The sequence below is a fragment of the Drosophila serrata genome, unplaced genomic scaffold (assembly GCF_035046125.1).
Source record: "Drosophila serrata isolate PLE 108 unplaced genomic scaffold, ASM3504612v1 contig_382, whole genome shotgun sequence".
NCBI lineage: Eukaryota > Metazoa > Arthropoda > Insecta > Diptera > Drosophilidae > Drosophila > Drosophila serrata.
In genome coordinates this window covers 8,374,184-8,907,122 of record NW_028257280.1, presented here as the reverse complement: position 1 = coordinate 8,907,122, position 532,939 = coordinate 8,374,184, and the positions used below count along the sequence as shown (strand labels likewise).

Sequence of the window (532,939 nt, the reverse complement as noted above, 5' to 3'; positions counted from 1 at the left end):
CCACCAGTTCGACTCTCTTAGCCAAGCTCCGGGTTGCTCTTCTGGCTGGCTTTCCAGCGGAGAGCGCCTGTCGTAGCGGTTCATTTCCAGTTGGCTGCAATATCAGTTGCCGATCAGCTTTTGACCAATAAAAAAGGGGTTCCAAGCCAGGGGTCTGGAACGACGTTGGCTTCGACGCCGTCGTCGCAGCTGGCAGCGGCCTCTCTTTTGGGTTAAGAGAGGAGCATCGCTCTTTCCAGCCACTTGCTTAGGGCCAATTCGGACTGATAAGAAATTGAATAAAATTATATGAATTTCATTAAGCCGCAGCCAAAGCGAACATATTTCCTGGCGGGCAACGCCTGGACATTAAAACTATCTGAGCTCATTTATCGGGGCGAAACTGAAGCGAAAATTGCCTGTGAGAATGTTTTCTTTTTGTTTTTGTTTTCCCCATTTTAAACGGCGATTTAAATCATAATTGAAAGGTGCACCGGGAAAGAGTGGGTAGTCTTCAGTGGGGGGGAAGTGGCAGGATGAGCTGACAGGCGACACTTGCCACACGTCCAAAGGTTGCGGCTTTGACAATTTAATTGTCACACGCCCGCCACTTTTGGCCAGCATCCCAGCGGCATCGGTGGCACGAACTGGTCGCCTCGAACTCTATTAACGATGCCAATTGACGGACACTTGAATGGGGAGCCGCTGTCACGAGGGGATCGGAGATGAGCGGGGGACCAGGCGCGGCATTAACATAAACAAGTGTTGCAGGAGTGCAGCGCTGCGAAAGGGTAACAGAAACATCCCGAACATTGTCATAAATAACGCGACAATGACAACTTGTTTGCGCGGAATCGGAATTGGAGCTGAAGTGGCCATCGGGATTGGTAAGAGGGGGTAGCCAGGGCTATAGCTATCCGACTCGGAATCGCGGCCTAATGCAGCAATTGACGTGCGGCGTTTGCACCTAGCGAGTATTTGATGCCTCCGCCGGTCGGTCCCCAAAGAGGCGGAGGCCACCACATAAAAGTGGTGGCGCGGCAATTGCCAACTTTGGTCACTGCCGGCGACAAGTGTAAAACGAACTGTCTCCAGGAGCTAGAGCCGGGATCATGGGCGCTAGGTGGACCAAGAGAGCTCCTCCTGCTGGCACAGATCGCGACAGTGGGCCTTGTGTGTTTATGGCAGCTGCCGTTTGATACTCATTCAAGTGCCGCCTAACATGATTTCGGTGTCATCTGCTTTTCAGCTTTAATATCGCCTGTTTAATGTGACATTTGCTGTTGCTGTTGCCTGTTGCTATTGCTGCTGCATTATTTATGAGGACCGGGATGGGATTCGGATTCGGATTCGTACTCGAACTCGGATTCGATCCCCACATTCACCTCTCCGATTCGATGCCATCGCATTGCCTCCCTGCCCGAATGGCATCTTAAACGTTTCCCATTTTTAATTTAGTGATGATTGATGTCTTGTCCACGTTGCCTTGACAACGACACACTTGACTCTCCAGCGGATCCCCTCGGACTCGGATTTGGATTCGCATTTGGCTCGCCTGTGGGGATACGCAGCTGTGTCTTTGGCACAAAAGTCAATTAAGCGGCGATTTAAATGCTGCCAGGGTCGGTCTTGGGAAAGGAGTGCCCATCCATGGGAAGCTGGCACTAGGATTATTGGGCCTTGTCTTTGCTCGTGGCTTGTGGTCTGGGGTCCGGTCTCAAGTGGCCACGTCTACGTGCGGCTCCCTGGCCCCAAAATGGAGCCCAGTGAGCGCCATTTGACCTGATTTTATTTGCACTATTTTACTTTTATTACTCACTGTTCACTGTGCACAGTGAATAATTTAATGACAGGATTTTTCGTAGAAGAACTTTTTAGAATCTCTTAGGATCGTTTTAATTTATATAAAATCATATTTTAAAAAACTCATAAATGAGCCAAAAATGCACTAAGTTCAATTCGGGAAGCTGTCTTATGTTTGGTTTTATTAGTCTAAAAAGTCTGCATACTCAATTTGAAATTTTAGAAAATTGAAATTTTTATCAAATTTTCTTGTCAATTTTAAAATTTTATTTTCTGCCGGATATAGCTAGAAAGATTTGCCTATTGATGCTGATCAATAATATATACGATTTATGGGGTCGGAAATGATTCCTTCTCAGGGTTTCAAGCTTATGACTAAAATTAGAGTATCCTTATAAGAATTCACGAAAATTGCAAAAAAATACATTTAAAGTAAAAATATTTATTTCCAGTTATTGTTGAAGCTACTCTCGAAAAGAAATTGAACAATATACAATATTAGTTTCAAGGATCACCATAATTGTTTTAGGAATAGAGAAAATTTTTGTTTAAGTGTCGATACCAGGCAGGAATGAATTGAAGGCTATTTTCCGACTTTGCCCGGTGCCCGGCAATTGTGCGGAACAGAATACAAAATGAAATTGCATCCACAAATTTCCAGGGCGACGGCCGTCGACAATTTCATTTCTTTTCCACTGCCTGAGCACTGAGGCTGGAGTTGCTTCCATTTGGAAGCCGTAGAGAAGCGGTTCAAAAGGTTTGCCAAATTATAAATTAAAAGTAAATCGAATCGAATGCTTAGCCATTTGTCTCTGAACTTGAAAGTGCTGGCAATGTGAAAGCCGGCTCAGGGGTCAGGCCACAGTTGCAGTTGCAGTCGCAGCCACATCCATATCCACATCCCCGTTCAGAACTCGATCCGAGTTAAGAGCGCTGCAGGTGCATGCCAAATCCGTTTGTCAGCGTCGGCATCTCGGTCGTGTGTTTTCCCAGCTTGTTCTCATTTGCATGCAAACGGATCTGCAGCCGGAGCAGCCGGACTCCAATCTGGACCGGACCGACTGTTCCGACCTGCCACAAGCCATGACGAACTACTTGACACCTGGACGCCGGCCGGGCCATAAAGCATTTATCGCTTCGCGGGGGCGTTCCATTTGATCGCGATACGGGGTCTCGACCATGGCCAAATCCCGTTCCGGCTGCTCCATTCCGAAGCTATTCCAATTTCCATTTCCATTTCAATTGATATTGATGGGCCAGCAAGGAGGCCAGCAGCGGGCAGGTTGCCCGGCTAATTGCAATTGTCCCGAGGACCGGAGACGACATCTCTCTTTTGGCTGATTTACGGCCGGGCATCGTTGCTTGATGAGCCTGCTGTCAGCTTTTAGTGCGTGCATCACTCATTGTTACAGTTAGAGAGAGCAGGCAACTCTAATTTAATTTAAATGCAGCAGAGCAGACCGCCGAAGCGACACCCGCCACTGTCGCTCGTATGAGTCTGCAGCGGATTCAGTTACCACCAGTCTGAGGCAGTGCAGCCAGGTTTTCCTTTCTCCTGATTGAGATTTGGAAATATTTGAAAAGGAAATTCAGAAATTGTAAAACAAATTGAACAAATATCCTTTTGGAAAATAGTATATTGCAAATATGTAATACAAATGTTTACCAATATTATAAATAGTTTACAAATTTGTCATATTTTCAAAGCTCTTAATTAGTAAATTTTCATTGCAAATCAATTATTAAAATCTCTTCTGTATCTTTCTCTATTTTTGCTGTTTTCAAAAATCAACTTGCTGCCAACACTGTTCCACATCCAAATACATCCACATCCACTTCCACGTCCACTTGGCTGCAGGTTTTCGAGTGTGTTTGCCTTAGTGGAGGTGAAATTTCGCCCAGTTGGCGTGGGCGGTTGCTGGTGGCTGGTTACCTGGCCGAAATGCCTTCGTTGCCGGTCTTTATGGCCGCCGTTTCAATGCGCTTTAATTTCTATGGCCCGGTCCAAGATTGCAATTCATTTCCCTGCCATTTGGCGTGCCGCGCTGACATTCAATTATTCCCATTCTCCGGCGACTTTTGGGGGCTCATTAGGCCAGCAAACAAAACTTTCCTAGTCGTCGTCATAACTCGTCCGGGGGATTATCAATTGTCATCGCCGGATCGCAGATCACAGATCATAGATCTTGGATAGACGGCCTTATTGCCGCTAATTCATTCTGCCCGCTCTTATCAACAGCGCCATCAGCGCAAAAGCGAACATTTGTTAAACACTAAATGCACTTATTTGTTTTGCGGCAGCGGCAGCCCCAAGAATGCAATCAACATTGGCCACACAGCAACTTCCAACTTGCAACTTGCAACTAGCAACTGCAGCAGCAGCAGCAGCACCTAACTGACTGACTTCAGCCTGACTGCTCAGTGGGGAAGCTACTAAAATGAGGCAGTCGGGCTCCAGACCCAGCTTTTGACTCCCACGTTTGTAATGGTGCATTGCACAAATTGCATTATTTGCACGCCGCGCAAGTTGCACTCGCTCCAGCAGGAACAACAACAGTGGGTAACATACACTCGGAAAAATGTGATACAATAATGTTTAATACTAAAAGAAATGCATAAACCATCGATTCCGTTATAAGCCTAAGGAGCACAGAAAGCCTTAAAGGTTCTTCCAAAGATTGTTAATAAATAAATTAAACTTTAAGGCAGAACATATGCTTCTGCACCAACCACAATTGTGGTAAAGTAATATTTGTATCAACAACCTATTTATGATATATGCTTTGTTATTTAGATCTATTTTATTTCAGTGTAGAGACTGACTGTTGTTGTTAGTATTATCATCAGCATTGTTCTTGTTTTTTTTTTTTGTTTGGCTTTGGGCTTTTCTTCCAACTCGGCAACTGCGGCACTTGACGCCACGAGAACATAAAAATGCTTTTCAGCACTCGAAATGATGATGACTGCGACTCGGCGGTGAACCGACGGACACCGCCCCCCGCCTTGTTCGGCTAAACTACTCCAGTCAAAATAGCATTTTAATAGACGCAACAGCAACAGAGCAACAGCAACATCAACAGCAACTGCAACTGCAACAATAACAGCTCGACACGACGACCCAAAGCAAAAGCCAAAGTTGCAGCCAAGTCAGTGAACATGTGAAAATACTTTGGCTCCGGTCGGAGATGGAGTTGGAGCGACGAAGGAATTGCCAGCACACGCTTTTCTAATTTAAGAACCTTTCGCTGCATGTCCAGAAATTTGACATCAACTTGCCGTTGCCGTTGCCGCTGCTTTGGCCAAATGTTATCTAAGCCGCAAAACGGAATCCAGTTAGCTGCGTCGTCAGTCGGAAGAGCAAACAAAGGCGGCCCAAAACGGGGGGGAGATCTACTTGAGCACTTGACTTGCCCCATTTGCTGGCGGGGTGGGTGTTGCTGCTGCTGCTGTTGCTGCTGCTGTTGCTGCTTCTGCTGCTGCTGCTGCTCTTGATGTTGCTGGTGTAATGAGCAACCACTGCAACTGCTGGCAAGTCAAGTGCCCATCATGACAGCTGCGAAAACGCGGCTAGACGAAGATGATTTATAATTGTCATAGACTTCCTGGTTTTGTTGTTTGAACGGGGGAAGGGATGAGTGAGAAGCCGAGCACTGCCAACCAGACAGACCAGACAGCACGATCATATTCATATCCATGGCAGATACATTTCAGCACCTGCTCCAACTGATTTTCCTCAACATCACAGAGGAGCCTTTGGCTAGTGAAGGAGAGAGAATTTGCACCTTAAGTCTGATGGGATGAGCTGGTTTCATCCAGCAATAGGTATTATCTAAGCTACATTATTCATGATATTGTTTGAATACGCTTGCGTCTATTGTTAGCTAAATGATGCTCATAAAAACAGTTTATAAAATCCATTATGTGTAATTAAGTAGATAATGCGCGTAGCTTACTTACTTACCTTTCAATAAAAGCTCTAGTCATTTTTGTGTGACCTGGACTGGGTGAGTGTTAATGTAAATGACTCACAGTGCGACAGTATACTCTAATTATTTCCTAATGATATATATTATAAACCGTACACGAATTGGCATCACACCAGAGGTGCAATCAAACCCATTTGTAGCTTGTTCCCGGATCCATGTGAATCCGGACCCAAATAAGCACACAGAAAGCTCAGTGGCTCCTATACGGCTTCCTTTGCCTGGGAGCCGCAGTTCCGCGTCCAACAATAGCCACAACAAATGGCCAAGAGAGGCGGCAGCCGGAGCAGCGGACTTATGCAACTCAAGTCGGCCAGGCAATGGCGGGCAATTAATTTAATTGCAAACGGCATGAGAGCTCGCCACGCCCTGAATTTATTTTAATTAGCCCGATATTCGCTTCATTATATTTACATACATCAACTGCAGCGCCGGCGAGTCAGCGGAGCGAAGCGCTGCCCAGAAATAGTTCGGTCTAATAAGTGGCATTTATAATTTTATTGACTGCCAGGCCAACCCAGCGAAGAATATAAATAAGAAAAAATATTAAGCGAGACAACGGCGACAGCTCAGCGGTGGAAAAGATAGTGGGGCGATCCGATCGATGGATGACGGCAAGTTCTGAGATTCGGTTTTGAAATCCACTGCAGCAGAAGAGCCGCAGGCTGTGAAAAATTTGGACATATGCAAGTCTCGCTGGGGTCGATACTAAATTTTTCGACATTAGTTGCCAATTTTTGGTTGTTTTTTCAGTTTGTGCCCAAGAGCTGTCACGCCGACAGAACGACAGGGGGAAAATGGAGAATTGTGAGAAATGCTGTTTGTGATGGAGGATTTTAAATGCACTTACTTTTAAGTATCGCAAAAATGTATCGGGGACTTTAATACAATATAATAATGATTAGATTTTTACTTGAAACAAATTATATATTCTACATTCAATAGTTATAAGGAGATTGTTGTGACACATTTCCTTGGAATTTAGATCAGACTCAACATGAGTTCAATTGACCTCTGGTATAGGGTATACACACCCGAGAGCCCCAATACATTTTGCCACATTTTTGACTTCTCGTCTGAGGGCGCTGTTTGTTCCGCTGGCCGAGCAATGTTTGCTAAACAGGCACACTTCGAGCCGGATCGGATCTGGGGTGGCCTGGCCGGATCGGATCGGTTCGGATCGGACTATGTTGGATTGGCCCCAGACCCTGACATATTCCTCGTTGACGGCGCACGACTTGGACTCCTAGGACGACGGACTACTCCCCGGAGCTGATCCGAGGCGGATCGAGGGCATCATTATGATGTGGCTGTGACGACGGGTGACGGGAGACGGGAGACGGGCCACCTTTCGGGAGGGGCTGATGCTTGCCACCAGCATTTGCAACATTTTCATTTTCATTGGCTGTCATGTGGCACATTTATCGGAAAGTGCCCACTGACATTTGGCCAGCCACTTGAACTGGGTTAGCCGGAGTTGCAGCTCCATGCTCATTAAGTGTATTTGTTGCAAAAAAAAGAAATAGGGAAAAAATAGTTGCTCGCCCCCAGGGGCATCTTTTGGAGTTCGTAATTCGGATTTCTCAATACGCAATTCCGTGGGAGATTTCCCCCCGATTGAATTGGGAAACGGATCGGAATCGGATCAATCAGAATTGAAAATTACAGGGCGATCGAGTCACAGGGCGGTCCGGCCCTAATGAGTGCCGGCTGCTAATTATGTTTTTAATGAGTTGGCAAATCAATTAGCGCCCGCAGCCAACAGCTAACAAATGGGCCAACAAATGAGCCCGGCCCAGACCAAATCGCTTTGGTTTTGACAATTGCAGCCGAACTACGCCCAAACGCGGACCCCAATCTCTGATGTAATCTGGCCAATTGGCGTCGTTGGCCTGAAATATGTTTTATCGCATTTATTATCAGCTGCACCAAATCGTCTATAATTGAAAAACTGTTAACTAGATTAGCTGCCATTAGATCGGGCGTTGGGGGCCAGCTAGGCCAGAGCAGGCCAGGCTGCGTCGCTCCGGAACTAGATTCATATCCAGTTTGTGGCCATTTAGACGGTTCGCGGTGGGAGATAAGTCCCGCCAGTCCGCCGACCAGGCCGTAATCGACTTGGCCAAAATGGCGCTGACCAGGTTCATAAATAAGCAGCGGCTGCCCCAAAGGGACATGCCATCCATTCTCCGTTTTCGAATTTTGTTTATTTATTTAAGTGCCTCCAAATCAGCCTATGCTGGCTGCTCTTTGAAATCTAATTAAGTTGTTTAAGTGGAATTTGTGGCCATAAAATTATGCAAATCTCTGTGCGCCACCGCACTTCACCCCACTGCCACTCGATAGACACTTGGCGGATGCATATTTGCATTGGTAATTTGCACGCCAAAAGCCCACCAGGCCTCGGGTGGCCGCAACTCTGGGCTCGTAAATCATAAGTGGGTGAGTTACGGTCCGTGGCTTTTGTTTAGCTAAGCCCCATTCAAAATTGAGAACTATTGCGTATAAGGATTTTGATATTTGTTAAATATACCTTGAGGCATGCACATTTTCCTACAGAATCTAAGAGTTTAAAAAACTGTAATCCTTGTTCAGTTGGATGTGAGATTTTCTTCTAACTAAATTAAGATTCGGTCTAGCATTGGTTTCCTGTTGGAATATATCCTAAACGCAGTCATATAAAGTATAATACGAGTTTATATCTTCATTTCTGTCAGAGATGAAAGAGTGAGAAAGCTTGGCTTTAGACAAACTCTCAGGCTCGAGGAAAGCCCTGAAATGTGGTCATCAAATTCGTTTTTTTATTTGCCACTCCACATGGCTGCTTGGACATCGTTTGGTGCCCACACAGGCACATAAAGATGTCAACGCTTAACTTATCAAGCGCACAAACACGAGGCCCAAAACGCCAACGGCTTGGATGAGTGCGACATCGTTGTTAATACAATAAAACCTCTGTAATTTCTGCTTTGGTCTGGGTTTATTTGCGTGTCTCGCTGCTGCTGCTGCCGGTCACAGAATACAAGTAGCGCCCACCGTTGACCGTTTATCAAACAACAATAAACTGTAATTTATGAAAAATGCCTGTAAAATGACGATAAAACAAGTGCCACGACCACGACGACACCGCCGAAATGAAAATGATAATGATGATGATGATGACATGGACATGGCTGCCAGTCTTGTGCGGAGCCAGCCAGTGCCGGTGTTCCGTGCATCTGAGCATCTGCAGTGGGTGTGCTCTGTGCGCTTTGCTGCATAGTGGCCAAGAGACACAACAATTCATTTGACCGGCATGCCAGTCGGAGGTCGGATGGGGGTGAGGGTGAGGTTCGCGGGTTCCCGAGTTCGCCGATCCCCAGCTGCATCTTCACATTTGGCCCGGGCACCTGACCATTGTCAACACTTTGGTTGGTTGTTTGGATCGCCAGCAATTGCATTTGCATCCAGCAGGCTTTGGTACATTGGGGAATATTGGGTGACAGGATTGTAATGATCAACTAAATTGATCTTATAATGTTGTGTCTGTATCCTAATTATTATTAAACGAACTGTAAAACAGTAATTCGGTGAAATTATCTTAGGTTATATATAACTAAATGTATGGTTTACATAGTACAGGATATCAGGTGGTCGAGAACACAGTTCTACAGTATTCTCATTTGTTGATTTGGGTCACTCTGGCGACAGGTCAGACATGCCACTACTTTGTGCAACGCAACTTTTCCTTTCGAGCGTTGGCGCGAGCTCCTTAGCATTCGCTTTGGGGCATTGTGTTCCTCGCTTGCATTTAAAATGAGGGCTCCAAAGGGTTCTGCAAGTCAGCCCTTAAAAGCGCTGACACCACCAAATCGCAGGAAACAAAGGGAACCTTAAAAGCCGAGCCCAATCCTTCGACGGTCTACTATTCAAGCATGTGGCAGCAAGTGAAGTTGGCTGAGACCGCGAATTGGTCAGGAGCTGAAGTTTTCCAGCGTTTTTTGGCGCAAGTGAAGTTTGAGATCCGATTCCGGACATTGCTTTACTACCGCTTGAACTCCTGCGAATGCTGGTTCGATGGACTTCTAGGAAGTGATAATTATACCGCTTTGTTATGGAACGATGAGGAATACCCACACTACCTAAGGCCCCGACAGGACATGGATATTGTAGGAGTGGTTTGCCTAAGGCTATCACAGTACAAGGAAGTTTTAAGAGCATTCAGTATAATGCTTGATCAAATACGCAGTGTGCCGGTGGTGTTGCAGCTTTGTGAAGAAGATGCCTCAAATCAGGATCAGGACTCAGCTGAGTTAATATTCCGGTTAAGTGTGAATCTACAAATATTAAATGTATTGCTGCTTTCCTGGAACTTTTTGAGGTCGAGGACATTCTACGCCTACGAATTATTTCCAAAATTTCAAATTACAAAACGCATCTATGACACGCACCTCACTTTATTTCCCTATAAGCTGGGAAACCTTCAAGGACATCCCATACAAACCATGCCAGACAACTCCGAGCCGCATACCATAGTGGAAAGGAGCTTAAATGGGACCTATATCATCTCCGGACCGGTATGGCAGGTTTTGACGGAATTTGCGCGACATGTAAATGGCAGCCTGCAGTTATACGGTGAGCCTGTTATAGGACAGACTCTGAGATATGCCCAGGTCCTGGACTTGGTGCGAAACGGTACTATCGATATTGCTGCCAGCCTGAGACCCCACGTTCGCGTCCAGCGCGATAATATTCACGTATTTAGCTATCCCTTGTATGTGGGAGATTGGTGCACGATGCTGCCCATGGAAAGGGTGTTGAGCACCCACGAAGCCCTCACCCGACTGATGCAATCACCCTTCACGTGGCTGTACATGCTGCTGCTCTACGCCGTGCACTGCCTTATGGCCAGGAGAGGGCACCTCCGGCATCGTTTGTTTCACCTTAAGAAACTCCTGACCCATCTAGCCCTGATCTGTTTTCTGCAAGCCCAACTTTCGGCCTTCTTCATTGGTCCCCAGCAGGATAATCATATAACCAATATGCAGCAGCTTGAGAAGTCAGGCCTGCACATTATGGGCTTCCGGAGGGAGTTTACCGAGTATCCCATAGATATGAGGAGTAGGTATGCATCCTCGTTCCTGCTGCAGGATGTCTTTGCCGACGTAGTGAAGCACAGGAATAAATTCAACCTCACCTACGGCTACACAGTGACCTCTGCCAAGTGGCAATTGTACAGAGAGGCACAGAGGCACTTTCGGCGACCGCTGTTTCGATACTCCCAGGATATTTGCGTTCAGAAGCTATCCCTCTTTTCACTGATTCTTAAGAGTAATTGTATGTACCGTTATCAGCTAAAGGCATTTATAATCCGGTTACAAGAGGGAGGATTTGTGCACTACTGGTACCGCCGCTCCTTCTATGTCATGGTCAAGGCCGGTCGTCTTCACTTCGAGGACTTTAGCACCTCCCACCGGGTCCTGCCGATTCAGTGGTCGGAATGGCAGTATGTGCTGGCATTATATGGAGCAGGACTATTGGCGTCATTCGTCGTCGTTGTTATTGAGCTCACCATTCATTATGTAAATGTTTGCCTTCGCAACCTATGAGCATATGTGTATTAATTAGACAAATTCCCTGCACAAATAGTGTTCAGTGCGTTTCAAACTAGGCTAGGCAAATAAAGTACCAAATAATATATTATGCCGATGAAAACCTTTGAAAATTGTTAGTCTGCTGAAATGTCGCCACCAAGCAGAAGTCTACATACCAACCTGGCAGCGGTAATAAGTCACGCTCATGATTTAACCAGCATTTTCTTTTACTCACCATCAGTGGAAAAATGTCGTCTAGAGGAGACTCTCTCAGCGGCTAGTTTAGAGCTGCCTTTGGTGATAAGGCGCTCGAAAGGGACTATTATGTTAAATAAAATCCTTGACGAAGGATTATTGGTGCTTGCCTGCCTCCCAGGACTACAGTGGAGGGATGCTTTGAGTAACCTCTCCCTGAGCTTGCGATACCTTAGGCAGGCAAGAGTATTAATTGAACTAGATGTTGGAACGGGGAAACTTTTGGCTCATCATATACTTGAATTTTGCCAAAGCCAGGATATGATTAATACCATAGTCATGTTCGATGATTTTGTGGAGACCCATACACTATTCCGCTTTGAGTCATTTCCACAGTTTGAAATGCTAACCATCTCCTATACGAATGACACTCAAGCTTCAAGTCTTTACCCAGATAAGATGTTGGACCTCCGTGGCTTCAAGATCCGCACTATGCCAGACTACTCCGAACCGAATACCATCTTATACAAGGATAAAGAGGGGAAAAAACAGATCCTAGGATATTTGTGGGACATATTGGAGGCATATGCCCGCAAATATAATGCTCAACTGCAAGTCGTCAATAAGGGTGTCCATGAAAGGACGCTTAACTTAAAGGAGGCTTTCGACTTTGCTCGAAGAGGTATGATAGACATCGGTGCCAGCATCCAACCAATGGCGATGGTTCAAAAGGACCGCTATCGCGAGCTGTCCTATCCGGTGGACTTGTCCAGCTGGTGCACAATGCTGCCCATGGAAAGGGATCTTGAGGTTTCCGAATTGCTTGCGAGGGTATTACCTCAACCATCACTTCTCCTACTGACGGTTCTGTGGATTTGCTTCGAGGTCCTCCGAGGACGCTGGCGCCATCACAAGCGGCTTCAGACTATTGGGTGGCTTCTAATGATCACCGTGCTTAGCTCAAATTACTTGGGAAAACTACTCAGCCTCTTGGCAGAACCCCCAGCTATAACTCCTATAGAAAGCCTGGCGGCTATGATTGAGTCCTCGATTCGCATATACTCTGTAAGAGCCGAATACAATTATCTGGATTTTACCAAGCGAACAAAATACTCTGCTGCATTCCGACTCACGACCACTACAAAGGATTTGATTGAAATGCGCAACTCGCTGAACACGTCCTTTGCATATTCTGTAACACGCGCCAAGTGGAAGCTATACGAAGAGCAGCAGAAACGCAGTTCGAGGCCACTTTTCCGGTACTCAACCTCACCGGATCTCTGTTTCTATGAAATGTTTCCCTTCGGTCTGATCATTCCGGAAAACTCCGTCCACCGAGCTCCCCTGCATCACACCACCCTGCAGTTGTGGCAATCTGGACTATATAATCTGTGGCTATCACGGAGCTTCTTTTATATGGTAAAGGCGGGAAAGATAAGCTCCGCCAACTTGAGGGGGCTTTATCAGGCCAAAACCTTAGGTTTTAAGGATTTGCGGAAAATATTTGTGATGTATGGTGCAGGAATGCTGGGTAGCCTGGCTTTATTTATCAGTGAAGTGATTGTCTGCTGTGTAAAGCACTGGCTCGGATTTTATTAGCTTTTTGTGTTTTCAAATAAATATATACAAAAAAGGAAATATTATTGGATAAGAAAAGGATTTTAAGTCTTTATGATTATCATTTCGCTTTAAATTTGGCAGAGCAACTATAATGAATGTTTCACTTCAAGCGGTTGATGAGAAATGGGTACTTAGCAGTAAGGGTAATATATAAATACTAGATTTCCTCGTTAAAATGATATTTCACTATTCCCGACCAACTCGCTGACTAAAATGTTGGTTTAGGGTGGGTCATCAACAAGTTCTTTGTATGATGTCATCGTCACAACTCATGAGCCGAACAAACCTGTCACAGAAGTAAATAAAAACAATTACCAAATCCATTTCCGAAAACTTTGGGGAATGTTTTTGTTTAATTAATAAAGTTAAGTGCGTGGAAAGCTAATATAACGCCAAATATATTATGGTGTAATCCATATACTTCGGTTCGACATTGTCAGTCCGTCAACATGACTGAACTCAGCCTTCACACTGATCTGGTGTCGCGGATAAGTCACGGTCGGGAGCTAAACAGTATTTTCTTCTATTCACCTCTGGGAGAAAAATGCCACCTGGAAGGCACGCTGTCAGTTGCAACCTCAGGGCTTCCACTGGTGATATGGAAATCGGAGAAGACTGTGATCCTAAATGGATTCCTTGGTGAGGGAACCTTAGTGGTGGCCTGTCTGCCAGGACTTCGATGGCGGAATCTACTCAACAGTCTGTCTAGGAATCTGAATTATCTTAGGCAGGTCAAAATACTAATTGAACTGAAAGGAAACAAAGATGATATACTTGTTCGTCAGGTGCTTGAATTTTGTCAGAGCCAAGACATGATTAATGTCAATGTTATTTTTGATGATTTTGTCATAACTAAAGACGTGTACTCCTTCGATTCATACCCAATGTTCAAAATGGTGAGAAATTCATTCGCGTCGGACTCTCAAGTATCTAGTCTTTATCCCGACAAGATGTCTGATCTCCGTGGTGGTAAAATCCGCACCATGCCGGACTACTCCGAACCAAATACCATTCTTTACGAGGACAAACAGGGCAACAGACAGATCATGGGCTACTTATGGGACATAATGGAGGCTTATGCTCACAAACACAATGCTCGGTTGCATGTGGTAAATAAGTATGCGGATGGAAGGACTTTAAACTTTATAGAGCTCCTGGACGTGGGTCGAAGCGGAATAATCGATGTGGCCGCCAGCATTCAACCAATGTCAATGGGCGCACAGGATCGCTACCATGAGATGTCCTATCCAGTTGACGTGACCAGCTGGTGCACCATGTTGCCAGTGGAGCGGGAGCTCGATGTGTCCGAGTTGCTCTCCAGGGTGATGCCGTACAGCACCTTTGTTTTTATAGCATTGATTTGGATTTGCTACGAAGTGCTGCGTGGACGTTGGAGACGGCATCAGAGGATGCAAAAGATTGGCTGGCTAGTTCTGGCCACGATGCTCAGCTCCAACTACTTGGGAAGGCTTTTGACCTATCTCGCTAATCCTCCCTCCGAACCTCAGATCGATAGTTTGGCGGCTCTGATTGAAACCCCGGTGCGGATTTTCTCCATTCGCTCTGAGTACACCGCCATCGAGTTCACCAAGCGTACAAAGTACTCTGCAGCATTTCGATTAACCTACAAAGCATCTGATTTGATAGCGAGGCGAAATTCGTTGAACACCTCATTTGGATATACGATCACCAATACCAAATGGAAACTGTTTGAGGAGCAGCAGAAGCACAGCTCGAGACCACTTTTTAGGTACTCTAGGTCACAGGACCTGTGCTTCTACGAGGTGGTACCATTTGGCTTTGTCATCCAGGAAAACTCTCCTCATCGCGCCACCATACACCACTTTTCCCTGCAGTTGCGGGAATCCGGACTGTTCGATCTGTGGGTATCTCGGGGCTTTTCCTATATGGTAAGGGCGGGAAAAATGCACTTTGCAGACCTGAGGGAGCCTTACCGGGCCAACACCTTAAATATCACGGATTTAAGAAATGTATTTGCTGTATTGGGTATTGGGGTTGGGGTCAGCGTAACTCTTTTCGCCTGTGAGCTAATTGTCCACTGGATAAAATTGTGGCTGGATATACTATAGCCTTCACTCCCAAATAAATCTATTAATAAACTGTACAAAAGCCACCGTGAAGGATCTGAGAAATGCATTTGTTATTTACGGAGTTGGTGTGTTAATTAGCTTGCAGTTGTTTACTGTCTGTCAGGTGAGTGACGTTCTGGCCGCGACTTAATTGTCCTTGCGGCAATTACGGCGATGGTGTTCGATAAAACTACCCCGTTCCGGTAAACTTCTCCAACAAATGGAGACAAGCCGGGACAAAACAAATAGAAACTTTGGATTTTAGTTCGTGACGAGGGTTCCAGTGTTCCCGATTTGGAATGGGAGACAGAAGTTAACAATGCTGTTGAATGGGCTCCTACCGTCTTACACCTTCCAGTTTGGTTATTTGCCCTGCGAGAGCAAATAAAATAAATGCAAATTGCCACCGCAAAGGCACGACGGGTACCTCGAAAATGAGACCCCAATCGAGGGGAGATGAACCGCCGAACCACTCAACCGACAACCGCAGCAGATCCGGACAAATTATTTAAGAGACTTGGCAGCAAACACCAGCACATTGTGGCCTAGTGCCTAAGTTGGGGAATTACGGGGGAATTCTGTGTTAGACATCTGCATCTTGCCCCTCTGTTGGTAGGACAACGCAAAATCTGTCCAAGTCCAAGTCTCTAAGTCTGAGTCTGAGTTTGGGACTTAGTTTGAGTCTGAGTGTGAGTTGCTGGCCCCTTTTGATTAACATAAGCGAATAATAGACTTCGACTGCCAGCAACGTGAACAAATTTGATTTCACGATTTTGCACTATTTACCCAAAGAAGCCAACCAACACCTGCAACTGCAATATGGGCAACCTTTTTTTGACAGCTGAAGATGCATTTTCGTTTTGCTACGGCTGCTGTCAATGATGTGTTGCAACATTACACATCTCAATTTCAAATGACGTCTAGTTAGGCATTCAGCCTCATATGAATCGGCTGATTGGGAAAACCATTGGCTAAATGAATTGGCCCAGTTAGATTATTACTACAATCGGGATTTCCTGCACCAGCTGTCGCAAATGGATGTCTAGATTGTGGTCTTGGGTTGCGACGAGAGCAATTTATGACACACAAGAAGCGCCACGATTTGGTTGACAAATTTCCCCAAACACGAAGCTCAGAGAATGAATTATGTGGCCGTGATCGACTGGAAAACAAAGCCAGAACGGGTTAAGACCCTCACGATATGTGAGACAATTTCCCGGGACAATTCGTGCCCGGGAGAGAGCCGCCAGCAGTTGACCCAAGAGTTGGCAATCCAAGTCGCAGAATGCCGCCTATAATATGCTGCAAATTATTAAACGATCTGTCCCACCGAAGGTCAGCCAAGTAGAAAACACGCATGCGCAGCCGCAAAACTTTCTCCGCAAGACGGATGCGAGGGTGTTGTCAGCTGCCATGAAGGATCAGGCTTAAGTCAGACTCGACCATAAAACCCGATGGCTGGCCAAAGAAATGCCGCCTTAACTTTGAATGGCAGCCGAAACAAGTCGGGAGTCCAGCACGTCAGGACCGAGCTGTAAAGACCCTTTCTGTGGGGGAAAAATTTCAAAATAAATTATATTCTTTTGCCCTACATAACTAAATGAACTAAATGTTTAGAATATACACCCATTAATGTTGTCAAAATAGATAATTTTACCGCCTTAATAATATTTCAACATTGATTGCCAAAAGCAAACTTCCCTTTGGCAGGGCAAACATATAAAGTCAAAAATATTTCGGCTTAAAAAATTCTACAGCTGCAGCTGGCCCTCTGGGTTTGGCCTGTCGTATTTTCTCTCTGTTTCTCTGGTTTTGTTTCGCTGCATTTTGTTTTGTTTTTGCCTGCGTTGCGGTTGCCTTGCCCACAAGTTAAAAGGTCAGGAATTTATGGATTTTACATGGCTGCAGAGACATTTCCAGATACGAGCAGTCGTAACTTTGGCAAACTGCGACTTGCCTTGAACCCTTTGGCGGTCCCTTGGGAGCTCTCATATGCGTCGCCCAGATAATCGCTTAGTAAACTTTTGATTTTCGCCTCGCAATTGTTCCGTTTAATGACGAGCGATAAGCCCTGATAAACCCTTTGATTTGTAAAGTAAACACTGGTGGCCGGAGAAGTGCTTGCAGTCCGGACTAGAAACCCCATCAGTCCTTCAGCCATGTTGGCCAACTCCAGTCTTGCTACTGCTCCCGAGCTATTCAATCTGTACGGTGTGCTCCTAACATTTTTGGTGCCCCCGGAGACAACAGTGTTTTATTTCAATCCCTCAAGTCCCAGCTGTCATTGGGAGCTGCTTCAGATGGAGAGCCTATTTGACCATCCGCAAATAGTCTGGCGACAGGCGGAAATCTATAAGAATCTGTACAGCCAGCATAACAGTCACATATTTGTGTTGGCCTGTCTGTCGAGAACCCTCTACGAATGACAGCTGAAGGTTCTGGCCACCACTTTCACCCGGCTGAGGTCGGTAAGGGTCCTCATTGAGATGGAGGGCAAGGAAAGCTCCTCTTTGGCCTCACAAATCCTGTCACTCTGCCTGCAGCACAGCATGCTGAATGTAGGACTGTACTTTCGCTCTGGCAGTATATTCAGCTACCGGGCTTTTCCGTACTTTAAGGTCATCAAACAACACATTTTCGAAGAAACCCATCCTCGTATCTTCACCAACCAGATTGCGGACCTCCGGGGTTACCAACTACGTGTTCAACCGGACTTGTCGCCTCCGAACTCCTTTTTCTATCCCGACTCTCGGGGCAAGAATCGATTGTCCGGCTTTATGTGGCAGTTTATATCAACCTTTGCTGAAAACTTGAATTCCGGCATCGAGATCCTGTATCCCACATGGGAAAAAGCGAAGGTGTCGTCCAACGAATATATGATTGAGTTTACGCGGAATGGCAGCTCGGACTTTGGTCTGACCCCCGTCATGATTATGTTCAAGCACGAGGAGAGGTTTCGCGACTACAGTTACCCTTTTATCCACTCAAATTGGTGCACAATGTTGCCAATGGAGAAGCCTTTGAGTACTCAAACCCTCTTCGCACATGTTCTGACCTGCGGAACGATTATTCTTCTGGCGGTGATGTATCTTGTGTGTTTCCTGGTTGTTCCTTCCCTAATCAAATTCCTGGAACTTATTATCTGCGGCAGAGTGATACGCCTCTCCTGGAGGCTATTCGTCCTGGTAATGATCTGCTGCTGCTCTGCCCAATTGCTCTCCCTATTGATATCTCCGCCCATACGACACCACATCAATAGCTTTGACGATCTCCTGGCCTCCGGCTTGAAGATCTTTGGGCTGCGCAGTGAGTTCTACTACATGGAAGGTGGTTTCCGGGCCAAGTACGCAGCGGCTTTTCGCCTGACGGACAATGTCAACGATCTGTTCGATCACCGGAACTACTTCAACACCAGCTGGGCCTACACCATCACTTCAGTCAAATGGATGGTGATCGAGGCTCAGCAGCGGCACTTTGCCCATCCCTTGTTCCGGTTTACGGAGGACTTGTGCTACAGTTGGTGCTCTCCCAGTAGCGTGCTGATCGCCCAGGAGTCCGTTTACCGGGAGCGCCTCCACCACTACATCCTGATGGTGGACCAGTCAGGGCTTATCGAGCACTGGATGACCCAGAGCTTTTACGACATGGTGAAGGCCGGTCGTATGACCATCCAGGACTATAGTGTGCCGAGGACCGTGCAACCGATCAGGCTGCAGGACCTACGATTGTGCTGGCAACTCATTGGGTCACTGCTGCTCATCGCCTTTGGCGCATTCGCCTTGGAGCTGCTGTTGTTCTACACCAACGTATTTCTCAATAGCTTGTAGTGCTTACCTTTGGCTGTCATTTTCCCCAGCAAATAAAGTAAATGCAAATTGCTCACCAGGAAGACACCGCAGAGACACGACCGGAGCCACGAAATAAGACCCCAAATGCGATGCAAGAAACAAGCCAGAAACCGCAGCGGATTCACCAAATTATGTAAAATTCAGCGCCGAAGAAGTAACACCAACGAATTGTGGGGGAAGGTGTTGTTGTCTGCCTTTTGGTAGGACAACGCAGAATCGGTCTAAGTCTGAGTTTGAGTCTGAGTTTCAGTCGAAGTCGAAGTCTGGGACTGAGTCTGAGCTGCTGGCCCGCTTTGATTAACATAAAGCGAATAATAGACATCGACTGGCAGCAGCGTGAACAAATTTGATTTCACGATTTTGCACTATTTACCCAAAAGAAGCCAACCAACACCTGCAACTTTGGCACCAACAAGCTGCACTTTGTATTTTTGACAGCCATAGATGTCTTTTCGCTGCTGTCAATGATGTGTTGCAATATTGCACATCTCAATTACAAATACTTTTCAGTCATGAGGTTTGCACAAATTTAAATAAACATGTTAATGCGACCCCATGACTTTTTCAATCAATTTTTGATTTAAGGGACTGTGCAAACTACAAGTAAATGCAGATTTGCTCTCTTTGGAAAATTGTACAAATTATAAGTATTTTGCAAGAAAGTTGTCTCTAAACACATTTTATTCGTCTTCTTTGTTACTCTTTTGACTCAAAGATACTTTATATTTGATGTCATTTCGGTTATTTATTTACATTTCATTTAATGGACCTTAAGTCAATAAATTTACAGGCTTGGTAATTTATGGTCTTGCCAGAACCAATTTGGCATAGTTGAAAATCATTTTACCTTTACCTTGGCCCCGTCTCATGAGTCATCAGCAGTGCCACAATCGCGGCAGCAACTGACCACCAGGTGTTCAATTAAGCACCGACGTTGACCTTAATACGCAGGCCACCGAAAACGGATTGAAAAAGTGACAGAATTTCTGACAAATTCTCGCCGAATGTGCGCAGAAATCAAGTTTATGGTCAATGCACCACCGCTGCTGTGCCGAAGGATGTCAACAAATTCTTGGCTTAGAAAGTTGGTAGCATTAAAATGCCAAGAAAATCGACAATCGGTGATGGTTCCTTGGCACATTTCGAGGTGTTAAAATATGCATTAAAATTGCTGATGAAGCGGCGTGTTCGCTGGCAGGATTACCAAATATTTGCGGCTGCCAAAAGTCAAAAGAAATCAATCAAAATGCCACAATCAACAACGACCACCGCAAGGCGCCAAAAGGCAACCAAGGCAACATCAAAAGAGTAGAAGTAAGGCGTCAGTCGATTGTAACGACCTTTTAATACCCACTATGAGGTCAGATTTACTATGCAGACTCCTCAGTTAATGATTTATGTGAGCTTAATTAGAATATCTTTCTATGAAAGATATAACTTTATTATATTTTGATTCTCAAAATTAATATCCCCTTGAAAGCTGCTGCTGGTAGTTGGTATAAAAACAGTGAAAGACGCCGACAGAAGCGACAGGCTGACGTGTGCCCAAGACGCTTAGTGGCTGCTGCAAACACCAAACTTTTGGCTCAGCAGCCATTGCAACTGCAACTGCTGCATCCAGCATCCAACTTCCACTATCCAGCATCCAGCATCCAGCAAGCATCCCGGGGCAGACGGACGGCCCCATGTCTCTAAGTGGACAACAAAACGCCTCCAACACTTTTGGGGCGCGAAAAATGTGTTTGCCAAGCCGGATCGGAGTTGCAACTGCAGTTTCCTAGCCAAGTGCTTGCTACAGCCGGGGCAAGAGTGCTTGGCTGAATGCCTAATGCTGCAGGGGCGTGCACTCAGGTACACAGATGTATTCGCAAGTGTACATAAAAATAAAATAAATAAGCCAGCGCTGATCTTCATTTGTTGTTGTCGCACAGTTGACATGAGGACTCAGCATCGGCATCGGCATCGGCATAGGCTTTGGCATGGCGTCGTCATCGTCGCGGTCGTCGTCGTCATCTCCATCTCCATCTTCATGACATATATTTGCATAGTTTTGTCGAGAACAAAATGGCAGCAGGAAAACAAAAAGAAATCCGTTGACAAGTGTCTGTCAGGGACATCGTGCCGCTCAAATTTGCATGTGGTCGCATCTCACGCTTTAGACACGGTCCAAAATAAATTCAGGAGAAAGATGTTTGGGGTAAGAAAGAACTGCACTTGGGACCGACACATCAAGTACCCTTTAAGAATCAACACAATTTCTTAGACTTCAGTTTAAGTTTAAATATTTTAAGAGGGATTGATTCACCAACTACTTATCATATCACATCAAAAATTGTTTTAATTACAATCATTTATAATGCATATAGATCTATATTTTCCATTGGATATACAGCCATGGTAAATCGCTTAATTTTGGTTTTTTGAAATACTTTCTTCAAGGGTATATCGCCAAGCAAAGATCCGACTTGGCTTATATATTTGTGGTAAGGCTGTTGTTGCTGTTTCCTTGTCTATTTTTTCCCCGCGTCTTGTGTTTTGTGTGTCGATCTCCAGCGCACCTTTATGGTCTATTATACTAACGGGAATGCCCCGAGAGCAACGACAATAATAAGCAAATTGATTGAAATATGCGATATCATGGTAACCGCAGCGCAAACGGACGCGCCGGCCGCTCAGGCCGCTCTGGCCGCTCCCTCCCCCACTTGCAATTGTGTGGTAGCGCATTAAATGTCGATTTCAGTTTACACCCGCGGCGCAGATACGCAGCCAACGATACGGGAAGTACGCAGTGGTGCCAGTGGTGCCAGTGGTGCCGGTGGTGCCGGTGGTTCCGAGTGCCGAATGCTGGGATGCTGGGTCACTGCCAATGCCACGCAGAAGGGGTGCGGCCCCGAAAGCCAAATCCAAATCCAGATCCAGCGACGACGCCCACCCAGCCAGGCCAGTGGGCAATCTCGGACTTGTGGCTTTTCCCTCGGAGAGTGCTGAATGCCGAATTCCGATACCGATTCCGATGTTAATGTGCTTTAAATAAATCATTAGCGCATTGTTTGGGGCAAAACTATACGGCAATAAAGAGAACCGAGGATTTTGGCCACTGAGATAGCAAGTGTTGCAGCCCAGACAGCACTTGTGGGCTGAGCTGCGAAAAAAACATATTTGGACCGAAAATACCTCGAACAAGAAAGGAAGCAAACCTTTGAGGAGCCAAAGTTTAAATACCCTTGTGGTTTAGAATGTTTTCATATGACAAATTGTTTTATATAAGTCGAATTTTTAAAAAATCATAACTAAGCCAACAAGGCATTTCTATTTGGAAACCTTTTTTGTGCTAGGGTTTGATAGGTTAACAATTTTGCACACTCATTTTTAAATTAAAAAAAAAATTAAATTTTTTTTATCAGTTTTTCACAATAGGAACCCCATAGAAAAATTTTAAAATTTTGAAAAAATTAAATTTTTGTCCAGATCAAGCTAGATCAATTCGGCTGCTGATTCCAATCAAAAGTATATATGATTTATAGGGTTGTAAGTGACTCCTTCACATTGTTACAAGCTTCTGAATGAAATTATAATGCCCTTCAAGGGTATTATGATCAAGCAGACATGTCAGGAGCAACTGATCTATTGATGATATGTGCATGATTAATACATGATTCCCTGGTTTGCAAACTTCTAATTAAAGTTAAAGTACCGTGGAAGAGTATAAATGTCTAGCCTGGCAAGGTAATTGAAGTAATTTTACCACAAAAATTTGATATCATATTCGTTAAGCCTAGATCTCGGTTGGCCGAGAGACACACGCACTCCGTCATGTCAGAGGCCAACAAGCTAAATGCTGCCAAATTGCAGTTGTTACTTGGTGACATGCTCGTAATTAGCATGCGGTAGGCAGTCCTCCGCCCCGAAACTCAGATCCAGTTGAAAACTGGGTGCGGCTGCCTCATCTCAAGCAATATCAGAAAAAACAAGTCGATGTGGTTCTGGCCCCAAATGATAACTCTTTAGCTCGTGTGCGCGTTCGTCTGACGATTTTTATAGACTTTTCATTGATTGCCGTCAGGCAGCAGCAGGAAAAAAAAACCAAAGCACAGAATTATTTTGAGTTCGCCGTCTGTGTTTCGATGAAATCACGTAATTAAAACGTTGTAAAAAGTGGCAAAATGTGTTAACCAGTTTAGGCCGATTTTTGTATTTTTGTGCTCCCTTGCCGAGTGCCACAATTCACAATTTTTTATTTGTATGTCACTGGCCAGAGCTGATGCAATGCCTTTTAATGTCTCCCTCCACACAGTGCTTTTTTTTATTCCATTTGCCATATATCTCACTGCCGAGTGCAGCCTAATAGATACTTTCCATTCAGCACATGCAAATGTATGATTTCCTGCCAAGAGCCGAGAAACGCTGGCCACGCCATAAATAGGCAATTTGGCGCTTTGTCCGTTTAACGCCAACGAGCTCGCAACGAATCGAATCGAATCGATTATCGTGCACTTAACACCAACAGCTCTTAACCCGCAACAACAAGCCAGTACCCTTAAAGGTTTTTCTCCAGCAATTTTTGGAAAATCTCCTCGATCGGAGGCACCAGCAACAGCAACAGCAACGGCACCGCTACCAGGCGCAATCAAGGCCAGCTCCAGCTCCAGCTCCAGCTTCCAGCCAGGTGATCATCATTGCCGTGGAGCACCAACTTCGCTCGGTGCTGATTATCAACATGTGCACTGGCTGCTCGGCTCGGCAGCGCCGCATGTGCTTTTGCCCTCGATCCATAGATCAAGATCATAAATAGCAATAAGCCAGCCAGACAATGTCTGCTAACTGTTTCAGGCAATCAATCAATCCATCTGCCGCTGCAGCATCAGCAGAGTGCTGCCCGTTTGGAAAGTTCATTCAGTTGCATCGCTCTTGCCTCCAGAAAGGGTATATTGGCACCTGGAATGGTGCCAGTCCCTGGGAGCGATAACAGGGTAGCAGACAGTCCGGCATGCATCGGCTTGGAAGTGGCGGTGCTGCCGCAGAGTCAAAACGTGATCGATTGATTTGCGCGATCGCTGCAACGGCAGAGGCAAGTTCAACAAGCCCGATTGACTGACTGACTGACTGACTGCTGACTAGATAATTGTGGCGTTCTGCGGCTGATGCCACTTTTTGCACTAAACAGCCGGGGCAATGCAGACCGCATTTGCTGCATTCCGGCCCGGGCCGGGATCTGTGGGCCAAACTCGCTCGCAAACCAGCTGAAAGCGGCAATCTGTCAGCCTGACAGTTGGCCCAGTCGCAGAACTCTGCCGCTCGTCCGCTCAGCCGCTCAGCCGCTGTCGGCGCTGCATTTGATGATTGATGATTGTTGAAACGCGAACGAAATTATGATTAAATAAGTAATTGTGGCTAAACAAAAAGCAGCATCGATGAAGACCACGATCGGCTAAATGCTAAGCCGCATGGCAGTTGTTTTTTTTTTTCTTCTTTTTTTTGGCATTGGCCAAGTGCAGTTAGCCGGGCTCGAAGATGGCGAATCTACGTTGATCTTGGCCGTTTCTTTGGCTTTTCGCTTGGCTCAATTACTTGGGCATTGGCAAGCGTCAAAGTCAAAGTCGGCGGGGCCAAAACTGTGGGGCTTTGTTGACAAGGTCTAGTTCAAAGCCACCTAGGTGGTCGTTCCTCTGGCGGCTAAGGTCAAAAGCCAATCACAATCTGGGCCACACACACACTTTCAATACGCGCTCGCTTTATATTTTTCTTTTCGAAGCGTAAAATATTGGTGCTGGCAGGTCCGACTTAGCACTCGTAATAAATTCAAAAGCGTTCGGCAATTAAATCGTAAATTTTTACAACTACAAATTTACAGTTATTAAAAACATAATTTGTTGTTGTTGTCCGCCGTTATTAATTACTACAACAGTCGGGTGTCACGCTGTAAAACAACGGGACGGCAGGTGGCTGCTTGGCGGGGGGAGCGCAGCGCCCAAACGAAAGACTTAGGCAACGAACTTGAGTTCAATCAACATTTTCAATTAAAAGGCATTTCTTGCTGTTGTTGCCGTCGCCGCTACCACTGCCGCTTGCCAAGTCATGGGTGTAGTGGCACGTTTTTATGTGCATTATGCTGCAGCCAGGTGCGAGGGTCGCCCCACAAGTTGCTGCACAGTACAGTACAGTACAGGTAGCGGCCACTCAAGTCAAGCCACCCACCCACCGTCGCCGGGCAGGGAGCACGTGTTCGTGAGCTCCACTCTCGGCCCTGCCGCTAATCGTCTAATCGTCCATATTTGCCAATGTCGTTCGATCACTGGCTCGCTCAGCCAGTTGGCCGGATCGATGATTATCGCCAAATGTGTTGAGTGCGCAGGCATAACAGAATCACATGGCACAGAGGCATAACAAAGCCAAAAAACGAAATCGAACAGATGAAGAAAAAATTAATTAGAACAAAATGCACAACGAAAAGTTATTTACAAACAATGGGCGTGTCGCGTCGGGGCAAAACATTTGCAGCTCGGATTCGTATTTGTTTTGGCTGAAACAAAACAACAACAATTGGCCAACAATTTGTGGCGGTCCGCAAGTCACAATTGCAGGCACAATCACAGCCACAATGGCAGGGCCTATCGCGATTTATGTTCGTATGAATTATTGTCTAAATTGGCTGGCCAACAATTGACGAAAAGGTTTTCCATCTGCACGGCAAGACCGGTTCGCAGACAGATAGACGAACGGTCGGGTGGCCAGACAATTTCCAACTAATTAGGCGTGGTGGCTTTTAATCAAAACGATTAAAATGCTTTCGGACAATATTTTTCCACGCCTAATCAAAGACTTTATGCCATTTTCTGCCTGACAGCTGGCGGTGGCCAGCAGACTTGGACCCGGCAGCTCTGGAAAGGAGTCGGAAATGGGTGGCCACCGGGGTGGCCGAGGGGCCGATGTGGCTGCCATGGGATGCGGGGCGTGGCCATATCAAATTGTGGTACAATTTATTAAAAACGAAATATGTGTGAGCCGGGCTAAGTCGGGCCAAGTCGAGTCGGGCAGCCCGCGGACGATAACAAGTTGTCGAACCAGATGTCAAAGCGATTTGCAAATATTTGACAAGCGCAAAGCACCAAAGCCGGCAAGGAGAAGCCAAAGCCAACGGGTTTTGCGGAAGACCGGGGTTCCAGTCTGGGAGCTACTGGTGGGAAGATGAGTTTTTTCCACAAAATTGTGTCGACTTTCGGGAAGTCGATCGACACTGACCAATTTAGGGGTTTCCTTTTCCTCTGACTTGGTGTTTCTTATAGTATCTTTTATTTATTTTATATAAAAATAAGAAAGAAAGCTAACTTCGAGAAGCAAAGGTGACAAATCATAATAGCCAGCAAGACTATTACATACTTAAATCCAGACTGTTTGAAAAGTGTAACCAATGCTACCATATATATGTAGAACACAATGGGAACAAATTTCTATCAGATCACAGCAATCAAATATTTTAAAAACACAGTAAAATGAAATACCATACATATGCAAATGCCAATAAAGACATAAAATGAATTCCCATCCTCCGTATGATGCATGACCCGCAACGTGGTCCATTAAGATTGAAATCCCAGCGCCGAATGCATTTCGTTCGCTTATCAAGGGTCGAGCATCTTTCTCCGAGGCCCCTCAACTTCGGGAAGACAGCGTCAAAATAATAATAACATAAAACTTTATTTTATTTTTATTTTCAATTTAATTTTATTGAAAATCATCGCGAAACAAAATCAGCTCGACAAAACAAAAGGCAACGAAAGCAAGAAAACCATATTAAATATCAAGTCGCGTGGCCGGAGAGGGGTCATAAAAAACGAAAAGAAAATTTAATACAACAAGCGGCAGCGGCAGCGCACGCATTAAACCGCAACACCCTGCCCCCTGTCATTCACCTTCACGGCCATTGCCATCGGCCGGAGTTGGAGATGGAGATGGAGCCTGGGTCCAGGCTCTGGCCACTTTTCGGCCATTGTCAGCTCTGAAAAATCTGATAAGTCGCATTATAAGAACATAAAAACACCCAAAACCAAAAAACCCGAAAACAAACCCGCGAAAACGAAACATGCACGAGGGAGAGAAAATAATTTCAGTCGAACATTGCATCGATCCCAGGAGGAGCTGAGGTGGTAAACCAGGGTCCAGGATGAGCAGGACAGGGCAGGGCAGGGTAGGGCAGGGCGGGGCAGGATCACCGGCAGTCGCAACAGCAACAGCAACAACAAGGCCAAGCCAAAAATATGCAACATGCATGTTTTTGCGACCAATGTTGTTGCTGCTGCTGCGGTTGCGCACCAAAAATCCAAAGGGGGAAAAGTGCATTCAAGTTAATTTTGAGTACTGCGAAATTTTTATATTCTTGCAAAGGAGTAAAATATAAGCTACTAAATAAAAAGGTAATAGTTTAAATATGAAAAGAAAGCCCTACAAATCAAATTTTATATTTAATACATCCATATTCAAGCAACATAAATTTCAATGAGATCTTTCAATAAGTTGGAATACATCTAAAAATATAACCATACCCTTCAGCAGGGCATTCAATGGGAAGGAAAAAAAAGTCAAAAACGAAGTGAAAATATTTGGGGGCCATACAACGAAATGAAGTTGCAACAAGATACTTTACTTTACTTAAGGGCAAGTAGATGCACAGCTGATACACGGACATGGGAGAGACTGAGAGACTTGATTTCGACCCATTCCCACTCCCGTTGTTGCGGGTTTAATTTCTTGTGCAAACTTCGGGCCACTTGATGTGGGGCGTGTTAAGGCGGCATTGCAGCATCTCGTCCCATCGTCCCAGCATCTCGACCGTCCTCTTGGCCAGCATCTGCCCTCATTTGGCCAGCGTGGATCGGGGATGTGGTGCCGGAGGTGGACATGGACTTGGACAAGGGATAACTGGTGCCGGGGTATTGGCATTGTTTTCCATTTCTTGTTTTTATTTTACGGCCTCATTTGAGTCGTTAAGCTACGTTACGTGCGCATCATTTTGAGGTGTTCAATTAAAGTTTTGCAGTCCCCGGCTCGTGCTTTGCTTTTAATTACTCCGAGCGGTCTCTGGAATGGAATCGGATCGGTTGGGATGAACTGGCCTGGGATCGATCCATCCATCCATCCCGGCCTGGTGTGGCAATCAAGGCCCAGCCCATGAAAAAAAAAAAAAACAATTTAATTGTAAATAACAATTCCGAAAAAGTACAGACAGCGATGAAAATACTTTGCCAGGGGGTCCCATGCTCATTCCGAATCCCAGAGAGAAAAATAACCCAAGGGGTTAGTTCAATTTTTATATCGAATTTATAGGTTTAAGCCTCGCTGCTTGTAGTTAGAGTACCCACAGTTCGGTGCTCTAGCCACTGCTCCATCTTGATTCTGTGGGGCACTCGTTTTGTGGCTCATTCACTTGACTCTTTGGCTATTTATAGCCGATTTCATTTGGTGAAACTGTAAAACGCCTTTGGCCTTGCCGCGGCCAGCTCTGCGCCAACTCTGATTGATGGCGTCGACGTAGAGCATCGCATTTGTTAGATTTATTTTCGGCTTATTTATTATTTACCAGTGCGAGCTCCCCGCGAGCCGCGTTTGATTGCATGGTGATGAGGCAGTTTGGAGTGCATTTTCGGATCTTGCCGCTTGGCATTTCATCGCGGCGAAGAGTATACCCTCCTTTGAGTGTTTAGCTATGGCCACTTGGGGCGGCGGCCCGTGGTCCATCGTAGGCCTAATAAGCGGCATGCGGAACCGCGAGCCTGCCCAAATTATTTGCCAGCAGACTAATTACTTTGGCACTCGCTCGGCAAGCTTTCATCTCGTGTGGCATGCAACGACAGCGGCTCTGGAGTCTGGCTTGCCGCTCTGTGGGTCAGGCTGGACCGGAGGATTAGGATTTGCTGGCTGGCCACCGGTCAAGTCAACCTACTTACCGCCAAAGTCAAAGCCACAAAAGGTGATGATGGGGTTGATTACTCCGGCGACTTTCCTTCCAACTCCAACTCCAAATCCAACTGTACAAATAATCAAAAAATGTTTGGCGCATTTAATTTGATCGCCAGCACGTTTCGACCCATTCGGCTGCGACTTTAATTGAAAACGATTTTCGGGGCGCCTTTTCCAGATCACTCGACTCCTGACTCTGAATGTTTTCCATTCCGATCCCGAGTGTCAAAATCGGTGCACGTTTTCGAGTGGCTTTCACCCATTTCGGTGGGCGTTGGCGTTTGGCAAGGGCAAGATTTCCCCTCATTTTGCTGCGGCTGACCGAGTTGATGACCAACTCGATCCGTCATTAGACGGGGCCAATTGCCTTCGTATTTCGCTTGGCTCAATTACTGATAAACAACTAGAGTTTAGGTTAGTTTCGAGTACTATTGCTCTATAAAATTAAGGGCATGGCTGGCTTTGACAATGGGCCAATATTGGAGATTGTTCATCATCTTAAAGTCCAGTTGACGGACCAAGTTTAGAACTGGATGGACAGGAAATGAAACCTGATCCACGCAGATCATAATTCTATCAGTAATTTCATGCCTTAATATTCCGCTCTAACTTTGGCAAACTTTTAACGATTAAGACCCCCATAAAAATCGGTGTGAAATCAACTTTTGGGCACGCGCCCCGTCCATAAACTCCGCTGCCTCGGCCAGCGTCTCAGCCAGCACTTGACCCAATGCCTAGACAATGGATTTAATTTCCATTTGTCCGATCCGCCGATCCGTCGGTTCGCCGCCATGCGGGTGTGGCGCATCTCCGGCCAGGTCTTCTCTCGTTTTTGATCTCCGCGCCTCGATTAGGGCAACTCAGCGCCAACTCCGGCCACAAAGGGTAATAATAGAAACGGAAAACAGAAACCCGGCAAACAAATTGACTGATGCCAGCCCCGCCACCAAATCTGGACCTCAGTTGCCCCAAAAATGAACGATGCCCTCCCATGGGATGCCCTTCCAATAGGGTTTATTCCCTTATATAGAGTACTTTAGTTGCCACGAAGAATATAATTGAAGATTATGTTATGATATGTAATGCGGAAAAGTTTTAAGTTATAGTAATAGGTTAATTAGGACGTACTGTTTAAGCATTCAAATTTTCTACATTTAACATTCATAAAACAAAATCAATTCTCTATCGTTATTAATTTATTTGATACCTCCAAAACAATCCATAGACCCAAAAAGGGTACAACAATCTTCGCATTGGCCAGACTCTGGCATACATGGGATTTGATTGTTTTCCTCTTTTATTTTCTGGTTACTTTTGATTCAGTTTTCGTTTTCATTTAAGGAGAGGTCAGCGTTTGGGGCGTCTTGACCCGGCTTAAATGAAAAGCCATATTTCTGCTGATGCCTGGCCCCAGTTTCTGACGTGCGATCGATTGCGCCTGTCCGAGAGCTGAGCCCTCGCAAATTTGTAGCTGTCTCTCTTGGTGGGACTCACTCCAACTCCAGTTTGGATTCGGATTCAAGTTGGCCTGATTTCGGTTTCCGATTTTCGGGGTTAGGCAGCAAAAGTCATGCACTTGCCGCGTCCGATGGCTGTTGGTCGATGAGAGCAGTTGCCATTGCCCGAATCGAGCTGTACTGAACGAAATCGGAATCGGAATTGTCTTCTAATTAAGTGCATTTCGCTTAATTAATTTAAACTAACTGTAAATTGAGAGTTTGACTGCGAGTTTGGGCGCGGTGGCGTCGTCTGCGAATGCCCGAAAGAGTCAGGAGAGCCCGGGCCCGGGCCCAAACCCAAACCCAAACCCAGTACGGAGTACCAGCACTTGAGCTTGTTAAGGCTGCCGACCGGAGACGACCAAGTTTATTAGTTCGTGCCTTCATTTCGTAATTACTTCAATTGATTTTGCGCTGCTGATGGCAACGGGACTGCGACTTGGGTCTTAGGACCATCGAATTGAACGGAACTAAACCGGGCTCAAATCGAGCCTTCGTTGCAGCTCTTTGCGCGCTTCGTTGCCTTTGATTGTAAATCAGTTTACTTTGCCATTTAGAAGCCTTTGTGTTTGCTGCTGTGGCTCTCTTTTTTTTGGGTAGTCGCCTTGGCCAGGGACTGGCCCTGGGTGCTGGGTACTTGCACTGGATGCTGTATGCTGGCTCTGGGTAATGGTACAAAAGGTGAAATCACGATTTTCAAGTGCATCGCCATCGATATACAACGAGTTTACTTCGTCTCGCCTGGGCCATTGCAAATTGTAACTCTAACTGTACAACAGGTTCAAAGTATCTCCTAACAGGTACGCCTGCCCCGAAAAGGAGATCGGACTGGAGCCGATCCGCGGACTCAGAGTCTTTAATTATCGCCGAGGTATGCCAGCGATTCGCCCCAGGAGAACTAAGCAAATAAACATAGATGCTGCCTCTCCACTCGGCTGCCTCTAAAAAGTTAATTAGGCTTTCCTTATTTTCCCATTTGGCATTCCAGAAATCACTCAATTAGAGGCGAAAGGCCACCAAATTACCGAACGGCCAGAGAACCATAAACCAAAGCCATTCCGGCTCACGTGATAATAATCATGTGAAGAGTTTGATTTAATAAAGTAGCCGTCTGGCAGTTGGCCCTGCCGGGCAACTATAACAATAACTTTGCGGCCTTAATCGCGCCTAAACGACGAAGGAGGATCCCGATCCCGAGCTCCGTATGGTGGCCAGGAGGTCCAACCCCGGTCGAAAGCGGGGTCATCGGTCGGGGGGTTCAGGCTGGAAGCTAGGAGGCTGTAAGGCTGTGCGGATGGGAGGCTTTGAGGCTGGGACTTCAACACCTCGGCCGGCTGTGACCCATGGCCGGCTAATTGACAGTATCGTGACTAAAATCAATTTGTTGTGTGCAGGCACAGCAACAAATTTCACGTTGTTTGCCGGACGGGATGGGATCCGGTGGGCTGGAGCGGAACGCGGCACCTGGATGGCCAACTGCTCCCTCTATGAATGATTTACGATGCGTCGTTGCCGCGCTGACCCCGGAGTTCGACGTTGTTGAAACATCAAAAACATAGAAACAAAGACCCGGCGACCATCAGCGACGCCCGCTCATAATCAGCAGCACATAAACAACATTTCGCCGATCCAAGATCGCCGATCGCTGGAGATTTCCCCTCGGAGCCAGACCCCAGACCCCAGACCCCAGCCCAGCTCCAGCTCAGCTCCATTCCTAGATCCCATCCTATACAGACGTCGGCCAGACGAACATAATCAGCCGGGGCAGTGGGTGTCCAGCGGAGAGCCGTCTCTGGGGGCTCCGATCCCGAACCGATCAGCATCTTCAACATGATCATTACGTTTGTTTATTGGCGAAAATTTAGAAATTTATTGCTCATTCGTTACGAGCCCAAAATGTGCGTTCGTCGGGTCGTTCGCTCGTTCGTTCGGCTTTATGGAAAGCCAAATCTGTTCTCACACTTCGGGACAGGCCACTGACAGGTAAATAGTTATAACTAGCCACACTTTTTCTCTCTTTGTTAAATGTGCATTTAGACAACATTATCGTCAATCAACGGGTGGCTCTCTTTGGGCAAGATTAAGCCGAATTAGGGGCCCCGCCGGAGGGGCTGCCGGGATATTGGGGTTTCAACCTCGGTGTGTCTGGTGATTGCAGCCAAAAATAGCCGCACAATTGTGGCCAGGGGTCGTGTGTTAATTGCCCCAAATCACCGATCAGTGGGGGAAGTGTTTGCATCACATAACCGAAGCATATTTTTTGGCCAACGCAATACCATAAAAGATTATGGGTCAAGTGCCGCACCGCCAAAGTGCTTAAGTCTCCTAATTAACTGATTAGGTGGGCCATAAAATCGGACTTAATTCATTCCGCAAACCTGATGGCCGATCAGAAATCTGCTTGGACGAATTTGAATACCCCCCAAGTGGAGTTCCGTGTCGATTCTCCTCCTCGGCTTTCCCATAAATCGAAAATTTATCGCCTGTTATCTGCCGAGCCTTCAAAATGCTCCGCAACCATAGATGGAGATGGAGCTGGGGCAGCCACCCTGCAATGACGTGATAAAGCCGCGTAATTAAAATATGAACAGCGTTCATCCGTTGGCCCCAATATGGCCGCTGCCCCCGGTGGCTCTGCTCCATTTTAAATAAATGTTTTATGGCAACAGAAAGCACACAGAGCCAAGAAAAATGCTAGTCGCATTAGCCGAACCGAACTGAACCTCAAGGATAGAAAACCGGGCACGAAGAGCGGCTCTCACGGATGTGAATTTGTGTGTAGTGTGTTGCCAAGAGGCCAACACATGGCCGAGATGGAGCTGCAGTTTTCGGCTTCAGAGCTGAAGCTTGAGCTGGAGCTGGAGCTGCGGGAGCTAATAAATTTCTCGACGTCTGCCTGCCAGCTTGCCTGCCGTTTGACGCTATTGATCGTTAAGTAAATTGTCTGCAATTATGCCAAAAGGGAAAATAATAGAAATTATAACGAAAAGGCTCTGCGGCGGCTGTTGACTTTGTGTGGAGTCGCGTGGTGGGAAGTGGGATTCAGAGTCTGAGCCTGAGTCAGAGCCTGAGTCTGAGTCGCAGTCAAAGTCGAAGTCGAAGTTGGATTTGGAATCGGAATCTGTGACAGCCGCATTTGCGCATAAGTTTTGCCGCCTTATCGGGCCCAGAAAATGCTGGCGATAATAATTCTTGCTTAGGTGGCAAATTGCTGGCAGTTGCCAATTGCATGTGGGTCAGAGCACTCACGAATCCGCATCCAGATCCCGCTCCAGACGAACCCGACATTTATATTTATAACTCGTGCAGAGCCCGTTAATTGTTTCGCTCTTGATAAGTGAAATTTACCGACTCCCGGAGTCACCTAGCTCCAAAGTCGGAGTGGAGTCAGTGAGGCACTGCATGGCCTTAGCCTGGCCAGCTAGCTTGGCTGACCAGCTGACTGACAACTGACTGACTGACTGGCCAACTAACCGGGCTCCGACTGCGACTCCGGCCTGTGTCAGTTGGCTATCGCAATGTTACATCCGTGCGTGCTGTCAATTAACATGGCCGAATCGAACAACCGAATCAATTAAGCATTGCCCGGCGATGCTAATAATGGCCACGCCCCGAGCCCCAGGCCTGTCATAAGCCGAATGCAAATCTGCATTCCGAGGGCAATTCCAACAGTAGCCACTACTGGACTAGTTCCAAACAAAATTCGGTTTGTGCCAAGTCAAGACACTGCGATCTGGCCTGTCCTCCCTGCCATTTGATTGATGCTTGTTGGGGGCCGCAGACAAACTGTTTAATTGGTCAGAAACCGAGTTGGTCGAATCTGCATTGTTGATTACATAAGCGCCGCTGGGTTGACAAATGTTTAGGCAGGACTCTGATCCTGTTTTCACACATTGTGCAACACGCCGGGACCACGACAGTTGAGCTATGTTTTTTCGGTTGACTTTTTCGGTATTTTGGGTTTTGTGATTTTTCTGGGTTGGTTTTCTAGCCCCGCCCGCGCATTGGCACTTTCGGCCGAATGTTCGATTTCAATTGGAAATCTCGGCAACGTGTAAAAATATTTGTGCAACTGACTGCGTTTTTGCTTTTTGGCAGTTTCTGTGTCTGTAACTGTTACTGTTTCTGTTTCTGTTTCTGATTGCTGCCTTTGATGCATTTCAAATGAGTTGATTTATGGCGAGTTTTTGGCTGGCTTTTGAATGACTGAATGACTGGCTGCCTGACTGACGGACTGACGGACCTGTGCTAACTGGCTGGCTTGTGTCTGTCGCAGAGCATGAATGAAAGCTTGTTGATGTTGTGACAGCTCCAAAAACTGGACGGGCTCAGAGACATGTTAAACTGCTTTAATTACTCCGGCCAGGCCAGCATGTGTATGCACCTATCTACATATGTACACTGCTGATTTTCGGTCCATAGATTTATGAGAATTTATGCCGCACCCAGTTGCAGTCGCAGTTCGAGTCGAAGTCGGAGTCACAGTCGCAGATGCAGATACTGTTCGCGTTCCAGTTTCAAGAGCTGCCCTTAGCCAAAAGGAAAGTTTGGCGGGGGATCCTATCCCGACTGACCCGCAAATAGTTCCATTTCGAGCGGGGAAACAGCATTTGACGCCCACGCGAACACGAGCCACAACAACTGGCCCACATGCTAAATGACCACCCTTCCCTTCCTTCCTGTCCAGCCTCCGCTCTCACTCACTGGCTCCTCCTGGGCTGCAGGAGGGACTTTGATAAATTCCGCACAAACACACGGGTAATTTGAATAATGTGGCGGGGGCTGCGGCCGAGTAAGGGGGCATCAATCTGTCAACGCCGCGACGTCGCATTCTGTTGCATGCGCATGCGCACAGTTTGAGTTCGATGGGTTGCCTGCCACTGCCACTGGTCCAGGTCCGCATCCAAGACGACCGGCGATCGCGTGCCGCCGACTTCAGCTTCAGCTTCAGCTTCAGCTTCAGCTGCGGCACCAGCTTCCGCTCCTGCTCCTGCTGCTCCTCATCTTGGCAGCCGCATTTGTTCGCCGCGTGGGTCGTCGCAGTCATCGTCGTCTATCAATTAAACAAAGCGGCGCGGCGGCAGCAACAGCAACATCAAATGCAAGGCCGGCATGGCTGCCAGGTACCCCAATACATAGGACTACTCGAGGAGTAGGAGACTTCAGACTGCAAGTCCCACTCCCGGCTGGACCCGATCCGTCCCGATCCGGCCACCCAAAACGCTGCTCCAGTTGCCATTTGAGCAGCGCTTCCGCGCTAACGGCCAGGGCAACCAGTTTTATTTCTGTTGTTTGCCGGCACTGGGAAAAGTTTCGCTAAACAATGCCAAGGAGACGTGATGAATATTATAGGGAAAATAAGTAAAGAAAATCGGTCATTGTTACAAATAATATAAGGATTTAAATCGTTTGCATTTGCATTCCATGTAACAAATTGTCTAATGAAAATTATGAATGCATTTGCTCCTCTTCTATCCCATCTGATTTCAAGCTTTGGTATTTGTTTATGTTATTTTTTGGGTAAATTAAAGTTTTTCACATATCATAACTAAGCCAAAAGTGCATTAATTTCAATTCGGAGAGCTTTCCAATGTTTGCTTTTATTAGGTTAACAAATCTGCATACTCAATTTCTAGTTTACAAAATTTTAATTTTTTGCCAATTTTTTTTCGACAACTTTAACAACTTATAACAATTTTAAATTTTGAAAAAATTAAAAAAAATGTATTCTTTTACCGGACATGGCTAAATCGATTCTGCTGTTAATGCTGATCAATAATATGTATGATTTATAAGGTCGGAAATGATTCCTTCACTGCGTTTCAAGCTTCTAACCAAAATTATGTTAATACCCTGAAAGGGTTTACAAATAGTCCAGTTTTTGGGATTTTTTTCACTGCAGCCGCTTTGTTTGACTTTGTTTGGTTTCATTTCGTTTTGTGTGTTTCGCGGGTCTCGTGCAGGACAAACATGGAGCATTATTTAACGACACAATTCGTGCAACTCCCACGCATGCAAACGGCAACTCCAAGGAAAACAAAGCCCCCCGAAAAACGAGGCGAAAAGCTGAAAAAAAGAAGAAAAAAAGCACAAAATACAAAACTGAAAGCGAAAAATGCGAATTGAGGGTCTGAGGTCTCCAGTCTGATGGCTGATGGCTGGGCTCTTAACTGATGGCCCAGCGACCGAAATTGGCACAAAAATGTCACCAGCCTGCCCGCTTCCCTGCCTGCGCCTGGAGATCGGGATGGGGTTGGGATGGGGCTGGGTCTGGGACTGGGCTGGGCTGGAGAGGATCAGGGAGGGGGATCACGTGGATCCATCGATCATCGGCGCGGAAAATGTCAAATTGGTTTATCAGCCCACAGGAAAGGCGGCTTTAATGTCAGTTTAGCAATTTGACAAATGACTTGCGATAATAAAAATGCTAAAAATGTGGCACGTCGCGAGGTGCATACGCGTTCATCGAACTCTGGCTCTAAGCCCGACTAAAACCGATCAGCAGCTGTTATCGATAAGCCGCTGCTTGTTGGTAGCATGTTAGATCACATGTAAGTGGGCCTCCGAGCCCGAAGATTGACGATCGCAGCGACGACGAGGATCGTGGCCATCGCCGGACATGGACATTCATAAATCGGTTGTATCGCATTTCAGTAACCACTGCCACAAATTACACGCAGCCCGGCGACAAGGGGCATTAATAATTGCCCAGCTAAATGCAATATCGAAGCCCCGAGAGCAGGCTTATCAATAAAACTGTTCAACGGCCACGCCCGCACACACGCACTGCCAAAAGTGCGGCGGCTCCTCGGGCTCCAGCCCCGGCACCGGCCCCGGCTCCCTTCCCCCTGCGACTCCAACTCCGCCTTCGCCAGCGATACCGATTCCGATTCAGATTCCGATTCCAGGATGACTAATTGCGCAAATCCATGAGATAGTTTTTGGCTCTCAGCATTTGCACGATCACTTGGCCGACCGGCCGGCCGTTGCATAATGTGCCGCTTAGATTTGTATCTGCCGCATGCACCATGTTGTTGACTCAAAACGCTGTCAAAATGGCCAGCCAGAAATGATTCGTGCGATAAAGAGCCAAAAAAGACAACGGCAAGCAAACAAATGCAACAAATTCAGCAACTTGCGGATTGGGCTAGGCCAGAGCCTGCTCCAGCTCCGGCTTCTGCTTCTGCTCTAAGTCTAGCTCCTGCTCCTGCTCCTGCTTCTGCTTCTGCTCTAGCTCTACTGACTACTGGCCGGGCATGGACATTTAATAAACAATTTTGCACCATTTTTCAGCCACCCGTCCGGCTGCTGCTGTCACTTCGGCTAATGGCCGTCGTTAGCTGTTCATCTGCGCCGGGCTTATCAATTTATCAGGCCCGGCCCCACCGGCAATTAGCCAGTCTAAGCGTCTAATTAAGTTGCGCCAGCACGAGTAGATACAAATGCTGATCGATGGCAGAAGCATCGCAGTCCTGAGAGATGGACGAGGATGAGGTTGCGGGCCAAGACTGAGGAAAGATTATGATAGTCGAGAACATCAGGCACTCTTTCGAAACCAACAAAGAGTGTGTTGCGAATTAACAAACTTTTATAAAAACGACAACAATGAATAAATATATACTTAAACAAATAAAACGAAATGTGGACTAGAGTTCGGTTCGATGGCTACTTGTCTGTCTGATCTCCCGATACAGTTGCTCGAAGAACCGACACTCCTGCTCTGAAAGTGTCACCACCAGTGTGTCTGTCTGCAGGTCCATGTCACTTGAGTCTAAGTCTGCCTCGGCAGAGAGGCCATAACCATGGGATGGCATGGAGGGAACGGGCTGAATGTCCGGTCGGAAGTCACGCCGACAGAGCGGACATCGTGTGTCCTGGCCCAGCTTGAGATATCGCTCGAAGCAGTCCGCACAAAAGGAGTGGCCACAGGAGATGCGCCTTGGCGAACGCTGTTCATCTAAGCAGAATATGCATGGACTGGAAGTCATGGTCGGAGAGCAGTCGCTTCTCTGGCCTTCCATTTGCTTACCAATGGCCTTGAAGTACAAAATATACAGTTTTTCTAGTTTTGGGAAACGTTGTTGAAACGCAGAATTTCCAACTTGACTAAATGACATTTCTCTCCGGCCTACTATGTCAGGGTTTTTACATTAGTTTTTAAATTCGTTTAAATTTCGTTCGAGCTAGTGTTGCTGTGAGGTAATGATACAGATGCCCAAGACTAAGTGCAGACATATATCGATAACAGTGCTGGCCGGGGTAACACCTCTCGACTTCATCCCAGCTGCACCCAGCTCAGTTCTTGATGAAGTTCTCATTCAGATCGTGTTCGGATCGCCGCAACTCGTTCCCAGGCAGCTCTTTTGCATAATTCCATTTAATCTCGGCCAGAGTTGAGGGCAATTTTCAATTTGCCGTGCCGGCGACGCTCCTGTGGCTGTTATTGTTAATATTGCCATTGTTGTTGCCGGCTGTTGTTGTGTTGTTGCCATTCAAATTGCATTCAAATCAATTACATTCGAACTAAACATAATTCATGTGGTATGGGTTAATACAACAAATTACAACTGACATTTAAGCAGAAACATGAAACGGACAATTTAACATGAGCGCGGGATGAAGGCAGAAAGAGCCCAGGCAAAAGAGAGATATGGCAAGCTCCGAGCTCAGCAGCGGCAACTACTTCTGGGGCTGGCTGGTTGGTTGGTTGGCTGGCGGCATCAGGCATCATATGCTGCGGCCGAAAAAAAGGCCAGAAATATATGTATGTACAAAATTCGAATATACAAAATCCGAAAAACAGAACTCGACTTGACTGGGGGGAGCCCCACACCAAATCGCTGCCACTCGGCTCGAGCTGGGCCGGCCAGCAGTGAGCAATCAAGGCAGAGTGACCTTCAGTATTCGCAAAAATGAAAATAAACAAAAAGCCTGAAAGCGACACGAAAAAAGTGCAGCCCCACACACACACACACACACACACTCACAGGCGAAACAACAATAAAATTCTTTTCTCACGATTGTTGACTTTAACACTTGCAGGAAAAAATCAAAAGCCTTACAAAAATACAAAACCAAAAAAGTTACGAGTGCGAGTGGCGTTCGAGAATTCACTGTCATTGCCTGCGACTCTGAAACACAATGAAAATGAGCTACTGCCTCTGGGAAGTGGCTGCCGATTCCGCTGGCGACATATTTCCGAGGCGGAAGAAGACTCGAGACCAACTTCGAGGCTGGGATGGCCGAAAGTTCCCTGCTCCACATGCATTTCAATGGAAGCGAAATCGAAGCGGAGATAAATGTTCTGGCCTGGCCGGCTGTTGTTTTACTTAATTTTATGTGCTTTGCATATTTTCACAGGGCCGGACATTAAGCATTTTGCATGCGTGCCGAGCTCATTTATTTGCTGCAGTTTCTGTTTATCGATTGAATGCATTCTGGTTTTGCCTTCTGCAATTAAGTGAAATTTATGTTACTGCTGGTTCGTCGCTTAAGTCTTTTGTTTGCGGCCCGCGCGCCAAGGCACGTAAATTGCCAAAAAAATATAAAAAAAACGAAAAGCCGCAGAAAAATGCGTTTCCTACTTAGCGTGGGCAGACAGTAAGCCGGCTGAAGCCCCCGCGACCTTCTCCCGCTCCATCGATGACCCCCCTCGCATCACATCCCAGCCTGGTCAAGCTCTTTTGGCTATCCTGCTAGCCAGCTCCTCATTTTAATCCGCCGCGTTGGTGGCGTGCATACATAATGCATAATTACCGGTTTCACTTTTCTCTCCGCTGGATGGCTGCGATTATCTTGGCATGCCTTGGCGTTTTTATTCCACCGAACAGATATTGTATTTTACAGGCACTGCGGTTTTATTGCCTCGCTCGTATGGTTTCTTAATTTTTAATTTTTATGATGTGTTAATGGATATTTCTGTGACATGACCTCCTGGCGTGCCGTTGTCGTTCGTCAAGCCTGTCCGTCGTCCCGTATTAAATTCAAAGCCAGCAAAAGCGGGGGGAGAAACAGGAGCTCTCCGACGGGGGGAAACCGAGTCCAAGTCTCGAGTCCCGGGCATTATGCAATCTGCGACTGTAATTGAAGCTATTTAAAGCTCGTTACACGGCAAGGACACGGCTGTGGATTCGCAATTCGCAGTCAGGGAAGGGCGTTCATCCCGAGGGGCTGTCAATCAAGACCCAGATCGGGCTTAGTGGTGTCCCTAGGTGGCGCCCTCCACTAGCCACTCGACCATTTGGCCAATCATCGGAGTTAAGTGCGCTCCACGCAACCGAATGTGACCCAGTTCCGGCTCGAAGCGGGGATCGACTTGTCGCTCAAATTACACGCACAGAGCCCAGGTCTTCGGCCGGGGAATGATTACAGGGCCCAGGGCATGCAATTTGCATCAATAAAACTGCGAACAGAGAACTGGTATCTGGAATCTGTGCTCTGCGATCTGAAATCTGGAGTCTGGACTCTGCTGCTGCTGCTGCTGTAGGTCAGTTTGCAAAGGCGGCGATGATGTGCTGCCTGCTTCTGCATTCTGCATTCTGCATCTGCATTCTGGGTCTTCAACCAAGTGACGATGGGCGCAAACGAGCCGCCACATGGTCGCAGATGGATTCCAGGGCTGTCCAGCCCATCAGACGCCTCTCTGGCCACTTTCATCTCGGCCGCGACTTATCCCCAGCTCCGGTTATCGGACTTATCGGAGACGAGCAGCGGATTTGACGGGTGTCGGAGCCACCAATTGACCGGCCAATAATTACTTTCTCTGCGAGTGGGCAACGACTGTTATTGATTTCGGCTGATTGCCGCCATAATTTTATTATGCATCATTAAGATAAAGCTGCCCTCCCCAGCCATTTGCAAATTGTTTACGGCTTATGGAAGCATCTTGAAAATGCCCAAATCTTCAAATCTCCACCCATTTCATCTCGCGCCGAATCTGAGACCTTATTCACAGGCTCCAGAAGCAAGACTTTCCAAAACAAAAGAGCCCAGGCCCAAGCTCAAAACATTATTATGTGCAAATGTGAAAGGGCCAGCTGAGAAGATCGGAGGGAAATAAAATTATACATTTGTGATAACCAAAGCAAGGGATTTCCATTTGAATAGAAGGCCCTCCAGCCGCAGAATGATTCATTAGCTTAATTTTAGCAAGTTATATTGCCTAGTTATTACAAGCCACCGGTGAGGTTCTTGAACCCTTCGACCGAGCTTCCAGTTTCGTCAGAAAACAATCAGGCATGAAGGTTATAATTTTGAAAAATTAAGACGGCTCTTTATCTGGAACTCGTTAAAGCAACCATGAAGGATAAGCGTGCACAAATTGAGCATCAACTTGAACTGACTTTACCCATTATCTTTTCGTTAACATAAGGTCCTACTCGAACTGAATAATCTCTAATCAGAGCAACCGCTTCAGAGCCTTACAAAGGGTTAACAAAATATCAAAGGGCCCTTGCCCTTTTATAAACACTGGCGCATCAAGTAGAAGTTTATACATTGTGCAACCATTTTTTCTTGTGTCAGTTGAAGTCCGCTAAATTAACTTCACTTCACATCAAAAAGCCACCAAAATAATATAAATTCACAGAGCCCGGTGAGCCGAGAGGGGAAGCTGCAGCGTCTCCTCAGACTTCAAGTGTTATTCTCTGACAGTTCGGACGTCAACTTTAAAGTGAGATCTGTCATAAAAGAGCCTGCGCCGCTTTTGATTTTGATATTTTTGGCGGGTCTTCGCGAAAAAAGCGATCAGAGATATTTATATGGGGAAAAAGGCTGAGAGTCGAGAGCCGAGAGCTGAGATCTGAGAGCTGCGAGACATGCAACTGCCCAAAAATGTATGCAGATTTTTAATTAAAGCGCGTTATCAACAGAGCCGGGCCAGCAGTGAAACGGCCAAAATAAAAACAAAACACAAACCGGTTGACCCGATAGCCAATTTGGTCGGGACTTGGGGCTTGATCGTTTTGATCGCTCCGGTCGTCTTGGAGTGGCACTTCCTTAATTGGAGCAAGCATAACAACAAGTGCAAGCGCTAATTTATTATGTTATTTAATAAATATAATTAATTAGGAAGAAATACCAGAGACGATGACGACCAGGAAAACCAGCTCCAGCAGCCGCATTAAAATTACTTAATAATTTCCCTCAGAAATAATTAATATCAATATTATTCAGCCTCACCGCCCGAGGGCCGCATCATCATCGAAGTCGAGCATGTCAGCGGCAACGGCGTGTTAAGCATTATTTCCACTGGCCCTTAACCCCTCCATCCTGCGACATAAAAATGCATATTACCCACAACAGGACATGTACCACGCCCCGTGGCGACTCACAATTATATATATATATATACCCTCTTAAATATTGTTGCCCCAACGAGTATATAGTAAGGGGCACTGGGGGTAACTTAAATCAATTGCGGCATATAGTATGTAGCGGCAGGGCTCAAGCTGCGACTGAAGACTGAGGAAGATCTCCGGCTCGTTCGCAACGCTTGAGTAATTTTGAATTTTGCGGCTTTTGTCCTTAGTGGCAAATGACTTGGACTTGGATGCTGCCGGCTCCTGGCCAGCGCTTTATGGCATTTTATGCTACTTACGCTGCTTCTGTCCCCGAACAGTCCCCCTTTCTCAGCCATCCCCGAATGACCGTAATTAATCAATTTGGCCAAAATGGCAGCGGAGGCCTTACAGATTGGTCAACGGCAACGTCCGTGTAATAACAATGAAACCAGCGTGTGTGCTGCCGACTCTCGTCCCGGCTTGTACTCATGCATATCCGCACACCATAAATTATGTTCGCACAGGGTTAAGCGCATTATTTAGGCATTCATCACGCGCTCTCCCCAATCCCGAACCCCCCGTTCTCCATCTGCCCGAGTGCGATCCTTAACCCGATCCCATTTCCAGCCCCGGTCTCAGTCTCAGTCCCAAGTCCAGGCCCCTGAGTCTCTCGGCCACTGTGCCGTGTAATAATTTTTGAAATTTATGTAAACAGTGTTGATTATGGATGAGTTATGTAGCATGTTCTACCTTTTGTTTTGTTCGCACTGCCGGCGCAGTTAATTTTAAGCTTGTTTTGCAACTTCGTTTATCAGCTCCCTGCCTCTAGATCTCCTGGCGAAAAACCCACCTGAGTCATCGTCCAATTGATGTCTTTATTAGGCCACAGTCCCTGTTGCACACTTGGCTGTCAAATGTTGAAGTGTGGCTTTGGGTTTTGAGGGGAATTTCTTTAAGGAATATTATATCAAAAGTAAGACTACTTTTATTTATTAGACCCTTGCTGGGTATGATCACTCATTCGATCTCCCTGGCAGATGTTTTCTTCCATGTCAACTCCGAGGAGGACTCGGCATAGTTGGGCCTGACCACGTTCATGCCGCGTTCGCGTGCTTGATCAGCACATTAAAAATTACACGAAAAATAGCTGGGCCCGGCTGACAAACGTTTCTCGGGGGCAGCGAGGGAATTATGACCCGCGTGGCCGGGCCAAGTGGCTGCAACCATTTGGGTGGCGCCTTTGTCTCTCGTTGGCGAAACGTGCCACAGTTGGAGTCGAAGTCGCAGTCGAACTTAGAGTCAGAGTCAGAGTCGCAAATAGTGCCACATGCGGCGCTGGTTGCCTGCAACGTTTCATGCGCGAATAATATTTTAATTCTGTCGATCAGCCGGCACGTTTCGTCGAAGCCAATCACAGAGCCATCAACATGTCCCCGTGCGCCGAGAGCGACGCATGTCACCCGCCTCCTGGGTCTACCTGCCTGCCAGGTTGTGGGTGCTCGACTCTGGCTAATGGAGCTCTTAAGCATGCGAACTGATAAAAGCGACAAAACATTTAACAAGTAATTAAACATAAAGCGCGCCCCACATGACTGCTGGCTGGTTCTGCCGCGCTGCCATAACTGTAACTGCATTTGGGCCCGAAAGTGGGTTAAGGACGCTGCACTCGGAGCACTCTGAGCCAGAGCTGCAACGCTGCTACGCTGCACCGTTGCACCCACCCCTTGGGACAGCCCCCGCCTTTGGCAGCCAACATTCATTTCGATCTCGCTCGCGTTCCTATTTATTTTTTGCTGGGTTTCTCAGATTTTTGTTTTGTTTTTGTTTTTTTTTTTTTTGTTTTTTTTCGGGTGAGTTGTAATAGAGTTGCTGAAATTTGGCATTGTATTTATGGCCCAGGCATCTGACCCACACCCACATTTCATTAGATATCCACCCTGGGCGCGGTGATAAATGCGATAATAAATATTCGAGTTGTTTCCCTGCGAGTGTTATAATTTAGTGTTGATTAGTTTGCGCAAATAAGAGTTATTGATTCAATTTCAATTAAAAGGATATGAATGTTTCGCCTAGGCGCCGGCTCCCCGCCGGAGCACTCACCTTCGTCCACTTGTGGCTCGCCCACGAACAAAAGACTGCGGCAACGAACTTGTTTCGCAGAGTGTGTGTGTGTGTTTGTTCGGCTCTTTTGGCACCTCTCTTAAGGCACCAGGGCATTGATACGGCCCGGTTATTAATGATGCCTAATGAGTGGGTTGCACCCCAAAACTGTGGAGTCGCAACTGCAACTGCAACTGCAACCGCTACCTGGCAGCGAGCGGGGCAATTATATGTCATTTGTACGAAATCCCAGGGACATGCAATTTGGGTGTATACTCAAGACTCGAACTAAAGCGTTTATTAACTTATTTTCGTAGGGTTGCTTGCAGTAGCTTTGCTCGCAAGTGTTAAAATAGTCGGGTATCTCTACAAGGGCACCGAGAGCTGCCATCGCAGGCGATTGGGATTCCCGGATGACTGATAGCCGGAACAGGAGCTGTGTATCGAAGGCGAGGCTGAAAGGTAGAACAAAATCCTCTAGAAATATAATTTCTTGGCACCAGCAAGAGCAACTCACATATAACAAGGACGCTTACGAGCTATACCAACAAATGGGACAACACACTGTGATCCAACGTTTTAGGAGGCCTGATCGGAATGGTTGTGGGACAGTTGACGCATGGTGAAGGTGGTTTCTGCTGGTGAAAATGGGACAAAACAAATGATAACACCACATATTCAATGGGAAATGCTCCACAACCGACCTGGTGTGCGGAAGCCTTCCTGGATTTTATAAATTTCGTTCAGCTCGCGAGCACTGCACAGGGGCGTGTCCACCTGGGTGGTTTCATTGAAGCGTCCATAGTCGATCTCATAGGCCTGTAGGTCCTTGTTGTACAGCACCACTGGATCGAAGCGGTGGCCCCACAGGATCTCAGTGTTAATGTAGCTGGACCTGGCCTGGGTGCTCTGACCTGTGGACTCCACGGTACCCTCCAAAATGACCACAATCTCGAATTTGTCCTGCAGCATGTCGGTGGCATTCAGATTGTACAGCGGCGAGTTCTCATCTATTTTGTGCTCGATGACCATCGGCCAGATAAAGAACAGATCCGAACCGGAGTCGTCGGTGCCAATCTCCAGCTCCGTAAAGTACTGCGTCATCACCTCGCCCTCCTTGGTGCTCTTGGTGCGAATCAGCTGAGCCCTCACCCCGGCTCCGATGATGTGGGACTTGCGCATGTCACCCACCCGGAACATCAGCGAAAGACATCCGTCCCGCTGGCAGATGACCGCGTGCTTGGAGAAGAGCAGCGTCTGTGCCCGCTGCTTGGCCCGTGTCATCTTGGCAAACACAATTCCGGCCATGAAGGCGGAGGACATCACGCCGTAGATGGACTGGAAACACATCATGAAGATGGCCTCGGGACACTCGGGTGAGGTGGTGCGCACTCCATAGCCGATTGTGTGTTGCGTCTCAATGGAGAACAGGAAGCAAGAGGTGAAGCCATCAATGGCCGAGACACAGGGCGCCCAGCCAGACTCCTCTGCAGGATTATATATTAATCAGAAGATTTACTTTTACTAAATGACTTCTTCCTTACCCTGGTTGTCCGGCATATGAAGCTCCTCCAGATCGCCGTGTGTGTAGACAATCAGCCACCAGATGAGCGCGAAGAAGAGCCACGATAGAATGAAGCTGAGGGCGAAGGCCAGCAACGTCCAACGCCACTGCCAGTCCACCATGGTGGTGTACATGTCCTGCAGGAAGCGCACTCGTCTCCTTTGGAGGTGCTTCTGTACCACATTGCAGTCTCCATTCTTGAAAACCGCACGTCTGCGCACTCGTCGCATGCTGCCAGGCCGGAAATTGCGAGATCTGGAGAAAAATTAGGGAGCATTTAAGTGGAATGCCTAAAAGTGTGCTAGGAATATCTGCTGCCATGAATAAGCTGAGGCTTCTGTAGGCACTATTTATTTGAGAAATAAGAGGGGATGGCTTAATGATTCACACATAAATTTAAAGAAAAATATACAATTTAAATAAGAAAACTATTTATACTCCCTTTGAAATCCTAAGTTTAGTAAGCTATTAACTTGAATTCCTCTGAATGACTCATTCTGAAAGACCTTTAAGATACATTTAACGAGACATTTGTGTAACCCCATTACCTTCAACATTCCTCTGCCGTTATCATTTCATTGTCATGTAATTTCTATGATTTATGCAAGTGTCAGCTGCAATTGGTTGTCTCGACATCGTGTTTTTTAATTTGCTGGAATTACGTGTGCGCTCAGACACTCGTTCTTTTTGGCCAGGCCACACGAGAAGTGCATCTAATTAACAGTCCAAACGGGCGGACTTTAGACGGAATCAGAGCACTTGCATCCCGGATTATGGCACTTAATTGCAGCTCACCCACCGATCTTTTGATTTATTACACCAACCTGTCACAGCTCGCTGCGGTTTAATGGGGTTGAATCGGGGACACCCACATGGGGACTGAGCTCAATCATCTCTGGACTGGCTGCCGGTCACCTTAACCCCGCATTGACACCCGACACTTGCAGCGATTAATTGGCATTGTGCCGATTGCATTAATGCCCGCTAATCAAATTTACTGCCCCACTAACTACACATACGCCATGTGATTCATCTTGCCGCTTCGCAGTGTGTCTCACTTAATTCTTTATTGTTTTCACTCAGTTGAGCGGCCCACGCATTAGTCAAAAATAGGGAAGAATCTCTGAAGCCGCCGCCGCCGCCTCTAAGCGGAGAAGGAAGTGGAAGCTGTGTATCTCCGGTGGGAAACCTTTTGCCCAACCGTTTAGCGGTTGACAAGTGTGGGAAAGAGTTGCGATTCGGGGGGCAGCACAGCCTAATGAATCGCAGCACTCGTAACGCGCCCCTAAATCAAGCGACCTGCACTGCAATCTGCAGTCACTAAGCAAACCCCTGCCGTGGGCGTTGCCATATAAATTACAACCGCAAACGACGGGCGGCGTTCCGCTAATCAGCTAGACAAAAAGCCAGTAAAGAAGATGCGACAACGTGACACGGACGGACGCACTGCCTCACTGTCTCTAGCCGATGATTGAGAGGCTGTCGGCAAGTTCAAGTTGAATGTCAAGCCCCTTACGAGCTAATTACCGCACGGAAACTCTGGGCAATTGGCTAATTGCTGAGCAAAGCTTCTATTTCTACTCAAATTTGGGATATCTTACTGGGATGGGAAGGCCCATGGGGGTTTCTTTCCGGTTTCAAATAGGAAGTACTTGCTCGATGAATAATAAATAAATATTTTCCATTAGTCAACCCTAATTTTGCTAACATCCAATTAATTCTTAATTTCCTCAAATCAGCAAATCTTTTACACCGTATATAAACCAATCACTTTCCTCATAAAATATCTGTCATTTGTTACTTGTAAATAATCCATGTGCAATTAACTGTTAATACATTTATAAGATCCCTCTATATTTATTTAACCAAATCATGTAAACCTTATTCCGGCCGAAAATCTCCGCTGTTATGGCCGATCCCTGTAGCCTAAGTTTGTAACTTCTGCCTACAGTGTACAAAATAAAAATAAAAAATTTTCCATTAGAAGTTCTTGCTATTTGCGTACCAGAGCTATGTAAATGTTTGAAAATTACTTGAAAATATAACGGCTAAAGATACTGTGGTTAAATATCACAAATCATTTCTGACTTTATAACTAAGCATTACTTCAGCTTCGGATAGTTTAAACTTTACGTTATGTAAATCCTTTGTAAAATACTAATAGCAAGTTAAACGTCAAATGGTTAAGAACCAACTCCTAAATCTGTCTACCATAATCTCTAGAAATTCGCACCCTTTGGCCAACGAGTGGCTGGATCCTTTGAGCGCCTCGTAGTAGACTCCTGCTTGCGAGGGTGTGTGCGAAATGCCGCGCATGTACTGCCGCTTCCACTCCTTCATGTGGGCGAAGGTCTCCTCCTTGTCATTCAGCGTCTCGGCATCGGCGGGGTCCTGCAGGACCTGGACATCGCTAAGCGGAACCTGCATTTCGCTAGACGTTCTAACTTCGCGATTTCGAATCAAACTGAAGCTCCTCACCCAACGATTCCACCCAGGCCAACGTCAGAGTGCCCCGAATTTGCTTAGCCAATTAGAGCCGCTCTAACTAATGGCCCAATTATTGACCCAGTCACTTAGCCACTTGGTAAGGTAAATAGACTACCTGGGAAACTCACCTGCAGCTCGGCTGCCGCTGGAACGCCTTGCCATTTGAGGAGAGGCCGTAGAAGCTGGTCGGCCGATTGGGCACTATGGTGATGGGGTAGGAGTGAGGGTTACTGATCACACTGTCCAGGGATTCGGGATCCGCCTCGACGGCCTTCTTCAGGGGCTGGGCGGCCTTATCGCCGCCATTGGCCTGCGTGGTGGTCGTTGCCGTTGAAGTGGGCGCCGCCGAGTGGCTGGAGAAATTGAAACGCATCTGTGGGAGGTCGGTGTGATAGCCCTTTCAATTAATTTACTTAGACGGGGTCGGGTGAGTGCCGCCTCAAGTAGGCAAACAGAAACTTGCGATAAGTGCAACCCAGGTGCGATAAATCTATTTTGTTGCCGTCAACGTCAGCTGATTTGCACAGATTTCTGTGAAGCAAACCGATCTGCTATCAGCGCGATAGAGTCACGGGTAACTTATATTATTTGCGTTATAAATAGTGTAAAAATTATAAATTTATACCCCAAATGGGTAGCTCTTGAAATTACAGAATATCCAGAAGCACTTCCTGTATGATTTTTCACACCCGCTCAGCACTTTTCACAAGATTCGAGGCAAGCACTTTGGAAAATCTGCGCACGCACCGTGAATTATTTCTTTGAACGGCACGTTTTGGGCTTAAGTAGTTTTAGCACCTCTTTATGAGCCGTCAAAATGTTGAATTGATTGACACCTTTAAACCGATCACTTTTTAGATGGCCATTGTTATGCTAAAGAGTTTCAATCGCTTTTTGGCTTGCCACCAAAAGATATTGTAACTAATTTGGCGACCTATTTCGCTTTCTTGGGTGGACGCGTGTCGGGAGTGGAATGAGACGAGATCACAGGGCACTCGACTCTGAAGCTGGCGGAGGCCACAGAAGCCGCAGCCACAAAGCTACTGGATCTGGCGAGAGCAACGTATCCGCAAGTCTGCCCAATGGATTAAATGACGGCCGACTGAAAGAACATTTTTTCAAACTAAACAAAAGTTGTAGAGCAGAAAGCGAAGCGCTGTAAATGAGCCGCTGGCACACACACCCGCACAGGAAGAGAGAATTACACACACCGCACACACACACCCGACACTTTTCACGCTGCAGATTGGCGATGCTCTCACAGATACATTTACCGAAAGATACAAGTTGTGGCTTGACGCGGAATAAGTTCAATTGGAATGATTCGTAAATTGGAAACGAAGCGGAAGATAAGCGCGATAAGCTCATCTTATCTCGCTGAGGAGGAGAGAAATCAGCTGCCAGACACTTCTCAATGCAGGCGACCTTGGGACGCCGTGAGCAAGGGGTGGCGTATCCGTAATATTCTCTGTCCCCCTCGTCAAGTGTCGCAATATCGATCAGTCAGGGTCTGGAAAGCTCTGATTTATCAGAGTTAAAATGGTGGAGAGAATGCGGAAAGAGGAGACATTTCTCTCTATTTGCATAGACGGAACACACAATGGCCCTCGTTCGCATCTTCGCTCAATTTCGAGTACAAGGTGGCGTATACGTAATATTCGTGTATTTACCCGCCACTCACGCGCAAATCGGCTGCATTGTGCAAATACAAACAAAATAACACTGGTGACGTTAATGGCACAGATATATCCCAGAAGTATTATGTCCGCCAAGGTATTACTTGGGGGAGGGCAAGAGGGCAGTCATCGGGAAAGTCACGCGTAGTGTCTTTTTATGGCTTCCAACCAATTAAAACCTATCACCAAAGTCGTAAATCACTGGCCATTGTGATGGCAACAAAGCCGAATTTTACGCCAAATAACTTTACAAGAATAACTTCTAATTTATAGATGGGAAACATATATTTACTCGGTGGTGGCTCTTCCCTGAGGGTTTTCTGCAGTTATTAGTGAAAACATTGCGTTGTGTTTGTGGCTTGAACGGATTCTAACCCACGGTGCATACACCTATAGGTGTGTGACCTGCTGAGGTCCCCTCTCAACAGACAGTCTGATGCAGACGCTTCAATGCTCTTCCGTCATTCCCGCCTCAAAACCTAATTTATGATCCACTAAATCCACTAAACGCGGATGAAGAGCGCCCAAACAGCTGCGATAATTGAATAATAAACTTGATGGCCCAGTGTGTGTGTGCGACCCCCGGAGGAATCTAGATAAGAGTGAAGAGTGCCCGAAGCCCCTTTTCCCCACTTTCCCATCCGATTAGGGGTTGGCTTAACTCGCGCCAAGTGCAAATTTGTAGTCAATCATGATGCCACTCTGCTGTCCAGGGGTGTTAATTAGCGTTTAGGTCCGCACAGAGCCTCCAGTGGAGCGGCTATTTCTGTAATGGTCAACAAATCGATTCGGTTGACTCTCCCAATTAACCCCCCTCCGACAGATTTATATATTTATTGCTAAAATTATGCGAAAAGCTGCGTTTGGCGGGATCGGGCCTTAAAATGGTTCACGGTTGCATTATGCAAGAGCGGTGCGACAACTTTGGAATTTATTAAAATACTTTTATTCGTGGGCTATTTGTGTCATTTCTGGAAGTAAAATAATGGTATCGAGAAGATTTTCGTCAAGATATTCAAGTATAAGTTAATTTTCTTTAATAACATCAAATAAATCGCTTTGTTATGTATATAGCCTTGCAGTTTCCAATTATAGGGTATTGATATTTGAAGACAATCTCCTAGACAAATCAAAATTTAAAATAGGCATAAGTAAATTTGATTCGAAAAGATAACCTATGTTTACTTTTATTGGGTAAATAAATCTGTTTATTCAATTTAAAGTTAAAAAATATTACATTTTTTTTCCAATTTTAGACAATTTTAATTAATAATTTTTAATTTTTTTTTTTTGTAAAATGGCTAGATAGATTCTCCTATTGATGCTAATTAAGAATATTTATGTTTTATAGGGTCGGAAATGACTCCTTCACTTTGATTCAAGCTTCTGACTGACATTAATATACAATAATTTAAGTCGGTGTTTATCTATATTTTTATATCGCCTTTTTTTCTTTAAATCAATGCTTAAAAACGCATAACTAAGTCAAAAAAGCTTTAATTTTAGTCCGGAAAGCCGTCTTATGTTAGTTTTTATTAGGTTAATAAATCTGCATACACAATTCAAAATTTTAAGAAACTTAAAATTTTGACAATTTTTTTTTACAGTTTTATCGATGTAACCCCTTATAATATTTCGAAAATTTTGAAAAAATTAAATTTTTGCCAAAAATAGCCAGATCGATTCAGCTGTTCATGCTGATCAAGAATATATATGATTTATAGGGTCGCAAATGTCTCCATCACCGAATACAATCCTCTGACTGAAGTTAAAATTTCATTTTTTAAGTCGATATTATCAATAATTTTATATGGCAATTTTTTTATACAAATCAGTGCTTAAAAATTTCATAACTAAGTCAAAAATGCATTAATTGGAATTCAAAGACCTTTCTTATGTTAGTTTTTATTGGATTAATAAATCTGCATACCAAATTTGACATTTGAAAAAAATGAAATTTTTTGACAATTTTAATGATGTAACCCCTTATAAAATTTTGGAAAATTTAAAAAAATTTATGTTCTTTCTGAGATGGCTAAAAAGATACTCCTAATAATGAATCCTTCACTGTGTAATATGTTTCTGACTGAAATTATAGTAACGCTGTGTAGTAACCAAGTGTATAGTAACTAGCGAAGAAACCGATAGCTACTTGTATTTTAGATACAATTTAGAACACAGCGGTTAAAGCATAGACTAAAATTAATAGCAAGTTTCAAAGCCATGTGCTTCCCCCGTTTTTTACAACATTTTTACCATTCGCACTGCTTTCTTTTACGTTGGTTAAGTTCAAGCAACATGTAGAGTTCAGCAAGTTTGCTTAGTCTGACAGATCTGAAACTCAGGCGCCAAAGTTTAGGTAAAAACCGGAAGTGTGGCTGCGTACAATTTGTTACATTTTATTATACCCTTGCAGGGTATTATAATTTCAGTCAGAAGTTTGCAACGCAGTGAAGGAGGCACCTCCGACCATATAAAGTATATATATTCTTGATCAGGATCAACAGCCGAGTCGATCTAGCCATGTCCGTCTGTCCGTCTGTCTGTCTGTCCGTCTGTCCGTCTGTCCTTCTGTTCGTCTGTCCGTTTCTACGCAAACTAGTCTCTCAGTTTTAATGAATGTAGTTAGCCTTCTATATACTCTCACTCATATATATATCGGAACGGGCCAGATCGGACGACTATATCATATAGCTGTCATAGGAATGATCGGAAAATTTTTACAAAAAAAAATTATAACACTTTCAGTTTTCAGCAGATCTTTATCAAATTTGAGATATAGCTATTTTATTATACTCTACAGTTCTGTGTAAAATTTTATGAAAATCGAACTACTATATCATATAGCTTCCATAGGAACGATCGAGAAATTTATACAATTAAAAATTATAACTATTTCAGTTTTGAACAGATCATCATCAAGTTTGAGGTGTAGCCATTTTATATTAGTCTTAAATTTTGTGTAAAATTTCATGAAAATCGGACGACTGCATCATATAGGTGCCAAACAAACGATCGTTTGGTGTAGAGGAAAAACTCAAATCTGTGAATTGCAAATATATTATGTTTAGGTGAATGAAATGAAAACAGGCGTTACTTCATTGTTTTTAATCATAAATATATATCATTTATATTGTAGGGATTCCTACTCATAGAAGTTCAAGGTAAGTACACTAATCAAATTTTAAAAACTTATTTTATATACAAAAAAAAAAAAAAAAAAAACAGGAATAAGGGTCAAGTATTAAATATATCATAGCTAAGCCAAAAATGCATTAATTTCAGTTTTTATTAGGGTAACAAATCTGCATACTCAATTTAAAAATTTAAAAAATTCAAATTTTCGTCATTTTTTCACCATTTTAACGATACCTCTTATAAAAATTTAAAATTGTCAAAAAATTTGAAGAAATTAAATTTATGCCGGACCTGGCTAGATCGATTCGGCTGTTGATGCTGATCAAGAATATATATGAATAATAGGATCGGAAATGACTCCTTCACTAAGCTTCAAGCTTTCGACTGAAAGATAGGCTTTGCTTGATTATTTGGTACATAGAGCGCTCTCCTCTGCGATTCTCAAGTCTTACATTTAAGCAAGGCTCTACCTAGAGGAAGTTTAGTTTTCTTCTTCTTCTTTAATATAAATTACTAATTTAGTGCTTGGTGGTTGATAGACTTTGATCAAGTGGATGTGGCAACCATGGCTAGATCGAGTCGGCTGTTGATGCTGATCAAGAATATATATGAATAATAGGATCGGAAATGACTCCATCACTAAGTTTTAAGCTTTCAACTGAAAGATAGGCTTTGTTTAACTATTTGGTACATAGAGCGCTCTCCTCTGCGATTCTCAAGTCTTATACTTAAGCAAGGCCCTAGCTAGAGGAAGTTTAGTGTTCTTCTTCTTTTTTTGTGTTTTTTATATAAATTACTAATCTAGTGCTTGGTTGTTAACAGACTTTGATCAAGTGGATGTGGCAATCATAAAAATTATAGTTTTCTTAATTAAAGTAAGACGTTAATAAAATATCTCTTCATAATTGAAATCAAAACAAGGCCCAAAAAAGTCAAGATACATGAAAATATGGTTTATATTAAATTATTGTTTAATTACCATACCCTTGGCCGTGTTGACTAGCTTATTATTGATCTCGAAAAGTCTTTCAAGCTCTCTTTAAGAGTCGTGATGATCATGACGAGCGGGGATATGGTGTCATTTATTTATTTATAGTAAAGTATACTTAACTCCCGAAAATAGTTTATTCAGCACAACTTACTAAACAAAGAACACAACAATGGTGATAATCGAAGCTGCTCAATATAAAATATATATTAAAATAAGTTGATCTATATTTGTAAAGCAAATTTTTAAGAATTGGTATGCTTTTAAATAACAGAAAGTTAACATATTTCAAGCAATGCTTGTATATAATTTGTGCAAAAGTAATTCTTCACACAAAAACCCGCTCAAAAGATAAGGATTTTAAGCTTGCTAATATAAGCCTATTTAGGATTTTTTTTTCTTGTTTGTTTCCTTTTATTTTTAAACCCTTGCAGGGTATTATAATTTCAGTCAGAAGTTTGCAACGCAGTGAAGGAGGCACCTCCGACTATATAAAGTATATATATTCTTGATCAGGATCAACAGCCGAGTCGATCTAGCCATGCCCGTCTATCCGCCTGTCCGTCTGTCCATCTGTCCATCTGTCCGTTTCTACCCAAACTAGTCTCTCAGTTTTGAAGCTATCTGAATGAAACTTTCTAGTTAGCCTTCTATATGCTCTCACTCGTATATATGTCGGAACGGACGACTATATCATATAGCTGCCATTGGAATGACCCGAAAATTTTTACAAAAAAAAATTATAACATTTTCAGTTTTCAACAGATTTTCATCAAGTTTGAGGTATAGCCATTTTATATTAGTCTAAAATTTTGTGTAAAATTTCATGAAAATCGGACGACTGTGCCTTACAAACGATTGTTTGATGTAGAGAAAAAATGCAAATCTGTGAACTGCAAATATAAATATGTTTAGGTGAATGAAATGAAAACAGGTGTTCCTTCATTGTTTTTAATCATAAGTTCTATCTGCAAGGGTATATAAACTTCGGCGTGCCGAAGTTAACTTCCTTTCTTGTTATTATTAATATTGTTTAAAAAATCTAAAAATGTATTCTAATAGCACATAAAATACTGTGTATAATATAATCAACTTTTATTTTCTATATGCTATAGCTAAGCCACTTAAATCGTGCTCATTTGTTAAAGTCTTAGTGGGTTTATAATTATAGGCAGTATATTCCCTAACGTCTTTAAAAAGCAAGAATGTTCACTGCATTTCAAACTGTTCCTCTATCCAAAAGTTTGCAATGCATTGGCGTTTAAGCCGATATTCTTTGAAGTTCAGCCGAAAAGATGCACCATTATATGTACTGAAATTGTCAAAGTTTAGACAAAATCGTTTGCCACTAGCTCGTGATGCTCATTTACCAGTAATGCACAGATAAGAGAATATATAAAAACACCGCAATATAATAATAAAATATATCTTTTAATTTACAAAAACATCGTGTGCCAGCAAATGGCGATAGACTGTGACTATTTACACTTTAAGGAAAGAAAGAAAGAAGTCCTGACTTTGGGTATGAGTGTATACAGGGTATGTGTATGTTGTGTGTGTAGTGGGAGGGGGAAAGGGGTATAAATGCTGGAACTCTTACAAACTAAGTGCTAAAAATATAGCTAATCGTATAGCTAACAATTCCTACAAACTACGAAAATTGTACAATGAAATTTGCATTTAAATATTCTGGGTTTCGCGCGATCTTTCACAAAATGGCAATACGAAATGTGTGCTTGTGTGGCGTGACTGTGTGATGTAGGTGTGTGTGTGTGAGGGAGTGTGTTTGGTGTGTAGATTATGGTGTGTTTACATGGCAGCACCATTGTAGTGCTGATACATTTCGTCCCAGAACCTCTGACGCTCCGGCTCGGGATTCGTCTTCATGGCCAGATTGGCCGAGATGTCCATGTAGTTGAGACTGTTCATCACATTGGTGGGGTCAATGGGAGCCCACTTGGTGGTCAGGTAGGGATCCTCCGTGTCTGGTGTGGGAGTGCTGCAATAGAATCCCTTTCAGTCGGGGAAGATCTAGAGATTTAGCAAAAGTACTCACCCGTATTTAGCAAAGTTAGTCCACATGCGCACCATGCGGTTCTTGACCTGCACCTCCATCGATTTGGGGTCCAAGCTCAGGTTGAAGAAGCCAAACTTGAACAGGTAACCCAACTCGTCGCCATGACAGACTCCGGGTCTTGGAATGCCCAGCATCCGCTTGTACAGACCCAGGGCACCGTCAAAGGAGAACCTGTACATGTAAACTGGCGCATTGCCGTACTTGGCATGGTTCCGGGCCGTACGACGGATGCCTTGCAGGAACATGAGATCGGTGAGGAGCTGCCAAGTAGAAAACATTAATAAGCATTTTTATAATCAGAGAGCGTCAGATTAGTGCACACCGCTATCATCTCGTCCACGGACTCAATGCCCACGTGCTTGTTGCCCAAATAGAAGGATCTTATTTCGCGTGTAACCCTGTCATGGACATGCGTCACATTCAAGTCCTGCGGCACCAAGCGGCCAAAGTCGTTCTCAATGATGCTCAGCAATTGGGGATTCTTGCGCAGTCCTAGTAGGGAAACAGGGGATTAAGAAATGTAATCTTCAGTCATTAAAGCTAGTCTTAGCCCTCACTCACGCCTTATGAACAGCATCGCCTCGTGCGTGTTGTAGCCCGTCATGTAGGCCACATCGCTGTTGAAGTTCTGGTTGTGGTACATATCGCTTGGGTGCTGGGTGAGGAAGGGCTGCTCGTAGAACTGCTCCTCCTGCGAGTCCTGATTCCAGTATCCCTCCACCACGGGCACAAATGGCAGGCCAATATTGTTGCGCTGATCCTCGGCTGTGATTGTCGTAGGCGCTGCCTCCACCAGCTTCATGGCCGGCACCCGGCGCAGAAAGTCGAGGATTTCCTCTGTGTTGTTGGCACCCACATAGCCCAGATTTGCGGCCAGGCGAGCAGCTCGCTGGCTGGAGCTGGCGGACATGGACCAGGGATTCAAAGCTGAGCCGCTCTGGGAAATGGCGCGGTGGAACAAGCCCTTGGAAAGAGGCGATAGGAGCAACAGCTGCACGGAAGAGGCTCCCGCTGACTCTCCGAAAATAGTAACCTGATTGGGATCTCCTCCAAAGGCAGCGATATTATCCCTAACCCACTTGAGTGCCAGTACTTGGTCCTTCAGTCCCTGGTTGCCGGGTGCATCGGGACCGGCTGTAAGGAAGCCCAAGGGACCCAGTCTATAGTTCAGTGTTACGAGGACTATATCCTCGGTAACCAGATAGTCGGGGCCGTAGAGGAAGGAGTTGCCTGAGCCAAAGGAGAAGCCTCCCCCATGGAGCCACACCATCACAGGCAACTTGGGCTGCTCCCCTGAGTCATCATCCTTGGGCATTCGTGTGGTGAAAACGTTGACAAATAGGCAATCCTCGTCGCCCTTGAATGTGTCCAGAATCATGTTCTTGTGCGGACAGCTCTGGCCCTCACGGGATGCATCGCGAATGCCGGACCAAGGCTTCTCCGGTTCAGCAGCTCGGAATCTGGAAACACAGATAATATTCTTAGTATTGAATCTCGGAACTTGAGATATATTAACTTACCTTCTGGCTCCTGTCGGAGCTGCGCCATAGCGCATGCCCTTGAAGCTATAGTAACCTCCACGCTCTCCCGATCGGTACTTTTGGTAGCGACCCCGCACCTTGCCCAGGGATGTGGTGGCCACGATCTCACGCTCTTTCTGTTGAATTTGTAAATAGAAATATTATATAGTTTAATAGTATAGATAGTAACTTAAAACCGGCTTAGGCCTTAAAAATCAGATTCTTAGTCGCAACTTACCGACCATTTGTCATTGAAAATGGTTAAGTACATTAAAAACTTAATTCTTTAAGCATCTTTGGCCTCTAAATCTTGTAGTTTATGGTCTATTGGTTAGTTTAGGGTGCTTGTTCTTTAGAGGTTCTAAGTGAATATTACGTCAAGCAAACATAATTTGCTGCACCAATGACCACTATGTAAAAAAGCGAGCCCACTCTAAAGCCCACTAATTTGTCTGCCAATTGCGAATACCAAAAGATTCGAGTTCCGCAACCAATTTGCATCGGAGTGCGAAATTCTACTTTGGGCAGGCAAGAACCGGCGCAGAGAAGTATGCCATGTGCCATGTGCCATGCAAGAGTTTCGCAACTAACTCGGTCAACGGCCAATGGCCAATGGTAAATGGCCAAAAAACCAAATAAGCCAGTTCTCGGCTTTTGATCGACTCGATTGCCCGGTTTTGGGGGGGCGGACAATTGTCAGCTCTTTCTCTGTTATTGAGCGCTGTGACCTCAGCCCCGAGCGGCAGCTGCACCTGCATCCATATCCATGTTTGGCCAGCTGGCTATCCACGTTCAAGTTGAAAATTGATTGGCCATTTGGCCAAAAGAGGCTCTAACCGTTGGCATTTGCTGCCGCGCGTGGTTCAAGGACGTGGCCTGAGACTGAGACTCACCCGCAGAGATCGCACCACTTCCTGGACCACTCGCATGGCCCTCGATGGCAGCAGCTGGACAAGCGAGTTGGGATGCGAGGTCAGGGTCTTCCAGGCCGTTGTCTCCTGCAATTACAAGATGAGAAAATGTTAAGTGTGTTCGGGGGGAAATACTAAAGAAGAGATACAAGATGTATACCATAACCTTAATTGTGTTTTTGAACATTGTCTAACACAATGTATAGAGAATTATAGCTTAAATACATAGAATAAACTTGTGAGTATAGCTCAGAATATTTTCTCTTAGGTTTATTGCTTGATTAACTTTTGTAAATCTTGAAATAACACAAGAACACCGTATCTTTTCTCTCTCTGAACCGAAAGAAGATAATTGACTGCAATTAAAAGTAGAGGTACAATTGCAATCATTCTTGTTTTTTGTTCGTCTTGCATTTAACAACAATTTGCAAAACATGCTGCGGCGCCTTGTGCAAATGCTCATGTCCAGCTTGATCCAATGACCGATGACAATTTCGGGGCTGGCCGATTTGTAAAGCGGCGTTAACTGTTAACGGGCTGAGCAACCTTCACCGACTGCGACGCTTCGCTTAATTGAAATGCCATTTGCATAACGCGAGTGCTCGACTGCTGGCTAGCAATTAGGCGGTGTCGGCTGCCGTCTGTCTGTCTGTCTGTGTCCGTCCGTCCGCGGAATTGGCCACAATGACAGAGTCACGTGCTGCCGGAGGAAACGCCAATCTCGGTGTCGCATTAGAGCGACGGGTTCCCAGGCGCCCACGGGGGCGTGTGTCCCCAGCCGAAATGTATCTGTATCTGTAAGTGATTCCGTATCTGACGGTGAATCATGACATAGTTAGACGCCGACGACGAATGCGCTGTTGCGGCTGTGGAGCACTGATTCAAGTTCACCTTTTACGACTGTTGTTATGCTAATTACGGCTGACAAACACTCTGCCCTGGGTAAATATTCGCAGAGCGATCGAAGTCGAGCTCAATTGCTGCAAGGTATTCGGGCTTCGTCTTGCTGGCTCTGACTTTGACTATGTCCGTATGCTAATGTGGGTGTAGCTGGTTTATAACAGTTTTCTATTAAGCCCCGTTCCGATCGATGTTGGCTTTAATTATAACTGCTTAATGCGCTTGTTGGCGATAACAAGACACGCATTTCGGCTCAAGAAGTGGGTCATTGTTCAAGGCGTAGGAAAATAATTAAGGCTTAAAGATCTGTCAATCAATGGGGAATGGCAGCTTAATATCAAATTCAATCCTCGAATCGGATCGTTGCTCGAATATGCAAACGGAGAGGACTGCCAGTTGCATTGCGAATCTCGCATAAAATTTTGCCACTTACAATGCAAACATTATGCAATGAGGCGCGCTTTCACGCCACGCTCGAAAGCCAACAAATAAATGCGAAATGAAATGCATATAAAAGGCAGATATAGAAAGCTTCGATGCAACAATGCATCGTCCGACGAATTGGTATATTGCATAAGAACCAAATGGAGTACGAACCGTGGTAGAACGGACCATTTGGGGGATTTGGCGCATGTCCAGTGACCCGGAAGAGTTTTCGCTTTTTTCCCCGTTTCCCGGTGATATTGTTGTGGATCCAGCCACTGGCAATGGCGTTGTCGATGTGGTCGTTGTGGCGATTAACAAAAGCGCTTCGCCAGGTAAATCTTGCAAATCACCGCTCAGAGACCCCCAGTCGGATTCCAAACCCTCCTCCACCTCGGACTTTCTCTCCGCGGTGACTATGATCCGCTGGCCGGATTCATTCGGTCGCTGCACACAAATTGCCAAGGCAATTAGACCGATGGCCAGCACAAGAGCTGCGATCGCGGCGGTCGCAAAATTCCGGGGACAGGCCATCGTTCGTTGGCTGAAAACGTTGCTTTTGTTTTATGCAACCGTTTGACAACCGCACCAATTCGCAATGCACTGCACAGCGGAGCCGTAAACTTTGATTTATTGAACTCGCGTCGGCGGAGCAAAAGGAGGAGGAGGAGGAGCAGTGACAGGAGGAGTGACACTGGGAAGCTGTCACTGCAAAGACTCTGGGCACTCGGGATCAACGCGTTCACTCTTCCGCTAACAACTTGCAACTTGCGCTTTCAGCCGTCTGAAGCCTTTTGAGCCAAGCTCTCTAGCTGCGCTGTGAATTAAATTCCACTTGCTCCTCGATTTTCCTCGATTTTTCGCTTTTAACATGGCAGTCATTGAAGTACCGAGGGTTGTACCAATCACAAAGGGGTATATCTAGTCGCCTAACAGCCTAAAAATAATTTGAGAGTTCATATATTCTCCTTGTAGTAGGTTTAATATGCAGTTTTAGTTCAAATTTATTGCATTTCCTGGGTATCTAGTTGTCGTATCACTATGGTAAGCTAAAAATTTGCCATCTTGCTAGAGCTGCACTTGTTACAGTCTGTCCGTCGGTTGTTTTAAGTTTTAAATACATTTTTTGGCTGTGTTTTGTTTATTTTTCAGTGCTTGTAATCATTGTTTTTATGGCCGGGTTATGTAAGGCACGCAATGGCTCAGCACAGAGCAGACATTTGGCCATTGCGCTTTCGTGGTCGTGCATTCTGTAGTTGTAGACCCAGTTGTTGGCCCGGCTCGGTGCCGATGTCTGCCTTTTATCAGTCAATGTTATCCGACCGGCAAACGGAAATGTTTCAGTTTTTTAATTGCCATATTTATTCAGTTATGGCCTCATGATGATGGGCATAATGTGCTGATTGAGGGCGATGTAAATAGTTTAATTTGTTGGTGTTGGATCGAAAAAAGATAATTCGGTTCACGTGATTATGAATGCTATATATGAGTCCGTGCTGCATCTACGATCAGTTAACTATTGGCAATTGGTAGCAATGGATCATAAAACTCATTCAATATGTGGGCCAAGTGTATTGCCAAGTCGTTTTGGGTCTTTGCACTCGGCTAATATATTCGTAATGTGATCAACTGCATTGGAATATTAATTAATGCCTGGGAGATTCGAATCGAATATTTTTAGAGAAGTTTTCGGAAGGTTAAGCTATGTTTGGTTTCCTCACCGGTGACCTTTCCATCCCCCGAACTGGGGTTTTGGTCTACAAGCTGGCTAATAAGGAGGTGCCAAGATACCCATTTCACGCGCTTCACTTGGCACATAAAACAATAGAACTCCCCTTGCAATTGGGCACTCAGCCAGTTGGCCAGCTCCCCAGTATTTGCCGTTTGGTGAGCCATAAAGTCCATTAACGGGCACATGTAAATGCAGTGACCGGCAGCAACGGCGGCTAACTTGGCCCAAACACACGGCAGCAAGCCGAGACAGTGGCTTAGCGTTCATTTGTGCCTACCTGAAGAGACGGCGAGGTGTTGGGTTACTTTCGGGGCGGCAACAAATTTGCGACACGATGTCAAAGTCACACTTGGCCACTTGTGGCTTTGATTTAATGCCAGCGTAAATGGTAAATGGCCGAGTCAGCCGACAATGCTCGAAACGGGCACGCTCCACAAAGCTTCTTTTGTCTCCGCAAGCAGCACTTAATTTATTCTAAGATATTCAATAATATTGGGAACTACATTCTAGCCATCCCGGGGTTCTTGAACTCACCTTTAGCGTGTTGGATATCTTCCCGGCACGTGCTATGGCCGTGCCAAAAGTGGACGGAGCGATGGCAATCGAGGAGCCGGGATCACTGAACAAGATCAGGGCCAGTCCCAGGAGCAGGAGGCTCAGAAGCGATGGCCATCTGGTGGTCGTCATCGTCATGTGCATATATTTCGACTGCGTAAACAAATCAAAATAATGCATTAGTCGGTGGCCCGTGTTATGGCCTAATGTGTTTGCCAACGTCAAAGCTAAATTTGTAGTCGCGGACACCAATCACCGAATACCGAACAGCAAACACCGAATATCGAATCGAAGTGCGCAACGCTTCTGAGCCAACTTCTTGGTCATGGCCAAGACAAAGACGCGAATGTCAACAGCTCGAGAGACGACGTCTCACCGATCTTGCGCTTGACTCCGAGTGAAGTTAACTTGGCTCAAAGCAGCCGCCAACTTGGCTCAGTTTGCCCCAGCTTTTCCAGCCCCGGTCTCAATTTAAATTGCTGGCGATTATTTTCAAATTTGCTCACTGTGCTCACGGTGGTTGTCTTAAACTAATACAGACATTATTCAATTTTGCTTCGCCAGCGTTTGTTTTTATTGCCGCGTTAGTTTCCCTTATGGGAGGTCACTTTATATATTATATTTTGCATGCTCACAGGGCGTATGATTAATTAGGAATTCATTTCGTTGTTTATTTCACATTATGGGCGCGCATAAATATGAATTTGTTTTATTTTTTACATAAAAAGACAGACTCAATGACAATGCGGTGACTGAATGGCGAGACCGGAAACCAGGCCGGGAAGGTCTCAAAAGAAGCTAACGAACTTTTTTCGTGACCATAAATCTGCTAAATAACCCGAAATGGAAAACTTCTGATAGACTCGTGTGGTGTTAATTCAACTAACTAAAATTTCCGCTTCCTTAAAAGAGACGGCTAACTGGGCCATAACACATATCGCCAATAGGCACACCCCCAGCAAACCAGTAACCCACTGCCACTTCCTTCTTTTCAAAAACCACGACATTGCTGGAGGGGCCTTTTTCTATTTTGCTCATTTTTACCATTTATATCTTACAACTTTTCATTTTTCACTATTTTTACACACATTTTTCTCTGTGCCTCTCTGCGCTCTCTGAGCAATTTGTAGTTATGTATGAATGACAATGCCATGGCAACACTTGCACTTTCCTTGAAAGTTGTTCGACCAGCTGCCGCGAAGAGAAAAGCAGAGAGACCGCTGGAGAATCGCATCGCCGATCAGCTGGCGGCTCTTCTCTTGGCCATAAATCACAGATATGCAGATATTATGATTACACGAAATGTGTTTCATATGCAAATTGGACTTGGCTTTGCGCAATGCCGCATTCGTCGCGGTGGCGAGTGTATTGAAAGCAACTATTCCGATAGCAGAATGTGGCTATTTTGTAATGGCCTGGCCAATTGAAGAGCTGGCCAAAAGAGCTTCAAAGAGAGCAGCTGACCGGGAGCCGTTGGCTGCAAATGCAACTCGGACTGGGACTGGGAATGGGATTCAGGCCGAGATCGGGACGGCGGCGAAGGCGGAGACTTGGCCTGGAGCCGGCCAGACGGGCTTACGCCTTACGTAAGCGGCGAGCAAAACAAAAAAGGTAAATATTGACTGAGAAAGAAAAAAACAGAAAAAATTAAGCCAAATAGCTGAGGCGGAGAGCAAAGCCATGGCGCCGAGAGAGGTGTGAGAAAGCGAGAGTTGGCCCACTAATCATTGGGTCTTCGGATCTTCGGGCCTCTGGCGTGTGGATGCGTTCAAAATGCCCATTTAGCCGTAAGTCGCGCTTGGCCATTATGCAAGTAGCCGGCACGGAACGGTTGCCAAAAACGGAACTAATTCAAAACTATTCGAAATTCGCCAGAGGCATTCCGCCATTCGCGGGGCATCTGCTGCCTGGAACTGTTTTGTTTGTTGTTGATGCACGGCCGCAGCGTTTCATTAACAAAAGCTGGCTGAGCAAATATTACAGCAGGCAAACAGACAAATATTTGACACACATATTTTGGTTTGGTTTCGGCCTGAACCCTGTTCAATGACTCAACAAGTTGCCGCCGACTGCAGTGAACAGTTTTCCATGTGGGTCAGTATATTCAACACCAATCTTGGTTCTGGCATTCAATCATTTCTTGGCTAAAACACTGCTGCTTGCATTTTCTAATTGGTTTCGCACACTGAGCAAGTTCAAGTTTGCGGCTCGAGTCTATTTTGCCACCTGCCACCTGCCACTTCGATTCGATTCCATTCGATTTTACTTCTTGTTCGGACCTCGGTTTGGCTTGGCTTTCAGTTTCACTTGGCTGTAAGTGCCACAAGCTCGGACTCTTCGCGTACCGGAATGATTCGTGCTTCGCGTTCGACTGTCGCCGACGAACTGAGGCTGCGACTGCGCAGCGGTGCGCTTAAGCGTCAAATTGCCCCGGCTTCTGCCTTAACCCACGGGTAGCCGAGCTCTCTGCGCCGCTCTGGCATGCCAATCACGGCCAGCACCCGCCGATTGTTTGATCAACGAAAAGGGGTTAATGCCACAAGATGGATTCGGGGCTAGAATAACTTAGGCATCTCTTATACACAAAGAGTAGTCGTACATCCAAGATAATGACACCAAAAGTCTTGGATAAATAGAAAACTAGTAGTTGTTTCTGAAGTTCTGAGATTAGGCTTAGTTAAGCTATCATTAAGACAGTGAAGACTTTACAATGTATAAATATAATGGTCTCTAGACAGTTAATTAGTTTTAGATAACTAGCCGTTGCTATGTATGAGTTTTCAAGTCTATTACATCCTCTCAATTCACACTCCCGCCGTGAAGATACCATTAAAAGTTATAAATGGTGTTTCCTAAAGTGTGCATGATTTGTAAAATTTGTTAACTAATGATCGAAAGGGTATCCCCGCTGCTGCTACGCAGTTTCGCTTTCGGCAGCAGATTAACAGTTTGTTTGCAGCTCTGGTCTAAGTTATGGCCGTACTCATTCCGGCCCGTGCATAAATTATGCAAAACTATATTTCTATTTCAATTTTTGGCAATTGGTAGACTACCCAAAACAGGCGTATTCTTGGCCAAACTATGTTAACAATTTTTGGGCATTTGAGGCACGCAACTGGTACTGGGCTTGTTTGTCTGAAAAGTATAAATAATAACGTGAAATTGGACGGAGCGGCGCTCTCGTTTATGGCCCCGCGGAAAAGCAGTTGACACTGAGTTCAGTTCAGAGTTGCAGACGCATATAGTAGATTGAGATGGAGATGGAGATGGAGAGGGCCGGTCTCGTTTACCGTTTGAGATCAAGGATGCAACTAATAATTTGTGGCACAATGAGCCAAGGCAATGGAAAATAAGCTGGCGTTTTGGCAATGAAGTGACAACTGCAGAGGCAAGTAGTTGAAGCCGGACAATTAACGAAGCGCCGGCAGATGGAAATGAACTTTTCACGCAGTCGACTAATTAACAAATCCATTGCACAAGTTGATAGCACACACTTAGACACTTAGTCGCAGTATTAGCGGAGCAATTAAGATAGGGGAATCTTTAGGCAGTGGAGTGACGAGTGCCATTAATTAATCGCTCTCGGAGTCTGGTGACCTCGTTGCCTTCTGTTCTCGCCCCGACTGCGGATTTAACCAAGCGCAGATCGTAAACAAAAGAATGCCGCGCACTGAGCAAATAAACCTCGAAATGGAAAAAATTAAAAACACAACACACAGAGCTGTTCACGAATTCATATTTTCATATAAATTGTGCATTCTGCCGGCGAACGTCTGTCTGTTGTTCTGAAAGTGTGTCACCAGTCGTTGTAACTGTCGGTATATTTGCCAATTGCCATGAATTCGACAGTTAAGCCAGAAAAGGCTTAAAGCCTTTATTATGTCCACTGAGAAGTCTAGCAATTAGTTCACGCTCCGGCCATTTGAGAAGACAACGACCCAATTAAACCGCAACCTTTTTGAACTAAATAGGTCGAACTTGTATTAAGGCATTAAAATAATAACTTGGTTTAAAGGCAAAACGTTCGAGATCCGCTCTCTGACCTGCGAAAATATTTTACTTGATTTCTTGAAAGATTACTAGACTTACGATTTTTACACTGTGAGTACTTCCCGGAGTGAAGCTGGTGAAAGGCAGATTCAGCAGGTTCTGCCTTTCTGACGTAGTTGCATATCAAGGACAACTTCTGGTTTTTACTGTGCTGACGTCAATAGGTTCTATTTTCCAGGTTCGTTAATTCAGGTGAAGATTGTATGGGAATACAAATAATAAAAAGGTCTGCAAATGCAGAAGAAGACATCAACAACCCAAAAAATAAGCATTGTTAAGCAGCTAATTCAGAAGGAATATACAATTGTTTAAAACAAATAAGCTCCTGGAATCTACTGAAATATAATGATATTGACTAAATCAAATAATCCCATCACCTTCTTGTGAGCTCTAAAAAATATTTGCTCAACTGAGTTTGCCAAACACATGCATTGCTTATAGCCAAATATTTTTACTTTAATCAACTTTTTAAATATTATAAAACAAAGCCTATTTTTATACCTCTGCAGGGTATTATAATTTCAGTCAGAAGCATGAAACACTGTGAAGGAGTCATTTCCGACCCTATAAATCATATATATTCTTGATCAGAATCGTGAGCTTAGTTGATCTAGCAATGTTTGGCAAGAATTTATTTTTTCAAAAATTTGAAAATTTTACAAGGGGTTATTACAACGTTGAAATTGTCAAAAATCAAATAATAATTAAAAATTTTGAAATTTTATTTGTTATGTGCAGATTTCTAAGCCATCAAAAACTAGTACAGAAAACCTTTCCGAATTGAAAATTAATGCATTTTTGACTGAGCTATGATGAATTTTCTCTATAAATATGAAAGGTATTCGTAATAAATTAACATTTTTAAATATTGAGTAACTTTTCTATCTGCAAGTTACAAACTACTGACGACTGAGGTTATGCTACATTAAAATATTAAAACGCGTTGAAACTATGTTTTTTGAAAGCATACTTTTACTGTGATAATTTATACTAACAGAGAGTCATTTTGAACATTTATTTTTAGAGTATATATAATACTGTTAACGTATATGTAAGTCCGATTCTTCAAAATTTATAATTTGCATGTAGGCTATTTGTCTTTCCAAAGGGCGACTCTGTGCTGCTCGGATTTTCCGAAATAGCCTAAAGCTCAGAAATAGAAGCACTCCCACAACAAAGCCAACGCGGGTTAAATACGTAAGCAGATAATCCAATCGGTAGTACTGGACCACGGAAATGTCCTCCTTATTTAGGCGAATGTGCTTAGCATCACGGTGTCTTAATACGTACTCTGTCCACCAAACAGCAGTGTCCAGGGGACTCATGGGTCTGTCCCTGAAGGACTTGGACATCTTCTTGGCTCTGAAACCATACTTCGGGTTCTCGAGGAGTTCCTGAATGGTGTTGGTTACTGTATCGGTGTTGAGGTTATTAGAGTCCAAGACCTCGGCTATGCCACATTGCTTTGCTCGATCCATATTAATAAATTGGTCAAAGAACAACGGTAGACCGAGCATTGGAACTCCGCTGTCTATTGCCTCCATCACGCTGAGTAGTCCTCCTTGAGTAATGAACAGCCGGACATTTGGATGGGCCAGTATCTGGCGCTGAGGAGCCTTCGCTATTGCATATATCTTGTCCGTTTTATTGGGTGTCGTGGCTAGCTCGTTCTTCCATACAATCCTCGGTTTCACTCGGGAGAAGGCCTGCTGGAGTGGCTGCTGCATGCTCTCCGGCAGATAACTGACCATAATGTCCAAGCCCATCGAAAAGTAGATGACTCCGTGCTCCGCCTCGTCCATAAATCTCTGTAGCTCGGAATCGCAAGGTTCCGGCGTTTCGCTGAGGTGCAATCCTCCCACCTCGATGAGATTGGGCACATTGGCCCGCACCCTTCCCATGCTGAAGTGACTATTGATCAGGATAACCGAGAAGCTGGCCCTCAAGTCCTCAAACTTCTGCGCTGAGTACCCAAAGTACTTCTTAAAGACGCGCAGCTGGGCTGATCGGAGAACGAGACTCTCCAGCATTTTCTCCTCGGTGATTAACAACCAGTTGTAGATCATGCTAAACAAGGAATGGCCCATGGAATAGCCCATCGGGGAGATGGGGTCATTGATGCTCGGTGCCGGATTTCCCGCCAGTGCTTCTGTGTGCCAACTTTGGCGCACACAAGACAAACCCATCAGGGAGGCATTGTAGTACTCGGCCAGACCGTAAAGGGCTTCAAGATGGTTTGTATCCATTATGATCATATCAAAGTGCTCGCTCTTATCTCGCAGCATCCGTTGAACACCATCGTGGCCGAGGATAGCTTGGGAAATATTGTAAAACAGTGCGGAGGCCATCACGCCCTCCGTCCACTTGTTCCGAAACAATTCCAGCAATTGATCGGAGTTGATCATATCTGCAGGGAAAGATAGAGAGAGTTAGTTCACGGCTTATAAAAATACCATCTTAATCAGTGCAAAAATAAGCATCAAGTTTATGGATAATCTTATCTTTTGTAGAGGCTTCCCCAACGTGGAAAGTGACTAACCTTTCATGTGTTGGTGAACAAAATCTAAGCTGATTTACACAAAAATTTCTAAAAGCTCAATTTCAATTTGTGAGCCAATGCAATAACATTAACTGATAACTGCTTAGATTATAGTCGCGCTCATAAAACAGTGCGATTTTCTCTTTGTACCTTCTCGGTATGTTGTTTTAAAGTAACAAAATAATTGGTTCATAAAGTGGCCCCATGGAGAAATGGGCTTGTGATGCTTGAACCGGATTTCCCGCCACATTTTCTATTATCCCTTATACTGATAAAAAGAGCAACAAATTGCCTACTTACCATGCCATTGTTGGTCCAGCATGGGCACGCGTAAGTGTCGTACTCCCTCGATGTCATCCAGTACCGCAGCGGGTGTAATAAGGGTCACGTTGTGGCTACGTTTGATTAACGCCTTCATTAAGGGCCGCACCACCTGGTAGGGCGAGGGCTGCCAGAAGGGAAAAACACCCAAGATGTTGGCTGCCTGCGAAAGGTGTCCATGGAGATCCACGAAGAGGTACAAGCACAGGTACACCAGCCAACTAGAGCCAAGGCGCATTTTCATGATTTTCGTCCGCTCATGTCGGAGCTCTGTCCACCAATGAACACAATCTAATCTAAAATGTTCTCTTGAAAGCTCTATTTCGATTTGAGAGATTAATCAATAAACTTACCTTATCATTATTGGTTTGAAAAGAGAGAGCACTTATTATTTATTGACTTAAATTTTACCATGTTATTTCTCAACTTTTATTTGGCATTTTATTGTTAACCATATGATAAGATTAAAATCTTATATTTTTCTATTTTTACAGATACCTGATGATAAACATGTATAATTGTTAATATTTTATCCGACTTTGGAAATACAAGATGGACTAAGAAATCAAACTCACTTTATTGGTAAGTTTATTACAATATGTCTTCGATTATTCCTATAATTTTGTAACCACATATAACTTAAAAAGATAATAGATGCAATGACTAATCCGAACCTGAGGCCATAGGTCAACAGACTGTCCAGTCGGTAATACCGCATCAGGGAAATATCCTCAGAGTTGAGGCGAATATGGGTGGGATTCGGGTGCCGCAGGGCGTACTCTGTCCACCAGACTGCAGTCTCTAAAGGACTCATGGGTCTGTCCCTGAAGGACTCGGACATTTCCTTGGCCTTTTGGGCGTACTTTGGGTTCTCAAGAAGTTCTAAAATAGTGCTAGTTAGCGTATCTACGTTTAAATTATTTGTGTCCAGGATCTCGGCCATTCCCGCCTGTCGCACCTGGTTAATATTGCTTGAATGATCGAAGAAGAGCGGCAGCCCTAGCATAGGAACTCCACTGTACACTGCCTCCATCACGCTCAGCATCCCGCCTTGGCTGATAAAAAGCCGGACATTTGGATGGGCCAGGACATGGCGCTGAGGCACCTTTTCCATCATATATATTTTGTCCGTTTTGTTGGGCGACATGGATACCTCGTTTTTCCAGACAATCCGCTGTTTTAGTCGTGAAAAAGACTGCATCAGTGACTGCTGCATATTCTGCGGCAGAAAGCGGACGAGAATTTCCAGACCCATTGAAATGTAGATGACACCGTGCTCAGCTTCATCCATGAATCTCTGGAGCTTCTTATCACACGGCTCAGGAGCTTCGCTTAGATGCACTCCTCCAATCTCGATGATATTGGGCACATTGGCTCGAGCCCTTCCCAAACTGAAGTGGCTGTTGCTCAAGATCAACGAGAATCTTCCCCGCAAGTTTCGAAAAGTCTCGGCCGAGTAGCCGAAGAACTTCTTGAAGAGACGCAGCTGAGGTGGTCGGACGAGGAAGTGAACCAGCATCTTCTCTTCGTTAATGTAGATCCAATTGTGAATCATGCTGAGAAACGAAGTATCCATGGCGTAGCCCAATGGAGAAATCGGTTCGTTTATGCTGGGAGCCGGGTTGCCTGCCAGATCTTCTATGTTCCAATTAAGGCGCAGGGAAGAGACTCCCACCAGGGTGGCATTGTAGAACTCCCCCAGGCCGTATAGGGCATCTATGCTACTCATCTCCAGCATAACCATGTCGAATCTTTCACTCCTGTCCCGCAGCATCTGTTGGACTCCATCATCAGAGAGGATAGCCTCGGACATATTGTAGTGCATTTCGGATGCTAGGATGCCTTCAATCCATTTGTTTTTTAGGAAGCCCTGCAATAGGTCGGAATGCATTAGATCTGCGGAATTACATTTGTTAATAGGTACTCTTACTTAGTAGAAATTAATTCATATTTTTACCCCGCGTGCGCTGGTTTAGCTTTTCTACGCGTATGTGTCGCATTCCCTCGATGTCTTCCGGAATTCCCTCGGGTGATATCATAGTCACATTGTGACCACGTTCAACTAATGCTCTCAACACGGGTCTAACGATCTGGAATGGAGAGCTGTGACGAAATGGGAATACTCCAAGGATTCTGGCTGCCTGGACGAGTTCCAGCTCCAAATGCAGACACAGGAACAGCAGCCTAGCACAACCGAGGCGCATTTTCACGCTTTTTGACCGCTCACGTCGGCTCTCCGCTACGAAATGGTGCAATCTTATCTTGCCTCGAGAGCCCATGAAAGTTCCACTTCGATTTATAAACAATACTAAAATTTACTGTTATCTGATATAGTTAGATCCTCTCAAAGCTCGCTCGTTTGCAGATATGTTGTTACTGTTACTAAATTTTCTTATCATGCCGATTTTTTGTATTATTTTTTCATGTTTTATTAAATTAATAGTTCTGTATATAACTAATAGTTTAGAAAAGAAGCTATTTTTGCATTTTTATTCATTGTTTTGTTTTTATTTTTTTTAGATTTTGAAAACAAATATCAATATACATGACTATTAGCAATCATTGGGTTCTTGGCTTTTGTATAACACCAATGGAACCTAAATAGTGTATTTGAAGTTCTATTAAATTTTTTATGCAAATTGTTGGGTAAATTACAGTTTTAAATAGTCATACTAATAAAACTGCATGTATTTCAATTTGGAAATATTTTCTGTGCTAGTTTTTATTAGGTTAATAAATCTGCAAACTCAACTTAAGATTTATTTATTTGAATTTCTTTTTTCAAATTTTTGCAATTTTAACGATTTTAAAATTTTGAAAAAATTAAAAAATGTATTTTTCAACCGGACACGGCTAGATCGATTTAGCTTTATATGTGAATCAATAATATATATGGATTATAGGGTGAGTCCTTCGCTGCGTTTTAGACTTCTGACTACAATTATAACCCTGCCGGTGTATTATGATAAATTTTATTATGTATACATAGTATACATATATTTCATTGCATTGGATTTATTGAGGGTTCATCCTTTTGCATTCTAATGTATGTTATTGCATATAGAAGCAATAAATTCAATAACTTAAATTTAAAACAGACTTAGTTACATCTGTTTCTACGATGCCGTTTCATACCAATCCAATGGCATTCTAATCTGCAAGAATACCCTCTCTCTTTCCTCAAAACGTCTCTGCCTGTCACGGTGTTTCCGGTACAATCTGTAGCCGAGAACGATTATCGTTCCTGCAACAAATCCTAGGCGAAAAACCAAGGACAGCACACTGTCCAGTCTGTAGTATCGGATCAGAGGAATCTGTTCCACATTGAGGCGCATGTGGGTGACATCGCGGTTACGTAGTGCATACTCCGTCCACCATACTGCCGTTTCCAGAGGACTCATGGGTCTGTCCTTGAAGGACTCCGACATATTCTTGGCTCTCGCAGCATATTCCGGGTTCTCCAGTAGCTCCTGAATAGTGCTGGTCAGAGTATCTGCGGTGAGATTATTAGCATCCAATACCTTGGCCATGCCGGCTTTCTTCACGCGATGCAAATTGTTGAACTGGTCGAAAAATAATGGCAGTCCGAGCATTGGCACTCCGCTGTCTATCGCCTCCATCACACTCAGCAGTCCACCGTGGCTGATAAATAGCCGGAGGTTCGGATGAGCCAGGATCTCGCGCTGCGGTGCCATGGCTATCACAAATATGTTATCCGAGTTATTCGAAACTGGAGGAAACTCGCTTTTCCACACCACTCGCTGTTTCAATCGAGTGAATGCCTGCAGGAATGGTTGCTGAACGTTGTGCGGCAGAAATCTGACCAGGATGTCTTGGCCCATCGAGAAATAGATGACTCCGTGCTCCGCCTCGTCCATGAATCTTTGCAATTTCTCGTCACAGGGTTCCGGGGTTTCGCTCAGGTGCATACCTCCTACCTCGATGAGATTGGGCACATTCGATCGAACCCTTCCCATGCTGAAGTGACTATTCATGAGAATAATCGAAAACCTGGATCTTAAACTATCCAGCATCTCTGCCGAGTAGCCAAAGATTTTCTTCATGACTTGAAGCTGGGCAGGAAGAAAGACCAGTTGGTCCAGCAGTTTCTCCTCGGTAATATAGACCCAATTGTGCCACATGTTGATCAGGGAGTGATCGAGGGCATAGTCCATGGGCGAGACTGCTTCATATATACTCGGAGCGGGATTTCCGGCCAGGAAATCAATCTTCCAGCTGGTGGTCACACAGGATACGCCCATCAGGGTGGCATTGTAGAACTCGGCCAGGCCGTAGAGGGCGTCCAGGTGACTTGCCTCGATGAGAATCATATCAAACCGCTCGCTTTTGTCGCGCAGCATTCTCTGGACACCACCATCGCTGAGGATGGCATAAGAGACGTTGGCTAGAATTGTGGCCGTAATAATCCCCTCGGACCATTTGCTTCGAAAGAAGTCCGGAAATTGATCAGATTCTAAAATATCTGTAAGGAAAAAGTTATTAATACATATGTTTTAAGGAAGGTTATGGTTCTGATACCAGTGATTTCCACACACAAATAAATCTTTGTAGAATCATCTCTTTGTAAATAGCTTAAACTTTGTTTTAATCACTTGAAATATCAATATTATAACCACATATTTGCTGAAAATAACTTATCAATGAATTGCTATTGAGATACCAATATGTGTAAAGCAACATATTCCCTGATAAAAACTAATCAATGATTTGATATTATTTTTTGGAAAAATATTGTATCAGTCAACCACTTTGAAAACATGCGAATATATTCTTTTAAGAATTTAACGCTTAAATATTACAATAGGTTAAAACGAATATAAAATTCGACTTTCTTAAAATTTCCATGACGCCTACGTTTCAACTTTCTCACCTTGCATAAGCTTATCCAGCATGGGTACTCGTAGATGACGCACTCCCTCGATGTCCGGCGGCAATCCCACGGGTGTGATCACTGTGATCCTGTGACCCCGCTCCACCAGAGCCCGCACCAGTGGTCGCACCACCTGGAAGGGGGAGGGAAGGCGGTATGGGAAGACAGCTAGAATGTCGGCTGCCGGCGCCACTGCCAGGTGTACGAGCAGGTGCAAAATGAGGCCCAGGCAGCCGAGGCGCATTTTCACGCCTTGTGTCCGCTCATGTCAGAGCTCTGAAACAATCTGAAAGCAACCTTATCAGAACCCGAACACCTGTAAATGTTCCAGTTCGATGTAATGAGCAATGACAATAAACTAGCAGTGTTATCAGAAAGCTTAGATAATTTTCAAAGCTCCCACAGAGAGCGTAAGAAAACGTTCTTATCGAATCAGCTGCTCACCTTCCCGCCAAAATGGGGAAATTTAATTCAAAAACATCCCTTTTTTAATATAGACCGGTTGTCCTTTTCTAGAGTTTGCTTTAGTTCGCATGCGCAAGATGAGCCATCTATGGAGATTTTTTCATGAATCTCTGGCTTGAAAACAATTTGATTTGTACCACGTTCCTATAAACTAGGTACTAGAGATGGTACTATAATAAAGAAATCCTTTATAGCAATTTGATTTGAAACATTTATCGGCATTGTGGAATCTGAATCAATTTTAGGACTACAATTTTATTTATATAGATAAAAATATAGTTAAATGAATGCTTCTTACCATTAGGTAAAAAATTAAGAAGATTACTTAATTCTTTATTATTCAGAATATGATGTCATCTTAGTTCACATAAATTATTACCAGCTTTTAGATTTTCTTCAATTAAAGTTCTTAATTCAGTAACCAAAACTAATTAAAATAAAAAAAAAATTAAACCCTTTTGCCGGAGACCGTAATAATTCTTGCTAGTACTTACCAGTCAAGAACATTTCAGAAAATATCAGTAAATAATGTTAATAACATAGTAATAGGAAAATGTATTAAATTGTGTTACAAAATATTTTCCCTTCATTTCATTCCAATAAAATACAGAAAACAAGTTAAGTAAGTTCAAGATTAAAAATCCAATTGTTTTTTATATAGTAAGGTGATAATCATAGGCATAGTTAGATATAAATATTCTCTCTTACGATACATAGTAGCCATAGTGTTACTCGTATGACCCGGCAAGAATGTCGGATAATTCAGCATTTAACCTTTTACTGCCCCCGCAGGTGAAGGTGTAAAATGCCATCGCTCTCCATTTGGCCGAACGCAGTCTATGGCCTCGTAAATGCAACTGTGCGTTTTATATTTTGACTATAACTCAAAGTGCATTTCAACGGCGCCTCTATTTGCATCCTGCATTCAAGGGGGTGGTGGATTCCAGTGGCACGAGCAGGAGGAGGAGGAGGGGGGTGCTGGAGTGCTCCAGGAAGGGCGGTACTTTATGTGGGCGCTGATGCCGTTCAAACATGCATGAGTTGCACGAAGTGGGCGGCAAATGCTACCAGCCGGAGCCTAGAATGATGAAGAGGCGGGTTCCGGGGGCTGCAGCGCGGAGCTGAGTCCCACGGGGGGACTGGCAGGCCAAATTAACTTAACACTCATAAATCAGCGTTAACGGCAACCGCAAAAAGCGTTGCATAAAAAATGGCAATGGGCCCCTCTTTTCGGGGCACTCTTTTTGGAGTTGGCGCTGTCCCTTTGACGTGGAAAATGGGATCAGTGTGTTGCAACAATGCATCGTTGCATTCCAAATAAACAGTTCTCGTAAAATGCAAGCGTTTGCATTGCTGAGTTGATGGCCGGAACATTTCTGAGCTGCCTGCCAGCCAGCCGAGCATATCAGGCTGGGCCAATCGAGATGATGTCCTCTTAGGCACTAATACGCATTTGTCAGGTTGTGAATTCCGAATGCGAGGGACTGAATTTTAGCCTCTTCTTGGTCCATGACAAATCAGGGATCTTTCAGAATTTTGTAAAGTGCGCCCCCCTCCGATTCCCTTTTGCCCGATATCACAGCTTCGAACCCTGGACGAATGTCGGAAATGCCGGGCATTTCATCCGGTTTCATCCCGTGTAACGGCCGAGCAATTTGGTTCGGTTTGCCCGAAATTGCTGCCGTCAATTTTGGTAATTAAATTGTAGTGCTCAATTTGCCATCTTTTTAATCGGCATCCAATCATCGTTCAGAAGTAATTTAGATGGATTTCAGTTAGCAGTTTTTTCCCCCAACGCCGCGCATACTTAATTGAGTGCGGGCCCGCGGGGAAGTGTGCAAAAAATGACCTCGATTGCAGCGGAATGCATAATAAATACGTGCAGCGACAGGCGGCGCGTAAACGCTTTCGACGGAAATGTAAATGATATCAATGCGGCAGAGCCTGCCGGATTGGTAATATTTATGCGCTTTTGATTCGGCACTACGAAGAAGTGCCGCGCACTAAATCACAATTTGCCGCCAACTTGCGAGGGGCTCATCGCCCTTTCTTGTTCTTGGGAATCCCCACCGCAAACGACAGCTGGGCGTCTGATTTTTTAAGGATCTTGCTTGGCATCTCCTCCATAGCTCTTTTTTTTGCACTCTGCTGCCCTCTGGTATCGAATGTAATTTATGCGAACAGGCGTCACCGGAAACGGAAACGAAAGAGGAAGCTGTCTAATTATTCAGCGGCAGTCGGCCAATGGAGCATCTTACTCCGGCTCTGTCTCTGTCTTTGTGACTTGCTGCCGCCCCTGGGCTTTGCATGTTTATCGACTGATCCCTCGGCCAACTGTTGCAGACGCCGTTTAATTATTGTAATGGGACTATGCGGCGAATGCGCAATATTGACTGTTGGCGGCGTGCAAATGTCGGGCTGTCCTCGCACGCAAGGACGAACGAGCCGAGTGGCATAAGGACGTGCTGTCACATTGCATCAAGCGCAAAACAATAAAATGCTCGCCGACCCAACCCGGCAGGTGTCGCTGCCGTGATAATGTCAACAGCGGAAACAATAAAAGCCGCAGTTGTCTTTCGACTTGGCTGCGGGCTCTTGCTCCAAAAGGACATCTCGAGGACATGGCGGAGCTAGAGTGGGAGTGCCATTCTTCAGATGGAGATAGCTGAGCTGAGCGGGGCCGGAAGAGCGGGGAGTGTTTAATGTGTCGTTCTTATTTTCCGGCTCCCTTTTCAGGGAATATGAGACAGAGAGAAGTTTTGCAAGATTATCGGTGCTTTTTCCTGATTATTATATAATTATTATTCCTTAATGTACTAATGTAATTATTGCAACAACGGTTATTTAATTGCCGCTCACAATGGTATATTTGAAATTTTATGCATTATGTTTGCGAAATTTTCAGAATCCTCATATAGTCCCTTCAATTTTTTTCTCTGTGCTTTTATCTTGAGAATCCAAACGTTAACTTGGCAATCTTATTAAGGCCCCACCTATAGTTTCTGCAAATGTTTGCCATTGCTTTTCATTTCCGGTTGAGCCCAAAAGTTGTCTCAAAGGGTTCGGCAGCAGCAGAGCAGCCTAAGCGGAAAGTTGGCCCAAAAAAAGCGGACTTGGCCCACATAAATTGCCAGATGCTGGTGGCAGCCACTTCACACGCCGCTGACAAGCGTCAGACTCAATAAATTACATTTTGCTGGCGGTGGCTCCGAGGTCCGCCTGTCAGTCCGTCCTTGGGTCTGTGTGCTGGCCGGGCCTGCGGCTTCATAAATTGATGCTGGTACCGGGGCCAGGACCTTGAACCGCCGCTGGTCGGCCCTCGTCGTCCTGGAGTGGCCACTCCAGGGCCTGCCAGCTGCTCTCGAGTGTGGCCAATGCAACTTTAGTTTCAGCTCCAGATTGTGTTTGCCTCTGCGTTGTTTTGCGTTGTGCTGTGCGGCTGCCCGCAAAGTTCCGCTTCCACTTTCTATTCGAGGGGAAGGGCAGGCAGGCAGAAATTAAAATTTATATGTCAAGCAGGCGCAGCGGAAAGTTGGGTAGCAACTTTGCGGTCTGGCAGAGGCATGGCAGAGCTGGAGGCAGGGGAACCAGCGAACTTTTGTGCCACATTGAGCGCCATAATGCCAACAATAACAGTATTACCAACAGCCAACCAGCATCACCCCCGCCAAGGATAATGCAAAATAATGCCATATCCGAATCCGCATCCACAGCCACCGCAGCAAGGTCGTGGAGGGGCTTGTTGCCCCAGTGGCTCGTTCTGCTGCTATTATTGTTATTATTGGACTGCGACTGCAGCAGCTAATGCAAATGCGATCCTCAATGGCCTTAAAGTGTCAGCTGCGGCGCTGCTCTTTGTCCTGCTTTTTGGCCTGCAAGGACTCTAATTGCCGGCAACAAATTCCAATTAGTCGCCCCAAATCTCCAGCGTACGAAACGGATGCAGTGCAGCCGGGCTACAGAATCCCCCGGATTCAGTCCACTCGCCTGGCCGACTTTTATGAGCATAAGCGAGGCCAATAAAGCGCTCAACCTCATGCGATTATCGCCTCAGCTCTCCGAGCCGGAAACCCGGGGAGAAACTCGAGGAAAAACTGGGGAAAGTAGGGAAATTGGCCAAAACATCCGAAACAGCCAGAGGAGCTGGCTGCGAGTGCTATGCCGCTGCTTTCAAATGCAGTTGCAGCTCTCGTGCCTTCCTGGCGGGTCCTTGCCAGCTTTTAAGCGTTCAAATATTTATAAAGCGAAAAATGTTATGTTGACGCGCTGGCGGCCACTTTGCTGAGCTTTGAGGGTCAGGAGGAACTGGCTAAACGGGGTTCAAGTTAAGTGCCGAGAATTAGACCAAAACGCAAGGCAAAGCAGGCCGTAAACATTTAAAATATATCTCAGAAAGAGTAGCTCACTCTGCAGACAATAAAAATGCATCTAGAAGATGGGATTTAAGTTTTATATGACGTGTTTCTTAGGGATATGCTGTTTAACAGTATTGATGCGTATTTATTTTCAAATGAAAATGCATTATAATAAACCAAAATGTGTATTAAGTGATTGAAAATTTATACTGTGATTTCTACAGAACTTTACAGTTAAATTTTAAACTTTAGGCGAACTGATTAATTAATTATTCCAGTAATTATTTTTCTTCTCTTTAATGTACTCTTATTAAACTTCTTACATGATTTCAAAATAATTGAGCTAGAACATTAATTCTTAATCAATTGGATTCAAAAAATAAATTGTCAAAATTTGACAAAATATTGTATATTTTTAAAGATCAAATTGAGTATGTAGATTTATTAATCTAATAAAAACTAACATATGAGTGATTTCTGAATTAAAATTAACGCATTTTTGGCTTAGTTATGCGATTTTTAAGCATTGATTTGTAGAAAAAATTGTCACATAAAAATGTTGATAATAATAATATAAATCAGAGGATTTTATACTATGATGGAGACATTTCCGACCCTTTAAATCATATATATTTTGTGATCAGCTAAACAGCTGTATCGATCTGGCTATGTCTGGCAAAAATTTAATTTTTTTCAAAATTTTCTAAAATCTTAAATGGAGTATGCAGATTTATTAACCTAACAAAGCTAACATTGGGCTGATTTCCGAATTGAATATAATGAATTTTTGGCTGAGTATTGACAGATTATCATTATCAAATTTTCGGCTTCCCGAAGCGACCTTCCCTTCCAAGTATTTATTTCAATTCATTACGCCGCCGCATCCAAATAACCCTCGGATATCTAGTCTAGACACACGCTTTGTTATACATTTTAATCAACGCTGTCATTTATAATTCCGAGCTGCAGCCGCAGAAGCCGATGCCAAAACCGGGTCTGAGAGTCCTCTTGAAATGCTCCTTGAAGCTTCAAGCTGCGACAACAAAGCGAGCATGCATTCTAAATATTGCGCATACGCCGCGTTGAACATGCACACAACTGTTAGAGGGGGGAGGGAAGGACGTTGATAATGGAGGGAACCGAAAGCCAAAGGAATATGCGGACTTTAACTAACTGACTACGACTATGACTGCAGGCAGTGTCGGCGTTGCGTTGCGTTGCGGCATTAAGACCTCAGCTGAAATGATTACATGCCTGTTTAGATTTGTCAGTGGAGCGGAGCAGGGCCGCTGGCAGGCAGCAGGCAGCTCATGTATTTCACAGTTGATAAATGATCAAATTAAGCATGGCACACAGCCGACCTACATGGCAGTCCCGAAACTGCTTGGCTTACAGAGCGAGGAAGGAAGGATGGGGGAATGGACCTGCAGCAGCAGCAGCTGCTTTAAACTTGTGCTCGGCATTGTCTTGCCACAACACTTTCGCTCCACGAAAGGCGAAACAAAAATGTATATAAAGGACTGGGACGCCACCGTTCCACCCCCCTGCTTGATATGCGATGCCTGTCTTCTGCTTTTGCTGCTGCTGCTGCAACCTGCTTTACTTTTGCGGCATCTTGCCGCACGCTGCCTCCTGCTACTTGTGCGCGAAGGGGCTGAGAGATAAAATAACACGCTTCATGCTGCCTGGCACTAAACTATTTGGAAAAATCGTGCACGTTTTCATTTAGCTGAGTGCACGCGGCTGCCAGGACTCCAGGACTGCCAGGACTGCCAGCCAGCCAGTCAGTCGTCCGCGTGGACGAGTCTGCTGCAGCCCACAGATGCAAATGCAAGCTATCGAGATTTATGCGGAATATTTTTTGGCCTGCTTATGCAATGCTACAACTAGCAGACATAAATTTCCATTTCGGAAGCACATTAAGTTGGCTAATGAATGGCCCGAGCCTTGACCCTGACTCGAAGGAAACTACTCAACGTGGTCCAAATAAATGTGTTTACAATTTAATTGTCCAGCTTGAGACACAATCTGGGTCATCCAGTCGCCCGAAGCATCTCCTGCCGAAACTAATTGCAATAATTAAGCCAGGGCTGGCAATTTTAATCACCCAACATTGTGTCCGAGCAAACGGGAACCACAAGGAAGTGACAAGTCACAGGCACAGAGTAATTGCAATTGAAACATGACTTTGGATCAGTTGATGGAGACATTATGGCATTATCTATTATCTCTTTATTTAATAGCCCATCGATTTGCCCATCAACGTCCAGTGAACCGAACCCGAATGTCTCTAATTGAATTTGCGGCCTTTGGCAGAGCATGAAAGTCGAAAATTGAATAGTTGTGGCAGAGTTTGCTTTGGCCGTGATTAATTCAATGAAGCTGTCCCATTTGTCGTTTTGACTCTGGTCAAATTTAAATAAATAATTTGAGTATTTTTGCATGCAGTGGCAGTTGTTTGGAGTGTTTTATTTGCAGCGGCCAGAGCTGTGAATGAAATCTGGGAGCCAGTCTCGAAACTACCATCTAACATTTCTCTTACTCACTGAAAGGGGTTGTGTGTGTTTGTGTGTAAGTGTGCGGTTGAGTGTGTGTGTGTGTGTTGGGGTGTGTATCCTGCGGTTCCCAGAAAATGTGAGCTAACTGCCTGCTGTTGAATTTATTTGCGGTTCTGCAGCATCCCCTTGCCCATCAGCTTTTCAGCTTTTCACAGGAGCCGCATTTATGCATGTGTTGCAAGGTCTGGCCGAGGGCGGAGGGCGGAGGGCGGATAGGATGGGCTCCTTTTGGCCGCTGCCGCTGACAGTTTTGTTGCCATTTGTGTCGCTCCAGAGGCAGCTGAAAAATGCACCGCTCACATGCCGGGCATGAATTTAATTCGCCGCACTTTTGCTGGCGTGAATTAAATTTTTGTCTTCGCCCGCTTTCATTCCATTTCACGCCCTATTAGCCTAGTCGCGGGGGACGGGCTTAAGTTGCGCATTATAAAAGCAATTTTGGCAAGTTTCGAGTTGTTTCAATTTTTGTTAGCGAAACTTTGCCAGATGCCTTCGAAAGTTGCCGCTCCGCCGCCAAGCAGCTCAGCTAATTGCATTTATGTACCGGGAAGCCAAAGGTATGACGCACATTTTGAGATCTTGAGATACTTTTAATACATCCTTTGACAAGCAGAACCATCAATCAATGCGCTGGGAAATCACAGATGCGATTTCACTCTACTTTTAATTGCGCAGCTAAACAAGGCCTTTTATTTTGGGTTTAATTATGCAGGCACGCACACACACAGTTGCGGCTCTTAAGCGCATTATGCGTGTACGCTAGGACGCATCTCACTGATTTCGCAGAACTGCAGATATTTAAAATTCATATTCGTCGGGCTTACGCATAATGGCGCGTATCACAAACACATTAAACCGCAGGCTGACATGTGTAAATGATTCAACCCCAGGTGTACCCAGCTAAAAATCGCTGAATATTCGTGTGGCATGCTATCCAATTGCAAATCCCCTTGGCGGGGCGTATACGTAATATTCGCATTGACGTTGCGAATGCGCAATGTTTCAATCATAATTAGCCCAATGGCTTAATTAGGAAATGTACCCGGTTCGTGTTCGTCGATTGTAGAGATTGATGAACCGCGTAAGCCCTGTTGCAGAAATGAATGCCAGATTGCAGGCACGCCCCTCACAATTAAAAGCCTTTAATCTGCCCCTGGGCGAAGGCTGTCGTCTCATATCGCCATTAAAGATTTATGGCTCGACTGTGTATCTGCCATTAGGCATTCCCTTTGTTCTCGGTCGAAACAAAGAATCTGGTCCGTGGGCGTCTTATCTTGCTTGTTGCTCTGTTGATTCAGGCAGACCGCCTTGGTTCTTTTGTCTTTTGGGTGCCTCGTCCTCGTCCTCGTCCTCGTCCTCGTTTTCGTCTTGGTCCGAGTGCAAGAGCCGCATAATCCTTTCTGGCAATTAGCTGGCAAATCAATGCCGCCTGTCAGCGGCTATCGGACGAATCTCTATCCCAGCCGAGCAGAGTTAATTTGATTTATATCTGTTCTTTAGCTGGAATACTTTACCAGAGCTACATACGTCGGGGAATTATAAGCAGCCAACATGTTAGTCACACTCTTTTGGCTCTGACTGACTGAGCCCGGGCTGCCAGCTCAATACACCGTCAAATAGCTGGCCATCAACAAGTCAGCACATGGGGATAAAAAGGGGGGAATTGCTGAAATAAAATCAATGAAAACAATTGGTGTTTCACCCAGGAGAGAAGCGTGCGACGACAAGGACTCGTACTCCCTCCGAGCGAGCGGGACGCAAATTGAATGACTGACAAATGCACTTATCTCCCAGCCAGTTGGCCGAGCTTTTGGGGATTTGCATACGCAAAAAGCCAACAAGGAAGTACACAAGAACATACATACTCGAGCAGCAAAATCCTGACAAGAACAACAAGTAATCAAACATAATGAAATCGCAAAAAAATAAGGCGAAATCCCCAAAGTCCCTCGCTCGAGTCCTTAAATACATGAATAATAAAGAAAGGCACTGTAAATCATCCCCTGCCCTCGGCGACCGTTGAAAAGTATGCAATGAATTTCGAGTGATTGAATTTTGTTTGATTAGAGAATAGCCCCGGACATCAGTCTTTAGGAGTGCGGTCCGATCCGTAGTCGAGCGGACAATGTGCTGCCCCCTGGCCATATTGTGCATTATTTATTGTGCGTAAAGGGCCAGGAACACACATGAGCAGCGCACATAAATCTATATATTTTATGTATGTATATATATGGGCAAAAGCACAATAATAATTTTCCTTGCCAGCATAGAAATCTTGCACATAATAAAGAACTGCAGCGATGCCATACTTGAGGGCCCAGTACTTTTTAATAAAAGCAAAATGTCCACAAAAGCTCTCGGGAATCGTTGGTTATATTAAAGCTGGCAGCAGGGGCGGCAGTCGCCACTACAAAAGCATTTCCCAGGCACATCGAAGCAGCTCGCGGGCAGCTCAGCTCGACTCGGCGAAATCAGGGGAAAGTTGTGGCTGCAGCGGCTGCTCGGCAAAAAAATACAATAAAAATTACTGAACCGAATGTATCATAATGTTTATGTCAAAAATGAACAACAGCATGAAAGGGCCGCTCCATGGGCCAAGTCCAAGGAGCTCAGCCAGCTGCCAGCTGCCCGGGCCAAGATGCATTTCCTGTCCCCAGGCGCTGGGCAGTGGCGGCCCTTTGTTCCAAGGACCTGTAGCCGCAGATAGAAAAGGATATGCTCAAGAAACCCACAACACTCAGCCGGGAAAGCGTCTAAATTGATTACGGCCAGCCGAAGCCAAGGTATGTGAGGCAAGTACACAGAGGCCAAGAAGGAGCTGCAAAGGAGTTAGTTTGCCTGGCCAAGTCGGGTCTATTTCTTCTAGCAGCCAGCAACTCACTTTTCCGAATCAAAGCGGCTTTAAGAGCATTGTGGCAGCCACAATTAAAGTCTAGCCCGGTATACCTTGAATATTATGTTGCACTCGGCTGCTCTTGACTGTCAACGTCACAGGAGGCTGCAGCTCCAAAAACATTATCGGAGTAACGCACAGCTTTTAGCTGCTAAAAACAGCATCACATAATTACGAGGTGTCAGTTTCAGGATAGCTCACACTAACGTGATATTAGTTGGGTATAATGGTATCAAAGGGGCTTTGAAAATTATGAATACTTTAAGGATTGAATGAATGCATTAAGCATTTAAAATATTTACGAACCAGTAAATACTTTGTAAAGTAGAAGATACCTAATGGTAAGATTTGTATTTAGGATGCCGAAGAAACGATTAAATTTAATTAAAATAGAATAGTATTTAAATTTGTTTCAAATAATTTATATTTGGTGCTTCTGCAAGACTGTTTTTGAGTTGGATTTTCTATATTTAGATGATGCTGAGTATCCCCTAGTCTGTACATCTGGAGGCAGGCATCAGAGCCCGCCTGCCATTAGGCAACCTGCTCGACAAGCATCATCATCTCCAGCCCCTCACTGCTGGCCACCAAGTGTCATAGAGAAGTGTGCTAAAAACAGAAAAAATAACAGAAACACACACACATTTGGAGCGGCATTTCTCTGCTGTGTATTATTCCAGTGTTTTTCATTTCCTACTCCGGCAAAACGCCGCAAAGCGCCCGAGAGCGCACTTCATTCACACTCGATGCGTACTGCCACTGCCGGGGCGACAGTTGCCGTTGCCGTTACAGGTGGAAATGGAAAATACAAAAACAAAAAAAAAAAAGGTAGAAATGAAACGACTTCACTCCACTCTAGGTTGGCAGGCACTGGTGCTGTTTTCATGGCGAAATATTTACGATTTGGCATGTAAAGTGGCGTTTCTTGTGCACTTTTCCGGTAAATTCACACCCCTTCCTCCACCTGCGTCGCCTCGGATTTAAAAGCCACCTCCTGCCCCAGCACCCGGTCCTTGGCTTTGTTTGCCCTGCAATCCTTTTAATGCTCCTGTCAAGTGCTCGCCTTTGTGGCAGTACCAGCGACGACTGTTTGTGGTTCGAGCCAGCAGCAATGATTAAAATACTCGATTTGGTCCATTTGACTGATTGAGCGGATCACAGCAATCATATTTATTTCAATGAAAGATGCATCGTGGCCGAGATTCGTGCCCGAGATTCTCCCACTCGTCCTTGAGCTGTCCGGGGGCTCGCGCAGTCAAGGAGCAACGGGGCTCAGGTCGCATTTTTCCTCCCCCGGCGACCGACTGTCAATTTGTCTTTTCATTTTTCTTTTCCCCCGCTTATTTTCTGGCGCGCTGCCGTTGAATGCATTTTTAATTGGCTTCAAATTTCCGGCCAAGCTCTCAGAAAGACGAGGCACAAAGGGGCGCAGGATGAAATTGAGTTTTTATTATTAAACGCTCCGGTGTAGTGGGCAATCAGCTCCGGAATTGATTGTAAGCTTAAGCGCGACTGCGACGGAAATGGAGCGCAATAAAAGGCTAAACTTGATATCAAAGGTTTACTTTTCTTTTTTCTTTAACACCCACTATCCTAGCAGATATTTATTTCCATTTGTTCATAGTAAGCATTTCGTTACAATGAATTCTTTTAATGACAAAATGTGTAGTTGCTTTTAAAATAAATCTTAGTTTCTTTGCCAGCATAAATATTTGGGTAAAATTTAATGGCTGCATAATGGAGTTTAACTAAGGTACTACCTTGGAGTCCATTTTCAACACGATTTCCTTGAATTTATTTTATTTTGATTACAGTGTGGAGTGAAGAAATTGCCACTGGACTATCAGGCCAGCACCATCTTTCTCTCCATCTGCTCGTCATAATTTAGAGTTCCACCACCTCCACCACTTCCACGGACACCATTCAATTCCCTGACCTGGTCAGACAAACTTTTCGGGCCGAGAGAAATCTTTCAACTTTGTCTGGGGCAGGAAAAGTGCTCACCGTTTCGTCCTGCTCCCCGGTGCCTTAAAATCGCACTTTGAACTTTGCCGGCGTTTATTGATTTCAATGATGACCCCAAATTGCTGCAATGAAAGTTGACCAGGCTGGCTGGGGCCACTCGAGGCGACCGGAAATGAGGTAAAGTGCTGGGCGGGGCAGATGAGGGGAGCCTCGATGAAGAGCAAGGTGAAAGCGAGCAGAAGGCCTTGACATTTTCCATCCATTGGCGTTTCACGAAAGCTTGGCAAAGTATTTAATTAAAATGAAACGCAATCACACTCACACTCTGGGGGCAGGAAGAGCTCACTTAATCCATCTGCACTTCTTGGGGAATACCTGCGCTGCTGCATTTTGCGGCAATAAATTCAAAACCAACTGCGTGTGTGATGCTCAACAAACTGCAAACTAACGCACCCACACACGGATGCAAATGGGCATAGACAGGCTAACACACACACACACACCAGCAGGCGACAACACTCATACGCAGTGTGACCCAATGCAGTGCTGATCTCTCCTGTGGGCCGCCTCCCTGCACATTTTTGTTACCAAGATTTTAACTGTCAGCAAGTTGGGCGACTTAATTTGAATTTACGGCACCGCCAGGGGTGCTCCCTCCTTCCCTCCTCTCCCCTTGGGGGTCCTGGCTATTATTTCGCACAAACAGTATTAAATAGTGGTTGGTTCTGGTTCCGCTTCTATCTCCATTCTGGTCTCCAGGTCGAGGTCTGTCCAAGTAAACCTGTGTTCGTGCCTCTTCCACGGGTGTGCCCTACGAGTGTTGGTGTTTGTGTGTGGGGGTGACAATAATATTCAAATTCCACTCTGCTGCAGTTGCATGGACAGAGGTAGCAGGCGTGGGTAGGGGATAGTGGGAGATGGGCGTGGCAATGACACTTTTACACTCCATATATCTGCCTAGAAAGTCGCCACTCTCCAGGCTACCCCTTTGAGTGCACTGAGAGTAAAAGATACTTTTTCAAGGACAAGGTTTTGCAAATTTAATAGTTTTTTACTTTTGCATTTTGTTAACTTAAGGCCTGTATAATATCAAACTATATTTTCTGATTAGCTGTTATATTCTAAATAAGTGAAGTGAATAAACTATAAGTTTTATAACTTTTGTAACTAAATTATACCCTTTTAGGGTATTATCACTGAAGTCAGAAGCTTATAAAGATGTGAAGGAGTCATTTCCGACCCCATAAATCATATATATTCTTGATCGGAATCAAAAGCTAAATCGATCTAGCCTTGTCAGGTCAAAAAATAAATTTTTGCAAATTTTTCGAAAATTGAAAAATTCATAAGGGGTTACATCATTAAAATTGTTAAAAATTCAAAAAAATTTCAATTTTTTAAAATCTTAAATTGAGTATGCAGATTTATTAACCTTACAAAAACTAACGTGGGAACGGTTTCTGAATTGAAATTAATGCATTTTTGGCTTAGTTATGAGATTTTAAAACTTTGATTTTTCTATATAAATGATCATAGTAAAATGATTCTCGAATTCAATTGCAAACTGCAAAGATATAGAAGCTTCGTCTTCCTAAAAGTAATTTCCTTTCTCGTTTTTATAAAACTTTATATATATTTTTTAGCTTAATTAGTGTCCTGCAAATACAAGTACAAAGTACAGCTACATTTTTTGCCCCATCAAGGACTTTCTCCGAGTGCCGTTCTCAAGCCCCGCTGGCGCTCTCATATTTATGTGTCTCCTGATAGCGCCGCTGCAGTCAAAAGTTTTTCTTGCTGCCCGCCGTTTGCGAGTGTGCATGTTTATATGCTAATACTTTAGCGCACATGGCAGGGCGCTATTATCGCCACTGCCACTTGGGCGTCGAACTTCCGCTCGGTCCTAGTCCCAGCTCCCTGCTCCCTACTCCTGCCCCGGGATGGAAGCGAAGGATCTCCTGGCACTGAGCTCTCTCTCTCGGCAGCCCAGAAGCATTTGCAATTTGGGTTTTGCATTCGCCGCCCGCTGAATGTTGCAAAATGAATTTTACTTCATTTTGATATGTTCTCCCCGCTGGCTTCAGCCGCGCCGCGCACATAAATACTTTGGGGGATGTGTGGGGCGTTCTGTTCAGTTTGTTTTGCCACTATCGCCATGATAATAAATTTTATTAATCTCGCCGTCGCCCACACGAGCGAGGAGGCGGAATGGATATGGATGGCGGAAGCTCCCGCTCCAGACACTCGCTGATCAAGTGCTCAACTAGTCGAAGGCATTTGTAAACGTGGTCGCAAACAAGGACGCGCTTCTCCCGCAGGACCCGTCAACGTCCTGCCACTTATTTCCATTTAAATTTCGTGGCAGCTGCTGCCGGAAGACGCCGCGTGCAGTTGCATTCGCAGTTGCAGCTGTGCGGGGAATTTATTATGTAATTATTTGTTGTGCATTCTAATTGTGTGGCACTAGCACAACTCCGAGGGAGGTTTTACCCGAAATTACCAGAGCACCAATTAGCGGGAATGAAAATTGGGAAAAATACGAATCCCACTTTCACTGACTCTCAATTAGTTGGAATTCCCACTCTAAGAATCTCGATATTAAACTGTCTAATTTATATATTTTTCACGAGAGATCATCTAGAATCTTTCTGCGATTTCCTAGTTACTTGCTTTAGATCGTACTGACTTCATTTCCGAATTGACCCCACTTTGTACCATTGGTTTCCAAGCCAATCAGGCCACTTTCACAGAGTTTCTCGGAAAAAGCGGTCCACCGCCGTAAGCGAAACTAAATCCCAGCGAAAGCCGCCTCGTTCCGAGTGCAGAATATATATGTATATACAGATGTGGCCTGGCTGTTGCAACTCGTGCGGAAGCGGACCCAACTGGCTAATCAAAAATTTATTTAATTTCTTTGGATGCTCAAAGGCCGGCCGCAGCGAAAGTGCGTCCGCACTCCGGACATGGCCGTGCCCTGGCCTGATCCCCGATCCCCAGAAGACAGGCGGCGGCCGGGTGGATGGTTGTGTCCGTAAATGCCCGGCATCAAATTTGATGATGTCAACCATGAGCCTGCCTGTGCGATGGCCATGTCCTGTTTTGCCGCTGGTGCTGATGCTGCTGTTGCTGTGGCTGTTTCTGCGGGAAATGCAGTCTAAAAACCAACAAATGCCGGAAATGCGCCGCTGCCGCTGTCGCTATTGCTGTTGCTGTTGCTGCCGCAGCCATTGCGATTAAACTTTCCGCATTAAATATTTTGCCCGGACCCGACCCGGCGAACGAAGTTGGATACTGGCTTCTGACTGCTGGCAAGTGGAACTGGGACGCCGGGCGGATGTTGCGGCTGCCTTTTCGCCAAATCTAATTGCAAATTTCATGTACCGACAGCCTCTGCCATCCTCACGCCTCCCAGGACGTGCCACGCCCACACGCGACAACTATATAAACATTGTGGCCACTGGCAACTGTCATTTTTTCCTTGTTCGCGCTTCCCGTAGTATGGCTGCAGTAAATCATGAAATTTATTTAGCAACATGCAAGCGTCCAGAAGCGACGCAAAAAAAAACAGGCAAATAAATTGCACAAATGTTGTCCGCACTTCGAGTGCCACAGTTGCCATGGCTTCCTTTTGGCCTGGCTTACACCCACTACTATGCTTCATCCCAGGGGGGAAGTGTCATTAATTTTGATGTGTTTTTAATTCGGTTTTGTTGGGCAAACTCATTGACAAAGCCTCTAAAGAACACACGCCTCGGAGAGTGCAGCATGGAAATGCTGTTTGGGATTTAATTAAAACTAATGAAAACTTTTCCCCCCAGCCTCTCTCGGCACCATCCCTTGGCCAACAGTCAATCTTGCAATTTGTGCCCAACGACAGATGACAAGAGGCAGAAGGCGGCCGCAAAGGTCCTGCAGCAGGAGCAATGCCAACTGGCACAAGCCAACCCAGGCCAGGCCAGGCACTTGGCCGACATTTCTCCAAATCCAACTGGGCTCGATGGGCAGGGGAAGAGGGGACTCTGGGTTCGACCTCCAGGCAAAATGACAGAGGAAAGTTGAAAACACTTTGGCCACAATTGCGCAAACCGAGCAAAATGAGCTGCAGCAACGCACTCGAGGCCACCTTCGGAAATGAGCAATGGAAGTGCGTGGTGCAAGGCTGGTGACCATCCTGCAATTAGGCACTCCTCCAGGAAGTAAGCAAAAATGCCAACTTTTTCGTCCAGGAGACACTCAGAAATGATTCGAGGTTAGTCAGCCATGACAAGAGGTATTGTTATTTTGAAGATTAAATAATTGTAGTTCATACTGTGAGCACAAAAAGTATTTTTATCCAGTTAGGTTTTTTGATGATTCATTTTAATAATAATCGGAGTATTAAAAACCCAAGAACAAAATATAATCAGCAGGACTAGGGTTCATACTTGTCATACTTATTGACTTCGTTTTGAATATCCGAAGCACCTGAATATAAAATTGGTTATACTTAGTTCATTATTTATTAATGCATAATTATCTATGTACAGAGTACTGGTAATCTCGGTTCAAAACTGAAATCGACTATAATTATAGAATTTATGGTTCAAAATACATCGATTATTTATTAAATGCTTTGATCAACGATATACCTTTAAAAGTTCAAATAATGGTATTGATGAGATCTTAATTGCTTAAAAAATCCGTTTTGCCCAATGACAAAAACGCTCTCTATTTATTTTTTCAGTTCGCTCAGTTCGTTCAAGATGAGTTTTGTGTATATTCATTTAGTGCAGACTCTTGTGATTCTCTGCGTTCTTTTAGAAGTAAGAAAGAATTTGAGTTAAGAAGGGGAATGCCATATATGATATTTCAGGTCATCAGCAAAGTGCAGCTTACGAATTTAAACTGCACTTACTTGGATCCGAAGTTTAGCAACTTTGAGTATTGCCATTTTAAGGCGGTTAACCGGAGCTTTAAATACATTTCTTTAAAAGTAAAGCTCTACAAAACACCCATTACCAATGTCCAGGTTCTTATGAGAGTCAACTCAAATTATTTAAGACTAATAAAGAGCCACTTCCACAGGTAAACTTTGCGCTGCTAAAACGATTTGGTGGCTATAAACCATTTCTGTACAACGTCACTGTGGATGCTTGTAAATTCTTGAGAAATCCAAGTTCAAACCCAGTGGTTGTATATCTTTATAGCTTCTTCCAAAGCCACTCGAACATGAACCATACTTGTCCGTACAATGTGAGTTCTAAATATTCATAATGCTTATGTAATTAACCTTATGCATTTATTGCAGCACGATCTTATTGTGGATAAATTGACTGTCGACTTTCTCAATACACAGGTTACTGAGGTTATTACATTTCCTCTCGGCGAGTTTCGTTTTCAATCTCAATGGTTTGCTTATAACATTCTTCGTGCAACAGTGAATATATATGTCACCATCTCTTAAACTACCACAATATACATATTATATATATCAGGAGTAAGAGAACAACACTTCAACCTCAATGTCTTCTGACATTTTCCACTTTTCCACAGATTTCACTTCAATATAAATAATTTAAGAAGCTTTAATTGAACATTAACTGGGTGAAAGAAAAAAGCAAAATGCATTTAAAGTGCGTGTATAAGCGCAGTTTCTTGAAAACTCTTTTATTTAAATTAATTTTGACAAACAACTATAAAATTGTCAATAAAATCCCATTCGTTCACCTCAATCTCTCTTCCTGCCTTGGTAATATTTCGCAGGGGATGCAATATTAACTATAGAGGATGTCGTCTTACGCAAAAATTGCGACCTGCCACGCTCTTCGGTATATGTCACTTTGGCACCGTGCTTTAAAGGACCTGCCGCAGGGGAGTGCCTTCCGACAACGCTAGTACTTAGCTCCGATTTTGAACATTTAAGATTAGAAATCGTATGGGATGATAATGAATTCCGAGATAAGCAAAGGTAGTTAACTTCAGAATCTGAAATCGGGTCGATGGTGCAGTTGGAGGCTCCATTAGCGGGACTAATCGTCACCAAATAGGTGTAGGTGGATCCCTCATTCAGCACTCTGTTGTTTTCTTCCTCGTACAAACGGCAGAGTTCCACAAAGTGATCACCGATATGATTGATGAGCTGCCCGGCTCTTACAGTAATAAACTCATTCCCCGGGGACTTTGAAGGGTGCTTTCGGCTTATAAGGCTGGGGATCCCTGCCTGGTATAGAGTTTTGTGCAATTGGGAATTCTTTGAGGTAGCTGGGCATATAATGGCTATATCGGGACCCTTATCCCTATCACCCTCCTTATTCCGCTTGATATCAAAGGTGCCCTGTCGCTGGATCCCGGGACGCACAGGTAGCTTGGCTACAGGTGTCTCCGTGCTCGGAGGTGGAACCTGCTTTGTCGAACCTCGCATCTGGTCAAGCTTAAGGATAACCTGCTCCATGCTGCTAATGGAGCTATGGCTTTGGGTAGTGGGAGTGGTGACGGTTTCTTCAGTTTCTGGCGGCCAAAAGGTGAGCTCGCTAATATCCTTCTGAAATCGTCGCTCATCCTCCGCAGCTCTTCGCTCTGCCAGTGCTCCTGAACTAAGATTGATGTCCATATCTAGTTCTGGAGGTGGCCCTGTATCTTCAATCTGGGGAAGGTCACTGCTATCGATTTGCATGATTATCTGATCCATTCTCTTCTGCTCTACTCGGCTAAGAGCCAGGTCCAGACTACTACGCGTGGTGTAGGCCGCACCATCAACCAAAATAAAAGGTATGCCATCGTCATTTGTCCCGTGAGCCATATCTTCCAAGCCTATTAGCGTGTCGCTTGCGTTGACGATATTTGAGGGTCTAGACAAATCTTCCATGCCCAAATATGAGTCATTAGCCTCGACGGCATTCAAGGGTGCTACCGGATTTGTGTTGGGTTGCGAAGCTCCAAAGCACTTTCTTTTATTCAGCATAACTCCTGGGTAAAACGTAGGAAATTATCATTTGTATTACAGCCTAGTATTTATATCAGGTGTATTCTAAAGCCAAGAAAATAGACATTTTCAGTTAAAGACAAGTACTAAGAATTATCATGACCTAATTAAATGCACCTTGTATGCAAGCATATGCACTTGATCCCGGCAAAAAAACGCAAGTCAAATTGGCGGGGCCTTTCAGATTTGTGCATTCGATTGTAGGGAAAAAACGGCAAGGCCGTGATTAGGCCAACAAGAAGCTAAAGAACTCACCTGGTCCCCAGGCGGCCGACGTGTTCGCTCCCACGGTTGCTTTGTTGGCTGCTCGGCAGCAAACAGAAATTTAAATCCCTTAGAAGTACTCGCCAAGAAAAACGAAATTGAAAAGAATAAAAGTTCTGCGTGCCCGAGAATCAACACGAGCGACCCTTCAGCCCCTGATCCTGCTCCTCCTCCAGCTCTTGCTCCTGCTCCTGCTCCTGCTGCCTTTCTTGCCACTACTGCTCCTGGGCACTTGTGGCTGGCTTTGGCCAAATAATGCGCGGGTTGGCTGAGGGGGCTTCGGGGCTTCGAGGTGCGGGCCTGGAACACAATCCGTAAACCAAAACTTTATTTTGTGCTGATAAAAACTTAAATGTTGCTGCCGCTGCCGCTACCACTGCCACGCAATCGTAAATGTTTGATATCCCCAAAGGTTAACAATTTCCGTTGCCGCTTGGCTTTGCTTTAGCTCAGCTTCGACCAAGTTAGTTCTTCTTGTTTTCTTTATTTTGTTTGGCAAGAATTTTGCGGTTGGCTAAATGAAACCGCAGCGTTGTTGAGTGGCACATACATAAGGACAAGAGTTCGGATTCGAATACAGACCTGGTTGCGGGTTGAATGTGTCTTTGGTTTGTCTGTTCGACGGCAGAACACGGGAACGGGAATAGAGCCTTGCCCAGTGTTTGAACTGGGGTATGAATGAGCGAGTACTTGCTACTTGGGCAAAGGCATACTCAGTTCAATTTGGATAATTTGGACACCGAAAGGCGGCTGGCTAAACGAAGGCTAGTTCCCCTTGAGAGAGATCGGGTGAAACTGAGGGAGCCCTTTGCTTTCAAATTTTAAGGCGTTGACAAATTAGGCAATGCTTAAAGGCAAAGGTAATAACAATCTTTGAACTTATACTTACATTCAAAAGTAACAACTATATTTGAATCCATTACACAAGTCTTTTACAAATATTTACCTATATTTTTAAATCACGATTTTTCTCGGGATAATAAAGTTTAAAAAATTCATAACTCAGCAAAAAATGCTTTAAATTCAATTCAGAAACTGTTCCTATATTAGTTTTTGTTGGGTTAATAAATCTGCATACTAAATATAAAGTTTTAAGAAATTGAAATATTGTCCAATTTTTGAAAAAATTTCAAAAATTTATTTTTTGACCAGGCATGTCTAGGTCGATTCAGCTTTTGATTCTGATCAATAATATATATGATTTATAGGGTCGGAAATGACTCCTTCACTAGCGTTACAAGCTCCTAAATAATTATTATAATACCCTGCAGGGGTATAAAAAGGTAACAATAAATTGTTTATAATTTACGTTCTATAATCTAGAATGCCTGTTGCCAATCAGCTAAGAGAGCACAATTTCCCTCTCTTAGAGTTACGATATTCACCACCACACTCAGTGTACTAAAAAGCTCCTTTTAGCGGGTTCGGGCACGAAGGACTCGCAACGAGGACGAGCCGTAAACATATCCAGTCGCTCCTGGCAGTGGTCCTTCAGTTGAAATCGGTGCGAGCTGGCAAAAGGACGTGCACAGCGGTCGTTGGTCGGTTTCGAAATATTGAGTGAATCGAGTGGCAATCGGGGACACTAAGGACCGAAGTTCGTGTGTCTGAGCGTGTGGCCAAGTCAGAAGGCGAAGGCGCGAAAACCCATTTGGGGCGATTTTTGTGCGATTTTCATCGTTCCATTGCTCCCCAAAAAACTGAGCCACCAGCCGTGAGCAGGCAATTAAAATTCCGGTCGCCCCGCGGACTGTTGGCCATTGCGAATTGCATGTCGCGGCAACGAGTGCATGTCAGCGTGTGAGCCAGTCGAAGAGAGCTAACAGCGGGTCCTTTTTGGCCAGCTCTTGTTCGCCTAAGTGGAATTATCAGACAGCAAAGACAAACGTAGCACGTAGCGCCTGGAAATGAAAACCCCATCAAAGGCAAGTGCAAATACCGTGATGGAGGGAAGTGGCAGGAAATCTAATTAAGGCTAAAATGGCAAATGCGAAGCTCAAAATAATTGCGAACGAAGGTGAAGCTCAGGGAATAGCATTCGCTTGACAAAAAGCCAAAAAACCCCAACCACAAACCGAAAGGAATTCGCATACATATCAAACTTATGAAAGCCTGAAACTCTCCCACACACACGCAATGTATGTGTGTGTGTGTACGTGTGTGAGTCCTGGCCAAGGCAGAAATTTATTTATTTGTTTTCTTTACTTATGCGGCAGAAAGGACATCAGCAAAAACTTCAACTACTGAAGGGGCCAGGGAAACTCTAATAAAAACAAATGTTACACAATGAGGCAGAGCCACTTTAAATTTCTGAAATATTTTCACTCATTTTATGGGTATCTCTTAGCAGCGGTGGGGTATCTCTCAGATGTAAATAATAATATACAAGAGGTAAATTTTCTTTTTACTGACTTTTAACTAGTTGGCATCTCTTGAATATAATCAAAATTTAAAAGCAGATTTCACAGAAATTCAGTAGACTTTAAGGAACACTTTAAAATAAAGTTATTAATTTATGGTTTTGCCAAATTCCATTTATTAGTTTTGGCTTCCACCCCAAATTTAAGGGACAGCAATTAGGCACATTCTTAAACAGGATCTAAACCCCTGAACCGGTGCAAAGAGCCTCCTGGGCGGTCTCCTGGTGCGTACGCGGGAGTTGGCCGCAAAACAATGCATATTCTAATATGCTAAATGGTTGCCATTGTAATCCCGTCCTGTGACCGCAACTGAAATTATGGCCAGGCCGTGCAAACAAAGCGCGACGGTTAGGAAAACAATGGCTCAGTGCGAATCCGTTGAGCCCGGCTCAGTGGAGTTGCGACGGGGCCGGAGCCGTCAAATTCAATTGAAATTATATGCAAAAAACAAACATTGGTGTAAATTGTGGGGCCTGCCGGCACTCCTATAAAAGTCAATTAAATTATGCATTCAGGGATATTTATCAATCCGCCCACCTGCCCCTATCCCATTTTCTGTTCTTACTTTTTGCCCGTTGGCCTTTCGCTTCGATTTCTGTATTGATTGGCCATAGAAAGGTAATTGACATTTCAATAATTCCATAAATAGTTAAGCAACTACCCCCGCCTTGGGTCAGCCCTATTTTCTTCGCTTTCCCATTTCCACGGGTTTTATTTTTTTCCTGCCCTCTATTTTCAATTTAGTTCACGCCACTTGAACGAACTTAAATATTTCTTCACACTTTGCCTTGTCGCCATCGCCTTTTACCGAAAGTTTTCCAATTATATGTCGCCTTTTTTTCGCCAAACAGTTTTTCCAAGCGCGCTTCATATTTGCTTTTCCTTCCCGTCCCATGCCCCCTCTATTTTTCCTCTCTGGCCGGAGAAAGTTTTTATCGTCGCGCAGGAAAAAATTATGCTGGCATTGCCTTCTCTCATATGATTGGCATCGCGGCGGCCCGAAAGTTTTGCCCTCCGGCAAATGGTTATCATAAACGAAATCGGTGCACAAGCAACGTAGATTTTTCCGGGAATGGAAATTTCATCACGAAATGCTTTTCTATGTAGTTTAAATAAATGTCACTTTCCAGAGCCGGATCGAATGCAAATAAGTGTTAATGTAGGTAGGACTGAGCTAAAACTCAGGTAAAATATATAGATTCCATCTCGACATTATTTGCAATGCAGCAGGATCTGTTTCGGTATCTGTGTGTATCCGAATCATCGGAGTATCTGTATCTGTGTTTACTGCCATCCGCATGTCCCAAGATATGGCATACACGTTATTTCACTTTAGTACATTAGGGCAGACTTCCTTCTGCCGGTGCGCTTAATTTCCGGCGCAGTCAACAATACGAACGGGGATCCCCTGAGGGAGGGAGCTGGGAGATAGGGATTAGGGATTGGTCTGCTCGTCCTTGCTTTCTTGGCAGTTCTTCAAAAGAAGGCGGCGGGAAGGAGGCGTGGTCTACAATTATTTAAAAACTGAGAGACTCCAAGGGTTTTCATCAAATTAAGGATACTTTTCACAACTATTTATCCTCTACTGACCACACAAACACGTGTCCATGCTGACCCTTTTCGCCTTTGTGCAATTAAGGAGCTTAAGTGGTTTGCTCATAATTAGGTTACTTAGAGTGCCACCAGATTGCCGCAGTCTGAATCCTCAAATATGTATACTTTTTCATTTAATTTATTAAAATGCAATTTAATTATTTCAATATTTACGCAACCCCCCCCAACACACACACTCTCTCCCCTCTCGGGAGGACCAATCAATTTGGAGTTCATCCGCTTCACATGTAAAATTTATTTTTCTCCTCGCACAGACAGGAAGAGGGCCTTGGCATATCACTCATACGCACAGGTGCTCGGGGCCTGCAGGTTAATGCCAGGTCCTCTCGGGTACGACATTCGCAGCCAACAAATCTTGCGTATAGCATTTAATTTTTTGACTTTTCTGCGCGGCTCACGCGCCAACTTGTGTGGGTGCCCAGGTGGAGGGGAAGTGGCATGTCAGGAGCGGCGAATCCTTGTGGTGGGAAGGCATGGGGCGGGCGGGCGGTTGAAAGCCGATGGATGCCCTTTAAGGGGCAGGCGTTGGTTTTGGTCGCGTTGAGCTGCGGTTGCCAGACCAACGGAGGCAAGGGAATGGAGCAGGACCCCAAGGTACTCGGAGGATGTAGCCACAAAGTTGCCTTGGCAATCCGAGAAATTGTAGTTGCTGAGAAATGTGTACACTGAGCGTATTTATGTATTAAAATTGGGCATTTATAAGGAAAATCTTTTATGCTTCTTTAATAAACTGAGACTTGAGAGGGTTTAAATATTATTTTCCGAACTTTGAAAATTATTCTCCGTGTAGGACCTGACGGGGTCTGATCTGGCCAAAACGGGCAACTATTTATAGACAACACTGATAAACCTTGGCTTATTTGGAACATGGCACTCCGCTGGCGAAGCCGCAAGCCCTTGGGGAATTCCATTGAATTTGAATTCCGTTTGCTGGTTATTCCCCGAATATTCGCCTTTCAATTTCCATTAGTCTGCCATATTCCACTCGCTTTCGTTTCACTCTGTAAATTGCCTTTCAGTCCGCTTTTGTGAAATATTAAGTACTTTTTCATTTCCTTTTCCGCCGAGAGAGTCCCTCTGCCACCTACCGTCCTTGGCTTTGCCGCGGCTCGATTTCTGTTTGTGGCGTCGCGAGAAACAAAAACAAAATTTGTTTGCCATAAAAAATTGTCGCAAGTTACGCGGCTGGGTGACAAAATGTGGAAAACCCGTCGTCAGACTTTTCCCTCTCTCTGCCCGCACAATTGCGGCACGCCGTGGCTTTCCACTTATTTTCCACGCCGACCTGCTTTGTGTGTTACGCCGGGCGCTTGTATTTTTGTTTGGCTTTCCTTTCTCACCGCTTTCCTTGTTGTACTGTGCTCATTTATTTTTTATGTGTCTTGCACCTGAAACGACACACATTGAGTGCGGAATGCGGTAGGGGGGCATGGGATCAGGGGTAGCCGGGTCTCTGGCATTAAAAATTTAAGTTTTATGTCAATGAATGTCCTCCGTTCCGGCCTTTGTTTGCTGAATCGACTTCCTTTATGAGCATTTTTCACGGTGTTTTCCCAGCGTTGTTGATTTAATTTATTTTTTTTTTTTGGGGGGGGGACTCAACCTGCTGACTCAAAAAGTTAAAGACGAAATTAACATGGGACAAACGCTTGCCAAAAAAGACAAACACAAAAAATAATGACCATCATCAAACGTGTCTTCGTGCCGGCTTAGGCAAATGATAATTTATTTATAATAGTTTGGCTTCAGCCTAAGGTAGGGGACAGGGACGGGGACGGAGACCATAAAAAGAGGGAACCATAAACACTTTTTAGTTGGTTCCATTCCATCTTTTTGTGTACGCTCATAAACTCATTTTATTCCCAGCACGTGATATTTGTCCGCATATGCGAAACTTTATTAGTTGAGCACTCAATGAAAAGCCCATCAAAGAAAACACTCGTCAGGGACTGTCTCTGACTTCTACACACAGCTGTGCGGACGAATAAAATTTACAACATCGGCAAACATTTCCCCAATGAATTTGCATTGTCAATCATGCGCCGCTTGTTTATTCCCTTATTTGCTGTTACTTTTTTGGCATTTGGCAGCTGCATTTTATGAAATGTTTTTACGACTCACTTTCGTTTCATCGGAACGAATCTAGCAGGAAGCTGAAGAAGAACGACAAAATAAATGTTGGCCATCAATTGTCATCGATATCCTCTGGTCTCTAATCTGTCAAGCGGCATGGGACTTTCCAGGAGTAGTCTCTGTATGTGATTTCTGTTACGCCACAGAGCAAAGCCACATGAATTTATGGCAGGAGATGGAATTTATTATATATATTTTGGAAAAGGAAAGCCAGACAGCACCGGAAGTGTCGTGGGAGCTGCAAAGCTTTCGGTTGATTTACTCTCCTGCCCTGATTGCCATTTAGTGGATCTGTGAAAACACCTCATTAATGTCCCCGAGAGCCAAAAATCTCTCTGAGGTTGCCCTTTAATTTCAGCCCGACCACTTTGTTCAGAGCTAATTAACTGCCAGGACCCCCGCTTATCCGCACTGAATTTGGCCCCGGGCGCTAATGTAAAATGTATTCTAAATTGGATTAAGTGCCAAACATTTTGACTTTGTGCCAACAATAATTTAGCCTGTTGAATTTTAATGCGATTTTTGGTAATGTAACTTTTGCTGTCCACCCCCAAAACCAACACACACCTGACCCGTCCACCTGCCCACCTGTCCTGCCACCCACCTTTGCATACATGAATGTATGTGTGTGTAGTGATAAGTGCGACCCGTGTGTCAAATGAAAAATCAATAGCATTACAGACACAATGCACATATGGACACAAACACGTGTACGGGAGATGTAAATAGCTGGTTGACATTCTGACAACGACAAACCGTTCGGGGCCCGGACCCTTCAGCTGCGACCCCCGACATTATTAGGTCACTTGTGGCACTATATGGGGGGGGGGTTGGGTGTGCAGCATGTGCAAGGGGGAAATGGAATTGGAAATGGAAATCTGGTCAAAGGAACAAATTTAATTTGCCAGGCCATCGCCGTTTCGAAATTATAATAATTGCTAAAATAATCGATTTGGGCAATGGCATTGCCTAATGCATATTAAATTACCATAATACAAATGATATCCCGGTTGCTCACAGATACACACTGCACACTACGTACACCCAAAACCATTCCTCACAGAAAAGCAGACCCTCAACAGACCCTACAAAGTTGTGTCAACAATGTGAAAGATAAACAATACCAGCTTTGCACGTGTGTGAGTGAGTGTGCCAGGAATACACACACACACAGCTAGATGGCAAGGACCAAGCAAAACTTGCGACTCAGCTCTGCGTTTGTTGTTGTTTCGGGTTTTGTTTCACAATAATAAAGTGCGGCTGCAGCTTTAATAACTTCTGCAGTCAACAAGAGCACCAACAATAACAACACAGTTGCCCCGATAGAGACAAAAATACAAAGGATCCGCAGGACGAGAAGGGAGCTAGGGCGAGGCTGAAACTGTGGAGCTGCAATGGCAGTGGCGAAAGTTCAGCAGAGGATGGAGCTGCATTCTAATATGATGGGACCGCAACTAGGAAAGTTGCCAACCCAGTGGCATGGCGTTGGTTGACGAGCGGTTAAGGGGGGAGCGGCCGGGAGGTCATGAGGCAGCTTCCGGGGGCAGACAAGGGCCAGGGGAGGTGGATCCAGCACACAATGCCAGGAGACGAATTACATTTGTCGCGCGATGTTTGCACATATTTAAGCAACTTAAGAATTAGCCAACTTAGCTGGAAAATGCAGCAGAAAAATGCTGGCAGCCAACAGTTCATTCGCTCTTTTTCTTCACTACGAGAAAAGCAATGCTCAGGGGATTACTAAATGGAGATAATCCAAAGATAAAAGCAGGTGGATTTTCTTAAACTTTAAAAGATTTTTATATTAGTATCGTTCACAAGAAGCTTAGTTATTGTTGTATTATATTTCATAGGAATCCTCATTTTGAAATTAAGCTAATCAGCTTATTATTTACTTTTATATTTTATATTTCCTTATTATTATTAATCAGAAAGTTGTTAATCTACATATTCTTGATATTAAATCTATACTTACTTAACCTAATTTCAACCCGAGTCTCTATACAAGTCATTCAACTTTAGAAACCTTAAACCCCTTTATCTTAGATATTTTTCATTTCTCTCAGCTAGTAAATAGAGAACTTTTTTGGCTGTGCACTCAGTTGCTCAGTCAGTCATCCATTCGGGATAACTCTCGAGCAACCCAATTTGAGTTGCCCGCGCTTTGCAATGCAAAATGGCGGCGTTCCGAAAGTTTTTGCTGCATAATCGCAGGCGCAGCACTTTGGCCCAAGCAAAAGAAGGAGGACCAGCAGGAGTTGCGGCAGGAGCAGGAGCAGGAGCAGGAGCAGGAGAATGAGAATGAGAGACAGAGAAGGAGAGCAAACAAACTTTGCTGGCACTGCGCATAATGAAGCAACGCAACAGACAAATCCATCTCCGAGTGTGGACAAAAAGTCCTGGCCGGAGTACGGGTCCCGGGTCCGGGCAAAGTTTCTGTTCTGTTGCCAAATGCGAAAAGAATAAGACGCGACGAGCGTCACAGTTTACTTGGCATTTACATTTCCGCTCTGCCGACTGCCACCCGAAAGTTGTTTTCCTTCCATCTTTTTTTATGATTATTTCAGCTTCATTTTTCATTAAGAGCCTGGCAGCGCCAAATGTATCCAAGGATATCAGACCGCAGGACGAACTGCTGGCCCCTTGATTTATGCGCATTTCATGAGCACTTCGACGGCTGAGGGCGCCGGCACGTGTCCTTGAGCATTGTTTTTTTGCTAGACAAATGTCCATTAGCTGAGTGGGAATGCTAGACCGGGAATACGGCTGTAGTTTTTATTTCCTGCGCCGCAGGATGAAATCTCTGGGCAGGGCATCAGTGGTTCGCCTTTCTGTGAATCTTTTTTGCTACACATTTTGTTGTGTGTTTTTTGAGAAAGTGTTTTATGGATTTTGATTTAGCTCTGATTTGCTCAAAGGCAAAAGCATTTCCATATGAATTCTTAATTTCGTTCGATTTTGTAATGCTTTGTGGCAGCGGCAGCAGCCGCACACACGACCTAACCTATGACCTCAGCTGCGGCAGTTGCCCCAACAGCTGTCAACGCCCACGCCCACGCCACGCCACGCCCACGCATTAACCTTCGTCCTTCGTTCGTTGTCCTTCGATTTGTAACGTTTATTTATAAGTTTCGGCACAGGGCAAATCTATTTTCACTCGACCATCTGACGCGAGGAAAGTGTGGCTCCGATCCTGTGGCAAAAATAAATGACAGACTAATGCTGATGGGAGTGTTATGTAATGAGTCCTCATTTCCATTTCCACTTGTAGTTTCACATCCACTAGCATTTCCATTTCCATTTCCATCCTTATTCCGAGTGGCAACCAGGAAACAATGAGCACAATCAATAAGTTGTCTCTGCATTCCGGTCACCGAAATCATTTGCTGATGACCAAATTGAGGTTACTGTCATTTGCGAAAAGAGAAACGGATAGCGAAACAATGTCATTTGATTGAGAATTATTCTCGGCATGCCTTGGGAGAGGGAAATGTTTTGTTAGTGCTTTGACCCGAAGAGAAATGATGAAATGGAAATGATGAACTCGGCCAACCTCCCGTTTGAGCCCGAGTGCAGAACAAATTGAAAAGCGAACTGTATTTTGGGGGCGGGTTGAATGTGAAAAATGGCACAAGCAGGATAGTATATCAGAGAACCTCTTTCCCCTGGACCTGTGGCAAACGATTAGGATAACTTTACCTTAGCCAGGCCATCAAACTTTATTAAAACCCATTTATTGTGCTCTCCTTTTGCAGGCTGCACGAGCGGGACAAAGCCGAGTTTAATGAGCTGGCTGCAGCGGGAACACATGAGACTGCCGGAGCACTTGTCCTTGGCCAACGGATCGAGCCAACTATTAATGGCAACAGGCTGGAAGTTTATGCGAAAACTTTCCGAAAGTAATACGCAGAGAAAACACAAACCGAGCTAAGTCCCGTCAGGCAACAATAAGCGGGCAAAGAAACGCAAAAAGAAAGCCAAGGAAGCCAAGTCAAGGGAGCCTGGGAAAAACGCTTAAATCAGCACAAGAAGCCGACAGAGCCAGAGTCAGAGAAAACTTTTCCCAGCCAGCGGATTTCCAGATTTCCATTCGCCGCACACCGCCGTCGTCATCACCATTGCCATCTCTGTTATTGTTTCGCCAAGGATTACATATTATGCGATAAACATGAAATACACAAACGATACACGACTCATTGTGTTCATTTGCTGCCTGCTGCAAGGTGAGTGCAAAGTGTTCAATGCCATTCGGTGGGGGCGGGCGGTTTGTGGGCGGTCTGGCCTTTACCGAACATTTCCAGTTCAATGGCTGCGCGTGTCGACACCTTGCCAGTCAATAAAAAGCAAATTGTAACTGCTCGACAAAGTCACTTGTGGCGTTTTAACACCCAAACGCACATACTGCCATCGCATATGTAACTCCCTCTGTGCGTGTCGGCAGCCCCCCCTCCCCCCAAAAAAAGGGCATAACCGCCCACTAATCCCCGACATACATTCCGCCATTCAGCCAGCCGTCATGCCATTCCCAGGATCTCCTGCCACGACCCGCTCGTTTCACTTATTTCAGTTATTTTTCTTGTGTGCCGCATGCGGAGCGCATACAAATGAATCCCGACGAGGTTGCGCCACTTGGTCGGGCAATTTTCGCTTTATTTTAAATAAAACATGATAATTTTTTTAATAGAATTTCCCGTAGCTTAATGTGCGGCTCCAAACCCATGCCTCCCCCCCACTCTTCCGCTGAGTGAGCTGTCAATTTACGTGTGTATGAGTATGTGTAGTGTGTGTGTGTGTGCCAAAGTTGGCTCAATTTCCATACGCTTACGCATCTGTCAAGTGCAGCCAGAACGTGACTTGACAGACGCAGGCAGCTCTCTCTCTTCGGTGCTTCACCTGCATTTCCCCCAGGTTCCCCCTGAGGGAAATCACTCACACGTATTATACGGCAGTGACGCAGCGAGAGGAGCTGCGGGGTGCATGAATTCCATTTCATTTGTACAAATATGTAATCGCACAGAAAGTGCAATGCGCACATCGATTTCCGAAGGGCAAACTACCGACGATTTCCAGCTACTTTCTCGCGAATCGCACAGCTGAAACAATGAACAAGAACTTTGGCAAATTGTTTGTGGAACGTGAGCACCGACTCATACTTGGCGAATTCCGTGTGTTTCATTCAACATTTAAGTGGCTACAAATGAGTCCTGGCCATGTGATCAAATATTGCGCATACGCCGTGTGGCGCGACAGTTTACATGTTGCGCCAGTGCTTTCACTCTTTGTCCGGGCATGGCCATTGTTATTCTTATTTTCAATTACACGCCAGCTCAGCTACCCGCTTTCCCATTTTCCTGGCTTTTCTTTTTTCCCTTTCCCCTGTTTCCCCACTTCCCCTGTTGGCTCATCACCTGCGGTTATTTTGATTTTAATTTGCTCGTTTCTCGCTCGTCAGCTGCTGTTGCTGTCGCTGTCGGTGTTTCTCTTGCTGTTCTCTATTTTATTCATAAATGTTTTGTTGCCAGTCTCGCCATTACACACTCACTGCCTCCATGCGAGTGTGTGTGTGTGTGTGTGTCTATGTGTTAGTTTGCCTTGTCAGTGTCGCTTAGAGTTGAGTTGCCAATTTGCCCCCGAGTGTCTGTATGTCCGCGTATGTGTGTTTGTGCGAGGATTTGCGCCAGATTTGTGTCAACTTGAATACATCAGAAGCGCTTGAGCAGATTTGCATGTTGTTTTTGCCTCTTTTTTTTTTGCTCTACCCTTGTTGTGGTGCCTGCAAACAACAACAAGCAACAAACGAGAACGAGAACAACAACAAAATGCACACGCAATCGCGCAGCGTCAACGGGGCGTATGAGTACTTTCGCCTTCTCTGCCATTTAAAACTGTTGCATACTTTTTTGCGCCTCCGCCGCTGCCGCCGCTACAGAAGCATTGTTCTTGTTCGCCAGTAGCAAGGATAGCCTTTGTTGCCGCTCGGTTACTGCACAAACTCAGCTAAAACTATCCCAAAGGCTTTTTCATTACAATTTTCGTCTAGGTCCCTTTTTTTCCGCCCCCACCTCCCCAACCCACATCCTCCACAGTTTGCATTTTGTTTGCGCCACTGCCGTTGTATTTTTTTAATATAATTGCTGGTGTATTTAGAACAAGGCCACACCAACCAATTCGAGGCTGCAGTAATTGTTTTTTAAACGCATTTAATAAACAACATTAAGCGGAGTTTAAGCTGTCAATGCCACACTATAAATATTCATCAGGCATGAGGCAAAAAATGTGCGAGCCAAAAGCGAACGTCGGACTTTTTAATGAAGTCTAGACGACGCAAATAAGAAATGCGGCCTTAATGAGCTGCCGCCTTTCCAACTTGGTCTTCGGTTCACTATCAATGGCAGCCGCCCGTCCCATTTTGTTGTTTCTTCCAGTTTTTTGACACTTTTCGGTAACTTTTCCGCGGGACAGCCTATCGCATTGTCTGCCAGACCTCGGGTTTGGGCCAACATTTAGGGCACAAAATGATTTAGCAGATAACAAAGTTTGTTCTACAGTCGCCCAGCCAGCCTCCAGGTCCCCGAACGGGCCGCATAATTGCTGTGAAGGCGCAAACTCATTAGTGGTATAAAGTTAGGGGCCGTTCAACCGATCCGAGTATCCCCCCATCATTGATACCAACTAAGCTGCTACAACCGATTTTTGTTGCCGACTTTATCTCCTAATGGCGGCCTTCATTATGCGCTATTTGGCAACGCACAGTGGGTCAGTTTACCTTGGGCCCCTCCCGCCCTTTCCGCTTTCCTGCTTTTCTACTTTTCCGCTCCTCCCCCTCTTTCCGGTGCTGCCCGAGCTCTCCTTTGTTTGTCATTCCACTTTCCTGTCCCTCGACCCTGCTGCTCGGTTCGCTTCATTTCGCTTCCTTTCGTTTTGTTTCGCCTCCTCTCGTTCTGTTTGCCAATTTTATCGAATTATGCTAAACACCAGAGAAGTCGGGGGCTGTCGGATCCGGAGGACTTACTTAACCTGCAGGTGAGCTGGGAGCAGGGAGCTGGGAGATGGCAGCCCCAAGCCGTCAGCCATCCCACAAAGTGCGGGGGTTGCCCTGTTTAAATATGCGTTAATGAACGAAATTATCATGCATACTGAATGATATTCCCTCCTGCTGCTTTTGCATATTCAATGTACATCAAGTGCGCCGCGTTGCTTTGCGGATACTTTACATACTAATTTAAATATGAAACTTTATTTTAGTAACTTTGAAAGGAGCGCAAAAGCGATAGTAAAGTGGAGCTGTGAGTTTTCGGGTGCCTCAGGGCGTCCTGATAGGCAGACGTTTAAAAGTTTTTCTCTCTGGGCGAACGCCTTCGTTGTCCTTGCCACAGGGCATACTGCTATTCCCTTTATAAGTGTTAATTATAACGTTGTTTCAAATGGAAATTATGGGTGAGAATTACTCAAAAATATAGACTTGTATTATTTTAAGAAAATGTGTACATGAGTTTACTTTGAGTTGACACATATTGGAATCTTAGTTGCAACATATACAAATACCTTGTTGCTTTGAGCTTCCAAAATTCATTACGAAAGCTTATATATTTCCTTTCCTAAAAGGACAGACCACTTCCCCTCGTTAGGATGCATTTCGACAATGTTGAGATACTTTGCTGCCGGCATGTTTACAACTTGTATATGTGTTTTCCACAAATTCATTGAAATGGAATCCCATTCCGAGGCAAGTCAACTTGTAATTTAATTTTGGCTCTGAATGTAAGCTTTTGTCGCTCCGCTCCGCTCGACTTGGCTCGGCTCAGCTGTTATCAATGCAGGAGGGTTGGGCTAAAATTCTTTGAAAGAACACTCCCTCTCCCCCTCCGCTCCCCCTCCCTGTTGCAGGCAATTTTAATCAGCTCTCATGCAACTTTCACCCATTGTGCGCACTGCCATCCCTGCCATCCTTTTCGATCCTGACAGACCGGTTTTTGGCTGTGTGTGTGCGCCGCTGCTGCTACTGCTCTGACGGGGCTTTGCTGTTTTTTAATTAACATTAAGACACTTTGTATCGTTGCCCAAATGACATGTGTTGGCTCCTGTTCCCAGTGCTGTGCCGATCCCGTCCGCTTTGTCTTGACTTCGCTCGCAGCACACCGTATCTGCAGTCGGCGTCTGTTTGGGCTTTGTTTAGGTTCTCGGCAGCTTAATTTCATTAAGCCTATTTTGCCGACTGACATCAGCAGGTGGGCGTGGCGGACGCACCTCGAATCGTCCATCAAAGTCGCTGTCATAAAAATTGGCCAATTAAACAACATGTGCCGCCATTAAAGCCCACGCCAAGAACACCAAATTCCGGGCTAATTAATGCCCAAATGTAATTACTTAAAGTTGGCACGGGACAGCACATTCTAATGCAAAATTCTGGCACTCAGTGGTTGATATTCTAGCGATGAAAGTGCTTGAGAATCTAGTTCCATCCCTAATTAAATACAGCTCAGTCAATCATAATTGCTTTCTGCACTCGAACGTCAAGTATACGCCACCGGAACCGCATTCACAGCCGCATGCCAATTCAATAGTTCGACATTAGCTTCAATCGGTTTTCCCGGCCCCCCAGAGAGCCCGGAAAGTTGTGCAGCTGCAATGGAAAAGTTTTGTTCGCAAAGTCCCAGATCAGAGACTGTCAATCTGTTTAATCCCATTCAATTGCTGACGTCTTCAAGCGGCCAGCAAAGTTTTTGCAGCTGCCAATGGCAGTGCCAATGGCCAATTAGCCGACCTCCCCCGCTCCTCCTAATGGACGGACATTTCAGCTCGGATATTCAAATATTTATGACGGCTGCGAGTCTAATTTAACGCTGGCTGAGCAGCTTTGCCCAAATAAACCGCAAAGCGCCGCATTTATTTCAGGGCCAAGTGACAGCAAGGATGTGGATAAACGGCCAATATCCTGTGCTGTGGCCCCCTGTCCCTGGGCTGCCACTCCATAATTTGCGGCCTTGGCTCGGTGGCGTTGTAATTTTACAAAGGATTAAGCCCGATTACGCACTCATTTATTAATATTTACGAACCGCCCCGACACAAGATAGCAGATAGCCTGCGTTCAGGACGATGACGGCCAGGCCATTCCACCTGCCGCAATTTATCCTGCTCCTCAACCAGCATATTTCAGAAATGCGTCTCATAAATAAGCAATTGACGATCAAACCGTAGGTCCCTTTTAATTAAAACAATAATTGTTTGCGCTGGCCCGCGACAGGACAGGACAGAACAGGACAATAGAGCCGAGGCAGGAGTAGTGGCCTAGTCCAGAGGACAAATCAATTATGCAAATACTTGCTCGACGCTGCCTGGAAGGCGGAAAATTTGCGCCATCATCAGCAACAAAAAGTTGACTCTTCTTGATGGCCACGGAAAGTGCGGAAAATATTTTAATTTTCCTCTGGCCTTGTTACGACCGGCGTAAGCCTTGGCGAATGCCCGGCGGGCCAGCAGAACTCTCTTTTCCCCTCCAGCGCCATCGTCTCAACGCCCTTTTCTTATGCAAATATATAATAATTATAATATATATCGCTCTATATCCCCGGGTGCCTTGTCAGTTTATTGATTTCCAAGATGAGCTTATTTCAATATATTTGTCCATACACCGAATGAAATTTGAAATTTAAGATCTTGGGGAAGCTTATATCTTTCAGGTTAAAGGCTTTTTAAACCTGATTTCATCATTTACAGGTGTCGCCGTTGGCCTGCGTATGATCAAGGTCTCCATTCCCGCCTACAAGCTGCGTGGGGAGTCCGCCTTCCTCGAGTGCCAGTACGAGCTTAACCGGACGCACCACACCGTTACGGGCCTGCAGAGCCACTCGGACCACGACCGGGACCATGACCATGGCCGCGGGCACTCTGGCCACGGAGGCGGTGGCAACAACGGTGGTGGGGACTTCCACTATCCCGATGGCGATACGCTCGAGGAGGAGCGCTCGCCATACCGCTCACGGATGCGGCAGAACCAACGGCAACATGGCCAGCGACAAAGGCAGCGGGAACCCATTGCGATGCGACAATACCAAAGCAGCCATCAACAGCTGCCGGCGCCACCGGAAAAGTCACCCTATGGCCACAGTGTTTACCGGGGCAGTGCCGCCTCTGGCTACCTCGGGGCCCAGGTGGGTGCCAGCACCCACAGTGGCTCCATGTCGGTGAGCTCCTCGAACAATGGCGGGCCGGCCCTTTATATGCCAGAGTTCGATCGGGCGGACAGTTTGGACGACAGTGTCGATCGAGAGGACAACGAGGAGGAGGAAGAGGAGGAGCCGGCGGAGGAGGGAGAGGCTCTGTACGCAATCAAGTGGTACAAGGATAACGAGGAGTTCTACCGCTATGTGCCAAAAGCACGGCCACCCAAGACCAGTTATCGGGTGGATGGAGTCCGCGTTATAGTAAGTTACACCTTGGAAAATATATAGTTTGAAATGGAATTCGTTATCATTAAACCATAAAATTCTTTATATAGTTTGTGGCTTAACTTCATTATAAAATTAATAAACACAAATCTCTTCTGTCTTGTTTTTAAATAATGAAACCCTTGACTTTCCCCTCTGCAGGAGGAGCTCTCCGATGCTAGCCGTGTCCTGCTGCGAGGACTAACTCTAAACTCCACCGGACTGTACCGCTGCGAGGTGTCCGCCGAGGCGCCCAACTTCTCCTCCGTGCAGGGCGAGGGTCGCATGGACATTGTGTGTAAGTACCTATGTAGCTTCCGATCAATTCAAAGTCACGTTCCTGATTTGCCTGAACCGTGGGGACCGTGTTTTTATATGTATATATAATACGTATTTGCGGCACCCCGCAAGCAGCACAGAAACGAGCAAATGTTTGCCCAAAAAATTTCACATCAATTACAGGCAAATATTGAAAGTGCAAATAAGAGAGGAGCGGCAGGACGAGCGGGAATGGATTTAAATCCGCTTTCCCTCTGGTTTATTATCGGCATCGCAGTGCGAGTGGAGCTTGTTTGCTTATTTGCTAGACAGCATTCCGATACAGATGGAACCCAAATGTGAATACTATTCATGTTTCGTACACAAACTTTTGATTCAATCTGCTGGTGTCCTTGCTGAGCAAGGAATTTCAATAATCGGCTAAGGACTCAGTGACTTTCAATAAATGCTAGAGTGGAAATTGGTCCTGCCTGACGATGGACATAGTTTAAATAAGTAAAACAAATGCGATGCCGATGGGAAAAATTCAAATTAAAGTCTGTCATTCATATTGATGGAAATCTCGTTTTACGAGCTGGCATGTTAACTGGGGACCCTGAAAATCTGCTTTACAACATTAAAAGCATCCCAACTTTGACCTTCAATGGGGCCCAGGGACTCTTTATTATTCTATTATTTTCGGTAAAAGCTTTAGCTGTTTTAAATTGAATATTTAAGAGCGTTTCCGTGGCTCTGTTTACCATTTTCTGCGGTCCACTTTTCCACCGCCACACACTCACACTCTATATATATATATATATATATATATATATATAATAATATAATATAAATATATATATACATTCCGAATCGGATCGAGTTCATTTCTGCAGCTTCTGCCGGCTTTCGCTTTGGTCGCCTAATGCGACTGGCGCTGTTTGTTTGTTTTGGGTTTCTTTATCGGCGCGGGCGAGCGGAAATGCTTTTAAAAAGTCATTCATAAGCTTTAGTTTCATAACAGCATATTTCTGTAATCCCAGCCGGGTCTCTGCATTTTTTTTAACGCTTTACACACGCGCTAAACCACCTCCGCCCCCACACACTGCCGTATTTTACTATTTTTATTTACTTAAACCAAATGGCCAGCGGCAAAGGGAATATATAAAAAGAACTGGCAGAACGGACAGAGAGGAAGTGTGCGGGGGCCACGCAAGCGATTTATAAGTTAAAATGCCATTTTAATGGATATTTCCGCAGTCTGGGCCGCTTACAACATATTTTGTGTAGTCCTTTCCCTGCTGCAATTGCAGTTGTTGCTGCTGTTACTGTTGGTTTATCTGTGTGCTTTATGTTCCACTTGGACAGCGGGAAAAATATTTATTTGTATATCCCATTGAAAATGTCTGTACGAAAAAGGGGGAAAGTTCCCCAAAATGGGGTGTTGCGTGTAAATATTTGCCCGGCAAAGCAACAGAAAAAATTGTTAATAAATTACACGACCAAAGGGCAAACCAACAGCAAAGCCGCAGTAAATATTTATTGGAGACTGCTGGTGGGGAACTACGAACAGGATTCAATGCCAGGGGAAGATAACATCGCAAAAGGATAATATCGGGCATTAATCCACCTGGATGCATGCAAATCTTGTTCTCATAATTATTGCACCCCCTAAATTCCATCTCTCTTACAGTTCTACCCCGCGATGGGCCTCACATCAGGGGACAGCAATATCAGTATCAGATCGGCGAATACTTGTATTTAAACTGCACATCGGGAAAATCGCATCCGGCTTCGCATCTTCAGTGGTTTGTCAACGAACAGCCGGTGAGTTTGTTATTTCAAAGAAAATCAGAAAGGAATCCTTTCTTCCCCTTTTAAATAAGAGGTTTAAGATTGACTTTAAAATAGTAAAAGCCAATAGAAAGAAATAGAAATAGAGAAAGGATACTAACTTCGGAGGTGTATATGTATGAAAAATCAAATTTTAACTAACGCATAACTAAGCCAAAAATGCATTGAATTCATTTCGGAAATCAGTCCTATCTTAGTTTTTGTTAGGTTAACAAAGCTGCATACTCAATTTAAGATTTTAAAAAGTTTAAATATTTTCGATTTTTTGACAATTTTAATGATGTAACCCCTTATAAAATTTGCAAATTTTGAAAAATTATTAAAAATTCATTTTTTGACCAGACATGTCTTAATCGAATCAGATGATCTGGCTGATCAATAATATATATGATTTATAGGGTCGGAAATAACTCCTTCACTTAGTTTGATGCTTCTGACTGAACCTGCAAGGGTATAAAACCATGAAATTAAAGCTGGATTTTAATATTTTTATCGGTGTATAAACCAATCCTTTGCTTCGCAAATAAAACGTAACAACATTCACCCTTTTACTTTTTTGTTGGGGTCTACACCTAAACGGTCCTTCGCCTCCGCCCCGCGCTAATCAAGAGCCCGCAGGAGGAACAGCAGGAAAAAATGTAGAAATTATGCATACAGTAAATATTTAAGCCTCTAACAACGCGGCAGACAACGGAGCCCTCGGGGGTATGGGTTGGGATCGGACGGGGATCGAGGTGGAGGATGGTGGACCCAGATGGCCGAGCGTGAAGGGTACGTTGTTGAAATAATTTCATGAACAAAAATCATGTAGACAGGGGCAGGCTTCGAATACATTTTTCAGCTTTTCTTCAGCTGCAGCGCCGGACGAGCTCTGTCTCGTTTTTGGCTTCGGCATGTTTTATGGCCCCGATATCGGGGGCTCAGGCTGGGCCAGGTGTGGGTGTGAGTCTGAATGTGGGTGTGAGTGTGGTGCGGGTTCCGGGTTGGAGGACACCGAAACTGAAACCGAAACTGGGACTTGGCCATCCATCTGGCCGAAAGCTCGTTACATGTCTGCCATGGCCGGAACACCAGAATCGAGAGGTTGCCGACTGAGAGGGTTGGAACCACTGCATTTTATCGTCGACGCTGACTACATGGCACTCAAATTGTGTGAATCGAGGCGTTAAGGTACGAGTTAGTTCATTGTACCATGCTGACTTCCCCTCTTTCAGGGGTAGCAGGGAAGCAGGATGCGGAAACAGACGGAGTCGGAGTTGGGACGAGGACCTTCGTGCCCCTCGTTCGCTTTTGTATAAATACGAGAAAAATCAATAGGTGCGATTAGGCACGATTCCCGGTTTATTTGTTTCCAACAAGCTGGAAACATCCCTCATCACCCTTCCTGAATAATGAATCGACGACCCCACTCGGTCACATTCCTCAAATATATATGGGGGATAGCCTGGGGGAGCATAAAGTTGTTGAACGTTTATTTAATAACATTTGTCTTGCCCACTGGCCGTTGGTACAACATGTCGTCTGCTTGTTCTCCCGCCAGGCATTCGCGCAATTTACAATAAAAGTGTCCATCAGCATTCCACGAAAAAAAAGAAAGCCAAACTTATAATACAACAGCCCGCAAAATGCGTGGAAATAAATTTTGGCACCGTCTTTGGGGAAAGTTTCCCTGGAATGCGACGGGCATTCTAAGTGCCCTCATTTTATTGCCTTCTTTTCCGTATTTCCTCCTTATTTTCATTTTATTTTTGTAGTTTTTTTCCTGTTTTTTGGGCTGGCCAGGACAGCTGACGGCATTGCCAGCATGTTTGTTGTGTCAGCAGGGAGCAGGGGACTCGGTCGCAGTTTTAATTTATGCCTTTAAAGTTTAAACTGAAGCACAAAGGCTGGCACGGGCCAACCAATCGCCTAACAAATGGCAACAATTTCGCTGGCAAAGTGCTAACCCCCCCATATCCTTCCCTGCCCTCCGAGGACAGACCGAATTCGAATTCCCATTCCGATTACCCTTAGCAGAACCCAATTTCGAAGCAAATCGAAAAAAAGCAGCAGGGAAAAAGTTCAAGTTATTTATTTGAGCGTTTCACATTTTTTATCAGGTCTGCACATTTTTCTTATTTATGGCAAATGATTTTATTTCTTTTTGCAAGCCAGTGTGTAAGTGTGGGCCTCCCTCCCGTTTTCCGGGATTTCCCCCTTGCAAGACTCATCCTCCTCATTCGCGGTGCACTCTGCTGACAGCGACAAACACTGAAAGGGAGGAATTATCAAGCTCTTGTAATTGTAACCTTCAGCTCAGACTCCCATCGCCGGCACCGGATGCTACTCCAACTCCAACTCCGATTCCCACTTGGAACACAAAGGCATCCCCTTAAGCATTTCCCAGACATGTACCAGACACGCCCATTGCCGGTCCCGTTTCTGTTTCCGTTCCGTTGCTCATACGACGCGTGTGCCCAACCCCTCCCCCCATAGCACTTGATAGGACTAAACTCCCGATGCTGGCTTTTAATTCCGCTTCTGCACTGCGCAAATGGCGTGAAGTTTAATAGCAATTCAATTGAGTTCCTAATGAATTTATTGACAGAAATTAACAATGGCTTAGAAATGATTTATAGGAAAATAAAATAGAAAGACACAGCATTTATGATATTTTAATTAATAGTTCGAACTTTTTAACCATTTAAATTGCCATCTCTTTTAACTATTGACCCCATTATTGGTACGAAAATTAATGGTATTAGTTAGATTGAGAGCAGTTTAAAATTATTGTTTAATTCTTATAATCTGTTGAAGCAGCAAATATACATCGAAATACAATAAGAAGAGAAGAGAAGAAATATAAAAAGAAGAGAAACTAACTTTAGGAAGGTGAACTAATTATTTCCTTGGTGTTATCAATTGTATTATAGGATCAAAATAGGAAATCGATCATAACGAAGCTTCAAGTATTCACATTTTTTAAATCAATATTTACTGATATATGAAAATGTCAATTTTTTTTGGAAAAATCAAAGTTTAAAAAACTCATAACTAGGTCAAAAGTGCATTAATTTCAATTCGGAAGTCAGTCCTTTGTTAGTTTTTATAAGATTAATAAATATGCATACTCAAATCAAGATTTTAAAAAATTGAAATTTTGTCCAATTTTTGACAATTTTAATGATGTAACCCCTTATAAAAATTGCAAAATTTGAAATATTTTCAAAAATTTATTTTTTGACCAGACATAGCTTTTTCGATTCAGCTTTTAATGCTGATCAAGAATATATATGACTTATAGGGTCGGAAATGATTGCTTCACCGCGTTTGAAGCTTCTGACTGACCCTGCAAGGGTATAAAAATGTGCAATTTAAAGAGGTAGCTTAAGAGATTTTCGCCAAGTGTAGGAGCTAAACGATTCCTTGTTCTTTCCGTTACAGATCCTTGACGAGCACTACCTGCACAAGTACAACGACATCGTGCACAAACACGGGCTAATCACCTCAACTCTGGGCCTGCAGCTGCCGCTGGAGTCCCGTCACTTCCACGAGGGCGACATGCGCGTCAAGTGCTTGGCCAGCATATCGCCGGTCCTGTGGAAGGGCGGCAAGGAGAGTGTGCTGCAGCGGCGGCCGGGGATCATCGACAACCGCGAGGCCATGCTGCTGGGTGAGTGACCTTTGAAACGTTGTGGTCTCAGACCCCTAAGACCCCGCCCCTTTTTCCCCGTTAAATATTCGCAGTGAAAGGCGCGGCCGGGCACTCGCAGAGCAGCTTGCTCCGCTCGCTAACCATTGCCATCATTTTGGCCAGGACAGGACAGTGGCTGCTGGGCTCGGAGCTGACCTAAGCGGACTTCAGGAGATGGCCAGAAGTTGGCTCGACTCGTTTCAATTAACAAGCATTCATTTCAATTCAATTCAATTGCAATTGCAGAGCATAAATGGTGATTTTGTATACTTTAAGTGTAATATCCTTAGTTGGTAAGCGAGGACGAGAATTGAAATACATACAAACGGGGTAAATGTGTTATAGCATGTAAAAATCACAAGCAACGCGAGCAGAAAACGAGTTAAATAGTATTAAAGGATGGATGGAAGTTCGTCTCGCTCCAGAGAGAGAGAGAGAGGGACACACAGAGAATTCAATTAGCAAAATTGTTAAGTAACTAAATTCAAATCCCATATATACGACATATCCCCTGCCCATCGTCCCCCTAGAAGCCCAGCTGAGGGTTCGTTGTGCGTAATTTCTGTGTAAATACTTCAATGAAAGCGACAAAGTCTAGGGCAAACTTTGGACTTTTGTCAAATACGTCTGAGTGGCATCAATTTCGAATGGGAGCCGGCACAACTTTGCCATAACAGATGCTAAAACTACATAATTGCAGAAAGCTAAGAATAAAACAAAAAATCCGAAACGTAAGCTGGAAAATTGCCAGTGTCCCCACTTCAGTTACAACTCTGGCAAGTGTTTGCTTCCTGACTCCCGAAAGTATTTTCCATTGTTTTTAGTTTTGTAAATTGATTCTGGGAAAAGGGGAAAAGGAGCTCGAAATTAAATTAGATTGTTGACGGATCAATTACTGATAACTCTCCAGCTAAAATCGATCTTAAGCTAGAGTCCCTTAAAGGTATATTCGGTTAGAGCGCACCCTAGTTGTAAGAACTGTATAAAAGAGAACCTGGATATGTGTCATATCTGTAGACGTAAGAACCTTTGTTTAACTAGAACTCTAAGCTAGCGGTCTAAGTTGTAGCCGAACTGTCTCCTGAGAAGAATCCCCTCTAATCGTATGTAGCATTACCTAAAGGATAATGTATGGAGGACATAACTACTATATAGGATGATATGTATATGTAACAATAAACGAGTACGACAAGACCCTTTTTCCCCCCAGAGTGTTTAAACAAATATAAATGTGAAAGCAAACAAAGTTGTCTACTTATTTTACGCGAACACAGATACACGGTTGGAGATACGCAACCGGATACGGAAATGTTATCTGCAGCCAGATACACACGCACACCCACAATGCCCGTACAGCAGACATTAACACCTGAAGGACCAAAGTTACTTGCAGAGGTGTTAAAATCGTGGTGGGCCCCTTGCAGCGCCAACAAAGGAGATACAAAAAATAACACACACACACAGATATATATATATAGAACATAAAAGCGGCAAAGTTAAAATAACACGTACAAATTTTGTATGCAAACAAACCGCAACACACATACTTACAACGCCCATGCCGGCTACCACACACATACACACACACGCCCACTCGTTCACACAGCTGTGCACAGGCACGCACGAAATGGCGGCGAATGAAAAAATTGCGTGCAGCCTTTTAGGCGCTGGCGGCAAACGCAACTCTGCCGGTTTTTATATGCCATTGTAGCCGGCTCCTGCTGCCACTGCCACTGCCGCTACCACTCTTCTTGGCCAACATTTTGATGGCGCACTAAACTTTATGCGAGGCACATAAATAGAAATGCACGCAAAAAACTTTCACAAAGCGCGAACCGAAATAAAAACATTGGATCTCCATGGGAGTGAGTTGATTTTTGTGAGTTGGGGAAAGCGATGGGTCTTAGCCAAACATGAGCGGGGGTGGGGTCACATGCAAATGCCCCGGGGTTTGAACTGTACTCATGCGTGGCCAGTGGCAATTCAACCGATCTGTTTACCTTCGGTAAGCCACCGCTGACCTAGCCCACCTGTTTCAACACAGCAACTAACATCGTCCTCCGCCCACCGCCCACGGCCCGCCCACGGTTCAATCTAATCTGCCTCTGCACTTGGCCAGCTTGGTCAAGATTTATGTGTGCCTTGCATTGCATAAGCGGCGCCATTTAAATGTCTGGTCTTAATGTACACTGAAAAAGAATATTACAAATGGGTAATACATAAGAAGTATAGAAGATGGAGGATATGTGGTAAGTCTCCCTAAATAATTATGTCATGTTCGTTTTCAGCATTAAATTAGCAAACAACGTTAGTAAACCTTATGAGCCAACAAAAGTTTCAGCCTCTATTAATACACAAAGTTATGTATTTTGGTACCTTTTTCTCCCTGTGTGGCCATCAGCCATCATATGTTCTGGCTTGCCTCTACGTGGGCGTTGGCAAAAGGGCACTGGTGGAGACTAAAATAAATTTATTGCCAGCGATTGCATATTTGATAAATTTAGTTTGCACTCTGTTGGGCGCGGTCGGGAGCCTCACAGCGATGGTGTTGGAAATTATGACGCGTCAATTGGCGGGGGCAAACAGGGTGAAGAGGCAACCCACCTGCTTCAGGACCTTTTTGCCCAACTCCCTTCGCAAGAGGTGCGTGCGGAAGTGCCTGACTAAATTGCAGCGGGTTGAAACAACAATTGCTTTTGATTTAAGTTGCATTAAATTAGTTTCCACACGGCGGCTGATTAATGAGTGCAGCGAACTTTCTGACAGCACCAAGTTGCCGCCCTGGATGGGGGCAGGGGGCGTGGCAGAGGGTCCTGCCGCAGACACTTAATCAACGGGGGCAGTGCTGAAAGAAGGTGATCAGTGGGCACTTGGCAGACTGGAAAATTTATGACTGCCAACGGTTGAAAATTTAAGTAAATATTTTTCAACAATTTGCCAGATTTGTTTTCAGCAACTTGGCTTGCCGCCGTTCGTAACCTTTTAAGTGGCCAGGACCGCGTGATTGGGCGAGGTCAGTCGCACAAAAAAAGGTTGAAACACAGTCCGTGCACGGCCATGCATAATTTATTACGCCATCGTTGCCGATGCCCGTTAAAGGCGAATCAAAATGCACTTTATTGCACAACGAACGAAATGGAATGCAACAAAATAATACGGCATTGCCATTATTTTCCCTCGATTGATATGCAGAAACGAAATGACCGAATGCCTGGCCGGTCAGATCGGCGGGTGACTTGACCACTTTGGCTATTTGCATAATATTGATTCCATTTTCCAGCCTCAGCCGTGCAACATGGCCGTAATTTTATTGCGACCACCCCACGCCCGCGAGTCCTGCTCCTGCTCCTAGCTCCTCCTGCTCTGGCCACATCTTTGGCATGGACTATCCAAATAAATTTCAGACGAGCAAATTGAGTAAATGGGAATCCCATGAACCGCATGACGAGCATATGAAAGTCATGAGCTCCACAATCAGAGCCACACTTGAGTAGCCCAGCTCGACATTATGCAAATCGAGGAACAGGCTGGGGCGGAGGCTGATGAACTTCTGCCTCCACTGACGATTCCATTAGAATTGCTGGAGCCGATGTTCGGCAATTAAGAGAGTCGGCCATCGGAAAAACGAAACGATAAATGCTAAAATGAGAAATGCCATTGCCAGTGACACAGCCAGAGTCAGAGGCAAATTCAGGACAGGGGTCTCCTAATGATGTTTCACTCACGGAATGTCCGAAAACCGGATTCAAGTGGGTTCGTCTTCGCATATGTCGCACAGCCACGAATGATCCTACCGCTCCCAACACCCCCTTCACAACACAGGAAGAAATTGTATTTACTCTTTGTTAACAATTTTACTCTAGGAAGAATTTTAAAACTCCCTTTGTATATCCTCCCAGCGGGAAGCTTTTTAATCGGTGAAGGAGGTCATTTCGGACCCTATATATATAACCATATATATTCTTGATCACACAAAAATTTAATTTTTTTACAATTTTCGAAAATTTTAAAATTTTATAAGGGGTTACATCGTTAAAATTAGTCAAAATTGGACTAAGAAATTAATTTTTGTTTTAAATTTCAAATTAAGAATGCAGATTTATTAATCTAATTAAAACTAACATGGGAGTGGTCTCTGAATTAAAAGAAATGCATTTTTGGCTTAGTTATGAGACTTTTAAGTATTGATTTTAAGAAAATTTTTCATATAAAAATATTGATCAAATCGCCTAAAAAAATGGTATTATAATATAAGCCATGGGATTGTATATTGTGATGGAAACATTTCCGACCCTATAAATCATATATATTCTTAATCAGCATGAACAGCTAAATCGATCTGGCTATGTCTGGCAAAAATTTAATTTTTTCAAAATTTTCGAAATTTTATAGGATGTTACATCGTCAAAATTGTCAAAAAATGGCAAAAAATTTAATTTTTAAAATCTTAAATTCAGTATGCAGATTTATCAACCAAACAAAAACTAATATATGTAACGATTTCCGAAATGAATTTAATGCATTTTTTTCTGATGTTCTGATTGATTTTCATGATCCAATTGACACATTTTAAGGGTAAATAATTTTCGGCTGTTATCATTGTTAGACACAAGCAGTTTATACATTTAAATCAACGCTGTCATTTATAATCAAGCTGAGACTTCTATGAAAATGCTTCTTAAGCATACTCGCTTTGCATGCATTTCTAATATTGCGCATACGCCGCGTTGACCGATTCAATGAACGCGAATTCAATCCTATAATTCCATTGCAAGATAAAAGAGTGGACAGACTCCGGCTTCACGAAGTAAGTTTCATTTCTTGTTAATATCTTATGTAATTGGGAGGCTGTACAGGCTGTGCGATAAAATTGTGAGATAAAACTAAAGCTTTTCTGCATAATTTTAAAACCCTTGCAGGGTATTGTAAATCCAGTCAGAAGCTTCAAACGCAGTGAAGGAATCATTTCCGACCCTATAAATTGTAAATATTCTTGATCAGAATTAACAGCCCAATCGATCTAGCTATGTCTGGTCGAAAAATAAATTTTCGGAAATTTTTCCAAATTTTGCAATTTTTATAAGGGGTTACATCATTAAAATTGTTAAAAATTTTAAAAAATTTCAATTTATTAAAATATAAATTGAGTATGCAGATTTGTTTACCTAATCAAAACTATCATAGGAACGCTTTCCGAATTAAATTAAAAGCTTTTTCGGCTTCGATATGAAGATTTGCAAGATCACATTGCAAGGCTAATTTAGCTTCGTATTTTCTCCTTATTATAATTACGTTTATGAAATTTGCATTTTAATCTCAGTGTGCACAAAACACTGTCGGCATTAGCATGCGAAACTGGCTTGTTACGTTATGAATACCAGAGCATCGAGAGGCAGGGAGGCAGGATGGCAGGAAGGCAGCCAGGCAGACAGGCACTCGCTGAGACCCAACTGGAGGTCAGTTGGAAACTGCAGTGGGTCGCCTATTTACGGCCCAAATTAGCGGTCGAATGATGCACTTTGGGCCGTCGCTCCGGCTCTGACATGCCCATTCGACTGACAAGAGGGAGCCTAGCCTGGTGCGCGGATATTAAGCCTTTGATTGATGGCCGCGAAATGTGGTAATAGCTTTCGGCCAACTTGGTCCAAATGGGGGGATGCATTTGGGATGCATTGAGGGTGCAGTGTTTCAATTAGCCCGGCAGCCGATGGGGGGGGGGTGTGTGAGAGGTGTCACCCCTCCACCCTTGTTCTTGCACAAAGGCATCCACATAAAGTGGCTACAAGTATGCGGCAATTAGCATTTAACGAGCACCACATGCCAGCCACAATGGCATGACACGGCCCAGGACAAGGCAGTGTCCTCAGACACTGGGGGAGTCCTGTCGACTTAATAATACACACACCAACTGCGACACACTCGCACACACACGTAGCTGGTGGCGGGGAACAATGTCATCGACAAAATACAAGCCCAGCTGGCTAGTCCCGGGGCACGAAACTCTTTTGTTGGCCCAGTCAACAGAATTCGGACCCCCCTCGGACTCCCCACCCACAAAAATCCTGATTACTTAACTAAATATGGCAGCTTATGGCGGGACACGGCCACTGGCCAGTGGCACTAAACTCTCTGATTTACACGATTTGCATACGCTCGGCCAGGGGCAGGGGCATCGGGAGCGGAGTGCGAGGCTTTAATTAGCAGTCGCGGGCTTATCAGCTAGCAGCTGTCCACCTGAGCCGGAGAGTATCTAATGAAGGCAACAGGACAATGGCCAGAACCATTGTTGGTAGCACAGAGAGCTCTTAAAGCTAATATCACGAGAGTAACTTTAAAGGTGTCCCCGAAAATGTTCAGTGGAATTTACAGCTTAATTTTCAAGTTAAATTGAAGAGAAACTATTTGTTGCTCACATACCTATTAAAAAAAAAACTTAACTATATTTCAAAATGGAATTCTATCTACTAAACGGATTAAAATAATATGATAATCATACCCTGCAAGGGTAGATAGAAAAAGATAATTATACAAGTCAGGATTTAATATGTTTTTATGGCATTTTATATTCACCAAATTACACAGAAAAAAAGGTAAACAAAGGCAGCTTTTCTATCTGTCAAACTTAGCAGCCACAAGAGTGGATCATAATCTATAAGTCGCTCTCCCGCTCTTAGGTTCCACCTCTCAGGTTCTTAAGAAACAGATATACAGTGACAAGAGAGGGAGGGGAAGAAAATAATTTGCAAAGACAAAGAGAAGAGCCAGAAAAAAATACTTTTGTTTCACTCACCCATTAACATTAGTTGGTCGATGCCAACGGTGAATTACGCTTCTTAATTGATGGCATGGCACACATTTAAAAATTGTCTTTGCCAGAAAATGAAATTCTATATTAAATAGTCTTGTCTTGGCTATGTAGAAAAAAAAAAACCCGAGACAGGTGCCAGGCCTCTGTTGTGGGGCTAATTAAATAAAACTTTTCACTTTGCTCTTGATGTAATACTCTTTCTTTTTCACTTTCACATATAAAAAAAAATAAAAAATAAAATAAAGTATAATAAAACACAACAGAGACTGTTCTTTCAATTACTTCACTAATACATTTCACTTTACTTTTATTTCACTCACACTTTTGGCACCTGTCTTTACTATTGCGTCGTAAGTTTTTAAGTTTTACTGTCACAGATCTACTTTTTCTTGTTTCCTCCGGTCTGGCCGCCGACTTGGGAGAAACTGATTTGCAATGGTCAGGGGGAGAACTTTCCAGAGAGGTCGATCTGTGATTATGGAAGGCGAAGATGCTTCGGCTTGCAGGCGAGAGAGGAGAGAATGCAAAAATAATGGCATCCGTATAAGCTGGCCACTTCCAAAAAGCTTTCAGCTTTGACCTAAGCCTGGAAATATGATCCAATTTGCTTTAACTATAACTTATATTTCAAATAAATAATAAATAAATATTAATAAACAGCGAAACTATAATTATAGTTTATTATTTTCCCTATCGTTTCTAAGGAAGCCATATAATAAAGTCATACGATTTAAATAAATTGACGAAAAACACAGAGCCGTCCTAATTACGTTTTCTTGTCCCAAAAATAAAACTTTCCTTTTGTGCTCTACTTAGAGGCCCTTTCCTTTTGCGGAGTTCATTAGCATGTCGCGTCTTTTACAATAACTCAGCCCAAAGACAGGCCAAGGCTTGGGATCCCATTGTCTTATCAGTGAACTCTTATCTGGGATACATAAATTCCTGCCTCGACTTGGCGTCGGCAAAGTTTCTTGGCGGTTTTATTTGACTGCCGAAGAGGAGCAAAAGGAGGTGCGGCTGGGACAGTGGCATCTGGAGGTGCGGGATGGGGATGGGGCGCTAATTAAGACACGCAAAGTGCGGCAGCAAGACAAATGGTTCCGTGGCACGTAAGCGGCGCGTCAATCTTGGCCAAGGGCCATGGCGCACGGCTCCTCACTCCGCCTCCAAGGGCCGCAGGCTCAGACATTTCGTCCAGACTTCGAACATGTTTTTTTGTTCTCGCAAAGTTTTACACCCTCCGCTCCTCCACGCCTCTTCCAAAGTAACGCCTCGTAAAAAATGTCAATGAAGTGATTTATAAAAGAGGCCCAGACGCTGCCTCCAAAGGCCAACGCGCTAATGTGGCCGCGTTAATGAAAGTTTGCATTTCGGCAATTGTATTCATTTGGTCATCCGTCGGACAGCCTATATAATCTCGGCTCGAGCATAATGTCTTTATTTCTCCTACCAACTCCGTTTTGCTGCGTGCTCTGAGCTGCACATTAAATTTTAATGCCATATTTTATGCTGCCAGAATTTACATAAATTCATTGTTGTCGGTACCAGTGAGTGAGTGTGTGTGTGTGTGTGGAGGGGCTCTAATCAAATCAAAAGAGTGACGGCTTCTCCCTTGCCCTCCATGAATTGCTAAGCAGACATGCAAACTTGTACGGGCCGAATGGCCCGGGGTTTTGACTTAAGTAAATGCCGCTGTCTCCTTCCCACACAAATACATAAAAAAATATAAAAAGAAAATGCCCAAACAAACACCCATCCAATCTCCCTGTCCATGTGTGTGTGTGTGTGTGTGTTTGTATGTGGTTAGAAAAATAGCAGCTCACGTTGCGCATACGACGCGTTGCCTGGCAGAAGTCCAACGGACCAAACAACCAGTCCCCCTTCCCCCAGCAATGGCTGCAGGCTCGAGTATCTCGACTATAAGAATACCCTGCACTCCACTAATTTACATTAAAAACCTACCCCTTGGATTTAACTATCCATAAACAAGTTATCTATAATATTAAGTAACTTTTAAAATACTTAAGCCGATCTATAACCTCTTTTACTTATATACAATGCACCCTTTGTGCTCTAAGGGGTATCATCAACAATAACGAGAGCCATTGCTCTTTGGGCTCCCATTGTTGTTTTCCTTTGGCTATATAGGATTTTTTTCTTTCCATTTCTCCAACAACGGAAGGCGTTCCTAGGAAGGCGCATGTATAATTAGAGCTATGAAGCATGTCCGGTGAAGTTTGGCATTTAAATGCGGCAACAACAACAAGAAGAAGTACAACGGGCAGCAGCAGCAGGTTAGGTAGCCAGATCGCCATTTTGCCATTTGCCGACTTTGAAATTGGGCAGAGAGTTGGCAAGAGAGGAAGGGATTGTATAGAGTAGTTGGAGCTCCCCATTGTTGTTGCCCAGATATATTTTATAATGCCACAAACATGCACGACCCGAGCCCAACATGAGACTCTCTCTGTGTGTGTGTGCATTTCGTTTACTTTACGTACTGCGCCTCTGCATGCAAACAGGACACGAAGGAGGAGCAGCCGGAGGAGCCTGGCCCGGTCGGAGAACCTAACCAACCGAGTCCCGGTGATCCCCGGAGGAGGAGGAGGAGCAGGAGGAACAGAGCGAGCGGAACAGGAACTTTGTGTGCAACTTTATCTTTTGATTTATACAATAATAAACACAAATGTGCACAAAAGTTCTTTGTACTTTGTTCTTTGCTCTCGCAAAAGCGGCACAAATTCCGAAAGTTAAATCGGGAAATGTTTACATGAGCAGTTGACTCCTTTGCTAATTGGTAGTCCTGTCAAAGTCCACTCCGGGGGCTGTTTCCTTCTCGGAGCTCATTACTGTGGCTCTTACAAGAGCTTATGGTCAGTGGGTCTGCAGGGTCACAGGACTCGTTAGATGTATCGAAAAAAGTGCTTATACGGAGCCCTCACTGTCCGGATCGATTTTCAATTGCGGGTGGACTGGAGACGGAGCCATTCAATGAGTCGTAAGTGGTCCGGATCCACCCACAGAAACAGAAGTGTGCCTTAACCCATTAAATGCAAGCGACTGCAATCGAACACGCAACTCCTCGCGCAGTCACAACACGTTAATGCCACTGAGCCGACAGTGATGCCCACCTTTGATATAACCAAAGCAGAACTTATTTAAATTGAATTGAATAGGAGAATTATATATATTTTTGGAATTATAAATACATTCTTTAGATCTGCCACTTGAGTAGATATTTTCATTGTTAAAATTTGTATAAAATAGTCAGAGGATTATCACCTTTTTGTTTTCTTCAATTGACAGCACTAGTATAGCCCTATACATGTCTGGCTTTCCTTGCTCGCTGCTCCCTGCTGCTCCTGGCTGCCCGTTTCCTGGGGGAGCACCATGTGGCAGAGGCATCAACGCGGTGCACATTAAGCTTAACACCGGTTAAACGCGAGTTGCGCCGAAATGCCACTTTAAGGCGCTGCCTGTAATGGCCGCCAACTCATTCGGTATTCGCCGGAGGTGCCGCGTAATAATGTTAAATGTCAGGTGCAATGCAGCTGTCCCTGCCGCAATCGAAGTGGAATGGAAGTGGAAATGGCAGTGGCAGTGGCAGCTCCAGTGCAATTGGATAGGGAACTGGAAGTTGAAACCGGAGTCGGAGCGCACCAGCAGGTACTAATTAAGTTGCCCGGGAGCCGCGTAACTGCCATAAAATATGCGCAGTGGGAATTCGAATTCGGATCCGGATCCGGATCGGTTTGTCGGCCCGGCAGACACTCGTTCTCATTGCAGTGCAACGAGGGCGAGGGGCAAGAGCAGTGGCAGTTGCAGTTGCAATGCCGGTGGCAGTGGCACGTATTTTATGGCATCGGGCTAAGCGAAGTCGACGCGAGTCAAGAAGTTCTCCATTTGTTTCAAGCCTTAAATTTCCACAGGACATGCAACCAGAAAGTGACGAGGACGAGACTCCTATGTGAGTGGGTGCTCCACCAGCAGCCGGAAGTGCCGAAGTGCATAGATAAATGTCTTACTCAGTCAGTGGCAAGGCTTCCACAAACTGGCCATAGACCAAGGTGCTGGTAATCACAAAAGGATACTCATTAATTGAACCTACAATAGATTACATTTATTTACATGCTAGCTGCATATTGGGAGTACTTTTAATCGGCAACAAATGCGGCAGGAGTTTTGTTAGAAATTCCACTTTCTTCTATTTGATTCCCTTGATCTTTCACTACCTCTGGCTCTGCTTTAATGGGAGCAGGGACTTTAGGTTTGGGCCTTAGGAAAATGTCAAGTCCACCAAAGGGCGCCTCAATGATCAGATGCATAAAATAGGAAAACAATAGTGTGAGGCCAAAAGTGGACCAGAAGGCAAGCATCTGAGGAAAGAAACATAACAATATTTAAGAGCCACTACTAACATTTTCGAAAGTTGTTAAAACCTACCACTCTGTATTCCGAAAAGTAGGAATTCGTTCGGACACTTCTAACGTTTATCTCCTGAATGAACATATGCCACATATACACGGAGTAGGAGAGTCTCGACAGTGGCTGCCACAGCGGGGAGGAAAGGAAGCTGTTGGCCATTCCTCCGTATCCTTGCATGCAGGCAAAGACCACCCAGCAAAGGGCCAATGGCCAGCCCACTCGAGTGAGAGTGTAGTAGAAGGACTCTGCCAGCGTAGACGGACCAGGATCACTCCATTTTGCATCCGGATAAAGGGCGAATATCGATGTGAAGATCATGCCCAGGCAGAGAATCCATCCCAACCACACAGCTATCCTGCTTAACTGGAACTTCTTGCCCCTATTCAAGTACACAAAGTATCCAAACAGGAACCCAATTAGCCAAGGAGCAGCGTGTGTGTGGGTTGCCAAGTACAACTTTCGCGTTGCATTATTACTCGTGTTCCTTAAAATAGAAAGTTTTGAATATATATTCAAAGGTGAACTTGATTATAGAACCTACTTTATCAACATTGAGTAGTTATTCACCATCATCGTGGCAAAGAGGCAGCCAGAGAGCAGGACTATGAGAACGACTATTCCTGCTGCTGCCTTCTTGCCCCATTTGTAAAGGGATATTAGCAGGATCGGAGAGAGGATGAATAGCTGCATGTCCACCGATAAGTACCAGGTATGGCCAGGACACTGAAACAAACATTCTGTATTTATATGTATTATTCAAATTAATAACACCGTGAACTTACCCCCTCCTTCGTATAGTTGTTTACAAACAGCAATGTCCAATACCAGTTGCTCTCACAAATCGATGTTGCCATATATCCGCCTTTGAACATTGGTCCACCCGACACAATTCGCATGATTCTTATGTAAACCAGAATTGCTATTGCCAAAACAGGAAGGATGCGCATCAAGCGATGAAGGTACATCAGTGGCACGTTCAATTTTCCTTTGGTTCTGTAAATGTCTTAGCAATAAATCCAAAGTCTTACTTGTTAAATAGTAACATTTCCATACTTGTCCATCGATCGTAACGCAATCAACGACACCAACATTCCTCCCAAGAAGAAGAAAGAGTCTACTGAGAAGAACCCGTGGAGAACAAAACTGGCTGACGATGACTCGGACCACTGTAAAAACACTAAATTAACAAAAATCTTCTTGTAATATCAATACAAAACTGACCCTTTTATAGAGCACAATATTAAGGTTTGCTCCCAGGGTTTGCATTGTGTATTGATGGCAATAGACCACCCAGATAAGAGATAAGCAACGAATTCCGTGAAGACAATCGATTACATTTGGGTTGCTCTTGTTCTCCACAACGCGGAATAGAGCCCGGGAATTTACCCTGGCCGAGAAAACCTTCACAACTGCTGGAAGCTTATCTGAAATTTATTAATTATTGAGAAATATTAAAGCCCAAACAAGTTCCGATCTATTAACTCACCTTGGTCTTCACAGAAAAAGTAGTCGTACAGCGTAAAAATAGCCACAATAGAACCCATCAGTGATAAGATCACCCTATAATCAGAAAACGTTCTTAGCCTATTGGTTTTAATATGTTATAAAGAAAGTCATTCTTACACTGTGAAAATGGTAAGTCCATCCCAAGGTTCTGGTTCATCTGTCTGGCAAGTACTCTCGCTTATACTCAATCCGTTGGTGAGAATACTTGAATTCAAGAACTGCTTCATCAATTGTCCCATGAACGTGTTCATGTGAGCAGCCGAGCAGGAAGCGGGAAAACAAGTGGCAGTCCTTAAGGACAACCTTTCAATAATTGACCCACCCAATCCGACCATTTTTCCAGGAGAAGACAAGAGAAGGCAGTACTTGCCCCGAATGGTTCTTCCTAGGCTGGCCTCTGTTCTGATACCCAGGCACTCATCAAAATTTCCCAGGTCGTATACGTTTCCAGTAAGGATTCCCGATGGTATAGACCCCCATGCATCGATCACTGTTATGGTCAAGATTTTAGAGATTATTCTTTTCTCATTAAATTGATAACTTACTTTTCAAGGCCCAATATTTTCCAGCTTTAAGAGCCGTCAAGAACTGAGTCCAATCGCTCAGACACAAGAGATCCTCTTGACTTGGCACTTTCGGCAGCTGGAGTGCAAAATCATGGGTTGCATTATCCTCGATGTGGTCAGCAATCAGAAGCCGTAATGATCTCAGCTGATTTATATATTGAAAGTCCTGCAGGACATCGGTATCCTTCGGCTCTGCGGCTGTGAAGAGTAGAAGTCCCGAGACAATAATAAACACGACTATGTTGGTCATGGTAGCTCAACTTGATTTGAAGTTTCCTCTAATTATTCCGCGGCTTTTTATATGCGAATTAGCTTCCGATAAGAAATGATTCACAAAAACTGCCTGATAAAGTAATCTCTTTATTTGGTAATCAATGCCTAGTTAATTGGTCTATCTACCAAAATAATGTGTTCTTTCCTTATATGTCGATGTTTTATTTGTTTTTAATCGGATTTGAAGTACTTCAAACGTAAAGGTCTGCCATCTGGCAATCTTGGTGAATATACATAGTAGTATTTTCGGGTAATGATAACTTTACATAGAAGTAAAGAACAAATAAATTTTTTAAACTATGTCTTTGTCCCAGGAACAGAGATTTGCTCAGGAATTCACTTTGAAATCGAAGATTAGTAATCACTTCTACTTTTATTGTCAGAATTGAGTGTTTACCTTATGCTCTGCTTAAAAGATTATTCAAATAGATGATAAGATTGTGATTTTCACGTGATGAAACCCCCATGACTTTTATGAAAATAGATGGGCGCATTCAGCTGAATTTTTTTAAAGTTCTTTTGCACTTTTAGTTTCAGTTATTTCATTTCAAATTTTATTTTTTAATTTATTTGCGGTTGAGAATGTAATACAGACATGTATGAAAATGAGACTGAGGTGCCGGATACGGAGCATAGATGGGGGTGAATATCAATGGCCAGAATCTATTTTCATTTATATTTGTATATGACAATTTTTTCGACAAATCAAAGATTAAAAATCTCATAACTCAGCCAAAAATGCATTAAATTCAATTCGGAAACCAGTCCTATGTTAGTTTTTGTTAGGTTAACAAATCTGCATACTAAAGTTAACATTTCGAAAAATTAAATTTTTGATCAATTTTTTACAATTTTAATGAAATTTTCAATATTTGAAAAAATTTCAAAAATTTATTTTTCGACCATAAATAGCTAGATCGATGCAGCTATTGATTCTGATCAATAATATATATGGTATATAGGGTCGGAAATGAATCCTTTACAGCTTTACAAGCTTTTTACTAATATTTAAATGCATTTTAAGGCACAGTTAGAAGTTTTCTGGGTCGTACCTGTTGGTAGTTAGGAATCCCACGGGGATAGAGACCCACGCGTCGCCCACTGTCATAATAAAGAACTTGACTATTATTTGTTATTATTCTGTAGATTACTCACTCTTCAGAGCCCAATAAACAGTAAACTGAGTCATATCGCTGAGGCACAGTGGATGTTTCTGAGTGGGCACTCTGGAGGCATTTATGTCTACGACTTTGAGAGGTCTATCTTTTAAGAGTTCAATAATTTCAAATCCAAAGTATTTCTACTGGCTGTTACTCTAAATATTGTCCAGATCTCCTTCCGTCGGTTGTGCGTCACTGATGAGGACAAGTTCGCAAAGGAGTTCCCACAAAAGTACTATATGACTCCCATAGTATTAATGCGTTTATAACCAAATTACGTGACTGATAAGTGTGTTTAACAAAATCAAACTATGAAAATCTCCTTCGGTAACCGGTAAGCAAATGTTATAAAATAGCGATAAGTATGTTCTACGAAGCAGCTTAAAACGTTTAGATCATATGATTATCAGAAACCAAGTCCACAAGATACTCATGGAGTGTAAGGGTTTGACAAAAAACATGTTCTATTTATACAATTTAAATTTCCTTAAATTTTATATTCAATGAAAGAAAGGAATGTTTTAATAAAATATAATAACTTATATTTATCCCTAATCAGCAAGTGTTTGAGCACTTGCCTCTGTCGCTCTTGGATCACTTGCACTTTCATTATTGTTTTTGTTCAGCTGAGTCTGATCCGAAACCCGATTTAATGTTTTATCATTAGTAGGCTTTTTCTGAGATTGTAGGAAATTGTCCAGACCTCCAAATGGTGCCTCTACGAGCAAGTACATCAAGTAAGAGAGTAAGAGGGTGAAGCCGAGAGTGGACCAGAATTTCAGCATCTGCAAAATGCAAATTAATATCTGTGACACAAATGTTTGAACAAATTAACCTACCACTTGATAGTCGGAGAAGAAGGTATTGGTCCTGACACTCCTTTCGTTTATCTCCATGATGAACAAGTGCCAGATGAAAGCCGAATAGGAGAGCTTTGACAACGGCTGCCACAGCGGTGAGGAGAGGAAGCTGTTGGCCAGTCCCCCGTATCCTTGCATGCAGGCAAAGACCACCCAGCAGAGGGCTAAGGGCCAACCCACTCGGGTGAGGGTGTAATAGAAGGACTCTGCCACGGTTGACAAGGGTGGCGCACCTGACTGAGTCGACGGATATAGAGCAAATATTGAGGTAAAGATCATGGCCAGGCAGAGACCCCATCCGGCCCAAACGGCAACCCAACTCAGTTGAAATTGTCTTCCCCTATTCAAGTGCAGGAAGTAGCCGAAAAGGAATCCTATCAGCCAAGGGGTGGCGTGTGTATGAGTGGCATAGTACAGCTCCTGAGTCCCATCTTTGCCTTCATTCCTGCACAGAAACCGGAATGAGAAACATTAATGGGAAAAGAACCCTAAGTGTAGCTTACATAAACTGAACAGTGTAGTTGTTGACCATCATCGTGGCAAAAAGGCAGCCAGTCAAAAGAACTGTAAGGATAAATATTGCAGCAGCAGCCTTCTTGCCCCATTTGTAGAGAGATATCAGCAGGATCGGAGAGATGATGAACAGCTGCATGTCCACTGATAGGTACCATGAATGGGAAAGGCACTAAACGACATAGATTAATGCTTCAATCCTTATCTTAAAGCGCAATTAAGTTCGTCAGTTACCTTTGCCTTTGTATAGTTATTCACGAAGAGCAAAGTCCAATACCAACCAGTTTCACAATCTGATTTTCCCGTGTATCCGCTCTGTAAGAGTGGCCCATCTGCCAATTCAGTCATGAGATTAGTATAGACCAAAATGGCTATGGCCAAAATAGGGAAAATGCGAATCAAACGGTGCAAATACATTAGAAGCACATTAATCTTTCCGTGCGTCCTAGAAAATATAAATTATTAAATAAGTTAAGAATTTGCTACCTTTTAATCTTACCTATCCATTGAGCGAAGGGCCACCAAAGCTACCAACAATCCGCCAAGGAAGAGAAAGGAATCCACCGCAAATCCTCCGTGCACAATGATACTAGAGTATGGAAGCTTCAGCCACTAAAGAACACCAAAAATCGATTATTTTTAATGAAATAAAAAGTTTTAACTCATTTTACCTACCGTCATCATTTGCAAAATATTAATACAGGCAGAGATCATGTTGGCTCCGTACTGATGGATAATAATAACCCAGAAGAGGGACATACACCGAATTCCATGGAGGCATTCAATTACATTCGGATTGGACTTGTTCTGCACAATGCGGAAGAGAGCTCTGGAGTTGGCTCTTGCGGAAAAAATCTTCACTATTACAGGTACTTCAGCTGGAAGTTGCGTTAAGTTTAGAACTCAGAACTAGCGCTGGCGTCGATTAACTCACTTTGATTTGTACAGAAGAGGTAATCGAACAATGTGAAGAGCCCCACAGCCGAGCCCATCAAGGATAAGATCACCCTGTAATCACAAGTGTTTAGCAATTGAAAGTGATTGATGATGATTCACCATTACACTGTAAAGATCATGAGTCCGCCCCAGGGTTCACTTTCACTCGTTTGGCAACTACTATCGCTGATACTCATGCCTTTTATACTTGAGTTCACCAACTGATTCATCAGCTGTCCCACGAACGCGTTCATGTGAGCCGCCGAACAGGAGGCGGGAAAACAGGTTGCTGTATTGAAGCTTAATGCTGCCAGTTTGGGATTATTGACACCCAAAAATTCGCCGAGGGAAACTCTAAGGAAACAGTATTTGCCACGAATAACTCTAGTTTCACTGATACCCTTTTTAATACTCAAACACTCGTCGAAGTTTCCCAGATCGTAAGAGTTGCCCGTCAGAAGTCCAGAGGGAATGGAGCCCCAAGCATCAATCACTGTCATTGGAATTGATTTTTTAGATTATTAACTTCTTAGACTCAAAATCCTTACTATTTAGAGCCCAAAGTTCTCCAGATTTAAGTGCCGTCATGAACTGAGTCATATCGTTGTAACAGAGCAGGTCCGCTTCAGTGGGCAGTCTGGGCATCCGAATGTCTAAGTCATCGAGTGTTACATCCTTAAAGAATTCAGCAAACGCAAGTCCTAAAGATCGTAGTTGACTGATACCCTGAAGTTTCTGAAGGACATCTTCTTCCATCGGCTTTGCGGCCCTGACAAGGAAAAGTCCACAAAGGAAAATGAATCCAACTATGTTCGCCATGGTAGCTTAACTGGCACTAAACGTTTTTAATCAAAATCAAACCTTTTTATAAGGTAAAGATAGCTCGCTATAAGTACTTCCTACAAAATATATTGATAAGCTTTATACGTATTTTTATATACATATGTACATACAAGCTGTTCTCCTTTACAAAGAATTGCACTTGTAAGATAATCTTTCAAGTTCTCTCAAAATTCGCATAATCTAGCTGATATTTTGGTAAGTATTTTGCTACTTATGTACGTAGATCCTATATTTGCAAATTTACTAAGAAAAGATGCTAATTTAAACATAAGTTCTTGGAATTAATATTTTTGATAAATATTTTGAAATCTTTCTGCAGCTGATTTATGATAAAGGCGTACCATTATTTGTTTCCTTAACATTCAAGTATTGTACTGAAATGTTTAATCTTAATCTAAGTTTGGTTTCAAAATGAAGCAATGTTGGATTTGTTGGTATTTGAAGTCTTTATTTGTGGTCGAAGTAAATTTTCAAGTCCACAAAATGGACTCTCGACGATGAAATATATTAAATAGGACAACATTAAGGTAATTCCAAACGCAGTCCAGAATTTCAAAACCAAAACAGAAAAGTTTTGAATGTATAAATTCACTTTAAAATCAAAGAAAAGTCATCTCTTCTACTGTTCTTTGAGAATTTACTTAACTTATGAGCTGTTTATAAAAAATTATTAAAACAGATAATATGGTTGTGCTCTTCACGTGAGGAAAAGCACATGACTTTAATGAAATTGATAGATCCAGCAGCAATTTTTTCTTATAGTTTCAATTATTTTATTTAAAATTCGTTTTTCTTAATACATATTAACCATATTTAAGTTCCATATTTATAATAATTTTATGTAACTACGATATATAAATTATCTTATATTAGATGAGTTAGTTAAATCCTATTCAGATATTGTTTTAGCTATCGTTTCAGTCTCTTTCAGCTTACTTGGACCATCACCATGTACTTTTTGGTCTGAAACTATCTGAATTGGATATGAGCTGGTTTTTTGAACACCAGCAGGCTTCTTTTGAGGTCGTAGAAAATTGTCAAGTCCACCAATAGGAGCCTCGATAATCAGATACAATAGATAGGCAACCACCAGGGTAATACCAATGTCTGACCAGAATTGAAGCATCTAAAATAGAAGTGAAATTAAAGTAAAAACAAGAGAAGAAAAACAAAGCAGAAAACTTACCACTTGGTAGTCGGAGAAGTACGAGTTTGTCCTAGAACTTTTCGCGTTCATTTCCTGGATAAACAAATGCCACATGTATATGGAGTAGGAGAGCCTCGACAGAGGTTGCCACAGCGGGGAGGAAAGGAAACTGTTGGCCAATCCTCCGTATCCTTGCATGCAGGCAAAGACCACCCAGCAAAGTGCCAATGGCCAGCCCACTCGAGTGAGGGTGTAGTAGAAGGACTCCTCCAGGGTTGTCAGCGGTGGAGTATTCGACTGGGTTGACGGATACAGAGCAAAGATCGAGGTAAAGATCATGGCCAGGCAGAGAATCCATCCTGACCACACTGATATCCAGCTCAGCTGGAACTTTTTGCCCTTATTCAAATGCAGAAAATATCCAAATAAGAATCCAATCAGCCAAGGTGTAGCGTGCGTGTGAGTGGCAAAGTACATATTGGACATGGCATCTATACTGAAGCTGTTTTGGAAAAACATCATCGAGTAGTTGTTGACCATCATCGTGGCAAAGAGGCAGCCAGAGAGCAGCACTATAAGAACGAATATTCCAGCAGCAGCCCTCTTGCCCCATTTATAGAGAGCGATCAGCAGGACCGGAGAGATGATGAACAGCTGCATGTCCACTGACAAGTACCAGGTATGGCCGAGACACTAAATAAAAGTGTTAAAAATTAAAATTATAAACGAATCGATCTGAAATCTCATCTTTCTAGTGTACCTTCACATTGGTGTAGTTGTTCACAAACAACAAAGTCCAATACCATCCGGTTTCACATGCTGTTTCTCCACTAAAGCCTTGTAAAAGAGGTCCATTCGCCACTACCGTCATGAGTTTTGTGTTAACCAGTATAGCCACGGCCAAAATAGGAACGATTCGGATCAAGCGATGAAGGTACATCAGTGGCACATTCAGTTTTCCCTTGGTTCTGCACAGAGGATGTCAAGAAATCAGTACTTTGACTTAGAAAGCGTAAGTTTTTCTTACCTATCCATTGTGCGAAGTGCAATCAAGGCAAGCAACAATCCTCCGAGAAAGAAAAAGGAATCCACTGAGAAGAAGCCGTGCAAAATGAAGCTTGCAAACGGTAGCTTGGACCACTAGAAACTCATATGTTAGACCAATATTCTTGGAAGGAACTTTAAGTTATCTTACCGGAAGAACGTTGAATAGGTTAAGATTCGCAGCAAAGGATCTGCCCGTGTACTCGTGGCTAAAAACCACCCAAAAGAGTGACATGCACCTTATTCCATTGAGGCAACTGATCACATTCGGGTTGGAGGTATTCTCCACGATGCGGAAAAGAGCTCGAGAGTTGGCTCTTGCCGAAAACGCCTTCACAATAGCAGGAAGCTCATCTAAAAAGTGAAGGTTATTGGAAAATGTTCGGCAAATCTTTTAAAAGCAAACTCACTGTGGTTCTTGCAGAAGAAATAATCGTAAACCGTGAATACAGCCACAATAGCACCCATTAGTGATAAGAGCACTCTGTAATAAAAAAGTGGTTAGTCGGTTGGTAGCAATTGATATTTAATTGAACACTTACACCGTAAAAATGGTGAGTCCATCCCACGGTTCACTCGCACTCGTCTGGCAGCTGGCATCACTGATACCCATTGCAGTGCTGGGAATGTCCAAGTTAAGGACCTTTTGCAACACCTGACTCACAAATTGATTCATGTGAGCTGCCGAACAAGAGGCAGGAAAGCAGGTTGCTGTCTTTATTCTCGTTACTGCTCCGAGAGCACCAATATCACTGCCAAATATTGCACTGAGAGAAGTTTGCAGGAAACAGTATTTACCACGGATTGTAACACCCTGGCTAATGTCCTTGTTGATATTGAGGCATTCATCGTAGTTGCCCAGGTTGTGCCTGTTGCCAGTCAGAATGCCAGAGGGAATGGAACCCCATGCATCGATCACTGAGAGAACAGGGATAAGTTATTTATCCCTTTCGGTTCCATTTCTTTACTTACTTTTCAAGGCCCAAAGTTTCCCTTCACTTAGAGCATTTGAAAACAGAGTCAAGTCTCGGAGACACAACAAATCCTCCTCATTCGGCGCTCGGGAATCCGCTAAGCTTATATCACTGAGAGTTACATTTTGGAAGAAGTCGGCGAATTCAAGTCCCAAGTGACTTAGTTTCGTAACCTGCTGGAAATTGTTCAGGATTTCGTCCTGCGGCTGCGTTGCGCTAACGAGAACGAGCCCGCAGAGAAAAATAAAGCCGGCAATGTTGTCCATTATAACTAAAAAACGCTACTGACTGCTTCTGTCCGACACCTGAAGACTTTATGCCGTTTCTTATGCGAATTATCAAGCGATAAGGGTCTGATTACAAAATCGTCTGGTAAGTTACCAGTCGTCCAACGTCCATTTCTGGGAAGACGCCTGATAATCGGCAATCTCTTTCATTTGAAGTAGTCCCGGTGACTCCTTATTTATTAATTTATAATCTTAATCATTGGTGAGCAACGATTTACTAAAAACCTCATCACAATGATAAAGGGGATTTTTAATCAAATTTACAATATGTTTTGTTGGAATTGACTTGTTTTGACGCCAATTATTCGTGGAAAATTATTCAAATTGATGATAAGGTGTATACTTTCACAAGGAATTTAAAACTAGGTTAATTCAAAGAAAACCTGTAATTTCAACCGAATTGTTAATTATAGTACTAGCTTTTTTAAACAGTGAAGAAATCATTTCCGACCCTATAAATCATATATATTCTTGATCAGAATCAACAGCAGAATCGATCTAGCTATATCTGGTCAAAAAATAAATTTTTGAAATTTTTTCAAATTTTCATATTTTTGTAAGGGGTTACATCATTAAAATTGTCAAAAATTGATCAAAAATTGAATTTTTTTAAATGCAAACTTGAGTATGCAAATTTGTTAACCTAACAAAAACTAACATGGGACTGACTTCCGAATTGAATTTAATGCATTTTTGGCTGAGTTATGATAGATTTCCATCAGCAAATTGTCAACTGTAAGGGTAAATCATCGGCTGTCTGAAGTTACCTTTCCTTGTTAATTATAGACACAAGCATATTAAACATTTAAATTAACGCTGTTATTTATAATTCTGAGCTGCAGCTGCAGAAGCCGAGGCCAAAAGCGGGTCTGAGAGTCCTCTGAAAATGCTCCTTCAAGCTGCCAATACAAAGCGAGAATGCATTCTAAATATTGCGTATACGCCGCGTTGAGCGACTCGATGAAAGTGAATTCGATCTTTTAATTCAATCGAAAACTGGATTGGTGTATAGACTTTGTTTTTACGAAGCTAGTTTTCTTTCTTGTTAATATATTTATAAAAATGATAATATGGAAGCTGTGAGATAAACGCACACAACATCAATTTAATTTTAATACAGTCGAATCCCGATAATTCGTACCCCGCTAAATCGAAAATCGCGATAATTCGTAAAAAATTCTGTCCCCTTGAAAAAAACTCGTTAATTCGTAAAAATTCAATACATTTTGGTCCTCTCGTTAATTCGTAGTATTTGGCGCAACGCAAAGAATATTGAACCTCTTAAAAATCGTAATTTTGTTTCGAAACCTCTTATAAATCGTAATGCGATGCGAAATATTTTGTAGTTAAAGCGACGTTAGATTTTGCAGACATCAGAACGGAGAAGAAATTTTATAGAATTTACAAACCAGAGCATTAATTCCTCAACTTAAACATTATTTTTCGACTCATGATGTGCCAAATAGTGTGTTTGACAACCTAATAGGTTTAGAAAACGCGATGGAAAAAATAAAAGAAAAAAAACACGAAGCAATCAAAAATTACCAATTATTTTAAAGCATAAATTTTCGTTTTTAATAATTTAATGTTTCTGCTTAATTTTGTTTGTTAATTTTTTGTTTAATTTTCCTTTAATTTGAAAAACGTACAAATGAATGTACATGTTTAATTTTAATAAAGCTAAATACATATGTAAACATGATGTGAAATGTAAAAACCCCCTTTATTCGACTCTTTCATTTTTGAGCCCCTTTAAATAGAAATCTCGATAAATCGAATTCCCGTCTAATTCGTAAAAAATGTGATCCCCTTGCCATTTCGAATTATCGGGACTCGACTGTAATATAAATGTCATGTTTAAGACTTACCGCAGTAGAGGACACGTCATTGTTTACTTCCTTCCAGTGTTGTGACCAAAAATGCTGATTCCATCCAAAGGGAGCTTCTTCCTAGTCATCCAGATGTACTGCATTGGCCACGTCATATTTTTAGGCCGAAGGCTGATCACTTGCACTATCACTTGAGATGTTAACACTAGGTACCCCTAGGACAGACTGAGGAGCGCGGGCCCTCAGCGCCTCTATTTATAGTCCGCGAGCAGAGCAGAGCAGAGCAGAGAAGAGCAGAGCAGAGAAGAGAATGTGAGTGCGTGGGAGAGAAGCTGTTGCCTCTAGAGATTAACATAGAGCGATTAACATAGCGAGAGTGGGGGAGAGGCAGAGAGCAGCAGCGAGCTGATATTTAATTTAACTTTAATCAGCAAGTAACTTTAAGCAGTAAGTAACTCTGATCAGTAAGTATCAATGAACACTAAGTAACTCTGAGCAGTAAGTAACTCTGATCAGTAAGTATGTATGTTCACTTACTAACTTTGAACACTAATAAACAATGACTTGCAACTTTTGTAACACAACACATTTCTGAAACTTGGCCGGCAGCACTCACTTCGTTCCGGGGATGTTAGAACTTGTTGGGAATCATATGCACAGTTGTGCGAGATTTGTTTTGGAACAAATTTAATCTATTTCAATGATCTATGGAGTTATTCTTGTATATAATTTTACTGGTATATAAGTCGGAGCATGACGAATCGGTGGACTATATATGTACCATTTCTGGGTAATAAATGCAGTAAGAAGCATCAAACGCAGTGAAGGAGTCATTTCCGACCCCATAAATCATATATATTCTTGATCAGCATTAACAGCCAAATCGATCTAGCCATGTCAGGTCAAAAAATACATTTTCGAAAATTTTTCTAAATTTCAAATTTTTATAAGGGGTTACATCATTAAAATTGTCAAAAATTCTAAAAAATTTTAACTTTCCAAAATGATAAATTGAGTATGTAGATTTATAAACCTCATAAAAACTAACATGGGACAGCTTTCCTTAGTGAAATTAATGCATTTTTGGCTTAGGTGTGAGTTTTTTATACTTTGATTTGTCGAACAAAATTCCGTAGTGGCGAAGTTTTGGATAAACAGAAATCCAATATCAGTCCATCTTTAGCCCGTCCCAGATATTGCTTTGTTTTATCTGGGAAGTAGTCGCTTATACTTAAACTGGAGAAAATAATAAAATTGAAACTCTGCAGGGCTGTCAAGTATTTCCCCAACGAACAAGCTGAGTAGGAAGTATTTGCCAGTAGTACATATAATGTGTTGAACTGTGCACTGATCCCTCAGACACTCATCATAGTATCAAAAGATATAGGTTTTTCGGTTCCGAGGCCTTGATTAATCCGCTGAGAACCAACCCGCAGATCCCAAAAATTGTAGCAACTTTTTCCATATTGTCTTGTAATCGGGAATAAAAAATGCGATAAGCTATGGGCTGGTATGGCCAACCGATTAGAGGCGTTAGCAGGAGACATTTAGACGAGTTATTCTGCCTTTGCCAACTTTCCCGATAGTGAGTAATCAGCGAAATTGTGGTCGGGCGCAAGTGACTATGTTATCAGGACAGAGCTAATCGGTGTGTTTGTTTATTTTATTATCTCGCTACCAGAAATCGGCCTTCTGCGAAATGGTGAATGAACTCGTTATAAAAAAAAAATTAAAAAAAGATATGTTTGACCAAATGCCGGTATTTAATTAGATAATATTTATCCTTGGTATGTTTAAATATGAAATAAATAAGGCTAGTCAGACATAGGTATAGGTTTTGATTCATTCTCATTAGCACATTCCGGCACATTGCCTTGATCTGAAATTAGCGGTGGCCTTTCAACCGCAGGCGAGACCCGACGAGGCCTTAAAAGATTATCGAATCCGCAAAGAGGAGCCTCAATTATAAGGTAAAAAACGTAGGACAACAGCACGGTGAAGCCCAAGTCAAACCAGAAGTGCTCCATCTGCAAAAAGAAAGTCAATTTAAATTGCAATCAAACAGTGGAATAAAAACGAAATATACCGCAGAGTAATTTGAGAAATAAGTGTTCGTCCTGACATTCCTGCTATTCACCTCCTGGACGAACATGTGCCAGATGTATATGGAGTAGGAGAGCCTGGAGAGTGGCTGCCACAGTGGTGAGGAGAGGAAACTGTTGACCGGTCCCCCGTATCCTTGCATGCAGGCAAAGATGATCCAGCAGATGGCCAATGGCCAGGCCAGACGGGTGAGGGTGTAGTACAAAGACTCCGATAAGGTGGACAGAGGAGGAGCACTCCACTGGGCCGCCGGATAGAGGGCAAAGATTGAGGTGAAGATCATTGCCAAGCTAAGGATCCATCCTGTCCAAACAATCGTTTTTCTCATCAGGAACTTTATTCCCCGATTTACATGTAGGAAATATCCGAACAGGAATCCAATCAGCCAGGGAGCAGCATGCGTGTGTGTGGCCAAGTACAGTTTTTTATTGGCCACTTCATCGTCATCAGAGCTATTTCTAAACAATATAATTATTATTAGATAATTAATTAACCTCTTATATCTTAGAGCTACTTACTTAATGAGAAGTGAATACTTATTAACCATTTGTGTGGCAAACAGGCAGCCCGAAAGCAGGACTATAAGAGTTATAATTCCAGCAACAGCCTTGTTTTTCCACTTGTAGAGAGCTATCAGCAGAAGAGGGGATATTAAGTAGAGCTGCATATCCACCGCTAAGTACCACGTGTGATCTAAACACTAAAAAAGAGAAAGCAATGACATTAGTTAGACTATCAATATCTACGATTAACTAGCTATATTTTTCAGATAATGCTATCTAAAAGCCATTGCCTCTTTTTCATTCCATTAACTACGGTTGCCATGTCGGTTTCAGATGCAATACGGATTATTTTATACGAAATACGTAGTCGGAATTACTCACAATGTCCAAGACTGCATAGTTCTGGATGAAAAGCAAGGTCCAAAACCAACCCTTCGAGCAAGCCGCCTTCCCGTGATATCCATATTTAAGCATTGGTCCACCGCTGACCACGTTCATCATCGTCATGTAGACGAGAATGGCAAAGGCCACGACTGGCAGGAGGCGGATAATGCGGTGCAGATACATCAGCAGAGGATTCAGTCTTCCGTTGGATCTGTTAATGGTTTCGGTTGAAAAGTAAGTACAGACTGTATTTCATATACCAACTTCTCCATAACACGCAATGCAATCATGGAGACGAGTAGGCCTCCAAGGACGAAAAAGGAATCCACTGCGAAATAACCATGCAGAGTGAAGCTGGAAAAGGGTTCAACCATCCACTATAATAAAAATAGGATACTAGTTAGCTCTCCATTTTGAGAGATTTCAAAGATACATCATTACATTCTGTATATCCGCGTTATTCAGGTTGGGAGTCCTCAAAAAGAATATGTACTCGTGGGCATAAATTACCCAAAGGAGTGACATGCAACGAATTCCATGGAAGCACTCAATCACATTTGGATTCGATTTGTTTGGCACAATTCGGAAAAGAGCTCTGGAGTTGGCACGAGCTGATAGAGCCTTAACCAGAAATGGAATATTTTCTGGAATAAAAACACTAAACTAAGATATATTATAATCTCAGGATTACTAACTAAAAACTCACTCTGATCATGGCACATGATGAAGTCAAACATTGTAAATGCTATCACGATGCATGCCATTAATGATAACACAACTCTGTAATGATAAAAATAATTATAGTTGTATCCATATGGACCTTAAGCATACTCACATTGTGAAAATGGTGAGTCCATCCCATGGTACGAGTTCACTTGTCTGGCAACTGGTTTCGCTAATCCTCATGCTTATGCTGAAACTATTAGAACTGATGATTTTATGAAGAAGTTGGTCCAGAAAGGGCTGCATTTGAGTGGCCGAACAAGAGGCTGGGAAGCAAGTTGCAATCCTCAATTGGTTTACGAGGAGAAAACAATATTTTCCATTTATTTTCTGGTTGCTGCTAATCGTCTGGCTAATTGATAGACACTCATCGAAGTTACCCAAGTTGAAGGCATTGCCAATAAGCACTCCAGAGGGAACGGATCCCCATGAATCAATCACTAATTGATACAGATAACAAAATATTACCTCACATTGTATTAACTTGGCTCTGCTTACTCTTCAGGGCCCAACGCTGTCTGCTCGAAAGGCCCTTCATTACTTCTGCCAAATCCTGAATGCATACGATATCTTCTTGTCTGGGCACTTGGAAATCCAATACACCCAAGCTTTGCAATGTAACGTTTCTAAAATGTTTCGCAAATTCCACTCCCAAGGCTTCAAGTTGTTGCAATGTCTCGTATTGTTGCCAAAGGGCATCAAGACCCCCGATCGGCGCCTCAATGATAAGATATAAAAGATATGACATCACCAGACTGATGCCAAAGTCCGACCAGAAGTTGAGCATCTGCAATAAGTAAGTTATGGGTCAGTAAAGCCTAAAATATTGGTAAACAATTGCTACCACTCACCACTTTGTAGTTCGAGAAGAAAGTGCTGGTTCTCACATTCCTGCTGTTGACCTCCTGGACAAACATGTGCCAAATGAAGATGGAGTAGGAGAGCCTTGAAAGGGGCTGCCACAGGGGCGAGGAGAGCAAACTGTTCGCCAGGCTTCCGTATCCTTGCATACAGGCAAAGACGATCCAACAGAGGGCCAAAGGCCAACCCACCCGAGTAAGGGTATAGTACAGAGACTCCTCCACCGTGGACAAAGCAGGAGCACTCCATTTTCCCGCCGGATAGAGGGCGAATATCGAAGTGAAGATCATGGCCAGGCTAAGGAACCAACCGCCCCAAACAACTAATCTATTGAGTTCGAATTTCTTTCCCCGATTTAGGTGCAGGAAATAGCCGAAACGGAATCCAATCAGCCAGGGAGCAGCATGTGTGTGAGTAGCCAGATACAGTTTAGCATTGGCCTCCGGGTCTCCTCCACCATTTCTGAAATAATAAGAACCTCATTTAGTTTATACTTCTCAATAAAAGAATGGGAAACCTACTTGCGCATCATCGAGTAGTGATTGACCATCTGCGTGGCAAACAGGCAACCTGAGAGGAGCACAATGAGCACCAAAATGCCAGCCGCTGCCTTCTTGCCCCATTTGTAAAGAGCGATCAGCAGGAGCGGGGAGATGATGTAGAGTTGCATGTCCACTGCCAGATACCAAGACTGATCTAGGCACTAAAATAGGACAAAATTAAAACTAAACGAATGCAATTCCAGATAAAGACTTACCACATCCTCCGTTGCATAGTTTTGGATAAAGAGCAAGTCCCAGTACCAACCATTCTGACAAGCCTCTTTGCCATGGAAACCACTCTTAAATAGGGGTCCTCCACTCAGAACTGGCATCAGCTTCATGTACACCAAGATGGCCATGGCCAGGACAGGAAGAATCCGAATAATGCGATGTAGATACATCATGGGAACATTTAGTTTTCCCTTAGTTCTGAATAGGGAATAAGGTAAGTTTCATTTATGGATTCAATATATTTAAACTCACTTTTCCATAGACCTCAAGGCTGTCATGGATACTAGAAGACCACCAATGAATAGGAACGAATCTACTGAGAAATAGCCATGCAGGAAAAAGCTGGCAAATGGTTTCTCCATCCACTAGAATGTAGATTCAAAATATAACCTGATAATTTCTTAGGTTTTCTAATTTATGCTTACCGAAATTGCATGGACAAAGTTTATGTTTGGTGATATCAGGGAGTACATATGTTCATGGAGATACACCACCCAGATGAGGGAAAGACAGCGAATGCCATTTAGACAGGAGATCACATTCGGGTTGGAGCTGTCATTCACCACGCGGAAAAGAGCTCGGGAATTAGCCCTGGCTGATATAATCTTCACTAAAGCTGGAAGTTGCTCTAAATTAAAAGGATAATTATTTGTAAACTCATAAAGCTTAATCCTGAAATACTCACTTTGATCTGTACACAAAAAGTAATCGTAAAGAGTGCACAAAGCCACTATTAAGGTCAGCAGCGATAAAATTACACTGCAATTAAACACGTGAATTCGAATCAAACAATTTGTATAAGTCTTCACTTACACTGTGAAAACAGTAAGCCAATCCCAGGGCTCAGTTTCACTTGTCTGGCAGCCGTCTTCATCGATACTAATATTCAAACTACTGTCACTGGAGTTAACAGCATTTTGATACAATTGCCCCACAAATTTCTCCATTTGGGTGGCCGAACAGGAGGCGGGAAAACAGGTGGCAATCTTGACCTGCATGGTCTCTAAAGCCTTGATTCCAGTGTCTATGATATCCTTAAGGGGCACAGCCAAGAAGCAATACTTGCCCTGAATGGTTTGACTGTTGCTAATCTCCTCATGAACCTTGAGGCACTCGTCGAAGTTGCCCAGATCATAGAAGGTGCCATAAAGCAGACCCGAGGGCAAGGATCCCCAAGAATCAATCACTGCGGGTTAACAAGGTGAATCATTTAAAATTAAAGCAGGACTTTAGGCTTAACTTACTTTTTAGTGCCCAATAGTTTCCCGCTTTTAGACCCTCCACAACCATTGCCATTTCTGCCAGGCATTTCTCGTCATCTGTACTACCAGTTAGTCCATTCATTATATCAACATCCAAAAAATAGGACGTGGGGGTCTTTAGGAACTGTCTCAGCTGGATTCCATTGTCCTTCGACTGAGAGGCACTGATTATGGCCAATCCGCTGAGCAGCACAATGGTTATACTGTTGACCATGTTGGTTCGATTCGGTTTAATTGATTTGGCCAGTTGGGGAAGGCTTTTATATGGCAACCCCTTTTGCAGGTAATCTGGCGATAAGCGCTATCAGCGGGTATCCCAACAGGTATTGCCGTATGGAAAAACCCCTTTGGGGGGGAGAAAATACTCATGGGAACATCCCTGATAAAGCAGAAGCACTTAAATTTTACAGATAACTGACGACTGCTATTTTAAGTACAGACAGAATCGCTTTGGATTTCCCTGGGAATTTTTGACAGCAATAATAATAATAATAAGATTAGGTCTTGCAATGAAATGAATTATTAATTTGCCTAAAGTTTTTGGGAAAATCCCTTCAAATTCCTATAGGAAGAATTGTTACGGAGTAGCTTATGGTTCCTTGGCGGAACTTCAATCAAATTTTCATTCAACTTATTACCCAAGGACGTCGCACTTTCTCTTCACTCAATTTCTCTTTGTTCACAGCTTGAGCGCGACGTAAACCTATTAAATATTTTTTTCCCAATAATTTTCGAGGCATTAGCTCATCATCAATTTGCTGCTTTATGAAATTGGCAGCAATCACGTTATGCTCACCCAGCCACGCCCCCAAAGCACACACTCACAGTAGGTAGGAAAAGAACCCAAAACACACACACACATACACACACACACACACACCCACCTATACCTAAGCACATTTGCTTAATTTTCGAAATGAGTTCGCATGACTTACAGCTCCTCCCTAGGACCTCGAAGTGAAGGAACCATCGAAGCACCCAAACCCCGCATCTATCATCCATGTATCCTTTATGGCCGACTCTTCTTTCGCCTTTGACGCTGGTGTCTGAGTCATTCGTTTGCTTTCTCGTTGATTAAATACGGAAATTGTTTGACTTCAGTTAGGCGCATGCAATTAATTAAATTAGAGCACCCGAAAAACCATCAAACGACAAAGTCCTTCCTTCTCTTCGTTCAATGGAAAAAGAGTTCAAAGTGCGAGTTTTGAAGATTACTTGGGTTGGTTATTGAAATTGAATTATCTTTTTGTTTCGTGTTTTTTTCGGGGGCTGGACTCTATGCAAATTTGCATTTATACAAAACCCCAAACCGAATCCCGGCTTTCAGCTCCTTGGGCCGGGGGTTTACGACTTTATTTCATGACAGATTGTCATTTCAGCTGGCGGTGGGAAAGTGTAACACGCCAATGCCAATCCCCCGGCAGTCCCGTCGGCATAATGAGGCAATGGCGTTTTCCCATCATATTTTATTGGGCCAAGGAGCGCTGCGCTATTCATCATGTATCCGTTCATACGGAACCCCGTTCGCCCGTTGGCCAAACTTATCCAATCCTGGCCAAAAGAGGAGCAAATGCGGCGGCGGCACGTGCCATAAAGCGGCGTTGCCAATAAAGCCGGTCGGTGCCGTTTGGGGCGATAATAAACATGCTAATGCCCATTAAGAGGCGAGTTTGAATTGAAAATCCCCTGAAATTAATACGAGCGTCGACGTAACGTGGCTTTAGTTAATTGAACATGTCGACCGTGTAAATGCATAATTAAATTACTTCAACTTTAACTAAATCGCACACACTGGTTGCCCAGCCAGGCTGGATGGCTGGATATCTGGCGAGAAAGGTGAGCTTAAATACTTCATTAGGAGCAATTCATTTGTTTAAATGGCTGGGAAAAGAGCGTGTGCCACATAATTGAATGCACTACATGCTGCACATCTGTCTGACATTCTGTCGGTTCATGTAATTATGGTAATTGGCTTCAAATGCTATTAAATATTTGTTGAACAGAAAGGGCATGTAATTATGTCAAGAGCCCCCACTAAACATAGTTTAAATATTATACAAAATGCATAAGCAAAAACTGGTCATTTGTTTTAACTTAAAAGCAAAAATGGCAAGAGGGTGGTATTTATGTAAGTTTCGTGAACAATAAATATTAATTGCGGATTTTACATTTAATGCTTCGAATGCGTTTGCTATAATCTGTTGTATTTAAACTTTGCATAGGTTTCTTTTGGATAAATTATACTATTTATTCTATGGCCATATGTTTATTGCCTTGGGATTAAAATCAAAACTCAAGTTAGAAGCAACAAGAAGGTTACATTAAGCTTTCTTTTGTAACAATTTATTAATGAAAATAAATAGGAATTAAATTGATTAAATTTGTTCTCACAGCCTGCATAAATATCCTTATTAAACAAATATTAAAAAGCAAAGCCGAAGTCTAGACACCCTTGCAGTTTGCAATTAAATTATAGGATCGAATTCGCGTTCTTTGAATCGCTCAACGCGGCGTATGCGCAATATTTGTCGCAGCTTGAATGAGCATTTTCAGAGGAAAATAAATTCAGGAAGTTGAAATTTGATAATGACAATTTAATGGTGAAAATCGACCATAACTCAACCAAAAATGCATTAAATTTAATTCGGAAAGCATTCACATGTTAGTTTTTATCAGGATAATAAAATTGCGTACTAAATAAAAATGGAAATTTTTTCGAATTTTTGTCAATTTTAATGATGTAACCCCTTATAGATTTGAAAAATTTGAAAAAAAATTTTAAAAATTTATTTCTTCACCGGCTATAGCTAGGTTGACTCTGCTGTTGTTGCTGATCAAGAATATATATGATTTATAGGGTCGCAAATGATTCCTTCATGTGGTTACAAGCTTCTGACTAAAATTATAGTGAACTGCATGGGCATAGAACTTGCAGTATAAATAATTAAATTAAGAATTATTTTGTTTAGATTTTGTATTTATTATTAAAACCCTTTTTTTTTATTTGTATACTGTAAATAAGCTAACTAAAAACCATTAAAACAATTGTAACATAATATACCTATACCAGTTACTTATCGTAAGCACAACAAGGTTTATTTATTCTCTATGGAACGAAGTTTTTGTTAAGAAAAATACCGGCAAATAATGTAAACCCTTTTTCGATCTAAGTAAAAACCTTTAAAAATAAATAAATAATAATAATAAATATATAAAAGTAGAAAAAAAAACTTTGTCAGAAGTGGGATTCGAACCCACGCCCTCAGAGAGGACCAGAACGCTCACACACCGCCCTTCTGCGAAGGGCAAGACATATCGCCTTGAGTCTGGCGCCTTAGACCGCTCGGCCATCCTGACACATTGCGAGCGGATGCGCCAGAGCGCACCCATAAGCTACCGGTTCGAATTGGGACGTATTTAGCTCCCGGGGGTTGGTTATTAACTCCCCTGCTGCGATGAGGATGGTGACGATGATGACGATGATGACGATGATGATGATGATGATGATGGTGGTGATGATGGAGCGACGGGCTAGCAAGCAATACACCGCAAACACACATTTTCACACCCAGGCAGCGTCGCATGTCTGGCAGCTATTTATAGATTGCCCCCACTCTCTCTCTCTCTCTCTCGGAAAGCTTGCGTGTGTGCTTTCTGGTGGAGAGAGAGCCAAGCAGAGCCGGGTTGGGTGGAGATTGTGTGGAATGGGAATTGGAAAGTGGCTCTTTAATGGGCGCATTGCATACTTTTGGGGCACAAGTTGAATTCATTGTTGTGCCAGTTGCAGGCGTGGCAGGCCCACAAACCCAGGGCCAAGAGAGTTGATCAAAAAAAACCCTCGCATTCCCCAAACCGTAATTACTTGCCATTTGGCCAGATGACTCTCGATATATACGTTAATCCCGGCCAGCATCGGGCATCGGGCAGACAAAGAGCAACTTTGGCCGAGTCAATTCAATTTCAATTTATCAAATGCTTCAGCAATTTCTCTAATTGAATTTCATATCATTTGGCGGAGCATAATTTATAAAATATAACATTTCAATGGGCCCCAAAATCCCGTCTCTTATTGATGCCATTCACTCAGCCCGAAAAGGAGACCGGCTCTCTCTCTAAGCCCACACAGAGACCGGACTCTGGGCCGTAACGTAATCATTTTGAGCGCATTCCGCATTTCGCCGGCAATAAGTTTGCTTATAAATCACAAATGTCCGACGGCCAGCGAGCAAGGAGCAGGCTTTTAAATCGATGAGCACATCGCCGGATTGACAATAATTTTTTAAAAATAATTTTATTATTTCATTCAGCCGAGCACTCATGCAGACACACAAGGGAAAACTTGGAATGGAGTCTCTCGATTGGAGGATGGGAAATTGAAAGTTGGGGAGAGGAGCCCAGGCGGATGTCCATCAGCTTCCGTTGAGCGCTGACCGGTCATGCGTGAATGTAAACGCAGCTCGGAACCACTCAAGGGGCAATAATACAAATTTGAGCTCTTCCTTCGCTCCCTCTATATATTATATATACATATATATATCTTTAATTAAATGCGAGAAAAAGCGAAATCTAATGTGTTTGTCTCTGCAGTCATATTCAAACGATTCCAATTCCATGCCTATGCCTTCGGCCAGCGTTTGTCATACTGCCCAATGACATACTCCAGCTTCCGGATGGCCAGCTCCACCTGCTGGTCATCCACCTGGTGATAGAGCACCAGTCGGGCAAAGGCCCAGTCCCGGGCACTGGCCTTCACCACAATTCCTGCTCCATTGGCGTCTGTTAGACCAGCCTCTAGCTCTTCGGGTTCCACGGTACCCAAGCGAGTGGAGAACTCACTGGCCGTCAGCTTGGGCTGAGTGATCTCCACCAGAAGAATGTTACTCTGCACCGTGTCCAAATCCACAGTGATGTTGGGACTCTGCAGGGCATAAATAGCTGACAAGAGAGTTTCTACTGTGATAAATGAATCTAGAAATTCAAGAACTATATCCCCACCTTTGGCAATTTTCTTGGTCCTCTCGTGATCCTTGCCCAGCAGCGGCACCACCTCCTCCAGAGCCACCAATCCGGCGGCAGCCAGAATGCCCACCTGCCGCATGCCGCCGCCCAAGGCTTTACGCAGTCGTCGGGCTCTTAAATATTTTAGATAACATTATTTCGATTTCTCAATCATTTTTAAAACATAAAATTAAAAACTCACTCTGCAATAAAGTCCTTGCCGCCCACTAGCACCGAGCCCACTGGGGCCGATAAGCCCTTGCTGAGGCAAATGGACACGGAATCGAAATCGCGACAGATACGCTCCACACCCACGCCCAAGGAGGCGGCCGCATTGAAGACCCGAGCTCCGTCCATGTGCAGGGCAATGCGGGCGGAACCAGTGCCCACTCCCGGCTGGCGTACCAGAGCCGCCAGTTCGTCCAGGAAGGCGAGAGGCACCACCTTGCCGCCGCAAATGTTGTGGGTATTCTCCACCACCACCAGCGAGGTGATGGGCTCATGGCAGTCATCGTGCCGGATCCGGCGGCGCAGCTCCTCCAGGCTGAAGGTACCGTCCTGCTCGTTCTTCAGCGTGGCTAATTGGACGCCGGCCAGGTGCGAGGCGCCACCTAAATGTGATTAATGGAAACGTTCCGCCAGTGAGTCGTGGGGAGGGGGAGGCAGGTGGACAGGTGTGTTCTATATGTGGGCTGTTCTCACCTTGTTCGTACAGAAAGATGTGCGATAAATCGCCGACCAGGGCCTCCGTGCCGCGACGATGGCAATGAACCATAACTGTGGGAGGATTAGCAAAGGAAGCACTTGATTATTCACTTGGATTCCTCAAAAGGATAATCAAGAACTCAACCGCAGACAATTTTTACTTTGCCTTGTGTACTACAGCTTAAATAAGTTGTAAATAAGTTTGGGAAATGTTTGAAAATGATGTTGATGGTTAACGTCTTTCTTTGTTTATTAAATACGTAAAAGGAAGTGAAAAAATGAAAGTGTGCTCAGTTTCCGGGACCTCTTGATAATCATCCCCAAAAATGCCTATAAATCGTAAAAAGATTTGGCACCTGACAGACTTAATTGCTTTCCGATTAACTTCAAGTACGTACTCCAATTTGTTGATAAAAGTTATGACTATCATTAAAAAAACACATCCTAATTATGAAATATAATTTCTAAAAATGATATATGATTTGATTAAAAAATTGACAACGAAATGAGATAAAGAAATTCAAAGAAATTCAGAATTATTTATACACCTTTTATATATTAAAAGCTTGTAAAACTTAAAGGAGTCGTTTCCGACCCTATAAATCATATATATTCTTGATCATCATGATCAGCCAAAATGATCCAGCTATGTTTTTTAATTTTCAAATTTTTATAAGGGGTTACATCGTTAAAATTGTAAAAAAAAAGGCCAAAAATGTTCATTTTTTAAATTCCTAAACTAAATATGCAGATTTGTTAACCTAATCAAAACTAAAATGGAACAGCTTTCCGAATTGAAATTAATGCAATTTAAACTTAGTTATGAGTATTTCAAATGTAAGGTTTATACAAATTCCACTTTCTTTCTTGTTTTTTTCTACTTTCCTTATAAATAAACTCACTCAAAGCTAAAAAAGAAATGCATATTTATTTCACCTTTTATTGCCGCATATCTAATGAGCGACCCCACCGTGAAAAATTAGCACAGTCGTAAGTTTAAGTGCATTTTCCTTTTCGGATGAAATGCAAACTTCAGATTCCATTAGAAATATTAATTTGAGGGAATGCATAAATTACTCGAGATTGCTGCTGCTCCTTGGGCGTTCGTCCTTTTGGCTCCTTAGCCTTAGCAGTTCCTCAATTCGGGCGCTCCTTGCTACCAACATTGTGCTGTATAGTGAGTGGCACACGTCCACGTCTAATATTAAAGTCCATAAAAATTAATGTTATGTTTATGGCTGCCCTTAGCCTTTACGATAATGTACCTGATGCATGATATGAGCCTGGCTTTCTTGTTTCTTTTCGCCATTCTGTTGGCTCACCTTGCCCTTTGTAATCTGAGACTGGCCTCACTTTAAACTAATAAACATAAGCGATTCCCCCTCAACTGCCGGAGACCGAAAATGAGGTGCCCGGAGCCGGGTTTATTTACGACCCACTGTCCCTGTGCCTCTGCCACTCACTTGCCAGTAGATTTCCCATGGTGCCGCTGGGCACAAAGAGGCCCGCCTCCTTGCCAAACATGGCTGCTGTCCGCGACTCCAGTTCGTTCACTGTGGGATCCTCGCCATAAACATCATCCCCAACCTCGGCGGAGGCCATCCGGGTCCGCATCTGGTCCGTGGGCTTGCTGATGGTGTCCGAGCGGAGGTCAACAACGGTGACTTTGGTGGGGGCCATTTCTACCAAAGGGGAAGTTGATTAGCTCGCTTATTTTTGCATACCACTTCTTTATGGCCAGTTCCCCCAATGGATTTCTACACTCATTTGCATTGGCACTTCACTTGCACTGCCTTTAATTAGACACTACAAAAAAATTGATATGGGTTGGGGATCCAATGCCCATATAAAAAACAATCTCAAGGGGCGGAGTGTGTCTACTTGAGACATTGGAATGCGGCATGTTTTTGCGATTGCATAATTGTTCTATTATTCACACTTGATTTATTGAACTCAACTTGTATATACATACATATACACTTATATATTAAATGGCTTCTTTATAGTCTTAATTCAATTTGCCACAAATAAAAAAACAATTGAAATAAATTTCCATCAATAACAAACACTCACTTGAACAATTGAACAGATAATGAGCGACAATCGGGCAACGTGCTGGACATAGAGTAACTTATATAGAGGCACGATTCTTGCTGTCGAGCATTATCTCTGCCCGATGTTCGATGTGACGTCACGTCTGTTAAAGTTTCCATACTCAAAGTCATTTTAAATGTGGCTATTCCATACACAAAGTAATGTTACTCATCAAACATGCTTGAATGCTCTTGGGTTGGATGCTATCGTAAGAGACTGAATTCGATCTATATAGATTCTCTCTGCAGCATTAGCATCGATCTCTTACAAAAGAGAAAGCTCCAGCAGTTCGAAGGAGAGCTGATAACAAGTACTGTTCCCCATTGAACAGCAATCGAACTTATCTTCGAAAGAGAGTGAGAAGTACTTAAACCGCTCTCTTTTTAAAACTGAATACACTTTATGCTGGGTGTGAACAGTTGGGTAAGGTATTCTTAATTATATTATTATATAAAAATATTTATTTATTTATTATTATTTAACGCTCTCCTTTAAGTATTGAATTTTACACATGCTAGAACAACTACACTTAGAAAAATGTGCCCGACTTTAGTGCTCAAAATATTATGAATAAAATTATGAATAAGGAAAAAATACATCGAACAATCAATTATTTTAAAAAATTAGAATATATATGGATTTAGATTTTACTATAACTTTCTATCTCCTTCAACTACTCACCCATTGATTTCCATTTCCAAATACCATAATAAACAATAAAAGAATATAATTTTGTAGACCCTTGCAGTTTGCTATTAAATAATATTGCCAATAAAGCAAAAATTTCTCAATATTTTATTGCTAATGAATAAGAATTTGAATTGCAAATCGGAATGTATATGACTATTGGCAACCACTAACTCTTTTATCAATTCTGCTCTCAAGATGACCAGAAATATTGACATTTTTCAAATCAATAATTATAGATTTTTCTATATGACGATTTTCTCAACAAATCAGTGTTTAAAAAACTCATAATTCAGACAAAAATGCATTAAAATTAAATCGGAAAGCGTTCCCAAGTTAGTTTTTTATAGGTTTTTCAATCTGCATACACAATTTAAAATATTTTTTAACCGGGCGATCAATTCGTCTTTTAATGCTGATCAAAAATATATATTATTTATAGGGTCGGAAATGTCTCCTTCGTTGACTAAAATTATAAAAACCTAAGCAAGGGTATAAAAATTGAAATCCAAAACACATCACATTTTCTTTGGTACTTTTTTTTTATTAATTACATCAGAAATTTTCACTAAAATTTTACTAATCCTAACACAATTTAGTTGTTGTTTCCTTAATCGTCTTTACCTGTCTCTTCTTGGCCAATTAACAAATTCGGCAGATTTCTGCTCGCTCTCTAGCAACCGTTTTTTCTTTTTTTAAGGTACAATTGAAAAACGTTACAATAATAAAAACAAATGTAACTTAGCTATGTACGCAATAATAGTAATAATTAGACTGTTAACAGTAGTTCTCTCTTAGTTCTTTTGTTTAGTTTCCCACGTGGTGAAGTACATACATGATTCTCGCTGGAACTGATTGGACTAACTAATAAGACGACCCGATGGACATATCGCCCCCGGAATCGGATAAAGCTACGCCTGATATCGATCATAAAAGTTAGGTTAACTTACGAACTAAACTTGCAACAACTTTTTCTTGAGAATGGGCTCGGGTCTGTGGGAGGGTCCAGGGTACAGGACACGAGGGGCACACTTTGCATACGAAGAAAAACGTATGCACGTAAAAGTTGTAAAATGTATGAAAAAAATTATAAATAAATATTTAGAATATAGTTTTGAATTTTTCAGTAGTTTTCATTTCAGTTTTAGTTCTTGTTAGTGTTTTGTGTTGATAGTCTTTTGAACAAGTTTCCCTCTGACGCACGCTGGCAACATGTTAAGATTTCCTTAGTCCTTGTTTGTTTGCACAATATGTCCTTGTTTATGTTTTGGCACCCACTATATAGGACAGTACTAAGAGTGATTGCGTGGGAGGTACACTCTATTTTCTATTTCCATTGCCAATCAATGCCCAGCAAAAACTAGGTGAAAAGTATAAACATTAGAGTGAATTCATTTCCTTTCTTGGCTCTTTTCCTGATTTGCTGGCTTTCCTCTGTTCTTTTGTTTTTGTTTTGTTTTTTGGTATGTGCAGACAGAGCGACAGGGAATTATTTCACTTAGGACGCTGACCTTTTTCAAAGATCGATTGCCACAAACATTAACACTAATTGTATTGTTTTTGTTTTTTTGCTTCAAACACACACACAGGAGGACACGCGACTAACAGCTAGGGGTTTAAGCTAATGCTCTAGGATGATTTGTTGTTCCACTCTTGCTCTCCTCTCCTCTTCGCTCCTCTCCTCATTGCTACGAGGAGAGATCCGCCTCGGATGCATCCACATCGCCCGGTGGATTTCGCTTGATGCAATCCCGTATGCTTTGCAATATGATGCCGGTCCGCCGGTCCAGTGCCTCCAAATGTGGCTGCCACAGCACAGGACTGACGGGATCCTGGCTCAGCGATTCGCTCATCAGCTGCGATAGCGTCTTGGGGCCATTGTGAAACCTGGTTGGTGTTAGCAAAAACATGAAGGAATTAAGGGATTAAGTATAAATAATTGCAATGTTTCTGTATATTTCTTTAATTTAGGTTCTCTAAATGTTCTTATACTCACTCCAGCAGCTTAACGAGCGTTGACTTGCGAATGAGGCAGCATTGCAGCACCGGCGCCAAAATGGAGAGCTCATCGTGATAGGGACGCCCAAAGCCACGGCCATGGTCCAAATGCAGGGGGAACGTCTCGTTGCCATAGACCCTGTGTAAAGCAAACGAAAGCCCGTTTCGAAATTAGAGTGAATGTGGCAATCAGCTGGAGCCTGCTTTTTTCCCCCAAGCGCCAAAAGAAGGCATAATTGCCAGGTAAGGTGAGGCTAAAATCAGGAGCCAGACCAGAGACAGAGGCAGGTGTGTGGCAAGTGCCGGGCGATGACATCGCCGTAAGCCAAACAAACGCTTTTGCATAACAAACAATTTAGCAGGCAGCCAGGCAGCCGAGCCAAGGAGGTTTTGGCTCGAAAAGCCAAATCCAAAGTACGGAACGGCATCGATGAGGCAGAGGATTACTACGGCTGAGATGTTTCGCAACCTTTTGCAGGCGGTCTGGAAATATCTTTCCAGCTGCTGCATCTGCATCTGGTCTTGGTCCTGGTCCTGGTCCTGGCCTCTACCCGAATCTCTCTCTTGAAATGGCGGCTGCTTGGCATTCAGGTGCTGGCATATCCCTGGCAAATGCAGGCGCTTAGGCGCACACGGGGCGCATACGTAACGCATAGCGCAACGTGCCACCGGCGGCGGCAGGAAGCCAACAAAAGCCATGTGTGCGGAAATAAACCGATCGCATTAGTTGCCATGCCAAGGACATGGACATGGGAGCCACCCAGGTGCACACATCCGGCTCAGCCCGACCCAATATACTCACTTGAATGTCTCATAATGATGACGATCCATGTTGCCAGTGAGAAAATCAAAGACGGCCATGTCCATGAGGTCGTACAGCCGCCTGCCCTCGTCGTAGGGCGGAATGTCCCGGACCTAAGTGGATATTGCAATGAGTGTGGGTAGTAAAAAGGGGAGTGAAGGAAGGGAAATCAAATGCAAAATTAAGCTGCAGTTTCTCGGGCCATCGCTGTCTTAATTAAGTCTGCTACAGCTTCAGTTACATCTGCCCAACCGACTCCTCTCCTTCGCTCCCAGCGGCCACAATAAAAACATTTGCATTTCAATCGAGTTTAAATGCAAATTAAATAAAAGAAACCGCAGTGATGGGGGAGCCGGAGGTAGGAGGGCCAAAAGGACTTTGGAATACATACCAGGGCACAATAATTGGCATCTGTCTCCCACTGGGCCTTCTTCCTTTTGTGGTAGGAGCGTCGCCAGGGATGCCGCCACAGCTGTTTTTGGGGTGAAAAGAAAGACAAGACAAGAGGGTTGGACGGAAATCAATTCCCATTTCTGGAGGCAAATAGCAAACGGAAAGGAATACGGGTAAGGAATGCGGCTAACTGAATTCTACGAGCCAGGCTAAGGGCAGGCCAAAGCCTGTCTCGGTTTGAAATGTTCAAGAATATTAATTTTTGCTTTATGGCTGCTTCTCTCGCGAATTCTTCCAACTGCAGGCGAAATTAATTTTGCTTAAATTAAATTATTTGCGAAGCGCACTGGCCAAGGCACAGGCAATAAAAGTTATGCCCCCAACTTTTGCCCCCGCTTCACTTGCGGCCACCGCAACTTACCTTTCGTCCCTGGGTTTTTTTTTTGGGGGGGGGGGGGGCAAAGGCATTTCGCGGTTTCAGGTGAGGTTTCGGGTTCGGGGGTCAACAATAGCAACAACAACAGCGACAAGAACAGGAACAGGAACAGGAGCAGCGGGCGCAGCAAACAAAAAGAATATATATATGTATATATGTGAAATATATAAAAGAATTAAAAATAAGAGTGCTGGGTAAGGGGTCAGGGGTCAGGGGTCAGGGGTCAGGGGTCAGGGCGTTACACAAAAATGCATAATAAAAGCTCGGCGCGTTGGGCGTTTTATGCGGAGCGGGGTGGGGGGAAGCTACCTCCAAACGGAGGGTGTAATGACCGGAAGCAGGGGCTAGGCAGAGGGCCAGGAAAAGCGAGGCACACACACACAGAGCGAGCGGAAAAATGCAAACTGAGGGAAAAGCAACAAACTACGAGTGAAAAAAAGTAAAGGAAGCAAACATAAAGCAGAAAACTCAGGTAAGTTGGCGTTGGCATGGCGACCCGAACAACCCACCCCCTTTGAGCTGCCCTTTTCCCCTAAGCTTAGTTGCAAGCAAGTAAAAAAATAAAAGAAAAACGAAAAACAAAAAATGCATAAATCAAGCAAAATTAAATTTTATAAGACCAGCGGGAAAAATGGCAAGAGAGGCGAAAAGGAAATAGATAGAATGTGAGGCAAGCAATTTGCAATTTTTGTTAGCTGCGCGTTAAATGCATTTGATAAATTTGTGCAGAGCCCAAGAAAGTGCTTTAAGATGAAATGACTTCCATATCAACTAGAGAATCTATAAATTATTCAACCTGCTTACTTATTAACTTGGCCCTCAAAGCAATTAACGCCTTTGAATGCCAAATGAAATCAGTACTAATGACAGCAAACCAAATCAAATATGTGGCTTTAGGTTAAGATGTTTCATTTGTGAAGTTTTGGTTTATTTTGGTTACATAATGTCTGTAATGTAATGATTATTAAATGATATTAAAAATTCTAGTAAAATTAAATTTAATGCAGCTTAAAAGTATGCCAGGGAATGTTTCTTTAATGACTTTTGTATGATAAATCCAAGAATTACGAATAAAAAAACAAATCACTCAATTTAAAATAATTCATTCTCTTAATTCACACAATTAATTGTCCATCAACATATCAAATCGACCCACTCTCAGCTCATCCTGTACCGTGTCCTTCTATTTCTGGATATCCTTTCAATCTATGCCATTCAGTTGGATTCCCAAAGCATTTAACAAGCGTGCAAATCAAATTTGCAACTTAATTAAAATTCTGTTCAGTTACGAAAAAGAAAAAAGTGTTACTCGTTGTTTACAGCTCGCTCACACAGCCAGGGAAAATAGAACTCGGCTGGGCCGGAAAAAAGGAAAAGGGCTAGGGAATAGCGGAAAGTGCTACGAAAAAGGAAAAACTGGGACTGGGGAAATGGAGAAAGAAAAATGATCTCTTGTGCATAATTTACAGTTTTGCCTTACGCCAAATCTCAAGTATACACTTAACCATTTTCTACTTGTAAACTGTTTGGAGAGCGAGCCGCAAAAAAATAAAAGAAGTGGGGGGGAAATAAAGAGAATTATTCCTTTGAGGCTTCGGGGTAAGGATACTAAAAAAATATATATATATCTATGTATAAAATAGACTAAAAATAAAATGCCTGTGCTGCGGCAAATCTGTGAGGAAACTGATTCTGGCCGGGTGGAGAAGGGTCTGCAGATGAACCCTTTTTATAGCCCTCGCAAAACTGAGCCAGCCAGAGTCCTGAAGTGGACTGGACTTGGCTGGTCTGGACAAGGACAAGGGACAAGGGACTAAGGCTGGGACTGGGGCTTTAATTTTTCGGTAATTTGCATTTAAAAGCTGTTGCCGTTGTCCCTTTTTTTACACCCACCCCACCCACTGCCCCCCCGCTATACTTTTTCATGTTGATGGAGTGGACTCTAGAATTTATTAACGCCAGCGACCGAGTCCCGAGCTCCTGCATTTTATATTCCATTTTACGCTTTACCAGACGCTGAAGAACTGATACAATATTTCTGCTCTTAATTCAACGACCAAACGAACGAATGAATGAATGAAATTCGAATGAAGTGGCTCACTGGAGGGCCGAGGTAAGCGGTAGCGAACGAGTCCCGACAAACAAACAAAGGATAAAAGGCATATAAAAACAAAAAAATTATGCAAATTAAAAGTGAGTTCGTTCCGAGCTGGGCGATTTAAAAATTCCCTCTTTAAGTGAGTTCACCGGGCAGAGAGCTTATGCAGGTAGTTCTAGGACCTGCCCAGTGACCACTTTTCACCGCTCACCGCTTCACCTGTTGCCACACACAAACAAAAATACACACACATATAGGGGGGAGAGCTTAAGGACTAACTAAATAAAGTGATTTGTTAGGCGCCCGAAATTGGTAATGAAAGCGAAGAAGCAGCCAGAGCATAAATTGTAATCCGAGGCAGTGTTGAAGCCGCTCGTGCATTAATCAAAAACCACTTAGCCTGGTCCGCACAGACACGACATGGAGTCCCATTTCAGGGCATCCTCAATCCCAATCCCAAACCCAATGCGTGCTGCGTATGGAGGTGGAGGGTCCTGTGACCCCAGGATACATATGTACGTACCTTGCGATTGCCGGACTCAAAGCTGGGCAGAAAGGCGGCAAAGGAACCCTCCAGCATATCCGGACTGCCACAAATGGCATGCGAGGTGTCACAATAGTACGAGCACTTGCCATGGAAGCATAAATTCAGCGATGGCGAAACAAAGAACGTCTTCAATAAATTCTCCTCGGCCAGTTGATAAATTTCGGTCGTAATGTTCAGTGTTCGACCGGCGACGGGCATGGCACGACGGAATCCCAGTATCCTGAAATTGGAGAGGGAGCGGTTAACAAAATGCCAAGCAAAAAAAGCAATGTTTTACACTTGAAAAATACATCTGAGAATCTTTTCCTAACCCACTCTTTCTGTTTAAATAACTTTATATTTAGGCCTTAACTCTCTGTTTTATTTGTTATTATTCAAAGTATTATATATAATCATTCTCCTAATGTTTTCAGAACTTTTCCCTCAGTGTCCCAAATAAATATACACCAAGGAAACTTTTCTTTTAATGGTTCACAGGAGGCGGCGTGTGAATCGGAATGCGTAATCAAGAATAAGGAAAATATTTGTGGATTGTTGTCAGGGTAACAAACGGCAAGGAGGAAAAAAAAACATACAATAAGGAAAATAATTATTTGTTTATTTAAGGAAACCCAACCGCATAACAATTGAGCTAATTGAGTGAAACCCAAGACCGGGTTTTTTTTTAACAAAATTTTCATCAATCAAAATCGACACCGCCTCCCGTAGATACATCGATTTTCTCCTGCCAATGTTTTCCAGTCATCTTTGCGTTGAGTCACGGTTAATCTCATTGGATCTTAAAGGGTTTAATGTAATCCCCACACAAACACACACAAAATCATGAGATTTATGGTCGGATGGGTGTGGTGTCCAGACTGACCAGAAAATATTATCGAAATTATTTGGCAACATGAAGAATGTTCATTGTCTGAGGGGGGGGAGAGTTCGGCGGCAGCCCGGGGTCAGTGGGGAAAATGCGATAAATTTATATCAGCCCACCGCCCACCGCCCCCGTGGCCACTCCATCACTCGCTGGCCAAAAACTCCATTAGAGGGCTGACAGGGCCAAGTTTTTGGCCAGGACTGTCCGGCCAAGTTATTTGAGGGGGAGTAAGTGGGAGCTTGTGCGTGCTGCGTATGGCAGCCACAACAATTACACAAGTTATGACGCCTTATCTAAACTCAAAAATCCCCCCCTTTTGGGTGGGTGGGTAGAGACTACTGGCAATTAACCTGGCTGTCGTCTGTCGGCTGTCAAAGTTTTGTCAAACGCAAACAGCTGCTAACTATGCAGACAATATTCCAGCTTGAATTACAGGCAGAACATGTCCTGGCCTCTTGGCCGGGTTAATTAGCCATGAGAAGGGCACAGATAGATATATGTATATCTGCCAGTGGAATGAAAGTTATGTGGCCACATCATTTACATGACCGCCCCCTTGAAAGGCTTGAAAAATATTCTTAAATATCATTTAATGGCGCCATTTGGCCTTGGCCTTCATGCGAGGCCAAGTGTATGTAAATTTTTTATACATTTTATTCGTCCTGCCATCATAAATAATGAACATAAATTGACTGCGGTCTGACCTCACCATGTGTCCTGGCTGCAAAATGTGTGTGTTTGTTTGTGTTGTGAAGAGGATTATTGGGATTCTAATCGCAGAGGGTCAGGCATTCAAATTGGTCAAAAGTGTTATAAATTTGAATGCCGAATGTTGGGCCCTGGGACCCGGACAAATTGGTTAATTTGATTGCTTTGTCAAGCACATAAAAAAAAGAAGAAATCGTATAACTTTCAAAAAGGTCATAAATGTAAAATATATATACATTTTTTAAGCCTTTTTTTTACAGGGTAATGTAACCGCGAAGTCGGTCAAAAGAATGCCTGTTATTGGGTAGGCAATATTCTGAATATATTTTTAAATTAAATTCAGGTAATTCTTCAAACCAAAAACGCGGATAACACCATCGAACTCCAACTGAATGGCTGTGTTGTTCGTGTTTGCCTAATTGAATATTTCAAATTGATTTTGCCAGACATCATATACTATAGATATAAATATATATATATATATATATATATTCCCCATCTGTTTTTGTTGTTGCGGTGGAGGTGGAAATCCATGAAACGCTCACCATAAATATTTACGTATAATTGGAAATTAAATTAAAAATAAATAAAAGTATGCTGGACATTTACACGACGCCGCGTGCAGATTTAATTCAATCGAACGGAATTCGAATTCTTGTGCAGTTGAATGCCTCCGGTTGAATTTCAGCAGGTGAAAGAGACGCGACGACACGACACTCACCTGTCCAGGTGGAAGGCGGCAATCTCGGCGTTGTGGCGCTCATAGTCCGTGAAGTAGAAATGGTTGGGCAGCGTTTGCTGGTCCCTCGGAAACCTGCGGAAAGGTGATTGCAAATGCAACATAATGAAATGAGGAAAATGGGGGAAAATGGGCAAAAAAAAAATGAATAGAAACTGCGGGCTTCTGTCACCAGCTTAATGCATTTGCGTGGGCCACTTTGGAACTGGAGACGGAGAAGGTGGCAACCAGCATTGCTACGTGCCAGCTTAATTACTTACACGGCAGCACGAAAGGGAGTGCAATTTAAAAAAAATACATACATATATTTGAAAAATAAAAAACGCTTTCATTTAAATTGCAAATGAATGGCATTATAAGGACACTTTGCACTTTGCACCAGCTGCTTCTCCTCTGGCTTCTCCTCCTGGGATGGTGGGAAAACCAGCACATTGACCAAGCCAACGCGTTTAAATCTCATTAAAAAGTGCATGAATGTTTTAAATTCGCCAGCAGCTTGAAGTGCCACCACAAAACGGCAGCAATGGATGTGGAATTTCCATCGACAGGCCGCAGGAAAGTCAGCGAATAAAAAATGCGGAATTTTATTTACTCAGCTACGCGAAAAGTGTTGTCGACAAGTGGGCAAAAGTTGCATTCATTACGGCGAAAATCGGATGCGGATGCGTGGCCAGGACAAATGCATTAAGCGGTGACAGACTGCGAAATCTTCCTTGGACTCCCATCGATGGACAAAATAAAAATAAAACTCAACTTACCGCATCGGCTTCATTAAGGCCTTGATATCGTTGGGATACTCGATGATCAATTTCAGCTGGGTGCCGCCCTCCTTTTGCACTGCGAAAGACATAAGGGGAAATGAATGTAAATTAATCAGGCACTCGAAATTAATTGAAGCAAAAGCCGAATTCATGGAATTCGCACTCAAACGATCGCCGGCCGGTCTGGATTCCATAAACAAATTACACTCGACTAAATACCAATTAAAACGCATTCAAAGGGCCGGACTTTTGCGCAAAAAGAAGCACAGTTTTCACACAGATATGGCGTAAATGCAACCGCACAAAGGAGCCCGAAAAAACAAAAACCATCTTGGCCTGGTTTACGATTGTGAAGTGAAGTGCATAGTTTGATCATTTCACAAACGGACAAACAGACTGACCGTAAACGAAAATAAAACCAAATATCCAGCCGCACACAGACCGCATTTCATTAAAATTTATTTGAAAACGAACAAATGAAAACAAAAGGCAGGCAAAGGGTAAGGGAAATAGAGAGAGTGAGAGAGTTTAGGGCTAACCCAGTATTACTTATGAATTATGTCTTGAAAAGTTGGTCTAAATCCCAAGGCATGTATGTGTTGCGGAGAAGTTGCTTGTATACGCGGCGTATACGTGATAAATGCCAGCCCTACAAAAGCCAAAGTTGTTGCAATTATCCTGCCACAGTGTCATTGTTGCAACCCCATCTCCCCAACTGCCCCCGTTGCATCCACTAACTGCAAATGAGTTTTCTTTTCGTTGCTCGACGCTCGCGCGCGCTGTTAAAAGTTTATTATTAATAAATTATGAGTTTAATGAATGCGCTGGAAAAACTTTTGCAATGGAAATAGTTTCGAAGCGGCACCTCAATAATACCAGCCGCCAAGCTCTACATAATTGAGTTAAATGTGCAGCTGAGCCCGCAGGACACCAGGACCTGAGGCCGTGTACAACAAACTTGGCCCGGTATTTATGACTTTACAATCCCCACAATTGCAGCGGAAGCAGACTGTCTTACCAACATGCTGTATTGGCAGCTTGATCATGTCACGTAGCACCGCATCCACCAGAGTGTCCTGCTCGCCATACAGCTCCTTCTTCGTGATGCGCAATTGGAAGCGCTCCAAATTGCTGGCATTTGCACTGCAAAGAGATGGAAGTTCGGATACAGATATAGAGTCGCAGTCGCAAAAGGCAAAAAAAAGGGCAACAAAATGATAGAAATGTAAGTAAAAATCGAGCATCACAGCCATGAGCCAGCTGACGTTTGCAGGCTGCAAAAAAAAATAGGAAGGCCATAAGGACATTCCAGGTTGCTAGTAACTGCACTTGAAATAAAAATGGTCATTCAATATTTTTACAGAGTAAAGTGTTACTGCAAAGGTGGGATGAGCTTCAAGATGCGTAACTCCATGTGTGAGTTGGCTTCAGAGCTCTCTTGAAGTCGCTTTGAAAATCCAGAATGAAAATGGGTGATCTAACGCACCTTGTACCTTATAAGTCCTTTAATCTAAACATTTTCACTATCTAAGTAAGTCATATTATACTTATTATTATTATAATAACATTTTCTCTTATTTTGTATATTTTATTGAGAGATGAATTTGGTAAATGTGTATTTTAAATGTATTCTTACAGGTCAAAACATATACATTTATGGGCTTATATTCTCCAAGTGTACCAATGCCTCAAGGGTCTTTGGGGCTCCCTCATAAGTATGCTATGGCTTGGGGCTGCATATCAAGATTTCTCACATTGATTTGTCAAAGCAATGCCCCGCTTTCCTCTGCTCGGCTTTTTCCACCGCTGTCATGACAATTTGGTTTGCAAATGCCAAGACATCCGCCTTCTGCCCGAGCTGTTGCTCGAGCTGCTCTTGCACACATCAGCTGTAATCTTCGGTGGTCGATTTTCCCTGTTGCTGCCAGACACTGGCAATTGTCGGAAAATATCTTTTCCTCTCCGATTATGCTTTGGTCTCCCTTTGACATGTGCCGCTCACATGGCAAATGCTTTTGTCTTAAGCTCTTGCAGTTACGCTTTCGGATTCCGGATTTAGTCCAATTTGTGCTGGTTAAGCACTAAGAGTCCTGCCAGAATTTAAGCTGCAAAGTGCTCTCCTTTTGGCATTAGCTTTCCAGTTAGCCGTTTACATCGACCGATGCAATGCAAGCAGCAAATGACAGTTTATTCCGCCAGCAGTCGTGACAAATTGAAATGCAAAATTCTATACGGGGAATCCTAGATGCCACGTCGCTGTTGGTCAGTCGGAAAAGTGAGGAATGAGCAGCAATGTCTGCTCCATTGTGCACCGAGTTTATCACGATAATGAAGTCATATCCGTTTCTACCCCCATGGCAGCTCTCAATGGCATCTACATAACTCATTGTCCTTCGAGGACGAGAGACGGCTACCACTCCTACTCCTGTTCCTGCTCAGTCATAATTTGCCCGCTGACGTCTGTTATACTTCAACGCTTAACGCTTTTTATGCTGCCTAGCTCCTCCGGATTGCCCTCTGCCACAACCCCTTCTGGCTGCCATTGCCTTTGCCTTTGCCTTGGCCCTTTGTGCGCAGGAAGGAAACAAATGTCTGGCAGCCAGCCTTCCTTGTGCCCCGAATGACTTTCAATATTTCAGCGTTTTATGGAAACGGTGACAACTTCCTGCCCGAGCTTAGTCCAACCCCTTTCCTTCCTCCGTCCGGTTGTCCTTTCGTCCTTCTGCCCGCCTGACAGCTAAATTTAAAGTGCCGGCATAAGAGTGCTCACAAACCAGGCGACAATTGTCATGAGCCGTGATGGCGACCGCAGGCCAAATGAAGGGCCAAAACACTTGACGAGGGTTCAAGTCAGAATCACGTGCTACTTGGTAGTTCCATGGAAAAATTTCGCCTTATCAGGACTCCAAGTCAGCAGGTTCGAAATCGAATCAGACACCTAAGGAAACCTAAACATACACAAACTTGAAATTGTTTCGTTTTGATTGGCTATTTTTATAAGTCAGTAACAGTAAGCAAAATTCTATAAATTTATTTTTAGAATACTTCTGAGTGCATATTTATTACCCCTTTTATAAGAACGTATATAAGACACCAGAAAAGCTAATATCTTGAGCATAATCTTTTTCTATCCCCTCACGTTTTGATTCCCTAAATATTCCCTTGAAGAGGCTAAAGGAACAAAGGAGCTATGTAAAGCAAAGTCAAATTTGTGCTCATGTTTCATTTGTCAACTGCGGTGTGGCAACAGAATCCGCAGCAGCAGCAACAGCAGCAGCAGCAGCAGCAGCAACAGCAGTAGCAGCAGCAACAGCAGCAGCAACAGCAGCAGCAGCAGCAGCAGGAGCTGCGTAATTGATGAAGCCCGATTTGGACATTGACTAAGCACTGGCCGCTGTCCACAGTGGCTATATATTGTGTGTTTCTGCGGTTAGCAACGGCTTGTGTACAGTGGACCCCAGTTACAAGGAATCAATGCCAAGGAGTGTAAAATCATCACCTTTAAAAATGGCTTTGTATTGACATTATTTGAATTCAAAAAGAAAGCGACATATACTACAAATAATATAACGAAGAATTCTCCATGGTAATTAAGCTTTAAGATGTATTTCACATAAATCAATAATGCTTTGAAATTAAGCTTTAATCGAAAGAAAATATGTAATGCTGAGATTGTGCGCAACCTTCGGTGACAATCTAATTGAGTTCGCCCTGTGTTCGTGGCTTGTAAATGCCCCTCCAAATCGCTTTGGCCAGCTGTTGCACTTTTTGGGTTAACAGGGAAGCACACTAGGAGACAGCAGCAAAAAAAAGACCACCAGTCGAACGGAATTCAAATCCCTTTAGTAATTGAGTCACGTAAATCAGTTGCAGCGGCCGCCAGTCAACAAAGCCAGAAATCGCATTACAAGAGAAAGTGAAGGCGATGTGTAAAACCGGAGAGGGGGATGGGATGGGATGGGAAGGTATGCCTCTGTAGGGGGGTATAAATAGGGAAATGCGGAAAATGCTGGGCGGCAGGGGCTGTGACGTGGCACGCCAAAAGCGCACGTGACACGTGGCCCAGGACACACACACACTGGCACACATGGCGGCTAACAAACGCTGACAACCGCAGTGACAGCCAACCACCGCTCGAGCTCTAGCTGCCTGCCCCACCTACAACCTGCCGCCCCCTTAAGGCCCAACCCCACTACACCCAACGACCAACCCCCTCCCCACAAATGTAGCCCCATGGTCTAAGCCCGCGCAAAACTTTGTTATGCAAAGCGTTGACAACTCAACGACGTTGACAACAGCGTACCGCAGCAAAAACAGAAACGATGAAAAACAAAATAATTGAAAAAGAGATTTTCATATAATTGGTAGCAGCACAGATCCCAAGCCCCACCACCACCCTTCAACCCACAATCCCTTCCAGCTGCCCCAACACGTTGCACGTTCCTGGCGGTTACTTGCGTCAAAAGTTTACTTTGAGTTATGTTTAGCGGAAATTAAATTTATTTATGTCAGCGACGGCGGGACGGCAGGCAAAAGCTCCTTTGAATGACGCTCACTAATCAGCTTAATTGCGCTCGGTTTGACGATTTGACAGGACAAAACGGGGCCAGGGGCAGGGCAGGACTCAGTCGAAGTCCTGCGCTTCCAGTCCAATGTCCTTGGGCCAACAGAATTGCGGCCAGGAATAAAAACCTTGCTTACCGCTTGAAATTCTTTTACAGAATCGCACTTAATGTAAACATGAAAAGATGCAAAAGGATACTGTAAAGCAGGGGCTTTTGTATACTGTAATCTTCATCCCGGAACACTTATTCTTAATTTATGTAATAAGGAAAGCAAAAAAAAAAGAGAGTTACAAAATTATTACATGAATTTGTAATAGTTATATAAATTATAGTAATGCTATTTGAATGAAAGTGTAAACAAAGGTGTGATTTAAGTTTATGTTTAAAATATTACCTCTGAGCTAAGGCTTTTAAACCCTTCAATTTCCTGAAGTATTTTAATTGATTGAAATGGCTTACTTTTGAGGTAAACGTAAGGAACATGATACTTCAAGACCCAAACCCAACTTTTACGCTTCGATAAGAATTACTAATTAATGGAATATTAAATTTCAATTGCCACAGGATTGGCGCTGCTCAACCTGTGCAGAAATTCCGCGTACGAGGCAAACTTTGTGCCTCGGGGTTATGACTGGCTTTCACTTGTGGTTCCCGCTGCTATTGTTCCCTGAGCTGGAGCTGGAGCTGCTCCTGGTCCTGCTCCTGGTCCTGGTACTGGTATTATCCTGCCCCAGCCCAAGTGGGTACTATAATAACAGCTGTCAGCCGGCATGTCCTGGCCTTTGCTTAAGCCTGCCAGTCTTTCGGCCTGCCCGCCTCACCATTTCCCCCATCATCCTGGCAGCCCGGCAGCCCGCAATTATTTCGCCATAAGAAAATGTCAGTAAAGTTTCCCTTCTTACCCATTTTCCCCGGGCAGCTGCGACCACGGAGCCGCAAAAGTGCTGCTTAGATGGAGACGAGTAAAAACTTTGTGCGTGTGAAATTTTGCGGCCGCCAAGACCAACGAGGAGGAGGAGCCATCCTCCAGATGGACGGACCCGGACCCGGACTGCAAGCACGGACACTTTTGAGCCGAGTTCGCGGCGGGGGGAGAGCGGCGAAAAAGTGAAATTAAACTTATATTGTAGCCGGGTCTCTGAAACTTCAGCGGCAAGAGCGCGAACATTAAAACCAATGACAGCAAACCAACTGCAGCTGGGATCTGAGAAAACCAAACCCGGGAAAATCCGATGGGAAGTGGAAACTTCGCCGGGATGTCAGCAAGCTCTCGGAGTTTTACACACTCGTCGACATTGAGCATAGTCTTTTATTACTAAGCGCACTCTCCGATTCCCATTTCCCCATTTTCCCAGATCCACCGGAACACTTGAATAATTTCCTAGAGACATAATATTAAAGATTTAGGAGATGAGTTAAAGTAAATTTTCTATCTATACTTTAAGTGATTTATTAAAGACATAAATTAAAATGTGGATGTATTTATTACTCAGAAACGTGTCGATAGATTTTATCTATATAATACTTTTCTATATTTCTATTAAATACATCCTTGTAAAAGCTAGAGCAAACCCAATAAAACCTTTCCTAATTTTGTGATATTAAAACTTCTTTGAGTGCATTTTCTTTTTCCCAGATTCGTTGGCATTCTCATTCTGACCGACAGCTGCTTAAACTTCTTGTGTTTCTCCTTTTTAAGCTGGGTGTAATTCGCTCGAAATAAGATTTCTGTCGCCGCCTGAGCGCGGTCGCAATTGCAGGCTAATTAAAAATTTGTCATACTAATTAAACGCAAGCCGTTGGAGGACAGTGTCGCGACCCTGGGATTTTTGGCTGAATCAGCAAAACTTTGGCCGTAATTATATAGCCAGGCTAATGTCGGACAGGCTTTTGTAGTCACCGCTCGTTGCACCTGACTCCTCAGCAGCCGTTGGCAATATCTCATCTGGTAATTTTAGGCGCATTTGCATTTTGTCACATATATTTTTTCAGCATTTTCCAGCATTTTCCAGCCATCCTTAGGTCCTTGGATTCTTTGGGCTGCCAAGTTGCATACTGTGCGGGGGGTTTGGGCCAAAAAAGTGCTGAGTAAACCGCAGGTGAAGGCGGAGTGATGGTTGGGCTGTTAGATAAAAGACATTGTCGAGCATGTAGGGACTGAATTTTAATGAGATATAGCCGACGACAGGCGACAGGAGACAGAATGTAGAAGCCTCAGCATCTGGGCTCTGACGTGATCCTATTTCAGCCAACACACAGATCTTGATAGGCTTTTTTTTAGGTAGAATCAACAAGAGGATAAAGGGAATTTCATATGCAGTTGAAACGGGGAAACTATCTAACTTTAAATTCATTTAATTATCATATTTCTATATATAAACAATAAAAAATCATCATATTTATGGTAAGCTACTCCATTTACTTCCTTAAAATTTAAGACTGGAAGACGCTTGACAACACTTGTGAAAAATTAGCACTCCACCTGCAAGAGCATCCCGACTTCTTGATGCATTTTCCTGTGTAATCCCTCTTTTTTTACTTTGCACATTTACTGGCAGCAATTTCGCTTGTTAATGAAATTTGCATTTTCCTACGTGCGACACACACCAGCACCAAAAAAAAAAAAAAGAAGTAGCTAACTTTCCGGCTGGGGTTTTTCGGTGATGTGCTATAAATTAGAAAATCAAGCATTTTATGCTAATGCCAACGCCCACACTTAGCCAACTCAGACAACAGACCAACAGGCAGTCCCTTTAGCCCAACACACTGGCACACCCACCTCGGCCGAAACAACAACTTGAGTTTGACAAGTTTTTGCGACTTTGCATTTTCCCCCGTTTTCGATTTTTCCCCACTTTGGTGCTGAACCAATTTTTGTGCAACTTCAGCTGGGACAATGTTCGCCAACTAGTGAAGCAAATGAAATTACTCATACGCTACGTATTCAATTTTGATAAAAACTGCCAAAACGATTTCGAGTGAACAGAAGCTTTCCCCCGCCGAGGGGTGTGTCTGTTCATTGTAAAAGCAAACGAAAAACGCTAGTAGGGAGGAGTGCCGCCAAAAGGATGGGGAAGGGAAAATACGGAAATGGGAAAGATGGGAGCCAAGGATGCCGGAGGAGAAAACTAAGCTGTTTACCGAGCAAAGAAAATCAAATGAAAACTCGACGAAATAAATTTCATTGCTGCCTCAAGTGTGCGGGGAAGAACCTCGAAACCAACAAGGGGAAGATTCCACCCAAAACGGTAACGGAGATAAGCGTTGGGTGCTGCAAATCCACATTGATTTCTTTATTGCACTTTTATTTGATTGTGCTCGCACGAAATTACGCATACGCCGCGTTGAGACAAGGCAAAACTCTCATCAGTGTTATCGGCAGGGAAGGAAGGGTCCTCATCCGACAGAAAAAAAAACAAAAAACCAAGTTGCCTGAGGCAACAACAATCAGGCAACACTTTTACCAGCGACAGATAGAGACATGCACATAAAGATCTGGGCTTCAAGGGATGAGGGTGGTTAAATGTCTAAAACGTAAATGTGTCACGTAAATGGAGCGTAAATTTCAATAAAAATCATTTCAATTCCGTTGAAGCCCGAAAAGTGCTGTAACTGCCTTATACTTCTCCTCTCCTCCGTCGCTTCGACCAGTTTCCTTTCCACTTTCAGTTGGCAGTAAAGCCCCCCGTTCTACTATCAATTACCACGTACCCGGGCAAAAGTGGCACCGGGCCTCAGGTAGAAAAACTGTAAGCATTATGTCCTTCCGCCCAGGGGAAATTGAATTTTTTTTTCCTCTGTAGCTCCTGGTTTTTATGCACCACACTCACCTGGCCTTGCGATGTAGCATCTCGGCTAGCGTGGGATTGTCCCGTCCCACATCCGGCGCGTTGTCCACAATCACATGCGAGTACTCGTCGCTGAGCAGGTGCTTCTGCAGATCCGCATAACGATCGTGTGGGGTGGGCTTCCGGGTGGAGATGCTAGCGCCTGTTCCGGGTCCGGCAGCACCACCGGAGGCTCCGGCTGCCGCCTCCTGGCCACTGGTTGCCCCACCGCTCTGACTTGCCGCCGCCTGTGTGGATGCCTCCTTCGAGCCGGATGAGTTGCTTGAATAAAAAGGGAAAAGTAGTTTAGCCGTGTTAAAAGGAGCTGCATGAAAGTGAGTTTGCGAAAGAAACGCCATAATTAGCGGGCACCCGAGGGTCGCCGAGGGTCGGGAGCACTTGACAATGGGTGGGGCACTCCTTGCTAATTGCAACTGCCAAGAGCCCGACTGCCTTTTAGTGGCAGCCATCGAGCAGTCGGAGGAGCTGGAGCAACTAAGTGCGCCCTGGCCAGGCTCCTAAAGACACGCACTTGCACTTCCAGGTGAGCTACGAAACTTTGTCAGCCCGAGTTTTTAGTTGCGTTTATCTAAGACGAGCTCGAACAAACCAACCACCCTCAGAACCATTCACAAAACTCAGACACACACACAACACATGGGACTCTTCACTTGACTGCAATAAACTGGAATTGCAGGTACTTCAACGAGGCCCAACCACTTTCCACATCAGGCTGAACAGTGGTCAAAATGGTTGGGAAAGCCAGGAAAAATATCCTTCAGCTTTTAGTTACTTGCTTAGTTCATGTTAAGCAAAGATACTTAGTATCAGAGATTCAAATCAAAGTACAACGTTTCCCTAAAAAGTTATGCTTCTTTCCCTTCCATAACTAAAATCAAAGTTTACTTTACAATTCCCTAAACATTTTTGTATCTAAATATATACCCTATTTTAGTATGAAAATCCCCTATGACTAACCACTGTTTGTGTGTGCTGGTAATCAGCTGCCGTTTAGACAGCGCCTGCTTCAGACAAAAAGAGTGCTTGAAAAATGAATTAAAGTTTCAGAATTTGTTGCATCCATTTTGCTAGCCTTGACTCTTGGCAGCGCTTAGCGAAATGCTTGAGTTATAACCAAGCCTGGCCCCTCCGGCTCGTTAGCATGCAGAGGTCCTGGTCGTGAGATCCTTGTAGCCAGTGCGAAGGAGACCGGAATTATGTGGCAGTTGTGTGACCATTAAGCCAAATGACATCTCTTCAGCCGGCTGCAAGCTGCACATCATTAGACCCAAATCTCAAACATTTCAGATTTCTCGGTAAATTGTCGTTTTTATACATTTCTTTTTTTTTTAATTGTTGCAAAAGTTGTGAAATCTCTATGGAATCTAGACCAGCTGCCCCGTTGTTCCTACCCAACTCCCACCTTGTCTTATCCGTCAGTCAGACAGGTGTGCACATGTGCCTGAGAATGCAAAAACTTTTTCAATTAACAGTTGCCAGCCGACGTCTGAGCCAAGACAGCAAGATAGGAGGCCAAGAGACAAGAATGGTAAGATGGCAAGATGGGTGAATGCCTGAATACCTGAGAAGCTGTCAACATACCGCCCAAGGGGCTAAAGGATGAGACAATATATGTATGTGTGACAGCAAAGCCGCTTTCACCTCGCTCGCGGGGCTTATTAAGAATTTTGCGCTCTAACGCAGATTTCACGCGTTTTATTGGCAGCCGCATAATGCCACTTTATGGGCTAATAAGTATTTAAATCTTCATTTGTGCTAAGAGAAACGAACAAGGAGCATGGAGCAGCACTTGCTGGAAGTATCCTTGCTTTGTTCCCTTATTTATGACGCTCGTTCAAAATTGATTCTGCCCTAAATATGTGTGTGTACTGAAAGGACAGTGTTGTTCTCGTTACCGGTGATCGATGTGGCGTGCACTTAATTACACTTCCGCGAAACTTTGCTCATTAAAGTGTCACGTGGTGCGCGTAACGCTGCCCACATAAGCTGCCCCATGTGCTGCGGTTAATTAACCAGTCAACTGCAACTGTAATGGCACCTGCAACAAGGATAACAGCAACAACAAAGCGGCCACAGGATCATAGTTCGAAGTTTATGCAAGTCGTAAACGATGACACTGGTACAGAGTTAGTTGTGACATTCGGTTAATGAAAGTACTTGACAAGGGCTCTAATGGGATTTCTGTTAAGTATTTCCTAAGGCCATAACACCTTATTTTTCTTGCTTCTTAAATAAATGCAGTAAAAATACCTGTTATATTTAAATTTTTAACTAAAAGGAATACGTTTTGATAATTCGGAATACAACCTTTACGAATATATTGTAACTGTCAAGTATTCCTTAAAACAAATGCTATTTCTTAATAAGACTACAAAAGGTATCTTAGAAAATCCCTTTCAACCGATTTCAATTCAATTTAAAAAGGATTACAAACTCCCTGCCAAGAAAATACGATAAAATCCAGATTGATAACAGCCCAAAAATGCGAATCATCACGGAAAATGAGTTTTCCTTGAGATTCTTGGGAACATTTGCAGCTTTGCCAAGTACACTGCCACCAGTTTTCAGTTTTTTTTAATGAAATAATTAAAAAATTATAAGGCGCAGCAGGAGGAGACAAGACAGGAAATCGAGGGAGCTGTGATGGGTGGGTGTCGTCCTCCTTCTACGCCCAAGATGGAGGAGGAAGGCAGGCAAACATTTGATGCTTAAATAGAATTTATTACGCTTCACAGCCGCGTTGCACGACTCAGTGCATGGAGGCATCATAATTTTGCATTTGCCAGGGCGCATAAGTAGATAGCTGGAGCCTTGGAGGGAGCCTTGGAGGGATGCCATCCCTCAGACGCAGCAAATGCGGGAAAAGCAGTTTCCGAAGGCATTCATTTTACGGGCGGTGGCAGGCGGCTTATGAATTAATTAAATATTTACTGGCTAAACATTGGCGTTTTATGTTCCCGGGAATGGAAAGGAACCGAACTGAAACGAAACGTAGGGGTAGCGGTTGTAGGGATGCGGATAGGTCCAGGCTCGTTTACTGCACCTGAGAGTTGGTCCTGCCCACCTGGAGGGATGGTCTTAACAGTTTCCCTTGCGCCTTGCTGCGTCATTTTGATGTTTTATTACTCGGCTTCCGCCAGCCGCAGCGAAATGGCGGACGACACCCCACCAACCACCACCCACCACCCACACCCAATTTCACCCACTTACCACACGCAACGCAAAAAAAAATGAAGTATACAAAGGTAAAGCGACTTGCTCTGTAGATATTCTATGGCACCCGGCATTAACCCGGCTCTTGTTCCTGTTCCTGTTCCTGCTTCGGCTTCAGCTTCGGCTTCGGCTTCTTCTTCCTGCTCCTTCTGGCAGGCTCCTTGTTGTAGTTTTCCAAGAAGTTCGCCCTGGCCCGGGGTTTATGTTTTGTAGCAAATTACGTTTTAATGCCGGGGCCAACCAAGTTTTATTGCAACTTTTGTTGCATTTCTGCTAAATTGAATTATGTACACTGCCGTGTTCAGTCGCCAGAGGGGGATGGTAATCGGTATGGGGTTGTTTTTTGATGTCCAGGGGGGGGGGGTGCTTGCCCCAAGTCAATGGCCCGACCCCGTTTGCGATTTGTGCATAATTTTTAATCCCTCGGAATGGCCAGAGGTTACCTTCTTGGTTTGAGTTTGTAATACTTAATTTCAACACGCTTTCGTTGGCTTTGTTGGGAATCTCCAGAGGAAAAACAGCTATATTGTTTATGATTATACGGATTTACTAACTTTTTTTATACCCCTTGCGGGGTATTATAATTTTCAGTTGGAAATTCGAAAACGCAGTGAAGTAATCATTTCCGACCCTATAAATCATATATATTCTTGATCAACATGATCAGCCAAATCGATCTAGCTATGTCTGGCAGAATAATTTTTTTCCAATTGTTTGCAAATTTTATATGGGGTTACATCGTTAAAATTGTCAACAATTTGATAAACATTTTACATTTTTTACATTTTAAATTTAGTATGCAGATTTATTACCCAAATAAAAACTAAGATAGGAAAGCTTTCCGAATTGAATTTAGTAAATATTTGGCGAAGTTATGATAAATTTTCATCATCAAATTTTTAACAATTTTTGACTTCCCGAAGGTACCTTTCCTTCCTATTATGTATGTTAAGTTATTACGATGCCCCACTCCGATATTATTTCATACATTTTAATCAATGCTTTCATTTATAATTCCGAGCTGCAGATGAAGAAGCCAATGACAAAACCGGATCTGAAAGTTCTCTGAAAATGCGCCCTTAAGCTGCAACAAATATTACTCATACGCCGTGTTGCACCATTCAAAGAACGCGAATTCGATTTTATAATTCAATTACAGACTGAAAGGATGTATAGACTTTGACTTCGCGAAGTTAGTTTCCTTTCTTGTTAATATCTTATGTAATTACGATACTTATGCAGGCTGTGGGGTAAAATTTAATCAATTTTATTTTTATACCCATGCAGAGAATTATAATTGCAGTCAGAAGCTTATAAAGCAGTGAAGGAGTCATTTCCGACCCCATAAATCATATATATTCTTGATCAGCATAAACAGCCGAATCGCTCTAGCTATGTCTGGCAGAAAAAAATGTTTTTCAATTTTTTTCAAATTTTATACGGGGTTAAAATAATTAAAATTGTCAGAAAATTTAACAAGAAAATTTAAATTTTTTAAATTTTAAATTAAGTATGTAAGATTATTAGCCTAATAAAAACTAATATTGCACAGCTTTCCGAATGGAAATTAATGCATTTTTGGCTGAGTTATGATCGATATAGTTTCGGCTTCCTGATCCAATATTAAGCTGCTTCGGCTACTCCAAAACAAGCTTCCTTTCTAGTTTAGAGCTTCCTTTGCTTTACTTCTTATTTAAAATATTAAAAACTAAAAAGCTAATGCAAAGATTAGGTCTTGATTACTAAGGGTTCCCTTTTAAATAAAAGGAAGCGTCACACTCGCCCATTAATTTTATGGAAATCAGTTACTAAAATAATGCCCGAACTTCCAGAAATAGTTACTTCCTCTTGACCCTTTGTCACAGTCTGAATCCAAACCAAACCCTTTAGAAATCGAGCATCATTGATTAATGGCAGGATTTTGGTAATATATATTTTGGCACGAATGCAAACTTACCTCTTTTGCAGGAATTTGCGCTTGAACTCGTGCAACATTCCACCTCCGCCGCCAGCTCCCGTGGCATCGTAATCATTGCCCAGCCGTATCTTCTGGTGCTGTTGCTGCAACAGATGGCGATTGGCCACTCCAAAGTCCATCTGTACGTCCACGATGAGAAGCAGGGTGAGCAGGACCAAGGTGGCGCCCAGGCTGATGACCAGGCGCTCCTTTAGCTTCATGGTACGCAGGACAGCCATGATTGGATTATTGTTGCAGCTGATGCTGCTGCTGCTGTCTACTGCGGAGTGATTGCTACCACTAAGTGATAATGTTGCTGCTGCTGCTGCAGCAGTCTCCAAGGAGTTCTTCCTGTTGCTGGCTCCAAAGCTACGCAGTCTGGTCAGCCAGCCAAGATTTTTTCCAGAGCCACCTGCAGCTGACTTATCGGTGGTGGTGATTCTAGCAGCCTCAGAGGTGGTATTTCCTCCGGATTTGGTGGCGTTGCTGCTGCGCACAATGCGACGCCTGATGACAATACGCTTTCGCGGTGCTGCCTCCTCGTCCTCCGGCTCCGAGTCGGGATATACCACACGATCTGGCTCTAGATCCCTTCTAGGTTCTGGTTCTGGGTCAGGGTACTCCTGCTCAGCCGGTTCCCCAGCCTCAAGTGAATAGAAACCTCCAACTGATTGGCTCCAAGAATTGGCTACGCCTATTTGTTCAGCTGATAGCTGATTGGCATAGGGGCTATTGTAAGCGTTGATATCAGTGATATGCCCTTGTTGCTCCTCCTCCTCCTCCTGTTGCTGTTGCTGCTGCTGCAATTGCTGGCGGTATCGGAAACGCTGCAGGCGTTCTGCCAGCGGCGTTGACTGCGCCGCCGCCGGTCGATAACTGCAAAAAAAAATAAAAACATTAAAAAAAGAAAAGGAAAATTTCATTAAAAACCAATGAAAATTCAAGGGTGGAGGTTAGTGCGATATGGTCTCCTATTGATAGGCAATCACAATTCAACTATAATTTTATAATTTCAAAGGCACTGGAAGAAAAAGCTAGCACGAGGACTATATATACATACAATCTCAAATGGAAAATTAATATAAATCATATTTTTATTCATTTATTTAAAATAGTTTCATATATTCTCCATGCTCGATGAATATCCATAAAAATATCAATATACACAACTGTAAACTTTAATTGATTGAATTTATGTTTATTGCTGTTTACTAAAATTTTAAATCTATGATAACGCTCAAAATAATGTGTTCGGAAATGGTTCGCTAATTAAAAAGCTAAAAGCCTAAAAAACTGCAGTCAAGGTTCATTTATATTTTCACAAACATGAATTAATATAACATCAAGTATTGATTTTTAATTAGTTAAACATTATCAGAATTTTTTCCTTTTTTATATTGAATGCAATTTTATTTTTCAAGGTTCGAGTGGTTTAATAAAATGCCAATTAATATAAATGTTGTTTTTTCTGCTAAACTAATTTCGCAATTGACTGCTCATTTTAGTAGCGAACTCCACACTCTTCTCGATCTCGCTTGGCTAACCATAACAAGCCTCGAAAATGTGAGCCTTTGGGACGCTTTTTTAGTTTGTATTTTGTGTCTGGGTTATTCATAAAGCGGCGTCGGCAGCGGCGTCACGGCATCCGCCATTTTGACTGGCACCGGAAATGCGACAGCAGCCATTTCTTTTTTTATTTTGTAAGCCAGCCACTGTTATCGCTGCCAATGTTTCTGTTTTCTGTTGCTGTCGCTGTTGCTGTTGCTATTGCTGGTGCCATCAAGTTGCCCCGTCGTAGTCCTATTTTATTGTCTCCATTTTTATTGTTCATGTTTTTGCTGGGCCACGTTGCATGAAGCATATTTTTCATGCAGCTCGTTGCGAGTTTGTTTCGAGTCCCGTCCAGTCGGAATTTGAATTGTGACTGTAACAGGAAGAGCTGGTCGGTGGAATAGGATCTGGCAAAAGGGCTAGGGCTAGTTACTGGGAATCGGACCTGCAAAGTGGCCGTTGTCGGTTAACGAAGCTTGTTGCTGCCACTGCTGTTGCAGATTCAACACCGCTCAACGACGACCAAAAATTGTGGGCGAAATGTTGATTTGCCCCTGGCAACGCTGGCCGTAACTGCATTAAATGTGGCCAAAATAAACGAGACTGCGTCCATGTCTGTATAAGCTGCAAATTGAATGCAATACCCTTTGATTGACGGCCCTTTACCGACATATATACTCTGCTGTGCTATGCTATGCTATGCTGACGTAACCCAACTTGCAAATTAAACGTCAAATTCTACAGTTGGTAGGCAAAAATTGCTGATTACGAGATCCGGGCTGATAGGAATAAAATGACAGAGCCAAACAAAGGCAGCCGAAAATGTCTGAGAAGGAGCCATGTCAATCAAATCACATATCAATGCCAATTTTCTATGCTGGCTCCAGTGGGGAAGGAATGGAAAAGGGCATATGGGCCCAGGGAATCCCCGACAATTGCTCATATCCATGACGAGATGATTTGACAGTCGCAGGCGTGGCCAAGAAGGGGTTAAACGCAGACATGGGCGGAGTGTGTGTAGGACACACAAGGAGCTCAGGAGCTAAAGAGACACCCAGCCTGTGCGACACAATGGCATCTCTCGCGTTGGCAACATCAATGGGCAGTCAAATGCAAAGCACATACGTAATCCGGACGAGGGGAAGGAACATCGAGGTGGTGGAAAAGCGTCACACACACACACACACACGCGCCTTTTCCCTATCATTTTCCGGTGAGGGAAGCGATAAGCACTGGATGACATGGCAAGTGAAGTCAACAGCAATTGCTGTCGTCGCAGTTTGTTGTTGCTGTTGCTTGATAAAACTGCTGCGTTGCATTAAATTAAACTCATGCGGTGTATTTAAACGCCGCATCGTCGATGGCCTGGGTCTGAAGTCAACTAAGAGAGACGGGCAACAGTAACACCAACAACAACAGTAACACCAACAACATCAGCAACACCAACAGCAACACCAACAACATCAGCAACACCAACAACAACAGCAACACCAACAGCAACACCAACAGCAACACCAACAGCAACACCAACATCAGCGGCATCGTTTTAATGCAATTGCTGACAACAGCAACATCAGCAGCGGCCCCCGTGAGTGACAGCAATTTCCTTTCCAATTTGCGCTTTGTTTTTATTAATCAGACATTTACCAGGGACCCGGCAATAAAATAAAGAAAGCAAAAAATGGGAACGAGATGTACTCAAATGAGCTTGGGTGCAAAAGTGCAAAATAATTTAATGCAGTTCCCGCACTTGGTTTTTGAAAAGGGAAAACTGAAGTATTCACTTATCTGTTAATATGCAAATATTTTGCACAGCTTAAATCTAAACTATTTTCCATAAAGAAAACTTGAAACTTAATAGTATTTACCTGTCATCAATATGCAAATATTCCAGAAGGTTAAAAGTACTTTAATCATTTTCATAGTTGTTGTGTATGGAAATCTGTGTATCTTACATTTTTTATTCTTTACCAAAAATCGATTATATAAAACATAAAAGTTCTCTTGTCAAAAAACTAATTTCATGATGAAAGATTATCAGACAAGTAATTTCTAAACCCTTAAACAAAAGTACTAACAAATTGAAAATATGCATAAACAATCTATATTTTTATTACATTTTGTTGTGTTGTTTATAAAACTATATTTTGGTTTTGTGACATGTTAATGCCATGCCTAAAATTGATGTGATTTTAATTGGTTTCGGACTATTTTCTCAGGAAACAGATCGCTCTTTATATTTATATTTTCACCTTTTTCTTTTTTTGTGTAAACAAACTGTTGGCTTTTTACCATGAATCTGAATAATTTGCATGCTCATTGTAGTATTTATTGCATATTCATTTGATTTGCACAATTCCAGATATTTGATTCTGCTAAAAACATTAATTGACATAATTGCTGAAGAAACTGATTGACTTGATGACTTTACCAAGTATGTTTAGGACCATTAAATCAAACAATTAAATATATTAATACGAAATTGGGTCATTCTTAACTCAACTAGGTTATCGCCACCGGTTTGCCTTCCCCATAAATCAAACTCACTTTCAATCAAAACTTGACAAATACCTTGCCGCTACCTTTCTCCAGTTCAATTAGCCCTCTCGCCCAGTTCATCGAACTGGATTATATATTATATTATATATATTTTTACCGCACTTGAATCGAAGTTTTAAGTATATAATACCCATTGCTATCCGGATATGCAATGCATGATTGAACATTGAGAGAGAGAGAGAGATCCCACCGGTTCCCCCGTTCCTGGTCTCGTAATCTTGTTGTTAGCAAATGCGTAACCCGCTCGACTTGGGGCAAATCAGCGATTGTGCAACAGCTTGAAATGATACGCTCGGTGCTTTCATTCTTCCCCTTGCCGCGGCATGACTGGTGACTTGCCTCGCCTTGCCCCCCCGCCCCCGGCCTGTGACCTGGTCTGCCACGCATCGGTGCAGCACGAGAATCGCAACAAAAGACCCGACTTATTGATCGATTCGTTGTTGCCAGCACGCTATTAGAGCGGTTTGCACTTGAGCTGCTTACACAAAAAAAAAAAAAGAAACGTTGCCAGCTTGCCTTATCGACAATCGACCAATCGACCCAATCGAACGGCAATCAATCGCACTGCAATTCGATATGCAAATGATGGCCAAACTGTTGCAAGCGGCCAAAAGCGTGGGTGTCAATGTTGGCCTGGCTTACACGCTTGCCTCATTTACATGGTCGTGGTTGGGACCAATCCTCCTTGAGCAAATTGCGGGAGTTTAAGGAATCGCATGGGGAAATCAGTATGAGAAGCGAAAGCAAATGGAAAAGCTAAACGCAGTCCGGGGTTAGTTGCCTTTGCTGGCATGTCCTTTTGCCTTTCCTTTTGGTCCCTTTGTCAATTTACCTTTGGCTGTGCAAACTTTCGCGCTGCCCGGGCTCTGACTCTGGCCCCCAGTTGAAATCCCAGTCGTCCTGCTGGGAAAATCCTCCTTGTCTCGGGCTGCTCGTGCTCGTGCTGCTCAGGTGATTCAATGGCAACGATTTCTCAGCAGATTTGCCCCAGGTCATTTCATTACCAAAGTCAACAGAAATGTCCTGGCGATGGTTTTGGTATGGGTATGGGTCCTGCTGCTGCTGCTGCTGCTGCATCTGCTCGTTGCTGTTAATAAAATTTTCCAGCTGGCTCGTTGAGCTCCAGTTTTTGTGCTCCTCGGCCGGAGAACGAGTCCGAGCCAGGTTCCGAGTACGATTCGGCCTCATTGGCAATTCAAATGCACTCCAGCCATTGTTGGAACTCGGCTGCGACTCGGCATTGTCCTGGCCATTGTATTGTCTCACTGCCGATTGATTCGCAGTCATTGGCAATTGATTTATGCCCAAGGCGGCTGGCCGGTAGTAATCATCATCGAAGCTATGGCCATTGCTCCAGCCGGCCAGCTTCCCGGTGGAGCGATGCAGCTGCTGTTGCTCGGCATTCCCTGCTGGAGTCCCATTAGCGGCAAATCCAATACCCTCCTGGCCGACTCTCTGGAGCGAGAAGCTGCTCTGGCTGCGACTCCTCTGACGGGCTTCCTTCCTCTTGGCCAGCTGACCGGGCGTGGGAGCAAAGAGATTCCGGATGCTGGCATTCCGTTGGCTTAAATCCACTTCGCTGCCGCCCGACTTAACCTGGATCGATGGAGATACGATGGAGATACTCGTGATTTGTAAGTGCAGGACGAAAGCTCTTGCCCAAAATTTTCGTTCATGCTCGGGCTGTCTAGCGGGTTAGTAGAATATCCAAACAGGGGGGGATGGAAACAATTGTTATCTTACGGATAGTGCCAAACCGAACAATAATTTAAGCCATCAACGCAAACGCAACTAAACGCAACTCAACTCAACCGAACTCAACCCAAAAACTCAACGCAACTCAACGCGAGTGGGTGGGAAATGCGAAGGACATTGCTCGGTCAACTCGGCGCCCTTTTCATAATCGGATGAAAACATTTGTGGAGTGCTACTTACACTCGTCCTCGAGGCAAGTGACATTGAATGAGGCGGACTCGAGGAGGCCAACTAGGAGACACTTCCTCCTATTCTCCAGTGGGTCATCAAGTGGATGTGGAGCGTTCGCTCTGCCGATTTTTCCTCGCTTTTCTTTGCCGAGTGGATGAGTCTATTCACAGAGGGGGAACGGACCAGCAGTGTGTGTGTGTGTGTGTGTGTGTGCAGAGAGACAGAGGAAGAGCATGAAAATTTGAAACGTTAGACAGATTAGCATAAGCGGATAATTCCGGAGAAAAAAAAACAACACAGCAACAGCAACAGGACAAGGAACAACAGGAGCGGGCAGGCGGAAAAACCGAGCCGAGTCCAAAAAGAAAATGGACGGCATGTGTGAAACGTTTAAGTGCTGATGGTGGGCGGAAAAGTGAGGCGAAAAACAAGCTGAAGCTCTAGCACTTCTTCCAGCTGAGTGGCATTGGGAAAAAATGGGGAAAATATGTGAAGAAAAATCCGGGAATATCTTGGAGCACAGATATTTCATGTTTACCAAATACCAAACAGCAGTCATAGATGGAAATTCGTGGTGCCAACGAAGTGGAATATGGCTTTCAAACGATTTTTTGACTATGTTTAGTTGCATATTTCTTTTCGGGGAAAATACAGAAAAAAAAAACAAACCGGCAGGAAGGATCAGCAGTAGATCTGTCATAAAGCGAGTGGAATAAATAATACATTTCTTTAAATGTTTGGAGCACAGCATAAGAAGCTTTAATGATGAATGCTTTCCAAAAAAAAAAAAATAGTAAAAAGGGGACGAGAGAGAAATGCATTCTGAATTCTGTGCCAGGAGTTTTCCCAGCCCCACTTGGGAAATCCTTTTTCCCCCAGTTGCTGTCCTCGCATCCTGTCTCCTCTTTTTGCCCGCTTCTTGGCATTGACATTTTTCAGCTGCATGTGTTGCGGCAAGATAGGAATACTTTCCATTTCTTTTTTTTTTATTTTTTCTTTTCGCCTTTCTACAAGCTGTATGTGGTTTTTCAGCCAAAATAATCAAAAGTGGTCGGGGACAAACACACGAACGGAGAAGGCTTCCCATCCGATGCAGCGTTACATCTGTTTTGTTTGTGCCAAGAAAGGAAGGAAGGAGGGAATCTCACAAAAAATTGCATGTCAAGTGAAATTACTTGTTTGCCAAAGAGAAACGGGTTAGGATGGATACGGGAATCCTAAAGGAAATCCATATGGAGGAGTATATGGCTCCTTCCAAATGACAACTGCAGTTCACAAACACACTAACGCACTCGCACAATGCTCCTGTGCGTGTGTGTCCTGGCTGAGACTTTGATATATATACGCAGACGACACTTCGATCTGCCGGGATATGCGGCTAAGCACGATAAATTGAGATGAATGTCTGGCATGCAGCTAAGTCTCTACAGCTATCTGTCTATATATCTATCTATCTATCTATCTATCTATCCGTCTATATATCCTCCGGGCAGCTCAATGCGAGTCATCTTATGCTCTCCGCACTTGACACATTCCGGGGAAAGTGCATTTGCCTGTTGGCTGTCTATCTTTCTCTCGCTCTGGGCCAAAAACGACTTTTTCATACCGGAATCGTATAGGGCATCACCAGGGATATTCGAGATTTGTTGAAAGGTGAGATAAATCGAAAGGAAATTTATATTCTATGAACTTAAATAGCGATAATTGTTAATAGAAACTTAAACTGAATTAAACAAACCTTTAAAAACATTTTAGAATGTCAATCTAGGTGCCTATTATCTCTCCAAAGTCTTTTAAAGAGTTACCCTTTAAAGATCCTTGGAGTTACAGCTTCAAAAACGTATTATTTATAACTATCTAACCTAATCTATTGCCTAACATAATGTTATCTTGTTCTAAGTAAGAGGTACTTCCTAGTCTAACCCAAATAGTTTTCTCCAACTTGAACTCACTACAGTCTAGACGCATTTGCATCGAGTGTGCCATCCATAAATTTTTCAAAAATGTATTCCATTACATATGGGCCATAAAAATCCACTCGCAGCCATTTTCATTTCCATTTCCATTTTCCGATCTCCCTACCGATCCCGTTGAGAACTTGTCTTCGACTCTCGTCTCTGGAATGGGACCATTAAAATGCGACACGCATTGGGCCTGCGTTTGCATTGCATAATTTAAGGCGCGGGCCAGCAAGCCGGGAAGTTGCCATAAAATATTCATTTAAAATGCAGCACGCAACACTTTGCCATGACGCATTGCAGCCCACCAACGGAACGTCATTGCAACACAACACCCACAAACCCAACGCATTTAATTGCGGGCGTTGCAAATGCAAATGTCATAGAGCTCGGCTGGAATTTGCATGCCGATGACAGGGCACCACTGGACAACTGGCCATCCTGTGGAGAAAGCAAATCCTAATCCCACGTAGCGACTGGACAGAGTGACGAAATGATAGACGGACAGACTGACTGACTGACTGATGCACAGACATGACACGTGTCAGCTTTTGCTTTTGCTTTTGTGGGCGGTGGTAGGCTCTTGATAGGCGTAACAACTCAAACTGGCAAACAATCAACTAATAACGTCAACTCACCCAAATTCAAACAGCCAGGCAGAAGGTCACAGAGCGTCTTTTGGTAAATTCGTCAACTGGAAAATACGGGAAGAAACATTTCGATTAGCATTCCGGGATGATAAATGAACGTTGCTTACAATATCAAATGGCAAATGGAAATAGAAATAGAAATCGAACCGAAACGAATCGAGTCGAATCGCTTTGCATAATCAAGGCTGCGAGGGCAGTAAATGAATTGTTAACCGACGACAACAAGCCATTAGGATTAAATTAGATTGAAAGTCAACACAAGACATTGGCAGTCGAGCGGATAGCGAATTCCAATTAAATGCCATTCCCGGGGCCTTAAAATCGTAGTCCTTGTGGATGCTATCCACGATTGATTATATCATCTGCCGACATGACGTGGCCCCCTTAGAGATAATGCATAAAGGTTGTAGGCCAAAACAAAAGGCATTCAGAATGCCGAGATGGATGAGATGCGATGCGATATTGACGATGACCATGCAGCCAGCGGCACAATCAAAAGCCACACATTAACACACATTGCGATTTAAAGAGGAAAACCAAGACAGACATCGATAGTTTGTCCATTCGTTCGATCCATTAAAATTATACGCAATTATCCAATTCACTCGACTGTTGCGCATCGTCTTTGCCACGGCAATCATCGCTGCCATTACTTGTACTTTTCTACCTGCAATCCTTCAATAAAGTATATTGCTGAAAAACGCTAAAACAAAACAAAAAATTATATCTCGAGGGATATCCAGATAGCCATTTAGTTGGCCAGGCCGAAGCTCACGTTTTCCAGAGATTATGAGGCCGCCCAGGCAGCACGTTTTGCAATGGGAAACTCAAAGCTCAAACTCAAATCAAAAGCAACGCCAGTAGGAAAAGCCAGAAAAACAACAGCAACGGTCCACAAAAAAAAAGGGAAATTTTCACGGTGCTCACGTAATTGAATTGCAGCCGGCTAAATTGGCATTTATTATAATAAAAGCAAATATGCAATTTCGCTTTTCACCCGCCGGATAGATGGATGGATGATAATAAATAAACGAAAGAGCCCGCCCAACGAATCTCAAAGGCTCTGTCTGCAAATAAGTGAATGAGGCGAATGAGAAACTTATTAAATAATAGAGGACTCCTCGAAGGAGCTCTCTGAAAAGGACTCTCCATCTCAAGTTCATTGAGGGACCACAGCAGCAGCAGTCAGTTTTTTAATGCCATAAACGAAATTGCAACTCGGTTTCAGTACGTTTCTCTGGCAGCTGACCCACATCGTTGGTTTATTTATATTTATCCGTTCTATTGAGCTACACTTGACCACAAATCAACCGCAAAGAAATTCAATTTAAATAAATTATTTTACAATATCAAACCGCATTTGAGAACAAACATAAAAAAATAAAAATACAAAAAAATAACAATCAGGTAAACATCGAGATAAACCGAGCCAGGACAAAAGCCATGAATGCATGGGAAATGAGCAAATTAATCAAATAAATATTTTAAAACTCTGAACCGAAATGAACACCAAAAACGCACCATAAGCCGGTCTTGTGTGCAATATAATTTATTCAAATATTAATATTAGCTCGGGCGACTTATAAATATATTCAGCGAGTTCCACACCGATGAAAACCAATGCAATGGTCATTGTTCGAATTTAATTTTATTATTGAGCAGCGACTCGTTTAATAGGATTTTGGCTTTGGCTTTCCAATTTCGATTTATGTAGTTTAAATGTTCATCAGAGAGAGATAGAGAGACAGCGAGAAATGAAAATGAATATAACCAATGATCATTCTAAGCGATAATATCGAAATTAAACTTAATCTCCTGCTATTTCCCTCTCTTTTTGAGTATTTCCATCTCCATCTAGCTGATTTTCTAGCATTCAATTTGTAATTTTCTAATTATGTGGTTGAACATTTTGGTGTATTGAAAGCAATTACGCTAAATAATTGCGCATCCCGATGCGTGGCAGACAGGCAGCACGGCACCAAGCTCACTCCGCATTTTCCACTTTTCCAGTTCCTGTTCCCAAATAAGTGATGAGTTTTCCCGAGGCTCTTATGTGCTCTTTTGGATACCCTACTTTCCGGTGAATAGCAAATTCTTTGAAGATTAATTTCTGGGAAATTCAACTTGGTTCTTTAGGTATTTCTAGGGCTCTCCATCTTTCTTTTATTTTATTTGAATAATTTTTTGATTAATCTCTGAGTTTTAAATATTCTTGAGCTTATGAAAGAGTGCAAAAAACTTTACTTTAATTTTAAAACTTTAAAGCTTTTTTTTAAAATTATTTTAATGGTTTTTAGAGTCTAGAGAGTTTTAGGGCGAAAGAGTATCTGGCCATAGCATAAAACCCATTTGTTACCCTTTTGGTTTCGCCTAATGACAACGTCGCCGGTTTCAAATTCAACGCCGGAGATGTTGCCAAAATGAAGGGGAAACGGGGCCATGGTTTTGGGGCTGGGTCTGGGTCTGCTGATGGGGCTTCAATGGAACAGTTAACGTCAAGCGGCAAATCAGTTTTTCACTGCGCCAAACAATTTCCGCATTTAATTACATTGATTATGCAGCCAAGGAGCGAATCTCGCTGTCAGTCTCCTGTCTTGTTTCATTTTCTCCCTTAACTGGTATATACAGATATATATATATATATATCTTTTTTTTTAACTTTCCCTCCAGCATTGAACTTGATTTGTCAAGAGGAAGGAAGGTGGGGCAGGCATTTTGCCCAGCGAGCGTGTCATTGTTTGCTGAATGCTTTTTGCGGTGACAACATTCAACACTTTCATGCTCTGTCAGTGCCCCAGCAAAACATGGTGTTGTCAACACATTTTCGGCATGTAACAATGGTAGCTGCAGTGAAACAAATACAAACAAATACAAACAATAAAATTATTAAACAAAATCCATTAACTCATAATTTTCTGCTATGCTGAACACAATCCAGAATCTGCCGCTTTTGCCCAAAGTGTTCAGTTTTGTTGTCGTTAAGCCAACATACATACAAAAAAAAAAACCCCAATTGCTCGCAATTTTACGGCAGAGTGCATTTCACCACCCACCCAACCACCCATCCATTGGACCACCCAGCCACCCACAAAAAAACACCTCCCACTCCTGACGCTATGAAGAAGCACGTATGCGTGAAATATTGTGCAAACAACAAGTGCTACAGCAACAACAACATCTCTCTCTTTGCAGTCAGCAGTTAAGTGCAGTGCAATGAGGAGCATACAAAAAAATAAGAGTATAGAGTGTACTTTATATAGTACACACTTATAACATACTCCCAAAAGACGAAACATAACCCGTTTGTAGCCCAAAAAGAGTAAAAACCGATATGAAATTCACACGACGTCTCTTGATTATGAGAAACACTCAAAACGAGTTTGATTGTTGTCGCTGTTTGTTTGTTTGTTTGTTCGATTGTTGCATTGTTTTGTTTACATGTTTGATGGGCCGCCTTTTGTTGTCGTGGTAATTTACGTGTTGCATGCCTTTGTTGCAGGAATACTACCGAAAATCAGCTATAATATATATAGATTCCTTGGACACGTTATAATCAAAGTGTATCCATAACTAGTGTCTGGGCCATAAATCACTTAACAGCCTTGGCAAAGGGTGAGTTCAAGAGCAATTTGCCTTGATTAAGGCCGGTTTTATATATAAATGTGTATGTCTCTCCTAATGGTTAATACAAAATTCAATTATATGGAAGAAAATAGCCTGAATTGCGGATAAACACTTGTGATTGCTATCATTGCTATCCAAGTCAGCTCCTTAAATGTGATCTAATCAATAAGCCATTAATAGTCAGAAAGAGATTAGTTTTCCTTCACAGTATGGGCTTACACATAAATATTAAATATCACAAATTACATATTTTAAAGGTCACCTCTTGGAGGTTATAATAAAACAAATACACTGGACACATTTCCGCTTCGATTGCAATCTAAAAAACTACAAAAATCTAACTAATTGAGCTCTCCCATTATTTACACCTCGTTTTTTCCATTTTTTTCCAGCTTTGTTTTCCAGACACTTGACAAATTGAATTTGTTTGGCTAACGTTTTGTGTGACGGTGTGTCGGTTTGATGCAGCTTTATGAACTGCAAATTGGTTGAATTATAAGCAATTATCCATAATGCCATTGGCAGGCATTGGCAGCAAACGCTCACACGAATCACGCCGCAGTGGAACGCATTTTGACAGACAATTTCATTAACAGCAATTGCCGCCGGGAGTGTTGTGTGTGCGGCGCATAACCGCTTCATTTCCATTAGCCATACAATTTGATTAAGTTCCGAGAGTGCGACAGGGCTCAAATTCAAGCCAGATTACAATAATTTCTTTATCAAGCCAGCGGACAAACAACGCAATGAACTGACGCACCGACACGCAACAATAATACTCGTAACAATAACATCACAATCTGACGACGATGGACGATAGAAGGCAGAAGAAGGTCGTTGCATGTCCAACAATAAGGGCAAAACCTTAATTTCGTGGGGGGAAATGGAAAACGGCATGATGGGGTGGGGGAGGAGTGAGCCCAAGTTGGCCCTATGCATACGCAGATGGAGCTCTGGACGTGGACAATGACAACGGAACGGAACGGAACGGAAACTAGCGGAAATCATTAGAGTCTGCACAAATGACTTCAAGATACTTCTTCTGCCCCGAGCACTTTTTTTTCCGTTCCTTCCTTCCCTCGCACAGTGGGCCCTCAAGGCAGGAAAACCCAAATCAAGCAGCAGAGCAGGAAAATGCTGTCACATATTTGGGAGGGAAATGCTGCTCGGTCATCGTTGCAAAGTGTTTATTTTGACAAGAACTTGTCTAATGTTGTGCCAGGTCAAGGCTTTCACATTTTCTGTGAGCCATTTTGAAACTATCATTCAAGGCAGTCGTCACATTTTTGTTAGTTTAGCAAACTAATATTTTCCAGAGCTTGATTTGAAATCTACAATTATATTGATACAAAATATATTTATTTAGGCAAGTATATTTCAAGATACTTTCCCAGTTACTTTCAAGTTTTTTTTTAACTAAAATTTAGCAACATTTCTAAAGACATCCTGCCACAGTGCAACTTGCTCCTTGCCTTGCTCGCTTTCTATAGCCTTTGTTCTGCTGGGATATGTATATAGAGTGAATTTTCTTTTTTTTGGCTCTTCTCTCGCCGGGCACAAAAAGCAACGAAGATGGGCCCCGGCAGATAGTAGTTCTTGTTGTGATTTTCCTAGTTGTGCTGGCAGCTTGTGCCGGGGCTACATCTACTTAAATATCCGGTATCATTATTATAAAAATCAAGTTGGGAGCCAAGCGGACGCACTGGGCCAGGAAGCAATTAGGGGCTGCAGAGCATAATTGGTCGAATTTTTTTTCCAGCAGCTTTTCTTCGCCGGGAATCCTGAATCCGGGGGCCCCAATTAACACAGATTAAAGGTGTGAAAAGCTTTGGCTTTTGTCTTGTGATTAGCCCCGGAATATCTCCGCAACACTAAAACGAAGCAGGCGTGAGCGCAAAACAAGGTCCGGGTGCTTGGGTAGGGATAAGAAATGAAGGACCCTAAATAAAAATCAAGCAACCGTCAACGGGGCGTATGCGCAACGTGCAAATGAGAGGTGGGTGGGCAGGTAAATAAAAAGCAGATAAAAATCAAATTAACAGAACGAAGTGAAGAGAAACTGCTCTCAAGTAAATAAAACTGCTGCCCCCAACCTGGGACTCGCAGAAGGCCGATAAAAAATGCTTTTTCCCCCCCACTTTTGCGAAATGCAGAGACCCAATTTATATATTTCAACGTTCAGGCATCTCCTCGCGGGCTGATTGCAAACGAAATGAATTCGGCCACTGAAAGTTTAGCTGGACAACAGCAGGAGCTCTTCCCCTTCACGTACAGTACACAGGATGCGTGGCCAAATAAAAAATAATACGAAACGAGCAGAGCTCCGTGCAGCTTCACAATGGGCCGGCGGGACAGTTACAAAAATACATTTAATGACACACAGAGTGATGATGCTGCTGCTGATAAAAGGGCACCTCGCAAAAAGGTCCTTCGAAATGAGCAGTGGAGGAAAAAAATGTCCTTAATCTGCTTAAAAGCACAGCTCCCAGCCACCTATCTGGCAAAAATGGACGTGTGCGCCGGCGGCATCAAAATTAACGGCAAGAAATTTAAAATGTAATTGACAGGCCAACTGACGGCAATGGCCGGCAATGGCCTTCAGCCTGATCGACGGCAGGCGTAACCAGCGGCAGTTATTAAAACACACGAGAGCCACGGTGCGTATACGCATTAAGGAAACGGAAATGCAGCATTAAATGAAAATAAAACAACATGGCGGGCGGAAAGGCAACCGGTCGGCGCTTAAGGACACTTTGGCACAACGCTCGCCTCGTTGTGGTTCGCTCGGCGTAATTGCTCTCAAAGGAGGGCTTAACGCCAACCCACCCACCCAATGTGCCGATGTCACAATGTCCTTGGTCCTGGGGTCCGTTTGTCAATGCTTTATTTGCGTTTATCGCAATCATTTCGCCGGCCGCTTTTCGCCCTGTTAATATGGCAATTTACATTTACATTATTTTTATTACGCCACACGCACACCATACAAAAAAAAAAAAAATTCCAACAAAATAATACGACTGAAATCCGTTTATAAAGGCTATATATATATGCATTTATACGCACGATGTCATAATCGAGTTGTGCACTTGTCAGGCACTCGGCCCCGCGGCTCTCGCATTTAATTGTTGCCAACTTAAAGTTAAATATTTTAAATTCCCGCCATAAATGAGCAACAAATGCCAGAAGCTAGCCCTAAGGTCTAATGTCGATGCTGGAAGCTGAAACCTGGAAGCTGAAGCTGATGCTGATGCTTTCGGCCATAACAATTAGAAGCAATTGCTACTCTATGCTGACTGCCAGCTGGCAACTGGCAACTGGCAACTGGCAAGTGGCATCTAGCATCTATCCCATCCAACTGGCAACTGCTGACTGCCACTGGCTGCAATTTCACTTATTTCACGTGCAACTTGGCAAGTGACGAGCGACGACAACGATGACTGCCGGTGCCACTGCACTTGGCTCTTCCAAATTGTGGCCCTACCACTAAATGCTGACGGCCCAGTGAAAGGTGAAGGGAGAGGAAGGTAAGATGATGCTGCTGCTGCTGCTGTTGCTGTTGGAATGCCTCATGGTGCATGCTGCATGGCTGCATGTTGCAGAAGTAACAATAAACGTAAACCTCATGACTGGCAGTCGGCGGAAGAGGATTTCACTTTCATGTTTAACTTGGACCAACACACATGTCTGCACAGTTTGAATTGGCTAAACCACAAACCGATGGTATCTATTTACATTAAAATATATGTATATGGAGGAGAACATTATACATTATATTATTATACATTATATTATAAATGCTAAAGAATATTTCCATAAAGTTCCCTTTAAAGATTAAATGGAATGGGACTTTAAATTTCATATATTAAAAATGTTTTCCTTTTTTAAAGAAAGAAAATGTAACCAGAACTCAGCCTTAACGCATTTCTTTTAAATGTTTTAAGCTGATTTAACAAAAATATTTCAAATAATTCTTCTTTTTATGATCAAACAAATGTTAAATATTCTGAATTTTGTATTGGTTTTTCTTGTATAAATCTAGATTTGTCTTAGGCAATCCCAACTGTAGCCTTATTTATCTCTCCACACCATCTCTGGCCGCAGCTCTTGGAGGTTTTTTTTTTTTGCGTCTCACACGTGCATTTGTAAATTTGTTTTGGCTGTGGCAACAATGCGTCGTCGGTGGCTGCAACTTTGCGTGGCTCTTCCTCAGCTGTGTTTTCCCGGCTTTCCCACCTTTTGGCGACACACTTTGAGTCTCGAATTACCCCGAGGCATGCGTGGCGTATTTGGTTGCAGTTTCGTCTTTCCTTTTTTCCCTCCTTGGTTTTTTTCCCTGGGAAACAGGCATTATGTGACATCCAGTTGGGATTGGGGGAAAAAGAAAAACGTTTGTCATAAGGCGAAATAAAACAGGAAAAGGTAAAGAAACCCAGGCAACGTTGTTAAAGAAAAGTGCAAGCGACACAGTGTGTCCACTTAAAGCAGGTAACAATGTGTGCCAATGGTCGGGGTTCCATGACCAGGCTGCAACATCAGCAACTGCTGCTGCTGCTGCTGCAACTTCAACTGCAACTCTGCAACATCAGCTAACAATTTTGAGACGTTGCATAAGAGGCTCCAAGGCACCGAGGAGCCCACGATCCACGAGCGTGGGAGAAGCGCCTAATTATCAAAAAAATGCAAAACAAAACCAGACGGGAAAAGCAGCAACTCTTTTGTTGATATACGATAACTTTTAATGGACACATAAAGTTTCCAGATCCTCTTCATTGATACTCCAGGATAAGGGCAATATACCTTAACCTTCTTGTAAAGTTATCGTAACTCTCTTGGTTTTAAAAAAAACCTTTATAAAATGCTAAATAAAATTAATGAGTGTAGGGAATTTTGGTTTTTCTCTACTCGTTTCCAAGAGATAATTCAGAAATGTGAGTCAATTACAATGCATACCATATGCAAGCCACAAATTTGTGTATTTTTCCCTCTACCTTTAATTGGATATCACAGCCACAACCGAATTCATTGCCAGGCGAAGTGATAAGCAACATAATCAATAACACAACCAAAGTTTTCTGGACTTCTCTCCTTTCGGGTAGAGGGTTTGGATGACCAGCAGACAGACAGGAACAGACCCAGAAACCCAGCAAAATACTCTCGCACTCGTATGGCAAACCAACGAGCAAACAAACAAACAAACAAGTAAGCAAACAAACAACTGCAACTGCAACTGCAACTGCAATCAATTGCACCTTCTGCCGCATGAATGCGTGACTGAATTGCAGCACATATGCGCCGGGCTCATCCTCATATCCCTGTCCCTGGGGAGCGGAAAATGGGGGTTTTCCACAGATAGCACCTCCCTTGTCTGACCCCTTCTACATAGCTGACCAGTGTGCGGTAACAAAAATGGCAGCATTGAGAGTTGGACTTTTATTCTTTTACCTCACTCCGCACTCAATTTTTTTGTGCAGCTGCAACTGCAATTCAAGTGCATTGCAATGCACGACTGACTGACTCAATTGCACTGAAAGAAATGTTAATAAATGTACATCATAATGTTGCACTGTTAGTTTAACTATTTAAAGAGAGAAGAAGAACCCACCTTTGCTAAATATAATTATAACATTCCTATTTCAATTAGTTTTTAATTAATTTCACCCATTAGTTTCTTTGAAATTCAATCAATATTCAAATGAAATCAGTTTCTCCTCCTCCATATTGATTCTATGAAAGATCTTATTTCTCCCTGTGCGTGGAGGGAAAAATGTATGAGGGAAATAAAGGGAAAGGCTGGGCTAAAAGGAAAATGGTAAATGGAAAAGGAAAGGGGGCAGTGAATGTAAGTGAATGAATATGGGGGCGTGGCAGGTGAGCGTATCCGAAGGGCGTAAACGTAAGTGCGCGTTATGTTTGCCAACGCCAAATGAAAAGGACCGGAACCATGAAAAACAGAAAAGCGGGCAATGCAAATCACACACACAGACACAACATGCACAACATACATTTCCCTTAGAGCCATTTTCCAACATATATACACACACACACACACACACACAGGTGGTGGGAGGAGACATTACAATAAAGACTCGCTCGTGTACTTTGTGGCTGGTGGTGTTGCTGGGGGCCCCCTCAGGGAACCTTGACAATGATATTGATTTGCTGTCATTATTGTTAGTTTTTTCGCCTCGAACAGAGGAAGCAAGCGAGCGAGCGTGTGCGAAAACTGTTTGTGCCCACTGTGTCGCCAGCCATCGATCCTTTGGGCGGTGGCAGCCTTCGCCCTTCGGCACCAAACTTACAAAATTTGAATTTACGCTGCGCCCGATACGCGAAATTGAAATTGTTATTTGCTGAGGCAAACTGTTTGGCGGGGTGTTGCTGGGAACCTACGAAGGACCTCCGGAAAAATAGGAAACTTCGTTGCCAGTGCCAGCCATCCACCCATTTGGCAGAGTGGCCCAAGGGGATGACCACTCAACATGGCCACGATTCCTCCGCCGGTATCTCCGAACACTGAAGACTTTTTGGTGGAATATTTTTGCACGGCAGTTTGAATTTTTCCAACCACCATTCCCTACCATCGCCATTCCCGGAACAATTTCTCTCTGTTAGTTTTCCCTGGCTGTTATTGACTTTATCCACCGGCAAACAAATGCAATTTGCATTTTGATAACATTTTCCCAGCAGCTGCATTTTAATTGCATTCGTTCAATGGCCCGGCCAGCATAAGTTTTCCAGCTCCACCTTTGACGACGACGGTGGTGGTCCCCCAGGAGTTCAGAGAGTTGAGAGTTGGGAGTATTGGAGTACCGGGAGTGAGTGAAAGACGTAACGAAATCAATTGTCAGGTCATCTGTCAATTTATTTGTTATTTCCCGCCAACTGTCAGCTGTCAGGGCAGCACGAACCGAAAGGCAAAAGGCAGCCAAACAAATAAAACAAACAGAAAACGTAATGCATTTAATGGCCAGAAAGCGACTTTGCAACAAAATTACAGTCCCGGACAGGCGAACAAGACGTCAGTAGCTTTAGCAAATAAACATTGCCAATGGACAGTGAATATATGCATACATACATATATTATAGAGCTAAATAATAAATTAAATCAAATATTCTTATAATAGCTTTTTATAGGAAGGTTTAAAGCTTAAAAAATCATCTTAGATTCAGGATTAAATAACCAAATCTTAGGTAAATCAACCTTCTTCAATTTCATTTGGGCAAAACAGAATTTTTCCAACCACTGTGCATCTTGGGAAAAGTTCAAGAGTTCGCTTTGTCGCGCTTGTGCAAACAAATGATTTGCTTTAGTGGCTCCTTCACCCGCCGCCGAAGAGCTCCTTCCTTCGCCAGGTGTAATTGCCACACGACCAAAAGGCGTAGCAGAATTAGGCAAACGTTTTGGCCAAGTTTGTTTTTCCCTTTGGCCGGCTTTTGTTGTTTGCCTTTTGCCATTTTGGCCATTTTGGAAATTATCGAGTTGTCGCCCAGCTGTAGCCGTAGTTCGATCGAGGCTCCGGGAAAATGTAAATTTAATGCCAAGAGAATCTCAAGTGGATGGCGCCAAACAAATGATTGGCATTATGTAGTTTGGCCTTAATTAGTTAACAATGGGAGAGAGAGTGATTTATTTTTTTCTTTTTTAGCTGCCGGAGTAGGGAAAATTAACCGCACCAATTACACGCACAAAATGCCAAACAATTAATAAAAAAATAATGGAGGGAAGGAAATCGGAATTGTGAAAATCTATTTGAGGGCACCGCCATTTTCAGTTGTGCCGTAAATCAAATTAATGGAAATTAATGGCAGCGAAGGAGTACGCCCTTGCAAATATTTGCCAAGCAGATTTGGTTAGCTATTTTTTTTCGCTTTCGGGTGTCGGGTTTTCCGAGTTTTTCCAGGGGAGGGGGTGGTATTTGCCTTTACCCTGGGATTGGAGACTGAATGGTGGACATTAAGCATCGGGTGCTGGCCCACTAATTATTTTGGCTTACAACCGGGTGGGCCCGAGCGCTAATCCCTTTGAAGCCGACCGAGAAAAAACGGGGATAAAGCCAAGGATTGCAAAGGGTTTATGCGGCTAATTAATGTTATATCTGATATCTGGACTCGTAATGGCAACTGGAATTGTTTATGCCAATTATTTTACATAGGGTCAAACCGATGGATTTGCTCCATTCAACAATTGGCTGTAAATTACAGAAGCACTTTGTGTTTAACAATTGAGTTCCTGATTTATAATGGCTTGATGTAAGGCAATTAAATGTTTTTTAATTTATGTGAAGGCAGGAACCTGTTACAATTTAAAGTAATGAAATCTTTAATTGTTCGTGAACAGGGTCCTGCCCCATGAACGCTGATCTATCCAATGGCACAGATCCCTTTCATTAAGCCCTTTCCCGGCTTTATTTGAACTTCAAAGGAGCGTTTTGTCAAGGCGAGAGTCCTGGCGGTGGAGAGAATTAATGAAATGTTTGTCAAGTGCGGTTTCCGGGCTGTCTGTCTCCCTGTCGCTTTATTTGACTCATTAAAATGATTTAATAAGGCCAAGCTGAAAGTCCTTTAACTGATTTAGCCCCTTCAGAGGACCAAACCAAACTGTTCAATGGAAATAATATATACATAGTCTTTAGTCCTTCCTTTCGTTTCCCTTCAGTCAGTTGAGGCAGCAATGTAATTCGTCAGAAATAAACGTGGTCATTACGTCGTTACAGTGAGGGACGAGACACACCCATGAATAATGAATAAAGCCTACAAAACAGATTTTTGCCGCTATTGCCAAATAATTTCTGTTCCCTATTTACATATTCAACATTCATGGGTCTCCCGTGCCGGGGCCAAATCGCATTCAAATTCAAATTCATATGGCCATAATGGCAAGACATATGGAAAAGCTGCTTGTGGATGAGGTCGTGCATACCCACAATACACTATATACGCGTGTGTACATATATGTTTCTAAAAACATCGCATTTTCCAATCAATTGAATTTCAATTTGCATAATTTTCTGTATGTCAAAGTAATGTGTACGAAATTCGATTATTTTCCATTGAATTGAGCCGAAGACATTACGAGTGGACTAAAAGTGGACAAAATGGAGACCCAAGGAGCACCCTCCAAAAACGAACTGTCCAGGCACACACACACACACACACTCACCCACAGACAAAGGACACTGGACACTGGACACAGGACACGTGAATATGCTAACACCCAAATGGGTGTGTCATGGAGTGGACAAACATTATTGCAGAATTTATTTGTATTCGTGATGGTGCGTGGGCGGATGTCCATTGGTCGATGGCCGATGCCCACACAGACACACATTGTGACCTCAAAGTAACCCAAAACTTGCAAACGTATAAAATGCAAAAGAAAAAAGAGGAGAAAATTGTTGGATTTGCGTGAAAATGTTAGAGGCTAAAGCGAAAAAGGATCCAAGAGGGGGACAACGCCAAAGCGAAACAAGCAATAAAAGGCACGGCCTCTGCCATTCGCTTCGTTTCAGCTCTGAAAAACTATCACAAATGCCATAAACAAACAAAAACTGGCGAAATTCGAAATATGAAAGGATCCCTAGATCGAATAAGGTAATGCCCTTATCAGAGATATATATTATTTACCATAATTATTGGTTTTAAATCCTTGGAATAATATTTCTCACAGCAAAATATTTTGTTGTTTAATTATTTTTCACTTAAATCAATTTCCCTGAACTAAACCCTTTAAATCTCCTTTACAATTTCCATGAAAAACATCCTTGAAATCGTTTTTTTTTTTTTTGTCTGGTATATATTACACAAAGGACTTGCAACACCTCTATGACTATGACTATAAAACACAGAGATTCAAACCAACCCATATTGCCACACCCCCCTTTCGACACGAATTTCAAATGATTTCATCGCTGCCAGAGAACCACTTCGTAGTGAAAATGCTGCAAGGACCTCACAACAATGTGCGTGTCCTTTTATTTTCCTTTTTTTTTTTGAGAATTTTACTCGCCCACATGGCCGGCATAGTCCCTTTAAAAGAACCCCCAAAAAGAATTAAATTGGAAAAAGTGTCAGAAGAGAGAAAGTGTAAAAAAGTGTTCAAACTGTATTTACAATCAGCCACACTTGTTTGTAGCAATGTGCAGGGAAATGCAGCCAGACAGACAGACAAAACACTCTCACCCAGAAATAAAACATAAAAAAAAAGTCCTAACAAATAACAAAAAACCAAACCAAAATCCAGTCAGAAACCACAAGAATCGAGCTACGACAATTCTTGGGCTCACACTTCTTTTCTGTGGGACGCGTGTCGTAAAAATTTAATTAAAAAATAATTTTGCTAACAATAAAAATCAACACTCCGGGAGTGGATGATGATGATGATGATGACAAAAGAGAAGACCGAACAGCAGGCTAAATAATGATTAAGCATACGCCGTGGGTGACCAGGCAAGTTGTTATGTGCCCCAACAAAATGTGCGAATTATGTGCATGAAACAGCGGGCATTTATGGTCGTTTATTGTAACGCCTGTAATGCCTTCGAGCCGGATTTTACTTTCGGTTTTAGTTGGCCTGTTTCGCCTGGATTCAAGCCGATCCCGAAGCTCCCCCCTCGGCACACTTTAGTGTCGGTCTGAACGAAATTATGATGACGAGTTTTTATTGGGCCCAAAGCCATTGTCTGCTCCTGCTCTCGTCCTTGTTGTCCAGCCAGCTGAAGTGGTCCGCCCGGATGCCTTGATGCCTGAATGCCTGACAGCCAGGCTCGGAGTCCTTCCTCTCAACCGCCGCTTGTCGAGTCAATAAAAATTCAGTAAAAACGCTCTCGACATAGGCTCAAGGATTATTATTGCTACTTTATGACAGTTTATGTATTTTTCCCTTTGTGTGTGTGTGTCCGGGGCTAGTGACAACGCAGATTTAAAAGGTTATATATACATACACAGGAATATGTAGGAGGTTGAAGGAAAACCAACTCAGACAACCCGACTTGTAAAGAGTGTTTGGAACGCAAATTGCTTCCCAGGGACAACTGCCAGTGGAGCCAAGTGGAACGTTTTGTAGTCAATTTCACAGATAATTGGAATGCCTAGAGGTGCCAGAGGACATGGGGCGATGAAAAATTCAGCAAATCACCCGAAATTCTCGCTTCACAACATTTCCCTTTGACAGGAGAAAATTCGTAAGGAATATCTTCGATTTTGGGCAATATTTACCGAATGAATCAAAGTTTGGGATAAGGATAGGTTATCCGTTGGAAACAATTTTACAAAAGACATTCCAGGTATTTTGAGAATTTGTAACGATTTGTGATTTATCTATCTTTGGGAAAGGTATAAAGGATTTTTGAGTATTTGTATTTAAAACATGAGAAGTAATCCAATCGTTACAAAATTTAAATTAAGAACCTTATCCCTACCTTGAAATAACATTGCTGAACAGCAAGAGTATTTTAATTTTTTGTATCTAGTTTTCTTTGTTTAATTCTTTCACCTTTTCATTAAGATTCCTGATTTTCTAAACCCATTTTTGATTGCATTAAAAACAAAAGAGTTATCCGTGCCATAACTTAACTACAAAATACTTTTAGAAAACCGAAAGCAATAAACTTTTTCCCCTGCTGACCCATAAACCCAATGACAACAAAAGGCGTAACCTCAACGAAAAATTAACCAAGACCAGAAGGGGGGTTTTGGCCAAAAGTTTGGCAACGACCAAACAATAAATGCAACCGACGTGGCAAAGCTAATTATGCGCTTCCTGCGGGGAGTAGGGAAAATTGGGTTTTGGTAACAAACAGAGAGAAGAACAGGCCAAATCTGCTACGAAAGACAAAAGCTCTAACCTCAAACTTTGACTCCGACTTTTTGGCCCAATTATGGCCACGTTTCAATGTCGAGTCATAAAATTTGCATATTTCCCCAGCCAGCCGAAGCCGTTTTAATGCTTTTTGCTGTTCATTTTGTACGATTTTTTCTGTATTTTTTTTTTGTCGTCTTGTTATTTTATTTTGCGAGGGAAAATTTGAGCCGGCCAAATACGTTGACACCTTCATTTTAATTCGCGGCGGGGTGAGGGAGAGGGAGAGGAGGAAAAGAGGCCGGACTGGGGTTTGGCCAGAAGAAGAAAACTCGCTGCTAATTGCAGTGTCGAGGCTCAAAGCAAATGGCTTAATTACCTTGTATTCCCCAGTTGTTCTCTGTTGTTGTTTTGCCATTGTTGTTGCTGCTACTGCTGACCTTTAGGGACAGAGTTCATTTGCATAATTTGGCTGGGTTTTTAATTTTTGGCATAGCATTTGCACGTAACATTTGCATAAACAGAATCTACACGCAAAGCAATCAGCATAATTTCCCCTTTTTTCAAAACATATTGAGACGAAAATCAGTGCACAAGTCAGCTAATGAGTCAACATATTACTCGTTATAAACATAAATTTGTAATGTATATAAATAATGTTTTGTATAAATTACAAGAATTAAATTATAATTTAAATCAGTATTATAAACTCAGAGCCTAAGTATATACTTACAGAGAAATTTTAGTTAAGAGTATGCGACGCCATGTGTTTCTCTGGGGATCACTTGCTCTCTAGCTTTCTCTTTCTCTATTAATCTCTAGAGTACTCTTACTCTCCCTCTCTGTGCATCTCTAACGTAGCTCTTAATCTCTAGCGCTCTCGCTCTCACTTTCTCTGTTCTCTTGCCTCGGCAACTATAAATAGAGGCGCGGCAGCAGCTCTGGCCTCATTCTGTCCGCGGCCTCCGCCTTGTTTACATCGTTAGTGATAGTGGTAGTGATAGTGATTAGCTTTTAACCCCAATGTAATGCATTATCACTTTTATAATACTAATGTCTACTTAAAGTTACCAAGAATTACACCCTATACTTGAAGATATATACTTCTATCTATGTATATTCTATCTATTTATATTCTATCTATTTATATTCTATCTATTTATATTCTATCTATCTACATATATTCATCTTTCTCTTAGTTATAATCGATTTCGAACACATGATTTTATGGTTAACATGGAAAGGTATACCAACTTCCGGTTCCCGAAATTCGCTTCCGATCTTGTTCTTTTTTAATTTACTCCACCTTCATTTCAAAAATCTTTCTCAGGCAATCAAAATTTTTGCCAGGATGCAAACACACACACATATTCCGCACGAAATCAGTGCACTGCCAGAGTGAAAACAAATATCTTTTATAATATTAAACTGGTTGATAGTACAGAAAAAAAAAATAACAAAAAATAAGTAACGATTTTACTACAAGCAAAGTTTTGCCCTAGCAGGACGATATTTGCTCATCAAATTAGTTTTCTTGCACACGTTTTCAATTTTCGGCAAACGCTAAAAGTTTCCTGGCTCCACTCAATTTAGGGCGGGTTTTTCCGAGGGGTAGGGGTAACTTTCGGGTGGGAAAATATTTGCCAAATATGTGTGTGTGCGTATGAGATAGCAAGCATTTACACACACACGGCCAAAACCGTGTCAATTGTGGCAAAGGTTTTGGCATTTGAAATTTGAATAAACTGGTAAGCACCCCTGAGAATTTCATTTTGAATTCCGGTAATGCAAAATCCACCCACTCCCCCACCCCGCTGCTGATGCTGGGTAAATAACAACAATAATGAGAGTGTACAATGGCATGCATAAATCAGTTTGTTGGCTGGACAATGGCACATGGCAAATGTTGCCAAAAACTCTATTGTATGCTCATAATTGCCAACTTCCTTTCTGGCATCTCTTCCCCCTTCCCCCTACCCCCCTGCCACCGACCAAAAGTGTCTCCAAAAAGGGTTTGTGCATAAAAATAATTACCAACATTTATAGCTCTCAGATGCAATTTTGACCTCTCGAAATCAAAAATACATTTTTACCTATTTACATTTACGTCAATATTGCGTATACGCCACCATGGCACCATGGCAACCATTTCGAATGTGCAAATAATAGTATGTGCAAATGTTTATTCATTCCACCATTGAATAATTCCGAATTGTTTACATTTGTATTTGCATCAGCCAGTTAGAGAGAGCCTTAATTAATTGGATCGCATTTAAATGCAATAGATTTTATTTTATTTCATCATTTACTTTGTTCATTTCTGGCATTAATTAGGGTTTTTTTTAGTCTGATAAGCTGATAGCTTAGCGCACGTGTAAACATATCGCTTGATTGATATATCCGACAATTATGAGCGTGGAAATAAAGAAAGAGGGTAACAATCGCCTTATCTCAACCAGATTATATATTAGGCTTATTGAGAGTGTACCACACGAATTCGCTGGAAAGAATCATCCTTTGAAGTGCTCGGGACTGGGCCTCATGTGCATTTGGATGGATTAGATAACAAAGATCCAGAGTGCCCCCCCAGAGCTGGCCCAGTATCCGGTTAGCTGTGAGCCATTTGCAAACATTTACTTAGCTCTTGGCCTGCCTCCCCTCCCCTCCCCTCCACTGATAAAATATGCAAAGGCAAACAGAGACAGCAAATTCAACAATGTTTATTTGCGGCTCTTGTTGGCACAAATGTTGTCATTGATTATGCATGATCCACATATACGATATTCGTCAAATTTTAACCCAATTTAGGATAGTATTATTGTGCCACAGGGCGTATACTTTATTTTTTATTTGTATATTTTAATATATAAACAAACATTGGCCAATTGACAAAAACAGCCACAGAAATGTAGGCAAATGTGCTAAGTAAAGGTAAATTTATTTGCTCTCAAATTAGGAAATTTGTTAATGAATCTCTTTGGTGAGTGTTACAGTCAAGCACGATTTCAGGGAAGTTGAAAGTAAAATTTTTGAGTGTAGCAATATTTTTGTCAGTATTTTTAATTTTTACCAACAGACCATGAAATATTATTTATGGTAGTTATAAAGCCATGTGCGAAAATAATTAATGAATGACATTCAAAAGTAAAGATTTAAATTAGGGTTTTTATCCTACAAATTTCACTTTCAGAACTTTAGATATTGATCTTGAAGAACCCTGTACCTTGTTTAGCCTTCAAAAGGCGTAATTTAACATTAGCTATAAATAAACTTTACTTTATTAATTGTTAGATACTTCACAATTTGTGCTGTTGTTAATTTACACAATTTGCACATTTTGCGTTTTATTTTCATTTGAATTTTATTCATCGCAACAGGCAAGCTTTGATCAATATTTAGCAAAGGCGTTTACATTTGCATGTGCCAACAAATAGGTTTACTTTTTTATTTATTGTTTTTTGTTAGGATGTGTGTTTTTACAGGTTTTTATTGCTTTTGTAAAGGGTTAGCAAAAGAGGGAATATCTGTGATGTGTTTTTTAGCCGCATGTGACATGCCAAAGCCCCAACTGACACTCAGTTAAAGCCATGAACCCGACAAATACATAGTTTCTGGGGGGGATGTTAACAAATTATTTTTTATTAGAGCCCCGTCGTGCACATGACCAGGCCTTAACTAGACTTTCTGGCCAATTATCAAGGGGTTGTTGATGATACGGATTGTGTGAAATTCTAGCGTAAATAATGCTACATTATTTCGAGTGTTTGTGGTTTTTGAGTTTTGATAAGAGGTTGGGTTGGAAATCAAAAACAAGCCAAAAACTCCCAGCAGTCACGTTGCCTTTCCTGTACTCACCTTTAAGGCCAATGTCTCTTCTGGGAATTGTCTGGAAAGAGAACGGGGAAATTGTAAACTTGATTAATATGCAAATGCCGGGCGGTTTTTTGATTAACTGCTTAACCCACTTTTTGGGTTTGTTTTTCGTTTTTTTTTTTTTGTTTGTTTTCAGCTTTTTGCTTGTCTTCACTTCCGCCCACAATGGGGCGGCAGAGAAACCGCAAAAAAACCCGTTCATTGCACTTGATGTGACAACAAACTGACAAAGACAGCCTGGAAATATTGAGCTGAAGATTGAGTTTGGGTTTATTTTTCGTTTTTAATGTTTTCATTTAGCATTCAGGCAACCGGTTTGCATCGGCAGTTGCACAATATTTAGCAGAGAAACTTAATTTAAAGTGCATTCCTCGTTGCGTGCGCCGCACTAATTTAGATAATATTAATTTCAACCAGTTGTGGGTCACTCTTTCAAGCGGATTTTTACAGTGAACTAAATATATTGGTAGGGCAAATGTATAAGAAAAAATATGTAAATTTAAAAGAAACCAAAAATGTGTGAGAAGGTTTTTGGTATTTATTAGGAAGAAAGGTATTACAAATCTTTCCTTCAAATGGATAAAGATATGACCTCAAGCCAGAATATTTACCTCTCTCTAAAATATTGATAATCCTATAAACAATTAAATCATTATTTTAGAGTTTAAACAACTTGATTTCCTTAATGCTTTACTTTTAAATAATAGATTCTTTTTTAAACCCACTATTTAGCTGTATTGACTTAGTGTTTTTCCTAGTGTATGGGGACTTTTGAGAGGGGCTTTGGGTTGTGAGAACCGGGCAGACTGGGTCACTTGATGATGTTAAGCGGCTTAGACGTTAATTGAATTAGTTTACAAGCATCGCCCAGTGCTGTGTGAGTATTTGTTTGTGGGTTCTGCCCGATTCATTGATGCAGAAATGCCTTACCTCCGTTCTCCCCCTCCCTTACCCTGCTTAAACCACTTGTACAATTGCACTTGCACTTGATGTACAATTAGATTCTTTGTTGCCTCCAAAGGCAAAAACAACTTCAGCTGATTATACAGCTTTTCTCGGCTTTCCACAGCCTCCCCTCTCCCTCCCTCTCCCGTCTCCCCTTCGGTTGTGGTGCCCTCGGCCGGTCTAATGAACTTTTAATTGTTGGCATCTTGGCAAACTGCTTACATAATTGAACTATCGCGGTCCGCCTGGTTGATTGTTTAATTAAGCCATTAAAACGCCATAAAACTAATAAGAAGGTCCAAAAGCGAGGAGCCTTAAGAGGCTGTTTTCTGAGCAAAATTACCTCAGTACAAATGACCCTTGACATGCGACATTTGCACCCCAAAGAGGCTTCTCTAATTAGGGGATACTAATTTGTTTAAAAGAGAGTTTTTAAATGGTTTAAATGCTAAGACTTTAAAAGGGATATATATAATTAAATATGTATAATATATTTGTTGAATTTTAAGCAGATATAATAAATGAATTATTATACTATAAAGACACATACCATATCTAAACCTTTCAAATGAATCATTAGTATAATTTTTTCTTACTTCTAAAATAATTTCCATCCTTCAATTGTATACACTTTTAAATCTCTTTTCTCTGAATATTATTAATATTTATCTGAACTCTATTCCATTAGATAATATCCGACTATAACCCACAATGACTAAAACTACACCTACCCATAAAGTGCAATTTTCATAATCCTTAAAACTCCGCCCGAAGGCCTCAATTATCCTTTGTCAACTTTGGCATGGCTATCGCAGTACCTTTTATTACTGAACGAAAACCATTAGCCCACCTGCACTGAGGTGTGTATTAACCCATATACTAGTGTGTATGTAAATTCCAAGTGCTCTGGAAACATCTCTTTCATTTCGCGTGACTTGTCAAATTTTTGACAGACAATAGTTGGTGGCGAACAAGTGACTTTGATGCGACAAAAGTGAAGCAACAAAAGGCAACATCAACCTGCAGGAATAACAACAATTAGATAGATTTGATGGAGAGAGGGGGGAGAGACTGATATGAGCAATGCGGGGAAATGGCAACAATTGCTGTCACCATGACGATAAACGATAATAAATTCATTAATTAAAATTTAAGTGCGCACAAACAAAAAAGTAAAAAGAAAGAAAAACTTCTGCCATGCAAATGGCTTTATCGCTCTTCTCTCAGCATGCCACAATTGATTTGCATGGCCACACAAAGAAAGATGATTTTTAAAAGGTAAAAACAAAATATAAAAAAAAAAACATGTAACAATAACATGTCATGTAAATGGTTCATCAATAAAATCCAACTGTTAAGAGTATTAAAAAACTATTGGTTAATATAATGTTGAGAGGACAGAGACTGAAGCACTTGAAAGTTATCCACCAATTATGGTAAATTTCAATCATTTTTCAATTTGTTTAACCGCTCATTTTATGTCATTATAAATTTTTTCCCTGCTTTTACTGTTTTTTTTTTTTTTTTTTTTTTGTCCACAAGCCGAGTTTATTGTAATCTCTTTATGCGTTGACTTTGTTTTCACTTTAATTAAATTTGATTAACATCGGCAATTGATGGCACTTTTTCTACAAACAGCAATGGCAACTAAAAAATATCAACTCATTAAATTGATTACATTTAAAAACTTGTTTGAACTTGTGGAAAGGAAGAGCGTAATTTTTTACAACTATAATTCAAAGAAAATGTACTCTAAACTAATGGGTTATATATTACACAAAGACATTTTTAACAAAAGCCATTATTCTTATCGAACATTCTCTGTTAATAATTCTTTCAGCTAGACCGTAAAGCACATTCCTTTTTCTTTGTTCAGGAAAAGCCTTAAAAACAAAGGAAAATTTAAGCTCCTCTACTAGAAAAGGAAGTAAAAACCACTCCATTTTCCTGCTCAAGCGAAGGACCCTCTGTATTTCTTAACTAAATGCATCACAAAGCAATTATTGCGTTTACCTGTGTAATGGCTCTCTCTAATCTCGATTAAAAATTCATTTGCATATCACCCATACGCCTCGTGTGACAATTTTCATACAACTTACAGTCTGGCAGAATAAAACCAAAAAAGTTGTCCCATTTGTGCAGCTAAAAACCCCAAGAGGGGAAAATGAAATACAAAAATGAAAAAACAAATGTGAACAATAACAACGGATAAACCAATTTAAAAAAATACAATCTGCAAACCAAATCTGCACACACACACACACACACATGACATGGCATTGGAACGAGAGACAGACGGACAAACAGACGGACAGACGGACAAGAGATGGCTACATTTTTAAATACATTCATGCCACACAGTCTGCATTTTTTTCTGTTTTGTGTTTGTTTGCTGCTCGGCAACGAAATTGCAATGTGTGCCATGGGCGCAGATCGGGAACAGGACTCACAATCACAATCCTATTTTAATTGTTTAAGTGTCGGGGCAAAGCCAAAAATAAAAATGCAAAAAAAAAACGTAACAACCGAAAATAAACCAAAGGAAAAAAAATTAAATAAAAATCAAAGGGAAAGTGTGCTGCGCTTTTAATGAATTCAATAAAACTCGGATTGAACTTGTGCGGATGGGGGACAGATCCTTTTTTTATTTCTTTTGGTGGGGATGCCACAAGGCCAAATAAATGTTAATGAGGACCGAAAAGAATCCGCTTATGTTGATTGGGCGGACGGGGAAACGAGCTCTAAAAAAAAAATGCGGAGAAAACGGAAGGGAAATCCAGATGACCAAGGGAAGAGGACAAAGCCCTTAAGTGAGACCAAATATATTTACTTTTCCTTCACGCTTCTCTGGTCCCTCTCCGTTTTTTCTTTTTTATTCTATGTGCCTTCTTTATATATTGTATTGCAGAGACTTTCGCTCTGTGCACACACTAATTGAACTTTCATTGAAACGCAAGTCATTAGAAAGCAAAAGCAGAACTGATTTTCAACGATGCCGATAAAAGAGGAAATTGAAGCAGACTATATACTTTTTATATATTTATAAAGCACATCGCCGATGGCCATGGGAAGGCTAATTCAAAACTTGACGATTAGTTGGCCGTTTGTCGTCCCGCTGATTGAAACTTAATTAAATGCAATTATTTTATCGCCTTTTGTGCAGCTAATTGGGTTAAGTGCGCTTTGGCATTCGGACGGGGGGCTTATCGGCTTTAAACTTCCTCTGACGGACTACTAGATCGGCAAAAATGAATATACGCACATACAGATACATTTAGTGCCTGCACAGATACAATATCTATAGATACATGCAGACATTGCACTGCAATTAAATTAGAGCAGAGCAGACAGCGGAAGACCGAGGTCGAGGGACGTCTGCCAACGGTCTAGAAATTGAAATCGACGCTCCAATTCAATTGACAACATGACAGCAATTTTTATTTTTGGCATAAGCTAAATAAAAATAGAAGAGCATAAGCCAGAGATATTGTCTGGGAAATTTGATACCTCAATGTTGTAAATTAACTGAACACTTGTTTATTAACAAACTGCATCAGTTTGGAAAGATTTTAAGGAATTAATAGATACTAATGGATCATTGATGTATCTTTCAAATTCAATGACCAACATTTTACATGATTATGGTTAACTTATAAGCTAAAATAATAGATTATATAGTAACAGTGTATTGTGTGCAGTGTAATGACCATAATACATAAATTTCCACATATTAAAGACCTTAAGATAACAAGAAGCGTAACGTTATACGATTAGTTGCACTTGAAATAATCTCGAAGTTTATTTTTGTATCAAAGCCTGAGAAAGAAAAGTATTTTTAAGCATTCTAGATCTGTACTTCCATATACGCACTAGCTTGATCTATGTTTATCTATTTGTTTGATCTATTTTAAGACTCCTCAAATGTACTCTTAAATAGACTCTAAGAATTGTTTGCATATGACATTTAAAATGTAGAGACATTATGAATATTGTTAATATAAGGTAACGAAAACAACATAAGGAAAAGTAAATCCAGAATTTAAAAATTACTTTACTCACTTAAAAATAATAAATAATAAAATATTAAAAATAAAACCTTGTAAAAAGTAAATCGAGTATGTAGGGTATTTTAGATCTATCAATGATCTATATAGATCGAAACTACCCCCAAAAATGCGGCATACCCTTTAATGCTGCACCTTTTTTCCCGTTAGTCCCTTGGATGCGAAGTCAACCTATTAATAGCTGCTAAGCAAAAGTGAGAGAAACCTCCCTCCCCCCACGAAAAAAATGTCACCTTGCATAGCGCAAATATTTGTGTGTATATTTCTTCCTATCGCCCAACACTATCCAATTCTCCCACCAGGTGCTACTCTCTCTCTCCCTTACTCTCTCCCCAAAGACCCAAAGGTGCGAAGAGAGAGCCACAGAACAAACACATGGCAATCGCCGACCCCAGAGCTCTCTCTGTGGTGTGTTTGGGTGTGTGTGTGTGTTTGTGTGTATATTTAATGTAGCTCAACTAAAACCAAAAACGAAAAGAGCAAAAGTAACAGCAGCAGCAGCAAAAACAAAGACAAAACGTGGCCAAAGGTCAATATTGAAAATTGATAAACAGCAGGGGCGCCCCGGTAGACACCAGAAGCACCCGTGAAATCACCAGTGGCAGCCACAGCGGCAAACAAAACAGAAAATAAGGAACGAGACCTGAGCTCTATCAGCACCGCTCAGTCCTTCGTTTGCGGTTTCATAATTAAAAGTAAACAATTGCGTATTTCCTTCTTTTCTTATTTTCCTTTTTTTTCTGTGTTGTATTCTCTCACCCATTGACCACCACAAAACCGAAAATTCAATTTTTAAATTAATTTGTTTCGCATCTAAAAAGTTTAAGTAGCAACAAATAGGAGAAATTCCCAAGAGTAAGACGAAAATAATAAAAAAGGGATTCACATAAATAGAGGGGAGGCTATTTTTGAATTGGAACAGACCCAAAACCACAGAAATTGTTCTAATTTTGTTTTAATTTTCATAATTTACTACAAGACGAACACAGATAATTAACCTAATAGACTTAATCAACTCGAATTTGTTTACAAATAATTTGCATTTTAAGATATATAAAATGTAAAGACATAATTTCATTACTTATTATATTATATTCATTTACTTATTATATTACATTGTTGGATCAATATGTTTAATTAAATTGATTATATTATCTAAGGGTGTTTTTATTTCATGATTGGTTCTACAAAGAAATGATTAAATTAAATTTATTCTTTAACAAAACAGTTTCCAGGATATAAAAAAACGATTTTTAATACAGTATTTCCACTGTATTTCCGACACCATTCCTCACTTAAAGTTAATCGATATGGAAAGGGTTTCGTTTTCCCATCAACAACTTCCCCACAAATCAATCACTCTCTGGAACTTTTCCACAGGCTTCTTCAGCTGAAATAAAAAATATAAAATCCAACGTAATGTTCAGTAGTAGTTGGTCATGATTCCGAGGCCGTGCGTAAAATTAATTTTTATGGCAACACATGTGGATGTGAATTGGCCAAGAGGTCCGAGATCCGAGATCCGAACTGAAACTCTACAAAAGTTTTGCAGCTATTCGAGCCATTCGAGTGCTGTTCATGTGTTCATGTTAAATTCGAGCACCGGTTAAATGCATTTATTTCACTTTATTTTACAACATTTTTCAATATTCTACACTCTTATTTATTTTTTTCGTTGCAAGCGAACGGAAGTTGCAGGCAATCAGCATTTTCTTTTTTTGTTTTTTGCTGTTTTAATTGTAACGGCAATAAAATATGTTGTATAAGAAAATTGAATAGTTTTAGATGGAATTGCAGTAATGCATTTTGAAAATTTAATTTCGAGCTTGCTCGCGTCACGCTTCAGCAAAGCCAAACAAAAAACAACAATGCAAAACAATCAGCTTTCTGCTGTATCTTGCTTTCTGTACTGTCAGATATATATATTTATATATATATATATATATTTAATACACAAAGAATATAGTGTATGCCATATCTGTATGTCAGTGTCAGTGTTCGGACACATTTATAGCTACTGGCTGCCATTCTATCTCTCAATAAAAGTTTATTGTATCATAGTTTCTCTTCTTGCCTCAAATTCAAATTCAAATGTAAAGCATTGAATAAAATGTATATAAAATGTATAGCTGAATTTAAATACAAGAAATGTTTGTAAACAAAGGCATAATTACATCAACAGTGAGGGGGGAAAACTCTCAAGAGCTTCAAACACATAAACAATTTGTTAACTCAACGCATCTGTACTGCGGAAAACTTGCCACAAATTAAAATATATGCTGGCTTAAGGTAAATCGATTTGAATTTAGGCTTTGAAATGTTAAGAGACCAATTAATTTCCCTTCAAAGCTATACTGTAAATGAAAACACTTATGCTAGAAAGCAATTCAAAGTGAAATGTTATATCTGACCAAAACTATGGCTAATCATGTGTCAGGCTCACTTGAAAGATGATTTCAACTTCTATTTTTGACCAAATATCAATCGGGAAAATCGAATGGTTTTCTGCTTCTCTGTCCATCTTCATTTATCTACATAAATTGGGTTGATTTCATTTCGGGAACACGCCACCAAATATAAACCAAAATCTAAAAATAATGCTAAATCAGTTTGCCGTCAACTCAACGGTTGACAAAACCCGAAAACGAACCACGCAATTTTATTACGATTCAATCTGGTTTTCGGGGTGAGCAGTAAAACACCACAAAGTTCAATGAATTTTTGGAAAATGAGTTCAGGAAAGTGCTGGATTTGGTACACCCTATTTAAACTATTATTATTTGCATTATTAATGTTTTCAATAAATGTATTTTTAATATAAGGCCCCAATATCATGAGCTTCTTAAATAAATATTCAAAATTACATTGTATATTTAATATGAACACTAGAATCTTGGCACCATAAATAGAGAGTAAATCCTACATTTTATATTACTTTATATATATCTAAATTGATATTTAAATAGAATTTATATATACTACAAAAAAACAAACTCATTAAGACACAAGTAATTTCCATTATCTTCATTATCTTTTGTTTAAAAACAAATTATAGGTCTACTTTAAATGTCTCATCAATTTTAGGCATTGACAGTTTAACCCTTATATTTTAATAGATATTGCAAGCAAATACAAATTACCTGAGGAAATGGAAAATGATTTTTAAAGAGTAATGGAAATTAGCAAGAAAACTTTACAGACAATGGTAATGAGGTTAATAATTAATTACTTGACAAAGGTAAGTTTAGCTAATAGTTCCATAAAAAGCTAAGATAAAGCCTTAGTAATAGAAGAATTTATTTCATTTTCAAAATATTTTCTTAAGCTTAACTTTAGAGTATAACCCGAAACCGCTTAACCATCACTCATTGAGCAAACCCAGCTCCAAGTGGCACCTCAAGGTGGCCCCCTGTCTTTTGCCCTTTGTTGCAACACACACACACCATTTGTTAAAGGGTGTGAGGAAGTTGAAAGCCACGTTGGAGGTGGTTGGCTGACAGAGGTTAAAGCTCTAGCCACGCCCACTTAAGGCCATAGCTGCAGCTGGGCTGGTTAAGTGGATATTTTAAGGCTGGGCTTTGGTGCTGTGATGCTGCTGCCTTTTTAAGTACGGGTATTTTAGAACCAAACAAAAATAACACACACAAGAGAGGAATAGAGGAAAATACAAGGCTCATACCCCAGTACCAGTCCCAAAACCAAAACCAAAAAAAAAGGCAAGTAATAATAAAGAGAACTGTAGGAGCAACTCAAGCATGGCCAAAACGATGTTGTTGCAATCTGACACAAAACGCACGAGGGAGAAAGGCAGCTCTGTTTGGCTTTATTTTTCGTTGAACGACCGGGCCATTCTATAAGATTTAATTACAACCCTCCTCACCTGCAGCAAACAAAAATAAAATCACAAAAAGAAAGAGAAAAGAGCAAAAAAATAGGAAAAAATAAAAGAAGAATCTGGCTGCACAGTTACGCTTTTGTATTTGCAACCTTTTGACTGCCTAAATGCTGCCCCGTTTGTTGGCCCCCATTTGTTGGCATTGTTCTGTTCTTTCTCCCCTCGTCTTCCAGCACTTCTCTAAAAGGTTTGACACAGTTTCTGGGCCGAGATTGCGACCATTTCGCTTTGCTCTTTAAATGCTATTTAAGCCGTGTTTTTTCTTCTTCGGATGTCTTCATTCATCAGCAGCTAAGAAAGCAGCTGCCGTGCGGCATTAAACAGAACGAAAGCTGTGCCGAAAATTTCGAGTCATGTTCTGGAAAGCGTAACAAAAGCCACAAGAAACCAAGAACTGTATCTGCATCTGTATCTATGTATCTATGTATCTGTATCTCTAGCTGTAGTCTACTAAAACCAAATTATATCTGACACATGAAAATTACACACAAAAACCAAGAGAAGAGAATCAAGAACAGACACATAAAGGCATTTTAATAATGCGTATCGTTTACACTAAACAAAGTAAGTGCCATAAGTTTTATAACTCATTAACCTTTCCGAACAGACCAGAACCGAAATTCAGTTGCCTCAAACTTTCATCTCCGCCCAGTCCAGATGCACAGTGGTTTAGATACAATATATTGTGGCAAAAAATAAACCTAACAAACTATATTCTGATATCTCAATATATATTATAAATTAATTTATTTAATTCTAAATTATATTTCAACTTTGTAAATTCTCTTAAATGTTAATGAAAGTTGTATTGTGTTCCACTGTGATGTCTGAGTTGTGTGTTTTGTGTGTGTCTTGAGTAGCATCTGTGTGTGTCGTTCTATGTCACTGGCTCAACACACAAAACGAAGCTGACAAGAACAACAATGCCAGCAGAGCAAAAGCCAATGTCTGGCCAAGTATCTATAAGATACATACACACAACGTTTCGAGCTTCGTTTAATGCGCTTCATTAGCTTAAGCTGCAAGCACATCGAACAATGATTTTCACTTTTCCGCACAAGCCGGCCTATTAAAATTATATTTCTGATTAATCGTGCTCTCCAATGATACAATACAGCCGCATCTTTCTCTTACCATTCTGTCTGGCCAAGATAATGAACGAAAGTATCTTGGCAAAGACGATGAAAGATGAAATTTCAATGCCCAGTTAACGGTCAATGCAGTTCACAAATAATGGTCGAAATGAAATCAGGTCAATGACCGATTAGAAAATGCTCAATGATATGACGGTTTTAAAAGCTGGGACATAATTTGGGTGCAGCTAGTAAAGATTTATGAGAATGATTTAAGAACGTTTTTAATGCAAGACCATGGGAAATATTAAAGAGAAGTTTATAAATCATTTAAGCTTGGTCTTAAAGTCTTAGCTTGGCAAATATATATCAATTAAATTAAGGGAAATTTTCAGTTTTGTATACAAACATACAGATTTTAATTGAATTTTAAGAATTCTAATAACTATTCTTAATTTAAAGGTAGAGAAATATTTAGAAACCATTAATTACAAGCTGTATTTCGTTGCCAGACTTTAATAACAGTCAAAAAGCAGGCATTAAGTAGTTTGTTTGAAACTAAAAGGTATTTTGAGTTTGCTTAGTAGTTACTTAATAATTTCTAGTCTAAATTAGGTCATTTAAAAGAGACTTAGGCTCTTCTATTAATTGAACAAAATATTCTATGCTAACCCAACTCAGCCATAAATCAACTCCAACCAATAAATTTTCTCCCACAATTACTTTTTATGTCATTTTTCTTGCAGTGCATTCATAACTGGCGGCAATCAAAACAAACATAAATCCACACTGAAACCACTCACTCTCCCATATATGATACAACAACTTTAACCTGACAACAGGCCGTCCATACAAAATAGCAGAGCCCCAGAGCCGGATGAATTGCGGCATGTGCCCCGCGCTTTGTTGGAGGCTTCTCTTCCTGCACACCGAGAACCCATGCTCTGCATACTAATGCTTAAGATGCGTAGCGCTAGCTATTCGAAAAATTTAACACCGCTTTTTGGTAAGAACGAGAGATTCACCTAAGGGTGTGTGTTTGTGTCTGCTCTAAGCTCAATCAAATGAGCGCCCAAGTCCACCGCCTCGAACAAGGCGACAAGTTTAACTTGTTTCCCCGCTGAATATTTCAGCATAATTAGTGAGGCAAACGAAACAAACTAATTATTGAAAAGATACTCACAAAGATACTCACGCCAAAGCCAAATGGAACACCAAGAGCGAAACGAGTTCGTGATTCACTCAAGACTCGACGTCAGTTGACGCTGGACTTAAGGTCTGGGCGGTTTACGACCCACAATTGCAGTTTACCCCACGAAATTTCATTGACACACTTTTAACAATTTAGCTGCTTTTATATTATTAAACTTATCTTGAACTCCTCACTTGGAGAAAAAAATAATTGCCTTTTATGAGTTAACTATTTAAGCGGAGATCAAACTGGTTTGATAACGAGACCTTCGGGGAAGTACCCCAGGTTAGTGCTTTCAATAAATAAATATGCCAGTATAGATATATATGGAAATTATTTTAGTATTTCCCCTGATCTGTCTATATGTTTACCATATCTCCTGGTTGTTTATAATCACCCCCGAAACTGTTGCATCGGTTTTAAAAATCTTTCCTTCGGTTTGCTCATTTAAATTCAATGCAAATCTCCAATCGCACGTTTCTATGTGGTTTACATTTTATTTGCATTGTTTCGCGTTTATTTAAGGCCTTTATTTTTTGTTGTTTTCAACTCTGATTTCGTTATTTTTATTATTTTGATGCCTCGACATTTATTTTGATTCGGCTTTCGTGTGCAATGGGTATTTTTATGCGCTTTTTTCGCAAAAATTTTAATTTCCTGCTCGCCAAAGTCATTTTAAAGTCGATTTTTATTTTAAGCTGCGATTGTCAATTTGCCTTTGTAGTCGGTATATTTTAATTTGCCAACTGTTATTGTATTCTCTTTCTGGTTTGCAATTTGTTATAAACACGAGACAAATTTATTTCACCCAACCGTAAGGTAAAATGATAAAACTCAAAGCTAAACCAAATGTTACATAAAACGTGACATTTGTGAAACTCACAATTTGATTCCATACCATTTTATTTTATTTTATTTTATTTTTGGATTGTATTTATTTGGATTTTAGTTGCTGGGTGATTTCTGTACTCGTGATTGCATTAACCTGGTCTATTGTTGCTATAGGTGATTGTTGGCCAGGTTTCGTGCACGTTTTATCCCACGCGAGGGATTTTCCATGATTTACTAATACTTGCACTATTTTTATTTTCCAGCTCTTAAAATCAATTTCTATAGAATTAAATCAACCATAGTAATTTGTTTTAAAACATTTTACCCCTGAGTGCATGAAAAACCCTCTTAAACTGTCTCATAGTCTAAGAATTTATGACTTTCTTTCTATTTATATATTTTTGCTTATCAATAACCATACGAATTTATATTTGTCTTTTAATTAATATATATTTCCTTATCAATAAAACCCTCTATGAATTATTATTATCAAAAAACACAAGCCACAAGTTCACGGGAATTGCCCAAACAATTCAAAAGTTGTTTTGAAATTCAGCCAGACGTGAAAGGTCACGCAACAAGTGAGCTTTCCGAAAGGATTTTTGTTTCTAAACAGGACGAAGCTCCTTGAAACATTGGCGCCATCTGCACAAAGCTCCAGGAAGCTAAGTCGTTGAATAAAAAAATACAACTTTCTATGCCCCTTATAGAAAGTTCATGTGCCATAAAAATGCCATTAAGTACACACGTACAAATATAATAAATAATTTTCCATTTGCTTAAAGCTTACGCTTGAAAAAAAGAAAACAAACGGTTTGTTAAATATGAGCTCAGTGTTATTTAGGGCCCCAAAAAAAAAGTACGTTTACACGTTTTTATGCGACTTTAACCAGTTTTTTGTGTGTTTGCCTTGCTTACACACGGCACTTTTATTATTTAACTTTATTTACCTTTTATTGTATAATACCCGGCGATGCAGAGTTCGTTATTAATGCAGTTAAAATAACTGTTAGCCAAACAGAACAAAATCCCCCAAAAAAAAACCAAAACGAGGAAATAAATGTGTGTGAAAAAATGGTAATAAACCGGTTCGCGGGTGGGTCAAACCAACTGTAAATCGGTCTTCAAACGACGACGTTTAATAAATATTTAATAATTGGCATGATGCATATCTCTCCCTCTCTCTCTGTATTTTAAAATTATATATATATTTATATATATGGCGTGCAGTTAACAACAAAAACGAGCTTCCCCCTTTTATTTATTTCATAAATCGTGGCCAGAAACTCATCAAATTGAATGCAATTAAACGCTGGCCAACAACATTAACAATGATTGATCAAATGATATATATCTTTTGATAGGATATATGACAGATGCCCCCCAACGATGAGTTGAAGAAATCCCATTGCGTGATCCAATGTTATTTGCGGCATTCGAATAGATAATGAGTTTCTGGCCAAAAACGATAACGAAATGGTAATGTTGTCGTCCTATATATTCGCTTAATTATATACGGAAGTAAAGGGAATATTATTATTTCCCTTTTATTTTTTACCATATATAGTAAACTTATATGATCTAAAGGCAGTATATGTAAATTGATTTTATCATGCTTTGTTGACTTCTGTAAGTTTATATCACAAAGCAAAGCAAAAGGCGTGACAAACTCTGATTTCCCACACGATCATGGCCTCTGCACCCTATAAATATACATCAAGAAAATGATAATTTCGTTTTCTTTTTCTGAAGGCATATTAAAAAGCCATTAAACAAGAAAATAAAAACAAAAAGTACAAGCGTTGCGAACTCTCAATGGGTTGAATTGAAATCGAAATCTGAAATCCGAAACAATGCGGCTGTTCCACGCGATATTTATGGCCAAACTGTCTTCAAGTACTGGCCGAGTGTTTGCTATTTGATTTTTGCTGTTTTTTTTTGTTTTTTATTTATGTATTTTGTTTTTTTTTTATTTTGTTTTTTTTTTTTGGTTTCCCTATTGCCACCGGCATTGGGCATTAGAGACTGAAGTTGTGCATGAATGCGAGTGTGTATAAACAAAACCATACCGGACGGTCTGAAATCGTGCTGATTAATGTTCCTCTACAGCAAATGGCATAGGTCAGTTACACTAATTGAAATAGAATGTTGTTGGTCAGTGGTTTTCGTGGGTGTTGCTCTATATATCTATATATTAGATATATGTATATATTTTCCAACGTAAGCGTGGGCAATTGTGAATGGGGAAGTACTTGTCTTGAGCATCATTTAGAAAGCATTGCAACTCTCATCCGAAACACGCTTCCTTTCACTTTAGAACGCGGAGTACAGGGGCTTGAAAGAGTTTGGAGTGAAAGTAAGGGGATAAGAGTTCTCTGGAAAATGATAAAAACCCACACAGAAAAGCTTTGTAATCTTTACTTTACTTTATCATGGGTTTCCCACAGTTTATGTTTACTAAATTGCTACACATTACCTTATAAAAGATAAGGTAACAATCAGTCTTCTGTTTATAACTACACTTGAGAGTTAATAATAATTGTTCAAGACTAACTTGAATAAACTTTTCAAATCTTTAATTCTTCTACGATCTTGAATAAATTTCTCCACTTTATTTTATTCTTTCATTTAAGAAAGCTTGAGCAAAAGAAAAAACTGGTCTTTTTATATATTATATATATTCTTCGCTTACCACAGCAAATGATTTACTTTGTCTCAAAATGATGGAACATTCTTCTCCAGCGAGTAGATGATCTTTGTGGTTTCTTTTTGGTCTATCAATCTGGGATCTTTTAATGGCTACAAGTTAGTATCTGAAATTTGCATAAATTCTTTTCGCGAAAAGAAACTTTCTAAAGAAGTGAAGAACCCCAAAAACATGACATCAACAAGTGGTCAAAAACATAGAACAAACATTCATATGGCGAGAGCTTTAGGATATGGCAAAGCTATATTTTCCAGCTTTTGATCCTTAAGATGAAAATAAAAGAAAACCCAGCTGATGACAGCTGAGCGGTGTCACGTGGTGGAGCTTTTTGGGAGGAAACTCACCGAGAGAGTCTGCACACGATAGAAATTGAGAGCAGAGAGAGAGCCAAAGGATACGCATGTCCTGGAAACGTCAAAACAAGCAAAGCCTGATTATGATATTCTTTGGGTTTGGGTTTGTTATTGGGGCCCGCCGTTTCCTTTTGCTTTTTGGCCTGATTAGAAGACAAAGCTGTCTGCCACTCCTCTTTCTCAGCCCCCCCTCAATCCGCGCTCCAATTCGATTGCAGTCCGGGGCACTTCAACTTTGATTGACATGATGAAGTTGTAAATGCATTACTTGAGACAATCAACGGAGCGGGGAAAGCAGGCGCCGGGCATCCCACGGATGTCAAACAAACCCAGACTGGGAGCAAACTAATGAGGCGCCAGGAAGCCAGTTCAGCGAAAATAAAAACACCAACAAATAGTTTGAGCAGTAAAAACGTTCCCCTAAAAGATACAGTAGGACCCCTAAATAAATAAACAAATCGGGCAAAGGATAGCAGAGTAATCACTTAATTGGGGTTCAATCTTGCAAAGCAAATAAAAGAAATCTTTTGGAGATATTAGTATCTTAAATTTTAAGCTATAGCCTCTCATATTTCTTTATAGTTTGATTTATCACTATTATATAGTAAACAAAAGCCTTGGTCAGATACATTAAAAATTAAGTAAGTTTAATAAAGACCTAAAACCATTAATTGAAATGATGCCCTCATAAGGTAATTCGTTTAAAAACTCAAAAAAAACCCGGAAATCATACTTCAAACTAACCAAAAGTCTTCTTCAATTTAAGAATTTATGTTAATTTTCAGTACTTTTTAATCATAGATACTTAACCTAACTTTCTAAGTACTTACTAAAGTTCTTAGTAACCCTGAATAAGGTCATAGAGTTAACCAATTTACAAAACAGTTCTCGTGAAATATAAAAGTCTCCTTCAATTTTAGAAGTTATATTAATTTTCCGTACTTTTTTATCATAGATACTTAACCTAAGTTTCTAAGTACTTGCTAAAGTTCTTAGTAACCCTTAATAAGGTCATAAAGTTAAAAAAATTACAAAACAGTTCTCGTGAAATATGAAGCTGCTTCTCATGTTTATTAAACTGTTCTAATAGTTTTAATTTAAAATGCAAAATAGCTCTAAGCTTGTGGAAAATATTAAAAAAAAAAAACCTGAAAAACCATCGTAAAAACCCTTTCAATACACCGGAAAATCTATGTACACACTCGTAATATGTAAATCTCAATCTTCCCTTGTTGATTTTCAAATAGAATTTCCCAGCTATTATTCCGTGCTCGAGGTGTGTTCACTGTGTGCGAAGGCGTGCCAAGGTTAAGCGTTCGCTCAATGAACGATGGGGGAGCGGGTGGCCACCAGGAGGTGTGGCACTGGTCAGGGAAGGGGGGGGCGCTTCTGAGGGGGTCACACCCCCAAGCGAGGGGTGCAGCGAGGGGCGCAGCTTGTGCAATCAGCTGTTGCTAATGAAAAATGTCGGCGGGTTCAGCCAGGAATAAGCAAGAGTCAAAGCTTATTGATTTTCAACTGCGTAAGTTGGCCAGGGAAAAATTCTGTGAAAGTCATTGGGGGGAGGGGGAGGAGTGGGGAAAAGGTGCGATAGTCCTTCACAAGGGGAACACAATTTCTTGGATAAGAGACAACTTAATTAATTTGCTCAACTAAATGGAAACTTACCCGTCACCGTTGATTGTATGTAGATTTATTAATTTGCCGCAGTTAGTTTTACTTTTTTAATGGCTTGCCGTTTTCTCCTTGATTTTCTTTTATTTTATTTAATATCTCTTCGTTTTTATTGCTGTAAGTATTTCCGCTTTAAATTAAATGCAATTATAATATAGTGTGTGTACGATACGACTATGAAGATGGCAATTATATATGCACTACTCGCGTTTTGTTTTGCATTTTAATTACAGCGGTTTTTGCATATTTGATAAAGTCGTTTACAAAGCAATTTTCCCGACAAAAGCGAAAACCCGTGGCGAGGGCAGGGAAAAGGAATCTTTATATATAATATATGCATATATAAATATATAGCTGAGACAAATTAAACGCGCAAAACGGAGGCAACAAATTTGTGATTTGATGATGTCTAAGGTCGACAGACAAAAACGTAGCAAGAAAAAACAACTCAGAAAACGCTGACAAAGAAGTGCAAAAACACAGAAATGTAGCTCATGAATTTGACGCCCCAAGAGAAAGAGAGGGGGCGAGAAAATCGGGTGAGATAGGGAGCCGCTTGCTTGGTATTAGATGGCTTATCAGTGCTTATCAACGCGACCGCTGATGACGCTAAGAGATACAGATACAGATACACAGGGCTAGACATTCAAGCAAATTGAACAACACTGCAATCAGCGGAAAAACGAGGCTTAACTCCTGTTTATCTCTGTACATGTGAGCGAGTCTCGGTGCGTTTCTGTAGCAACAGCTTGTTCGACAGCCAGATACACCGCCAGTATCTGTATCTGTATCTCATAGTTTGCCATGTTTGGCGCTCTGTAGAACATCTTGCCAAAGATTGATAAAACCGAGGGGGCTGAAGATTGATTTCTTGTCAGGGAATTTCCCGGCACAATCTATAATTTTTGTTGATTATACTTGTTTCATAGGAGATTCATATTTACGAGAGTTAATCATTTGCAAGTTACAGTGCACATTGTTTGTGTTTTTATGTTGTTTTAAGATGGATTTAATGCACTATCTGTATCTCACAGCGTTTTATGTTGATAAATATTGTTTTATTTATTATCTTTTGGCTTTATTAATTCAACATACAAATTTCAAAATTTAAAGCTCTTATTATATCTGATATATATAGATTTATCCGCTCTATATGTACTACTTCTATATTATTGTAAAAGCTTAGAGATTATAATTGATATCAATTGCTATTGATTCATCAGCCTTCTTCAGTTATTTCTGATTATTTCAGATTTCATTTTAGATTTCTATTTTAACTTTATTTCTCTTTTGGAATATCAAACAAATATTAAATGTTGTGTTTTCATTATTTTGTTTTTGTCCATGTTGTTGTTGTTGACAACCAAAAACAAACACCATGAACTTGAGGCACACACGCACACACACCCACTATACTAGATGGATTTTTATTTATAAAGCTTCTCGATTGCAGCACTGTGTCTTCTTGTTGATTTCTTTGCTTGTTTTTTTTTTGCACTGCACCGCGATTTAGTGCGATGATTTTCCGCTTTTTTCGCGACGGATATTTAATTTTCTTTGATATTTTTGCGAATCGCCTATTAACGATTTATTCTGAAGGAAGAGAGCGCGCGTGGGAGGCCCCCCAAATAAAAAAAGAGAGAGACAGCGTGCGGAGAGAGCGACGCCAAAGCCCCAACAACCCACCAAGGCAGCGCGAGTAACACAGCGTCCGCGTCCGACAAACTTTGACAGCGCCGCGCCAAGTTCCGTTAACAACTGAGCTGAAACTGAACAGAGCGCTTGCACAGCGGTGGAGCACCGGGCAGCGCAGCCGCGCACAGTGGTATGGGAGAGCCGATCCAACCAGTTTTGTTTTTTTCAGATATTACAAGTGGGCTGTCCCAACTAACAAGTTTCTCTCTGGAGTAACTGCTATTTCCGGTTCCCCAAAAAGTAGGCAACGCTTTTTGTGAACTAAATACATTAAGAGATATACAAGATTAAGCCTCATAACATAATCCCATGCTTGATTATATATTTTGAAAGAATTAAGAGGCAAAGTATATTTAAGCTAAAATAATCTTAGCGTTAAAAATAAATCAACTTATAAATTTGTTTTGGATTAGTTCAAAATTAAATGAAGTAAAAGCTAAGTAATTTATTAAAAGCAAAAATGACTACCTAATAATTTAAATTATAAAATATTTAAAAACACTCTTTAATATAAAAAAAGCAAGCTCTATGAATCTATAAAATATAAAATATATGAATAAATAAAATATTCTAGAGACTACTTTTAAAAATGTATAATATATTTTTTACACACAATTTGTATTAAATGATTAACCTTAGACTATACCCTAAAAATGTATTTATTATATTTTTATAAAACCAACTTTAGATACCACTGTGCAGGGCTGAGGCAGCGGCAGAGCAGCAGCCACAATACTCCCGTTCAAAGTTAAAATACCTTCAGTCGTTGCTGTTGCTTCCGAAGCTCTCTTGTTGCCTTTGTTGTTGTCAATCAATTGACAAAAAGTATCACCGGAGCTAACTTTACAGTTACGTCCTCTCTGACTATGTGGTTCTCTCATTCTGCCTGTACTTAGCCGCTCTCACTAAGCTAAAACAGCTGATTACGTTACGAAAATGTAAACAGACCGCGGAGAGAGGCCACAAAGCTTGCTCTCCTCTCACTTTTTAGCTTTTGCTTTTGCCATTGCTTTTGCTTTTGCTTTTCCTTTTTGCTTTTCCTGATTCCCATTCTCACCTGTACACCCCGCAGCGGGGGTGTTTGCCATAATGAGCGTGCATTAAGCTAGTAATTGACTAAGAAGCCACTAAGAAACAAAGCCAAGGTGGACGGAAACGAGTTTCCAATGCGACCCTATTGCAGCACTTTCGGATGTGGGTGGGGTGAAAAATGGAGGAAAATCTACAGCGAGCAGCTATGTACATACTTATGTATGTCTGTAGTTAAGAGATTTGCCTGTCCCCAATTTCCATTCATTCATTTTGGGCCAAATTATTTTAAGATACCCTGAAATTAGAGAGAGTTTTTTCAATTTTCAAAAAATCTGTGCCCAAGAATATATATAAATAAATTTGCATTTTCCTTAAGCACTTTATTTAAACTTTAAAAGATTTAGTTTGTTTTCATGCTTTTAAAATTGTATCAACGATTAAGATTAGCTATCAGATTAAAATGCCATTAGTGTACAAAACAATGCCATTAAACTTAACGCTTGCTGTTCTGAATGAACTTTTCCCATAGATTGCTTATCCGAACATGCAAAGATTTCGTCATTTCGCTAAAGTGTGGAAGTCGAGTATTTTTAATTGTATTAGTCACATTAAGTATTTATTATTAAATCAAAATCCACTCTAATTCGAAGAAGAAAAATTATAATATATAAGATTTGTGACCATGACTTTTAAATCAAATGTAATACTAAGTTTAAAGGAAGTTTCTTTTCACAAATTTAATGAACTTAATTGTGCTCAACTTGGTTCAAATTAAATAATCATTTCTGTCTTATTTACTTAATTTATTCATCGACATATACAAAGTAAAATATATTTTGCGTTGTATATTTTATCATCCTAAGCTCTATTATTTATTTTTAAGAGTTTTCAATCAACTATTATTATATTATTATATTATATTTATTAGACATACTAAGACCTTTTATTTACAACTTGCCTTGTTCTTTTTAATAATAATCTGGCGTTAAGCACCATAATTTCAATATTCCCTCCACTATCCTTACTTATTTCAACTTAATTAAAAACATCTTTCATCAACAGCCCCATTATTTTCTCATACTTAAACAAAGAGTTTGATGGGATAAACACAAAGACACTTCGTCAAAGCTGAAACAGCCCTTCAAGAGTATGAAGATTTCGACTAATTAATTTCTTGTTTAGTTCCCTCGACTCAGAGGCGTCAGACAATTTGTAATTGGCCGAGCCCAAAAAAAAAAGTACAAGTATATATAGAATTTATATATATACATGCATATATTCTAGTACAGTGCATATGGGAGTACGACACACAAACCGCAAAAAAGGCAACAGAAATAGATGGCAAAGAATTTCTAGTTGACTGAACACCGAATCTGGCCGACAAGCCATCAGGCCATTAGTCAGACAGTCTGACGACCTAGACCCAGATGCTAGAAACCAGCCACCAGATACAAGATCCATGGCAGAAGCTATAGCCTCAGGCTGAAGTCAAGCCCAGAGCTATGGCTAGCGGAAGCTTGGAGGCGTCATAAATCTTGCGCAACGCCCCATTGGCATTGCTCTGGGGTGGGGGTGGGGATGGGGGGGAGCTGGGAATCGGGCTCACATCCATCCCAATCCCTGTCCATGTCACCGCCAAGACAATGGCCACCAAGTCGCATAATTATGCACCATCATTCTTGAGGCAATTGGTTTGGCCACTGTGCTAATGTGATTAGAGGCTGACGTGTTGAAGTGCTGATGCGCTGGAAGTCGAGTGGAGTTGTTCTTAGCCACTTGTTGCCTCAAGTGGCCAAAAAGGAAGTTCGGGAGTCGTAAATTATTCACTCACGGTTTCCGCTTCTTATCATCGCAGATCACTGAGAACAAATAGAGAAAAAGAACTGCACTTGGAAAAGCTAGAGTCAAATTTATGGGATGTTCCAAGCCATTTAAAATGCTCAAGATTAAGATAAAAAGCCAAGTCCGTAAGGTAAAACCTGCTGGCAAATATATATCTATCTTTTCTTTTAAAATTTAGCTTGTTGGTGACTTTATTTTCTAACATATTTTAAACGCAAAGCCAATTTAAGACAGGCCGTTACTTTTTTTGGCAAACTGGTTTCTTGCATAAATATGCCTTTAGCCTTGTGTTCTTCATAAATCATAATAAAAATAAAAGTTAAGACAAATACTCACTAGTATTGTTCCTCTATAAATTATTCCTTAAACATACAAATTATATAGGTTAAGTATAAACTAAAATATACATTCTAATGAGCACTTAAAGTGGGATTTACTGTTTTTTAAGCCAGACATTTGGGAAACCCCTTTAACAACTGTAAAGGGTTTACGTCAGTGAGTTTATTTAAAGTGTGAGTTTAACTGCTCTAGTATTTAGTGTTTGCCTTTCCACTTGGTATCTACGTATTTGTATCTCGTAGAACGCTTTGCTGACTGCTCACCGCTAGAGCTCAATCCAATTAAAAAAAGCCCGAACCAAACCATCTGTCGGTGGTGCCCTAAATAAGAAAAACTTTGGTAGGGAGCTCCCGACGATGGCAGTGCCCTCGATTTGAGTCAAGTGTTATTTTGGGCGCTTTTGTGTGCGCCACAATTATACGACAATTATAAATAATGTCTAATCGCTTTATCTAGCCGGCAACGTAAGTCGGCCCAATTTAGAAGGTGTCGCAGCCCCCTTAAGTATCTTTCTTTTTCAGTATCTGTATCTGTATCTGTAGCTGTAGCTGTATCTGTATCTGGACAGGGGCCAAGATTTATTACGAGTTAGACTCGGTAGCTTTGGCGTTAAGGTGTGCGTCATTTGGCCAGGTTATTGGCATCGGAACTAACTGTTCTTGCAGAGATCACTTCCCTCTCACCTTTCGCCCGGGTATTGCACTCAATTACCAGGTGGCATTAAGGTGGAAGTGGAAATGTAAATGGAACTTTACCGCACATGCGGGAAACCGTTCTTGCCTCCCATCCAGCTAGCCCTCAAGAACAACTCATCTGTCGACACTTGGTCTAGATACATGCGAAAAAAGCGCAAAAGATACATAGATAATGTTCTTCTCTCTCCGCCAGATACAAATACAGATACAGTTGATACGTTGAACTCGATTTTTGCAGAAAAAAAAAAGTAAAACAAAAATAAACAAAAAAGAAAACTCGACTTGTGAAACTGTCTTTATGAGTCCCCCAAATCTTTCCGGCCAGCAATTTGGAATGTCAAAGTTGACATCTGCATGGCTGGCAAGCGGAGAACTATGAGATTTATTTGCCTGCAATTGCAACTGCAACTACATGTGAAAATGCATTTTCGGCATTCGCGGTACTGTGGCGTCATTTTTAAGGTCCATGCTTGGTTGCATGTGCGGCAGAGCTTTGTTGACGATACCCTGCCGCAGTCAGCGGAAGGTGTTTTGATTAAGCTAACCACTTTGTCGAAATTGATATGCAGAATACCTTATTAACTTTATATATTATTATAATAGCCCCTAAAGGCAAATGAACACCTATTATGTAAAGCAACGCCTTTCAGTCAACAGGTATTTGGGAAAGGGTAAACTTCAACACTGGCTGGGTGACAAAGCTAGTTAAACGAGCTGGTGGAAAGGCCGATTACTCAAGGCCAACTCGTAAGTCAAGGAGCTAACCGATGAAGTTGAAAGTTGAACAGGAAAGTTTAACCGGACTCTTGAACAGGAAAATATATATGTATGGAGAAAGCTTCACAGGAATGTTTGTAATTATATGAAATATTTTTATAGTTAAATAAAGAAATTAAACTATGATAAAAATAGAAAAGTGGTGAAGCAAATGTTTAATGTGGAACGAGTTTTTAATGCTAAAGAAATTAGTTAAATTCTTATTATATACCTTTGCAATTTGTTCATGAATTAATATTATATATTATATTATTGATATTTATCTATATTTTTATGACATTATCAAAGCTTAAATATCTCATAACTAAGCCAAAAAAGCATTAATTTTGATTCGGAAAACATTCCCATTTTAATTTTTGATTAGGTTAATAAATCTGCATACCCAATTTAAAATTTAGAAAAAAATTAAATTTTTTTTTTTAAATTCGGATAATTTTAACGATGTAATCCCTTACAAATTTTTTAAAATTTTGAAAAAAATAAAAGTTTTTTGGAGCTAGCTAGATCGATTCGGCTGTTGATGCTGATCAATAATATATATTGGAGATAGGGTTGGAAATGACTCCTTCACACAGTTACAAGCTTCTGACTGAAATTATAATACCCTGAAAAGTATAAAAAGATAGATAAATATATCAAAAAATCCAATTCTCATAAAAGAGAGCACCGCAGCTCCAAGAAGTAAGTACCAAAAACTGTATAGTTTAAAATGCATTTCAAAGACTTTATTGCGGTGGCCGAAACAAAAGGGCTGTATCCAAAAGGTATTCCAACAAAGCCTCGAAACAATTGAAAATTCGTTCAACTGGCAATTTGAAGCAACTTAGCCGAGCAGCTAATCTCGTGGTAACCATCTTCGAGGCGATTCTCATTGCAAACCACAGAGCAGAGCATCTGGCATTCGATTGCCCCAACCATCTCGTCTTTTTTATTTTTTATAAGGCCTTTGCACGCGAGCCAGAGTGGAGCAGACCTGATGAATATCATCATGTAATACCCGAGAAATGTGTAACGATGAGGCAATCCCAGCAGACTATGATTATGATATGCCATGGCAGGAGGGATCTCGTCTGGTCTCGTCTCATAAAATCTGTACAAATTGACAATGCTAATGGGGCAGCGGAAATCGGGTATTAGCCATCCCATAATTTGCATAAGAAATCAGTCTGGATTTTAAGGATGGACAATTAGATGCCCAGACACGTTCCCCAGACGCGTGGATACAGAGCACTTTGGTTACTTACTTGGGCTTAAGTAACGGGGAGGTAGAAGATCTTGACTTGGCTTGGAGCACTTAACGGCCAAATGCAATGGAACCGCTTTTGCAAACACACACGCCCGTTCGAGCCAATGGAGAAAGGCTTGAGGAAAAAAAATATTTAAAAAAACGAGAAAAGAAAATTATATGCAACGAAATTTCTTCCTGACCAGTATCTGGCAAAACTGGTCCACCGTGACCCACTAAAGCCTTTACTTTTTTTTTCCTCGAAAAAATCAGCCACCGAAAGCTGACTTTAACACCACTGTGTGCGCAGTAGGTAAGTATGGACCCGGTCTCTTTTCTCTGCGTCACGTTTAATTCTTACTTCCACTAATTGCTTTTAAAATACCTCAAGAACTCATCATCGCAGGTATAAGCGTGTATTTTTAGACTGTGTGTAAAAAAAACCTTTACTCGCAACTTTCACTTTGCTGAAAAGAGTTAATACAAAAGAAGGAAGATAAGATACTTGGTCAATTACTGATTAAGAGTGAGTTCATCCCATGTTTTTAATTAATTTTAAGTATGATTAATAAGTATTAAAATCATATAATAATTTGTATTTTTTTGCCCTCATTTAATTGAGTTTTCCTGTTTTCCACAAGGGTTAACTGCTCTGGCTGAATGCGTTTTTGGCAACTGAACAAGATCAACAAAAAAAGACGGCCATAAAATGGTGCTAGCACGGCTTCATTGGTTTTGCGGTTAAAATGTTGCAACAAGAACAGGCAATGCCACAAAATGTTTAACTTTAACAAAGAAATGTAAGAAATACAGCTTTAAGATCGAAGCTTTAAATACCCTAAAAAGTATTACACAAAAAGGTAGGAACTTTTGAGGGAACATTTAAACTGAAAACCCAAAATGATATTAAACAGAATTCTAGCAAATTAATATAAAGAAAGAAATAATATAATATAATAAGATATAATATATAATATAATATAATAATAATATATATAATATATATAATATATAATACAATAAGAAAAAATATGTAGAAATATACCCCTTTAATTTATGTTGTTTACTTAAATACTTATTTCTAATTAATGATATATTCATTATATTTTTTTAATAAATATGAGACAATGTAGAAGCTTTGCTCTACTCAATAAGAATAGTGTGTTTTGGATGATCATCAGCATCTTTACTAAAGAATCTTCTGTTAATATCGGATTCTCTATTATTCCTAGACCCAAAAATAAACCTTTACGAAATTCTTAATCTGAACTTTACCCACTTTTGGCCAACTTTAATAATACCCTTTGATGCAACAAAACGACAGAAAACTGGCGAATCTATAAAAATGCAAATTAGAAGAGCCGCAAGAAGAAACACAAACAGCATCTCTAGAAACTGGAACGAACCAAGACTGTGATTCAGAAACCCCAACTTCGACTTAAACTCCGACTTAGACTCCAATTCCGATTCGGATTCAGATTGTGGGGCCACAGATAAACGCTATTCGTGCTATTGCCTCTGGGCTGCTTCAAGTTGCAAGACCGTGTGATCTATGGGCTGACCAGCCCAATTGGTCAGCAAAGAAGCAATTTGGGTTAACTGCAGCTGCAACACGCTCTTGCCAATCGTAGAAGGAGCTCGGGCCAATTAATTGTGCGGAAATCTGCGAGGCGCGTCATAAAAATACTGTCGCTTTTTCAACTCTCTTTCACCGGTCTTTGATGTAAAGTTGTTCCTCTCTGAAATGGAAGGTGCACCTGCAACGCAGTTAGATCCACAGGAAAAGTAGGTAATAAATAATCCTATCATTAAGCTTTATTTCAGAAGCCGCTTAAGTCCAACGTCTAAGGAGTTTCACTTTTTAATTTTGTTTACAGTTTAAAGGATCTCAACTGTTTTTAAAGGTATATTTAAATCACAGGTTATGAATATTCATATAAAAATTTACATACTACCTGTAAAATCTATAGCATATATAATTTTTCTCTGTGCATGTTGGACCGGAGGCATTCTGGCGTGCAAACCTTGACCATGAAACACGCTTGCTCGCCGGCAAAACGATGACGTGCCCATAAAAGCGACCGGCAACAATCCTAAACATTTTCCTGGCAATTAAGAGTCACAGAAAATTAGTTAGAAATTGAAATTGCTTAACTGCCTGGCTTGGCGTTCGTTTACAAGAGCCATGGAGCCGTATTCAGGTCCACCTTCGAGAGTGAACGATGGTCAATGGCATTCGCTCGGAGTGCAGGTTGTGCAAGCCCACTTTATGCGACAGTTACATCTATATATGCGCTGTAAACGGGTTTTTGTCTGGCCAAAAACAAAAACACAAAAAAATAAAAACAACAAAAATAAAAATAATAATAATAAACACAGCAAAAGCACCGTTTTGGACCGGCCTCCAAGGCATGGAGCCATTGCCGGTCTGGTCTGTCAATTAGCAGCGGAGCGACATGACAGTGCACTGAACTTGTTGTTACGCTTTAAATTGTTGATAAGCCAACTTGCTACTGTTTATGATTTGTTAATATTTTCACTCACTGGCGACACACTGTACGGTTTTGGCCATTAACCCAATTTTTTTGGTACATTCCAGCCACAGACACAGAATTTTTGGCACACAAATTTAATTCGGACCTGTTCCCTGACATTAATTTAATTATATGTTGCATTTATTCGAAATTAGTCTGTCACCAGATGGCAACAATTAATTATTGCTTAATTCAACTGCTAATATGTTTAATTCAATTAGTTCAACGCTGCCATTATTTAATTAAAGTATTTGCTAATTGGCCGCACTTGACTGTTCATGCTGCCCATAATTAGCAATATTCTAATAAATATATATTAATCTCTGCTAAATGATATGGCTTTATTTTCAGGGGTAAGACTATGATGATTTAGCAAAAAATATAGATAAACACTTGTCACGATTTGTAGAGAGGTCTTAAGTTGAGCTAGAGTGGGTTTGAATTGTAATAAGCATATTTATTAAGCTAGAAACAAAAAACATAAGAATTTTACACAACTTCATTTAGCGGTGTCATATTAAAATAAATAAGTTAATTATTACTCAACTCTAGATTGAATATCTTAAAAAAAATGTCCTGGAGTGCCTTAAAAAAAACATTATAAATAAATTCATTAAATTCTTTAAGAATTTATTACTTTTTAACCATTCTTATAAAGACAGATTGTAAATAATATAAAAACCAAATGAAATACATCTCAAAATCTGCCCTCAATATAGACCTCATAAATTAAATGTATTTTTATTAAAAACTTTTCCTGAACATAATATATTATAATTTTCTCAAATATTTTAATGTAAGGGCAACATAACTTAATTAATAATTTGAATCCCCTTAAATCTAGCTAATTTTATAATGTACTTCAAATGATGCTCCTCAACAAGTATCTCACGCATTTTTGTTCTGAATTATTTAGGTAACACAACATTGTTAATGCACATATAGTATGTTTTATAGACTATGTAAATAAATATGCGTGATCATTACGTTCCTATAAATAACCCAAAATTCCGCTCTCTTAAAGATGCTTACTTGCAAAATAACAAAACTATTCCCGTATCTCTGCTCAAAGACCAGAAGTTCAGTGGGTTAAGCGTCGTGCTCGGTCCAGCTGATTAGAGATAAGTGATATATCATCCGAATGCTGTGATATTCCAGAGAGACACGATCTGCTCTTCTGCTACCGACTGGGAGCAATGGGAGAGAGAAAACCATATATAATGCCATTATATACTATATATACATACCTTCGTGTGGTGTGACAGATGTGCGTGATTGTTTATATGGAGAGGAGGAGCATGTGGAATCAGCAAATCGAAAAGAGCAGTTGTGTTTGGTTTGCGGAGCTGCCAAGAGCGGGAAGAACGCGGACGATGAATAAAATATTTGGTATAGTCTGTGCACTGGGACTGCTGCTCATATCTGCAGTGCCCGGATGGGGACAATCCATGGAAAACACCACCGAGGTGACCCCAACGACATCCACTCCGGCATCAACAACCACAGCAGCAGCTCCTGTGGCACCCAAACTCCTGGTGGCTATACACTATGAAGCCCTATGTCCCGACAGTATGTACTTCATCCGACGCCGACTTCATGATGCTCTGCTGGATAACAACTGGTGGCCAATCACGGATCTCAAGTTATATCCTTTTGGCAAGGCCGGGGTGAGTACAATCAAGGAGTTTGAATAAAGTCCTATAATCTTTGGTACGATGATCATTAAAAAATATATTTCTATAAGAAATTTGTGTTTTACTGCTTTAAGTATATATAATATTGTGAAATATTTCTATGGATATTTCTTTTATTTCACCTAAAGTATATTCCAAAACATCTGTATTTACACTCGCCTAATGAGTTAACAAATCAACAAACTTAAGCACTTTTGTAAAAGTGTTTTGCTAGAAGTTATAACTTTAATTTAATGTCATTAAGCACGAATTTAATGTGTTTTTAAAATGTTCAATAATGTTTAAATAGCAAAATTACAAAGCTAATTACCTTTATATTATAAAATAAAATATTTAAAGAAATTATGCGTAATACGATTCATATTAAATGACGTGGATTCTAAACTTATAAAACCTTATCTTTAAATTTTGTTGGGATTTTCTCTTGGTATTCAGCAATATTTTATTATTTACAATTATAAGTTTCTTAGAAAAAAATTCTGTGAATTTTTTATAAACTCATTTGTATGCAAATAATTTACAGAAATAATTCTGATAGCTTGTAATTGGTTTTTTCAACCGTTTTACTTGATAAACAATACTCAGAAAGTCTTATATATTGTAAAAATAAATACCTTATGAATAATATATGATGATATTAATTTGTTGATTGATTTGCTCCTTTCCAAGTTCTACAATGATACATCCTCGGGTGAGATGCAAGTATTCTGCCAGCATGGAGAGAACGAGTGCGAACTGAATGCCCTTCATGCCTGCATCATTGAGACACAGGACATCCAGAGTGCCTTCCGGTTGATCTATTGCATGCTGAGATCCTACGGAAACCAACTTGACAAGTGCTCCAACCACTTGGGTTTGGATGTGAGCAAGGCCAGGCAATGCAAGGACTCGCGCAAGACACCCGAGATCCTGGCTCCCTATGGCGATGAGACCCTGAAACTCGGCCTATCCTTTGTGCCCAGCATTGTGTTTGAGAATGTGAGTAGTTTTGGTTGTCATTTATCTAAAATCAACAATTAATTTTACTCCTTAATATCCAGGACTTTGATCCCTATGCCCAGAGCAGTATTCGTTACAATTTCGAGTCGCACTTTTGCAAGCAATACTTGAAAAAGTTCAATATCAAACTGCCCACTTGTACCTAATTTTAATACACCAAACAAATATATATGATGAGTAATGTTTCTTAATGTGCAAAACCTAATAAATTATAATTACACTCTGCAGTACTGTCTCGAAAGCTGTTTGCCTGTGTGCTGACTCAAAACTCTTGAGGTGATATAAGTGAAAATTTAAATAGATCTTCTTATCGGACACATTATGCTAATCGGGAACAACTAAAAATAAGATTAAACCCTGCCTGCTGCTTTCTGCAGTCCAGCTTCCGAGTGGCAATTGCTCTCTGTGTGTTTGCTCTAATCAGCTGAGGTTTTCGATGGCTTTGTTTTGGACTGACGCAGGCGGACACACGCACAGCATGGGACCCGAAGGGGAAATACTCGCCGCCACCCGCCAGGGGCACCAATGCAGGGGGTCGTCTCGGATCAGGGGCATCATTTTCCCAAATGAACGCCAGCTGTAAAAGCGTTCCGCAGTAGTTTCCACACAAACTAAAAAAATGGTAATGGTTAATAAACCAAGTTAGAGTCATAAAAATTAATTTTAACTATCAAAAAACACATTGGTTTTTAACTGCATATTTTATAATTTTGTATAATATTTATATTTTAAAAACATAACATTTGAATTATCAGAAATTAGTCCTCTGACTCGTGTTGGTATAAACAAGAAAGAAACTTGCACTTAGCCATATGGGTTCAAATTTCCTATCGATCATAACATAACATAACCTTAATTTTAATGTCTAATATGTATTGACTTTTAGAAGGTTAACAAGACAGTTTTAAAATATTTAACATTAAAATTGTCTTAATTTTGTGTATATTTAAATGTCATTTCAATTGCACATCGAAATATATGTCTTTTGGCTTTTTGGACTTTATATACCACAAAGAACCTGTATTGTTATATTAAATCTGAACTTTTATAAGCTACTATTTTTGGATAAATTAAAATCTTCAAAAAATCATAACTAAGCTAAAAATGCATTAATCTCAATTCTTTTTTATGCTAGTTTTTATACTGCTAACAAATCTACATACTGCATTTTAAGTTTGAAAAATAATAATATTTTAATAATTGTAAAATTTTAACGATGTAAAAATCCGATATCCCAATTTAAAAAAAAAATTCGAAAACTTTCTTTCCCACCAGACATAACTAGATCGATTCGGCTGCTGATTCTGATCAAGAATATATATGATTTATAGGGTCGGAAATGATTCCTTCACTGCTTTCCAAGCTTCTGACTAAAATTACGATACCCTAAAAGGTTATTAAAATTGGTATGTAATAATGTTTATTTGAAATATTAGTCAAACTTGAAATTTTTTTATATATTCAAAATTGAATCTCTGTTATTGCTTATAAACATGATGTTTGTTTCTTAAAGAAAAGTAGAGGAAAAAGAGAGGAGGTGGTCTTCCAATTTCGAAATACTTGCACCCCCTTTAAGAGTAGAACACCCACAGCGCCTCTGGTCGCCTTGTAATCAGGGGAACGTAGCTACTACGTCCCGTCTATAACGAATTCCAGACTTTATTTTAGTGTTGAGCGGTCACTGGCGTGGAGCAGCCGAGATTTTTCAAGATCAGAAAATTAAGCAAAAATTAAACTGAACCTGAACCATGAACGCGTTCGTCTTTGTTTGCCTGCTGATGATGGGATTGATGGGCGTGGCCATGCCAAGGGTAAGTGGCCCAGTTGAGCTTTGATTCCGAATTTTGACGATCATCTGGGGGGACTTTGCAGCGTCATCATTCAGCTCAGAGCAACAGACTACCTGTCGCGTTGTACTATGAGGCCCTGTGTCCGTACTGCATGGATTTTGTTACCACGAAATTGGGTCCCTCGATGCTTCGACTGAACCGCCTGCCATTCACGGATCTCAAACTGGTTCCCTTTGGAAATGCCAGGGTGAGTTACTTGAAATATTAAAAGCCATATTAGACCGCTAATACCTCGGATAATCCTCTCAATTGACAGCATGACGATGATGGGGACGTAGAGTGCCAGCACGGAGTGAATGAGTGCGAACTGAATGCTTGGCATGCCTGCATCCTGGAGCACCATGAGATTAAGGAATCTCTGAAGCTGATTGCCTGCATGATGCGTGGCAAGAAGAACCGGCTGGACAAGTGTGCTGCCCGCTACAAGATCAACGTGGATGATGTCAAAAACTGCAAACAAACGCGGGATGTGAACGATATCTTGGATAAGTACGCCGTGGAAACGGCCAAGGTTTCATTTGAAGGAGTTCCCGCCGTTGCTCTTGATAACGTAAGTATTCAAAAATATTAAAGGTACCAAATATAAATTTAACGTTGTGGTTCCTATATGTATATAATCAAGACTTATCAGCGAATTTAACCGACCATTTTGATGCAATTTTTTGTGAGAAGTATAAGGAAAAATTTAATAAAGTCCTAGACAACTGTCAATAAATACATGTACCGTCCACCATTGAAGAATTTTCTGGTTTTCTTCAACTAAAATAAAAAAAACAATAAAAATATATAACAAAACATGCATTTAAAAATAAACACATTTATTTGAAAACAAAGATTGAAGTTGAGGTGAAACAATACAACGATTGATATTATTATTGATAATATTAAACACACAATTTTATTTTAAAACTTCGTGAATTCGAATTATATATACCCTTTCCTTCCAAATATATTTATTACACTATTTTTTAAGCAAATCAAAGTATCTGAAACTTATAACAAAGCCGAAAATGCATTAATTTTAATTCGGAAAGCTTTCCTATGCTAGTTTTTATTGGGTTGACAAATCTGCATACTCAATTTAAAATTTTAAGAAATTCAAATTTTTATAAATATTTAAGATTCAAATTTTGCACCTTATAAAATTGTGCAAATTTTGAAAAACTTTAATTTTTGTCGGACATAGCTAGATCGACTCGGCTGTTGATGCTGATCATGAATATATATGATTTATAGGGTCGGAAATGACTCCTTCAGAGTGTTACAAGCTTTTGACTGAAATTATAATACCTTAGAAGGGTATAAATATATACTAAAATAATTATTTTAAATATTTGTATGTAAGAACTTATTTTAAATATGTTTTTAAGATCTCTTGATTTCCAACACACACTGAATGATAAAAATTAAATAACATATTACTCCAAGTATAACTTTAAGATATATTTCCATGGAAATATCACAAACTCCAAAGAGACTGACCCTAAAGGGATACAAATTTAGTTGAGTGGCAAATCCATCCACCTAAATAGAGAGAAAATATTAGACTTATTTAATTAAATACTTAAACAACGCACTTACCAATCTTTGCAAGTCTTTCTGCTCCTCAAAACAGCACATTTCAGACAGTATCGGCCGGATGCCTTTAAACTGATTTCTGGCTCCTTCAACAACTAAACTGATAAGTAGAAAATCACTTTGAATTTTTAGGAATATGGACCACATCATAAGGTCACACAAGTCCAAGTTGCATATCATTTTATAGGAAAAAACAGCGAAAGAAAGTAGATTCTGCATCAGGCAAAGGGAGAGGCATAAATTAAACATATCCTGGAAACTGAAGACCATATCATTAATCTCTCTGTAAAGCCTCATGGTCTCCTCTAATAGTTGATATCCTTGTTGATTTCTCATATTTCGTATCTGAAGCCTGGCATATTTGTTAACCATGGCGTACAGAATACCGACATATAAGTACCATACAATATTGATTCGTATAATTACTTGACTGATCATAGTGACGTAATAAAGGCACAACCATCCAATTATATTTTCAATCATGAATTCTTTTAGAATAATAAGAATTAATTCCGAGACGAAGGATAGCAGGGTTAGTATTATAAATATCAACTCTCGTTTGCCCCCAATACCCATATTTCTTTGGAGTGGCAGAGCTCTCACATGCGAGAAGAGTCGAAGGATTTTGTTGACCAACTCAATGACCGAATTTCCGTGGAAATGCTGCAGCCCGATAATCCATAAAAAGCAGGGAATGGAGAAGACAAGGTAGCTGGAATGCAGCAGCAACTGGATCAAGTCCTTTACGTCCACGATCCAAAGAAGGTACATATACAGATAAACGATAAGGGGCAATAGTCGAAAAATCACCGAAAGCCACTTCTGCCAGGATCGATGACCAAAACAACTCTCCATCTCCATGTGACCACGCTTTGTGGTTTTTGATCGGAAGTGGACTATTCCCACAAGTAATGCTAATTTAAGCATTCCTCGCAGGAGAACAGCGGACACTTTTGAAGGTCTCATTTTTCGAAGGACTTAACTTGGACTGAGTTAAAAATTGGTTCGCCCCAAGGAGCATTTATTTAATTCCGATAGATAAATAGATATTTGAATGTCTGCTGGCTTTGACAAGTTGTTGGTGAAGCACTTTACCCTTCATGACAAAGCTATGACAGATTATCAGAGTTGAAATCTTAGCGAGCTGAAGACTTGTTGACATTCATAGAGCTGAAGACTTATTTTATTCCCTACCAAGCTCTATCCATATAATCCACGTAACTTAAATAGAAACAATTTGTAGCCTCAAATTATGTTAAACTAAATAAACTCTCTTAAAACCACTTTAGCATATTTGTATATTTTATTTATATTTTACTACGAATTATAAATTGCACATAATAGATATGATGTGAATAATAATGTAGCCTTAGATTAGGTAATACATTTAATTATGTTTTAAGGAATTCTATTGAACCTTTCGATTAGTAATAACAAACAATTTAGAAACTCGACAATCATGACGAAATCGCTAACAAGAATATGATTTAATAAATATTTTTAGTCCTCCTTGGAGAGACTTCCCAGGTCACTGAGGAAAACTTCAGGGGATAATATGTGCGAGGAGCCTACTAAGACCTCCCAGTTGCGAACCGTATTGGTTACTTCATAGGCGCACCTCATTTCGGACATGCTGACGCCGCCCACAACGAAGATGATCAGCCTGGGGACGTTCTTCACCTGTGCCTGGGCCTTGTCCTTGTGCCAGTGGCCATATCGGGCACTCGTGGGTGCATGGTAGTTAGTGTTCTGCGCACGGCCCTCGAGGAAGGGGAAGTGACGAGTATCCAGCTTATCCTCAATGCAGTCCTCCATTATGTCCTTGATCACAGGGGTCCAACGGGACATCTGATAGGTGCTCTCGGTAATTCGCTCCTTTCGCGGAACATTGTAAACCTTTTTGCGCGAGTCTGCAATAACATTGATTCCCAAATAGCTAAGATTACGGACCATATCCTGGTCTTTGGGCGACAATTGTGCGTGCGTGAATAGCTTGGTCAGGTTTTCCTCAGAAATTCCGTTCTTGATCATCACATAAAGAGAAATAATGCGAACCTTGTCATAGTTCGATACGTTCGCATCCAAAAGGATGGGCACAATGTTGCGCATATGATCCTTAATCTTCTCGCCTTCGGCGTCCGTGCCCATTGCCAGGTCCTGTTCCACTCGGCACAGTTTGTCCACATAGTTCTGGTATGACTTCATGCAGTGCTCGGCCAAATGCAAATGGGTGGAGTACTTGGACAGCTCCTTCTGGTACTGCGGCATCTTCTTGATCATCTGGGACAGGTCGCGCATCGAGGACTTATCAGTTGAGCTCATCCGCTTGGAGTCGGTGAATTTCTTTAGATTCTGAGTGACCTGGGTGGATACAACAGCAATGTGCTCGTGACGCAGCTCCACCCACAGATCGTCGTTTTCGTCAAGTAACACCTCCTTATCGGGCTGGTTCGGCCCGGGAGTGTAGCGATAGACGTCATTGACAATCGGCAGCAGATCGTAGGCCATGGCCTGCAGGGTGAGCTCGTGCAGAAGAGGCGACACACAGTCAAAACCACGGTCCAGGATCAACAGTTGAGAGCGGGCCTTCTCCGGTCCCTCGCCCATGGTGGGTTCGTCAGCCTTGTAGGCGTCCAGCTTCTGCTGCACCGATGCAGCCAGATCGATGTTCCGCTCCCAATCGCTGCGGTAACGCACATTCGGGTATTCGCCCAAGGTGGCGCACAGCGTGGCTATCTGCTCGGCGATGCGCTCGATGTGCTTGCTCCGGATGGAGGAGAAGGCCGGAGAGTACAGGATCTGGAACGTGTCCGGGGAGTCCAGCGAATATACCTGACACTCGTACGGCAAAAACGCAACGTTAATCTCCTTCAGGGTCTTGATCTTCCGGGCGGCGCACGACTTGCAGAGGTCGTTGAACAACTCCTCCGGGCAGACCTCAGTGAAGAAGACATGAGCATACCTATACATGGGACGCGCAGGGTTCTCAAAGTCTCGTATCAGCCCTCGCACTGATTCATCGGATGGTGTAATAAGATAGATGGCGTCCATGGTGGGCAGCGGCTCGCGCTTCTTATTGATGTCCTCCACCAAGGTGATTCCCTCGGCGCTGATGTCGTGCATCTTGGTGCAGGCAGACACCATGCGCATCCCCAGCTTGTCCACCACCAGGACACGCCACTCCGTCTCCCCGGATCCTCCAGCCTTTGGCAGCTTGTTGGTGGGTTGGTTTTTCGGCGGCGGAGGCTTGTACTTCACAACCTCGTTCATGATCTTCTGGCCCACTAACACTTTCAATGCCATTTTAGCTGCAACTGGATTTATTAGTCACCACGAAGAGAACTTTTTTAAGGGGCTTATATAGCGGTGGGATCGTAGTTTCGATGGTCCCAAGGAGATTTTTCGTACTCTCCAGATACTTTACAGGTGGGATATGGGCTGTATGCCAAACGGTGGAGTTAAATAATTATATTTGTGGGTGTTTTTCCTTTTGGTTTCGACTTGTTTTTTTTTTACTCTCACTCTTTTGATATCCAGAATAATGACTCAGCGTGGCCAGATGGTATAAATGAAGTCATTGTTGATATATACAATTTTAATACCAACTCCATAAATGTATGCAAAACAAACAAATAAAATAAAATTTTAATAATGATATTAAATAAACGGATTCAGCTAATACGGTTTTATTTATTAATTAATATTTACATGTTCACGTAAATTCATTTATATTTGCGTACTAAAATTATTTTTAAAGTGGGTGTTCCCTTGGTATTTTCTGGTATATTTCCTTAAATCGATGACTGGTTTGCGCGACCCAGCAACGGTCCCACTGGTCAAGATTCGCAACACGCGACGAAACAATTTTCTCAATTTTTTCGTCATTTGCTGGTTTTTTCTTAAATATCGAAAACAATCAATCACTGAAAGGTGAGCCCAAGCAAAGCGCGAGATGAGCGAGACCATAAACACCGCGGCGCAGTTCCCGACCTTCGAGAAGCCGACCGTGCAGTTCAACGAGAAGGGATGGGGACCCTGCGAGCTGCCAGACACCTTTAAGGATGTGCCGTACCAGCCGTTCAGCAAGAACGATCGCCTGGGCAAGATCTGCGACTGGACGAACACCTCCAACAACGACAAGAAGTACCAGAGTGAGTAGGGAGTTACCAAACTGACGCACTTTTGCCGCAGCCCGGCAAAAGTGAGGTTATGTGTGTGTGTCGTGGCAGCTTGGTTAATTTTCATCTTTTTCCCGCAGACAAGTATGCCTCCAGCTTTGGAACTGGCAACCAGTACTCGTACTACCATGAGGAGGACGAGACAACCTTCCACTTGGTGGACACGGCCCGTGTCCAGAAGCCGCCGCACCAGCGCGGCCGCTTCCGCAACATGCGTAACTCGCGTTCCGGACGCGGCAGGAATGCCCGTGGCGGTATCAATACCCACGGCATGACCACGCTGAGCGGCAAGAACGTGAAGGCCCGTGATCCACGTCGCGGCATGGGCAAGAAGTTCGGCAACCGCGGACCGCCGCCCAAGATGCGTGAGTCTTCGGTGGCTGTGCGCGCCGATTGGGCCTCCATCGAAGAGATGGACTTCCCGCGGCTTATCAAGCTGTCGCTGCCCAACATCAAGGAGGGTGTGGATATCGCCACCTGCGGAACATTGGAGTACTACGACAAGACCTACGACCGCATCAACGTCAAGAACGAGAAGCCGCTGCAGAAGATCGACCGCATCGTGCACACGGTGACCACCACTGACGATCCTGTCATCCGACGTCTGTCCAAGACCGTCGGCAACGTCTTTGCCACTGACGCCATCCTGGCCACCATCATGTGCTCGACTCGGTCCAACTACTCTTGGGACATCGTTATCGAGAAAGTTGGTGAGTTGATTTAAAGCCAACTTTCCCAAACTACTCCTTTATACACTAATATCCTCCTTTTTAAGGCGACAAGATCTTCATGGACAAGCGTGACCATACTGAGTTCGATCTTCTGACCGTGAATGAGACCAGCGTCGAGCCCCCAACCGACGACGATAGCTCTTGCAATTCTCCTCGAAACCTGGCCATCGAGGCCACGTTCATCAACCACAACTTCAGTCAACAGGTGCTAAAAACCGGCGACCAAGAGGCCAAGTTTAAGTTTGAGGAGAGCAATCCCTTCATCAGTGAGGATGAGGATATCCAGGTGGCCAGTGTGGGCTATCGTTACAAGAAATGGGAGCTCGGCAGCGATATTGTAAGTCATTTTTAATCCAGAAAACCACTGACCTACTTGAATTATAATATCTATAAATCCCTATAGGTTTTGGTGGCTCGTTGCGAGCATGATGGCGTTCTGCAGACGCCCAGTGGTGAGCCGCAGTTCATGTCCATCAAGGCCCTCAACGAGTGGGACTCTAAGCTGGCTAACGGCGTCGAGTGGCGTCAGAAGCTGGATACCCAACGCGGTGCTGTGCTGGCCAACGAGCTGAGGAATAACGCCTGCAAGCTGGCCAAGTGGACGGTTCAGGCCGTGCTGGCTGGTTCCGATCAGCTTAAGCTAGGCTATGTGTCGCGTATCAATCCAAGGGATCATTCCCGCCACGTTATTCTGGGCACGCAGCAGTTCAAGCCACACGAGTTCGCCACCCAGATCAACCTGAGCATGGACAACGCCTGGGGTGTCCTGCGTTGCATTATCGATCTGGTCATGAAGCAGAAGGACGGCAAATATCTAATCATGAAAGATCCCAACAAGCCGATCATTCGCCTTTATGACATCCCTGACAACACATTCGACTCCGATGACTCGGACGATGGCGAGGGCGATGATGGCGAAGCTTTCCAGCAGGTCTACAACTACGCGAACAACGGAAACAAGATTTAGATTACACGCCCCCAATCAATTCGTACCCGCTTACCTTAACAACTATCGATGCCCTCTGGAGTAAACTGCCCTTTTCTAGGCATTAGTTTTAAGCATTTGTATTTGAGTTGTAGCCAGCTGATTCCTAGTAAAGAGCAAAGGGCGAAACAATCTTAAATTTTTACTGGGTGCAGGCTCCATTTAATCGAAATGGAGTGCATTTTAATAAGAGTGAATCAGTTCACTTAGGGGACAACTTTGTCTTTGAAGGTGGACTTAATTATACGTCAGACCCAGTTTTTTCCCCAAAGAATTCTCAAAGGATTTGTGTTTTTGACCTTAGTGATCCCATTAAGCTGAGACCCCGGGAACATATACGACCCTTTGTTTTTCCTGTTTTTAACACCATAAAAAAAATAAAACGCTTGGAGAATCCCACACAAAATGTAAATATGTCTAGCGATATTAAAACGTCATGACCAGGTTTTCTGAGAATAACCGGTTAAGAGAAGACTGACTTAACGCAACTGCATCTATCTGCGATCCAAGTAGAGCAGGTAAATGTTGATAGATAGGTGTCGAAGGGTGGTGAGCTGGATGGGTTTGGCCCTGATAATTTCCACAATTGGCAAAAACTGGGAAAACTCTGCTCGTATCAGTGTGCAGTTGCCCGCAATCTGGAGCCACCTTTGACCTATTGACAATGGAATAAAGAGATAACGCTCGAGATAATCGTAGTCGATGCAGCGGGAGCGGTAGCGATTAAGCTGAACTTAAACCGATCCGCCTGCCGGAGAACTTTGTTAGTCTCAGCCTGAAACCCGCAGCGACGAGATGGTGACTATGGAGCGGAAAATCCTAATGCTGGTGATGCTGATCAGCACGTTAGCCGGAATAAACGTAGGAGCGGGTGAGTGAAACTCTACTCTAAAGTGAGATGTATCCACACATACCCCCGAAGTTGGGTACGAGAAATTTAGGTACATATTTATAGTTAACAATTTATAATCAATTATCGTTCAAACATCATGTGTGCGCTCCACGGCGAACCGGTTTAATCTCCGTTGAACTGCAACGCAATTAATACTCTTCATTTTTATAGATGCCGCACAGATTAGCTTCGGCACCTGTACACCCCAGCAGAGCGAGGAACGAGGTCAGTGCGTCCATATAGCGAGCTGTCCTTATCTGGCCGACATCCTGAAGGCAAGCCCCCAGACAGCCGCCCAGCGAGAGCTGCTCTCCAAGAGCCAGTGCGGCCTGGACAACCGACGGCAGCAGACGGATCTTATGAACCGCATCCTGGTATGTTGTCCGCAGAGCAAGCGGGGAGTCAGCGGAGCGCAGGAAGCCTCAGATGCGGACGGCCAGCAACCTGGAAATGTGCTGCCCGGAACAGACACATGCGGATTCCTATTCGGTGATCGCATTGTTGGTGGTACCAATACAACGCTCTGGGAATTCCCTTGGATGGTGCTACTGCGGTATAAAAAACGTGAGTAGATTATTTTCAAAGGTCATTTCTCATCATCAAAAATAAACAAGTTGAAAATAAATTATTAAATAGATTTGTGTTGTTGTGGAATAGCAAATATAATCCTCTATTTCATCTTGCTTGCAGTATTCCCTGAATCTTTTAGTTTCAATTGCGGCGGCGCCTTGATTAACTCCCGCTACGTACTGACCGCCGCCCACTGCCTGGCCAGCGATGATCTGGATAAGTCGGGACTGGTCCTGAACAGCGTTCGCCTGGGTGAGTGGGACACACGCACAGATCCCGACTGCGAGACCCAGACGAATGGCAAGCGCGTCTGTGCCCCCAATCACATAGACATCGAGGTGGAGAAGGCCATCCTCCACGAGCGGTATGTGCCCAACTCTGTGGATCAGAGGAACGATATCGCACTGCTCCGTCTTAAGCGAAGTGTGAGGTAAGCGGATCATAGCACATCCTTCGCCTTCCAGATGCTTACTTCAAAGTATTTCCCGTCCACAGCTTCACCGATTACGTGCGACCCATCTGCCTGCCAACCGACGAGGATTTGCGAAAGAACCTTTTTGTTGGATACACCATGGATGTGGCCGGGTGGGGACTCACCGAGAACATGCTGCCCAGTCCAACCAAGCTGAAGATTTCGGTGGGCGTGTGGAACCTGACCGAGTGCCAGGATAAGTACACCACTTTCCAGGTGCATCTAAACAACTCGCAGATGTGTGCTGGCGGTCAATTCAAGGTTGATACCTGCGGCGGCGATTCGGGGGGACCCTTAATGGCATCCATTGGCACAGGCGGTGGTCGCGAGGTCTTTTACATCGCCGGCATCACCTCGTACGGCACACGACCGTGCGGCCTAAAGGGCTGGCCAGGTGTATATACCCGTACCGGAGACTTTATCGATTGGATACAAGAGAAATTGGAGGCATAATAAATAAAATTGCTAATTTATTCACATAATCGCATTGGCTAGCTTACACTATTACGTACACTGTGCAGAAGGGGCACGGATAGACTAACTAAGCTAAGCTCTAGTGGAATGCCAATTATAGCGCAACAGCGCCAGCATAAACAGAGATTCGCTAGACCGGACCAGGTAACGGGCAAAAATATCGGAACAATTCACTAGATACAAAGATGCTTGATTAACTTGTTTTGCGCTGGCAACTAAAAATAAATAAAATTGACTAACATTACATTGGGTGCATGCTAACGCCATAAATATGAAGCGTATTATCGTTTTCATGTTTTTTTTTTCATTTTTGTTTTTTTCATGAAAAAATAATAAGCAATAAATTTAGAAAATTCATTTAACTAACAGGCTGGCTTCGTGCCAGCAATTCGAGTGGAGAAAAATTCGGCATTTAAGATTGGGTATAAAACGCTGCTGCCCTTTGCCAAGGCGGCAAAAGTCTTGAGTTCTTCGAATAGGCACCAATTTCACAGGCATCGACACAGGCGGTTATGAATGGCACTCAGACCTCCTCCGGAGCGGCACGCGGCGCAATTCCCATTCCCGTTGCCGCTGCAACTGCCGTCTCGATGCCGTTTTGTTCACTCTTCGCCGGAGCCGCCCCCAAAGCTGCCAGCTCACTTCTCAGCTGATCCAGCACTCCCTTGAACGCAACACAGAAGCCCCGGCTACAGGGAAGGAGCGGAAATTCTGGCATCTCGCAGGGCGTCTTTAACTCGTCGTTCACATCTGAGAGAACCGAACTAGTAAATCACCATATAAACATTTTTTTATCGAGGCTTACCCTTGATATCGCTTATCTTCTGACGCTGCTCCTCTGCCGAGTACTCCGACCAGGCTTGCATGCGTCCGACCAGCTCGCCACCAAACTCCTTAAAATGTTCGATTAATTCGTTTCGAAAAATGGGCGGTGGATTCTTCAGCTGTTTGACCGTGGAGCGGGCAATCTTAATGATAGCCATCTCGTTGTAGACACGAGAGTTCTCATTGCCCAATTGGGTGCCTGCACAAAGTAAATAAGGTATAAGGAAACTAATAATTTCTTTAAACATTTAACAAAATACCTCTTTGTTTCTCGTAGCCCGCCTCATTATAGTAGGGCTCATCGACCAGTATGAGACCCTGTATGGAGACGAGCACCTGCAGCATGGTGCTGCTAGGGGACCACACCTCGGTGTCGCGTCCAGACCAGGTTCCAAGCAGCGACACGCAAACCTTGCCCTCCTCGTACAGGTTCGGATTGAGGCGCTCCGTGCAATAGCTAAGGTAATGACACACGGGCGGGTTCTTCGGGTAGTCGCGGCCCATTTGAAAGTCGAAGAAGAAGAGGGCGTTCTGGTAAGGCGTACGCTTCGGACCCACCATCATAACCGACATTAGGTCCATGCGATCCTCGTAGGCACGTACCACCACACCGGGCGGCAGGGAGGCCTGCAGCATGCGGTATTCCCTTTGCACTGCGCGCTGATAATAGGACTTGTTGGCGGGGGCTATAATGTGGCCGTAAAAGTGATGTGTCGGCGGTGCATTGGACAGCACTTGGAAGCAATCGTCGGAAACGGGTGGACTGGGATTGGAAACTGTGGCTAGCGAAGGTGATGAACAGGCCATAGGACTGTCCACAGACGGCAGCGACTCGGACAGGACATTTAGATTTAGCGTCTGCTCCATGGCTTCCTCAACCGCTGCTGTCTCGTCGGAAATCTCCTCTGTGTCGGCGACCTCAGTCGCTTCTTCCGCATCGCTTACCTCTTCGTCATCATCCTTGGTGTTCAGTTTGGATTTGGAGGACGAATCCTCAAGTGATTGGCGACACTTTCGCATTTGATCAAAGATCCGACGCCAAAACATTTCACAGACACGAGGATTTCGATGACCAATCAGTTCGATAGTGAAGTCACACAGAGCTCCCTTTTCGTCTAAATTCTCCTCGCCCATGTCCTTCTCATCGTTACAAGGATTGTTTACCTCGCCCGAGATGTTTTCCCCGCGCGAGTGGACGCCCGAATCGTTCTGAAATACGTTAAAATTGAAATTGAAACTAATCTCCTAAAGATATTATTCTTACCTTGCCACGATTCTCAAAGGCTTTCGCAATGCTGGCATGTGCAGTGTTCAGCAATTTAGAGTATTCGCAGCGATATTTATCAATAAGCCGGTTGGGGAACATTTCCTTCTCTTCCTGAGAGTTCGGTTCGCACGATCCAACGCCGAGTAAATCCTCTTCATTAATCTCGTCCACGCTCTTTTTGCACTGGACCTCGTCCAATTCCGTTGACGACTTCCTTTTTGTTGGCGTCGATGAGGACTGGGCATCAACAGATAAAACCGGGTTAATATTAGTTGGAGTTGCGGGCATGTTAGACCAAATCTTCGCGGGTGATTCTTCATGTTCCGACACGGCGCAGTCGGGGCACTTGTTGGTCAACTTGAGGATATCTTTAAAAATGTCCTCTTGGAAGAAGTGGGTCTTTAGCATATGGTCAAGGTAACGGCAATTTGAGTACACGGTCACCAGGTCATTGAGCACATCCGGCTTGCGGCATTCGGGCAGGCCGCGAAATACCCTGTTTAGAAGGTGCATAGCCTCCATTGCTTTATTGATGCCGCTTATAAGTTCCTCGTTATCCGTCGACGTCATGTGTACGCAAACACCAACACGACTGTTTTCCGATTGCGTTTCCCAGGAGTCATCGGATGGATCCGATTCGTAGCCCTCCGGATCGGTGTGATTGATCTCAAAGAGATCCTGGGGATAGCACTTGGTGATGTGGCCCATGGCCCACCAAACACGGACACGCCCGTCGGGATAATTGTCGATCACCTGGCCAGCAGTTGAATCGACATCTTCGCCTGTAAAGTTGGACACGCGAATGACCATGGTGCCTGGTCGGAACTGGTAGTCGGAATGATCCTTCAGATCATATACGCTCAGCTCCTCCGTCTCTTTGTACAAAGGACTATAAAGGGAAACAACAGCAGAACGTTAATGTCATGCTTCAATCACACAAGTTGTATAAATACTCACATTGGATTATCTATTTGTGTGTATATATTAAACCATTTAACCTTGGCGATGCGCTCGTCGTGGTCCACACATTGAATAACCCCGTAATCGGTTGTTCCGGTGCTGTTTTCGTTGGCCTTACTTACAAAGTCGCCCGGGAAGAACTCATGGTTATCCAGATGATGGATCGGATACAGATCTGTGGAATGAATGCCAACCTCGACCACCCCGTCCTGCCAAACAACAGTCACCGTGCTGTAAACGACCAGCGTCTCCACCACGATTTCATCGCCATCCTTGGGATTCATCTCTTTCTTGACGAACGGCGAAGTGATCAGCTTCTTCACACTCTTAAGCTTCTTTTTCATATGCCGCCGCTTGGCATAGCGCATAGTGATTCTTGGTGTTTGGGAGGCAGTACTCACGGTAGCGGCGGTCGACGGGTTTACCTCAGCGCCGCCAGATAGTTTTTCGGAGGCCGGAGACGGTTCAGGGGGCTCAGGAACGTCCTGCTCATCCTCTTCCTCTTCATCGTCTACCGAGTCCCAGGTCTCCTCATTGCCACCCGGCCGATTCTTTATTTCAGATGCATTCTCACTAGCCTTAAGTGACGTGTTGGCATTGGCGTTGGAGTCATGGTCGGATGCTGATCGTGCCATACGCATACCACCAAACTTGCTGGCCAGGCGACGGAACTTGGGCAGATTCCGCGTATTGCTACTGCTGGATGCTGTCGGACTACCCGAAACGTTCAGCTTGCTTTCTATCAGATCTGGCCTATGATGGCGATTAAAAATTGAGGTGTATTTAATCGCTGAAATTATAAGATGTTGGAATGTTATCAATTCACAAAGCAAAGACTTAAAAGTTTTCCATATCCTACCTTGCTCATCCTCCCAGTCAGTGTATTTAACTAGTTTATCACATTTTGAATACTTGAGGTAGAAACGATCGTGAATTTGCAGCATATAGGATTCGTAAATGTTGAGGCGTTTCACCTTGCTTAAGTCCTCGCCCTTTATGATGGTTTTTGGATGTTTTAGTGGATCAATTTCTTTGACATTTTCGAACTGCGAGATGGCCCTGCATGTCCAGGCTACGGTAATGGATGAGGTGTCAATTGATTCCACGGTGTACTAAAACAGAAATGGAAGGTTCAATAGATTCAGAGACTACATTCTTTTTATAATTTACATTATATGAGACCTGATACTTTGTATATGAAAGAGTCTGGTGGAACTATTTGGTTTATTTATTCTTACCACGGCGCGCCCCTTTCGATTGGTGGGTATAGCGATATCTGGTGTCAGATTCTTGACGCGATTAGGGGGCGGCAAGCGACCAACCACCAAGTTGCCCCGATAATAGACATTGGGATTGAAGACGTCACGAGTAGTGCAAGAGCCCACCGCATCCTTGAATTTATGGAAATCAAATGAGGTGATTTCAAAACGGGCGCCATTAGCGGATCTGCAAGAAATTTGAATATTAATAAACACTAAGAAAATATCTAAAGGCTAATCATTTCACTTACTTGAGGACTGCACTCTCATCCACGTGAACTGTGGTGCCTATCCAGGTGCCCAGACACACGGCCAGTTCCCTTGTCCACTCGGAGATGGGACGCAGTCGCTCGGCTGGTACGTTTTTAATGATATATTTGGAACCCAGCACCTTGACATCAGCGCACACGTTCACGTCCCGCACATAGCCCGCCTGACCAGTGAGATCCTTCTGCCCGGGCAAACGCCTACGGACCACATCGCCCGGCATTAGGGTTCTGTCCGCCAGTCCAAGCTGCGCAACACATGGTTCCGCGTTCAAAGAGAAGAGCAAATAAGCACGTGTCAGTGCCGAAAATGGAAACAGAAAGAACAACGGAAAAAACAGTTGTCCAAACACGACAAAAGAACAGTTAGTCGAGGCCGTTACATAACCTCAACGGTGGAGGTTTACTCACCGACTGTTCCGTTTGCACCATCTCCTTGCCGTCTGGGTAGAAGGCCACGCGAACCTCGCCCTTGGATAGAACCTCGTCGGGCACATCGTCCTCGTCGGACGAGTACGACTCGGCCGTCTCCGTGACCACGCCGAAATGGACGCGGCCACGTCGATCGATGCGGAATACTTCGTCCTCGAAGAAGTACTGGTACTCCTGGTTGCCTGGTTGGCTTTTGGACGGCGCCTGGCCGCCGCCCGTGCGCCGCGAGTGGCCAGCATGACGGGCCTCCAGCGTCGAAGGCGTCTTCACCTGTCCTTGACCCTGTGCCTGCTCATGAGCCGATGACGCCGCTGCTGCCGTTGGAGCAGCGGCCTCCATGGATGATGGCGGCGGCTGCTGCTGCTGCTGAAGCTCTGGGGCGCCACCGAGTTCACTGGCAGCACCCGCCACATGGCTCGACATATTACCAATGGTGAATTGATGGCATGGAAGGGCAAATCAATGCGAAATTGCAGCTGGTAATTCTTTGGTTATTCTTTTGGCGAATTCTTGTTCTTGGACTTTTTCTCGCTCTCTCTTTCTCGGTTTTTCAATTGGTAACTGTAACAGGGGGACACTGCGGTGCTGTTAGAACTTGCACGGAGCACACACATCTAATTTGTACGCCTGACTAATAATTACAATTTAATTGGGTAATTTTGCCGACTTCTTTGAAAAACTATAAATAAAACAGTCAAAACCTACAAAAACAAAACGAGAAACGGAGCACAAGCAAATCGCCTGCTACAACTTGGGAGAATATCGATACTATCGATACTTTTTGAGAACCACCAGTGTGGCCAAATTGCTTGAGCCTGGCAGAAACTAGCAATCGCAGAATTTTATGTTTTAATTCGCCAGTCACCGAATCAGCGGATGAAATCACGACTTACAAGCGCGGGCTTAGCCTTACACCTAATTCCTCGAATCTCTTATAAATGAATTAAAAAATAAAACAAATTGATTTTGATAAAACAAATTGATTTACTTCGCTGCTATGGCCGCCGCAATCAAAATCGCTAAGAAAACTATCATTACTAAAACGAATAAAATTGAGCAAACAAGACAAAGAATCCTCATTTTAAATTAATTTTTTATGAGCGGCTTTAAAAATTTTGACCAATTCGTATATGGCTAAGTATCCGTGAGCTAAATATCCAATAAAAAACTTACCTGCCCGTATAACAACAATTGTAAAATGAAATACACTTTTTTGCTACAATTACAACAGTTTGGTTTGTTTATTAAAGTTTTGTGACTGAATAGAAAAGTTAAAATGTTTGTTAAAAAATCCAACGCCTGCTGTGACTTAAAACTCTGAATTTGTAAATCCATGGCCAGAGCGCTCAAAAGTATGCAACGAAAATTCTGGTACTAAATGTAGGAGCTTCCGGCAGCCATTACAGTTTTCATTACTCCCTCGATATTTTTGAATCCACGCAAAAAGCCAACAATTTATTACAAAGAAAAAGTTTATATACTGAAATTTTGAACATTTTTCTAATATTGCAGGTAAACTACATATTATCACATCTAACTATCATGGGCGGAGCGAACTGAGAGTGGCGCAGACCGAAGGAGTAGCCCGGGCCGCTCTTGCCGGGACGATAGTACATCAGGTCATAATAGTTGGGGCCAGGACCAACGTTCTCTCCCCGCACGTTGGTGCGTGCCTGCATGGAGTACATTGGAGCACGGTTTAGCTTCACATTAATGTCGCCGGCAGCATAGGCGGCTGGACCAGGTGAGTTCGTCTTGTCCAAAACCTTGGTTTGCATGCCCCTGCGATTGGAAAATTGGAAGAGTATAAGGCGGATCAGAAATATGGCTTAAAATCCTATGGGTAGAGCTACATACATGCTGTATTTAGGCACTCCAGGACGAACAGCATTCACCTCGTACTTGTAGGCATTGGGACCGGGACCATCCTTTTTAAAGTTGACATCCGTTCGCAGACCCATGGAATAGGACGGAGCCTGCGTGCCCGTGAAAATGTGGACATCATGGGCACCGGGACCAGGACTGCATTGTTTATCTGCAGCAAAGAAACTGGAGTTATCGTGTTCTATTGATTTTATTTGCTCAGGAGGCACTCACCAATTATATTCGTCCTGGGTGCTATCGAGAACTCCAATCCCTTGCTGTTGCCATAGCGGGTCAGTTTGTCCACCTTATAGGCACCAGGACCAGGACCCATGGCATCCCCGGGCATGGTGGTACGCATGCCAAAGGAGTACTGAGGCATACGTTGCTTCCGGCTGTCATGCTTGTCATATCCGCATGTGGATGGCAGCATGTAAGCGCCGGGCCCAGGTCCTTGAAGGATAATGGACACGGATGCGGATCACTTTCCGCATCTGTATTGTGTATTTACTTTACTTACCTAAAGGTCGCACCGCCATGTTTAGTTAGTTTTGTGCAATATTAGAAAAATATTTTACTGAAAATTTTGAACTCAATTAGAGTTGTTTGCCGAACGGATTCTTTATACGGAATGAGGATTCCATAGCACCGACATGGCATCATTAGGAAAAATCTAAAGCAGGGCATACTTGATGGGAAAATATCTAAATATCTACCCAACTTAATTTTTTAAATATTTTATTTTTATATTCACAATAGTGTTTATTTAAAGTAACTTTAAAACGGTTCCGATTTAAAAAGGTACATTTTTTTAAATGAATCTAACCAAACAGGAGTTTTGTGACATTCCATTATTCAACTCAATGGTATTGATTATATGATAAAGCGATTTTGGTTCAAAGAGATTCAATTTTTTTAAAGGAAAAGTATGGTGTGTTAATAATCTTAAATGGGTTTAATTTGCTCGAAATATATTGCTTAAAGTGAACCTTAGGAACATCCAAATTTTAGGCATTCCAGAAGTAACTTTGCTTTGAGATTGGGTGAGGATCTGGTCAGATGAGCAACTTATTCCACATCCATGGAGTTGTAGAGCTGCTTGTATCGAGATCCACCTCCACTGCTTTGTAGCAACATGTCATTGTGCTGCTCCCTTAGGGCCTGTAAAATTCCAAAACACATAAATAGAAGTGCATTTTTGAAAATATTCCAAATAATATCCAACCTTGGGATCATATTTCTGGTACAAATAAACTAGAATGGGGCCATAGATCATGTTAAATATGCCCACAATGCGCATCAGCCAGGCGAAACCAAAGGTCTGGGCCAGTTCACCTCCGATCAGAGGAGCTATAAAAAAAAATATTAAGTTTTTTTTATCTCCCAAATATATATTTTATGGCTGTATTTACCAAGGCAATAGGCTAAACTGACGGAGGTCTGTTGTATAGCGTAGACAGTGCCATAGCTGGACATGGAGCTGCTGCCCTCGCTGTGCTCCTCCTGGGAAAGGGTGGCATCCACAAAGGTGGCCAGCAGGGGAACGAGTGCTGCATCAATTACTCCTATCCCCAGACCCAAGGCGAAATGGGGCAGTAATAGTTGGGCAACAGTTGTAGCACTTGGGATCTGTAATATATTCCAAATATGTAGGGTTTATAATCATTTTCATAAGTATTTAACTCACCAGAATGGAGGCAACTCCCACCAGGAGCAAACTGATGCAGGACACCTTCACCTGACCATATTTATAGGCAATGCTGCCAAAGAAATTGGTGCCAACAAAGTAACCCACCGAATCCGGTATGAAGACAGTGCCCAGTTGCCATTTGTTGGGCTTCAGATACTGAATCAGCCAGATGGGCAGGCATGGCTCCAGCATGGCCATCGTGGAGGTGGAGAACCATATGGCCAGCACAATGGCCAAGATCATTTTACACTCGAGTAGGGGTCGCCATTTTGGAGTTTCCTCTACCACCACTTCCGGTTGAACGGACAGATCCATGGTCAGCAGCTGTAGACCCAGACTCAGGAACATCAGCGTGGAGAGAATGATAAAGGGCGCAGACTTGCCCATCAGATCGTACAGGATTCCACCGAAAGGATAACCCAGCAGCACACCCAAAGCTATGCTGCCCAGGATGATGCCCATCACTTTGGAACGCTTCGCCTCCTCCGGATAATGCTGGGCCACCAGGCTCATGCCGCAGATGTTGATGCAAGCCGAGCCCACACCTTGAATTGCTCGAGCAACCAGGAGTGCCCAGTAGGATTCGCCAATGGTAAATACTAGGGGAGTATACATGATTACATTAATAAGAAAGTGCAGTAAATGTAACCATATACTCTCTAAAAGAAAATAAATCATCAAATGGTATGTCACCCAAACCCCTTATGACCTTCATGGCCCCGCTTTTAAATAGATTACTCACCCAGCGAGGAGAGGAGCAGGAAGAAGGTGCCAACCACAATCGGTAGGCGGTAGCCAAACTTGCTGGACGCGTTACCGACAATCGGATTGAAAATTAATTGGACGAGGGCCTTCATGGCCAGCAGCAGGCCAATGGAACCGTTCTCCTGCGTCAAGGTCAGCTCCTTGTTGTCGGCTGGGGCCGCCACCTTGCGGTTCCTGCTCCTGGACGAATTAGTGCCACCCGACTGACCCTCTGACGGCTTCAAAAGCGAAATTGCCGGTGTGGGGGTGGAGTTGAAATTGTGCATGCTCGGGGGTGGAGTGGTGATGGTAGTTGCCGCCTCTGTGGACATCTGGAACAGGGTGAAATTGACCATCGATTTGCCGGGTATGGGATGCTTGGCAATGTATAGCTGAGGATGACCACCTGTCGGAGATTCTGAGCCACGATAGGATAGCTTTGAGGCTGGGGATGTATCATCCAGACTCAGCACGATCAGCGAAGAGGAATCCGACTCCAGGCCGGCCAAGTAATCCGGTAGAATGGGCACTGGAAATGGCGATTCTTATCATTTATTACCGCACTTATCTGTAATTGATTTTGGCCCATTACCAATTACGGTTAGCAGCATGTTATCTAGCAGCAGGGCCAGGTAGACAATCACGGCAATCAGGCAGCGATTGGAGGAGCCATTAGCCTGCGGCGTGGAGCTCCGTCTGCCTGTGGCATTTAGCTGGGCAGCTGCCTGGAACTGAGACTGGGACTCTGACCGGGCGTGGGCCTGGCCACGTGTTGACTTCTCCGACATGGCAAGCACACTTTTGGCTAATTGGACACACGGTTAGCGCCAAATTTAGTCTGCCATATGGCTCAAAAGTGCCTCACGATTCGCGCCACAAAGTATGCCCCGAGCTGTATCTACACACGCAGCGAATCCGACTGGCAACAGGTGGTGCTGCCACAACGACGTATGTGCGAATATTGAAAGCCAGCGACAAGTTGCCGTTCTATTTTATTGACAGCACGCGAGCCGAGCCGAGTGCGATGGCCCAAAAGCCGAGCAGATGGCCAAAAAGGAGCAAGAAACGACGGCATCCAGCCAGTCAGTCATCCCCCTTTCCTTCAGGACCCCTTTTAGGGGTAATCTCCCCTTGTTTGCATTGAACATGACTCCGGATGTTTAGCTTACGAAGGATGAATAATGAATTTATTGGCTTTAAAAAGATAGTTTCTTAACAAAATATTATTAAATTATTTAAAAGTGTAGTTTCCCTTACAAATAATATTAAATATTATGTAAGCTATAGGTAAATATTAGGGCAATATTTACTATGATAGATGTACTTTTATTTACAACTTAATAATATAATAATAATTAATGGAAGTTAATACAAATTGCCTCTAAAGCATATTTGTATATTAGAAACTAAATAACTTTCTTATTTATATATAAACCTTAATGACTGCAGTTTAATATATATATATTTGTTTACTTGTATAATTATAAAGTAAAATGTAGATAGTAAATATTAAATAAAATTATAAATATTTGCTTCAATTAAAATTAAGTTAAATACCAGTTGTAATATTACTAATATTGTTTGGTTAAGTACTTCTTTAACCCAAATAAATTATATTAAGAATATACATATTTACATCTTTAATGTCTTTAAAACCATTGTTAGTATTTTAAATCAGTTTTAATTTGCCTCTACAGTACCTTAAAATATTCTTCTTTAGAGAATTCAAAGACCATTACTATTCCCTTAGTGATTTTCCAGCATTTTCCAATTCAACTGGTTATAGTTTTTGTTGTTAACACAATGAGACATACACACACACACACACATGGCTTTAAAGCTTTGGTCATGTCATGGTAGTCTGTTTTATTAGCACCACGAATGGTTTCCTTCCTCCACAGCAAAAGGAGATGGGCGGGAGATTAAAGCCAATGCATTGGCTTAAAGACCCGGCCGAGCGAGTGTTCGCCCGCTGCCCCGATAAGCAGGCTATGGATTTTTCAGCCTTTAGTCACATTTTCCATTTCATTGCCTTTTTTCGCCGTTTAAATTTAGTCCCAACAAATTTGTGACGGATTGCCAGGCGCCGGGTTCTAGCTTTCTCTTTTTTTGTTGAAAAATTGATTTTATATACGAGGGTAGCCATGGCATGGTAACCACCATGATATTGACCTATTATTAATAGCCAAGATGTGGCATTAATAACCAAAAAGATAAGTCCATGACCTAATCCGTGATAACTCAGTTGGTCCAAGCAGACACCTGTCCCTTTTGTTAACTTGTCACTAATCTTAGACCAACGATTTGGCTAATCTGAGGTAAGTAGCTACCATTTAAGTGATTAGATTGTTGCCATTCCAAGAATACATGCCCAACAGTTTAATAAGTAAACAATTTCTATTTAGACCATATAACTTTGTATATTTGAACACGTTCCTTCACTTTTTCTTAACGACGATTGAGCGGACTGAATATGTTAAAATCATTTTGCCCAGGCCGACCATATCGCGTTACATTGCCCAGATCATAGGCAGCTGGACCAGGTCCTTCAACTTTCCTCGTCGTAGTATTGCAGGGTCTCGAACACGTTCCAAAACTAAAAGCAGGACCTCTCTGCATCCTTTTGTCGCAATTGGCACCAAACATACTGGGCAGATCGTAGGCGCCAGGTCCGGGTCCTTAAAAAACAAGGATTTTTCCATAGTTTCTCATTGTATTCCGCTATTTACTTTTACAATTCTTACCAAAAGATCTTCTGCAAGACATTTTTTTTTTTTTTTGTGGTAGAAACACTTTTTTTTTAATTTAGAAAATTTTGAGAAACTCCAAAGAAAAAAAGGTTGTTTGCCGAACGGGGTGTAGCCTGAGAATGAAAAAAGTCCAGGCTCATCTTACCAGCTTAAAGCTAAAATTAATATCAAGGCCAAGTTGATGGTAAAATCTTTTCCTAAAATTCCCATATTAATAATTCCCATAATAAGCTGATTGTTTTGGCTTTATCTGGATTACTTCCTGGCCACCAAGTGGCCAGATAAGCCACCAAGACCCAATCCAGCTGGAACCTTCTGTTCGGCAAGTGGCCTCAGTTGACTGGCGGCGATTGGAGTGAACGGTCAACTAGAAAAATGTTTGGCAGCCGAGGAATCTTGGCTCTTGGAGTGCTGCTGCTAATATCAGCTATCGGTAAGTGGTCATTAATCTAGATCATAAACCGAATGTACAATTGAAATTCCTTTTGCAGGTGGTCAAGCCGAATCTATTCCTTGTAAACTTAAGGATGCGGATCACGGCAAGGTGTGTGTCTGCACAGCAGACTACTGTGACTATCTGGAAAACCCCATCGTGACGGAGGACAACGAGTTCGCTTTGATTTCCAGCTCCAAGCTGGGTCTGCGGTTCACCACTTCCAGTGGCAAATTCGGCACAGAGGAGAAATTCACCGTGCCAGACTATGTGGAACCCACTCCGGAGGCTGTTAATGCCAGTATCCTGTCCCGTTTGGTGGATAAGGTGGTGGCCAGTGCCTTTACCTTGGAGTCCCGCGAGAGTGCCATCACTCGCTCGGTGACCCTGCGGCTGGACAGAAGCAAGACTCACCAGAAGATGGTGGGATTCGGAGGCAGCTACACTGGAGCTGTGACCTATTTGGTGGAGAATTTCAAGCAGACGGAGATGGCCGATCATCTCTACAAGTCCTTCTATGCGGAGGATGGGCTGGGTTTTAATCTGATGCGCGTCTCAATTGGCGGCTGTGACTTTGATCTCGAAGCCTGGGCCTATGCCGAGGAAGAGGGTAACACCCAGCTCTCCGACATGGACAAATTGGACGAAAGGGATGTGGGACGAGTGGCTCAGATCAAGCGTCTCGTTGAGGTCTCTGGTGTGAAAAATCTGCTGGTCAAGGGAGCCGCCTGGAGTGCCCCACGTTGGATGAAGACCAACAACAAGTGGACAGGATTTGGGCGACTCAAGCGGGAATACTATCAGACCTGGGTTGACTATCATCTCCGTTGGATCAAGCTGATGGAGGACAATGGGCTACCCATCTGGGCCATTTCCACGGGCAATGAGCCACTCAATGGCATCTTTTTCATGTTTTTCGTGAAGTTCATGAGCATGGGTTGGACACCGCAAACCCAAGCCATTTGGCTAAACGATTACCTGGGCCCTGCGCTTCGTAATTCCGAGTTCAAGGACATTATTCTCTTTGGAAATGACGACCAGCGGTGGTCCTTTCCCCACTGGTTCAAGATGGTAAGTATTTTTCCAAGAGTCAAATGATTTAATTAGCTCAAATTAAACTTCAAAGTTCATATTCCTTATCGCCTCTATTTTCAGATGAACTATACTCGCCCCAACTCGATTGATTATCTTGATGGATTATCTGTGCATTGGTATTGGGATGAAATTTTCGGCAATAGCTTTATTGAGCAGACCACAAAATATATTCCGGACAAGATTATGATTGTTTCCGAGTCCTGCATCGGGGATAAGCCCTGGCAGGCGTCTGCTCCTCTGCTGGGAAGTTGGGAACGTGCCGAGAAATATGCCCGTGACTATCTGGCCAACATTAAGTTGGGCTTCAATGGCTGGATTGATTGGAACATATGCCTGGATGAGGTGGGCGGACCCAACTATGTGGATAATACCGTTGATGCTCCCGTAATAGTGAATACCACAAGTATGTAGAGTCTGAGAGAGAGTCCTTTGTCCTTCGATATGAAATCTAATAATGATTTAAATTCTTCCAGCTTTCGATGAGTTCTACAAACAGCCCATGTTCTATGCCATCGGTCACTTCTCTAAGCTGGTTCCTGAGGGTTCGATCAGGATTGATGCTATTCCCAGTAACGTCAACCTGGACACGGTGGCCTTCCTCCGGCCGGATAACAAGATCGCCGCGGTTCTATTCAACAGCGGACGAGCTGATCTGGACATCTCTGTGGTGGACAGCGTTCGTGGCAACTTTATCGTAAATGTTCCAGCTAGATCCATTCACACTTTGTTGTACAATTGAACAAAGTTTCGAAATAAATTTTGTTCAAACTCAATTGGGTTTTGTTTAAGAAAAATATATATTTATGTATAATTAATAACTAATGCTAAAGGGGTGGTGATAGTACAAATATTATGGGTATTAAAACAACCTCTCTGAGAAGCAATACACATTTGATTTATAAAGTTAGTACTTTGTTAAGAAAATTTCGATGTCACACTACTTATTTATATATTTACTTGATATTATGATACTTTAATTTAGCATTATAAAAAGAATATTATCTTATGAGAAGGTGTGGTGAATAATGTTTTTATACCCTTGCAGGGTATTATAATTTCAGTCAGAAGTTTGCAACGCAGTGAAGGAGGCACCTCCGACCATATAAAGTGTATATATTCTTGATCAGGATCAACAGCCGAGTCGATCTAGCCATGTCCGTCTGTCCGTTTCTACGCAAACTAGTCTCTCAGTTTTAAAGCTATCTTAATGAAACTTTATAGTTAGCATTCTATATACTCTCACTCAAATATATGTCGGAACGGACGACTATATCATATAGCTGCCATTGGAATGACCAGAAAATTGTTACAAAAAAAATTATAACATTTTCAGTTTTCAGCAGATTTATATCAAATTTGAGATATAGCCATTTTATTATACTCTACAATTCTGTGTAAAATATTATGAATATCGAAATTGTATAACTACCATTATTCTTATGTTAAAGTCTTTTATGTATACTTTTAGGCATGTTTTGTGTAACTTCACAGGGTATTATAATTTTCGTAAGAAGCTTGAAAAACAGTGAAGGAATCATTTCCGACCCTATAAATAATATATATTCTTGATCAGCAAGAACAGCTTAGTCGATCTGGCTACATATGTCCGACAAAAATTTAATTTTTTCAAAATATTCAAAATTTTATAAGGGTAAAATCGTTAAAATTATCAAAAATTACCCAAAAATTATAATTTTTTTAAGTTTTATATTGAGTATGCAGATTTATAAACCTAATAAAAACTAACATAGGAACGCTCTCCGAATTAAAATCAATCCATTTTTGGGTAAGTTCTGAGTATTTTAAATTTTGATTTGTTGATTAAAATTGCCATATAAAAGTATTCATATGTAAGAGAACAATAGTCTGATATTTCTTTATATATATATATTTAATAGTTAAATAAAAATAAACAAAAATAAAAACAGAATAATTTTAATTTATATATCAAAAGATTCAAATTAAATGAATGGAAAAATGTGATGAAAATTAAATGTTAGGCATATTTCTTTAAATATTAATTTTCCTCTGCTATTTGTAACCCCTTCTCTTTTTCCCACTCCGCCTCTGGTTTTGCATAACTTTTACTTTTGATTGCGTGCGCCGATTTCCAAGTGGGAACACCATGACTGCCGGGCACAACAAGTTGCTTTATCAAATCAAAACCAAAAGCCGGGCCCCTGGGTCAAGTAATGCTCATAAACAACAAGAGCAAATTGAGCGAAATTCGGTGATTCGATCAGAGAAACGAGAGTCCCGGATCGAGCCACTCTCAATCCGAGCTCAGTTTGCGAGGTGCCTTCACTCGAGCCGCATCGTTCCCATTTTGCAGGGCGAAAAATGATTCAAATTTGGCATTGCTTTCTTTTTGCACTGCTCTCGATCGGGGCAGGTGAGTGAGCCTGAAATCTACCTGAGATTTTAAGAAATATATACACAATAAATGTATCTTACAGGTGCCTCCTCTGAGCAGATGCCCTGCGATCTGCGAGAGACGAGCCATGGAAGCGTTTGTGTGTGCAACAGCACCTACTGCGATTACCTGGAGCAGCCGGAGATCACTGATAGCAACCAGATTGTGGTGATCAGCTCCAGTAAGGTGAGTCAGCAGGATTGGTACATAGCTCATAGATGCTTTTCGGGTTTTGTTGCTCAAGAAGATTTGTCAACTCAGCTCATTAAAGTAAATAAATATATATATTGTATAAACAAAATTATCTTGCAGGATGGCTTACGTTTCCAAAAGACAACTGGTGACTTTGCCAGCCAGAAACCCTTGGTGGTGCAAGATAAACAATCCATAGATGAGAACTTCAAGGCAGAGGCCATTGTGGTGGATCAAGGCCGAGCCTGGCTGCAGTTGGCCAACATACCCCAGAGGCTTTGTAGCTGAAGAAACCTCTTAAAAGTATATACACAAATCTAATATTCTTCTCTATAATGCAGTTATCAACTCCAGTGTTCGTACTCTTCGTGTATTTGTAAATCGAGAGAAGCGTTTTCAAAAGGTTTCCAATTTTGGCGGAGCCTTCACCGGCACAGTCTCGTATTTACTAAAGCAATTACCTCAAGAGCTGCAGGATCATGTCTATAAGTATAAACAAGAAATTTATATAATAAACTCAAAGTATAACATTATTTCTTGCCAGATCCTACTTCCATCAAGATGGTATAGCATACAACACCGTTCGCATGTCCATTGGTGGCTCAGACTTTGACCTAGAACCTTGGGCCTACAATGAATGGCCCCGGAATGATCTCCAGCTGAGTAACTTCACCGAACTGGATCCCAGGGATCTGCAGAAAATAGAGCAACTAAAGCGGTTGAAAATCGTCGGAGACCTAGATGAACTAAAGATCATGGGCGCCGCCTGGAGTGCCCCGCCCTGGATGAAGAGCAACGATCGCTGGACGGGATTTGGTCAACTAAAGACGGAATACTACCAGACATGGGCTCTTTACCACCTCAAGTGAGACATTAGCCATGGATCTGCCGTATTTATGAGACACTTTTTTTTTTGTTGTGAAAATCTTTACAGATTCCTCGAGCTCATGCAGGCTAAAAATATGCCGATCTGGGCCATATCCACGGGCAATGAGCCGCTAAACGGCGTCATCGGTTTCTTCTTTGTGCACTTCATGAGCATGGGCTGGACGCCCTGGCAGCAGGTACGAGACATTAACCACTAGCTTTTGCTATTGGCCATCGATCACGATTCTGGCTATTAAGCATCTTGACGTATTTTCGGTCAGGCTATTTGGCTGAACGACAATCTGGGTCCAACCATCAGGAGGAGCTCCACACAGAGCAAGGTGCTCATCTTTGGCAACGATGACCAGCGATACACATATCCCTCGTGGTTCCGGAAGGTGAGTGTGATCTGGGATGGGATGGTATACATATGAATATAATCACTTAAATATGTTTTTTTTTAGATGCGCTCCTCTAGAAACAACTCTTTGTCCTACCTGGATGGTCTGGCTGTGCACTGGTATTGGGATGAACTAGTTGGCCCTCAGCTCATCGACCAGGCGCACTCGGAGATGCCTGAAAAGCTGCTCCTAAATACAGAGTCCTGCATCGGGGACAAACCCTGGCAGACCCATGGCCCTGAGCTGGGCAGCTGGCAGCGGGGAGAGAGCTACATGCGAGCCTATACCCAGGATATGAGGCATCACTTCAACGGTTGGTTGGACTGGAACCTGGTGCTGGACGAGCAGGGTGGACCCAACTATGTGAATAACTTTGTGGATGCACCGGTCATTGTGAATGCAACCAATCGCCAGGAGATATACAAGCAACCAATCTTCTATGCCATTGGACACTTCTCCAAGTTCCTCCCTGCAGACTCTGTGCGCATCGAGGCGAAGATTGAGAACGAAAGCAATCCCTTCACCCAGCTAAGTGTGGTGGGCTTCCAACGTCCCGATGGCAGTGTGGCTGTGATCATCTACAATGGGTAAGTCAATAGTTTTTATTATTCCCTAGTTTATTTTTCCAAAACTGTATCTATTTCGGTTTCCCTAATGGTTACTCTATCTCCTCTATCTTTGTAGCCAGAATCTGCCGGTGGATGTGGCCCTCAATGATAGCCAGCGTGGTATGATCGGTCTTCGATTGCCGCCGCGCTCCTGGCACACGGTGCTCTATAAGTGAAGAGCGGGTTTTCTATCCTATTTCCCCATTCCCGGAACCAAAGTCCACAAAAGTTGTTGTAATTTAATTTAGGAGTAGAGTTCAGGAGGAGTCCAGCTGCTGCCGCTGCTGCTGCCCAAAGGACCAATTGAGGCTCAAGTGGCATAGCGGGAGCGGAAGCCCATAAATTGTGCCCTCAACAGGATGCTCGCAGGATAAGATGCTTGTGAGGATGTTACGCCAGAGCTATATGCCAGCGGAAATTTGTTTAAGCCGCTCAATTTGCCGGAACGCGTCTGTTTACAATGAAATTTCATTTGCCGTTTAATGCCGGCGCTCCTCCTTTATTTCATTTTATCATGTATGTATTTTTTCGGGCAAAATACAAACGACATGCTATATACTACATAACATATATCGGAGCACATCTCTCGGATCAAGTTGAGTGACAACTGCCAGTCGAGCGGCAACAACGTCCAACCGAAAGAAACAAAAAAAATAACATCTCTCGTGTAGCTCTTTGGGGTTTCGTCTATTTGTTCAATATGCTCTATAAATATGAATGTCAATTGAGCGCCAAGCAAATGCATTTTCCCGCTTTTCCCCGCTCTTGCCGCTTTCCCCCAGCACTTGGCGCACAAAATGGGGCGTTTTATGTAAGTCTATAAATTAAAACATGAAACGTTTATAAACCCATATGACGACTGGTGGTTGTGGCAGCCTCAACTGCGGTGATGCGCTTTCTTTCCATTTTTTTTGTTTTAAAATAAATTAAGAATATTATGAATATAAATATGTGCATTACTCTGAAGAAGAGTTCTGATGATGCGAATTTTCCTTAGAGGAGGAAAGAGAAGTGGGGAATGAGGATGTATATTTTAGAATATAATATAATATAACATACAATGTATAAATATATGTTGATAGATCCTTTGTAAAACAATCCAACTATGGATTCGCTTGTAGAAAAAAGGGATAAAAGGACTTCTGATTGATTCTGATTCATTCTTTGAATGCTTGTAAGCCATACATATATATAATTATATATATAAATACATCTTAAAATGTTTTCAATATTTTGCTTAATGACAGTTTATGCTGCACCCCTTAACGTCTTTAAAAACTAGATATTGATACCTTTAGCAAACACTTTCTATACTTCACTAGTCTTACCTAAGCTAATTTGATTGAATTTTGCAATTAAAGTTATACAAAATATATTTGCAGCATCTTAAGTAAGATATTTCAAAATAAATTTATATTTTCACAATGAGATATTCATAAATAAGAACAAAAGGCAGTCAAGTACCAAACATATGCATTTCCCTCCCGGTTTAGCGAGCATATCTCAAGTGCTTACAGCGAAACACACTTATCAGCAATGAGCGTGTCAATTACATACCCCAAGCCCCTGTAAGTACCCCTGCAATTGCTACCCCTTTTGCTCAAGAAAGTGCCAACATCGGGCAATGTGTTGAGTGCACTGCAGTGCAGTGTTAATGAGCCTCATTATTAATATGGCAGCGATATGTTTGTGTCATGAGAGCAATGGGGACGCTGCGAAGGGAATTTACACGCGCTGCCCTGTCATCAGTGAGATCAAAGCACACAGCCTCCAGAGGAGACACAGAGTCCTCCATGGCCATAATGTGTTATGAGTTATTGGTAAAAGAGAGGGAAGCAGGGGAAGAGAGGAGTGGGAGCAGCAAACTGATCCGCTTCCTGGCATCCAAGATCGCCAGCTTGTCAGCAGCTGACAGCGCCATGTCACAGCAATTTGCCCGTAGGTGTTCCACGTCAGCTCGAACACCTACTCCGGGGGATATTGGTGTAATGCCCTGTGACAGTCACTCACTCCGCGACACTCAAATTGAATGCTCAAAGCGAAAACTGGATACTATTTAGCGTTTAGATTTATTTCGGGCATTAAACGGAGATCGCATTTCAAGAGCGGCAGAGAGTACTGATACACTGGGGGAAATGAAAGGGAACTCGAAGTAATAACTTCACTTAAAGAAAATATAAATTAATATCTCTAGAAACCCTGACTATCATCTGCTTCAAGCAAAAGGATCTTTTACAAATAATTTTTTTATATAGAAAGGTGTAACTAACTTAAGAACTTCCCTATAATTTTTTACATATGTATTTAGGATATATTTCTTCAAGTGCCTGCATTTCCCAAATGTCAACGAGAAGGGCACTTAAGTGTCTTCCCCAGACGGGCGCCGGATGTGCACTATTATTCCATCATACTAGGCCCTAGGTTCTCTCTCCTACCAATAACCATATCCCAAATCCCATTCCCAGGAGCTGGAGAAAAGTGCAAGTTACAAAAGCGTGTTAGATACAGGGTCCATGAAGCGATTGTATATATTTTCCCCAATTCGATTCGCTTACCCCTGATAAGATTAGATTAGGAGAGACCAACCAACCCACATGGCATCGTGGGGGAAATATACAAATTAGCCAGTTATAGGTATCATAGCCCACATATTCGGAGCCCAAATGCTGTCAAACACCGCATAGCTGCCACCAAAATGCGACGTCCGCTCTCGCCGACCCTGGCCAAGCTGGCCGAGAAGGAGGTGAATGAGACACCCGATCGGATTCAGCAGGACATCATTATCCTTAGAGTATGGATACGTCAGCAGCAGCATTTGCGTGCTCGCACGGATGTTGATTTCTTGATTGCTTTCCTCCGACGCTGCCGGTATAGTCTGGAGGAGACCAAGCGAAGGATTGATCGTTACTTCACCCACTACAACCTGTTCCCGGAGATCATGAATAATCGATGTGTGACACAACGACTGCTGGACATCAATCGATTGGGGTGAGTTGGGTTATAAACTTCTTTATATAGTTATACTCATTCCTTTTTCTTTAGAGTTTGCCTGTATCCTGACATGCCCAAGGGCGACAGCCGCACTGCCATATTCATTGCCCGCTTTGGACACTTTGATCCCAACCTGTTTATGCTGCGTGAGATCTATCACTTCTCCTCGATGGCCATGGAGGTGATAGCCTTGGAGAATGACTATGCCTCACTGGCTGGGATCTGTGAAATCATAGATTTGGAGGGAGTTAATTCCGACAAGATGAGGCGCTTTGACAGGGTTCTCTTTCGCAAATGGTGGAATTGGTTGTACAATTGCAGTCCCCTGAAGGTGAAGGAAATGTACATTATCAACATGCCCAAGGATATTCAGGGCACTGTCATGTTTCTCTACAATGTGCTCAGCATGCAGGTCAACTATCCGGTGGGTATAACAATTTACTAATTAATTAATACAAATACAAATAAAAATGTTCTTTAGATACGCGTCCTGAAGAACAGCGAAGAGCTGATCGAACACATTGGCAAGGATTCGCTGCCGGAGGAGTATGGTGGCACCAATGGCCACATGGGCGAGTGCATGGCCTATATGGAGGATCTCCTAAACAGTTATCGCGGCTACTTTGAGCAGGATTGCAACTATGGCACCATTGAGGAGCTGCGTCATGGAGAGATTGCCACCTATGAGGCGGAATTTGGGGTCAGCGGATCCTTTCGCCGCCTTAATTGGGATTAACAGTCTAAAGTCTTATCCAAACCCGGAAGCAGGAAGCCTAACACCCTGACTTTGTCAATCGGAAAGCAATAGCCATATAAACATTCCAAGCTCCGTTGTAGAGTCGATCAATTAAAGATAACGTTTACTTATCGCCTATCTATGCACTCGGCTATCTGTATCTGTATCTGTATTCCTCGGACCCTCGGGTTTTGTGTGTTCGGGTTGCCGTTCCAGCTAGTTTACAAGGTGTTGTTGCTATTGCTGCGATTAGATAGCGTCAACGCCATCGTCACCACACCCAGGCAAAAGCCTCGACTTCGTGGGTGCGTCAGTAGCTGCGGCATTCAGTTCAGCATTAGAACGAGCGCCGGAATGGCGACCACCCTGAGACCTCTCGACCCCAAACTGGCCGCTTTGGCCAAGAGCGAGTGCAACGAGGAACCCGCTCAGCGTGCTGAGATCGTGGCCACCATCCAGACATGGATTACCAAGTCACCGCACCTCAAGGCACCCACGGATGAGCACTTGATCCTGGCCTTCCTGCGACGGTGTCGCTTTAGCCAGGAGGAGACCAAGAGGCGATTTGATAACTATTACTCCTTGAAGAATGTGTTCCCGGAGGTGCTGGGCTCCCGGCAGGTGGACGATGCCTTGCTGACCCAGCTCCAAAGAGGGTGCGTTTTGTTTATAAAAAATATCCCTAATTGGATTAGGCTTTCTGTGGATTAAAGTGTGTTTAATTAGTGAAGTTGTCCAATTGTAAATAGAGTACAACAAATTGACCGCTTTATGGCATTATAATATCGTGTCTAAAATAAATTCAAGTTTACATTTCTAATCAGCAATGTCAAAAGTTAACCAATTTACTCAAAAAACTTATCATAGCTCTGATTTAAAAATAATTTATTCACTCATTATCTATGGAGAATTACGTGGTAAAGGTTTTGTTAATTTCGTGTTGTGTCTTAACATTAAATATGTGATTCAATTTCAATATAATTTGCAATAAATTATGAAAAAATTGAAAGGGAGACATAAAATGTTCAGATTCTATTACTTAACTATTAAACCTTAAATAATTTAATAAATATTCTTCCAGAATCCATGTGATACCCACACGACCAGTTAGTGCCGAAGGACCGCGGGTCATCATCTCCCAGTTTCGGAATATTGATCCCAAAAAATCGAATCCTCGCGAGGCCTTCAAGCTGGTCTTCATCATGCTGGAACTCCTGGCTTTGGAATGTGATAATGCCTCAATCTCGGGTCTGGTCTGGGTGGTAGATTGCCGGGATGTGACCATGGAGCAAATGATGCAATATGATCCATTTCTGCTAAAGAAATCCTTTGCTTTGGTGGAGCAGTGTATGCCCCTGCGATTTGCAGAGATTCACTTGATTAACATTAGGAAAGAGGGATTCGCCATCTTTAGTTTTGTGACCAAGTTTCTGCCATCCAAATTGCCATTTAAGGTGAGTGTTTTTACGTTCTTTATTTCTTTAATTAATATAATTTAACTTCCCTTACGTTCCCTTACAGTTCATGGTGCACAAAAAGTCCGAGGACCTGTACCAACACCTGCCCCGAGATGCCATGACCATTGAGTATGGTGGCACCAATGGTTATCAGGCAGAGTCCGTGGATTATTGGCGCCAAAAGCTTTTGGAGAAAAAGGAATACCTGGCCAAGGATGCCCAGTATGGAACCAATGAGAAGCTACGTGTGGGATTGGCCAGTGCCTGGGCCAATGGAGAGCTGGACGGGATGAGTGGTTCCTTCCGCAAACTGGAACTGGACTAAAAGACTTCCCTTCCTGTGTTGTTGTGTATATTGTTTACTTTTTAAATTAAGTACTAAAGCTATATAAATAATTTAAGGCCTATTGGGGTCACTGGGGTATCTCGTGTATCCTCTTAAAAATATCTTTACAATTGTCTAAATGGGGGGGGGGGAGAAAGGATCTTAATGTTAAGTGCTGCATTTCCGTTTGAAGTTTGTGTGCAGAGAAGTGGCTGATCCTGTGGATACCGTCGAGGGCGGTGTCTTGGAATCTACAGGAGTGGGCGTGGCCTTGTTTTGAATGGGACTCGTTGTGCTCTTGTTAATGCTTTGAACAATGAGATTTAGACAGTCCAAACTTGAGCCATTGGCATTGCCCTCGAAGTCTGTTCAAAAAAGAAGTTTAAATTGTTTAATTAGGAAAACTAAATATTAGTTCTGTAGATTTTTAATTACCTGAAAACTGACCATACTTTTCCATATGCTTGTTGTAGAAACTTAGTTTATCTTCCAGATAAGCGCCGGCATATGAGCTCTGCAACGATACACACAGTAGAAATTAACTTTTAGTTTTATTTTTTGGGGGGAAACGATAAATTACAAAAATGTGTCGCCGGCGAAATGACAACGTCAAACTGTGCTCTCTCTCCGGGGCCTGCCTGTCAACTTGGCCAACGAAATGCCATATGAAATGCAGTCTAATGACGAGATTAGGCCAAAATTTGTGTCAGCCAAGTAAGGATTCTGCTGCAGGCCAATTAAAATGCATTGAACCAATGCGGGAAAGTGCATTGTCTGGCGCACTCCGTGCCCCATTGTGTGTTCGTGTGGTGTTGCATTGTGCACACTTATTAGCAATTAAATTAATTTGATGCAATATTTTTTGCTGCGCATACGCAGACGACAGGGCCATCCGGAGATGCGCCCATTGGGATTTCATTAGAAAAAATTCGCAAAGCAAATTATAATTGCCCCTTCTGGGTGGTGGTGGTGATGGTGGAGATGGGTTTTCCTAGCCGACACTGCGTCTGCAAGGATCGGAAAATGCGGGGCATCCCAAAGTGTTTTGTGTTTATATTTAGAGGACAACAAAGTCTCCTCCGAGCAGAACAACAGAATTCAACCCAAACCGAACTGAACAGAAGCAAAACTAGCGACAGAAACAGAGCAACCTCACACTGCACTTTTATAAAGCGATTTATCATTTTCCAAGCGTTTAGTGACAGCCTGCGCTCGATATGCGACAGCTCAGGCAGATACACTGCGAGAAATCCTAGGGGAATATCTGGGAATTTTTCTATAATTATTCCTTTTTCTTAATGACTTTTTTAAGGCTCTTAATTTGAAAAAATTCTGGTACTATTTGTAATAACAAAATGGATTCACATAACATAAATAGTTTTTCATCTTAAGTAATTGGTTCAAAGTTTAATAAATGTGTTAATTATGTCATCCAGAGTGTCCTTAAAAATACATTTCCTTTACAATTAAACTTAATCAAAGCAGGCTCATCTCTTAAATAGAATATTCAAGTACATGCAAAGTATGCTCTTAAAAAAATGTGGTACAATTTAATTTTCTTTCTTTTTAACTACATCTTCTCTGTGCATTAATGTGTATATATGTCTATATGGGATTTTCGGTGTATTTATTTTTTTGCTTCCCCCGAGCAGATCACACTTCTTCGGGGCATATATCATGCGCTTGTATCTGAATGAAATGCCACTTATCACTTGGCATTCCGTTTCTGGGGGTTGCGTAAAGATCTTAAGCCGCTTTTTGGCGCGCTCCTCTTAGAAGTTCTCCAACGATCCTCATTTTCTTGTAACGGATATGCGGAATTATACGATTTGTTAACCACAACATTAAAAAAAACATGAGAGTTTTCCCATGAAATATGCTTTTCATATGCTAAATTCATTTTTGGAAAATGAAGACTTCTTAGCTTAGAAAATGTTTACATTTTGGCAGATTAATAAGCTAACCTAAATATTAAAAATATATGTCATTGGAACCGTAATAAAATGTGTTAAAAATAAACTTAGTTACTCATTCACCTATTCTAAACCACAAAAAGTACATTCCTTGTCTTTAAAAGTTCCCCTTAACAATTTCTTTATCGAGTTTATTCGTTCTTAGAATCTAGAAATCCCTAATAATTAAACATGTGAATAAAAATTAAAATTTCTCTTGTTGTTTACCACCCATTAAATCCTCATTTATTAACCATTTTGAACATGCCTTAAATTTCAGTGAAATATTTGCACTTATCTGACACTGTGATTGAGCTTTAAAGTCAGCCAAAGATAAGAAAGTGTATGCCAAACATATCTATGTTATGTTCGCGTGTTGCACCTAATAAACTTTTATTGGGGGGAAGCCTATCAAGGACTGAGTCATTTACAAGTACATTTATCAATGGGCCATTGGCACCCACATCTCGTTCTGAGTCATTTGCACCTAAAAGTCCACTATCTGGACACACAAATGATTACTGTTACCAGTTACGTAGAAAGTCTGCTGATAGACGGTTTGGCATTTGATTTTTGGCCATACGCTGAACATCTGGCCCTGAAGTACTCTAGGTTTATTATGGTGGCGATAAGTAAATTCATAAAAAACAGGGTAATTTAAGAGGTTATCTACTGATTAAAATTATTAAGTGACAGTATTTTAATCCAGGTACTCGAAAGTGCATTCGATTTCTTTTGTTTTAAATAAAAGAAAGAAAGAATTACTAAGGAAAAGTATTAAAATTATACTAAATTTTTCAATGTGAATATATGTATATATATTAAAATTATATTAGTGAAAGCAAAGATGTATCTTTTCTAGTTTGTTATCTTATTGTAGAACTTCATTCAAGTGACTTTTAAATTAATTTCGAAAGATGATTACTTAAAGATACGTTACCTACAAGATACTAACTTTTCTTAAGGAAATCGTGAGATATGTACCTACAAGATACTTTTCTAAAGGAAATCGTATCATATACAGCTTAAAAATATTAGATTTTAAAGAACTCTTTTAAAAGGAATTGTAAGATATTTAGGTACAAGATACTTTTCTAATGGGAATCGTAAGATATGTACCTATGAGATACTATACAGTTCTATAGAAAATCGTAAGATATTTACTCACAAGATCCTACACATTAAAGAGATGTTCTAAAGATGTTTACCAAAAAGATACTACACATTAAAGAACTCTTCTAGAGAAAATCGTGAGATATTTACCCACAAGATACTCCACATTAAAGATCTATTCTCAAGGAAATCTCCTGTTTAAATCTGTGAAGCGACAATATCAACGGCACAGGTTTATAAATACACACAAGCTCCAATGAATGGATATGGATGAGATGGATGGATTGCCGGGGTCTGAGATGCATTTGAATGTCTGCACGTTTGGCGGGGTGCCAGTTTTTAATCAAACTATGGCTGCACATTAATATCTGCCAATGGGGGGCGCAGTCAACTGCTGGCGGCATACAAATATGCAAAGTTTTATGGTAAATTAACAAATTTGTACATTAAAAATGTGAAAAACTTGAACAAACTGCATGGAAATCACTCAACCCGAAAGGCAAAAAGGGCGGGCGTGAGATCTGGGATCACTCCCAGCGGATGGCAAAAATGTTTGCATAATTGTTGACAATTTGTTGGACTGTCAGGCCCCACCACATCCCCTTCCCCAAAAGTCTTGCAACACCTTTCGAGTAAAGGAAAAAAAAAACACCCCAAGATCTTGTCATGTTTTTCCTGTGCAATTTGTCAACTGACACAATTCTTTGTGTGTTTCCCTGCGACATATTTTGAAACAGAGAAAACCGATCGCTGCAGCAATCCCTATATACAGGAAAAACTCCAAACGAAGGCAAACGAATTTGTTGTAATTAATTTACAACACGATTTCCATTTTCATTTATAGTCCAGCAGGGCGGGCGTTAGTCGTTGGTTGGGCTTATAAAAAGAAAATTTATTTATTGCATTTCCCTAAATGCAGACAACGACCCTTTCCCTGCCGCCCGTAAATTCTCCGGCGATTTGTCCTCTGCCTATTTTTTTGGGAAAACTTTTCAGCCCCCTCCGTAGAAACATAATTCATAAATTCAGGAGAGGAAGAGGAGCTAGCTCGGTTGCCTGCCTGGGGAGCTTATTAAGTCGCACGTCAGCGAGGGCATAAATTTTGGTCAGCAGATACAACAGAAGATATCCATTCGAATCTTTCGGATGCGACTCTTTTTTGGGGCCGTGTACCAGATGTATATTCTATTTTCATGTTGTTCGGCAAAAGCGGCAGATCTCTCAGACCCTGAGATTTTGATGAATGTGCGCGTCGCCAAAGAAAAATGTACGAAAGTGTTGCCCATGCATGAGAATTTTACGAGAAAATAATTGCGGAACGTATTTCGGCGATATAACATTGCGATTCTGGGCTTAATATTAATTGGCGTTCAGTGTTTTGGTTTGCCGGCTAAACTTACCAGATAATCGGATTGACAACCCTTGCCGCTTAAACTGGGCGCCAGGCTGTCGCCATCGCGATTTGGCGACGATTCCTGAAAGTCCCACAAATAAATATTAAATGCTTAAATTCTCTAAGAGATTATAATAATATATCCTTACCTGCAGCAGATCCTCCAGGCTCTCAATGTACTCAATGGCATTGCGCAAAATCTCGACCTTGGGCAGACGCTGGTTGGGATTGGATGATGTGCGTCGCTTGAGGATCTCAAAGGCCTCGTTAACCTAAAATGTGAAAATGAAAAAGTATAATCAATTAATGGCCATCGTTGAAATCATGGAAATCCATTAGGAGCATCATAAAAACACACACACAGAGAGACGTGTTGTTCTCCCCCGTTAAGAGGCTCTTTAATAAAACATATTTTAAATTAAATAGAGCATAAAATGTTCAACAATTAAACGTCTGTCGGTTTATGACAGCCACCAGTGTCACACAGTTCCCTCTCCGTTCCCTGTTCCCCTTTTTTCCGGATTGGATCCGAACCCCTATCCATCCGTTAATGTCTCCATGTGGAGCTATAAATACGTGCGGTTCGTCCAAAACTTTTACGATTGTCGAACTCATAAATGCCGCTGTTTAACTCTTGGTCTTGGCAAATCTTTATGCTTAACGCCTGCTGGGTGGCTTCCCTTTCCCTTATGCCATCAATGCCTTATTGCCCTGCGGATCGCAAGTGGCGATGTGTTAATTTTGTGGGGAGCTGATGCTCCTCAGGATGACATTGCAACAAAGTTGCAGTCCTTAATCGTAGGCAGAGGATTTTCAAGACTATAGTGATCTATTTTTGGATTTCAATAAGAATCCTGAACTAATAAACCAGAGAACTCTTTTAGATATAGTATAAAGAACTCCTTCAACTCTTTCTAGGAAGTTCCTATCAATTCATAATATTCTAATCTAATTTCAAAATGTTACACATGGATTTCAATAGACAAATATTCATTACCCTATCTATAAGAATGTTTTTGTGTTTAAGGAAGATAGTTTTGCAATTATTGTATTGAAGCATATTTATACCCTTGCAGGGTATTATATTTTTATTCAGAAGCTTGAAATTTAGTGAAGGAGTCATTTCCGACCCTATATCTTGATCAGCAATAAGAACTGAATCGATCTAGTCATATCTGGTCCAAAAATAAATTTTTTTTAATTTTTTCAAATTTTTATAAGGGGTTACATCGTTAAAATTGTCAAAAAAAAAGGGCAAAAATTAAAAATTTTTAAATTTTAAATTGAGTATGCAGTTTTATAAACCTTAAAACAACTAACACAGAACAGCTTCTCGAGTTGAAATTAATGCATTTTTGCCTTAGTTATGAGTTTTTTTATACTTGGTTTTGTCGAAAAAATAGTCATACAAAAATCTTGATAAATATTGATCTAAATAATTTTAATATTTTAAGCTTAGCTGTGCTTGATTTCTGATTAAAGCCTATAATTTAATTGCAAACTGCAAAAGTATATGAACTTCGACATGCCAAATTTACTTTTCTTCTCGTTATACCCTTGCAGGGTATTATAATTTCAGTCAGAAGTTTGCAACGCAGTGAAGGAGGCACCTCCGACTATATAAAGTATGTATATTCTTGATCAGGATCAACAGCCGAGTCGATCTAGCCATGTCCGTCTGTCCGTCTGTCCGTCTGTCCGTCTGTCCGTCTGTCCATCTGTCCGTCTGTCCGTCTGTCCGTCTGTCCGTTTCTACGCAAACTAGTCTCTCAGTTTTGAAGCTATCTAAATGAAACTTTGTAGTTAGCCTTCTATATACTCTCACTCGTATATATGTCGGAACGGGCCGGATCGGACGACTATATCCTATAGCTTCCATAGGAATGATCGGAAAATTTTTACAAAAAAAATGTTAACTTTTTCAGTTTTCAATAGAATTGGCTCAAATTTGAGATATAGCGATTTTACTATACTCTACAATTGTGTATAAAATTTTATGAAAATCGGACTACTATATCATATAGCTCCGATAGGAACGATCGAGAAATTAATACAATTAAATTTATAACTTTTCCAGTTTTCAGCTGATTTTCATCAAATTTGAGATATAGCCATTTCATATAAGTCTTAAATTTTGTGGCAAATTTCATGAAAATCGGACGACTATATCATATAGGTTCCATACAAACGATCGTTTGATGTAGAGGAAAAAAATCTGTGACTGTAAAATTGCAAATATAATATGTATAGGTGAATGAAATGAAAGCAGGTATTACTTCATTGTTTTTAAACACAAATATATATAATTAATATTGTATGGATTCCTATTCACAGAAGTTCTATCTGCAAGGGTATATAAACTTCGGCGTGCCGAAGTTAGCTTTCTTTCTTGTTCTTATTTAAAATTAAAAATGCTGGTTTATTAAGCTAAAAAGAACTATCTTGGAAAAGCTTTCCGAGTTACAATTAAAATTTTTTTGGTTTGTTAATATCGATATCTAAATTAATCTCCTGATACATTACTTAACTTTGGTTTCTTGAAGCTAATTTCCCTTCTTGTTATAATATAAAGTATGAAACTAAGTGCACATAAACATAATATTTGTTTTTTGTCCTCTTCTCGACTTTTTTTCTGTATTAATTATTCTTAGTTTTTTTTACTTTTTAATTGTTTGATTTTATTATTAAAAAAAAAGTTTGAACTTTGATTATATAAATTTTCGATTTCCTCCCTCACCTTTCTCAATCTCCGGCGTTCCCGCATTGTGGCCGCCTTCCGTCGATCCACGGTGACACTTTTCTTTTTGCACGCCTTGCAGGCCCAGGTGAGACAAGGACGCGAGGATTGGGCCGAGGAGCACACAAGCGGTGCCAGGACATGCTCCTCCGAACTGAGGCTACTATTCTCATCATCATAATCCGTGGTGTAGATGGGTGAAGGCGTCATATTCATGCCCAGCTGCTTATCCACTTCCGCCGGATGGTTGCCATTGCCAAAGCTGCAGGACGATACCGATCCAGTCATGGGAATGGAGGCAGAGGCAACATGGTTTCCGGCGCCACCTTCACCGACGGCATTGAATCTGCTAAAGAAATTCTGCAGAGTCTGGTGGGGATTCTGGCCAGGATGTGACTGCTGTTGATGCTGCTGCTGGTGTTGATGCTGATGCTGATTCTGATAGCTGTTGTAAGCCCCATAACTAGGATGCGATTGCTGGCCATAACCGTGGTTGTATTCCTGCTTGATATTGTGACCTGCAGGCATTTCATCACTGCCACTATTGTACTTGGTCATTTTGAAGGCACTTTTAAGGATTCACTGAGATTAGGTTTATATTTATTTTTATTTGATTTATCCTCTTTTATTAAGGGTCTTTTGGCCACTATCAGTACATTTTTTAAAACTCTCCAACGCTCGAGTAAGAACTGATTTCAAAACTGTCACAGTTTCCTTTAAAGTTGTACAAATTATTTCACTATTAATTAACAAATAATTAAATATCTGATGTATTTGTATATTTCTTTTCTCTAAAGGTGCGATCCTTTGATTATTGTCAGCCACAAAACAAAATGTTAACTAAAATGCAGCAAATGTTTTGTATTGGTAATCATTCACTGCCTACAGAAGCTTCAATTTCCAATAAGTTAATTTGAATAAGTTAACTTCCGATTTTTTGTAGTTATTATTTTGTAGTTAACTTTATTATAATTTGAAATCACTTTTTGCTGTGACTCCTCCCGTATTCACGACGTTCTTGCGAGCCACAGAGAGTACGTACCGCCGTCCGTCGCAAACGCAACACATTTGGTGACAGTGACGGCGCTGAGGCGATGCAGACCGGAGCTGGGATCCTCCTCGGAAAGATGCCCAGATGTGCTCCCGATCTGCTCCGCGATCTGCTGCTGCGTTTTGAGTGGCTGCTCTCGAGTGGATTCTATTTTTGTACCGCCCGCCATTAGACGACATTGGCGGTTGTCTAAGGCAGAAGGACGCCGAACGGAGGCCACGCCCCCCTTTTAGTGAGAGTATTTACGATGGGGCCATGCGGATTTTCCGCTCAATGAAAAGCGTGAAGAGCCTGAAAAGCGTGAAAAGCAGCAGCAGGGAGAGGCGACAAGAGACGATGTTTTCGAAAGGCTTATCAAATAAATTCGATCCTACCTGGCGGCCGGCGATTAGTGCGGGGCATAAATTAATCGTGGGGGAGCCGAGCAATTCGTTAATGTGACACTTTTAGTGGAAAGTGTCCCTCCATCCCGCCAACCCCCAAAGTGCCACTCCAAATCCGAATCCCCAAAAATCAAATTGAGCAAAAAAATAAAATAAGAGAGAAAAGGCAAAATAAAAATAGTCAAAAAAGTTGTGTGTGTTTATTTATCGCCGCTCAGGCACAATATATATCTTTGGAAATCACCTTTAAATCTTCCCCAACGATATTGTAAATCTTTTGTCTTAGGCCCGCGGTTAGCTCGAGCATTTCCCATTTTCAATTTTTCCGTTTCCATTTTCACGTTTCCCCGCCCCTTCTGTCTTTGATTTGATTTCCTCGCGACGCTTTTCCCTCTCGCTTGAGGCTTTCCCGCCGTACTTTGATGGATGCTTTGTTTTGATTCGGTCTGATGGTATTTTGGTGGCAAAGCCTATTTGTTGTGCCTCACGATAATCCCAATTGTAAATCTTATCATTATCGCACGTCTCTTGGATTTCCTTGCTCGCGATTACTATCGAAAGAGACTTTAGTGAGGTATTAAATAAGTCAGAGGGACGACCTTGTTCGTCGTCTACTAGAAGAGATAAGTAATGTATTTAATGATTGAACTGTTCAATAATTTATAAATCACTACAACTAATCTAGTATATACTGCACATAATATAGGAATAATAAAAAAAAATATATAATATAGGTTTAGTTCTCATTGGATCGTCTAGTCATGTCATTCTTCTTTTGCTCCTGGATAGATCCTGGAACTTTTATATATTTTATTTATTAAATTACATTAAACCTATATTGCATTAAACCTATATTACATTTCTCAATTAAAACAAATAACATTGTTTCTTTAATTTTGTTTATAGAAAAACTGCTTTAATAGCTGATTTATGGCGAATAAAAGGGTTATAAAATATATTAATTCATTTTAGGAAATGGACTACCAATATATTGCTAATATCTTCGAATATTTTGTTCCGAAAAGGTAAATCAAAGTTTACGTTAATATTTTTAAAATTTGATTTCTGATTCGATAGCTTATTCGACTCCTACCAGTTGTGCCATCATGCTGCATAGGTGGCGCTCACTTCTCCGAATAGATGGCGTTGCTTTAAAATATTTTTAAAATTCTGGCACCTGTATTATCTTTTTCGAGTTATCCGGCAATGTTTAGCAATTTGAAAATTATGTATACACATTTTAAATCTTAAAAATCTAAGAAATTTTTTTTATCCTAAAATATTACCATTTACCTTACATTAACCTTAAGCCATAATTAAAATAAAAAACCCGCACACTTAGAAACTACACCTGGTTTAAATAAGACAGATATTACAAAATTCTGATAGTATTTAAGAGCGTTTCTACAAAACTTTGTGTAATAATAAACCAGCAATATACTTATTATTATATTATATTATATTATATTGTTATTTATAATTATAAAAAAAAATAAAGATTGTTAAACAAAACTTTTCGAAGAGCGAGCTACTCAGCATATTAATTTTCCAGGAAATTCTTTTCGCTACTTCAGCTAAATTTCCCACTTCCACTTCTTTCACTGACGCAATACCCATTGAAATTTTGTGCAGACTCTTATCAGTCGTGTGGGTGTTCATTTATACCACGCGGAGTATATCTAAAATGAAGGTTAGCTGCATACATCTATCAGTTATCATTCTCGAATTGAACACGAGTCACATCATTTTCTAATTAAAGCAATTAAGATGCGGCCATGCCACCAATTGTCTTGATGGTTTTTTTTTTATTTTTATCTAACAATGAGCTCAAAAATTACACCTGTTGCCAGGTGGCAATTGCGGCTGCTATTGTTGTTGTTTGTGCTGTCTTGTGCTTTCCATTCATAAAATTTCGCTGCAGCAACAGTGCGTATAAGTTACATCAGCCAATGCATAAAAGGTGGGAGAGAGTTTGAGAGAAGTATGGAGAGTGAAGCAAGAGAGAGAGAAAGAGATGCGCAAAGAGAGAGGTCATAAGCTCCCCAATCCTTGGAGCTTCATTAACACAAAACACACTGAGCGAAAAATGTTTTAATTTGATTTTTATTAGGTTTATTTATAATATAACTGATATAATCTTTAACCATATTTATAGGTTTTAAATTAAGCCCAATAATTTTACAAAATATTATATTATTATAATAAAAAAATTTTAAAAGTAAACTTATTTTTTCATTCGTTTCAGTGTAATCGCACTCCAATGTCCTTTGTTCCTGCACTAGTATTGGCATGATTTAAAAATTACGAGTACTATTCTCAGCATAATTCGCATTAATTGCACAATCTCCTTTAAAGTTTGTTTATGTACAATTTTACATGAGCAAATTTAATGCCGATACAGGTTTTTATATTGAAAATTGTTTTTACAATTTTATGCTTGCTCAGTGCTTTTAAAGAAGCAGTAAAAAGAAAGAGAGAAGAGCAACACAGTTCGAGGAGTCCGGATGGTCGGGAGGAGGGGTGGGGTAAATTCGCTTGGTGGGGATGAATGTGGAGCTGTGGGGAGCGTTATTTCAGAGCGGAAAAACGGCGCAATTCACGCATTTACATTGAAACCGTCGACGGAGACGGTCGCTCTGCTCCAACTGCCTGCGATAGAAAGAGAGAAAGCGAACGTCGGCGCTTTTAGATTTGTTATTGTTTGTTACACTGCGAAATGTTATTATTACGCAGCATGGCGCAACGGCAAAGAAAGAGCTGATAAAGGCTGATAAAAACGGAAAAGAAAAATAGGGTAAACAAGAAACGGAGTGTAGTGCAAAAGTTGAACGGAAATTGATAAGCTGTGAGAAATAATAATAAACCATCGGCGACGACGGCAACGGCTACTGTGAAAGCTGCACAGGTACATACCAATTAGCTTAGTTAGCGTCAAATTGTTGCATGCCATGAGATCGGGATCGGTATCGGAAGACACTATATACAAGTGTACATATGCTAGGGGGAAATATGTGTGTCAGTGTGCCAAGAGTGTTTTATTCGCTCGCATCTCAGCTGAGAGCTTTCAGTGTCAACACGTGCATACCCACAGTTACATATGTATATCTATTTACCTTGCTGTTGACTTACAACACTTTGTTGCTGTAATCGCTTATCAGTGTGGCCTGCCTGCCTGTGGCTGTGTTTGTGTCTTCCGCGCACACTCTTGGTTATCTTCGACCCCCACGCTCTCTCTCTCTCTCTCTCGCTCTTTCACTCTCTCCCTCTCCCTGGGGCGCATCAAAACAGATTTTTAATTATTTTCGCTATTGTTTATTTGTATACTGCGTGCTTGCAGTTATAGCAACTATTTTGAATAGTTTCATTTCTTGCTCGGTCATTGTGCATGCAACCCGTTGATGCACTTCGCCTAGACCCTGAAAATAGCTCCGATGGGCATGGGCTGGGAATTAAAAACCACTGAAATAAGTAAAACAACAAACCGTATTTTCAACTTGCCCATGACATTACAGTGGGAGGAAAATCTGAAAATGGGTGCTTTTCCTTGATTTTCATTTTACATAAACAATAATACATATTTTTTTAAATGCCTAGGTATTTCCTTTGTTAAATTCACAGTTTTTATTACCTTGCAGGGTATCACAATAAAAGTCAAAAGCTTTCAGGACAGTGAAGGAATCATTTCCGAACTTATAAATCATATATGTATATATCATATTTATGATCAGAATCAACAGCCGAGTCGATTAAGCCACGTCTGGTCAAAAAATAAATTTTTGAATTTTTTCAAATTTTTATAAGGGGTTACAACGTAAAAATTTTTAAAAATTGACAAAAAAAATTAAATATTTTTAATTTTAAAACTAAGTATGCAATTTTTCCGAATTTAATTAATGCATTTTTGCCTTAGTTATGATCAATTGCACCTTCGAACCCATGGTCCTATGGCTACCTGAAAGGGTATACAATCTTCGGCTCCTCGAAGTTCGTTTTATTTATAGGTTTCATCTGGAATTACTAAAGCTCTTCCTCTTGTCCATTACGTGGCCAGTATCTTTGTCACAGACTCACATTGACAAGGTCACAAAGACTGACTCATAGATATATTACTATTTAACTCTCACTACTATAATTATTATATACTATTATTATAATTAAAAATTATTATTATTTAACCTTATCAGCGAGTCATTTTGAGTCTAGTTTCTTGGCACGTGCCATGTGCATTCCATACTTTGAAATTTACAACCAAAATGGAAGAATTAAATATTTATATTTAACAACCGCCTTCGTTGAAAGCTATAGCTTTTAATATGTAAGCAGCAGTTAACCCATTTAATTTAATAAGCCAATTTCAAGGTATTTTGCCGCAATGAAAGTTTAAATTTATGAATTATTTATACAAAAATTATACGAGAATAACTTTTATACTATAAAATTTTTTACTCACATAAACATAAAGACCTAAGTAAAGCTTAAGTAATAATTATATCACAGATACGAAAATATTTACTTCTCTCAAACAGTCAAAAAGCTTAAAATAATACAAATTTATTAAAAAACAAATAAAAAAAAGTTTAAGAATAATCCGCAAACAATCCCAAACAAATAAACAGAGAGTAGCAAGCAAACATTTACCTTTCCGCTTCAAAGCAAACTTCCTTTTGAAACCAAACCCATTTTGAATTTGAATAAATCTTTGAGTGCATGCAGCAAACATCAATAAAGTTAAATATAAGTCCGTGCGGTTAATAATAGTCTTCATTTTCGCATAAACAAGCGCTCTGAACAAGGGAAAATTCGTCGAATGAGAGAGCCACACGTGTGTGCCAACTAAAGTCTAAAGAAAACGAATACTAAACTTGTCTGGGGAATAAAAATGCGCAAAAGATACTATTCGGGGGTTGCTGGGATTCCATTATATAAGGCGCGAAACTAGGCCAGATGTGTTAATTGATATTTTGTGTGTGTATTTGTATATAATTGTCTGCACCGAGAGAGCGAACCCAAAAAGTTGTTTACCTTTCGTGTTATTGTCCAGCGAACCAACCGGACTGTCTGGCGAACTCTTTTATCTGCCGGCTGTCTGTAGTTCACAGTTCTTATCGCGGCTATCAAGGGGGTACCGAATATTGAACCACGTATCGCCATAACACCTTATCGACAGTCTCCAAGACCAAGCAATAGCAAACCTTATCAGTGTGGCAAAAATTATATGCCGATAGCAACGCTAGATTGTAAATTAACACACTCGAATTTCGATGGTTCTCTTCGGTCTACTATATTTATTAATAATATTTAGTGTGAACTTGCCTTCGTCAATGAAGTCTTGATAAGGTTGAAGAAAGCTTGTCTAAAAATACTGAACAACTTGAAAAGAGACTGATTCCAGTAATTATTATGCACAATAAAATAAAATATATTTTTAATTGTTTAATTGTGAAAATTCCAATAGTCACCCATTTATTATTTAACTTTCAAGTGGGTTTATACTTCTTAACAATTTAATTGAATTAATTAACTAAATAGGCAGCACTTGAGAGAAGTGCAGGTCTTTAATTTGATTAGGAAGGTATTTGTTTATATAATGAAACTATAGGAATTGAAAACTCGTCTAAGGAATTATTAAACAGATGATATTAGAAGGATGTTTACATAAATATCAATCAAAAGTGTTGAATTTTATAATAAATAATAAATAATAATAATAATAATAATAATAATAATAATAATAATAATAATAATAATAATAATAATAAAAGGCGTACGTCTATAAACAAAAATATTTATATATAAGACCACACAAATTGATAATACATTTCTCTATATTTTAATTCTATAAAATTGAAAAGTAAACAACCGACGATAGTATTTCCAGTTAAATTCCAGTTTATGAAAATATTTATAAAATAAATTTGCTAAATAAATTGTCTATTTATGATATATTTCTATTTCAAAGAAGCCTGCTTCTGGGAATTTATAGATTGATTTGTTTATAACACTCAAGTGGCATGAATTGTTCGATTACGCAGGCACTTTTAATATGGGCGTGGGATTAAGTATCAGTATTAAGATAGATCTCTCAATTCAAGTAATTTAACACACTGTCAATCTCAATTGTGATCACACGCCACCGGGCGATGAAAGTTAAATGCGAGTACTATAAATGAGATAAGCTAAGAAGAAAAATTTAAACAGCTGAACGTAAATCCCCCAGCCAAAAGTGAGCCCTAATAGAAAATGTGGAGTACTCACTCGGTCTCTCATCTGTCTGTCTGTGGGTTCGTGTGCTATGTGGATTTTGACGAATTAAAGTCGGAATGATGTAGACACCGAGATACTTTTATGGGCCCCCTTCCTTCTAAGTAAGTATGTACATACACTCATGTGCCATGTATATGCGATATCAACGTACTAAAGGCTTTCCTTGTGTATACAGAAAACGGAGCACAGAACTTTTTGCAGGTTCTGCGCCTGTTACCCAAGCAAAAAACAAAGTTGAATAAGTTGAATTGCCCCCCAGAAAACAACACCACACACCTCCTTCCATCGTCTTGGAGGGTTCCCCCTTCATTCTCACACAACCGATAAAAACTATAAATTTCTATATAAACAATTTGGTTGAGAAAAATTTGCTAACCTTGAACTGTTGGCAAAAAACTTTCACAATGAAAAAAGTTCAGTATCAAGGACCCAGCAATGTGTAGCGTGTAGCTTTCAGAGCGTTTTTCATTTGCCAAACGAGTGCCAGTGGCCAACGTTGCGTATACGTAATCGAAGCGTATGTAAGGCAAGCAAGCAAAAGAAAACTCATTCGTCTGAGTATGTGTGTGAGTGTGTTGGTGTGGATTTGGGGGGGGGGGGTTTTGGCAGGAACACACATGTTTTTGTATCGCTGTGTGCGTGCGAAAATGCGTAAAAGGTTTTTGAACTTGTTTTCGGTAATTTTCCACACGCATCCCAGGCCTGTTTTTGGGTCAATTTATTTATGCAAAAATACCAAAATCCCAAAGAAGAAGACAAAAAAAGATTAAAAATAAACAAGAGAGCGAGGGCAAAAAAATCAAAGAAAAAGAAGACTGGTATTTAGAAACAGCGTATGAAAACAGAAAGCTCACACAAATACTGTGAAACTTGCTTGGCATTCGGGAAGGCGGCAATCAAAACAAAGTGTGCGAAATGTTTGAATTTATACATATGTATGTATGTATATGTATGAGTAACACACACGCCAAATCAAATAGCTAAAAATACAAACAAAAATATGCACAAAGGTGGATATATACGAATGAAAACTTATATATCGAGCATGCCTCGTTAATGGGCCCCATCACGATACCATGGTGTGGCAGCCACCTCCTCGCATGGCATCTACACCAAGAGAAAATGAATTTAATTCAATTATTTTTAAATTATTTTATTAAATTGAATTGTCATCTAATCTAAAAACAACTTTTTAGGGAAACAAACAACATTTTTATCCAACTTTTCATACAAACCCCAAATCTTTTTACAAATATAAAATAAAACTTTAATTGTAATATAAACTTTTCTGAAATATTACCCATCTTTTAGGGTTATAAGAAACCTATATCGATTTCAGTATTAAAATTTAAGTAACTAAGAATTTTAGAAGTAGTTCTGTCTAAATATTTCATCTCTGTGTGCTGATATAAGAAATATCACGTATACGTACTGTTAGCCATTTGAAAAATGTGTATTTGGTCTTAGACAGCAGCGTAGTTAACGCTGTGAAAAAATTGGTCACACATATTTAATATATAGATCTGCTTCCCCTTGCCCCTCTGCAAAATCTGCGAAAGTAAAACATAGGGGGATATATTTTTTTTTCACAGCGAATGATTTTTACTCTTTTTGGTTTAAAAATGGAAAGTGAAAAGATAGTAAGTGGAAATAAATAATTAGATAATTACAAGTGCTTAATTATTATATTTATAATAAAATTATTTAAAGAAAATGAATTATAAAGGAACCTAAAAAATGCTATTGGCAATTAATTGCCCAATAAATTAAACAACTGATTTGTATGGAAGAAATAATACAATGAATGAATCTAAAAATAAAAATAAACAAACAAATTCAAAAATAGATTGCTTGATAAACTTGATATACATATACTACGTATATAGCTTAAAATTTTTACTATAATATTAGAAAGAGTATAACGTTCAGTGCAAATACATAAATAACTTAATATTATACAGAGTGGACTTTGTACTAAAAGAGGAATAAGTTCAAGAATAACTTATAGAACTTAATGGACAATAGATAATGAATTTAACCTTAATTTTTTAGTTGAGTCTTATTACATGTGAATAAGAGTTATAATATATTTTGGGCGGCCAAGACATAATCTTATCTACCTGAGGTCTGAGCTGTTATTGTTGACTTTGATCTAATCACTGTAATTGTAAATACAAACTTCTGTATTTTAGGTCTGTAACCAAGCGGGAAAGGGAAATCCAAGAAAATATCAATAATAATTCAATAATAACATATCAATTGAAAAGATTTGTTTTTTTGGTGGTTGAGGCCAATCTTTATGGTCCCATGATTGGCAATTTTCAAAATCAATTCGTAAAGAATCCTTAATCAACTCTTAATTTGAGGCATTTATATATTTATAATTATTAAATGCTTCAATTTATGGCAGATCCTTCAGTTCAAGGGGTTTTTCGTTCGACGCGCAGACGATTTCCAGCTTGGTCATTATATGATCGGTTATTATTTAGCGTTTATAAGGTATATAAATATTTAAGTTTATTTAATTGTTTGATTATTTATGAACGTGTTTGGGCAGCAAGTCACCTTTACCTCAATGCGAAGCGAAGATTTTTGCGGCACTTCTCGCTTGATAGGGAAAACTAGACAGAGTGAAAGAGAGGGTAAGGGAGAGAGGGAGAGAAAGAGGGATCAGAGGTACAGAGAATCGAGAACTGTGAGGTGGGGAGAGAGAGTGAGAGTGAGAGAACAATTTAAATACTCATTCGCCATATTCAAACCTATAGATAAGTCTTGAGAGTCGTCGTAGTCGTCGCCGTCAGACAGAGCGTCATAAATATTTATTTTACATTTTTATTTTATTTTTTTTTTCACCGCCGTATTTTGCTTTTGCTCATGGCACTCTTCCTCTACGCCGTCTGGCGTTGGAAATGTTTTCGGTTTTTGCGCTGAGCGCTTTTTAGTTCCCGAACGCTCGCGGAACTATTTGGTCGCACTTGACGGGGAAAAATCGCCCTAGTTGAATAACTCAAAAAGATATCGCCATATTAACATCAGTAAACTAAAACCAACAACTGAAAACTTAACACTTAAACCCACAAAAGTAAGCCAGGCAATAGCCTGCATTTAAATAAATAATTTATTAATCAACTTTTTGGCTTAAGAAACGAAATTTAAAATTGAATCTTTGGTTTTCCACAGAATCTCAACTGCACTTTCCTACCAAATGTAACTCGAGAAGTGGAAGCCTGCAGCCACCAGAATGCCCAGATAGCAGTTCCAGGATTACGATCCCGATCTCATTCATCGAAACAACACTTTGAGCACTCTACTCTCCTTCAGTGAAATAACTCCAGAACTCAAAGTAATCGAAGGCTTTAAAACATGGCTCACTTCAGTGGACAACGGCAGCCGGCGGAGGTGCCAGCCCATTTTAAAAATCTCTTTACCAACGGGCAGCTGGGAGCAGCGGAGGACAACCACAATGGGGACAACAACGAGCAGGAGAATCAACAGAATAATGCCAATAATAACAATGGATCATCGGATCCCTCCTGCTGGGTCTTTGGCTACGGATCCCTCTGCTGGCATCCGGGATTCACCTACACCAAGTGCATCACTGGTTACATCCGCGGCTACGTGCGTCGCTTCTGGCAGGGAAACGTCACCCATCGCGGCAACGAGGAGAAGGTGAGATTAAACAGCCAGTGAGAGTGGTGGTTAACTAGTGGGGATTACCCCACCTGTGTGCGGTTTTAGACAAGTCTAGACCAAGTCTGTTTACTCTCCAACTAGCAGCAGCAGCAGTGGCAGAAGTGATCTGTTAATTGTTTTATTGCCACTGCCATTTGTTTAAATGTTTTCGTGTCTGGAAGACAGTTGGCTGTTTTCAGTTTTTATGTGGAGCTTTGAGCACGGCACGCGTTATCTATTTGTCGAGCGTTATCAGCTTCGTGGGGCTAATAGCAAACAACAAGTGAAATTAGCATTCGTCAGCGTGTAGAGCGGCTGCTGCCAATTAAGCATACAGATTACGTTTCAATTAACATAAATGTTTAGCTTGCTAAACAAGTCGGGGACCCGCCCCTTTTGGGATAAATACCATTCCATAGATATTTGAACATAAAACCAGTTTAGGAACGCATTTTTATCAAGTTTCGATTTTTAAGCTCTTTATTAAACTTCAGATGTTTGTGGCCCATTTTTAAAGCACTTTGTTATAAATTGATGTTTATTTGGATTTTTTTTATTAAAAAATGCTAAGTGGACGGAAATTTAACTGTCTGTACAAGTTAGCACTTCTTACAATAACAAGTTCTTTTGATTTTGGATTGCTCAATTTAATTTTATAATGGAAAATGCTGATTATTCAATATTCCATTCAATATTTAGTTCCTCTTCAGATTCCTAATACCCAAGTTTAGTTACTATTATTTCATAAGAATATAATCCATTGAATCTCTATATATTACATATATTCTTTGCAATAATTAATTACCATATAATCTGAATAAAGGTCAAGGTCCGTTTCGCTATATAAAAAAATGCAGGCGTAGTAAATATATCTTATATACAAAAGGTAAACAAACACAACGTGATAGGAGCAACCTTTGTGAAAGCATTGAATAAACACTTGAAAAGAAAAACGTATATAAAATCAGCTTGATTAATATTATATATTTCCATTCTTTTGTTACAGCCTGGACGTGTTGCAACGCTCGTTGAGGACAAAGAGGTAAGTGAAGTACTCACATCACAAATATGATTTATATGGGGAAGATGCAAGAAAAAAGTGATTTTGCGCCGTTCGAATTTCCCAACGTAAGCCCCATTCCGTGTAGGCGGTTTCTCTCGCGAGGAGAGTCCTACCAACTCGTCCATATCTGAGATGAAAAACTCTGGCAGATTTCCGCAGACAACCTGGCACAAACGATTCGGAATCCTTGCGGAGTCCTCTTCATCACATGCCAGGCGAAATTCCGCAGAATATAGGCGAATGCACCGGAAATGCACACTTTTTACACCTTGATACTTTCTATCCTAGGCCCGGGGACTTTCGCCCAGGGCATATTAACAATGAGTTACCAGGAACTCGTTTGTGGCCCCGAAAGACAAGCATGGAAAACTCAAAGCGGCGGTATATGCTCAGCCAGCAGCTATATTTATACGTACCAAGTGCGGTATAACAACTTGAGAATCATAAACTATAGAGCGTATGCGATAAGAATAGACCATGCCCGAGCGACATGGGTTCGAAACCAGGGCGGGATTGTATAACATATATTAAGAAATATTTTAAAAATATATTTTTTAATATTCTTTCATTATTTTTGTTTATTAATAAATATTCTCTTCTGATTGCAGGGCATTACTTGGGGCTGCGCTTATAGAATAACAGGTAGCACGGCTCTGGAGTATCTCAAGCAGCGTGAATGTACGCTGGGTAAGTAAATCAAATGGAAAGTGAACCCAATGATAAGGGCTAACCCAAATTGATTCTAACAGGTGGCTATGCAACAATTGACACAAAGTTCTTCCCCCGCGTTGCCTCCCAGGACACACCCTTCAGCGGAGAGGCAGTCGAAGTCCTTGTGTATATCGCCACTCCAGAAAACGTCCATTGGTTGGGTGACGGTCCAGTTGAGGAGATTGCCAAACAGATAGTTATCTGCCGCGGACCGAGTGGTCACAATGCGGAGTACCTGCTTCGACTGGCCATGTTCATGCACGAGGAGATACCCGGCGTGAGAGATGATCACCTGTTCCAGCTGGAGCGGCTGGTACTGGAAGAGCTGTACCGCTGCAACATACCTCTGTCGTCTGTGATGGGTCGCAATCCGGATAGGATACGACGCGACTCCCACGAGGACATCCGCCGCCCGCCCTCATTCGAGTTCACGTCCCGCGTGCCTGATACAAAGCTGCGGTGCCTGAACATTTGATTGCGGGTGTGCTGGCATAGGACGATGGCGGACAATAGTGTCCACCGGAAAGTGAGAGCAGCAGCAAGTGCTAGTGATATGCAGGCCGCGTTTATGGCTACAGCCAATTCCAAATTTTTGATCGACATTTTAGCTTGTTAGAAGAAACCAGAGTCTATCGCCAAATTCGACGTATTCTTTATATTGTAATTAATCCTAGGCCTAATCGTAAGCAGCAAATCCTCGAGAAGTGATCTGATTTAGCCACTAAGCTAGAGTTAAGCCAGTTCGTAAGCACAAAAAAACTTTTTACACGAAAAACTATCAGGGAGATAAATAACAAACAAAAGTAATTAACAGAACCGTCGGACCATTATTCAGTTTTGTTTCGGGTTTAATTAAATACAAAAGCATTTTCGCAAATAGAAATTAGTGGGGACCATCAAGATCAGGCGAAACTCATACGCAAACTTATAACTAATTGGTGAGAATTTCGGCGGCACGATTCTCCATCAGCTTCTCCATATTCGTGATAGCGCCCATCCAGGTGTCCAAGGTGCTGGCCATGCCAGCGATCTGGTTGCGGTTGAGGACGCGCGGTTGCACCCACGACATGTTCACCACTCCGGCCACCTGATCGATCTCACCACGCACAAGATCCAAGGCCAGAGCTTTCATGATGAGCAGCTCCACCTCCTTGGCGGGCAGTTTGGTTTCGCGGGCGATATCTGTGAAGGGGATGGCACGCTCAATGGCCGAGCGCTTGAAGGTCATCTCCATGAGGCAGAGCAGAGAGATCTTCTGGCGCAGCTTCACCTCCTGGGCGGCCAGATCGGGAATACCGGACCAGATCTTCTTCATGTCATTAAATCTGAGTGAAAGATTGAAATATTAGAACGTGGATTCATACTATATGTAGTGCAGTACTTGTTGATATCGCCTGTGTTAAATGCCTTGAGCAGCTCCACCAGCCACTCATTCTCAGTTCCTTTCAGCGACTCCAGAATGGGATGCGCTAGAAGTTCTCCAATGTTATAGACTCCATCGCCTAGCAGGGCAGCCAGACCAAGGAAGAAGGCCTGCTGGGCCCACTGGTCACGAGGAAAGTCGTCCAGGGAGCAGCCCAGGAACTGCAGGCCACACCGGTAGTAGTCGCTGTGCTTGCCCACTCGACGGTAGTACTGGGAGGCGAGCATGTAATACTTTCCGTGAACGGGCGTCACATTGCCGGCCTCTTCCAGCACATCACGAAGCTCCTCGATGATTTTCTTGGTAGCGTTCAGGTCGTTGAGGTTGCTCAGGTAGAGATTGCCCTGCATCACCTGCAGATACCACACAGCCTCGTCGCAGATCTTTACCTTATCCTTCATCTTCTCGAGGAACTCGATGGCCTCTTTCTTGTCGCTGATGTTGTCAACGACCACCTCGAGGATCTGGATGAGGCCGTAGGGATTGATTCTAAAAGAGTGACACTGAGGTTAAGATACTGCCAAGTCATCCGCAGACGCCGGGAACTCACTTTGTTTCGAAGGTGGAGAGGAAGTTCTGGTAAAGTTGCAGCAGCGCTGTCTCATCCTGCAGAGACTCGTGGCGCACGAAGGTGACCAGCTTGATGGTTAGCTCATTCCACAGTCTGCAAAAAGTATCAATTATGCCGGGTACTACGATTTTAACAAATGTAACTCACTTCTCATTGTAAAGCTCCTCGATAAGCGTCCACTCGGCGGCCAGGTCCTTGTTTGTGGTCTTCTTCTGGGTTGCCAAGTAGGCGGTAACTGTTGCCTGTGCGTTGGACATGGCTGTATTTTCCTATTTCTCGAGTAAATTCCAAATTTAATGTAAAATATTCTCAAACTACAAAAATTGCAAATCACAATCGCTAGAGGTGCTGAAACTTCGATGACAGTATCGATACAACCGATATTCTCAAATCAGGCGATACATCGATATTTACACGGATTATAAATACTGAAATATCTCTCGATTTCTCTTGGTTTTGATTAAATGTTTATTCTATTTTACTTATAATGTTGTTAAGAATATTCTTAAATTAAATACAACAAAATATACCATCAAAATATATTTCAAAAATTTTTTCTTAAAAACAACCAAAAAAGTGCAGTAGGCATGCTATGCATGTACAAGCCTTTTCGTACTGAAGTTTGAAATCGCATAATCTTATACGCTGCAGCGGCTGATAACATAGAGCTCGAAATATGAATTTATTGGATGATTTGAGTTCAAACTACATTTTCTTTCCATTTATACCATGTATTTCTTACGGATGAAAAAGTTTAGTATTAACACTTGTAGTCATTTGGTTGTGTGTGGAATACCCTATTTGTATTTAAAGTGTGACCAGCTATCGTGCACTATATAGGATTTGTGGCATTTTAGCTAATGGTCACACGGTCAAACAGCTGTTTAACGTGAAGTTGTGTACGCGGAAGAAACCGAATTGGCTCTACCAAAAATAGTTTATAATTCCGGACGCCAGGATCCCACGCAGCAGACACTTACCGCGCGGCCAGCCAGCCAGTTGTTCCGATCCGGTCCCAGTGCTAATCGCGGAGTCAGTCAATAAACCGATACAAAAACAACAACACGAGTGTGCGCGGTAGAGCAGCAATAACAATAGGCAGTGTTTTCGCACTTAACAATTTGTTAGTTAAACACCGTAGAAAAGAAACCGAATTCCGCGAAAGTGCCGCGACTAGAGTGGGATTATATAAATGAATAAATCGCGAACCCAATAATGTGGATTTGTCTGCAAAGAGTGGAGCACACGAGAAGAACTAGCACGCACAGTTCGACGCACTGGATTTGTGAATAGAAAACCAGTTGTTGTTGCCCACGACCTCTCCAACTGGAAGAAGAGACCCAACTCCGTTCGCCGCCTGATTAGCATTTCGTTTGTGGACTAAGGCGCGTGTCATCCGTACGCCGCCAGGTAAACCCCGCCGCCACCCGATCCCTCACAGAAAAGCAAGGTTAGTTCTTGTCTCTTCACACTTTCCATTAGCATATGCCACGATATTGGCTCTTCTTTCTGGTCTCCCTTATCGCCCCTACTTCCGGACAGCATCCCTCTTCTCTTTGGTTCCCTAAAATCGCAGTGATCGTGAGTAGACCGCGATCGATTGCATGGCCTCCCACTATTTGGTTAGTTGCCAGTTATGCAATTGGGCTCCCCCAATCTTATCAGTGTCTGGGCATAGCGACGGTGTCTATTAAAAGTTCTTGGCCTGCAGTGGGGACAGGCAAGCATATGTTGGACAACTTTCTCTTCTCCCCTGCTTTTTCTCTCCATTGAGTAGGAGTAACCACTTGAAATTGGGAGTTTTGTATAACCAATGGAAATCTTTCAGATAATTTAAATTACTTAAGAAAATTCTTTATTAATTTGCTATATAAATATAATATTTTTCGGTGAAGCGCTCTTATATTGATCCAACTAAACAATACAGATTTAAGCTACAGTTTGAAGAGACTCAGATTGATTTTAAAATCTTACTTCCTATGAAAACAATTGAAATAGACTTCCGTACAACAGGCATTTCAAAATAATCATAATGAGAGACATATTTTCTTTTGGCCTAAAAAAAAAACCCACTTGAGACCATCAGGAGTTTTCGGGAACATCCTGTTGCGCCGTCACCGATTTTGTTCATTTCCTGACGAGAGTCGGCATTTTTGTTGGATAGAAAGTACCACTACTTTCTCAATGCCAGTTGATTTCCTTGGCCTGTTCCCCAGTTTACCAAAAACTGAAAATGAAGCGGCAACATCTGGCAGCGACAGCAACGATACACAAACCGATGCCCAATATATATAAAGAAGGCTGAAACTGAAACTGAAACGTATTACGGTTATGTGAAGAGCGGCAATTCGAAAAATCCAAAACACTGTCAGATGACGACTTCATCTTCAGCTCCGCCTTCGTCGCCGTTGGCCGCTTCCATCTGTATCTCCATCGGCAGACGGAGCATCTGGCTATTAAAAGCAAAAGTGAAAAATGCCACACAGTCCCAGCCGCTGATGCCGCTGCTGCTGTTGCTGTTGCTGCTGCTGTTGCTGTTGCTGTTGCAACAACGAAAGCAAAAAAGCATAAACCATAAAACAAGTGCAGCAGCTTTGTCAAGTGCATTGTCGCTTCCTACTTTTTTTTTGCTGTTGCCTTGTAGTTGTTGCTTTTTCCACTGTTATGTGGCGAGTCGGAGTAGGAATATTATTCAATTACAACAAGCCAATCCAGTCCCCTCCGGGGGCTGTCTTGCGGGTTGCGAAAGAGTTTATTTCTTGTATATTCATATACGATTTTTGTGCCGAGCCAAAGTCGCGCCAGCAATATCAAGCTCTGAATCGTGACAGTTGCGGTTAAATTAATAGCAACCAATTTTAATGGTTAAACAACTGAAAAACTATAACTTCGCTATAACTTGAGTCGATTTATAGCTCTTTGGAAAAGGTTATGAGGCTTTATTTAATTTATTATATATGTTTTGAAGTGTTTTAAGTTTACTTTATTGGGTTTTTAAATACGTACTTAAATCAAGACTCTACTATATGTCAAGATCACACAGATCTTTATTGGAAAGTCTCTGTTGAAGCTTTTCCTTGGGCTACCAAAGCAGTTTCCATCAGTTAGCATTTTTGCCAAGCTAAGATTCTAGGCACATCATGCAAATATTTATGATATTTTTAAATTACATAATGCATTTGCCTATGAGTGCTATTTTTGTGACCTCTGTTATAACTTCATTGATACGAATTCAACTTCGAATTCCATTGGCGGGGCGATTTCATAACTTTTGCTCTCACCGCTGCTCTGCACACCGCCTTGGGTTTGCCCAACTTCGATTTGGTTTTTTAAACAAATTTATTTTCATTTAACGCTGGGGCGCGCTTCTTTGGCTTTACGGCCTGGCATTTCTCTCTCTGTCTCTCGTTTTATATATATATATATATATATATATACATATATAGATATATGTGTACCAATGTAGTTTGGACAGCAACAATAGGCAGGCACCGGCGAACCGAAAAAAAGTGGTTTCAATGCTGGCAACTTTCTCCGCCACCTGCAAAGGCGACGCTACGCGACGCGACTCGAAGCGATCTGAGCGCGCGACTCAAGCCGCACGCATGCGCAGCGGACTCTCCAGCTTATCTGTTTCCCCTCCCCCCTTTCCAACTCCCCTACACTACCCCCATCTCCTCGTCATTCATGTTGGCAACAGAAATTGGTCATGTGCCGCTCCGTACGTGTGTCTGTCCGTGTCCATGTCCGCTCTCCGTCAAAGATTGCGCGATTATCAAAACGCTGGCAAAGTCGCATGCAAAACGCGTGCGCCATTTTCAGGCTGCAATTTCATCATCAACACAACAATTGTTATTTCTGGCAAATTGCGCTGTCAAATAGCTAAGCGATGAGTCGACATGGTTAGGCCAGCATTAGGCATTTACCACACGGAGAAATGTACAAGTAGATTAAATATAATCCAAGTTTTAATGGAAGTTAATCTAGAGAGTTGTGTCTGGGAAATCTCATAAAATTCTCTCTTCTGACAAAATAATCTAAAGAATTATGAACATACTTCTGAGACCCATTAAAATGTAAAGTTTATTTCATTTATAATCAGGTTAAACCATGGTTAATCAGTTTAAACCAGTTCAAAATAATATTTAAACTTGTTATATATTTACTTGCCTTCAAAGTTTACATTATTTCGAAAAGAACTACAGAAAAATCTTATTTAAAATAAAATTATAGCTGTAATACTTTTAAAGTGTCACCATTATCAATATTTAAAACTGATAAGCACATTTTTCTGAGTGTGAACATCTCACCCCACCAACCTGTGATTTCTCGGATTGAGAGCATGACTTTGGAATTTGGCTTTTTTGTTCCCCCTCATTTTTTTCGATCACCTTCAAGCGCTATTGCAAAGCCATCACATTGCATTGATGGCTTACACATTTCCGCCGCTTTAGGCCAACTTCCAGCGAAGGCCAGATGCGAACCCTTTGTGTTGCCTGCTGCTGTTGCTGGCCGTAAAAAAAACGGGGCGCTATAAAATCGATGTTCAATCGCATCGAATTAGTTCGTCGCTGCAAACTCACTTTGTAATGCAAATAGGCCCGACTCGTAGCACCAGCGTAAATGCAAACATAGTCGTCGCCTGCAAATACAAACAAAAAGCTAACCAGCATCATAACCAAGCGAGAGAGAGAGAGAGAGCACACACTTCTGGCATAAACATATCAAAGTTTATGTTTATTGGGCCCGCATTAGAGCCCAACAAAGGCAAACAGGCCAAAGAAGTTGCAGCAATCTGAGACGAGCCGACTAAGCCAAAGAAAACTGAGGCTAAGCAGTGTGTGGGTTTTGCATAACAAACCAATTAAATTGACAAAGACACGAAAGTTTTCCAAGACAGAGATTAGTTTGAAAGAAGTGGAAGTTTACCCCAAGAACATTGATTAATTTTTGAATCAATATATTAAAGAAACAATCTTTAATTAAATATGTATGTTTATAATATTTAATATTAAGTTTAAGTGAAGTGCTTCTCCTAGTAGGTTTATGTTTTAGTGAATTACCTCTTAAGTTCTCGCCTTAGAGGAAGTACTCCGCCAGGGGCTTCTTTAGGTATTTGGGACGTGTGTCCTGTGGAGCTGCATCGAAGATGATAAAGTTACGCTGCAGATACTCGTTCAGTTCCAAAATGGCAGCCGTATTGCCACAGCGATAGCAATAGTTGGGTGCTGACCACACGGTCAGAACAGTTTCATTGAAATGCCACTTAAATCCCTCCATCACCAGCTGATGGGCACGGCATATCATATCCAGATTATTGGTACGATTGAATTCGGCGACAACGTCGGGACCAAACAGATAGCCAGCACCGCGCGGTGAGACACCCCAGCCTTTCCGATTATCCGGATCACTCCACAGCAGATCACACATGGGTCCATCGTGGGGCACCTCCTGCTTGCGATCGATGGCACGGATCTCGTCCAGTTTCTGGATGGACGGCGACAGGCCGCCATGCACGCAGAATATCTTGCCATCAATGATGGCCGCCAGGCTGAGGTAGTCAAAGATATCCATACAGCTGCGCCACACACCCGGGGAGCCGTATTTTCTCATGCACTCATCGTAGAATCCATACACTTGGGTAATGGCGCGTGATTCGTGATTACCACGGATCAGTGTGATGCGGTCCGGATAGCGTACCTTCAACGCCAACAGCAGCAGAAATGTCTCCACACTGTGATAACCGCGATCCACAAAGTCACCCAGGAAGAGGTAATTCTTCTCGGGTATATCGCCAGAAATCTTGAACAGGTGCTTCACATCAAAGAACTGGCCATGGATGTCACCGCAAATGGTCACGGGCGAGTCCACAACTTGCACATTGCCCTCCTCTATCAGAATCTCACGAGCCTTGGCACACAAAGCTCGCACCGCACTCTCCTTGATTATCTCACAGCGCCTCAATTGCTCGATCTGGCGGTCCAGGTCACTTAGGTCCGACATCTTGATGAAGAGTCGGGCGAGGGAAACAGGAAACGCAGAAGTAAACGGAAGCGGAAATGGAGTTACAGCTTAGTTCGTTGGGAAAGCAGCTCACTGGGTCAACGCTTTGTCCCGGCTTTTCCTCAAAATTTGTAGTGACGAAAAATTAGATTGACACTAAAGACATAAGTTCTGTCTGTAGAGTGGAGCTGGAAAAGCATTGGTGTTCATATCGATACTATCGATGTTTTGTATTAATTTTAGGAATATAGTCAACTCTTAAATATTGTCACCTAAAAATGTATTCAGAGTATCAGGATCTTATTAAATTGCTAGAGAAAAATGGTCAGAAATTAACTATAACCAAAAGACATCCAAATAAGCATATCTGGTCCTAGATATACATGTTCCTTAAATTAGCTAAAACCAATTATAATATCTCTTTTACGCCTGAGACCAACTCAATGAACATAAACACTCGCCAGATTTATGGTTGTTATAATCGTTTAAAGCCAAAAACCTGAGTTTTGCGTAACTTTCAACTTTTATGGTTTTCTTTTCTTATTTTTACTTTACTTTTCTGATGTTGTTGTAAAATGAGGTCGCCAAAAGAAGAAAAACCTGTCAACATTTTCATGTTCAGGGTTCAGTGGTGGCAACAAGTAAACCGTTGCAACTGCAACTGTTTTTTGAGTTGCAACTCTGCTTCTCGATTTCCGATTTTCGGCCATAACCTGCCATTTGCTGTTGTTGTTTTTATGGCTTTTTATTATTATTTTCGGTGCAACTCGTTTAACCAGGCACGTAAAACTCAACGGACCAAGCGATTGGCACTCCAAAATCGTTGTTGACCGCCTTGAATGCTGATGACTCGTAATGGCAACGGTTACCCGCCAGACGACGCAATATTAGCCAGGCCAATACCTAAGATCTCCATTCAAAGCGTAACGAAAAGCAAAATGCGTTGACTGTGCTGCATATTTTGGTTTATGGCATAATCAAGTTACCAACCGGCCAAGTTCGGGGCGGATGCAATTGCTGTGCGGTGCTGCCAAGTTGTCTATGTCACAAGCTGTTTGCTGTCATGCTAAATGCACTTGAAGAAATTGGATGTACAATAGCCTACTGGCACAGTTTTGAGTACTAAAATAGGGAGAGCATTTTGTTGTATATCTTAGACAGTTTCCTTAAAATTGAAATCTAAGTTGGTTTTGTTTTTAAGATCCTATCAATAACAAAACTAAAGTCTCTTAACATCTATGGTGTTTTATGAAATCTATGGGTTATAGCAAGCTTCTCATAAATTATTTTGATAATATTCTTTTATAAATGAATATAATTTTCTATATAATCTTATATAATTTTTCTATATGCATCTTGCTGCTGCTCATGTTGCTTGTGTCTTGATTTTTATTGCCGCCACCCATGGCTAGGCCTGTTGTTTATTTACGCTGGTCAAACAAAATAAAACTTGAGACAACAACGTTGCCGTTGCCGTTGCAAGAGGTACAAATATTTGTGCAATGCAGAAATGCTGCCACTGATAGAGATCCCCCTCTAGGTCTCCCTCCCTCTCTCTGTCCCCAATAAAACGACCATAATTACATTAACCGAAGCGACTTATTCTATGAGCGTCTTTTGTTTGTCCACCTCTCGGCCTAGGGGCTGTGGCAACCACATCCAAAAAGGTCTGGCAAATATTGCACAAAAACACGAATGCTCACTGTGTTTAATCTACACTTGCCGGCTGGAAAGACATTTGATTTGGATGACCCTCGCACTGGGTATATAATCAAACTTCAAAGTCAGGCAATAATATTGGCGAGGTCTTAGTCGTGGAACGAGTAAGAAAATATTTATGCGATTTATAACATTCTTGCTGTGCCTCGATTTAATTAATTCCCATAATGTCTGGGGAGGTTGTGATGGTGGTGATGGTGGGACTGAGGGGAGGCAAGGATCCATCGACAACGGATATACCGCAGATAAAGGTTGTAAAAACAAACATGTTTGCCACAATCCATATGCCGCCTGTTTTCCTCCCGGCTGAATGTGAGTGGGCCTGCTATTAATCAGAATATAAATGGTTTATCGCAAAGAAGACGGGACTTCTTGGGGTATTAATGATGTATGCTTAGCTAAAACAGGATTTTGATTCCTATTTGTTTTTTCAAGAGAAAGAGAGAGAGGCTTTCTGATAATTATACCGGATTCTTTAGGTAGGTTTTCTTTTAGTAAAGTATAAAAAAATGGTATATTAATAATGAGCAGTACAAATATACGTAATTATTATTTATTTCCCTTGATTTCTACAAAAAAAAAAATAATTTAAACAAGAAAGGACATTAACTTCTATTATGTAATTACACTAAAAATGTTTTAACTCTTTGAATCTGTGTTTATCGATATTTTTATATCACAGTTTATACGACAAATCAAAATTTAGAATACTCATAAATAAGCCAAAAATCCATATATTTTAATTCAGAAACCACTCCTATGTTAGTTTTTATTAGGCTAATAAATCTACACACTTTATTTATAATTTTAAAAAATTTGATTTTGTTTTTTTGTCCAATTTTTGACAATTTTAACGATGTAACCCCTTATTAAAAATTTAAAAATTTTGAAAAAATTAAATTTTGTTCGGACATAGCCAGATCGATTCGGCTATTGATCCTGATCAAGAATATGTATGCTTTATAGGGTCGGAAATGACTCCTCCACTACGTTTCAGGCTTCCGACTAAAATTATAATACCCTACAAGGGTATAATTAGACTTTGAAGATAGATATATTGCTCATCTACTTATAGTTAAATGTCTTTTTAAAAATCCATAAAGTTAGAAATATTAAGGTTGCCCATAAGATATGTGATTTATATTTTCCGCAATTATTGTATATATCTTACACTTTATGTAGCAAAATGATCTAAGCATCCGTAAGTTGTATCTCATCACAACTGTGTCAGTTCCGAGGAAATGATCTCAATTTGTGTCAATGATTCATAGGCACATTAGGAAAATTTTAATTGCAAGTGATCTTTTGCACAAATTTCCCATTAATCAGATAGATTTCATCAATATCGAACTTTTCAAAATATATATATTTAGTCTAATTAAAGAGTGATAACGAATTGTAAAGAAGAAAACCCATAGACTCTTTGAACAACCCGCACACATTCAAGGACCCTGAACACACTCGAATCAATTTCTGTTTAAGCCAGGATATGAGGGTGTCCTGGCGGGGAAATGAGTGGGGGAGGACGAGCGCGCCTCCTTCTTTCGTATCAGAGCATGTAATCCATGAAGCCGTGTAATATGACTGTGATTGGAAATTGAAATTGCATCCGGCAAACATCAGAGAACCGGCAGAGCGTCGATAAAAAAGTGCCAGGCCCTTATCCCCACTGCCTTTCTGCCTTTCTGGCTGGTTGAATTAAAATTCAAATTTGCAACAAGCTGCCAGAAAGCGGAGGCAGCCAACCAAGTTGGCCACTTTACGAGCGCTTATGCTGCAGATGACGGGGCGCTGTGATGATAATGATGACGATGATAATTCCCAATGCCGATTCCGATAAGCCCCCCAATGATGATGATGTGCAACCAAACACATAATGATGTGGGTGGGTGCTGGCTGTGATTAGAATTGCCGTGTTTTTAAGTCGTTTTAGTCATGTTGGTTTTGCTTTTGCTTTTGGCCAAATGGCAAACCGAGCATGAAGGCAGCTTTACTTAGCGTGATTGCGAATCATCTTCTCTGACAGACAAAAAAGAAACTGAAACTGAAACTGGGGATGCGCCCGCCGCCGTCACATTGGCAAATAAAACAACAAACCTTGGCCAAAAACATCGCCTATGGCGGCGCATTTCAATTATGGTTTATTTAATAATAGCTTTGATTGCTTAATTTGTTAACAAAGGTTTTCGAATCGCAGTCATGTTAATGGGCGGCAATTAACCGGATCGCGGATGGCGGGCTTCACCAATTAGCTGGAAATGCTTAATACTATTTATAATATATGTACATATATGCAACCGATTTAACGCAATGTAAGATGATAAGTTCCAAAAAGGCCCCCAAAAGATACTCTAGACCTAGTCTATTGTTACCAGGAGAGGGAGATGAAGGCAAAAATTTGCATATTAAAGTATTGAATATGTAATAGATTTCCGATTCATTGACTTCCCAGAAGTGAATACCAATAACCATTCAGGGCTGGGAAACAACTTGGCAATTTAAGCCTAAGGACGAATACCCAAAGGCTAAGTGTATTTACAATTAAATTGTTTGAATGGCGTTAATTGTAATACAATGGGAAGCAGTCAATAAAATAGCAGACATATTTTTTAGCTTAAGGAAGCTTCCTTGACTTTGACTAAGGTTTTCTCTGTGTCCTTTGAAGAGTTTTAATTTTATATTTTATATGGCCTTTAAGAGCTTGTTTTGCTGCGTTTCCTATAACAGTTTATAATTACCTATAATTACAGCTATTATTTAAGTAATTTGTTACTTAAATTTATGGCATTTTTAAGGCATTATTTATCAGAGTTTTAAGGCAAACATATTAAAAGCTATATTTCAAGGGATTATAACTTTTGTGGAACTTATTTGCACACAATTTTAAGAATTAATTCCATGGGAAATTGCTAAGAAATGTTTTTAAATAATGTTTATAACGAAATAATTGTTCTGCATTGTCTTCTGTTACCGTAGAGTAGAAATTTTTGCAATAGTGTAGAAATTCATTTATAAATAAGTTTCTGTAATTTTCCCATTTCAACTTAATTTTGAAAAAATTTCCTTAACTTTATTATCAACAATTTCGTTTTCTCTCCAACAAATTCTATCACCTTTATTTTTAATAGGATTTTCTAATCTTAAGGCAATCGCAAAGCCCTCGTTTTATGCCTTATTTTTTAAACCAATGACGACTATAAAGTCTCAAATAAAAAAACTTTCTATTTCATTGCGAATGGTTCCGGTTTTTCTTTGTTCAGAGCATTTTTTCTTTGCTTTTTTTTGGGGGGGGGGGCTTCGATTGCTCTTCGGATGGTTAACGGCGTTGTGGTCAACGCGAATCGATGGACAAACAGCCAAGTGGGTCAATGTCATGAGAGCTGAGCTGCTGGAGGTGGCCAAAGAGGATGAGATTCGATAATGATGATGATGCTATCGCTATGCTGGAGCACCTGATTAACATAAGCTATTGACACATGTCAGTGGCAGCATCTTAAAAAGACCAAAACAACGCCGGAGAAACGTTTAAAATAAACGCTTATTTTTTCGGCTTTATCGTCGTCTCACACTTTTGATTTTACTTTTAATTTAAAATCCTGACGCTTTTTAAAAGTTTTTCCTTGTACAACTTTTGGGTACAGGGGGAAAAAAAAGCAGCTAAGCAGAGCAAAGAAAATCGTTTGATGTGTCTTTTACTTTGTTTGACTTTATCGTTTTTTCTCCATTTTTTTGCTCTGAAAAAAAACACAACTGTGTTTTGGTCTTGGTTCCGTTTTTTGTTGATTTGTTTTTTGTGCTCTCCTCGCTTGCATACAAATTAGCAGCATTCGCATTTTTGGTAGAAAGTAAAACTGTTTTTTTCTTCCTCTCATCGACACCGTTTGTGTGTGTCGTTTTATTAATTTATTTATTTGTGCCTCCGCACGAGAAACTTTTACTTTTTGTTTGGCAACTTGTAAATTACACACCAAAAAAGAAAAGAGCTCTACAAATTGTCTCAGATTTATTTCTTTTCACTTTTTTTTTTATCAGTAACCAAATGGAAAATATGCTGTTAACGCTTGACGTTTAATCGGCTTTGGCAAGTGTCTGTAATGGCCAGCAACTTGATTTGGCTTTTAGTGTATCTCGTTTTGTGAAGTGGCAATAAATTCTTATCAATATAACGCAGCTAAAATATGGTAAAATAATATCAAAGTGCAATCTCAATATGGGGTTTTGATATTTGCCATCGGAAAATTGTTATTATTTGGGATATGTTCCCTTATTGGCTTTGACCTTGTTTACTATCTAATCGGGTTAGTTTTCCCATCAATCCCATTTAACCCTATTTTTTCTGTTTTTTGTGTTTGTCCCAGATCTATATTTATTTCCATTTCTGTTATCAATCTTACACCATCAAACGGCAATCATATGAGCCACGGCACCTGTAATTACCTCAGGAAACCCAAATCGCACTGTCTACACATTCTGGCTGAGTCACACAATCTTGGCTATTTTCCATTAACACTGCAATCAACTTCTAATCAAATCGAAAAAGAAGTAGAACAAGTGGCCAAGTGACTCATGGTGGTACGTCTTCTGCCCTCCAGTTGAAGATTTGTGGAGGAAAACAAGTTGCAAGAATCAAGATTTGCAGACTCTGACACTGTCTGAAAAGATAGATCCATCCGGTTAGGAAGGAGTCGGTTTTTAGAGCTCCTGCTAAGGAAAAAAGTCTCCAAATAATTGTTGAATTAAATTATATGATTCTTTTTTGTCATTTTTGTTATCAAAAGAAAGATAAACAACTGATTAACAACTTTGTTAGTACAAATAAGCTTATATTCCAGTGACAGTATTTCCAGTTCTTTTTCGCACTTACAATTTTTAAAAATATCTCCAAAACAAAATAAAGACCACAACTGTTCTACACTCCCTGCTACTATTTATTTTCTTCATATAAAAAATAATTATAAATCACATTTTAGCTGTTAAATAAAAAGATGCTCTTACATAAGTGATGGCAAATAACTTAATCCATAAAATGTTGTCGATGCTCCCAAATATTAATTGGATAAATTAATGCAGGCTCACGGCAAGGCTGTCCCTCCACCTCGTAAAGGTTTTTTGGGGGGATTGGAACCTCCTGCCTTCCTGTCAATTTGTATATAATATAAGCCAGGCTATGTATACTATATTATATTGTATAAATCATTTGGCCCCTGATTTCTTGAGCTTCACCTGAATTTATTTTGTGTACACAAGCTGCTGTGCAGAATTTTGCTCGTTTTGCTCCGGGTGAGCAGATTTTAATTGCCCGATTGCTTAAACACAAATAATAAACAAGGCGTGAGAATTTATGGTTTTAGGTCCAGCACTTGCTGAAATCACACATCAACAAATTCGACTGACGTACTAACGTTGAATGCCATGGGAAATTACTATATATATTTTGGAAATTTTTAAATTCAAAGTCCAAACTTCAACTCACATTGAGAACAGACCGAAGATGGAATCGAATCAATAACAAACAATCATAAATCAGATGTGTTAATTGCAATAATTTGCTTGGGGGATTGCTGAACATTTTGGGCAATGAAAATATTGTTGGAATTCCCAGACAAAGTAATGTGATTTTGTGATAGCATTCACCTAGGGAAATGGCACTCGTGGCAGGAAAAATAATACGTACATTTACATTAAGTTTATTTCAAGAATTTTCACATTTAAAAAAGGAAAGTCTTATTCTGAGGTGAGATTTCTTGATTGAATTAACTCGATCAAGGCTTTATTGTGCTTCATCTCTTAGCATTGTTGCGCTAAATTTCTGTGCTAATTGCCAGTCCCAAAATTTGTGCAAAAACAATACAGAAAATTATATGGAAAATTTCCGTGGCCATAAATAAACGCGTTGCCTGTGTTCTGAAGAGGATTCCAGGAAAACCCATAGCCACCCAATCCCCCAAAAGACCAGACGAAGACGGATGATGACGCATTGAGATCTTACCCTTCTTTTCTCGGGTTTCTCGGTAGCCCAACTGCCTGACAATTGGATGGACGCACCCATTGGGCATATTAATTGGTAATGTACATTTTATGGAGTGACTTGGCTTCCAGTGTTCAATTTGGGAAATGCAAATGCTGCACGCCTCGCTCGATATTTTCGCAGAAATTTTCGTTTTATGGGCGAGGTTCACATTAAAACACCAACAATTGCAATTGGGGTTTGTCCCAAGTTCTTTTGGGGTCTCTGTAGAATTTCTCTGGAATAAAGCATTTGGCAAAGAATAATTATAAGTTTCAATCATTTAAAGTTACATCCATTGCTTGACAAATCTGCTTTAAGCTTTGTGTTATAACTAGAATAGGAAATCGGAAAGATTATATCATAAAATATACAATTTATGGTTCGGATAAATTAACTACAACACGTGTAACTAATGTACATATTACTAAATCGATCTCTTGAATCTTACATTATAAATACATATGTAACAATAATAAATACGTACATATGTTCCTATCTGAATTATACTTATTAATAATTACACCAATCAAATATTTGAAATGCAGATCCTTAAATAATGTGAAGTGTGAGTGTTTAGGGTTTTTTAACTCTGATATAATAAGCTGTTAGAAAAGGGCTTATAAAATTGCAATTTAATGCATTCCATTTGCTGGTAGCATTAGTTGTTTTTTTTTAGCATAGAAAAATAATCTGAAACTGTTAACGTTTCGATTTCAATCAAATTCCCAGTAGAAAGGTTGAGGCCATGAAATATCAATTTTATGGTTTACCGGACTAATTGGCATAAAGGTCCAATAAAAAATTGTTTTTAAAAATTTTTCCTAATAGTAATTTCTATATCCTTCAGGGTATTATAATATTTGTCAGATGCTTGTAAAGGAATCATTTCCGACCCTATAAATCCTATAAAATATTGATCAGCATGAACAGCTTAATTGATCTACACATCTCCGGCAGAAAAATTAATTTTTGAAATTTTTTCGAAATTTGACAATTTTACAAGGGGTTACATCGTTAAAATTGTCAAAATTTGACAAAAAATTAAATTTTCTAAATTTATAAAACTAGTATGCAGATTTGTTAAACTAATAAAAACTAACATAGGAGTGGTTTTTGAATTGAAATTAATGCGTTTTTGGCTAAGTTATAAGATTTTTAGGCATTGATTTTTAGAAAAACTTATCATATGAAAATATTAATAATATCGACTCAAAAAATGGTATTAAAATATTAGTCAGAAGCTTCTATACTGCGATAGAAACATTTCCGACCCTTTAAATCATATACATTCTTGATCAGCATCAGGGGAATCGATCTAGACATTTCCGGCTGAAAAATATATTTTTAAATTTTTTTCAAAATTTCATAAGGGGTTACATCGTTAAAATTGTCAAAAAATGAAAAAATGCTAATTTTATTAAAGTTAAAATTGAGTAAGCAGATTTATTACTAAAAAAATTAAGAATCTTTTTTGGTTAGTTTTGAGTTTTTTAAACTTTGATTTAACACAAACATACGCATAAAAAAAACTATAAGATTTTATTCATTAAAAAGTATTTCGTACTTAAACCAAACTAAAATCATTTCTAAATTCAAAACAATTTCGTTAAAAGACTAACAAATACTTTTAAGTACAATATGTTTATTTCTGCTTGAGATTAAGAAAGTTTATAATGTTTTGAGGGGTCCGCTGCACAAAGGTCGACTAACTTTTGTTGGTTTAATTTTAGGTATTTCGTTTTGTAGTTACATATTTACTTTTTGGGTTTTCTTTGGCTGTCTGCTTGAAATTGCCTGTCTCTAAGTTGGGTCGTCGCCTTCCGTTCGGGGGTTTCTTCCCGCATACACACACGTATTTATTTTAGTAGTTATTTCCCTTCTGAAGTCTCAGAGGTCTGCCGAAACCCCACGGGTTTCCCCTCGCCGGGATTGTGTTTTTGTATGGACATAAGGTTGAGGTCGGCCGCAACATCCGTTCTGCGAGTGCTTTCAAATGTAAACGAAAAGTATGCAAAACAATGCAGCCGCACAGATACAGATACGGATACAGCAACAGCTACAGATACAGATACAGATACAGATACAGATACTTTGGACGCACATACTTTATCCCTCGCTGGTTTGTTTGTTGCCAAATGGTGAACCCCCCTTTTGACCTCCCCCTCCCTGGTCACGTCCTTGCCCCGCGGACTTCCTCCCTGAAAAAGCCTCTACTATTTCTCCAGATCTTTCTGGGTATATGTACATATGTACCTTTTCCCGCTGCTTTTCTGGACTAAATTTAAACATTTCGCCATTCAACAGATTTTAGCGGCGCCCTCGTTAATTGTTGATGCCGCTCGCTGATACTTCTGTTGTAAAACAGAAGCCGAAAATAAACATTTGAATGAAAATGAAAAATTTGTCTAATTTTTTGTTGTTGTTCATTTGCTCCATGGATTTGGCAATTCCAGAGTTACATCTACGTCACACTACCGGGAATAGCTCGGGAAGATCAGAGGAGTGCACTCCCTGTGTGTGCCCTGTTTTTCACACCCATTTGATGGACTTTTTGAGAACTTTAGGGGGGAACTCTGGAATTCTGGATCATCGGGAAGGCCTTTGTTCTATTGCAAATTCAATTTGACTTCGAATTCTCTCCCCCACTAATCATCAGTTCAATTATATTCAATGAGTTTCCCAAGCAGGCAGGAAATTGAGTAAAATTGGACCAAGAAAACAAGAAAATATAGCTCAGAAAGCCTAGAGTAAGTGAGGTCAAAGTGCCTAACGGGAAAAAGAGTGGTAATAAATTGATCAAATATATATTGAAAATATTCCAGACATTTGACAATATTTACTTATTTCATTTGTTTATATATAAAGTAAACTAAAGTACGTGCTTGTTTACAACTTTTTCGCCGTAAGGGGAGACCCTTTGGGGGGCCACAATTCCACGGAATTGGCGCTTAGTCAAAAATTCCCTGTAGATTTTTGCAAAGACCAACAAAATCTCGTGTACTTCACACAAGTACTTACTTCGAATTTGTACTCACACATGATCTTGATCTACTCCCTCTCAGAGCCCTGGCCTTTGGTATTGTGCGCCCCTTCCCAGATTTTCGCCATTAAAAGTTCCTACCCAAAAATAACGCCATCAATTGCCGGCCATTCGCAGGCCTTCCATTTTAGCCACAACCAATGAGTAAAAGAAACATCAACAATATTATTATTTTTTTTGTTTTGAATATGGAGGAAATTGTTTATGCCTCGCACTTTTTACGATTCCGCTTGGGCGCTTCAGTGGCTGCTGCCCCAATGTTCGAGTCAATAAAAATCAATTTGATGATCTTTCCAGCTAGCTGCAGTTTGCAGTAAATACTCCAGAAAGCGGAAACCTATATAGTGCTACCTTACATATAGTTTTCTAGAAGTTTTCAGTCAAAACTGTTGACTAAGAGTGCACTAAGTCAAGGGCTTTCAACTTCAAAAGGAAAACTTGTGGTGGTATTAAAGAACATTTTGTACTAGTATTCTTAGTTCTCACATTATTTGAATAAATATTTAGAAAGATTTTGGTATGACTATTTTTTCGACAAATCAAAATTTAAAAATCTCATAACTAAGCCAAAAAAGCATTAATTTCAATTCAGAAACCGTTCCAATGTTTGTTTTTATTAAGTTAATAAATCTGCTTAATTTAAGATTTTACAGTTGTCAAATTTTTGCCAAATTTTTGACAATTATAACGTTGGAATTTTATAAAATTTTGAAAATTTAGAAAAAATTATATTTTGGTCGGACATGGCTAGATCGATTCGGCTGTTGATGCTGATCAAGAATATATATGAGTTATGGGGTCGGAAATGACTCCTTCGAACTAAAAATATAATACCCTTCAAGAGTATAAAAACCGAAACAGGAAACTAAATAATTCTCCAGTTCACTTACAAATAGTAAACATTATAGTTCCCCTAAAGACGACCGCCTTCTTGGGAAAATAAACTGCATTTCCCAGTTTACAGAACATCCCATAAAGATTTAAAAGGATGCCAGGACCCCGGCTTAAGTGCTACGATGGTTTATGGCCCCAAAGGCTTCGGATTACACAATATTCAGGCACTTGGCCTTGCTGATACGGGGGACCTCGTAAATCCCCCGGGATCTGGGTTTGCCTCTTGACTGCGCCAAAGTGGCATTTGATTTATTTAGCATATTTATTTGTTTATTTTTTGCCTTTTTCACTCATTTTTCCCCTTTTTATTTTACAACAAAATGGATAACATTGTTTATGACCGCCGCGCGGAGACTGTGCGCCGGCGCAGCCGTGCAAAGGCGGGACTCTTTGAATATTTATGGCACGTCGTCTAACTGGGGGGGCAGGATAGATGGATAGTTCGGAGCGGAGCTCATTTTATGCCGGGCACGTGGTGGGCGGCGATGCGATCGTCCAGTGAGATTGCCCGATGGCTTAATTAAACCAGACTCGAAGTCGAGCAGCGGCATGCGGAACTGCTGGGAGCTGCTGGCCCCGGCTTAAGCTATCAATCACGGATTTGCATCTGCGGCAGGAGGAGGTTGGGCCAGGGGGCTAGGGGCATGCCGGTTGTTCAAGGACACTGTGCCCTGGCCGTACAAATCCGCTTAGTGTAATAACGTGTTTCTCCGTTTCCTTTTTCGTCGTCGTTATCGTCTGAGCCTGGGGGCCTAGGAGCCTGTGAATGTGTCAACATTTAAATCGATATGTTTCTCTCTGTTGATTTAGTTAACTCTCTGTCCTCTGTCCTCTGCCTTTTCCCCTTTGCCTACACCTTATATTCTACCCCTCGCTTATGCAGCGCACAAAAGTTGACTGGCCTGGCCCGCATCCTGGCCCAAACGTCCTTGGGGCGACACATCAAAGGGAGAACCAAACCAGATAGAGCCGAGAAATCGGACAAACCGAGAAGTCCCATTTACTGACAGGCATTTTTCCCTTTTCCCTTTTTTTTCTCTCCACAGCCAGCCAAGATTGGCCAGATCTGGACGGGACTCGGACGTGCCGCAACCATGATTGGACGTTTATTTCGCGCCCACGGCGAATTCTGCGCCTCCCATCCCTGGGAGGTCATTGTGGCCCTACTCACCATCACTGCCTGCATGCTGACGGTGGACAAGAACAATACACTGGATGCCACTAGCGGTCTGGGCACAGCCACTGCCTCGGCGGCCACAACTGGAGCGGCTCCAGGAGCACCCATACCGCCACCGGCAGTGGGAGGTTCGGCCACTTCCAGTCGGCATCGTCCCTGCCACGGATGGAGTCAGTCCTGCGATGGCCTGGAGGCGGAATACAACGCCGCCGATGTCATCCTGATGACCATTGTGCGCTGCACCGCCGTGCTCTACTGCTACTACCAGTTCTGTAGCCTCCACCGAATGGGCTCCAAATATGTGCTAGGTAAGTGTCGCCCTTGGTCCGTGTCGTGATGTAATGCCCCACTGGGTCCGATTCGTTTTGGGGGGCACGTGTGTTGACCAAAGTGGTTAGAATGCCGGCATTGTTTGCACCCGCTCCGAACTATTTCGGCGGCCCCCCGAAAGCTGGGGGGGGGAACACAAAAAAAAAAGCGCAAACCACACACAAGACTGGAATGTTTGGCCAAGATTTTAGAGGTGGGGCGGACAGGTATGTAGTTGGCAGTTACCTACCACAGCTCCCTGGCATTTCTCACGTGCGCTCTAAACGATTCGACCTCCGTTCGCTAATGCCTCCAACTGATCATCTCTCATGTTTCGCGTTCTCTTTCAGGCATCGCCGGTCTCTTCACGGTCTTCTCCAGCTTCATCTTCACGACGGCCATCATCAAGTTCCTGGGCAGCGATATCTCTGACCTGAAGTGAGTACATCGAGTCAAAAATAATTAATAAACTTGCTAATGAAATCGACAATTAACCCGACTTTCAGGGACGCCCTGTTCTTCCTCCTGCTGGTCATTGACCTGTCCAACTCCGGCCGACTGGCCCAACTGGCTCTCTCGGGTAGCAACCAGGCGGAGGTGACTCAGAACATTGCCCGCGGTCTGGAGCTTTTGGGACCGGCCATTTCCCTGGACACCATTGTCGAGGTGCTGCTAGTGGGCGTGGGTACGCTGTCGGGTGTGCAGCGCCTGGAGGTGCTTTGCATGTTCGCCGTGCTCTCAGTGCTAGTTAACTACGTGGTCTTCATGACCTTCTACCCAGCCTGCCTCTCGCTGATCTTTGACCTGTCACGGTCCGGCGTTGACATGTCCGTTGTACGAGAGAAGGCCAAGGGTTCGCTGTTGCTTAAGTCGCTCACCGAGGAGGAGCAGAAGGCCAATCCAGTGTTGCAGCGCGTCAAGCTCATTATGACCACCGGCCTGATGGCCGTGCATATCTACAGCCGGGTGGCCTTCTCCGGGAGTGACTACGACACCGTGGACAAGACGCTTTCGCCAACACTTAGCCTGAATGTGAGCAACAATCGCACGGAGTCGGCCGAAATCACAGACATAATCATTAAGTGAGTATAAGATATAAGTCAAAGATCTTATGTATATAAGAAGACTTAAAAATATGTTACATATATGCTCATTCTTTAAGTCTAAGATCTTTAACTTTAACCAATTATTTGTATTTCTTTTTTCCAGATGGCTGACAATGAGCGCCGATCATATAGTGATCTCCATTGTTCTCATAGCCTTGGTGGTCAAGTTCATTTGCTTTGACAATCGCGATCCCCTGCCAGAGCAGCTGCGTCAATCCGGGCCAGTGGCCATTGCCGCCAAGGCCTCTCAGACCACACCCATCGAGGAAGAGACTAAGGATGAGCAAAACAAACCGTCAGAGATTAGTGTGGCTCCAGCTGTATTCCGCACGCCACTCTTTACCATTGAAGAGCAGAGCTCGGCCAATGCTTCCACTCAAACGGAGCTTCTGCCTCTGCGTCAGCGACTTGTTCAGCCCATCAGACCAGCACGACCACTGCAGGAATGCCTGGATATCCTGAACTCCACTGAGGACGGAAATGGACCCGCTGCCCTGAGTGATGAGGAGATCGTGGCCATTGTCCATGCCGGTGGCACTCATTGTCCATTGTACAAGATCGAGTCTGTGCTAGACGATCCGGAGAGGGGAGTTCGAATCCGGCGGCAAATCATTGCCGGACGTGCCAAGATGCCAGCGGGACGTCTGGATGTGTTGCCCTATGAGCACTTCGACTATCGCAGGGTCCTTAATGCCTGCTGCGAGAATGTGCTTGGCTATGTGCCCATTCCTGTGGGATATGCCGGACCTCTGCTGCTGGACGGTGAGACTTACTATGTGCCGATGGCCACCACAGAGGGTGCCCTGGTGGCCTCTACGAATCGTGGATGCAAGGCTCTCTCTGTTCGCGGAGTTCGATCCGTGGTGGAGGACGTGGGTATGACCCGAGCACCGTGCGTGCGATTCCCCAGTGTTGCCCGTGCAGCCGAGGCGAAATCATGGATCGAGAATGAGGTTAACTATCAGGTGGTGAAGACGGAATTCGATTCCACGTCACGGTTTGGCCGACTGAAAGACTGCCACATCGCCATGGATGGACCACAGCTGTACATCCGTTTTGTGGCCATTACCGGCGATGCTATGGGCATGAATATGGTCTCCAAGGGCGCCGAGATGGCACTGCGTCGCATCAAACGCCAGTTTCCCGACATGCAGATCATCTCGCTTAGCGGGAACTTCTGCTGCGACAAGAAGCCAGCGGCCATCAATTGGATCAAGGGACGTGGCAAGCGGGTAGTCACCGAGTGCACCATCTCGGCAGCCACACTACGCTCCGTGCTCAAGACGGATGCCAAGACTCTGGTGGAGTGCAATAAACTAAAGAACATGGGTGGCAGTGCCATGGCCGGCAGCATTGGGGGCAACAATGCTCATGCAGCTAATATGGTAACCGCTGTGTTCCTGGCAACCGGGCAGGATCCCGCCCAGAATGTCACCTCTAGTAACTGCTCCACAGCCATGGAGTGTTGGGTGGAGAACAGCGAGGACCTGTATATGACCTGCACAATGCCCTCGCTGGAGGTGGGCACTGTTGGCGGTGGCACGGGTCTGCCCGGTCAGAGCGCCTGCCTGGAGATGCTGGGAGTGCGCGGAGCACATGCCACAAGGCCAGGAGACAATGCCAAGAAGCTGGCACAGATCGTCTGTGCCACGGTTATGGCTGGTGAACTGAGCCTTATGGCGGCGCTGGTTAACAGCGATCTAGTCAAGAGTCACATGCGGCACAATCGGTAAGTCTGACGTCTTAAGGAAATATTTTTAACACTAATTAATACTTTTATTCCAATTCGTTTTAGCTCCTCCATTGCCGTGAGCAGCGCCAACAATCCCCTCAACGTGACCGTCTCCAGCTGCAGCACCATCAGCTAAGATTGGGCGCTGCAGGGGCGCCGCCTTCTTCCCTTTTGTACATAGACACTATCCGGAGAGGCCAGGCTGGCGAGATGCAACTCATGTCTTTAGGTGTTACCTTGTAGTTGAATATGTTTCATAAATTGCTTGATAAATAACCTGATGATTGGCCAGGCCAAGGAACCGAGAAGCAGCGACAAATCCTCTCGAAGCCAAAGCTGTGAGCGTGGGATGGGGGCGAATCTGTCCAGTCACTGCTACTTCTACTTCCACTTAGATTGTACGTTTCGTCGTAACGCTATTTTTTTTCATTTTTAACTGAATACTGAATGCTGATCCGCGATCCTGGCTGCGGGAAACCTCCATTACCCGTGGCTAGGTGCCAGTCATTAGAGAGCTATGATCGGGACTAGTGCAAGGGCTGAACTTGTAAAAAGTATTTCGTAAGCGAAAAGTAGTACATAGGGTTTATATAGTGACTAAATTAAAACGTTTAATTGTAGATCGAGTACGATCGGTATCTTAGTTTCTGTTTTCGTTTTTAACAACAAAAAATACAAACACAAAACGTAATGGATAAATGTCTTTTGTAGACGCTGCTCATGGGTTCACAAATCAGCACTTCATTTATTTTACTTTTAATAATAATAATTATTAATAAATTATTATAATTAATTTATAATAATTCACGGCGCGTTTTTTAATTAGTGGTTGTGGTTGTGGTTGTGGTTGTTTTTGCTTTGTTGTGTGTTTTCCAAGTATGAATCGTATAAAAAGAAGATCGAGCGGTGGCGGTTAATTCTGATCCTTGGCCTCGGCCTCGGCATCCTCATCGGCCTGTTCCACTGGCGGCACACGGACATCGCCACTGCTATCTGGCTGAACGACCATCTTCTTGGGGCTCGGCTCGTTGCTGTCCGCTTCGGCGGAAACTGTGCCCGAGGATCCCGCCGCTCCGGAAGCATTATCCTCGTCCTCGTCATCGTTGGTAGTCGACTCCGGCTGCAAGCTGGCGGCGGCCTCGGAGGTCACACCGTTTTTCGTCTCCTCCACGTTGCACTCCTCCGGATGTGTGACCTTACGCTTGGCGATGCGCTCACTGAGCGCCTTAAGCAGCTGGGCTATGTCCGCTGGCCGGCCCATTGCCAGAAAGATCTTTACCACGCCGGAGTTGTCGATGGCCGTCAGGCGGAGTGATTTCTGGCTGGCCCGCTCCGCCACCATGGCGGCCCAGACTTTGGTGTTGACCAGCAGACGCAGGTTGCCGGAGGTACGGAAGACCACGCGCGAGTTGCCGCGGCCATCCTTGGCATCGTTGAGGCGCAGGCTTCCGCGTCCCCGCTCCTCCCAGTTACTGTTCAGAAAGGCGAACAGCTTGCAGCTGACATCCATTATATTTATCTCGTCCTCCTCGCCGGTGAAGGTTTCTACCTCTTCGTATTTGCGCTTCTGGGCACGGCTCTCCTCATATTCACGGGCCACATCGGTCAGGCTCTTGGCTTCTGCTGATTCCTTGTTGTTATTGCTGTTGCTGCTGGTGCAGGTGGAGGAGGAAGCAGCAGCCGCCTCGCTGGTATCTGTGGTCTGGGCAGCATTCTGGATGACGCTGGAAAACAGTAGGTGCGACGAAGTGGATGTGGAGGAGGAAGCAGCCTCCTGGGCGCCCGACCCCGAACTGGCCGACGCCTCATTTACCTTCGGTCCCTCGGCGCTAGCCTGATCCGTAATGGGAGCAACCACACGCTCGTGTACATTCTGCCCGAAGACGAAGCCGCTGGTCTGGACATGGGGCATGTTATTCTTGGCAGCGGCAAACATACTGGAGCGTTCAATGCCGTTGCTGCGCAGCTTGGTCAGCGGATCTGGGCGCTCGTCGACCTCTTCATCCTCCTTCTCGGCGGCCTTCTCGCTGGAGGACTCGGCCACCGGGGCTGAGCCGTCGTCTCCCTCCTCCTCCTCGTCCTTTGCCTCGCGAAGAAAGGGATTGTTAATCAGGGCGCTGTCCTCCGATTTGTCGCTGCCACTGGCGGCGGAGGTATTGGAGGATCCGCTGCTGTTGGCCAGCACCGCCGGGCGGAGCACAGCCCCGCCCAAGCGCGAGGCCTTTAGGGTGAAGCCACCGCGGAAACAGTTAGTTTCGACTGACGCTTCTGTGACAAGAAAAAAACAAGATTCGGGTGATAGTTGTCGGGAGGTTGGCTACCAGCCCGCCGTCCTTGGGATGGGCGGGGGTTCCACTGCATCTAAGTCGCTAATCGCAGCACTCACCATTGTTGTCGGACATCGCAAACTTTCGGCTTTTAGCAATTTGTTAATATAAATTGCCAATTTTTTTTTTACAGAACAGCGTTCTCTGCCAGTGTGCTAAAGCGTCTGATCGGTCAATCGGTGCTATCGATAACCGCGCGGCTTTCCGAGCGGCGCCTGCCACGATTACCAACACTGTCCGCCCAGTGCTGTCAACTTGCCGCAGAAAAAACAAGAAATTTACAAGTCATCGGCAGAGTGTTTGAGAAAAGATCGGCAATAATTGCATTGAACAAAGCGTAATATTTACCAAGAGCAGGCAACCAGCTAACTAAACATGGCTCAGACTCTGGAGGACAAGTCGATTTGGGAGGACGGCGAGGAGTCGCTGGGCGAGGAGGTGATGCGTATGTCCACCGATGAGATTGTGAGCAGGACTCGCCTTATGGACAACGAGATTAAGATCATGAAGAGTGAGGTGATGCGGATCACGCACGAGATCCAGGCGCAGAACGAGAAGATCAAGGACAACACCGAAAAGATCAAGGTGAGAACGACGATAACTCTGCCCAAAACCGACCATAAACTCTCATCCACTCTCCATAGGTTAACAAAACGCTGCCTTACTTGGTTTCCAATGTCATAGAGCTGCTGGATGTGGACCCACAAGAGGAGGAGGACGACGGATCTGTCACTGTGTTGGACAACCAGCGCAAAGGCAAGTGCGCCGTTATCAAAACCTCCACTCGTCAGGCCTACTTCCTGCCAGTCATCGGTCTGGTGGATGCCGAGAAACTGAAGCCCGGTGATCTGGTGGGCGTCAACAAGGACTCGTACTTGATTCTAGAGACCCTACCGGCCGAGTATGACGCTCGTGTCAAAGCCATGGAGGTGGACGAGCGACCCACAGAGCAGTACTCCGACATCGGCGGATTGGACAAGCAGATCCAAGAGCTGATTGAGGCGGTAGTGTTGCCAATGACGCACAAGGAAAAGTTCAAGAACCTTGGCATACACCCGCCTAAAGGTGGGAACCACATATTTTGCACTAACTAGTGTTCAAGTTAATCAAGTGAGTCTGTCTTGTTCTCAGGTGTTCTCCTGTATGGTCCCCCTGGAACCGGAAAAACTTTGCTGGCCCGAGCCTGCGCTGCCCAGACCAAGTCCACCTTCCTTAAGTTGGCCGGTCCGCAGCTAGTACAGATGTTCATTGGTGATGGTGCCAAGCTAGTGCGTGATGCCTTCGCTCTGGCCAAGGAGAAGGCTCCAGCAATTATCTTCATCGACGAGTTGGACGCAATTGGCACCAAACGTTTTGATTCAGAGAAGGCCGGTGACCGTGAAGTGCAGCGTACCATGTTGGAGCTGCTCAACCAGCTGGATGGCTTCAGCTCTACCGCCGATATTAAGGTTATTGCTGCAACAAATCGTGTGGATATCCTGGATCCTGCTCTGTTGCGTTCCGGTCGCCTGGATCGTAAGATCGAGTTCCCCCACCCAAATGAGGAGGCTCGTGCTCGCATTATGCAGATCCACTCCCGTAAAATGAACGTGAGCAATGACGTTAACTTTGAGGAGCTGTCCCGATCGACGGATGACTTTAACGGTGCCCAATGCAAGGCCGTATGTGTGGAGGCTGGCATGATCGCCCTGCGCCGATCAGCCACCTCGGTAACGCACGAGGACTTCATGGACGCCATTATGGAAGTGCAGGCGAAGAAGAAGGCTAATCTTAACTACTACGCTTAAGCTATAAATTTGCAGTTTAACTCTACATTGTCCGCTCGCCCCTTTAAATAAACCATGATAAATAAACACAAAAATTAGTGTAGCAGTTTTATACATATATACTTATGTAGGTTTTATCGAATTTGAACTTCATTCGCGCCTGCTGGTATATTTAAATGTTTATAACTAATCTATACATTTATCTACAATAAATCTGAAATGTTTGTATATATTTCACAGCAGATCAGCGTTTACTTCTGCTAATGCCAATGCCATTTTAGGCCACCCTTTATCATTGACTAGCAACGGTGCCCAAAATAAAAGAAGAGATATAACAAATGTCGATCGATTCATTGGTTTATCAGTACAACATTCATTTCTGAGTACGATATTTTTTAAATATCTAAAAAGGTCGGCTTTAGAATTAATAAAAAATATTAAATCGGCGAAATTAGATGATAAATATTTACACGCACACTAATTAACCTAGAGGGATGATTAACCAATTCGCTAAGACTAGTCAGTGGGGCCGAGTGTGTTCACGTTTGCACCGTCTGGCGCCGCGGTCGTTGAGCTACTGGCCCCTTCCGGAGCTGCGTTAGCATTGGACGCAGCAGTCGCGGACGCTGCCGCAGATGTGGATGGAGCAGGTGCAGCTTGAGGAACGGCTGCAGCCGCAGGAGGTGCTCTCACTACAGCCTCTGCACCAGCCACAGGTGCTGCTTCTGCCCCCACCGGAGCCAGATTAACGGGCGCAGCGGCAAGATCATCTCCAGGTGCTACTGCCGGCTGATCCGGCTGCTGGAATGGCCGCCTCATGTACATGATGATGCCCAACAGCAGAGTCAAAACGGTAATCATGTACAAGTCCCAGTTGGCAGCGATGTTTTCATCCATATAGAAGATGAACCTGTATGGGGACTGAGGGAGGAGAAGATTAAAAAGGCAACTCAGCGATTTTATTCGTTATTTTTGCCTACCTCCTTGATTGATTCAATCTTAGCTAGCATCTGCAGCTTGAAGAGTGCAATGGCCACTGGCACCTTGGCGTCTGAGTTGGTCTCGGCAGCGAGATCATACAACCTCTTGGCCAAATGCCAATCCTTCTTCATACCGAGCCCCTGCTCGTGCATGTATCCCAAGTTAAACATCGCCTGGGCATTATATTGCTGCTCTGACGCTTTCCTGTAAGGTCGAGATTGGTTTTTGAGGGTTTAAGCAGATGTAAAATAAAATTGTACTTACCTGTAGAGGGCAGCTGCAGTCTCAAAGTCCGTGGCAGTGCCCCAGCCGTAGTAATAGTAGTCACCCAGCTTAACTTGGGCAGCCGAGTAGCCCTGTCCGGCAGCTCGTTTCCAATAATAGAAGGCGCGAATCAGTTCCTCATGCCGATCGTTGAATACGTGCACCTCTTCGCGATCCAGAAGAAATGCTGCATTGCTCTGGGCCACCTCATAACCCACTTCTGCCATAAGCGAGTATTGCATGTAGGCCTCGTCGACACGATTTTTCTTATAGTCGCTATACGCATGCATCAGGCGGCTGGTCCAGCGTCCACGCTCGGAAACGGTTTTGAAGAACTGCAATAAACCAATATTAAATTATCTATAACAATTTACATATTAAGCTAACATACCTCCACTGCTGCAGGGCAAGAACGCAACATTCCCATACCGTAGGCATTCATTACACCCAGATTATAGTAAGCCAAGACATGACCAGACTGGGTGGCCAAATTAAAGTACTTCAGGGCCAGCTTGTAGTCAGCTTTTACGCCATTTCCAGCTGAAAAAAAATTAATATTAGAAAACCAGATACAAACACAATTATTTTTAGTCTATATCAATAGACAAATATTGTGCAATAATAACTTACTAAAATACATGTTTCCCAATTGCAGTTGGCCATCAACCCATCCTTGATCAGCGGCCTGGGTGAAATAGGACAACGCTTTGATGGTGTCCTTGGGCACGCCCAGACCCTTAAGGTACATCAGTCCCAATCCACTCTGACCCACCGGATCGCCCATTTCTGAGGCCTTGAGGAAGTACTATGCAACGAAACAAATATAAAAATGAGCAAGTAAATCAATAATTGTTATCAATTTTACTCCCACCTTCAATGCGGTATCATTATCTGCCTTGATTTGCTCACTTCCCTCCAGATAAAGTTTTCCCAGGAAAGCAAATCCGATCGCATTGCCTGCATTGGCTGCCTGGGTGAAGTACTCAAGGGCCTTCTGGTGATCTTGCTGAATGGCCTTGCCGCCCTGGTAGTACAGCTGCCCCAATCCCACCTGCGACTGAACGTCACCCTTGTCGGCCAGCAGCTGGTAGTAGTCCACAATCTCGGTCTCGTGGCTGCCGGGGTTCTCCAGCTCGTCCAGCAGCCGCACTCGCTGTACGATTGGTCCGTTGGCGAAGGTGATCTTGGATGCTACCTTTTTGGCCACCCGCTTATAATGAATCAACGCCTTCTCACAGCTGATAGGCACATTGATGCCGTACAGATAGCGATATCCCATGGCCATCTGGGCCAGCGTGTTGTCCCCCAGGGCCGCCAACCCGTAGTGGATCAAGGCCAGGGGCTGGCTTACATTCTTTCCGCCAACGCCGGCCGAGTAAAGGAATCCCAAGCCCATGTGTGCCTCTGGGACTCCCTCGTTGACTAGGCTTTCGAACTCGTCGGCGGCATGGTTGAAATCGAAGTCCATCCAGTGACCCAATAGCACGGCCCACGCCAGCTCAGCTCTTGCCTTAAGGTGGTTAAATGCTGCTGCCTTTTTGAGCAGCGTGAAGGCCACTCTTTTGTCCGTCCGCGGCTTGGCCAGCATGTCCATGGCATTCTCGTACATGGTTTGAGCTATAAAGGAAGTAATTAGGTCCAGCAGTTGTGGGATTATATGATGTTTACCTTCGATTTGCTCAGGGGTTTGTTCCGAAACTACAGTTGGCTGACGTTGCTCCTCGATTCGCGCAATCTCGGCCTTTAGCTTCTGCTGCCTCATTAGACTGTCGGTCCACAGGCGTTCGAGCAGGGCGGACGGCATGACCTTTGAGCGCGTAGCAAACTCTGTTGTGTCCTTGGGTTTGGCCGCCTTGCGTTCGTTGCTCTCCGCGGGTACCCGTGACTCCGTCTCCGCTGTGGTTACCTCATCAGCCTCAGCCTGGGTGGACGGCTCACCGGGCAAAGTAGGCGTGGCGGTGCCAGTGCCTGTGCCTAGCCCCGTGCTACTGCCCGTGGTGTCCGCGGTGGGCCCCTGCAGCTCTTCCGCTCGTAGCCGCAAGACCAGGAGCAGCATCAGCAAGCACACCCACTTATTAGCCTTAATCATTGCTTATCTGCGTGGTTTGGGGATAGGAATACCAATAAGTGTTAGTAAATTTACACAATAATTTTGATTTTCGTCTTTGCCTCGTCTATCTGCTCTTCACGTCTGACGTGTTGTGTTATTAATTCTTCCCTCCGGACGCAGCGCCAACGAGCAGATTGATAGCTTTTTATCGGTGCGGTCGTTCGGCCTATCGCTGGCACATCTTTGACTAGGTGCGATGGGTGGTTGGAATGCCCTCGGTTGTCTTTTTTTTTGTTGTAATTTTTCACACGTAAGAATCTTAAAATTTTTTTTTGTTGCAAATGTTTTTAAGTTCAGTGCTGTGAACAGGCGCAAGGAACTGGCCAGTGTTAGAAAACGACGCTGCGATAGACGACGGTTTAACGGACGTAGCTCGACAGTTTTATGGAGGGGATGCGTTTTACCTAAAAATATATATATATAAATATAATAAAATAATTAAAAATTAATACAAATAAAACGATATGCAGATATTATATATTTAATTATGTATACATTTAAATTAAACATTTCATTGCATTTTTTAGGGCATAAAGATATGCAATAACCATTTTATTGGATTAAATTTAAAAATATGGCTAAACTCAATACACTAATTTTATTGCCAAGGTTGCTAATCCACTATACTGATAACTAAAAACTTGGCCGAGTTAATAAACGGCCCCATCTTGGATTTCAACAGCTGCTTCGGCGCCCCTGGTCTACGCCCCTGGACTTCCGCCTGTTGTTTCGTTATGCAAAGGAATACACGGAGACTTAAAGACTCAACATTGGTGAATTGCAGCTTTTGACGTGCGATCGGAGGTGATAATTCCGAGCCGGACTAATTAGAATACGAGGAAGGTTCGTCGGCCGTGAATCACTCACCATTGTCTCGATCGATCCCCTCAGCCGCCAAAGAGCACCCGGCATGGAGATGAGTGTAAGTAGAGCCCTGCGTGCCAGACACCCAAGCCCGAAACCAAGAAGCCGCAGTCGAAGCAGAAACCGAAACCAGTTCCAAGCCGTGCTTCGAGCGAGTCAGTCAGACAGCGAATCATTATTTAAGCTTGGTTACTAGCGCTGGTGAAAGTTACAGCTGTTGCGCACACTCCCCTGACCGTTACTTACCTGTCCTCCGCCCCCTGCTCTGGGCCACCTGTAATTCCAGGCTGCTATGTTTGCGCGAGTGTCCTTCTACCCCACCCTACTGTACAATGTCCTCATGGAGAAAGCCTCCGCCAGGAACTGGTACGACCGTATCGACGAGCATGTGATACTGGGAGCCCTGCCCTTCCGCAGCCAGGCCAATGACGTAAGTAGCCCAGATCGTGGCAAGGATCAAGTAGACAGACTAACCAGCCTTGCGGTATCCTCAGCTCATTGAGAAGGAGAATATGAAGGCGGTGGTGTCGATGAACGAGGACTACGAGCTGACTGCTTTTTCCAACAACACGGAGAAGTGGCGGAAGCTGGGCGTTGAGTTTCTACAGCTGGCCACCACAGACATCTTTGAGTCGCCCAACCAGGAAAAGCTCTTCCGCGGTGTGGAGTTCATTAACCAATTTTTACCCCTAACGAAGCGAATTAGGGGTCTCAGTTCGTCCCAGTCACCGGAGAACGTGGGATCCGTCTATGTCCACTGCAAGGCGGGCCGAACGCGCAGTGCCACACTAGTGGGTTGCTACCTCATGTTGGTAAGTTGAATATCGCCTTGATGCAGATCCATCAGAGATTATACGTTTTGTTCTTTACAGAAAAACGGTTGGACTCCAGATCAGGCGGTGGACCACATGCGTCAGTGCCGTCCGCACATTCTGCTGCATACAAAGCAATGGGATGCCCTCAGGTTATTCTACACAAACAATGTGGAGGCCAAGTCATGACCAATACCGGACAATAGACCAAATGTTTTAATGCTTACATAGATTACCATACGTAACAAAGGTGCTGTGGTGCGGTGTCCGTTTCCAGACTTATTTAGTGTGCTATGCCAACCCAAATGTGTTTGTTGAATACAGTTTTCTTAAAAAAACATACATAACATGTGCAGCCGTTACTTTATACAATTGTTTATTTACTGCCTAACGCGGTCCTGATTATTGCGAAACTATGAATAAATAACTGGTGTTTCGTCGTTCGTCAACTTCCGTTTCAAAGCTTATGCCTGCTTCTTCTCGGCATCCTTACCCTTGATGGCCCAGAAGCGTTTGATGCCATTGGCCAGTCCGACGTCGTTCTGGATGAAGTAGAAGAGACCTCCCAGTGTGGCCACCGAGATGATGATTAGTGCGATGTGGGCCACCTTAGGCAGGACGTTGCCCACAACGGAGGGGCGCATATAGTCCACCACCATGGCCTCAACACCCCTGCAAAAAAATTGAAATTTAATTAAGTTAAGAAAATATCTTAATATTTTTATACAAAACTCGCCAAAGGGCAAAATGTACGGAATAATTATGCTGCTTAAATTCATTCGAATTTAAACTAAGTATAAAATCAAATTTACCAATGAGCGTGGATCACCACTGATATGGCCAGCAGGGCGTCCAACACTTGCGAGGGGGCGATGAATGCAGCTGGTATGACGGCCAAGAGTCCGGCTGATACCACTCGCTCCACGGTCCACAACAAAGTGTGGCTGCCGCCGGCGGAGGCCATTCTAGGCGCGCTCACGGAGATCTCACGCACAATAGGCTACAAAAGCAGATGGGATTACAAGTTGCAAAGTCCCCTCCAATTTCGTTATTCCAGCACTCACCGCAGCAATCTTGGCCACGGCCAGAGGTTGAACCACAGCCCGACGCTGGGCATTGGCCACGAGAGTGGAGTAGCTCTTCAGGGGAGTGATGCGGGCCGATTTAACGAGATTTGCGGCTAAATGCGGATACCAACAAACAGTTTGATTATATAATAAAAGCTGTTTTGCAGCAAATTGTGAAGTAATTGACCATCTCGAAGGTCCTTACCATTGCAACGGACAGCGCCACGCAGGACCATTGACAGGGACATCTTGGGATGTGTACGAATTGAAAATTTTCAGCTCAAAATAAAAATTCACTCCCTTGGACGTACGGCCGACTTAACTTAGAAATTATACAACACTGTCTGTTGATATCGGTTTGACACAATCTAACAATCGATATACAGTCATGGACAAAATTAAAATCCCGAATTTAAAAATTCCTAAACTTAGTATAAAAACATAAATTTATTTGTTCGTGTCATTTATTTATCTGCTTTAATTGTGTAAACAAAACTTTGAGATTCTTGCTGGTCGGAATGGCTGTTGCTAATTACATGTTAAAAATGGTTTCGTCATCTTACAGGCTATAAATTTGCTTATAAAATTCAATAAATCGCAATCTAAGGCACACAATTAATTCTAAAAGTCACTCGAGGTTGAATAAAATTTCGTTGGATGGTTAAATTATAAAATACTTTGAACTTAGTTGGCGACCAAGACCCTTACCAGCCCGCAGACCAGAGCGAATACCAAAGCCAGTTGTCCATCGAGGGTGGCTGCTCCTGCTCGGTAAAAGTCCCAATCGAAGACTATATTGGAAGCGTCCGATGGTTTCCATGGGTTCAACCCGTCGTCAAAGTACATGGGGCAGTCGTCGCGTTCACGCTCATACTCTACAGCATCGATGGCTACCGCAGCGCCCTCTGAGTGGTTCCACGAAGTCACGTCCTGCTCCAACTTGCAGAAGGCACCCACAGCCTGCGACATAAGGACGCGGTTGAGGTCAGCGCGTTGATACACCCAGCAGCGGTACTTGGAGAGTGGATCCAGATCGTCGTAGGTAATCAGGTAGGACTTCAGATTCTCCTTCCAGAAGCCAATGCACTTCATTCGGTAATCGGGATCACTGTAGATATCAACCGGGCGACCCAAATGATCTACAGACAGACAATAGTTCTCATCCACCGCCAGTTCCTTTTGGTCAGTATCGCACACCGACAGGTCGGAGATGTTTTGTTTGCAGTGGATATCCGGGCGGGGACTCAGGGTGACACCACCAAGAATTCTGAAAACGGTCGAATAATTTTAACTTTGGTTAATCAAAAAATAATTAGTGTTAAGCGCAATACCCACCTTGTTTTGAAGGGATGTTCTCCCCGTTGGGTAAAGTTAAATTTACCCGCGACAGGACAGCGAACGGGAACAGGATTTCGAGCCAGGAACAAGTCATATTTCCAGGCCTCCGCATTCGGGAACTGAACCCACGAGCAGACCGTACTAAAGTCGTCCTTGATAACGGCCAAACCCTTGCGGTAGCGAATGATGTTGTGGTGGCGGGGCATAAAGTCAAAGCAGACGTAATCCTTTTGGCAACCGTCAACGGTCAAGCGGGCCATCATCACACGATTTCCACGACGCTCGCGGCACACATAGATGGTCTTTCGGTAGCGGGACTTGTCTGGATAGTAGGTCTCGTTAATGTGCGTCTCACTGATCGATACATCGGCATCAATATTGGCCGTATTGACCCAATCGCCGCTAAAGTTCTGTGGCAGTGTGCAGCCCGGTTCCACAAACTCGGCTTTTACGGGCGTCAACTTGAGACGCTCGGGCGAGGTTTCAGGCGTCTTTAGGGTGTTGCACTCGGCAGTGATGGACACACCCACATAGAGATCGTCGTCACGATTCTTAAGGAAGCACCGGTACTTCTCATCCTTGCGAGATTCCTTCGTATTGGCCACCGCGAAGTAGTGATTCTTGCCCACAAACCAATCACCCAGACAGCTGAACTCCACATTGCCGCTGAAAGTACCCTCCATGCCCTCACACTTCTGATAGGTGATGTTGAACTTCTGATTCTGGATGAGGAACTGGGTGCCCGCTGTTTGGCAAGACTGGATGCGAGCGTCTGGCTTGTCACACACGCCAGTAAAACGGAAACGATTCTACGGGAATAGAAGTTTGGGGAATCTATTAATTGTGGATTGTGAATTTAGGAAATAGTTAACGATAGCAACGATGGGTATTTAAAAAAAAAAAACGTTAAATAGCTTCCGCAACAACAAACCTAGGTAGACCTAGTTTGACCTATATTTTCATACCTGGTAGGTGAAGTGCCAAACTCCCTCCAGCGAAGACCGGCAGTTGATGGGCACAAAGTTCTCATTGAAGAGCGTGATCAGCTGCTGGTCATCCTTGATGCCCCTGCAAACATTCTCCACCGTGGGCTCCTGTCCCGGCGGCAAACTCACGCAGGGACCCTCAAACTTTTCGAACACATTAAGGGTGCGGATGATGGTCCGGACGCAATGGTAGCAATTTTTGGAGCGCTCCTTGAAGACGAAGGAGTACTCGTCGCCGTGGTGGCGCATGTAGTTGATGCAGTACCCACGGCTGGACATCATGGTGGCATCGATCACCGTCTGGGTGGGAAGGCCCGTTTCCCAAGAAAACCAGGATCCCTGCAGGATCTTCGGAATGATGCAATTGCGCTGCTCCAGCTGATTGTATTGGCCGACAGCTGAAATTGGAAATGTGTGTAGGATTCGGGGGTCAATCCACATGATTCACATGGAGCCATGGGGTGTGGCTTAAAACGGAAGATCACTGACCTGAGCCGACCAAGCCCGCAAGGCTGATAACGCACAATAAGTAATGCATTTTGGGTATGGTTACTTTACACTTAACAGATAAACATAATTTGGGACGAACACTTTTGGACGAAATCAAGAAAACCGAGTTTATTTTCTTTACCAACAAAACACGCAACAAACAGTTTACCAATAGTCAAGCCGTCCTTTGCAACACTAAACACTCTTTTACAGCGCAAACCTTACAGCACTGACAAAATTAAATTAAAATTCAAAATATTTTAAAATGGAAGAAAAAATTTGAAAAGTGCACCATATAACTGCTTATGTGAGAAAGAGTGTAACTTTGTGGAAACCACAAAAAGAAGTGACGAGGACTAAGTTTGTTTAAGCTAGCACGTAATCAAAAAACGTAAAGTGCTAAAAGCGTAATCTTTTGACGTAAGAACAATGCACATATGTGTTGCAAAAAGCAGTGATAGTTAATGCCAAACAGCAGTTACTTTTCAAATTTAAATTATTAGTTATATAAATTAAATGTTCCAATTAATAAAATTACGACTCCTAATTAACAAAAACATTGCACATTTCCGACATATAAATCTTTATATATCTATATTACAACTAAATATTTTTGAAAAAGATGTATAGGAAACATGTTATTTTAATTGATTTGTATACCTTTGCATAATTTCAGTCGGATGCTTAGAACGCAGTGAAAGTGGCATTTTGACCCTATATATATTCCTATTTTCTTAATTGATCTGTCTTGTTAATTACACAATTAACAATTTTAATCTTTTATTGTTATTATTATACATTTAAATCAATCATCACTTTCATCATCATTTTAGCCACAAGCAAACCATTACAGTGTAATGATTACACGTACAGTTCTATGAAGAACCTTTCTGAAACTGATTATAAATTTTCCTTCAGCATTTTCCATAGGCTTCGTAGACAACAAAGAGCCGTAAAAAATTAACCCACCAACAAGTTCCATTTAAATCTTATAAATTAGAATAAATATTACAGTAGTATAAATATTACATCAGTATTTTCTTTTTTTTGTACTTCAAGATGTGTGTTTTTCTGAAAAATATTAATTTTCCAAATTCCAAATATTTGGTTTAACATTTAAATTCATTAATAAAATAACTTTGGTTGAAGGGATTCCCTTTTTGTTATACAAAATAGAGCTGAATCATACCACTTAGTATTATCTGAAAATGTTATTTTTAAATAGTTAACAGCTTAAAGTCAGTCTGTCTACGGAGCCACTTTCCGGTATGGGAGGGTTAAAGCTGTCTGGGAAGTCGACAAAAACGAGCACATCGAACCGAACCCGAACCCAAGCTCGAACGCCCCCGCAATTATTCACCCGGCTGCAGTTTGGACCTTTCGTCACTCGGTCCGAATTAACAAATTAGCACATTTTGATAGCAGCGAACCTAATCAGGCGATTGGTGGGATTACGATCACTGGCCAGATATCCCAGGAATGTGATTCACATGCACGGAGGAGGAGTTCCTAAGTTGCAGCACTTGAGTCCGACTGAACTTTGGAGCCCCGTACACTTATATGAATGGCGTGTTGCTGATAAGTCCGGCGAAGCGTCTAGGTGCACAGTGTTTGCGCCTCTATCCGCGCCTTATCGGATGGCAAAGGTCATCTCCGAGCATGATGCGAGCAGGCAGCCGATGCCAAGTTAGTCTGATTTCGGGACCAGCCGCACCAAGTCTATTTGAGAGCAGTTCGATCGTAAGCCTGCCAGTATCACTTGAGCCGGTGACAGCAACAGTACCCGCGAATCTATAGCAGCTCCCTCAATCCCTAAACAAAATCCAAACAAATGGGTTAGTGACACGCGCTTCCAGAAAAGGTTATTCCTCTAATTCTCCGGTTCATCTTTGATCTCACGTAGCAACTGCAACCAGCGGCAGTGGACTCCACCTAGAGGCCATCGATCGCATCGGCTCCATTCCTCTAGTGGAGACCAGTGTGAAGCGAGTGGAGAATCTTTACGGCAAGGTCAAGAACAACAACAGGCTCTTCTCCTGGTATTTCGAGACCGCCGAGGCCACGATCTCCGCAGCCTATGACACAGTCCAGCCAGCGGTGAAGCTCTTCGAGCCCTCCATCCGACGCCTAGACAATGTGATGTGCAAGAGCCTGGACATACTGGAGCAGCGTATCCCACTGGTCTATCTACCCCCCGAAATGGTAAGTTGACGGCCGACCACTGACCCCCATTCGCTGACAAAAAGGGCATCGTTCTCTGCTTGAAGATGTACTGGAACACCAAGGAGTATATGTCGGATCACCTGGTGCGTCCGGTCCTAAAGCGTGCAGACTCTGTCAAGCAGATTGGAAACGCCGTGCTGGAGAGCCCACTGACCACCTACGCTGCCGACCGCATCGATGGCGCCTTCACTGCGGGCGATAAGTTCGTGGACAAGTATCTGGTGCCCATCAGCACGGATCAGGACCAAACTGACGGTAAGTGGTTGTCTCCGGTTTCAGGGGGAGGAAATATAACTTCTTTCTCAACTACAGGTCGATTGTTAATTTTAAAAGGTTTCTTAGACGTCAACAAAATGCAGTGGATACCGCTCATAAGGAATCCAGGTTAGGAGGCCTCTTTTTTAATTGAAAATGAAGCTATTCTTTGGGTTGCTGCTTGTATCCAAATGTAAAGATCACTATCAGGGAAACATTTTCGAAAATATTCAGTACTAACAAGTTATATTTAAAATATAGACAAAAGCTCGCTGGGAAAAAGTTTTTAAGATTACGCCTGAGAGTTTCAAAAATGTTGTTAGCAACCGAGGCAAATTGATCCACCCAAAGGTGCACTCATCTCATAGTTTATTTTTAAATGCCGACGTTGTCGAGGAGAGGTTATCGGTTGGGAATTGCAAATTCATTTCAAGTCGATGCCTGAGAATATTGCGATAAGCGCGCTCTCGCGGTTACACAGAACTCACAAATCAAATCACAAAGATGGGCACTCACAGATTTCCCATATCCGCTTTGCAGCTCCACAGGAAGATGATAACGAGGCGGTGCCGGACGAGCGGGGCGCCATCAAGGCAATTCATCACGGACAGCGCTTCTCCCGCAAGCTCAAGCGCAGACTCACACAAAGGACCATAGCAGAGGCCCGCGCCCTCAAGAAGCAGAGCAAGGAGGCCATCCATGTGCTCATCTATGCAGCAGAGCTGGTTAGTAAGAGAAATATTTAAACTAATATAAATTCAAACATTTTCTATAACTCCAAAAGATTGCCACCGATCCGAAGCAAGCTCTACAAAGGGCCAAGGAACTGTGGGTTTATCTGAGCGCAGATGAGCCCGAGAACCAAGCCAGACCCGCCACCCTGGAGCAGTTGATAGTGCTCTTGACCCGCGAATCGGCCAGACGAGTGGTTCACTTGGTGAACTTCAGCGCCCATGTGGCAGCCAATATACCAAGGTGGTTTTAGCCGACATTCAGTCTCTGTATTCGCAGCTATAAAATTATACTTATTTCCGACAGACACCTGGCACACACCACCACAGAGGTGGCCCACCAAATCATATACATCAACAACCGCATAGTTACCATAACCAGGCTAGACAAGGTCAAGACACTGTCCAAGGAGGAAGCTGAATCTCTCTTCAAGCGCATGCTCGCGTTCTACGGCAACCTGCAGGGCCTTACCAACAGTTACCTGGTAAGAAAAAACTTAATTCCATAATGAAACTGAAAAGGTTGTTAACAAATCAATATAATACCTGCAGGAACGCGTGGCCAGCTTTCTCTCCGGACGTATTGAAGCCGAGAAGGTGACAGGCAGCGACAGCGCCAACTCCAACCACAGATCCTCGCGGAGGCGGCAGGAGGCGAACCATTACTCAGCCTCCCATAATAACATCAACGGCGTCTACTAGCTTCGAGTTTTTTATTGCAATCGTATTCTTATTTCTTATGATAGAGTTTTGTTTCTCCGTGCATATTCGCACGATTCAGTGAAAGATTTTTATATATATATGAATTTTTTTAAAGCAATATTGCCAATATTATAAGCCCAAAATATCAAATGGACCCCCTTGTATTTACAAAACAAAACGGAGTATTTTTGTTTTGTTAAATATTATAGGTACGCCAATAAATAAAATAGACTAATAACAAACTAAATGATAAAGCCTCAATGAACATAAAAATTTACTATCCATGGGAAGTGGATATGGTTAGAGGTAGATAATTGGGACCATTAGTCAAATCAATTGCAAAATACATACATCTGTACGTTTAAAGATGGATTTACTTAAACAAGTTCTGCTTGTAGTACTTGAGCTCACTAATGCTCTCGTAGATGTCGTCCAGGCTGCGATGGGCAAAGGTCTTTTTCGGAGCGTTCCGAACAACCTCAGGATGCCATCTCCTCGCCAGTTCCTTTATTGTGGACACGTCTACAATGCGGTAGTGCAAATATTCATCCACCAGTGGCATAAATCTCCTGATAAAAAGTCGGTCCATGTAGACAGAGTTGCCTGCGAGAGGGCATGCCCGCTGGGGGATGTTGGCCTTCAGATAGGACAAGATCAGATCGTTGGCCTGGTCCGGCTTCACCGAAGAGCTCTTGCAGCGGCTGACCAAGCCAGATTCGTTGTGGTGCTTTATGCACCACTCGCTCATAGAGTCGTACACCTCCTGCGGATGATTAATAGCGAAGCAGGGGCCCTCTGACTTGATGTTTAGTTCCTGATCGGTTATAATGCAGGATACTTCCAGTATTTTGTCCTTTTCTATGTTCAAGCCGGTCATCTCGAGGTCCATCCACACGAGGTCCGTTTCAGTACCACAAACACTCCGACTACTGCTCATTTTTGAAATTTGACTGAACGCAATGCTACGGCAACGTTGTCTAACAAGCAATCGGAGCAATCCTAAACGTTTTAGAGTCGGAAGCATTTATTTTTTGCGGGCAAGTAATTTTCCTAAAAAATTAATTTGGTAACACGATAACAGGAAAACATCGATAGTCATCGCACGTGACAGCCGATGTTTGATAGAACTGGCATTGATTTTACAATCGGTGTTTGCCCATCTCTAGTACAGACCTTGCATTTTATTAAAAAAAAAATTGTTTGTAGGGGACTCAAAAGCTCTATAAATTGCCGAAATATGTCGTCCAAAGACCAGCCGGGCACGTCCCGGGAGACCTTCGAGGACTTCTACACCGAAGTAAGTGTGACGGGCGGACCGCTGCAGCCTACAGTCTGAGTCTGGCTGTGGTGGCCTCTCACTGGAGCCGCTCAAACTAAACTGAACTATTTACCTTAATGTACACATTTGAGTAAACGATTTTGTGCCTATATTGCAGGTGAAAGAAATTGAAAAACGTGATTCAGTTTTAACTCCTTCTCAACAAATTGATCGTTTACTTCGTCCAGGTTCAACGTACTTCAATCTCAATCCATTTGAGGTGCTCCAAATCGAGCCCGAGGTCGAAGTGGCGGACATAAAAAAGAAATATCGCACCTTATCCATTTTGGTCCATCCAGATAAGAATCCCGACAACCAGGAGCGCGCTCAGCTGGCATTCGACATAGTGGCGCGTTCCTGGAAAATCCTGGAAAACGAACTCACGCGTAAAAAGTGTCTGGAAGTGTACGAGGAGGCCAAGGGGCGAACTGATCATATGGTGAGTCCTGGACAAGGGATCAGTTAGTTATTAAACAAATTCAAATCATTTCTATCATCCATAATTGGTACATTTATATTATTATTCAAAAAGCCTTTAAAAGTTCAAATGAATTTACTTAGTGTTTATATTTATGTGATTTACAGATCGCAGAGAAACGCAAAAAGCTTAAAAAGGAGGGCAGACCCACCGAGCCCATTCCTGAAGACGACCCTACCAAGTACAAGCATGCCATCTACGTGATGGTCATGAAGCTATTTGCCGACATGGAACGGCGGCGACAAAAGCTCGACCAGCGCGACCAGGAGGAGCGCAAGCGGAAGCGCGAGACCGAAATTGAGGAGGAGGAGCGCGTCAAAGCTGACCGCGAGTGGCAGCAAAATTTTGAGGAGTCGCGACAAAGTCGCGTGAATAGCTGGCATGACTTCCAGTCTGGCGCCGGCAAGTCCAAGAAGACCAAGAAACAAAAGCACATGACCGGCATGATGGTGCCACCCAAGTTCAAGCCGGAATCACGATGAAGTTGCTTCCCAACGCGGCGCCGTCTCGACCATCGCCACCTAGCGCGTCGCGTTGATCATAAATATTTTTACATTTTTATATAAGTCTCCTTTGGAATTGTAATTGACACACGTGCATAATGTATAGACTAAGAAATCACATTTCGTCCTTGTTTATTCTCTCTTGACGGGTTGCCTTCCTCTATTTACAGTTCCGTATACAGAGAAGCGGTGAACACAATATCGCGTTTGATGGCCGCAGACGCCTCCTCCATTTTAGACTGCAGTCCAGGATTACCAATTCGTATGGCAGCCGTTTTTACATCACGCAGCGTCTCGTCCAGCTGCTGGATGCACCGCACGATAATGCCCTCCTGCACCTCGGTCAGTTTCATAATCTCAGCAAAGGGCTGTGGAATGGATGCAATATTACTTTAATACCCTTAACAAAGAGTAGACACTTACCTTGTTTCTCGCCCACTCGTAGACCACCTCGATCAGGCCGAAGTTAAGCCTATTCTCTGCCTCGATGACCGCATGGTAGCGCTGCTCCTCGGCCAGAATTGTGTCGTTGATCTGTTCAAAAGCTGCTACACACTTCTTCAGCGGCTCCGGAATAACAGGCTCGCCCTGGATTTTCGCCTGGAAGACAAGGCCAGAGAGCAGGGCCGCAATCTCAGCGGGTTCGAGATCATTGAACATGTTGCACAGAATGAGCTCTGTGATCAGAAGCTCGTTTTGGCCCATCTCGCAGGCCACCTTGCCTTTGAGTGTCACCTCGTTCAGCTCATCGATATATTTGAGAGCTCGAAGCACGTCCATCTTGTTGCAGTAGTCAGGATAGAGAGAGAGGTTCTTTGCGGAATTCTTGAAGCGCAGCTCCTCGATGTGAATCTCCAGCATGCGGCGCTCATAGACCTTGGCGAACTCCTGCTCGAAGCCGGCTATGTTGGTGTGCGGTAGCAAGTCGCCCACTTGCCGAAACAGGTGATCTACATAGTTAAGTTGGGCCACTTCCGTATCCGCGTTCACATTGATCTCCTTGGACAGGTTTACAAACTTGACGGAATCCGGATTGGCAATGTAGTTCTCGTTGAGCTGGTGCAGTTCGGTCACAGTCTTGACCACGGTTCCACCTGGCGGTGTGTCCTTAAAGCGCTCTAACTGCCGCTGCTCCCAGTTCCGGATGATCACATCAGCATCGACCTTGAATGTGTTCTTGGTAATGCTAATAATATCAATTGCCTTGATGTCCAACACAGTGTGTCCCCCAATTCCCTCCGGCTGGAACATCTTATGATTAGAAGTGAGGGAGATAATTTTGTAGTAGAGCTCGCCTCGCTGCAAATTATCATTATCCTTTGCCTTGAACTGGTGGTCTAGGACTAGTACTTTGTATACAGTGTCCTTGCCTGGAACGGACTTGGTGTTAAGTAGGATGGCCAGCTTGTTGTAGTGCTTTCCCTGGGTAACTACGATGACGCGGCCCACTTTCAGCTCTTTCTGGATCTTGGATTGGGTGACAACGAATTTCTGAAATAAATATAGTAGTATAGTGGAAATATGGAAATATCCTTAAAACCGGGATAGGTTCAACGAAGATTCAGCTTGTCTTTTCTTGTAATGTTTGCAGAAGTAGACCCACCATGGTACGATGCTTCTCCTTCCAGTACTCCACAGCCTTATCATAGAATTCAATCAGCGGCTTCAGGTGCTCGCCAAGGGTCGGAAGCATGGCAAACTTGTCCTCTGCCAGGCGGAGCTGCTTCTGTTGCGTGGGCAGCTGCAGTTTTTGGTTGAACTCCTTGAAGCTAAACTTCATGATGTCCTCCACTTTGATACTTTCGATGCGTAGGCAGGTGAGGATCACTGCATAGCGCAGAATGAACTGTGACTGCAGCTTCTCGGGTAGGCCAAGGATCATAGGTCGCAACTCCATCGATGGCGGCACATTGGCCTTGCACAGCAGAATAACCGTGCCCGTTTCATCGTGACCTCGCCGGCCTGCCCTGCCAGCCATCTGAATGTACTCTCCGGGTTTCAGATTGCGCACCTCGACGCCATCGAACTTCTTGTGCGAATCGAAGACAACCGTGCGAGCCGGCATGTTGACGCCCATTGCAAATGTCTCGGTTGCAAAGAGCAACTTCACCAGTCCATTCTGGAAGAGCATTTCCACGATCTCCTTGAGTATTGGCAGGATGCCGCTGTGGTGCACTCCGATGCCCCGCTCTAGGGCGTCCTTGAGGGCAAGCACCTGTGGAATGGTGCGATCCGGAGGCTTTAGCTTCGCAAGGCATTGCAGGAAGAACTTTTGCACTGAACCCTTCTCCTTCTCCGTGTTGAGATCCACCGACTGCAAGGCCGCAACGTTGGCGTCGCACCGATTCCGGGACAGGGTAAAGGCCACTACTGGCATCTTGTTGTTGCGCCGCAGAAAGTCAATTAGTCCGATCCAGGTGTACTGCTCCTGCTTGGCATTCACGTAGTTCTTTGAAGCGCCACCACCGCCCTTCGCCTTGCCCTGCATCTCCTTTTTACGCTCCACGGCCTTCTCGTAGTTACCCTGCAGGTACTTTCCTTGAGCGTCCACAAGCAGGAAGATATCGTCCCGGCTCTTGCCGCCGGCTCCCGTGTAAAGAAAGTGAGTCAGAGGAACGGGCCTTTTTAGAGTACTAATAACATACACCTTGCGCTTCTTGGTGCTGCCAACCCAGTCGGCCAGCTCCATGGTATTAGGCACTGTGGCACTGAGCATTATGATGTTTACGTGGTCCGGCAGTAGAATGATGACCTCCTCCCACACATGACCTCTTTCCGGGTTATTGATGTAGTGCACCTCGTCGAAGATGACGTATTCCAGGTCCCTGGTGACTTCACTCCCACAGTACAGCATGGAGCGCAGAATCTCGGTGGTCATAATCAGGCAAGAGGCGGTTGGTTCGATCTGCAGATCCCCCGTAATCAGTCCAACGTCTTTGAAAGTCTTGCGAAAGTCGCGATACTTCTGATTGGACAGAGCTTTGATCGGGGACGTGTATATGGTGCGGGTTAGATCGCGTTTTGACAACGCGATGGCGTATTCGGCCACCACCGTCTTACCGGCCGAGGTATGGGCCGCCACGAACACATACTGGCGCTGCTCGAGCTTGAGAATTGCCTGCTTTTGAAAGACGTCCAGCTCGAAGGGAAACTCCATAGCCGGGCAGGGTATCTGCTCCTTAAAATCGTTGATGGGATGACTGATGTCCACCATCTCGGCCCAGTCGCTCTTGAAGGTCTTCGTGGCAGTGGAAATGTTTAGCACTGGCTTAAGGTCTGCTTTCATGATCTGGTCATCGACGTCCTGGAACTCCTCGGAGGGAAAGGGCAGGTTTCCCTCTCGGGCACATTGAGCGACTCCAGAAGAGCCCGTTTTCGGAAGGCGCGTCAGCTGCATCCACTCTTGCACGTCTAGATCTTGTTCCAGATTCTCCAGCAAATCCACGTTGCTGGCGTCGGGTAGTACAGGCGCCGGAGCCACAGGCTCCGATTGGGAGAAGTTGTGACCGGACGAAAAGCCCGGTGGCACTGTGAGCAGCTTGTCCCCGATCATAAAGTTATCCACATCCAGTGCCGCGATCTGTTGCCGCTGCTCGTCGAACCCGCCTGGCCAGAAGGGATAGTTTGAGTGCGAGCCACGCGTCGCCTCATCAAGCAGACCCGGTTCGCGCTGCATGGACATCGAATTGTTTGCATTGGCCCCCACATCCTCCAAGTCCACCTCCAGGAATTCCAGAATCTTTCCGCTCTGGTCGCGACGAGGAACTAACTTAGTAGTCCCAGGACCGCGGGGCACATGCAACAGGCGCATCGGATCGAATTTGCGTGGCAGTACGTCCGGCAGGGGATCGTGGATGGAGAGTTCCGGGCGCAGGATGTAATTGCGCAACCTCTCCAGGTTGTCCTCGCCCCTAATCTCGCTCATTTTAAGAGTTTGCTGCAAAATGAAAGCGTTTTGTTTAGCAAACGAATGTCGGCAAAATAGTGCGAAACAAGATGACAACAAAGAATGAAAAAGTAAAAAGGAAAAACTATGGTCACTTTAAAATCGAAATATGGGCGCGTTCCGAATTCCACAAAAAACTTGTTAGAGGTGATTTAAAATCACTTGGTCATTAAAAACGCATAGAATTACAAGTTTTTTATTATATTTGCTTGCAAAGGAATTACTTATAGTTTTGGTTTTAATTATTGATTTAAAAACGTATAACAAAACAGAACTTAGCTCTAATTGCTAACTGCAATTCGATCATTAAAAATTAATACAATATAAAAATATTCATGTTCAAAATATTTGTTTTAAAAAAAAACTAAGGTATGCCTTCTGTCAATACATTCACCTAAATATAATATATTTACAGATCTACATTTACAGTTCTGGATTTTCCTCTACATTTTAAGAAAGTTTACAAAATAATAAATAATAACACGCAAATATATTTATTTGAAATAGGATAAAAATATGTTAAAAACTAAAAATAATATATTTTTTTTGTTTTAGTAGTCCGATTTGTATAAAATTAAAAGTTTATGCATAATATCTTTATCTCAAATTAGATGAAGATATGTTGAAAATTTGAAAAGTTATAATTTTTTTCTACAAATTTCCTGTTTGTTCCTATATGTTTATTCGATCCGGCCCATTCCAACTTTTATACTATTTACAGTATTTAGAAGACTAACTGAAAAATTTCATTCTGATAGCTTTAAAACTAAGAGACTAGTTAGACTCCTCAATGACTCGTGACTTCAAAACTTTCGAAATTTTTTACTAAAATCATAAGGGTATAAAAACAAGTCGATAAAAATAAATACCAAACCATGTTTAATTAAAAAGAAATTTATTTTTGCAACTTTCTAGGGATAATATATTTAAACACAAGCTTTACTGCACATAAAAAGCTATCAGTGTCACTGTTTTTCGATTTTGTTACAACAGGTAATAACTGTGATTCTTGCTCATCTCTAATGAGTAAATTGTTTTTGTTTTTAATATGGCACTGGGTAACCAGAATTTCTTCATTTGTAATACGAATAAATCGATCAGCTCACTTTCTGCGGAACACCTCGACCTTGAGGGGGTGACACTTATCGTCTGGCACTTCGGCGCCCACCTGGATGGAGACATCCCCTTGGGGACAGGCGCTCAGGGCCACCAGCAGATTCATGTCCGCTACGAACTCAATGAAGTCTCCCTTGCGGGCGGGACTCGGCTTGCAGAAATACTGATGAGTGTCCCGGGTGAACCCTGTGCACATGAAGATGTTCCACACGTCGTGCACATCCTGCTCCGTCAGACCACGCTCCTCCACAACCGCCTTGACCAACGAGCTATGGCAACTGCCCACCCGATCTTTGCCCGTGATCAGCTTGTAGGTGTAGTCGTCGCAACGCGTTCCAATCACATCGTGCAGTGAACCTCCGTCCTCATCAATCCCATAGCCGGCCAGAGAGTCGAACACGAACGTGGCCATGGGACGTAGATATGGCAAGCAGCTCCACAGGCGGTCGTAGACACTCAGGTGCGACGAGTGCAACTGGCGCGTCTTGCCGGAGTAAAAGCGCTCGGCGGTGTTCTCGAGGTTCCAGAAGTTCATGTCGCCCACCTGCGAGCCCTCATGAATGGTGACGCGGCAAAGGTCGCCAGCCTGCATTGTCCAGGTGCGTGCTTCCCGCTTGGGCACCACCAAAGTCTCCACCAGATCGCCGGTCAGAGCCTTGAAACGCTTATCCTGAAATTCTCAAGAATAAGTCAATATATGCACAATCTCGGGCATTCGTTGATGTAATCTCTGGATAAGTCTCTTTGGAAATAGTACTCAAATTCGCTTGTTTATCTAATCTTTCTATGTTGCTTATAATGCTCCAAAGATCACTTATCGTCACCAAGATTAGTAACTCCTAGAGAGACTCAGAACTTACATCGTATTCCTCCCTCGATACAATCGATGCCTCTGGTTTATCATAGCAGACAACTGGAGAGTGCTTCTCAAAGGTGCGGGGCTTGTCGCCACGACCACACCAGGAAGTGGGAGCGGCAGGGGTTTCAGTTGGAGCAACAGTAGCCATGTCTACAGAAAATAGTTCGTCACTAGACGCAACATGTGACCGATTGCACTTACTTCTCAGCTGGTCTAATCAACGACCGAATACAAACTGATCTAGCTTTACAGCTCGGCCGAGCAGGTTAGCTCTGCTAGAGCTATCGATAGGCACGGCATGGGCAGGGGCCTCTATCGGATTCCAAAGAACCGGGTATAGTTGTTAAGAACAGAGATTTACTTTATATGTTCATGAATTTTACCAAGAAAACTAGGTTTACATAGCAAGCATTTAGAAATCAAGTAAACAAATTAACAAAAATAATTATTCTTCTGGCATTGTCTTTTCTGACGAAACATTAATGTATTAACTATAGAGCATTCATGATGTATGATGCAATACTCAGACCTATCCTACATGTGGCTTCCTTTCGCGAGCGATGAGATGCTAATCAAATCTTTATACCTAAACTAATTTGAACCTAAACTAGACAAATAATCTTTAATCAAATGTTATTTTCTTATGTTTCCATGGGCTGTCGCAATTTAAAGCGCACCGAGTTTTCCATGTTATCCAGCAATTCCTCCAGAAGGATGCGCAGCTCCTTTGACGAGAACTCCTGCGGCAGCGGCAGCCGTTCCAGTGCCACCCTTAGCACAGAGGACAATTCCGTGTTGGGGCAGATGATGCACATGCCGTGAACCAGATAGCTTATGCTTTGCGAGATCTCGCTCTGGCAGAGCCGATGCTTTGAAGTGGGACACGGAAGTAGGGCAATCCTTGAGCAGAGCTCACTAAGCTGAGGCTTTAGGTTCTCCCAGCGCGCGTTAATATCTGCGATGTTTTTCGTGTGTTGAATCTGGTTGAACTTGGCACTGATATCAATAAAGTCCAGGAATATCTGACCCTGGTTGGCCCAGTTTGGTACACGAATGCTGCTGCCCTCGGTGTTCTCGAACTGGATGAGGAGGCTGTGCAGGTAATCCATTCGTCCTGCAGAGTAGAAAAGAAAACGTTAAAAACGTACTAGTATTGTGTTACAATAATTCAAACTCACCGTTTATAATCGCATCAGGAGCTATGTACTGAAAGATAATCTCGTGCGCTTGCACCCAGTGTTTGGCCTTCAACAGGTACTTGGCTTGCAGGTGTCGTTTTCCCAATGCACCGGCTTGCACTGCCTTGGCGTAATCTACCCAAGACATAGGTACATTTAAATCGTCCACAACAAAGCACTCCTCTGCATTTAAAGGTATCTTGGCAGATACCATTACGTTGCGCTGCAGCATCTGCTGCACAGCCCGTTCTCGCTGTAGCCGACGCTTGAGGTGCAGCAAGACGAAAATGCCCCAGTGCCAAAGTCCTTCGTTCTCCAACTGGCTAGCAAAGTCAACCGTGAGGCGTGACTCTGCCAGTTCCGAGCAGTGCCTGTAGCCAAGAGCTCGGAGATTTTGAAGGACAAGCCAACTAAAAGAAGCACAAAAATTAAGTTTTCATAGGAATTATTAGTAACAAGTTTAAATTATTTATAATATATTGCTCAACTTACCTTAAACGGAAGTCCATGGGATCGGCGGTATGTGTAATCGGATTGAGGGTTTCTTCCAGGGAATGCGTTCGCTTGGAATACAGCTGGAGCAGGTGGTAGCGCATGTCGTAGACGGGTTTCTTTTCAATAGCAGGTGCTTCCTTGTAGCTTGGCTTCGGGGGCTCCGCATAACACTCCTCTACCTTGAATGCCTTGTTGTATGCATTAAGAGCATCGGTTATGGTGGAGGTTGGGGCTGTGAAGTACCACAGCTGCATTGCCAATACCGTCAGCCAGTTTTGATCTTCCAACAGGTTTATAGCTCCTTGGGAACTCTGCATCATGGGCACTCCGGCGGCCAGCATAAACATCTTTAAGCGCTCCAGGTCGATGTACTTGTCCGACTTACTCTGCTGCCAGGCGTATAACTGCTCTTCCATAAGCAATCTGAAGTCTGGACCGGAACTGAGTTGGGCCAACACAAGAGCCAAATTCGCGTCATCGTAGCTGAAGGCCAGCTCACAAGCTTCGCTTACGCGGTGGCAACAGAGCAGATCCAGCATGTGCTCCAGGTAGCTGTGGTTGCTCACTTTCTTCGAGAGCAAATCCTTGCCCATTAGCGTATTCTCGAGCCACTCTGAGAGCAGGCTGCGCCGGCACATAACCATGTAATGCGAGTTAACATCCATGTCCAGCAGCTCGTCATGCACGCCCCACAGCGCAAACAGGAGCGACCACACGGACACATAGTACTCCTCTATCTCGCCGGCGTCTCTCTGCTTTAACGACTCGGCAAAGTGTTTAGACACCAAATCTGTGCCGTTGTTCGGATGCAGCCAGGGACACTCGCTGCCCTCCACCTCCACAGCGAGACTGTCTCGCAGTTGTACCTCCAGGTGGGCAATGATGCCATCAGCAATGCTCCCATTGCCCTTGACCATGTTAAACTGCACCATTTGCATTACACTGGGTGACATATCGGTAGCCAAACGTGGCGCAAAAACCAGCGAAGCGGGCAATGCAGATCCAGAAACTTCAATAAATTTAAATTTGTGTTACGGCAACATTATTTAAGTAATACTATTGGGTAATACATACATTCTTTGAGATTGCGTAGGTTGTTGAAGGTGCTCGGCAATACCAGAGAGTTTTTTGGGCCAAAACTTAGCTTAAAACTCCGGCCCCTATATAATCCCAGATCAGCGATCCAGGTTTGACGTAAATCATAGGCGATGGATCGCGGTAAGGGAACTGTGGTGGCAAACACCTTAACCGATGCCACCTTGGGCTTGCAGACAAATTTGAAGGGCTTCAAGACGACGGAATCCGTGTGCTTCTCCTTTTCGCTGCCGGTTGCCATTGATGAAGTCTACAAATTTTCAGAGTTAGCAATTTGCCCTTGGATGGGGATTTCTATACATACTTCCTCGGACTGTGCGTCGCACATGAGGCTGGCCACAGAGGCCGAGGATGAGACGGGCATAGCAGATGGGTGCCCAAAGTCGTATTGGCTGGAGTTCTCTGAGACGCCGTCCTTCCATGGAGAAGGGTCAACGTTGAACAAGTTGCGATGTCCTCTGATTGGTTCTTAAACGACAGAGTTTCAAATAAATATTTTAAATATTGGCTACATATAATTTTAGTGACACTTACCCATAGCCTCATCCTCGCTGGCATTGTCCTCCACAAACAGGGAGGACTTCATCAGTTGCATCTTGTGCGGTTCGTTTCCCACCATTTCTTGGGCCACAGCGGCAGTGGGGCTAGTGATGGACGGGTAGGGACGTAGCGGTGCATCGAACATGGAGAAATTTGATCCGATGCCGGCTTGGAAAAACTCTGCGCGCACATAACAAAACAATTATAGCGAATTGAATGAAATATCTTGCTAAAATATTCACTTACGCGTTTTATCAAAAAGCAAGAACTCAGCTGTGTCGTCCATTGATCTGGATCCGTTGGCCACTCCAGCGACCAATGCCTTTGCATCAAGGTTGCGGGCCGCATCTTCCGATATTTTTTGAGCCTGTCGCAGTGAATTTAGTGTCATTTTATCAGCAGCTGCTCGTTGTTGCGCCTCCAAGGAAATCATTTTAGCCTTTTTTGGATCGGTCGGCACTTGTTCCTCCTCATCGCTGTCGTCCAGACCGTATTTCGAAAAGTGTTTTACGCGGAATACCCAGCTGCCCGTCTCCGGGCGGTACTCGATGAAGCGTGTGTCATTCTTGTCACAAACCCGTCGCAGTTTGCCTTCCCAGTCCATCTCAAGGAGGCGCTGCGGCTCCTTGATGGCTTCATGTTTCGTCTTGTCCAATGGCCATACTTGATCGAGGGTTACCTGAGCGTCTCGGTTCAGGCCCTGGCCAATGGGAGGCTTGTTGTCGTCATCGGGATAAATAATAATTTCCCTGTTCCGGAAGTGTACTGCAAGGGAGGGAATGATCAGAATACATAATATATATCTTAAAAGTGCACCTTACCAATCTCATCTAAATTCAGGCCAGCAACATCTAGTTCCTTGCCGAAGAAAACATTTCCATAGCCCTCGCGTCCAACTGTGAAGTTTGGCACCACACAGGATCCATCTTCGGCCAGGTAAGATCTTAGATCGTCCAGCGTTGGGATGGTGTAGTACCCTACACGGCGTAGCACTATGCCTGTGGGATGTGCTTCATAGTCGGCGCCCTCGCCAGCAGCCGCCTCGATGGCCAGACGTGAACGGTTTGCCGAGTGCTCCTCCGCCTCGTGGGATCTGCTCAAAAGCGCACTGTCGTTGGCCTGATCCGAAGTGAATGTGTCGCGCCTAGCAATAGCGCTAGCCTGATCCTCGAAGGGGTTCTCCGGAATGGTGGACACCGACAAGCGCACCGTTGACGATGGGCGGTATGTCTCGAGAGGTTTTCGGGGCACAAGCTCGTTAAGTGTGCTGTTGTGGGGAGACGCTTGATCCATTCCGGTCTGGATATTGTGCTGACGCACTTTCTCCAGGTTGTTCGGATGAAGCCACGACTCGCGACGACTGCCTTCCTGACTTTCTCGGCCATTCGCCCCTCCTGGCGAGTGTCCTGCTGGCGGTGGCTCACTGGGAATAGCGCCGGTGAATGATTCGCGTTCCTTGTTCGGAGTTCCCACTCTTGCACGCGACTGCGGAGTGCTGGGAGCACTGCCATTTGAGTTGGAGACACTTCCGGTATCGACAGGAGTCACCTTGGGCTTGATAACCAGACGTTTGGCGGTGGGCTTGAGATTAAAGCACTCCACACTCGTATCCAACTCTTCGAGGCCATTAAATAGGGACTTCCGATTCATGGTGCTGCCCAGAGCCTTCACCTTCACTGGATTTGGTATGTCCTTGGTGGCAATCTTGTACTGGTTGCTGTTAAGGTCCAGCACTGCCTGCTGGGCAGCCGGATTTGTGGCTCTGGTAGCGTCGGCCTCGTTGCCGTGTTTTAAGTCCTTGAAAATAGGTGAGTCTCCATAGGGGGAGGTGACCCTGGCCAGGATCTGTTGGTGTATGGGCTGATGCGATGGCGTCGTTATACCCATAGGGGGCTGGGCACCCATCAGTCCTCCGGTCATCGAGGTGCTTGTTCCTAGGCCACCAAAGCCACCGCCCAACGAACCGCCGGCATTTCCGAAAGCGCTGGTACCACCTCCAAAGAGACCGCCAACTGGAGCAGCTCCCGTGCCTCCCAGGGTCGAAGTTCCACCTCCAAAGAGGCCCCCGGGTTTAGCCGCTTGCCCAAATAGTGATCCACCCGTGGTGCCGGCGTTGAAGTTTAGCGGTGCTGCAGTGGTGGCTCCAAAACCTCCAAATCCCGAAGTGGCTGGTTTGTTCAATCCAGAGTTGAAAAGTCCACCGCCCGTGGCTGCTGTGCTGGTGTTAATACCGAAACCTCCAAAGCCGGTGTTTGCAGTTGAAGTAGCTCCGAAAGCAGGCGCAGCAAAGCTAGTGGCCGGCTTCGCCCCAAAGAGTCCTCCGCTCGCGGTGCTTGTGGCGGGAGTCCCAAAACCAAATCCTGCGGTAGCTGCTGGAGCGGCACTGCCTAGTCCAAACGCCGACTTGTTGGGATCGGCAGCGGGTGCAGCACCGAATAGTGATGTCTGCTGGGTGGCTCCAGCCGCGGTTCCAAAGCCGCCGAATCCGGTGCTGGTCTGACCGAAAGCTGGTGCAGCGCTAGTAGCCGGTGTCTGTCCAAACAAGCTAGCTCCCTGTCCGAAGGCGGGCTTTGCTCCAAACGGGTTAGATGCGTCAGTGGCCGCAGCAGCAAAAGGTGTGGTAGTGGCTGCTCCGAATGGTTTCTGAAGGAAGTTGTTCTGCTGTGCCGGCGCTCCAAAGGCACTGCTAGTCGCTGGCTGCTGCCCAAAGGCCGAGGTGCCAAACAGGCTCTTGTTTTCGGTCTGACCAAAAAGACTCGTACCTTGCTGCTGCGTGCTCCCAAACAAACCGGAGGTCGCCGGTTGTGGCTGCGGCTGGGCCACCTGACTGGAGAATCCAAACGCTCCTGGCGCACTGCCTGCCTGCGGACCCTTGCGCGAGCAGAGATAGTCCTCCATGCGCAGCTCCTCCAGCGACTTCAGCTCGTACTCCTTCATGGCCGTGATACAGTGCAGCTTCGTGTTGACGCTATTTGGTTGACCGCTCTTCATCAGAGTATCAGTGCCGATTGTTGGTTGATACTTGGCCACGGCAGTACCTGAATTAACTCCAGTAGCCACAGCGGTGGCCTGGGGTTGCGCAAACGCGGAGGCAGTGCCGCTGCCAAAGACACTGGTGTTAGTAGGCGCTGCCTGTCCAAAGGAGCCGAATCCAGAGGTGCTTGTCGACGTAGCCTGCTGGCCAAACAGCGAAGTAGTGGGCTGGGCAGCGGCCGTTTGTCCGAAGGCCGTCATTCCCGGTTTGGCAGCTCCAAAGGCCGGCAGCGTCGACTGGCCGAAGAGCGAGTTGCTGGGTGCCGCCTGAGTGGATCCGAATATGTTGGAGGTCTGCTGTGGTTGCGAGAATGCTGAAAAAAATAATATTACAGTTTGCACAGACAAATTAAATGCAGCGTGTTCGTTTCTAACCTCCAAATGTCGAAGGCTGGGCTGTTGTGGTGGTCCCGAACGCACTGGAAGTGCTGGCTCCAAACAATCCGCCCGTGGGCTGCGCAGGCGTGGCTGCTGCACCAAAGAGCGACGGCTGCGTAGGCTGGGCGGCAAATGTGGAGGTGTTGCCAAAGGCTGGAGCAGCCGGCTTGCCGAACGCAGACTGGCCAAACGGAGTGGCGGCTGTGGTGCCGCTGAAGCTGCCGAAGCTGGTGGCTCCGGGTGTCGCCCCGAAGGTTGGTTTTGAGCCGCCAAACATGTTGCTCAAACACTCGTCTCTTCGCTCAGATTACACACATGTATTTGAGAAGCTTCCTTCCTTTGTGCTTCAGACGCTACCGCGATGAGCAATTCCTTTGATTTCACAACGTTGGCCAACGATCAGAAATGGCGCAGTTCCTGGAGTTTGGGCGGCAGGCGGTCGCCCGGGCTGTCTAAGATGAAAATACACACGAGAACCACGAAGTCAGCATAAACAAAGCGAAGGCGGACGCAAAAGATGGACAGAAATGGCGCGCCGATTTTTTTCACGATGTCTGTAGAGAACGAACCAGTGTGACCGCGTATATGTGTAGGTAAGTGCTAGAGGTGGAAAAACAACTATCTCTAGCTGTCAAAATATCGATGGCGACTTATCGATAGGGATCGGGCTAGGCTTTTTCTATTGTTTTTAGCTCGGACTTAAACCTAATATCTTGGTAAATTTTGCATGGAAGAATTTGCGCAAGTTACGTGAAATTAAAATAAACAATATTAGGGGAAATAAAATTACTGTTCAGGCAATGTAAATTGAATATGTGATTCTGATAACATCGGATGATAAAATTACACATATAATGTTTTCATTCACATTATAAACAATTTGTATACCATTTTGGGTTTTTAATTTTCAGTCCGAAGGTTACAACTCAGTGAAGGATTTATTTTAGACCCTATAAATCATATATATTCTTGAGCAGCATCAGACGATCCGTCCTAGCCATGTCCGGATGAAATTATTATTATTTTTTTTTTTTTTTCAAATTTTTTCAAAATTTCACATTTTTCACATCGTTAAAATTTGCAAAAAATTGATAAAATCGTAGTAGTATGCAGATTTCTTAACCTTATAAAAATTAACATATAAAAACTTACCGAATTTAAATTAATGCTTTTTAAGCTTAGCTACAAGTTTTTAAAACTTTGATTTGTCGAAAAAATTGTCATATTCTGATATCGACCTAGAGAATTTTCAAATTGATCATTTAATTGCAAACTGCAAGAGTAAAGAAAATTTTGGAGTTCCGAAATGTAGCTTTTTTTGTTATAATATATTTTAAAACAAATAAATAAATAAAAATAAATAAAGTCGCCGAAATTGAAAACGAAATGGAAATACCGGAACACGCCTGTATATTTTTATGGTATTTTTAAGCGGTCGCACCGCTGGTCATACTGTTTGCATTGTGGGGCGGGGGGCGTTCTCTTGGATTAATGACTTGAATTAACTTTTAAACCCTAACTAAACTGCCCACCATGGATAAAACTGCCAATCGATCGCTCCCCTTTGTGTACAACTACAAGAACCATGAGGGCATGGAGTGCACATCGCAGCTGGACATCACCTTTCCATTCGACCAAGAATCTCTGGAAGAGTGTGTGACCCAGTTGATGAGCCAGATGGATCCAACAATGCGTTATCTGGACGAGAATATCAGTAAGTTCCAATCACTAGTCATTGGATCGAAAATAATGAAGTACTAATCTTTTAACAGGAGTGGAGAAGGAGTTGCAAGAGTTTGTGGATACGGAACACCAAAGGTTTTTGGATGACCATGCCGAGAAGCTCCTTAATCAGGCTGCCAACGAAGAATTGGACTTGGAGGCTATAGTGCGGAACACAGAGCAACTGTACAAGGATGAGCTGCTGCAGTTTGCGGATCGCGTGGGTCCCAGTGACGCCGATATATTTGCCCAGAGCTTTCATAGGTTGGTCCACTCTTCTTCGCTGGAGGATATCCTAAAGCGGGAGCGGACCTATGCCAAGGTTGTGGCCGACATGACCGAGCACATGGACAATGAGGTGGAGACACTAAACAACTCGCAGCAGCAGGAGATGGACAGCCAGATAAACCAGCTGGATATTACCACGACCTCAGACGACATAAATAATCTCCTGGCACAGCAGTACACCACACAGAACTTCGTGCGCAAGCGGTATGAATCCGAACTGGAAGCTATGATGGGCCATCAGAAGAACGAGTATCGGGACTGGATCACGAGCCAAGTTAGTCAAATGTTCCAGGTGTCCCCGGTGGCCACGCCGCTAGGCAACCGCTCTTCGATGTTTGTTTCGCAGCAACCTTCGATGGAAGAGAGCTTCACCATCCACCTGGGCTCTCAGCTAAAGCACATGCACAACATCCGCATCCTCAGCGCCAACGTCACTGAGCTCTGCAGTCCGCTGCACGCCGAGGAGAGCCTGAATGGCTTGAACATGGCCCTGGGTCTGTACTCCAGCTCCCTGTGCGGCGTCGTAGTGCTAACCCCATCCATTCAGGTTCAGGCCAACAAGAATATCATTAAGAACGCCAACAAATCCACCGAGTTCCACTTCGAGCAGATTGATGTGCAACTGGAGAATATCGAAAAGCAGATTCGCAGTCTAAGCACCGGCGATTCCAGTAACAGTAGCAATAGCAGCAGCACAGAAGACAGTGCCACGTCTTCTCCGACAAAGAAGCATGTACCCAAACTGAAGACCGGCGACTTCTTCATAACGAAGCATTCGAATCTCTCGCAGTCCCATGTCATATTCCATCTGATATCGGACGAACCCATCAACAGTCCTAGTGAGATAAACTCACGACATCCCGTGATCTTAGGGCTAAGGAATATTCTCAAGACGGCGAGCAGGCATGACATTACCACGCTCACCATTCCAGCGCTGTTGCGGCACGAGATGAGCGAGGATATGACAGTCCAGTGGTGCATCAGGCGAGCGGAGCTGGTTTTCAAATGCGCCAAGGGATTCATGATAGAATCGGCGTCTTGGGGAGGAGCTGAATTAAGGTAAGGTTTCAGAATATGTTTTCTGCATTTCGTTCATTTTCCAATTGTTTTCAGCACTTTGCAATTGCTACTGCCTGACGACATATCGGAGAGCTTGTTCACCACCCTGGCGGGTATGGTGCCCAGCGTTTTCCATGTGGCCAACCCGAAGATTCTGGTGGACACCAACAAATAACTGCAACTGGTTACATTCCTCAGAGAATATTGAAAAGACTTTAAATTATTTGTATGAATATACAGTTTATTCAGATTCAGAGTTATATTTATGTATATGCTTCGTCGTTATTCGTCATCGTTCCGCTCAAAAAGTTCTCTTGTAACTTCAACACACTCAGAATTGTCTGTAAATGTTCCTGTATCAATTTTTGTCAATAATTCATCGCAACCTTTTTCAAAACTACAACACTACAATGTATAAGTACATATTCTCATATATATTTAGTTATGTTTTAGGTATGTGTAGGTATCGTGTGTATATTACTTCCAAATGTAAATGTTTATCTTTGGTTTCGACCCCCTTCGCGTGTGTTTTGTAATGTGTGATGTCTGTATGTGGATTGTAATTAAGTCTGTTCGGTTATCTGCTTCGATTATAATAATGATACTTTGAATAACTCTGATCATTAACTTGTAAATATGCCTTTGAAATATATATATATATATATATATATTTATGTATATCTAAACAATTGTATTCTGCGGTATCTGTTAGGTTTGTTAACAATTAATTAGGTTCTGTTCTGTTCATTAACATTTCGCTGTTTAACTTTGCTTCGTTTTCTTTTTTGGATTTAGCCCAGTGCGTTGTTTGCTGTGTATGGTTTGCTGCTTTGCAGTGGGGGAATACAGAGTATCAGAAAATATTTGAATATTTGATTGGTTTGTCCGGCTTAAGGGTTACATAAAATTAGTGACAAGTGTTAAGGTACAGGAACGGACCGCTTCGAGTTTTGGGTGCGAGCAATATAATACATATATCATATATCTCTAGGATCGTGATGTGCCAGGATGATGGGTTTTTGGTACTTTGGGGACTGCGTTCGGAAAAATTGACATCTGCATTGTCGTAATTAATTATCAATAAATTACACTGCTATAGCCGGTCGCCAATAAATGCGCATTGGAGTAAATATGGCCGACTGACCTGAAGCGTCCCTGCTATCGGGAAGCTCTGTTTCAGCTTAAATGATATAAATTATAAGCCATTGCTCTGTCTTACGCAAGCTGATTTAATAAATACTTTTAAAATTAAGCCTGAAAACAGTGCCTGGGGTCTGAGCACACCTAAGTATACATTCGTGTCGTCGTGATCTACTTAATTTTCTCATTGTTTTTTTTCGCTACCTCGATGAAGAAAAAGTCATGCCAAAAGTCGAATAATGGTTTCTATAAATGGGTCTCTAGCTTAATACTTGGCGCATGCCTTACGTTCTAAGGGTAGTATGCCTAATACATTTAGTTAAATCAGAATACATGTTAAAAAGTTTACTAAAATTGAAACTATCACAAAAAACAAATACTTTCTCAAAAGTACAAATATAACTCAAATAAATTATGGTTTAATTCGTTGAGTATGCAAGTGGGTGTGTTGTGTGTGTGTAAAGTGAGTGCTTCTCCCGCTTGGCTGTTTACATTTGACTCTCCTTGCGCCACTGGAAGGTGCCCGACTTGACGCCAATGCTGGAGGAGCCCTGATTGCTGCTGGAGGAAAGTATGTTGTTGGTGCGTCGGATTAACTGGGAAGCAGCATCGAAGCGACTCCGGATGAGCCGCATTGCCGGATTGCTGGATACGCCGCTACGCTTGCTCTTGCTGTTAGGGAAAAATATAAAACCATATAAGTTGTTGTTTTACGATTGGAGTTTGTATGCCTCCCACTACTCACCTCGACGAGCTGGGCTGATTTTCCTTGAGATTGCCTAATATAATCCTCATATGTGTGTCCCGGGCAAAGTGATTATCCGGCAGCGAGGACTTGGCCCCTCCGCCACTGCTGGTTCCGGCTCTGTCATCATCCACGAAGGCATTTAGGCCCGGCAACTGGCCCGGAGAGCTCAGCTCGCTGCTGGGCGAATGCGGTGGCGTAGCATAGAGCGGCGACATGCACTCCATGTCGTACATATCCGCATCGTTGGCCATATTAGATGCTATTTAAAAACAGTTGGTATTATAAATAGAAGTTAATGGATGTCAGGGGAGGCAATCTTACCAAGCTGATGCTCGCTGAGATCGGGCAGAACCTGTGAGTGCCGCTGGCCACCACCGCCACCGCCGCTGGATTTGTGACCTGATGCGCCTGAACTGGAGGCGTGCTTCGAGTTAACCATTAGATTGTTGCGTGAGCTGAGTTTGCTTTGTCGCTGCAATTGCTGGGTGAATGTAAGTGGCGCTTGCTGTAGAAATAAGAACTTCATTTTAGGGTGCACTTTATCAAATGATTCCAATACTTACATCATTGCTGCTGCCTGTGGACTGACTAGAGATGACGCTCTTGCGCTTGTGCAAACTGCTCGTGTCTGACTGCATTGTGTTCTGGTAGAAATTGTTCGAGCTGTGCGTGGAGCTGGATGCATTGAGGACATGTAGGTTGCTGCCATTGTGCACCGTTGCCGTGGTGGCCGCCGAACAGACCGAGGAGGCCGAAGCGTGCGCCGGATATGGGGCCAGGTTCTGGTGAAGCGGCAGGGCCGGCGGCTGGTCCGGGGACCTCAGCATGCTGGCATGTGCGTGGAACTTGGGTTCGTTGGGATTGCTAGCTTCATCTAGGGAACGGTAAGGAAAGGACAAAAGGGGAAAGCATTAGTAACAGAGCAAGAGGCTTCTCCTGCGCGGGCTCTTACTTTTAGTGTAGCTCTCGAAGATCTTCAGGATGCTGGTGCGACTTGACTTGGCCGCCAGCTTGATGGGCGTGCGTCCGCAGTGGTCGGACTTGTACGGATTGGCTCCGAACTGGAGAAGAGCAATCACGCACTTCTCGTGCCCCTCCTGGGCGGAAATACCCAGGGCAGTGGCTCCCTGCTTGCACGCGTGATCCGCTAGGGCGCCGTAGTAGAGAAGGATGTTCATGACGTCGTGGTTGCCCTGCCAGGCACACGAATGCAGCGGTGTGCGAGCCTCCAAATCCATGGAGTTAACATCAGCCCCGGCCTCGATCAAGGTTTTGACCATGTCTGCGTGTCCCTGCCAGGCGGCCACGTGCAACGCTGTGCGACCTTCGCTGTCCGGAATGTTCACATCTACGTTGGTCATGTCCAGCAGGTACTTGACAATTTCCAGTTTGTTCTCCAGCGCCAGGATGTAAAGAGTAGTTCGCGAGTCCGCGTCCTTCGAGTTGACATCGCAGCAGAACTTCAGCAGGAACTCCACGGTTTCCATGTGGCCCTCTAGGCAAGCCAGTCGGAAGGCCGTCTTGCCGTCGTGCGCCTTCTGGTCTACAAAGCTGGAATGGATGTCCAGCAGGGCCTGAACGCAGTTGAGTCGTCCCTCCTGAGCTGCCAGGTGCAATGCTGTCTTTCCCTCGTTGTCGCACTCGTCGATCTTCGCTCCCGACTCCAGAAGCTGCAGGCACACCTCGTGAAAGCCTTCGAAGGCGGCATAGTGTAGTGGCGTCCAACCGGCATTGTCCCGATGTGTTTCATCCAGGCCGCGGTCGAGGAGTTGCCTCACCGTCTCCACATTGCCCTGGGCAGCACCAATGCTGAGTACGGTGCGTCCTTCGGAGTCCATGCAGTCGATGCCACAGCCCCAGAAAAGCAATAGCTTAACCACAGTGGCGTGTCCAGCCGTACAGGCAGCCCAAAGAGGAGTCCGTCCCATGAAGTCTGCGAGATCCGGATCCGCAGCGTTCTCCAGGAGCAGCTCACAGACCTCGGCATTGCCCTCGAAGGAGCTGACCAGCAGCGGTGACATTCCGTCGTTGTCCAACTGATCCGTATTGGCGCCGTGATCCAAAAGCGTTGAGATAACCTTACTGTACCCGGAGGAGCCGCATAGAGCGGCCACACACAACGCACTGCGTCCGTCCAGATCCAGGTGATTCACATTTGCTCCATTCTCGAGCAGAATCTCCACAATGTCGTAGTGACCCATGTAGGAGGCGGCAATCAGTGATGTGCGTCCTTGGCGGTCAACAGAGTTCACATCCGCACCCGATTCAATCAGAAGCTTTAGGATATCCTCGTGTCCGCTCCAGGCGGCGGCCCTCAGAGCAGTGCGTCCCTCTTTGTCGGCGAGATCGATTTTGCAGGCAGGCTGTGCGATTAGGAGACGAACTACTTCACTGTGTCCACCCCAGGAGGCGGATCTCAAGGGAGTCCAACCATCGCGATCGGCATGGTTCACATCGACCCGTTGCATCCGACCAGTTCCGTCGTTGCAGGGTTGAGAGAAGCTGAGCAGCAGCTTCACCACCTCAAGGTGCCCGTTCCGCGCGGCTATGTTCAAGGCCGTTTGGCCATTGTAATCCTCGATCTCTAGATCGATGGGGCTCTTGCAGGCATTGAGGGCCCGTTCCAGCAACTGATGATTACCATCGTTGGCCAGAATGTGGATCAGTGCCTTGCCTTTGTGCAGCTCAATGTGATGCGAGTCGGAAAGCTGATGCAGGGTGCTTGAGGCATTCTCATCCTGACTTTCGGCTGGCGGCTCGCTGTGCTCCGATGGGCTACCCGCCCGCTGGGTCTCCATCAGACAGCTCTTCTCGCTGGACAACAGCAGGTCGGCCAACTCAAAATCAATGTTCTGTGATTTCTCCGAAAGCTCCGGCGACATCAGCGAGGATTCACAGGAGTTTTGGGACTCGGCGTTATTGATTCCCGTCTCGATGAGCAGCTTCAACATCTTGGCGTCCGTGGGCAGACTGGGCTTGAAGAAGTCGCACAGGAACTGGGCGAAGGGCTCGCTCAGCTCGCTGGCCAAGAAGCGCTCCAGCATGGCGCGAGTCTTGGGCAGGAAATTGGCGTCGTACTTGAAATCATGCTCACACTGGGCGCAGCAGTTCATCTGGTTCGTGTAAAAGCAGTCACTGAGATTGAGTCGCGACTCGAGCAGCATCAATATGAGGTCGAGGTCCACGTGCCGGCTGGTCAGGTACTCCCCCGACCGGATGAGATGGTAGGCGAACCTACGCACTGTGTTTGCGCAGAGGGTGTCGGCCACCAGCAGGTAGTACATTGAGATCATGACATGGCCTTCGTTGACATCGCAGATAAACTTCTTGGTGGCGAATTTCACATCAACCAGCCAGTCTGCGAAGGAGTTGTGGAAGATTTTGAGGCGCTGCGCATTGGAGTCGTAAGCCAGGATGTTGCGCATAAGTTGTAGCCGCTTCTCGAACTCCTGACAGTCGATGGTGTAGTTGTGCGTGCGAAGGCAGTTGAACAGGAAAAGCTTGTCCACATAGCCGGAGGAGGCCAGCAGGACGTTGAGCAGTGGCCGGATCTTCATGTACTGCTTCTTGTTGAAGGACTTCTGGCAGATGTACAAATACAGGCCGTTCAGGGTGCAGGGGATCAGCTTGATCTCGCGAAAGCTAAAGAAGTTATCCTTGATGCCATGCAGAACTTTCTCCAAGTAGAGGATGCATCCATTCGACTTGATATACAGCTGGTGCAGCGATTCGATGATCTCCTTGGTCAGCATGATGCTGTCCTTGAAGTCCGAGTTCAGCCGGTTAATGATGTACTCCTGCACATCCTTGACAACGTGCGACTTGCGCAGATCATCCAACGTGATCTTCTTGAAGCCGGTGAACATCTTAGTGATCTGCTTGGTCTGCTTCTTGGTGGTGCACACAAGGAAAAGCCACTTGGGGAATAGGTGAATGTGGTTCGAAAGGAGTTCCGCGACATTCCGGCTCTTGTGGCTTGTCACTGTGCCTCTTCCGCCCTTCAGCGTGGAGATGAGATTGCCCTCGTTGATGTAGTTCTCGTCGATGGAGTCGATCAGCAGCAGGAGAGCCGTCTTGGGAGGAGTAAGTTCCAAGAGAGGAAACAGAAAGGCCTTCTTAAAGCACTCGTCCGGGTTCTTCTCGATGTTGTCTACACTGAGGCACTCGAGTATCTCCGGATTGGAGAGCAGCAGCTCGTAGTAGCCATCGGCGATGATGGTGCGACAGCTTTTGGTCTTGGGCAGCGGTGGGGGCAGGGTGTTGGTGCTCATCCGTGGCTTCTCTCCGGGAACTGGTGGAGGAGGCTGAGCAGGTTCTTCCTCCTTTCCATTAACTTTCGTTTCGCTGAAATCGATGAGCGGTTCAGAGCTGGAATTAGCTTCGTGCTTTGGCTCCTCATTCTTCATTTCCTGATCGGACTTATCCAGCTCCTTTAGCTTCTCATCAAGCTCCTTGTCCGCCTCGGGCTTTTCCTCTTCTTTACCCTCGTCGCATTCCTTCGGCTGCTCTGCGTTGTCATCCTTGATGGCCGCTTCTATTTCGTGCTTCTCCTGGTCAGTACTTGGGTCGGCTATATCCTCGCCACCGCCTTGCTGGATGGCCTGAGCCGATCCATTGCTAATGGTGGCCAGCTTTGAAGGAGAAAGCACTCCGCTTCCAGAGCGTCCACGCTTCACGGGTATCTTAGACTTGTTTTTGCCGGGACTAGACTTGGCGGCCTGCTGCTCCTGAGCCTGCTTTTGCTCCTTTTCGCTGCCCATGTCCTTGTCCTGCTCGGAATCCGCACGCTCCCTGGAGGCGCGCTTTGGTGGATGAGTGCCATAGTTGTTGCCGCCAGTCTTCTCATCTGGATCTCCACCATCGGTGGCCTGCAATGGAGCTGGCTCCGATTGTTGACGCGTAAGACTCGATCTGGCCGCCTTGTTGATCGTCGAGGTGCGTTGCGACTGGAAGTTATCCAGCTCTTTGGTGTCGCACTCACTTGCCCCTCGCTTCAGCTCTTCGATCAGCAGCTCCTCGGCATTCTCGCTCAGACTGATGTTGTTCATTGCCTCATCCAGCTTGAACTCCTGCTGCTGGGCCTCCTCGCGAAGAAAGGAGAAACCCTCGTCTATGATCCGTTGGCTCTCATCCCGGCTGATCAGGGAGGCGTGACTGAGTAGCTGCAGAACTATTTTCCGCATAAACAGTGACAGGCTGTGGCACTCCGGATTCTGGGACTCAATTAAGTAGCAGGCTAGCAGCTTCCGGTTGAGGATACCCTTGGTGCCGGAGTTCCCCTTCATGATGGCCTGGCAGATGGAGGTCTTGCCGGATCCGTTTGAGCCCAACACCAGGCAGCCGTTATAGCTGGAGCTGGAGATGGCCGCCGCCTTGGCCCGTGCAGAAACATAGTTGGAGGAGACGGCTCCCAGGGCTCCTGGCACAGCCTTCTTGCCCGCTGTTCTCTGCTCGAGGCACAGTGCGATCTTCTTTAGCACCCATTCGCGATGAATGTAAACTGTGCCCACGATTCGATTATTCGGCTCTAGACTTCCGCTGTTGACCAAGCCATTGACTTCCTTGTCGGGTGACACTTTGCGTTGCATTAGGGCCTCTAGATTGCCATCGGTATCCTCGATTGCCTGCGGCTTAGCCCCGCCTGCTGCCTCCTGGCCATCCTCCTCTGGTGCCGAGCCACTACCACCATTCGTTTCCCCATTCGAGTGATGGGTCACATCCTGCGGAAAGTTCTGCTGCACCAAATTGGCAAAGTGCTCCTCGCGCGCCAGATTCGAGAAGCTGGCGTTGGGACAGTCGCGTCCGCTGATCTCTAGCTTCTTCTGCAGCTGTGTGGTGTCCTTGAGGAAGTTGAGAATGCGTCGATCCTCCAGCTGCTGGTTGGATGTGCCGCCCGGCGGCTGATTGCTGTATTTAGAGCCACCCACCAGGGCACTGGTGGAGGCACAACCATCAACGCCATCTCCCTCGGCATCGTCCTCATCGGCATCTAGATCTGTGACCTGCACAGGATTCCCATTGCGGGCACTGGCCAGACGATTGGAGTCCCGGTAGTTGGACAACTTCGTTTCCGGATTCGTTATGGGCGCGTGTCGACTCCGTTCGCCGCTCTTGTAGCGATCGGATTTGCGCAGAGGTGTGGCATACAGCATCTCTTTGGGCATGTTGCCACCGGCAGCCGGCGTGGAGTTGCAATTGCCAATGGAGTTGGCATTGGGATTATTACCGGTCACTGACTGCGTGGATGACTTCTGCTGCTGCATCTTGCGCACAGACTCGTTGTACATCGCCTGACAGGGCAGATTTTCGTAGATGTCATTGCGCAGATTATCGTTGTCCGTGTGCTTAGACATTGTGGCTGGCTGATGTTGCTTCAGGATGTGCGTAATCCGTTCACCGACTGACTGTCTCCTCTTTGCTCCAGAGGCGGCGGGTTCGTTGGCTTTTCGCTGTGCCTGTTCAGCCTTTCACTTAAGCCGCCTTTAGCTTAGATGTCTGCAAAAGAGGGAGAGGAGACTTGGTTTTAGACATAATTTTAATACGGCAGTTAGTCGTAAAGCAAAGAGTCATTGCCAGAGCGAATGCCAAAAAGTGTAATTAATGGAACTACTATTGCCATTTGATAGGATAAATGATCTAATTTAATTAAACCCAACGTTAGAGCATAACCAGATAAAGTTCTTCGAAATATATAAAAACATTAATACGAAATCGAAAAGCTTTAAAGGGTTTTATAGTGATTTAATGGCAGTGCTTCCTGCTCGTAATGCGCCTTCTCGTTAGTTGCATTATATCCTTGAGATAACAAAAATTACCTTTACCTCTTCCGCTCCCTATTTCAGCTTTTATGTGCCCATTACTTGAACTTAACTAGCACTTTCTTCTTCAGCCATGTTTTCCAGTGGCTTCACTTTTTTCTTCTTATTATTTTTTTTTGTTTTTAGCATCCTGCCAACAATTGACCTGATTTCTATACATTTTTAACCCTTTGGCAGCTGGCGTGCACTCCTCCTCTATTCATTCACCTCATCCTCCACCGAATACACACCCACTCGCTGTGCACACCACACACATTACATACACCAGCGTGTATATATATGAAACTCTTGCATACTTGTCATCATTTTTCCTGCGCTCGTCTTTACGCGCAGTGTCCTTTTGTTCTCCGACTTTCGCCATATCTAAGCTTATATGCCATTTATGTGCGTCGTTGAGGAGCTCTAGGAACCCGAGCCCCCGAGGTGGTGGTAACGATGGAGGAGCAGGAGCTGGGGCATTAGATTGCAAGCCGAGCTCTGTGTAAATAATGCTTTTCATGCCACAAAGTTTTTATTTTAAACTTCAATTTACTCGTCGAGCGAGTCTCTCCGTGTGTCCCTATGTCCAGGGACCGAGGGACCGAGGGACCGAGGGAGGTGGGTCTTTCAACGTAACTAATGATTCGTCCCAGCACGCTTGTTGTGCAACTTTCAGCTAGAAATGGAGCAAATTCAGCACGTTCTTCGTCCGCTGATGGCGAGGCCACAAAACTGGGGCCGTAAAAAAAACAAGAATCCGGGCCAAGTGAAATGAATGATTTACGCCTTTGCCCGTAAACGGGGAAAAATACATTTCCCCGGCTACGAAATGACAAGAACCGATGAGAGTGAGGACCGTTGCGATGGATTACCATAATGTTGGCAAGTCATCTGTGAAATCCATTGATTGGGCGGCTGACAGCGCCCAGGTAGCAGGAACAGGAGGAGGAACAGGAGCTGGAACAGGAGCAGGAATCCGTCAGTAAAGTCAAATGGAAATCAGTCCGGACGACAAGCGACACATCAACGTCCTGACCGCGCCGGCACGTGAGTGCTTTTTGCTTTTGGCATTGCGGCATTTTACTCGTAATTATAGGATGAATCCCGGGCTGCAGCCGCATTGTTGAACCCGGTTTGCCGCCACCGCGGTTTGCCACCTCCCATCGACCCAACGACCCAACAATCCAAAGACCACAACAATACAGCACGTACGGAGTTGCATTTGACTTTTCCACACATAAAGAAATTAACTTCAGCTTTTCTGGTTTGATTTAATATAAATAAGTAAGGATTTAACTAAATAGAACACCTGGTTTTTAGCAGAAGATAAGTTCAGCAAAAGTTGTTAGTTAGATATTTAGTTTAGGAGACAAATTATATTTCGATACCTTTGCATCTACCAATACCTTTTCTTTCAGTAAACTCCTAAAAATCCAGTTAAAATTGATTTTCTTTTCTTGTTGTGTGTACTTTACAGTATCGCGTAGTTGGCACGTTTTACTCGATTCTCCTCTTTTATGAAGTTAAATTGATTTGCCATTGTAAAACGAAATGGAAGTGGAAAAGCCAAAAGACTGTGATTTCTCCTGGCTGAAGGAAACAGCTTTCTGCGCTTAAAGATTTCGCAGCGTGTGTAAACAGCTCTGGAAAAGTGCTAATTATGCAAGTTTAATGGCTTTTCTCAGCCCGAGTGCGTGTAGTAGGCAATCCAGAACAAGAAGAAAATGGAAAATGGGGGCGCAGTCGTGCTAATTGCAATTTCCAGAGCATAGAGTAAGTTTTCCCTTTGCTCGCTGTTTGCCCAACTTGACAAACACACAGACCGTGTAAGTCTCGATGAATTTTTCATGGCTATTAGTAGGACTCCCCCTAGTTATTTGTAGTTTCTAAAGTTTAATTGGCATGTTCTTTAGCCAATTATGATAATTAAACGTAAAAGGAGAGTCAATCACGCATTGTAATTGAACTGAATTTTTGGGATATTGTTTAGCTCTAAGGAATACCCAATGTGCAACATATGAAAGAATTTAAACAAATAGCAGAAAGTGATTTAATTAAATGAACAAAATATTTGTTGCTGCCAAAGTAATCACAATCACGAAGAGAGACAAAAAGACAGAGCCACATGGGGCCTGGTTCCCCAGACATCTGGAGCTTGAAATGTATCCGTATCCGGAGTATCTGGCAGCTGGGTGAACTTGAGGCAGCGTTGCGGCGTGGGAATATTTTTCTGGGCCCACAAAAACAAAAAAAAAGAAAACAAAAATGCAAATGAACATTTTTTCGCCTGGAAAAACTCTGACGTTGGCCCCGCCCAAAAAAAAAAGAAAAGAAAAAGATTGGAGCAAAAGGAGAGGACCGGACCCACTGGCTTCCTGGGATGTAGTAATTGAAATGTTGCACCCACCGACAGGGCGTTTAATGCACTCGGCATTTGCATTTACATTTGGCCCAAAGGATGCAGACAGGAAGTACTCCATTAATTTGTATTTACATTTTCAGTATCGCATTTTACTCTTTTTGCTCTCAGTTTCTTTTTGTTTTTAAAAAATTTGCTTACCACGGCACTGCTGGTGATTATTATGGGCGCTGCTCATGTTTAAATAATAACTTTTCGACTTGTCGGCTCGCTCAATTATTCAGGCAATAACTTTTCGTAAACAAAATATATTCCATGCATGGCAAACAGAAAAATAAGAGAAATAATGTGATATATGCAAACAGAGTTAGATATGGACATGTATTTATTGCAAGTCTCGACAGCGACTATTCATCACTGCGACGAATTGAGAGAGCAAATATACAATCAAATATTGCATCAAATTGTTTGGCAAAACACCCAACGCAAAGGTAACAAGAGAAAATAATATAAGAAAAAAAAATAGGGAGAAAAATCCAACCAAATTCGTTGTACGTGCAGAAATCATGTGAAAAACAGCGAGCCAGGGAGCCCAGAGTTTTCAAACACCAAGGAGCACTTCCGTATCGATTTTCAAGCTCCCTCCGCTGCTGCAGGCATTGACAGAAGAGGGTTGAAACTGCAGCTAAAAGAGCAGACTATAGTATACCCTGTATGGAGAATATATATCTTTATCCTAAAAAGGAGAATTAACCTTTCTTAAAAGCTTGATAGTCTGAATTGGTGGAAAAACTCAAACTTGTTCTTTTGTACTGTTCTACTTTCGTATACCAAACATTGTTCTTAAATAAAAATTCTTCAAAATGCAATAGAATTTTCTTTTGAAACCCATATATCCTGATTCACTCTTAGCTCACAGTATCCTTCAACTCAAGCTCAGTAGTATCAATTCCTGTCTGATTTTTCAGGCCATGAAACGTTTGTGAGCGAAATCAGAACGAATACTCTGGGCTCCGCTTAGAGATGCGCTTAATTTTGTAATACAATGCTGCTGGATGCTGTATCCTGGAGGCTGGATGAGCTGCTGCCTGCCACCAACTAAGCGCTAAGGACTCCCAATGGGGTTCGCTTGGCTGTGGGTTGGCTTTAGGTTCCCCTTATCCCGTTCCCTTTTGCGGCTGCACCGGAAGCGGATTCAATGCGGGCATCGGAAAGGACAATGGCGTGTGCATTGGTCCTGGGCTGCTGCTGCTGCAGCATCACAAATGGGAACAGGATGTCAGGGAGCTGAAGCCAGGATGCGATGTCCGTGGGCCCCTGGGGTGAACGCTTAATTAAACTTAAATTTTTCATGCCTCTGTAAATGCGTTTTATGCATTCACAGGACATTATGGTTACAGGAACAGGGCGTGTATCCGCCTTATATAAATGCAAACATTAAGCCTGACATTGTCGTCAACATCATCATCATCGTCATCTTCATCGTCATCGTTCTTGGCAGGGATTTTCGTGTAATGTTGCCTGAATGCCTGCATCCTTGCCCTCTTTTTTGGGTGCTACGCTCCTTGGCAAGCCATCCAACTTCCTGCCATGCATTTTTCAGCACTCTCGACGAACATGATTTCGGAAGAAATGGGAAGAGTTCTTTAAGTGCCAACAGAGCAGTCAGCACATGCCGCGGCAACTTTTATTTTTCAGCAATTTCCCAGGTTATGATACATTTATTTACTCGGAAAAGTAATTCAGCTGAGCGCAATAAGATGAACTGGAAACGCCCACTTGCTACTGTGATCCAAGTGATTTTCCCCAACAATTTTCCAAAGACAAAGGACAACGATTGGCAGTCGGCCAAATACGGAATCTGTGTGGTAAATAGGTTTTGGGATAAGACACCCACTAAATTGAGAAGGCAAATCAATTATTCGAGTTATGCATACTAACTACCGAAATCCCATTTGTTTTGCTCTCGATCCCCAGGCAGATGCCTTGCACTATGTGTGTAAAGAGGACGAGGACTCTTTCCCTTGGTTTTTCTGTGTCAACTGATGTGTCTGCGTGGAGCATGGAGCATGGAGCCTGCATATTGACATCGTTTTTTTTGGACAAACACTATGGGTGTGCCCCCGATATCACCTTTACATGCGACACTACACACCCATCTTAACGGCCTGCCACTTGTGCGAAGCTCGGTCGCCATGGGCTTTTTGCCTGGGGAAAATGCAGGCGCACTTGCCGCTTGGCATTTCCGCTGCCTCCTCCATTTTGCCTGCTCCTGCTCCTGATCCTTGCCGCCCCCGTACTCCCTGTTTCCGCTCCATGACATCGACCATGTTTCTGTGTTTGTCTTTCAATAACTGCGTGCTGTGCCGCCTTGTGTAAATGTCATCCAAGACACTGAGAGGATTTTCAGTTGTTCAGGAACTTCAAATGAAATACGGTTTTATTTGGTTTAGTTTCAAGTCTAAATTCAAGCTGGGAAATCATAGTAACTCTAATGAATAATTCTTATTTCCATTTAAACTCTTCCGAATAATATTTCCGAAATAGTATGTATATTTCTCTGTGTGCAGACGAACCTGTCGAAGGAACGAGTCGAAAAAAAAGTTGTTGGATTTGGGTTATGTTCCATGTGTGTGCCGAGTAACATTTAATCAAATTAATACACACACACACACATATACACAGGCGAACGCAACTGGGACAGAAGGACCCGGGTGTCCTGACAGCTGCCTGACATTTTACAACCTTGTCCTTTCCGTCGCTTATTGATGAATGAGCAGGAGTGGCTGTGGGCTGCGGGCTGCCAATTGGAGTGAGTATTGTGGATTGGCTGGCAGCATGAATATAAAATTTAATTCATGTCCCCTTTTTTCGGGGCACAACTTTAAGGAGCTCAGAGAATTCTCTTTGCAGTTGCCTTTCATTACATCGCCTTGCACTCTAATTGAACTGAAAACGGTTGAAAAGCTGACAGACTGTCTGCCAAGGATGAAAGGATGAAAGGGCATTGCCGAATAGCCTTTTCCGGGGCTGGGCCAACGAAAATGGAATTAATTTGTTTGAAAAGACGCAGTCGCAGGCAGGACAAGTAACTTTGGTTCAATTAAAGTGAACTGCAGGAACACGTTGGCCGGTGTCTGGCATCCTAAGCTCAGGTTTAATTAATGTTTTTGCTGATTACAAGCCATAGGGAGGACTAGAGCCCCAAGTATGCAGTAACAAATGTCCCTCGTTTTGGCATTGATTTACCCCATGGTGTCGCTGACAGAAAGAAAACGAGGAAAACCAGCATAGAACCTGGGAAAAACGTGGGCGAATGGTTCCGGTGCGTGTCCACTTTGGGTCAGCTTATTGTCGCTTAATTGCGGAATTTCCGCTGCCAGTGGACTGCAGACGTGGTCAAGTGCAAGACCGCACATTAGAGGAATTAAACTTGACATGAAGTGAGCGAGCTGTCGGCTTAAGTTTAAATAACCTTTAACCAGAACAAAGTCAGCAAGTGAAGGCTAGAGTGCACTTGCAATCACAAAGAGTGCAATCAATGCGATAATAGTTAGTTAAAGCTCTCGTCTACAAGGTGTCAGTTTTCATAGATAAATATTAAAACTATTTAAACTGTGTATGTATGTCAGCAGAATTGAATCAATTTAATACCTGACTGTCCAATTTGTCTATTAAATTCAAACAGCAGTAATAAAATCAATTTGCCAACAAGCTTGCTCTATAAATGCTTTTGCCACACAATTCAATATTCACTTCAACCAAATTGTAAACAAATCATTCGATAGTCCTTATTGCCTAAAAATCAATAAACCGAATTTCGTGCCCACATTAAGCGGGTTTGATTAGCTCTAGAGGATTGCCCTAATGAAGCATGTAATCATAGCGTGGCATTAATTTGGGCCAACGATGTGTTAACCAAGCTGCCTCCTCCACTGGCGTCACAACTAATGGGCTAAGTGAACTTTCGTGATGGATGATGCTAATTCCGGAGGCGAAAAACTGGAGGCAGGTGGCAGCATCACCAGGTGCACGGGATGCTAATCAAAATCAACAACACCCAAATGAGCAACGCACGCGCCAGCCAGAGGAAGCCAAGGGTCCCAAAAAACTCTTCTGTTGAAGTTTTCAATTTGCCTAGAAAATGGTTGGTCTTTCTGTCAAGCGTAAATTGAATCAAAGCACGAGCCACAAGCCTGTGTGGCTTCTGACATGAATGGGATTTGCGTCCATACAACTTAGATATCTACCATTTTGCTTTGAATATATCAAAACAGACAAGTTATGTGGTTTTGCTGCAAGTGACCTGGAAACCAATTACTTATGGAACTAGACTCAATGATGTTTAATTAAAACTTTACTATAAATAATTGAGTGAATAATTGGGCTTTGAAGTCAACAAGGGAGTTTGGGTTTCTACATTAAATTATAGAGAATAATTAAACTCAATTTACCAAATTATAATATACAAATTTGTATGAAGACAGATAACTTTTTGATTTTAATATTTATTAAACAATTTAATTTTCACCTAAGCATTAATTAATTGTTGAATAAGAAGTAAACAAACTTTTGTTTGTATTGAAAACAATGTATCTCTTAAACAGTGATTTCTTTTATGAGAAAGCTATGCTAAAGTTGGTAAACATATGACTTATTTTTATACCCTTGCAGTCATAAGCTTACAATTAAGTGAAGGAGTCATTTCCGACCCTATAAATCATATATATTCTTGATCAGCATCAACAGACGAATCTTTCTAGGCATCTAGGGAAGAAATTTTTTTTTCTTTTAATTTTTCCGAAATTTTATAAAAGAATTTTGCATTGTTGACACTTTGAAAAATTGTCAAAATTTGTTATATTTTAAAAATTAAATACAAGAATGCAAATTTAAAAACCTATTCAAAACTAGCACAGAACAGCTTTCCGATTGGGAATTAGAGCATTTTTGGCTTAGTTATTAGTTTTTTAAGCTGAGGGCTATAGAAAAATCGTCATATAAATATATAGATAAATAACGCCCTTGCAGGGTATTATAATTTCAGTCATAAGCTTACGATTTAGTGAAGGAGTCATTTCCGACCCTATAAATCATATGTATTTTTGATTAGCATCAACAGACGAATCTTTCTATGCATCTAGGAAAGAAATTAAATATTTTGAAATTTTTTCCAAACTTTATAACAGAATTTTACATTGTTGACACTTTGAAAAATTGTCAAAATTTGTTATATTTTAAAAATTAAATACAAGAATGCAAATTTAAAAACCTATTAAAAACTAGCACAGAACAGCTTTCCGATTGGGAATTAGAGCATTTTTGGCTTAGTTATGAGTTTTTTAAGCTGAGGGCTATAGAAAAATCGTCATATAAATATATAGATAAATAACGCCCTTGCAGGGTATTATAATTTCAGTCAGAAGCTTAGAATTAAGTGAAGGAGTCATTTCCGACCCTATAAATCATATGTATTCTTGATTAGCATCAACAGGCGAATCTTTCTATGCATCTAGGAAAGAAATTAAATTTTTTGAAATTTTTTCCAAACTTTATAACAGAATTTTACATTGTTGACACTTTGAAAAATTGTCAAAATTTGTAATACTAGAAAAATGTAATTTAGGTATGCAGATTTATAAACCTATTAAAAACTACCACAGAACAGCTTTCCGATTGGGAATTAGAGCATTTTTGGCTTAGTTATGACCGATTTTCTCTGCAAGGGTATATAAATTTCGGTTACCCAAATTCAACTTCCTTTCTTGTTGTTGGCATACTTTCGCTGACTAAATAGTTAATCAAATTCTCTATTTGCGAATAAAGTTCTGACATTCGGTTATTCAACTTGTGCGGAAGTTTGCGCAATTTTTGACCTTGGCTCACAGCGTCGTACCACCGCGATAACACAATAACGGATCGCATAAATTACAACGCGCGTTCCTCCATTAGCATGTAAATGCAGCAAGCAGCGAAACCGCCACACCATGGCAACATGGCACCACCCTGGCCACGCCTACACCCGCGCACCACCGCCCAGTGGTACCGAGAGCACCGTGATGTCAGCTTGCCCCACACAAAAAAGTGAATATGCGACTGTGACGACGACGACGACGTTCATATTTAACTCGACATATTGTATATTGCATATTTCACTTAATTTATTGCTGCACATATTGTGTGGCACTTAATGGGCACCGGGCACGTGTTGCACGTTGTAGGGAACCATCCGAAACCCTATATTGTGGTGTTGGATCGGGAATTGTGTCACTGGCAGTTTGGGATCGGTCACGGCATCTCATGTCCGGACGCGTGTTCTGCTTGCACTTGATATACATTTCAAGAGGGGCACCACCAAACTGTTTTTCAAACAGTGCTTCGAAATAGGGAACAACTTACATTCAAGAAAATATATCAAATTTACTACAACAGGATAGGAGGGTAGAGAGAGCTTCGCTTGGATAAAGTAAGATCTTACTATGAGCATTCTAAGAAATACAGAACACTTCTTAAAATACACTTGAACCGAGGGTTATACAATCATTAGAATATAAGTTTTAAAATCTTAATTACTCCCAAGTTATTCCCCAAGTATTACCTTTATATTCTTAGGTGTATCTTGCTGTTATCACATAACAATTGAGTTCAATTCAAGCAACAAATTGAACAATGTTTTGTCACTGTTCAACCGCAGAGTTTTCATTCATTTTTTTTGTAGGGTTTCGATAGGTGGCCATATAACTCAAATAAAACGACAGCCGTGGGAGCCATGTAAATGCCCCTTACCAATTCCATGAATTGGTCACTTGATACACATTCCGAGAGCTGGCCGGCAAAATACTCGTTTGCCAGCACATTGCCGGTTGCAATTGCAGTTTGGGTTTCTTCCGGGCCGGTTTTGCTATTTGCTGTTTGTCCATGGCTTTGGCTAATTAATGCGAGCGAACAGCAAATTAAAATGCTGTTTAGCTCGTCATCCTCCAGTACGACACTGCCGTGTGCTGGAAAAGCCCACGCATCCATCTTGGTCAGAGTCAGCTGGCCAGGCTAGCTTCCAGTGTATCTTTGCTGGCCAGCAGCACTTTGCATAATGTGAGTCTTAACCAAGTCCCAGTGGTGCCTCAGCTGCTGTTTTTTGTTGCCGGCAAAAATGTGGGTTAAATGCTTTTTGCGGCTTGTGACCGCAGTATCTCTCTCTCTCCCTCTCTCTCTCTATCTATCTGACTGAGATTTTCCCCTGTTGTGTCAGTTGCAAATTCACATTTGGCCGCAAAAGTTTTTCATTTAATTTAATTGAAACACTCGGCAAATTGCGAGTATTGCGCTACTCTGGAAAATTAAAAAATATAACTGTGCGGGGTAATAAACTAAAAATAAAGTCAATTATTTTGCAATTAAGAGCAGTTGACTCTTTGCGGTGGCACTAAATGCAATCGAGAGTGGCGCCTGTGTGGGTGGTTTCAATTGGCTTGGAAAAATGTTTGTGGCGATCATAAAAAAAAAAAAAGAAAAACCTCTGGGGTATTAAAATGCTGCCATTAATCTCTGTTGTTTGCACTGAATGCCAGAGAGCCTTATCTATTTGGAGTAGTGAAGGGAATGGCAGTGATATCAGAGGCCAATGCTTGGTACAACCAGTATTGCTGAGTAAACAAAGGAAATGCATTGCGCATACGCCCCGTACAACGTCTTTGTATTTGAAGAAGAACAACTATATATATACATTTGTCATCTCAATTTGGCCACAAAAACAGACTCAGTGGGCGAGATAACTGGCCAACTGCAAACGAGTTTGCATCTTGTGAATAATACAGTATCCCGACGGTACTGGCACTACTGTGGTTAGCTTGTAAATAAACTCGTTTGGTGCTAAAAATTGCTAATAATTACAATCGAATTTCCGCCTACCGTCGGTCAGTTGGGTTGAGTTAACTATGTCAACCCGATAAGATTTGCATTTGCATTTGCATTTGCATCACAAAGAGCTCCATAGAGACTGGCTCTCGTCTCGTCTCTGCTCGTCTAGTCGTCTGTCAGTCAATTATTTATGCTGACACTTTGTGCGGCTGGAACGGCATGGGTAATTGGCAAAAACGCACTCTGAACATGGTTAGCCGAACACGTGGCGTATGCGTAATGCGTCCGTTGCATGTTAATGCCTTGGCAAATAACATTAGCGCTCGACTGGGTACCGGGGAGACATGACCATAGACACCACATCCATAGCACACGCACCTTCGTCCCCCTCTGCCTTAATACTACCAATTAAACGCCATCGATTGGCGCTGTGCAGCAAAATTTGCTAGTTTGGAAGTCCAATGCCAAAAGCGGCAACATGGTTCCCCCCTGCAGTTTCCTCACTGCAACCAGGGGAGTGGCATGCATTAGGTGCGGTGCACCAAAATAATGTGCTAATATTTTTGTAATTAAATTTCTACTAAAGCTCATTTCCAGCGGAAGCTCTGCTGGTCCCCAATTGTATTTTGTGTAATGACAAAACCAGCCGCCAGATAAGCGCAAATAGAAGTGGAGTAAGCACCAAAGAATTCTCTGTGGTGAGTCAAACATGAAAGACCATCGAACGAACGAGCTGAAAATAAGATTATGACCGGAGGAACAATGAAAACTTTGCCGTAGAAAGATTCCTTCCTGATTGGCCATTGTTCTTGTCGATTCTCAAGTTAAGTTAGCCCAAAACAAAAACTTATTCAAAGCTGTTTGAAGGCAATTCAACATATTAGGCTTATCGGTTTTGGGTTTTTGTGTTTGGTTCAGCCAAGGAAACAGAGAAGCCACTGCCAAGTGCTTGTTGCCACAAACAATTAGCCCAAGTGCTGGAAACAATGTTGCCCTGGTACACGGACAAAAATAGGGTTTGTAAATTTTAAATATTCTACAAAGTTGGTAATTAGTAATGAAGTCTGAAAATAGTATTTTATAGAATGTATATTTTCAGTACGTAGTTTAGGCATTTGGAAATACTTTTTGAGTGATTAAAATTTTACTTATTTGGCATAACTTTTATAGTTTTTAGTATTAATTACTTTTAATATATTTCTATTATCAATACACTGATAGTTTTTCTTGTGTAACTATTGACATTTGCCGCCCCCGACGACGACTACGACTACGACGATGATGTGGGTTCGGACTAAGCCCTCGTTGCACGGGTGTGCATATGGGTAATACCCATAAAACCTCCGGCAAACAATCGTGTGGCGCCGTGGGCGTTGTGGGCGTGGCCAGACCGACCGTTGCCCGGCTAAAAGTACAGAGCCATTTCATTCATTCATGGAACTTTTGGCCAGATTGGCGCTCGGCACTGGCGCTCTGGTTGTTTACGCTTCATTTGGCTATTATTTATTTTTTTACCACGCTTCATTTGTTGGTCTGTCTGTGTCTTTGCCGTTTTTGGGGTACATGGTGACTCCTATTTGGGGCGGAGAATGAGGAGACCTTGTGGCCACGCTTGGAGTGCTAATTAACAGTTGGTCCCGAAATCGCATACATTAGCGTTGATATATTTATTGCCATAATTGTGCGGTGTGCCTTGCCATAGTTATATATAGATTAAAGGCATTTAACTATAAGCTTCGATTGCCTCACTGCTGGCTGGGGGGAAATATGGGAACGCTCATGGAAATAAATAAAAAAGGCAGGAGCCAAAAGTAATGAGTAAACAATTTGAGCATTTTGTTTGCTTTGGAATTAGCGTAGTGCAAAATGTGGGCTCTGCGCTTGTGCGATTTTTTTTGTGTATTTACTGTGATTTTGAGGGGCTGCCAGTTACTCGATTCAAAGTGCAAATTTCGACCTAAATTATAGCCAGTTTTTAGTGAGTTTTCAGTTGTGCTTGCCGGTATCCTGTGTTTTCCCAAGTAATGAATATAAACTTACCAAAGCAACGGCTTCATATCGGGGGAGGCAATAAAACAAAGCAATTAAAATGGTCTGCCCGGAACTGGCAGACGTATATGGGTCAGCTTGGCAAAAGTTTTGGCCACTTGTCGGCCAGCTGGAGCAGTGAAAGGCCATTACAATGCCAATCGACAAAGTGAAGTGGCAGCTCGGCTAATGCAAACGGGGGGGAAAAACGGAAATGTTCCTGCACTCCAAACTTTTTCCACACACACAATGGAAATTGTGCTACACACCGGGTTGACAGACCTAAATGGTTCTACTTTTCCTACATTTACAACCATTATATTATCTTAAAAAGAGCTTTAGTTTATGGTGTAGAAGTGAAACCTAAAAAATTATTTAAGTTTGAGTAGGAAATTTTGCAGGTTGCCTTGTTATATCCTGTCGAAATGGAACTTTTGTGGCAAACTTGCATTTTTAATATGCCAGAGGAAAAGAAGTATGCGTCAGCCGCTGTTTACGTAAGGATTTCTCCAGTCTGCAAAGCGTTTATTGTCAGCATTTTCTCTCTTTCCTGGTTACTCCACAGTTGTTTATTGTAGTCATCCAGCAACTGGAGCCGTAAATTAAACAACGTTTCTGTCACTTGACTTGGGTATTCATTCATTCATTCATTAATCAGGCCTCTACACCCGCTACTCCCCCGCTACACCCATAGAAATTGAAATTGTTGCTACACAATAAAAGCTAAATGGAAATCCAAGAGATAGCGAGTTGGACACATCAGATGCGTCGTCCCGAGACGCTTGCCAAGGGAGAAAAAAAGGAAAATCCTCTACTCCAGTGTAGGGTGTGGGAAAATAGGGAGTGAGAGAGGAAGTGGGAGACCACCCACCCACACACACATATATGGCGACACTTTCCATTGCGTAAACGGCCGAGGCGTGCCATTTGTGCTTTTCCAGCGATGATAAATGTTGCTGCATGTTGCACAAGACTTGCGATTGGCCATCAATGGATGGTCTGCCAGGGTAGGAGGGTGACATTTAAGTCATTAAATCGAAGACATTTGATTTTTATATTCGATTTGGGCAAACAAATGATCCAGGATCACTGACATTTAAATTCATTTCACTTTAATTCATTATTTTAAATGACTTGGTAATGTTTTCACATCATCTATTAGGCAACCCACAAAAAACACTAGATATATTAATCACCTTTCGTTAGGCAACTAAAGTGCCCTAATGGCTTTTCACCATTTCCCGGTGGTCCTGGTGGAAAACAAATTAAGCAAATTGCTAAATTTATGAATATTTAGCTTAAGCTTCACGTATATAGAGAAGGGCATAGCCAACATTTTCGCTTTCACCTCACGCCTTTTGAGGCGGACACGAAATCCCTGACCTTTGCGGTTGCCAAGGCATCCCATGCCCCGAGTTAATTACAGTCCGCGATCTCTGGATACTCCTGCCACCGCGCGCCACACAAAGGACCCCGAGGAATTTCCTTTCTGGCAGCAGCAGCCGCTCTTCGTTAGCAGCAGGTGGAGACGCTGGCGGCTGTCAAATTTAGGTCACTCACTAAGTGCGAGTGAGTGTTATGTAAATTATGGGGCCGCTGCTTGAAAGGAGGTCCTTTATTTTTTATTCTGAGGAGTACTTCGTATTCCTATTTCGACGCTGTGTGCTGCTGCTATAGAGTGTAGTGTGTTTTAGCTGGCATTCATCTTTGAGCAAATGAAAAACTAACTGAAAAACTAACACCGCGCCCATTTGACAGGCCGTTAGTTAAACTGAACGGCACTTGCCGTCGGCCCTACACTCTCTCCACCTCCTCTCCTCCCTCCCTCTTTTTTAATTTAGCCATTGGTGGTGCTGTTGGCAGCTGACAAAGCTGCAATGTGTGCGGATATGGATATGGATATGGGGATATGGGGATATGGATGCGGTGAGTGGTTGCCTCCGAGGTCTGCGGCAGAACAAATGATGAACAGCAGCGGCAACGCACATGGAAGTCTTAGAAGATGAGTGTTATTCCAGTTGCTGGGCAACCGCAGATTATATCACAGTCCCTGGCAGAAGAGCTCGTCGTCATTTGTGTCTCCTCCTCCCCCCCAAACCGCACTCTGCGAGGCAGTTCCTCCCCTTGTGCAGCGGATCGGCCATTGACCATGGCGAAGAAGAGCTGCGGCAAAGCGGAATGTAAATAAAGCACAATAACAAAAAGAGTCGGGTAAAAGTACGAGTAAGAGTACTCCTACAGCGGGGGTTATGATAATAGGAACAGTTCCAAATAAAACCAGACTATATCTCTATTTCACTTCCAGAGAAACCCTGTACAAATCGGAAGAAAGAACGCTAAGCTTAAAAGGTATTTGCCAACGAATTATAGGATCGAATCGAACATTTAGGATACTAATATTCTATTATTAATCAATATTTTTATATGACAATTTTTACGATAAATCGAAAACTAAAACACTCATAACTAAGCCAAAAAAGCATTAATATTTTATTTCGGAAAGCTTTCCCATGTTAGTTTTTATTAAAATATTCAATTTTTTTTTGAAAATTTTTGACAATTTTAACGATGTAACCCCTTATACAATTTCGGAAAAATTTTAAAATTCTGTTTCCTCTTTAAGATGGATAGATTGACTCGGTTTATGATGCTGATCAAGAATATATATGATTTATAGGGTCGGAAATGACTCCTTGACTGCTTTTCAAGCTTCTGACCTAAATTATATGTAATATCCTGCATGTGTATACAAACATACCCTAAGTAAAAATTTGAACAAATTATAATGAGCAATAATTTATAAATAAATATTTAATGCACACCAAAACACTGAAAGAATAATGCAATATAGAGAGTTATAGTTGTCCCGATTTCCCAAAGTCTGTGAAGTTCGAAGATAAATGTACAGCACAACACGAATTATGTCCCAGAAACTGTAAAATTTTTAAGTACTTCAAAAGAACAACTTCTTAATGGCAAGTGCTATTATTATGGCAGACACTGTGTGTGTGTATATATAGCCCAAGCCCCGGCACTTTTACCCCCTTTACGCACACATGGAAAGGGGAAGGGAAGGGAGGGGAAGGCGTACACACAAGTCAACAATCTCATAATCAGCTGAATTACAAAAGGCAAAGTATTGTGCTTGATCCCCCAATCCCATCGAAGTGGAGGAGGCGGTGCCCAAGGCATCGTCTTGGGGGCAATCCGCCTTAATGAGTTGCGGCTGCAAAGGCAGACAATCGATAGACACAATTGGGCTGCAAGTTGCAACCATTTGACACGCCAATAAAACGCAATAAGCAAACTAATCTGATTCTGGAGCAAAGGCCAAAAGGGCACCCATTTTGGGTGGGAGTGGGTGTGTGCGTGTGACGTAACCTGGGCGGCGTCATCGTCATTGTAATAATCATGATCGTCAAATGAGACAAAAGGCAGGAAACTGCCTGCCTGCCTGCCTGCTGACCCATTTCCAAGCGAGGTGAGCTGTGGGCCTGAACCCGATCCCAAGCCTGCCCAAGTGGTTTGGTTTGGCCAATGCAATGAATTAATTATTCCCTCCGTCATGTGCAATGCACACACTTCCATCCCGATTCCGTTCCCGCTCCACGGTGTCTTTCCCTCTCTTGGGTGCGTCCAGTGCGGTTGTGCTAAAAATAACAAACTACACACACTTGACGTCCGGAAAAACCGAAAACAAAAAATCCCTCAACGAGCTGGGCCTTTGAACTATTTGTCATGGCTTTTTTTCTCGACTTTTTTTCTGTGTGTGTGTGTGTGTGTGAGTGTGTGCCTGGTTGCAATGGCTACAAAAATAGCTGCGGACAAATCTCATTTTTGGGAGTTGCGCCGTGAGCTCCATTTCGTCCACCAAAAAGTTGGAAAGAGCATAAGTTTCAAAGTACTTGGTCGATATCTAGATGCCCTACGATTAATACATGTAATGGTGAAGTACATCTTAAAATATAAACCTATTAATATTACCAAAAATATTGGTAATTAATCTATATTTTGCATTTCAATGGTTTATCTTCTAGCTTACCTCCTAAACATCATAAAACAATTACTCTGAAGATGAGCTAACACACTACACAAAGTGGTAATCACATTTCCTAAATATATTTCATACTTTTATAGGATATGAATATATAAAGCTATTTCCAGCACCCCAATCTAGCTCGCCTCATTAGCTATATGTATTATTGTAATGCCTATTTTTAGCCTCTTTTATAATCCGTTTAATTCTTTCCGGGCGTCTTTTGATCACTTGATTTCCTCAATAAATTCTCATTTCGTGTGATTAATCAATGACCAATCTGCCGGCCTGGGAAAGTAAGCCTGCACGCGAGCATCCCGCAAATCGCTGGCCCCAAAAAAAGTATTAGAAATGTTCAGGGGAACAGGAGGCTGGGAGGCTGGGAGGCTGGGAGGCTGCCTGACTGGATGAGAGAACGTAAATCTCCGGGGTCTCAGCTGGCTGGAGCGATCAAATTCAAACGCCGGGCAGCCCGGTTATGCTACTTTTCGGCCCAAACCTGGAAGTGTTCCAAAACGTTGGCCGGAGTGGAAAATTTAATGCGGTCACTGGCTTTTTGACATGCCGCAAACTATTTTCAAATGTGTTCGTTTCAGTCGCATTTCGCTTTTTATACACATTTCGCTTTGGTCAGCGCATTGGGGAGTTGGCTTTGGGTTTGGGTTTGCTTTTTGTTATTTTTAGCGCCGGCTAGAGTGAAGTGTGCCCGGTGGAGCAGCCGTGGAGCATCCTTCAACGTTTCTTATGTAAATTTTCTGTCGATTTTCAGTTTTTTTTTGTTGTTTGCAATGCGACTATGGTCGAAGATGATGATGATGATGTTCGGTTTGTTAGAGTGCGGCTGCTTGGGGCTGCTTGGAAACTAATAAAACGTCAAAGCAATTTTGACAACATGCAACTTGGAGATCTCGAGAAGGCACAGAAACATACACAGAAACCCACACAGCATCTTCGTCTTGGACTTGGTCTCAAAGTTCGAGGAGCGCCTGCTGCTCTCCCCAAAGCGGAAAGTTTTGTCTGTAAGTTTTTCATCTTGTGCGAGGTTTTTCTTTGGCAATGCTTTCATTTTGCCATATTTCTTGGCTGTGTTTTTTTCTTGTCTTCTCATTTTCTGGCCCTGTCTGAAGGGGACTCGAGCGTTGAGCCGGGCTTAAAGCAATCTAACTGGCGTATCAGCCATAAAACCGAACATTAAAGCCGTGTGAAAATTGCGGCTCAAGTGTTGAAATGGGGGGGAAGGAGAAAATGGCTTGCGGGGATAGGTGTTCTGGGTGTGATAAGCGTTCTGTGTTTATAGAGTTGTCAAGGGCTCATAAAGTTTGACTTTGCTACCTGATGACCTGACCTGACCGGACCGGACCTCGTCGGCATTGGACACGCCTATTATTCGTCTAACATGGGTTAAGTGCGGCGTCATTAGCACACTCCTGCTGTGGAGGACGAACGGAGAGGGGTTTTTACAGGAACCGCAGCGTGTTGCCTACGCATAAACAATACCCAATACACTCGGCTACAAGGTTGCGCGAACTGTTTTATGGCCTGTTCTAAGCGGCGCTTCACACTCCACATCTCTGACTGGCAATGACTCAACCAGCACTGCCAAAAAATTCTATTTATATAAAAAAAAAAATATACACAAGGGCAATTGCTTATAATGGCATGTTTTTCTAATATTCTAAGCCTTTTTCTCCTTGTGCATTGCATTGGACTGTGCGTGTATTTCGAGTATTAACCGACAAGGACCTTCCCCATTTGCCTGTCATTCCAGCAAATGGGAAGCCAGGCTCCTAATAAAATTATAAATGTATTTGATGTGCCAGCAAAAAATACTTCCCAAAATAATATCTCTCTTTTTTTGCGGCCACTCGTAAATGTGTCTCAATTCAATTAATTTCCTGCTTGCCACAGAGTTGAAAGTTGGGTTGCTTTGCGTTGGGGGATGTGTCGGGTCCTAAAGTGGCCCCAGTCAGTAGGCAATTTCGCCGCAGGACCTGCTGTGCTGTTAAATTTTAATGCTGCGGTTTATGTACGATATTTGGAGGTTTGAGCAAATTAAATTTTAATTGCTTGCGGTCCGCCTAAATTGGCAGTCAGCGCTGTCCGCTTGGTCTGCTGGATTTACAAGGCGTCCCGAATTTATTAGACCATTCCATTTAGTTGTGTGCGATTCCGACAACAAGGCGAAAATTCGGCCGAAAACTTTGGCAAATGCTTGACAAAAAGTGCAACGAACCGTGCATAAAGGCAACGGGGAAAAAATGTTGCGGAAAAATCGTAGCGAAGCAGCAAATTATGAAAAATACCCGCTAAAAATCAGAGTAATATGCGCCAGAGCCCGAACCCGGTAGGAGTTGGGTGTTGGGAGTTGGACGTCGGGAGTTGGGACCCGGCGGCCGCAAATGCAAATGCAAATTCATGAAAAGACCAAGGCAGAGAGCAGCCAGTTGCTCTTGAGCTTGAAAAAGCCAGACGGGAGCGAGTTGCGGAATGGAAATGGAGCTGTTAGCTTGAGAGTTGGGTACGGGGAGATCAGGCAGCTGGGCGGAGCAATGGTGTCAGACTGCCGGTTCGGTTCGGTTCGGTTCAGTTGAGTAGTGTGTCTGGGCCGGGTCTGACAATTACGTCAATGGCGTAAATGTCGAAAAATGTAACAAACAAAAAACCCGTTAAGCGCAGAATGCCATCGCAATTTATGGCAGACTCATCGTCGGAATCTTTGTCATGGCATTTGATACACTCCACAACGAAGGGGTTATTCTGTTAGACCAATGGTGATGGCTATATAACTTGGTTAAAGGGGAAATAATAAGTTCATTTCCTGTAAGACTTTCCGTCTATTTCGGTATTTAACAATGGGAGATATATCATACACTCTGTTTGTTTTGAACTAGCTCTTATAGCTATCCTCGTATAATGGTGAGGAAATAGGAACCATGATGACTTTATTGTTGAGTCTTGCCTAAACTAAAGACTAAATACGATTACACCACTTTCAGATACTTTCTTTTATCTATCTATCTTTCTATCTTTTAGGCATCTTATGTAACCCTAAGATACTTTCCATGTGAGGATTGCTTTACTGTCTCTTTGCCATTAGAACCCCTTGCTGAGCAGAGTATAAAGTTTCCAGCGAGAGCACTTTTCCCTTTGCCCCAACACCAACCCCTTTCTGGTTTTCCCTTCTGATTCATTGCAGATTCTAGTGAAACTTTAGTGCAATTGTTTTTGCCGTTCTGTTTGTTGTTGTTGATGTTGATGATGATGATGGCAACCAGAGAGCGGAGGCAGACGATGCGTCTGCTGACTGTTGCCTTTTGGCGCTTTGCCTCCTCGCTCTCTGATTAACTCATTCATACATTCAGGCTTTTCCAGCAAGAAAATAAAAACGAAAAGCAAACAGAGGAAAGCGCAGGGGCGTCCAGAGGGTGTGGCATTGTTGAAAGCCCTCCCCCCAGCTCCCACCCTTTGATTATGATTATTTCCATTTCAAAAGTTGGCGGGGCAGAAAAATAAAAACCGCAGGCCGAGCACAATTCTGTGTGTGTAAGTTAGGTGAAAATATTTAAAGTGCGCGGCCAGTTTTCTATTCTATTGCCAACATACACCCACGGGCACACACGCCAGTTTTTTTATACCCGGTAGCCGAAAGGTATAAGGGTATTTTAGTTTAGTGCAGACCGGGAATCTATAAAACAAGACGAAGTGCGTATACCCTGGCAATGGGCTCCAGAATTCGAACTCGAAAACGATCATAACTAAGTCAAAAATTAATTAATTTCAGTCAGGAAAGCTTTCTAATGTTAGTTTTTGTAAGGTTATTAACTCTGCATACTCCATTTACAATTTTAAAAATCTAAAAATTTTTTGACAATTTTAACAAAATGACTCGGAAGTGACTGCTTCATGACTTTACAAGCTTCTGACTGAAATCTCCAATAAAAGTTCCTATAAAACTTATATGTATGTATCTTCGGTCTTCTTGTAAGGTAAAAATGGGACTTTCCTTTATTGTTTACCAATAATGAGAGTTTTGGTGTATTTTCCAATTGTGAGAAGTTTTAAATATGGATCTAAACTTTTCCTAAGGTACGAATATTTAGGATTGGAAAATGTTAACTTTTTGTTATAAAATGCATGTTATAAGTAACAGCTTGAACAGGTGCATGTATAAACAAATTTACATAATTACAAGGGGTAACTAGTAAGCAGCTGCAGCACGTTCACTTTTAGGAAGAGTCACTGTATTTGGTGCAGGGTTTTTGTTGCTGCTGTTACTTGGTTTAACTTTGAGCAGCTCTACAATGCAGCAGCCGGCATGCCGGTTTTTCTTTTTTCTTTCTTCTTTCCCCCTCTTTATACCTCTCTCTCTCTCTACCACTCTATCTCTTTTTCTCTCTCTCTCTTTGTGTTTTGCTGCAACTTAATTGGAAATGTTGTTGTTGCCGCCAGTGGCGTTGGCAAACGTGTTTTTATTTTGGGCAATTTTGGCATTCGCCGCTCAAGTGCTTCACTGTACTTGGTCTTCACTTACCGTCTTGCATGTTGGTGTGACCTTAGTTATCAGCGTTTGATAACGGGGCGGTGGTTGGTGGTCGCTTTACAGTTGAGCGCAGGGCGCTGAGGACATCCCCCTTTCGGACACAAAAGTCAGCCGTCGCTCTTTGTTGTTTGTGCAAAATCGAAGGAAATTAACCGATAATTTGTTGCGAGCACACACACACAATCATACACAGGCAGAAACCGTTACCAATACGCACGCACTGCACACTCCCTTTCCCACTCGCGCTCTCGCTCCCACTCACTTCTGTGTATTTTGTTTGTTCTGGCTTTGCTTCTGGCTTTACTTTTACTTTGCGATGCAAGCAGACCGACGTTGCAACATCGTTCACATTTTACATTTCACTTTGTATTCCTCGGATGCACTTTTATCTCGGCTGGATTTCCTCTGTTTTGACAGCCGCCGCCTGCTGCTTCTTCTTGCTACGCGACTTATCCTCGCGTTTGCTTCACACACCTATCCTGCGTGGGCCAGGATATTTTGCATTTCTTTTTTTCCGTTTCTTGGCGTGGTCCGCGATTTGTTTTCAAGAAATTCAGCGCATTCGTTGACAATTACCCGATAATAATGTATTGACGCTATTTTTAATAGTGTATTGCGCTTATTTCTTCGATATTTTCGCGTTTTCAGCTACATTTTTCTTTTTCAACCAATTTCTCGAACCAAAACGCGCAGACTGTTTGCCTTAAAACGGAGAGACCGTCGATGAATAGATACAAAAATACCTCCATTTGGTTGTGGATAATATACCAGAAAATACCAACTTTTTACCAGACTACCCATATAAGCTAGATTTTGATGAAAAATAAACTTTTTAGAAAATGCCATCTTTTTAATAAGTTAACTATGGTTAAGTGCCGATTTAATAAAGTCCTGACAATAATATAACTATAAGGTAGGTGGAAATTTCATAAGCTTTTCATTTAGGTAAGATAAGCTGGCAACACTGTTCAGCAGTGACTCAAACCAATTTTCTATAAACCTATTTTGTTTATCGTTTCAATTTTCATATGGCGGGAATTCAAATTCTCTATGAACAAGCCAGTCTTAGCTTGGCTATTTTCAGTCCAGTAAAATTATGGATATAACTTGGTTTTGTTAGCAGCCGCTGGAGTAGAACATCAAGAACCGCAGGGGAACTTCATGGGAATGCATTTTTTCTAGTTTATATTTATATTGTGTTATCTGTTATATAGACACAGCAATTAAAAGAAAAAACATTTTGTATGTATTTTTTTTATTAATCTAATTGCTAAGTTAACATCATAAGGAATGATTAACTTATATATTTATCAGGTTACGTACTTGTTAGCTCAATCACAGCTAAATTAGAGCTGTTAATAAATCAGTTTGACGACCTCCCATTATCAATTGAGGTTCTTAGAAAAATATCGGTGTTAGCTCGTTGATAAGCTTTATAACATGTCATGTTTAGATATTAATATTATATTATATGGTATGAACTAATAATAACATATATATTTATTTAATTTAATTTTTTGAGAAAGAAACAAAATATGGTTCTATTTCATTCAAAGTTCTCAAAGCATTAAGTGGCCAAAACGGTTCTAATTGTCAAGTGGTTTTATTAATCACTACTGATATCTGCATAGAGCTCTCGATCACCGTCTGTTCTTGTCCGATACGTGCTTTTGTATTTACTTTGAGGGAGATATGATCAATTCAGTAACACTTGTAATTATGTACCCACATTTGTTACTTAAGAAATTAAAGTGTAAGTATCAGTTCCACAAATGGAAGCTTCCGGCCAATGTGATAAAAGCCCGTGGTAGTTAGAACTTAGTTACCCGTACTGATAACTCCAGCACCTGGTCTATATCGATCGGTAAATAGAAGAAGACGGGCCATGGACTATTCAGTCGCAAGTCGAACTGCAAACTCCGCGCACCCATGGCAGTCGCCCAATTCCACCTGCCGCTACTTAAATGGCTTGGCTTGTGCCTCATCGCCACGATTCTGATTTTGTGCTTAGCGGGTCAAAGAGCCAACACTGACTACCGGGAATACACATTGAGAAAGGCAGTTACCAACATTGACTCAGATAGCACCATAGCTGATTTCACCTCTGCGGAAAAGGACATCGAGGTGGATGGCGTCCTGCCACAGTTTTTTGTGAAAACCGCCAAGTGCCAGATACCGTATGTGAACCCCTTCGAGGATGATGCCATGGCTATATTCCATCGTGACACCTTTGAGCCCTGCACCAACGAATCAGCGCTGGTGACCCCCATCTATGATGTCAGTCGTCAGCGCTATGTGCTGATCATAAATGAGACGCTCGCGACACGCCTCCTCAACTCCCGTGGGGGGGAGTACAATTGCTACTATCAGGAGATAACGAGAGACCGGGACCACGACAGTTACGATAAGTAAATACTCGGAAATCCGAACTCTTAATTGTCGCGTGTATCTAGTTATTCCCAAAGAAAAAGGGGCAAACGTTTCAGATATTGTTTGGGAAGTATATAACGTTTGTGACCTTGTGAATGTAATAGTATCTGATAACAGACCTACCACGTGCTGTATCTCGAACCCTGGCATTGACTAATTGTCACCAAAAATGTTTAATTGATTTTACAGAGTGGAGCGCAAGTACTTCTCGCAGAGTTACGAGGTGCCGCTGCATGTCCATGGCTTGATCCTGGCCTGCCACCGTCTGGGTAACGTGTCGGAAATTCTGCAGAGCGATGCATACACTCTAATCCAGTACACACCGCCACCGAAAGGACTCTCCCTGGAGCCGTCTAAGCGTAAGCCAAGTGTCCTTATGTTCGGCATCGACAGCCTGTCGCGGATTAATATCCGACGCACAATGCCGAAGGTCTTCAAGTTCCTCTCCCAGAGCGGATGGTACGAATTGATGGGTTACAACAAGGTAAGAATCACTTAATCAATAATTTAATCACAAAATGTATTTTAATTTCATTACAATTTCTCCGTGATAGATTGGCGACAACACCTTTCCTAACCTGCTGGCCATTTTGGCTGGCTACGATCCGGAGTCGGCGCTGGTGAATGTCTGCGACTGGCACCAGAAGGGCTGCCTTGACCGGACCCCGTTTCTATGGAAGGACTTTAAGAATGCTAGCTACCTCACGGCCTATGCCGAGGACGAGACAGGGATGAATACGTTTAACTACATAAAACCAGGATTCCTTGAGCAGCCAACCGACTACTACCTCAGACCCTTTCAGAAAGCCTTCGAGTCGGGCATGGATACGTGGAAGTGCAAGGAGTGCTCGATGAGGTATTGCATCGGCCGGCGGATCACAAGCAGCTACGCTTATGACATGGCCAGGGATTTTGCCCGCCGGTTCGTCCAGGATCGGCCCATCTTTGGCCTGTTCTGGTCGAACAGCTTCAGTCACGACAGCTTCGAGATGCCGGCCAAGATGGAGGACTATGTGCTGCAGTATCTGCTGGACTTTGAGGCGGACGGAGTGTTTGAGAATAGCATCGTCGTATTCCTCTCGGATCATGGAACGCGATGGGGCCGGATTACTCATCTGCCCAGTGGATTTCTGGAGGAGCGCCTGCCATCGATGTTCATCTACTTGCCACCCTGGTTTCGCGTCCAGTATCCGGAGTACGCCCAGGCCCTGCAGGTGAACCAGAATCGCCTGTCCTCCAACTATGACCTTCACAACACCCTGAAGCATATCATAGAGCTTGGCGGTGGATCCCCATTGCCCAAAGCTCACGACTGCCCCAAATGCCAGTCTCTGTTTTATCCTGTCGACGAACTGAGAACTTGCGAAGATGCCGCAATACCGGATCACTATTGCACCTGCGAACCCTACAAGCGGATCAATGAGAAGTGGGGCGAGAGTGTGGCGCCCAAGGTGATTGGTCGGATCAATGAGTACCTGGCCGCCAGGAATCTCAGCGACATTTGCTCGACTTTGACACTGGATTATGTTCATGAAACAGAGATAAAGGTACCGCTGGACATGGACTTTCATGGCGATGACCATCGTGAGGTGGCCACCTATCGCACCATGTTCAAGGTCGATCAAAATCGAGCCGACTTCCGGGCCACCGTCCTCTTTAATAATCTCACACAGACCGTGGAGGTAGATGTAACTACAATAAGTAGGCTGGATTCCTACGAGAATGTTTCCAACTGTGTCAACGACAAGACGGACAAGTTGTATTGCATCTGCATAAGCGATCTCAAAGGTCTTAAGACGTAGTTTAGACTCCATTGTCGTTAAGCTATATTTAAACAATATTTTTTAGATACTCAAAGACAATTTTTAAATTTTGGCGCATTCGCGTTCAAGTTTGATAAAAGCTTTTGTTTCATAAGAGGAGCTAGAAGTTGAAAACTCACCACTGGAAATGTGTAATTTTGATTTCCTGTCGGAGAGTTTTCCTAGCCTTTTTCACAACCAACGTCGATTTAAGGACGTTAAAATTGTAAAGAAATAAGCATTGAGCTTTTATTATAATAAAGTCAGTAGAAATATGTTGATGAATCATTAATTTATTAATCTTTATTAATCATATCTGTATTTATGAACACAACTCTTTCTAGAGACAAGCTACGTTTAAAAATTTGTCATCCAGTTAAAGACAAACACGACAATTGGGGGAGTACATTGTATTTTCAAAATAACAATTTAATTTTTTTAAATCTATTATCCTCAGCAAACACCAGTCAAATGTAACAAATTATCTCTAATAAATTCGGTTGGCTTACAGCAATAAGTGAAGCCCATTCCATCCCGGTTCAGATCCGAATCGCATGCTTGAATTTGACAGATCGGTCGGGGATTTGGTCTTCTGGTTTCGTAAATGTCATTGTACGTTAGCACTACGTATTTGGCCCCGGAGAGGTGGCTCACAATCTTGTACGTCCACTCGGGAACGGGAATTTTGTTGGTCAGTAAAAAAATGGGTGTCGCTTTGCTGGTCTGTTGGTTCTGCAAATGCTTCACCTTCAGGGCCCCCGTGCAGACCTTTACGACATCGTAGTTATAACGATTCAACAATCGTCTTACCCAAGATTCGACAGCCTTCCAGTTGCCATTGTTGACTGCGGCATACTGGGGAACGACATTGCGGAGCTTGAATGTGGCCTTCTGTAGCTGTTCGAAGGGGAAATCCGCGACTGCCGTAAGGTGGCCACGATTGAAGAGGCAACTGCCCTGGGCCATATACGTCTGACCTTGTCCCAGGTCAGCCTCGAAACAATTGTAAATATTGTCGTTCTTAAAGGCGGCGGCTTCCTTAACCGTCATTGCCCTGTCCGTAGTGAAGCCCAAGGGATGGCGGGAAGCGGCTAAGATTGAAAATATTATGATTGTTAACTATGTTTATAGTTTATGAAACATATGTATTTGTATACTCACAGTCGAAGCTGCGGTAAACCATGTGAATGGAAAATTGTGCTGCATATTGCACTTTATCGTAGCAGCTTCGATAGATTTCCAAAAACCGACCGCCATAGTTGTAACCAACCAGGAACATTGCCAATGGCGGTGTCATGCAAGTTGGATCATTGTTAACCTCCCTTACAGTCGGTTTAAATACTTTAGCACAATTGGTTGTTGGTAGAGCTGGACTGAATGATCCGTGGACATCGCAATCGAACTTGCGGGGGGATTTCCCATCATCGCAAAGCAAATATATACTTCCAGAGACTGCGACTGTATCGCTGTGTAAAAGATCCCAGACACGATTTTCGAAACTTAAGAACACATGATTGGTGGCCATTGTGGCTATTGGTATAACACAGCTGGCTTTAGCTTTTCCAAGAACTGAAAACATTCGCATTATTAGTCATAATTTACATTGATCACTTTGATAATACACTCACGGAGCAGCAGGCTTAGGCTCAGCCAGAGAAAGCGCGGCTCGGTCATCTTCACGTTTGGAGCTCCCAACTAGAACTGAGGATCGAGATTATCAGAGGTTTCGCTTGGTACTGCTGTCTTTCTCGCGATTATCTCCCGAGTTTTGAGAACTGCGAGGTCACCTCTCAGGTCATCGGTGATAAGCGTCGCCATTGGGAGACACTTGCTCGTGGCCTGCCCCGGTGGAATACCCCATCTCTGCCCACCATACTCACTTCCCTTTCACTCGGCCCTATCTGCATTTATGATCAGCCATCAGCTTGGGGGCTGCCTTGTTTACCTTGCCTTTGCCAGCTCACGTTTAATAACAAAAGGAGTTCCGTTGCCCTTTCGCCCTTTCAGCTGCATCCAATGAACTTTATGTGGCTTGCATTTTGTCATCAGCACTCATAAAAACTTATCTAAAATTGAATCTAAGGTGCAGCAGAGGAAAATAAAATAAGAACCGTTCGTGAGGGTAATCATTAGGCAGCAGCTACTTGAAGTCTACGTGACGCAAGTAAAGGGTTGGTTGGCTCTAAAGATGTGAACTCTTCGACATATCTGATAAATGTGGGGAATTAAACTTTAGCTAGACATGAGATAAACACTTGACAGTGATAGGCAGCCAGACTGGTCAGCACAATTGTGTTTTAATTAACCTCCAGGCATTGAGCTATGCTATGTATGTATTTTTTCAAGATGCTGCTTTAATTCAAATTTATTTTAAGCTTTTTTAAAGGGCAAAAATGGTGGCATTGCAACAGTAGGTATAACCGGCAGCTGCCGTATTCGACAGGGTCAGAGGGCAAGGTATAGAGGTACAGAATCTCGGCACACCTGGACGAGCTCTGGCAAATACATTGTTGTAGGTCACAAACACGGTATGCGGCTGATTAGTGGATGTCCGCACCACCTTAAAGAGCCACTCGGGCATAATGTTCTTGGCGCCGGCTCCCAGGATAATGGGTCGTTGTCGCCTCCGGCTATCGGGTAGCGTCAGTCTACCAGTGGCTCCCGTCTTGATCCTTAGAAAACCACCAGCACTAATGCGACTGCGCACCCAACGTTCAATAGCCTCCCAATTGCGCTCGTTGATGGTCTTCCACTGTGGCACTACATTGACATACTTGAAGGTGGCGCACATCTGGTCACCATAAAGGTAATCAGCCGATGGGGTCAAGTGTCCTCGATTGATCACCGTGTCACGTTCATTGGCTATGTAACGCTGAGTGTTGCCAAAGATGGCCCGGAAGGCCCTGTAAATGCTACGGGGCGAAAAACTGGCGGCATCCGTCTCACTGATGGCTCCATCGCGGGTAAATGTGGCGCATGGTCTTCGCGGGACTGGAAAAAGAGCAGGATTAACTTAAAGATTCCATCTCCTAGCATGGGTTCTTTACTCACAGAATGTCTTGTGGTACACCAGATGCGTGGAGAACTGTGCTCTAACGGCATTCCGGTCGTAGCAGGCACGGTATAGTTCCAAACGACGATTGTTAATGGTATAACCCACGGAGTACATGGTGGCCGGGCAGGAGGTATCCGTGACAACGGTGGCTGTGGGAGCTATGGGAGTACGTACACAGCGCATGGGCAGAGGACGACTGAAGTTATTGGTTCTCTGACAGGTGGTCTGAACAATGTCATTTGGCTGACAGAACATGTGCAGCACTTCTCCGGTACGAACACGTTGAACCCGCTTCAGATCGTAGTTTCCATTGGCCGCTCGGTTGGTGAAGATGCGATTAGTGCCCTCAATCATGGCCCGGGAGAGCGGACAATCGGCTTGAGTCTGAAGAACTGGCAAGGGTAATATTGTAAATATATTTATCAAGTTTAAAACTCAACACAACTTCTTACCAAGTCCCAGTCCCAGAACGATCAGCAGCAGAGTTCGTAGCAGTTGTTTAGCTTCCATGGTGATGGATAATCCATGAGCTCCCGAAACTAAAGCTTATATACCGTATAGGCCCACTTTCAAGGCTTATTGTTCTCTGGCCAAGCTTGTGGGCACGTGTTTGCATTCAGTTGGGAGACAACAGACTATTTTTGGCAACAAATACATACATTCTACGTATATTGGAAACAAGACTTTATAAATTCTTATTGTACTTGCAATTGATGGGCCTGGAACACACACTGCAATTTTGCCACTTGACTAAACGAGGTAATTTGTATTTTCATTTTCCAGCTCTGCAGGTCAGCATATTCAACCTTTTGAACTTCCATTAGTCATTAAGCTTTTCCTTTGATTTGAAATTTATATCCTTGGATATATTAAAGGAAAAATATGGGTTAACTTGGAGCTATATCAGGTACTTTAGCAACTTGTCTTTGTCTATATTCTGGGTCCTTGCAATTCAAACCAAAATCTCAGCCAGACTGGGACTGATATAATTGCCTTATAATATCCGTCTGTGGGTCGTTGTCTGGCCATTTGATGTGTGTCCTTGCTCGGCAGATGCTCAAGTGGCTGTGTGGCTTTAATGTGCATGTTTCGAAATGGTTAATGCTCGACAAAGTATGCTAGGCTTTTGTCTGCCTTCCGTTTGGCTGAGTCCCTCTGATGGGGTTCCCGCCGGGGGCAGAACCGGGGCGTAACGCAATTTCCGCCGCTTACGAGCAATTTGGCGCTATTTGGGCACTTTTAATGCATGCTCACAGAGGCGAACCAAATTATGGCGTATAAAATTTGCGACTCAAATCGTGCGGCTGCTGCTGCTGCTGCTGCTCGTGTAGAATTGTAATGGTCAATAAAAATAAAAGGGGCAAAAAAGGCAGGCAAAATCAACAAGCCGACGACCACAAAAGCGGGGCATAAATTAAATTGTGCCGCACTGCAGGCAGGGCGTGTGAGTGGGTGAGCGGGTGGCTCTACCGTCGATGGATTCATAGACATCGAGGGATAATGCCAGCCAGTGCTGCAAGTGCCTCGGCCCATTTACAATGCCATTGAGTTGCGTGTTTACAGCACAATTACAACTGTTAGGTTTTATGAGAGCCCAGTTCAACGCATGTCCGGCTGGCTAAATTTATTCCACACTTTTATGAGCTCCCAGTGTCCGTACTCCGGGCTCCGGAGCCACCTACTCCTCCTCCACTCGGCACGCACAAAACAATTTCGCAGGCGGGCGTATTTAAAAGCAACAATTCCGCCCATTCCACACCATGCTGAATAATTTATTTAATGTCTACTTTTAGGCGCAAGCACACAAACACTCACATACACACATCCAAGCAAAGGAAGCCATCGCCTTTATTGCACTCCACTCACAGCATTGAACGCATTGAAAAGCGTTTCGCCTCCACAATCGCAGCTTGAATTTAAATGGGCCAAAAGCAAGAGGGCTGTGGCAATTTATGAGGAGCCACCGAATGACCATTAAAACGAGAGGCGGGAGTCCATTCCGAGTGGAAGAGTTTAGATGCGTTTTAAACTGCCACGCAAAACATTTACGATTTATGAAAATTGATTCGCGGCATTAAAAACATAAAAGTATATATTTCATTTCGTTTTAATTTGCTTAATGGACAGTATATGTATATATTAAATTCCTAATTAGGAAACACAATCGTTTAGGGTCTGAAAGTGGCAGGATTGCAACAGAAGGTGAAGCCAGATCGGGCATTATTGGGCAAATTGATGGGACAATTGACGGCCTGGCAGAAATTCGGTGCCGCCGGACGTTGACGGGCATAGATGTTGTTGAGCGTTAGGAAGGCCACTATGGGTCTGTTGTTAGCATCGCGAACTATTTTGTACATCCAGAGAGGCACCGGGTTCCTGTTTCCACTAAGGAAGACATTCTTGGGTCCACTGGACGAGGGCAGTGAAAGGACACCTCGTGCTCCAGTGCGCACATTTACGAACTGATTGCCGGTCACCGAGCTGCGAACCCAGCGCTCAATGGCCTCCCAGTTGCCATCGTTGATGGCCTTGAATTGCGGCACAGCATTCACATACTTGAAGGTGGAGCACATCTGATCCCCAAACAAGAAGTCAGCCGAGGCGGCCAGATGTCCACGATTGATCACCACATCCTGGTTGTTGGCTATATAGGTCTGACGGTTGCCAAAGAGTCGTCGGAAGGTAGCATAGATGTTCCGGGTTGTGTAACTCCCCTCATCGGCTGGACTGATCACTCCATCCGAGCTGAACTGCACACAAGGTCGCTGGGCAACTAATAAGAGGAACAGGAGGAGTTTAGTTACATTTAAATATCTGCTAAAGAGTATCTGTATCTTACAGAAAGTCTTGGCGTACACCCGATGATCCACGAAGATTGCACGAACTGCTCTACGGTCAAAGCAGGCGCGATAGAGCTCCAGGAACTGGTTGTTACCCACATTATAGCCCACCCGGTACATGGTGGCCGGGCAGCTGCGATCCGGAACCGGTGTGGTCAAGGCCGCCGGTGCCCTTTGACAAGTCATGGGTAGCGGGGGACGGAATGACACTCTGTTACCCTGTGCCCGCTGGCAAGTGGCTGCCCGTATGTCCTGGGGATTGCACCACATCTGAAGGACCTCGCCGACAGGTGAGCTTGCCGTTCGCTTCAACGAGAGCTGCCGATTAGGAAGACGCACCATGAAGATGCGAGTGGTTCTCTCGACCTCGGCTCTGGTGAACCGGCACTGGGCCTGGGCTGAAGCGAAGGAGGCACTTAAGGATTGCTTTTATTAATTAATTATATTAAATATCTTACCCATAGCACAGAGTGCCAGAATGGGCAGCAGATGTCTCCACATATCCGTATATTCCAGCTTGACAGCCGATCTGCTGCAGATCTATTTATACTACTCGGGATTGGGTTAAAGCTGTTGGCTTTTATTTTGAGGTGTGTGCACAACTGTTCCTCGATAATTGCACTTCGTTGTTGAATTTTTTTATTGTGACCCAAAAATATGATAAAAGTAGACTCATATTTCTCAGTGCCCTGCACGTGCTTTTTATCCTAGAAATACCTATGGAAAAAATTACAGCTGAATATGAAGCCTTAAATGTAACCAGATCCAGCTGTTGGCTTAATTATTTGCAGATTGAGCCCAGGTAATGCACAACAGGCGGTCATGGTGGCCATCATGTGGATAATGTCAACCTTTCTGTGCATATGCTATTGGAAATGTGCCTGGCCTGAGTAAATGAAATTAGTTATTGGCCCGATGCCACAACAACAACCTGACCACCACCAGAGCCGAGGGCCAGGAGCCGAACCGAATCACTTTCCATTTGCCCAGCGCCCCCCATGATTTCATTATTGATGTTTGTTCCCCAAATAACATTAGTTCGGTTTGGTTTAGCATTGATTTCGTTCCACGTCCGTGTGTCCACTGACCAACAACAAGTCATGCTGTGGCTGCAGATTGTATTTGTGGCCCATTTGAGCGCCACAACAAAATACCTGGCCACATGGATGACTTTTCAGGCTTGTTTTTTTTGTTGCGGAAAGGTGCAATAGCAATGGCATCCACATCCACATCGACATCCTGGATGCCGTTGTGCTCTTGTCGAATATTTCATAAATTTATATGTTCCTGCTAAATCCCTTAACGACTGTAAGCTTTTCCGTTTTGTGCGGCATGCAGAATGGTTGAATGGCGGCGGCAAAACTAATACATGCGCATATATAACGCCGACTTAGTGCTGTAGCCGAGACGTGCCAACTTTTGCATGTATATACGATACGGGGGTATCCTTTGGAAAGGAAGCTTTCCGAAAGGCAGAGACATTTGACTTTTACGCGCAATTGAGCCAGAGAGCCCGGTTAGCTGGCATAGCTGGAGTAGCTCTTAGCACCAGATCTAGGGCTGCCATCGACGGCCCACTTGAGTGTCCCGCCCATCGCCCATCGCCCATCTCTTCTCCGTTTATAAATATTTATAACAGCCCACTCGACACCCACTAAATTATTAAGTAATTGTGTCGCGCTATTCAAAAAAGGTACTCCACAGCCGGGGGACCAATAAAATTCCTAAGCCGTCCCGCATCATCCGCATCGCTGTGGTTGTGCGTGAAATGTGTGTGTGCGGCCAACACTTTGACAATTTCAGGATTGGGGATTGAGGGAGACGTGCCTGATGTTTTCTGGATGCGTGCGGGCCACGATTAATAAGCCTGTTAATGTTGCGCGAAATTATCGAGGAAATGGGAAAAGTTTCGGCGAGCCTAAGATTTATAAATGGTCCATGTTTGGAAGTGCAATTATAAGGCCACAAAGACATATGAGCGATGGCAACTTAAGGAAGTTAAAGAACATAAATCAGGGATGGGTCTTAGCGAGGGGGGGTAGGAACAGAGACTTATGAAGTTTCCTGATATCTGGGATCAGGCCTGTCTTCCCAGCCAAGCAGGCCATTTAAAATTCCACTCTCTTTCTCGTCTGATGGGTCGTATACGCTATATTGCCACAGCAGCCACATGTGGACAATACGTATACGTGGTGGTGTACGAGAGTGTGTGTTTGAGTATGTGGGGCAAGCTTGCATTTAGGAGCTCCACCTTTTCACTAACACATTCCCGATTGCGGTCAACGGCAGGTGCAATGCTTGGTCCGTCGCTCTTTGCCTCTCAGCTTGACGTTTATTAAATTTTCCCCCTCGCCAACCCCTCCCAAAAAAAGCCACAGGAAGCGGATGCAATGAAACCTGAGGAGAGCTGGTGTATGTGCACTTTATGCTCCAGTGCCCGCCAGCTTAAACTCTTCTACGAGAGAGAGTCTTTAAGCCGGCTCCATTGACTGGTGCCGCTTGAGCAAACACTTGCCAAGTATTTCACTTCATTTTACTGTCTTCCACGCCGGCGGGCGCTTTATTTGATTCGGTTCCCGCTTTTTCTTTATTTTTTTTTGGAAATATCATCATTAGGACTACACATGCGACGTGGCGACGTTCAAAGTGAAACGAAACGGCTCCATTACATTACGGTTTGCATGCCCTCAATTTCTGGGGCAATTATTTGCTTTGTAGCCTGCCAAAAAAGGCTGCCACCAGCAGACAGACAGAGGCTGCTGCTGCTGCTGCTGTTCTTGCCGCTTGCCGCTTGCCCCACGCTGCTTGCCGCTTTTACACAATTTCCTTCCGCTTTGCTTTCGTCGGGAAAGTATTACGATGATTTGCATAATTTTAGCGCACCTACAGCAGCCGCAAAATGAGGCCTAAACCACGGCCCTCTTGCCAAACTGAATCCTCCAGCGCATCCTTGTGTGCTTTAGTCCTTTTTTGTTGTTCGTTTTTTTTGGGCTCGTCTTTATCTGCTTTGCTTTCACGGCGCCTTTGTTGAGGTGTGGGTGAGGGTTTGGATGGTTTCTGGGGTGTCTTTGGGTCGGGTTCTTGGGGGGGGGGTGCAGATTTTAGCCTACATTTTTGTAACTGATGTGCTGCGTTGGCTCTCCTCTCTGCTCGAATCCGCTCCTTATCTTTGTGCCTGATCGAAATTGCTTTTGTGTGGTTGCCGGGCCGCCCTTTGCCGCTCCTCAGTCGCTGTTGCTATTTTAATTTCAGTCATGTGTGCAGCTGCCTTGCTGGTGTCCCCCACTCCACCCCACTTCTTTTTAGGCACTTTTGCAATTTTCTGCCTGCTTTGGGTTAGATATTCATATCAGCTCCCTACATATTATAGCTATTTTCCGCTATAACTGTTACTGATTGCCGCTTTGTGGCAGCATTCTTTTTTTCCTCTTTTTTTGGTGCCCATCCCTGATTCCCATCCCTCAAAACCCCCCTCACAAATTTTTGAGCACCAATTGAGATGCAAATTGCTTTTGCCTAGAATGATTCGAAAATAATTCACTTGGTTAGCATTTTTGCTTTTATAAATTCTGCTCCTTTTTTTGTATCTAGAATTTGCTGCAGTCGAATTAATTTGATTCACTGGCGATAATCTATGGTCTTAAATTTGGGCATTATAAATTTGAATTCTTGATTTGGGTGCAGGAAAAGAGACTTGTTCTGGGGCAAATGTGTTATTTTGATGACTTTAGGGGGTAAATTTCAGACACATTTTAAGTTGCTTTCATAATTCTTGAGTTTAAATGAGTACTTTTCTAGAAATACAGGTAAAAATGATTATTAATATATCATTGAATTTAACTAAGTATACAATCTTCGAAAGTATTTCTTAAATATTCCTCTAAAGTTTCAGAGGACCTACATAAAACCATTTAAAGAATACAAACAATACCCGGCCAAGTTGCTTTGCTAGAACAATGCACCAATTTTTTGGCTGCAAAGAATTTTCCGTTGAGGTATTTTGGGATCAGGGTTGCCGCAAATTGTTGTGTTGGCCAAAAACAGCCGCATTTATTATCATTTCGGACACTTACCCATATATATATAACGTTTTAGCGCTTGTCGGTGCCACATGGCGCTTCCATTTCCTTGTTCATTTTCATTTGCAAATATTTATTTGTACATTTCCTCTTTGTACTATTTACCCATTTCCGCTGCACACACACAGCCATCCGAAGGGCTTTCATTTTCACTTGCCAGAAACTTTGAAAGCCAACTCACACACTCACTCTCGAACTGCTGCTGACCCAGACTCGAATGCAGCTCTGCAGATGTGAGTGCGAATGCGACGTTTTAGTTTTCATTTCGTATACGGTTTGGGTTTGGGTTTGGGCTTAGGTTTTTGGCCTCCCTGCAATTTGCTAAAACCTAGCCAAAATGCCAAGCTCCTCCGGCGGTATGAAAAGAAAAACCAAAGCCAAAAGCCTAGACCTCAAAAACCTCGGATTAAATTCGTAATATGTGCCTCTATTTCCTCTAGTTGAATATGCAATGAAGAAACCCTCTTTTTTGTTTAAATCAAAAATCATTGTTAAATAAAGCTTTGCTTGCTGACTTGCTGAGAGAGCTCGTCAATTATTTCCGACTTATCAGACAATTGATTAAATGTCTCCAACTCCAGCCATCTCAAGCCAGGTCGTTGGATTAAAGCAGTCCGGGTCACGGTGGGGAATCAGTGCCGAGACGAGAGCCAGGATCTGGGAAAATGGGATGCCGTTGCAAGGCCCGCTGTTCCCATGTCGACATGCACATCATAAATGGTTAATGGCTGCATCCTCGTCTGACATTCGAATCTGAATCTGCAATGCAACAGCAACTGCAGCAGCTGCAACTGGAGCGGCTGCAATGCCATGCAAAAATTCGAATTGCTCGCAATCAGAGCGGATGTCAGGAGTCGCATCGAGATAACTCCATGTGCATTGCGTGTCTGTTAAATTAATAAATAATTGCCCGTTCAATTTCCCGCCTGGCTGTCCTCTGCCCTGTCTGCCGCCTCTCCTTTTCTTTTGCTTTCCCGGACCCAGTCTCGGATCCTGGCCAGGTCCTGTCCGTGCACAATGTTCGTTGGTTTCCTATGCGGGATTTTCGCGCACACCTGTCCGCAGCTGAGCCAGATTAATTGCCTATTTGGCCAGCTCTCGTTCCACCTCTGGTGGGGGCTTTTTTCTTTGTTTAATGATAAGCCATGCCCCGAAAAATCTCTGACACTGACATGCTAATTAATAAATTATTTTGCAACAAATTAATTAGATCGGTGAAAGTGATGGGTCATGTTGTGGCCAGAGTCTCGGAATTTATAGCAGCACTAAGAAATGGGTTCACTGATTGATAACTGACTAAGAGATGGTGATTTTTAGCTGATACTCAAGGGAAAGGAGGAGTCATCTTTAAGAGTATCAAGGATGAACATCTCAATTCAAGCAAGTCACATAAAGCGAAAAGTTTGAATGGAGAAAACTACATTTTAAATCTGTTGCTACTGCAATACTTATTACCTACTTGAGTAGCTGTATAAATATATAATCAGTAAACCAGAACTGAGACTTTTTAAAGGGTAAATATTTTAGATAGCATACAAAGCATGGTTCTCATAATCAAAATAATTTCACTATATCTTCTAAAAAGTTACCCATTTTCTTATTCTTATCCAATAGGCCTTACCTTTCATTTATGAACCATACCCATGGATTTCCTCACATGTTTGGTACCTGTGACCCAGCCTTGGCCCGGCTTTTGTTGGCTTTTGTCCGGACACGCACACAGGTCCTGGAGTCGTGGTCCTCGTCGTCGTCTGTCATCATTAAAATAATTTATCATCCTGAATCTAGTGTGGTGCTACCCTTCTACGACCATTGTTTTTTTTATCTGGCCCGTATCTAATTTGATAGTAAATATTTTTAATTAAAGGAATGTAATTATTGGCCAATGCCTTTATTGCATGCTCAAGCTTTTGAGTTAATTAAAATGTTTTCCACGCTTTTTTATACCCTTGCAGGGTATTATAATTTCAGTCAGAAGTTTGCAACGCAGTGAAAGAGGCATCTCCAACATTATAAAGTATATATATTCTTGATAAGGATCAACAGCCGAGTCGATCTAGCCATGTCCGTCTGTCCGTCTGTCCTTCTGTCCGTCTGTCCGTCTGTCCGTGTCTACGCAAACTAGTCTCTCAGTTTTGAAGCTATCTGAATGAAACTTTGTAGTTAGCCTTCTATATACTCTCACTCGTATATATGTCGGAACGGGCCGGATCGGACGACTATATCATATAGCTGTCATAGGAATGATCGGAAAATTTTTACAAAAAAAATTTTTAACATTTTCAGTTTTCAACAGAATTTGACCAAATTTGAGATAAAGCCATTTTATTATACTCTACAATTAAAATGCAGAGGATCAGTAAGCATCTGTCAACAGTAAGTTCCTATGAACATTAAGTAACTATGATTAGTAAATATCAAGGATCACTAAGAATCTATAGTCAATACATATGTATGATCAGTTACTAACTTCAAATACTAATAAACATATATATATTTATATTGTATTAATTCCTAGTGATCGAATTTTTTTTTATGATGAACTGAAATTTGTAAATGTCCGTCGTTGTTTTTGTTGGTACTTACACTCTCTTTGCAGGCTTGGTGGAGTAACATCTATTTTTGCGGAATGTTGTTAGTAGGAATTGTCGTACAAAACTTTGATTTAACACAGATTTTATAATAGGCAAAGGTTTAATTTAAACTCAAATTTAATTAAAAACTTTAAACTGAACAAGAAGAAGAACAAAAATAATTGTGTTTGCTACGGTGCTTAAGTACACCGGTTGAGAATCGCAGAGGAGGGCACTTTTTGAGAGAGAGTGAAAGCGAAGAAAGTATTATATTTGAGAGAGAGTAAATGAGAGGCAAACACAATTTGGTTTTTGAGAAGCGTAGGGAAGGTCTTATTGGTTATTTTTTGAAGAATGAGAATTTGAGTTAGTAAACAAATGTGATAAGTCCTTAAAATTGATCAAAAATATAACATATTTAAACTCAAATTTAATTAAAAACTTTAAACTGAACAAGAAGAAGAACAAAAATAATTGTGTTTGCTACGGTGCTTAAGTACACCGGTTGAGAATCGCAGAGGAGGGCACTTTTTTGAGAGACAGTGAATGCGAGGAAAGTATTATTTTTAAGAGAGAGAGTAAAAGAGGGGCAAACACAATTTGGTTTTTGAGAAGCGTAGGGAAGGTCTTATTGTTTATTTTTTGAAGAATGAGAATTTGAGTTAGTAAACAAATGTGATAAGTCCTTAGAATTGATCAAAAATATAACATATTTAAACTCAAATTTAATTAAAAACTTTAAACTGAACAAGAAGAAGAACAAAAATAATTGCGTTTGCTACGGTGCTTAAGTACACCGGTTGAGAATCGCAGAGGAGGGCACTTTTTGAGAGAGAGTGAAAGCGAAGAAAGTATTATATTTGAGAGAGAGTAAATGAGAGGCAAACACAATTTAGTTTTTTGAGAAGCGTAGGGAAGGTCTCATTGTCTCATTGGAAATATTACATTACTTTGTTGTTTTTTAACATAAATATATATAATTTTTATTGTATTAATTCCTAGTGATTGAATTTCAATCTGCAAAGGGTATACAAACTTCGGCGTGCCGAATTTAGCTTCATTTCTCGTTTTCAACATATTTATTTTTGGGGCGAAATAGTTGTTAAAGTTTTATGACAGCCGCATAAAATATGAATTCGGTCTGCTTTCAATTACTAAAAGCAGAGCAGCAAAAACAAAGCAATTTCTGTTTAAATATCGTTTATTACTTTGCGCTCAACCATTAATTAAGGGCAAATGCTGGGCGATTATTGCGTGCCGGCCGGGTGAGCAACCTGCCGCGCCCCGTGACCAAGCGTCCTTCCTATCCACCCACGACCCCAAGACCCCAAAACCCCACAACCCCACGACCCCACGACCCGCGACCCACACCTGACCCCTCCCTCCTCCCACCAAGCATCTGGCATCTTGGCAAAGGGCAAATGAATTGCGGAGACAATTAATTGTTGCGCTGTGTGTTCAGTTCGCGCTTTCAACATTTCATCTGCAGTTGTCAGTTACTTTTGTCGTGAGCCCTCAGCCCCCATCTATGTAGATCCCCACTGCACCAAGCTCGCTTATGATAAATGAGTTGTTGCCACAATGCGGTGGCAGTCTGCCGCCTTTGTGTGTGCACCGGGCATTTAATCCTTTGGGCTTCAAGGCATTCCAAGCGGCCATTCATTTAGTTTCCATTCCCAGTGCAGAGCCACTTAGCGCGATACCCTCGGCAATCGGGCATCGGGCATCGGGCATAATGAGCAGCCGGTGACCCAGCATCAGCACTGAGCGAAAACCGATGTATGGTTCTATGAATTTAGATTTAAATTTGAGAAAATTGGTTATCTTTTGTAAGAAGAGGTTTAAGTAGCTTGCAAACTTATTAAACTTATGAAGATACTAATTTAAGTAAGTGCTTAGGAAAGGGTGTTCTGGAAATGTATGTTGCTTTATAGTTAACATTATTAACCCATAGTTTCTTTTATAGTGTAGATGCCTGGTCTGCCACTGACACCCATAAACACCGACGCTTTAAAGCGATCCGCAAAACCGAACGGGAAAAGTTTCCTTGGCCAAGTTCCACGTCCAGTGCCCAGGTGCTCAAAGTTGCAAGCTGCATGTGCTGGCAGATTCGTTGGAAAGTTTACCACTTCGGCTTTGGGCCAGTTTTGGGCTGGGCACACCTGGGCACACCTGCATGCGGCACATACTCTCATATTTATATATATATAATGCCAAGAGAGATGGCTGTTAGAAGAGCACCTCAACTTTGCCGTGCACTACTTGGGCCAATTAATGTGTCCAGGACCAGATGAGTGAGGGAAAAGTGATTGAAAAGGCCGGGTCCCCGGGCCTCGCTGCCCCACTGTGTGCATATTCGATTAAGCAAAATCCCGGTGGGAGCGCGTGCCGCAACTTTCGTAATTTATTATTTTGCTTATTTTGTCAACCGAACTTACAAATCCCCTGCCCACCAGAGCCCTCTGACAAGCCGCCGCAATGCGACCAAATCACATATAAATTATTGCGTCAAATTGAAGCTGCTACCCGGGGACGAAAGCCGAAAGCCGATTTAAAACTTGACACACTGTGACAGATATACACATGTGTATTTATCGCACGCAGGCCAGGGTGAATCGGAATCCGGCCCATAAGCCTTGGCATTAAATATTTTATTTTTTAAACTCGTCGCCGGCTCTCTCCCTCTGAAAATAAGCTACCAGCCGCTGGTTGCCAAGGTATCCAATCGCGTCATGCCTGGAACTCGGCCAAAAGCTATAACTGACTGTATTCCTCTTTCAAATTGAATTTTAAGTAATTCGGTTATTTTCATATCTCTAGAAATTGGTTTCGAAGTAAGAGAATCAGTTCAATATGCAGAAACATTTTATAATCGGTTGATAACAGTGAATAAATCTCAAATAAAATATATATCTTTGGAAATGTTCCAAAAGTTGTAAGGATGAAGACATCTGGTGTTTTTGTATAAAGTTATGAACGGTCCCATGTGAAGTTCACAACTAAATTTAATCCGTTTTTATTTGTATATCCTTAAGATTCTGGAAGCACTTGAATATTAGAAAATACAACTACCAAGGCGGCATCAATTTAATGGGTGGAAACTGGCTGCTTTCAGAGCGAGTCCAGTGCACGACGAGCTCGTCATTGGTCTTGCGCTCCAGGAACTGGATGGGATTGTTGGCCGTCTTTGCCTCAACAGGTGGCTCACTGGGATGCTTCTGCAGCTGCTGCTGCTGCTGCTGCTTCACGGCAACGCCACACTTTCCATTGGGATCCAATTTTGACTTGCCTGAGGATAGCAACAGCATCAGCATCAGGATATGGGTTCCTTATGCATAGAAAGGGGACTAAGCGAACTTACGCAGGCTTGATTGCAGGGCTGGCTCCATTCGACGACGCATTTTTACTTATCCGAAAAAGAGAAACATATATTTGGCGAATATTTATACAGTTTCGATACTACGTGTGTTTTTTGAGTGACACGTAACTCAGAACAAATCGTGTGCATTGAGCGATACAAGCACGTGAATAATCCCTCAATTGTTGTCGGAATTAGGGCTGAAAGGACTCTGTGGAGGTGGCGTTCCATTTCCATCCACGGCGTTGTCATCGCTCCGCTGATAAATCTAAAGAGATTTGTTGCGCATCCATCAAACTGAGCATTCTTATTATTCAAAGTACTTACACTTGCGTTGAGGAACGTTTCGGGCAAGTGCGTGTCCTGCCGTGGGTCTGGCTCCTGTTCCTGCTCCTGCCAGATATGTTAAGGAGCAACAGTGGGAAAAAAGCAAAGGCAGGAGCACTGATAAAAAGCAAGCGCCGCAAATAGCACACTCACACATACAAAATCCATTAACTAAAGTGTCAATTTAGTGACAGAGATAAAACGTCACACGCACAGACCTAAGGATACAAAGCCTTGGACACACGCACACATATGCACATCGAAAGCAAAACAAACGAACGGGGGAATCGGGATTGGAAGGACGAGGACGAGGACGACGACGAGGCAAGGAGAATGTCACTGGAACTGCCTTGGCAAATAGCAGAGCACAATGAATGACAGCACTTTGTATTTTTCCACGTTTTTTCTTTTTTTCCCCCCAATGCTCCTTTGGCTGTTGCGTGCTTTTCTTTCTTTATTTGTTTGCTCATGTCAAAAGATCTTGGGATAAACTTATCGTTATCAGTTCTTGTGTTATTGTGTGCGTATGTTCTAGGCTAGGTCAAATCACCTGTTACATGTTACATTGTCCTGTCCGGGCGGGGTTTCTTAATAAGCGATTGCAACTCATTGTAGAAAATGAAGAGAAGTTTGAATAAGGATCTGATGTGTGTCAGGGGAAACTCAATGAGTAATATGTAATTGTGACAAACCAAATAAATATTAGGAGTAAGTTATTGGTCTTTAATTAACAAGAGATTGCAAAGGGGTTTATTAATTACTTGGAAAATGCTTGAAAGTACTTGTACTTTTCCAAAATTAATTATAGTTTGAGTAAACAAAGACTGACATAAAATAGATTTATTGCTCAGCTTAAGGTTTCCTTTGTCCTGATCTAACCCTACTTACTACATAGCTCTGCCAAGGACTACAAAGAGAGGCGTGAAATGCACTCAAAGACAAACCGCAAGTGAAAATTGTTTTCCATTTTTGGACTATTTTCTTTTTTCTTCTTTTGTGTGATTCTCTCTGGCACTGACGCATCCTTTAGCGTATTGTCTTGCGGGCATTTCGTATGCACCACGGTACACCGCAAAGCGCCACAAAGTGCAAGTCAATATAAGGAACGGCAAATCGAGGAGCAACTGCCGCATTGCCACTGCACAGCTCCACAGGCTCCACAGACTCCTTTCAATCCATTGCCTGCCAATCGAGAAATGCGGTGCGTGCGTGCCACTAACGCTGCCGGGATGGAAATATTCGCGACTAAGCAAAAAGGCGGCACAGAGCTCACATAAGCACACAGCTCCCGGATCGCAAAGAGAGTGGCGAGCATTTGCTTTTATGCAAAGTATAGCAAATTGTATGGGCTGCATTGAAATTCAAGAGCAGACCCCTTTGATAAATGACAAGCTCGTGCGAATGCAGCTCGAATGCGATTGTGAGTGCTCCGGACCATATTCGAGCAGTGAATTGGAGACACCAGAAAAAAAACAATGACACCAAAGGTAAATGTTTGTGTAAATGGAGAGGCATTGCCCGACACGTTTTAATTATTGGCCCAAGAGGAGTAGGGACAGCCCTTCGGGTCCTGAGCACTTCATTAGGCCTCTGGCGCGGCTCTAAGTAAGACACGCATATTTTTCATACTTTACAAAATCCACAAGCAGAGCGAAGCTCAATTATTCAAAGCAGCTAGCTGCACCGCCCGAAACGAACCCAAAATAAAAACAAAAAGGGAATGTTTTGAGTAGAACGTTCCGACTAGGTGTTACCTGGTAGAGAGGTTCTACAATCATCAGTGTCCTTTTATACCCTGAAAGACAAGGATATACCGAACACGAGTTGGCTACTAAACATTCATGGGTTGAAGATGCTAATACCTTTGGCTACCTTGGCCCGAGTGCAATATACCCTTTACTAACCAGGAGTAGTGGGTTAGGAGGGGGCAAAAAAAAGTAACTGGGAGATAGGGTGGCCTAGACACGGGTACTCCCTTACACGACATTGACTAATGTTGATATGTCGTCGTTTTTTGTTGTCGGTTTTTTCCCCAGCCTTGGCCTGATGGTTTATTTTTGATGTGTGTGCCGTTGAGCTTTTGCTCGGATCGGGATGCTGGGATATTCGGATACGAGAATACTCGGATGCTTGGGTGGCTGGGATGCTGATGGTGATGGTCGTCCCCCTTTTGTAGCAATTGCTGTCGTTGCTGCCAATTTGCTGCTGTGCGTTTTGTCCTGTGACAGGAAGCGTAGGCTTCTATTGCGCTTCTTCCTGCGTGGATGTGTCCTTCGCAGGGCAAGTGGGAGTGCGAGTGGGTGCGTTGTGTCGTGACACATGGTCGTAAAGGATTTTCTTTGATGATGTTATCGTTAATGGTGCATGGTCGCAGCTTAGTTCAACTCGGTTCAGTTCGGCTCGATTTCGCATCAGTTTCAGCATCAGCCTCAGCCCCATCACCAGGCTCCAGGCTCCAGGCTCCAGCTCGACATTGGCAGATCGTTAGCGTGCACCCTGAACTTTTTCTAACGCCTGCCTCCTTGAATAATGATGCTGTTGATGCCGTTGGTGTCGTTGATGCTGAATGCCACCCACGTCTAGCCCACTCTCCAGTGGAGTGTGAGATCCTTTAAAAGCGCGCCAGCTTAATTCTCCCACTGGATTGGGTATGCAAAACAACAAAGCAATACATTTTAATTAGCCACCAGGGTCGGGCTGCTAATACAGCCGGTGACCATTGCCAGGCAAATAAGCTGGCGGGAGCCTGTTGTTCTGTCATGTTTTTGGGTTGGCGGCTTTGTCGCCAGAGTGTCGTAGTTGTTATTGTTAATTACCTGGCGCCGGACGTGAGAGGGACCGGGATAAGAAAGCGCCCCATGCTCGACTCCATGGAATGCAAATTAAAATTGAATGGCCTTGCCTTACGCAATGTTGTTTCTTGCCTGCTTATTATTTGTCTTGGCCAGTTATTTTGGCTTAGCTTGATTTTCAGCCACAGATTCCGGGGGCCAAGCCACAAGGAGCTGCACTCGGGCACGGAGCCGGGCATAATGCAGCACTTAATGTCTTATTTAATTTAACCACACAACATAAATTCATCATGCAATGGGGATGGAATTCAATTTCCTGCTGGTATGTAGGCACTCTCTGTGCTGTGCGTCTGCATTAAAATTCTTATTAAATGATATGCACTGGCCACAGACACTTCCGGCTCCTTGGATCTTAGTCATGTTAGCCACAATAATGCAAAACACACATGGCTGCATAAATACTTGGAGCAGGAGCAGCTGGAAGCCTCAAAAACCTATGTTGACCGCACATTAATTAACTTGGGCGGCCAGATGCTGGGTGCCCCGAATATAATACGTATACGCAGCGTGGGCCGCACAGGATGAGTGCCTGTGTGTGTGTGTGTGTGTGTTGTGTGTGTGTGCATAAATCATTTTAAAATTGGCAGCAGCAGCGTACCTCAAATTTGCATTGCAATCCATTACGAAAACCCTCGATAGGTGTAAAGTTATTGAGTTGATGGAGTAATTTATATGCCCGCCGGTCACGCCCCTTTGCTGTTTTCCCAGCTAATTAGACGAGCAAAAGTGTATCGGTGTAGTGGAGGGGGGTTGGAAAAGCAAAGAAGCGGCAGGGAAAAATAGGTACAAAATAGTTTCAACAACAGTTTTGGCTCGCTGTCTAGTCAATTAGCTGAAGCGCGTTCGGTTAATGCGAAACTTGGCTGGTTAAATGGAAATTGCTGGGGCTTGTTTAACAATTCGCAATCGTGTTTGGCATTGCTGTCTGTCCTTGCTGCCACTGTCGCTGTTGCCCAATGTAGTTGCATGTACTCTAAACAAGCGGACTGCACAAATAACAATTTCGGTTTTACATTTTACATGCATGCATAAGGAAGCATAGCAGAGGGGAGTCCTCTGGCAGCCTGAATATCGTAAATGAGAGTCTTAGGGATGGTTCTGGTTCTCTTTTGCATTTTTAGAACACACTCAAAAGCTCTCTCTCTCTCTTAGTTTGCTCTCTTCCCAAGCTTCGTATGGAGTCGTCCTTCGTGTCCTGATGCCTGTCGCGTCCCACCGAATCCTAGGACAACGACAGTTCAGTTGCCTCTTGCCAGTTGGCACTCAGCGGTTTATGCTCGACCGTTTACTGGGAAATTATGCCAGGACTTAATGCGTAAACTATGTACTTTATTAGTTCGGCATGGCCCGTGGCCCAAGCGGAGATTCCCTTGTAGTTTCAGCTGGCGCTAAACATCCATCTTGACGAACAACTAACTAAAAACACCCCCGAGAGGTACGGATTTCATTCTGGACACGTGACACAAAATGTTGGCACTAACCCCACCCCCCAATAGCTGTGCTGCTTGTTCTTCTGAGTTGAGTTTTATGATATTTTGCTTATAAATAATGAATGCATATTTGCTCAGCGACTCCTATCTGCCGGGAAGGGGTCACGTTCAACGCAGACGTTTCACACCAATTACTCGCAATTTGCATACAACAGAACCGCATGCAAATGACACAATGCAAAGTTATACCAGTGTCTCGGTCTTTGGTCCCCTCCATTTGCATTGGCCATGCATCTCAAATGTAATCAACGAAAGCCGAAACCAAAGCAAACTTTTGCTCCCTCGCCAAGCCAACAGTCCTGGCAGGCGACGTCGACTCTATTAAGTAATGAATTAAGATGCGAATCGAGATCAATTGTTCGAAAATGCCGCAGTGTCGAGGCGAGGGTAACAAAAATGCATTCGGCAAATTGCAAAAGTTTCCACTTTTCATTGGTTTTGCATTGCAGTTTGCAGGGTTGAGTTTCAGTCGCACTTATAAATTAATGATTTCCCTGCCTCCCTGCCCATTAAATAAAACTTTTGGGCCAGTCACATTGGCAAAGGGATGGATGTGGCTGCCGTCCGACCAAGCGGTTGACATCTAATCAATGCCAGAGTTCCTTGACTGCTGTCCAATGCCTAATGAGGTTTAATTGTGGCCCCGGAACCGTTGGTCTCGTTTAATTGAGACCTTCAGCCGCTCCAGATGCACGGGGCGGATAAGTAACCTGTCCCGGCCACCCCGTCGTATGCGTGACGTATCATTAGCCAAGCTATAAATACGTATGGATGACATGGCCCGAAATTAATTTGTCGAGCCGGCGTTGAATCGGTGTAAGTGGCGTTTCAATTTCACTTGAATAATTTATAAAGGCGAATCGTTAATTGGCCAAGAGCCAGGCCCATATGCCATATGCGTGCGATGTCATAAGCCAGGGCTCAACAAGTGCCAAATGAAATTTTTGCCGCCGTCTTCGTCGTCGTCATTGCCTTGTTTGCAATATAAACAGGCGAAAAAATTGTTGTGCTGTAAACAAGCAGATAAGCCATTGGTATAAACCCGACATACATCGGCTGTACATATAATTTAGAATGCTAGTGGGTAAGGTATCGACAAAAGGGATACTTATTAGTAGGAAAAGCAGGGTAAGGGATTAGAGCTAATATGGATAAAAAGATATCTTTTCAATAGGTAATGCAAAGAGGGATTTGATATAAATGAGTATTTTAAATTAATTATTAATTAATCTATATTCTTTTTCAAATATTAAGTTAGAGTCGATTAAAATATTTAATGTTCAACGTTAAATGGAATATTTTTTTTGATACTTCAAAGTTCGAGATGTCAAATATTACAATATTTTTGGTGGACAGGGATTTCCGTGTGTTAGTTTAGTAAAAAAGTAGTAGTTAGTTTCTTTTCCTAAATTATTTAAGATATGGCATTTAAGAAATTATTTTTGTATATATATTCCCTATTTTAGTTAACCAACTTAATAGTTGGGACAATAGTTTGTAGCTTTTAAAGGTATAGTTTGATCAAGGCCTACTTAATTCTATTTAAGAAACTTGAATAACAACTAAATAGTTTTTGGAAATCCAACTTTTTAATATCAACCCTAACACAATTTTCAATTGGCCGACTAGCCTAATATACCCTGCACCCTTTTGTGTATCCTGTAGGTCTCGGTATCATTTGCATACACGATATGGCGGATGGGCTGGCAAGCAGGGAATAAGGACTCTCGGTTAGCTGCTTACTGTTTGCTGTTTGCCAACGCAAAGTCGATTGCCGATATACCAAATTGACGTTTAGTATAATAAATTGAATGCCATGCCTCTCACATTGTTGTTCCCCAACATGTTTGCTGCTGGGCATCTGGATGAGCGGATGAGCGGTGAGCCAGGGCAACGCAGTTGCCATTTGGCATTGTAAATTATATTAAATATGCAAGACAATGCTTTCATATAAATCCTCTAAATGAATTTCAAGCACGCAAACACACGCGCCACTGAGCAAGGATACACACACACTGGGGCATGTGTATAAGTGGATGCTCTGGTTTAAGCTTCTGGGCTGCTTTCTGCACGCGCATCGCAAAAAACTTGCGAGCTGTTTATTGGAAATTAGTTAAAGCACCCCCCGGGCCGAGTCCTGCGAGTCCTGTGTGTCCCATTGCCCCCGGCTAGTTAAGCTGCTCCCAAGCTCCTGTTCAGTGGCTTAATTTCTAGCGGGCTCGTAAATCTCTGCAAAATGCTGCGGACTGTTTAAAAATTACAGACCCCGATCACGTTCTGCAGCGAGGAAAGTTTCGACTTCCTATAAACACTCGAGAGATGCTTTGTATTGTGTCGTAAACGTAAACGTAAACGTAATCGGAAATGGCAAAGTCGAGAGCTGCGAAATGGGGAAACAATTGCATAAGCGTCAGGGGCTTCGGTTGATGCGTTTACCAGTTAATGCGAATTGCACAAGGTGCCACGAGGCGTATACGCAACCCCGCTGGCCACACTTAACCCCTTTGCGAAAGGACCTTTCCCAGACATGGCATGGCATGGCCCATTTGTTGCTGCCGCTCTTTGGCACGCTGTCGCTTTGAATGCTTTACGCTCGATTGAGTATTTATTTGATTTCTCATTTGTGTCGTCTGCCAGTTGACCATTTTTTTCCTCCCCTCCCTATTTCCACATTTCCACATTTCTCCTTCATTCGCCTTGGCTCTTAGCCATTCTCCTTGGCCCAGGGACTCGGTGGCTCCTTCTCTCGTGTCGCATTGCCTGGGGGGAGACTGAGGGGTGGCCCGAGTCCGTGCTGTAATTCAAGTTCTGTGGCCAAAAGTTAGCCACAGTTGATTGGTTAAACAAGGCTTTTTGTTCTTGCGAACTTCGATGGTTGTTTCCGGCTTGTCTGCCGTGCTGTATTTTTCAAGAAACGAAACGGAACAAAGTTAATGAAACTTCTGCCATGTTACAGTAAACTGCATTAAAGGCGCAACTATCAAAAAAAGGGAATCCGGGGAATCAGGAGTAAATTGTCGGTTGCACCCGCCAATGTTCATTGTATATTTTTTACCATGATATTTCTCTTTCCGCCTGCCATGGCCTGCCATTTGTTGTGCCTCTGTTGCCAGTTGTCGAATGCACTAAATATTTTTTCAGCATTGATATAGTGAGCAATATTGCGCATACGCCGCGTGGCCATAAAGTACTCACCAAAAGCCCCATCACAAGCATTCAAGAGGGAGCAGCAGCAACAGCAGCAGCAGCAGCAGCAGCAGCAGTAGCAGCAGCAGCAGCAGCAGCAGCAGCAGCAGCAACAGCAGCAGCAGTAGCAGCAGCAGCAGCAGCAGCAGCAGCAGCAGCAGCAACAGCAGCAGCAGTAGCAGCAGCAGCAGCAGCAGCAGCAGCAGCAACAGCAGCAGCAGTAGCAGCAGTAGCAGCAGCAGCAGCAGCAGCAGCAGCAGCAGCAACAGCAGCAGCAGTAGCAGCAGCAGCAGCAGCAGCAGCAGCAACAGCAGCAGCAACATCGGGAGCAGAAAGACAATGTAGCGGGCCAGTCGATGGTGCGTAACAACTTTAGCATACTTTATGCTCCGCGGCCATATCGTTTAATCGAAACACGTGTCCTGGCTGCCAATGGCCAATGGGATAATTGCCATTGACGAAAACACAAAAAGGCTCCGGGAGACGAACGCCATCAGATTATCTCAGCGTCATAGCTGTAGCCATCAGCATCGGTCTTCGTTTCGCGTTTCACTTTTCAGTTTAATGTGCCGGCAGCTGAATTCAATCTGTTTTGATTGGCCCAAGTGATTCCATCCATTCGGTATTTTTAAGTGGCCCTAAAATCAAGAGATAGCGATAATTATGCCATGAAAGTTGCCCGTTTCCCAGGCAGCTTATCTCTGCCTCAACTGCAGTTGGTTAACTGCGAAAAGTTCGCCTTGTTCCCGATCTGTCAACGGGTAAAGTTTGGCCCGTAAAGCGATTCCTTGGCGTATCCTTAATAAGTGGCTTTCCGCCGGGGATCTGTCATATCGCAAGTGCGATCCACAAAACGGGTTGGCATATTAAAAAATACCTTCAGTGCCAGTGCAATATGTCAGAGTGACAGACAACATGCCATGGCCCGCCCGGCTGCTGTCATCTCCGGAGTGATTTTCACAGACATTTCTACTGCGGCGAACCATTGACACTGATTCCCCGGTCGGTTGTGCTCGAGCCAAGTATTTTATTTTCCGGCAATGCAAATCTCTTTTTCGTTGCCCTCAAATTATCAATTCCGGTTGAAAATTTTCATAAAAGCGTAGCGCATATTTTTTTTGTGTAAGCAATTAAAATGCCAGCATTTCAATTTGATACTATTATGAAAGGCATTCGCTTGCTGCTGCGGAGAATAATCTATTTTATCGTTTAAAAATGCATTCAGCAGATTTACTGGTTGATTTCATCGAAGCGGAATCCTTTTTGCATACCCACAACTGCGGTTGAAATAAAAGCACTCAGGATGCGATCGTAAAAAAGGAAAGAATATTGTGTATCAATTTGTGGATTAAATATAGGTTAAAATCATTATTAATTAAGTTGGTCCGTCTTTAGTTTATGATTTTATATATTTTTCATTATTAAATACATCTATTGTATATTGTTTTTAATGTCACAAACACTTCCAAGGCCCAACTTTGGGCAATTGAGAGTGCATATGTGCATATGCTCGCTGTTCTTATTAGACTAACATGCGTTTTTGGCAAAAGTTGGCACTGTCAACATAATCATCCTGCCGAGCAGCCCCACACAAATGTCAAACAAATCCGACAAATTACTCGAGGCGCAGCTGGATGGCACGCACAAATTTATATTTTCCATTTGACAAAACTTGTGCGAGAAGTGAGCTCAAAAACGCTGTCATTTATTTGCAAGCAGCTTTCTTTGCGGCAAACAATGCGAATGCAAATGAATACACACACACTCCCCATCAGTGCCTGACTGATGCAGGATGCAAATGAAATGCAATCAGTTTGTGTATTTTTCATATGCATATCTCGGCACCGAGAGCAAGCTAAATTACAACAATTTCTGCCTTTCCATTTGAGATTCCCCCCGTGGAGGAGCTGCTCGGCTTAGTCCGGTGTGTCCGGTGCTTGAATATTTAAATTCGATTAGGAGTCAGAAAAGGCCTCCATTTCATTTCATTGTCCAAAGTCCGACGTTCGACGTCCATTGCTGCTGGGGGGTCCTTTCTTGTTCCTGTGGCAGCTACACGTGTGTGCACAACCTTTTAGCATCGGCACCTCATGGGCATTGCTTCGATTCGGTAATCTGCTTTTGAGATTCTTGCTCCCGGATACCAATCGACTTTTGGGGTGGCTCAATCTCCACATTTACTTGCCAAATGCCGAATACAATAAAATGTTCCTTTACTGCGTACAATCAACAAATACTTTTCAATATTTAACTTGCACATTTGCGGATTTCCGCCCCTAAAGGCGTGGCACACATCCACGTCCTCAGCCAGGGCCCAAGTCCTGGCTACACATGCAGAAATGATTTTAAAACTCGATCGACAGGGAGTGCTTCTTCGTAGGCTCAACTCCTCAACTCATGCTTGGAAATGATACTTAAACATTGCGAAAATCAGCCTTAAATAAAACATAACACAGTACATGGAGCTTTGTGATATATACATTTTAATTTCACTGAAATACAAATATACAAGTATATAAATATGAAAATGCTGACATGTGCTATTCTATTTGTTATTGATATTATTTTGGTCCTGTGTAGCAGGAGCAGGGTCTTCGACTTGCTGCCTTCTGCTGAGTTGTTTAACTTCTGTGCCGAAAACCCTTTGAAACTCGGTTGAGTGGCTCTCATAAATTTCAGTTCGGCCCCCGAGCACACCCCTAACGCCCCCCCTATTTACACTGGCCATATAATTTGGCTCCGAATTTATGTGCCATGTGCCACGAGTCGTTTTTCTTGGGCGGCTGCTCGTGGGCTGCCCGGCTAACTACCAATTTGTTGTCATAATTCATTGACGAAATTATTGGAAGACTGGCAAGCATTTTGAATTTAATTGGCACTTCCCGCCAAAGTGGTAAAACATTTGGTCAGTGGAGAAGGAGATGGCTTGTTAACTTTGCTGGCTGCCATCGAAGCACCATAAGTGGCCTTTATCCGGGGGGGGGAAAAAAAAGGAGTATAGCTTGCATAATCTGGCAAACAGTTGCCGAAAAACTTTTGCTTTTCGGAGTCCGGAGTCGTCGCCCTAAAGCAGTTTGGCAAAAATTTTCCCCAATCTGTGGCTCACTCACTATCTCTTGTAGTTCTCTTCCAAATACTCGAGCAGTTTTCGACTGTTTTGTTCCAAATAGATCACAGCGACACAATGGAATACTTGTCTCAACTTTTTACGCGATAAGCACTCGCATCTGGTCCGTACTTCAGTTGCACTCCCAGACGAAATTAGCTGCAGTTTTGGCATGGAAAACTTTCAATTTTTCATGCCGGGACAAAGCTATGAGCTGTGAGCTGAATATTTGAGCTATTAGCTGAGAGAGCTGGCTGGAGACAATGCCGGGCGGCTAAACAATGTGCATCTATTTCGCCTTGGCTTTTTCATAAATTATTCACGACAAAAGTACTTTCAGCTACTGCTGCAATAAATGCAAAATACTTCAGCATGTTTTATTCCAGGCAGCTAAAAAGATGGCGGACAAAGCAACGTGCTACATGCTGATATTCAGACATTTGCCGGAAAAGCTAGGCTTCCTGTTGTTTTCACCATTTCTTTCTATATACATATTTGGATTTTCTTGCCCAAATGCATCTTGGAAAATTCCTTGGCCCGTGCACATTGAAGCATTAGCAAAAAATCGAAAAATATATTATATATATGTATTTGGAAGTGAATTCTATTCAAAAACAACAAACTTTGGTATTTACATTTAATATATTAAAGTGGTGTTTTGGGTGCTTTTTTAATAGGAATTAAGATTGTGGGGTTTTTGTACTTGCACTGAATAAAAACTTTGCAGACAGTTTTTCTCTGTCTTAGTTAAACTAGGTTATTTTTATTTTGCTTAATTATTTGTTTTGAATTTCATTAGTTGAGTAACTAGGCTCTATATTCAGTATATTAACAAGTATTTAAAGATCATTTCATGACTTGATTCCTAGACTCTATTTTGGGTATAGTTAGAAATCTACTTTCCTCGACCAACTGTGCATTCGCAGGATCTAGAGGGAATCTGGCACTCCCTCTGATTTACCCACCAGAAGTTCTTATTCTCCGGAGTTTTCCGAGTGAGGTAATACATTAACAGCAAATAGAAGCTCGCTTAGCTCACTTATCTAACCAAATGAGTGCATTCATGGACTCATGGCACACATGTGCTCCCAGTCTCACCTCAAGCAGGTGCATAATGACCGCAATAATGGATGTTGTTTTGGGTGCGGTGCATTTATCCCATCGTCGAGGGTCTTTTTGTCGATTTCGATGTGTGTGTGTGCTTTTTTGGCTTAAGTGGGTTAAGTGATTTTCAGCTCAATTAAAATGGCTGCGAAAGTCGGTCGGTCGGTTGGTCGGTCGGTCCAATGGGGCGTATATGAGCGCTCTTACCGCTGACCGGCAAACAAGTCTCTGTCATATTAACTCTACACTCCAGCCAGGACGCAGGACATAGAGCCCGACAAGCTGGCTGGCAGCCTGTCAACCGTAAAGCACCAAAGGCCACTTGCGGGTCGTTGTTGCTGGCAAGCGAGTGGGGCAAGCTCGGGGTTGGAAGTGGAGTCCCTCTCTCTTTGCAAACTTGAGCGTGAATTGCTACTAAATTGCAACATCAGAGTTAACTGCTCTAAACTTACGTGACATAATTATGCGTTTGACTAAGAAGTACCAACAACAACAGAGCAGGGGTTCGGAGTCCGGACCCAAGGCGAGGGGCGGACTCCAAAAGGAGGCGGGGCTGGCATATGGCCGTCCGGGAGTGTCGTCCTGTGAGTCGTCCTGTGTGTGTGAGGTTGTTTACACAATTACTACGAAATGCATGCACCACGCAGGACGTGCAGACAGCAGGCCAAGCAAACACATAACAGAATGCACAGAGAGAATGGAGCATCATACATTTGCATGAAACTATTATGCAACTATAAAACTTTTAAATATTTCATATTTTATGGGTATATTCAGAAGAAACAAAGATAAAAGGTGAATGAGCTAGGTGCTGGAATATATACCAATCTTTCTATAGTCCTTAATTGTAGTCTAAAGTCTCTTTACATTTTGGTCCTTCGAGCAGGATAAACAAGCCTTTGAATTTGACTATGTTTTCTTGAAAACTTAATTGATTAAACTCTTATATTATTCCGCAATTAATAAAGACATTTGTTAAGCTTTTGATAATCATGCATTTTGTTAAAGTTCCTTCCTTCCTTTATATCCATTTTTTCTCTTGTTTAGCTCCTTAAAAATCTAGAAATCCCAGCATTTTGTTTCTGTGTGCGGGAAATAAACAGCAGCAAAACCCCTTGGTTCGTGCCTGGCTACATTTACATAAGAGTGCGCTTTATGGCCCCCAAACCTACACCCACACCCACACCCACACCCACACTCACACCCAATTTCAACACACACATTCACAGCTGTTTGCCAGCGGAAGATGCTTAATGAGCAGGCACACACTCGGCGCCATAAAACAGATTTTTATTGTGCCAGAATTAACTTTGCAGCACGCACACACTCAGAGACAGTGACACGACAAGGGCATAGACCGGGCAGCGATTTCAATGAAGTGGCCCGAAAAACATTTGGCTGGCCAAAAATCACTTCAAGGTCGCTAAATGGAATTCCCTGGCATGTCATAATGCCGCCCCGTCTGTCTCTGTGTCTGTGTTGGCCATCTCATTGAATTAGTGTAGGTAGGACAGGCTAAGTGGGTCAGAGTTGTGGTGCGGCCTACATAGGTCACATAGCTGGGAAATCCCGCTCAGACACCGAAACCCAAGCACTGACATTCGACACATGCCAGGCATTAGGCTGCCAGGATTCAGGATTCAGGATTCCGGCTGCTATTTGGACTCGGTTGTGTGCGCAAGCATTTTGATTAACGACATTGTGCACTAATGTCAAAAGTCATTCAATCAACTCCGGGTGCCGGCAAACATTCGACGAAAACCGTAGTCGGGGCCAAGTTAACCCAGACCGAGGAGAGCTCAGGGTTCCCGAAAAACGAGGGGGAAAATGGCTTCAATCCAGTTAGAGGGCGCTTCATTCATGGCTTTGTGCTTTACGCTGACAGTATCGATTGATCATTGGCACGTGATTGAATTCAATTTGATGAAATACTTTAGCCAATATGTCGTTGCGTTGCGCAAATTTTTAACGATGTGGATTTTTTTTTGCTTTATGCTCGCTTTGTTGTCACACTGAAGCTGTGCTGAAATAACAAGAGAGCAAAAGCGTTTCAAATAGATGATGATGTTCGGTTTTAATGGCTGACACTTTTCCCCGCCACGATGACATTATAATAAGGCCTCGACGTCAGCGGATGACAAATGTGCGCTCGTTGGGCCCAAAATCCTTATTCAAAGTTATGCCGTACATTAGCATTCCTTCCGGCCGATCCATTCCAATTAGAGCTCGCACTCGCTATGCATCGCTGCCCAGTTCGATTTGAAACAATGTCCTCAACTCGACTCCGCTCAACTTTTCGGGTCTCATTTGGATTCAGCAAATCAGCGAAAATGTGCAGCCATCGCAAATTCAGGGGGTTTCCCCGAACTAAGCCCACCGCAGAGCCACACCAAAACCATCTGGCCCCACCCCCCACCGGAATGCGCCATGCAAATCAATTAAAATGGACGGAGCGGTCGATCCTGGCCAAAAGTTGACAGCGGCAGCGGACCGAAATCCGCTTAAATGTTGTTACTGCCACTGCTGCTGATGCTGCTGCTGCTGCTGCTGCTGGCAAACAACCAACAAACAGACAAATGGATATTATCTTTTTATCTCTTGGGTTTGCCATTATTGTAACTGTTGTTCTTCGTGCTTTTTAGTTGTTGTTTCAAATGGGGCAAAGCTTTTAGAGCAGCAACAGCCGATGGCAAAAAAAGATGAGAGCGAGCACGGGTTTTCGGGGAGTAGCCAAAAATGCCTTAACTTCCATCGACACAGACAGCCAGCGAGCGGGATAAGTTTTATGTGCGAGCAACGTGGCGTATACGTAATGTGCTTAAGTCCCGAAAATTTAATTTGATTTTCCAATTAAACTTGCGCCAGCTTCACGAGTCAAACTGTAAAATGTGTAAATGCGTAAACCTGGGTAAACATTGCCGTCTATGCAATACAAAATATATATGGTCTTTACCCCAGAAAGTATCAGGAATGTTAAAGGAAATTGTATTTATACTATTAATTGCTATAAATTGTTAGTTATTACCTTTTTAAAAGGAGTAATAAGTGGTTAAATACTTGGGAAAACCCATTAACAAGCAACTTGGTATAGTTTCTCCTAAAACATCAATATATTTTCTAATTTTACTGGACTTAATTCTACTTTATAACTTTTAAAATGTTTTCATATATTGATATTAAGGAACCCCATCTTCTCCATTCTTTTGGAAACGCCCTTATATATGTACAAAAATATGCAATTCTTAATTGAAAATTGATTTCGCCTGGAAGGCAGAAAGCCTCAAGTGCAAATTGCTTCATTTGTATGCAATTTGCGGGCTTCCCTGTGCGTTTCGGCTTTTGGGTTGCTTCGGTTTGGTTTTCGGTTGCAACTGCATTTACGGTTTGTTTGTCTGCCGCATTTTTCCTCGGTGCCGTGTTGCCGTACTGCCATGTTGCCACAGAAGCTGATTTTACCTGGCAGCTGTTTGCTTTTTGGGGTCGGTCCGGCCATTTAATTTAATGCATTATTTAAGACAGACAATTTGCAGTGCGATCCATCTGGCGCAACTAATGCCCGGCGACACGGCCTAATTCGGGCCAGGACTCTCGATGTCGGAGTAATATCAATCATTGCATACATTAAGGCGCATCCGTTGATTGCACACTGATGCCGGGCTGAGGGAATTACGTATTATTATTATTATTGTTATTATGGAATGTGACAGGAGGGCGACCACACGCCAGGACAAGGACAGGACCGGGACAAGGACATGACAGGGCGGCACTCCGCCTGCCCTCCGTCCACACTTGATAAGCAGTTAAATGAACGATGGCCATGCATGTGGAATGAATGGAGGAGGTGGCGGCTGTGTTGACGTGGGATTAACATGCTGCTGCGGCTTGTCGCACGTAATTTATTCAAGCAACATGCCCATAGTCCACCAGTGGACCCATGGACCACAAAAGATGTTAATTAAGAAGCCAAAGTTAATCGATTTGCGGCCTGTTTACTGATTGCTGCGGCTGCCTTTAATGTTGTCGAGCCCCAAAAACCAACTGTGGCTTTCAGCCCCGAACCAGACCCGGCTGGAAGCGTTTTTCTTCCCGTCCAGATGCCATATTTGGTTTCCGAAATCCGTGGCTTATCTCGGTCCAAGAGAAACGCAAAGGTTTGCTTTCCAAAAAAACAAAAGCAAAACGTTGCATCTGTGCCAACAAAAAACTAAAACTGAAGCCCACACAAGCGAACGGAAGACATGGATGGAGCATTTTCCCTTTGGCCTTTACAATTGTAGCATTTAAACCGAGATTGCGCAAAAAAAAAAAAACTGAAACAGAAACAGTATTAAAACATTCTTCGGAGTTACAGTTGTTGCTACCGGAAATTCACTAATTCAAAGATGGAGTCCGTGGCTGCAAACTTTAACTTGCACTGTTTCCGTTTCCTTCGCCTCCGCCCTGCCTGCCTCTTCACCCGCTTAAGGTTTTGCTTGCTACAGTTTTCCCGGCTTCAGTTTTCCTCCTCCAGCTCCTGGCTGGGTCCTTTTCTTCCTTTCGATAGATTGCCGGGCCATTTCTTTCGTGCTTCTTGGGAAGCTTTTAATGTTTTATGCCTGATTGAGTTCTGCTTTTTGGGGTTTTTGCCGACTTTGTTTTGTTTGCACTCTCTCTCTCTCTCTCTCTCTCTCTCGCTCTCTCTCTCTCGCTGGACATTTCTGTGGGACTCCCCGCCTTTGTGGCTTATGTTTTGAGCATTTCTGTTATTAAACTTACAGCCACTTCAGATGGCTTTGTGCTCCCGGCCGTTGCTAAGTAATGAGATCGATTCTCTTTATTTTTTCATTATTTATCCAGCTTCGATTCCCACGCCCCGCCCCCGCTCTATATATATTTTTGTGTTACGCCCACTTGTGGGGGTGGGGCACTTTTTAATTGTTGTTTTGAGCCTGATGAATTGGAATTCATAGATGGTTGGCGTTGGGTTTTGTTGTTTGTATATCGATTTCTGTATTATGTGCACGGAAATAAATAATATTTAACTAGGAATGCAATATTAATTAAATACAAATCAATTTAAAAGCGGAAAAAGACATAATAATTAACACAATATTTTGTTCATCTTATAAAGGATTCAATAAGCTGGAATATATTAAAGTCTAAAACTTTCATGATTTTAATTATAAAGTGATTATGAAAATGTTGTTACGTATTTGGATTTTCCCCCCATTAATCTATTGTTTTAGATGAAAATGGCAGCCTCACGGGCTCAACGTGTCCATTAAGGATAGCATTGCATGTGAACATATCCTGAACTCAATTAGTCATTACATTAGTCCGCTTCTGTGTATCTAATTGATGTATTTGCCCGCCAACGTTTTTGTTTTGTTTCAGCTCACCGGCGACCTCGGAGCTGCCTCCTCCTGCGCTGGTTCATTCATTGTGCTCTGCTAAATAAATAAAGCAATTTGTATCTGAGTCACGTAAATTGTAATCTGGCAAATAAATTGATTTGTTTGTTAAAATCGCTGCAAGCCAGCACGAAGGTCCTGCCAACTGTACCGACTGTCAGGCAGTTGCTTTGATGAAACCGGAACTGGAGCATCCCTCATCCAGCAAACCAGCATTCAGCATCCAGCATCCATAGCCATCCCCTGACTATCTAAAAAAATATCGATATCCATTACGTACTCTCTGTATTGTTTGGCCGTTTTGCTTAAACAGGTCCTGAAATGGGGGGGCATTACAACGAACAGGCAAAAAGAAAACAAACCGCAGAGTATTTCTATAGACTTGGTCCGGCATGATGAACATCAACACTGAGATGCCAAGGGCAGGTTCTCCTCGATTGCAGATTGAATTGTTTACCTCTCGACACCTGAGACACACTAGATTGTGCTGGCATGTAAGGTAAGGCCGAAATTGTAACTCAATTATTTATACCCCATATTCTCTTTGGGAATGCAATTAATGTAATTTATGATTGTTAATTTGTTGCATGCCATTTAAAAGCGTTTATCCAATTATTATTGGTCCTGTCGGCTGCCGGATGGAGTCTGCCGCACTCCAATGGTAAATTATTCAATGCAAATGCAATGGCTGGCCCAAGTAAATATTTGTCTATCAGAGATGTCGACGTTTGGCTGGCCGAAAATGAAATTTATCTCGAGGAATTTGATTTTAATATTAAATAGGTCTGAGCGCCAGGAATCCATGAGATGCAAACACACACATAGGAAGGCAGGTGGGCAAAAGCCTGACAGGACCGCAGCCCGAGTGGAGCTCAACTATTTGGAGCTGGTGGTGGCCACCGCATCCCATTCCGGGACCGGAGCCGGAGCCGGAGCCGGAGCCGGAGCCGGACTTAACCGTAATGCTTGCTCACTTTCCGATGCGAACTTTTTGGTTTGCCTCCAACGGAGACCCAGCCGGCGGGCTGTCTGTCTGTGGCCAGGACTCTGACTCTTAGTCTGACTGTGATTTACAAGCGTAAAATAGCAGTGGCATAAAATATTTAACTATTTTGTATCGACCGGTTGTGAGTCTGGTCTGGGCCTGGCTGTCAGTTTTGTTTCTGTGGCCGCTCTGAGGAGGCTTCATTTTTGCGGGGCCGCTGGTTTTGCACTCTGCATTCCGCTCTCTAATCCGCAGCAATGCGAGTGTTTGGCCAAGGACTTATGTACATTTTTAATGAGTGGTTATTGCTGAAATAATTTGAATCGGAGCCCCTCTTAAAGCCGCAGAGCAGCGGCACTGGCCATCACATGATGTAATTGCTTAAATTTTCACGAGCCCAGAGCCCATGAGCAAACAACAAAAGGCTCGGCCAAAAACTCTCCGCCCGACGACGCATTTATTAAATTTTCATTAAAATTTATAGTTGCCTCGCTGTGGGCTGGGCTGCTCGTAAATCAGCAAATTAATATTAGGTTGTGGGAATGCCGACGGAAGGTCGGCTAGCCATTATGCATAACACGTGGATAAGCATAATTCATGTTTGCGTCCTGCCCGTCCGTCCCTTCCGAGGTCTGTGCAAAATTTTGTGACACATTCAAAAATATTTCGTCCAAATATGCGGCAGCCTGGCATATGACAAATTGAATGCACAAGGACGGCATTTAAAGCCAGGAGTACCATCCGGAGAGTGCCACTTTAAGGCTGTGCCCAGCTTCGCGACCATTAGGTGGCTGCCCTCCAGCTGCCGGCACTGCGAGTGTAATGTGATGTGCAAATAACAAATAAATAATCAACTAAAACCAACATCAATCAGGTCATGCTGTGGAAGTCATATCTCCGTGTACTCCATTTATTGATCTTGCCTCGGGCACACACTGGTTCCTACTATGACAACAGCTAAGTTAATACAAGCATATACTCGCTATAAAAATAGTAAAGTTATTAAAAGTTTTTAAGGGAATAGAAACAACTGTCCAGAAGCCGGAAATGTTATATGTATATATACATATGTATGTGTGTACCTGAGTAAGTTGAGTTATATTGTAGTTTATACATATATTCACTTTACATTTATTCACAATATAATCACTTTTATCAAAACAATATCAAAAGTCCGCAGTCGTCTGCAATCGCTTTAGGATTTTTCTGTGTCGAGGTCAGTACAGAGTCTAACCTTTGATCTTACATCTACTTCTACAATCCGATCCGTTTTATAAGAAATAATGTCCCAAGGCTAACATATATTGAGCTGAGATTGAATGAGGAACATTTAAGTTGGGAGTTTATACACTATTAATAGACTGTTTCCTCTAAATATTTCTTATTTTATTAAATAGCATTAGGTCGATTTCCTTAGTTAGGGTTCTAAAATAATAGTTGGCAAAATATTGCAATGGTTGAGCTAATAACTTATTATTATCTTAGTTAGTAATTAAATAGTAATACAATTGAGTTGGAAACATAAAGGCATGTAGATTGTATAAAGAATTTGCAAATATTCTCATTCTTTAAATTCAAGGAATGCAATTAGTTCTACCAATATCCTATTTAGGAACACTAAAGAGTTCAATTCATTAAACCCTCTCTTTCTCTCTATTTGTTTTGAAATGTCTGTCTCTCTCTTTGTAGCTTCGCTTCACTTTCTCTCAACCTCTCTCTCTCTCTTTCTCTGCCTCTGACCTCTTTCCTCTGCAGGCATCTCCTTCTCTCTCGCTCTCACTTTCTCTGTTCTCTTTTCTCTGGGACTATAAATACAGGCACACCCGTTGCACCGGCCTCAGTCTGTCCGCGGCCTCCCCACTGATAACATCTATAGTGATAGTGGCAATGATAGTGATAACCCTACGACCTCATAAATATCATCTGGCCAATGCAATACATCTGAATAAAATGGAAGAAGCTTACTTCGATGACATCATGAAAATCCTAATTGAAGTCACCACGGATATAACTCTACACTGAAAGAAAATAAGCAATGGAAACAGGATAGCTTCTACTGCGGTAAGTCTTAACTATGATAATTATTTTATACTATATATTAGCTCTGCATTTATTTTTAAATTTAAGATCTTGGACTCCAATACTTCAATTTTATTTTAAATTGCTTGAAGGGTATGAACAATCGTATACCCAACTAAATTATAAATTGTTTACCAAAATTGATTTCTTACTCTTACTATAACTTCAAAACTGAACCTTATTTAGGGCCAACTTTTGCAATTATTATTATATTATTACACTATTGCAGGGTATTATAATTTCAGTCAATGCAGTGAAGGAATCGTTTCCGACCCTATAAATCATATATATTCCGGATCAGCATCAAAAACTGTTGATCAAACTATGTCCGGTGGAAAAATAAAATTTCTAATTTTTTTTTTTCAAATTTTATAAGGGGTTATATCGCTAAAATTGTTAAAAATTGATACAAAATTTGAATTCTTTAAATTTTAAAACTCAGTATACAGATTTGTTAGCCCTACAAAAACTAGCACAGAAAATCTATCAAAATTAAAATTAATGCATTTGTGGCTTAGGTATGATATTTTAAAAACTTTTATTTACCCAAAATATAAGCATACAAAAATATTGATTAAATATAACATATACCTTGTAAGTATATGAAGGCCTTACACCCAATGATTGCCCAAAGTAATAACATATATACTTTTATTAGTTATTAAAAGGGTAACATAATTAGTTCCTGGGAGTTCCTGGAAAAACGAAATATAAAAGTTTTCGGATCTTGTCATGCTAAGTATATAATTTATTGGGGTTTAAATATGAATAAATAAAATAAAGATTAACTTCAAACCATCCATGTAAATATATAAAATAAATAATTTTCAGTATATAGAATGGATCGAAGATAGCTCCTAGCAAACGCCCGTCAAATTAGGGACATTAGAGCTTATAAAGTGTACTGGATCACAGCAGAAGGTAAAACCAGTCCCATTGGGAGTCAAAGAGCTGGGGCACTTGACCCTTTGGCACACCGATGTGGGATCTGGACTGACCGTTGCCCATCCATTGTTGTAGGTCAACACCACTACTTTGTAGCCAGAGAGATGGCTAACGATCTTGTACATCCATTTGGGTGCAGGATTCTTGTTCGTAGCCAGGAAAATCTGTACCGGATGCCCAGCAGTGTTGTCCAACTCAAGTACACCCAGTGTGCCCGTGCAGACCTTGAGGACATCGAACTGACGTTCGGCGAATAAGCGATGCACCCAATTCTCCACAATTTTCCAGTTGCTGCGATTGATGTTCTGATGCTGGGCCATCACATTGAGGTACTTGTTCGTCTGCCGCAGGTTCCGGGTGAAGGTGTGATCCCCGGCTGGACTCAGGTGGCCACGCTCGAATGATGAACTTTTGTCATTCGGGATATACCGCTGGTGCCGTCCCAGAATTCTCTCGAATTGATTGTAGATGCTCTTACGCTGGAATGTGGCGACATCTGCTGGACTTATCAATCCGTCTCGGTCGAAAGTCGGAGGCGGGCCATCGGAATCTACATACATTTATATATGAGAGGGGTGAAATCTTAATGACTAATGCAGTGGAGAAAGCGTAGCTGCCTGAACTTACTCAAATAGGTGGGATAAACCTTGGTGATGGAGAAATAAGCTGTCATTGTGGAGGCCTGGTAGCAGCTTCGATAGATCTCTAGGAACTGTTGTTGATAGGGAAATCCCACACGGTACATGGTATGCGAGCAACTGGGATCTCTGACTGCCTGAACAGTGGGAGTCAGAGGCACTGTGCAGTTGGTTGTGGGCAATGGTGGGTTAAGGTGTCCATTCGACTGACAAGTGGTGCTGAAAACCACCTGTCCGCCACCACAAAGTAAATGCAGGTTTTGATTGGTCTGCAAGCGATCCGTGAGCAAAAGTTCATATCGATTGGAGACGATGTGGGCAAAGGTTCGATCACTCCATGTATTGGCTTTGCTCAGTTGGCAATCACACCAGACATTTCCTGCACCTACAATTAATGATTTTAGATCTATATATCCTTTTTATTTTCCTTTAACTCACCCAAAAGGATACTTATCCCTATCAGGAGATACTTAAGATGGTTCATCTTTACGCCTTCAGTTCGCAATTGTAACTGACCCTTCCAGCGAGCACTGGCAAGCAGGTAGACTCGGTTTATGCCGGGGAATGTGTGTGTCGTCATCATTGCTGTAAAGTATATTAATAGCAAATAATTGATAAGACAGACACAGAGAGAGATTTCTGAATCATTTCTCATTGAAGAAATCGAAATATAATTACGACTGCGTATCAGAAAATATAAGTAAATATAAATCAATAATAATGTAAGCAACCACAGAACAAAGAGTTTAGGTAACGATTGCAATTAACTCTTTTTCTAGGAAAACTTTATCTTTTGTTTATTTATTTGGTTCAATTAATTAAATTCTTTCATGTTGTCACTTTGATATCTATTATTAAATATTTGTAAACTGCAAAAATATTTATTTTTTCGCAATTTAATTGATAATAAATTTTATTTAATTTCCTTTTTTAAAACCTTTTATAGAAAAACATTTTACATCACTTAAATGTAATTTACGTTACCTTCTCAATGACATAAAGCCACCTGGCGGTAGATCGGTGCACTTAATCAGAACCTTTATCACTATAAATTTTATAGTAAATTTTATAGCAACTGTGCTATAAGTTTAGGTACAGCTTGTAGTTTCACGAAAAGCCCAATAGAGGCCGCCTGCCTTCAAGTAAAAATCAAAAGAGGGCGCCACTGCAAATAACATTTTGAGTAAAAGAGACATCCCATAAGTAAATGAGAGAGTGAAATGACTAATGTACTTTTCTTGGCGCGCATTTCAAATAAGGGAAATTTGTATTCTTGACTGGAAATTATTTGCTTTAACAAAGAGTTTTGTACTCTTTGTGCATACCGTTGCATGCTATTATTATTTAAGTCAGAAGAATGTAACGCTATAAAGAAGTCGTTTCCGTCCTTATATCCCATATATATTCTTAATCAGTAAGAACAACCAAGCCATGTCAGGCTGGAAAAATAAATTTCAAATTTTTTCAAAATTTCATAAGGGGTTTTATCGTTAAAATTGTAAAAAATTGGCCAAAATTTCAAATTTGTTTAAATTTTAAATTGAGTATGCAGATTTATTAAACCAATAAATACTATCCTAGTGTTTCCGAATTGTAATTAATGAGTTTTTGGCTTAGTAATGCATTTTTTAAAGATTTGATTTGTCGGAAAAAAATGTATAGATTTTCGATACGATCTTATAATTCTTTTGTAAACTGCTATGGTATAGAAACTTCGGCTTTAGCTCTTATATTCATTGCATTTGCTTCATATTTTTATGAATTATGAGTTGAGGATTAAATTTAAATTATTATTGGCTTATAAAAAAACAAACTCAAATTCAAATAAAAAAATAATACTGGCTTTCAAACGAGTTATTATGCCAACATTAAATGTATAAATGATGTGGTCATTTCCAGTCGGGCCATAATTTCCTTGCACCTCGTTTACACTTTAAGCCACTCCAGTTTGTTGACAAATAATCACTAAAAATTGTCTCTCAAGTGGAAAAATGCAAGCTATCGATCCACTTACACGTAATTCCACTTCCGATCCGTGTCCAGCTTCCATCATACGAGCCAAACCATTGGGATCCATGTTGCTTTTTGGCCAATTTACTTATTGGCTTACTCCACATACTATATGGATGTATGTATATTGGCCGAGTCTGTCATTTTGGTCTTTACTTTATTTATTCAGTTAATTTCATGCTCTTGGCTATTTTTCTTCCCCCCTCTGGAACTATTTTTCCCGACTTCCGTCAAGGCGACCAACGCCACTGGGCAGGCGAGCGAGCCGGTCCCCCTGAAGTCGCCTCCGCTTATGTAACGCTTGCAAATTGCAGTTTTACTTCTTCGCCAAAGTGCGGTATTTGCTCGACGTCGTCGGCGTCGTTGTGGTCGTTGCTCATACGCCGTGTGTGCAGGCTTTGGGCAGTGGTTTTCGGTCGGGCATTGTGCAACTTGTGACACAAATTCTTTGGCGAGCTTTGCTGGTTTTGTAATTTTGGTTATTTACCCGGCCACCTTTGTTTATTGAATCACTGAATCCGGGGCTCAAGCTTGAGTGCTCCGGCTCTAACTCGAACGAATGCAGTTTTACTATCATACATTGCACTGGCAAAAGGCAAACAAAATCGAACTCAAAAAAAAAAAAAAAACCGCCAAGACAAGACAAAAAAAAAGTGTGCTTTAAACTTTCTTTTTATGCGGCACTTTTAGCATTCATTTCTTTTCGGCCAAACATTCGTAGTTGTCTCGATTCATTCGTTGTCTTCGTTCGTTAGCCGCTTCATTGATTTTCATTTACACCGCCACAGCCGCCGTTGTTGTTGTCGTCGTTCCTCCCTCCCCCCCCCGCCACCGTAATTGTTGCAATTTAACGACGCCCGCCGATGAGGTAACCACCGGCAGTGGCTAGTTTTTTCGGGGGGAAGTTTTTGGCAGCAGAGAGAAAGAAGGAAAAAAAGAGCGCATTGTTTGTGGCCTAAGAGAGCATTTGCATTTCTTGGGGGAAATGCTACGACAGTTTGCCCGCCATTTGCATACCAATTGACCACCCGAAATTTAGGCTGCCTTTTGTTGGCTGCGTAAATAATTAGATAAGCTTTTATTTAAAGTCGCGGCTATTTAATGTCCGATGCAATTTTGCGCAAGACCTGACCGGCTAACGCTTTCACTGACCCTCCCGGGTCAACCGGAAACTGCTCATGGATCACGGTTATCGATTTGTTTTGATTCGGTTTCTTAATGATATTCCTATGGCTAATGCAGCATGAAATTTCCCCCATTACTTGCAATTTTATTATTATTATAATTTTATTTAAAATTCAACAATTCCCTCACTGAGTGCGCGATTCTCTGATCTCGGCTGCTCACGTCACGTTGACGGAAATGTGTGAATTATACGAGTGCGCGGTATATAGAAATGTTTTCACTAGCCAACTTTAGTTTCGCTTTTTTTTATTAGCGTTACTAATTATACTTGATTTATATAGTACATAACATTATACCCCAACTGTGTTTCACCGTTTGACAGCTCTGGGCTAAACGGGCAACTCTTGATAATCTGCTTTAAAGTTCATCACACTGCCCGGGTAGTTCATCATCATCATTTGTAGGTTGCTATTAAGACCCATAAGCCGCTTAACGGTGTCATGCAATGTCTTAATTAAGCCACTAAAAAATGCCGTGAAAAATGGTTAAGTGAAGCACAATGGGCGTGGCCGGAGGTAGATGAAAATATGCTACAGATAAAGGCCTCTTTACAGGGAGACCTAAAGATTAAAGCTGATAAAAACACTCTTAAAAATCACTTACATTCTCTGAAATTGACACAGAAATAACAATACATATTTCTAGTTACTATAGTAAATATTACCTTTTCGAGCCTAATTAACACATTTGCCTCTCTCATGGCTAAGACCGATTTACATTCCCTCACCAAGTTCGTTGGCTTGGAGTGTTCGATTTTTTGTTTGCTGCCCCATGTGTGCATGACTAGAGCCGTGCATGTTTATCTATACGAAGGAGAAATAAAAATAAAAACCATATCAATACCGAATAAAATACAATCTCTCCGCTCACGAGAGCTCAACCCGCTTCGGTGCTCTCTTGCCTTTGCAGCTTTTGTCGCATTTCGGCGGCTCTTGCGATGGATGCGCGCGTCTTGGGGTTTCAGTTTCGATCACGACTTCGGCGGGTTAGGCAGCAGCAGCAGCAGCAGCAGCAGCATAGTCTCAAAAAACCGATATCACTTTGTGCGCTTTTATTACGTGTACTTTATACAAAGAAAAAAGAGTAAAGTTATAAATCCAATTACGTGTTTTACCTGCGCTCGTTTTCGTTTTCGTTGACGTCGCGCCGTCGCAGTGCTTGCTTGTCGCCCGGCCACGTTGTGAGCAATCGTTATTTTTCTGGCCAAAAACCCAACGAAACAGCTGTTGGCTTTACACACCTGTCAGAGTAGCAAAAAACACAAAACATAAAACAAGTTGGCCCGCGCCTAATATGAAGTCTTAGTTCGTTGCCTAAGTCTTTTGTTTCGCTCAGCACTCTGCGGAGGCGCACGCGAATCTCTGTGTGAGAAACCGAGCGAGCGTTGTGAGTGCAGATACAAACAATACCGAAATAAACAAGACGCTTTACGGGCAGCAGCAGAAGCAAGGGAAACCAGTTGTGCAACTGCGATTCGAATATTCCATTGGACCAGTGACTAGTTCCCAGTGCATCCTCCCCAGCAGCCGCAAAATGGCGCCGAAGAAAGAGGCGACCTTGAGCCAGCAGCAGCAGCATCAGCATCCGCAGCAGCCCGTCCTGGATCTGGAGAGGATAAAACGTCACTTCAGCTGGTCGGATCCCAGTGCCATGTGAGTCTGATGAGTCTCGGTCTGAGTCAGAGGTGCCATTAGCGTAGCCACAGGTTTTATATCCATGAGTTGCCTTAATGGTCCATAAAGTAGTCGTTAAGATGAGAGGGGGTCCCTCAATGGAACTGATTCGGAATCATCAGCAGATACCATCGCCATCTACAAATAATCTGAAGTTTCGTTTTTACCTCAGGCCAAGTAGCTGCAACAACAAATAGTAGTTCGATTCAGGGTCGCAACCCAAGAACATGATGTTTTTGTTTATTGTTTAAACTTTAAAGCTTAATCTTTGATTCACACACACACAAACACACACATTGCATAATACTCGCACGCACGTGTTTTCTGTTATCGAAGACCGCTTTATTTTTGAACCAAAAACATATTTATCAGTGAATCTGACCGATCAATGAATAATTATAATTAAATGAGACAAAGCCAAAGCAAACGAAAAAATAATCACATTCATTACGGACTTAGCTCTGACGTTTTTTGTTATTATTATTATTTTTTTTTTAATCAAACGTGAATGACACTTCGGAGGGGGTTTGATTTACGGATGCGCGGTGCATTGTCCAAGGCTCACGAAGGGTTGCTTGGGTGAAATGCATATTCAGGCAACTCATCGGGCTGATCATTATCGTTCGCCAGTACTGGGTCTGCGCAAATTTCGCGTCATGCCTATTAAGCTCTGGGCTTTAATTGCATTTATTCAGCAGCTAAGCTGACGAGTGAAATTTGCAATTACATAAATAAGCAGTAAGGTAACAAATTCATATCATAACAAGTTATGGCGCATGCGCACCGCCAAGCGAACGATGAGCAACTGAAAGCCACCGATTTCGCGCGATTATTAATAGAATCCAGGGTCGCCATTCATAGGGCGATGCTTCCGAAGGAAGGCATAGTCGCTGGCTCGGCCACGGCTGGCTGGCTTTCAGCACTTGGCATTTAATTCAACTAATTGCAAACTTCAATAATTTCCCCCTCATCACAACAAATGCGTGGCACAATAATCGGCAAACAGATGAGTTTTTGTACAAAATTAACGTCGTCCATCATGGGTGATTTTTGCAACTGAGTTTGGATTGTCGCACATCCGGCAATCGGTCGATTTGCCACAATGTGTGAAAATTATTTTGCCATAATCCGATACAATTGTGCTCTCAGACTCCGCAATCGGAGGTGAGTGTGTGTGTGTAAATTTATGTAAATACAAATTGGTCATTCATTTATGCTGGTTTTCTTCTTTTATTTGGCTTATGAATGACATAATATTGGCAACGCATGCGAGACACGAGAGCGATGCTAAACAGGGGCGTAGGTCTGAGTCTAGGTTGGGATTCAGTCTTAAAGCTGTCCGATTTTAATGGGGAGTGGAGTTTAAATAATATTGTAAATAAATCAGAAAATTAACTAAATCCTTAACTAACTTTCTAAGAATTTGTGTGCAATTACAAAGAAGATTTAGGATTTGATTTATGATTAAGGTATTGAAGCCTTGACAGTAACTAAATTTTCCAATTTTTGATTGATGTCTTATGAAGTATATTTTGAGTAATTTCAACAAGACATATATTTAAAATTGTAATTAAAATTTTTTTAGAGATTTATTGCCTATTTGCTCTCCCTCTAAGGGCTTAACCCCTTCTTCGGCGGCGTCTTTGTGCAATTTAAAATCATTTTATTGGCATCCAAAAACGGCAGACTTTGGGGTCGGGCCGTATCGATGGTCCACTTGCCTTTGTTTGTTGCCTCTAACGGTATTTCTCTTTTGGTGGCCTTCATTATACAATATCCACCATTCAATCAGCGACGTCACTTCCGCATGAACTAGTTCAGCGGTGAGTGGAATCGAAATATTGGGAAACCGCTACGGATTCGTGTATATCAACATGTTTTTTGTCATATCAGACAACGTCTCTCCTCCTGGCGTGCCGTTAATTGTCGTTGTTAGTGCTCATATCAGTTTATTGGCGATGATTTGCAGTACGGGCACGCCCTCATTCGGATCAGAAACTGTTTTAGCACGCTCTGGGCTTTAAATTCTAATTGCTTTGCCATTAAAATTTGTAATTCTTAAATCACCGGACCATAAGCGGGACCCTCTGTATATGTCAAACTGCGCCATTATTTTAGGGTATAATTAAACTTGACATATTCTGAAGATATGCAGCTATTCAGATGAGAGTTTATGGATTTATCATTTGCATTTTAAAAGGCAATGCCGAGTTTGGTTAATTCTGTATTTATATTTCTTTCGGAACTTTGCGGTAAGCTTTACTCATTCACTATACATTGTGTTGCTTAGTGTAAAAGCTTATTTTTAAGCTCTCAATGTCGTAGCAATAAGTTGTCTATAGCTTCACAGTTAACTTGGCTTAAGCTTTGTAGCTTTTTAGTAAATTCAACACAGCTAGAGGCTACAACACCGAAGCTTAGGGTCTGATAAGCTTTTCAAAATAATTTTCTTAACTCAACGCACTTGATTGACGAACATTAACTAAATGAAAATGAAAAAAAAAAAAAAAAATGTGAGGCTCAATAGCCATTTGATTAGGCTGTCAGGTGATTACAACTACTAGAACGTTAATGTGCTCTAATTGGCCTCAAAGGTCGAATGGCAAAAAATCTTTTGGGAGAGAAGCTGTAAGCATTTCGCTCTGTTCTCTGGGAACATTTTCAGACAAATTTGAACTTTAATTCTGCCCATTAAGGAACATAATGCTTAAGTTCTACCTTAGAACTAAGTGGAGACAGTCGTTTGCCCCCGAAAGGCCATAGAACTTAGCGAGTCATCTTAACGAATTTCGAAAGACAAATGACAATTTAAGATTTATTTCCGCAATGCCCCAATGTCACTGGCTTTTGTCTCGCTGAGAGTAACCTTTGAGATCGGGATTTAAGAATGTATTTTCTGAGTAATTTGAATGCGTATCAGAGATATCACGTAGGCTTTGTCCTGAATAAGGCCTGTCACATAAATTTGCTGGCAATTCTTAGGGCCTTACCTGTTTCTCGGAACCATGACGTAGCCTGCTGGTCATTTGCCAATCCCTTTGATTGCCAGTGTACTTTCACTTGAGCTGCAAGAAGCCATATGCATTGTCTTAGAGCAGCAGTTTTTTTGTGTATTTGCTCATGGCATTAACAGCAATTTGGCCAGCCTGCTAATTGGCTCGAAAACATTGCACAATTGCGGCCAATCAACTTGGCAAAAAATCTGACTCAAATGCCGTGCATTGTGTGCCAAAAGTTTTCCTCCGATAATTATAGCCAAAACGCAGAGCCCAGACCCAGTCCCAGTCCCAGTCCCAGTCCCAGTCCAAGACCCATTCCCAGCCCCACTTCGCTCGACCAGCTTTCGGTTTCCATTTGATTTGATTTTATGTGGCTCGTTTCTTTTGCTCATTCACCAGTTTTACAAAAGACCTTGACACATTTGGGGCGTGTGTTTTTTGTTTTTTGGTGGATATGGTTTTGGCTTTGGCCAAAATCTTCACAAATTATTCAGAAACGAGACGAGTCGAGTTAATGGCCAGCTTCGTTTTAGATTCAAAGTGGACCAAGCAATTACAGGTGAGACAGACAAAAAGCAAACATATCGCTTGCCATTTTGCAGATCGGTTTTTTTTTTTATGAGGCCTCTAATTGCAATTAATTAAGCCACTCTTTTGCATGAGCTTAAATAAAGCCAAGTTTGTATGTGGCCTAAAGTCTACATTTGCAGTTGCAAGAATTGCATAATATTCGGCAAAAGAAACTGTTTTTTTTTGTGCTGAAAAGCTTCTCAGTAGTTGAAGCTTTTCGGCTCATTGATCTGCAATGCAGTGAGCAAAACTGGGTGGAAGTTCAACTGGTTTAAAGATTTATACAAGGTGCTAAAGTTATTATAATCCGTAAAGTAAATCTTGAAAATATAGGAAGTTGTTAAGAAGAATAAGATTAAGTAATATACAGATTTGAATCTGGCATTACCTCACAGTTTAGCCTCTTTTACTGTTTCACCTGCTTCACTTGCCCAGGTAAATCGTAAAAGACTGAAAGTAGGGGATTAGGACACCTCACGAAAAGAGCGAGCGAAAAAACGTGTTTCAAGCGAAAGGGAAATTTTATCTCCAAGTGCAAAGCGTTTTATCGCCATTGCGTCTGGATGCAATTAATTAAAAAGCCAGTCTGGAGCTCCCGCCTGGAATTCCGCGCCTCTTTCCCAGCTTCCCAGGCGGTTTCAACTTCCTCCTCGTCCCAAGCCAGCGACCTTGTGCCCATTTTCAGAGCAGCATAAAAAAAAGAAGTAAGCAGAGAGGCGACGGCTAACTCTGAAACTGAACCGAAATGAAATTGTTTGTCCAAGCCTGCGACTTGGGAATGGATGGGCTATAAATGCGATGAAGTAAACAATACGAAAATGTAGATTTGAAATGTGCACATCGCCGGACAAAAGGCTAAAACACAGAGACAGTAAGTGAAGCTGTCGCGAGTGAATTGATGCCATGGCAAAACCACACAAAAGTAAATAAAAACAAGCGAAATGTTGTAAACCAATTTCTTCAATATCTGGCTGTCATTTTTCACTGTCCGCTGTTGTAGTTCTCATTTTCCCAAAAGTCAACAAACTTGTCCAAGGCTCAGCATGACTTGGCCAAACACAAAGAAAGACAAAGACAAGTTAGAAAATTGCAAGCTCGAAATTGGTAACGAATTGTGATCTCTTTTGGCCACATCTCGTGGAGGCGTCTGCCATTGGTTTAAGCTAAGACAACAGTTGCGAAATTGGCAGCTTGTAAGACTTGTAAGACTTGTAAGAGGCAAGCCATTGAAGGCCCTTTACATGGCTTTCCACTCGTCCAAGAAGCAAGCGGCGGCAACTGCACAAATTAGTACACGATGAGCCGGCAGTTTGCTTATTATAATTTAGTTGGAAACCAGATCCAGACGACGATGATGATGATGGAGATGATGATTGTGAGCATTATGATTCACAGACGATATAAAGCCATTGCAACATATCCCCCCAGATAGTTAATGATGAACGAGGAGCTGGACTGGACTGGGACTGGAAGCGCTTTTTCAGGGCTCATTAGCACGTTTGCCTGGCGTATTCCAAAAAACGATGTCAAGTGCGACAGCGACGCATTTTGCTTATTTATTTCTTGGCATGTATACATGCGTGAATTGCTTGTATCGCGACTACAATTATGTCCATTGCACCTGACTGGGAGGATGTTTACAGGCCCATCAGTCAGCCGATTCATTAGGTCCCCTCCGAGGCGTATGAGTAATCCACGCGACTTATTAAATACCGATTTGGGTGCTGGATAAGACGCATGGAATGCATGACAGGCAGCTACGAATTATATTGTATAGCAGGCGACCTTGTCGATTTAATTGCCATTTAATAGCAAAATAAAAAATATGTAAAACTCTGTTAAAAAAAATCCAATTTGTTATTGTAACAGCCTCGTCTTGTTGTCCATTGACCATTGACCAGCTGCTTAAGGGGTCCGAACGCGATTTGTTACAACACCAAATTTGATGGCACATTTGGCCAGAAAACAACACCCACATCGCCAAGCTGTGCATTTTCAATGTCAGCGTTGCGCAAAACTGGACAGTTTGGTCTGCTTGGCTTCGTTTTTTCTCAAACGCGACGAACACCCTTAGTCACGCCCTTAACGCCGGCTTGTTAATTTTTTTTCTTGCCTTTTTTCCGTTTATTTTCTGTATTTTTTTTTTTCTGGTTCCGATGACATTGAAATGGTGCAATAGGCAAACAACAACAACAACAAATTTTAATATAGACATGTTTATTGATTTTGCTGCTGCTGTCCATCACTCGCCCGATTCCCCAAAAAAGCATTCTTTTGGCACATTAATTATAGTAATTAAGGCATTTAACTTCGCCTTGAGTCGCGGTATCTTTCCTTCGATCTATTAGTGGCAGCGCGAACTTTGCTCCAGTTGGAGGCTGGCAGGTGGAAGTGGATACTAGCTGCGGCTTATGTAAACACACTGCCAGCAGCAATCCTAATTAAAAGTGCCCGGGAATTTTAATGGATTCGCAATAGCAATTACGGGGCAAATGAAGCCATTACAGTCCGATCTGCAGTGAATGGGTAAGCGGCCTTTTGCAATTCTGGCTGACTGTGAGTGGTCGCTCGGTCAGAAGAGAAGAGCCTGAGCTGGACTGAACGCAGTTCCAAGGTCGCCGGTGGATTGCATAAGCAACGCAACGTCATAATAACGACGTAGACGTAAAACCCCAAAAACCTGAGCCCTTTTTGAGCGTTTTTCCTCCTCCCCCCCACCCCGGCAACCCGAAGGTGAACCACCGCTGCAGCGGAACCAGGAGAGCGAAGCCAACAAACTTGCCTCGCCAAAAAAGTCACTCAACTCGTTGCCAGACGACTCGCGTTCGTTCCACAAAGCCACTCAAACCGAGTCGAGCCGAGTTGAGTTACCTTTTCGAGCGCTTTCCGGCGCAGGTGTCTGCGCCGTTGCCTAGCTTTCAGTCGAGTTTCTGGCAGCCAAGCAGCCGCAAGTCCGACGTCTAAACGGTTCGAAGCGCACGTGCAAAAGTGCAACCGCCGGTCCCCTCCCGCTCTCGCTCTCGCTTACGTTCGCTCTCCAGTGCTCCACTCGCTCTGTCTCTGTCCGTTTCATTGGCAAAGTGTAAAGTGCAAAGCTAGCAACGGCGACGCCAACGCCAACGCCAACGCGAGCAGCGCCTCAGCATCAGCTCAGCTCCAGCTCAGCTCCACTCGAGGCAACGCAACTCAGGCCAACTCAGTTCAGCTCCGACCGCAGACCACGAAGTCAGTCTTAGTCGTACCCTCCAGCGCAGCGCAAGTGTCTTCGCGATCTCCGCTCCGGCTACCGCGATTCCACACACACACACACTCACACACTTGTTGTGGCGTTCGCGTTCGTGTCCTAAGTCTTTCGTTTGTCCAGAGCAATCCCAGAGCCAAGTTGGATTACGACGAAATTGTGTGCAAACATCAGCGAACCCAAACCCATTTAGAACGCGCACTGTAAGTGTCAATTTGCTCATCAAACAAATGCCTGGCTGGCTGGTGTATACATATATACATTGATTTTTCTGGGATTTTGCCGAGCTCACCACACACACACACACACGTTTCAGGAAGTCGCAGAACTTCATACAAAAGCGTTATTTAAGCAAACAACAGCTCATTCTTTGGAGATACAAATGGCTACGCGCTTTGTTCGCCAACTTCCAACACCAAACACCCAACCATCATCATTATCATCATTATCACCATTATAATCATAATCGTGGAGATCCACATCATCAATAACAAAGTGATGCCTCCTCCACAGGGCCGGCTACTGTCCCCTCAAAATGTTCAAACGCGTGTGCTCCGCGGTCCGCATACAAATGGGCACGGAATGGGACGACATGGTCGTCATCATATCCCGAAAAAAAGATGTTAGAATTGCCCCTCCATTGGAGGTACAGCAAGCTCCATTGCTACACTTTTTACCTGCTCCTCTGATGACTGCAAAATTGCATAAAAATGTGTGGAAATGTGGCCATAATTTCGGTCATTAACTGAAGTCCACATTAACTCGATGCAGATAGCTTAATGATCCTTTTATTCAATGACTGAATCACTTTCAATCCCAGGTCCTAGCCATAGGCACCTACTCAAAATACTAATAAAGACGAGATGCTAGCGACCTCTGACCCTAATGAGTATGTACTTAGCCTTTTCTTTATCTGAGATCAGCACATTCCATCGGATATATCCCGGACTTGAAACTGGAAAGAGATCGGGGAGAGGAGTAAGCAATTCGAGCAAAGTTCACACTTTTCACATTCTCAATGCACATGTGGCACTGACGACTGGCATCGGATAGCCGAACGACTTAATAATAATAACAATTAAGGCGAGCGCTTAAATCTTATAATAAACTGCATTCATTGTCGTATTCGGTGCACCCGGAGACCTTCGCCGAGGGCCCTGAAATTAGTTGTCAAGGTCTGCGGGGCCCCCTCTCCCATGTGCATTTCCGAACCGAACCGTGCAGCATTTAAAGTTTAAACTTGAACTGGTATTTTCGTCTTTGGGGGTTTTTCAGTATCTGTCTTTCTTTCTTTCGGTGTTTTTTTTTTTATATTTTTTTGGGCCGCTCATTCTCTGTTTATCACGTCGCGGCTCCGCTTCGAGCAGAGTTCAAGGTGCCACCACTCGACGTCTCTCGGATCTTGGCTCGGCAGCAGTCAGCGATGATAACCGGAGTCGGATCTGGGGATATATGTTGGGATTATTAAGCCATAAGTCGGTGCGACATTTAATTAATACCAAGGCGAATAAGATAATGCCTCTAGAGAATTCTCTGGCAATCCGCTCGTATCTAATTGTTACAATAATTAAGTGCAATGTAAATGCCTTAAATCGATTTTAAATGGACGCCTAATACTTCCCCCCTGAGCTGCATAACCAATGGAATTAGACGTTAACTGGATCTAATCCTAGGTCTCTAATTAGTCGTTAGCTGGAAGCAATCTTGTGCTCATGTAACATTAATTTTACAGTTCATGATCCGACGGGACACTTAATTACAGATCAATAGGGCTTAATCACTTAATAAAGTCAAGTAAGATATTTAACAGACTATTGTCAAGTCTCATCATCACTATTGTTAGTTTAGGGCGCTGACAGTTTGTCATATTAGATAGATAGGTGACAACCCTTGGGGACCATTAGAAATTCAAACTCATGTGCATTATAAATTCAGAATGGGGAAAACATTCCATGACAGGCACAACAGTTGCCGGGGTTCACGTGACCCCAGGCTATGAACTCCTCCAGGGGATGGATGGATGTGGATTGTGCAATTGCGGGAGACACAACAATTGGGAAAATTAAATATTAATTGCGGCAGTCGGACATTCTCTTTTTGGGGTTTTCGCAGGAATCGGTCTCCGGGACTGGTTTTGTAGAGCAACTACATATACCACCAATCGACACACGCCACTCCGTGAATCGATTAGGCTGGGCTCTCGTATCCTCTGGTAATCTGGATTATCTAACGTTGCGGGTGAACGAGTGAGTGCTCGACTGTTTATATATTTTTGGCCAGTGGCTTCTGAACGGTCTGAAGACCTGTTGCAGAACCAGTTGCGAGCCACTCGGCTCGACTGGTTTGCCATTTGCAGAAATGGCCAAAAGACCGCGTCGAAGAAGTTGCAACCACGAAACTGTGTCGCACACAGTCGCACTGCCTGCATTAGCTGCAAGCCTCACACACGGACATATATACGTGTCTGAAATTATGTCATCGGAAAAGCCAGTCCAGTTGAAGAAAATGAAAATGAAAATGAAAACGAAAACGAAAATGCTGTTGGTTGAGAAAACGCGCCAAGCTGGTCGATCGAAAGTGCAGCCGTTCTCTGTGAGTGAGTGCTCTTCGGCTCATGGGGATTATCGATTACCAAGGCGGTTCTAATTGCCCCCGGGGGCTGCCTTAATGTCTGGCACATGTCCGCAGCTTTTGGCCAACAATAGAAGCCATCGCTTGCTTAATGCCACACACGTCGGCTGCGCATTAAGCGTTTTAATCAGCCAACCAAATGGGGTTTTCCTGTCTGCAGCTGCTGAAAAGTCGTTCGCTCAACGGTTGCATTCAGATTGCTCCATTGAAATTTAAATTTAAATGGTATAGTTTATGAATAAACTTATTCATGCATTGTCTGCAGCTGCGTAAGTGCTTTCATGCTCGAGCGATTGAGCTGCTGCAATAGCTTAACATTCGGTAGTTGCTCTTGAGTGCAGTGGCTTAAATAGATTCTGCTTATACGGGTAGCTTTACTTACTTATTATTATGCAAAACAGAAGGGATATATTAAGGAGAATTTAAATTTTTTATTTATAAGGGTAGGAAAATTCATACATTTCCCATCAGAAGACAACTTTAAATGGATTCTGTTACTTAAGAAAAGTGCATGTAATGCCATTACGTTTATAATAGATGCTAAACAATGAAAACTCTCCAACTTAATCCTCTTAATTTATGACCAATATTTTGGTAAACAAATAGGCTCTTGATGACTCAGCTTGAGGCAACCTTTCTGGGCTCTCACTTATCGCACTTGATGACGCACTCTGGAAATGTTTAGTTAAAAAACTTTCCGCTGCAACGGAGAGCAAGCCCGGAAAGCCATTGCATGCCAGCTACCGTTGACCTTGGCATCATCGCAACGCACTCGGCATGCAAACTAGGCATCAGCGAATCGCACAAATTGCTAAGAACTCGACTTGTATTTTTTCAAAGCTGGAAACTTCAGCTTTCGAACAACACATCTCCAAGTGGGTTTGAGAGTCGTGTCCGAAAACAAATGGATTCCAATGTCAAATGCGTACATTGCTTTGGGGGGGCTCAATTATTATTATTGTTATTACTGTTTTGATTGTTGTTGTTGTTGTTGCTCGGAACTAACCGAACTAAGCGACCAAGCGGCTTTTGGGCCGTTCGCATATCAAATTGCCGCTGCCTCAGTGTCCAAGAAACACACAGTTCACAGTACATATATGTACTGGCGTATATCTTGTGTATATATCCACTTGTTGATCGGATAATGGTGCAGTCATACGGCATGACTCTGCAGAATGCTGTGAGCCATCGAGTAGCGCCTTAAATTATGAAGCCACAAGGTGTTGATTGTATAATGTGTTAAGGTGACATGGAACCTGGGAGACGGGGGGAGAATTCGATCCACCGATTACAGGTGCTTTCCTTTTTGCTACCTCAGAAGCTCGTTTGGTGAATTCTCCCGCATATTCTGAACTCTTAAGCATCTTAGCCTTACGGGAGTCATTGACAAATTCCCAACTCATCAGCCGCGGTGACTGCACAAATTCCCGCTGCGATCGGCGGCCAACGTGACGCATGCGCAATGCGGGGTGAAAGAAAACAATAACAATAACAACAGCAGAGGGAGTGAATGAAAAACAATGCGAATGCAAACAAAAAAAAAAAAAAACAATACTCGGCATACTCCCGGTCCAGCCAGTGCATAAATCAAACAACAATTTACGCTCAAACATGATTATTATTTATACATTTCAGCAATGTGTGCCTGCAACACATAAGCCACAGCCGCACATCCAGTTGGGCATTGCAAAAGATCGGTGTGTTAGCCTGCCCGCCAGCGAAGTAAAAGTAAACGCTTAACAAAGTAACTAGCATTAGACAAAGGCAAATAAAAATAAAAATATCAAAAAAATTAAAGAAATAGGCAAAGGCACAGAGCGCTAAAGCAAATAAAGCAACACCCACCAGCGGCGCTGAGCGATTTCGAAAAAAAAAATGCTGATATCAACGTAAGTAAATTCGTAAATTTTGTGGTTAAACGTGCAGAGATTACGGCCATAAATTGCAATCAAGGCAATAGTTTCGCGCTCTCTTTGACCCACCTGATGTGTTGCCTGACCCACATGGGTCACCACCAGTCAGCGGCAGTCAATCGCCGCCCTCGGCATATCAGTCACTGGTGGGGATCATCATCGGTTTTGTCTTCCAGTTTCCTGCTGTCAACGCCCCGATCTCGGCTTTAACACTTGTCTTGTCGACCCATTAAAATTGCATAATCCCAGGCCGCGAAGCGACTTTTGCTGCCTTTGATTTGGCTTTTCCAGCGCTTCGCCCTTTTGTGTCTTTCCCGCCGCTTTTGGCCATAATTTGTGTGTGGCTTTTTTCAGTCTCCTCTGTGTTTTTACATATTGGCGAGCCCGAAGCCGAACCCGAGCCGAGCGAAAAATGCGACCGCATTTCTCGGCGGGGCGAACAAGTTTGTAATTATGTCAAATACCAAAAGGCTCATTGCATAATCCCCAGAGCCGAATCGAAAGACATTGCGAATTCGTCTTCTTTGGAACATCATCTCCACTTGAGCCGCACTCGATCCAAGTGAAGATGAAACAATATCTGTCCTCCGACACCTTCCTCTATACACAAAGTCTCATGACGGAGAGTCCACTGATTTATTTGGCAAATGACGAGTCTGTCATTCGAATGGCTTCCTCGTTAACTCAAGAATAGAAGCCTCTTAATTGTCTGCCAACAAAACAAACCGCGCAAGTACAACAAAAGTCAATTACACGACATTTGCATCTTCCGCGTGTGGCAGTCACTTGTATGGAAATGGCTAAGAGGTGTTTTGCCTGCCAATAAACAGCCGGCTTCGCTTGGAAATTCCCAAAGAACCAAAGGTATTTACTACCATATTTCCACCGGGGATCGGTGTGTTTAACATTCAGCTCACTGAGCCGGCATTGTTGCGTGACAGAGTCTGGAAAACAAGAACAGCTTGGGTCGCCAGATAATGCCTCTCCCTGGAATGATTACCGGCGATTAGGTGGTTCAATCATCAATGAAATTGCGACATGAAATGCCTTACCTACGATTGTTAAGTAAGGCAGCTTTCTTTAGCTGTTTTACTGTACTAAATTTATGGTATATTCTAATGATTTTCATATAAAACCTATTACAAGACATACCTTTAAACATGCTGAATAACTTGTGATAAAATATGTTAAAGTAAAAGATGTTTTCATATCATGATTTCGAGATTTGTCATCTTATCCGGTTTTCCTTCTCGACTTGAGCTGGTATGAGCTCACTCTCTCTTTGGTGGGAGTCACTCTAAACTTTGACTGCCTCCCTTTTTTTATTTTATTTTAAACTATTCGCCATGATAATTACACATTCTAAAGTCCGTGTTTTTGTATTTTTACGGCGAGCAAAGGGCGGCAAGGAAAATGTGTCAGTTGTGGGGGGAGCTAGTGCCATTAGTGACATATTGATGATTTGCGATCCGGTTAGAGGGGAAAATGACGCCACAAGTGACATTTTTTTTGAGTTTCCAACGTTGAACTCAAAAGATGAGTGCCTTCGAACAGCTTTTTAGTGTTTTCCCCAGCCGGTGTTGACAAACCCTCTTCGATTCTCACGCCCTGTCAGCCGGGGTGCGTCGTCTATGGGAGAAATCAACCGAGAAAAGTCCCCAAAAAAAGATATGCGGGCTCGTGCTGGGCAGCTGCATGCATAAATACCGCTCTAATAGTTAATTAAATTATCAATAAGCAAAACAAACCATCGGCAGGCCCAAATTTCCAGCCATAAATGTCAAGCTCGGCGAGTGAGAAGAGGAGGAGGTGAAAAAATGTCTGCTTTTTGTTGTCATTATAAAAAACTACCTGGCCTGACCTTGTCCATTGTTAACTGTGCACACCACACACCACACACCACACACACACTGGCAGTGGTTTACGCACCCAGCTATAGCACAAGTGTGTGTGTTTTGTTTGGCTTTTGGCTGTGACTAACTCCGGCACAATACGCAAATCGAAAGACTCAGGCAACGAACTTGAAACACATTTCGTCAACCGGCTGGAATTGCAGCATGGCATTTCTGAGCGCGTCTCGGCTTCGGTTTCGTATTCAGAATTCGTTTCGATTGGCCCAGCCCCGAAATGTTGTCAGGCGCATTATGCAAATATTTGATAGGCCGCATAATAAAGCTACTTAATTTTCACTGCAAACCCCGGTGGTATTGGAGGATGTTTGCTCGCCACTCGACCGTTGGGCAATGGCATCGCATCCCATCACCCATCATCTCGCGTGCCTTTATAAAAAATGCAAATATATGCCTCCGATCCGTATATTTATCTTAACGAGAAGTAACGCAATCGATTAGCAAAAAAAAATAAAACTCGGAGACCAAGACCAAATCGTTTTTCGAAAGCGCCGCATCAGAGCCAAAAACAACAACATTTTGGGGATCGAATGCGTTCAATCAGTGACCTTGAACTAGTTTCCCCCTCCCAGCAACTTATTTATACATATGTGCTTATTTTCGGTGTTTTTGTTTCGTTTCTCGTTTTGCTGCTGCTGCCATGACTGGTGTGTGTGTGTGTGTGCTAATGATATGAAATAGCTCGCAGTCAAAATATGTTAAAAAGGTGCGAATGTGATTAATTGCAGGCAATTATGAACTTTCTTCCCACCGTGGCTAACAATGCAGCTAACCTTGACCCAAAACCCGGCACCGAGCACCAATCTTGGCCTACCGAATGTTTGATGCGATGCAGGCCAAAAAAAATAAAAATAAAACTGCATGCGGAATTGCATAATAATGCAAATGCAAACTTCGGCTTGCATATTTGCCCAATGGCCGACCAACTTGGCAGTGGTAGTGGTACTGGTAGTGGTGGTAATGTTGGGCAATCGGCCAGATCAGGTCCGACTTCGACCAGGCCTGGCCGAAAGCAGTACGGTTTTACTTTGCAGCTCGACTCCAACTTCGGGCAAAAACCGCGCGTTGGGCAAGACGACTACGACGACCAAGTATCAATATTGAAATGAAAATGAAAAGTGTTGCCGAGCTAGTCAGTCCATTGTTATTGCTGTCTCTCAAAGTTTTATGCCATTTTTGTTTTTTTGTTTTGTTTTTTTGCAATGTGTGCCGCTGACATAGTTTCGATGGCAACCCATTGAAGCATACGGCGCCGGTTCAGATGCTAATTCGATCGTTATGCAAATCGCGATATGCGACAGCAGGAAGCTGTCACTAGTTGACCAATACTAATAATAATAATAATAATTCTAAAAATATATTTAGCTACCAGCAGAGATGGAACCAGTTATGCCCTTCATTACCATTTTCCACTATTTACTTGGACTCACTAACACTTTTTACAACTCAAGAGAGATTTATTATTGAAAATTCTGGTTATTTAAAGTAGCAGACCCTGTCATTTTTGTACATTAAAAGATTTAAGTGGGTGTTTTTTACAAAGTATGGGATGTGTCAAGTATTTTGGAATGGAACAAATACTATTCAGTAAATGTATAATAGTATTCAATAAATATAGAATAGTATTTGTTTTATATTATAGTAATTTTGTATGAAAATTAAAATAAAACATAGCTTAAACTGAAACGATTTATAACTGTCACTACTATGCAAATTAATATAAAACAAGAAATAACACGAAGTTTTTATACCCTTGCCGTTAGCCATTTAATAATAATATAATACAATAATAATTACTAAGCCAAAAATGAATTAATCTCGTTTTGAGAAGCTGTACTGAGTTGGGTTTTATTAGAATATCAGCATATTAGGCTTTAATATTTAAAATAAGACCATTTTTTCGGCGAATCCAAATATTTGAAAAATCATAACTAAGCCAAAAAAGCATTAATTTTAATTCGGAAAGCGGTCCTATGTTAGTTTTTAGTAGTTTAACAAATCTGCAAACTCAGTTTGAAATTTTGGAAAATTCAATTTTTTGTTAAAATTTGACAATTTTAATGATGTAACCCCTTATAAAATTTTGCAAAATTTTTGAAAATTTCGATGTCTTCAAAACATGGTTAGATCGATTCACCTGTCGATGCTGAACAAGAATATATATGATTTATAGGGTCGGAAATGACTCCTTCGCTGTGTTTAAAGCTTCTGACTATCATTGTAATACCCTGAAAGTGTATAATTAATGGATTAATTATTTGCACTGACAACAGCTTTTATAACAACCGAGTTATATAGTTCAACACTTATGAGTACATAATTAATTATTTTGTTTATTATTATTTATCAAAACAAAGGTATTTCATAAAGTAATTACACCGAAACCGATATATTTAATCTATAGATTTACTGATAAATAATTGATATGTTATTTATAATTACCATTAACTTACACTTTGCATAGAAATAGGAAATTATTGAAATTTGCATTGAATGCTATTTATTTTAAATAATTATACCAAGTGACTTGCTTTTTCCCATTTCTAATCTTTGAACTTTGCTCCATTTCCAGCATTTCCACAGACTCCGCAATGGCGGCCACAAACAACGATGGCGGCACACAGCCCAATGCTGTGGCAGCTTGGGGAGCTCCCGCAAATGGACCCCGGAACACACAGGCGGCCGTATCCGTGCGCCACGCCTTTAAGGCGTACGGCAAGAAGAAGAACGCCAATCAGGTGCTAAACAACCTGAACATGACAGTGCCCAAGGGAACAATGTAAGTGATCTCAATCGGAGAGGAGATCTATGTTGTATGTATTATGTGGTGTGACGACGACCGTCATTAATAAAAGTGAAATGCTGACAGCACACTTAGCGAGCTCATAAAATAGAAACGGCGAAAGTAATTAGCACTTAATATGGGCTGAGCTCGAATTCGATATTAGATGTTCGATGTCAGGCAATGCGATTTCCTTGTGTTGGGGCTTTGATTGCCGGGCCCGACTCCAGAGGTCACTTGGATCTATAGTAATTGCGGCTATTATACGGCAAAACCAGTTTAGTTTAGTCATTGGACTATCTTGTAATTGAAACGGCATTTTTGCATGATAATTTCGATTGCGGCTGACGAGGGTCGTTAGGGAAGTTCGCTGGAAATGATCTCAATAAAGCCACTTCCGAATTGACGTCAATGACGTGGCCCCATCCACACGTCTTTCTAATTAAACACAAAAATCGATTCGTATGCCGGCCAACGCCTAATATTTGCTATATGATCCAATAGCTATATCTTTTGGAGAACGATATTCAAGATCGGTTTGTTTACCCGATTGTTTGGAGTCTACTTAATCCGTCTATATACATACCTATCTCTCCATCTCTGTCGCGGCACATGTGCTTAATTGAGTTCCCCCTCGAGCCCCCTCGATCCTCGGCATATGTAGCTTCTAGACCCCTTATGCGGTTCATGAATTTTTTGGCAAACATTTAGGGGCCATAAAAATAAAGTCGTAAATATATTTTTGCCTTTGCCGCCTTTGGCATTGATATGGCCCCAGCAGAGTTATAATAATTCATTTTTGTTTGTTACCAGTTTTGTTTCTTGTTTTTCGGCATTCTGAGTGATTTATTCGTCGCATTTATGCGCTCTGTGTCGTAACGGAATTTTATTCGATTCTAGCCAACAGTCTTGACCCAGTTAACAGCTGGTGGTTCGTTCAGCTTTGACCTAGGTCAGGTCGACGAGTTGTTTCTCATCTTCGAGAGCGTCGAGTCAACGAACTGCACGCCGCAGGCCAAATGGCTATTTGGGGGTCTCAAAGTCAGTCGCATTGACGACTACGTCAATTAAAGTCTTCCCGACGTATCAGATCGCTTTTTTTTTGTTTTTTGCCTCTTGTTAAATTCGTTAAATGGCGCACCGTGTTAATTATAATAATAAATCCAATAACAGGCCGAAAACGTGCGACCTACGTGGCTGCAAAATATTTTGTCAAAGGCCGAAAACCAAATGAAAATAGACGACAAAATAACAAAGCGATAATCACAATAATCGCCGCAGCTCCAAACTTCATCATGACAATACTAGACTGGGGGCTAGGAGCTACTCCACCTCCCAAAAAAATAAAAATAGAGGCGGAGTCGCTGCGAAGAGACCCGCGAGTATTTCTTACATTTCAAGGTGAACATTTCGGAATAATTCAACTTGAACTGCTGAAATTAGCATTGACATCGCCGCACTGCCAGTTATATAGATATACATATATACATATAGTTGAGTCTGTTGTTGAGGCGACAGTTTTCGTGCTGATCTGGCAAATTGTTTTCCCCCCTTTAAGCACATTTTTCGCCCATTTCTTTTGGTCTTGGTCACGGTTGGCCTCTTGACCTTTACGACCCCAAATGAGGCAGCAAACAGCTGACTAAACATATAACTTGAGACCTTAATATAATAGCATTTATTGTTTTGAAAACATAAACAAAGATTGATCGTTTACTGAATATTTACAAATGGAAACTAATCTGTAAATCCTCTTCCCAGCTATGGCCTTCTGGGAGCCTCGGGATGTGGCAAGACCACATTGCTTTCCTGCATTGTGGGTCGTCGTTACCTGGACTCCGGTGAGATCTTTGTGCTGGGTGGTAAGCCCGGCACTCGGGGATCAGGTGTTCCTGGTAAACGCGTGGGCTATATGCCCCAGGAGATTGCCTTGTATGGCGAGTTCTCCATCCAGGAAACTATGATGTACTTTGGCTGGATCTTTGGCATGGAGACCAAGGAGATCATGGAGCGTCTGCAGTTTCTGCTCAATTTCCTCGATCTGCCCTCGGAGAAGAGGCTGGTGAAGAATCTGAGCGGTGGTCAGCAGCGACGAGTGAGCTTTGCCGTGGCCCTGATGCACGATCCCGAGCTGCTGATCCTCGATGAACCCACCGTGGGCGTGGATCCGCTGCTGCGTCAGAGCATCTGGAATCATCTGGTGCACATCACCAAGGCCGGACAGAAGACGGTCATCATCACAACACATTACATTGAGGAGGCGCGACAGGCACATACGGTAAGTGAATCACATTAATTAAAAAGTAAGCCTATATTATAATTGTGCAACTTCTATGCCTGATAGATCGGTCTGATGCGATCGGGTCACCTGCTGGCCGAGGAGTCCCCCAGCGTCCTGCTCTCCATGTACAAGTGCATCAGTCTGGAGGAGGTGTTCCTCAAGCTGTCCCGCATCCAGAGCCAGAAGGGTGACGTGACCCACGTGAACTTCAGGTAAGTCTCCCGCCCTGGAACTAGCATGCACACCAAAGTGGCTAACCCTTCACTCACTTATCTTATCACCACTCTGAACTCTGAACTCTGACCTCTCGCGACTCCAAACACCGACTCCTCCTCACCATCCAACACTCGCATGCTCGCAATCCGTGTTCCACCCCATCTCTATGTGTGTGTTTGTGATCATTCCGGGAGAGTAGTAACAACATCTCGTTGCACGCCATGGCCTTCGGCAGCAAGATGGACAAGCCCAGCTCCAGCCAGGAAGGCGGTGTTGTGGGTCTCAACTTCCACCAGAGCAAGGAGGTGCTCATCAACGACAGCAATGGATCGATCTACACGGTTTGTTTTGGCTATATCCTTGAGATATTGTTTCCCGACTCACTCCTTTCACTCTTTCCGTGATAGCTCAACCAGGAGCCATATAGCCCGCCGCCGTCGCGGCGGAACAACAACCCCAATGACGAGGAGAGCTGCCAGGACTGCTACGCCAGCCTGTGCAAGGTCACCTCCAAGGGCAAGATCCGTGCTCTGCTGACCAAGAACATGCTGCGCATGTGGCGTAACGTCGGCGTGATGCTGTTCATCTTCGCCCTGCCCGTCATGCAGGTGATCCTCTTCTGTCTGGCCATCGGACGTGATCCACAAGGCCTCAATCTGGCCATAGTCAACGGGGAAATGAACGACACGGTAAGGAACACAATATTACATTGTTAGAAGTAGAGGCACAAAAAACAAATTACATACAACAAATTTTTGCACTGTGGGACTTGGAAAATGTGTAATACATATAAAACATATATTTTGTTTTATAATTTGTACAAAACAGGGTTATCGAAATTTAAATTGATTCATAGACAAATATAAAAATTAAAAAACCTTAAGCAAAGTAAATAATAGTTTAAAAGATTCGTTTTTTTTTCGTTTGTATACCCTTTTAGGGTATTTGAAGCTTGTAACGCGGTGAAGGAGTCATTTCTGACCCTATAAATCATATATATTCTTGATCAGCATCGACAGCTGAATCGATTTATCTATGTCTGGCAAATATTTAATATTTTTTCAAAATTTTCGAAAATTTCACAAATTTTAAAATTATACATTAAAATACATCGTTAAAATTGACAAAATTTGACAAAAAATTGAATTTTTTTAATTTTATAAATTAGTAGGTATATTTGTCAACACACTAAAAACAAACATTTGAGTGGTTTTTGAATTGAAATTAATGCATTTTTGGCGTAGTTATGAGATTTTTAAGCATTGCATTTTAGAAAAAAATGTCATATAAAAATATTGATAATATCGACTCAAAAAAGTTGAATTATAACTTCAGTCAGAAGCTTGTATATTGTGATGGAGACATTTCCGACCCTATAAATCATATATATTCTTGATCTTGATCTTGATGATGTCCGGCAAAAATTAATTTTCTTTCTACATTTTTTAAATTTTCAAAATTTTGTAAGGGGGTTACATCGTTAAATTGTCAAAAATTGGCAAAATTTTGAATTTCTTAAAGAGTGATATTGAGTATGCAGATTTATTAACCTAATAAAAACTAACATAGGAGTGGTTTCTAAATTAAAATTAATGCATTATTTCCATAGTTATGACTTTTTTAAACTTTATTTTGTCTAAAAAATTGTAATTTAAAAATATTGATTCAATGAATGTAAATATTTTAAGCTTAGTTATTATCGATTTCCGATACGATCCTATAATTCAATTACAAACTGCAAGGATATATAAATTTCAGCATTACATAGCTAGTTTTCCTTCTTGTTTGAGGAAGTTAATATAAAATTACTATCTTTTTAGAAGTCGAACACTGCAGAACTATATAAACCACTCAGTATCCAACTGACTTGTAACTTTACTAAATCCATTAATTAACTTGACTTTATTTCCATGTAGGACCACTGCTTCTGGGAGGATGGCTGCCACTTCAAGAACCTGGGCTGTCGCTATCTGAATCATCTGAACACGAGCGTAGTTAAGACATATTACACGGACCTGGAGGATGCCAAGGAGGCGGTGCGGATGGGCAATGCCTGGGGAGCTGTCTACATTAGCGAAAACTTTACGGACGCCTTCATCGCACGCTCCAATCTGGGACGCGACGCCGACGACGAGACCATCGACTCCTCGGAGGTGAAGGTCTGGCTGGACATGTCCAATCAGCAGATCGGCGTCATGCTCAATCGCGACATCCAGCTGGCCTTCCGTGACTTTGCCATGGGGCTGCTTGGCCAGTGCAACTACAATCCCAAGCTCGGCGACGTGCCCATTCAGTTCAGGGAGCCCATCTATGGCACCATGAATCCCTCGTTCACCGATTTCGTGGCACCTGGCGTGATCTTGACGTAGGTTTCCCTCCTGCCCATTAAGCGATATGAGTGTGTCATTAATTAATTTTATTTTTGTATTTCTCCATAGCATTGTGTTCTTCTTGGCTGTCGCCTTGACGTCATCGGCTCTGATCATTGAACGTACCGAGGTAATAATTTATGATCTATGTATATGTTGTTGCAATGTTAATTGTGCGACTTATTTCAGGGCTTGCTGGACCGCTCCTGGGTGGCTGGTGTGTCGCCCGGTGAGATCCTCTTCTCCCATGTGATCACCCAGTTTGTGGTGATGTGTGGACAGACCACTCTGGTGCTGATCTTTATGCTGGTGGTGTTCGGGGTGACCAACAATGGCGATCTCTTCTGGGTGATTGTGCTAACACTGCTGCAGGGCATGTGCGGCATGTGCTTCGGCTTCCTCATCTCCTCCGTGTGTGAGCTGGAGCGGAATGCCATTCAGCTGGCGCTGGGCTCCTTCTATCCCACCCTGTTGCTCTCCGGCGTGATCTGGCCCATTGAGGGCATGCCCGTGGTGCTGAGGTGAGTCCTTGAATCCCACATAGTTTCTTTGTATTAACTCTTTTGGTATCCTGCAGATACATTTCGCTGTGCCTGCCGCTGACGCTGGCCACATCCTCGCTGCGCTCCATCCTGACACGTGGCTGGGCGATATTTGAGTCCGATGTGTATATCGGTTACCTGAGCACGCTCTCCTGGATCCTGGGCTTCCTGATCCTGACGCTTCTCGTGCTGCGTGCCAAGCGCGGCTAAGGGACCAGCCTACTTTTAGATGCGTACTTTAGATTGCGATTAGTCGTCCTAGTTAGTTACCCCTACTTCGGCTTCCCCTCCCCAGCTTTCGACCCGATCCTTTGTATTCTTCGTATCGTGCGAGCGCCCAGATATTCCTGTCTCCTGCCTAAATGTCATAAATTATTTAAGCACATACGCAGCTTTCCTTAGCTTTCTACGCGGCACTCCCCCCTCCTAGGCTAAGATTCACACATTTCGTAGTTTAAAGCGTAAGGTTTAGGTACCTAAATGAATTGTTTGTAAATATTTTGTGTCACGAATTATATCTGTAATTCATTCTGTTGCTCTAGATGTCCATTACGTGCAACCTCTGTTCTAGAACTTCTTGATTCCGAAACACAACTTATTTTATATATTTTTCAATGGACTGTGATTGTTTTTTTCTTACATATTGCACGCGAGCACTCGTAAGGGCAAGCCTAAAGAAAAACAAAAAGAAAACACAAGAAAATCGAACAAAAAACAATGGTGGGTTTTGTTAGTAACATTAAGTAGCTTAAAGCATTTTTTGTATGGGTTTAAGTTTTTTAAGGTAAAGCATAATTAAATACAATAATGTACCCTGTACCCCCTACCCTAAAGAGTATGTAAAAAGTATATATTTGAGGAAATATTATGCATCCGGCATAAGTATTTCGCAACGAACTAAAACAAAAGACATTGAACAACGAACAAGTGAATGAACGTTCTTATTTAAGTAAATCATTAACTATGTGAACGCAGTTATGTATAAATAACAATAAAAATCTAAATAAAGAACAAACGTCATTTAATTTAAATTGATAATCAATGATTTTCGAAGTTTTCTTCAGAATTTTGATATTTCTTAATTTGGCAAAATGGCAGAGGGGCACTTAAAATCAAGCAAATCTTTAAACTTCAACCTATATTCCTATATTCTAGTTATTTTCAGAGAAGTTTTATATGTTATTTTACTATTTAAAGTATATGAAAAATAAATCCTAAAATCTTAAAAAATAATTTTAAATTGTAACGTTTATAGCAACTACGGTTAGAATGCGCTATAAATTCTTAGCAAGGTTTCGCACCTTGTCTTGGTATATTTTAGTTCAATGGTATTTTATTATTCCCATGGTATATATCTGTGACCGAGACGCGGTCACACTGAAAACAAAACAAAAATAAAAGACAATGTTTTCCTTGTTTTTCTTCGTAAATAACGTTTTTTAACGTTTCTAAGGCACCAATATGGAGATGTCGCGGTCCGGTGCCTACGACAGGTTCATCACATATGTGGATCAGCTGCGCAATACGGAATGCAGGTAAGTTTTCACCTGGATTAAAGTTTTGTTATGGGAGGGGACCGGCAACAGTTGTTTTTCCTTATGGAATAGATTTTAATGATAAAAGTTACAATTGTTACGAAAAGCTTTAGCTAAGTAGTTTCAGGATAACACTCCTATTAAGTTGGCAACTAGAATAATGTATTATATCTATAAAATAATGGCCTTCGATATGACGTCACTAATCACCTGAATCATTCACAGTCAGAAGCAGAAGATTACCTGCTTCCAGCAGATTGCCGAGTGCATCATGTCGCCTGGGCTAGCCACCCACATCAACTATCCTGCACACTGCGGCACGGCCACCAATGTACTGCTGCTGTTCTGCGAGGACCTCGACTCGGTGGTGCGGATGAGTGCCGAGGAGAACCTAAACAGGATCTTTAGGGCGCTGGAAAAGACGCGGGTCAGTCGCATCCTCATGGACCTTTATGGCGAGATCAAGCGGAATGGCAATCAGAGGTGACCTAGCGCTATTTTACCCTTTAAAGCTCCTTCTCAATAACACAACTTCCCTTCTAGATCTCTGAGAATTTGCCTGAACCTCTTCTCGTATTATGCGCCGCAAATTAAGGAGAAACACATCAAGTGGTACGCTGTACGACTTTTGCAATGCATGTCCACCATCTCCCAGCGCAAGGAGACGCTGTTGCAGGAAACGCTCTGCGACTTCGTCAAACACTTTGGTCGCTATGTGCAGCAGGGCCTCAGCGACAGCGAATCCTGCAAACTGTTCGAGGTGAGGAGCAGTCACCCATTCCGCATGGATCGCCTCTCTAACTCCAGCTTGTGTTTGTTTTTACAGATATTCCTGGACAACATTGGCGCGGATTGTGCTGTAAAGCGTCGCTGCTCGGCCCAGAATTGCATCAGTCTGATTGAGCATGCCCGCAATAGGAGTCTTATGGCCAGGCACGGACTCGGCAAAGTGATGGGTAAGCGTCTGCAGAAACAGGAAATGAAAAGCGAGATTAGAATAGGAAAGCGAAGCATTAAGTCTTATAAGCTTCTGAGCGAGTCAGGATATTTAATTGCTAATCCAATTCCAAATCCAATTCGGTAGACAGGCACGTAATCAAATACTACTGATATTAGGAAATATTGGCCTGATGCATTGCAATTTAATATTTTCTTAAAACCTACTTCACCCCGATATTGAAGGCTCTGTTCCTATATTTTCCTACTCAATAACAAGTTTTTAATTCCTTTTGGTAATCCATCTAGTTTAAATATAACCCATGTACTCTGACTAGATATTCAGTTCAAACTAATCCGCGATTCAATGGCAAATCTCTTGTTATTGCTGTTGGACATTTAACGCATTTTCACTGGCGACATGTCCAGCCGAACACTCTTTATTCTCATCAATATTGAAAGAGGTGTTTAAAAAGCGTGTAACGGCCAAATGCTAAGCCCCACATATATCTGCATATATGTCTGTATGGTATATATATATATATAGTTATGCTTGCGCTAGCTAAAAAATATTTTTAATATTCTAAAAAGCCGCAAATCCATGAAAAATCCCGTACCAGAATATAAAGCCATCGAGCTGAGAGCGGGGAAAGAGAGAGGCTTTTGGGGTCTATCGAAAATCGCATTGTGAATGCAATCACAGTCACAGGTTTGTTTGTCTGTGGTCTGTGGGCGCTGGGAGGGCGTGGCCGTGCCAAAATAAAAGTAACTAGACAGTTGATATAAATTATATTTCTATATGACTGTTGGTTACCTCGCGAAATCGATCGACGTGCCATGGAATACTATATGTACGTATACATATATCTTTTTTGGGATTTGTTTTGATTTTAGACAGCGATACTGGGCGGTTTTTATTTTAGCATTTGCTGCAGCAATATCTGTAGCGAACAAAACAAAAGTCATGGAAAATACTTCGAAAAGGCAAACACAAATCATTTTTTATTGAATTTTCATGAAAATATTATTGGCAAACATTCGACGAAGAGGTAAATGCACCTGAGTTACAGTTTCAATGGTTCTTTTTTATGAGCCATAGTTATGAATTTCGCCACGAGTGTGTGCTATTAAAGCGAAAAGCCCGGGAAAACTGGAAAACTAATTCATTAAAGCTGATTCATATATGCGAGTCTGAGCCTTGGACCCCATCTAAGCCCATATAAATTAAGCTTCGGCTTGACTTTACCTTTGCTCTTTTCTTGTCCAAATGTTTACCTTCAAATCAACTCCTTCAGTTCCTGTTCCGGAGCCCGCTGTCCCTCTACCGCCTGCCGGCCGCCTCTAGTCCTGTGTCAACTTTATGCCACTTCTCGGCAAAAGGCACAATGCCAGGCAACTCTTCAGCGCATCCTTATACAGTCTGGCGCCTCTTTTTATGGGCACCCATCACAGAAGCAGCCGCAGTAGCAGCAGTACTTGTGCTGCCTGCGTCCTGGCATGCCCCAACAAACAGACACAAAGTACGGTCCTAGTCCTAGTCGGATCCTAGACCTCAGAGCTCAGAGAAGCCGCCGCAGCCGCCCTCCGCCAGCTCCGTTTGTTTGTCTCCTCCGCCCGTAGACGAAATGAAATTTATGCACTTGGACACTTCCATGCAATAATTCATGCGAAATTGAATCAGATATTCATTCCTGTGCAGCTTTAAAGCGGATAATCAACGTTGTAAACAAATGCCGGCCGAACGGGAACCGAGAGAGTGGTAGAAAATCCAAACAGCTGCAAAGGGAGCATGGAAAATTTATGTTGCCAGCTGACTGATGCCGAGCTAAACAAAAAGTGCAAATTATTTTTCATGTCAACTGTGGCAACATAAATAGCCAAATGGCCAATTCATTCTCCAAAGTGGCTGCAGCTCTTTTTGAGGATTTACTATAACCCAGATTGTGCAAGCAAAGCAAAGAAGATGCAAAGATTCTCCCAAGTAATAATGTCCATAAAATTGTAATTAAATGGGAGATGTAACGTGCCGGCCCTTAAATCATCTTGATTCAGTTATGATAGTGATTAGAAGTCTCCTTAACCAAGCACATCCTGTCGAAGGGATATTAATTGCGGTCTTTAAACGTGCCCAGCATGAATCTCCTTTTTTTTACCCCCCTCCCCTCCTGTTTGGGGCTCGCCAATTTTGTGCAGAAAGTTCCTGCGGCTTTTGCCGCAATTAATTGATACACATGGAAACAGGCCGCAAGTTGTGCTCGGAAAGTCACTTGGCTGCCACAAGGGCCATGTAAAAAGTTTCTTCGGCGAGAAGTGTTTTCAATTTTGCGCCCCAAAGGAAGAAAATGAAAACTAATTGAGTAACAAACTTCCAACATGGCGTTTTGTGATTGGTGGCGTATACGTAATGAAACGACAAATAAGCGGAGACAACAAGAACAAGAACTGGAACTGTGGGGCGTCTCAGCGGGAACTGCTGAGGATGTGGGTGTGGGTGCGGGTGCGGGTGCGGGATGCATGTGCATGTGTGCGAAGTCTATAAATATCAGATGGAAAGTTTTCAACGAGATAAATTTAATTGGAGGCAATTTGTTGCAAAACATATGAGGGAAAAGTTGCCAAGAACACGAAAGAAGTATGAACTGCAATTGGCCAGCCAAAGCGAAAGTGGGTAAAAAGGTATCGCTGGAATTGGCATTGCCATCGGTATAGCAATGGGAGTAGAGGATGTGAGTGGGCGTGGGGGTGGGCGTGGGCGTGGGCTATCCTTATCGGTTTGCTTATTGAGCAAATTGGAATTGCCAGCGCACGCTGCGCAAAAAGTTTGAAGAGCGTTTTTAATTTGTATCAACAGCAGCCATAAGTTTCTCTCCATTAACTAAGTTATTTCCCCACTCCTCTGTTCTTTCAGAACTCCTGCTGACGGATCAGCAGACCAGCAGTGTGCTGGGTGCCCTAGGACTGCTGCGTCTCCTCCTTCCGCAACTCATACGAGGCTACTCGGCCGCCAGCCAGGAGGATTCCGAGTCCTTGGCCGGTCAGCAGCAGCAGCAGCAGCAGCAGCAAAAGCATCTGAAGAGGCAACAGCTACAGCAACAGACAACGACCTCCGACTGCCGGCAAATTATTGAAATTTATGATTATTGTTTGCACCTGCTGAGCACGCAGCACACCACGAATCACGCCATCATAAATGCCACCCTGGAGGTCATCAACGGCATACTCCAGGTACTGGATGCCCCCTCCGATGGCCAGAGTCAAAGCCAGAATCCGAGCCTCGGTCAAAGTTTGCGCCAACTGTTGTGCAATCAACAACTGCAACACAATGAGTATTTGCGGCGAAGGAAATCATTAAAGAATCAAATATTCCAATTGAAAAATTACGAAGTGGCGACAAGTCAACAGCCACTGCAGGATGAGGTTGCAGATGAGGATGAGAATGCGGATGCGGATGCGGATGCGGATGAGGACGAAGATGGGGTGACTGCAATGCAAATGAAAAAGAATTCAAATGCAAAACTGCAGCAGCCAAAGTGTCAACAGCAGCGGCAGGAGCAACAACAGCAAAAGCAACAGCAACTCGAGGTTGACAGCAGCTCGCTGGGAATTAATGCCGGAGAAGATGCCACGACCGAGGCTGCAAGTTCCGTCGCTGATGAAGGTATGGCAAATAAGGCAGAATGCAAGTCGAGATGCCTTGTGTGCTGGGGCTAAGTCAGAGGGTGGTGTGTGTGTATGTGTGTGTGTGTGTCTGCACAGTCATGTGGAAATGTGACATGCTGACAGAGGATCAGGGCAACTTGGGGTGGGCAGGGTACGGGCGGTTGGGGAGACTAACCCACGGACAGACCATGCCGAAATCAAGAAAATTGAGCAATTGCACGGGCTGATGGAGACACCCACACACATATGAAAATTATTAGTGCATGCTTTTAGGCGGGGCGGCACATGCGGCAACGAGGTCAGGCCAAATTTGCATTTGCATTCGCCGCCAGCGGATTCCTGCACAAATATTTACACACATTGTGAGGCTAACCCCACACACTCTTTATTCCAGGGGCGAAGGCGCAGCGCGGCCACATTAGGAATGCCGCACGCAGCATCAGCGAGTGTGTGGCCTCCGTTGAGGAGCGGCAGGGCGACGATGATGACATGGACGACGACGACGACGACGACATGGAGCTGCTGAGCGCCGAGTGTGATGACTTTACAACCCTGTCGCAACTAAATGAACAACAACGGTCGCTGTCAGCGGCCCTGCAATTGCCCGCAACAACTACGGGCGATAAACTGATTGATGTTGATGCCAATGTGGGGGGGCTGCCAAAACCGCAGCAGCATCAGTCATCTCTGCAGAATCTGCTCGCCGGCAGCGATGACAAATCCCAGCATTTGAGTGACATCGACAATGAATCTTTCAACAGCATCGATTTCGAAGCCGAAATCACGATTGCCGGCAGCTCTGCTGGCAAAGAGCAACAGCAACAGCAACAGCAGCAAGATCAGGCACATCCCACGGCGGATGGTTCCGGGGAATCCGAACCCGGTGACGCAACAGCAATTGGCACATTCTTCAACAACCTGCTGTCCCACTCCAATGCAGGTGAGTCCGCCATAACGACAACCAAACACATATAACCGAACAAATATTTCATTAGCGAAGTTCAAAGTCAGAGCAGAGCGAGTGGAAAACTATTTCCATTCGATGTTATTGCATTTCACGGTCCACCGCAGTCGCAACCGAATCCTGTTCGATTTTTGTTTTGTCTTTTCCGCCAAACAATTCCACATTTATTCGCAATATTCGGGCGAGGGTATTATTTGCATAATTGCGGCAGAACTGCCGACGTGACTCGCCGGCAAGCAATTGCACTTGCGATTTAATGAAGCGTAATTGTTGCCGCTGCAACTCGCAGCAATCGAGCAGCAATCTCTCAGCAGTCAGGTGAAATTTTTGGCAATTCGTGCACGGCATGTAACCGGCATGATTTGTCCCTACATAGAGAAAACAAATGTTTATGATATTGTTTATTGGAATAAATTGAGTAAAGAGGATGCTAGTTGAATATAATTCGTAGGATTGAATGTCAGTCCAGCCTCTGAGCAATAGAACTCCTCCTTTGGCTTTGGGATGAGAGTAAAATCTTCTTAAAAACTAATAAAAGGATATGTTATAGTCTTCGAAACAATACAAACTCCTTTGTTCATTGAATATTCCCTCTAAAATAGATTATTTTCCAATTTAATCTACCTTGTGAATTTCTTCAGGTGTACTCTAACATAAGAAGACCCTGGCATGCACTTTGATTTTAATGATATTTACTTGCTGTTCGTAGCATATTGATTGCATTGTCCTTGAGATAATTTATTTTAATATTTAAATCGCTTCGCTGCTCGACTGACTGGCTGAAGTCAACTCCCAATCTGGGAGCGTCAGCCAAGTGCATATAAGTAGGCCCCGCTCCTGCTCCTGCTGCTGCTGCTGCTTCCCTGACCTACAAAGCGGTGGAAGGACGCATGGCAGACTTGATGCCAGACCCATGTCCTGTCGTTAGTTAGTGCGCGAGGGGTGGGGGCTAGTAATAAACAAAGGAAATGTACTGCACTGAGCCGGAAGTACTAATTAAGCGAATGAGTTGTGGGCGGAGCAAAGTCCTGGCAAAGAGACAGCGAGTGAGTCGGAGGCAGGGCCATATAAAAACCCACATCTACTTGACGTAAATGTTGGGCTTAAATCCGGCATTTCTTGCCAGGCTGTGTGTGTGTGTGTGTAAGAGAGTGTGTGTGCAAGGGATGCGGATTAAGCTTGAAACATGGCAATGCATTTGCTGTGCGATGGCCCCAAACTGGAGCCACCATCACCACCACCACCGCCGTGGCAACCTCATTGCTGGTTTTCTTGTGCCGCCACTGCCACTTGGCCAAAGCATCACACTGCAAGTTGGCAACAAAGTGGTTAAGACAAATGGGTTACGTGATAAAATGCGGTTACTCAAATTGCATGTATGCAAGCTTACATGTTGTGTCACAGTCTGCGACTGTGTGTGTGTGTACGGGTGTGCGGGTGTGAGCTTGGGGTTTATTTAGCATTGCCAGGAACAACCAACCAAGCAGCCCGTCCGCCGAACGGGCCAAAACGAGAGGAGCCAGCCATCAGTTGCTGCACTTTGCCTGGTTCGCGTTTAGCCGTTTTTATTTTTATTTTCCTCGTTCCTGTCCTGCTCCCATCGCCTGCTGTTGTTTTTGTTTTTCTTTTTTGCCAGCTTTTCCTATGGTTGTTACTGTTGGTGTTGTTGTTGTTGTTGGTGTTGTTGTTGGTGTTTGTTGTTGTTATTGTTGGTGTTGTGCACTTATGCGCTATCAGCCTTTTTGCGCTGCTTTGCTCGTCCGTCCGCGGTAGTTATTGCCGGTTGTTTGTTTTTTTGTTAAATATATAGATATAGGTCCGGGGATATGTGGCCACAGCCGCCCGTCTTTATCTGCAGTAGAGCCTCGACGATTAGTATACTCTGCCAGGACTAGGCTACCCGGGACATGCACGATTTGATCCCTTTTGAATATGCCAAGATTTAAATAAAACAAAAAGGGAAACTAGCTTTCGGATGCCCAAGTTTAAGTACCCTTGCAGTTTGCAAACTTCTTAAAATATTCCCATACTTTTATCGATATTTTTATAGGACAATATTAACCTCAAAATCAAAGTTTAAAAAACGCATAACTAAGCTAAAAATGCATTAATTTCAATTCAAAAACCACTCATATGTTAGTTTATATTAGGTTAACAAATCTGCATACTTATTTTTTAAATTTAAAAAATTCATTTTTTTTTTTTTTCAATTTTTGACAATTTTAACGATGTAACCCTTTATAAAATTTTAAAATTTTCGAAATATTTTGGAAAAAATTAAATTTTTGCCGGGCATCGCTAGATCAATTCAGCTCTTAATGCTGATCAGGAATATATACGATTTATAGGGTCGGAAATGACTCTATCACATTATATAAGCTTCTGAATCATGTTATAATACCATTTTATAGTCGAAATTATCATTTTTTATATGACAATTTTTTCTACTAATCTATGTTTAAAAATCTCATAACTAAGCCAAAAATTCATTAATTTTAATTCAAAAATCACTCATATGTTAGTTTATAGTAGGTTAACAAATCTGCACACTTATTTATAACATTTTACAAATTCAATTTTATTTGTCAAATTTTGACAATTTTAACGATGTAACCCCTTATAAAATTTGCAAATTTCGAATAATCGGTTCGCCTGTCGATGCTGATCAAGAATATATATGGTTTATAGGGTCGGAAATGATTCCTTTACAGTTTTTAAAGCTTCTGGCTAAAATTATAACTCCCTGCGAGAGAATAAATATATAAGTTTAATTTCTTAATATAAAAACAACAAAATGAAAGATGCTTTTAAATTCAATTAAAATGTATTTTTTGTAGCAAACAATTGACCTGATTTAATTACATTTTAAAGTCGCAATGCTTTTTAGGCATCCTTGTCTTTGAAACCATAAAAAATTGGTTGCATTTAAAATAACATACAAAGTTGTCCATAATATTTTGTAAGCTGATGTACATTTGAACCATTTGTTTCATACAATTCGACTGCATTTTAAATTATAGATTTTCTTGTATATTTAATACTTACTTAGATAGTGAATTCAGGTTGCCATATTGTTCCCGACCAACAATCTTGCCCTGTTTTCATAAACAATTTTTTGCAACTGTTGTTCATGTCCTTTCCCCATTTCTGGTTTGTCCTTCTCCGTTCCACATGCACATATGTAACGTGAGCTGTAAAAAAAAACATTTGCATGTGTGTGTGTGTGTGTGTGCCTGTAAGCTGAGCAGTAAAGTAGCAGCCATGAGACCCGTTCCTCTGTCCCCCGCCGCGCTTTTCCAACCACCGCTTTCCGCGTCCTTCCAGCGCGTTTCCTCGCGTTTCCTACGCGGTTTTCATTGTCGTCTAGTTTGGGGTTTTGCTCCTTTCTTTGCTTATGCGCTTCAAAGTTTTATTTGCCATTTTTGTGTGCTGCTCTTTTTGTATTTCGTTTTCAGCGTGATTTTACAATGAAATATAAAAAAAAAAACACCGAAAACACACTCGAGCGAAGTTAGCCGCTTTCACTTTTATGGAGGCAAAGCTATTAAAGCATAAAATGGCAGCCAAACCCAGCACACAACACCAAACATAATTACTGTCGAGTGTATGAGCACGGAAAGTTTCATAAAACTGCAGGCCGGGCGCCCTGATGTTGAGTTGCTCCTTCGCTAATTTCTGGAAATTTTCATTTGATTCAGATTTAATTTTCCAGCAAATGCTTGGATGCTGCTCTAAATCAATGATCAGGCGCCAGCTCCATATCCTAGTCTATCCGAGCAGGACATGCGAGCAGCACTATTTGGTCCATAAAGTGCTCCCGCGCTTCCGCTGGCCACAGTAGTCGCAGTCGCAGTTGGAATCGTGGTTGCTCTAATTTTTACAGCGCTCGCATGCGGCCGGAACATCCATTAGAACAATAACAAAACAAAGGGGCAACAGAACCAGGGAAAGCCACAACAAGTGCATCTAAAAGATGCATCCATTTTTAACCCACTTAAGTGGTCAGTGGGGGGCAGCAGACCAGAGTTTAGTCGTACTCTCCATGAAATTGAAGTTTTCAATTAATTTTCAATACGAAATGGAGGAGAGGCTGGGAGCTGGAGCTGCAAAGTTTGCCGGCAGCAGCCAGCTAATAGAACAACATAAAAAGCAGCTAAGGAAAATAGTTTTAGCGGTTTTCGACCCACCCATTCTTCGAATCCGTCCCCATTGCTCTTCCTTATTGGCTCGAAAGTTCGAATGTGCCCGGTAATTGGCCGTCTGGAGTGGCCGCAAATTAGCCAACGCCATCGCCGGCATTAGTGTCAAACCCAGTTATCTGCCAGACGCACTAACTCGAGGGCTTTCTGCTTCCAGCCTCGGAGTCGGTCAGTAAGCTCTTTCGTCAATCAAGCGGCTCTAAATCCACGCCCTCCAAGTCGGCTCACGCGGACAAATCGGACGCCGTCTCCACCGCCTCGCTCACGCTCTCGCTGAGCTCCCTGGCAAGCAGCAGCAATATGGAGCCGCCGGAGCGTCAGCCCTCGATTGCGGAAACCCCAACGCCCGTGGAGGACTCGTTGTCGGCGACTGCCTCCCACACCGCGTCCACAGCCCTCATGATGGATGCCCCAGCGGAAGAGGCAGAGGGACTGGGTCCGAGAGTGGGCTACTCTAAGCCCGAGACACCGCAGATGCGAAGCACGCCCAACGGTGAGTTGGTTAGGTTGCCCCTAGGAGCCACTAATTAGAAGCTTTATCTTCGCAGCTAATCCGTTTCTGGTGGAGAACTCCCCGCTTCGGCAGACAGTTGTGGGACGTGCCCTGATCAGCGTGAAAATTGGCAGCATTATGGAGCAGTCTTTGGTCTACTACACGGCTCGTCTGGTGGCAGCCAGATTCCTACTTAGCGGACAGGCGGCAGGCCTGCAGCCGGATAGTGTCTGCAGGGTTTCCATCAAGAGCCTTTCGCTGGCCGTGATCGCACAGTGCGTCCGCCTGGCCCCCCGAGTGCTTCAGCTGAACCTGGAAATCAGCGATCAGGAACTCCAACTGCTGGAGGAGGCCAGTTGCCAGGTCGGAAGTGGCGATAGTACCCAGGCTTCCAGTCCCCAGAGTAGCGATAACTCGCAGTCGGGCGGAGAGAAGCCGCGGTTGGATAGTCCCCTGATGCAGACAGAAGTAGAGGATAACCTGCTCCTGCTGGACATCAAAGATGATCATTTTGGCGCCAGCACTTGTCCAGTTTACTTACAGCAACCGGCGCCCACACTTACCCGCAGTGCCGATGCTTCGGTTCTGCTACTTGGAAAAAGCTCTGCCTCCCAGCCTATCAAGAAGTCAGCCAACGAAGACAAGCTGTCCAAGTCCGAGATCATCGGCAGCTCCTTTCGCCCCACGGTGGCAGCGGAGGACGTGCCACCTTTGAGTCTGCCTCCACGTCCCCCAAAGCGCACCAAGTCGACACGGAGTCGTGCAGGTATCAATGGGATGATGTCCACCGCAGGCAGTTCCCAGACTCCCGGCTGCCAGGCGCTTTCGGATGTGCTGCTCTACCATGACCACTGTGATCCCATCTTACGTGGCGGTGTTCAGCAGGTGGTGGGTTTCTTTCTGCAATCCAGCGGAGCTGGTCTGTCTTTGGATCTGCAGCGTGGCATGGGACTGCAACACTTGCTGGCCGTTTTGCTAAAGGTGAGTGCATCGATAACAACGAACACGATTTTAGCATAAAAAGTTGCGTAGCCAGAAGGCTCTAAGGAGCCAGTGCCTTCCTCCTATCGGTGCCTGGTTAATGTAAAGCCACATTACATGCACTACGGCAACCAGCTTTGTATATCTGGCGGTATATCTTAGTCGTAGAACGCCCACTCGCAATCCCTTTCCTGGGCACTGTGTTCCTTCCACTGTATGCATAACGCATACGCCACGTTGTACGACAATATCTATTTACTTTACCCTAGGTAAAGCATTGGGGAATTGGCAAGGAGATTAGATTTGTTACAAGATACTAGTTACAAAATATATATATATTTTTTTATTTATAGATATATATATAGATTTCCCTACGAGATGAGGCTTTGATTAAAACTGTATTAAAGGGCATATTAGATTTCAAGAGTATTCAAGTATCGCCTTGCCGGAATTACTTTGTGTGAGTAGCGTAGGTTGCCCTCGATTTCCCCCTGCACAAACATTTTCTATATCTATAAATATGTGCCTCCACCTTTTCGCTGTACTTTTTTCTATGTTAAACCATCAAGCTAACATATTTTAACACATGCAGGAGGCAAAACACACACACGGATACGGACACGTGTCCATATCAATGGCTGGTGCCTTTTGAATATTTCCAAGCTCCAGCCCGAGCAACCCACTCAAGCCAGTTGCAGCTGCAGTCGGAGCTTGGCCGGCGGCATTTCGTGCGGTTGGTTGTTTTTCATTCGAAAAATAAGAAAGAAAACCCTTATCGCAATGTGCAAGTGCAAATGCCCCTAAAGGGAGCAGCGCATCCGTTGCCATCTCGCTTTCTCATCCCCATCCCGGATCGGACCGCCTCCTTCCGGTATGCAGAATGTGCGCATAAGTTGCACATTGATTTCTGTCTGGGGATTGGTCGTGGCAATAAGTTGGGGCTCCGATGCCGGGCGGTTTCTTATTGAATTCAATAATTTAGTGGCCGGCAGCGAACATTTAAATTGCTGCTGGCTGCTTGCCTCCCCAAAAGTGCAATTTGATTATGCAATGTTGTTGCAGCGGGATGCATGCGCATGCTATCGGGGCAGATGGGACGTAGGAGGAAGGGAGAACGGAAAGCGGGTCAGAATAGGACGCAGGACGTGCTGGCTGAAAATCACATTAGATGCCTGCTACATAATGGCTGCAAATCCGTCTCAATGGCACTTGCCAGCATACCAAAATTGGAGCCAAAAAAGGGATAGCTAGTGAGGACATAGAAGGCGGCAGGATCTTCCCTGGAGTCGGGCAAGCCCAAGCCCAAGCCCAAGCCCAAGCCGGGGCCAAAGGCAAAGCAACTTTGATAACAATAGCCCTTTGGCCCCGGTCTGGAGCAAGGAAAAGCTTGTTAGGGATTCGTTAAAAATGCACACACTCTCAGATGGATACCGGATGCAGGCAGGGGGCAACCCCAGAGCTGGCCACTGTGTGATTGTGGAAAACTTTTTGCTTGTGCAAACAATAAAACACAAATTCGCTTAGCCAACGTCTCGTTTCGTCTCTCGCAAGCCATCTTATGCCTGTTCTTGAGGCCCTGTATAAAGAAATTTAGCCCAAAAACTTTTTGCTCTTCCCCACTTATTGCAGGGCTTTGAGGACGAGATCCACACAGTGGTTATACAAGCGTTGAATGCATTCGATAAGATATTTCCGCATGTGGTGTCCAAATATTTGACAGAGCCGCCATGTCATTATCATGCTCATCAGCAGCAGAAGCAAAAGCAGAAGCAGGAGCAAAAGCAACAGCAGCAGCAGTTGGAGGACGACCAGGACCTGCAACGACATTCAAGTGGACAACAAAAGCGTCCGGGCCAGGCGCAAACATTTGGCCAACAAACTTTTGCAAAGGACCAGGATAATGCCTTAAGCAGTCAACGGCCGCAACAAAGGCGTCCTAACGATGCCGGGACATGTGCCAAGTCCTCGGCCACAGATAATGATGAGCTACTGGCTGCTCTTTTGAATGATTTCCAATTGCAATCGACTGGCATGCAGCAGCAGCAGCAACTTCAGCAACAGCAAAAGAATAATGGCAACGGCAGTGGGCAGTTGGGTAATGAGCCCGAACCATTCTGTGTGTTTGCCATCTCGCCCAAATTGCTCTTGAGCAAACTCCGGCTCTGCCATCACAATAAATATTGGCTGGTCCAGAATAAATACGCCGAAGTTATTTCGAATTTAAATTACGTGCTGCTGCGGTCGTACTACGCAAATTTTCGTTGTGGCCTCGCCAGCAATAACACTACCAGCGTCGAGCAGGAGCAGGAGCAGGAGCAGCAGCATCAGGAGCAGCAGGAGCAGTCGCACTCGACGAGGGAAGCCAGCGATTCCGGATGCGGGAAAGCGGAGAGCGAGGACATTGTCTGCACTTATGAGGTAAGCAGCTAAATCGTCTTATTACAACCGGGCCCGCTGGCAGACCGCCGCTTGCCGTCTTGTTTATTGTGCAGATTATTTTACGAGTGTGTTTTCGCTCCGTTCCTGCTCCGTCGTGCCCCAGAATCCTCGAAAGCAATTCGAGTGCCGGGCGCTGCTCTGACAACTCTTATTGAACATTTGTGCACTCAAGTGTGTGGCCGGGCTCTTTGTGCATTCTGCAGGAGACTGTGGAGCGCATCCTGCCGAATGCCTCAGCCCCTGACGGACTGACGGACTGACGAACAGACCAGCTGACAGGCTAGCCCCCATGGGTGGGGTTTTTGTGGCGCTCGCACATATATTTGTTTATTTATTATTTTGACAAAGCTAAGCAATTTGCTAAATGGCACAGAGAGGGAGAACGTACATCAGCTCGAGAGTCGGCAAACAATTGAGGCAAAAGACGATTGACGGCTCAAACTGAATGGCAAAGAAATGTAATAGCACGAAAAGTGCTTCCCTCAATTGATAGTGCTTCTCAGTGGGGATTCCAGTATTAGTTGCAATTACTGACTGACGGTGGTTTCATAAGTTTCTGGGTTTAGAGACACTTTTTAGGGGTTTCCCAAAGAGAAAAGATTCATCCTAAGGACATGAGTTTATAATTTAACATGCTAAACTTAGTCGAATAAAATAAGATCCAATTCATTTAAGTAATATTTAAAGAGTCAAACCCGTAAGACATAAACTCCTTCGTCTATTTTGTATTCCATGGACTGTTTCTTTAAGTGTTTTGATTGCGCTACCTTCATTCCAAAATCGACGGAGCAAACCGCGTCTGCACGGGCATTCGAAACTGCCAAACTGCATAATGAAAACTTGGCTCACTTTTTGATTTACAACACTTTGCTCTCCCTCTGGTCCTCCTGCAGGCACAATTTCTGGCTGAACTTTTACATCTGCTCGGCGACGATGATGCGCGGGTGCGGGAACATGCCGCCTGCTGTCTTTGCCGGTTTATAATGCAAACGGCGCGCCAGGAGCAGGAACCGGCAGCCGGCAGGGATGAAGATGAAGGATGCGAGATCGAAGGCAATGGCAATGGCAACAGCAACAGCAACGTCAACGTGGAAACTCAACAAACTAATTTCAATTTGCTGTGGGATTTTTTCGACTATCGCATATTTGGCAGCATGTCCGTGACGTTGCGTAATTTATTCCGGACCAGTTCGACGATTGTGCCTCCGTTGGCGGAGCTGGATGCACTACCCTCCATGGGCTCCGCCTGCCCGGAGGCTGGCATCACGTCCATGATGGGAAGCAGCTCCAGCCCCTTAGGATCGGCAGCCGAAGCGGCAGCCTTCGCGGCGTCGGCCTACTTTGATGGCAGTTACGGCAACGGCATCGCCGAGGGGCATGTTTTTGCCCTGGCGGGGCAACGTCAAATCGCGCTGGAGGAAAAAGTTTTGGCCAAAGTTTTGTATCGCTTGACAAATAAATTGATGACGCTGAATGATAAAAATTTGCAGGTAAATATTTGTGTGCCAGCCAGCCACCAATCGAACTAAATCGAACCGGTCGGCTCTGGGTTACTCCCACTGCCACTTCCACTTCAACTCCCACACTCATCCTTGTTTTCCCTTTGCAGTTTGGCATAATTTACGCGCTGCGCCTCCTGCTCAGGCACTTCAATTTCGTGGACTATCAACAGGCCTGGATGGAATTCAATTTCGTAGAAATTTGCATTAGCCATGCCTACTACAACAATGCAACGGCAGCGGACCTCGGTTGCCAGAACGATTTGATTGATGTGATGGGCAAATTAATGGCAGGTGAGTGGAGCCAACCTCCGATCGCAACCCGGGTTTACTATGTTATTTCCTCGTGCGTAAGCCCCCATAAATATTTTAATGGTAATGGCAGACATTCACAACCATACCACACATTTGTGCATTCCAGTGCGCCTCACTGGGCTCCTGATATTTCCGATATTTATTGGAATTGTTCGACTCTTGGCCGGTGCTTTGCGGCTCGTTTGGCTAATTTAATTTAACTGAAATTACAAAAACTGTAATTTCTGGTCTCAGACTGCATATTTAATTGCATTATGCTGTAATGAATGCCGTGGAAACGTTTGCATAAATCATTTTAATTAATTGTTTGTCATTAAATAGATTTGCATAAATATTTTCATGCTGCTGCGGCATAAGTGACTGACCGTAGTCTATTTTTTTGTGTTAGCTGCTATTATTTTTAAATTTAATCAAGAATAACGAGAAATTAGCATAAATGTTTATAAATATCCGCTTTCACTAAAAGTACTACCAAAAAACATGGAGAGATAAAAAGTTTGGAAATGCTGCTAAAAATGGTCGAATGTTATATACACTTTTACCTATTTTATATTGTAAATAATTAATTCACAGCGAGGTTCCTGATTAAAGCCCCATTTTGTGGGTTTTTGTTATACGATTTGTGTCCAAATTCAATTCATTCGCGCAGTTTATACACAAAATTTGAAATGTTTTCAATGCAACTGAAGAGCTTAATAGCATGAAAGCATACTCGGAATTCAGCACAATGTGGCTGATTATATTTAATTCAATAATTTTCAACAGCGCCATTAACAAAGTGCATCTAAAAAAGCACCAACAACTGTAACAACATCAACAAAACCATCGCCGGCTGCAGTAATGCGCAGCTAGTGCGCTAATAAACATTTCAATTCAATTTACAAAAATGTTTATAGCACGCAGTGCAAAAAAGCAAACAGAAAACCAAACTTCAACTCAATTTCATTAGTGCCATTTCACACCGACCGCCACGACCAGGATGCGGAGGACTGAAGCCCGACCCTTTCCAGGATCGGTCGACATGCATTAGGATGCTATAAATTTTGGGGGCATTGCGGCAATGCCTGGGTAGGAGGGGCAATGGCGACAGGCTCTTTATTATTTATCATGCCGGCCGCGTATTTGCTATGCGCTAATGTAATCCACCATAATCAAAAAGTAATTAAATTATTAATAAACCATTAAATGTTAAACAATTTTTGTGTCAGCGGCGACGGCTGCTTTCACTCCCAGTCCCAGTCCCGGCTCCCCGCCGCGTGCTCTTACAATTTGCATTGCATTTGCATTGACGCAGCGGGGAACAATTTAATATTTAAGCCGTGTGTGCTTACGGGGATGTGTGTGTGGCGTGTGTGTGCCTGGGCATATCTGGACATCGATTTGAAAACAAAATCACCAAATGTTTTCCCGACACTCTCGCGTGCGCTTCGTGATAAGTTTTGACAGTTGCCAAAATGTATGCAAATAGTTGCAATTCATGCCCAGAACCAAAACAAACATCCAGCGAAAATCCTTTAATTGTGGCCGGAGTAAATTCACAGTTTTCCGATGGCTTAAAGCCACCGAACTCACCTGCATTGTTACGTTTTAAGCTGGCTATCATGTCCGACTTAAGTCCTTTATTTTATGAGAGTAATTGTTGTAGATTTAAAAAAAAACTAAACACGAATGCAGTTAATCCGTTATTATAATTATGACAGGTTAATACCTGGCTTAGCATTTCATTAATCCAAATCTCACCTGTTTCCGGTGGCTCAATCCATCTACTGTCATATCTACCTTTCCGTGCTATTATCGAACGTTGTCCTGGCGCCAAAGTGAAACAAATAAAAACTGAAATGCGCGATAAATAAATATAAATTGGTAGCGGAAGAATGGCGTCGTCTCATTGCGATTGTGTGCGCAATTTTCAATTAATTAGTAAATGTAATGCAAACTGCGAGCCGGGGCATCCGCTGGCAACCACTTGCCCATTGTCCTGCCCCCCGAAGGGGTTCTTTAAATGGCTCCCTTAACACTTAATTTTTATAAATATTTATGCGCATACAATTTAATTTATTTGTAAATAATATTTTTTTGCATCGGCATTTCCTCTTGGCCATGGTGGAAACACAAATTTATATTGCTTATTGCCGCTGAACGGTGCATTCATTGTTGACACATAAATTGAAATGTTGCGAAACTCACACACACACAAAGCAATTAATGCGTATAAATCATAGCACACTTTGAAGCGTTTTCCGCTTGTTACCTATGCAATTTTTGTTTTAATTTCACATTATTCTCCCGTCCTCGTGAAATTGCCATAGCAGCAAATCCCATTGAATGGCTCGCTACCCAATTGCAAATCCATTAATACGTTTTTAATTTTGTGAGCTGCAATTACGCAGCATTTGTATAATTTTAAGTGCTCGTTTGCATTGCAACCCAATTAGCCGAGGCGGGAACTCTTAATTTGCGAATAATAAGCCTCCAATCCGCAAATCTATCCACTTCTAGGTGCCATGTTAAGCTCCGGTGAGCCGAGGACTGCCCACCTGGATTTTCTGCTGCGCCACAGTCTCAAGATACTCAACATCTACTACCACCTGGTCACCAATCAGCGCCCGCCCTCCGGCTCGCATTCAGCTTCCAGCTCGAAGGTGCCCAAGAGCGAGCTCTTCACCCGGGAGCAGCCAGGGGCAGCAGCCCTCCAGGCTCTGGGTTACTTTGCTGGCGATTACGTTTACATGAAACTTTACAACATTTTAAGAGGTGCTAATGACAGCTACAAGGTAAGTCAAGCCACGGACTTGCAGACTTGCAGACTCGCACACTCGCAGATTCGCAGATTCAGTGGGAGCCACCGCCATTAAGTCGCTGGTGGCGCCGAAATGGCAAAAGTTGCGCGGCACGTGCACTGAGATTTCCCGGCACCCAGCTCCCGACACCCAGCTCCAGATTCGACTCCCTCTCCATCTCCGGTTGCAGCCCCATCTCCGTTAAGGATCTAGATGCACGTACAGCGCAATGCGCCGTTTTATATGCAACACTTTCTGCCGGTGCCACAGCCAGAAACCACCACCACCACCAATGAGTTGTAAAAATTCAACCCGCGACGAAATGCAGCCAGCGTAGTAGCATCCTCACTTGACTTTTGCCACTCGCAGCTCAAACAGAAACTTCTTCGCACCGACTGACTTAATGTGCGGGTTGCATTAGGCCACCGCCCATCCATTCTAATGCCCCATGCAACTCTTTTATTTTCTCCTTCATGCAGATAACCATAAATCACGAGGCCGGCAGCTTATTAATTTGTCTCCTGAAGACTTGCCTGAACGCATTGAGCCTGTGCCTGGAGTCCCTGCCGAGTGCCTCGCCCCCGGAGCTGAAATTAATCGAAGAAATACTCCACTATTTGACCAAGCTAATAAATTATGCGCCCGCCGAGTGCGTTGCATGTCTGCGGCAACTGTTGAAATATTTATTCGCCCAAAATTATGCCAGCCAACTGCGGGTGCAGCCGTCGGCCACCACCGATGGCCACCATGCCGCCTTCACGCGTCCCTACTTTGTGGCCAAGGGCAGGGGTCATGGCGTCCTCTCCACATTGTTGCCAACAATAAATTCAAAACCGGAGCAAGGAGCAGGAGCAGGAACAGGAGGAGGAGCTGCCCGACGACCAATTGATACTGTCCCACTCCACGCGCTGGGCATGCTCTTTGTCCGTGGCCTGCAGCCGCCCACACCGCCGGCGGGAGACTGCGCCAGGCTTATAAAGCTATTCGAGCCCCTGGTCATCTACTGTCTGACGGTGAGTACACTCGAACAAAAAATACAATCTTTTAAAGGTTAACTAAGTTAGATAAGCTAGATTAATAGATGAGTTTTAATATACTAAAAAGGAAAGACAAATATTGATTTATTTGATCAAAAATAATGGAAAATAAAAGTCGCGAATTTGTTCAAGTGTATATATACCAACGCTGACTAATTAATTTTAGTTGTAGCCAATTTGTTTGATTAAAAATGCACAGACACGAAGGCCAGGCGACCCGGGGAAAAGTCCTTAATCTGTAACGTGTGTGAGTGAGTGTGTATTAAGGGAACAGAGTGCATCCATTGATATTTTATTAATGGCGAACATGGGCATGGAGCACTAGTATTCCCTCATGTAACATAATTTCCCTACTCTGTTCTTGCCCCCGGCAGCTCTTCATGAAGTCCAATGCTCTGATTCAGGCGCCCATATTGCGATTGCTATCCCAGCTGCTGGACCTCAATGTAACTTATAGCATATTGGATTCCAAGAATGTTATATTCGAGCAAATACTGAACAACATGGATCTGATAGAGGGAGGCATCGATAGGTGAGTTCAAACAGATTAAATTTGTATAAATACCTTGCAACTTTAGTCAAAGATATCCTTTATATCATTATATCTCTTTAAGCTTGTCACAGATTCCCTAGACCCTTTAGTTCTAACATAGTTTCCATTCTAGGAACGCCTTTATTATTGTTCCACCCATGCTGAGATTCCTGGTGCAGCTCACCCACAAGAGCGACCGGCAACTGATCACCATACCCAAGATCATCAGCATTACAAACAATCTGCTGGCCAGCAGCTCTGTACGCGAGGTGGCCTTGCTGGCCCTCAGAACCTTGAGCTACGAGCTATTCTTCATGCACAGCCAGCTGGAGGAGGCCATGGACACCGACAGTGGTCATAATTCAGGCCGGACGGCTTGCCAGAGCCCATTGAGTGCGGCCCCCACGCCGGAAACCAGGGAGGCCCTGCTGGCTCAGCGACGCGAACTCGACACGCAACGGGAAGTGGTGCTGGGCATGCTGGAGAAGTTTATCGAGGCTCGGCCCAGTCAACAGGTGCTGGCCCTCCTCCTGCTATTCGAGCGGAGCGTGGAGCAATTGGAGGAGGCACCGTATCGCAGCGCCCAGGATGCGGACACCGTGTATGGGATTCTTTGTCGAGGTCTCTGCTCACGGCAATGGCGACTGCATTCCGCCGGAGATCTGCGGCTGCTGGAGAGCTGTTTCCGTAACAATGGCAACCATGTGCTGGCCGACAGCAAAGGATTCCTGCAGCTGCTGCAGCTCTTCATCGAGCAGGTGAGTTAAATATGCAGTGGCCTAGGACTTGACAAAGCACTCAGCCAATTCACAGCTGCCCGTCAGTGCCTCAATTATGGCATGCATTAAGACACCGGCAGATCCACCGCTTCTTGCCGGAGAAACCCTGCCCGTCTGTCCGTCTGTCCGTTTGATTTCGATTGAACTCTCATAAATATGCGCCAGGCCTGCTTAAATATACATGCCCACACACACTCGCACACACACACTTCGAGGCGTCAGGCAATTTGCAATATTTATGAATGCAGACAGAAACTTAAAATCCAGCTCGACATGCAAATGAACATAAAGCCGTCTATCAGCCGCTGGTTTGGCAAGCTGCCAATGCAAATGACATATGAATGTCCTGATGTCCTGATGTGTCCCGGTGTCCCGAGAAGGTGTCAACCGGGCGTGCCTGGCATCCACTTAATAATATATTTGAAGTAATGCCACAAATTACAACACTCTCAGTTTGGAAACGATGGCCGTGAGACTTAACTGGTACTTAGGCCACTGCCTGGAGTTGCATAATTGATCTCGTTGACATTAAATGGAAGTGCGTCAGATGTTTCGTGTTCGATTCAAAGATGACAGACGATTGTCTGTCCGGGTGGCTCATCAGTTTACATTCAATGCGCCATCAAAGAGTCAGTGCTCAAAGGGTTTAGTGTTTTGTGCCAATGCAACACCGGGGAGTGGCCCCGGGAACTTTGAGCTGGCAAGCTCTTCAACGATTTGTCATTACCTGTCCGTCAGGCCGTCCATCAGGGCGTCCGTTCGTCCAAACCCTTTGGCATTTACATACACACGAATGCACTTAGTTGCAGTTACGGGGCAATTTTTTATATCGCCGTGTTGTGTTCCCCATGTTGTTAGTGTTGCCAGTGCCAGTGCCAGTGCCAGTCCTAGACCCGGCGCTAGTGCCATGGCAGTGCTGCTGATCCATGTGGCGTTGTAGTTAATGTGGCACATGTCGTATACGTGACATTTTTAATACCTACGCTTCAACGCCGCACATTTTCAACTATTAATGCGCATTTAAGCTACACATGCATTAACTGTCGGGCTGCCTGCCAGCCACCAGCCCGGCATCCAGCTCGAGCTTCTCGTGCAGCCACGCCCTCCTCATACCCATTTCCCATTCCCATTCCCATACCCATCTCCCCCACTACTTAGCCCGTTCAGACCAGTCAACCGTTATGCTACAGTTAAAACCAACTTAATTACACAGTCTCCCTGGCACAGCCGGGCGTGTGTGTGTTGATACCGTCTCTCTCCGGGGGTGTGTGTGTGTGCTTGTGAGCCCACTTGTCGTCGTCGTAGGCAGTCAATTGCATGTGAAGACTTCGTGCATCCACCTGTCTAACGCCATTGGCCGGTGGTCATCCCTCCCCCCACAAAGCCACCTACCCATATCCGCTCGTATTAATGGCTAGCTGACACTTTACTGCCGCCGGCAATTCAACTTCATTTAACTTGTGAGTTATGCGCAAAGCTTAAAAACTTTAACTAATTATCGTTTATTTAATTTGGACACATAAAAAAGTAAAAAATAAGCGAAGGCGGCAGGGAAATTAACAGGGTTTCACGCAGTCTCCGTCGCTCAGGTGGCATGAATAATTAAGTTTGGCCTTCCGCCGCATATAGCCGTGTTTATAAGCGTATTTATGTGGGCTATGCAGGATGCAGGATGCAGGCATGTGACTAGTTGACGGGAGCAGCAGTTTTAATTGAAATTGAAATTGCGCCGCAACTTAAATAACATTCTGCGTGTAAACATTGACTCGAGGAGGCATGAGGAGGCGTTTAAAAAAAGCTTATTTAAAATGCACCAGGCTTGTGCCAAGAGGCGCCAAATGGAATTGCATTCGCCGTCCGTCCGTCGGACACACATGTGCAGGATGGGCATGAACGAGCTGGTGATGATACGGGGAACTCCCTTCTAATTACTGCCGGAAAATATGTGAATGTTGGTGCTGGCAACTTTGTCACACAAATTTATGCAAAGTTTCACACTTTACTGCACTGGCGGTCAACAACGAAAGGAGTCATCAGCATCAGCCAACGAACTTACTCCTCACCATTCTCCTTTCTCGCTTCCAGGGCGTCGGCAACTTTGGTGATTTAGCTCTGGCGATGGTTATGCTGGCCAACGTAATCCTTAAGACCGAGGAAATTTATTTAGTGAATCACATAAAACTTTATTTGAAAAATAATCCAACTGCCGAGCGGCGGCTGCAGGCTTTATTGCCCACCACATCGGCCACTCCACCGTTATGGCAGGACGAGGCGCCGTCGACATCTTCGGCGGCTGCAGCAGCCAGAGCCGCCGCCGCTGCTGCTCACTCCTCCACCGGTCGCGCCGCCATCAGTGAGATTAACTACTTCGCCAAGGTCCTGAGTGAGAAGCTGCTCGCCTGCCTGGATGCCCTCCTGGGCGGGGCCACATCCCCCCCGGCCTCAGCTGCAGCGGATCACGCCTACTGCCAGCTGGCAGGGCGCTTCGTCGATGCCCTGAACAACGTCTGCTGCCGCTCACGGCACAAGGATGCACTTCAATCAGTTTTCCGCTTGGTTTTGGCCGAGTCTGAATTTCTCTGCAAATACTACAGCCTGCTGTTGATGAGTGCCGCCGGCCAGGGTGGATCTGGATATGGCTCACTGGATGCCTTGCTACTTGCCTGCATGAGACTGGCTCTAGCCATGCGGCTGGAGGAGCCGGTGGTCCTGCTGGAGCAGGCCGCCCAGCTGCCATTAAAACGGAACCTGCAGCGGGCGTTGTTGCGCGAAGTTTGTGGCGCCAATGTGGTAAGTGCACTGCAAATAATTTCTGTATAGGTAACCGGATATTGATAGTCAGATTTATCAATTATTAATTGGTATTTGTTTTTTTTGTACTCAAAATTATAATTATACGATTGCAGGGTTATTGTAATTGTAATTTTAGTCGGAAGCTTCTAACTCAGTGACGGAATTATATATATAAATCATATATATTCTTGATCAGTATTAACAGCCAAGTCGATTAAGCCATGTCCGGTAGAAAATTTTTTTATAATTTTTTCGAAAGTTAAAATTGTCAAAAATTTCAATTTTCTAAGATTTCAAATTGAGTTTGCATATTTATTAATCTTATAAAAACTAAAATAGGAGTGGTTTCTAAATTAAATTTAATGCATTTTTGGCTTCGATATGAGATTTTTAAGCATTGATTTCTTGAAAAAAAATTTCATATAAAAATAGTGATAATATCGATTTAAAAAATGGTATCATAACTTCAGTCAGAAGCTTATATACCGAGATGGAGTCATTTCCGACCCGTTAAATCATATATATTATTGATCAGCATGAACAGCTGAATCGAACTGGAAATGTCATTCAAAAATTTATTATTTATTTTTTTTTTCGAAATTTTTTCAAATTTGCAAAATTGTACAAGGGGGTTACATCATTAAAATTGTCAAAAATGGATAAAAAATTGAATTTTCGAAAATTTCAAATTGAGTATACAAATTTATTAAACTACTAAAAACTAACACAGGAGTGGTTTATGAATAAAAACTAATGCATTTTTAGCTGAGTTTTGAGTTTTTTAAACTGTGATTTTGAGGCTAATATTGTCATATAAAAATTTGCTTAACTATCGATTCAAAGAATATGAATATTTTAATGTTAAGCTTAGTTATGATTGATTTCCGCTATTATCCGATAATTTAATTGCAAACTGCAAGGGAATATAACCTTGAGCTTTCAGAAGTTAGTTTTCTTTCTTGTCTAAAAATACACATTTTTTGCTATGTGCAAATGAGCAGAGAGGTGGGCGGAAATAATGGCGGATCAGACACATTAGTTTAATTTGAATTTGGCAGACGACGCCGTTGCTGGGCCGCCACTCCCCTCGGTGCCTCCATCCCCACCGGATGCCATGGCTATTTACAACACTGCGAATTTTTCCAGCTGACAGTTGTCGCACTCGCAATTTTGCGGTTCACCGCATCGGGTTTTCGGTTTTGGGTTTCGGTTCTCCACTCACTGTCCCGCCCCAGCGACAGTGAGCCTTTAAACGGCCGGCTTACTTTAAGCACAGTTCACTGGTCCATTGGCGGGCATAATTTTAATTGATTGCCACTCGAGCATGCGCCACTTGTTGGCTAATGGCCCGCGCCCCGGAACAAATCACAATTGTCCACTAATTGCAGGGCTGCGAGTGGAGTGCGCAACAAGTGCGCCGCCTGTTCGACGGCAGGTATCTGAATTTCCTAATTGCTGACCACTTGGAATTCCTCTGCGAGCTGTGCCAAGAGCGTCCCGAGTGCGGCTCATTACTGCAGGTGGCCCTGCTCCGGAACGCGCACCGCTTGAGTCGGGTAAGTTGCCAAAGACTTTTTTGCATAACAAAAGGTAGCTCCTTTCATGTGCCCTGTGCACCCCCTCTCTCTTCCCCGCGCAGCAATCCATTCGCATCGTCCTTCGGCTATTGGGACGTCTTTGTGAGTCCGCGGAACAAAATGCCCCGGGAGACGCCGGAGTGGATGCCGGGCCCGTGCTGCAGGCCCTGCAATTGCTGAGTCGCCTGCACCAGCTGCACGACGGGCAGCGTTCGCTGCAGCTGCCCATGGAGCGGATGGCACGGCGACTGACCGCCCAGAGCGGGCCTGTCGCCAGGAAGGACATCTATGAGCGACTCGTGGAAGGAGATCTGGCCGGGGGCGAGGACCAGGACGCCCTGCGAACGCTGCTGTAAGTAATATCCTTGCAATAATTCATCGAAAGCAATGGCAATTTATATTCAGATGATTACATAGATTGATGTTAGGGTTGGTCACTTTGTGAGGATGGAAAATCTTTTACAAACTTTGAATTGTATAATTTATATTTTCTTTTTAATCTTAATAATCCTAAGAAATCCACCTGAAAATCTACATAAACCTTTTAGATTGAAAGTCAAATACTATATAAGAAATGGTTCCATATCGAGGTACCCTTTTGAATGTTGCTCCCTTTCCTTGAAACCTGAGTACCCACTAAAAGCAAGCCAAAGAGTGCTCCAAGTTCGGATCAGCAGACTCTCATTATCCCTTGATGCTTTTATTTATGTTTCATTGCTCCGCATCGCAGGCTAAAGGACTTGGAGTGCCGCCAGGACAATGAGACTGCAACGCCGTCGCGCATAATTGATGAGAGCTGGCTCTTTGCGCAGGTAAATGGGACAAGCACTTGGCCATTATGGCACTGCCACAGCTAATTTGTTGTTTTTTCCTCTTCCATTTCCATTTCCACTTGCCAATGCTCCTCGTTTGACAACTCGCAGCTAATCAAGTTCGCCACCCAACACGCGGATGCTCCGCAGCAGCAGAAACAACTGATGCTACTCCTCCTGGAGATCCAGTCGGAGCCAAAGCTGAACCGTCTGCTCCGGAGCCTGGGGGCCGAGCAAGAGGCGCGTCTACTGCGCCACGCCATTACGGGCTCCCTAACCGCCATGCTGTCGGACTTTCAGCAAAAGTGCATCCAGCATGCGCCGCACATCAACTACATGCAACCGCCGCCTCTGGCGCGAGTGTCCTGCTCCTTGCTCCTGGCGAAAGTGGTTTCGATAACGGCCTCCGAGTCCCGGTCACCACCCACCGTCGTGCAATTGGATGTGGCCCGGGCGGTGGCCTCGTTGATGGTCTGTATACGGAATGTGGAGAAAACGGCGCTCATTTACATAGATGCCCGGCTGATTGAGAAATTCGTGGGCGAGCACCTGCTGCGCCAGGAGCATCTGCCGCAGTTGATGGCCTACCTCGGATGGCTGGCCGAGGTGGCCAAACAGATTCTGGCCAAGCCAACTCGACAGGACACGGAACAAGACGCCCTGGGCGTACTGCTGACCACCGTGGATGCACTCCTGCTGCAACCGCGGGTCTGGAGGGAGTTGAATGCCAGTTCGGATGCCGGACTGCGGTGCGAGCTCCTCGAGCTTCTGGGCACGGTGGCTCGGTGCATCTTGCAGGATACCATTTTCTATCAACGGCATCGCCTGGACAGAGGCGGCAACGCGTCCAAGGGACCAGCACCGCAGGCGATTTTCCTGGCCAAATTGATTGAAACGCAAATTGATATTGAGTCCCTGGACAGCGGCAGGGTCTTGGCAGGCGGCAAGGATGCTCGTCTGCAGTTTGTTGGCCAGGAGCTGGCCCAGGTCCAAGTACCGTTGGTAAGTGACATTGGGCCTGGTCATTTGTCAGTCTGACCCAGCAGCTTCTTCTCTTCTCTCTCTCCAGTCGCTGGTGGCCTCCATTGGTACTTCGCTGCTACGCACACACCACTTTTATGCCTACGCGGTGACTCCGCCCGAGCTTATCCAGCAGTCAGAGGAGCAGCTGCAGCAGCAGCAGAAGCAACAGGCCGATGGCAAGTTGCCCACCATTCCCGTGGACAGTCTGAGCGATGTGGATGTCCTGCGACAATTTGTCAAGCGGTGAGTTGTGAGAAAACGAAGGATACCTCAAGCAGAGTTTACAAGTAGAGTAATTAAATTTAATGCATCGCTCATCCGATGAATTTTGAATGAAAGGAATATTATACTTATCCTTATTACCTTTCATTCTTATTGAGTATCTAAAGACGATGTTAAATATCAAATAATGTTAATGCACCCCCATATTAACTAAGTACCAATGGAGCTAATTCAGAGGAATATCCAAAATCTTCCTAATTAAATCAGCTTATATTCGGGTCCCCGTGTTAAACCAGTTGGGTTATGATTTCGTCACCTTGCCCGTAGGCGCCATTGTCCGACTGGTCAACTGTCGCTTCCCTTATCAACTGGCCAGGCTCTGATGCATTGTGTTTGCTGATGCTCCTCCTTCTCCTGCTCCTGCTCCTGCTCCTGCTCGTGCTTCTGCTACTGGGGGCTGTTGCTGGTCTTGGTGTCGCTCCTGTCGTTGTCATTGTGTCCGGCAACAACAACAAAGTTGCTGACAATGGCCTGACAGCGTTGACGAGCGCATGGCAGCTACATGGAGCGATGATGAGGACTGCGACGGCAACGAGTATGGCTAAACCGCAACTGGAAACATCAACATCCTGTTGTTCTATTACAAACACAAGCACGCAAACAACCACACACATATGTATGTATGTATGTTTGTAGGAGTGCCACCCGTGTGTTGTTCTATTACAAACACAAGCACGCAAACAACCACACACATATGTATGTATGTATGTTTGTAGGAGTGCCACCCGTAAGACTTCATTGTCATCGTCATTGTCCTTGGCTTGTTTGCCTCGTCCTTGTCACTTGACAGGCTCCCCCGGCCGACACCCCGGCGCGCCGGCATGTCCATTGCTGTTCCATTGTTTCGATGGCAGTCGTCATCATTACGCTGTCAGCCGAAAGCTGATGCTGAATCGTCATCAGCCAGGAATTGGGCGGAATAATTGTACACGGCTAGATGTCCTAGATGGCCTGGAACTTGACTTCCCGCAAAGTATGCATACTTGCACCCGAACTTCAACTCGTAGTCGCACTCGCACTTTAGCGCCCCCAGCCCGCGCCACTGAGCCAATCCATTTTTGGCTGTTGGCGGAACGACAAGAGCGCAAACATCAAAACCACATCAGCAGGAGGGATGCTGGCAAGCAAGGCTCCGAGGATGATAACGACAAAATCCCCCAAAGGGCTGACGGAGCGGAACATCAACAACTCTATTAGACGAAACTCTGTGCAGGATCAGCATCACCAACAGCAACAGCAAAGCAAAAGCAATGGCAACGGCATCAGCATAGACATGCATTTTTGCCATAGGAGGTTTGGGCTAAAAGCCGCCGGTTGGGGGCTAAGAGCTGGGCTAAAAGACAGCACGGCAGGAAGAACCGCCGTCGAGGCAGCGAGCGATATAAACAAATTATGAGCAGCAAAGTGAGATAAATGCATGTGTGCGTGTTGCAGATGGCTGCCAACAAAAGGCACGTCATGCAGGGATACGGATCAGGATGTGGATGTGGATGTGGATGAGGATGCGGATGCGGACGGCTGCCTTTAGCTCTAGAAACATTGTTGCTAATTGCACAGAAACCACCACCACGATGCACAGCAGCAGCATCCACAGGAGCACCCCGGGCTTCGGTGCATGGAGCTCCTGCTGCTCCTGCATCACTGGCTGCTGCCTAAAGTAATCGAAGACTAATTGACATTTTAGGCCTTCTCGCAGTCAACATACATACTATGTATATATGTTGCATACCTACATGTATATATTGCATATTTTAAATATTTCAAGAGACCGGACTAATTGAATTAAAATTTCAAGCATTTGCTGAAAACATTTTATGCAGAAATTTCCAATTTCCAATTAATTACATACACACGAACACACAAACACACATATACACATTCTCACGCCCTGCTTCCGGTAATTAAATTGACACTTATAGCCACTCTCGCCAAATTCTCGTTTCTAGGCTCTCCATCTTTGGCTTCACCACCCGGCAGCAATTCGAGGAGTACTTCATGACCTGCCTGCTGCTGATCAACCAGCTGTACGACGAGCACATGGTCGATCAGCAGGAGCAGTTCCAGATCAAGCAGCTCTGCCTGCAGGCCATCCTCGAACTTTTAATGACGTACAAAACTTTTCCCATTGTGGGCCAGACCAATGGACAGTTCCATCACACGACTCGCTGGCGGCGCATCACTTGTGACAGCATTAGGTGAGTTCCTGGTCCCAGTTCCCATTCCCGTTTCAGAGATGGTGGTGCTCCCCTGGATAGCATGGATTGTTCGGGCCACACAGCCAGGCAGAAATTTATGAAAATTAAAATTCAGAGCGCAGTGGGAAAAGTTTTTAATGTGTAAATGGCAAAAAGTACAAATTAAATGCGAACGGCAAAAGTTGAGTCTGTGAATGAGCGTGTAGGTCCTGATTTTGTTGTGCTCATATTATATCGTCCCCCCTTACAATTCCCCCGTTGGTCCGAAAGAAAAAACCTTCAACTTTAAATGCACAACTAATTTGTTAACATGGCAGCGGCCAAAAACAATTTGGTGAACAAGTTTTCGGATGCTTTTACAATGTCTGCGCTTTTAATTAAAAGCGACAAAAAGTCTTTGTCGGAGCGACCACGATATATTGCATATATGCCGTGACGTGAGCACATGAATTATGAAAACAATTTTAAAAGTTAACGAGTGCCAAACTCTTTTTTCATGTCTCGTGGTCGACGCGATTCAATTGCCCAGCAGAGGCGAGCAGTGAAAAGCCAAGCACCGAACGTAGCTGAAATATCAAAAACTCTGTTGACAATGCCCTAGGAAATTCTGTGGAGCACACATATTTTCCGAATTAGCTGACCAGAGATTGCTTTTATATACGTTGTACGTTGCTGTTGCTGGGGTAACACGAGACACTCTCTGGCAAATACTTTCCCCCGATGTTGACTTTATAAATTTGTTTTTAATTACAAGCACATACTTGTATGTGTGTGTAGTAGTTTTTCCCCTCTTGTTCCTTGTTGCCCTGTCAACAGTGCGTATACGCAATAAAGCAGGGAACGCCTTATCTCCTCGGAAAACCCGACGTTATTCCCATACCCATCCATCAGTGTTGAATTCCTTTGTTTTGTTTTTACTTGCCCTCGCAGCCTGAAGAAACTGCACAAGGTGCAGCTGCTGGTGGACGCATGCAGTGTCTTCTATCAGCCCAATCTGGAGCGGCAGCTGGCCCACGACAATGTGATTGGCACACGCACCTTTGCGGCCAATCAATACGATCTCAATTTCAGCTGGGCCCAGATGGAGGCCCATGCGGGCGCCGGCATGGGCATGGGCATGGGAACGGGCACGGACGATGGGGCTTCTTCCATGGCGGACATTAAGCAGTCCTGCGAATCGGATGTGCCTGACATGGCAATGCGCAACTATCGCCATTTTACGCAGCTGTCGGGAATTGACTTTCGCAGCAGCACGCAGCTGGTCTTTGACGTACTGCAGCAGATGATCGAGGTAAGTCCGCCGGCGAGTTCGGTCGCCCTGTCAAACTTTAGTGACTGTGTCACGTACCGCGCATTGCCTGCACTCGTCACAGAGTGTAATTTGATTATGCAAGCTGCTCGGCGGACATTACGGAGGCCAGCAGGCAGGCGGCAGGATGTCAGGACATCCAGTGCGTATGAGCGATCCTTGGGGGGCTAACGGCGTGACTCCTGATTTGGCACTGATTTAATTTCCAACTGCAACTTGCCATAACTCTTTTGCAATTTCCTCTTACTTCTGTTTCCTGTTTCTGTTTCTATTCCTGGCCCCAACCGACAGCTGAATCACATTCTCGTCCTGCCCAATTTGGTAAAGTTTTGCGAGATCTGCGAGAGTCGCGACCACATCAAGTGGATTAAAGAGCGCTGCCTTAAACTGCAGGAGCAAGTGGCCATGGATGATACGATTTCACATCAGGTAAGTGGGCTGCACTTGGAATCGATACAGTGGAAGGATTTTAATTTTATTTGCAAGTAGTTCTCTTTGAAAACATTCAAGTATCCTTGATATTCGAGTTCATTATATTTCAATCAAAAGCTTGTAACTCAGTGAAATCAATCAATCAATCAATCAAAAGCTTGTAACTCAGTGAAGGAATCATTTCCGACCCTATAAATCATATATATTCTTGACCAGAATCGACAGCCGAATCGATCTAGCTATATCCGACAAGAATTTAATTTTTTTTAAATTTTCGAATATTTGAAAAATTTTATAAGGGGTTACATCATTAAAATTGTCAAAAAATGTACGAAAAATTATATTTTTAAAAATTTCATATTGAGTACGCAGATTTATTAAACTACTAGAAACTAACATAGGAGTGGGTTCTGAATTAAAATAAATGCATTTTTGGCTTTGTTATGAGATTTTTAAGCATTGATTTGCAGAACAAAATTGTCATACAAAATGTCGATCCTTTAATTCGATTGCAATCTGCAAAGGTATATAGACTATGGCTTTCCGAAGTCAGTTTCCTTCTGGATATCTGTTGCTTTATGTTATTTATGAGAGAATATCAAGTTATTAACTATATCTTCAACTTATCTATTTTTATTCATTAACAAACTTTGATAAAATCAATAACCTTTGATTAACTTTAATCACTTTCGGTTGACTGGTTCTCAGTGTATCTTTCTTGCCATTTTCTATTGTTTTTGATGGTAATGTTCTCTGCATTTTCCAGCACATAATCTACTTACTGTGCCGCAGCCAGGCCCTCCTCATACCCAGCCTGGGCGAACTGCAGGCACTGTGCTCCCTGATTGGCAACGTCTACTTGAAGAGCACGCACGGCTTCATACGCATCGCCACGCTGCAGGGTCTCCTCTGTCTGCTGGAGTGCTGCAGCAAGACCAACACGACAATGGGCAGGATGAGCGAGGAGCTGACATTGTTGCGAGCCCTAATTGTGGGCTACATCAATCGCCATGGCATCATTGATGAGAGGTGAGTCCTAGGCCTGCAACGGCTTCCGCAATCTGGCAGGAGAGCCTTTCGAACGTTATTTGCCTCACTAAGCAATTAATATCCTCTCATCCAGCTGGTAGTTATTATCGTTGCGTTTACAGTATTTGGCTTAGACGAAAAGTCGAGTATACTCGAGTAGCGAAGGCTCTACCTGGTACCATCTTGAATTGAAACTCATCAACTTGGCCTGGAGGGGTGTCCTATCTGGCTGGGCTCCCGCTGCTCCTGCCATGTCTGTATCTGCTCCACAGATCCACTCACTAATGGCAAAAGTTCTCATTTCGCATTAGTTACCTCGTCTCATCGGCATCTGGGCTCTGTGGTCTGATGTGGTGGTGCTGCTTCTGCTTCTGTTTCTGCTTCCACCTTGCTGTTTAGGGTGTTATCAAAAAGTTTTCAAGGACTGCGCCGGAAGCAGCCGGGTCCTCTTCCCGCTCTGTAAGGGATATGCCAGCAGAGGAAGTTGATCTAACTCGACAACGTGCGGAACATCGATGAACCATGGCCATTGAAACTTTTGCTCTGCTGCTTTCGATAGATTTTCCAAAGTCAAGCGCACCCGCAGCACTCCCTGCCCTGATCAATGGTACTATGGTGTTGTGCTGTTGTTTGCACTCGCCAGCGAATTCTAATTATTGGCTGAGCAGATGCTCCTCCTCGTTTGCGGCTTTTGATGGAATTTCATATGCTGCGCTGCGAGCGAACCGAAAGTTTGTTTTGCATTGCCCTGACAAGTCCTGGAAAGGTCCTGGCGTTAAGATTTAAATTCGTAACTTTGGTATGGTGCAACCTTGAACGAAATAACTCAAAATTCCGCCACACACAACATTTATTCGGCAAACGCAGCGTGTGCGAAAACCTCAGCGAAAATTGCAACTCCTGGGATGCTGCCCATAAAATCAATGGACGGCCCAAGCGACCACGGCAACTAATCAGCGAGCAGCAGGCCAGGCCCACACCCGTGAGCCCTTCGTTCGAACTAATTATTTTGTAATTTTACGCGCCAAAACCAATAAGGGAGGAAGGGAGGGAGGCATCCTGGCGGATGCAATGCTGCGGTCATCAGACTTCTAATTAATTTAGATGGAAGTATGCCGCGGGCAGCTGCTCCGTGTGCATCAAGGCTATCGCTTTACATTTTACCCGCCGGACTTATCCCTCGTCTTTGGTCTCTCCTTTCAGCCCCCTGCAGTTCAGCGTGGAGCACACCAAGCTGGTCTGGACGCTCAATTACAGCCTGATCGAGTGGACATCGAAATTCGTGCCGCAATGTCATCTGTTGTCAAATGCAGTCATTGCGGCCAGCAATTTGCTGAAGACGACCGCCGACGGGGAGCTGTATCTCTGCGTTCTGCATGTGAGTACCGCCACGGAGGGTATGGAGCGAAGCGCAGTGACTTAGCATGCCACTTAAATGGTTGTCAGCCTTGTCTAGCCGCCATCAGGCCACTTACTAACTGTCAGCCAACTAGCCGGGCACAAATCTGACTTCCTGCCCTGCCGCCATTGACCAAGAGTAAACGCTGGGCAATCTGCTGCCCATCCTCCTTAGGGCTCATAGCCCCGGAGTTCTGGTGACTTGCTTGGCTTAGCCGGGGCAACCCACGTTGCGCTTAATTGGTTTTTTGATTGACAATTTTCAAAGCGGACCGAGCTGTCATGCCAGCGGCGAACCCCGAACAGAAAAAGCCCCAGGACCGGGGCTGTCATAACTGAAGGAGGCGCGGCCAAAAAAAAAAAAAAAACAAAAAAAAAACGAATGGCAGCAGGGGAGCAAAAGCCGAAATGTTTATTGGCCAGACCGGAACTCGCACGTGTTGCGGGTCAATTGCAGCCCGTTGCCAAATTGAACGTAATGAAAAGGGTTGTAGAGTTGCGTTCCCTATAAACATATATGTCATATATGCTATATAGTGTATAAAGTATAAAGAAATTCCTCAATTGGCGGGCGTAATTTGCTGGCATTTAATATAGAGCTGAGATTTTAATTGCAGTTTACGAGTATGGCGAGCGAGTGCGCGGCGAGTAATTAAAAACTGTTTTTGCACTGCATACTTCCGGACGATGTTCGGACGAAAATTAAATTCGACTTTTTAAGCAATTTATGAAATTTGCACGCAATTCAATTGTAACATTTTGTTGCTTTCGCTGTTGGCCGTTGTTGTGGCTCTTTGCTGGCCATGTCCTTGTTGTTGCCTCTGCCTTTTGCTTTGATGGCCGCAGTCGGGATCCGGATCCGAATCACAACCAATGGCGGAGCTAGAGACGGGGAATAAGCGGGAGAAAGCGCAATGGCGCGCAGCGACAACAGCGGCCATAACAATAACAATTTGCCACTCAATTAGCGTGGCCATTACTGAAAAACCCACTTAAGTATGCAATGATAAAAATTCAAAAGCGAATCGAGAGATCCGCCCTGCCGCCCAGCTATTTCTATGAATTGTCCTTCGCCCACTCCTCTCTCTCTCCCTCCACTGCTCTACGAATATATTGCTTATTGTATTTATTTATCTCTTTGTCTCTGCCCAGGGCCTGGAGCGCATGGTGGTCAATAGTGGAGTGCCTTCGCGTGGTGCCCAGCCTACTGGAGTTGGAATTGGAGTAGGAGCAGGAACAGGAGCAGGAGCAGAAGCCGGAGTTGGAGTCGTGGTCACACCGCAGATGCGACATAAAATTGAAAAACTTGCACTCGAATTGTTGAAAATGGAAAATGAGAAATTTTCGATTCCGGCATTGAAATTGCTTTTGTCCTGCATGTATGTGGGTGAGTATTCGAGGAGTTTTCAATACTCGGGGCACAAAGGAAATAACAAAAATAATACCAAGATCAAATAAGAGGGAGAACATGAACACGAACACGCAAAAGGGAAATCGAGGGGGGCTGACTGGGGAGAGTAACAGAAATATTTTGTAATTTCATTTAATGCCGCATGGGCCGCGAATGGGTTCTGTTGTTATAAGAAAATTGCACAAAGGACGAAGGGAGATCCCAGGCAGAGGAATAAAGACTAGGGGCGAGACAGAGAGACAATTGAGTGCGTTCTGGGGGGATGTGGAAATGGAAATGGTAAGCTGAAATACCCAATTTCAAATAAAACAGAAGCCCACACAAACACAGAACTTTAAAGAGACTCCCCTGACAGGAAGACATTAGTCCGTACGCCGGCCAAGTGTACTATATTCTCTTTACGCGCCCCAATATCCTTTATTTGGCTGCTGTCCCGTGTCCTGCGTACTGTGTGCAATGTCCAATGTCAGATTTTAAATGCTTTCGCCGGCTGGCCGTGGCGCACTTTGTGTGTTTTGCGGGTCAACAGTTTGGCGCTGATCATTATGGCCATGAATGCACTGGCATTCTGTGCCCCAGCCAGAGAAAGGCTAATTGCTGTCGCCGGACAACACACACCACCGCCGACTGTTGCTCCTGGTGTCCCGCTGCTGCTCCCGACGCATATCTCGGCTGCCGCTGGCCAGCAATTATCCCTGCTGCCGTTATTAGCGCAATTCCAGGACAATTATTATCGTTTCCACTGTCGCACACACTCCCGGACAGCCGCCAGCTCCTGTCATGCACTAATTTCCCTTATGCTAAAATGTTAGTTTGGCGGATTTTGGGGTCAAAAGTTAGGCTTTTTTAATGCTAAATAGGGGCCTTGCGTAAGAACCAAGTAATAATAGGTGTCCTTATACAAGGACTTTTATTTATTTTTAAACCAACCCACTCAAAGTAGGTTTACATTAGGTATAGTAAATCAATATTTGTGTAACATAATTTTTTTGGGTAAATCAAAGTTTTTCAATTATCATAACTCAGCCAAAAATGCATTAATTTTACTTCAGAAACCACTCCTATATTATTTTTTAGCAGTTAAATAAATCTGCATACTCAGTTTAAATTCTAAAAAATTCAATTTTTTGTAAAATTTGACAATTTTAACGATGTAACCCCTTATAAAATTTTGACATTTTCAAAAAAGCTAGATCGATTCAGCTGTCGATGCTGATCAAGAATACATATTATTTATAGTGTCTGAAATGACTCCTTCACAGTGTTTTAAGCTTCTAACTAAAGTTGGGAGTATAACAATATATTAGGTAAGATCTTACTATACAAATTATAATACCCTGCAACGGTGCAATTAAAAAACAGGTAATAATGCTGATGAAATAAAGTGAGTTATTACATTTTAATCAGTATGGAAATACAGACTAGTAAATACAAAGTTAAATATAAATTCTGCTACTAGCTTCTGTTCCATACTGAGGAACTCCTTATTTTGGGTAAATGATTGGGCTTCCGGTTCTGTGACGTTTCCAGGGTGGAATCATTTCCCCAAGAGTGACGTGGCCAAAACACAGTATGGCCAAGATGATAACTTTAAGTTGCAACATGGCTTCTGCTTATGTCTAATGCAAGTGGGGGACTGCTCTATTTAAGTGTCTATAATTTATACAAGGAATAATTTAATTTATTGGAACAAATCCATTTACTTCATTGTTTACTTATATAAACAAAATGGAAGGAACAACAAAATGAAAGCAATCATATGTTAATTTTTAAAAGGTTAACACATTTGCATACTCAATTGAACATTTAATAAAATTCAACCCCTTTTGTAAGACCTGACTAGATCAACTCGGCTGTTCATCCTGATCAAGAATATATGTATATGATTTATAGGGTCGAAAATGACTGCTTCACAGTACTTTAAACTTATAATTAAAATTAAATAACCCTGCAAGGCTATAATGAACGAACGCGTAATAATTCTGATGAAATTAAATAGGTATTTCCATTTTAATCAGTATCGAAATACAGACCAGTAAATAAAAAACCGAAATATAAATTCATACTGAAGCACTCCTTACAACCTTAGGGTGGAAGATTCGCGCGGATCGTTGACTGGGGATCCCGTCTGTTTGCGTTGTGGAGGCCACCTACCAAAAGCGACGTGGCTTAAGCACAGTAAGGCCAAGATGATAACTTTAAGATGCAACATGGCTGGAGCTTATGCCTAATGCAAATGGGAGATTGCTCTATTTATGTGTCTATAATTTATACAAGGAATAATTTCATTAAATGGAACAAATCAATTTACTTATATAAACAAAGTGAAAGAAATAACTAAACATTAAGGAAGAGAAAGAAGTGATATTTAAGAAAAATGTGTAAAGAATCTGAATGCGTTATAATATTTGTGCCTTTATCTATATTGTAGATTAGATAGAGTAAAATTCGACAAATTCTATAGGCCATTTAAACATTTATACAATTTTAAAAAAATGTTGAAAAATTTAAATTTTTGGCGACAACGCTAGATCGATTCAGCTGTTCATGCTGATCAAGAATGTATATAATTTATAGGGTCGGAGATGAATCCTTCACTGCGTTTGCAACGTTTTTGTCTGAAATTATGATACCCTTCAAAGACTTATAAAAATACCAAGTGAGAGTTTCCTCAATTTAGATAACTTAGTTAGAGAAGCTAGTGTAAGATATCCATGTGTCCTGGACTTAGTGCAGCTTAGGCAACATGAGTGCTCATCCTTGTTTAGTTCATTAGCCAGGACTGTTGTTTACGTCGACATTCTCAGGTGCATATGAAAATCGCCTCGATACGGGTCAATCGTAATCCGCTCAGTCTCGTTTCATTTCAAAAGCTAAGCCAATCGATTCCCTTTGCTCCACTTCGTTTTCCAACTGATTCTCTTTAGACAAGAAAAAACAGCCGTCAACCATTTTAAGGCTAGCAAAAACGTAGAAGATTTCCCTTCGATTTTCCTTGCTTTTACCGGCCATTTCTACGATTACAGGGATGTGTGTGTGGGTGTGGGTGTGGGTGTGTGTGTGTGTATAGGCAGGTGTTGCCAACCTGCTGTGCTGGGCCATTCTTGGCCAGAAATTATGCAAGTCGTTCCACAAATATGTCGAGGAATGGCCGCGGCAGGATGCATGCGTAGTTGAAAGTGCGTTGGTGGTGCCTTTCCATGTTTGCCATGCACTTTGTCAGCGGCACAGGATTGCCGACTGCCGAGTCCCTTTCGCCGTGGCCACAGCTCGCAAATCCTTTGAGAAATGTCAATGTTTGTGTAGCAGCCCATTCGCGATGCTTGCTTCGCCCACTAAATGGCGGCAACTGCCTCGATTTTGGGCCCTGCCAACACAACACACAAATCTCGAATACGCAAAACGGGAATGGAACCAGACTGGGGGTTCCAACTAACGGACGCATCCTGGCGGAAGTTTGGCCATTGCTGGGCATGCTTTTTTGCTCTTTTTCCGCTTCCTTGCTCCTTTTTTTAAAAGAGTTGTGGGGGTTCCCAGAGAAAATAAACAAAAGACCGCGTCGCCGAAGACAATACAGGTTGCCCAGCACCAAAAAAAAAGGGAAAAACGGACGAAAAGCAAAGCTTAATAAAAACACCGAAACGGGAGAAAACAGGGAAAGTCGAAAAAAGCGTTTATATGTTTTCCCCTCAAAGTTGCAAAACGCAATAATAAATATTTGCGGTCATATTGGTCAGTCGGTTAGGGAAAATTGTTTGAAGCCGGAAGAAAATAATGCAAAAGGAGTGAACCCCTTTTGGACACCCCTTAATGTATATACTACTTACATTTTGTTTTATTTATTGAATAATCAATAGACACTACAAAGATAGTCTAGTCTATATTTTATGCCCTTGCAGGGTATTATAATTTCGGTCAAAAGCAACAAGCTCAGTGAAGCAGTCGTTTCCGACCCTATAAATCATATATATTATTGATCAGCATCGACAGGAGAATCGATCTAGCTTTGTCTGGATAAAATTTAATTTTTTCACAATTTTCGAAAATTTCAAAATTTTATAAGGGGTTACATCATTAAAATAGTCAAACTTTGACAAAAAATTGAATTTTCTAAAATTTGAAATTGGGTATGCAGATTTATTAAGCTACTAAAAACTAACATAGGAATGGGTTCTGAATTGAAATTAATGCATTTTTGGCTTCGTTATGAGATTTTTAAGAAGTGATGTGTAGAAAAAATTGTCATATAAAAATCTGAATTAGTATTGATCAATGAATGTGAATGTTTTATTCGATTCGATCCTATAATTTATTTGCCAACTGCAATGGTATAAAAACTTTCGCTTCCCAAAGTTAGTTTCCTTTCTTTCCTTATTTTATTTTATAATCAGAAAACATAAAACGGGTACGGAATATTCGTATTAATGATTCCTTACAGCTTGATCTGTGTTGGCTACTGTATTCATTCTTCTCTTCTATAAATTTCCTTGGTTTTTTTTTGCAACAGCACACTTTTACTTAACGAATTTTAGAGTTCTGTTAGGTTTTCTTATTTTCACCGTGCATTGCCTGCGGCAATTGTGGCGCGCATAATTGTGGCCAGGCGCCGGGCAATGCCGCCAAAACCCCCCACGCTGCGCAGCCTCCATATTTGACCATACTTCATACCCATTCAAAGCCAGCAACAACAATGCCAAAATTGGCAACAGCCAGCCAAACAAGCTGCCCGCAGGCCAACAGCCACGACCAACAATGTTAAGCTGCAAAACAAAAGGCCAAAGCCAAAGTTGGCGCGGCCAAAAGGCGGCTCTCGGTGGGGTTAAGGGATGTGGGCAGTGCCTTTAGAGGACGAAGGGTGGCAAGGTGAATCGCTCCCTGGCATTGTAAATAATTCGATGCCGCTAAAAACCACACTAAGCAACCGTGGCTCCAGTTCGCCATGGTTGTGGCTTTTAGCGCTCTCTCAGGTTGCCATCATTTTTCACCTGACTGAGAAGAAGGTACGCACATTTATTTGGTGACCCCATCCCCACATTGAAGGATTTAATCGAACAACATCTAATCCATGGCATTGGATGGCGTTTAATGGTCGAGAGTTGCTTCAGTTTTCCTTCTTTTTTTTTTTTGTTTAGTTTTCAATTTGATGGTCATGGGAGAAAGTTTAACTCAAAGCGTCGAGCTACCGAAAAATCCATAAAATTTAAATGCAAATTTATGGACGTGTGTGTCCTGGGGATTCGCTCGTTACCAGGAAGAGGAAATGAGAAAGACGAGACTCGGTGAAGTGCGAGGAAGGGGGAAAGGAAGGTGAAAGGCAGGCAGTGACAGCAGTGGCGTGTGAAGGACCTCAAGCATGTGAATAATGGCCATCGGCATGTGCCTTGAAGGCTGCTTTGTTAATTAGAAAGTTTCACTTTCTTCTCCTGCCCGCTTCCCTATACCATTTTTAAGGCGACTAACACATTTGGTCTGGTCTCCTACCTGCAGGTTCTACTGCCCAGCTGGAAAACACAGAGCTGTCGAATGGGATCGTCCAGGACGATCCGGAGATAATCGCCCAGCAAAACGACAAAGTCGATATACTTTTGCATTGTATTAAATCATCGACTCGAGATGCCGCCTGGATTTATGGACAAGTGCTGTGCCAAATTATTCGTGATTTAGTGCCACCGAATGAAATATTGACGAAGGTCATAAAGGAGTTTGTGGCCATAAATCAACCGCATGGCGATGTTATTGCCATGATTGTGTATCAGGTGAGTGGTAGCCAAAGATCTAGTAAAGTAAAAGGTAAAGGTAAAGGTAAAGACGCTGTCCAGTGCCCTGCAGGCAGTCGTGCGTGGCTCTGAATGAATTCATGTGTAGGGTTCATTTTACGAGTCCAGCCCTCAAAATCCTTATCCGGTCTGTGCCCGGAGACCGGAACGGAATGGGGCCAATGCAGCGCTAATGTTTGGACTTGCCACAAGTCGAAAGGGTAAAATACTTGCCGGCAGCTGCCATCTGCCTTCGGGAGGCAGGCCCACCACATGTGTGCGTGCGCGTCTGTGGAATTTTTGGCAGCTTGAAAATTAATGGAATTCATGGCTACCGCTTGGACCCTGTCCAGCGGCAGGTGGCGAGTATGTGGGTCAATGTGAACCAGAGTGGCCGACTCTGGCACTGTGGTGCCATAAAATGTTTTCATTAAGTTCAAGGTTACCCGATGGTTTTGCGGAGCGTGCATGGAAATTAATAAAACCGAGCTCGGCCCTCGCCCAGGGATTGAGCATTGGAAGCTGGAGACTGGAGGCTGGAACCTCTTATCGCTGGATCCCGGAGCGCCACAATTTGCACTGTCATTTGCAGGCAAGGCCCGCCGGTGCGGACCGGATTCCCAAGCAACGGAATTTCATTAGCCAACTTTCTGCCACAAAGTATGCTGCCGACTTTTGTGGCCTCCCCCCAAGAACGCACCTTTTGGAGCAGCGCAATAAAATTTAATTTCCGTATTGTCGGCATGGCCTGGCTTTTATTTAAGCATTTCGTTGCCACTCACTAACCCGTTCCCTGTCATACTCCATCCCTCTCCACAGGTCTTTCGCTCCGCCATCGACTCGTCGTACCTGCAGATGCTCCAGGACTGGCTGATCTGCACACTGCCAACGTTCCTGGCCCAGCCGGAGCAGCAAGGTGTCTGGGGTCTCAGCGTCATCTTTTTATCCGCCTCCATAAATCTGCATTTGATTAAACTATTTCCGCTGGTGCTCGGCATCGGGGCGGCCAACGCGGCGACAACAGGCACAGCGGCTTCCAGCGGCATCAGCGACGGCCCGAAAATTGGGTCAACACGAAATTGCATTGTTCGTGACAGCTGCACAAGATTTCCATGCGAAATTGAGTGGCGAGCAGCGGGAGCGCTTCCGCGAGGCATTCACCAGCTACGAGCGGAGTCAAGTCTACGGCAGGATGTTGCAGCGACTATAAGCCTGTGGCAGCCTGTGATGCGAAAGCGATAGTGATAGCGATTGCGATAGCATATAATCATTTGGAGTGCTCACCGAGAGCACAGATATTTATCTTACGTTTAATTCCAATTGCGGAAGCAGGACGAAGGGAGTTTGGGGTCCAAACTTGCTCCAAAGACAAGCGCAAGCGTGAATAACTAATTGCCCCGAGCTGTGGAGAAAGTTTTGTGCGGATGCCGGACATGCGGCCCTTCTTCGCGGCCAAAAGAGAACGAAAAGTTTTTTAATAGTTGGCGAATTCGAAATTAATTTATGCTTTACATTATGTGTAACTAATATTTAAATTATTGCAAACGAATGTACGCCACCCCCGCTTGACTTCCCCCATCTGGTCGAAAGTTTAACGAGGCCACCAGGAGGAGAGCGACCCGCAATTAATTCCCGTGGCTTTCGACAAGGACCCTGGGCAAGGACCAGGCGACGGAAATTATGTTCTTGTCAGTTTTTTGGTAAAGTTTATCATTTATTTATTATAACGACGCTGCCCAAGCTAGGCAAAAAAAGGGGGTAACGAACCTCGCCAAAGGACGCTGGTGAATATTAGCGGCTTAACCAATTGCCGGCTAATTCCTAATCAAAATTACTTAAAAATTCCATTATGCTAACCCTAAACCTTATCCACTTGTGTAATCAATGTAACAATGTAACAACCATATTGTTTAACGAAATAAAATCACAAATGAAAAGCACTTCTCTCGAGTACTATCACTTAAGGGAAAGGGATATATACGATATTTGATTTTTAAAATGCATAAAAGCCGGCCCAAGTACTTTGCCAACTAACCGAGAAATTCGTTTTTGGATTACCGAACTATATGCAAATCGGTTCGAACTTTTGCGCTTTTACCTCCGCTGGCACATGTACCGGGGCTCCAGTGCGTTCTCTTCGTTTTGCAGTCTTAACAACAAAGCGCATTAAAGTTGACAAAATGTTTCTTCCTCAAACTATCGAAGAAGTGCTGGACTGGAAAAACTAAAGTAGTTCAGCTAACTGGGTTTGTGCTTGAATATCAGATGCTCTGGATGGAAATTATGCAAAAGTCTGTTCTGGCTTTGTTTTAATAAAATATTGGTAATGTTACAAACTGTTTTTCTATTAAATGTTGTCATTGGTGAGATTATGGACATACGGTGTAGTGTAAAGGCTATTGTTTTATGAACTTTTAATGCTTATTAAAAGGAGTCAGTGTAATCTCTAAGAATTATATTTTGTAAAGAGGATTTAGATAAGGTAAATGGGGTTACTTATTATTTATTAATAACACTTGGTGTTCTTTATTTCTTTCATATTTTGTTTCATTAGAGCTAATATTTGGTTTTTACAGAGTTTAGCGAAGCAGGTAATCATTATCTTTTGTTAATAGATTTTGTTATAGATTATATATTTCGACAAAGAAAGCTCAGTCTTTGAATATACCTCATCTGCAGTGTATGAAGATCCTTTTTGGTGCGTTACCTTTTGTCGGCTGCGTGTGTTTGTATGCCGAATTTGACAGATAAACTTTCGAATCGAGTGTATGTGCCGGCATGTGTGTATGGTGTGTGTGCTCTCGACAGAAGGACGGAAGGAAGGTGGCTTTGTGTGCATGCAAAGCTTGCCGGAAATTTGCCAGTTCAACGCGAAACGACAAAAAGAAGGAAGTTGCAGCACACACACCGAAATGAACTGCAAAGCTGTTCAAACTTGTTTTTCTGCTTTTTTGGCGCGCCACCGCATTATGCAATTGTGGGCGTGTGCCCTTAGTGTGTGTCTCCAACTTGAGCCCCCTTTCTGCTCCTCTTCTTTTAGCTCCACTGATATTCAGTGTCAAGACAATGTGCCCATTGTCGCCATTAAGCTGCCAGCTGAGGAGGCCAAGAGGCAATTTGGCCACTTCTTGCCGTCTGGGCCATAAACTGCAACATTTCGGCTATCAGCATTTGGTTACGCTTCATTTGGCCAAAAACGGGCTTGGGCTTGGGCACAGATTGTGCCACTTCTCCCTTTTCCCACCTTCTTGCCGCTTAGGGATTAGTCCGGTGGTGGCAAGTAAGTGACCGAGCGCAGGTATCAAGTATACGCCCCGGTGGCCAGGCCATGAAAGGATGCCACAACAGCAGCAGGGAAACATTGAGAATGTGGAACACTAAAGCGTGTTTCGTTGTCACTCGTTACCTGGCTCTCTGTTGCTGTTAAACCTTAAACTCACCACGATTCGGAGTTGTTCTCTTTAGTGTGGCACTCTCTTAAGCCAGGCGCTCGCTCTCTCGCTCTGTCTCTCTCACGGCTTAGAGACTAGGTCAGTAGTGTAACAGTCTTCCGTTTCCGTTTCCATTCCATTCCAGCACGCCCACGTAACGGTAACTGCTTGGTATGCAGCCAGCACAACGGGATGTGCCGCAATTTCTTAATACTCGAATGGCTTTAAGCGGTAGGGACACAAAGTGAGAGAGAGATAGAGAGAGGTGGAGGGAGAAAGCGACAACTGTTACACTCACAGTTATGATTATTGTTATTATGATAATGTCAGCGGCATAAGCAGCCGCCGTCGGTGTGGTCGCTGTTGTTCTCAGCTTTGGCGTTATTGTTTGGCTATGAAAATGCTTTATCCTTGGACTGCGACGGAACGGGAAGGGAAAGCCAAGCAAGTTTGGCCAGCGAAGCGTGCGCTTTTATGGTGCCAATAGTTGCCTTTAGCTTTATTTCGCCAACTTCCTGCTGCTCGCTAGCAAATCGAATCGATCCATTGATTTTCCCGCCTCATTTTGCAGGGTCTTTTATTTCGAACACCCTGCTCCTGCTCCTGCTCCTTCACGCTGAGCCTCCTCAACGAAGCTCATTTGAAATTTTGATTACATTGCCAACGAGCCGAAGAACCTGTCAGCGACTGATACGCATTAATTACGTTACCTGGTGTAAAAAGCAACGCCTCGACACTAGGCGACGGGGCCCGCTTATTAAAATTGAATAAATTATGCAAAAGTGCGCGTGGTGGCTCCACTTGGCGGCAGTGTTTCAGCCAATACCCTCACTCCTCCAGGATGGGATGGGATCCGCGTGAGATGGACAACGCATAATTAATTCCGGTCAGTCGCCAGAGCTGAGCGAAATGCAATCAGCATCTTGAGCCTGCTGCCAAAGTCAGGGGTTCCTTAATGGAACACATACCTCACAAGGAGTACTTTAAACTGATGTCTGATGTCTCTGGGATACTTCAAAAAGGGAACATGAATGATGTCTTCCTTAACTGGTCCACAATAATCTTATTACGTTACTTATTTACATACATAGCAACTAGAATCCTTATATTATCCTTCAGGGTACTCTAATTTCAGCCAAAAACGTTACAAACATAGTGAAGGAGTCGTTTCCGACCCTATATATCATATATATTCTTGATCAGCATCGACAGCAGAACCGATCTAGCTATGTCTGGATAAAATTTAAATTTTTCCAAAATTTGGAAAATTTCAAAATTTTATAAGGGGTTCATCATTAAAATTGTAAAAATTTGGCAAAAAATTTAATGTTCTAAAATTTGAAATTGGGTAAGCAGATTTATTAAGCTACTAAAAACTAAATTAGGAGTGGTTTCTGAATTGAAATTAATGCATTTTTGGCTTTGTTATGAGATTTTTAAGCATTGATTTGTACAAAAAATTGTCATATAAAAATATTGATAATATCGATTCAAAATATGGTATTATAACTTCAGTCAGAAGCTTGTAGAACGTGATGGAGACATTTCCGACCCTATTAATTATATATTTTCTTGATCAGCATGAACAGCTGAATCGATCTAGCGTTGTCCGGCAAAAATTTAATTTTTTTCCAAATTTTCAAAAATTGCAAATTTTTATAAGGGGTTACATCATTAAAATTGTCAAAATTTGGCAAAAAATTGAATTTTTTAAATTTAAATAATAAATAATAATAATAAACTAGCATAGGAGTGGTTTCTGAATTGAAATTAATGCATTTTCGGCTTAGTAATGGTATTCGAAGAACAGTGATTTACCCAAAAAATTACTATATAGAAATATTGATTTACTATTCCTAAATATTAAAACCCAATATGCTAATATCCTACACAACACAGAGAAGCTTTACCAAATTGATATAAATGCATTTTTGGTTTAGTTATTATAAAATTTGAGGCCAGAACCCACTTGCATCTTGGAGAAATATATAAAAACAATCGGCTTTCAGAAGTAAGTTCCTTTTAAAAAATTATAAACCTTACAAGTTCTACTTAATAGTTTCAAAATATGTATGTACATGTAAAAATCAAATTCAGAGAACACAAAAATTTGCATTCCTAGTTGACTTACCTGTGGCTGCACACCAATGGAGACTCCAAGTGGGATCTCCGGAGGCTGAGGAGCACGGGGCCTTAGAATAAATGAATGCCTGAGTGGCTGTGCAAATGAATGCGAGTTCGAGTGATTGCACAAATGCAGCAGGCAGGAGGCAGGTGGCAAGTGGCAGGTTGCAGTTACCTCCCTTCTATCGATATCGATGGCAGCGCGAATATTCGACAAGTATTTCGCTTTCATGTTTCACGCGTCACTAAATGCCCATTTAAACGCCAGAAGCTCGATTCGCTTGCATACATCCTGAGAACTTCATATACATATATTCTTCTGGCAAAAGTTTAGTTTATACAGCCGCCGGCTTTCATTTGAATTCGAAATAAATAAAGTACGCATGACTGTGTGGGCTGAGTTAGTTAATTCTTTAATGGCTAATACGGTAACAATATGCCCAATAGGAAGGGTTTTTGTAATACATTAAGTTCGATAACAGTTTCAGAGTGTCATATTACTTAATAATACCCTACGAGTGACTTCATCTAACTCGAGTAGAAAGAAGCGTGTTAGCTTAGCATTACAGATTACTGATAGACAATCAAATATAGTTCCTTAAACGCTACTTTCTATTTACAACAACTTATTCAACTCTAGACAGAAGAGTACTCTAGAATAGTAACACTTTGTCCCGAGTAAACGCTGGCAGTCCCTTGGTCCAATGGTCCTTTGGTCCTCTGGTTCCATTTAAGGGACACTTGTATATGTCCACCATGGCCCACCTTGGAGATTCACACGCGATGGTGGCGACACATCCTCCAATCGCCTATCGGTCAATCATTTCTCTTTCCTCCAGGAAATTATGCTTAGAGTCCTGTGGTGGATGTCCTGGCGCACGAGGTCTTGCGCGGCGGCGGCAAATCAGATGTGTAGTTCTGATATCGAGGGGAGCAGTTGATGGCCTGCAGGAACAGAAGGACAGGGACTGAGAACACGAAGGAAATGATGCAAAATTGGCAGAGTTTAGCTGTAAAAGTATATATATAATGTACTGGTGATGATGGCCCAGTGAGTTCACTGTTCGGGCCACAATATTTGATTAATGATTTGTTGTGATGCAGAGTCACTCTGCAGGAAAATGGAAAATGGCCCAAAAGCTATTCCCTTGTCAAGGCCTCTGGCTGCGATTGTTGCCATTGCTTTGCATTTGAATGATTAGATTTGATTCAATATTCAATTATTAAAGTGGTTTGAGGTGTTGAAATGCCGGCAGACAAAACAGCGACTGGCCCCAGTCGCCTGGCAACCAACTGAGCCGTGAACTGGGAACTGGGAGTTGTGAGCTGGGACTGCCATTAGGAGTGGGTTCTGGACGATTGAGGAGCGAGAGTTTGCATATAAATGATTTATGAATTTGCGCTTTGATTGAACTGCCTGATATTGTTGATTAGTGCCTCGTCATAGAGACAAACCCCGACCGTAGGTAGAACGGCTCTGGGGAACTGAATTATGGCATTTGAACTGCCGGCAGTCATGGTCCTTGGCTTCCAAGGAGCGCTGTGTGTTCCACATTGTCTCTGTATTTGTCTCATTATTTGATTATATCAGATAGCCAACACCGGGAAGGCGTTTAAAGCCAAAAAGCCCAAGTGCTTGACTTGAAGAGTAAATATAAATAATAATATCTACAATATGATTTTAAGTAATACACAAGGAAATACGTTTTAATTCATGCCAATTGATTTATGACTTTTAAACAGACATGCATAAAATGTGAATTATTTAAAACTTTACCAGAGTTGTGCTGAATTTCAAAAAGAAATTTATTAATAAAATATATATAAAAGAATAACAGTCTAAGCCTTACTCTGGTGTCTAAAAGGTAGTTTTCTCTGAACTCACGTCCTGATGCTGCATTGTCCACATGCCAAGCCGCTTGGGTTTAAAACTCTATGAGTTAGTGAAGAAATAAATGGAGACATGAAAAAATCAAGCAATTTGACATATGAATAAGAGCTTGACGACTAACAGGAGGCTCAGCCAGTTGGCCAATTAATCAGATTGACATATTCCAGACCACGTGGTTTCCGGGAAACCAAAAAAAAAAAGAAAGAAAAGGAAGATTTCCGAACACGCTCCTGGCAACAATAGTAAAAGAAACAATACAAAACAACAGCGCGGCAATTTAATTAACGTAATTAATCTAATTTAATGACTTGACAAACACATCAATTAGCGAAAGGCGAACCAAGACCACGAGTCCAGGAACACAATTTATATGCAAAGTGCCAAAAGCTTTGCGCAAAATAGGGAATTTTCCCTGAACCTGAAGCTGAACCAACGGAGCGACTCACGCACCGCGTCGGCAGTGGAAAAACAAATTAAAATATTAAAATTAAGCCACAAAATGATTGAAAGGAAATGTTGTACGTTGCAAAGTAAAACTCGACGGCTGCCTAGCCGCATCGATGCCATTGAGAACACTGTCTTGCCCCGTCCCGCTGTTTCCTGAGCTGTTTGTTTGTGTCTGTTTGTCCCTAAAGTAATTAAAAGTAAGTAAAGCAAAATCACCGCCCCCCTGCCCAGAGGCTAGGAAGCTGGGACTGGGACTGGGACTGAAAGCGGATGTAGGCGTAACTGTCCTTCCAGTGATTTGCGTCCCGCAACGTTTTTTGTGTTTATGCAAATGGCCGCTGACCAAAAGAATTAATGCGTCCCGAAAGTGAGTTGAATTGGAATGGGCCGGGAGCTGGGAGCAGCCTGTCAGTCTGTTTTTCTCCAAAATGCCGACGACCATCAATGAATTTACAAGCAATGCTATAAAAAAAGACCGGGGAAAAAGAATAAAGGAAAAGCCTGTAATTTCCTTTGGCGTTGCTAATTTAGCTATACCTTTAAATAGCCAACCTTAAGAAATCACTTGTACTTTTAAAGACCAATCAATGTGCGGTTTAATGGAAAATTATGGAATGCAAAAGGATGGTATTTCTCCTCCCGCATATTGCGTGTTTCCTGCCCAGCCTCGTAAACTACTTCGATGCACTTCATTAAATGGACAAGACAAAAGATTTTTACACACACAAACACACGCATCCAATAATGGGAAATATTTTTTCATAACAAGACAGGCAGGGAGGAGGGCTCTTCGTTTTAATGCACAGCAGCTGCGAATTGTCGGTGGAATTGTGTTGCCCTGCTGCCTGGCTATATAAATAGAGATGGACGGTCGAATGATGATCTCGTTGATCCAGTTTGATGGGCATGCCTTTTGCCTGGGATGAAATTGTTCTGTAAATTTCACCTATTTATATCGTAAATATAAATTTGATGCCGATGCCGATGCCCCGATGCCTGCGAAGCGGAGCTAAACTCGACTCGGCCCACGCGGCGTATGCGCGTTTTTCGCACTTAACTCATTAAAACGGCCCCCGAAAATTAATGGGGAAACGCGCCCAGTTTTTCTTTTGTTTTTATTTTTTTGGGAATTTTTTTATCCGCCTCTTTTTTTGCGTGTGCGTGTTTTTGTTCTTCTTCTGTCCATTATTATCGTAAATTATTTAATTGCATTTCAGATTTTGATTTGAAATGAAAACATTTCCACATTTAAAATCTCATTAGGACTCGAAATGGAAATGCGGTTGAGCGGAAATGAGCGAACCACAGTGGCCAAATATAGGAGAATAAAAACGAATATCATGGCATAGGTTTCTTTTTTTGTGTTTGCCACTCTATAAATCCATGTGATGCAATGGCAAACTATATAGATAGCGTTGATGATGACTCTCTTAAAAATATGACAAATAAAAAATGCAAAGGGGAAAAACAATGCATTGAAAATATTTCAACGGCAGTTATTGATCCGTCAATATATTGACCCAGCACTCAGATGCCAGGCATTGGAGGACCCTCCAGCGGGCCCCACTCATATGCTCACTCACCTTGTAGAAGGCCTTGCGGAAATTGTCGGAGAGGAAGGCGTAGAGCAGCGGATTGATGCAGGAGCTGCTATATGCCAGTGTCTGAGCACTGACCTGCATGACGACCTTCGGCAGGCTGTTGATTTGGATGACACCCAGTGACTTGAGTAGCAGGATGAGCTGCAGAAAATTTCAATTGAAATTAAATTGTATGTCAGATAGAACAAAAGACACAACTCACCTGAATGGGCAGCCAGAGTGAGGCAAAGGCTATGACCACCACCACAACCAGGCGGGTCACCCGCTTCCGTCCCCGCTGCGACTCCTTGGACATACGTACCCCGCTTCCTTGATGCCACAGCCTCATGATCATACGCACGTACAACCCACTGATGATCATCAACGGCAGCAAGTAAGAGCTGATGAAGAAGGACACCTGAAAGGTGCGCGGACTTATGTAATCGTTCGGCTTGAAGGTGCACATGCCGAGGCTCCTTTTGCCATCGAACATTACCTGTGAAAATCGATAAAGGGAAATGGAGTAGAGTAGCTGGTTAGCGAATGGCATGTGTGTTTTCCTCTGAATATTGCGCATACGTCATGTTGGCTGTGACAGTTGCATGGCAGCGAGAACGGACGGAATGGCCAACAGCCAGACGTCGTAAATAAAACCGAAACTGTCATACGGAATAGTTTGGACGTCGGACGTCGACAACTAACTCGCAATCTCACTTTGTCTCTGCTGCTGCTGCTGACATTTGCCTGACAAATGGTTCAGCTGGAGTTGGATTTGGGACTCGTCGCGGGGCGAGGAGAGGGCTTAGATTGGTATATAGGCTAGACGAGACTAGGAGGAGGGTCATAAACTGGCTGGCTGGTGTGTCGTAAAAATATTTGCAGCCTTTGTTTACAATTTTGTTTACAACCCCTCTCCGTTCCCCCTCTGTGATCGATGCATGCGTATGGAAAATCGTATTTAAAAAGTCTTCTGCCCATTAATGTTCGAAAAACCCCCAAAAATGCTTACAAAAACTGTTTGTTTATCGCCTCGCAACCGCGTTCTTCTTACACTGACCAAGAGCTATGTTTGGCCCACAAATTGAGTTCGAATCTGCTCAACGTCAAGTGTTCAAGGCCGGCAAAGTATGGAGCAGACAAATCATCGCCAGACCCTACGCTGATTTATGGGTTAATTTGCCCGCGCTTGTTCACCAAATCCAAAGACTTAATAGACTTGACAGGCCATTAATGCGTTTTTCTCGTTTTTCTATTTTTTGTTAAGGGGGCAGAGAAAGACCAATCCTAGTCCAACCCCCGCACAGCTGTCAATCAAAGCCATGACCTGGAGATCTCATATCTAGTTACGCAGTCAGACATTCAGACATATGTGGCCATTGCGTTTATGATTATTACTTATCGATTTCTAATAAAAAGATAATGGCACTCGCACACAGATAATGGCATTGGCACACACAATCCACCGATATTTGCATGTGTTTTGGGAAGGGGAGAGGCAATGTAATATGAAAATAATTAATGGCAAACTGTTAATTAACATGTTGATCAAACATGACTTAATTATGCCTTTTTATCGCATGTCTCTGTGTATTTGTACACGCACGACCAGATAACAAAGCAAAGCACACATATGAGCATTCAATTTGGCCGGCTGTTTTTCCAGCTTAATCCTTAGACAAAGCAAAGCAAACACATAAACAAACAATAATGCGACCCACTGGACCCAGTACCCAGACCCCAGTCCCCCCACGCAAACAAGGCGCACAAAAACCGTGCCAGAACAAAATGCCGAAGCGTGAAATGCCATTTAATAAAATATTAGGTTACAATAACAAGGCCAGAGCAACAGCCAGAAAATCAGGAGAGCAGGAGCAGGAGCGATGGGCCATCTCATAGATAAAATAGCTCAGGGCTCAGGCGACAACGATGAGATACGTTTAATTAGCCGCGACTCTTACGCTCTACGTCCTACTTTCCCTGGCCAGAAGGAACAAAATAACAACAACCACGAAAAAAAGCTACTCCCAATAACACAAATAAAAAGTTGGTCCGTGTGTGATGTGGGAATTGGTTGTCGTGGCTGTGGGAAAACAGCTGGGAAAACGCCCCCGGATACTTGGTGACGTGATCGGAAAAATAACCCTGTGCTGGGCCGTGATTAGGTGATGTCCATAATGATGAAACCGAATAGGCGTAATGGGAATACATTACAAGACCTCAGCGGCTAATTAATACTTTGTGTCACAACAAGAAATCATATTAGGAACCTCTTGTTAAAAGGGTTTGTTAACGTGATTAGGCAGTAAGAATAAGAAGTAAACAATATCATTAGGTCTTTCTGGTATACCAATCCAAATAACAACTCCATTTTGACAGCACAACAATCATGCTCCTAACCATAACAAATCCAATGCGTAGATCTTTGGGCATTGACCATTATTCCGCAATTAAAGCGTTTCTCGCACATCTTTGCGCTTCGATCATAAAAGTCTCAAGTGCCTCGCTTGAACACTTCAAGGTCACAACCGTGTCCAGACATTTATCATACGCAGTGTGTGCGCAGAAAGTTTTTGCAAGTGCAAAGTTCTCATAATGGACGCTTTGTTACGACTTATGACTGGCAAAGATTTACGTGCTTTTGGAATCAACAGTTGAACCCGGGAAAATAAGCAGTCACTACACTCAAGAATAAGGCGATCTGCGTGGCTGCCATCGCCAGTTGGCAAGTGTTTCTCGCTGGCTATCTGCTCTATAATTAAAAATTTATGAATTCAAAATAGCAAATTAGTAACAAAAACAAATCGGGCGCCGCGCAACGAGCGAAATTTTCAATATAAACACAAAACAGAAAACAAGATAAAAAGGCGAATCTTTAATGATTTGTATCAGGATCAGTCGAGGCAGACGTGGGGCGCGGAGCGGGAACACCCTCACCTTCGGAACACAATGCGAACTATCTATCTATATAGAGAACCCAGAGGCATTGACGCGCGGCTCGAGGAATCTAACGAGGTGACGATGATGGAAAGCAATAAATTTGCCTGGCCCGTGTTCTTCGCAGCAGATTTAGGCGCAGCAGGCAACCGGGCAACCAGGAATAGGAATCCCCACCACCTCCCACGTTCATCCACTTACCGCGAAATCGTTTATGAAGGCCACGGGCACCGAGACGACCAGTATCACCACCCAGAGTGTGACTATTGCGACCATGGTGATGTTTTCCGTACGCATCATTCGCGATCGAATGGGATGGACAACGGCCAGGAAGCGATCGATGGACATTAGCACCAACGTGTAGATCGAAGCAAAGGCCGTTACCACAATTAAATACTGGACGCATCGGCACCAGATTCCTCCAAAGGGCCAATAGTCCGTGACGTAGTCGGCGGCCGTGAAGGGAATGCAAAGAATCACGAACAATAGATCCGCTGCAGCCAGGTTTACGATCATTAGGTTAGTGGTCGATCTCATATTATTATTAAATACCACCACCAGGATAACCAGCAGGTTGCCCAAGAATCCTGTGATGGCAATGGCCCCAAAGGTGAAGCCCACTAGCCATGGCAGTATGCCCGTAAGGGCCAACCACTCCTCCTCCGTAAAGAAGGAGGTGATATTTTCATCACTTTGGGTGATATTAGCCAGGGATATATTGGCCAGCGTTTCACCGGCTATCAAAGTTGTATTTTCCATCTTGATTGGTTTTTCTTTTTGTATTTATTCTTTCACTTTTTTAAACTTTAATAATTGGCTGGCTCTCGTTACATTTCACTTGATTGACACGGGACATTTTCAATTTTTCCAGCAACTTGGGGCACTTTTTTTTCGTTTATCACAGTTCATCGAACTCAAATAACAAATTTTCCAATTAGGAGATTTTCACAAAGCAGCCGCCGTCGCCGCTGCCGCCGCAAAAATTCAATTATCATGCGCAATATTGGTTCCACAGAACTCGGATACGTAATGCACACCGGAACCGGAATTGTTCAATCGTTGCGGGTGGCCAAAGCAATTTTGTCCTTGCCCACACACACACGGGAGGACATCGAGGACTCCGAACTATGGACTACAGAGCGATAAAGGTAATTGTAGCCAGGTAAGACAACAATAAAGGGGGGGCTAGGGCATCGGCGGCCAAGAAGGACCAAGGCAAAAGGCACGTGCAAATCGGCGCCGACGCAACCAAACTGTGCCGTGTCCGTGTCACACCCTTGACGACAACAAGGTCGAGAACTCCTCGTCTGGGTACGGCCCCGCAATCCTTGAGGTCCTCGCTGCACCTACACCATAAATTCAATATGATGTCTTTCTTTGCCGCTCGCTCTGCTTTCTCCGGTGTGTTTGCGTTTCTTCGCTCTTTATTGACAAACGAACGGCATAAATTTTTTGGCTGTCCCGAAACCAACAAAAAATAACAAAAATACTCGTTTCGTTTCGTTTTCACAGGTACAATTTACGAGGCTGTTGTTTCACCCAGCAGCGCACGTTTTACAACGAATATAAGAATATTTCGAATTTTGCCCGAGTATTGCCACCGCCTGTTTCCATTTCAATTTCGATTTCTGGTTCTGTTGCTGTTGCTGTTTCGGTTTCGGTTTGGGGCCAATTCGAAAATCCAAACTGCACGCGTTCGTTTCCAGTGCCCAACTGATTGCTGGCTAAGGTCGCAGATGACTACGTCGATGCCGGCAGCAGAAGCGGCATCGCCATCGCCATCGCCATCGCACCAGAACCAGAACCAGACGCAGCGCCGGCAGCGACGCCAGCCTTCTCCCCAGCAAGAATACAAGCAACAATAGCAACGTGCGTGAATGTGGATGTGGAATGTGGCGGCGGCAGTGGAGCCTCGTGGTGGCGTCCGCCGCTCATCATCAGCTGGTCGCCTCTGGAAATGTTTACTCTTCCCCAGCTCCAACTGTTGGCCCGCAATTGTCGGACAATCACTACTGGTACTACCACTGGCCACTCCTCCCGCTGACAGCCATTCCGCCGGGCCATTGTGCCGCACAGCTGGATGTCGCCCCCGATGTCGTCAGCGTCGGCTGCACAGCTGGCGAAGCTGCCAGCGTCGGGTTTAGTGCTTTGCTTAATTTCTCTGATTAACTGCCGGGGGGCATCCACTGGGGGGGACAAAAAAAAATAAAGGCAAACAAAAAGCTCCTGGCACACGCTCCCATCATTGTGGGAGTGGGTTAATGCCATGCACACACCTGCAGAAGACGCCGTGGGACGAGGTGTCACAACATTATATAACCGCAGTCGGCAGAGCTCAATCTTAGCCTAGGCCAGAACCTCATTTACATGCTTTTTATTGCCACCACTCACACTCCACAGCTCACACCTGTCACCTGCAGACTGCGGCGGCAACGGCAGATGCGACAGAGACGCCAGCGTCTGCGTCAGCGGCGGCTGTGGCCCCGTCAAAATCTGCGGCGGCCTGGGCCACGGCTCACTGCACCCCTGACGAGGACGTCGCCAAGCTGATGAGATTAAAAGCGAATTAAGCGCCAGGAACAACAACGAAAACAGCAGTGCCAACGACAACAGCGGCTAAAAAAATAAACGAAACGACAACGGCAAACAGCGAAAAGCACAAGCAAAATTATGTTTATTTAATGTGCAGCACGGTGGATTTAATGAGGTCTTTAATTCTTAATGCAGGTTCATTGCCTATTTAAATGGCCAACAATGGCCTAGAGTTGGTCAAGTTCTCTAATTCTGAATGAGCGCCCAGCTGCGGAGGAGGAGGCCATCTTGTTCGTTCTTTCGATTTCATTGCCTACTTTTGGGGCTGCCAGGCAAAATGAACCGGAAACGGAAGTAGAAATAGATGTATGCAAAATACTCTTATAGAAATTGAATTTTTGCACACAACTAAGCAAAATCTTTGTAAATTTTTTAAAGACAGTAAATAATCCCCAAATTTATATATTCGTTTATATTAACCTCTATAACATAATTTTAATATAAAAGAGATTAAGGAGTATTAAGTTCACATAACACACTGATCCATACAAGCAAATCAATATGATAAATACCCAAATTACTTATCCTTAACTTTAGCTTTAATTTTTCACCCCATTCTGTCTGAAAATTAAAGTTTATATGATTGCAAACCCCAAACATTCATATGAATAACCATTAAACCGAAACTTCTGCAAAGGCTTAACAGAAATTGAAAGCATCTCACCAGGCACACACTTAAATTAGCATCTAAATAAATGACTGCCAGGGCATAAGGACCTTTGCAGCCACACACAAACACACATAAGGTACACACTCTCCATCTTTTCGAAGCAACAATTTGTGTGATGCCAGAAAACTTTCGACGTGATTGAAATGCTTTTTAATTTTTCATCAAAATCATTTCATTGCGTCAAAATTGTTTGAGTGCTTGTGCGCGGCATGATAATCCAGAGTCCACACACAACACACACACCCACCATATATCCCAGCATATATCCCCATATTCACCCACGCAGCGCCCAGAAACACGCCGAAGCTTAACCTTTTTCGTGTGCTGCGATGGATTGGGTTCACTTTTGCCATAATCATGCGATAGGGATTACAAGTCTCTGGCAGGGACACGAACTTTGGCCGTCATCAAGGAATCTACAGTGGGTCAGTGAGCCAGCGAATAGCGCTTTTCGAGTCCAAAGTATTTTAAACTTGAAGATAGCACTTTCTCCACCAATCAATCATTACTTAATTGCTTGGGTTTATTCAAAATTTATCAAGGTTGGGCCTATATATATCACCGATTTTACTGTTCAATGCCACTGTGTTCATGGCCAAAGTCAACTTTTGACGAAAATGATGGATTATCGCCTTGTGCGCTAACGTTCACATGTTTTTTATTTACTTGTATTCGAGGCATACTCGTTTTGTGTCCCAAGGCCTGACCCTTTTTTCGGCAGCTGTCTCCCATCGCCGGCGGGTGGGGAATTAATAAATGTAAATCCGCATGAGAGTGCCCAAAAAAGCAGGCAGCAGCGATGCTTAAGCCACACAAAAGACCGCACTAATCGCTTTTTTTTTGTGTGTGTTGTTGGTCCGTCCGGGATTTGGATTGGAAATGGAGAGAAGGGTTCCAGAACGACCAGCTTTCAGCTCTGAGCTGCAAGTTTTTGGGTTCGTGGGGAAAAAAATAAGATCCAATGGCCGGGGACGGGGACACAACTTTTACACAGCTTTCGCTATTTAATCATTCAAATTGACTTTTTTCTTGCCTGATGGACGTTAATTTTGAAATCCCTTTTTAAACGCTGCCCGCTCTGCTCCACCTGCCGCTGCCAAGTCCGTGGTTTGCTCCACAACTTCGCTTCACGCTCGCGGCTTATAAGTTTTTTGGCCTTCGCTCATTTTATTTTTATTTTTTTGCACAAATTTCCTTTTTGTTTTCCGCTGGCGCACTTAAAATGCGCTGAGTTTGCATTTGGCTTTCATTTTAGCATTTTTCCGACCGCCTTTCTACTATCCCTCGCCTCGCCTCGTTTCGAGATCCGACTTCTTTTTAGTTTTTTAATCAAGATGTTTTAAATGCGGCCACGGCAGTGAATGATGGATTCCTTTTTGTCTTTCCTTTTTTCTCCTTCCTCTGCTGCTGCCCCTGCAAAGTAAACAGAAAGTTGGTGGTTGGTGGGTTCGGCAAAAGATTTATGCAGATAATAAAATGAGTCTTCGAATGAATAATCAAGTTTTGCATGGTTGGCCAACGGTCCCGCTCATAATTAAGGTCCGTCCTTGAGCCGGGCTCTGGTGGCCGATGATAGCTTAACTTTTTTGAAAAGCCAGTACAAATCACTGGACCCGCCGAAAGCAAGTCAAGGACTGCAGCATTTCGACTGGTGGGGGAGTCCTTTAAGTGGTCCGGCAATTTAACCTGCGTTACCTGGACAAACTTTATAGAAAATGAAATTTTATTACCGTTCGTTTGTTGGGACGGACGGGGTTTATTGTTACCTGCATTCCACGCGAAGCCCACGACAAAGGACAATAAAATGTCGCGAGCAGCGGGCGGCCATAATTTACCGGAAACTAAAGAAGGCCAAACACGGTGCCGGAGAGCAAGTGCAACTTGTTAGACTTCCCCGGACTCAGACTCCGGGCCACCTAAGGCGTTTTGTTTTTATTAAGTTCCGTGATAAATGCGATTTTTACGCACAGCTGCAGCGACCACGGCCGGGGGATCCGTCAGTCCGGCGGACACACTTGTTGCCATTGTTGAGATACGAAATTAACTTTTACGCTTTATTACCACAAGAATGGTGAAACAAAACAAATCTTAAGTTGCAGCTGCACTTCGCAACTCTATAAACTTTTGTTGTCTGCTGTTGTTGCTGATATTGCTCCTACCGTTTTTGTCTCTGTTTTATTTGACTCTGTTTCCGCCGTCGCCGCTTTTTGTCGCCGGCATCCGGAGGCCATCAAAATTGCCGGAAGCGCGAGCCGGGCAGTCAGTGGCATTGTCATCAACTCAATTACATTTGCGACTCCTTGCCCGGCAGCGGCAATTGCAGCAGGACCCGAGCGGGAGATGGAGATGGAGTGGTAGAAAGGAAGCTAGACGCGACTCGGCTTTTGTCCACTGACGGATGACAGAGCCTTCTAAACAAGCCGCACAATACGCGCAGCGTCGCTGGCTTTTATCTGGCCACGCCCGTCGCGTGCCTCCTCCCCAGTCCCGCCCAGCTCCATTGTGTCCTGTCTCGTGTGACGGATGCGACAGGAAACGCTGCGATTCTTGATAGCCAGCCAGCTAGCAGCAACAAAGGCGCAGACCAGCAAAAAAAAAAACACAACATGCGGCCCGGAGATGGAGATGGAGCTGGAACTGGAAGCTGAAAGCTGAAGCACCTTTCCGTGTATCTATGGCGCCATAATTTACTGCTTCCCCTGCGCCGCCGCCTGTAATCTATGACCATGTTGCTTCGGCGGCGGAAATGTTTCACAGAGATTAGCACAACATGTCAACATTTTGATTTACCTGCATGCCCTGCGATTCGCTAGACAGCCAAACACAAACCCCAAGAAGAGGCTTAGACTTGGGTTTCATCGAACGTCAAACCGGCATCATTAGCCGACTTTATGTTTGCCTCTCCATTTCCAATGAAAATTGAAATGACTGCGACACTGCAAGCCAGCGACAAGGGGCCAGCACGAGGCGATCCTGGACTGGATTTTCGAGGCACAGGTGCGTCTCGTTGTGAACCAGGTGAGTGTCCATGCGGTGCCATTGCTGGGACTTGCTAGCAGTATTGTTCATCCGCAGGCAGGGCTTCGGAGTGACCTCGTGGTGCAAATCCACGCCCAGACAGAACTCCCGCTGTGTGCTCAGCTGTCCGGTGCTGCGAAATAAGCTCCACTGGGTGATGTCATCGCGATAGCAAGTTCACCAGGATCAATTGCTGGCGGGAGTCCTTTTCTCCAGAGTGATGCAGACACCGATCCTCGTTCCTTAACGTTCCCGTTGCAGCAAACTCATAAAGCATCAAACTGATAAAAGGGGTGGCAAAGGTTATTTTTAAATTAATAATACCTCACATAACAGACCACAGAGAGGGAAATTCTTAGCAAATATGAATTACTTGTGTAATTTCTATAGAAAGTTTTAATGAATCTTCATTCATTTAGTTAAAAAATATCTTATTTTCATTGAATGTAATTCCTTTAAACTTGTATAGTTTAACTTTTCAATTTGTGTGATCTTTGTTTACAGTGCACTGACCTTAGTTCGGGACTGACATGCCGCAGATACCAATCGAAGCGATGACACTGGAGTTCCGTCCTCAACTGATGCAGCTGGTGGAAGGTGTGATTCAATGGAATTCGCCTGGCCGCCGGCTTCAATGCGTAGAACATATTTTTGTAGTCGTTCAGCCAGGACTCGGCTATGATTTTTGAGTTGCTGGGGGTGGCGGCAAACCGGAAGGCGAGTCCAATCAGCATGTGATAGGAATGTTTATATTAAACAGACGCTGTGATGGAGTAAATTGAAAAATTCCAGAGGGCAGTGCGGCCATTTCACACCAAATCCCCGACCTCGACTCACTGCAGATAGGTTGCCTGGGCGGGACTCAGTTCCAGCTCCTGCTCCTCCTCCTGCTGGTGGTGTTGCTGCTGCTGTTCGTGGGAGTGTGGCGGAAAGTCAAAGGCATGGTGGCGGCGAAAGATGTGTCCGATTCGACTGCAGGGCACGATCTCAATTTGTCCGCCGCAAAGCCACAATTTAATGGCCAGCTCGATGGACTCACCGCCCCAGATCTGCAAGGATAAAAGCCCAACTGGGGCACTGAGTAAATTCACATCGAAATGCCAGTGGCGGTACCGATGTCGGTGTCAGTGTCAGTCAGAGAAGAGCCACATTCCTGACCTCGACACTAGCAATTAGAGCACTTGACACCGGCTAATTAGCTTTTCTCACCTTCAGATTCGAGTTGAAGCTGCCGAGCTTAAGGAACCACTTGCGTGACATCATCAGTACGCCGCCAGAGGAGACTGGACTCTTGAAGGGATGCTCGGGCAGCTCTTGGTTTGCCAGATCGCGCTTCAGCCAGTGGAAGTGCAGGGACCAATCAAATCCACCCTTAAGCAACTCGTTGCCCTTCTTGTAGCCCAAAGTGACGGGGTCAATGAGGTCCAGCACAGGACTGACCGCCAGATTGGGTTTGAGGGCCAGCCTCTCCAGCAGCGGTTCCAGCCAGCCCTCGTTCACCTCGCAGTGGCTGTCCAGGAAGAGTACGTAGTCGCCACTCGCCTGGATGGCACCCATATTTCGGGACCAAATCAGACCCTTGCGTCTTTGGTTGGTCAGGAAGAAGAACCACGGGCGACCTTGTGAGCCCAACCCAGGCCGTAGGTCCTCGAAGAGGGTTTCTGTTAATAAAGTGATAAGTGCTTCGCAAGGGTCGGGATAGGGTTCAAATAACCTACTGTCCTGGCTGGCATCATCCACAAGGATAATCTCATGTAGATAGTCTGCGGGAGTGCGGCGCAGCAGGGATATTATGGTGCGCAGTAGCATAGAACGTGCCTCATTGTGGAAGCTAATCACCACACTTACTTGGGATTGCCGGGAGGGCGGCAGGCTGTAGTTATGGCTATCACAGCTAAAATGTTAAATCAGTAAAAAATTATATAAGTTATTTATATTTTAATTACCTTACCTTGCATGCCTTGTTCTGGGCACTTCCCTGATTGCTTCCAAAGTATTGCTCAGCTGAAGATTGTATTGGTAATATTCCTCAGATCGTTTTGGTCCACGGGATATAAATTTCCCCCAGTCACTGATATTTTCACGAGGTGACCACTAAAAAGCAGCTCTTCTTATATTGTTTTCTAATATTTAAGGAACTATTCTTCACTCACTTCGCTTCTAGGTTTTTCTGCATGAATCCTGTTTCGCAGAATCACCAGATAGAAGAAAAACTGGCAGATGACACAGACGAAAATATAAAAACTCCAACAGCGTGGCAGAGGGTAAGACCTGCCACCGAACATGACACAAATGTCGAGCAACTGAAGCGCTTCCCAGTTATACACCGAATCCACATGGCGTTCCAATTGGTCACAAGTCGCTTGGGGAACCAAAGCGAAACTAAATCGCTGAGATTGAGACTTCACGCTCGCCGCTGATTATTGCGGTCGCTTTGAGTGAAGAAATGAAAATGTTTATGTGGCAGGCAAAAAAATATTTGTGGCTTTCGTGTTTATCAAATAAATATGTGTCGTCACATGCAAAGCGATATGTGAAGATAAATAACTTTGTTATTTAATGCCATGCTAAGTAAATATCAAATAAAAATCACTTTTAAGTTTCTTTCATCGCTTTTTCAACTACTCTTTCATTACAATTTATTTTCGCCCCATATCATCGGTTTTAGTCACACTCTGTCATTGATAAATGCTCGATAAGTTTGGCAAATATTTGTGTGCAGCTCGCAAGGTGTTAATTGTAGCCAACGAAACTATCTATTACCCATGAGCTGTCACGGGGTTCCACGGCGGAGAGTGGCGGGGCAGGAGGTCATTTCGACAGGTGAGCACAGGTTTGTTATCGATGATGTTTCATTCATGGCCCTTTGGCGCGATTCGCTATCAAATATTTACAGCTTTTTATCCGAGCGCAAAGTGAATTGTGAATGAATATTATTCGTTTTGCAAGAAACTATTTAGCAAATACCACAATCGAACAAAAAATATATCGAAAATCATTGATTAAAAAACATTAGCTATTTGACTTTTGGTGGAGCGAGTTAAACAGCACAGAGGAAGAGTGCTATTTGTTTACATTATTTCTGCATTATAATTGCATTATTTACCATGGCATTTCTGCGCACAGAAGAAGGGGAATATTTTGCAATTCATATTTAGCTGAGCAATTAATTGACTGTAATGATTTGCACAATTTTCCACCACTCTCTCCTTTTCCTGGCACCCTATGGCCCCAAATTAAATACAAAATGACTTGTTCCCTGTATGCAAATAATTGCTGTTGATTCGATTTGTGACATGATAATGTGATATATAAGCAAATATAGTCCATTTTCTATCTCAATCAGTTGATGGCAAATAAATTGACGAAGGGATATGTGCCGGAGTGAATTAAATTGGCTACCAAATGGCCGGCGCTTTCATTGAGTTGAGATTCAGTTCTGGTGGCTCTGGTGTTGGTTTCTCGCCTGCACTCGCATATTGGCATTGGCTTTTATGGCCTTTTGTTGCTGCCATAAATATTTCAAAGACCAGAGTCGCGTCGGTTGCCATGAGAGGAGAGGCGAGTGGAAGCACAACAGCAGAACAAAAAAAAAAAAATACAAAATAAAATGGAAGTTGTAACAACTGCTATCCATCCGCACAGGCACATATATAGCCATGTAGCCATGGCCACTACGGAGGGAGCGTTGTCCATATTGGCTGGTGTCCGAGTGGTTTGTTGGCCTTCCTTCCCTCCTTCCTCCGAGTGATGTGATTTTATTTAAAATTGTTAGGCAAAGCGGAAGTAACTCATTCAGTTAGCAACAAAATCAGGGGCCATGCCCCGGCTAAATTGGAGTGTGACTTCCGCATTGCATTAGGGTTATACTTAGTTGTTGGCCGCTGGCTGATTGACTTACGTGCCCCTCGTTGTGCCCTTCGCTTTCGGTTTGCCGTGGCAACGTATCTACGTGCAGCGGAAATGCATTTTTCCAGTCACGTCTCCTCCACTCAGACAGACGCCAGCCAGATCCGGGTTCGGATCCGCATTCAGCTTCAGCTTCAGCTCTGTTTCATCCTGCTCCTGCTCCCGCTCCTGCTCCTGCTCCTGGTACAGGTAAGACATACGCCCCCGCTGAGTGGCAGCGATGGCCAGGGGATTCTTTTGTTTTCGGCTGCTTGGCGTGGGAATTTATTAAGCCGGGCGTGATCTATGCACCCGAGCTGGGCGAATTAAAGTGCTTTGTAATGAATGCAGAGCTGCCAGGGATACAAGGATATAAGGATTCTGTAGCCGTATATAGAAATGCTTCCACCGGCGCCTAATTGTATGCCGGGTCGCGTGTGCAGCTTAACAATTAAGCGAGGCACTGAACGGTTGCCGATTCAAGGGCGGCCACGTTTAGCAAAAAAATGCGATATTCAATATGTTTTCAATTTGCCGTTTTTTCGGCTTTTTTCTCCATCTAGGGCTTGCGTCCTATCAAAGGCAATCGCAAAAGCCGTAAAACAAATAAAAATAAAACGAAATTATGCCAATAAATGAATTATAAGACGCACGCACAACCAACGCGGCGTATACGCAACGCTAGTCAAAGGAACCGGGCGACAATGCCTAAGTGGCATGTAAATGTGTGTCAGCGTCTATGTGGCATGTTGTGTTGTGTGAGTGTTGTGCGACCATGATTATTATACTGCCACTCACACACACACACTTAGACATTTTTGTTCCTGTGTGCGTTATGATAATGTTAACAGCCCGGGCCAGCCTTCTAAAATTTTATTAGCAGGCAGCTTATGGAACTTTGAAAATAATAACAAAAGCATCGCTAAAACCAGCGCAGAAAAAAAAGAGTGCCTGTGCCCCACACTTCTTCTCCTTGTGGCTCCTTGTTAGCCATAAAGAATATTGAGGAAATTGCTTTCTTTGCACTCGAAATGCTCAGCAGACTCAGCCGCTTAGCAGGGTGCACTCATTTCGAAATTGTTGCGTATTATCGTAAAATTTTACGCACACCGACATGTCCTTGCTAGCGCACACATGCACAGTGGCTGCCAAGGACGTGAGCACACATACAAATGCGTTTCGATGCACAGAAAAAAATTCAATTACTGTCGATGGTCTTTTATTGCAATTACATACGAAAAAGGAGTATTACATGTAGGTATATGGATTTAAATCTCTTTTATGTCATTATGGAATAGAATCTTTATAATCTAAATAATTAAACTAAATGGAAGCACACCATGAAAATAATTAAATTAATATGAAAATAAATAAGTAACTTATTAAACTTAATACTAATTAAAAACACTTGCTTTAAGGGACACAAATAATGTATTAGGGCGAAAGTTAGGCTTTGAAAGTTGAATCATATCATAAAACCATTAGCTTTTATATGATATGATAATTTTCTTGAATAAATATTTAGTAGACATTTTTATTTGTAAATTTTGTTTTCCGTGTTGAAATACATTTCTCGTTTTGCTATTGTCTGTGCCCTCCCTGGAGCAGACATTTAGCTTGACAAACATTTCCATATCCAGCTGCAGCCCCCCACATCAGGCCTGCTCCTAAGTGCGTGTGCCAGTTGAAAATATTTGCAAAACAAAACAAAACAAAAAAAATTGCGAGGCGCAAAAAAATGTGGTTGTTTTGGGCCCATTTTATGAACTGCGGTCGCGCCCTTGAATTATTTAGTTTAATTTGCGAAAGTGCTTCTTCCATAAAGTGATATGCGGCTAATTTGCAAGGACCTCTCCGTTCCATTTGCGAGTCGCAAAATCACTGAAAGAAGATCAAAAGAGAGGAGGAGGTGGAGGAGGAGCAGCAGAAAGCAGATGGAACACATGAACGATGGACGTTGGACGGAAATATAATTTCAATGATTTTCCATTTCCAATTCGGGAAAACCATTTTAATGATGTTTACACAGTTTGTATGCGCCCGTCAACATTTATAGCCACATACCCACGTGCTGTTGCCTCTCTCAACATTCGTAGTCACAATCACAGTCACATTATGTGCTTTATTGCGATTGACTAGAACTTTTCACTATGCCCGACGGAGTACTTTAGTTGATGACATTATCGCTGCAATACAAAAGGTTTTTGCCACTGCCACTTCATCTCAGTGTTTGTACAGTTTCCCCCGCCGCCATTCATTCGTCCCGGTTTTTGTCAATGACACTGATTCAGAGCCGGAGTCCGTCTCCGGAGTCTCCGTCTCCGGAGTCTCCGTCTCCGGCTCCAGCTCCGGCTTTGGCTCTGGTCCGTTCCCATTCCCATTCCCAATCCCGGTGAATGTTGCTAAGCGTCTGCGCGTTTAATGGCTCTCATTGAGAACTTTGATTTGGCATTGGCGCAGAGGCGGCAGCAATTTTTCATTAATTTGATTGAACCTCAGCCTGGCGAGCGGAAATGAGGCAGAACAATTTAATGTCATATTCGGAAAAAAAACGGCCAAAAAAAAGAAATGCTTTTTGTTTGATGTTCGCTTGTCTAAACCTGGCTTGGAAAATCGTATCATTTAAAATGAGAAATGTGAACACATTGCGTAAAGTGATTATGATATAAATTACTTTCAAAATAAAACTTGAGCTTAGTTACGGTGGCCTCTAAAACAGAAATAGATGTATGTTTGTGTGTGTGGGCCAATTAAGAAGGTTATAAGAGGATCAAGAACAATTTAAGAATTTTTTTGAAACATATGTATGACCACGATGATTTTGAAGTTTCCGCCAGGCATGTTTAAATACACTTGCAACTTGCAAAATAATTAAAAGTTCTATTTGAAAATTTATCGTAAATAAGCTTTTAAATTTTTGTTTTCTTGAAATAAATATTTATCCAGATTTTTATACGGAAGTTTAAAAAACTCATAAATCAGCCAAAAATGCATTATTATCACTTCAGAAACCACTCCTATATTAGTTTTTAGTAGTTTAATAAATCTGCATACTAAGTTTAAAATTAAAATAAAATACATTTTTTGTCAAAATTTGACAATTGTAATGATGTAACCCCTTATAAAATTTCAAAATTTTCAAAAATTTTTTAAAAGTTTAATTTCAGCCTGGCATATCTAGATCGATTCAGCTGTCGATGCTGATCAAGAATATATATTATTTATAGGGTCTGAAATGACTCCTTCGCTGTGTTTTAAGCTTCTAACTAAAATTGGAAGTATACAAATATATTAGGTTAAGATCTTATTATACAAATTATAATACCCTGCAACGGTGCAATGCAAAAACAGGTAATAATGCTGATGAAATAAAGTGAGTTATTACATTTTAATCAGTATGGTAATACAGACTAGTAAATACAAAGTTAAATATAAATTCTGCTACTAGCTTCTGTTCCATACTGAGGAACTCCTTAATTTGGGTAAATGATTGGGCTTCCTTTTCTGTGACGTTTCCAGGGTGGAATCATTTCCCCAAGAGTGACGTGGCCAAAACACAGTATGGCCAAGATGATAACTTTAAGTTGCAACATGGCTTCTGCTTATGTCTAATGCAAGTGGGGGACTGCTCTATTTAAGTGTCTATAATTTATACAAGGAATAATTTAATTTATTGGAACAAATCCATTTACTTCATTGCTTACTTATATAAACAAAATGGAAGGAACAACAAAATGAAAGCAAAAGGTTAACAAATCTGCATACTCAATTGAACATTTAATAAAATTCAAAATTTTGGCAATTTTAACGATTTAACCCCTTTTGTAAGACCTGACTAGATCAACTCGGCTGTTCATCCTGATCAAGAATATATGAATATGATTTATAGGGTCGAAAATGACTGCTTCACAGTACTTTAAACTTATAATTAAAATAAAATAACCCTGCTAGGCTATAATGAACGAACGCGTAATAATTCTGATGAAATTAAATAGGTATTTCCATTTTAATCAGTATCGAAATACAGACCAGTAAATAAAAAACCGAAATATAAATTCATACTGAAGCACTCCTTAGAACCTTAGGGTGGAAGATTCGCGCGGATCGTTGACTGGGGATCCCTTCTGTTTGCGTTGTGGAGGCCACCTACCAAAAGCGACGTGGCTTAAGCACAATAAGGCCAAGATGACAACTTTAAGTTGCAACATGGCTTCAGCTTATGTCTAATGCAAATGGGAGACTGCTCTATTTAAGTATCTTTAATTTATACAAGGAATAATTTCATTTTATGGAACTCATTCATTTACTTATATAAACAAAGTGAAAGAAACAACAAAACATTAAGGAACAGAATGAAGTGATATTAAAAATGTTTAAAGAATTTGAATGCGTTACAATATTTGTGCCTCTATCTATATTGTGGATTGTAAAGTTCAAGGTGAACAAGTATAAGTACAAGTCGACAACTTCTATGTTTAAACAGGTATATTAAAACAAGAAAGAAACTAGCCTCGGGTAGTTTAAATAACCTTGCAGTTTGCAAAAGAATAAGATAATAGAATTGGAAACCGATCATAGCTTAAAATATTCGCATTTTTTAAATTGAGCTTTTTATGTGACAAATCAATGTTCATAACTAAGCAAAAAATTGTTATATTTCAATTCGGAAAGCATTCCTATGTTAAGTTTTAATAGACTAACAAATCTGCATACTCAATTTAGCATTTAATAAAATTCAATTTTTTGTCCATTTTTGACCATATTAGCAATGTAACCCCTTATAAAATTTTCAAAATTTTAATTTTTGCCGGACAACGCTAGATCGATTCAAGATCAAGAATATATATCATTTATAGGGTCGGAAATGAGTCCTTCACAGTGTTTGAAGCTTCTGACTTAAATTATAATACCCAGCAATCCAGCAAAATTTAATACGTATTTAAATTTTAATCAGTATTAAAATACAAAGCAGTTAATACAAAATTAAAAATCGTACGACTCCTTAGGGATTTCCGATGGAGACTAACCCTTGGTGAGGATCGACGGATTTACCTTCCGATGGACCTAGGATAGGTATGGGTTGGACGCCAGGCATCAGGTATCATTTTGTCTGGTACAAGTGTGACGTGGCCAAAACACAAGAAGGCCAGGATGATAATCTTAAGTTGCAACATGGGTACAGCTTATGCTTAATGCAAATTGTGAGTGCTGCTATTTAAGAGCCTAAAATGTGTCCAAAATAATTTAATTTAATGGAACAAATCCATTTACTTCATCGTGTTATTTTATTATATAAACAAAGTAGTGCCAACAACAAAGCAAAAGGGAACAGAAAGATGTGAAATTTAAAATACCTAACGAAACCGACTGCGTTACAATATTGTGGCCTCTATATCTAATTTTTCCATCAGATTTATGCCATTCATTTCGAATTCGTTTTTGTCGAAGATAGTGGAGTACAGGGCGATGCCTGTGAACATTGGACAGTTGTGACCCGCCACATTCACACCACATATCATATTATTGTGGATGAGGGGATTCCCGATGGTTCGCTGACATGTGGTAGTGTACCTATCATTTTTCACACAGATCATGGTATTGTGTGCGATTTCCCCTCGATCATCATTTAAGCGATACCGGCACTCATGCACCGAAAGGGTCCTTGCGTACCACGAGTAAATGCTGTGTCTTTTCCTTATCCAAATGGGCACCTCGATATTGGCGTTGTTCAGGAGCTTGGAGTTGCATAGTTGAACTGAATCATTTGTCAATACGGAGTCATGCGGAGGTTTATTGAGAAGTATGACGGCCAACAGGGAATCCTCACTTAGCACATTGGTCTCATTTGGGTTTAGTCTACGCCCTGTGATTATATTGTTGCTGTACGTCTTCATATTTACTAAATCGGTGTAACTTTCATCAAAGCAGGTGGTCGCCGTTACTACCAGCAATTCAGATATCTGTGTGCCCACGCAGCTATACTTGTTGTCCTGGTAGATGCGAACTATTAACTGGTGGAGCATCACCATCTTGAGGGATTTATTGAGCAGGACCTGTGGTTCCTTAGATTTGCCATAGATTTTGCTTTTCCTAATCCCATGACTACCGTTTTCTTCTTTCAGGGTCCTTTGAAGGTTATGAAGTTTGTAATCCTTCTGCGTCTTTGGGCTGTGCTGTGGCTTGTAATCAGAGAGCATGTAGCGGTGAAAATGAGTTCCAGTTTCAGCTCCCAGAGCAGCAGAGAGGATAACTTGAAAAATCCAAAACGAAAGCAGACCCATGACTTGATGGAGAATTCGAGAACTGACCAAATCGTCAACGAAAGTATTCCAGTCAGTCTATCAAATCGTTTGGACATGCATCTGTTGAACCTGAAATATATATATTGAAAAAGTATTTGAAGCTTATTTTATAGTTTATTGTATATGTTAAGCAGTATAAATTATATATAAATAGGTCATCTTATTATCAACAATTTTAGATATATAATTATAATCTACAAGCTGTCCTCTTTTTTAATCTCGGACATATTGAGCTAGTCATTTTTCGCCGTAAAGTTAAGATTATTGCCAACATAGAAATTTGGTTGCCGAGTGATAAGGGACTGTTCCAAAGGTGACGGGGGACGAGGAATCGATGTATTGTATGGACCTGTGTGAGTGAATGCCCTCAGAGAATCCGTGGCCAGCTGGATGAACTTGATGACGGGTCGCATTGGCAGATATATGTCCATGTTGACGTTTTCAATTGCAGTGCTGCAGTGCTCACCGAACATGTTTATGGCGGCCAATTGGTTGCCAACGAGAAGCGGATCCCCAGGACGAGTGCTGCAGGTGGACCTCAATGAGTTACGCTTGTTGCGCACACAGATATAATCTGATCCTTCGCTAGGTAAGCGGAAGAGTCTCCTGAGGGCGTAGTAGCTTTGGCATCGCTCGTAGTTCAAGATCACAGTATCCATATGTTTGACCAGATATTCTTGTGGATCCAAAAAGCCAATTTTTACTCTATCTCCCAGTTTCGGGACTTTGTGATAAATTTTAATGTAACGATAATATTCCCGATCAAGTTTAGACTCCAAGCCCAGGAGGGCCACCGAAGTGATATTCTTTTTGATTCCATTTACAGGCATAAAGAAGGCAATCACCGCATGAGGATCACTCATCGCAAACTCACCGCCCGTCACAACACCCAAATCACTGGCCCTGTACACGGTCATTTTCATATCATCTCGAAAGCAATGCGACGAGGTGATAACCATCCGGTAGGAGATTAAAGCTCCCGAGCAAATCACAGAGGCATGATGCAACACATGGACATAGTAACTAATGTCCCTATCCGGATCGAAGGGAGGCCGGTGGCTTATTTTGGGCTTTACATTGTGCAGCCTCTCGAGGGCTTCACGATTGTAGTCCACATGATCTTTAGTCCTGTGCCTTTTATTGTAATATGTCGGGCGATGGTAGTTCTCCATGTATTTCTTTATCCAAATGGAGGCGCTGTAATCTAGGACTAGGACCAGCAAAAGACCTGCCATAAACAATTGCATATTAAGCTTGGACTGATATTCAGCAAAGGAACTTATCCGGTTTCACCTAGATTAGACCTGGATAGAAAAAGAGTTAATATCCATGGCAAACTTAATTAGTTTCACTTAAGGCTAAGGGGAAGATATTCACTGAGAATAAAACTTTAAAGCTGATAAACATTATTATGGAATGGTTTCTAAATAAAATTTAAATTTAAAGAAACTCTATTATATGTTTGTGCTACTTGATTAAGTATATACCACACAATCAGATAATAATATTCCAATATGCAACAAAAAATGTCAAGTACATTCCTTAGCAATTTCCTGTTCTTACCATTTCCGGCTAACGGGTTTTTCTATCAGAATCTGCAGCAATATTAATTAAAAATGTAGATGAAAGCCAATCGGTAGACACCTTCCTCTCTCTTTATATATCTCTCCCTCTTTCTTCTCTGTCTCCCTCTTGAATCCTGTGTACGTGTCCTTTATTTACCATGACTGGCATTGTTTTGGCATTTGCATTTTTTGCAGCATACTTTTGTGCGCGCCGAAAGTGTATGGCACCCAGGGACAAGGCAAGGCGGCATTGGGCACGCTGCGCATTGAATTATAAACCAAGCATCGATGGCCGTCATTTAACTCTTGCCTTTCCACCGAGTAGCCCGTCCAATGACAACGCCAGACGACATTGTGCCGGATGTGAAAGGCTTAAAAAGGCTGCAAGGACTGCAAAGGTATATGCACAAGATGGCTGGAAAAAAAACGCCACCGTACAACGAAGGACATAGATAATTAATTTGCTTTGATTACAGTTGTCTGGGCTCGGCAAAAACTGATTCAGACGCCAGCTCCGAAGCTCTGAAGTGGACTGGCAGACGGAAATTGAAGTGTTTGTAATGTATGCGAGAGGCTAGCACCGCTCGGCCTAGGCGGAGGCTCCTTAGCCTCCGGCAAGAAAACCGAAGGGGCCAAAGGCAATACTTCCACTTCCATCTGGCTCTGGCACTGGCGTCGACAGCAAAAAGTGACAGCCATGTTGGCAGGCTCGATGATGGCGACGAGTGCGTCTAATTGATGGGCAGCCAAAGGCTTTTCCATGCAAATATGTACCAATGACTGACTGGCAACGGATGGCTCTGGATTTTGCAGGCTGCCTTCTGCCTGCTGCCGGGTCGGGTTCGCTCATCAATTATTTAAAATATGTTACACTTGGCACATAACTTCACTGACAAACACGTGTTATTTCGCCGACCCGTAAGCCGAGCCGAGCCAGTGGCCATAATAGCCGGTCATTATGTTTATGTCCCGGCACTGGGGGACATGACCGGCAGCAGCCACACACCTGACTCGTATCCGGGAAATAAAAAGGATACGGGGCCCGCGCTCAACGACCTTGTCGAAATTTATGCGTACGTGCCAGGCTGAAAAAACGTGGTCGACGACAACCAAACCTCGGGTCATTTATTATTAGCTGTAAAATGCGTGCCCTGAACCGGTTTACTTCCGCCTTTAGTTGGAATTTTTGTATTTAAGTGAGCTATCTATAAATAATCTCAAGTTTCCAGATACGAAATCAAGTGGATCTGAATCTAAAACTCAAGCCATGTCGCTATTTGATAGAGTGAGGTGTGTATAATTAAAAGGAAAGGTAGGCGTGGGATTTTTATAAATTATCGCAGAAATCTTGAGCTCTGTATGTATCGCAGAAATCTTGAGCTCTGTATGTATCTTTGAAGAAATTGAATGAGAAATTATAGAAATGTAGAATTATAGAGAACTGATACCTCCTTTCTATATTCCTTAAAGTCAAACTCTCAGCTCCCAACTTATCAATGTTTATCTGAAAATCACATACATTCAACTAAAGCTTTCTTGCTTGCTTTCTCTGACACATTTAGGATTTCCCGAGGCGGATTTTAGTTCAGGACTATAATAGTTCCACCTGCAGTTAGGAAATGAAAGAATAATAGTTGTTTTATAATTGATTTCGTATTTGTCTATTTGTATTTTCTTCTATCTCCTTTGTCACACTACGCCATGCAAACCCGTTGTGTTAAAACTGAAGCACTATTATTTACCTAGCTTAAGGGTAGATTTCAGTAGAGGGCGTTGTTCGTGTTTTATTCCAGTGCTGTCGACGGCAAATTAAATGTCACTCACACGCCATGTAAGCCGAGCAAAGATTTTGCAGCTCATTATGCAGCATGACGCAATGAAAAACACAGGGGAGCCTGTGCGATGGAGTTGAGCTTATTTGAATTTACAAGTTGCCGACAACGGACTAATGGCAAATTCAATTTCAAGCGGTGCCGGACGGAGTGCAGAACGCTTTAAAGGCAATCAAAGACAGTTGGCCCACCCAGAGCTGGATCTCTGGCTGGGATTTGGCTGCAGGGTCAGCTGGGCGAGTGCATTTGTCTTGAGCAGCTCAGACATGGACATGGACATGGACACGGCAAAGAGCGAGTTGCGATGGACACGAAATGCCGGCGGCCCGAAAAGTAGATGCAGCAGGATAAGCAGGAGAAAGGAGCTGAAGTTACAAGGATACAAGGGAGAAGAGCGATCTCAGCGGTGGCGGCTACGTCTTTGATTGCTCCGGCTTTTCTCCTGTCTTCCACTCAAGCACAGTTCGTTGCACATTTGAACATACCCTCGGAAAATAAATGCAAATTTAGCCATGGCAAACACTCGTACTCGTACTCGCACTGGCACTGGCACTGGCTCTAGAACTGGAACTGGAACTGGCCCACTGGCCAGGACATGCGCTGCTCCGTTTACTGCCGCCGCTGCACATTTCCCGAGTGCCAAAGCGCTGCTGCTCTATTTCGCTCCAGTCCCGCTCCTTCACCCTGCACTTTCAACATATTTGTATAAATTTTCGATTTTCTGCTTCAATAGTCTGCTGGCGTTCTATAGCTGCTGCTGCTGCTTCTCTACTCGCTCCTCTTCACTTTGTTTATGTCTCAAGAATTCAATATTTTTTCAAACTATTTCTGCTGTTTTCTCCGCACTTGCTTTGTTGTTCTCGCCTCTCAGTTCTCGATTCAATATATAGAATTACTGCCAAAGGATTGAAAACACCCAAGCTCACACTCAGACACACACGCACACTTCTCTGGGTTTCGCATTGAAGAGTCCTGGGGCAAGTTAAAGTAGTTTATCGGTTCGATTTGAGGTGTGGAAGAACGTTGTGAATTTACTTTTCACTCTCACATTTTATATGCTCATTAAATTTTATTGCTCTTATATAGTTCTAAGTCCCTAACAGCACGCAGAACTCGTTTTGTTTTGCCATGAACGTGCTTAAACGCTCCTGCCTCCTGGCTGGCGCCTGTGCTGCCGTTCGCTACTTAATGGCTAATTAGTGGTATAATTTACACCTTAATGACTCTACAACAATGCCCAGGCAGCTAGGGGCGGGAGAGCAGCTCCGGCCAAGAAGCCACAGTCAGGAGGGAGCTGAGCCGAGCCGAGTCGAGTCGAGTCGAGCAGCTATCTAGTTTAATCCCAGCACCTTGTAACATAGTCCCAGCCTCCCTGGCTGCAGACTCTGGTTGGGATCATGGCCACATTTTATCGCTCGTCTCATATGTATGTGCTTTGCTTTATGTGCAAATCAGCGTCCATTAATAAAGACAGCCAGCGAAACGTTACGCATACGCCGCGTTGCATTAATCACGGCGAAGGATATACTCACATGAGCTCCCAGCAACCGTGCCTATGTATTGTGAGCCTCAGCATCGTGTTAATTTCATCGCAAATGCCTTTTTCAGTATGAAAATTTATGTCTGCCATTTTAGACAGTTTGATTTATGATCACGACTCTGGGTCGGGGATCGGGAATTCGTTAAATTTATTCCCATTGCTGCGGCGACTTTAACCTCTAAGCGGAATTTCCTGAAAGTAATTCATATACTAAATCAATTAATTAGTTGATTGCGGAAACGCATATGGATTTGACTTATATTACATTTTACCAAAGCATTAACCCTTTCAAGACTTCAAATATGCCAGAGCCCGGAGAGTAAAATTACATTTCAATATTTTGCTCAACAAAATTGATTGACTTGCATGCGAGACGAGCCAAAAATGTTGTCACGCACTCTGAAATTATTCAAAATGACACACAGCTCGCACACACCACATACCACACACACACACACACACTATGTGTGCACCTGACAAAGGCAACTCGCAAAGCTGAACACCGCAGTTCGCAAATGCAATTTGCAAATTGCCATAAAGCTGCAATTGTGTCAAATATTTTAATGCAAAAAGGGTCACAGCAGGAGAGCTCACGGAGCTAGTGACTGGCAATAGTTGAGTGAGTGAGTGAGTGGTACATGCATTCATCGACTCATTCGAGGGACTTGCTAATGGCAACGCCACGCTGCGTATACGCAATGTGTCAGCTATGACATCAGTCGTCGCCTGTTCAAATAAATTCACATTAAAGCCGAGTAGCTATCGGAATGCTTATCGCAAATTCCAACAATTCTGCCCCAAAAAGATCAATTTCAGACCAACAAAAAAGCCGTTTAGAGCCACAAAATCTAAACGGCTCGCCTTGAATAAAACTAAGGCAACCAAGCTGGGCAATTCAATTTTTATTCTCTATTTTTTATTTATGGCCACGGTCCTTAAACCAAAACTCAAAATATATATTTTGGCCAGAGAGCGACAGCAATGCACAGCGACAGCAAGGACAATCGGCAGCGCGTTAAAAACAACCAAAAATATTACAACATTTTAATAGCGAAAATGAAGATTTATTGCCGCCGACGACGGCGTATGACGCCACACAAAAAAAAAAAACGGGGAGCTCAACTAAAAAGCGCGTTTAAAACAAAAGTAAAACAAGGGGCGACTGACCGGCAAAAAACGAGGGAGTCAATTCTGAGATTTATCTATAAAGTCGACTAAGAATTACTTTATATCTATATTTTTCGATTATTCTAGTTTAAGTTAATAAGAAATGGATTTGTTAGTATACAGATTTTGTTATTTTCATTTGATTTTTGAGGTAACAACGAACTAATAACTTTAGGTACTTTTTAAATAAAACTTAATGTTAATTAACTTCTTTTCCCTTATTTTACATCGTAGCTTAGATATATTTATTGATTTCGAAATGCTTTATTATTTTGTATTAAGAACCTGTTAAAATTATAATGAAATTAAAAAGTCTTCTAACCAAACCCATCTACCTTTTCAACTTTAAACTGTCTAGGGTATTGGGGATCTGGAAAAAAAGTGCAAAGTGTAAAAATCGCTGCCGCGTCACGTCACGTCAGCCGCATGATAGACCAGTCAGGGAGTTGACCGCCCTGGCCAGTGGGCGTGTCCAGCTGCGGAATGAGTCCCTTATCGCAGGCGTAGTTGGTGCTGCTGCCATTGTGTTGCTGATGTTGCTTGTGTTGCTGCTGTTGCTGTTGCTGTTGCTGCTGCTGCTGTTGTTGCTGCTGTTGCTGTTGTTGCTGTTGTTGCTGTTGTTGCTGTTGTTGCTGTTGTTGCTGTTGCTGCTGTTGCTGCTGCTGCTGTTGTTGCTGCTGTTGCTGTTGTTGCTGTTGCTGCTGTTGCTGTTGTTTCTTCTGATGTTGCTGTTGCTGTTGCTCCTGTTGTTGCTGCTGCTGCTGTTGCTGTTGTTGCTGTTGTTGCTGGTGCTGCTGTTGCTGTTGTTGCTATTGCTGCTGTGGCTGTCTGGGCCTAGCGCACGTCGCAGTTTGTTAGCTGCATGCGAAAGCGGCCCAAGAGCTCCGCCGTCATCCCATTGTTTGTTCGCCCACTGTGCACACACACACACACAACTGGGCGTGTCCAATCAAAATATGCAAATGCTTTATCCGTAAAACGTCGCTTTGATGGAATTTCGGCACATTTCGGCTCTCCGGCTGCTGTTGTTGTTTGCTTTGGTTTGGCTTGGCTTGGCTTTGGTCGCGTTTGCCTTGTTTTTGGCTGTTTGGGATTTTTTTTTTTCTTTTTGGGAGATGGGAGTTGGGTGTTCCGCCCCTTCGACAAATTAGCAGTAGTTTGCAGGCACACGTCAATCAGCGAACGGGCCACGTTGCCTGATTTATATGCATACATTTTCGCGTGCGGTTTGAGCCAGTTTGTGACGCTTTAATTTAATGTTGCCAACATTTGCGCGTCATTTTCGGTCAACCGTTTTTCAATAGTCATTGCCGGTAATGGGGGCGTGGCCTTTGGCAGGCAGGCTGCCAGGCTGATGATGAGCTCCGCCGAAATGTGAAAGCTCATTATGGCCCCACAATGGGGCGTGTGGCTTTTGGGACGTAGGCAGGCCTTATGGGTAATGAATTTATGATATTACTGGGACGGTCAAATAGTTTGGCAATAATCTGGAGCATACTTTTGAGGGCGCATTGGTATGCTGCTTGCCACTCTCAATTCCTAGGTAATTTGCCGCCGAATATCCTTTGGCCCTTAAAATTGGCAGTTAATTTTGCGGTTTTCGCACTGGAACTCATTATTAGTCCATTGATTGCAGTACTACTCGCTCAGATTTGAATTTTAGCAGAGAACCAAAGGCTATAACAATGTTTTGTGCCATTGTAATTATGAAGCAACTCAATATACAGTTTGGCATGTGCATTACGGTTTGCGAGGAGAAGCTGCAAGCGAATTGCAATTAGTTTCTGTTTTGCATTGGCAATTATTATTGAATTTTGGCTAATATGCAAATAACAATCGTTCAGCCCCAGTCATCCTGTGTAACTCAATCAATCAACGTGGCTAAATTACGGAATATATTTGTATGTTAGGTACAAAGGAGACCTTAAATGGTTGGTGTTGGTGGCGAATGTTTCGTGTGTTTAAACTCATTATTGATTCACAATACTGGGCTTTTTTGTTTCACCAATTTAGAATGGGCAAGCGCCGCCTCCCTCTGGAGCTTCCGTTATCACCTCATTAAAATTGGTAAACCCACGCGCAGACATACACACTTCCGTTCTGGCCAGAATGAAATTTATAATGACAGCCACGGCGAGCAAACAAACAAACAAATCAGCCCCTCAGCTCTGACCAACAATTATGGGCGAGAGTTCAACGATACAACTAAAATATATAACACTGGCTTACAAGGTTTCGGAAAGATAAAAATTGTAAAATTTTGTCAAAAAATTGAATTTTTTAAACTTCAAACAGAGTATGCAAATTTATTAAACTACTAAAAACTAACATAGGAGTGGTTTTTGAATTAAAATTAATGCTCTTCTGGCTTAGTTATGAGATTTTTAATAACTAAATTATAGAAAAAATTGTCGTATAAAAATATTGATAATATCGACTCCAAAAATGGTATTATAGTATTATTCAGATGCTTGTATTCTGTGACAGAGACATTTCTGACCCTATAAATCATATATATTCTTGAACAGCATCGACAGCAAAATCGATCTAGCCATGTCCGGACAAATTTTAATTTTTTTCAAAATTTCAAAATTGTATAAGGGGTTAAATGATCAAAAATCGGCAAAAATTTGAATTTTTGTAAATTTTAAACTAATTATGCAGATTTGTTAAACTACTAAAAACTAAGATAGGAGTGGTTTTTGAATTAAAATTAATGCATTTTTGGCTGATTTATGCGTTTTTGATCTGTCAAACAAATTGTCAAGATGTCGATTCAAAGAATGCGAATATTTAAGGCTTAATTATCATCGATTTTCGATCCTATAATTCAAGGATATATAATTTTAGTCCTCCCAAAGTTATTTTCTTTTCTTTTTTAACTAACTTATTAGTCGCTCTGACAGAGGATTTTAATGATCAAAGCGGTTAAGCCCATTTTAGGGTGTGTCTTTCCTTCTCATTTTTTGACATGGAAAAATTAATACTTTGTAGGCCAGTACTATTGGCCAGGACCTCCATACTGCATACATTCTGCATTTACATGTGTAAGTACCGATGCGTGTAGTTCTCACCACGTTGTGTGCGTCCGTTTGTTTGTTTTAATTAAAATTACAGAGCCATGTCTGTGGCCCCTGTCCAGTGTCCTTGTCCTCGCCTTTGTTCGCCTCCCTCACGCTCTTGTTCGGCTTTTTTAGTAAATAATTTATATTCAATTTTCAAATAAATTACAAACAAAAATAGTTAGCAAAGAAGCGTCCGTTACCATGGGATGCGTTCGACTGAAGTGCTGAAATAACAAACAAAACTAAATGTTTGAATGCAATATTTATTGGCATTAATCTCGGATATTTGATTATGAAAAAGTTAACAATTTATATATTTTTTATTATTGATAGGTAAAAATAGTTGAGTTTGACAATTGATTTTCCATTATCCCATTATGCTGGGAATACACACAGAGAGTGAATTTTCCATGGACATTGTCGGCTGTGTGTGTGTGGCTCCGTTTAGTGGCATTGGGGATTATTATAATTGTGTAAGCTATTTAAGCATGATAAACACACGGTGTCACACTCTTGTGTGTGAGTGTGTAAAAACACATCCACAAAATGCATTACCCGGACTCTGTGTGCCTGATTGTGACATGTGGTGTGGCTTTGATATGGAACATTCGTGTATGCAGCCTGGCCACCAACTGAATCTCTAACTCTGCGGTGTCCACCAAAAACTTTCAAATTCAAATTCAAGTGTCAAATTAGCAGAGCCCGAAGCCGCAGCAGCAGAAGAACTGAAGCCCTTAAATATTAACTCTTACTTAAAAATGTACACAGCGTTTGCCTGGCTGTCAATTAAACTAAAGTGTTGCGTTTTTGCCAACCATCTAGGAATCTAGATTCCTGAATCCTGAGTCCGAGTCCGAGGGCTACCTCCTCGTCCTCGTCCTGCAGCATACCACACAAACTTCAAACTGCAGCTAGATAAACAGTCCGTCCTCGCAGGCGCAAATATTGGTAGTCTAACACAAAAGTTTTATGCACTAAAAGAACGCCTAACGCGGGGGAGGCGAAAACGAAGTCCAACCGAAGGTGGGAAAAGCGAGCGGGAAAGGGAATGGGGATGGGGAATGGGGATTGGGTGGAAAAGTCAATTTTCACCCAAGTCGACGTTAGTTGAAAAGTTAGCAACACGAAGTAGTTGTACGCGGGAGTGTTTGGAAAAAAAAGAACACGGAAAAGGAAAATGAAAGCCGAAACGAAACGTAAATTTTTATCTCTCTCTCACTGCGCGGTGCAGTGCAAAAAGGTTTCGAGTGCAAAATAAAGTTACTTTGGCAATGCGATGCATCAAACCGCAAAACAAGATAATTTCAACGGTAAATAAATCACAGCTACGAGTCCTAGTCCCACCACCTACACCCCCCCGCTGAGTGGATGAGTAAAGGTGCCAAGGGGTGCGGGTGCCTAGGTATACTACGGTTCACGGCTTGCCTCTTTTCGAGTGAAATTCTGTTCCCCAAAGTGAAACAACTGAAAAGTTACAGGGTACACTCAAAGAAATACTCTGTGAGGAAAAACCAAATAAACTGAGAAAGAAAAAATATGAAATTTTACATGGATTTAATACATTTTATATTATAATTCAGTTTAAGAGTATTTAGTATTCAAATAAACACTATAAAACCACTTTTAAAATGCTTTTTAACTTTGTTTCCAGTTTCTTTAGATGGGTAAAGGATCAGGACAGTTCTAAGCCAAATCATTCCATTACCACCTCGGGCCACACTCTCGCTACCGTGTTGCACAAAAAGCTGATTAGTTGCCATTGTGGCACAGACACACACTCACATGGCATAGAGGTGGCGATGCATTTGCATGGCTGCCGCTCCTGGGTGCCACTTGCACCCAGAGGATTAGCCGAATCCATACGATTCCCAGCTCACTCACAATTCACTCTCTTTTATTGCGAAATTATAGAAATTTTCTCCATTATTAGCATGCGAGAATTTAATTGGTTTGAATGCACTCAATAAATTTCCAAATCCGATTAGATACCTGGCTAAGCGGATTTATTTTAGAGAAACACTGCCTTTGATTATTAAGCACCGGATCAAGTGTGGGATCATGGCCCAAAGGAAGTTCGCAGTGAGCTTAGTAATGGCAACAACGAAATCGGAGGCTATAAAGCCACCAAATAAGAAGCCCTAAAAAGGAAGTGCCGGCTGGCAGGGTAATAAATAAGTGCCGAACAAAAGGTGTCACACCCCACGTGGAATTGCAACCTGCAACCTTGCAGCAACTGCCTTAAGCCAAAGCCGAACTTTAAGTAGTTGCCACCTTCAGTCGCCAGCTGGAAGGCGTGGCACATGGCGCTACATTGACTTCAATCCACTCAAGAACCTCCAAGACGGTGAGCAAAACTTTTCCATTATTTTTATCTGCTTCACATTCTCAAGTAGCAAAAACTTTGAATGCTATATGCAAAAATGAAATGCCGGCAGGGAAAACTGGGAAAACGGGAAAAACAAACCAAAAATTAAATACGATTTTTTCCCCACACACACAAAGCCAAAGCTGATTTTCATATAGCCCCGGCTAAGACCTTCCCCACACAGTTATTGGCCAATTCAAGGCCCCCTCGGGCTGGTGTCTTTGGCATTTTATTTAGTTTGTTATTTGTTCACACTTAAGTGTGTCGCCAGCGTCTTGTATTGGTTTTATTTGAAAAACTTGTCGTATGTCGTCGTCGTCCTCGGATCGAAGCCAATGGGCGATGCCCAAGACAATAACCCACACCCACAGCCACAGCCAAACACGCTCTGATTTCAGATTCGGAATCCGGATCCCATACTTGCCCATCCTTGGGCCCATCTCCCCATCGGTTGCATAAGCAAAGTAAGTTGTTGAGTAGATTAGGTTTTTGTTACATTCGCCTGCCATTGTCTTTAAGTTTTTGCCGTCCTTTATGGCCAACGAGCTCCCCAGTTCCCCGGTGACCCTGTAAACTTCAAATTGCTACAAGTGACATGGCAGCCACACAGCCAAGACCCTCCGTCTCCGTTCTCGTGAGCATTCCGGGCAGGACAATGGTCAGGTGGACAGGACAGGCGCCTTCACGGACACAGAGCTGGCGAAAAAAATCCAAAAGATAAACAAATTCGAACAATGTCGTATGTAATTTAAACACTTGTCTCTGAATGTCTTTTGCTTTTGGCAAGGCTACCTTTCGCCTTAAAGGGAAAATTGAGGGTTTGAAATGCATCGGGTTTATATTTCAAGGAAGTTACTGAGAGTAAAACTACAATTTAGGAATGAAAACAAATTAGAATAAGCTGGGTTTTCTACTATTTATTTGTATTTAGAGCTGCTAAAACGTTTACCTTTGCCATGTAGACCTCTGGGTCTCCATTTACACCCCCATTCCTGGGGATAACCCAGTTTTATATATAGACTTTCTGGTCTGCTGCACTCATCCTACACCAAAAATACACATTATCCTTCAAAACTCCGGGCCGGCGACTCGGAGGCAATTCAATACAAGTGTAATTCTGCGGGAGGCACCGGACAGAGAAAGATGAAAATCCCTGGGGGCATACACATGACAGGCTGTGCCTAAACCATATTTTGTGCCACAGTCATGTAAGTACATAATTCAACAAAATGTTAATTTAATTAAATTATGAATATGAAATTTCTGGTGGCTGCCTTGCCGTGTCAGGTGCAGGGGAGGCCGAGCCATTTTGAATGGCACCCAAAAACCCCGACGCGCTTCGACTGAACAAATTCATTTATATTTCGCACACGGGCATGGGGATCGGCGGACTCTCTCTTTGCTCCGGCTTTTTGTGTGGCAGCTCCAAAATATGCAAACAGACACGGGGTACTGTGGGTACCAACTAAATAACGATATGCCAACTCCGTGTGGTATTTGAGCCAAAAGGCAGGAGCATGACCAACAGCAACGCAATGGCAGCCATTGCCACATGTTGATTTTGAAAACTGAAATTATATAATGCAATGCCTGGTAAACAAGCCGCGATACACATGACTGCATAAACAAACTGAAAGTCGAAGAAAACAACATCATTAAAGTAGAGCGGCGGCAAACAGGCAGCAAATGTGTTCCGCTCTCGGAGTCCACAAACCCCAAAACCCACAGCCCCCAAAAAATATATATTAGGATGCAAATACACGTAGACCAGAGCCGCAATATAGAGTCATGCAGCCATATACGTACATATTAGCCTGGATTAATATCAACGAAATCCAGAATTACTAAAAACCAAATGTGCAACCGCATTATAAACATGCAGCGAGGCAGTTACTAAAAATAATGAGCCCGCTGACTGAGTGTTTGGTCAGCAGCGGTGAAGGAACGCAGAGAGTGCACTCAGAAAATGAATCTTTATAAATCTTATCAAATAAAATATTAATTGTTATATTTGCTAGCATACTTGGAAAACTGTGAACAATAAATATTGAAAAAAGCAAGCATAAGGACGAGTAGAGATGACTAGGATATAAGCAGAAAAACGAACTCTGAACAGTAAGTATCTATGACCAGTAAGTAACTAAGATCAGTAGGTATACTAATAGTAGTAGTTACTAACTTTGAACACCAATAAACAATGACTTGCAACTTTTGTAACACAACACATTTCTGAGACTTGGCCAGCAGAAGTCACTTCGTTCCGAAGATGTTAGAACCACTTGGGAATTATATGCACAGATGTACGACAGTTGTTTTGGAACAAATTTAAGAAACTATGGAGTTATTCTTTAATATATTTTTACTAGTATATAAGTCAAAGCATGGCGAATCGGTGGACTATATAAACACATACATATATATATATACATAACTGCCATAGAAACGATGGGAAAATTTTAAGAACAAAAATTATAACTTTTCAAGTTTTCAACAGATTTTCAAAAAAAAAATGTATATATT

General features: G+C 43.0%; 62 protein-coding genes, 2 long non-coding RNA genes, 2 other non-coding genes and 2 pseudogenes across 107 annotated transcripts; 24 read left to right on the top strand and 44 right to left on the bottom strand.

The window, feature by feature from the left end:
- Positions 1-9,679: 9,679 nt before the first annotated feature.
- Ir94f (Ionotropic receptor 94f) lies at positions 9,680-11,353 on the top strand. Its single transcript, XM_020953646.2, has one exon. It carries the CDS (start codon positions 9,680-9,682, stop codon positions 11,351-11,353), a length of 1,674 nt encoding a protein of 557 aa, XP_020809305.2.
- A 132-nt stretch (positions 11,354-11,485) lies between these two features.
- On the top strand, positions 11,486-13,132 carry LOC110185880 (uncharacterized). The gene has a single exon (XM_020954895.2). It carries the CDS (start codon positions 11,486-11,488, stop codon positions 13,130-13,132), a length of 1,647 nt encoding a protein of 548 aa, XP_020810554.2.
- Positions 13,133-13,584: 452 nt separating this feature from the next.
- On the top strand, positions 13,585-15,243 carry Ir94g (Ionotropic receptor 94g). Its single transcript, XM_020954906.2, has one exon. The coding sequence runs from the start codon at positions 13,603-13,605 to the stop codon at positions 15,241-15,243; it is 1,641 nt and encodes a 546-aa protein (XP_020810565.2). The 5' UTR covers positions 13,585-13,602.
- A 1,633-nt stretch (positions 15,244-16,876) lies between these two features.
- On the top strand, positions 16,877-19,121 carry Ir94h (Ionotropic receptor 94h). The gene has a single exon (XM_020953658.2). The coding sequence runs from the start codon at positions 17,730-17,732 to the stop codon at positions 19,068-19,070; it is 1,341 nt and encodes a 446-aa protein (XP_020809317.2). The 5' UTR covers positions 16,877-17,729; the 3' UTR covers positions 19,071-19,121.
- Positions 19,122-38,114: 18,993 nt separating this feature from the next.
- On the bottom strand, positions 38,115-38,844 carry LOC110185082 (uncharacterized). Its single transcript, XM_020953766.2, has one exon. It carries the CDS (start codon positions 38,659-38,661, stop codon positions 38,191-38,193), a length of 471 nt encoding a protein of 156 aa, XP_020809425.2. The 5' UTR covers positions 38,662-38,844; the 3' UTR covers positions 38,115-38,190.
- A 6,352-nt stretch (positions 38,845-45,196) lies between these two features.
- On the bottom strand, positions 45,197-50,099 carry Irk2 (Inwardly rectifying potassium channel 2). Of its 8 annotated transcripts, none has more exons than XR_002319725.2 (6): positions 49,724-50,099; positions 49,105-49,349; positions 46,470-46,744; positions 45,630-46,412; positions 45,443-45,563; positions 45,197-45,380 (listed from the first exon to the last, which is right to left on the bottom strand). XR_002319725.2 is itself a non-coding variant. In XM_020953699.2 (5 exons), exons 2-5 carry the CDS (start codon positions 49,347-49,349, stop codon positions 45,292-45,294), a joined length of 1,392 nt encoding a protein of 463 aa, XP_020809358.2. In that variant the 5' UTR covers positions 49,724-50,099; the 3' UTR covers positions 45,197-45,291. The 8 variants fall into 8 exon arrangements, 2 of the variants coding, with proteins under 2 accessions (XP_020809358.2, XP_020809386.2); XR_002319727.2 differs by having other exon boundaries at positions 45,443-45,560; XR_015273476.1 differs by lacking the exons at positions 49,105-49,349; positions 49,724-50,099 and adding an exon at positions 48,723-48,953.
- A 6,091-nt stretch (positions 50,100-56,190) lies between these two features.
- Positions 56,191-65,328, bottom strand: LOC110184974 (esterase B1). 4 transcript variants are annotated; one of them, XM_086840988.1, is made up of 8 exons: positions 65,242-65,328; positions 62,876-63,049; positions 59,269-59,373; positions 58,376-58,512; positions 57,417-58,315; positions 57,178-57,347; positions 56,835-57,115; positions 56,191-56,777 (listed from the first exon to the last, which is right to left on the bottom strand). In XM_086840988.1, exons 2-8 carry the CDS (start codon positions 63,038-63,040, stop codon positions 56,588-56,590), a joined length of 1,947 nt encoding a protein of 648 aa, XP_086697114.1. In that variant the 5' UTR covers positions 63,041-63,049; positions 65,242-65,328; the 3' UTR covers positions 56,191-56,587. The 4 variants fall into 4 exon arrangements, with proteins under 4 accessions (XP_086697114.1, XP_086697115.1, XP_020809294.2 ...); XM_086840989.1 differs by having other exon boundaries at positions 65,176-65,315; XM_020953635.2 differs by lacking the exon at positions 65,242-65,328 and having other exon boundaries at positions 62,876-63,077.
- Positions 65,329-67,986: 2,658 nt separating this feature from the next.
- On the bottom strand, positions 67,987-70,078 carry LOC110185010 (UDP-glucosyltransferase 2-like). The gene is made up of 2 exons (XM_020953666.2): positions 69,786-70,078; positions 67,987-69,353 (listed from the first exon to the last, which is right to left on the bottom strand). Exons 1-2 carry the CDS (start codon positions 70,048-70,050, stop codon positions 67,987-67,989), a joined length of 1,632 nt encoding a protein of 543 aa, XP_020809325.2. The 5' UTR covers positions 70,051-70,078.
- A 286-nt stretch (positions 70,079-70,364) lies between these two features.
- On the bottom strand, positions 70,365-72,237 carry LOC110185033 (UDP-glycosyltransferase UGT5-like). 3 transcript variants are annotated; one of them, XM_086840991.1, is made up of 3 exons: positions 71,764-72,237; positions 70,765-71,702; positions 70,378-70,688 (listed from the first exon to the last, which is right to left on the bottom strand). In XM_086840991.1, exons 1-3 carry the CDS (start codon positions 72,083-72,085, stop codon positions 70,617-70,619), a joined length of 1,332 nt encoding a protein of 443 aa, XP_086697117.1. In that variant the 5' UTR covers positions 72,086-72,237; the 3' UTR covers positions 70,378-70,616. The 3 variants fall into 3 exon arrangements, with proteins under 3 accessions (XP_020809348.2, XP_086697118.1, XP_086697117.1); XM_020953689.2 differs by having other exon boundaries at positions 70,365-71,702; XM_086840992.1 differs by having other exon boundaries at positions 70,365-71,676; positions 71,737-71,873.
- Positions 72,238-72,578: 341 nt separating this feature from the next.
- On the bottom strand, positions 72,579-75,005 carry LOC110185022 (UDP-glycosyltransferase UGT5-like). The gene is made up of 2 exons (XM_020953677.2): positions 74,698-75,005; positions 72,579-74,289 (listed from the first exon to the last, which is right to left on the bottom strand). The coding sequence occupies exons 1-2, from the start codon at positions 74,939-74,941 to the stop codon at positions 72,923-72,925; spliced, it is 1,611 nt and encodes a 536-aa protein (XP_020809336.2). The 5' UTR covers positions 74,942-75,005; the 3' UTR covers positions 72,579-72,922.
- Positions 75,006-91,663: 16,658 nt separating this feature from the next.
- On the top strand, positions 91,664-92,521 carry LOC110185901 (uncharacterized). The gene is made up of 3 exons (XM_020954918.2): positions 91,664-91,938; positions 91,995-92,162; positions 92,218-92,521. Exons 1-3 carry the CDS (start codon positions 91,762-91,764, stop codon positions 92,371-92,373), a joined length of 501 nt encoding a protein of 166 aa, XP_020810577.2. The 5' UTR covers positions 91,664-91,761; the 3' UTR covers positions 92,374-92,521.
- A 15-nt stretch (positions 92,522-92,536) lies between these two features.
- Positions 92,537-94,989, bottom strand: LOC110185071 (uncharacterized). Its single transcript, XM_020953755.2, has 3 exons — positions 94,738-94,989; positions 94,147-94,669; positions 92,537-93,875 (listed from the first exon to the last, which is right to left on the bottom strand). The coding sequence occupies exon 3, from the start codon at positions 93,868-93,870 to the stop codon at positions 92,638-92,640; it is 1,233 nt and encodes a 410-aa protein (XP_020809414.2). The 5' UTR covers positions 93,871-93,875; positions 94,147-94,669; positions 94,738-94,989; the 3' UTR covers positions 92,537-92,637.
- A 658-nt stretch (positions 94,990-95,647) lies between these two features.
- On the top strand, positions 95,648-117,777 carry beat-IV (beaten path IV). Its single transcript, XM_086840993.1, has 7 exons — positions 95,648-96,080; positions 104,078-104,545; positions 110,040-110,746; positions 110,912-111,047; positions 112,698-112,831; positions 116,282-116,510; positions 116,585-117,777. Exons 2-7 carry the CDS (start codon positions 104,491-104,493, stop codon positions 116,689-116,691), a joined length of 1,368 nt encoding a protein of 455 aa, XP_086697119.1. The 5' UTR covers positions 95,648-96,080; positions 104,078-104,490; the 3' UTR covers positions 116,692-117,777.
- Positions 117,778-127,434: 9,657 nt separating this feature from the next.
- LOC110184620 (nose resistant to fluoxetine protein 6) lies at positions 127,435-130,089 on the bottom strand. The gene is made up of 9 exons (XM_020953218.2): positions 129,813-130,089; positions 129,385-129,757; positions 129,248-129,321; positions 128,983-129,185; positions 128,815-128,927; positions 128,544-128,754; positions 128,303-128,484; positions 127,780-128,245; positions 127,435-127,712 (listed from the first exon to the last, which is right to left on the bottom strand). Exons 1-9 carry the CDS (start codon positions 130,081-130,083, stop codon positions 127,491-127,493), a joined length of 2,115 nt encoding a protein of 704 aa, XP_020808877.2. The 5' UTR covers positions 130,084-130,089; the 3' UTR covers positions 127,435-127,490.
- Positions 130,090-131,790: 1,701 nt separating this feature from the next.
- LOC110184815 (nose resistant to fluoxetine protein 6-like) lies at positions 131,791-134,399 on the bottom strand. Its single transcript, XM_020953459.2, has 9 exons — positions 134,124-134,399; positions 133,702-134,068; positions 133,574-133,647; positions 133,315-133,517; positions 133,139-133,251; positions 132,874-133,084; positions 132,630-132,811; positions 132,106-132,571; positions 131,791-132,051 (listed from the first exon to the last, which is right to left on the bottom strand). Exons 1-9 carry the CDS (start codon positions 134,392-134,394, stop codon positions 131,818-131,820), a joined length of 2,121 nt encoding a protein of 706 aa, XP_020809118.2. The 5' UTR covers positions 134,395-134,399; the 3' UTR covers positions 131,791-131,817.
- Positions 134,400-135,167: 768 nt separating this feature from the next.
- LOC110184743 (nose resistant to fluoxetine protein 6-like) lies at positions 135,168-137,862 on the bottom strand. The gene is made up of 8 exons (XM_020953375.2): positions 137,582-137,862; positions 137,152-137,527; positions 137,020-137,093; positions 136,761-136,963; positions 136,593-136,705; positions 136,326-136,533; positions 135,605-136,258; positions 135,168-135,544 (listed from the first exon to the last, which is right to left on the bottom strand). The coding sequence occupies exons 1-8, from the start codon at positions 137,847-137,849 to the stop codon at positions 135,308-135,310; spliced, it is 2,133 nt and encodes a 710-aa protein (XP_020809034.2). The 5' UTR covers positions 137,850-137,862; the 3' UTR covers positions 135,168-135,307.
- A 2,905-nt stretch (positions 137,863-140,767) lies between these two features.
- LOC110185913 (nose resistant to fluoxetine protein 6-like) lies at positions 140,768-143,463 on the bottom strand. The gene is made up of 7 exons (XM_086840986.1): positions 143,396-143,463; positions 143,131-143,333; positions 142,954-143,066; positions 142,687-142,900; positions 142,321-142,502; positions 141,786-142,260; positions 140,768-141,726 (listed from the first exon to the last, which is right to left on the bottom strand). Exons 1-7 carry the CDS (start codon positions 143,451-143,453, stop codon positions 141,514-141,516), a joined length of 1,458 nt encoding a protein of 485 aa, XP_086697112.1. The 5' UTR covers positions 143,454-143,463; the 3' UTR covers positions 140,768-141,513.
- A 418-nt stretch (positions 143,464-143,881) lies between these two features.
- Positions 143,882-146,522, bottom strand: LOC110185924 (nose resistant to fluoxetine protein 6). The gene is made up of 9 exons (XM_086839909.1): positions 146,291-146,522; positions 145,860-146,232; positions 145,732-145,805; positions 145,472-145,674; positions 145,299-145,411; positions 145,031-145,244; positions 144,795-144,976; positions 144,264-144,735; positions 143,882-144,199 (listed from the first exon to the last, which is right to left on the bottom strand). The coding sequence occupies exons 1-9, from the start codon at positions 146,520-146,522 to the stop codon at positions 143,882-143,884; spliced, it is 2,181 nt and encodes a 726-aa protein (XP_086696035.1).
- Positions 146,523-149,541: 3,019 nt separating this feature from the next.
- On the bottom strand, positions 149,542-149,665 carry TRNAL-CAA (transfer RNA leucine (anticodon CAA)). Its single transcript has 2 exons — positions 149,628-149,665; positions 149,542-149,586 (listed from the first exon to the last, which is right to left on the bottom strand). It is a non-coding gene; the product is annotated as a tRNA-Leu (tRNA).
- A 1,139-nt stretch (positions 149,666-150,804) lies between these two features.
- Positions 150,805-154,169, bottom strand: LOC110184652 (uncharacterized). Of its 2 annotated transcripts, none has more exons than XM_020953256.2 (6): positions 154,085-154,169; positions 153,475-153,693; positions 152,009-152,083; positions 151,509-151,917; positions 151,304-151,440; positions 150,805-151,243 (listed from the first exon to the last, which is right to left on the bottom strand). In XM_020953256.2, exons 2-6 carry the CDS (start codon positions 153,689-153,691, stop codon positions 150,924-150,926), a joined length of 1,158 nt encoding a protein of 385 aa, XP_020808915.2. In that variant the 5' UTR covers positions 153,692-153,693; positions 154,085-154,169; the 3' UTR covers positions 150,805-150,923. The 2 variants fall into 2 exon arrangements, with proteins under 2 accessions (XP_020808915.2, XP_086697111.1); XM_086840985.1 differs by lacking the exon at positions 154,085-154,169 and adding an exon at positions 153,739-153,899.
- A 1,146-nt stretch (positions 154,170-155,315) lies between these two features.
- LOC110184309 (extracellular serine/threonine protein CG31145) lies at positions 155,316-224,241 on the bottom strand. Of its 11 annotated transcripts, none has more exons than XM_086840975.1 (16): positions 224,081-224,223; positions 222,389-222,524; positions 205,643-205,673; positions 186,355-186,410; positions 183,768-183,918; positions 182,665-183,428; positions 177,723-178,598; positions 172,535-172,813; positions 165,158-165,282; positions 164,137-164,215; positions 163,361-163,453; positions 161,043-161,286; positions 157,984-158,064; positions 157,593-157,705; positions 156,789-156,929; positions 155,316-156,679 (listed from the first exon to the last, which is right to left on the bottom strand). In XM_086840975.1, the coding sequence occupies exons 5-16, from the start codon at positions 183,789-183,791 to the stop codon at positions 156,481-156,483; spliced, it is 3,018 nt and encodes a 1,005-aa protein (XP_086697101.1). In that variant the 5' UTR covers positions 183,792-183,918; positions 186,355-186,410; positions 205,643-205,673; positions 222,389-222,524; positions 224,081-224,223; the 3' UTR covers positions 155,316-156,480. The 11 variants fall into 11 exon arrangements, with proteins under 11 accessions (XP_086697101.1, XP_086697100.1, XP_086697103.1 ...); XM_086840974.1 differs by having other exon boundaries at positions 222,389-222,509; positions 224,081-224,171; XM_086840977.1 differs by having other exon boundaries at positions 223,802-224,165.
- A 9,350-nt stretch (positions 224,242-233,591) lies between these two features.
- GILT3 (Gamma-interferon-inducible lysosomal thiol reductase 3) lies at positions 233,592-235,453 on the top strand. The gene is made up of 3 exons (XM_020954084.2): positions 233,592-234,200; positions 234,897-235,205; positions 235,268-235,453. Exons 1-3 carry the CDS (start codon positions 233,799-233,801, stop codon positions 235,370-235,372), a joined length of 816 nt encoding a protein of 271 aa, XP_020809743.2. The 5' UTR covers positions 233,592-233,798; the 3' UTR covers positions 235,373-235,453.
- A 1,389-nt stretch (positions 235,454-236,842) lies between these two features.
- On the top strand, positions 236,843-237,889 carry GILT2 (Gamma-interferon-inducible lysosomal thiol reductase 2). Its single transcript, XM_086840973.1, has 4 exons — positions 236,843-237,037; positions 237,099-237,263; positions 237,333-237,629; positions 237,689-237,889. Exons 1-4 carry the CDS (start codon positions 236,975-236,977, stop codon positions 237,788-237,790), a joined length of 627 nt encoding a protein of 208 aa, XP_086697099.1. The 5' UTR covers positions 236,843-236,974; the 3' UTR covers positions 237,791-237,889.
- A 2,049-nt stretch (positions 237,890-239,938) lies between these two features.
- On the bottom strand, positions 239,939-242,291 carry LOC110184412 (protein ROP pseudogene; annotated as a pseudogene). Its single transcript, XR_015273471.1, has one exon. The product of XR_015273471.1 is annotated as a protein ROP pseudogene (transcript).
- Positions 242,292-242,447: 156 nt separating this feature from the next.
- On the top strand, positions 242,448-244,680 carry eIF3d1 (eukaryotic translation initiation factor 3 subunit d1). The gene is made up of 4 exons (XM_020952582.2): positions 242,448-242,805; positions 242,913-243,542; positions 243,608-243,900; positions 243,967-244,680. The coding sequence occupies exons 1-4, from the start codon at positions 242,607-242,609 to the stop codon at positions 244,528-244,530; spliced, it is 1,686 nt and encodes a 561-aa protein (XP_020808241.1). The 5' UTR covers positions 242,448-242,606; the 3' UTR covers positions 244,531-244,680.
- Positions 244,681-244,819: 139 nt separating this feature from the next.
- On the top strand, positions 244,820-246,964 carry SPE (Spatzle-Processing Enzyme). Its single transcript, XM_020955485.2, has 4 exons — positions 244,820-245,419; positions 245,612-246,004; positions 246,131-246,440; positions 246,506-246,964. Exons 1-4 carry the CDS (start codon positions 245,344-245,346, stop codon positions 246,933-246,935), a joined length of 1,209 nt encoding a protein of 402 aa, XP_020811144.2. The 5' UTR covers positions 244,820-245,343; the 3' UTR covers positions 246,936-246,964.
- LOC110186327 ((E3-independent) E2 ubiquitin-conjugating enzyme UBE2O) lies at positions 246,924-253,258 on the bottom strand. 3 transcript variants are annotated; one of them, XM_086840971.1, is made up of 10 exons: positions 253,139-253,258; positions 251,945-252,542; positions 251,519-251,781; positions 251,247-251,454; positions 250,868-251,120; positions 250,006-250,798; positions 249,046-249,937; positions 248,042-248,990; positions 247,762-247,980; positions 246,924-247,706 (listed from the first exon to the last, which is right to left on the bottom strand). In XM_086840971.1, the coding sequence occupies exons 2-10, from the start codon at positions 252,386-252,388 to the stop codon at positions 247,480-247,482; spliced, it is 4,248 nt and encodes a 1,415-aa protein (XP_086697097.1). In that variant the 5' UTR covers positions 252,389-252,542; positions 253,139-253,258; the 3' UTR covers positions 246,924-247,479. The 3 variants fall into 3 exon arrangements, with proteins under 3 accessions (XP_086697097.1, XP_086697098.1, XP_020811133.2); XM_086840972.1 differs by lacking the exon at positions 253,139-253,258 and adding an exon at positions 252,671-252,738; XM_020955474.2 differs by lacking the exon at positions 253,139-253,258 and having other exon boundaries at positions 251,945-252,763.
- Positions 253,259-253,419: 161 nt separating this feature from the next.
- LOC110184823 (ciliary microtubule associated protein 1B) lies at positions 253,420-254,563 on the bottom strand. The gene is made up of 4 exons (XM_020953471.2): positions 254,349-254,563; positions 254,063-254,281; positions 253,823-254,000; positions 253,420-253,747 (listed from the first exon to the last, which is right to left on the bottom strand). Exons 1-4 carry the CDS (start codon positions 254,365-254,367, stop codon positions 253,483-253,485), a joined length of 681 nt encoding a protein of 226 aa, XP_020809130.1. The 5' UTR covers positions 254,368-254,563; the 3' UTR covers positions 253,420-253,482.
- On the bottom strand, positions 254,550-257,235 carry prt (putative mushroom body vesicular transporter portabella). The gene is made up of 6 exons (XM_020954281.2): positions 256,855-257,235; positions 256,261-256,791; positions 255,516-256,117; positions 255,241-255,457; positions 255,054-255,178; positions 254,550-254,989 (listed from the first exon to the last, which is right to left on the bottom strand). The coding sequence occupies exons 1-6, from the start codon at positions 257,048-257,050 to the stop codon at positions 254,897-254,899; spliced, it is 1,764 nt and encodes a 587-aa protein (XP_020809940.2). The 5' UTR covers positions 257,051-257,235; the 3' UTR covers positions 254,550-254,896.
- Positions 257,236-258,662: 1,427 nt separating this feature from the next.
- On the bottom strand, positions 258,663-259,240 carry LOC110185528 (uncharacterized). Its single transcript, XM_020954430.2, has 2 exons — positions 259,007-259,240; positions 258,663-258,940 (listed from the first exon to the last, which is right to left on the bottom strand). The coding sequence occupies exons 1-2, from the start codon at positions 259,026-259,028 to the stop codon at positions 258,711-258,713; spliced, it is 252 nt and encodes an 83-aa protein (XP_020810089.1). The 5' UTR covers positions 259,029-259,240; the 3' UTR covers positions 258,663-258,710.
- Positions 259,241-259,372: 132 nt separating this feature from the next.
- On the top strand, positions 259,373-261,313 carry Gba1a (Glucocerebrosidase 1a). Its single transcript, XM_020953399.2, has 4 exons — positions 259,373-259,445; positions 259,504-260,516; positions 260,601-260,943; positions 261,014-261,313. The coding sequence occupies exons 1-4, from the start codon at positions 259,388-259,390 to the stop codon at positions 261,277-261,279; spliced, it is 1,680 nt and encodes a 559-aa protein (XP_020809058.2). The 5' UTR covers positions 259,373-259,387; the 3' UTR covers positions 261,280-261,313.
- Positions 261,314-262,425: 1,112 nt separating this feature from the next.
- On the bottom strand, positions 262,426-264,040 carry LOC147642611 (uncharacterized). 2 transcript variants are annotated; one of them, XR_015273470.1, is made up of 3 exons: positions 263,697-263,918; positions 262,995-263,628; positions 262,426-262,949 (listed from the first exon to the last, which is right to left on the bottom strand). It is a non-coding gene; the product is annotated as an uncharacterized LOC147642611 (long non-coding RNA). The 2 variants fall into 2 exon arrangements; XR_015273468.1 differs by lacking the exon at positions 262,426-262,949 and adding an exon at positions 263,926-264,040 and having other exon boundaries at positions 263,219-263,628; positions 263,697-263,837.
- Positions 262,814-266,241, top strand: Gba1b (Glucocerebrosidase 1b). Its single transcript, XM_020952594.2, has 9 exons — positions 262,814-262,932; positions 262,997-263,139; positions 263,266-263,425; positions 263,487-263,634; positions 263,690-264,010; positions 264,080-264,209; positions 264,294-264,410; positions 264,477-265,000; positions 265,098-266,241. The coding sequence occupies exons 1-9, from the start codon at positions 262,881-262,883 to the stop codon at positions 265,195-265,197; spliced, it is 1,695 nt and encodes a 564-aa protein (XP_020808253.2). The 5' UTR covers positions 262,814-262,880; the 3' UTR covers positions 265,198-266,241.
- Positions 266,242-267,338: 1,097 nt separating this feature from the next.
- Positions 267,339-268,884, top strand: LOC110186207 (alpha-tocopherol transfer protein-like). The gene is made up of 3 exons (XM_020955273.2): positions 267,339-268,009; positions 268,064-268,436; positions 268,494-268,884. The coding sequence occupies exons 1-3, from the start codon at positions 267,717-267,719 to the stop codon at positions 268,746-268,748; spliced, it is 921 nt and encodes a 306-aa protein (XP_020810932.1). The 5' UTR covers positions 267,339-267,716; the 3' UTR covers positions 268,749-268,884.
- Positions 268,885-269,041: 157 nt separating this feature from the next.
- On the top strand, positions 269,042-270,650 carry LOC110184716 (alpha-tocopherol transfer protein-like). The gene is made up of 3 exons (XM_020953339.2): positions 269,042-269,404; positions 269,830-270,202; positions 270,270-270,650. The coding sequence occupies exons 1-3, from the start codon at positions 269,103-269,105 to the stop codon at positions 270,528-270,530; spliced, it is 936 nt and encodes a 311-aa protein (XP_020808998.2). The 5' UTR covers positions 269,042-269,102; the 3' UTR covers positions 270,531-270,650.
- On the bottom strand, positions 270,541-278,860 carry nau (myogenic-determination protein nautilus). Its single transcript, XM_020953327.2, has 5 exons — positions 277,726-278,860; positions 275,138-275,260; positions 274,996-275,070; positions 270,966-271,044; positions 270,541-270,895 (listed from the first exon to the last, which is right to left on the bottom strand). Exons 1-5 carry the CDS (start codon positions 278,281-278,283, stop codon positions 270,699-270,701), a joined length of 1,032 nt encoding a protein of 343 aa, XP_020808986.2. The 5' UTR covers positions 278,284-278,860; the 3' UTR covers positions 270,541-270,698.
- A 2,390-nt stretch (positions 278,861-281,250) lies between these two features.
- LOC110184779 (glutathione-specific gamma-glutamylcyclotransferase 1) lies at positions 281,251-291,682 on the top strand. 3 transcript variants are annotated; one of them, XM_020953429.2, is made up of 5 exons: positions 281,251-282,064; positions 288,604-289,092; positions 290,102-290,137; positions 290,767-290,845; positions 290,908-291,682. In XM_020953429.2, the coding sequence occupies exons 2-5, from the start codon at positions 288,787-288,789 to the stop codon at positions 291,342-291,344; spliced, it is 858 nt and encodes a 285-aa protein (XP_020809088.1). In that variant the 5' UTR covers positions 281,251-282,064; positions 288,604-288,786; the 3' UTR covers positions 291,345-291,682. The 3 variants fall into 3 exon arrangements, with proteins under 3 accessions (XP_020809088.1, XP_020809081.1, XP_086697096.1); XM_020953422.2 differs by lacking the exon at positions 281,251-282,064 and adding an exon at positions 285,726-288,505; XM_086840970.1 differs by lacking the exon at positions 281,251-282,064 and having other exon boundaries at positions 288,512-289,092.
- On the bottom strand, positions 290,212-290,531 carry LOC147642610 (RNase MRP). Its single transcript, XR_015273498.1, has one exon.
- A 17-nt stretch (positions 291,683-291,699) lies between the features above and the next one.
- Positions 291,700-293,224, bottom strand: Rpn9 (regulatory particle non-ATPase 9). The gene is made up of 4 exons (XM_020953411.2): positions 293,011-293,224; positions 292,843-292,956; positions 292,251-292,781; positions 291,700-292,194 (listed from the first exon to the last, which is right to left on the bottom strand). Exons 1-4 carry the CDS (start codon positions 293,118-293,120, stop codon positions 291,801-291,803), a joined length of 1,149 nt encoding a protein of 382 aa, XP_020809070.1. The 5' UTR covers positions 293,121-293,224; the 3' UTR covers positions 291,700-291,800.
- Positions 293,225-293,714: 490 nt separating this feature from the next.
- Hmgcr (HMG coenzyme A reductase) lies at positions 293,715-315,656 on the top strand. 2 transcript variants are annotated; one of them, XM_020954487.2, is made up of 6 exons: positions 293,715-294,313; positions 311,576-312,014; positions 312,366-312,453; positions 312,522-313,097; positions 313,225-314,850; positions 314,917-315,656. In XM_020954487.2, the coding sequence occupies exons 2-6, from the start codon at positions 311,624-311,626 to the stop codon at positions 314,987-314,989; spliced, it is 2,754 nt and encodes a 917-aa protein (XP_020810146.2). In that variant the 5' UTR covers positions 293,715-294,313; positions 311,576-311,623; the 3' UTR covers positions 314,990-315,656. The 2 variants fall into 2 exon arrangements, with proteins under 2 accessions (XP_020810146.2, XP_086697095.1); XM_086840969.1 differs by lacking the exon at positions 293,715-294,313 and having other exon boundaries at positions 311,517-312,014.
- Positions 297,807-300,437, bottom strand: LOC110185597 (serine/threonine-protein phosphatase 4 catalytic subunit pseudogene; annotated as a pseudogene). Its single transcript, XR_015273465.1, has one exon. The product of XR_015273465.1 is annotated as a serine/threonine-protein phosphatase 4 catalytic subunit pseudogene (transcript).
- Positions 315,439-317,425, bottom strand: RanBP3 (ran-binding protein 3). Its single transcript, XM_020954512.2, has 2 exons — positions 317,240-317,425; positions 315,439-317,121 (listed from the first exon to the last, which is right to left on the bottom strand). Exons 1-2 carry the CDS (start codon positions 317,253-317,255, stop codon positions 315,767-315,769), a joined length of 1,371 nt encoding a protein of 456 aa, XP_020810171.2. The 5' UTR covers positions 317,256-317,425; the 3' UTR covers positions 315,439-315,766.
- On the top strand, positions 317,314-319,188 carry Rpt5 (26S proteasome regulatory subunit Rpt5). The gene is made up of 3 exons (XM_020954524.2): positions 317,314-317,765; positions 317,825-318,245; positions 318,312-319,188. The coding sequence occupies exons 1-3, from the start codon at positions 317,556-317,558 to the stop codon at positions 318,965-318,967; spliced, it is 1,287 nt and encodes a 428-aa protein (XP_020810183.1). The 5' UTR covers positions 317,314-317,555; the 3' UTR covers positions 318,968-319,188.
- A 90-nt stretch (positions 319,189-319,278) lies between these two features.
- Positions 319,279-322,705, bottom strand: Hrd3 (HMG-coA reductase degradation 3). The gene is made up of 8 exons (XM_020954500.2): positions 322,361-322,705; positions 321,860-322,287; positions 321,063-321,808; positions 320,822-320,996; positions 320,583-320,731; positions 320,192-320,526; positions 319,927-320,131; positions 319,279-319,867 (listed from the first exon to the last, which is right to left on the bottom strand). The coding sequence occupies exons 2-8, from the start codon at positions 322,278-322,280 to the stop codon at positions 319,463-319,465; spliced, it is 2,436 nt and encodes an 811-aa protein (XP_020810159.2). The 5' UTR covers positions 322,281-322,287; positions 322,361-322,705; the 3' UTR covers positions 319,279-319,462.
- Positions 322,706-322,910: 205 nt separating this feature from the next.
- On the top strand, positions 322,911-324,319 carry PTPMT1 (protein tyrosine phosphatase, mitochondrial 1). The gene is made up of 4 exons (XM_020953197.2): positions 322,911-323,223; positions 323,452-323,595; positions 323,660-323,977; positions 324,038-324,319. Exons 1-4 carry the CDS (start codon positions 323,212-323,214, stop codon positions 324,164-324,166), a joined length of 603 nt encoding a protein of 200 aa, XP_020808856.1. The 5' UTR covers positions 322,911-323,211; the 3' UTR covers positions 324,167-324,319.
- Positions 324,320-324,336: 17 nt separating this feature from the next.
- Positions 324,337-325,393, bottom strand: SdhD (succinate dehydrogenase, subunit D). The gene is made up of 4 exons (XM_020953208.2): positions 325,250-325,393; positions 325,042-325,157; positions 324,790-324,977; positions 324,337-324,649 (listed from the first exon to the last, which is right to left on the bottom strand). The coding sequence occupies exons 1-4, from the start codon at positions 325,290-325,292 to the stop codon at positions 324,442-324,444; spliced, it is 555 nt and encodes a 184-aa protein (XP_020808867.2). The 5' UTR covers positions 325,293-325,393; the 3' UTR covers positions 324,337-324,441.
- A 97-nt stretch (positions 325,394-325,490) lies between these two features.
- On the bottom strand, positions 325,491-328,205 carry udt (protein undicht). The gene is made up of 4 exons (XM_020953186.2): positions 327,858-328,205; positions 327,348-327,766; positions 326,380-327,191; positions 325,491-326,311 (listed from the first exon to the last, which is right to left on the bottom strand). The coding sequence occupies exons 1-4, from the start codon at positions 327,904-327,906 to the stop codon at positions 325,729-325,731; spliced, it is 1,863 nt and encodes a 620-aa protein (XP_020808845.2). The 5' UTR covers positions 327,907-328,205; the 3' UTR covers positions 325,491-325,728.
- An 877-nt stretch (positions 328,206-329,082) lies between these two features.
- Lsd-1 (lipid storage droplet-1) lies at positions 329,083-332,015 on the top strand. 2 transcript variants are annotated; one of them, XM_020955576.2, is made up of 8 exons: positions 329,259-329,692; positions 329,761-330,059; positions 330,125-330,335; positions 330,393-330,464; positions 330,876-331,060; positions 331,120-331,310; positions 331,374-331,551; positions 331,619-332,015. In XM_020955576.2, the coding sequence occupies exons 1-8, from the start codon at positions 329,689-329,691 to the stop codon at positions 331,766-331,768; spliced, it is 1,290 nt and encodes a 429-aa protein (XP_020811235.1). In that variant the 5' UTR covers positions 329,259-329,688; the 3' UTR covers positions 331,769-332,015. The 2 variants fall into 2 exon arrangements, with proteins under 2 accessions (XP_020811244.1, XP_020811235.1); XM_020955585.2 differs by lacking the exon at positions 330,393-330,464 and having other exon boundaries at positions 329,083-329,692.
- Positions 331,763-332,848, bottom strand: LOC110186424 (RNA exonuclease 2). Its single transcript, XM_020955610.2, has one exon. The coding sequence runs from the start codon at positions 332,790-332,792 to the stop codon at positions 332,142-332,144; it is 651 nt and encodes a 216-aa protein (XP_020811269.2). The 5' UTR covers positions 332,793-332,848; the 3' UTR covers positions 331,763-332,141.
- A 34-nt stretch (positions 332,849-332,882) lies between these two features.
- On the top strand, positions 332,883-335,622 carry LOC110186417 (dnaJ homolog subfamily C member 8). Of its 2 annotated transcripts, XR_015273466.1 has the most exons (5): positions 332,883-333,065; positions 333,205-333,525; positions 333,672-334,167; positions 334,238-334,409; positions 334,513-335,622. XR_015273466.1 is itself a non-coding variant. In XM_020955597.2 (3 exons), the coding sequence occupies exons 1-3, from the start codon at positions 332,883-332,885 to the stop codon at positions 334,044-334,046; spliced, it is 879 nt and encodes a 292-aa protein (XP_020811256.2). In that variant the 3' UTR covers positions 334,047-334,187. The 2 variants fall into 2 exon arrangements, 1 of the variants encoding a protein (XP_020811256.2); XM_020955597.2 differs by lacking the exons at positions 334,238-334,409; positions 334,513-335,622 and having other exon boundaries at positions 333,672-334,187.
- tst (superkiller complex helicase subunit twister) lies at positions 334,183-338,092 on the bottom strand. The gene is made up of 3 exons (XM_020955563.2): positions 335,671-338,092; positions 334,491-335,558; positions 334,183-334,435 (listed from the first exon to the last, which is right to left on the bottom strand). The coding sequence occupies exons 1-3, from the start codon at positions 337,990-337,992 to the stop codon at positions 334,232-334,234; spliced, it is 3,594 nt and encodes a 1,197-aa protein (XP_020811222.2). The 5' UTR covers positions 337,993-338,092; the 3' UTR covers positions 334,183-334,231.
- An 815-nt stretch (positions 338,093-338,907) lies between these two features.
- LOC110186695 (uncharacterized) lies at positions 338,908-341,048 on the bottom strand. Its single transcript, XM_020955971.2, has 3 exons — positions 340,190-341,048; positions 339,990-340,138; positions 338,908-339,799 (listed from the first exon to the last, which is right to left on the bottom strand). Exons 2-3 carry the CDS (start codon positions 340,134-340,136, stop codon positions 339,116-339,118), a joined length of 831 nt encoding a protein of 276 aa, XP_020811630.2. The 5' UTR covers positions 340,137-340,138; positions 340,190-341,048; the 3' UTR covers positions 338,908-339,115.
- Positions 340,326-347,327, bottom strand: Nup98-96 (nuclear pore complex protein Nup98-96). The gene is made up of 9 exons (XM_020955958.2): positions 346,705-347,327; positions 344,118-346,643; positions 343,543-344,061; positions 343,291-343,476; positions 343,061-343,224; positions 342,736-343,006; positions 341,659-342,670; positions 341,167-341,576; positions 340,326-341,102 (listed from the first exon to the last, which is right to left on the bottom strand). The coding sequence occupies exons 1-9, from the start codon at positions 346,982-346,984 to the stop codon at positions 340,630-340,632; spliced, it is 5,841 nt and encodes a 1,946-aa protein (XP_020811617.2). The 5' UTR covers positions 346,985-347,327; the 3' UTR covers positions 340,326-340,629.
- Positions 347,328-348,009: 682 nt separating this feature from the next.
- LOC110186679 (FERRY endosomal RAB5 effector complex subunit 3) lies at positions 348,010-350,462 on the top strand. Of its 2 annotated transcripts, XR_015273464.1 has the most exons (4): positions 348,104-348,421; positions 348,480-349,211; positions 349,265-349,776; positions 349,831-350,462. XR_015273464.1 is itself a non-coding variant. In XM_020955950.2 (3 exons), the coding sequence occupies exons 1-3, from the start codon at positions 348,241-348,243 to the stop codon at positions 349,949-349,951; spliced, it is 1,599 nt and encodes a 532-aa protein (XP_020811609.1). In that variant the 5' UTR covers positions 348,010-348,240; the 3' UTR covers positions 349,952-350,462. The 2 variants fall into 2 exon arrangements, 1 of the variants encoding a protein (XP_020811609.1); XM_020955950.2 differs by having other exon boundaries at positions 348,010-348,421; positions 348,480-349,776.
- Positions 349,997-380,021, bottom strand: LOC110186669 (uncharacterized). Its single transcript, XM_020955937.2, has 6 exons — positions 379,273-380,021; positions 352,617-358,159; positions 352,228-352,538; positions 351,986-352,169; positions 351,662-351,923; positions 349,997-351,588 (listed from the first exon to the last, which is right to left on the bottom strand). Exons 2-6 carry the CDS (start codon positions 358,015-358,017, stop codon positions 351,405-351,407), a joined length of 6,342 nt encoding a protein of 2,113 aa, XP_020811596.2. The 5' UTR covers positions 358,018-358,159; positions 379,273-380,021; the 3' UTR covers positions 349,997-351,404.
- A 1,113-nt stretch (positions 380,022-381,134) lies between these two features.
- Positions 381,135-383,805, top strand: LOC110184328 (uncharacterized). The gene is made up of 3 exons (XM_020952827.2): positions 381,135-381,689; positions 381,901-382,195; positions 382,266-383,805. The coding sequence occupies exons 1-3, from the start codon at positions 381,211-381,213 to the stop codon at positions 383,511-383,513; spliced, it is 2,022 nt and encodes a 673-aa protein (XP_020808486.2). The 5' UTR covers positions 381,135-381,210; the 3' UTR covers positions 383,514-383,805.
- Positions 383,787-385,250, bottom strand: LOC110184339 (salivary endonuclease-like). The gene is made up of 3 exons (XM_020952837.2): positions 385,142-385,250; positions 384,675-385,082; positions 383,787-384,604 (listed from the first exon to the last, which is right to left on the bottom strand). The coding sequence occupies exons 1-3, from the start codon at positions 385,185-385,187 to the stop codon at positions 383,967-383,969; spliced, it is 1,092 nt and encodes a 363-aa protein (XP_020808496.2). The 5' UTR covers positions 385,188-385,250; the 3' UTR covers positions 383,787-383,966.
- Positions 385,251-385,893: 643 nt separating this feature from the next.
- Positions 385,894-387,078, bottom strand: LOC110185934 (salivary endonuclease-like). The gene is made up of 3 exons (XM_020954952.2): positions 387,021-387,078; positions 386,565-386,960; positions 385,894-386,504 (listed from the first exon to the last, which is right to left on the bottom strand). The coding sequence occupies exons 1-3, from the start codon at positions 387,076-387,078 to the stop codon at positions 385,894-385,896; spliced, it is 1,065 nt and encodes a 354-aa protein (XP_020810611.2).
- A 1,580-nt stretch (positions 387,079-388,658) lies between these two features.
- On the bottom strand, positions 388,659-396,798 carry LOC110185818 (salivary endonuclease-like). 2 transcript variants are annotated; one of them, XM_086839940.1, is made up of 4 exons: positions 396,074-396,798; positions 389,867-390,125; positions 389,408-389,806; positions 388,659-389,341 (listed from the first exon to the last, which is right to left on the bottom strand). In XM_086839940.1, the coding sequence occupies exons 2-4, from the start codon at positions 389,907-389,909 to the stop codon at positions 388,737-388,739; spliced, it is 1,047 nt and encodes a 348-aa protein (XP_086696066.1). In that variant the 5' UTR covers positions 389,910-390,125; positions 396,074-396,798; the 3' UTR covers positions 388,659-388,736. The 2 variants fall into 2 exon arrangements, with proteins under 2 accessions (XP_086696066.1, XP_086696067.1); XM_086839941.1 differs by having other exon boundaries at positions 389,867-390,029.
- Positions 396,799-398,907: 2,109 nt separating this feature from the next.
- Positions 398,908-401,042, bottom strand: LOC110185640 (uncharacterized). The gene is made up of 3 exons (XM_020954600.2): positions 399,746-401,042; positions 399,422-399,686; positions 398,908-399,349 (listed from the first exon to the last, which is right to left on the bottom strand). Exons 2-3 carry the CDS (start codon positions 399,459-399,461, stop codon positions 399,129-399,131), a joined length of 261 nt encoding a protein of 86 aa, XP_020810259.2. The 5' UTR covers positions 399,462-399,686; positions 399,746-401,042; the 3' UTR covers positions 398,908-399,128.
- Positions 401,043-420,654: 19,612 nt separating this feature from the next.
- On the bottom strand, positions 420,655-422,100 carry LOC110185428 (salivary endonuclease). Its single transcript, XM_020954248.2, has 3 exons — positions 421,959-422,100; positions 421,510-421,905; positions 420,655-421,432 (listed from the first exon to the last, which is right to left on the bottom strand). The coding sequence occupies exons 1-3, from the start codon at positions 422,098-422,100 to the stop codon at positions 420,795-420,797; spliced, it is 1,176 nt and encodes a 391-aa protein (XP_020809907.2). The 3' UTR covers positions 420,655-420,794.
- Positions 422,101-425,624: 3,524 nt separating this feature from the next.
- snu (ABC-type transporter snustorr) lies at positions 425,625-448,873 on the top strand. 6 transcript variants are annotated; one of them, XM_086840966.1, is made up of 11 exons: positions 432,849-433,401; positions 437,465-437,718; positions 442,225-442,431; positions 444,196-444,712; positions 444,779-444,927; positions 445,167-445,272; positions 445,339-445,620; positions 446,848-447,296; positions 447,370-447,430; positions 447,490-447,821; positions 447,878-448,873. In XM_086840966.1, the coding sequence occupies exons 2-11, from the start codon at positions 437,705-437,707 to the stop codon at positions 448,050-448,052; spliced, it is 2,292 nt and encodes a 763-aa protein (XP_086697092.1). In that variant the 5' UTR covers positions 432,849-433,401; positions 437,465-437,704; the 3' UTR covers positions 448,053-448,873. The 6 variants fall into 6 exon arrangements, with proteins under 6 accessions (XP_020808303.1, XP_020808293.1, XP_086697092.1 ...); XM_020952653.2 differs by having other exon boundaries at positions 432,874-433,401; positions 445,131-445,272; XM_020952644.2 differs by lacking the exons at positions 432,849-433,401; positions 437,465-437,718 and adding an exon at positions 425,625-426,367.
- Positions 448,874-449,168: 295 nt separating this feature from the next.
- Positions 449,169-491,948, top strand: htt (huntingtin). Its single transcript, XM_020955496.2, is given in 30 exon segments — positions 449,169-449,377; positions 449,603-449,860; positions 449,921-450,137; positions 450,204-450,333; positions 453,222-453,971; positions 454,368-454,913; positions 459,294-459,629; positions 459,685-460,610; positions 462,240-463,028; positions 463,943-464,539; positions 464,659-464,842; positions 467,363-467,637; positions 468,123-468,656; positions 469,055-469,212; positions 469,346-469,970; positions 472,077-472,781; positions 474,173-474,340; positions 474,424-474,713; positions 475,092-475,173; positions 475,285-476,175; positions 476,243-476,439; positions 478,425-478,673; positions 479,604-479,964; positions 480,274-480,411; positions 481,181-481,443; positions 482,647-482,821; positions 483,994-484,228; positions 489,740-490,008; positions 490,828-491,045; positions 491,047-491,948. Coding segments are annotated over 30 exon segments (10,812 nt in total). The 5' UTR covers positions 449,169-449,303; the 3' UTR covers positions 491,219-491,948.
- A 4,005-nt stretch (positions 491,949-495,953) lies between these two features.
- Positions 495,954-504,159, bottom strand: AstA-R2 (Allatostatin A receptor 2). 2 transcript variants are annotated; one of them, XM_020953364.2, is made up of 4 exons: positions 502,617-504,159; positions 499,705-499,977; positions 499,485-499,643; positions 495,954-496,508 (listed from the first exon to the last, which is right to left on the bottom strand). In XM_020953364.2, exons 1-4 carry the CDS (start codon positions 503,172-503,174, stop codon positions 496,413-496,415), a joined length of 1,086 nt encoding a protein of 361 aa, XP_020809023.2. In that variant the 5' UTR covers positions 503,175-504,159; the 3' UTR covers positions 495,954-496,412. The 2 variants fall into 2 exon arrangements, with proteins under 2 accessions (XP_020809023.2, XP_086697091.1); XM_086840965.1 differs by lacking the exon at positions 495,954-496,508 and adding an exon at positions 497,278-497,496.
- A 2,662-nt stretch (positions 504,160-506,821) lies between these two features.
- On the bottom strand, positions 506,822-507,845 carry LOC147642609 (uncharacterized). The gene is made up of 2 exons (XR_015273463.1): positions 507,513-507,845; positions 506,822-507,090 (listed from the first exon to the last, which is right to left on the bottom strand). It is a non-coding gene; the product is annotated as an uncharacterized LOC147642609 (long non-coding RNA).
- Positions 507,846-508,535: 690 nt separating this feature from the next.
- On the bottom strand, positions 508,536-511,027 carry LOC110184630 (putative polypeptide N-acetylgalactosaminyltransferase 13). Its single transcript, XM_086840964.1, is given in 8 exon segments — positions 508,536-508,872; positions 508,874-508,976; positions 509,209-509,388; positions 509,533-509,744; positions 509,905-510,356; positions 510,414-510,589; positions 510,647-510,766; positions 510,835-511,027. Coding segments are annotated over 8 exon segments (1,695 nt in total). The 5' UTR covers positions 510,981-511,027; the 3' UTR covers positions 508,536-508,566.
- A 6,483-nt stretch (positions 511,028-517,510) lies between these two features.
- On the bottom strand, positions 517,511-518,920 carry LOC110185786 (uncharacterized). The gene has a single exon (XM_020954793.2). The coding sequence runs from the start codon at positions 518,862-518,864 to the stop codon at positions 517,956-517,958; it is 909 nt and encodes a 302-aa protein (XP_020810452.2). The 5' UTR covers positions 518,865-518,920; the 3' UTR covers positions 517,511-517,955.
- Positions 518,921-518,979: 59 nt separating this feature from the next.
- On the bottom strand, positions 518,980-520,158 carry aqrs (aquarius). Its single transcript, XM_020954782.2, has one exon. It carries the CDS (start codon positions 520,130-520,132, stop codon positions 519,119-519,121), a length of 1,014 nt encoding a protein of 337 aa, XP_020810441.2. The 5' UTR covers positions 520,133-520,158; the 3' UTR covers positions 518,980-519,118.
- Between the last annotated feature and the right edge of the window lie 12,781 nt (positions 520,159-532,939).

Excerpts from the sequence above, each read along its gene's own strand:
- Ir94f (XM_020953646.2), top strand. The coding sequence starts at position 9,680 with ATGTGGCAGCAAGTGAAGTTGGCTGAGACCGCGAATTGGTCAGGAGCT.
- LOC110185880 (XM_020954895.2), top strand. The coding sequence starts at position 11,486 with ATGTCGCCACCAAGCAGAAGTCTACATACCAACCTGGCAGCGGTAATA.
- Ir94g (XM_020954906.2), top strand. The coding sequence starts at position 13,603 with ATGACTGAACTCAGCCTTCACACTGATCTGGTGTCGCGGATAAGTCAC.
- Ir94h (XM_020953658.2), top strand. The coding sequence starts at position 17,730 with ATGGAGGGCAAGGAAAGCTCCTCTTTGGCCTCACAAATCCTGTCACTC.
- LOC110185082 (XM_020953766.2), bottom strand. The coding sequence starts at position 38,661 with ATGTCATTTAGTCAAGTTGGAAATTCTGCGTTTCAACAACGTTTCCCA.
- Irk2 (XM_020953699.2), bottom strand. The coding sequence starts at position 49,349 with ATGCGTTTCAATTTCTCCAGCCACTCGGCGGCGCCCACTTCAACGGCA. Across the intron at positions 46,413-46,469 it reads TCATATGCCGGACAACCAGG|AGGAGTCTGGCTGGGCGCCC; the intron begins GTAAGGAAGAAG and ends ATAATCCTGCAG. Across the intron at positions 45,381-45,629 it reads GGAAGGCTTCCGCACACCAG|CCTCGCCTTCGATACACAGC; the intron begins GTCGGTTGTGGA and ends TCTACCTTTCAG.
- LOC110184974 (XM_020953627.2), bottom strand. The coding sequence starts at position 61,143 with ATGGCCTGTCCCCGGAATTTTGCGACCGCCGCGATCGCAGCTCTTGTG. Across the intron at positions 59,374-60,783 it reads AAATGGTCCGTTCTACCACG|GAGACAACGGCCTGGAAGAC; the intron begins GTTCGTACTCCA and ends TTGTAATTGCAG. Across the intron at positions 58,316-58,375 it reads GCTCCGACAGGAGCCAGAAG|ATTCCGAGCTGCTGAACCGG; the intron begins GTAAGTTAATAT and ends CTGTGTTTCCAG.
- LOC110185010 (XM_020953666.2), bottom strand. The coding sequence starts at position 70,050 with ATGAAAATGCGCCTTGGCTCTAGTTGGCTGGTGTACCTGTGCTTGTAC. Across the intron at positions 69,354-69,785 it reads GCTGGACCAACAATGGCATG|ATATGATCAACTCCGATCAA; the intron begins GTAAGTAGGCAA and ends CTTTCCCTGCAG.
- LOC110185033 (XM_020953689.2), bottom strand. The coding sequence starts at position 72,085 with ATGGGCTCTCGAGGCAAGATAAGATTGCACCATTTCGTAGCGGAGAGC. Across the intron at positions 71,703-71,763 it reads GCTAAACCAGCGCACGCGGG|ATCTAATGCATTCCGACCTA; the intron begins GTAAAAATATGA and ends GTAATTCCGCAG.
- LOC110185022 (XM_020953677.2), bottom strand. The coding sequence starts at position 74,941 with ATGCGCCTCGGCTGCCTGGGCCTCATTTTGCACCTGCTCGTACACCTG. Across the intron at positions 74,290-74,697 it reads GCTGGATAAGCTTATGCAAG|ATATTTTAGAATCTGATCAA; the intron begins GTGAGAAAGTTG and ends TTTTCCTTACAG.
- LOC110185901 (XM_020954918.2), top strand. The coding sequence starts at position 91,762 with ATGCCATATATGATATTTCAGGTCATCAGCAAAGTGCAGCTTACGAAT. Across the intron at positions 91,939-91,994 it reads CACCCATTACCAATGTCCAG|GTAAACTTTGCGCTGCTAAA; the intron begins GTTCTTATGAGA and ends CCACTTCCACAG. Across the intron at positions 92,163-92,217 it reads ACCATACTTGTCCGTACAAT|CACGATCTTATTGTGGATAA; the intron begins GTGAGTTCTAAA and ends CATTTATTGCAG.
- LOC110185071 (XM_020953755.2), bottom strand. The coding sequence starts at position 93,870 with ATGCTGAATAAAAGAAAGTGCTTTGGAGCTTCGCAACCCAACACAAAT.
- beat-IV (XM_086840993.1), top strand. The coding sequence starts at position 104,491 with ATGAAATACACAAACGATACACGACTCATTGTGTTCATTTGCTGCCTG. Across the intron at positions 110,747-110,911 it reads TGGATGGAGTCCGCGTTATA|GAGGAGCTCTCCGATGCTAG; the intron begins GTAAGTTACACC and ends TCCCCTCTGCAG. Across the intron at positions 112,832-116,281 it reads GGTTTGTCAACGAACAGCCG|ATCCTTGACGAGCACTACCT; the intron begins GTGAGTTTGTTA and ends TTTCCGTTACAG.
- LOC110184620 (XM_020953218.2), bottom strand. The coding sequence starts at position 130,083 with ATGACCAACATAGTCGTGTTTATTATTGTCTCGGGACTTCTACTCTTC. Across the intron at positions 129,322-129,384 it reads GGACTTACCATTTTCACAGT|GGTGATCTTATCACTGATGG; the intron begins GTAAGAATGACT and ends TTCTGATTATAG. Across the intron at positions 129,186-129,247 it reads CTTTTTCTGTGAAGACCAAG|ATAAGCTTCCAGCAGTTGTG; the intron begins GTGAGTTAATAG and ends AATAAATTTCAG.
- LOC110184815 (XM_020953459.2), bottom strand. The coding sequence starts at position 134,394 with ATGGCGAACATAGTTGGATTCATTTTCCTTTGTGGACTTTTCCTTGTC. Across the intron at positions 133,648-133,701 it reads GGACTCATGATCTTTACAGT|GGTGATCTTATCCTTGATGG; the intron begins GTAATGGTGAAT and ends TTGTGATTACAG. Across the intron at positions 133,518-133,573 it reads CCTCTTCTGTACAAATCAAA|CTGAAGTACCTGTAATAGTG; the intron begins GTGAGTTAATCG and ends CGCAACTTCCAG.
- LOC110184743 (XM_020953375.2), bottom strand. The coding sequence starts at position 137,849 with ATGGACAACATTGCCGGCTTTATTTTTCTCTGCGGGCTCGTTCTCGTT. Across the intron at positions 137,094-137,151 it reads GGACTCACCATTTTTACGGT|AGTGCTCTTATCACTAATGG; the intron begins GTAAGTGTTCAA and ends TTTTTATTACAG. Across the intron at positions 136,259-136,325 it reads ACAACTACACCAATGTGAAG|TGTCTCGGCCATACCTGGTA; the intron begins GTACACTAGAAA and ends ACTTTTATTTAG.
- LOC110185913 (XM_086840986.1), bottom strand. The coding sequence starts at position 143,453 with ATGGCATGCATCGTGATAGCATTTACAATGTTTGACTTCATCATGTGC. Across the intron at positions 143,067-143,130 it reads ATAACGCGGATATACAGAAT|TGGATGGTTGAACCCTTTTC; the intron begins GTAATGATGTAT and ends TTTTTATTATAG. Across the intron at positions 142,901-142,953 it reads GCATTGCGTGTTATGGAGAA|ATCCAACGGAAGACTGAATC; the intron begins GTTGGTATATGA and ends AACCATTAACAG.
- LOC110185924 (XM_086839909.1), bottom strand. The coding sequence starts at position 146,522 with ATGGTCAACAGTATAACCATTGTGCTGCTCAGCGGATTGGCCATAATC. Across the intron at positions 145,245-145,298 it reads GCCTTGAGGTCTATGGAAAA|AACTAAGGGAAAACTAAATG; the intron begins GTGAGTTTAAAT and ends TTCCCTATTCAG. Across the intron at positions 144,200-144,263 it reads TCTTCTCGAACTACAAAGTG|ATGCTCAACTTCTGGTCGGA; the intron begins GTGAGTGGTAGC and ends TACTTATTGCAG.
- LOC110184652 (XM_020953256.2), bottom strand. The coding sequence starts at position 153,691 with ATGGCCCCCACCAAAGTCACCGTTGTTGACCTCCGCTCGGACACCATC. Across the intron at positions 151,918-152,008 it reads CATCTTTCTGTACGAACAAG|GTGGCGCCTCGCACCTGGCC; the intron begins GTGAGAACAGCC and ends AATCACATTTAG. Across the intron at positions 151,244-151,303 it reads GACCAAGAAAATTGCCAAAG|CTATTTATGCCCTGCAGAGT; the intron begins GTGGGGATATAG and ends CTCTCTTGTCAG.
- LOC110184309 (XM_086840975.1), bottom strand. The coding sequence starts at position 183,791 with ATGTCACTTGCCTCGAGGACGAGT. Across the intron at positions 164,216-165,157 it reads GCTGCCAATACAGCATGTTG|TGCAAAAGGAGGGCGGCACC; the intron begins GTAAGACAGTCT and ends TGTCTTTCGCAG. Across the intron at positions 157,706-157,983 it reads ATGCCAATTATTGTGCCCTG|GTCCGGGACATTCCGCCCTA; the intron begins GTATGTATTCCA and ends ATATCCACTTAG.
- GILT3 (XM_020954084.2), top strand. The coding sequence starts at position 233,799 with ATGTGCGTGATTGTTTATATGGAGAGGAGGAGCATGTGGAATCAGCAA. Across the intron at positions 234,201-234,896 it reads ATCCTTTTGGCAAGGCCGGG|TTCTACAATGATACATCCTC; the intron begins GTGAGTACAATC and ends CTCCTTTCCAAG. Across the intron at positions 235,206-235,267 it reads CCAGCATTGTGTTTGAGAAT|GACTTTGATCCCTATGCCCA; the intron begins GTGAGTAGTTTT and ends CTTAATATCCAG.
- GILT2 (XM_086840973.1), top strand. The coding sequence starts at position 236,975 with ATGAACGCGTTCGTCTTTGTTTGCCTGCTGATGATGGGATTGATGGGC. Across the intron at positions 237,038-237,098 it reads TGGGCGTGGCCATGCCAAGG|CGTCATCATTCAGCTCAGAG; the intron begins GTAAGTGGCCCA and ends GGGACTTTGCAG. Across the intron at positions 237,630-237,688 it reads CCGTTGCTCTTGATAACGTA|TATAATCAAGACTTATCAGC; the intron begins AGTATTCAAAAA and ends TTCCTATATGTA.
- eIF3d1 (XM_020952582.2), top strand. The coding sequence starts at position 242,607 with ATGAGCGAGACCATAAACACCGCGGCGCAGTTCCCGACCTTCGAGAAG. Across the intron at positions 242,806-242,912 it reads CAACGACAAGAAGTACCAGA|ACAAGTATGCCTCCAGCTTT; the intron begins GTGAGTAGGGAG and ends TTTTTCCCGCAG. Across the intron at positions 243,901-243,966 it reads GGGAGCTCGGCAGCGATATT|GTTTTGGTGGCTCGTTGCGA; the intron begins GTAAGTCATTTT and ends AAATCCCTATAG.
- SPE (XM_020955485.2), top strand. The coding sequence starts at position 245,344 with ATGGTGACTATGGAGCGGAAAATCCTAATGCTGGTGATGCTGATCAGC. Across the intron at positions 246,005-246,130 it reads GCTACTGCGGTATAAAAAAC|TATTCCCTGAATCTTTTAGT; the intron begins GTGAGTAGATTA and ends TCTTGCTTGCAG. Across the intron at positions 246,441-246,505 it reads CGTCTTAAGCGAAGTGTGAG|CTTCACCGATTACGTGCGAC; the intron begins GTAAGCGGATCA and ends TCCCGTCCACAG.
- LOC110186327 (XM_086840971.1), bottom strand. The coding sequence starts at position 252,388 with ATGTCGAGCCATGTGGCGGGTGCTGCCAGTGAACTCGGTGGCGCCCCA. Across the intron at positions 249,938-250,005 it reads ACACAAATAGATAATCCAAT|TCCTTTGTACAAAGAGACGG; the intron begins GTGAGTATTTAT and ends TTCCCTTTATAG. Across the intron at positions 247,707-247,761 it reads GAAGATAAGCGATATCAAGG|ATGTGAACGACGAGTTAAAG; the intron begins GTAAGCCTCGAT and ends CGGTTCTCTCAG.
- LOC110184823 (XM_020953471.2), bottom strand. Across the intron at positions 254,001-254,062 it reads ACCCAGGACGAATATAATTG|ATAAACAATGCAGTCCTGGT; the intron begins GTGAGTGCCTCC and ends TCTTTGCTGCAG. Across the intron at positions 253,748-253,822 it reads GGAGTGCCTAAATACAGCAT|GGGCATGCAAACCAAGGTTT; the intron begins GTATGTAGCTCT and ends TTCCAATCGCAG.
- prt (XM_020954281.2), bottom strand. The coding sequence starts at position 257,050 with ATGTCGGAGAAGTCAACACGTGGCCAGGCCCACGCCCGGTCAGAGTCC. Across the intron at positions 256,118-256,260 it reads CCTGCTCCTCTCCTCGCTGG|TATTTACCATTGGCGAATCC; the intron begins GTGAGTAATCTA and ends ATACTCCCCTAG. Across the intron at positions 255,458-255,515 it reads TGGGAGTTGCCTCCATTCTG|ATCCCAAGTGCTACAACTGT; the intron begins GTGAGTTAAATA and ends AATATATTACAG.
- LOC110185528 (XM_020954430.2), bottom strand. The coding sequence starts at position 259,028 with ATGTCTTGCAGAAGATCTTTTG. Across the intron at positions 258,941-259,006 it reads GTCTTGCAGAAGATCTTTTG|GACCCGGACCTGGCGCCTAC; the intron begins GTAAGAATTGTA and ends TTGTTTTTTAAG.
- Gba1a (XM_020953399.2), top strand. The coding sequence starts at position 259,388 with ATGTTTGGCAGCCGAGGAATCTTGGCTCTTGGAGTGCTGCTGCTAATA. Across the intron at positions 259,446-259,503 it reads GCTGCTAATATCAGCTATCG|GTGGTCAAGCCGAATCTATT; the intron begins GTAAGTGGTCAT and ends TTCCTTTTGCAG. Across the intron at positions 260,517-260,600 it reads TTCCCCACTGGTTCAAGATG|ATGAACTATACTCGCCCCAA; the intron begins GTAAGTATTTTT and ends CTCTATTTTCAG.
- Gba1b (XM_020952594.2), top strand. The coding sequence starts at position 262,881 with ATGATTCAAATTTGGCATTGCTTTCTTTTTGCACTGCTCTCGATCGGG. Across the intron at positions 263,635-263,689 it reads CTGCAGGATCATGTCTATAA|ATCCTACTTCCATCAAGATG; the intron begins GTATAAACAAGA and ends ATTTCTTGCCAG. Across the intron at positions 264,210-264,293 it reads GCTGGACGCCCTGGCAGCAG|GCTATTTGGCTGAACGACAA; the intron begins GTACGAGACATT and ends ATTTTCGGTCAG.
- LOC110186207 (XM_020955273.2), top strand. The coding sequence starts at position 267,717 with ATGCGACGTCCGCTCTCGCCGACCCTGGCCAAGCTGGCCGAGAAGGAG. Across the intron at positions 268,010-268,063 it reads CTGGACATCAATCGATTGGG|AGTTTGCCTGTATCCTGACA; the intron begins GTGAGTTGGGTT and ends CTTTTTCTTTAG. Across the intron at positions 268,437-268,493 it reads GCATGCAGGTCAACTATCCG|ATACGCGTCCTGAAGAACAG; the intron begins GTGGGTATAACA and ends AATGTTCTTTAG.
- LOC110184716 (XM_020953339.2), top strand. The coding sequence starts at position 269,103 with ATGGCGACCACCCTGAGACCTCTCGACCCCAAACTGGCCGCTTTGGCC. Across the intron at positions 269,405-269,829 it reads CTGACCCAGCTCCAAAGAGG|AATCCATGTGATACCCACAC; the intron begins GTGCGTTTTGTT and ends ATATTCTTCCAG. Across the intron at positions 270,203-270,269 it reads CATCCAAATTGCCATTTAAG|TTCATGGTGCACAAAAAGTC; the intron begins GTGAGTGTTTTT and ends GTTCCCTTACAG.
- nau (XM_020953327.2), bottom strand. The coding sequence starts at position 278,283 with ATGACCAAGTACAATAGTGGCAGTGATGAAATGCCTGCAGGTCACAAT. Across the intron at positions 275,071-275,137 it reads GCCTGGAGGATCTGCTGCAG|GAATCGTCGCCAAATCGCGA; the intron begins GTAAGGATATAT and ends TGGGACTTTCAG. Across the intron at positions 270,896-270,965 it reads AAAGTATGGTCAGTTTTCAG|ACTTCGAGGGCAATGCCAAT; the intron begins GTAATTAAAAAT and ends TTTTTTGAACAG.
- LOC110184779 (XM_020953429.2), top strand. The coding sequence starts at position 288,787 with ATGGCTCACTTCAGTGGACAACGGCAGCCGGCGGAGGTGCCAGCCCAT. Across the intron at positions 289,093-290,101 it reads ATCGCGGCAACGAGGAGAAG|CCTGGACGTGTTGCAACGCT; the intron begins GTGAGATTAAAC and ends CTTTTGTTACAG. Across the intron at positions 290,138-290,766 it reads CGCTCGTTGAGGACAAAGAG|GGCATTACTTGGGGCTGCGC; the intron begins GTAAGTGAAGTA and ends TTCTGATTGCAG.
- Rpn9 (XM_020953411.2), bottom strand. The coding sequence starts at position 293,120 with ATGTCCAACGCACAGGCAACAGTTACCGCCTACTTGGCAACCCAGAAG. Across the intron at positions 292,957-293,010 it reads GAGGAGCTTTACAATGAGAA|ACTGTGGAATGAGCTAACCA; the intron begins GTGAGTTACATT and ends TACTTTTTGCAG. Across the intron at positions 292,782-292,842 it reads CTCTCCACCTTCGAAACAAA|AATCAATCCCTACGGCCTCA; the intron begins GTGAGTTCCCGG and ends TCACTCTTTTAG.
- Hmgcr (XM_020954487.2), top strand. The coding sequence starts at position 311,624 with ATGATTGGACGTTTATTTCGCGCCCACGGCGAATTCTGCGCCTCCCAT. Across the intron at positions 313,098-313,224 it reads ATCACAGACATAATCATTAA|ATGGCTGACAATGAGCGCCG; the intron begins GTGAGTATAAGA and ends TCTTTTTTCCAG. Across the intron at positions 314,851-314,916 it reads AGTCACATGCGGCACAATCG|CTCCTCCATTGCCGTGAGCA; the intron begins GTAAGTCTGACG and ends AATTCGTTTTAG.
- Rpt5 (XM_020954524.2), top strand. The coding sequence starts at position 317,556 with ATGGCTCAGACTCTGGAGGACAAGTCGATTTGGGAGGACGGCGAGGAG. Across the intron at positions 317,766-317,824 it reads ACAACACCGAAAAGATCAAG|GTTAACAAAACGCTGCCTTA; the intron begins GTGAGAACGACG and ends CACTCTCCATAG. Across the intron at positions 318,246-318,311 it reads TGGCATACACCCGCCTAAAG|GTGTTCTCCTGTATGGTCCC; the intron begins GTGGGAACCACA and ends TCTTGTTCTCAG.
- Hrd3 (XM_020954500.2), bottom strand. The coding sequence starts at position 322,280 with ATGATTAAGGCTAATAAGTGGGTGTGCTTGCTGATGCTGCTCCTGGTC. Across the intron at positions 320,997-321,062 it reads ATAATGATACCGCATTGAAG|TACTTCCTCAAGGCCTCAGA; the intron begins GTGGGAGTAAAA and ends TTCGTTGCATAG. Across the intron at positions 319,868-319,926 it reads AGATTGAATCAATCAAGGAG|TCCCCATACAGGTTCATCTT; the intron begins GTAGGCAAAAAT and ends CTCCTCCCTCAG.
- PTPMT1 (XM_020953197.2), top strand. Across the intron at positions 323,596-323,659 it reads TCCGCAGCCAGGCCAATGAC|CTCATTGAGAAGGAGAATAT; the intron begins GTAAGTAGCCCA and ends CGGTATCCTCAG. Across the intron at positions 323,978-324,037 it reads TGGGTTGCTACCTCATGTTG|AAAAACGGTTGGACTCCAGA; the intron begins GTAAGTTGAATA and ends TGTTCTTTACAG.
- SdhD (XM_020953208.2), bottom strand. The coding sequence starts at position 325,292 with ATGTCCCTGTCAATGGTCCTGCGTGGCGCTGTCCGTTGCAATG. Across the intron at positions 325,158-325,249 it reads TGGCGCTGTCCGTTGCAATG|CCGCAAATCTCGTTAAATCG; the intron begins GTAAGGACCTTC and ends ATCCGCATTTAG. Across the intron at positions 324,978-325,041 it reads CCGTGGCCAAGATTGCTGCG|CCTATTGTGCGTGAGATCTC; the intron begins GTGAGTGCTGGA and ends CTGCTTTTGTAG.
- udt (XM_020953186.2), bottom strand. The coding sequence starts at position 327,906 with ATGCATTACTTATTGTGCGTTATCAGCCTTGCGGGCTTGGTCGGCTCA. Across the intron at positions 327,192-327,347 it reads TTTGGCACTTCACCTACCAG|AATCGTTTCCGTTTTACTGG; the intron begins GTATGAAAATAT and ends CTATTCCCGTAG. Across the intron at positions 326,312-326,379 it reads GAACATCCCTTCAAAACAAG|AATTCTTGGTGGTGTCACCC; the intron begins GTGGGTATTGCG and ends GACCGTTTTCAG.
- Lsd-1 (XM_020955576.2), top strand. Across the intron at positions 330,060-330,124 it reads TCTATCTACCCCCCGAAATG|ATGTACTGGAACACCAAGGA; the intron begins GTAAGTTGACGG and ends CTCTGCTTGAAG. Across the intron at positions 330,465-330,875 it reads ACCGCTCATAAGGAATCCAG|CTCCACAGGAAGATGATAAC; the intron begins GTTAGGAGGCCT and ends TCCGCTTTGCAG.
- LOC110186424 (XM_020955610.2), bottom strand. The coding sequence starts at position 332,792 with ATGCTTCCGACTCTAAAACGTTTAGGATTGCTCCGATTGCTTGTTAGA.
- LOC110186417 (XM_020955597.2), top strand. The coding sequence starts at position 332,883 with ATGTTTGATAGAACTGGCATTGATTTTACAATCGGTGTTTGCCCATCT. Across the intron at positions 333,066-333,204 it reads TCGAGGACTTCTACACCGAA|GTGAAAGAAATTGAAAAACG; the intron begins GTAAGTGTGACG and ends CCTATATTGCAG. Across the intron at positions 333,526-333,671 it reads AGGGGCGAACTGATCATATG|ATCGCAGAGAAACGCAAAAA; the intron begins GTGAGTCCTGGA and ends TGTGATTTACAG.
- tst (XM_020955563.2), bottom strand. The coding sequence starts at position 337,992 with ATGAGCGAGATTAGGGGCGAGGACAACCTGGAGAGGTTGCGCAATTAC. Across the intron at positions 335,559-335,670 it reads AGGAGAAGCATCGTACCATG|AAATTCGTTGTCACCCAATC; the intron begins GTGGGTCTACTT and ends TATTTATTTCAG. Across the intron at positions 334,436-334,490 it reads ACGAGTGGGCGAGAAACAAG|CCCTTTGCTGAGATTATGAA; the intron begins GTAAGTGTCTAC and ends TCCATTCCACAG.
- LOC110186695 (XM_020955971.2), bottom strand. The coding sequence starts at position 340,136 with ATGGCTACTGTTGCTCCAACTGAAACCCCTGCCGCTCCCACTTCCTGG. Across the intron at positions 339,800-339,989 it reads TATCGAGGGAGGAATACGAT|GATAAGCGTTTCAAGGCTCT; the intron begins GTAAGTTCTGAG and ends TGAGAATTTCAG.
- Nup98-96 (XM_020955958.2), bottom strand. The coding sequence starts at position 346,984 with ATGTTTGGCGGCTCAAAACCAACCTTCGGGGCGACACCCGGAGCCACC. Across the intron at positions 342,671-342,735 it reads CCTACGCAATCTCAAAGAAT|TTTCTGGATCTGCATTGCCC; the intron begins GTATGTATTACC and ends AATTTATTGAAG. Across the intron at positions 341,577-341,658 it reads CCCATGGACTTCCGTTTAAG|TTGGCTTGTCCTTCAAAATC; the intron begins GTAAGTTGAGCA and ends TGCTTCTTTTAG.
- LOC110186679 (XM_020955950.2), top strand. The coding sequence starts at position 348,241 with ATGGATAAAACTGCCAATCGATCGCTCCCCTTTGTGTACAACTACAAG. Across the intron at positions 348,422-348,479 it reads TTATCTGGACGAGAATATCA|GAGTGGAGAAGGAGTTGCAA; the intron begins GTAAGTTCCAAT and ends ATCTTTTAACAG. Across the intron at positions 349,777-349,830 it reads TGGGGAGGAGCTGAATTAAG|CACTTTGCAATTGCTACTGC; the intron begins GTAAGGTTTCAG and ends AATTGTTTTCAG.
- LOC110186669 (XM_020955937.2), bottom strand. The coding sequence starts at position 358,017 with ATGTCTAAGCACACGGACAACGATAATCTGCGCAATGACATCTACGAA. Across the intron at positions 352,170-352,227 it reads CCACAGGCAGCAGCAATGAT|CAAGCGCCACTTACATTCAC; the intron begins GTAAGTATTGGA and ends TTATTTCTACAG. Across the intron at positions 351,924-351,985 it reads TCTCAGCGAGCATCAGCTTG|CATCTAATATGGCCAACGAT; the intron begins GTAAGATTGCCT and ends GTTTTTAAATAG.
- LOC110184328 (XM_020952827.2), top strand. The coding sequence starts at position 381,211 with ATGGCAGTCGCCCAATTCCACCTGCCGCTACTTAAATGGCTTGGCTTG. Across the intron at positions 381,690-381,900 it reads GACCACGACAGTTACGATAA|AGTGGAGCGCAAGTACTTCT; the intron begins GTAAATACTCGG and ends TTGATTTTACAG. Across the intron at positions 382,196-382,265 it reads AATTGATGGGTTACAACAAG|ATTGGCGACAACACCTTTCC; the intron begins GTAAGAATCACT and ends TCTCCGTGATAG.
- LOC110184339 (XM_020952837.2), bottom strand. The coding sequence starts at position 385,187 with ATGACCGAGCCGCGCTTTCTCTGGCTGAGCCTAAGCCTGCTGCTCC. Across the intron at positions 385,083-385,141 it reads GAGCCTAAGCCTGCTGCTCC|TTCTTGGAAAAGCTAAAGCC; the intron begins GTGAGTGTATTA and ends GAATGTTTTCAG. Across the intron at positions 384,605-384,674 it reads GGTTTACCGCAGCTTCGACT|CCGCTTCCCGCCATCCCTTG; the intron begins GTGAGTATACAA and ends TTTCAATCTTAG.
- LOC110185934 (XM_020954952.2), bottom strand. The coding sequence starts at position 387,078 with ATGGAAGCTAAACAACTGCTACGAACTCTGCTGCTGATCGTTCTGGGA. Across the intron at positions 386,961-387,020 it reads CGTTCTGGGACTGGGACTTG|TTCTTCAGACTCAAGCCGAT; the intron begins GTAAGAAGTTGT and ends TACCCTTGCCAG. Across the intron at positions 386,505-386,564 it reads GGTGTACCACAAGACATTCT|TCCCGCGAAGACCATGCGCC; the intron begins GTGAGTAAAGAA and ends CTCTTTTTCCAG.
- LOC110185818 (XM_086839940.1), bottom strand. The coding sequence starts at position 389,909 with ATGTGGAGACATCTGCTGCCCATTCTGGCACTCTGTGCTATGG. Across the intron at positions 389,807-389,866 it reads TCTGGCACTCTGTGCTATGG|CCCAGGCCCAGTGCCGGTTC; the intron begins GTAAGATATTTA and ends CCTTCGCTTCAG. Across the intron at positions 389,342-389,407 it reads GGTGTACGCCAAGACTTTCT|TTGCCCAGCGACCTTGTGTG; the intron begins GTAAGATACAGA and ends TCCTCTTATTAG.
- LOC110185640 (XM_020954600.2), bottom strand. The coding sequence starts at position 399,461 with ATGCGTCGTCGAATGGAGCCAGCCCTGCAATCAAGCCTGC. Across the intron at positions 399,350-399,421 it reads AGCCCTGCAATCAAGCCTGC|GCAAGTCAAAATTGGATCCC; the intron begins GTAAGTTCGCTT and ends TGCTATCCTCAG.
- LOC110185428 (XM_020954248.2), bottom strand. The coding sequence starts at position 422,100 with ATGACGACACACACATTCCCCGGCATAAACCGAGTCTACCTGCTTGCC. Across the intron at positions 421,906-421,958 it reads AGGGATAAGTATCCTTTTGG|GTGCAGGAAATGTCTGGTGT; the intron begins GTGAGTTAAAGG and ends CATTAATTGTAG. Across the intron at positions 421,433-421,509 it reads GGTTTATCCCACCTATTTGA|ATTCCGATGGCCCGCCTCCG; the intron begins GTAAGTTCAGGC and ends AAATGTATGTAG.
- snu (XM_020952634.2), top strand. The coding sequence starts at position 426,249 with ATGGCGCCGAAGAAAGAGGCGACCTTGAGCCAGCAGCAGCAGCATCAG. Across the intron at positions 442,432-444,195 it reads ACAGTGCCCAAGGGAACAAT|CTATGGCCTTCTGGGAGCCT; the intron begins GTAAGTGATCTC and ends TCCTCTTCCCAG. Across the intron at positions 447,431-447,489 it reads TGATCATTGAACGTACCGAG|GGCTTGCTGGACCGCTCCTG; the intron begins GTAATAATTTAT and ends GACTTATTTCAG.
- AstA-R2 (XM_020953364.2), bottom strand. The coding sequence starts at position 503,174 with ATGGAAAATACAACTTTGATAGCCGGTGAAACGCTGGCCAATATATCC. Across the intron at positions 499,978-502,616 it reads CCTTCATAAACGATTTCGCG|GTAATGTTCGATGGCAAAAG; the intron begins GTAAGTGGATGA and ends CGATTTTCACAG. Across the intron at positions 496,509-499,484 it reads TCCGCAAGGCCTTCTACAAG|GCCATCAACTGCTCCCCTCG; the intron begins GTGAGTGAGCAT and ends CTGTTCCTGCAG.
- LOC110185786 (XM_020954793.2), bottom strand. The coding sequence starts at position 518,864 with ATGGGTCTGCTTTCGTTTTGGATTTTTCAAGTTATCCTCTCTGCTGCT.
- aqrs (XM_020954782.2), bottom strand. The coding sequence starts at position 520,132 with ATGCAATTGTTTATGGCAGGTCTTTTGCTGGTCCTAGTCCTAGATTAC.